General features: G+C 40.9%; 7 protein-coding genes, 1 long non-coding RNA gene and 1 pseudogene across 18 annotated transcripts in view; 8 read left to right on the top strand and 1 right to left on the bottom strand.

Moving 5' to 3' along the window:
* The window catches only part of CD96 (CD96 molecule), an 84747-nt gene extending 49699 nt beyond the window's left edge, over positions 1-35048 (top strand). The window contains exons 9-14 of one of the 4 annotated variants that reach the window (XM_047792806.1): positions 17271-17348; positions 17860-17931; positions 27839-27901; positions 28932-29021; positions 32001-32124; positions 34040-35048. In XM_047792806.1, the coding sequence (XP_047648762.1) occupies positions 17271-17348; positions 17860-17931; positions 27839-27901; positions 28932-29021; positions 32001-32124; positions 34040-34148 (536 nt within the window). In that variant the 3' untranslated portion in view covers positions 34149-35048. Of the gene's footprint in view, positions 1-17270; positions 17427-17859; positions 17932-27838; positions 27902-28931; positions 29022-32000; positions 32125-34039 lie in introns of those variants that run through there. The other 3 variants (XM_047792823.1, XM_047792815.1, XR_007136544.1) reach the window with 3 other exon arrangements.
* LOC125134029 (cytosolic 5'-nucleotidase 3A-like) lies at positions 22546-25153 on the top strand (annotated as a pseudogene).
* Positions 35049-54340: 19292 nt separating the features above from the next.
* PLCXD2 (phosphatidylinositol specific phospholipase C X domain containing 2) lies at positions 54341-104699 on the top strand. The gene is made up of 4 exons (XM_047792793.1): positions 54341-55074; positions 88668-89128; positions 96003-96244; positions 102572-104699. Exons 1-4 carry the CDS (start codon positions 54912-54914, stop codon positions 102729-102731), a joined length of 1026 nt encoding a protein of 341 aa, XP_047648749.1. The 5' UTR covers positions 54341-54911; the 3' UTR covers positions 102732-104699.
* Positions 104700-115061: 10362 nt separating this feature from the next.
* PHLDB2 (pleckstrin homology like domain family B member 2) lies at positions 115062-362355 on the top strand. 6 transcript variants are annotated; one of them, XM_047792739.1, is made up of 23 exons: positions 115062-115282; positions 228015-228129; positions 260957-262305; positions 290263-290646; positions 301139-301282; positions 302646-302783; positions 315155-315283; positions 320796-320951; positions 322617-322727; positions 325887-325976; positions 329583-329726; positions 330320-330505; positions 333015-333155; positions 334296-334395; positions 336940-336954; positions 338377-338397; positions 340600-340635; positions 342230-342437; positions 352345-352435; positions 353319-353465; positions 355342-355561; positions 359373-359458; positions 360311-362355. In XM_047792739.1, the coding sequence occupies exons 2-23, from the start codon at positions 228063-228065 to the stop codon at positions 360449-360451; spliced, it is 4104 nt and encodes a 1367-aa protein (XP_047648695.1). In that variant the 5' UTR covers positions 115062-115282; positions 228015-228062; the 3' UTR covers positions 360452-362355. The 6 variants fall into 6 exon arrangements, with proteins under 6 accessions (XP_047648695.1, XP_047648730.1, XP_047648721.1 ...); XM_047792757.1 differs by lacking the exons at positions 115062-115282; positions 228015-228129 and adding an exon at positions 239711-239986; XM_047792748.1 differs by lacking the exons at positions 115062-115282; positions 228015-228129 and adding an exon at positions 240255-240317.
* A 1976-nt stretch (positions 362356-364331) lies between these two features.
* ABHD10 (abhydrolase domain containing 10, depalmitoylase) lies at positions 364332-380004 on the top strand. 2 transcript variants are annotated; one of them, XM_047792715.1, is made up of 5 exons: positions 364342-365039; positions 367600-367783; positions 373634-373745; positions 374159-374296; positions 379205-380004. In XM_047792715.1, the coding sequence occupies exons 1-5, from the start codon at positions 364898-364900 to the stop codon at positions 379547-379549; spliced, it is 921 nt and encodes a 306-aa protein (XP_047648671.1). In that variant the 5' UTR covers positions 364342-364897; the 3' UTR covers positions 379550-380004. The 2 variants fall into 2 exon arrangements, with proteins under 2 accessions (XP_047648679.1, XP_047648671.1); XM_047792723.1 differs by lacking the exon at positions 374159-374296 and having other exon boundaries at positions 364332-365039.
* Positions 380005-386307: 6303 nt separating this feature from the next.
* TAGLN3 (transgelin 3) lies at positions 386308-400471 on the top strand. 2 transcript variants are annotated; one of them, XM_047792694.1, is made up of 5 exons: positions 386308-386538; positions 386852-387033; positions 388195-388369; positions 398354-398456; positions 399993-400471. In XM_047792694.1, exons 2-5 carry the CDS (start codon positions 386854-386856, stop codon positions 400132-400134), a joined length of 600 nt encoding a protein of 199 aa, XP_047648650.1. In that variant the 5' UTR covers positions 386308-386538; positions 386852-386853; the 3' UTR covers positions 400135-400471. The 2 variants fall into 2 exon arrangements, with proteins under 2 accessions (XP_047648650.1, XP_047648660.1); XM_047792704.1 differs by lacking the exon at positions 386308-386538 and having other exon boundaries at positions 386552-387033.
* Positions 400472-401284: 813 nt separating this feature from the next.
* On the bottom strand, positions 401285-407374 carry LOC125113163 (uncharacterized). The gene is made up of 4 exons (XR_007131372.1): positions 407308-407374; positions 403207-403436; positions 402876-402929; positions 401285-401435 (listed from the first exon to the last, which is right to left on the bottom strand). It is a non-coding gene; the product is annotated as an uncharacterized LOC125113163 (long non-coding RNA).
* A 15154-nt stretch (positions 407375-422528) lies between these two features.
* Positions 422529-455132, top strand: TMPRSS7 (transmembrane serine protease 7). The gene is made up of 16 exons (XM_047755686.1): positions 422529-422659; positions 425431-425498; positions 426592-426785; positions 427789-427827; positions 428843-429071; positions 430417-430547; positions 432954-433066; positions 437117-437223; positions 440679-440815; positions 442679-442786; positions 445355-445465; positions 446212-446328; positions 447692-447863; positions 450066-450334; positions 451903-452039; positions 454909-455132. The coding sequence occupies exons 1-16, from the start codon at positions 422567-422569 to the stop codon at positions 455077-455079; spliced, it is 2196 nt and encodes a 731-aa protein (XP_047611642.1). The 5' UTR covers positions 422529-422566; the 3' UTR covers positions 455080-455132.
* A 6754-nt stretch (positions 455133-461886) lies between these two features.
* C1H3orf52 (chromosome 1 C3orf52 homolog) lies at positions 461887-500956 on the top strand. The gene is made up of 6 exons (XM_047792684.1): positions 461887-462130; positions 468555-468684; positions 476673-476800; positions 490746-490816; positions 493952-494133; positions 499521-500956. The coding sequence occupies exons 1-6, from the start codon at positions 461993-461995 to the stop codon at positions 499523-499525; spliced, it is 654 nt and encodes a 217-aa protein (XP_047648640.1). The 5' UTR covers positions 461887-461992; the 3' UTR covers positions 499526-500956.
* Positions 500957-504279: the final 3323 nt, after the last annotated feature.

Here is a 504279-nt window from a genome sequence, read left to right as displayed (position 1 = left end):
CCCAGACCAAGTAATCCAAGAAATAGAGTCACCAAGACAAAAGCCATCCTGCCTTTTTTATGACCCAGTCTCCAAAATTGCACACTATTACTTTTGCTATATTCTATTTGTTAAAAGTGAGTCACTAAGTCCAGTTTATACTCAAGAAGAGGAGAATTGGGCTCCATCTCTTGTAGGAAAAAGTATCAAAGATTATGTGGACAAATTAAAACAACATCCTATTATATAAAAAATGTTTGCACATGAAGTTTAACATGGCTTGATCTTCTTTATTATGAGTGGTAGACAGAGTAAGCATCACTGTTTCCATTTTCCAGATAAGGTCCTGAGAGCTTAAATGCAGCATGACTAGTAAGTGGCAAAGTAGTATTCACGCCAAAAATCTTCTGACTACAAATCTATAAATCTCCATATATTAGATGCCATCTTTTCTCCAACTGGCCTAAACACCTTACGAGGACAGGGATTATATTTGTTTTGGCTTCCTCATACATGCCTAGCACAGAGCATGCATACAAAAAAATATTAGTTGAATAAATGAATGAAAAAGCATAGCTGAAAATAATGTTCCCTTACTATGTAGATATCATTTAATAGATTCTATAGTATCAAAAAGATGATAGTTTGTGCCTTGAAAAATGTTGCAGTGTACTTGGAGAGAGATGACATACACATATGAAAATGATAAATCCCAATAGTAAGGTGAATGGTGCTTTGTTTTATAAAATTAAAATGCTCAGGAAGAAGTAGGGACCAAGAAGTCTTAGACTCTGAGTATGCAAAGGTCCCTATGAATTCAGGAGATGTTACAAAGAGATGAAATAAGCTGACCCTTGAATGTATTGTATGTATTCTATTTATCTGACTAAGTTGACAGCTTGAAAAGGCATTTTAAACAAGGAGAGCAAAGTAAACAGCTGTACATTGGTGAAGATATTCTTGGGAATGTGATAAAATATTAGTGGATAATATGGGGTCAGAAGAGAAGAACTGTGTAGCAAGGAAGCAGGGATGAAGATTGGAAAGTGCAGAATAAAGAGATCCTTAAACCCTAGTCTAAGGATTCTAAATGTTATACCTTAAGAAATGGGAGGGACCCCATTAAATATTTTTTAGAAAGGAAGTGACATAATTCATCCGCCAAATATTTATTGAGCCCTTACTATGTACCAGATACTCTTCTAGGTGCTGGAAATACAACAGTAAACAAAAGAGGGGAAAAAAACCATGCCATCGTGACACACATTCTACCAATTGAAAGCAGAAGTGAATTTCTTCCAGCTGAATTTTCTGTGGGATTAGTTGGCATACAGTAAATTCTTCCATCATATCAAACACCATTTTTATTTCTGTGAAGAAATTCAAGGAAAAGAAAAGGACATTTGTTAACCCTTAAGGAGTACAACCTAATACAGCTCTTGTAGTAGAGAGGTTGGAAGAACACAGTCAAATGTATTTGTTGAAAAGTCAAAAAAAAAAAAAAGAATGCTACCTGATCTACTATCATACTAAAGTGATAACTGGGAAATTTCTAGAGAATCAAATGACCTTCTTAAAATAATGTCCTACCTTAATGGCCCTCAGGACTGTTTCAGATCAGTGGTTCTCACCAGGGTGCATTTGCCTCTGCCTCTCTCCCAGGGACATTTGCAGTGTTTGGGGACATTTTTGATTGCCAAGATGGGGAAAGGCGTAGACTACTAGAATCCGTTATGCAGAGGCCAAGGATGCTACAACACAGGACAGAACAACCTCTGCAATAAACAGTTATCTGGTCCAGAATGTCAGTGGTGCTGAGATCAAGCAATGCAGAGATGAAGAAATCTCCATGGACATTTTGGACCAGATAACTTATATAATAAAAGCAGTTATTTACAAAATTTTACTTCTGTCAAGCTAATAACAAGAGTATGATTGGAACAATTTTCAGTCTGATTTTCATATGTAAAAAAAAATGTTAAGTCAATGGCTGATTATATCTAACTGAAGCTTATATGCTTAGAATAAACACTGAATTACAACTGAAAAAAAAATCTACATTTTGTCTTGGCAATCTGGAGGGTAATTGTGAAATCACATGATGACTGGCTGCCTCAGAAGCTGGTAGGATTCACCCTTGTGTTCCTATAAGAAAGAAAACGGGATGGAACATGTCACGGAAACCAACTTCAAAAGACTATGGTTTCATTCCAGATTCTAAGATGTAGTGAATTATATAATTCAGTCATAATTATATTGCTGCAAACATCCAATTCCTATTCTTTGTTTCTTCAATGAAAGGATATTCTTTAAACAACTCTAGAAAGTAATGGAAACAATGGAACCTTATAACTCATGGCCAACTACAAGATTTACCCAGGGAAGCCCAGCTCAGTTCACCCTGAACTAACTGGTGTTTTGAGTCCCAGCTGCATTCATAGCACTGTCTTAGGAAAAGATAGGAGGCTGACAAGCTAAGTGATGAGATGAGGAAAGCCCACATGGAACCATAAGAGACCCAGACAAATCTAGTACTGACATAACTCTGGGCCTTCCGTTGTCCTGAGCATAGCCCTCACCACCTAACTCACTGGGTATGCATTGGCTCTAGGCTACAGGACCTCACAGAGCAGGCCTCAGAAATGCCGACCTGCACTGTGGCAATCATCTAAGATGTTCTTTCATTCAACAAGTAAACACTGAGTGCCGACAATGAGCCAGGAATTTTTGGGTGCTGGGGTACAGCGATGAATGAGACAGACTGACCCCCAGCTGCACGGAGCTTACAATCAAGCCAGACCCACTTGCTGAGCCTCCCCTTTCCCTAGTTAGCAGGCTCTTTTGGCTCTGCCTCCTACTTTTACGTATGTGCACAACTTTTAGACCTGACAGCATTGATTTTGGTCATAAGCCCTCACTAAAAACTTAGCCCATCCTTACAGTCTGGATCTTTCCATTCCTGGAAGCTCAGAGTAAAATACCAGGAACAGTCTGATTCTAACTATTGGCCAATTCTCTAGGTGAACATACCCGGTCCTTAGCAAGTGGGGGTTCAGACATGAGGGCTACAGACTGAAGGAAGCAGTTGCCTGGGAGATGTAGTGAAAGTACTGATATATGAGTAGCCATGTCAGAAATGGGTGGGGATTAATCTGGAAAGCATGCTATCAGATGTGATTAGCTGAATACAAGCTATAGGGGAAGCAGATCAGAAGATCAGTTGGAGGTCTGGATACTGAGTTCGGAAGTTAAGAGGAGGATCCTGGAGAGACTCTGCAAGGCAATGAGAAGCCTGTACGATTTGTTTGTGAGCAACTTCTGACTCCTTCACTGGTCATACTATATATATACCTGTCTTCAAGAGCTAGGACATTTCTGTTGCTGTCTGATAGTTTCTGCCTTTATCACATGTATCCAAGCACTGAAAATTAAGAAAAGTAAATGAGTTCTGGGGGCAAGGAGTGGAATCAGGGAAATTGCCCAGGGGATCTGGAAAGAAAAATGGAAGAAAGATGAGAGACAGATCTTCAGGCTATGGTTGTGAGCAGAGACATAAAATAAAATGAGTGCAGGACACGGAAAGACCCCAGGCTGAGTGCTGGCATTGCTTGTTAGGGAGGGGACTGCGTGTTGCTTAGGTCAGGTGGAACCAGATGGAGGTGAGCTTAGGTTAATGGGTTATGGATTTAATCCTCCCCAAAACACAATGGGTAAAGGGACTGTCATTATCCCCATTTTACAGATGAAGATACTGAAGCACAAGGAGGTTAAATAACTTACCCAAAATCAGGCAGAAAATGAAACAGCCAGAATGGAGCCCAGACAGTCAGACTTCAAAGTCTTAGTCTTACTGACTCTGAGAATACATGATAGGTGCTCAATAAATGTCTTAGGAAGTTGAATAAATCCCTTCTGGTGTGAAGCTGGTATCACTGATGTGAAAAGGTCAACATGACAGCTATGCTTATATTAATCTTTCCCTTCTCTGGAGCAGTGTTTTCTGAGAAATGCATCCACTGGAAGTGGGGCTAACCTTTCCTCAGTTGGAAATAAATTGGAGAAAAAGACCCTCCTCCATTCGTTACACCTTCTCCTCTTGACATTATTATGCTATAATTCTCATTGCCCAGAGATACATACAGAATCCATACAAAACCCCAGTGGTCTCTTTTGAATCTTAGGAAATTCTGGACATTCCATCTTCCTCACCACCTCTCACCTGGGACACACATTACAGGTTGATAAGATTTTTCTCCGTTTTTCAGTACCTGTTACCCATAGGGCAAAGTGGCCTCCTTGATGACTGAATTTCTTTGGGTCTTTGTTCATTCTGTTTTCCCCCTTTGGGGTGGGGTACCTCTGGCGAAAAGCTATCGAACACCCCATTCTTCAGTTCATTTCATAATTACTGCGTCTGCGAATGCACCACATGATGTGTGATCAGCTTTGTCCTGCTTGCTGTCATCTTCCCCCAAGGGAGTCCTGAAAAGACTCTCTCGACCAGTAATTCAGCAGTACACATTGCCTTTAGCCCTTCAGTAAGCACATGTTCCCCAAAGTACCTGCCTCCCACCGGAACACAGTCATATGCAAAAACTGCGATTTCACACCACCCATCTCCTTCTGTTGACCTGAGAGTCAATACTCACCTTATCCTGACATCTGGGGTTGATGAGGCTGACTCAGATGCGTTTAGATGTAGTTGCTGATCTATATATTCTTTTAAGTGCAGTTGTCCAGTTAATACCATTGGGGGTTTAAAGGCTCTTTGTGTGCAGGTGAATTGATGGAGTACAATTATACATTTGTCAAGAAGACTAGGCGGCTGTGTTGATAAATGTTATATCAATAGAGTAGAAGGTCAAGTAAAATATTGCTATTTGAGAAAATAAGTTAAATTTCCATGTTTGATTTTTACATAAGAATAGGCCACGTCTTGGACAGTTGAGCTTGATGAACCTAGATCACTATGACAGCAGCAGCCTGAATTTACCACTAATTTTTACCTCTGTGTTCAGTTGAAGAAATAAACTGAACTGGGTAGGTTAGCAAAAAATAATTTTTCTTTTTCCCCATCATTCCCTGTCCAAATGAGCTCTGTTAAATTTGTTCCTAGCCTCTAAAATAAATTTTAGGTAATTTTTCTTTGGCTATTTTTTTGGTGATTTTCATATAATAAATATTGTCTGATCCTTTTCAGCCACAAGGACAGATTTGCGTCAGTAATTTTAAAAGCTTATCAGTGTAACATCAAAATTTGCCAAAGCTAATTAAGTCTAGAATTTCTCCCCCTCCTTCCACCAAGCGTGGGTCCACCTCCACTGTGGAAGCCTGTGATGTGAGGTTGTGTCTTTTATGTCTGTGGGGGTCAGGGAGCAACATGAAAGATGTCTCTGAGATTTCCTGGCTCCATCCTCTCCTCCACTCCTCGTTGTTGCCTTAGACTCTCTTTGGGGATCATGAAATGAGGGGGTAGGGGAAGGTAAGGAAAGACCCTCCTGGTCCAGCTGACTGTAATCTGACTAAGGTGCCCTCAGGATGGAGAAAAGTTGCCATCTTGACCTCATGGGGCACTTTGGCAGGCTTTTCAGAGTCTGGGAGTGGTCTGTGGATGCTCTTCCCTTGGTGGAAGCCTTGCTTCTCCTTCAGTCTCCCGCTTACCCTCCTCCCTGCAGACTGTCAGCTTCTGAGGTTTGTCTGCTTGAAAGCTTTTTTTTTCCCTCTTGGTATTTTTACTGGGTGAGATTTCTTTTTATAGTATCCTGTTTTGTCAGGGAGAACATGGACTTTAACTTCTTGTTTGGGGGAAACGCTTCTCTTCCCCTGTATGGCCAAAAGACCTGACCAGAAGCAACCTGTTTGAAAATGAACAGAAAACCTGACTAGACATTTTTCTGAAGAAGACATACAGATGGCCAAAAGGTATATGAAAACATGTTCATCTGTCACTAATCACTAGGGAAATGCAAGCCAAAACCTCAATGAGATATTACTTCCCAGCTGTTAGAATGACTATCATCCAAAAAATTAAAGGTAATAAGTATTGGCAAGGATATGGAGAAAAGAGAACCCTTGTACGCTGTTGGTGGGGATATAGATTGATGCAGGCTTTAATGGAAAACAGTTTTTGAAGTTCCTCAAAAATTTAAAAATACAACTTCTGTTTGATCCAGCAGTCTCTCTTTTTGGTATATAAAGGAAATGAAATCAGCCACCTCTAAGAGGTGTCTGTGCTTCTGTGTCCACTGCAGCACTATTCACTATAGCCAAGATATAGAGACAGCCTAAGTTCCCATTGTTGAAAAAATATATATTATGTATTACTCAACCTTAAAAAGGGATATCCGGCCATATGCAACATCTTGGGTGAACACAAAGGACATTAAGCTAAGTAAGATAAGCCAGACGCAAGAAAAAGAAAAAAACTGCATGATCTCACTTATATGTGGAATCTAAAAAGAGTCAACGCATGGAAGCTAAGAGTAGAACAGTAGTTACCAGAGGCGGGGAGGTAAGGGAGTCGGGATAATGCCTGTCAAAGTGTCGAAGTAGGAGTTAAGTAGGATTAAAAAGTCTAGAGCTCTAATGTGTAGCATGACAACTACAGTTGAAAATACTCTATTGAATACTCGTTTTTGCTAAAAGCAGATTTCTCATGCTCTCATCACACACACACACAAAATTAGCTACGTGAAAAGAGATGATATGTTGTGGCTCTCTATAGTCATCATCTCTCAATGTATATCAAATCATCATGTGTACACATTAAATATATACAATTTTATTTAATTTTTTTAAATTATTAAAATAAAATAAATTTAGTGAAAATGAAGCAAACATGATGAGGTGATGGTTTACTCACTGAGGTGGCCCACAGAAAGCTGTGCTCTTGGCAACAGTGTGATGGATTCACAAGTAATAAAGAGAGTACTAAAAGTGTAACCAAGGTGAGGATGCTTAAAGCAAATGGAGAAGACCAGAGAAAGAAGAAAAGGAAGAGTGTTCACAGGGGTAGTTCCTCAATGGGTTATTAAAAGCAGTAGAAGAGACTAGGTATGAAAAATACCTAATATAGTACCTGGTTCATAGTAAGTGTCAAAATATTGTATTTTATTATTAGTTTCCTTCAATCCCTTTGGGAACATAGTAGGAACCCAAGGTAGGAAATAGAGTAGTTGATTAATTAACCAGTCTGTCTTTATCTAATTTGTTTATGTGTGTTTTAATAAAAACAAAATAGTCTGGGAATGATATGTCTACTTCTTCTGGAGATGGATTTGGGTGTAAAGAAACCCACCAGGATCGCGGTCACATGAGTGGAGCAGGGAAGAGGTAGTGAGGAAGGACAGATATCTATAAAGCTGGCCTGAAAGGTCACAGGTTATATCCATTTATTATATTCTCACTACTCTACTCACCCCTCGCCCATTGTGCTTCGCCCAAATTTGCCTCTTCGCTGTTCCTCCAACATATCCCGGTTGCTCCCACCTCACTTGTTCCTTCTACCTGGAAATTGTCTCCCCTCCAAAATCCACATGGCTCACACCCTTATCTCCTAGTCTTGGTTCAAATGTCGCCTTCTCAATGTGGCTTTCCACGACCAGCTCCTTGAAAATCACAGCCCCCTCCAACCTATTTGCTGTCCCCTTTCCCTGTTATGTTTTCTCTGTAACCTCTTTTAACACCTTGTATAATGTATTTGTCTGGCTTCTCCCCACAGGAAAGTTAATCCCACAAGGCAGGGGTTTTTGTCTGATTTGTCTGCTGATGTGTCTCCATCATTTAGAACAGTGATAACCTATGGTTATCGACCAGTAGTGATAACTCAATAAATATTTGGGAGGGGGTTGTTAAGGATATTTTGTAAAGTACAAAGGAGAAAGTGATTAACAAAGGAAATGTTTTAGAAAGAGCAGAAGACTCCCTAAAGAAAAAGGCTCCTGGTCAGGGCCCAGAGACTGGGTAGTCTCATCATAGAAAACTGAGAGGTGGTGATGAGAGAGAGGAGGTGGGCAGAGGCTATAAAGTCCTTCCATTCTGGGTGGTTGTGTGTTAGGGACCATGTTCGAGCTTTTCCATGACTAAACCCTGGTTCTCAAAAATTTCCCCCCAATGAATCTGCCATGGAACCTCTGGCCATTTCACTGCAGGTCATTACAAGGCCAACTATACATTTTTTTTTAAATTGAAAGAAGACTGTTTTATTTTATTTTTTAATTTATTAAAGTATAGTTGATTTATAACGTTATGTTAATTTCTACTGTGTGGCGAAGTGATTCAGTTGTTGATATATATACATCTTTTTCATATTCCTTTCTATTATGTTTTATCACAGGATATTGAATACAAATGAGCTAATCTACAAAACAGAAACAGACTTAGAGACACACAGAACAAGATTTGTGGTTGCCAAGGGAGAGGGGAGGTTGGAGAGGGAGGGGTTGGGAGTTTGGGATTAGTACGTGTAAACTATTATACATAGAATGTGTAAACAACAAGGTCCTACTGTATGGAACAGGGAACTATATTCAATACTCTATGATTAAACCATAAAAGCTAACTATACTTTAAGGCTGTCAGAGTGGAGTGAATGTATGAATGTAGTCTTTGTTGTCAGACAGGCTTGGGTTCAGTTCTTACCTCTGCCTAGCTCTGTAACCCAGGGAAATTTCACTTCTCTAATACTATTTCCATATCTTAAAAACAGAAGTAATATCATGTAGCTTATAGGATTATTATGAGTATGAAATGTGGTAATACATAAAGAGCAGCTATAAAGCTAAGGCTCACACAGTCCAGTCCAAAAAGTCATGCTGTGATCGAAAGAAGAGTCCAGTGAGCAAAATTCATCTTAAAATAAATCTGTACCTTTCCTTGTATTTTTTAATTCCTTGAAGGAGGAAGGAGTGACCAAATAAATGTCTTTTTTGTCGTTATCACCACTTTATCCTTTGTCTTCTACTTACCTCACATCACAATTGCTCACGTGTTTTTTTTATTTGGCACATAGTAGTCCATGTTAAAAACTAATTTAAATTGTTGAGGAAATATTTCAATATTTTCTCCAAATTAATCCCTGCCTTTCCCTTCTCTGGCAGTAAGAGGGACAGTCACTGGAGAGAATGCAGGAGTCCCAGATTGAGATTCGGTTCTGCTTCCTAATATTGTAAGGAGCCAATCAGAATTAGCTCTTACAGAACATGTTTCTGTCTCCTCTACTCAATTCAGAACTGACTAAAGAGGTTTTCTGACTTAAGTGAATTATGTTTAACATTAATGAAAAAATATTTTAAGTTTTAATAGAAATGGGCTTCAAAAAGTTTCAGATCTCATCTAACCTCATAACAGTTTATGGATTACTATAGCAAGATATTTTGTACAAGGCGGTGTTTTATTCTAAACCCCTTCTTCTTTCCTGGAAACAAAAGACCATTCTTATGTATATCTGGACATGTGCAAGGTTAAATAACAATAATCATTCAAACTGCAGAAAGAAATAAACAACCAGCAAACAAAGCAAACAAGTATCTGTCACTGGCATATTACTTTTCTGCAAGTATGTCGTAATGAGGAAGCAACTATTGAATGTTGAAGAGGTTTTGCTGTGTTGTGAGTGTAAACATAACCTTGAAAAAGAAAAAACAAAAAGCAAGCATGGCTTACTTACATGCTGAATTACATAATATGAACCTTTTAAAGACTTGACCAAGAGGAATATGAAGACAAATCTTTTAAAATGCTGCACTTGATGTCAAGAGATTGTCAGGTACACACATCCTCTTTTAGTTACAGAATCTCCAGGTCAGGCTTTAGAAGGGGTTGCTTTCAAAAACAGAAGCAAAACCGAACAAAACCAAAAAACTCTGAGGAACCAGTAGCGTTAGCTGCCACCCACATGCCACAGTTCGATCACTGCCCTGCTGCCCCTGAGGCCATGGTGTGCTCTCTGACAACACTCAGTTCAGTTCAACACACAGAACAAACATCTCTGAGGGCTTGTAAAGGCGCAGCCCTGGAGTAGACAGATGCTACACACTGCTGTTACTAAACCACAGAGTGTGAAATCACCACAGGGCCTTTGCACTTGCTGTGCCCTCTGCCTGAAACTTCCCACCGCCCCTCCCCTGCCTCCTTTCTCTCTCTACATTCCTCAGGGCAGCCTTCCTGGGACTCTGACTAGGCCTTCCCTCCTTCATGTATTCATATCTTTGGACTGGTTTATCTGAGTCTCTGGTTAATGTCCTTATTCTCTGTGAACTTAAACTCCAGAGAAGCTAATTGTTGTATCCCCAGTGCCAAGCACAATGCCTGGAAGACAGAAGCTCCCAAATGCTGGGTGAATAAGTGACAAGAAATGTAGGCAGGGAGTAGCTAGAGATAACAATGTGGAGATTGTTAGAGGTTGGGTCATGTAATGCCAGGGGGCCTTAACCTTGAACCATGGTGTAAAGCCAAGGGGAGTGGGTGGATTTAATCTACCTGGGGAAATAGTTCTCTAGCTGGCTCTGACTCTCTCATGATGGGCAAGGATCATTCTTTTAATAACCTAAGAAACCTGGTACAGACCCCCAGGCCAAGGATGAAACAAAATTCAGCTGGAGACCAATAAGACTGAAATGATCTTGGGCTCCCTGGAGATAGTGATGGATGTCATTGATCCTTTTGTTTCCAGAAGCTTATTGGCACATACTCAGCCCTCAGCCAGCTCCACAAGCCTGCCTGTGAGAGGAATCATACATAGGGCAGTGCTGGTATCTGAGCCAGGCAAGAGACACAGTGACTCAGAAATCAAAGCAGTGTTCCCCCTCCCCACGGTACACGAACAGCATGCCTCAGATGGAATCAAATGAATGATTTCTCCTTCCCCTGCAGTAAATCTGCAATAAGCAAGGATTTATGTCACATTATTTTATGACCTCCAGAAAAGAACATTTAATCAGTCATTTTAATATAAATGAAATTCCCCATTATCATACTTCATCAGGATTCCAGTGAATCCTGCCAGAATGAAATCATATGTTACTAACCAGTGCCAGTACCCAGTGTGGGCAATCAGAAAGTGTTACTTGTAAGAAGCATTTTAAAAGGTGGCTGGCAGTTACCTATTAGAATGAGATTTCTATATATTGGTGGTGTGGCTCACAAATAAATATAAAGTTCTCTGATTATTGCTTCCTCATTCTTCATCGTCATCACCATTGTTATTATCCTATCAACACTATTAAAACTATTCCTTTCTGTGACTTACTAAGTCACTTGGTGAATACTGTGGAGGTCAGTTCTCAGAGTGAACAAGAGGGAGTGGGGGAGAGAGGAGGAATGAATGAATGAATGGTGCTGGTCCGTGGGAGGGGAGATAAGACACTGCTGACCGACAGTGAAAGCCACACTTTCTCCTATACAAGTAATGGAGTCCCAGAGTAAAAGGATCATTCTTTTTTTCTCCTTCTAAGAATCATTTAAAACATGGATAGATGTTCTTCTTTTCCTTTCCCCTCCTCACTTCCTCTTTCACCTTTTTTTCCTCTGTTAGGAGGAACACATCCTGTCTCTCTTACACGATCCAGTGATTATTTATGACTAGTTGTTTTCTTCTACACATTTAAAATTTTTTTTTTCCACTGTACAGCATGGGGACCAAGTTACACATATATGTATACATACTTTTTCCTCCCATTATTGTGTTGCGATGTAAGTATCTAGACATAGTTCTCAATGCTACACAGCAGGATCTCATTATAAATCCATTCCAAGAGCAATAGTTTGCATCCATTAACCCCAACTCCCGATCCCTCCCACTCCCTCCCTCTCCCCCTGGGCAGCGACAAGTCTATTCTCCAAGTCTATGATTTTCTTTTCTGTGGGAGCATTCATTTGTGCTGTATATTAGATTCCAGTTATAATTGATATCATATGGTATTTGTCTTTCTCTTTCTCACTTATTTCACTCAGTATGAGAGTCTCTAGTTCCATCCATGTTGCTTCAAATGGCATTACATCATTCTTTTTTATGGCTGAGTAGTATTCCATTGTGTATATATACCACATCTTCCTAATACAATTGTCTGTCAATGGACATTTGGGTTGTTTCCATGTATTGGCTATTGTGAATAGTGCTGCAATGAACATGCAAGTTCATGCAAGTTCATGCAAGTTGCATGTGTCTTTTTTAAGGAAAGTTTTGTCCAGATATATGCCCAAGAGTGGGACTGCTGGGAAATATGGTAGTTCTATGTATAGATTTCTAAGATACCTCCACACTGTTCTCCATAGTGGTTGTAGCAGCTTACATGAGCACACCCTCACACCATGCACGAAAATAAACTCAAAATGGCTGAAAGACTTAAATATAAGACAAGACACCATCAAACTCCTGGAAGAGAACGTAGGCAAAACAGTCTCTGACATCAACCTCATGAATATTTTCTCAGGTCATTCTCCCAAGGCAACAGAAATAAGAGCAAAAATAAACCAGTGGGACCTAATCAAACTGACAAGCTTTTGTACAGCATAGGAAACCAAGAAAAAAACAAAAAGAAAACTTACAGAATGGGAGAAAATAGTTTCAAACGATGCAACTGACAAGGGCTTAATCTCTAGAATATACAAGCGACTTATACAACTCAACAGCAAAAAAGCCAACCACCCAATGGAAAAATGGGCAAAAGACCTGAATAGACTGTTCTCCAAGGAAGATATACAGATGGCCAACAAGCACATGAAAAAAATGCTCAACATCCCTGATTATTAGAGAAATGCAAATCAAAACTACCATAAGATACCACCTCACACCAGTTAGAATGGCCATCATTAATAAGTCCACAAATAAGCAGTGCTGGAGGTGGTGTGGAAAAAAGGGAACCCTCCTGCTCTGTTGGTGGGAATCTACACATTTTTTACCTTATCTTATACAGATACGAGGTAACTTAACAAAATATATAACCATATGAAATTTTAAAAATAGGCACCTGAGGAAATTACTGCAAATAAGGACAAAGAAAAACCCATCTCGATGAGAGAAATAAATTCAAATTCACTCTGTGATCTCTAGGTTTATAAAATCATAATGGACCAGTGGTGGAGAAGCTCTTCATGCAGAGACTGCCTGGGCCCTCCGCCAGGGGGCATGGTGGAGCACAGCCAGCAGAGTTCCCACAGTGGCTGACCTCCCCCAGCAGCCCTGCTCTTAGATTGCCTGCCGGGGTGGGCCAGTGGGAGAAAGCCAGTGCTCAGTTCCCTAAGAGCAGTTCTGCTGTGACCAGGAACAGGATCCCAATGCTCAGCCTGAGCTTACTCTCCAGATACTTCGTATATCCTATAGGCAGTCTTTTTGTGCATTTTTTCCTATCACTTACGTCGATGGGTGGTGAGAGGCAGTGAGCTGAAAGTTACAGTAACCACACAAGAATCTGAACCACTGGTGGCTCAGTGAGGTGAAAGAGGAAAGTTGTAGGTGACTCTGCCTGTAGAGCTAATGCCCAGAAAACTGCTACTCTTCACCCCAGACAATTAGCCTTTTTCTGGCATATCTTTTTGGAATGTAGTTCTTGACTTGGGCAGGCCTGGGGAAGGAGAAATTGGTTACTTTGAAGTGGCCTCCTTCTAGAAAGAGCAAGAGAAATGGGACAGTGGTAGAAATCGTCAGGAGATTCAAGTTATCTATTGCTATGATATGCTTGTATTTTCAGCACCTGAACTAAACTGCAGATGACCTGTTGTATAGCTTCTAAAATTAAGTTTTAGCACTTAGCCCATGCCAAGCACTCGTCTAAGTGCTTTATACGTTACCCTGCTGGCAAGTATTATTATTTTACAAGTGAGGAATTTGAAAAAGAGAGAAAGATCAATAGACTTCCCCAAGATCATACATCTAACTTAGAACTAAGCCAAGATTCAGCTCAAAGTATCTGGCTCTGGAACCCATGCTTTTAATAACTAAGCTACACAGCTCTTGCAAATCTCCAAGTGGTTCGCAAATCTGTCTCCTAGACTCTGTATTCAGGTTGATGGGTCTAACGCAGTGGCTTCCTAGCAGTTAAGAGCTGTATGGAAACCCATCTTCTTGGCAGTGTTTGACTGCACAGCCCAGCATCTGGCACACAGTGCTCACTCACAAATATTTGCTGAATTGGACTGGCTGGCCCTGCTTCTGGAAACTCTCCATCATCTTGGCTTCTCCAAGCCATAGCCCCTGGCTTTCTTCCTGCCTCCCTGGCTCCTCCTTTTCAATCTCCTTCTCTGCTGCCAGGACCTTCCATGGAAGTGTTCCTCTTTGTTCCATCCTAGGCCCTCTTGTCCTCTCCTAGGACCCATCCTCCTTGGAGCTCTCAGTTTCTCCATTTACTGATCACATGCTGATGTCTCACAAATAGTCATTTGTAGCCTAGTTTCACTCCTAGGATTCAGACTCATGTGATTAACCCTCTGCTGGAATTGAATGTCTCATATGCACACAAATCAGTCTGTCCAAAATTTAATTCATCTTAGGCCTCTGGTCACTTCCAAAAATATTTTTTCTGTTTATTTTCTCAGATGATGATGCCATGATTCCAAAAGCACCCAAGCTGGAAAACTTGGAGTTATTTTGACTTCTCTCTCTTCCTTTTTTCCTATGTTCAGCCATTCACCAAGCCCTGTTGGGCCCACATTTGAAACCTGTCCACATCTCTTCCTCCCCACAGCCTTCGCCATATAGTCCAGGCCACCCTCCCCTCAGCCAGAAGTCAGAGCATCTTATAAGGACTAGTTGGCTATCTTTCCTTGGTGAAATCTTCAGGATATAGGTTCTTTTTTTATTTCTCCATCCTCATTTCTTTTCTTTGTATAGAGTGCATCCAACATTCTGATCAAACTTCAGTTCTCTCCCACCTTTTCTGTCCACACTGTTTGATACATTCTTCTCCTTGCTTCCTCTTGTTCTCCAATTTGTCTTGCTATTTCCCATCATCCTTCAGGCCTAGTTGATATGTTACTTCCTCCAGAAAGTCTCCCCTGACCTCCCAAGTCATGGTTATGTGTTCCTCCTCTGGAACCCTGCAGCACGGTGTATTTTTCCTGTCACTGTACTCTTTTTTTCTTTTTCTTTTTTAGGGCCACACCCACAGCACATGGAAGTTCCCGGGCTAGGGGTTGAATCAGAGCTACAGCTGCCAGCCTGCACCACAGCTCACAGCAACGCTGGATCCTTAACCTACTAAGGAAGGCCAGGGATCAAACCCGTGTCTCATAGATACTAAGTGGGTTTGTTAACACTGAGCCACAATGGGAACTCCCTCTGTTATAGTACTCCCAATCGCATACTGCAATTCTGTTTTTACTGTTTGCGAGGGAAAAGAAACAAACTGCAGTAACAACAGATTTCAGAATTTCACTTTGTTCATTTACACTTGATACAACATAAATTAGTTTATCCTAACAGAAAGAGCTAATAAAAAGCCAAGCTCATAGCTGAGTGCTCTGCTTTGTAATTATTTAACAACCCAGGCGGCAGCCACTCTGTCACATTGACATTGTGACTTCCAAGTCACTCTATGTAATTCTGTCTGCATAGCACATGAGGAAAGATCACTGAGGATTGTTTTTGGGATGTTTTATAGGACAAGCCTTGAAATGACAACCATCATTCCCACTCACAGTTCATTGCCTGGGACTCAGTACCTGGCCACCACACCTAACTGCATAGGAAGTGTAGTTTCTCTGTGCCAGAAAGAAGAGGACTGGGTTTGGTGACCAACCAGCAATCTGCCACCCTGACCTTTTTTCTCACTAAACTTTGCAGAGCAAAGATTACCTTTCTATGCGCTTCCTCTCTAGTTCTAGTGCACACTGGGAGCTCGTTAAGTGTGTATTGGATAAATGAAGCTGTGTGTCTCCTGTCTTAAGAACACTTTTCCTGCCTAGCCCAGTACAGGCTGCCTATTTTTGTTCCTCATACGGGATCATCTGAAGCAGCCTCTAACACATCTCACCACATGTGACTGTATTTCTAGAGCTGGAGTGTCTGAGGGGTCGATTGGTAAGCTGCCTTTGCAAAATGCTTGTTGTTGATCATCTCTTATGTGAACTACTTACAAACCATGATGTCAGTTTATTTATCTTATATATGTTGATTTCAGAGTTTTGATTACCCATGCGTTCTAGTTAAGGCATGCCCTTTCCCAGAATTGGGGTACCTGGGAATTTGCTACATTATTCACTGCTAAGTAAAGCTTGAGGATGCATGAACACATCGGCTGCCATGCTGTAAGGATGTTGTAAGAATATTGTACACATTATACAGTATCCTTTTTTATAAAGACTGGGGAGAAAATTCTTTTTAATCACAATAAAAATAGCTGTGTTTTTCTTAAAAAATGGACTGTTTCAGCTTATAATGTTTATCAATGATATAGCATATACTTTTTATTTCTAAGCATTGTTGCTAGAAATTTCTGACCAATGTGAAGCCCATATCTACTAAGAAAACACTACATCAATAAATGCATTTTATGTAATATCCCCACTCAGGTTTCAACAAAACTCCATATTCTTTTTCTAACTTTATTTTCTTTGCCCTTATTTTCCCTTTCTGTCCATTTCTTTCATCTTCTTACAGGGCATGTTTATATAAGCCACCATAAACATGTTCTGGAACAAAGGAGAAATACATATAAATAAAATCTATTAATGATTTGTCTTCCCAGGAGACATAAACATGTTTCAGTGGACTGTGACTGAGTAGTTTTCTTCTTTAGTCTACCTTGCTTTATCTACAGAGATATTCTCAAATGAATAGGAATTAGCCTTTCATTTTGGTGGAAGAGAAGGAGGAGGAGAATGAGAAATAATAGTTTAGAAAGATGGAGATGATTTCAAAAGCTAAGAATTGAAGTAAATATGAAACTGTATTTAGTAAATGAAAATATGTAATTGTGGAAATTCATTGCAAAATAAATTCCGCAAGGACAAGGGTCTTGTCATCATTGTTCATGGCACATCAAATAATCTTGCACACAGTAGATACTAAAACAATATATTTCGAAAGTGTGTATGTAATACACTTGAAATTAGGAGGACTGTGTTAATATCAAATAAACAATATTGAATATTGGGTATGTAACCACAAGCATAGACCTTTTGGACTTACTTTCATAATTTATAAAATGAAGCCATTAGGCTATGTATCCACTGAGATTCTTTCCAACTCGAATGCTCCATGCTCTGCTTGCCGCCCCTGTTAAGTATGGTGGCTTATTTAAACATGTGAATGTACATACACCTATGATAGTTTGGGGTTTTTGTTTTCAAAATAGGATATGCAGCCCCACCTTCAACAGCCTTTGTAGATGTGAGTACATCGACTCCAGAAGTCACCCCTCAAAGTGCTCAAAGTGAGTAAAGCAAGGATTTCCTCGTGACTCAAGAGACAACACAAGCACAGGTTTTACTACAGCTCTGATAATACTGAGGTTTGGGCAAAGGCTATATTATTCCATTTGATGTTGATATTTTGGTTTCGAGTTACTCTGTGGCAAATTGTAATCCAGTGACTGTATATTGACATGACAATCACTGTAATCTTAAAAATATGGGTTGGCGACTTATTATATTGTACCTTTCATTTGTCCTGGGATTTTAAGGTAATTTTAAAGTAATCTTGACAGTGCTCCCAGTGATCTGAGTTGGTGACAAGAACAGAAAAAGAAAATCAGTGACAAGTTGGCATTAAACATAAACTACAGACTTTGACTTAATATACCAGCTAGTATTCCTACATAAGGAGGCATATTTTCAATTTCAAATTTTCCCAAAGTCGTATAGATTAAAAATTCAACACATCAAAGTGTAAAATTAAATTACAGCTTTAGAAGAAGGTTGAATTCTGAAAATTTTGTCTTTCAGCCAGTGATTCCACCGTGACTACCCGAGGCTTCAATTACTCCCAGACTTCCAGTGGGAAAGACCCCAAATATTGTAAGTACAACTCTGAGCCCCTTGGGGTGCTTCAGGCCTCACTCATTCATCTGACACATATACTATTACTTAAACTACTAAGGACACTAAACTACTGTGTCCTTTGTTTGTAATCGTATTAGCAAATATTTATAAGGCATCGACCGTGTTTAAGACATTGTTGTCCTTGCTGGGGACACATCTGTAAACAGAATAACGATAAGGGATATGAAAAAAATAAGGCAGAGAAGGGAGACAGTGAGAATCAAGGGTGAGGGGCACTGCCATTCTAAACAGTGTCATCCGGAAAGGCCTTACTGAGAAAGGTGACATCTGATACAGATAGGACTAATGGAAATGAAAAAGCAAACAATAAGTAGCTCTAGGGAAGGAGGGAACTAGCTAAATATGCACATCACTTAAAAAAAAAAAAGGAAAAGAGGGAACCCAATGTGCTGTACAAAAATGGCTTGTTACTTGCAGTCTGACCAAGTAGCAGCAGCATCTGAAGATGTTTCATTAGCAGGTATTGACAGGGTCTGAAAGGGAAATATACTGCCTCTTAGTGATACCAGATGAAGATCAGTGTGGAGAGAAGTGGCAAAGGATGTGGCTGAAGCACAGAGAGGCGAAGTCCCTGGGTACCGCTGGTGTAGGGCTCTGAATTTAACTCCTGGGCCCTTTGCCACAGATGAAATGTGTGCGTCCCTTTTGAAGGGCGTTTAAGTAGTACTTTGAAAACCACTACAGGTCTGTTATAGCCACTGGCTCAGTCATCTCACTGCTGGAAACTTCTCCTTAGGAAATAAATCAAATAGAGAAAAGGGATCTGTGTAATATCTCGCTTTGAGCATAATTTATTTACTTCCTCTCTTTTGTGGACCTCAGGGTTACAGATTCACACTAATCATAATCTTTAGTTCATGACACCTTTTCATCATTAGTCTGGGCGCGACCCTCTGTAATTTAATATAAACTATTTTTCTTAACAAATATGTTGATAATATAATAGACACCCATGAACTTAGTACTCAAATACAAGACCAGGAAAGCAATATCAGAAGAGAAAGCGCACAGAGAGGTGCACAGGCAGCGTATGTCATGTACATCAGAGGGGTCTCACCGAGTACTGTGAACAGGAGAGATTGTTCAGCAAATGCACCTGGGAACATTGTTTATTTATAAGAAAAATGCATTAAGATGTACTCAAACACAAATAAACGCCACCTAGTTGAAGGTACTTATGTCAAAAGCTCAATATTAAAGCATGTAATAAAATCAGGGTGACTTTCTTTCTGGCTTTGAGGTAGGGAAGGGCTTAAAGAAGAGACACAAAGCACTAGCCATAAAAACAATTGAAAAAATTAGAATACAGTAAAATTAAGAAAATTCTTTTCATCCAAAGACTCCTTAAGGAAAGTGAAGAAAAAAAAAAAAAGAAAGAGGGCAAGCTATAATCTGGAAGAAGATATTTGCTACACATGTTTGAAAAAGGATCAAGAGTAAATAGTTGACAAAAGATCAACACTTTAAATCGAGAATAAAGAATGCCTACAAACCAATTTTTTGTGGCTCCACCCATGGCATGTGGAAGTTCCTGGGCCAGAGATGAACCTGTACTACAGCAGGGACCAGAGCCACAGTAGTGACCATGCAAGGTTCTTAACCCCTTAGCCACCAGGGAACTCCCAGCCAATTTTTTAAAAGACAAAAAGCAGTAGGAAATGAGCAGGTAAGCACATCACAAAAGATGAAACAGAAGTGGCTAGAAAACATCTAGAGATTCTCATCCCCAATCAGGACATGACAATGAAGAATCAAGTCATGCTACATGTAATCAATTTGCAAAAATTAAGTCTGGAATTGCCAAGTAATATATAAGATGCGGATCAATACAACTTGATATCTGTTGCTGGTGAGAGGATTAATTGGTAGCAGTTCTTTCTACCATTAGGCTTTATAGCTAAACATTTTCACACCAGACAATCCAACAGTTCTACTCCTAAGTTGTACACCCCCCAAAACAAATTATTCCATGTGTCCAGGAGATATGTACACAAATGCTGGAGGAGAAATACTACTCATAATAACAAAAAACTGTCAATATTCAAAATAGCTGTGGAGATAAATAATTGTAATATAACAATATCATAAAACACTATTGAGCAACAAAAATGAGTAAATGTCAGCCACATACAACAGCATGAATGAATCTTGATAACACTGTGTTGAGTCAAAAAAATTAATGCCAGGTGACAATATATTGAATGATATTTTAAAGTAAAGTTTAAAAGCAAGTACAACCAAACGCTGTATGGCTTAGATGTGATTAATATGTGATAAACATTTTAAAACCGCATAAATAAGTGAATAATAGACAACATTCAGAATAGCATTTGCTTTTGAATGGGCATACAAGGGATGGGACAGGGAGTAAATATATATAATGTTTGTTGTTTGTAATAATTCCAAAATCTATGTGTATGAGTTGGGGAGGGTATTAAGGAAAAACATGTCCAATAATAAGAGAATGGGAATAGAATGAGATAATAATTCAATGGATATTATGAAGCAAAACAAAACAACAGCCATAGTGTACTCAGCTGTATAGAAAAGGACAATATGAACTGGAAATTTTTTACCAATCAGACATTAATTGAGAATAAAAGCATTAGCAGGGCACAAAAGTTCATACTTAATAGAGTGCCATTTATCCTGTATTAATATAAAATTGAGTTATTTATAATAAACTATGCTGAAACTCTACCTACAGTAGTTTGTCACCCTAGTCTAGTGTTCTTTTTTTATTGTTATTTCCCCAATACTTGATACTATAAGTAATTCCATGAGGTTTTTTGTCTTTTTGTCTTTTTAGGGCCACAACCACAGCATATGGAGGTTTCCAGGCTAGGGGTCCAATTGGAGCTATAGCTGCCAGCCTGCACCAGAGCCACAGCAACTCAGGATCCAAGCCATGTCTGCAACCTACACCACAGCTCACAGCAACATCAGATCCTTAACCTCCTGGGCGAGGCCAGGGATCGAACCCGGGTCCTCATGGATGCCAGTCGGGTTAGTTAATTGCTAAGCCATGACGGGAATTCCCGTGAGATCTTGTTTATTTACCTGTACCCACAGTGCCTGAGATAATGCCTGACATAGAGTTTGCACTCAACATGTGTTGTTGAATTGATAAGTGAATTAATACTTCTTGGTTACAGTGGGGAAATCATGTAACAATGGTGACAAAAATTTATTAGACATGGAGTTCCTGCTGTGGTGCAATGGAATCAGCAGAGTCTCTGCAGTGCTGGGACACAGATTCAATCCCTGGCCTGGTACAGTGGGTTAAGGATCCAGCATTGCCATAGCTGTGGCATAGGTTGCAGCTGTGGCTCAGATCTGATCCCTGGCCCAGGAATTCCATATGCCAGGGATCCATATGTGGCAGCCAAAAAGAAAGGTGTTCCCATTGTGGTTCAGCAGGTTAGGGACCCATTGCTGTCTCTCTGAGGTTGTGGATTCTATTCTTGGCCTTACTCAGTGAATTAAGGATCCGGTGTTGCCACAAGCTGCTTTGTAGGTTGCAGATGTGGCTCAGGTCCGTTGATTCCGTGGCTGTGGCATAGGTTGGCATCTTCAGCTTCGATTTGATCTGAAGCCCAGTAACTTCCATATACTGCAGGTATGGCCATAAAAAGAAAAAAATTATTGGACAGCATTATAGAAAGAAGCTGAACTCTAACTTAAACTTATGGATTGCATATAAATTATCCCATAATTTAATTCTCAGCATAACCCTTAGAGTCTGATGTTTTCCTTTGTTTACGTGAATTATTTGATTGTCTATTGAAATTATACTAGAATGTAAGATATACAAGAACAGGGACCTAGACATTTTACTGTCTTGTTCATTGTGGTATTCTAATATCCTTAACTAACAGTGGCAGGCAGACAACTGGTGCTCAGCAAATATTTGTTGAATGATTTAAAAGATATGTATACATATGAGCAAGAAGAACACACACACATACACACACACTGTGAAAAGAAATGATCTGCTTTGTTGACTGTTTTGAACTTTTTATTTGCTTGCTTTATTTAAATTGTTATTACAATATAACTTGTGACCAGAATAAAACCTTTTCATCCTGTGCATAGCATCAATATGTAGCATAGAGGTCACCCAAGCTACTTTTTGCCCCAGAAGCTAGAAAAGTGTTGCTTGAAAGTGCTTCATAATTTACACAAGTATATTCTTGGTCTTTTTAATAGATTTCATAATGAAATGAACTGTTATAATCCTTCACATTTTCTGTCCTTCACCACTTGAAAACTTCATTTATCCTTAGACGTCTCCTCGTCATTCTTACCAGAAAAAAATAGCCTTAGAAATTATGAAAACTAAAGAAGGACTCTAAAACCCAACAAACGTTTTTTTCCTGGAAGTAATAACCCACCTTCTTATGTACGTAAGAAAATCTTGTTAACCAATTGCTGTTTTTTATCTATAAGCTTAGAGAAAAAATTCCCCACAGTGAGTTTCTCTATTTATAATCATTCACAAAAACACATTAGGATCCAGCAAGTTAATATTGATTGCTCACTCCCAAATTGTTTTTGAAACATGTTTCTACTCGTTGGATTGGACTGTAATATGACATCCAATATTAGATGATGCATTTGGCAAGATTCATGGCAGGCATTGGTAATGGGATTTTTTTTCTTCCAGTATATTTATTTCAAAAGATTTATGAAATGTTCAGAGGCAGAAAACGAATGATAATGGATGGATTTCTGGTGAAATAAACCCACTAGCAATGTTTTGAGGGCCCTTGCTGTTTGTGAACACAGTCTATGGGATATTTGCTTATTCATGCATTTTATATAGCTCATATATATTTGGATGTCACTAAAAGGTTCTGAGTACATTGCATTTACACTAAATTTGTAAGTGTATGTTTTAATACATTCTTTTCTTATTGTTTTGTTATTTATTTACCGGAAGAGGTATGGGCTAAGATTCAAGAGTATTGGAATCTAATCCTGGGTCAGCTTCTATATTTCCTACAGTCTAGAACAGGAATGCATATTTTACTTTAACCACCTATGAAATGGGGATACCAAATCTGACGACCTAAATACCCAGAATGTATGAGGCTAATAACATCCTGGGACACGTTTTCATCCTGATACTCAAGTGATCAGGCCATGAAACAGAAAATTGAAGCTTAATTACTTTTTTCTTTCTGGTTTTTCCTGTCATCCATCTGGCCCAATGGAGCCTAAAGCCACATGGAAATCAGTCAGTCTGTCTCACTTAGACAAGCAGAAAAATGATATGAGTCTCCATGGTCCCTAAGCCTCCAATTTATCTCATTACCAAAATCATCAAGTTCACTGTCCCCACACATGGGCGCACACCACACACACACACACACACACACACACACACACACACACACACACACACACACACACACTCCCAGGCCTCAGAGTACCTCTTATTGATCTATCTCACGTAAGGTCTTTATTCTCTTCTTTAACCTTGCATCTCTTATTCATCAAAATTTACATACTCTTCTTAAATCTTACGAATGTATTGCTTTTCCTGTCCCTGGTCCTAGCTGGTTCTCCTCAGGCTTTTGGCCTCATAATTTTATAGCAACCCCTACTACATTCCACAAGCAGAGAGTGATGGCGAGGCCAGAGTTGAGGAGTTGAAGGACCTACAGTAGTTCCAGGACCTACAACAATTCTGGGCCTTATTTCAGCTACACCCTATCTCTGCAGTCCCTCTGTTCCCTGTTGGCCAGGATGCTAATTCCCTAAACTCACCATTCTTATTCTCGGATTTTAAAATCTAACATGTCTTAGATCACATTCAGTTTCCTCTTCTCTAAACACTGTTCTGCTCCCATTCTGTCACCTAGTTCCTGATTAGGTCAGCTTCAAATTAAAGATGTATTCCTTTGATTTAAATTCTATCTTCTGTTAAAATACTGATTCCTGGGAGCTTCATGGCCTTCTCCAAGGCTGGCACACAAGCCCCACCCTTCCACAGTTCATGAGCGTTATCTTTGCTTTGTGGTCAGGAAGAGCATAAAGTTCCCATTTATAGACTAAGTAATCATGGCAAGAGTGGACCAGTAGCTGGTGCCAGTATTTTCATCTGATGGAAGCAGTGTGCTGACCCAGAATGTATTCCCCTTGAAGAGAAGGATGGGGAAGAAGACCAAGATCAGTGAGATCCATATGTCTGAGCCCTGCATCTGTGGTTGTTGCCATCCGATGCCTTTGTACTATGACAAAATTAAAGACAGAAGAACTTGGAGTGCCTTAAGGAAGATTGGTTACTGGCTATAAAGACTATACATATAATGCTGTAATTTTAGAAAAGAAGTTCAGTGTTCCTCAAGAACTCTGTAAGAGTAACAGAAATTATATGTGATTTTGTCCAAAGAGGAGCTGCCAAACCAGATAATCATGGACTTTGATATGACACTAAATAGATTTTTCTACAAAGGGAAAGATGCCTAACACGTCATAATGTTTTTTGAGATCTGTAAGCTGGTTACAGATAAGTGTCAAAAAATGTTATTGCAACTTGAGGAAAAAGACAATGTTAGTGAAATTGATCTTGTATTTCCCATAGAAGAGAAGTACCCTTTTATGGTAGAATAATATGCCAAGCCACATAGTCTCCTTCTGGAATAACCTTTATCAAAAGCTAAATTTAAAGCAACTTTGGAAGAAATTTATGTTATCCTAAAGGAGAGATATAAGAATTTATTTGAGAAATTCAAACAACACAGCATCCCTATGTTCATGTCTTCAGTTGATGAAGATGATGTACTCGACAAGGTTATCCATCAAAGTGGCATTTATCATCCAAATGTCAAAGAGATATTCATGCATGGATTTTGATGAAAATGTGTTCTCAAAGGATTTAAAGGACAATTAACTCATGCATTTCACAAACATGATGATACCTTGAAGAACACAAAATATTTCTATCAGTTAAAGGACAATTGCAACTTAACTCTACTAAGAGACTCCCAAGGAGATTTTAAGATGGAAAATGGAGCAGCCAGTGTTTAACACATTCTGAAAATTGGATATCTAAATGATAGAGTGGATGACCTTTTAGAAAAGTATTGTTTTAGTGAAAGACAAATCATTGTCTTACTGAGGATTCTATAAACAGACATTTGTTGTTGTTGTTGTTGTTGTTATTGTTGTTGTTGTTGCTATTTCTTGGGCCACTCCCTCGGCATATGGAGGTTCCCAGGCTAGGGGTTGAATCGGAGCTGTAGCCACCGGCCTACGCCAGAGCCACAGCAACGCAGGATCCGAGCCACGTCTGCAACCTACACCACAGCTCACGGCAACGCCGGATCGTTAACCCACTGAGCAAGGGCAGGGACCGAACCCGCCACCTCATGGTTCCTAGTCGGATTCGTTAACCACTGCGCCACGACGGGAACTCTGTAAACAGACATTTTTTAGGAAGACCTCTCTCCTATGGGAGCAGTTGATATAAGAACTGCTCATCCCATCTTGCTGAAAAGTTCTTAATTATTATATATTCTTGCTGTTGAAGTGTTTCCTTTACATCTCTTAAGTATTTTCAGACGTGATGGATTCATCAACCAGAAGCTCCCTTTTCTTCTCTAAACATACTCTTCACTGTTTTAAACAGATTTTAAAAAATTTTAAAGGCAAAATCAGAAGAATAACTGTCTAGTTTTCCAAAGTGGATTTTGTGGGTCAATTTTATCACAGTTTTGTTTTTTTTTTTTTGCTATCTATTTTTTTTTTTTTTAGGGCCTCAGGTGTGGCATATGGAAGTTCCCAGGCTAGGGATCAAATCAGAGCTGCAGCTGCCACCAGCCTACACCACAACCACAGCAACACGGGATCCGCGCTACATGTGAGACCTACATCACAAGCTTGTGGCAACGCTGGAGCTTAACCCACTGAGCAATACCAGGGATCAAACCCACATCCTCATGGACACTCTGTTGGGTTCTTAACCCACTGAGCCACAATGGGAACTCCTTTATCACACATTTTTGAGAAGTCTTTTTATACTTGAAAAGTTCTCAGAAGACTAAAAAGTTTTATGAAATGATCAACTAATTTACATGATTTTAAATATTGCCATTTTTGCGATTTGGAAGGATCATGCTGATAGTATTACCATCTCCAGAAACTGTGTTATGTTTGGTTATTTTGTTTGGAGAAAATCAATATTGACCAGAAATGACTGGAACTCTGTATTTGGTGAAAAACAAACAAAAAAAAAACTGTAGGTATCTGCATATAACTGATTGTTACAAATGTTCTATATTGACTTGCTGATAATAAACGTAAAATATAAAGACTTTTTTTTTAAATACCCATTTCAAAGTGATAGCACTTCTAAACCATGTATGTCTTAGCATAAATTAATTTCATATCCTTTCTTGCAAACAGACTTTAAAGTGATAAGAAATAAAAGCTTCAAGCCCTAAAAGTAGGAAGTAAAGGAGACACCACATTGGGGGGAAAAATAAAGTTATTCAGAATAAGCTACTTTCTTCATCCAGGCTTGTTACCAGTTTTTTTAAGTTGGTTTTTGCTCTTTGCTAATCAAAATCCTGGCTTAATTGGCTTAAACATCAAAAATCGACATTTTAAAAAAAGTGTTCATCATCTGTAGACCTTGGCATTCTGTCTAGAACAGATAGTCAGGATCACATGTTCAGGGTCATAGAACTATACTGAAGATAAGAACATCTCCTTGACCTTGACAAACTCAACATTGCTATATACAAAATCACCCTAACTTCAGAGCTGACCCCAAGGGGAGGAGCTATGACAGACTGTCCTGTGAGCAATATCTTGAAGCACTGACATACACCTCTTCTGAAGGGCCTGATAACACACCTTTGTCTGCAGCTATAACTGCCATTGGCATCCAGAGAGAAACCAAGAAAGTGTCAGGATAAGGGATTGTTTATGTTTGTTTTATTTTATTTTGGCTTTGCTTACTTCTTTTGGTCTTGACACAGAAGAAAGTATTTACCTGGGAAAATCATGTATAGTAATGTCTTAAATGAGCCTAATGTCTTTCTACTGATTGTAACCATAGACTGCTGTAGTTATTTTACTTTACATTACTTTATTGACCTGATATAAAATACAGATAGGTGGAGCCTGCCAAGAAACAGAACTTTCTTGCCAGAAATGGAGAACTAAACAAAATGAGTTGATAAATCCATTTCAGGGGCCATATGTGCTGCTGGAATTTGCTGCCATCCACTCAAGGGGAAGGTTTGCTTCTGAGGGTATCAGAAGGATTCGCCCAGCAGCTAACAAGGCCTGTACCCACAGGGGTCTGATAAGTTGCTGCTGACACAGATCAGTTTTCATAGTCAAACAAGGATGTCAGCTTACCCACAAGTACAAACTACTTTGTTCCCTTGCACATGTTCTGCCAAGGTCTTCAAAGTCCTATTGGCATCTTTCCCTGACTGGAGGCCACCATAGGCTTTCCTTATCTCCCATTCTTTTACCTCATTCATGAGATAGAGATGAGAATGGTCACAGCTCTGTGACTGGAGAACCTCTTGACCTCCTAGGACATGAAACAAGGGATTAATTACATTTAGCATTGATGAAATTTTCCTCCCATTTCTTCTATCTGTTTTTAAGTAACTATCATCAAAACCTTCCCTATTAGAAACATCTGGACCACAAGCATACCTTTAACTCCCACTTTATTTGGGGACATTGTAATGTGTGCTGCAGAATAGTTTGATAAACATGCTTTAAATGTTCCTTAATATCCCCTTTTACTGGATTCAATTAAAGGTCAAGAAAAGACGATAAAGTAATTAGGCTCACACAGATTAACTTTTCCAGTATCTTCTTCCATTGGCAGCTTCGTGGATGCCCAGTGAAACATACAGTCCATCCTCCTTGGGTGCAAGCTCAACAATTCATGGTGAGTACTTGGGGGAGATTTAGGGTCAGGAAGGTAGTGGTAGACTTTATTTGGACAAAGGTGGAAAAACCGGAACAGACATGAAGCAGGTCTCATGTATTTAAAAGTGGATCTTGATGAAAATGGTAGTGATGATAAAAATGACAATGAAGTGAACCAAAACTCATCCCAGCCAGTCATAAAAGATAGTCAGAAACCAAGTCTTAGGTTTTTCTCTATTATATTTCCAAATGAAATCTACATAATAGCATTTTGGGGCCAATTAAATCCATTAAAATGTATTTTAAATGTTAATTTTCCATTGGAAAATTGAATAATTTATTGACCTGGATTTATCTACTCAAATGTTGCAAATTGACTTTATCAAACATGTTGGAGTGGGGAAAATCAGTATTTCCATTGGCTGTATTTCTGATAATCTGGGACACTATGGATGAGCCTCATCTTTCCATGACCCCAACTTTAGACATTGTCCCATAACCACTTTCTCATGGAGGTTTCTTTTGTTCTGTTTTTTGTCTTTTTAGGGCCACATGGCATATGGAGGTTCCCATGCCAGGGGCAGAATTGGAGCTGCAGCTGCCAGCCTACACCACAGCCACAGCAATGCCAGATATGAGCTGAGACCTACACCACAGCTCACGGCAATGCCAGATCCTTAACCCATTGAGTGAGGCCAGAGATTGAACCTGTGTCTTCATGGATACTAGTTAGATTTGTTTCCATTGAGCTACTATGGGATCTCCATCTCATGGAGCTTCTTTAGCATATATTATTTTGTTGTATGTGCTGTGTTGTTCTCTTTTTTCTTTAAACCAGTAGTAAATTTCACTCTTTTGATCGCTGTTAGATCTAGGATAACTGGCATTGTGTAAATTGGCCCTCAGTAAACTTTACGCATAGTATTTTAGGAGCTTAGGCCAATTGAGCTCTTTCTAATAGTAAGTGAAGTCCAATCATGATTTTACACCTCTGGACCTGGTTAAGGTGGTCATTAGGATCAGTTCAGATATTCCCTTTATATCCCTAGGTGACATCTTCACCAACACAACCGTAGCATTTTCAGAAGTTCCCACAACTGCCAATGGATCTACTGAAAATAATCACATGCATATCCCTGGTGAGTCATGCCATTTTTTAAAAAATAGTATTTTGTTCATAAAATTCATTTATTGAGTACCTACAATTTGTCTGTCACTGTACCAGTTATTGGGAATACATTGAAAACACTGGTCTCCTAAAGCTTATAGCGTATTATAGATGATATATAGTAAATAAATAACCATGCAGTTCAATTTCTTTGTGACAAATCTTTACGATATAGTGCAAGATGTTATCAGAGTGTAACATGAAGATCTGATTTTAATTGGGAAATAAGAAAGGATTCCCTGAGAATATATTTAAATTAAAATCTGAAAATTAAGTAAGAACTAGCCATGTGAAAAGTAGTAAGAAACATTTCAGTTTTGCGAAAAATTGTCTGATTGTTGGAACAAAGAGTATTCCTATAAAATTTTGTCAATGCTAAATGTGATTAATCCCTTGTTTTATGTCATAAGAGGTCAAGTTATTGAGTAAAGTTAGGACCGTCCCCATGCAGATCTTGTTTGTAATTCAGGAGCATAATCAACTCTTTCACTTCAGAGGTTTATTTGGTTCACTGGTGAACTCCACCTGGGTACTCAGTTTATTTTATATGGAAGGTCAAACAATGATTGAAGCATCATCCTGCACACAACATGGCAATGGAGCTGCAAACTGAAGTCCTATCAACATCTTTAAGCTCTTGGTGCCTTAAATAACCACCTTGTGGAGAAATAGGGCAAGTTTGGAGCTCTGCTTCCCCACTAGGACTTTCTTGAAATCAATGGTCTCATTTTCTATGGCTCGTTGGGAGAAATTTGGAAGCATCAATATAAGACCTATTTAAAACCTTTTGTTCTTTCATTTCTCTAAAACTTTGGAGGTAAAATGCTATATCCCATTATATTACCAGTGTAGAGCTTAGTAAGTTTTAACCTTGCTAAACCAGAATTTTGTGTAGTCTGAAATTGACCTCCTATGTGATTGTTTCTTTTGTAATCATGGTATTCTAGTGGTTGGAACTCTGTGAACTCTCTAGCCATCAATGCCTATATTGAGCCACATAGTTAACGTATTATAGGATTGTGTGAGCTTCCAGACGGCCTCAGCGTCTGCTTTGACACTGAGTTAATGTCTACTTAACTCAGGAAGACCTCGCATCCCTGGATGTGTATTTTAAAAGGAAAAATCTTTAGCACTGGTAACCAGTGTTAACATGACAACATCACGTGGCTGCCATCCAAACTATGGAAAACTTTAGAAAAGATTTAGTAACTTAATATATTAAATCCAGTTTTTTAGCCTGTATTTTTTTTTTTTGAAACTTCACTTTATGAAAAGCAGTGTAATAAATCTGAGGCAGTCAAAGAAGTTGAAAAACTAGGCTCCACCAGAAGCAGTTTATAATCTAGTTGTAACAGTGAAAGAAAAGTAACCCAGATAATTCTGATACAAAAATGCACTTTTTTCGCCCAAATGGCTTATGTAATCTAAAGAGCTAAAGATCTATCTATAATGTATAAGAAATTTTACTGGCTTTTTGTTAGATGTAAGAAAAGCCTGGAAACAATTTAACCATCTAACATTGAGACCAATTAAAAAAACTATAGAAAAGTACATTGGAGAACTATCCAGTTATTTAATCAAATGAGGTAAACTTCTATGCACTTTCATGAAAAGTATTTCAAGAATGTTTTGTAAGAGAAAGAAGCCAAAAACAGAACAATATGTATAGTATGCCCCCACTTGAAATAAGAAGGGATATGTATTCATGATACATATATTTGCTTATGTATGCATAAAAATATCTGATAGGATACATAATTAACTATTAAAAATTATTGCCTCTAGTATGGGTAGCTGACACCTAAAGTAGCAAGGATACTTCCTTTTCATTGTAGTTTTATATTTCTTCACAGTTTGAATTGTTAGCATGATAATAAATCACTTTATAAAAAGGAAAAAAATAATATGTAATTATAAACATTCCCTTTTATTCATTGCCAAGCAGAACCAGGCAATCTTATTTCCTAAGAGAATTCATTTTCTTAATTTTTTCCTTCACATTAAAGAAAAAGTCAAGCAGTCCAGAATTCTGTGTTTATATTGCCTCTGGTCTAGAAGCCACACTGTCTGAAAGGTTTTGATTCATACCGTTTGACTTGGTGTTCAGATGCCAGAAGTGTAATGCATGAGTTGAGTTTGAGGACAGTCAGCATGGATAAGAAAAATCAGTCTCTCCATCACCCCCCAGTGTAACTTGCACCAGGCCTCTACTTTCAACTTTTTCTCTTTTCAAACAATAGAAAGAGTAAAACCAACTGGTTTCAGTTTTGTCCTCTTTGTCTCTTCTCCCCTTTCTATTGCTGAGATGGATGGAAGAGAAAGAAGGAAAAAGGGGGAAGGTGCTAGAAAAGGATGGGAAAGTTGCTACTGTGGCTATCATTCCTTGAGAGAAGTCCAAATGCGAAATCTTGGATGATGGTCTTTTGAGCACTCCGGCTCCACAGGTGTTAGCTAGGCCCCCTTGGCTTTGGACTTTCAGAGCTTTAGGCAATTGTAATGCTTTTTACTTTCCCATCCTCCTTCTAACACACTAATATTTCAGAAAGCATTTAACAACTCCCCAAAGAATAAGAAAACCCAAGCTAGACTAGAACTTCACATATAATTGTCTTTACTGGACTAAATTTGGGAAACACACTGATAGATTATCAATTTTATGTATTCATTCTTACAAATAACATTTCGTTGGACAGCATATGCCAGGAATTGTCCAAGCCCTTGGGAAAATGAAAGAAAAGAAAAGATTAGTTCTGGAACATTCTAATAAGAAAGACATTCATTTAAAAAAAAAAAGGCAATTATATAAATGCAAAAACAAAAAGGAGAAAAAGGCATAGATATGGTCCCAGAGCATGACTGAGATCAAGGAACTCAAACTAAATCAGCTCATCCTGCTTTCCAGTTGCCAAACTTTGGCACTAAAGGTCATCTCTCTTTATGCCCTTTTCAGGGATTGTAGTCAATAAGCCCAAAGATGGAATGTCCTGGCCAGTGATTGTAGCAGCTTTGCTTTTTTCCTGTCTCGTACTGTTTGGTCTTGGAGTGAGAAAATGGTGTCAATACCAAAAAGAAATGTGAGTACACTACTAAGATTTGCAGGAACAGATGCTTTCTTCAGAGTAAAATAATCACTCAGCACTTTAAGTGTCGTTCCTAAATAGAGTTTCTCTCATATTTGACTGAGGCAGTAAGGCTCAGAGAGGCCACGCTAGCTTCCCCAGCACTGCACAGTTGGGATTAGATGCACATCTTCGGACTTGGTCCCCCGTCCCTGGCCTGTTCAGGCTGAAACAGTCATTGGATGGAACAAGTCAGTGGGCATGAAATGAGAACAGGGTCTCACTGTACCTCAAAACTGAAACTGATTTTTCTTTTAATCTTCATTATTTTTTTCATTTTCATGCATCTCTGAACTGCCTGGGCCCGGTTGGGCCTAGATGCTCAAGTGTGAAATTGAGTGAGAAAGGTAATTTTAAGGAATTTCCAGCTGCTCTTGAGCAGAATGGGCTTTTACTGCCCCCCCCTTTTCCCCAAGAGGAAAAGAAAGTGAGCAGTAGGTTACCCCTTTTTTGTCTTATTCAGATATTTCCCAAAGCTTTTCTCCCTCCACTCGGCAATCTGAAATGACATGTAAGGTCAAGCCTCAGTTTTCTAACTTGGCTATTTTGGATCAGTCTGGATTCGTCCTTGTGTAGAGAAGACCCTCAGAACACTTAGAGCCTCTGTGTGTTAACTGCTACTCTCTCAGTTAACACTGACCGTGTCCAGTACCACATTCTGTTTTTCTGAGGGGATCCTCAAAGACTGTAACCACATTCAGGGAGTGTTTGTGATGAATAAAACACCAAACCACTGATCAGAAATTCCGGATTCTTGTCCAAGTGCTACACTTTGGCCACCAGGTGATCCTGAGAAATTCTTAGTTTCCCTGAAAAAATAGAAGTGCACATTTGCACATTTCCTAGAATTGTATCCATCTTCTTTATTAAATCATCAGAAAACCAGGTAATGGGCATTGAGGATTTTTATATTAAAATGAGAAAAGAGGAATCTGAAAATCAGGATCGATTTTTTTTATTGTTCTGTATTCAAATGTCTGTATAGAGATGAGAAACAACCCCCCCCCCCCACACACACACACACACACACACGCACTCTGGAGAAATTAAGGTGCTGTGGATTGACAAACAAGAGGCAGAAGTGTTTGAGTCGTGGACATAAATATGCTCACAGATATACTTCTGTTTCCTGACATCAAGAGAGCTTGAGCATATTTACAGCTAATTCCCACACTCACCTGGATGCTTGCTGCATTTTTAGACAAAGAGATGAGTCGTGTTAACATAGAAGAGTACTTTATACAAGGGTGACTTTAGAATGCTCAGTGATACAAGCAGAAGGAATTTGGGCATTATCCATCCAGTGCCAATCAAATTAGGGATGCAGGAGAGCTTAACTTCCCAGCTCCATCATTTCACACCATACCCAGTGAGTGGGTGTGAGAGCCAGGGGTAAGGTTGGCAGAGGAACTATTTGAAAAGCTTCAGTCTTTTGTCTCAGAATTTTAAAATTTTTGTCTCTGGAAGAATGTTTTAACCCATAAGAGAAACACTTCTATTAGGAGGTAGTTGCCATGGAGAGTGTAAGTTTGGGTTTAAAGGCTTGAATTGTTGGTCTGATTCTCTTTAGCAAAGTGCCTAAAACCTCTGAGACTCCGTTTCTTCTGTCGAATGGTGACAATAATATTCAATTCCTAAATACAAATTAAATAATGCTATGATAAAGATGATTTGCAAACTATAGAACATATTAATTAATGATATTATCATAACAGGACTAACAAGCAGGTTATGCCAGGATAAATTCTGAGAGAACCAGGGAAACGTCGTCTCTTTCATTTTCTCTGTTTCCTACTTTAAAAAACACATTTTACGCACATACATCATCCACTGACATTCTTAGCAATGAATGAGCAATGTTTTGTTCTAGCATGGAACGACCCCCGCCTTTCAAGCCACCTCCACCTCCCATCAAGTATGTTTGCATTCAAGAGCCCATTGGAAGTGATCTGCCTTGTCACGAGATGGAGACACTCTAGTCCTTTGAGACTTTGCCACACAGCAGAACTCTGCTAGAATCTTATTGAAAAAGTGTATATTGTGCTTTATTAATGTAATCGCCCTCTAGCCAAGCCTCCCCTGCAGCTGAAATGGATGTCAGAAGTGAATGACCTGTTTTCCCCAGCAACTCACCATCTTTCATCTGCATATGCCTGAAATTTAAACAAGAGTCTATGTGAAGCTGACACCAGTTGTGATCTATAGGGATTTTCTTGCTCGTGTAACAAGTGCAGAGTCGGCTGCTGTCATTAAAAAAATACTTGCAGTGGTTTTATTTTTCATGTTAATTTTCTGATTGAGGTGATGACAGTGGTTTCAAGCTTATGCCCATACCAGATCCTGTTTTCTTAAAGCATCTGCCGGCATTCGACACCATTCATCAAAATTATGATAATCTCTAAGGTTTGTTGCATTCCCTATAAAAATTACAAAAGAAGAAAATGTGAAAGTTCAAATTCTAGATAATGGGAAAGTGCAGCTAGTCTTTGTATGAAATTCAGTTGTTTATTTTCAGTGGAGGAAAACAGAATTCTTTTTGCACAAGAACCCCAGTTCCCATCCTCACTCTTCTTCCATCCTCTCAGCCCAGGCTCCTGCCCATGGAATGAAGAGGGAGAACAGGCCACCTGGCCTAGAAGATAAAACACTCCATTGGCCTCTAGAATTTGAGCTAAGAATGGTTTCATTCTTGGCTTTACTTCTGTGTGTGTGTGTGTGTGCATCAGACTATTGGCAAACTTGTATACATAAACAGGCAGCCTAATCCCAACCCAACTCATTCAGGTCCAGTTATACTCATTTTCATCTGGGGACTTCCCTGCTCCTCCAATCTGCCTATTTGGATCTTTCCTTAAACAAATAAAGAGCCTCAAATCAGACTAGCATTGATGAATTAACCCTACCAATCGTTTATAAAACAGTTCAAACAGAACACAAATAAGTGATGGAGAAGAAACCTAGTCAGCCTGACCTGCTCCATATTCAGCACCACTCAGTGAATGAATAAATTACCGATTCCCCTCGTTCGTCTAAACCTTCCCCACACCGCTGCTCTAGGAGGGCAGAACACGTGTTGCTAATAGATGTAAAGGGCAAATTTCGTGTGAACTTCAGACAATCGGAAACTTTAGTTCTTTTGTAGTGTACTTACTCCTGGCCACACATGAGAATGACTGGGAGAGTGTTGTTTTTGAAACATCATGACAAGGATGTCAGCACATGCAGAATACAGAACTTCTCCACAAATAATATTTAACTAGGTTCTTAAGTGCAGAAATGCATGTAAGGTCATATGGTAAAAAGATATGGGATTAAATATTGATGAAAATGCAAGTTCATCATCAATTTCTTTGTAATTATTTCTTTTCTCCATTAATTCTTATCATAAGCTTTTTTATCCTATCATTCACTTATTTCCCAAACTTGTTGTATTAAAATAATGATAATGATTTTATTTAATTGAGGTATAGTTGATTTACAATGTTGTGCCAATAAAAAAGAAAAAAAAAATTATGGCCGGAGTTCCTGTCGTGGCTCAGCAGTAACGAACTCAACTAGTATTTGTGAGGACGTGGGTTCAATCGCTAGCCTTGCTCAGTAGGTTAAAGGATCTGTGTTGCCTTGAGCTGTGGTGTAGGTCGCAGACACGGCTTGGATCCCATGTTGCTGTGGCTGTGGTGTAGGCCAGTAGCTACAGTTCCGATTCAGCTGCAGCTCCAATTGGACCCTTAGCCTGGGAACTTCCATATGCCGCGGGTGCGGCCCTTAAAAAAAAAGATAAAAAAAGCATCATGTGAAATCAGAACCTCTGTGGCATCAGCCTTCCTAGATGATTCAAGTTTTCAGCCAAATTTGAGAACTCCTGAGCCAGAAGAAGTCCCTTCTCATTGATCAGAATCTTGATTGAGTGTAACTCTTGTGGTGGCCAGCCTCCACAATGTCCCCCAGGATTCTTGCCTCTTATATAGTCCTCTCTGACGCTGAATACAGCTGACTCATATAGCTGGTCAGAACTAGGATAAGGTGAACAAAGCACCTGGAGTATAAAATTTAAGGAGGTGTTCACGCTCAGAGTCATGGATTTGTACAAGCTTGTGAGTGAGTACCAATCCCAGGCCTGGTATAACCAATAAGATACCACAGAAATAACCAGAGTGTGGGTTCCAAAGCTAGGTCATAAAAATACTTTGTAGCTTCTGCCTCCATCTCTCTTTGATCACTTGCTATGGAAGAGGCCAATTGTCATGCTGTGAGGACACTCCAATAGCCCTACCAAAAGGTCCTGCTGCCAAGGAATTGAGGCCTCCTGCTAATAGCAAGAACCCTGAGCCAGGCTCTTAAGTAAGCTATGTTGGAAGTACAACCTCCAGCCCCCATTCAAGTTTTCATATAACTGCATCCTCATTGATGTTTCGGCTGGACCTCATGAGAACCACAACTACCCAACTAAGCCTCTTCTGAATTCCTGAGCAGCAGACACTGTGAGATAACAAATATTTATTATTTAATAAGTTTGGGGTGTAATGTATTACACAGTAATAGGTAGCTAATACAGCTCAAAAAATGGGGAAATAAACTGTTTGCCTGCTTTAATTACCCTCAATTTCTTATTGTTCTCAAGAAAGAAATGACTAATTTCATATATGTATATATGACTTGCTTCTTGTGTAGTTATTTTTATTTAATACAAATTAATCATCAGTAATTTGTATTAAGGTCATTGTGGTTTTATTATTTCATTAGGAGACATGAATACAAGCAGAAATATTGAGGTAAAAAGTGGCAGATTTCGGGGAGTTCCCGTCGTGGCTCAGTGGTTAACAAATCCGACTAGGAACCATGAGGTTGCGGGTTTGATCCCTGCCCTTGCTCAGTGGGTTAACGATCCAGTGTTGCTGTGAGCTGTGGTGTAGGTTGCAGGCACGGCTTGGATCCAGCGTTGCTGTGGCTCTGGCTTAGGCCGGCAGCTACAGCTCCAATTTGACCCCTAGCCTGGGAACCTCCATATGCCGCGGGAGCGGCCTAAGAAATAGCAAAAAGACAAAAAAAAAAGTGGCAGATTTGGACAATGTTTGGATTGTTTCACTAAAGGCATAGACAGTTGTATAGTACAATATGTCATGCAGTTTTTTAATATATCATATGGCAAGTGTTTCACAGTGTTTTTGTCTTAGCTTCCTCTTTGAAGTACCCTCTTCTGATTTTATAAATAAGTTCTGATCAGCATTTGTAAATTCATCTCCAACTCGAATAGAGTGAACAGTTGCTTATTCATGGAGGAATGTTCATCCATGGTTCAGGGAAATTTTCTGCAAAATTGAAGGATTCTAGATGCTTTTCAGGCAGCGTTATGATCTTGACCTCCCTCATTTGACTAAAATGACACTTTAACCTGGACCTTAAAATTGCGTGCAAGTAAGTTCATAGAATCTGTCTCAAACCAGCAACACTTTTCTCTAGAAGTGGATTTAGTTCTATCTCACAGGAGAAGTAGCAACATTAGACTCTAATTCCTAAGAATTCTGCATGTCTTAATTATTGGCTTTGTTTTCACTGAGAAGAAGCCATATATAAGTATTTTCATCACTAATTTCCAAAACACAGTGTGTTAGGTAACATTGTTGTTCAGAAATATTCACTTCTTTACTCACCTGCATCATGAGAACTCTTGACTTAGGGCTTGGCCATGTGATTTACTTTGAACGATGGAAAATCATGGACATGAGTAACCCAAGACTTTAAAGTTGCTTGTATGATTGGACTTGCTCTCTTTTTCTCTACCATTACTGTAAGAAAAACATTTTCAGGCTAGCCTGCTAGCTCCAAGAAGAAAATGAGACTTATGGATCAGAGCAGAACCACCAAGCCATGCCCAATCTAGATCGACCAACCTCCATCCTAACTCAAATGTGCATTGTTAGATACTATTAAATATTGTTCCAGGCTACTGAAATTGTGTGATTGTTACACAGAATTATTGTAGCAAAAGTTAACCTATACACATAAGTCCTGAGCTAGGCACATTTTAGGTCATATGCAAGAGCCTAAGGTGAGGATGAAATCAAATTTAATTGAAATTGTCTTTCCCTTGATTCAACATAAATTTGTTTTAACTGATGAACATGTAGTTGGCTTGATCAAATTAATTTTGCAGTGTAGATCTTTAAAATTATAAAATATTTTATCATGATGGGCATTAGAGGTCATATTGCAAATAGTTAGAGACTGTGAAATTGACTTGCCCAAGGTCACATTATTAGAAGTGATAAAGCCAAAATGATAACCCAGCTCTCTGATTTCCAGTCCAGATTGTGACCAGTCTCCAATATATCATGATATTTAATTGTTGTGGTTATCTCCTTTTACTATAAACAAGTGTTTTGTGTGCACTTAAGTAAATACTGAATATTTTAATGCCCAGGTAGTATATCCCACATATGATAATAGAAGACAAAGAAAAGTAAAAATAATTGCACCCTGCAGTGAGATGGCCAGGAAAGTGTGCAAAAAAAAAAAAAAAGAGTAGGAGATGAAAAGAGAAAAGAAAGTAATCAAGACCAAAAGCTGGATGGAAACTAACCAAGGCCAGAGATGGTAGAAAGGACATTGTGTCAGAGGCTCGGAGCAGGGAGAGAAGTTCTTGAAGGCAGCCCTCTGGGTACTTTGATTTAGGAGAATGGCTCTGGCTTGAACTTGAAGGTTGAATCTTTGGAAACACAGAAACTTTGTTCTTTGAGGGCTAACAGACATAGCCTGAGTTTTTGACAATAGCAGTCATGGCTGTGTTAACCAGCTGAAGTTTGAGTGTCCATCAGAGACAGCTGAAATGGTGAATGAATTTTACCACTACGGGAGAAAAAGACATTAACTGACAGAAATGGGCTGAGGTTCCTGCCAGAAACATATGGTGAAATGGTGGGAATAGAGCCTTTTATTTCTCAGCTTTTGCTGAAGGGCTTCTTTTTCGGATGCTATGATGTCTCCCAAGGCTGTATGGTACAGCCAGGATGATGGAACCAGAGAGCATATGACCATGGACTAAGGAACACTTTTGAAATTCCTCTTAAACCCTGTCTCGTGCTTCTATGATGAGTCTAGACATTAACAAATTAGCAAAGGAATGAGAACAATAGACTCTAGATTTTTCTCCCCAACCAGCATTTCTGTACCCTTCTAATCTCTATTACATTCATTGTCTAGTTTGCTCACTCAGATCCCTCATGTTAGCTCAAAGATTCTGTGAGATTGTAATTATAAGGAGGGACACTGAGGAAAATAAAGAGGAAGAGTAGCAAACCCAAGATCACAACGTAAAGAAGAGATCATGGATGGGGTCAAATCTAACTATCCCTGGTAAATGCCAGGAACGGGCCTGCATTTGCCCTGAGTTCTGTCAGACAACTCCCAATTTGCTGTCCAAAGAAGCATTACCACTAAACAACTGATTACAGTGTGCCTTTCAGCTATCATGAGAAAATACTCAGATGTGCTGGGAAGGCAGGAGTGAATGGAGTAACAGTTACATGATTAATGAATTGTGAAGAGACATTTGTTGGTGGACCTGAGAACCATGTAAAGAGTTAGCATTCTAGTCTTTTAGCACGTGAAACCATACTTTATGATACCCTAATGGTGGGTCCACGTCATTATACATTTGCCAAAACCCATAGAAATGAGACTTATGAGTTCCCAGTGTGGCTCAGTGGAAACGAATCTGACTAGTACATATGAGGATGCAGGTTTGATTCCTGGCCTTGCTCAGTGGGTTAAAGGATCTGGCTTTGCTGTGAGTTGTGGTGTAGGTCACAGATGTGGCTTGGATCTTGTGTTGCTATGGCCATGACACAGGTGGCTACAGCTCTGATTTAACCCCTAACCTGGGCACCTCCATGTGCCGTGAGTGCAGCCCTAAAATAAATAAATAAATAAATAAATAAATAAATAAAAATAAGTAAAGGACTGATACTTAAAAGTTTGGACTTTGCATGATAATGATATTGTGTGGGGTCGTTGATTGTAACAAATGTACCACTCTGGTGCAGGATGTTGATAGGGAGGGAGGCTGTTGGGAGGGTGGGCAGGAGGAAATGAAAACTCTGTATTTTCCACTCAAGTTTGCTGTGAACCTAAAAGCTATCTAAAAAAATAAAAATCTATTTTTCTAAAAAAAAGAGTCACCCTCTCTCTTGAAGACATAAATACATGTCAATGCTGAATGGGAAGAGAAATGGGGATTTGAGAATGTTATCTATAGTAGCACTGTTTTTGTACCACTAGTTTGGGATCTGCATAAATCCACTCTTATAGATAATTGAGTGGCATTAGTTTTTTTGTGTTTTTTTGGTTTTGTTTTTTGTGTTTTCTTGTTTGTTTATTTGTTTTGTTTTTTGGCCACCCTCATGGTATGTAGAAGTTCCTGGGCCAGGAGTCAAACCCAGGATCCCATGCCACAGCAGTCACAACGCTGAACCCTTAACCACTAGGCCACTGTAGAACTCCTGGATTTTTCTTATACCGAAAGCTGTTGCACTGACTCAAAGGGATATGCTTTGATGCCTAATTGATCTGAATCTGACGTAATTACAAACATGAATTTATGTTCATTTCTGTAGCTAGTTGGGAAAGTATGGCAAGCACTGCTCCTGAGTACCTCTTTTGGATGGTCTTTTTAGGGTCTGTAGATTTTATATTCAGAAAACTGACATAAAAACTTTCTTAGAACCACGCCATGCCTTCAGTCAGTGTAGAGTTTAATGAGAGAAACAGACTCTAAGCAAATACAGTACAGTGTGATATAAAATATGAAAACAAAAGTATTACAAAGAAGAGAAAAGAATAAAAAGTATCCTTTCAAGGGCAGAGTATGAGAAATATTTTTAAGAGGCTAAAGAGAGGAAGGTGTCAATAGAGCAAAGGTAGTTCTGTAGAGAACTTGATATCTGAGACACAGGGTGATGGAACTTGAAACCTTACCTAGGGATTATACCAGGAGTCCAAGGAGGTCTCATTAATAGAAAATCTCTTAATTAATTTACCATATAAATAGGGTTTAGGAGGAAAGGTATAGGATTTATCTCCATAGATGCATTACAAGCCTTTGGCAAAATTCAACACTCACTCCTAATAAAAACTCTTGAGAAAATGGGATATTTCCTTAATTCTATATATATGCAATATGTGTCTACATATATTTGTATATAGCTGTATCTGTATTTCTGTATTTACACATATACACTGTTATAGTGTGTAGATATTAGAACTATATAGTTATGTATATACACATATCCTACAGTATATATACATATACACATTGCTATAATATACACCATACTATAGTTATATACACACTTTAGCAATTACTACAACTATAAATACATCATTGCATCTGGCTATATCCAGATGAAAATATATATATATATAAATATATATATATTTATATATATCCAGATGAAATGATAAAATATGGATAAATTCAACTACTTGAAAATAATTTTCATTCCGAAAAAGCAAAGTGAAAAGGCAAGTGATAAACTAGGTGAAAATATTTGCAGCATATATCATAAATAAAAATAAGGAACTTACAAATTAATAATGAATTTTTAAATATTGAGGATAAAAAAGCTGAAATAGCCGGTAGAAAAATGGGCCAAATATATGATATCAGTGATTCACAAAAAAAGATGTAAAAGTAACACTTAAACACTTGAAAAAAATTTCAAACTCATTCATATTAAAAGAAATGCAAATTAAAACTTCATTGAGGAGTTGCTGTCGTGGTTCAGCAGTAGTGAACCCAACTAGTATCCATGAGGACACAGGTTTGATCCCTGGCGTTGCTCAGTAGGTCAGGGATCCAGCGTTGCTGTGAGCTGTGGTGTAGGTTGCAGATGTAGCTGGAAACTGGCATTGCTGTGGCTGTCACGTAGGCCAGCAGCTACAGCTCCAATTCAACCCCTAGCCTGGGAATTGCCATATGCCATGGGTATGGCCCTAAAAATAAAATGAAATAAATAAAAGAAGGGTAAAGAGAGGCTTTTGGTTCTTGCCTATAGTAGAATGCTGAAAGCTGACTGGAAAATACAGAAGAGGTAGTTGATAAGTTATTTTGTAATCATCATGGTAAAGATTGAATCAAGCTAGATTCATAACCAAATACTAAATAAGAAGGAATTTTTTTTTAAGTTTATTTTGTTTTTTGTTGTTGCTGTTGTTGTTTTTTGTCTTTTTTTTTTTTTTTTTTTTTTTTTTTTGCTATTTCTTGGGCCGCTCCTGCGGCATATGGAGGTTCCCAGGCTAGGGGTCGAATCGGAGCTGTAGCCACCAGCCTACGCCAGAGCCACAGCAACGCGGGATCCGAGCCGCGTCTGCAACCTACACCACAGCTCACGGCAACGCAGGATCCTTAACCCACTGAGCAAGGGCAGGGACCGAACCCGCAACCTCATGGTTCCTAGTTGGATTCGTTAACCACTGCGCCACGACGGGAACTCCCAAGAAGGAATTTTGATGACAATCAGAATGTTTGCATGGTCTCTAATGGGCTCCTCAGTTACAAGGGAAGAAAAAGAAACAATAATTATGTAGTGGAGAAATTAGACAACAACTTGACCAAGTGATCAAAGTTAACATCAGTGAGGGCCAGATGGACATCCTCCTTCTTCGATACCCTGGGAAGGACACAATATCCCCTTTGCAGTATTAGGGCAGACCGAATAGTGAGTCCAGTCAGCAACATCAAATAGACATGCAATAAGAAATATCTGAAGGAAAAACAAACAAACAAAAGGCTTAAAAATATTCCAGATTAAAGAAAGCTAAAAAGTAAAAAGACATGGCAATTAATTGAACTGTTACTCTAGACCAGATGATCCTTTATTGGAAGGGAATTAAAGCTGCAAAGGAAATCTGGCAAACCAGATCTGATGTTTGTCACAGCAGCTGACAAAACTGGAATATGGGCAGGGACTAGATTTAAAAAAAAAAAGGTCTTAAAAAATATTGGGCAGGAGACTAGATAAAAGTCTTGATAATTTTGCTGCGGTTCTGTAAGAGAACACCTCTATTAGGAAAGACACAGTGAAGTATTTTGGGCAAACGACCATGATGTATATATAACTTACTCCCAAGTGGGTATGTGCGCATGCATATGTAATACACATATGTACATGGAGATATGTATGCATATGTACATATACATGCAGAGAGACAGAAAAGCAGATGATAAAAATTTAACAATAGATGAATCTAGGTAAAAGGGATATGTGGATATTGCTTTTACTTTTTATTTTTTAAAACTTTTTTAAAGTTTGAAATTATTTCCAAATAGAAAGTTTAAGGGAAAAAAAGTGCTTGAGTAAGACACTAATAAGCATTGCTTACTTTGACTCAAACCCAGCCTATTTTGGCAAACATTGCAGCCCTTAGACAATATGACAAGATGCAAAGATCTGTTTATGTGGGGGCGTTTTCTTATTCCTGGGTATTATTTAATCCCAAGGTTCAGATGAAAATAAAAGAGGATTCATCCTACAAGTTTAGGGTTTCTGTTTCATTTATGGGGCTTACATATTCTGCTGTAGGTACTGGCTGGGACCCACCAAAATTTCAGTCATTGTTTTTCTTTCTTAAGTAAATGAATAGAGCCCTTTGATTTCCCCCAGAACTCCAAGGCAAACGTTTCCTCTCACCATTAAACCATTTTATATCAAAGGAGTCCAAGCTGTTTCTCTGAGGGAAACTTCAGTTCCTACTCAAACTCTTGGCTGGTGTTTTCTGTTGCCACTTTGGTAGAAATTGTGGAAACAATTCTCAGTTAAAGCAGTTCCTGATGCAACCTCCTGCACCCTGTGCAGTGGTGGGTGCTCTGGGACAGCCTTCCTATGGGGGGCTCCCTAAGCAGAAGCAGGGGGCAGGTGACCCAGCAATCACTTCCCTTTCTTCTTCTAGAGAACTTTATTCATCTCTCCAAATTTTTAGTAAACAACTTGACTAATGTGTGTTTGTTCAATAAATTCTTTATTTGAAAATAGTCTATTTTACTGAGACCAAACCTTTTAGTTTGGTGTGTTGCTTTGGTGTAATGTCCAAGTCAAAACTTGCAGTTAAGGAAATACAGGCTGTGAACTCCTGTTGGACTGGAAGGCCCTTAAGAGTGTGTGAGGTTGCTTTGCACAGCCCAGCACCCTCAGAGTGAGGGCAAGGCCGGGACAAGTTAGCACTCAATTATGTAGTGTATGGGTGAATGACAAGTGGTAACAGATGAGTGAATAGGAGAAAGAAAAATGTGGAACAGAGAATTGAGCTAAGATGGGTGAAAATCTCTCACTCAATCTGGTCAGCTGAGATTTTTTTTTTTTTTTTTTTGACTCACTCCAATACATCCACTTGACAAATATGTTCCTCAAAATATCCTTGATGTGAAAGGTCAGACAGGCCAAGGGAGATCAGAGCCTAAAGCTGGGTGGTTTAGCAGATGTCTTAAATTGAGCAGGTTGCTGGGGCAGTTTCAAAGTTTCAATTCGACTGGTAGAATCCGTCAGATATCCACGGGTACAGAGGAAAAGCCAGATCAAGGGAATCAGCGAAGACTGAAATAAGTACATACAAACTCTAAGGGGGCGGGGTAGGTGGGGGTGGTGAGGAGCTGTTGGTCAAAGGGCACAAACTTCCAATTATAAGAGGAATAACTTTGGGAAATCTAAAGTATAGCAAAGTGGAGTTCCTGTCATGGCACAGTGGTTAACAAATCTGACTAGGAACCATGAGGTTGCGGGTTTGGTCCCTCGCCTTGCTCAGTGGGTTAAGGATCCGGCATTGCCATGAGCTGTGTTGTAGGTCACAGATGTGGCTCGGATCCTGCGTTGCTGTGGCTCTGGCATAGGCCGGTGGCTACAGCTCTGACCCCTAGCCTGGGCACCTCCATGTGCCGAAGGAGTGGCCCTAGAAAAGTCAAAAAGACAAAAAAAAAAAAGTACAGCAAGGTGACTGTAGTTAACAATAGTGTATACTTGAAAGTCAGTATATCTTAAATTTCTCATATAACAGCAAAAAAAGGTAATTATGTGAGGTATTAACTAATGATATCATGGTAAGCTTTTCCCAAGATGTATGTATATTGAATCATTACCTTATACACTTAAAACTTACACAATGTTATATATCAATTATATCTCAATAAACTGGGGACAAAAACCTCACCAGTTAGGCAGGCGAGGAAAGAAAACATCTCAACAGGTCAAAGAATAGTCATGGGGGAGTTCCCATGGTGGCACAGTGGTTAATGAATCTGACTAGGAACCATGAGGTTGCAGGTTCGATCCCTGCCCTTGCTCAGTGGGTTAATGATCCGGCATTGCCGTGAACTGTGGTGTAGGTCGCAGACGCAGCTCGGATCCTGCGCTGCTGTGGCTCTGGTGTAGGCCAGCGGCTATAGCTGCGATTCGATCCCTAGCCTGGGAACCTCCATATGCCACAAGAGCGGCCCAAGAAATGGCAAAAAGACCAAAAAAAAAAAAAAAAGTCAAGGGAGTTCTACAGGTGAAGCTTTTTCCTGATCAAGGGCAGAGTGTTAAGTCTTAGATAGAAATTCTGACCCCTTGTTCTTTTAAGAAGATAATCATATTTCTAGTGGCAAGAGAAATTTGGCCTCTGTCCCTGATTCTCAACTCGCTGTTGCCCGATGTTGCCCAAGATTTGGGCAAATGGATATTTCAAGCTTTGTCCTCAAATCCATATGCAGTCTTCTATCTTGCTGAATGGGTCAGAGCTGAACCAAGAATCTTTGCTGTGTCTAATAGGATTCTTCATGCCTTTCCCTCAGATCTGAGACTTTCATATTAGAGGTCAAGAATGCCCACTGAGGAGTTCCAGCTGTGGCGCAGTAGGATTGGCAGCATCTTGTGAGAGCTGGGATGCAGGTTCGATCCCTGGCCCTGCACATGCAGCTTAGATCTCAGCTGCAGCTTGGATCTGATGCCTGACCCAGGAACTCCAAATGCTGCATTGCCATATGCATAGGCCAAAAAAAAAAAAAAAAAGAATGCCTATTGATTTTATGTGTGCCAGGAGGGATGTGAAGCCACAGAACAAACAGCACATCTAGAACATCAATTTTATTCAAGTGTAATATATATACAACAAAATTTGTTTTTTTTATTTTATTGAAATATAGTTGATTTACAATGTTGTGTTAGTTTCTGGTGTACAACAAGTTTTATATGTAATATACATACACATAAATACATATATATTCACATATATACATACTACATATAGACACATAGACACACATATATTCTTTTTCATTCTCTTTTCCACTGTGGTTTATTAAAGGATATTGAATATAGTTCCCTGTACTATACATTATGATCTTGTTTATCCATTCCTTATATAATAGTTTGCATCTTCTATCCCAAATCCCAATCCATCCCACCCCACTCCAGCTCCTCCTTGGCAACCACAAGTCTATTCTCTATGTCTGATTCTATTTCTGTTTTTCAAATAAGTTCATTTTGTGTCATATTTTAGATTCTACATATGATGATGTTTAATGGTATCTGTCTTTCTGAGTTATTTCACTTAGAATGATAATCTCTTGCTCCATCCTTATTGCTACCAATGGCATTATTTCATTATTTTTTATGCTGAGTAGTATTCCATTGTGTATATATACCACATCTTCTTTAGCCATTCATCTGTTGATGGACATTTAGGTTTCTTCCATGTCTTGACTATTGTGAATAGCTCTGCAGTGAACATTGGGGTGTATGTATCTTTTCAAAATAGATTTCTCCAGATATATGCCCAAGAGTGGGATTGTTGGATCATACAGAAACTCTTATTTTTAGTTTTTTGAGAAACCTCCATACTGTTTTCCATACTGTTTGTAGCAATTTACATTCCCACGAGTAGTGTGGGAGGGTTCCCTTTTCTCCACATCCTCTCCAGCATTTGCCATTTGTAGACTTTTTAATCATCCATTCTCTACTAGTTTGAAGTGATCCCTTATTATAGTTTTGATTGGCATTTATCTAGTAATTAATGATATGGAACATCTTTTCATCTGCCTATTGGCCATGTGTATGTCTTCTTTGGATAAATGTTTATTTAGGTCTTCTGCCCATTTTTTGATTGGGTTTTTTTTTGGTTATTGAATTGTTTGAGCTGTTTATGTATGTGATAAAATTTGAATTAATTTGTTAAAAACCATACAACTTGATAGAAATACCATGATGAATGCTTGGTGCATGGGGCTCTGGGCCATGTGCATTTACTCTTCTCAGGGTTAGGGCATCTCAAGTGGGAGAGTTGAAGAGTTCTGCCCTAGGACCACGCACACACCAGTTCTACAACTGTGAAAGTGTCCAAAGAACCAAAGATGATTCCTGTACTGGCCATTCATACTCCTCACTCAGAACTTCACCAATTGTTTTCCAAGACTGGCTCCCTGAGGTTAGAGCATCTCATCCTGGGTACTGAATATTGGGGGAGGAGGAGGGAAATTTTTGAACTATTGCAAAGGCTAGAGTATGTAATCAATATAAAGCCTCTATTAGAAAACTACTCCTGAAACCACTACTCAAGTTTTTGCTGGTAGCAGCATGATTTTGGAATATCAGTTCCATGTTTATATAAAAGATGTTGAAGTAGTCCCAGACCCACCAAAAGAAGTCAAATTTGAGTAAAGTAAGGTAATAAACAAGAGAGGAAGAAATGGCTTTGGTGTGTAAAGATACATTTTTATAGCTGCAGGAGGGAAAATACAGAAAATGGTTGGGAAAACCATAAAGCTCATGTGATTCATTTTTCCATCATAGCTTCTGCCACCTTACTGTCTTACTGCCTTATTGTTACCAAACTTGGCTTGGATGCCTCCAGCCATGGGAACTCATTTCCTCCCTATTTCATCATCATGCCTAACTCTAAGGTCTGGAGCATTCTTCTTTGTACTTGTCTGAAACAGGAAGATATGTAGAATTTACTTTCCATTTTACTTCTGCTACTAAGAGGAAACAGAAGCTGTGAGCTCAGTTTAGGAAGGTGAAGCAAGACATGTGGCTGAGCCAGGGGGTTAGCTACAGACTTAAGCAGCTCAGAATCCTTTGAAACCAAATCATCAAAAGGCCAAGAAACATACTAAAAGTTCTGACTATAGCCTAACATTCAGAGAGAGTGGCTAAGGGAAAAATACTAAAGATTCATTATTGTTACTTTTAAATTTATTTACTTTGTTTTTAAAGAAAGAATTGTGTTGGTCGAAGTTGTTTCTGCAAATTTTTAATTTTAATAATAAAGTTGGGAGAGAATGATAATATCTGCTTTCAATTAACATGATATTTACTTTTCAGATGATGTGGCATTATGGTATTTCCAACCAATGTCAGCAACCTAAAGTGCAGAATCAGATCATTAAAAAGAACGCATTCCCAGAGTTCCCACTGTAGTGAATGGGTTAAGAATCTGACTGCAACAGCTCGGGTCACTGTGGAGGAAGTGAGTTTGATCCAGTTGGGCATGGTGGGTTAAGTGGGTTAAGGATCTGGTGTTACCACAGCTGGGCATAGGTCGCAGCAACAGCTTGGATTCATTCCCTTACCCGAGAACTTCCATATGCCACAGGTGCAGCCATTAAAAAAAAAGAAAAAGAACACACTCCCTTTAAAGATTAAAGATTAAATTTCCTAAACGAATAAAAAATGTATATAGACCATTCTAATTGTGACTGAAGGTCAAGTGATTATGATATGCACACAAGTTCTCCTAATAGCTGATGTCACTCTCATAATCCCAGGAACTTTGGGAGTGGGGTAAGTAGAGAGAACAGTTAAACCAAAATATTCTTCTCTGATTGCTTACATTAACATACATCATGGATAAGAATTGCCATTCTACCTATTCCAAGGTTTTTGTTTTTTTTTTTTTAAGAGCAATTGATTGATATTTCAAAGTCTTGCTCTAAAGCATCTAGGACATAAAAATCCCCTGGGGAAGCTTTTTTTTAAAGGCAGAAAAAAGATACCACCCAAGGAGATCTGATTCGGTGGGGTTGGAGTGTGACCCAGAGTCTGTATTTCATAAGCTCCCAGCTGTTTCTGCTGATGCTGGTGATATGAAGACTTTTTTTTTTTTTTTTGGAGTAATTGAAAGGAAGCTTACTATGCGAGTGAAGTGCACCCTTACTACCAGAAGGTGGCTCCATAACATACTAAATCAGGCACTGCCACTAACTGGCTAACTAGCTGGGGAAAAAAGGCCTGGAGCTTCGCTCAGCTACCTTCTTTGGCAATAGGGTGGATGGGATGGGGAATGGAAGAGCTCACAGGAGTAAGGTATGCTAGAAAGAATAAATGGACCTTAAACTAATTCTAAAATCACTTGTTATTAGCTTCTCTCAAAAGTACTATAGCAATACCACATTGCTAAAGGAAATTTTCTTTAAATATACCAAAAAACACTTGATGTCTAATAGGTGTAAAAGGCAGGGAGGTTCCCAGATCTTCCCGATTACCAAGCTTTCACATCTGGAGTACAATCTTATGGCCACTACTGCTGCATTCACTCTTGTCTCATGACGGAATCCTGGTCGCGGGCCACAAATACTGGATGGACATGAGGTGATGCCCCATGTGACAACTTCCTGTCAAAGCTGCTGCTGCTCTCTTATTCAGATTCTTAAAGACATTCACCTGGATATGAGCAGGGTCTAGGTCATGATCACATGGTCTCTGGCTCCAGCCCTAGACAAAAAAAAAACCCACCTGATCCCCAGCTCCTGGCTCATGCAGATATCAGGAGTGTCTGAGATGTGTCATATGTGTTCACAAGGTGGTGACCACCCTTCACACAGAGACTCCTGAATGTCCCGAGCTGCTACAATGATGTCACTCTTCCTGGAGGTAATTGTTGCTGCCATCATCATGTCCCCAGCACCACCCATATTAGTGACTTACCTTCATTCTATGCTGATCCTTATCACATAGTTATTTGGGTTTGAACTGGGGTAAGGAGGTTCAGAAAGGCTAGAGATAAACTCTGCTGATTGGAAGCACAAAGCAAAGCAGACTTACACCCCATCCCATCTTTCATTTACCTGTCTCTTCATTTCAGTTCCTCAACCTCCCAGCACCCTCCAGCCAGGAAAAAACAAAAAGAAAAAAATGTGATGAGATGGCACCGTGGAACTCAAAGCATCTTACACTCTCCTACCTCCAGGCAGTGTCTCTGGACCAAACAGTCTGTGAACTAGCCTGGTTTTAGTGCTTTTCAAGGTCTGTTCCGTTCCCATCTAGCATACAGACTGGGAGGTAAGACAGCACAGGGTCTAATGTGGGGGCCAGAGTCATTCCCAGCCACAGTATCATTAAGTGTTTCTCCTGAGGCCTCTAGGGCGCCTCTAGTCAAGGAAAATCCAGGCCACACTGCCCTACCAACCACACACTTCCAAATGACAAGCTGTTTAGGTACTTGCTCTGGGACTATCAGTATTCATTTATGAAATGATTCCAAATGAAACGAACCATCTTAAACATTTCCAAAATATAATGTAGCCTCCAAGAATGGCAAAGCCTGCAGGTATTTCCTTAGGAATTCAGAAGGGTCCTTGATCAAGTAATGGAGAACATCATTTCCAGCAAAGAAAGCAATGTTTATATATATTCATAGGAACAGTTTTGGTTGCATTTAATAAAAATGAATAAACAATTTGATGAGATTTTTCAAGTGATGAAAATAATTCCAGAGGCAGTCAGGCTGACCACTCGGGTCCTTGGAGATGGGAAGTGGGAACAGGTAGGCAAGCACCATAGTTGAAAAGGCCATGTACTTAGACTTCCTTTTCCAGAGTTCTGCATGTTTTCTCATTTTTTTCTTGCTTAGATAACCTATTTCAATGATTTACCTGAAAGACTGTATATTTCCAATAATTCTTCATTATGCTGGAGTTATATTCCTAAAATACAATCATTTTACTACCTTTCTCAAAAAGCTACAATGGTGTCTCTTATCTTTAGGAAAAAAGTCCAAACTCTTTAATGTACTTTGGTCATAAATATCCTTTACCAGGTTTACAATAAAAATAGGTCACATATAATGAGAAACCACTGGCACAATGATCAAGAGATTGGAGTCATAGCCACTAACTAGCTATGAACTTGTGGGCAGAGTTATGTAGCCTCTAAGCTTCAGAGTCCTTTCCAAAATGGGAATGGACCAAGTATCTAACTCAACTGGGTTCTGGTGAAGGTTCAGTGATGGTAAATGAGTTATGTTTCCCATGTATTCTATGTGCTGCCACGCTTGTGTTTTTTCTGTTTCTCACATCCCATTTGGATAGTTAATAGAATATATTAACTATCCAAATGGTAACTATTAATTTTTTTAGGGCCGCATACATAGCATATGAAAGTTCCCAGGCTAGGGGTCAAATCAGAGCTGCAGCTGCCTGACTACACCACAGCCACAGCAATGTGGGATCTGAGCTGCATCTTCCACCTATACCACAGCTCATGCAATGCCTGATCCTTAACCCACTGAGCGAGGCCAGGGATCGAACCCATGTCCTCATGGATACTAGTTGGGTTCATTACTGCTGAGCCTTGACGGGAACTCCTGTAACTATTCATCTTTATTTTAAAGTTAGTTTTTCCAAAGCAATTGTGGTAGAGTATAAAAATTACACTCATAAATTGGTTTCCATTATGTTAATGACAAAACAATTATTCTCTAATTCTTTAGAAATTCTTAGCTGGGACTTTCAATACAAAATTTTTTTATTATAAAAGTAATAAAAGTATTATAAGGCCTTGGAAAAGAGAAACAATGAAATACATATTCTCACCTAGCCATGATGAGCTTGTTTCCTAAGGTGTTTGTTACTCAGTGTGGGCTGCATCAGCTAAAATCATGTTAGAAAAACAGAATCTGGAGTTCCCGTCATGGCTCAGTGATTAACGAATCCGACTAGGAACCATGAGGTTGTGGGTTCCATCCCTGGCCTCGATCAGTGGGTTAAGGATCCAGCGCCTTGAACTGTGGTGTAGGTCTCAGATGTGAGTCAGATCCCGCGTTGCTGTGGCTCTGGCGTAGGCTGGCGGCTACAGTTCCGATTAGACCCCTAGCCTGGAAATGTCCATTTGCCACAGATGAGGACCTAGAAAATGGCAAAAAGACAAAAAAAGAAAAAAGAAAAACAGAATCTCATGCCTATCTCAGACCAACTCAATCAGAACATGGTTGATTTGCACATTAAAGGTTGAAAAGCAGGGCTCTAAGGTACTACCTAGAACCCAGCAAAACACGTTTTATCAAGCATCTCCCTTCTAACAGGTATTTATAGAGCACCTGCTATATGCCAAGTCTGTGTTTTCACCTGCAAAATTTCTTCCAGGACCGACTCAAGGTATAGAGAGTGTTGCCTTCTTTTGAATGGTCTTCTTAGACAAACCGAAAGCTGTCAGAGGTGCAAAACATCTCATTCTGAAGTGGTTCTACTCTTGTTTTCAAGTTCTCACGCAATGATCTCACGAAGTCTAAGGTTTAATGCTTTCTTATTATGCTCCTTCTTTCCATTAAGAGCTGAAAAATAAGGGAAAAAGTCATTGAAATTAGCATTCCACAGTAAAGCTTAAAGAACACATTTTGTTTGCCTTAGGCGGCTTTCATAAAATTTGTGTTTGGTAATTTAAAAAAAAATAAGTTAAAGGGAAGCCCAGAAAGATGACATTTCAAAAGTAAATCTTGGGATATTCCTTCATAGTGTGATTTGCAGGTAGAACTGGGGATGAATTTCATTGATTTAAACAAGTAGGTGACATATTCCCACTGTGTAGAGCACTACATTGAAGTGCTATTGAAGCATCAGAAGCTCTGTGATAAGTAGTATAGCCTTTCTTTCTATTAACCAAGGCATACTCCTCCAGGAAAAAAAAACAAAAACAAAAACTGGTAATATTACACAGCTCAAAAGGCTGAAAAGCAGGTTTCAATGAATGTTAATAATAGCCCAGCAAAGGAAATTTAATAAGATGCCAAAAGGAGGCAATAGGCAGCAGGAGTTAGTCCTGGAAAAGTAACTGCATTGCTGCTGTGTAGTTTTACCTAGGACATGGGGTGGGGCCACTGGGCCATTATGTCAGCTGACCTGCAGATCAATCTATACCTATATATAGATTGCAGGTATAGATTGATCTGCAAGTCTTCTGCTGGCACAGGCTGCTGTTTCCTTTTCCCATAAGCCCATCCTGAGCCACTGAAGAGCTGCCTGGCTTGAAGTCCAGGGCCCCACCATCAAGGTCAGGTTCTTGATTTGCCTGTTTTCCAATTTGTTCCTGTGATTATCACCAACGTGAGAAGTTCTCTTAGCATTAGCGATCCTTTGGGTTACAACATGGAAAAGGATCATTTGAAAGTGTAGGGAATGTTGTGGAAAGCAGAGAAATGGGCTGAGCTTGGGGCTCATTCCAAAAATGGAATCTCATTCCAAAATGGGATTTCCAAATAGGCCACCACATTAACTGCTCCCAGAAGGGCCTCTGGCTTTACTGTCTATGAAAAGGGGATCTGATCCGCAACCCTCCCTACTTGTGGGAATGCTGTGAAGAGCAAATGGGACAAAAAATTTGGAAGAAGATTCCAAACAGGCGATGCAAGCATAAAGTATCATTATTTCTTTCTCTGTAGAGGGGTCGTGTGGGTGAATATGAATTAGGTTATAGTGGAGACACAAACCATCCCTGACGTATGTATCCAAATAGGATACACTGCACCTTAGTTTCTTTACCTCTCATATTTCTGCTGCCTCTATGGTTTATAAAGTATGTAATACTCTCTCTGTAAGAGTGTGTGTGTGTGTGTGTATTTAGGAGGAAGAAGGAAGAAAGGCTGCGTTTAACATCTGAATGCTGATTCCGTAAAGAAGGCTGTGGAAAGACCTGCCCGACCCTAGACCTGACTGGGCCCAAGCGTGTTGGTTTGCCTGCCTGCAGTTCCTGTGGCAGCGGCTGTCTACGCGCGCAGAAGGCGGGAGTAACGCAGGGGGTAGGCCGGGCAGCGGAGGAGTGGGCGCCGCTCGAAGGGGCAGCCCGGGAGGGCGCGGGCCAATCGGAGCGCCCTCCGTCAGCGACCAATCACTGGCCGCCTCGCCCGGCAAATCTGCCCGGCAGTGCGGGGCGGGGCTGCCGGGAGTCCTGGTGCCGCCGGTTACACTTCTGAGCGCCTTCGGGAAGCCACAGGGTAGGGGAACCTGTGCGGAGGAGCCGGGGAGAGATAGCAGGCAGGCCCAGCTTATGTGCCAGCCCAGTGACACACACAGAAGCATAAGTCAGGCTAAGGATGGTGCGTCCGGGCGCTCACGTGTGTATTACAGAACCACCGGCAGGACTATTTGCGATGTGGGCACCTGTCGTGTGAGTGCCTCCGGGCGTGGTTGCTCATGGGACGTTCAGTTTTTGCATGATTTATCTCGAGGGGCCTACCTTCCTCTGGCGTCAGAGGAGGAACCTAAGAAGTTTAGCGGAGCCGGGTTTCAGCAGATTAAGGGAGTGGAACAGCGGCTGGGCCAGAGAGGGTGGGGACTGCAGGTGCTGGGGGCTAGGGAACCACCTATTTGCCCCGTCTCCCCACCTGAAAGGCCTTTTGGGCAGGCTAGCGTGACAAAGGTGGCCCTAAAATGCTCGAGAGCCCGGGCAGTGATGATCGCTGAGTGAGTGGCACTGGGCTAAGCCTCAGCAGTTGACTGAAAGAGAGGGATGCTAGCAGTTAGGAAGGTTAGGAGGAAACTCAGGATGGGGACCATCTGCTCCCCCAACCCCAGCGGGACAAAGACATCCTTGGAGGTCTGCAATGCTGACTGGATGGCCTCGCTCCCTCCTCACCTCCACAACGTACCCCTTTCCCATCTGGCAATCCCAGGTATTCTTCTATTCCTACTTGTTCCCACTGTGTTTGCTTCTGCCATTTTAGTGTTGTTAATGGGTTGGGCTGCGTTTCCATTGTGCTGAGAAAGTAATTGTCAGTGACCTTAACTAAATCGCTTTTTATTTCCAACCAAAAACTTAACACTGATGCGGCTGCTGTAAAGAGATTTAAGTCCACTGCATCATTGGACTTAAGAGGACTCGGGAGAACAGAAGCACCATTTTTTGTTTGTTTGTTTGGGTCTTTTGTTTTGTTTTTACTTGAAAGCCTCATTCTAAGAACATTACCTTCTTAATTGTGGGACCAGGGTCTGTAAGAGGTTCATTTACTTGAAATCACTCAAAAAGGAGATATCAAGGGTAATGAATAGAAAGTCATTAACAATTTTAGATCTGGATCAAAATTAACACTGTAGGGTATTTCTCATTTATCTGACCTTGCCTAGTGGGGAGAGAAACAAAAAATGGATTAGCATTAAGAATGGGTTCAGAACCAGGACTGAGTATAAAAACACATATTTTTGTTGCTGAAAAAGCCAGAAATAGAGAATGCAGGCGCTCATCACAGGCAGTCATTAGGTGTGATAAGGTGGTGGTGTTTGAAGCTTTGTCTCTCTCTATATATACACAGATGTCTGCCTGGCTGATCTAGAACTGAAGCCTTGAAAAGCACTTCTGCACCAGCCACTTTTCCGCTCCTGGGGGTTTTGTACCATGACATCACTCTCATTAGATTTGTTAAATGTGTCCTCTTCCTTCCTCCCAATAGCTGGTTAAAACATGGTTTCTAGGGAAGGAGGTTTGGACTACAGGGATCTTGGTCTCTTGTGCTGGGCAAAGTCCTGGATTCTGATACTTGGAAAGCACTCCTAGGAGCAGGAGATGGACCAGTGCCAGTCCTCTCTCTCACCTGGAGGCATAACAATTGACTTCACCCCTAGACTTCCAGACAAACTCCCAAGCATCCCTGGGAGCAGTCAGCTTTTTGGTGGCAGACAAGATGACCTCATGCAACCCCAGGTCTTTGCTTTCTATGCATGAGAAAGAGCCAGGCTGGCTTCAGATGCAGCCTTTCCTTCCTTGCCTCTTTTGGAGGTCTTCCAGGTTCATTGTCCTCATGGGCTCTTGTTGCTTTTGAGCAAGGAGAAAGTTGTTGAATATCTTTATAGTTATGATCACTTGTGTTTTATCAGCCATTGACTACAGCTCCTTGGGAAATGCCAGATGGTTGTGCTTCAGAACACGTCTTTTCCATGTTTAATTGACGCCTGTGGAGTCATCCCTGAAATGATGCACAGGCCTCTTTTAACATGAGTCATTTGTCTTTAGGCTTTCTAATGGAATTGTTTTGTCAGGTGGTACAGCAAGTAGTATGTGTTTGCAAACAGAATGGCATCTTAGGCAGGCGCTAAATGGCTCTATCATTCAGGGCATGTCCTGGTAGGCTGGGGCTTCCTCCTTCCTGTTGTACTTTGGACTGTTCAGACCATAGCAGCAGCCCTGTCCATGGCGTGGCTATGCATTCTGACTCCCAGACTCCAGAAAGGAGCTGGGCATTTTTTCTGCGATCTATAGGGTATCACCCAGTTACTGGAATTGTCAGAGTTTGCAAAGAGCAGAGCCTGCCATTGTGACTGGAAATGCTATGGTTAGCTACCATGGGGGACACAGGAATTTGTTCACCCTGCTTTGTGAAGTTTAGTTTTTCCATGCCAAAAAAAAAAAAAAAGTCATTGATTCTTCAAAAGAAACAGAACTCATTGCTGTGAATGCCCTTTTCCCAGCAACAGAAGGGACATGAGTGTATGTATATATAAGCTCAAGACAGGAAAATCACATATTAAGTGCTAGCCATTCATGGGCCCTCTCCCCCTTCCCCCCCCTCCCCCCTGCCTCTCCACTAGTTCTCTTTTCCCTACCTCAAGCTTGGTATTCTCCAGCTAAGGACTAGCAGTAAAGTTCTGCCCAGACTTACTGAGAGATGCTGAAACACAGACGATGTTCACGAGGTGGAGGCCACCATCTTCTTCCCTTTTCCTCTCTTCCTCTTCCCCCTCATCATCACCTTCATCATAATAGCCATTATTTACTGAGTACTCCCATGTTACACCTGCTGGCATACATTACCTCCAAGATGGGTATTAACATCCTCAATTTAGAAATAAGAAAATTATTATCCAGAAAGATTAAGTAATTGTCTCAAGATCACACAAGTTGTAAACAGCAGAACTAGTATTTAAGCCCCTAGGCAGCTGGCTCCAAAAACCCATACACTGTCCCTGTGCCCCTAAGGAGGACTTTGGAAGTGCAGAGCAAGCAGCTGGGGGGCTGGGGGAGAATTCTCTAACTGCAATCCAGTTTTCCCAGACCATCTCTGCAACAGATGAAAGGATTTTCAAAACTAGATGGTCTTTATCTGAGTGATTATGTATCGCTAGCTAACTAGAACACACATAGATATGTATATATCTTATACCTCTGAATAATATAAATATATCTATTTCCCTGTTTTATCTGTAAAGATATGTATCTCCCTATTCAGAATTGCAACCCAGTAAGTTATCCTTATTTGGAATTGGAACCCAGTAAGTTTTAAATTCAAATACAGTGTTTAGACCTATGCAGTGTGGGCATGTGTGCTTGTGTGTGCCGACCCAGGGCATCTGTAATATTGGATCAGCTCTGTCAGGGTGGGGGTGGGGCGGCAGTGACATGGGAAAGGGCAGGGAAAAGGCAGGGGTTCTGGCATTGATAGCAGAACTGGGATGGAGTGAACTATGTCAGGTTTGACTGCATCTGCTGCATTTGCCTAAATCGTGATGGGAGAGAACAAGTGTGAATGTGTGCCTCTCAACAAAGCCTTGATGTATTATTTTCCTGCCACAACTGTTAAGAACACCTGTTAATGACCAGTGTCACCCAAACATATTGGCATAGCTTGGAGAAGAACCTCAGAACAATTCTCCCTGCCAACTGCAGAGAATGACTGGAGACCCTAGGGGTAAAAAATCTGCAAACCGCAAAAGTCACATTTTTAAATTAAAACTTTAAACTCTATAAACCATTTTGCTGATGTCAGTGAAAGCATGGCTTGCTTTATGGACAAAGGACTGATAAGAAATCTTTTTTTCTACAGTGAATACAGCTTTTCAATGAATTCTTTTTCTCTGTATATTTTAACACTGTTTCTACATTTTAAACCATGCTCTTTCCCCTTCTTTTTATTAAAGGTAAACTATTGGTCTGTTGGAAAGAGCCTTGAACATAAGGGTCTCAAAATGTGATATCATTGATTTTGACAGTGATACCAAAGAATTTCTGTATCTGAATTTCTCAGAACTTAGTTTCCTCATTTGTAGTAAAGATACTGGATTAAATGAAATGTAGAGTCCTTTCCCAATTAAAAATCTTTTGATGAATTTTAAGGTTTTTTGTTTGGTATTTTCGTTTGTTCGTTTGCCTGTTTGCCTCCAAATATGGAAGAATGAGTGGATCATTTTCGATCTGAAGGCTATTTCTTTTATGCCTCTTTAGAACAAGAAATTATTTTTGGCAAGTGCAAACAAGGACTCACAAGTGCCAGAATGAGGCATGGTCTTCTCACTTTAGCATCCTAAAAGGGACTATAGAATAGTTCAAATTGAACAGACTCGGGAGTACCTTCTAAGAAACCTCCATGCTCAGGCCTGTGGGAGACCCCAAGGTGAATCAGGCATCAACCCTGCTGTCAAATGAGCTTACAACCTAGTGCTGGAGATATTTATACATGTCCGTATAGCTATGTATGTATATCTTCACCATACACAATTAAAAAAAACCTAACTGAGGTACATACTAAAACAGAGATGTAAGTTAGTGTTACAGAAGCACACAGAATGGAAAGGTTAATTCCAATGTTTAAGAGTTGGAAATACTTTCTTGAAAAAAAAAAAAATGGAATTTGACCTGGGAAATAGTCAAGACTCAAGGAATATGGCCTGGGGGTCAGAATTGGGAAGGGAGCTTTCCAGGTGAAATAGGCTAGTTGGACTAAGGAATGGGGGGATACTTGGAAAATGGCCAGAGGATTCCCTCTGCTGCCTCCCAGTAATGCTATGTTGATGTCTTTTTTTTTTGTCTTTTTTTCTTTTTAGGGCCACACCCGCAGCATATGGAGGTTCCCAGGCTAGGGGTCTAATCAGAGCTGTAGCCACCAGCCTACGCCACAGCCACAGCAACTCAGGATCCAAGCCGAGTCTGCGACCTACATCACAGCTCAGGGCAACGCCAGATCCTTAACCCACTGAGCAAGGCCAGGGATAGAACCTGCATCCTCATGGATGCTAGTCGGGTTGGTTAACCACTGAGCCATGACAGGAACTCCTGTGTTAATATCTTTATTTGCACCTCTCCCCACATTTCTATTTCTAGGTATCTGTCTTCCATATGAACAACTGGTACACAGAGAACATGGATTTTTCCCTTTATAACCCTAAATCCTAATCCAGGTGGCAGCTCTGTCATTGGTGACTGTAGAGTGAATGGCTTAGTCCTTGGAACTGGAGTGCTAGAGGAGTGGCTTGCAGCCACTTTCATTTTCAGCTGTGATCAGAGCTAAACTGAATAGGTTGGTTAGGTTCACCTTCTGTAAATGCCCCGTGAAACACTGAACATTTTCCAATCCCTTTCTTGTTATCTCTGCAGAATATTCCTGTAGCTCGAGATAAGGCTCAGCGCTAAGCCCCATTGGAAATGGAAATTCTGAGCCCCACTGGAAATGGAAATTCAGAGTAAGATGGTCAGAGGGTCAGAAGCAGATCTCTGATGTCACTTGTGTCCTAGGCTCAGTTCTCTCACCCTGCATCGTTTCTGCCCTCCTTCTTCCCTTGTCCAGTCTGAATGTCTCATGTTTCCTCTCTGGCTACAGCCTCAGCCTGCTCTCATTTCTTGTTCCCCTCTTCCCCTTTCTTCCCCTGACCTGGCCTGTCCCCAGGCCTCTCCCTTTCCAGTGCTGGCTGTTGCTCCGCTGCTCTTCACTGCTTCCAATTCCCAGAGCCTTCTCTGTCCTCATCTTGCTGATGATCCGCCCTTTGTTCCTTTTCTACCATTCTGGAATCCTGTGGTTTTTTGGGGTTTTTTTTTTTTGGCTTTTAGGCCCACACTCGTGGCATATGGAGGTTCCCAGGCTAGGGGTCGAACTGGAGCTGTAGCCACCCGTCTACATCACAGCCACAGTAATACCAGATCTGAGCCACGTCTGTGACATACACCACAGCTCATGGCAATGCCGGATCCTTAACCCATTGATCGAGGCCAGGGATCGAACATATGTCTTCATGGATCCTCTTCAGATTCATTTCCACTGAGCCACAACAGGAACTCCCTGGAATCCTGTTCTTTTCCTTTCCAACCCTGCCTTTGTCCCCTTGGTGGTTTCTATAGCTCTTTTCCTCTGGTCCCACAGTCATACCCCATGTGTGTGACACAGAGACAAAATCACTATGGGGGCAGGAGTTAGGGAATCATTACTCAAATCCTGCTTCTGGAAGTTGGATCAGGTCTGGTGTATCTCACAGAGATGGAGACCCCAAAAGGGTACAAGACACATTGAGGCACAGGAAGTTTAGGTTGGCCCCACTTTGGGGATATCCTGAGCCATGAGCTGGCCTTGGAAGAGACTTATTCTCCTATAGGATCTGAGGCTGTGGAAAACCAAGGACCAAGCTGAATCTACCAGGGCTGACCCAACCAAGGGAGAGAAAAAAAAAAAAAATCACACAGGACCAAAATGTTCTTTGGGTTTTTGTTGCTGTTGTTTTTTGTCTGGGTGGTCCCAGTGAGGAATAAAAAGAGGCTATGATTTGGTGTTTGCATTAGTAGGCTTCTCTTCTCAGAAGATCCTTTACTTCCTGAGATCCTCTCGAAGCCCCAGTATCAAAAAAGCCACAGGGAATTCAGGAATCACACGTGTCTGTAAGAAGCAGAACCATGCATGGATTGGCTTAGAGCATTAATGCTAGAGCCACAGTGTCTGTATTTGAATCCCAACTCTGCCTGTCATGACTTTGTGACCTTGGGCGAGCTACTTAACCATTCTGTGCTACAGTGTTCTCTCTAAAACAGAGATAATAATGACACTACCTCATTTGGTTAGTGTGAAAATTAAATTAGTTCATATAGCATGCTAAGAACAGTCTGTCACAAAATAATGTATCCTTAAAAAAAGTATTTATGACTGTCACTTATTGAAAGCCTGTGTCTAGAATGGACAAGAAAAAAAAGGTGTAAAATGCAGTCTACACCCTCAGGTAATTTGCAATGTAGTTAAGGAGCTGACCTTCCAATTAAGCCATGTGGCTCAGTGTTCTCTGTCTGACCAGATCAGGATAACGTGAATGGTCATCCCGTCAAAGGGACTTAGCGTTAAGGGAAGGCTACATGGAGGGTTGCCCAGGATGTGAGGGTGACCAAGGGAACCTTAAATGCAATCTGAGTGCAGCTGGTCAAGAGAGCATGAAAATCCTCTTTAGCTACTTTGTCTTCCTGTCCCAAGCTCAGCTGTCAAACTTTGTCATCTCTAGCCATCCAAAGCCTTTGGGAAAAATGTAACTCTCTGTGACAGGGCCATATTGCTGACTTTTCTTCTGCTTCCCTCATGGCCCCATCACCAGCCCTCCTAACCCAGTCATTTTGTTCCCAGATCAAGAGTGGGAATACTACAAAATGCTTTCCTTTAAATAAATCTTTTTACACATACACAAAACACACACACACACACACACACACACACACACTGGGCCATGACCTTGGCCTCACCTTCAAGAGAGCCCAAGTTCTACTGCCTGCTGTTGTTTACCCTTTATAAAGATCCTGCAAGACAGACCCACTGACATTTCAGGTCCTAGGAGCCTGCTACTGTCACATGCATGCTGCTGTTTCAGACGAGCTTCTGACATTGAGGATTTAGTTTCTGACATGTGCTCTTACCTGACCTCTACTCCACATCCCTCCTGGCCTCTGAGAGCTTAAAAGTACAGGCACACTACAGGGGAGGATCTCGAAATGCTTAAGCTCCCGTGATTTGCCTTTGGGAAAAGTGCAGACCACTCTGTAAATGCTGACTAATCCCAATTTGAGTTTCAAACCAGGCCTGCAGAGGCGGGATTATTTATAGACATTGTAATAGGTGGGTGTGTTTGTGTGTGAGAGAAGAATGTGAACACACGTCAAGAACCAAATTTAGGCGAAGGAGGACTGTGACTAAATCTGTTGGAGTATTTGCACTTGTGAATAAATAGGAGTCCTTCCACTTTCTCACATCTGTAGGAATGTGGGCTACATTGTTGAACGCTCACGACGTTCAAATAGTTCTTAAGAGGATGACATTAGTAGATCTCTAGGGAGCTTCCAGACAGCATGGGTTAGGCTACAGCAGCCTGCAGTGCTCTCAGGGGGATGTCTAGGCTGCACTGTCTATGAAACACCAGCAGTCTTTTTTGGATTCATTGTCTATGAAGCAGTTGACATTTTCCAAGAGAATAACAGGGTTTTGAAAAATAATTTCCAACTATTCTAGAACTATTGGCTGGAAGGTATTATGTCTTCTCGGAGACTACCCTACTAGTCATTTCTTCTCTGTACAGACCTGATGAAATCTAAATAAGGAAAAAAAATAGAAGGCAGTTGTACCCTGTAACACAAATGTCTCAAATGTGGCAGCATCTGCAGTAATGGTGTGACTGAGAATCCTGCCTAGACTCGGGCAGACTGGGGGGAATACTTTATGAACATGGATGACTTGAAGGCTTATATTCTGGAAGCAATATTCTTAAAGTACAGTTGAAACCACATGAAAAAAATGTTGAACAGGTAAAGGTGAAGGCAATGTCCCTTCCTTGCTCCCTGGGTCTGAGTTTAAGTGGTCGTCCTGCCAGGAGGTGTCCGTGTAGATCCTCATAAGTATTATCTGAGCACATTGTGCAAGTTTGGCCTAAAAAAATTAGAGATATCTGTTTATGCCTTTTGCTTCTTTTGGTTGTCATTGCCTGTATTTTAAAGATGGATTCATTTAAAAGGAAAGTACTTATTCAAAGGATATTTATCAAGTGCCCTTTTGTGTCATGTACTATGTTAAATTAGGTGAATATGGAGATAAATAAGATTCTTCTCCTTGCTTTTCATGAATGTATGATCTTAGAAGAAAGCCAAAATTCAGACACGATGGAGAAAAATGGATAGGGTATGATGACACTCAGAAAACCGATACCAATTCTGTTACCAGAAAGAGAAGGAAAGCTTGGTAGACTGGGCTTCCAAGGAGACATGACCTTGGGCTGAGTCATGAAGAGCAATTAGTAAATAACCAGTGGGTGTTACAGGTAGAAAGAGGGGAAATGGTGCAGAGGTACTAAGGACTGAGAACTAAGGTGACCTTGAGGAAACCTAAGCATAGATTTCATTTAAGGAAGGTTCTGGAAATGCAGCTGGGAAAGTACTGAGCCTTCTGTTTCATGCCAAGATTAAACAGTAAACGTTATCCTGAAGGCAAAAAGCAGCCGCTGAAGGACTTGGTCAGGAATGGATTAAAAGCCCTAAACAAATTGCATAAGCATGAAGAGAAACAAAGTGACCCATCAGTTGTGAGGGATGCTGAGGGGTAATGTGAAAAATTCATAATTTCTTTCATTCTGTTTAATACATATATGTTGGTTATCTTCCATGTCCCAGGCCCTCTCCTCGGCACTGGTGATTCATTGATGATCAGCACAGACATGGTGTCTGCCTTCAAAGACCCGACTGTCTAATTAGAGCAATGGATATTTAATTGAACAGTTATAACACAATATACTATGTAAGATGACAGGAGAGGTAGAGATTACTGTTGGAAGAAGCACATAGCAGGCATGTCTTAACAAGACTTGGGAATCCAAGGAGGCCTCTGGGAAGAAATGAGGAATACACTGCATCTGAAGAATGCGTAGGAACTAGACCCCGGGATAAGAGAAACAAGGCTAGGAGTGTCCTAGGCAAGGAAACAATATGGGTGAAGACCTTGAGGAGAGAAAATGGCCCATTTAATAAACCAGAATGGTCCAGTGTAGTTTACCCTAAGCTAGGAGGGGGCAAGGAGTAAAGTGGCAGCTTCTGAGAGGTCTAATAAGCCATGTTAAAGTGGTTTAGCTTTTTACCTTAGGAGGTGCAAGAAGGGTGTTCAGCAGATGAATGACAAAGCAGCTCTGTGTTTTGGAAGGAACAGTCTGGCTGCAGTCCACAAATGTATTTGATTTGGGAAGTACCATAACCAAGGAGACCCCTTAGGTTGTGGGTGGGGTCATCCAAGTGAGAGATGATGCTGACCTGAGGAAGAGAGTGACAGTGTGGACAAAGGAAAAGGGACAGACATAGAAGATAGATCTATAGATGTATAGATTCCATCAGCAGGAGCTAGAATCCACTGGAGGGTAAAAGAGAAGGTACAACTGTCTTAGGTAACTGACCAAGGATGGCATTCCCAAAAATAAGGATACAGGAGAAGGAGCAAGTCTAGGGGTGATGGAGGGGAGTAGATATGCTTAGTTTGGAACATGCTGAGTTTGAGGTACTCATGGGACATTTCAGAATTGGGAGACGTCCAATGGACATGACTTCAGAGCTAATTCTTACAATTTGCCCAACCCCCTACCCTCACTCACAGCTACTATGATATTCAATATAAAATGATTTGAGTTTGAAATCAGTATCTTTTCTAATATGTTTCTAAAACTTCAACTATCTTGAAATTCTAGTCTCAGATGAGCAGCCCTCCCAAGCTCATCTAGTGTTCTGCTTGTTCTGCGTGAATTCTGTCATCTCTTGTTCACTATTTCCTCTACCATCTTGGCAGCCTGGGGTGAGGGTGGGGGTTAGTTCTGTGCACTACATCGCAAACCAGCTTTTAGTTACATGACCACACTATCAAATACCATTTATTTTACACACTGATACCCCAGGTTACATCATGAGGTTTATTAGTAAAAGGATTTTGGAGTAGAATATGTAACATAAATTTTTCTCCTACCCTAAATATTTTCCCATTTTTCTCTAAACCTTCCTATTGTTCTTTTGTGTTAAAGGGAAAGATTGTTAAAATGTGATTATCCCAGAATGAAGAAAGCTCGTCAGGAGATGACCGAGTGCCTTCTGTGTGGTTTTTCTTTACTAAATAGATGATGTCATCTGCTCAGAGACAGAGCAGGGTGACAGTAGGAAGACTTTCTTCTTAATGACTTACCTATATGGGATCTTATTTGGGGATTAGCGTCTATTGGACGTTTAAGGAAGAGAAAGTCTTGTCAAAGAAAAATAGATACCTCTCGATATCTAGAGGGCTTTAAAATGCCTCTAGTACATGGAATTGAAAACACTTTGGAGTTCCCATTGTGGCACAGCAGAAACGAATCTGACTAGTATCCATGAAGATGCGAGTTCGATCCCTGGCCTCCCTCAGTGGGCTAAGGATCTGGCATTGCCATGAACTGTGGTGTAGGTCTCAGACATAGCTTGGATTGCTATGTTGCTATGGCTGTGGTGTATGCTGGCAGCCGTAGCTCCGATTCCACCCCTAGCCTAGGAACTTCCTTATGCTGCAGGTGCTGTCCTAAAAAAAAAAAAAAAAAAAAAAAAAGGAGCAGCAAAAATAAATAAAACCTTTGACCCACATAAATCATAAGATACTGAAGCTGATTTGGAGACTGTCTAGGGCAATAAATTCCCTTGGTGCCCTGCAGAGTTCTTGGGAGTCTTGGCTCCCCCTTGAAGCACACCCCCACCCCCGCCGCAAGTTCGCCTCAAGGCTAGGAGTAAGAGTGTCTGGACAGGCCTTTAACCAGAGAAGTTCTACTTGCGTTTGTTTTTACATGTTAGTACTTCATTTGACAACATTCCCAGTCTGAAAACACCCTGAAAACCTCTGATTTACTTCACTTTTCTCCAGATCATCTAGCCAGTCGGGCTAGACCAGGACCAGCTCTCTGGATTCCCAGGCAGATGTCTGTCCTCAGACACTGGGATGCCCCTTGGCTTCTCAGCCCATGAAAAATGTGTTGATCATCCTCAGCTTCCAAATGTTCTGCCTTACTTCGAAACATTGTTGCTTCATCGCCCTGTGAATAATTACGAATTAAATAGGCAACTGATTAAAAATTAAATTGGCCACATGGCCTTCTCAGATTTTGCGGGCAGTATAATGGTATTATTAACACTCTCTCACATGCCCCATGGAAAATAACCAAGTGTGATGGGTCAGGTTCATCTCGTTGGGTCGGCAAGCTTTAAAGATATTCTTTGATTTGAGAAATCGCTCAATGGTGCCCTGATCTTGAACCTTGGACTCATGTCAACTGTATTTTGTATTTCCTAAAGATGCCGCAGCCTTTCTGTACTTGCCAATATGGAGTCACGTTCTCTACAAATGCTGATTTTTTTCCCAGAGACTTAATTTAGGCGTGTGAGGTAGGAAGCCCCAAAGATATGTTATTAAAAGATACTTTGCATGAGCATAAGTTGCAGGAAATCTACTCTCTGCCATCTACTCTAATTTTCCTTTTAAATTGTTCAATGCAATATTTTATTCTAGCTGCTCCTTTAGTCATCCTTTCTGGTTTATTTTTGTCCTCTGTGTTTTCTAACACATCCCTCTTCATTGACCCAGATAACTCAAGCTAGAAGGACAAGTGGAGATAAGTGGAATTGGGGGCATACAGGTGCTGGGGGAGAGAGGTGCAGGGAGTGACCTCTGCCTGTTTGAGGCAGATGAATGGACCAAAGAGAAATCTGAGAAAGGGTCAAGAGACCTGGGTTCATCTGCCCTAAGCAACTCTCTAAACAGCTGTTCATTCAAGTGAGCCTGCTTGCACTTATTCTGTGTACATGTATTCGGTACTGACAAATACCAGCAACTTAGTGAGTATGGAGATGTGGGCATGAATTAGACATGACCCCATGCTCAGAATCTCTCAGTCAGCTGTCAGTGACAGACGTGGAGATCATTACCACCAGTGTCCCAAGCAGCACAAGGCAAAGAGCAGGTAAATCTGCTTGGTTGAGTCACGTGAGCTCCCAGACAAATGATTGTGATGCGTCATATACAAGTAATTAAAATGATTGTGATGCGAGTCATATACAAGTAATTAAAGTCATATACAATCTCAAGGAACCATGAGATTGCTCCTAAGGACTCTAAAAGGTTTTGTTTTGTTTTGTTTTTTCATCTTTTTAGGGCCATACCCTTGGCATATAGACGTTCCCAGGCTAGGGGTTGAATCAGAGCTGTAGCTGCTGGCCTACACCACAGCCACAGCAACTCAGGATCCGAGCTGTGTCTGTGACCTACACCACAGCTCACGACAATGCCGGATCCTTAACCCACCGAGCGAGGCCAGGGACTGAATCTGTGTCCTAATGGATGCTAGTCAGATTCCATTCAGCTGAGCCAGGATGGGAACTCCAAAGTGGATTTTTGTTGTTATTTTCGACAAATCTTCTGCTGTATTCAATGACCATAAGGCCCAATTCTCATACATATTTTTACAAATAAGTGTTCTTAGCTCAGGCCACAGAAATGTTTTACTATAGATGATTATAACTGTTCAGATCAAGTCTATTGACATATTTATAGAGATTAAATACCTAAGTCATAGTAAGAGATGATTTTCTACAAAAGCTGCCTAAACATCTTCAGCATTTAAGGACATGCTCATTTATGTCTGTTCTTAATATTTTTATCTATATCTATCTTTAATTTTTATTGGCATCGGAGGCAGTATAGAGAAGTAGTTCAGCACATGGGTTCTGTTTTAGTGGCCCTAGGATCAAATCCCAGTTATAGCTATGTGACCTTGAACAAAAAGTTTAACCTCTTTGTCACTTAGTTTTCTCATCTGTAAAATGGAGATATAGTACCTGTTTCACAAGTGCAAAGTAAGAGGAAGCACAGTCCTCAAGACCACTCTCACTCTGACACCAGGTACAAATTTGGGGGTCCTCAAGATCACCCTGAGGGTGGACAATTTACTATAAGGACTGACAGATCTCACAGAAAACTGTTATACTCAGTTACTGTTTATTACAGCAAGGCCACAGATTACAATCAGCCACATGAAGAGCCCAGGGAAGTCTCAAATGTGTCCTCTCTCAGGACAGTGCTGGTGTCCTGGTCTTGAAGTGTGATGATACGTACAAAGCACTGCTAACCCGAGATGCCTGACCAGTCCTTGGTGTCCAGAGTCTTTGTTGAGGGTCCACACAGCTGATCTCAGCATCCAGCCCCACCCCCACCCCCGCAGTGGTCAAGCCTGTTCCCAAGTGACTCAAAACCCTCGCCATAAATCTCATCCTTAGACTTTTTTGATGTGGCCCCAAAGCTCCCAGGTAAACAGAGATACTCTTTATCAGGCAGGATATTCAAGGGCTTAAGAGATTACCTTCCAGGAGCCAAGGACAAAGACTAGACCTCTCTTTGGGTAAGGTTATTAAATTCTTTACTCACAAAACAAATGTTAAATTCTTTACTTAAACAAATGTGTTTAAGAGTTAGATAATACCTAGGGAGTTCCTGTTGTGGCTCAGTGGTTAACGAATCCGACTAGGAACTATGAGGTTGTGGGTTCGATCTCTGGCCTTGCTTGGATCCCACGTTGCTGTGGCTCTGACATAGGCTGGCAGCTACAGCTCCGATTAGACCCCCAAACTGGGAACCTCCATATGCCGCAGGTGTGGCCCTAGAAAAGGCAAAAAGACAAAAAAAAAAAACAAAACGCCCCCAAAACAAGAATTAGATAATACTTGCAGTGGGCTTAGAATATTGCCTAATATAATCTGGATATATATCTATTATTATTATTAACAAACCTTTTTGATGGCCTACTATGTACCTAGCATCATACTAGATATATCATACAGAGCACCTTCAGGAAATCTTTAAAAAATTGACAAGGTGTAGTTGAGAATCTTGTAGGAGAGATAATAAGGTTTAAGTTAAACCAACAAAAGCAGGAGTTCTTGTGGCTCAGCAATAATGACCTCAACTAGGTGAAGTTTCCATTAGGATGCAGGTTTGATCCCTGGCCCCGCTCAGTGGGTTAAGGATCCAGTGTTACTGTGAGCTGCGGTGTAGGTTGCAGACACAGCTCATATCTGGCATTGCTGTGGCCGTGGCATAGACTGGCAGCTGCAGCTCCAATTCAACCCCTAGCCTGGGAACTTCCATATGCCGTAGGTGCAGCCCTAAAATAATAAAAAGCAGAATGAGGTGAGTACAGTAAAGAAACAAGCAAATTGTGCTAGAGATCAGGAGAAGGGGTGGCTACTTCCAGGTAAGGGTTAAGGGACAGCTGCCCCAGAAGGGCACCGGTGAGCTGCACAGAGGGACAGGGAGGATTCAGTAGGGGGTGGAGGGTTTTCCAGATGGAGGGAGCCACATGAATAAAATTTGAGATGGGAAAGCAAGGGCACTTCAGGGAACATGTGCTGCCATGGCTTGCTATAGGAGCAATAGGAGGAGGAAATGGGAAAGGACTGCACAGACAGACTGCAAGCAGTTTTCAACGTGGTGCTGAACACTTTATGCTTTATCTCTACTCTAGAGAGCCAGTGACAATTTAGAGCCTAAAGAAAACCCTGAAAGAAAATAAGCTGTCTCATGTCTCCAGGGTTTGAAACATGTTCCTTCCTCAACCACATCACCCTCCTGATAACCCCCACTTCACTTGACTAATTACACAAATCCTGCAAGAAACAGCTCAAGAACTACTTCTGTGCACACTTCCATTATGGAACCTGTATGTGCCATTGGGACCTGTTTTCCACTCTATACACCTGGGCTTTGTCACCTGTATACTCCGTGTCTGTATATTTGTGTAGTGGTTCAAAAGAAACAAAGGAGCCCTCCAAAGAGGAGAGAGACATTAAATCTTGAAATGGCTACAAAGAATTTAAACATAAAGTGTAGATATGTCTAGTTAATTTAAGGAGAAAGTAGGACACACAGGAAAAAATGAGTAATAATGCCTAGAGTAAGACAAAATGTTGTAACAGCATTGCAAAGTCTTGTCAAGGTGTCCCATGGCCTTAGTAGCAGCGATAGCAATAACAATAATAATGGACAAAAGATCTTACTTATATGACACTTATAAAGTATTTTCTAGGTGCCTGATTCTGCTCTACTTGATTTATGTGTAAATCCAGTTAATCTTTACAACTAAGTAATGTTAGGTACTGTTATCTCCATTTTACAGATGAATAAATTGAGGTACAGAGAAGTTAAGCAACTTGCAACAAAACCGATAACAATACTACATTGCAAAACCTTGGCCTTGCCAAATTCATTTAACTGCATCTGAATAAAAGACATTCCTAGAATTGTTGATCGACCTAGTGTTGGGCTGTAACTTCAGTTCCTTTCGTTGGTTAGAATCAAGGGCAGTTTTCTTTTTATCTGAGGCATTTCTTTCCATGGCAGGCCTCTAAGGCCTGAGTGCCCCTGAGGATGGTGGTATTTGAAGGACCGCCTGCAAACCTGTTCCAGCTGAACAAGTCACTTTTTTTTTTTTTCCAAGACCAGACATATAGGAGGCTTTTTATTGACTCAGAGCAAAAGCAGCCCAGTGGTTCAAGTAGACTGTGTAGTAATCACCCAGCAAGGCTCCAGCAGAGAAAATGTCTTCCTGCCTCTCGGCGGAAAGATCAGCAGAGGCTTTTAGCAGGTGTGTACTTGTCAGAACACTGGTCTTCCAGGGTGGGTGTGTTTTCCTTCAGTTTCCCTGTTGTGTATAATGTACAAATTTCCTTTAAACCCATCATTTCGTGTAATTTAGACTGCTACTGGTTGGATTTTCCCTCTCCCCTGTCAGAGCTCCTGGATTAGTCTTTCATTTACAGGAAAGAAAAAAACGCCTCTTATTTTGAGGGGCTCTAGCTGAGGAGCTTTCCTGGATCTCAGCTACTCAGCAGTTTGTCAAATGAATCTCAAAATAACCCTCCCCTGTGAAAACATTCAGCCAAGCTAGGTGATGAGGAAGGTGTTTTTTTCTAAGTCCCCATAATAAATTCCATATAAATGTCCCACAAAGCAATGAAATATGAGTCATTTTGGAGTGAAGGGAACTATCACCTAAGTGCTAAACGAGAAATGAGCCATTGGCCAATGTATTCAGTCAGGGTGGTGTAGATCCATCGTTGGCCAGCTGGAAGGTGGTCCTTGTGAGAGTGAGAACCTAGTTGGTGTGAGGGAGAGAATTCCTCCAGCAGTTTGATGAAATTCTTAGATGAGCCAAAAATAAGTAAATTCCACTGTAAGCCTTGGAAATGATTTGCTTTATGCAAACATGATGAGTTAAATCTGTGAGCACATTTTTGGCTTAAGTGTAGCAAGTATGAAAGAAACATACCTTATTTCTTTGCATTGATTAATAATCTTTATTACCATGAGGTTGTGGGTTCGGTCCCTGCCCTTGCTCAGTGGGTTAACGATCTGGCGTTGCCGTGAGCTGTGGTGTAGGTTGCAGACGCGGCTCAGATCCTGCGTTGCTGTGGCTCTGGCGTAGGCCGGTGGCTACAGCTCCGATTCGACCCCTAGCCTGGGAAACTCCATATGCCGCGGGAGCGGCCCAAGAAATACCAAAAAGACAAAAAAAAAATTAAAAAATAAAAAAATTAATAATCTTTATTAAAATAGGGTCCTTTAATTAGTTGTTAATAAGTTAGAATCCTTGGATTCTTAAGATAGAAGAGACCCTAAAGCTCATTTGACCCACTGTCCTAAATCTGCAAATGGGAAAATTGAGCTCCAGTCGCACCTAAAAGATAAAGTTCATACAAGTAATCAGAGCAAAACCAACCTGGGATTCAAGGCTTTGGGCTGTGTTAACCAAAAAAAAAAAAAAAAAAAAAAATCATGTCCTCAACTGAGAGAAGATTAGAGTGCCCTCTTGTGCCCATGAATGGAAATTCTTCATGTTTTTAACAATGTAAAATCATTTTAATCTCTCCACCAGTTTTCCTGCATTGGGGTGAAGATCAGACGTTTAGCTCTGAAAATAAATCCTGTGATCACCATGTTATCAGAAGTAAATGCACAATGCATTTAACCTACTTCATCAGTAAATATATGGAAGCAGTAACACCATCTCCAGAGTAGTTTCCTGTGGACTGAGTCTGACAGACCTAGGTTTCTGTCCCAGGCAGCCACTGGAAATCTTTGCAATCCTGAATTAATTGCAAAACCAATCTGAACCTCAGCCCCCTCATCTGCAAAATGTGGATAATCACTGCCCTGCAGGACTGTGGCAGAAATCAAATGAGATCGTGTAAGTGAAGTGCCCAGCCTGACATTCCGTACACACCACGCACAGTAAATTGAAGTTATTAGTTATTTCCAGACGTGAGCCCCCACCAGGGATCACAGCAAGTTCATAGTGAGAGAACTGAAGTGAAAACACTGGAAAGTAAACAGAATGACCCTGGGATGCTTTTAGTTCTTGGACAAGAGGTTTTCATGAGCTCTATGGGCAGAGGAAGTACATTTTAAAAGAGATACATACTAAATATGTGATTCCTCCAAAATAAATTCTTCCTTTAGATAGGGAAGTTAAAATGGAGACAGGCCCAACGGCTTTCCCACAGATGACATCTCTTTCAGGGGTAACACCTGGTCTTTGGCACTAAGGGCCCAGCAGTCAAAGGAAAATTCTTTGCTCAGAAAGAAAACTGTTTGCAAAATCAAATCAGATCTTATTTAAGGCATCAGTCCAGTTCTTTTAGAAGTCTTTATTTATTGAGAGGAGAACCACATTAAAACCAGTAAAGAACAGAAGTGAAAAACAATAGTCCGGTGATTTCTTCCTTTTTCATTTTCCTTAACTCCTTATTTTATGAAACAAGCTATGTCAGCTTAAGCTTTCCTGCAGAATGGCACTAAATCAAGTCCTTTTGCCCCAATGAACTTTCAGAGATTCTCTCCTCCCTCCAGTGATTCTTACAGCCGTCCTTTTCATACACGCGGGAGGGAGATATCATTATGTACAGTACAAGGAGACTTGACCTTTAAATGTCAGTGGAAGTGTGGCGTCTGGCGATTCTGTCTGTATCCTTCTCCCACCAGCTTATTGAAGAAGAACTGAGGAAAATAGTCCAATAGTGTGTTAAGCGGGAAGGGATAGGGGCGAAAGGAGCCCGTACCAGTGCCTCTCTCTTTGTTTTCCCCTAACCAGGGAAAAGGAAAGGAAGGACTGGACTGACCTCTGTCATCCAAATACTTACCCTAGACACCACAATCGCTGGGAGGTTCAAGTGGATTGTCGCACCGCAAGAGCTGATAAAAGTCTCCTCAGTTTGCTCGCCTCGCTCCTAAGGCCGCCCTTCCTTTGGGAGAATCTGTTAGTTCACCTAAGGCAAATTCTGCAGGAGAGGCCCAGCCATTTTTTACTGATGGGGAAAAAAAAAAAAAAAAAAAAAAGTTAATCCTGGAGTTCCCCTCGTGGCGCAGTGGTTAACGAATCCGACTAGGAACCATGAGGTTGTGGGTTCGATCCTTGGCCTTGCTCAGTGGTTTAAGGATCCAGCGTTGCCTAGAGCTGTGGTGTAGGTCGCAGACGCGGCTCGGATCCCGCATTTCTGTGGCTCTGGCATAGGCCGGCAGCTACAGCTCCGATTAGATCCTTACCCTGGGAACCTCCATATGCCGCGGGAGCGGCCCTAGAAAAGGCAAAAAGACCAAAAAAAAAAAAAAAAAAGTTCATCCTCCAGCCCAGGCGTGGTCGTGGAGGAGCAGAGGTGAAATCCATAAATCCATGGGCGCAGGCAGCAGCCCTCTGCTCAGCGGCTCATGCGCACTCGGCCACGCACCCCAGCTGTAGAGCCCTGCGGTGGGCCCATGCTTGGCGCTGCACTTTCTCGGCTGTGCGCTGCTGGAGCTGGGCTCCCTTTGCAGGCATAAATCATTAGTCAGCGAATGAAAAGGTATTCCCAGACTCAATCTTGGAAGTCTCTTATCTGTGTGTATTAACTGAACAATATATTTTCTAGCTGCCCGTGGTTACCTGGATACTCAATTCCTGAAATACATCTCATTTGCTGCTTGATGCTTTTGTCCTTTTATGCATCTTCTAGTTAGAATGCACCCTCCTCCAAAATCTATGTATCTTACTTATGGATGCTTATAGACCAGCCCTCGTGGTCCAGTTTTAACTCCAGCATATCATGAAAAGGATTTTTTATAAAGGAAGCGCATCTCACCAGAGAGAAGCCTCCTCTTGTACGCTTCCCCTGCCCCGCCCCTGGATGTGATGCTACCCTACTCCCAGCGAGGTCGGCCCCTGCCTGCAGACGCTGGCCTGGCCTGGCACTGGGCGGCAGGAGGCAAGGAAGAAACGTACGGCAGAGGAGAGCCCCTGGTGTGATGGGGCCTGAAACAGGGATGGACCAAGATACGTGTTTGCCTCACGCAGGTTAAGATCAAGGCACCCCCTCCACAGTATCACTTTAAAGATGTGTATTCGGGATTTATAGAGAAATGCGGAGGTGAAATTGTACATCTTTGAAAACTCCCCACTAGGTTAACTCCTCTCCCAGGTCTCTCTTCTCAGCCCTACCCCCCCGCCCCGGGATTCCTTTTCTTTCTCCTCCAGAGTCTCTGCCTTCCCTCATGGCCTCTCAACCTCCCTCCCCTTCCTCCGCAGAATAATTTAGGTCTCTCCAAGCTTCTGTCTCCAAACTTGCACACCCCCCACCCGCTGCTTAATACTGCTGCAAGTATGTCAAAAGCCATTAATGCCGAAGATGAATGTTTCATTTGTGCTTAGCAAACAAAAGATACCACAGTTACCAGGATTCGCTCTCCTTAGAGGGTAGCATGAACTGAAAATAACTTTCTTTTCCTCATCACGTGTTCATATTCAAGATAAAGAGTTTACTATGTGCATTAAAGAGATCTCTCTCTCCTCTCTCTCTTAAAACATCCTGCCCATTTTGTAAAGAGTCATTAGTGAAAAGCTACATCAACTGGCACCAAATGTGTAGATTATTCCAGCGATGTTTTAACATCCCTTGTTGACCCCTCAACACAGCTCTCCTGGGAAGCCTACAGTGCTGCCAGGGCTGCTGTCATGAGGCAGGAAGATGTCAGGGAGGGAGACAAGCTGGTGATGACTGCCTCCTTAGGAAGTCAGAGCCCAACACTAGGGCATTTGGAGTCCAGCTGGACCAATGCTCTCTGAAGGGCCAGAGAAGGTTCCCTGTATATTCCTTGTCACCATTTGAGTCTGAGAGTGGACCTTAGCACTGAGGAAGTGAGCAGTTTGAAGGGGCTCTTCTTCAGAAACTTGACCTTGTTGATAAGCTCCATATGCAACTTGAGATATGTGCTCCTAGTCATTTGCAAAAGTAAGTAGTGGTCACTCCAAATCTTAGAAGAATATCCTGAGTTTTTGATCAGATGATCTTGAGTGGGAATGTTTTGATCGTCTAGTTTTAGTACTTTCAAAAAAAAATTAATTTCTTAAAAATCACAGGTTCATTAAAATGCAAACACTTTTAGTAAGACAGTGTTTGAGGGCCCAAACCTCATTTTTTTTTCTTAACTCCTTTTCTAAGAAATGTTGAAAGATTTCATAGAAATTTTATAAAGATAGAGTCCTTTGGACTTTATGTAAATCAAAGCATAAACTCTCATTTTCTCAGAAAAATTCAACCCCGTAAAATGGATTAACACAGGGAGTTCTCATTGTGGTGCAGTGGAAATGAATCTGACTAGTATCCATGAGGATGCAGGTTCAATCCCTGGCCTTGCTTAGTGGGTAGGGGATCCAGCATTGCTGGGAGCCGTGGTCATAGATGTGGCTCGGACCCCTCGTGACCGTGGCTGTGGTGGAGGCCAGCAGCTACAGCTCCGATTCAACACCTAGCCTGGGAACTTCATATGTCTCAGGTGTAGCCCTAAAAACAAGGAAAATAAAATATAAAATAAAATAAAATAAAATAAAATAAAGGATTAACACATCACCAGGCTATCTCCAGAACTCATCAAGATGGGTGGAGAGTATCGGGAAGAGCTATTGCTCAGCTCAGCCTCTCAGTCTGATCTCAACTCCGTTTAAAGTCTGCTTTCCTCTTTCCTTCCTTAGGAGATGGGAGAACATTACTCTTTCTTTGGTTTGAACAATTTTCTTTTCTCTCTCTTTATGGCACTGGTCTGCCTTCTGCTGTTTGCACAGACCGTGGTTGATCTGGTTGAGCCTTTATTCGCACCCAAACACCTGGGCATCTAAATGATCCAGCTTCATTAAGATAGAGTTATAAGCCAGATTTTTGGCCTTTTGTGTTTGAACACCTTTAGCATCCTCTTGTTTTTGTAGTTTAGGGATGGGGAAGGGTCTTTACAGCTAAGATCTTACTAATTTTCCCAGAATATTTTTGATATGTGTATTTCACATTAAAAAAATAAATTTGACCTTCAATACCATCTAATGCATCATCACCTCCACTGGGTAACTGGCAAGTTGGCTGCACCTGTTTTCTTGCAAACTGCCTGCATTAACCTGGCCTCACTTGACTGAGTATAGACGAATAATCAGAGAAAGAAAATGAAATTACAAATCATGTAACCTAAAAGTTCAAACTCAGATAAAATAAACAAGCCCCAGTTGAATACTCTTCGACTATCCTAACAGAAAACACATGCACATTCAGTAAATGTTTTTTTAAGACCAAGCTTGCAATGGACCAAACTATCTTAATTTTGGCAAGGAGTAGTATGATGAACTTCTGATAAAAATCTGGAGTTTAGATTTAAAAAAAAAAAAGCTCAAAATAATTGTCTTTAAAAGAAATTCTGCAGAAAGATGATTATGTCTATCAGAAGCTCATCACTGATATTAGTAAAAATACTTCTGTGAAATACTGGATTTTTTTTCAATTCCTTCAGACAACTTTTCCAAGTAAATGAAGCATGTTTTTTTTTTTCTCTCCCTCTCTTGAATAAAACTTTTATCTGGATTTCATTTTGGATGGACCATTTCAGTGTCAACATATACACAATGATACACACATACATGCTTTGGCAACTGAGAGACATGAGTTGCAAACACTTCTGTAGATAGCCCTACTATGACATTTTGCTATCTAAGCATTTACTGTAACAACTTACATAAGATTTGTTTTACCTGGAATTCATTACCTGAATCAAAAATCTCATTATGGTGAATTCACACAAAACAAAACATTGAAATTGCTGGTACATCCAGGCCAGGAGAGGGAGACTGTCACATGTCTGGCCCAGCTGTGCTCCCAATAGGCTTGATTGTGCATTAGTGCTCTCAGCCAGCTTACCATGTTACCGAGTGGAATGTCTTCTAAGAAAGTGAAGCCTATGAATAACCTTAGTGAATCCAAGAGGCCTAAAAAGCCCCTATATGCAAAGAAAAAGAATGGTTAAGCATGTTGAGAGAGATGAACTAACATAAAGTGGTCATGCTCATGTCCCTAAAGTAGTTTCAATGCATGAGAAAATACAGAAAAACTTCTGAAAGTATGATGAAATCTTGGGAAAGACTCTGGTGTTTTGGGTTTAAAATACTTTATGAAATGGAGAAATTCTTTGCAAATGGTTATATGTGTTTGAATGATATTAGTTAAAATTGATAGAGTTTTTTAAGAGCTGGGAAAGCATTACTGTTTTTTTTCCATTTCAAATAATGAATGATAGGTTTTCCCTCTTCAAAATTCTGCTGTCCAGCATACTTTTAGCAATAGATTGGATTTTTGTGTGTGTTTGTTTTTCTATAGAAATTGTTCGAGGATGTCTAATTCTTTTTTAATGACTTTTATTTTTTCCACTAAGTTGGTTTATAGTGTCCTGTCAATTTCTATTGTATAGCAAAGTGACCCAGTCACACATGTATATACATTCTTTTTCTCACATTTTCCTCCATCATGCTCCATCACAAGTGACTGGATATAGTTCCCTGTGCTATACAGCAGGACCTCGTTGCTTATCCATCCCAAATGCAATAGTTTGCATCTATTAACCCCAGATTCCCAGTCCATCCCACTACCTCCCCCTCTCCTTTGGCAACCACAAGTCTTTTCTCCAAGTCCATGAGTTTCTTCTCTGTGGAAAGGATTGTTTGTGCCATGTATTAGATTCCAGATATAAGTGATATCATATTGTATTTGTCTTTCTCTTTCTGACTTATTTCACTTAGTATGAGAGTCTCTAATTCCATCCATGGTGCTGCAAATGGCATTATTTTGTTCTTTTTTATGGCTGAGTAGTATTCTATTGTGTATATTTACCACATCTTCTTGATCCATTCACCTGTCAATGGACATTTAGGTTGTTTCCATGTCTTGGCTATTGTGAATAATGCTGCAATGAACTTGCAGGTGCCTAAAAGTTTTTCCGGAAAAATACCTGAGAGTGGAATTTCTGGGTCATGTGGTAGTTCTTTTTTTTGGTCTTTTGAGGGCCTCACCTGGCATATGGAGTTTCCCAGGCTAGGGGTCTAATCGGAGCTACAGCTGCTGGCCTACACCACAGCCACAGCAACGCCAGATCCGAGCCATGTCTACCACCTACATCACAGCTCACAGCAACGCCAGATATTTAACCCACTGAGTGAGGCCAGGGATCGAACCCAAAACCTCATGGTTCCTAGTCGGATTCATTTCCACTGTGCCACGTAGGGAACTCCATATGGTAGTTCTATATTTAGTTTTCTGAGGTACTGCCATACTGATTTCCATAGTGGTTGTACCAATTTACATTCCCACCAACAGTATAGGAGTGTTCCCTTTTCTCCACACCCTCTCCAGCATTTGTTATTTGTTGACTTGTTAATGATGGCCATTCTAATTCTATGATGTGTAAAAAGTTCAAGAATATCCTTGGAACTTTCTCTCCTATATTTCAAATTGTGTAATCACTAAATTTGTTTATTCCTAAATTATTGACATAGAAGCAGACTAGAGCTCATTTATAATTTTACTTTTAGTACCACTTTATACTTAACCTATATAATACTGTGATTTGAATTTATTCCTTTTGATGCTAATTTGATGTTATATAACCTAAAATAAATCCCTTAAACTGCGAACTTCATTTTCCTCAGTTAACTACCACAGCAGGTTCTGAATATAAATATTTAATGAGGTATCACATTATTTTAAAAAAAAGGATTTATTTGTTTCTCAGGTAGTATCATTATAATAGAAGGTGAAACAAATTATTAATAATGAAATAGTAATAGATTTGAACTCATTCTGTTAGCCAAGGGCTCTTCTGAATGCTGGGTTAATCATTTAACCTTCACCACAAACCATTGATATTGGTACTGTTGTTATCCCCATTTGACAAGTGAAGAAACTGAGGCACAGCATTTCAGTCACACAGCTAGTAAGCAGTAGAGCCAAGATTATGAATCTAGACAGCCTGGCCCAGGCCCTGTGCTCCTAACTACTGTGGGGACTCTCCAGTAGCTTATCTGGAGCTATGGGGATTTGCCAAGTTAGGTGTCAGGACTTAGCATTCCTAAATCTCTTCTTGCTAAACTGGAATCTTGTAAACTACAACTCTGGGTCCTTCAGGACTGAGTAGGTGGAGAAATGGCTTGCTGGGCTTGGAGATGCCTGTTGGGAATGTTTAAAAGATAACTGGAAAAGAGAGGATTGAGTTGGTTCCCAACCCATTAGCGTTCTAGGGGTAGGGGATGGGAACTGAACCTTTTCATACAATTTCATACGTCATCTTAACATTTAAGATTTCGTAGGTCATCTTATGGATGGTGTCCAGTGAGAAACCATTCCTGGTGGCACTTACAGACATGCCAGTTAAGGATAAAAGAGGTCAGGGTTAGAGCTCCACCCCAGACAAGTCAGATGTCTATTTGGCTACCAGGAAGCTCAGTCTGGAGTGATATTTTTCAGCCTTTTTTCCTTTATCACTATACTAAGGAGTCTTTTTAGCCATTTCTGTCTTGTTCACCACCCCCACCTCCTAACAATGAAATTTTAATGCCACAAATACATTCTATGGTTTGTCTATATAGGTACTCACTATATACTGTATATATAGAAAGGAAGTTTTTCATCCCCTAAGAACCAATTTTTGTTCCCTTGGAGCAGTGTCAGCCCACTGAGAATGTGTAGTCTAGAGGCACCAATACACTGAAAGGTGTGAATAAACCCAGGGTGTGAGGATGGGCTTCAATGCATGGACTTGAAGGGGGCTAATGGGCTTCAAGATTAAAGGGCCCACCAAGCACATGGTGGTACCCAAGGGAGTCAGGAAAAGAGATTTTTTTAATTATGTGAGGTCAGGCATTCTTTGACCTGGGGTCACCATCCTCACCTCCCCAGATGCCACCCAGAATCTGATAAAGATATTCTCTTCTTACTATAATCTTCACTTAACTCTTGCCTCATTCTTCCCTCCACTGCCCTAAGTACAGTCACCACGTAGTCTGAAATGCCATTGTGTCGTGATAGTTTGTATCATTTCAGGGTGTGTGACTTGAATTTTTTTTTTTTGGTCTTTTTTTAGTGCCGCACCCATGGCATATGGAGGTTCCCAGGCTAGAATCAGAGCTGCCGCCGCTGGCCTACACCACAGCCACAGCCATGAGGGATCTGAGCAGCGTCTGCAACCTACACTGCAGCTCACGGCAATGCTGGATCCTTAACCCACCTAAGCGAGGCCAGGGATTGAACCTGTGTTGAATTTTTTGTTTTATTTAGAGACCAGGTTCCCAAGAAGCTTGCTTTAAATTCTTTTGGAGTTCAGAGAAATGGCTACTATTCCAATTTGTAAGAAATGGGTAATGAAAATGCTTTAACTAAACGCTGTTGTGTGCTCACTTGAGATCTCCTAGTTCCAAAAGAGCAAACCTTAGAAAGAATCAAGCAGCAAATGGTATTCCAGATAAAGAGCAAACTAGCTGTCCCAGTTCCTCACAAAGCAGCTCATTTTCTCCTACCTGCTCCCTTAGCCTGTAACCTAATGCTGTCTAGGAGGAAATAACTAACACTGGATAAACATCCTGCCAACTTTTTCTCATTCAGATATCTCTTTTCTTGAGATTTTGCTGCCTCAGTGACTTTATTCTGAACTCTGTAACCCAGCACACATCTGAAAAGCCCTAATTAACCTTAAATATCCTCATCTAATGACCTCCTAGAAGGCATGATAAAGAAAGCAAGGTGCCCCAATATTTTTCTTCTCCACAAATGAGCTATGATTATTCAACAGGTAAAAGCAATTTTAGAACAAAAAGGATGGTGAAGAGAACTCCTACCCAGGTTATGAGAAAGGCAGGCCACCAGATTATTGTTTAAAGATTTGAAAGTACCAGGAGGCCAACCAGAGAAATCGATCCCAAGAACTCGGATAGCTGGTTGGCAAAGAATATAACCTTACACTTATGGCAGTGGGTGTCAAACCTGGGTGCTGAAAGAATCACCTGGGGAATTTTTCAAAGTTCCATTTTCAACTCCCACCCCAGCGATTCTGACTCGGTGGGTCTTGGGTGGGATCCTGGGCGCTGGTGTTTTTTAGAAGCTGCCCCAGGGGATGCTGAAGTGCATCCCAGGTCGAGAATCTCTGCTTTCCATTACAAAGTGTTTTCGCATGCATTATGTAGGGTTCTGTATACATAAAGAGAGGAAATAGAAACATTTTTAATGGTATTTGATTGTATAGGAAAGAAGAAGATTCAAGAGTGGTAATTATGAAGATGAAGGGATTGCATAAAAGTAAATTTCCGAAAGTTGGAGGGAAAAAGCCTCACCTTTGTAGGGCTAAAATTAGAGATGACGGAGTTCCCGTCGTGGCACAGTGGTTGACGAATCCGACTAGTGAACCATGAGGTTGCGGGTTTGATCCCTGCCCTTGCTCAGTGGGTTAACGATACAGCGTTGCCGTGAGCTGTGGTGTAGGTTGCAGCCGCGGCTCAGATCCCGCTTTGCCGTGGCTCTGGCATAGGCCGGTGGCTGCAGCTCGGATTGGACCCCCAGCCTGGGAACTCCATATGCCTCAAGAGCGGCCCAAGAAAATGGCAAAAAAAAGACAAAAATAAAATAAAATTAGAGATGACATCAATCCAGGGTGTGTAGAACATTAAAAAGGGGCCTGTAGGAATTCCCATCCTGGCTCAGCGGAAACAAATCTAACATCCATTAGATTACAGGTTCTTTCCCTGGCCTTGTTCAGTGGGTTAAGGATCTGGCCTTGTTGTGAGCGATGGTGTAGGTCGCAGACGTGGCTCAGATCTGGTGTTGCTGTGGCTGTGATGTAGGCCAGTGGCTACAGCTCTGTTTCAACCCCTTGCCTGGGAATCTCCATATGCTGTGGGTGCAGCCCTTTAAAAAAAAAAAGACAAAAAAGGGGTCTGTATGTCCATATTTCCTGCTCTGCATGGAGTATTCTTGAGATGACAACAAAATTCTCTATCTAGAGAAATCTGAAAATAGCCATCCAATATTTGATGACTATCATTTTCTAAAACCTTATTTAGTCCACTCCATAAATGAGAAATATTAAAGAAATAAAACGTCTGTTTCTAGTCAAAAAGTGTGTTAGAAAGTATATATTGTAAAGAACAGACTCGTAGTTGCCAAGGGGGAGGGGTGAGGTGGGGGACAGATGGATTGGAAGTTTGGGATTAGCAGATGCAAACTATTATATATAGAATGGATAAATAGCAACGTCCTGCTGTATATAGCACAGGAACTATATGTAGTATGCTGTGATAAACCATAACGGAAAAGAATGTGAAGCAGAATATATTTATATCTGAATCACTTTGCTGTACAGCAGAAATTAACAATGTACATCAACTGTACTTGAATAAAATAAATTTTAAAAAAGAAAAAATCATGTTAATATTTCCGTGTACATCTTGGGGCTGTGCACATGATCTGCATGTGTCAGTAGACACTGTGCCTCGGCAGTGATCCTTACAGCTTTTGGATGGCTATAATTAATAATTCTGAAGGTACAAGTGGCAAATAACAACCTTGGATGTAGCTGAAGGACAACGTGGAGCCAACCCTGTGTTCTTAGATTAAGGGGTAGTAGAAGTCAAGTTGCTCTGAGGCAGAAAAAACGTAAGTTGGGATCAGAAAGTAGGATACTGCCTTTTGAGATTTTTGAAGTAGGTGATGACAAAGCTTAGCCTGTCTCTAAGAGAGTGAGTAGCATATACTGTCAACTGCCATGGAGGCTAGACGGTGGTTTACCATGTCAACCAATAAGATGGAGAGGAACAGTACTTCAGATGCAGGAAAGAAAATCTTCCAGACCCTCAATATTTAAGATAAGGAATTTCAGTTAATCACTCCTTCTTCCCTCTGGCGTCTAGCTTACAGAGAGTGACTAATAACAACAATAGTTCAGCACTTACTATGTGTCAGCATTGTTCCAATCACTTTGCATGCATTCCAATATTCACAATTTTTGTGACAATTGAGACAATCGTGCCCATCTTACAAATGAAGAAACTGAGACATAGGGTAATCGGCTTGTCCGATACAGGTTATAGATGCTGGTAGATGAGTTGGGATGAGAGACTATTTTACGGATGCTGTCAGCAAAAGAAAGTGCATAGAGTCTGGGAAGGGGCCTGCCTGTCCACATACCTCACACACCAACAGATACCAGGCTACATAGAGGAGCCTGGTGAGAGAAGAGGCCAAAATAATGCACTGGAGCCATATTGAAGAGAGTCCTAAACGCCAGTGTCCAGAGTTTGAACCCGATCTGGAAAGGAGGAGGAAAATGACATCATCAGCACTGTAGCTCGAGATGATGGTCTTTTGAATATAAACAGATTGGGAAGAGGCTGAACTAAGAGGAAAAGTTAGAGTTCTTTCGGTCGTGACTATAGGACAGGCACTGAGGGAGCTGGTAGTTGGAGGTTAAAGGAAGAGACATGTTTGATGTCTGTTGTAAAAGTCACATGCGAAGTTTTGCCAAAGGTTGGACGAAGAGGGTAAGGGAGAGGGAAGGATTTAAATAAAATCCACGGTTGGAAGTCTAGGTAACTGAGTGAACTACTGGCAGAATTTCAGGAGAGGCACTTTGTAGGGGTGACAGGGACAGCGTGAGAAGCTGGACTTTGAAAATCTGTATATTGTTGGGTGAGCAGGCAGGCATGGTGGAAGACCCCAGCAGGAAGCTGGAAACGTGAGTCTGGAACTTAGAAGAGTCTGGGCTAGAAATGAAACTTGTGGTGTCGTCTGCATCATGGTGCTGTGGTAAAAACTTGGGAAGTGGATGAAATCTCTGAGGGTGGGGAAAAGAAGGAGTAAAGACCCTTGGAAAATGTTTAAATTTGGGGACAAGCAGGAGGAAGAGGAGCCAGCAAAGGAGGCCAAAGGAGAGTGATAACTGACGGTTTCGAACACCTAAAGGCATACATCATGGATCACAAGGGAATAGAAGTTTCCGGAAAAGAGCTGACCTAGCAACCCCCCAGAGAAACCAAGAAGAATAAAGTCAAGTGGAGTTGTTGATTCAAAGGTTATAAGGGCCCAGAGTGGCAATCGAAGGATAGGAGGGGCCTCTGACAGGAAGGAGGGAGTAGATGGGGAAAGACAAAGGCCACGGGACTGGCCTCTGTTTCAAGAACTGGACGATGAGGAGGAAAGATCAGACAGTCACTGAAGGGGTCAGACATGTAATGGAAAGTGCTGTGTTTTGTTCTTAAGATAGAGAGGACCGGTGTTCCTGCTATGGCTGTGGTGCCGTGGGTTAACGATCAGGCTTGTCTCTGCAGCAGCACCAGTTCCACCCCCAGCCCAGTGCAGTGGGTCCAGAGTCAAGGGTCCAGCGTTGCTGCAGCCATGGTGTAAGTTGCCGCTGAGACTCAGATTCAGTCCGTGGACTGGAACTTCCATATGCTGTGAGTGCTGCCAAAAAAAGAAAACAAACAAACAAACAAACAAAGATAGAGAGGACCACTTCAATCTGTTTTAAACACAGGTTGAAGAGCCATAGAGGTGAGTGAAGATGCATTGGTGTTGCCAGGTAGTAGCAGCAAAAATACATTCCATGGCAGAAATCACTGCAAGATGAAATCTGAGACTGTTTTCTAACCTTACCATAAAACAAGCCAGAACTCCCTGCGCTGCTGTCTCTACCAACGCCACACAGCAACTGTCTCAGAGAACAAGGCAAGGAACAATGGAGCAGGGGTTTTCCACCTCTTCTGTGGGAGAGGCATGCATTTAATCCATACATCCCAGGGCAGAGGAGAAGTTGTCCTAAGACAGTTTCTAAAGAGTAAAATAACTTCTTTCAGGTGTAAGGAGAAGCAGAAACTTTGATAATAAATCTGGGGTATAAAATATTTTCTTTTGATAAGTACTATTTGTACATTGTATAACTAGTCATTATTCTATGTGCAGGGTTGGGGGAATTTTTATCTTTTTTTGGAAAGGAAATAGTTTAATGCATATAAGTCCCTGAATGTTAATCTTCTCACTCTGTGAGTAAGGTCCAAAGCTTCCTGGAAAAAAATAAGTAGAAAGGCAAAAATATTGATAGTGGCTAATGCGTGATTGCTGACTTTGTCTGCTGGAGACCTAGGTAGGACAACTGCTATAAAACAGTCAGCAAACAACCAGCTCTATTATCCTATCCTTTCCTGTCAAGGGGAGGGTCATGGGCAGCGCTGGGCACTGGACATCAGGATGGCACCGGGAGCCAAGAGAGAAAAAGGGATTCTGAGTTCCCAGGGAACGTGCACGCCCTCCTGCTTCTGTGGGATGGATGAGCCAGGTGCTATGTGTGTCCCTGTGTATTCACAACTAGTCCCTGAGGCCACATTGCTGTCGCATCACTGCACAATCCTCAGACAAGGAGAAAAGCCTCAGAAGTTGTTAGCACGTCTCCCTCTGGACATGAAACTGGGCTCAGCACCAAAAAGAGAATACCTGAGGGGATTTGTGCTCCTGCATGCTCAGATAATGTCTGTTCCCCATACCCAGGGAAGAACTGAGTACCATGCATACCTTGCACTATGTTACACACTCCATCCCTAACATCTGGGCCGCTGATAGAACCTAAAAAGAAGAGAGAACTGGCTGTTCTCCATCGACACATAATGTATTCATAATAAATCTCTGGGTGAGGAGGTACGACAATCTCTTATTTCTGTGCAGCCTGAGGAAGCAGAGCTTTCGGCAAGCATCCAGTGAGTGTCATTAACAGAGACAACCAGTATGGAAAATCCAGGGGGACTCGCTCCACATTTTTATTAGCAATGGCAATTTTTTTTTACCTGAAATATATGCTAGTAATTTTCTTGCTTGCAAAATTCACTTTGCCTAAAGATGAATAAATATGCTCTTTCTTGATAGTTTCTGAATGCCCTCCATGTTCTAGAGATGACATAAAAAAAAGCATCACTTGTCACCCTTTCTGTCCTCTTTTTTGCTGTATTTCTGAGAAGATAAAATGGTAAAGCAATCCCATATTGATTTATTTTCAAGAAATTGGAAATAATAAAATGTAAAATAGTAGAGTTGTATAAAATCTACTATTATGTTAAATAGTATTGATATTAACATAATAGTATTATGTTAAATAATATTGATATTATTTATATACTAACATAAATCTACTATGTTATGTATAAAATGCCTACTCTAAAAGTTGGTTTAGATGTTCCTGTCGTGGCTCAGAGGTTAATGAACCTGACTAGTATCCATGAGGATGTGGATTCAATGCCTGGCCTCGCTCATGGGTTAAGGATTGGGCATTGCTGTGAGCCGTGGTGTAGGTTGCAGACACAGCTCGGATACCAAGCTGCAATGGCTGTGGCATAGACCAGTTGGTGTGGGTCCAATTCGACCCCTAGCCTAGGAACTTCCATATCCAGCCCTAAATAAAAAGCAAAATAAAGGTAACTGGTGACAGTCAAGAATATTCTATCTGAATATAAGAATTGGGATTCTCGGAGTTCCCATCATGGCGCAGTGGTTAATGAATCCGACGGGGAACCATGAGGTTGCGGGTTCGATCCCTGCCCTTGCTCAGTGGGTTAAGGATCTGGCGTTGCCATGAGCTGTGGTGTGGGTTGCAGACTCGGTTCAGATCCCGAGTTGCTGTGGCTCTGGCGTAGGCCTGTGGCTACAGCTCTGATTCGACCCCTAGCCTGGGAACCTCCATATACCTCAGGAGCGGCCCAAGAAAAGGCAAAAAAGACAAAAAAAAAAAAAGAATTGAGTTTCTCATGCAGGTGGTAGTAGTTAAGAACAAGGTTGGTAGTGTCAGAGCAAAGCATTTTCCTCTGAGATTTTGCTTGCAAAGTGCAGGCATCTGTGCAGAGCTCCCAGCGACAGAGCCAGTCACCAAGCCAAACAAATAATGGCTGACACTAGAAGAAACCAATGACAAAATGAAAGATAACTGTTAAAGGTAATTTTTACCTTAAGGTACTACTGAAACGTTTTCTCTCTATAGTTTAGAAGTAAGTCTCTCATGGTCCCTTACTTTATAACGATAAGATCATCTCAGTGTCTAGGAGGGTCTCTACCCTCTTTAGGGCAAAGAAATACAACATGCATTTGATCAATTAACAGCAGATTTGGCTTATTAAGAGATGGGTTCAAAAAGAGGGATGTATAACTCACTTATGTTGAGCTCTTCAAAATGTTTATCTGATCCGTCAAGAAATCATTCCTACTGACCCATTTTCACCATAGCAAAAGAGTATATTCAAAAGTGTAAAGAGGCAGTTTTTTAAAAATCCTGGAGTTCCCATTGTGGCTTAGCTAGTGGTAACGAACCCAGCTAGTATCCATGAGGACACAGATTCAATCCCTGACCTCACGCAGTGGGTTAAAGATCCGGTGTTGCCATGAGCTGCAGTGTAGATCTATCGAAGATGCAGCTCAGATCCCACGTTGCTGTGACTGTGGTGTAGATGGTGGCTACAGCTCCAGTTTGACCTCTGGGATCTTCCATATACCATGGGTATGTCTCTAAAATAAAAAAAAAAAAAAAAAAATCCTGCCTTACATTGAATTTAAATGGCTGTCCCAGCATCACTGAGATAGAGACAGGGTTTTCCTATCTTTTGTTCCAATGCCTGCGTGAATTGAGCAGCTGTGCCACCATTAGGCATGCTTCTCTGAGGGACACTTAAGCAACCTCTGGTTTGCCTGTATTATGAATAATGTTTCGGTGAGCATCTTTATTTTTCCAAACATTAGGTTAATTCTTCAGAATAGCTTTCCTGAAATTACTAGATCAAATAGCATGAATATTTTAAAACTCCTCTTTCCAAACCTATTTCTAAATAGCTTTCCAAAAGGGTACTTATTAATTTACCTTACACTAGCAATGTATGAAGTTGTAGTTTTACCTCAGGCTTAACAAGCTGCGAATAAGATTACATTACTTTTATTTGTGTTTATTTCGTGGCTAGCAAGCTTGAAAAGTTTTGCAAGTATTTGTTCACAATATGTGTGTGTGCATATGTGTGTGCTTGGTTCTTAATTCTTGTTGTTTTCTCATCAATTGGCTTATCCTTCCCAGCTCGTCTCACTCACTCTCCTCATCTTCATTGCTTTGTATAGGCTCCCATGATTCATTCAGCTACTGGGTAGACGAAAAGTCCCCAGTGGGGCCTGACCAAACCCCAGCTATCAAACGCCTGGCCAGGATCTCCTTGGTGAAGAAGCTCATGAAGAAATGGTCCGTGACTCAGAACCTGACATTCCGCGAACAGCTGGACGCTGGGATCCGCTACTTTGACCTGCGTGTGTCTTCCAAGCCCGGGGATGCTGACCAGGAAATCTACTTCATTCATGGGCTTTTTGGCATCAGGGTCTGGGACGGGCTGATGGAGATTGACTCGTTCCTCACACAGCACCCCCAAGAGATTGTTTTCCTGGATTTCAACCACTTCTATGCCATGGATGAGGCCCATCACCAACGCCTGATTCTCCGGATCCAGGAGGCTTTCGGAAACAAGCTGTGCTCAGCCTGCAGTGTGGAGAGTATGACGCTGCAGACACTGTGGGAGAAGAGGTGCCAGGTAGGAGGGACAGGGGTAAGCTTCGGAGGGCAAGAACGGAAGTCTTTCTGCTTTTTCTGTGTCACTAGCTCTGAGACAGCTCCCTCCAAGGTTCTCAGGCTAGAGGGCACAGGTTGGCATAATAGGCTCCGTACACTGGATCTTGGGCTCCAGGACAGCCCCAAGGGCTCCCGTAGGCACCATTGAACTAGGATTAACACTTACTAAATATTTATGACTTGTGTGGCAACCTTTTGAGCATCTGAGTTGACTTTGAGTGGCGTGGCCAGAACCAGCCCAAGGTAGAGTTGGGAAGTAGGCCTGTTGGCCAGTACCATTTGTCTATCTCCCATAGAGTTTTTTCACCTGCCTTTAACTCAATGTCAGATAATTCCTGTCAAATATTGATTGATAAGTTAAAGTATTAGCTGATAGAGGCACAGAAAGTGATTCATATCAGTGGTGTTAACATTATAAAAGGCCATCATCACAGAGTTTGGGGCAGCAGGGCAGATGGAGTTAAGGAGAGCAGGACCCATGAAAGGATGCAGGCTAGTAAGAGCAGCCCCAAGTTGAAAAGAGCCCAAACCTGGACCCATGAAAAGGAAAAGGAGTGACAGCCTCAGGTAAATTCTTCTCTGGTCCCAGAGAATGGTAGATAGTGGGAGAGAAGAGCTTCAGAAATGGTCAGCCTCCAGTTTAGTCTCTCTTTAAAAAAGAAAAAGGAATTCCCATCAGGACAGTGGAAATGAATCTGACTAGGAACCATGAGGTTTCGGGTTTGATCCGTAGCCTCACTCAGCAGGTTAAAAATCCGGCATTGAAGTGAGCTGTGATGTAGGTTGCAGACACAGTTCAGATCCTGCCTTGCTGTGGCTGTGGTGTAGGCCAGCAGCTGTAGCTCTGATTCGACCCCTAGCCTGGGAACCTTCAGATGCTGCAGGTGCAGCCAGACAAAAGCCAAAAAAAAAAGGAAAAAAAGAAAAGAAGTATCTTTCATTCCCAGTTGCTCCCTTACTCACAGATATATTAAGCATCTTAAAGAAGTAGTTATTTTTGAACTGAAGAAAAAACATTTAATTAGAAACCAATTAAAGTAATCATTCTGATATATATTGAACACCAAGTATGTGCCAAGCTCCATTCTAAGCACTTGGGATAAATCAGTAAACAGAACAAAGATCCTTTCCTTAATGGAGATTTCATTCAGGTGGAGGAAGAGAGATTATAGATAATAAATATGATAAACATATTGTATGTGATATAATGTTAGAAAATAATAAGAGCAATGGAAAAAGAAAGTCAAGCACAGTAAAGTCAAGAACCAGGGTTCTATGGGTTAAAGGGTTGGTCTCAGTTTTAAAGAGGTTGATCAGGGAAGCCCTCATTGAAAAGAGGACACTTGAGGAAGCTAATCTATTGGAGGAAGAACTTCCCCAGCAGATGAACCTGCCAGAGCAGAGCCCCAAAGCAGAAGGGTGCCTGACATCTTTGAGGAGAAGCAGGGGCTCTACGGCTGGAGAGCAGAGCAGCGGAGGAGGTCAGATAGATGATGAATGATCGTGGGGACCTTGAAGGTGCTGTGAGTCTTGGCTTTTCCCCTGAGGGAGGAGGATGCTGCAAGCGTTCTGAGCACAGGGTGCTGTGACCTGACCTAGGTTTTGATGGGATCCCTCTGGTTACTAAGAAGAGAACTGGAGTGGGGTCAGCGCATGAGGGAGGGAAACCACTACTTGAGGAGACTCTAGTGGGAAGTGGTCAGATTCTGAGCCTGTCAGGAGTTGGAACTGACAGGGTTTCCTAACTGTTGGCCTTGGGAGGATTCGAGGACGATCCATGTATGGCCTGAGTAATGGCAATCTCTAGGTTGTTTTGCACACTCATAAAAGTGTTCAAGTTCTTTGATTCTACGAAGATCAATGGGCTTTTTTTTTTTTTTTTTTTTTTTGCTTTTTAGGGCCGCACTCGTGTCATATGGAGTCTCCCAGGCTAGGGGTCCAATAGGAGCTGTAGCCTTTGGCCTACACCATAGCCATAGCAATGCAGGATCTGAACTGTATCTGTACCTACACCACAGCTCAAGGCAATGCCGGATCCTTAACCCACTGAGCGAGGCCAGGGATCGAACCCAAAACCTCATGGTTCCTAGTCGGATTCGTTGACCACTAGGCCACAACAGGAACTCCTAAGCTATTTTTCTTGACTAAAACTTTTGTAAGTGATGTTTTGCCAACTACTTAATCATATCTCTCCCCTGAGTCTAAGTTTATATCTGTTCAGAGTCACATGTCAGATTTGGAGGGATTTTTTTTTCCCCAGTGAAATCTCTCCCACACAATATTAAATAATACTGATAACAACAACAATAATAGATGAGATAAAGGAGGCAAGGGAGTGATTAAGTGACTTGCCCAAGAGAACAGCATCATGAGTGGCAAGGCCGGGATTCGGTCACAGGCTGTTGGGTTCTCCAGAGTTCCCACAGCTTTTAATGTTCTCCCAGGGCTGTTCACACACTGTGATGATTTTCACAACTAGTGTCATAACTTGTGCGAATACAAATACTTTCTCTTTATTCATGAGCCCCTATTCGGAGAGTCTCAGAGGGTCAGCAGAACGGGAGACAGGGAGGATCTGTGAGAGGGCTTTTGAATACCAGGATTCGTGTCAGGTAAATTTGAGTACAGCTAGATTCATAAGTGGATGCCTGTTAGACAGTTTTTTGGTTTTGTTTTGTTTTGTTTCTTTTTTAGGGCTGTACCCGCAGCATATGGAAGTTCCCAGACTAGGGTTAAATCAGAGCTGCAGCTGTAGGCCTATGTCACAGCAACACTAGATCAGAGCTGCATCTGTGACCTACACTGCAGCTCATGACAACACTAGATCTTTAACCCACTGAGCGAGGCCAGGGATCAAACCTGCATCCTCATGGGTACTAGTTGGATTTGTAACCAGCTGAGCCACAACAGGAACTCCATAAATATAGTTTCATACTTGTGTACAGATAGTTATTCTGGTTGGGCTGCCATATTGCGTAATTAGAAATTTGCCATATTGCAAATTTAGGAATTGGCAAGAGAAACAGGTAGTTTCAGGAGTAATGAATTAGATGGTCCATGAATTTCTTGCAGGAGAGTGAAGCTCTATTATAGTTTTCAAGTATGGGCTTGTCTGTATCATTCTACTACACATACTCCTAAAATTATGAAAGACACTGTGATGACATATCAGAAAAAGGAAGCATGTCATCAATTTGAATCCTAGTATTCCCCTGTTCCCTTTCCTTTCCCAAAGTCTTCGCTGCCATGCCATCTCTTAAAAGCTAAACAAGATCTCAAACAGAGGCTCTGGTCCTCTCCCCGCTGATGAGACTGTGCCATACTGGTGGTTACACTTTGAGTATTTATTACCTAATGAACTGCCTTGCATGTAATACCCTCCCCCTGATGGAGTAATTATTACTACAATTTAATAGCAATAAGTGTGCTACCATTCAGTCACATTTCATTCACTCAATATGCAATTACATCACAGCTCACAGGTATGTATTTGTACATTAATGACTTTGGGTTTTGAGGGTACAATGAATTAGAAGATTTAATCTACAGCTTGGCAGTACTTAGAATCTTTTCTTTTTCTTTTTAGGGCTGCAGCCACAGTATATGTAGGTTCCAAGGCTAGGTGTTGAATTGGAGCTGTAGCCACTGGCCTACGCCACAGCCACAGCAATGCCAGATCCTTAACCCACTGAGCAAGACCAGGGATTGAACCTGGGTCCTCGTGGATACTAGTCAGATTCATTTCCACTGAACCACAACAGGAACTCCCAGTATTTAGAATCTTAATGAAGAGGTCAGAATATATAACATTGGTGAAATGTAAAACAACCAATTTATACAAGTACAAGATAAAACTGCTTCAAATGCACTTTATGAAGAAAAGGATTTGTAATCCATCCATTGAAAAAAATAGTGCATAATATAAATCTCCATCCCAGAGTCTCCTGTAAATGAATGATCAAAATAAGAAGAGGTCAGTGAAAGAATAATTCTTAATGGAAATGAGATTTAAAATCTGAGTCTTGAGAGAAAAGCTGCACATGAATTGCTGAGCTGGAGGGAAGACCATCTTAGATGAAAAATACAGCAGAGCGAGCTTGAGAACCAGAGGCAAAACACTGGCCCTGGGCCAGGGTTACTGCCCCAGAATTCTGTAGAACCAGTGTCAGTTTGCTAGGCCAACCTCCTACCATAAACAGAAAATCCCCCTATAACCTATAGGGTCAGATTGCTTGAGAGACCCCTTGAGGAAAGGCAAAAACTCTCTTTCAATATGTCCTTTTTGCTCATTTTCAAAGATGGAGTAAAGAAGAACCCTGTCCTTTCATCCCCCCAGAAGTGGTCTGACAGTTGTGTCTGGGGATCACACAGGCTCCCGCCTCCCCGACAGTCCATCTCACAGCCCAGCTTTTCACACTTAGGACGCTGGAGACCCCACCCTTCCAAACTAGCCAGTTACAAGGCCAGCAGGAAATCCTCCCCAATCTCCCAGGGCAATCTGCTTATGATGAGCCCGTGATTAACCTTATTAACATATGTGTTTACCACCAACATCATTAGCAGTCAGGCAGACATTACTCAGAACCATTAAAAACAAGAACAACTGTTAGCCTGTTCGGGCATCATGCTTGCCTCGCTGTGGGCCTTCAGGAGCAGTTAGTCAGTCATCTTAGGTCACAGGCTAAATACACCCCGGAAATAAGACACATTCAGAGCCCTGGTCCTTGGGTACATGAAGGATTATGCTCTAGGGCCAGCTCTCCGAGGATTGCAGCCCAGGGAGTGTAAAGACACGTGCTGGACATTCCTCCAGCCAGGAATCCCTCACTGGTGCCCACCTGGGAGGAGAAAAAAAATATAGCACTTCTAGAAACCTAAGCAGCAGAGCTCTGAATTGGGACAATCAAAATAGCAATTCCCTGCCCCTCAGCTGCCTCTCAGAAACTAATTAATGCTATGGCTGTGACTTGCTAATTATTTTTAATATTACCACCTCCAGAGGTCCCACTGGAGGCCCATCACCTCCTCAAAGTCTTTCCTGCCCCGAGTAGCCCCCTCCCTCCCTCTCCTGGGAAGGGCAGTTTCATTGAGCGTCAGTCACAATTGAGAACCTGTGTCCTCCCAAATTAGTTCAAAGTGTTGATCTCAGCCCCAAGAGCTGAGGGTCAATTACATGAGCATGGGAGTCATAGCTTGTAGCAGGACTGACCACAGGGGTTTTCCACCAGGGGTTCAAAGATTCCCAAGGGGAGGGGGAAAAGATAGAATTTAAGTCTGTGAATTTGGCTGGGTAAAGTACTATGTATTTGCTTTTAACCTCTGACTGAAAATCATTATACCCACTGATTTTGCATGCAGGCAGTCACCCACGGCAGTGCTGGCCTTACCCATCACTTTGTCCCCATAGAAATCAGAGGCATTTCCATATCACATTTCATTTAGTGCCAGTGTCTTGAAATATCATGTATACTCATCATTCATTCAAAATTACAGAACTGGAGTTCCCATCGTGGTGCAGTGGTTAACGAATCCGACTAGGAACCATGAGGTTGCGGGTTCGGTCCCTGCCCTTGCTCAGTGGGTTAATGATCCGGCGTTGCCGTGAGCTGTAGTGTAGGTTGCAGACGCGGCTCGGATCCCGCGTTGCTGTGGCTCTGGTGTAGGCCGGCGGCTACAGCTCCGATTCGACCCCTAGCCTGGGAACCTCCATATGCCGTGGAAGCGGTCCAAGAAATAGCAAAAAAAAAAAAAAAAAATTACAGAACTTATTAGACTACCAACAAAAATGTTTTATTTAATGTGTTTATTATGAAGTGCATAACATTGATTTATTACGAATTTAATCAGTATGCTGATAGCTATAGTTCCATCTCATTCTCATTGATTTTCTTTGTAATCCTATTTTATTTTATTTATTTATTTATTTATTTATTTATTTATTTATTTTATTTTGTCTTTTGTCTTTTGTTGTTGTTGTTGTTGTTGCTATTTCTTGGGCCACTCCCGCGGCATATGGAGGTTCCCAGGCTAGGGGTCGAATCGGAGCCATAGCCACCGGCCTACGCCAGAGCCACAGCAACTAGGGATCCGAGCCGTGTCTGCAACCTACACCACAGCTCATGGCAATGCCGGATCCTTAACCCACTGAGCAAGGGCAGGGACCGAACCCACAACCTCATGGTTCCTAGTCGGATTCGTTAACCACTGCGCCACGACGGGAACTCCTATTTTATTTTATTTATTTTATTTTATTTTATTCTATTTTATTTTATTTTATTTTTTATTTATTTATTTATTTTTGTCTTTTTGCCTTTTCTAGGGTTGCTCCCACAGCATATGGAAGTTCCCAGGCTAGGGGTCTAATTGGAGCTACAGCCGCCAGCCTACACTAGAGCCATAGCAACACGGGATCCAAGCCATGTCTGCAACCTACACCACAGCTCACGGCAACACCGGATCCTTAACCCACTGAGCAAGGCCAGGGATTGAACCCGAAACCTCATGGTTCCTAGTCAGATTCATTAACCACTGTGCCACAACAGGAAGTCCTTATTTTAAACACTTATTTAAAACAATCTGAGAAGGCGTTCCGGATTTCACCATACTTCCAAAGGTGTTCAGGACTCTTGAAAAACTTAAAAACCTTCAATTCAGACACATAGCAAGTGCTTAAGTCTTTGTTTATTAATTTTTCTTAAAATGCATGTAATAATTCTTGATTTTCCATATATGTTTATGGTTGTGCACCTTTCCTCCTAGCCTTCAGCTTAAAGCCAAGGAGTTAACATCCAGCTGATTCATGAATGGCCCTGCTTTGTTTGTTCTGAACATTGCAGGTTCTTATTTTCTATCACTGTCCCTTCTACAAGCAATACCCCTTCCTGTGGCCTGGAAAGAAGATCCCAGCACCCTGGGCCAATACCACGAGTGTGCACAAGCTCATCCTCTTCTTGGAGACCACGCTGAGCGAGCGCGCCCCCCGCGGCTCCTTCCACGTGTCTCAGGCGATCCTCACACCCAGAGTGAAGACCATCGCCCGAGGCCTGGTCGGCGGCCTCAAGAACACTCTGGTGCACAGGTAAGGACTGCCTCCCATCCCGGGGATTCTCTTCTGAATAAACAGCAGTAAAACTGTATCCTTTGAAGATGTAAAATAATAAAACAAAACCCTCAAACACTGATATTTGAAAAAGGTATGCCCTTGATGTGGCTTGCACTTACTGTGGCCAAAGGGTCTCTGAATACTCTGTGAAAATGTACATATGATACCATAAACCCTCTGAATTTTGAGAGGCAGAGCAGTCCTAGCCACCCTGAGTCCATTCACATCTGCCTTGGGGTCCCCTCATGTTCTTGCCCCTGCCCTCTAAGCCAGCCCACGCACTTGCTCTTTTAGGAAGCATTAGATAAGACTGCTGTGCTGGGTGCTAGGAGTTCAGAGATGGCCCTTTTGGGATATAGAGATAGGAAGAATGCCACCCACCGTGGCAGAGCTTCAGATACTTCGTCAGAGCAGAATCGATCCTGACTGACTGTACAGTTAGGCTCCAGAAATGTTGTATTAGACGATGCTCTTTATCTTGGACACCAATAAATGACAGGTGTTGTCAAGAAAAAAGATGGCTGGTATATATCTCCATGGACGTGGGCGAGCCTATGTATATCTATAAAGGGAATGTTATAAATATGTTTGGGTAGTAGGGCATCCCTTGCAAACCAAGCCAAGAAATAATATGTTTGGGTAACAGGGATATTTATGAGAATCTCTTTGGTTCCTGAGTTCTAGGTGCTGAGCACTAGAGTTCGGATAATGAAAGATTCAGCCAAAAAAAAAAAAAAACATGTCCCTGAGTTTCGGTAGCATGACTTCAGATAATAGGAGTTCACTTGGCAGGAGTTTAGATAACAAACTTAGAGCTCCTGATTTTGTTGGCCACAAGCAGAACCAGAAACCCCTTTTTCCATGTGGCTCCACTAAGTCTTAACTGAATTACCTGTGCTTAACTTGGAAAAGAGAATTTCATAAACCAAGACCAGAATTATGAACTTTTGTTTTAATAATATATGCTTATATAGCCAATACCATTTTCCTCATGCCTTTGGTTAATTTGTGGATTATGAGTATTTATTTATCTATATTTATTCAACAATGAATAGGAGCTAGGTCCAAGGACACAAGATGAATAATATAGCTTCTGCTCCCATGCAGCTCACAATCTATCAGGAAATGCAAACATGTAATTCTATATAGATAGCACTGTGAAAATGCCTTAATAAGGTCTGTGCAGAGAGCTGTACTTATAATGAAGAGGGAGTCTTTAAAAATAGGGATATGTTATATCTGTATACTGTACTCTGAATAGAGTACCCTCTTGCAGATGATTTCATCAGATTCTTCAATTAAGCCAGCCTCTAGGAGGGCACTTTGTCTAGAGCATGTCCTCATTCCCACTTCAGATGGGTCAGAGAGGTTAAGTGACATGGACCCACATAGCTGGTAAGAGTCAGTGTAATGTCTCAGCTGTGGACTTCTGATGGCTGGACAGTTGGCCCTTTCAGTGTTCAACACCCACTTGGATATAGCCCATTCAGTGCCTTGTTCCTTTCCGCTCCATTGGCCTGTCATTGTCCCACTAGTACCTGAATCTGGTCCGCAGTTACTGGTTACAACTCTGAATCCATAAAGTCACAATGCTTTTCATACATGTGAATTCCTGGAACTTCATTCTGGCTGCAGATGAAGCAGGAGGCTCTTGTACTCAGTGGTAATGACGGTGCATGCGTCTAAGGCCAAGGCGTCCTAGCACAACAGAGCCCTAACCCACTGGCAGTCTCTGAGATTGGAAGGACACTGGGGCATCTCGCCCCCTGCTGGTCACAAGAATATTGCAGCGATGCATCAGCATTCTTAGCCCTCTGAATTAACAGCTTTGGTCAAGCAGGACATGTGGCTGTCACTTCCTCTGGGCTACTGAAGAAGCATATGGAAGAACTGGTTGCCACAGGGCTTTTCCCTGACAGCCAACAGCCAGAGGGTCTGTGGTAAGGCACATAGGGTGCTGTCAAACTGGTCCTGGACCCAGTTATCAGCTTGACTGAGAGGAGAAGACAAGGCATATTTCCCTACAAATGTAGTGTCAATTTTCTCAGCAGAGCATTAACCCCTCCTCCTTCCCTCAAGCTCTTAGGTCAACCTCAGAGTTGAGACTTGGTTTGCTTTGGTTCATCACTCTGAAAGGATGCCATGAAAAATATAGACATTCTTATGTCTGTTTCATTAAGATCTTCGCTTGAGGTTTTGTCTTGTTCTTTCATTTGGAGCACATTCCTCTGTCCCCTCATTATGCTCGACTCTGTCAGCTGCCTTACAAGTCTTGAAGGAGTGGCCTTCTATCAGAGATGTCCCGAGGGCCCAGAAGCACAGTCCCCTCTTGGCTACCAGAGCTCAGGGCTTAAGGGGTATCCCCTGAGTGGGCTTCATGCACCTGCCTACTTTGGCCCAGGGATAAAACATAGCCCTTCTGATTGAAATGCTACCGTAGTTTTGCCTAGATTCTGCGAAACTTTACACTCCCAATAACATCAATGAAGGCAAATTTTACCTAAGCCTGAGGGCACAGCAGCATGGGACTATAGAAGGGGCCACGGACTGAAATCAGAAGCCCAGAGTTCCCATTGTGGTGCAGCCGAAACAAATCTGACTAGCATCTGTAAGGATAAGGGTTCAATCCCTGACCTCACTCAGTGGGTCAGGGATCTGGCATTTCCGTGATCTGTGGTACGGGTCACAGATGCAGCTCGGATCCTGCGTTGCTGCAGCGTGGGCTGGCAGCTATAGCTCTGATTTGACCGCTAGCCCGGGAACTTCCATATGCTGCAGGTTTGCCACCCCATCCCCCAGAAAAGAGATCAGAGGTTCAGGATTGAAGCCTGACCTGGTTTCTGTTATGGACTGAATTATGTTCTCTGAAAATTCATATGCTGAAGCCCTAACCCTAGTACCTCAGGATGTGGCAGTATCTGGAGATAAGGCCTTTAAAGAGGTGGTTCAGTTAAAATAGGACCATTGGGCTGGGCCCTTATCCAATCTGACTGGTACCTTCATAAGAAGAGGAAATTAGGATGCCCAGAGACCCCAGGGATGTTGTGCAGAGTGAAGACCCTATGAGGACACGGGGGGTGTGGAGCGACCAACTGCAGGCCAAGGACAGAGACCCCCAGACAAACCAAACCTTCCAACACCTCGATTTTGGACTTGGGGCCTCCAGAGCTGTGAGGAAATAAACTTCTGTTATTTGAGCCACCCAGTCTTTGGCGCTTTCTTACAGCAGCCCTGGAAAACTAATACAGTCCCCTAACAACAGGCTGCCTTTGACAAGTTTCCTGAGGTCTCTGAGCTGGGGTTTTCTCATCCATTAAACGGGGTTAATAATACCACACAAGACTGTGGAATCTTAACATGAAAGTGCCTAACACAGTGCCTGGCACAAAACAGCCATGCCATCCCAGCCCCTCAGAGGACCTTCCCTGCTCTCTGTGGACCTCGATTCTAAGGGGCAGTGGAGTTTCTGAGCCCCTGCTCTGCAGCCCCTCGGATTAAATGCCACAGGGCTCTGAGCTCTCCTCTGGGTAAAGGCCAGGAGTTAAGAAAATAAAGTGGCTCCTCCTCCCAGTGGGTTCAGCATTTCCATGTCTTTGTATGCAATCCTGGTTATTTGATGCTGGCCCTCCAGAGGGCTGACACGTGAACCCGAAGCTGACGCAGAGCTCTTTGTCACGGAGAGGAGACTGCAGGTGTCCTTCCACATCCCTCTGTCACCTCTGGGGATCTGGACCAAACCTTTCATTCTCATTTCCCCGTGATGACCAGAAGGTGGTGCCTGCATCTCATCCTTAAACACAGGCTAGCTTCAGGCTCGGTGCTGACCAAGTGGCCTTCTTGTGGACCCCTCTGGGTCCCAGCTCTCTGTCGCCAAGGAAGGGTTGTATTTGTGACCCTTCACTCTCAGGTCACAGCATTTTGTCACCTAAGCAGCAAGATGTGACCACTTTAGGAAAGTTTCTTACCTCCACCCCCAAATCTCTCTGCCATTTATGATTCCTTTTCTGGTGCTCAACACTTACGTAGTACTTATTACATCCCAGGCCCTCTTCTGAGCACTTTACACATATTACTTTATTTAACTCCCCCCACATTTATATGGAGTATTATTATTATTCCCACTTTACAGGGGGAGAGAATGAGGCACAGAGAAAGTGAATAAGTTATGGTTAAATCAGGGGCGTTATGAAGTCTTCAAGAGTCCTTGTTAAAAATGGAAGTACCCCTGGGACAATGGCCTGTTAAGTCTTGATCAGCTCTGAGTATAAAAAAAGTAAATTGAGTTATGAGATATATTTTAGCCAATCCATGGTGGATTGTAGAGTCTGAGCGAGGGAAGAGACGCAGGACTGATGGGAGTTGTCATAACAAAAAAGAGAAAGACAGGAGTTCCCATCATGGTGCAGTGGTTAATGAATCCGACTAGGAACCATGAGGTTGCGGGTTCAGTCCCTGCCCTTGCTCAGTGGGTTAAGGATCCGGCATTGCCGTGAGCTGTGGTGTAGGTTGCAGACACGGCTCGGATCCCGAGTTGCTGTGGCCCTGGTGTAGGCCGGCGGCTACAGCTCGGATTGGACCCCTAGCCTGGGAATCTCCACATGCCACGGGAGTGGCCCAAGAAGTAGCCAAAAAAAAAGACCAAAAAAAAAAAGAGAGAGAAAGACAGAGTGCCACAATGTTTTGACCAAGTTGTCCAGGAAAAGACTGAGATGTCGAGAGGTACACTCAAAGGAGGGAGGGCAGCTTCGGAGGAAGAAGGAGAGGAGAGGATGCCAACCAAAGGCAGTGTTACCAAAAGAAGAGAAAGTTCACTGGGAACTATGTCTGGTCACTTGTGATGGAGCATAATAATGTGAGAAAAAAGAATGTGTACGTGTATGTGTGACTGGGTCACCTTGCTGTGCAGTAAAAAGTTGGGAGAACACTATAAATCAGCTATAACGGAAAAAATAAAAATCATTAAAAAAAAGAAGAGAAAGTTGTACAATGGAACAACCTCTTTGGGAACTATCTGGAAGTTTCTTATTAAACCAAATGTAAACCTAACATATAATACAACAATTTCACTCTTTCATGTTTACCCAAAGTAAATGTCCACAAAAAATACTTGCATGAGGGTGACGATAACAGCTTTATTTATAATATCCAAAAACTGGAAACAGCTCTTTTATCCTTCAGTAGGAAAATGGATAAATTGTAGTATATTCGGACAATGGACTACCATCCAGTGACTGAAAAAAAAAAAAAATTGCCGATGCAATGCAACAACATGGATGCATTTCCAAACCATAATGCCGAAAGAGCCTCATACAGAAGAACACATGAACACATTGTATGGCTTATGTGTAGTTCTAGAACAGGTTAATTTAATCTGTGGTTTAAAAAAAAACAACAAAAACAACAACAACAAAAAAACAGTGTAATTATTGCCTCTGGGAGGATGGGGCAGGGATTGATGAAGAAGATGGATGAAGGAATTTTCTCAGGTGCTGGTAATGTTTTATACACTGAGATGAGTACGAGTTTTATATATATATTTATACACACACACATATATATACACACATTTGTCAAAATGCAACTGGTGTACACTTAAGATTTGTGCATTTTGCTGGGTATAACCTTTATGTCAAAAGAAAAGCAAGTTAAATACTGAACCCTAGTTAATGATCTTCGTACTGAGCTATTTGAGGGTAATGTGTATAGACGTTTGCAGTTAGAATATGTCAAAAATATAAGATGGATTGATGGACAGATATGAGGTAAGCAAGTGGAGTAAAATGTTAGTGGTAGAATCTAGATGGTGGATATACTTATGGTAGGCTTCTTTCGGTGTTTGCGATATGTTTCAAAATTTTCATGATAAAAAAAATTCACGGTAAAAAACAACAACAACATTAAAGAACCCACCAATAATTAGGCTCTTCATCTTAGTTTTTCAAGGTCCTATTGACATGGCATTTTCTTGTGACTGAGGCAACGAATTTCCTTTTCTAGCACAGAAACCCCGAAAGTACAATCTCCTAGTGGAATAGACATCACTCTGTACCTGAAAGAGATTTAAGCTAAAACGGACTAATTTAGCAGAAATTGACAGAACACTGTAAATCAACTATACTTTAATTTAAAAATTACAAAAAGAAAATAAAAAGGAAAAAATAAAATTAAATGGCCAAATTTGGGGGGAAGGGGTTCATGCCTCTGTTGACACACTTTTGTTACATTAACAAAAATGTTTTTGTCTTCCTGTTTCTGTTTTCTAAATGCTCCTTTGTTTTCTTTCCCCAACACGCTCCTTTGTAGGAATCTTCCTGCCATCCTGGACTGGGTGAAAACTCAGAAGCCTGGAGCCATGGGTGTCAATATCATCACATCTGACTTCGTGGACCTGGTGGACTTTGCCACGACTGTCATTGAATTGAATGACCTCCTACAGGAGGACAGAGCTTTGGCTAAATGCTGATTTTTTATTTAACTTAATATTGAATTTGTTGATCCAGGCTAGGGTTCTGAAGGGTTTCCTGTAAAGTTGGCCCCCAGGCAGTGATGCTGAAGTGAGTAAGAGGAGGGAACATTCTTTTTTTTCCTTCCTTACAGGGCCCTTTGGATAAAATTACAGAGCTTTTAATTGCATTTTTCCCACATGAGACTTTTTAAAAACTCAAGTCCAAGGGAAGAAAGCATGTTTCATGGGATCAAGGTCAGGCTCTTCCCAATGGCATATGATGTTGAATGTAATATGGAAATGGTGTCTCCAAGTTCCATTGGGCTATTGAGTGGCCTGTTGTCTTCCAGGATGCTGTATTTGAGCCAGAGAGAAGGCTAAAGCAGGAGGTCACTCCTGCTCAAAAGGATGGTTTATGGCAGGTGTTGACTGCCCTGTGTGGCAGCTCTGTCACCAGCCTGGAGCTCTGAGGGCAGAGAGGTCAAGAACCAGTTTTTCCTAGGCATGCTGAGCGTCAGCACTTCTTCCCTGAGAGTAAGATGTATTTATCACCAAGGTATTACAGCCACGGGTTGTTCTCTCAGTGCTTATGCTTGGTAACTGGACCCCTTCATTCTTTAGATAAACAGTGCGTATTGTCCTCAGTATCAGGAAAGTGTTTCCCAGTTTTAAAACACTGATTCCTCTCTTTCGGGCCCTACTTAAAAGTGAAAGGAGCAGTGATGGGACATCTTTTTCAGCCTGGGGCCCACCAGAAATAGACGTGCATGTCTGTTGCATGACAGATTTCTTTGATTTAATTCTGTAGCTTTCCCCCAGATAGCTGCTAGGCAAGCGGTGCATCGTTCTGGCAAAGTCCTCTGTGGATGGGACCTTGAAGCCAGATCTTGGAATGGCATTTCATTGTTGCTGCCTAGGACTCGAGTCTGCCTCGTGGGACACAACGCTAAGGGAAGGCGCCTTGTCGGTGACACCGTGGAGGCAGACACAGGACGCGTGGGAAAGTGCAATGGATTTCAGGAGGCGGCTCCAAGCGGGTTTGGAGCCGTTCTGTAACTCCTTGAAAACAAGACTACCTCGGGGACACTGAGGATGACGGCGTGTCATCAAGCAAGAAATTCCCAGTGTGTTGGAATATTTCCAGTTCGTATCTTGATTGTTCTAGTTTCTGCAGGTTGTTTTGAGCTGACTAATCACCACCGCAGGAGGGCTTGGAAACTCAAGCGGGGATTTTTTTAGTATTATTATTATAAGAGGTGCTTATCCATAAAAAGCCCTCTTGTGTTCTGTTTTATTTATTTATTTATTCATCTATTTATTTTATAGATTAAGTATCTCCAGTGCTTCTTACCTCAAGAGCACTCACAAAAGAGCTTCCTGAACTTTTCTCACCCAGGCCAGATGCTGCCACGGTCCTGCTCCGGTCAACAGGACCATGCATCTCAGGACCGTGAGTGACCTCTGACTCTGCCGCTGTGGACGGCCCAGTTCCCTCAGTCGTGGCGGGGGCCAGCATTCACACATGGGTGTGGTCCAGACCAGCGAAGCCACCACCAGGCTACCGCACTGAAACAGAAGACGAGATGGGTCATGAAGAGCTCTCATTTCTTGAGAGAACCTTTCAGAAGAAGGATGAAAAAGAAGGAGCCAGAAAGAAAACTGGGCATCTATGTGCATGCACTCTGCAGAACTCTCTGAGAAGCCCTCAGGAGGTGTTAGCTTCTGGCTTCTTAAAACGGAAGAACATGGAATCCCATCCGAATGCGCATTTAGACAGGTGGTCAGTCCACCTCCCGGTAGCTTTCCACTCCCATCCTCCGATGCTCATGGCTGGACCTTGCATGTTGCCTGCAGAGGGGTGTGTCCTGTCTGAGCTGCTCAGAGCACACGCACACCCCCCAGGGCTAAGTCTTCCAGCCTTTACTTTGCTTCAAGTAATTAAAGCCCTGACCTTTAGCTTCCACAGCTTGAAGAGGTCACAACACAGATGCCTCTGGGAAAATATGATTTAATTTTTCCTTTCCTTGCATTTGACTCCCTTTCCAGAGACATTGCTAGGGTTTTATTGTCAAATTTTTAGGGCCTTCTCTGGAAAGGAGAGAGAAAGCCAGTACCCTCACTTTCTCAATTTTTCCTTCAATTCTGATATTAAAGTCCCGTGGCAAGCTCTGAAATTCCCTGGCCTACCCTCAGGGTTTCATTTTTTGGTTGTCTTGTTTCATTTTGGTCTTGATTTGAATACTTGATCAATTGTTAGGGACTAGATCATTTCATCCCCTTCCAATCCTTCATTACTTGGCAAAGAGATAAGGAGGCAAGAGGAGAGCTCTCCTGCTCTGTTTTATTTGAGCCTCAGCTTTGTCCAGGTGTTTGGTGCTATGAGGCCAGGTGTGTCTACCCAGGATGTCAATGACACCCAAGGGCTGCTGACTGTTTCGTGAAATGTTTACTTGATTTTCTCCTTTAGTTTTAAAATGTCTAGCTGCACTTCACTTGGGTTGCAACATTTAAGTGCACCTCAGCATTTGCATGACGAAGAAGCACAGAAAAACGGTACCAAGGTTGCATGCGTGGCATCTTGCTCTATGTGGAGTCTGCAGGCCCTCCTTTTTTGCAGCTTTGGGTCACCAGCCTGGCTCCCATGTTGAAATTTTGTGCAGGAGTTCTGGGAGGTAGGAGGAGGATCTTTTACAGTTCACTCTTGATAAATACCCTTGCGTTGGCAGACTACTCTGCCGCAGGACCGTGCTGCTTAACATATTGTAAAGGATGTGTGTGTTCTGCTCCTCGACCTCAGGCCAAGCAGAAGATGCGGTGATGGGACAGAGGGAAAAGAGACTTTAGGTCTATGACTCATTCTGCAACTGCCAACAATAAAAAATGGTGACCCAATCATACCACTTATGCTCCCAAGTTCTAGGGAACTTTCAGATCAAACGTGGCTGTCATATTTGCTCAGAATTAAGTTCAAGATCAGCTGAAAAGCTACTTGATTGAGCCAAAGAGGAGTTTAGTTTCACAGGATTTGGGGCCATGTTTATTCTGAAATGTAGACTGAGGTTTTCATGGGCCCTCTGAACCACTTCCCACATGGCCACACTTCCATGGCTTTGTGGCAAGGGGACAGTCACAGGCTACAGTCAAGAGTAGAGCAGTGTTTAAAGGCTTGAACTTTGAGCCTTTCAGAGGTACTCCTGTGATTTTGTGGGTATAGAAGATATCTTAGTTTTGGAGAGAGAGGTAAAGATGGAAGGGAGAGAAATGATTGAGGATTAAATTTTAAATTAATGGCAGATCTAAGAGGGTTATGTCAAAAATATTATATATTTTCCATATTGGACTCCATAGTAATTAAGTTTAATTATTTTCCTTAGGGCTGAGTCCAGACCCCCGAATTCTTAAGAACAGTTAAGCCACAGCCCAAACCCAGTATTTTATATAAACTCAAAGGGAAGCACAAGATCTGACCCCAGGTAATGCTCACTCTTAAGAATCCTACTTCTTCTAACATGACCTTATATTTACATCAGAAAGTTTATCTTTCTGTTCAAGAAGACAATGAAGTGGAGCATTCTGGGATTAAATACTGTTTTGTGATATGTCAGGTTTTTCTACTTTTGTTTTTTCCTGAATCTTACCGTAAGAAAGTGCTGCCCACAGAGACGTGATTACACACAACCCAGCTAGGAGTCTTAGTGCTAAACTGAAGGTGGAGAAGCAGAAGAGACTGACTGAGATTGAACTGCATCTTTTCCTAGGAGGCAAAAGTACTACACAAACTCAGGCCATCTTGCAGAGCTAGTTCAGGCCACAGCTGAAGTTCTGGTAATGCTCTTCATTGGCTGATTGCAGATTTTTCTGGTAGGTTCTGGGAAACATCATAAACTGAGGGCTAATGATCTAGGCACAGCCATGAGACTTGCCTCCCTTTGCAGAGCAAATCTATGGTCCTGTGCTACATCTGCCTTGGTTTGTTCATATGGAATAAAGATGATGTCTGCTGTTTTGCAAATCATAGTTGAATAGCTCCCCCAAAATATCAGGTCCCTAATAATTAAGCTAAATGCTGAGAGGGCACACAGTTGCTCAGAGGGTACACAGTTGTGGTAACCTTCCTCATGTGGCATCTGTAGAGAAATGCTCCTTGGACTCATTTCTCAAGAGACTGGCTTAGGGTGACAGACCCAGCCCATCAGTGGCACCTCTCATGATTTGTCCAGTGAAGTGAACAGGGCTGAAAGAAATATCTGAGCTCGTGAGATGAGCTTTCCCCACTACATACTGAGTAATGTTATGCCAGAAGGAAGTGAATAGCAATTGATAACATGTCCAAGCTGACAAGAAGTTGATTTTGTATGGGACATGGCTGACGCCCTAAGTCCCACTACCTTCCGTGTGCATCTCTGCCCTCTGCCTCAGATCGCTTCCTTGTTTTTTGCTGCCAGAGCTTCGTTGCTCACAGATGTTGCCTTGGGACACACAGGAGTTGGGTGATAGCGATTTAGCTGGAAACTTTACCCTTCATTCCAAATGATACTGAACAGATTTTTACTGCTTCGAGATCCACTATATCCTTATCCCTGGCTTCTAGCTTTCTGCTAGAAATAGTGATACTAATAGCACCGTTATCACTGAATTGGCCCTAAACCAGAAGAGTGCAGAACAAAATGCTATTGATTTTGTCTTAGACCCTGTGCAAGTATTCTAAGATAACTCTTTCTATCCTGCAGTGGATATAGCATTCTAGCCTTTTCTCCAACAAAACTTGTTCTTAGGGCTTTTCAAACTAGTTTCTAAGCCACATAGTTTGGATAAAATATTTTCCTTTTCTTAATCAGGAATTCTTTCCCACTGAGTGCCCCCATCAATTATCTGGAGGCATTTTCCATCTCTCCCCCTCCCATCTCTTTCATGAAATATTCCTCCTCTTCCTCTTGCCTCCTGGCCATCCTTAGTCATCAGCTGAACACTGTTAATCACAGGATGCTGGTAAAACTTAACAATGAAAAGCACATGCATTCAATGGTGTGCAAATGCACTCTTATCGCAGTGGGTTTTGCACCTTACTCTCCTCAGATGCATTATTCTGCACCCCTACTCCCACCCCATCACTAGAACTTTATCTGCTTGGAGCCCAGAAATGGGGGCCAGTACTTCATCCAAATAGTTGGGGCTTGCTCACAAGCCTTGAGCCCAGTGAGAAGCACAGCACTTTGAAAAATCAAATAGGCCTTCCATAGCTTTGTATATTTGCAGTTTTACATTTGTTATTAGTTTATAGCACTAATAACAATCAGTCATAAATAGGTAGTATCAATACGATAAATCTTAGAACATATTCTAGAAAAGCAGTACCTTGCTGCTATTATCCTTACTAATTTGCACCCTAATAAGTATTACATACAGACCGTGTATGCATTATTTGTATTGTGTATATGCCAACTGTAATACTTGGCCTCACTGATTAGCGATTAGAAAATACAGAGATTGTCATAGTGAAAATAAGTCTTGGTCAGTTCAGATGATAATGTGAATCTAGTAAATGCTCTATTAGATATTCTATTTTGTCCTCTATGCTTGTTTTATATGACAATGCATGCTGTTTGCTAGTTAAAAAAAATAATAAATTATACCAATTTTAAGATTCAAGTGAAAAATTTGCACATATGCTGCTAAACACTCTGATATGTATTTTGTGGCATAATTATCTTATTCAATATTCATACGCATTTCATGTGGCTTTTTTTCCCCTTGGAAATAATCATTCAAATATGTAACCTGGATTAAACTGCTTAATTCAACCTAAAACATTGTAAAGCCAGATTACCTCATTTTAACTGTGAAAAAAGTTTAGTAGCTATGATGACATGATGTCATTTCTTGTATTTGATTTGAACTACCTAAACAGGCTTAAACTTAATAATAAACATAAAATTTGACAGGCACTTTTCCTTTGTCTGTATGCCCATTGTATTATTGACTCCCTTCTAACTTTATTTCAAAAAGTTACAGGTGCAGCGTCAATAAACTGCCTTGTTACAGTATATTGGATAAAGACCCAGCCTTTTCTAGCACATCCTGGAATTAGCTGCACATGCCTTCAAGTCCCAAGATGAGCCATGAATGAAGTGTACGCAGTCTTGTCCCCCATCTTTTCCCAAGCTTCACCTCAGCACTCCAGCTGTTACTACCAGGCTTGGCTCGGTCTTCCAGACAGTCATGTTCTCATCTGACCACCACCTCTGAGAGGTTGCCAAAAGGCCAGAAATAGAACAGTGCAGAGATTATGTATCTGTGCATATGAAGAAAAAATAGAAGTGGGCCTACAGTTTGTTTTCATTTTTTGCTTTTTAGGGCTGCACCCACAACATATGGAAATTCGCAGGCTAGGGGTCGAATCAGAGCTACAGCTGCCAGCGCACACCACAGCCACAGCAATGTGGGATCTGTGCCTCGTCTGTGACCTACACCACAGCTCATGGCAGCACCAGATCCCTGACCCACTGAGTGAAGCCAGGGATTGAACCCACATCCTCATGTATACTAGTCGGACTTGTTTCCGCTGTGCCATGACAGGAACTCCCTGGGCTTACACTTTCTGTTGGCGGTGAAGATTTCAATATTTTCCTCATTCCTAATTCTTTGGAATAGAGTTATCTGAGTCTGCTGAGTTTTAGTGAATTTCTCCTTTTGACCGATTCCCTACAAAAGTAATGAGCTGAGGTGAAAGTCCTGTTTATGAATTTAGCAGAGATCAATTTAATTCTAAGTAATTATTAATTTTATAGAGTTGAATGTTAGAACAGGTCATTAAGGGTAATTATATCTCTATTCAAGTTATCATAGCAATTGAAGAATACAGTCATGGTCTGAACTTTCTCCCTGTGTTTTCAGTTATTGTTTAGTAAATCCACCCTACTGCCCTCTGGTTGGCTTTCATAAGTACCATTTCAAATCATTCCCATTTGGTTTTAATATAAAATGACCTGATGTAGACAGGGCTGGGTCCAACATAAGAGAAGCAGGTATAACCTGCCAGGTGAAACTGCAATGATTCCACTGGCCTAACTCCAATTTCTGAACATACTCTTGGGTTGAAAAATTGCCCCTATGACAATGGAGCTGTTACATTATACATGAACTCTTTAATATCAAATCACAACTTATATTTATGGTATTACAACTGAGTTATAAACATTCTGCTTAATACAGAAATGAGCACAGGCATTTCAGAGAGGCACAGACCTGGTGTCCATCCCAACTTAATCGCAGCCCTGGCCATGTGATCTCAGGCAAACCAATATCTTTGATGACATAGGATATATAACTATGAAGGCTTATCAAGAAGTCCAAATAAGAAAATATATGGAGAGCATCTAGCACAGAGCCTGGCACATAGTAAACGCTCCAGAGTAACTATTACCCTTTATACGAGGGTGGGGACTCTGCACCCACCTCCTCCAAAGAGCCCCCGACACAGTCTCTTCTACACGATCGACTGCTGACCCTTGTGTCTATTGGTAAATCATTTAAGGGAAACCAACTAGTAAGAGAGAAAGCAGATTCATTCAGTGAAAGACAGTTGTATGATCACTGGACCAAATAAGCATTGCTCAGAGGGTTGGAGTCACACCACTGGTGACCTGCAAAATAATGTGACATGGAAGGTGGCCACATCCTAATAACATTAATATCATGAATCACTTAACCATTCTGATTAGTTGAGGGGAAAGTTTCAGCTTAGTAATAAAAATCTCTCAGATCCTTGTTTATTCAGCAAAACCAAAAAAGATAAGAGTATCTAGCATATGTTAAATATCATTTTGTTTATATCATATTTATTTTGTAGTTACCTTCTCTTTGAGAAAGTGATCAGGGTGTTTCAACACTGATCTACAATTTCCTTTCAAAATAGATTGGCATTTTTAAAAGAGTTCACTGTGCAGACTTTGGAAAACAGACTTGTGGTTTCCAAGGGGGAGGAGGAGGGAGTGGGATGGACTGTGGTTTGGGGTTAGTAGATGCAAACTATTACATTTAGAATGAGTAGCCAGTGAGGGGTCCTACTGTGTAGCACAAGGAGCTATATCAAATCTCCTGGGATAGACCATGATGGAAGATAATAATAAGAAAAAAAATGTAAAAGAGTTTGCTATGACGATATTACAGGAATGACCCAAGTTTATGATCATTTCCAGGCTGAAAAAAACTGCAATTGATTGTACCACCCTTTTGCTGAGAATTGGGTTTGGCTGGGCTTTTTTTGAACATCTTTACTAAATAAATAAACATATAGATAAATTTCTATTTGAGGTAGGAATCACCTCTTTCCTTTTCATAAGGGAACTTTCTTTGCGTTTCTGCAGAAGTCCAAGCTCAGACCCTCCCCTCTCCATGTTAGCCACAGGCAGTATTAACTCAGAGAGAGGTTCTGCAGTCCCTCAGTCCCCTGAACTGCTGTGCTGGGTTAGCATGCCATGCATAGAGCAATCCCCATTTCTCCAACTTGGAAAGTGATTCCTTTTCTGTGACTTCCTGAGGATGGGATGCCTACACGTCCTGGATTTTTGCTGTTGTTCCCCCTGCCAAAGGAATTCTTCTTGATCAGCAATATGTCCTTTGTTTACCTCTCTGCAAATCTGCTCACCAGGACTAAAGGAGTGTTATTATCTTTAAGACTTGAAGCCTTTCATTCTCAGAAAGGGTGGAGGGTTGCAAGGGAGGGACAGTGGCCAAAGCTCGTGTGCCTCAAACCTCACCCAGGATGGCCTGGACCAGCGCCAGGAAAAGAGAAGTGCTGGTCTGACCAGAGTGTTTGCACAGCTGGGCAGTGTTTGGGGAGCACATGGGTAGGGAAGGGGGACACAGAAGTGTCAGCCTCTGTCCGGTAGCATCATGTGATTGAGAGAAGCCTTAGGCTAGCAGATGGCTTTAATCTATGGGGACTGGGGTCTAAAGAATAGGATTGATCCTGTGGAGAAAGGCCCTAAGAAGCAGAGCTCTTGTTGCAAAAGGAGGCCACTGAAAGCTCTTCTTTGTTTAACCTGAGAGCATCTCTGCTTTTTGACCTAAAGACTCTCCTGCCTTGATTCCCCAGTGGGTGTTTTCTCAATCAGGGCCCAGAAAGTTTCATTTCTAGGACTTTGTGAAGTGCAAGACATCAGATCATCTTTTACAAAACTGTTCCCCACCAGCAATGTGATAGGTGCAGAACTAATGCGACATATTATGGTAGAGATGGGGGGGGGTGCTTGGTGATCTGCTTTTATGGGGCCGGAATGCCGTGAAATGACACACAAAATTTTAGATGTCTGTGCATTTTTTACGGGTAGAGGATCTATGGTTTTCCTCAAAGAATCTATGATCCTAAAAAATTATACCCCATCACCTTTCGAGTGCTTGTGAGAATGAAGTATCATTTAAATGTTGTTAAGCAAGCAGAGACGGCTAATTTCATCTAATACTAGAAAGCCATTGTCCTTCCTTTGAAAGGGAAAAAAAAAAAAAAAGCTAAATGAAGACTCAAGTGTTCGTTCACTATAGGTGTTCAGGTGTTCTCTTTCAAGATGCAGGATTGGATAGGACAAGGTAAAAAGAAACAGACTAAGCCAAGTCCAAAGGATGCTAAGGGATCGTTAGATAGGCCCTAGCAAGAGAGTGTGAGAAAGCCAGAGAAAGCACTGGTGGGCATGGAGGGATGGCCAAGGACCAGGCATAGATCTGAGCATCATTTCAGAGGCAGGTGGGTACAGTGGAGAGGCAATCAGGAAAGTGAAGGGGCCAGAAGTCATGTCACATGAGAAAGTGGGAATGCTGAGTTTAGAAAAGATTGAGAGGAGTTACAGTCGTGGTGCCGTGGAAACGAATCCAACTAGAAACCATAAGGTTGCGGGTTGGATCCCTGGCCTCTCTCAGTGGGTTAAGGATCTGGCGTTGCCATGACCTGTGATGTAGGCTCGGATCTGGCGTTGCTATGGCTCTGGTGTAGGCCGGCAGCTACAGCTCCAATTAGACACCTAGCCTGGGAAGCTCCATATGCCACAGGTGCAACCCTAAAAGGACAAAAAGACAAACAAAAAAAAAGAAGATTGAGAAAGTTGACAGGAGTATTTATGACTAAGATATTTAGAATCTAGAATCTTATGACTTTAATAAGAGTTCCCACTGTGGCTCAGCAGTATCGAACCTGACTAGTATCCATGAGGAAGCAGGTTCAATCCTTGGCCCCACTAAGTGAGTTAAGGATCCGGTGTTGCCGTGAGCTGTGGTGTAGATTGCAGGCATGACTTGGATCCTGTGTTGCAGTGTCTGTGGTGTAGGCTGGCAGCTGCAGCTCTGATTCAACCCCTGGCCTGGAAACTTCCATTTGCTGTAGGTGTGGCCGTAAAAAGACAAAAAAAAAAAAGGGGGGGGGGGACTCATAACTTCACATGTGAAAGGGATGGAAGAACATTTGTCCCAGTGCTTTTTCTCTCTTTTTTTTTTTCTGTTGTTGTTGTTGTTGAGTTCATTTTTTTTATTACTCAAATGAATTTATAACATCTGTAGTTGTATAATGATCATAACAATCTGATTTCACAGGATTCCCATCCCACAGTCCACACACATCCCCCCACCCCCCAAACTGTCTCCTCTGGAGACCATAAGTTTTTCAATATCTTTGAGTCAGCATCTGTTCTGCAAAGAAGTTCAGTCTGTCCTTTTTTCAGATTCCACATGTCAGTGAAAGCATTTGATGTTGGTGTCTCATTGTATGGCAGCCATACAATGTCCCAGTGCTTTTGTTTCACAGGAGAGACAACAAAACCAGAAAACTGCCTGGCCTAAGGCAGAGCTGGCACTAGGATCCTCTGAGTCCCTTTCCATTATTTCCAGTGATCTCCCTGAGGGCCCAATGTGCAGGAGAGAACTAGAACTCACTAGCTGCCATTCCAAGAAGGTAGATCATGAACTAATAAAAAGCATTCACATATGGAAGGGGATGCTATGTGAGCTACTGAGCGCACCATCGTGTATTTCTGGAGAGAGTATGTATTAGTTTCTTACTGCTATTATAACAAACAAATCACCACAAACTCTGTGGGTTACCACAACACAAATTTATTACCTTTCAAGCTTGGAGCCAGAAGTCTAAAATAGGCCAGCAGGTATATGTTCCTTCTGGAGGGTCTAGAGGAGAATCCATCCCCTTGCCTTTTAGTTTTCAGAAGCCACCTTCCTGCATCTCCAAAGGCAGCAGTGCAGCATCTTCCGTCTTCTTCTGACTCTGTCATCACGTCTTTGACTCCAACCTCTTGTGATGACCCTTGTGATACATTGGTCCCACCTGGATAATCCAGGATCATTTCCCGTCTCAAAATCCTGAACTTGCTCAAATCCTCAAGGTCTCACTTACCAGACAAGGTGGCAAATTCACAGGGTTAGGGCCTGTGCATCCCGGGCTCTCACTAAGCCTAGCATCAAGTGTATCACCAAAGGAGCACTGACACTAGTACTGGTTTTAGGGCAGGCCTGAGTTCCAATCCTGGCTTCAGCACCAATTCATCACCAGATCATTACTGCTTTGAGCCTCATCCCCTCATCCACAAAAAGAATGAAATCTCAAGGTTATTATTATGAGGATTTGGGTGACATATATAAAATGCCTAACGCATAGTGCCCACTCAGTAAATAGCAGCCATATTTGTTCAAGGAATTCCCAAGTGATTCTTACCAGACAGGAATTCCAAAGAAGACAGTCCAGGAGTTCCTGTCGTGGCTCAGTGGTTAACAAATCCAACTAGGACCCATGAGGTTGCGGGTTCGGTCCCTGCCCTTGCTCAGTGGGTTAACGATCCGGCGTTGCCATGAGCTGTGGTGTAGGTTGCAGACGCGGCTCGGATCCTGCGTTGCTGTGGCTCTGGCGTAGGCCGGTGGCTACAGCTCCGATTGGACCCCTAGCCTGGGAACCTCCATATGCCTCGGGAGCGGCCCAAGAAAAGGCAAAAAAGACCAAAAAAAAAAGGAAGACAGTCCATTATTAAATTCCATAAGATTGATTAAGTGACCTCCTAATTCCCTTCTGAGATCGCTAAAACAAAAAGGAATGAAATGAAACGGGATATTCTCATCTACTTCACAGGTCAGTTGCAAAGTAATTGCTTTTCCCGATCATCGAGAGCTAACAGACCAACAGACCCTGTTTTTGGTCCCCAGCGGTCCAGCTACCTGACTGTATTACCAAGATCTATGGTTGGGTTTGAGCAGGACTAAGAGCCCAACCTGGTGTGTAATGATTGGCCAGACCAGGCGGCTGAGACCAGCACAGGCTCCCGCCTTCCCATTTGTCAACATACCTGGCTGCAAGCAAGTGGCTGCCCGTGACCCCTGTCTGCAGGGGCCAGAGAGATCAGGAAAGGAAACAGAGGGAAACGTCTCAATTTCAGGGTGGAGGAGAAGTAGAAGCCTGTGTTGATGATTCTTCCAAACATCCCAGAATCTTCAACAAGGGTGAGAACAGTGGCAGGCCACCCCTGCTGAATCAGGAAGGAAGCTGAAGGAAGAATCCAGATTGAGAAGCTGCAATCAAGGTAAGTGATCTGTCTGGTCCCAGGTCCTAGTCTTGAGATCACAGAGGGAGCCCTTGGCCCAGCCTTGTAGCCCATGCGTCTGCAGAAGGAGGTGTGGTAGATGTGGGTATGTGTGGGGGAAATCCAGTTATTCGTCCACCGGTGTGTTCTGGAAATTGGGCTATGTTTATCTTCCATTGTTTCTCTTCTTTGAAAATTGTTGTCCCTCTACATATTTCAAAAAGTTTTTTAAAAAATCTTGCATTATAAGAAATCTGATTTGTGATTTATTGAAATTCTTCCACGGCCATGGCTCAGGAAAAATGGCTTTGTTCCAGAATTTTGCTTGCAAGAATTCTTTTCACTCTCCAGATATACCAGAGAGGACAGTTAGCCTATAATTCTGAGGAACACGCTGTCCATGCAGAGGGCTGTCAACCTCAAATGACAGGCTCTCCCTCAAAGCCATGTGCATTTTTTCTGCTTTGGAACCTAGGGAGTTAAAAGTCTTGAAATTTCTGGAGCAGAATCAAGCCTGTTTACCTAAGCTTATCACCCTGGGGGAGCAGGTCAATCATTTACTGATGCAAAGCTGTTCCTACATTTGACAGGGAACTATTAAAGCCCTTGCCTGACTGAGTGTTTCTAAAGAATAGACGCAAGGCAACGTAGAAGACATCTTTTTCTGAAGCTCTAGCTCCTATTTTCTCCAGACCAGGGTACATTTTCATCCTCCCCAGAGTAGTAAACGCCACAGGGTCCTTCCCTGGTGGGTGATAAACAAACGTGAACAAGACACATGCACAAACTGGGTATCTGATGTGACCTCAGGCATTGGCGCTTGTGGCTTTGAGAAGCTTCCTCTGCTCATGCAGGTCTCTAGGGAAGAAATAGACTAGCTCTAGAATAAGTTACTAAGTGATGACTGGGAGGGGGAAAGAGGGAGATTGTTACATAATCATCAAAAAACATGGAATTCTCCTCTCCTAGTCTACATACTCCCGAAATAGGTGATTCGTAGCGAACGCAATCCGCTCTTCTTTAGGTCCACATATAACTCCTCTAGAAACATTGTCATATTGTCACCACATACACTTGTCAGTTCCGTGCAACGGTTCCTGATTCTTATAAGTATTAGAAGCCTGGGGATAGGGAGGCCCTATTTTTCTGAACTCCCTTTAGGGAAGGGACTGGGCCGTGTATTAGACAAGGTCATGTTTGACACTATTTTTGTCAATCATTTATAGAAATGCAGTGACGTTTCTGACCGGAAATTTTATGTAGCTCCTGCAGTTAACCCAAGGCAGGAGTTGAGGCCATAAAGAGGGTAATCCAGGCATAGCCCAATGTGTGAATTGAGGTGAATCTCTGGCTAACTCTTAGAAACTTGGTGAAGAAGTATGAGAAACTGATAGATTTCTGTGACAACATTAAGCTCAGTAAAATGTTGAGTGTGTATCTGGCCAGATTTCAGAGAATTTGGGGAGATAGCACAAGTGACGGAGGTGGTTTTGAAGAGGAGGAGGGTGTCAGAACATCCCAGTGCATTGGCCAGATGCACCCACAATCCCATAGGCTGTTCTACAATACGTCTTACCTGTCCTTTCCATGCAGCATCTCACTCGAGGCCAAAACATTGGCAGCCCCTGAGAGTGTACCCAGCTTTTCTCACCACCACATGTATATTGGATATTAGGTGAGTGAAGATTATTCTTGAGATCGAGTAGACTAGATAGACGTTATTACTATTCCTTTCACCTGCCCAAGTTCACTCAGTCAGAGGCTGAGCCAGGATTCTACTCATCTCTGCCCCATTCCCAACCCCTTGCTTTTCCCAAGGGGTCATGGAATTAAGTTCAGGCAGGAGCTTAAATTGAGGAAAGCAAGGGTGACTTACAAAGTCAGAGGTTCCTCACTGGCCCTTGCAGGTGCTATGCCCTAGGCCAGTAGGGGACCACTACAACATTACAAAGGCCAGTGTTTGACTAGCTGGCACCTGCTGGAGGGAAGGTAAAGGGAGGAACAGGTGGGGAGCAAAGGGAAATATTCCCAGTCCTAGAGGTGCCTGTCACTGGGCTTTTCCCAGTCCCGAATATTTCCTACCCAAAACCCAAGCAACTCTCAGCCTAGATCTCTGCCCCTTTCTCTTCCAGAGGCCCAGATTCCTGAGCCCCAATTCAAGAACAACATCTGCACTGTTTCCAGGGAAAGAAATGACACCATCTTAATCTTTCTCTAGGAACAAGAATTTAATTACTATCTTATTTCACCTCTCCTAATAGCCATGCATCTAAATCCAAGGAATTTGGACAGAAAGAGGCTTGCACTATTGTTTGTAGATACATCCTAAAAATTCCATTAGCTGCCTGGCAGAAATTCCAAAGCAACCACAATTCCTGAGTATTTACAAGATCAAGATAAAAGAATGCCACCATGAAATGTGGTTGGCTAAACATCTCTGAACAAAGAGTTTCTTCTTTTTTACTGACCCGCCTCATACATACCTAAGAGGGTGAAAGCAAAGGCATTACGAACAAGGACTGCATCGCCAGGTCCACTGAGTACCCTTTTCTAATACAGCTGGCACGCTGTCATTTTTGTTAACTAAAACATTAGGAAAAAATGAAGCTGAAACATAAGGACAAATAACAGCATTTCACATTTATCCAGTGCTTCTTAGGACCAGTAATTGACCAGTAATGAAAAGATGCCTTTTCATCTGCATCTTTTTTTTTTTTTTTTCATTTACTCCCTGTAAGAAATTTATACTACTTGCTCAAGTCACAGAGCTGGTGAGATGAGGTGATGTTTGAGTTGGAATCTGTCTAACTCCAAAGCCCATGTTCTCTAAACTCTGTTCTGGGGAAAAAATATTCACCCAATAGTATCTATACTATTTGTATTTTAAGTGTCAAAGACTAGGGAGTCCTTTTCAAGTTATTTGCTTGGCTCCTCAGAGGATGTATTTATGATACCCCCTATGGTGGTCTAGATACTTACAGGCATAAAATTCAATATCACAGTGGTTTTTCCTCTCCTCCAAGAAAATAACATCAACACACACTCACATACACACCAATAATTGCCTACAGAGTATTTAGCCCTTTCTGAAGCTATGAGAGAAAATTGTTTTTCTCTTGTGGTTCATAAACATTGTTTAGTTTAGTTGATTTTAATGTAACATACGAACAAAATTTTCATTTATTATACCAGGATTTTTTTTGAAGTTTATTTCTGCAAATTTCTGACTTTGAGAAAGCTAAATATGTCAAAACTTTCCAGGATGGTTTTATTTAATCTTCATAAGAGCCCTGTAAGAGAAGTTTCATTTTCCAATGATAGCCTTTGAGATAAGGAACATGAGCCTCATTCAAGGCGAGCACCCTTCTCAATATCACTCAGCTAGCAAGTCTCATAGCACTTGGGACTCCAAAGTCTCTGCTCTTTTTTTCTAATATGCAAAACAGTTCTCTGGATTCCTCAGACTTGCCAATGGTAGGAATTGGACACTCGAGCTAGTTTCAGAAGTTAAAAATGCTGAAGATACTACTCAGCCTGTTCTTAGGCTACAGAGACCTGCTCAGATAGTAACTGCTTTTGGCTGGGATTCTATCAGGTCAAGGTGGTAATGTTGTTACTTTAATTAGATTTTCTTTGGGTACCGGAAATGAAGACACTAACTGTAACTTAATAATATCTGCCTTAAAGGCAAAAACCTTTCAAACCCATGTGCCCATGAGCAAAGTAAGATCTCAAAGAAATTCTTGCTCAGAGAAACCAGCGGGAAGAAACCATTGTCCCCGAATCTCTTCCATGCCTGTGGGACATGAATGGTGCTTACAGAGCCTCCCTGGTGTCTCTTGATATATGTGATTCTTCTCTTGGTTAAAGCTATAACCAGATGGATGCCTCATGGGTGAAGCAATTGCCAAATGGTAGGAAACCCAAGGAAGTCCTCCTACAGATTGAGAGCCCATCATAGGTGGAGCCCTGATATCTGTAGAAGCCAAAAAACTTACAGGAGGAATTCTTGTGCCCTGTGAATTATATTTCAGTTCCTCAAATACTCTGAGGACCCAGAGAGCCCTGCATCAGCCATGAATCTGGGTGGGAACTAAGCATTATGTTGTTCCTAAAGCTTACTGGGCACTGCTTCTGTCTGGCCATCTCAGTCTCCATCACATGTGGTAGTCCTGTTGTCTGTATCCTTGCTTTGGGGTAAATATGCATCTTCATTCCAACTTGTGTCCTCATTTCTGTGACCTCAGAGGCTCTCAGGATCATGGTGCAGGAGAACCCATAAGTTTTGGGCAATGAGAAAACAGAGAGAAGGAAACTTCTGTCCCTATCCCACACCAGCTTGAAAATTATTTTCCTCCTTTCTGCAGTTCCAAGGTCAAGTTTCCCTTGGGAGCAGCTAAGGAACTAAAGGTCACAAAAAAAAAAAAGCTGGCAATTCACTATGCCTTGGAGAGTTTCCCAGAAAGTAAAATGAAAATGAGATTGTTTTCACATAAGACCTCTGTATTTGGAGGACAGGATTCAAACAGTTTGAATATGCAGTTTCACTGTGCACTTAGGTAACCTCACAAAGCCCTGTTTTTTTGTTTTTTATTTTTTTCCCCTAAAGCCAAAACAGTATCAAAAACACTTCCTGCAGAGAACTCTAACTAGGCAGAATTCTTTCTTTTGTCATCACTGGGCTGATGTTTTCAAGGATTCATTTCTCAAGATAAGCCTTATGTAGTCCATTTAGCTGGAGCTCTCTTGTGTCTTTCTGGGTAATGATGGCTGTCATCCTTGGGTCCTGCTTTGTGGTGATCTCATAAGCTTTTACAAGGTAAGTGGCTGGAAATGTGTGGTTGCTACATGAGCAGGTTGCAAGAGAAGAGAAAACCCAGAGGCTGACCAGAGATGTTGCGGCAAATGAGCAAATAGCTGGCAGCCTTCTCTACAATCAAAGGAAAACCCATACCTCAATTCCAAGAAGGTGGCCCTCGAGTTCAAACATATGTATTCCACAGAATTTAGCTTTACTTCCTAAATAGGAATCCCAAATATAGACAAGAACTGATGGCCAGGAGTTCCCGTCGTGGCGCAGTGGTTAACAAATCCAAATGGGAACCATGAGGTTGCAGGTTTGATCCCTGACCTTGCTCAGTGGGTTAAGGATCCAGCTTTTCCATGAGCTGTGGTATAGGTCGCAGACACGGCTCAGATCCCTCGTTGTTATGGCTCTGGAGTAGGCCAGCAGCTACAGCTCCAATTAGACCCCTAGCCTAGGAACCTCCATATGCTGTGGGTGTGGCCCTAGAAAAGACAAAAAAAAGAACTGATGGCTAGACTTCCCCAAACCTGACTGTTCTCCACCAAAATCATCTCTTTCTGTTTCTCTTTGCAAAATGGAATGCCCCCTAGGAAGAGGTATCATTATAGAATGTAGTTGTGTTGGTAACTTACAGTCCAACAAATAGAACATAAAACATAGCCCAATATACATAGCTTGGTCCTAACTCCACCATTGTCCTGCTCCATGGCTTGGTGACAATTTTTAAACTTCTTGGTGGTAGCAGTTTCAGTTCTTTACCAACTGCACCCCTTTGTGAAGAACCACACATTTGTCTGTGGTCATCCTCACTTCTAAGACAGTCACCCGCTCTTTCCCAGAAACAGGTTGGACACAATTTTGAAGCAACATGAAATAATCTTGAAGGTCTTAAATGTATCGAGTGAGCCAAACCACAGCCTCCATAGAGTCCCCTATTTGGGTCCCTATTATTTGTACATTACTCTGAAGCTTACGAGTTCTCAATGAAAATTCATTGGTGATAATCAGTTAGTAATTGACTGTAAATTCAGTAGGAAAAGAAGTGATTTATTTAAAAGAAAAAAGACTTTGGAATTTCCAGGGATGACTAAAAAGCAAACTAGAAGTATTAGTAGTCATGCGCAGGCCAAGGTGCAAGATGGTGACTTGCCCTCTGTCACCCGGAAACAGGATGGCAGTGGACTAGAGACTGTGGTTATGCTTGACTGTGCTGCTACCATGTGGTAATTCTGTAACAAGGAGCAAGTTCTTCAGCTCTCTTGGCCTCAACTTCTCTTTTTCAAAAATGGTTTTATCACTGTGAAGGTCTCTTCCAGTTTCAAGCCTGTCTTCTATGAAAAATTGGAAAAGTTAAGATCCAAAGGCTTTTTTAAAAAGTAGACACATGGAGCTCTCATCATGCCTCAGTGGAAACGAATCTGACTAGCATCCATGAGGACGCAGGTTCAATTCCTGGCCTCACTCAGTGGGTTAAGGATTCGGCGTTGCCATGAGCTGTCTGTAGCTGGCAGATGAGGCTCAGATCCAGCGTTGCTGTGGTGGTGGCATAGACCAGCGGCTACAGCTTCAATTCGTCCCCTAGCCTGGGAACTTCCGTATGCCACAGGTGCAGCCCTAAAAAGCAAAAAAAAAAAAAAAAAAAAAAAGGTAAAACACACTGAATGTGTAGATTGCCTTGCATAGTATAGTCATTTTGACAGCATTGATTCTTCCAATCCAAGAACACAGTGTATCTTTCCATCTGTTTATGTGGTCCTCATTTTCCTTTATTAGCGTCTTATAGTTTCCAGATTACAGGTCTTTTACCTCCTTAGGTAGGTTTATTCGTAGGTATTTTATTCTTTTTGATTTGATGGTAAATGAGATTGTTTCCTTAATTCCTGTTTCTGATCTTTCATTGTTAATGTATATAAATGCAACAAATTTCTGTGCATTGATTTTGTATTCTGTTATTTACTGAATTCATTGATGAATGCTAGTAGTTTTCTGGTAGTGTCTTCAATGGACTATGACTCAACCATAAAAAAAGAATGAAATAATGCCATTTGCAGCAACATGAATGGACCTTGAGATTATAATATTAAGTGAAGTAAGCTAGACAGAGAAAGATAAATATCATGTGACATCACTTTGTGTGGAATGTTAAAAAATGGTACAAGTGAACTTATATGCAAAACAGAAATAGACCCACAGACATAGAAAGCAAACTTATGGTTACCAAAGGGAAAGGAGCGAAAGGATAAATTAGGAGTTTGGAATTAACATATACACTCTACCATATATAAAAGTAGATAACCAACAAGGTTATAGCATAGGGAACAATACTCAATATTTTGTAATTTTCTATAAGGTAAAAAAAATCTGAACCACTTTGCTGTACAACTGAAACTAACACAACACTGTATATCATTTCTACTTCAATTTTTTAAAAAGTCAACACAAAAATGGTTTTTATCTTTCTGGAGCCATCATCCCTATCTCTTAGGTAAATGAACTGGGCAGGAGGTGAATTTAAAAAAAAACTGCTAAATAGATCTCAGAGATGTCACCCAGAAGTATTGTTACAAATTGGAGAGCCTGAGCATTGACCTTTACTAGGGAAGGAACCCATTCAGTTGGGAAAATGCAAGAGCCCACCTCAGAATTCTCTGTCTAGCTGCGACCCTGGCATGACACTCAGCTTTGCCTCACCTATCTGCCGTGAGTGCGGGCTCCAGTGAGCAGGCGGTCATGACTATTCTCCTCCCTCTATAAATAGAGGTCATGAGAAGTGACATGACTTGCCAAGGTTACAGAAACATGGCAGTGAGTCAGATGGAACCATGTGTATTTGGGGCAGGGGGATGACATTATAAGCAAAAGGCAGAAGAATCAGGGACAGATCTGCACCTCATCTGAAGGTCACAGAACAATGGTTAAGGGCTATGGAAGTGCTTTAAGTTGGCTTTGGATCCTGAGAGCATCTTGGACCTCCTGCCCCTCCCTAAGCCACCTTGACTGCCCTGCCCAGGGTTACTCACCCAGGTTGTGGCCACCTGGGTGCCTGTGCTCATGTTCCTTCTTGTAAGCTTCATAAAAGGCTATTTGTAATAAAGAGGAGGCACAGTGAGGAAGAAGACTGCATCAAAGATCTTCCCTGGGGCCCCGAACTGAAAGGGCAGTTTTCTTTGGAGAGACTCTTATTTCCCTCTTACATTCTGCAGAAATGAATGATCATCAAGATGACTGACAGAATTATGATGTTCCAGTCCAAGCACTGATATTTTTTATTTTTAACCTCGGGTTATTCTTCTCTTCTCTCCTCTACTTTACCCATTAAAAAAGAAAGAATAATGCTTGCTCACTGTGACATTGTGTGAGAGAAAGCCGCCCAGGGCAGCACTATTCAAAAGAAACTGTTAATTGCACTAAGCACCAAAGCATGATGGGAAGTTCTCAGAAAGAAAGTGTGTAGCATCCTGGGTTACACTGGTACACTTTATCACTGCAGATCATGCTCAGGGAGCTCCAAGGCCCTGAAGAACCACTCTCAGAAGCAACAGCAAAGAATTTCTGGCCCAACAGGAAAAGCACTCTGAGAAAGTGAGCATCAATGGTCTGATGTCTCAGCTGCAGTCAGAGACTGCCTCACCTTGCTGCCCATTTTTGTTCCTTTTAAAGATGAGTGAGAGAAAAACAACATTATTATCAGGAAAGAATATCTGGCAATTTTCAGGTGATGAAAGAATGTCTTGAATTCAGGCAGAATAGACCACTTTCCTGGCACTATCCTCAACTGACCTTCTATTGTACTCAACAAAAATCTTTCCAAGTTTTTGCACTTCTCAGTTTTGACTCTGTTCTTAATATCTAATTGACTTCTTCTTGGGGAGAGGGGTGGGTAATACAATAAATAATGCTTAATTTATGGTCTACATACTGGCTACACTTACTTTGAAGAAGCCGTAAAACAACCACCCACTGAAAGTCACCCTTGAGTTGCCCACCATATACATTCAGCTAAGGCAGGATAGGAAGAGGAAAGGTTTAGGGTTCAACCATGAATTCTCAATGTACTTCCATCGAACTAAAAAAAAAAAAAAAAAAGCAGACAAGGTGCTGAAATGTGGGACAATTTCTTATATTCTCTAGTGCTCCTGACCAAGTAACCATGCACCAGTTGGCACCTACACAGCTTTTCCTACAGGGTCAGTGAGCACACCATCGCTTCTTGAGTTGAACTGAATTCCTAATATGGACTGGATTCTCTTTCCCTGCCAGTTTTCTAACAGGAGGAAAAGGATTTCAGAGCATGAGGCAACATTGAGCTCTGTTTTCCTACTTTCCAAAAGCCATCTGGCCACATATACAGCTATTTCTAGTCTTCACTCAGCCCATAGGTATTGCATCTGTGCCTGAGAGTCTGCTAGACAGCGAAGGTAAGGACGGCCGTTGCCAGCAGACACTTTCCAGAAAGTGCACAGACTTTTCCTCAAAATCCTTTTTTACTGCCCACTGGCTGGAAGGAAGGAGGCAGCTTTTTGAACAGGAGAGAATTTCATGCCATAAATCTTCAGGCATTTGGGGCACCAAGTGTATTGGTGTAATTGCAGTGGAACAAAAATAATTTACAACTAGTGTGTGTATCTGTGTGGGTGTATCTGTGTGTGTACCATGTATGGAAAGAATTTTAAGATGAGAAAGGCACTAGATCAATTTGCGAAAAGAAATCTTTTGTCTCAACTATTTCTGGATGTGGATTATACAAAATTTAGGCACTTGCTTAATTTCTGGAGTGAATTAGCAAATGTATATTCAAACCATAGGCTTTAAAGACTTCTCTTGATATTCCTTTCTCTAAAATTGCTACAACATATTTTGATCATTTTTAGAAAAGGCGAACTATAAGAAACTTTGGCATGTAGAAAATTCTTTTGAGATGGCTAAATCAACCTCAGGGTCAGCTAATTATACTGAACTTCAAGTAACTCTCAGCATGCTAAATTTTATATCCTATTACTGTCTTGTTTCATGTGATCTTCTAAGTAAAATTAACCAAAGAAATTTGAGTAAGAGTAATTGATACAGTTGCCTGAGTATTATTTGGTTACATGTGTGCTTAGCACATTCTCCAGACATATTCTATGCCTTAATCTTTCCCTCTTTCCCTAAGGGGATTAATTGAGGGTCACCATTTTCCCTCTTTAAACCACTATCTGATACACCTCCAACTGGAATACTACTATTTTCACATGCATTTGTCTCAGAAGCTATGAATTCCCACTTGCCCCAAGTGAAGCTCACAACAGCATGTTGGAATCAAACGTTTTCCATTGTTCTAACATGGAAAGACATTTATGGAGTGACTAATGTACACCTGACACTGTGCTAAGTGCTACAGATACAGTGATGAGGAGCTCACCGTTCTGCCCAGAGGAAAACCAATACCTCACAGAGCAGATGAACTAGTAAAAGAGCAACCTGGTGTGAAGCTCTAAGGACAGTGATAACTGAACACAGTGTAGAAAAGCTCCAGATGGATGCTCAGGAAGACTTTTAGAGGAGCTGAGGGCCAAGAGGTGTTTTAAAGAAAAGGAAATTAGAATCTACCTCCTCCCTCTTTAAGAATTCAGACTTTGCAGAAAATGCCACTTCCTTTCAGGCATTTGTCTGAATATTGGAGGAGAAAGTAGAAGAGTGAAGACAGTTGTGGTAGACATGGCTGAGGATGTTTTGACTGCCTGGAAAAAGAAGGGAAGAGAGTCCAGAGGGAGCCTTCTAATTAAAAGATCAGACCTAGAACTTTACCCCAAATCAGAGCCTGTACCTAATTCATAGCCCTTGAACCTGGAGCCTTAATTTAGAATCTTTCTGTGTGGTCCTTTTGCCAAAACTCAGCCTCCATTCATTCGGTGCCAAATAGAAACATGAGACAGAGTTTGGGGCAAAGTAGAAAAGAATAGCTTTATTGCTTTGCCAGGCAAAGGGGGACACAGCAGGCTGGTGTCCTCCAAACTGTGCCCCAGCTTGGAGCGGGTAGTGAGGAGTCAGAGTATTCAAGAAGCAGGGTGTGAGCTCTAGTGGACATTCTTCTGATTGGTTGGTGGTGAGGGAACTGGGAGTCAACATCATTAACCTTCTGATTCCAACAGTCTGGGGTCTATGTGCTTGTGGGCCGTATAATGTTAACTTCTCCCATCTGCTGGGGGTTTCAGTTTCTGCAAAACAGCTCAAAAGACATGGCTCAGAATATTATGTGTAGTCCTTGAAGGAGAACTAAAAGCCCTTGGCTTTGTTTAATGGCTAAAGAATTATTATTTCATTCTGCTTGGCTGTTTTCCTTTCTTTCTACATTTTCTCACTTCTCTGATTAAGATAATTCTTTGACTAAACTTTTTCTGCAGGCAAAAGGCAAGTGGAGGACATGGGTGGGGGTCTACTCTGGGAAAGCCCCATAGGGTCCTGCTCAGTAATAGTCCAGGCCCCACATGCTCTCCCAAACCCTGGAGACTAGTGCCTGGTGCACAATGCTATAAATCGGAGCTCTAGGAGCTCCCATCGTGGCTTAGCAGTAACAAACCAGACTAGTATCCACGAAGAAGCAGGTTCAATCCTTGGCCATACTCAGTGGATTAAGGATCCGGCATTGCTCTAAGCTGTGGTGTAGGTCACAGACGTGGCTCTGATCCTCTGTTGCTGTGGCTGTGATGTAGGCCAGCTGCTGTAGCTCCTATTCAACCCCTAGCCTGGGAACGTTCATATGCTGCAGGTTTGGCCCTAAAAAGAAAAAAAAAAATCTGAGCACTACTCGGTTAAGATCTGAATTTCATTTATCCTGGGAGCAACTTTAAGCAAAAATGAAGAACAAAGAGCCAAACACTACAGAAACAGCAGTGAGGATTCTGATGTCTGCAGTGGACATCATTTAGGAAGCTTAGGGTTAAAGAATAGGGACAACCCACCTCACACCCATCCCAACCACCTCCATTAACATCCAAATCCAACCGACTTTAATAGCACACATTTTAAGCAGGATACAAGCTAGAAGAGCAAGCTTAGTAGCTTTCACCCTAGCCTGGTTGGAAATCCTTCTTGAGTTGACTTAGGTAAATATTTGGTATGGAAGTGAAAACCTTTTACCATCCTAAACAATTTGCCTGTTTCCTGAAGTTGGATCAAGAGATGTTGAGTTGTCAGATTCTTTTAGGAACTCAGATTATAAATCAAACTCCTAATGGACTAACTTTCATGTTGGTTTCATTCTTTTATCCACTGAAATAAAGAATATAAGTGAAAGCTAAGCAGAATAGATTTGACTACATAAATACTTAAATTTCTTTTATAAATATTATATGCAAAGGTAAAAATAGAAACAGTGGCCCAGGAAAGCATATTTGCAATATAAATAACAGGCAAAATGTGGCTATCCTTAAAGAGTATTTACAAATCTATACCAGTTAGACAGACAATACCTCAGTAGAAGGTTGGGCAGAAAATGAACTGGTAATGCACAAGAGAAAAAAGGTTAATAACCTACAATCATATGAAGAGCCATTTAGTCACACTAACAATGAAATAAAAGCAAATTTAAACAGTGAGATAACGTTTCCTTTTTATAAGACTGTCTAGAATTGGTTAACCTCAGGTATCAGAGATCGTGGGGAACAGACACATTCACACACTGTGATGGTGAGAGTGAATTGATACAAGCTCTTTTTTAAGGGCAGCTTGTCAAACTATATAACAATTTTTTTTAGGGCGGCACTCACGGCATATGGAGTTTCCCAGGCTAGGGGTTGAATTGGAATTGTAGCTGCTGGCCTACGTCATAGCTACAGCAACACAGCATCCAAGCCACGGCTTGCGACCTACACTACATCTCAGAGCAAAGCCAGATCCTTAATCCTCTGAGCGAGGCTAGGGATTGAACCCGCAAACTCATGGTTACTAGTTGGATTCGTTTCTGCTGTGCCACAATGGGAACTCCCATAACAATTTGTAATGAGGGTAACTTTTGACTGAGCAAATCCATTTGCAGGACTTATTTTTAGACAATAATAGAAGAGTACATTAAAACTTCCTCATAGTGCATAAGATACTTATGTAAGATTTGTTCATAGCAGCAAATTTGGTTGGAGAAACACACACACACACACACACACACACACACACACACACACTCATGCATGAGGATGCTGTGCAGCCATTTAAAATGATGAGATCCATCCAGCAGTAGTGGATCTGAGTATGAAAGTAAAGATCTTAGAATGTCACCTGACACACAATTAGGACAGAATGTCGTCAGTGGCCAAGCCTCTTGATCTTCCCATCTTATTGAAGTAAATGTTTTTTTAAAAAAAGAATAAACTGATAGCAGAGAAGACACAATGAAAAAAAGAACAGTCTGAATAAGAAAATTCCCTTAATGATTATAATTATTATTGTTATTAAAAATCAATAGACACAGTTGGACTTCCCCAGTGGTCTAACAGGTTAAGGATCTGGTATTGTTACTGCTGTGATGCAGGTTCAATCCCTGGCCTGGGAACTTCCACATATTATTGTGTGCAGCCAAAAAAAAAAAATCAGTAGACACACTAAAAAATGCTGTTAGAATAAGAAGCTTCTCAAAATTTAGAGGAAAATGACATGGGTGGAGATGTAATAAAAAGGTAATTAAATATAATGATGAAATTAGAATAGTCAACATATACTAAGAGCACTTGAATATGTGCTAGGTGATTTACATCCATCACATTCATTATTTCAATCAGTCTTCCCAGCAAATCTATGAAGTTACCTCTTAACAGTTAGAGACATTAAAGTTTTAAGAAATTAGCCCCTGGCCACATGGCTAGTGTATGGTGGGTTTAAGGTATGTACTCAGCCAGTGTGGCTCTGGGCTGGATTGTCTCTGTCACCTTGGCATCTCTGCTAAGGACTTTTCTGCATGGAAAATAAGCAGAAACTACATTTTCCAGAGTGCCCTCCTGTGTGGTTTCAGATTAGAACCTGGAGTGAGTATCTATGATTTGGAAGGTGGAAGAGAAGAGGCCATTATTCCCCAGAATAAAGGAGACAGTTTCAGGGACAGAACCGCCTGTGAGGTTTAAAACAGCTTCAAGGTGAGCATCTGGAGAATCACCCAAGTCAGGATGGCAGACTGAACTCATCAGTGAGAGTCCACTCTTCTGGCCCTTCCAATTCATATGCCTTGTATTAAAATACTTCTTAATGGGAACACACAGAAAGCCTTTTGTTTTGCTGACCAAACGCTGACTGATAAAGGCTCCAAACAGGAGATCCAATCCAGGAAGTCCCATATCTAATCAACAGGTGCCTCAGAAACAACACAGAAAATGGAAGGGAGGAAATTATCAAAAAGAGCCTTAGCACTCAAAAGTTCACAATGCTGAGATTTAAAGGGCTCATGTCCAGCTAAATGAATTAAAAAGAAAAAGCAAAAAACTAGGCAATCTTATGATATTTTTAGAATGCTGAAGATTAGAAGAACGTAAGAACTTTCAGAGAGGGAAAAGAGTAACCTGCAAGGAATGTAAATTAAACTGGCTTCTGACTTATCGTCATCATCTCTATCTGATGTTAGAAGATGCTGTTGTGGGGGAGGGGGAGGGATAGGTTGGGGGTTTGGGATGGAACTGTTGTAAATTGGGTTGTGGTGATGATTGTACCACTATAAATATTATAAACTTCATTGAATTTTAAAAATAAATGAAGACATTAAAGTATTAATACAAAATTAAAAAAAAAAAAGATGTTGGAGGAAGGCCTTCAAAATCTGAGGAGACGTGATTTCAGCCTAGAATTCTATACCCAGCCAAACCATAAATCAAGGGTTAGAGCAAAATCTGGACATTTTTCTGGCAGATAAGAACTCCAAAATGTCAACTTCTATGCAAAATATTTTTTAAAAAGGGAAAAATTCTAGTTCACTTGATAAACTTTCTGCATCATGCAAGATAATGTATAATCATTTTACCACTATGAGTTTATTTCCATGAGCATTGAAAAGATGAGGCATAGCAAGCTTTCACATTTGTGTACGTTATTTAGAACAATGGTATTGTAGGTAGTTAGGTATTAAAAAAAGAGTATATACCAAAATGGCAGGGTTGTGAAAACAGTCCATGAATGACTGAGGTTTGGGAAACATTTTGCTAAAGTAAATGGCTTCATGTATTATCTCTTCCAAATACATTTAGATTTTAAGAGAAAAGGCTTGAAGAGCCCTGAAGAGCCAACCGCAAGAACTCATCAGCTAAAGCAAGGCCAGGCAGAAGAGTCCAGGGACCATTATTTGGTGACCCACCCCCTGAGGATAGCTGAGTTTCTGTTGTTTAGACTCCATGTCCACCCTCCTCCCCACAGAAGCCTCTGATTGGTTTGGCTTCCCAGGAAGCCTCTCCTGCAGGGAAGAGAATGTGAGGACCCGCTGAACTGAGTGTTCTCATTTGCCCATATTTCTCCTTATAAAGTAATCCATTTAGGAATCTGGCTCAAGTGCCAAAGTCTTTATTTTTACTTCCTCCTATTTCCTTCTCTTATTTTTTTTAAATCCTTCTAGATTGCATCTTTCTGTGTAATCTCATATCTTATTTGGAGGGAGGAAAATTTATCTAAATAATACTCATCACAGGAATCTCAGTTTCCTGAAAAGTCACAGCTCCCAGAGCATGATCTCCTGTGGGCACATGGACACACTGGAGATACTGGTCCTACATTGCTGGAATTAAACCTCAGCCTTGTAGTCAGGGTTCTTGGTTCCACAAAGAGGTACAACTAACTTTGAAGCTTTAAGCAGAAAAGGAATTTATTGGAAATATGTCACTTAGTTCACTGAAGGGCTAGAAGGGCTGGAGAGAAGCACAGGAAGGAAATGGAGGCGGAAGAATAGAGCCAAGATGCTCCCCCTACACCCGCCCTGTTGGATAATCTGTTCAAGATGTTGACACTGGCATCGTCACCCCACACACCAAGTTTGGTTCCACCAGCCACACCTGGACTCTACCCTCCATCAGAGGCACTGACCATAATTCCTGAAGGCCCCTGGACATTTGCATTCCTCAATGAAGACTCAAGGTCTCAAGCAGATGTAGCTGGTGGCCTGAGCTGCCAGTGAACCAGGAAAGGAAACATCTGGCCCTTTGGCCTGGGGCTCCTGACTGAGATTCCCTGACATTGGAAGCAAGACAGGCACACATAGGACAAGTCCAGTTCACTTAATGACTTTCTGAGTTTGCACCAGGGCAGCCTGCTCATGCCCCTCTTTATCATCACCTCACTCCTCTCATTCAATTGAGCAGTTTGCCAATCAGGATATTTATGTTGGATTAATTACATGTACATAATATGTATTTTAATCTTTCTTTCAAAGTCAGACTTTAAACATAAGCTTCTCATTTAAAATTTTAGTCTTTTTATTTGTATTTCTAAATAAACCCAGACAAGGCTGGGGAGTCTTTCCACTTTAATTCTATTGGGGATATAGTTTCCTATTACCTGTGAGTTTTTTCTACCTTAAAAAAAAAAAAAAATTGGAGGTACCACTCTGGTGCAATGGGATCAGTAGTGTCTCTGCAGTGCTAAGGGCGGAAGTTCAATCCCCAGCTTGGCACAGTGGGTTAAAGATCTAGCATTGTCACAGCTGTGGCATAGGTCACAGCTGTGGCTCAGTTTTGATCCCCGGCTGGGGAAAACTCTATATGCCCCAGGGCAGAAAAAAAAAAAAAATTCAGAGAGTCTGACTGTTCTAATGCAGTTAACCACAAACTGTAAGATGCTATTTTATGAATTCCTGAAGGAGATTTTAAACTGATAATACATATCCACTGAATTACTTAACTCAAGAACCCAATAGATGTCTAAAAAAAAAAAAAATCTGTGGGTAAACAATCACATCTGCTTTAGTGATGTATGAAAGATGATGGAGGTACATATAAAAAATGATTAATGTCAACTGTTGGCTGATAGTCTTTGTATTCAATTATATTCATAAGCAAGATTTTTATGTTTTATTGGGTCTGACTTCTCACTGCCCTATGACAATAACATTTCTCATGTTTGTTTTAGTCTCCTTTACGTTTACAACATCCTGGAGGGTGGTGGTGTTAAATTTAATTTGTCAACCTATGTTAATTTTACAAGAATCCAGATCAAACTGCTGTATAAACAAGAACAGCCTTGTGGAGGCTTTTTGGCCATGAGGCTGGAGAAGTCACAGCTGAACTGAAAAGTATGCTGCTGGGGTATTTTCTATTTTTCCCCCCTATAATTTTAATGGCTCAAATGAAAGAGCTGTTTTGCTTTAACAATAGAGTCCTTGTTAAAAGTACTTTAAAGAGCAATTCCACTACGTGAAACAGTCTAATTAAACCATTGATATAACAAAGATACCAATAGTTGCTAAATCCAAAGAATACACTTCTATCTCACAGTAGAAATTAAAGGGAATTTTCTTTTTTCAGCTTGTAGCTGAATTCCCAGTTTAGGGAAATCCTGTCCATTAGACATTTTTTTGCAGAGAAACATCATTAATCTGTGAAACTTACTACAATGGGATATTATTTTCTTCAACAGAGGCTTTTATTGAAACTGCATATTATCAAGGCAGCTGTCCGATTAAGTTTTTATAAAGGATTAGGGGGTTATATGAGCACCTAACAGCTGCACCAGCTAGACTAAAACTATAGAGTTCCCAAATAATATGCCTCTTGGTATATGGAATGAAATGATTTTTTTTTTTACCAATGCAGCAAGATATTAATATTTAAAGGGAAAATCAATTTAGAAACAAAACCTCATTCCTTTGGGTGCAAAGCATTGTGTGAATACAAATGAAGAATAAAATGAAATACATAAGATGTTACCTTTCCTCTTAAGGAGTCTCCCATAGTTTCAGCAGGCATGATGAAAAATTTTGAAACCTTAAAATGTAATGTTTGTAAAATATAATGTTTAGAAAATATAATATCTTAAAATATAACTTTCATTTAAATCTTTAAATAATTAAAGGTTTAAATGAAAGTTTGAGGCATTGAAGAAGTTAGTGCATGAGTTACAGCTTAATAATGAAAATGGTGGCAATGATAGTTGAGAGGCAAAAGCACCTCAGGGCCACAGGTTAAAGAAGAGAGCTGATAGAATTTATCAAGCAAGACCTCTGAGAAAAGTCATTAGGATTGTGTGACGAGTAACCTGTTAAAGTTGGAAGTGACCTGAGGATCATCTCCCACTCCAGTGCTTTCTAGACCTACCTGTTGAAAAGACTCATATAAGGAGTTTCCGTTGTGGCTCAGGGGGTTATGAACCTGACTAGCATCCATGAGGACATGGGTTTGATCCTTGGCCTCGTTCAGTGGGTTAAGGATCTGGCATTGCCGTGAGCTGTGGTGTAGATCGAAGACATGCCTCAGACCCTGCATTGCTGTGGCTGTGGCATAGGCTGGCAGCTGCAGCTTGGATTCAGCCCCTAGCTTGGGAACCTCTATATACCTTGGGTCCAGTCTTAATAAGGGAAAAAAAAAAAAAAAAAAAGAATCATACGAGAAATCTGAAAACAAAATTCCCAGGTTTTTCCTCAGCTCTATTGAATCATATGTACCTGCGGAATATACAAATCCTCTTTTACTTATATTTAAGTAATTTTAAACTGGCTCAGAGGCCCAAGAAACTGTTTACTTGTTTGTTTGTTTGTTTTTGTCTTTTTGCCACTTCCTGGGCTGCTCCCTCAGCATATGGAGGTTCCCAGGCTACAGGTCTAACTGGAGCTGTAGCCGCTGGCCTACGCCGCAGCCACAGCAACTCGGGATCCGAGCCGCATCTGCAACCTACACCACAGCTCACTGCAACGCCGGACCTTTAACCCACTGAGCAAGGCCAGGGATCAAACCTGCAACCTCATGGTTCCTAATCAGATTCGTTAACCACTGAGCCACGACAGGAACTCCTGTTTGTTTTTAATGCCTCAGGTGATCTGGAGAAACTATTCTCAGTCAACCTTGTGATCTCAGAAAGTAAAACATTAAACAAATACCAAATGTGAAAAAAAAAAAAAAAGGCAGATGGAGAGAAGGATGTGTGTGTGTGTGTGTGTGTGTCTGTGTGTCTGTGTCTGTGTCTGTGTGTGTGTGTCTGTGTGTGTGAGTGAGAGAGAGAGAAATAATAATCCCCTCTGGGTAAAGCAAGGAGAGAAAACATGTGTAAAGTCCAGGGCCAAAGGGCTCTGGCCCAGTGTCTTTCTCATAATAGAACCTCAAGAAATACCTTGTATTGGCTGAATTAAAATGAAGCAGAGAACAAAACAGGCTGAAACTCTCAAGTATTTCATGACCTATTTATTACCACCTTATGTTCTATTCATTTTGTAAAACCTCTAGTTGGAGACATAGACCATGCATCTTAGAGTCTCTTGTGGCTTGTGCAGCAGGACGGGGTGGAAACATTCAGGGTCTGGGAAACATTTAAACACCAAAGAGGTATAGAGGTTTTGCTGCAACTAAGTAGAAAGTTGAAATTTAAGAAAAGGAGGCTCTGAATTTCATCGCAGAGAACATATCCAGATGCTTATTAGATTGTGGTAGATTTTGCTAAAGCATGTGATAGAATGAATAGTTTACAAAATAATTTTCAACTGGCTTAGAGGACCTTGAAGAAAATTCCTTAAAACTAGCCCAAGCTCTCAGCAACCGCAGAAACTTAAACTACCATATGGGGGATAATCTCACTGTGGCAGGAGGGAGCAGATGACCTAATGTTTCTCCCCCAGCCCCGCCCCGCCCCCTCCCCCAGCCCATTCATGCCCGCTTCTCCCTGCATTCCTCTAGTCAGGGGATCGTCTAAAGTTTAGTGTGTGTAAATGCATACGCATCTTTTTAACCAAAGAAATGCCTTTACCCAAAATCCTAATACTTTCTAAAATTCTACCCTCCTCTCTTCCCACAGACTCTCCACTTTTTAAATATTGAATTTATGAGTTTAATAAGAAATTGATTTGGAGTTCTCATTGTGGCTCAGAGGGTTAAGAATCTGACTAGTATCCATGAGGATGTGAGTTCGATCTCTGGCCTTGATCAATGGCTTAAGGATCTGGTGTTGCCCCAAGCTATGGCATAGGTCACAGATGCAGCTCGGATTTGACCCCTAGCCCGGGAACTTCCATATTCTGTGGGATCAGCCCTATAAATAAATTAAATAAATAAATAATATAAAAACTACATTGATTTACAAAACAAATAGAAACAATGTTATGACATTTATAGTTTATTTGTTGATATTTTTGAGTATATATATATATTTGAAATACCAGAATCAGAGTTTACCAGAAACATCAAATGGTCATAAATTCTTTTCTTACAATATATTCCAAATGCATTTTTTGCTGTGGGTATAGCTTGACTAATCCACAGCTTGACGGTTCTCATAGGATTGAATCCATAGGATGGGTGAGTAAACAACCATGATGAGACCATGAAAGTGGTTTTGTAATCTACTAGATGTCGAGAGACAGACAGCACGGCCTGTATTTCATTCCTGGGTCTTATCAGTGTGGGACCTGGGCCATCTTTAGACTGTAAGCATCAGTCAGGATGCCAGGAAGAGGTCTGCAGAATTCACTGTGAAGTTCAAGGAAGAAAGAAAAGAGAAAACTCACTGCTTTTCAGAGCTGATTAGAGTAAAAATGCATAAGAAGGAGAGCCTATTTGTTTTAGCATGTGAATTTACTGTTTGAACCAATGGAGTTTAAGATGGCCAAACAAAATAAAACAAAACAAAACCAGTTACTCGATGCCAACGCTGGACATTATCCAATGCCAATGCTGGACATAACAACTGCATGCGGTGATTATTTTTATCCCTAATTTATAGGTAAAGAAAGTAGTCTCAAAGAGGTTAAGTTACTTGTCCAAGGACACAGAGCTAGTAAGAGATCAAGACAGATACTGGACTTGGATCTATTTCCCTCCAAAGTTATCATTCAAAATTTTATGTTGATAAACAGTATTTATTGTTGGTTCATAAGAGCGGCAACAACATGCAATTTGTAACACAAGAATCTGTAGGGACAGAGAACTTGGTATATCTGTCAAAAAGGGAAGGGCAGAGCGAGTCCCAGTTTTGTCATTCTCCCTCATTGAATTTGGTCTGTAGTCACAACACTTCTGCAAAAGCATCTCAGGAAAGGCTTTGTGAGGCAGTCTCCACTTCGACTAGTTCAGGGTTTAATACCCATAACACATCTTGCCTTCATTTGCGTCTTGCTAACTCATGCTCGTGACTGAAATTCTTCAGTACGTCTGCAGTGAATTAAAATAAGACCAGATAGCAACCCAAAGTGCTAAGCAAAACTCTTTTGAAACTGAAAAGCAGTTTCCGGCAACAGAAACCATGGTCACATTTTTTTAATTCTTATTTTACCTTATTTGGAGATGAAAGATGGCCTTCAGAGACCCCCTCCAGCCAGAACTCAATGTTAGTGAATCTTTGTGGAAATAAATGAAAATGTCCTTCTACGTCAAGGATGCTAAATACAAATCACATCAATAACCATCGTTTCTCATTTTCTGGCAAAGTTGAAAAAAATTTCCCACTATTTTTCAATTAAGAAAAGCAGCATCTCTGGGAGTTCCCGTTGTGGCACAGCAGAAATGAATCCGACCAATATCCATGAGGATTCGGGTTTGAACCCTGGCCTTGCTCAGTGGGCCAGCAATCCAGCCTTGCTGTAAACTATGGTGTAGGTCGAAGACGTGGCTCGGATCCAGCATTGCTGTGGTGTAGACTAGCAGCTGCAGCTCCAATTTGACCCCTAGCCTGGGGACTTCCATATGCCACAGATGCAGCCCTAAGAAGCAAAAAGAAAAAAAGCAGCATCTCAGATAACAGGGAAGGCTTTTGTAACAAACTAGCACACTTGGAGTAATTTTTATTGAAAATTATGTTTAAAAGGCAGATTTGTGTTGGACTGGAGACCCATTTTACACTGATCTCTGGAGAAGGAACTAGAGGGAAAAAAACCTTTTCCATTGACTTGTTTCTACAATGTGCATTCAGTTTTAGTTTTTTCACTGAGAGCCTTGTAGGGCCAGTGAGCCCCAGAGGCAAAGTCTGAGTCAGAGCTTACATTAAACAACCGAAGCAATGGTTTCTCCCATTTTCAGCTTTAGACACGCTTCACCCATATCACTAATTTTAGGTGAGGTGGGGAGGATGGGAGGGGAAAGGGCACCACTTGGCTTCAGAGCCTATAAAATGAAGCACGTTTGGAGACCCAACCCCAATTCTGTTCAATAGTTCAATTCAACCTAGAACCACAGTTTTATAAAAACTCATTTTTCTCTTCTGGCATAAGGGTAATTTGAAGCTAATTATTCAGATGGGAGAATGAGCAAGTGGTTCCAAAAATGGAAGGGGTTCTGCACATGGGAGTGGATAAAGCTCAAAGTCTCCTCATGCACATTGATTCAGAAAGGAAAGGACACTGTTGATGAAATTTATCACACATGATGGGATGCTAGCAAATCCTTCATCCTAAAAAGGACAGAAACCCAGAAGGGAATGGCTGGGGTGAGTGAGTCACTAGCAGCTGTTAAGAATCATAGACCTCTATTCCTGATTTAACTCTCTCCTTTATCTATCCCAGAGGCCAGTGGTTCTCAAACTTTAGCTGCATCAGAGTCAGGCTGTGGGCTTGTTAAAAATATTGATTGCTGAGCACCATCCTCAGAGTTTCTGATTCAGCAGATCTGAGCAGGGGCAGAGAATCTGCATTTCTTATAAGTTCCCTGGTGATGCTGATGATGCTGGTCTGGATACTGAACTATAAGAGCCAATGCTGTAGGTATTACTGGTTTCAGAACTGAACCTGAGGGAGCAAGACCAGTTTATTTACCTGGAAAGTCGATCCAACATTTCTTAAAAGTAAGTGCTTCCATGTTAATTCAAAAGGGGCATTGCTAAAACAAACAAACAAAAAACAGGGGGAGGGGTCAAAGGAACACACTGTCAATCAAGTGATGTCCCTTATCCAGGCCACCAGATTCAGCTCAGGACCAGCGCTCTGTGGGCCAAGTTTGGTCGGTCCTTGGGGAGGCAGGATAAGGTATCAGCTCATTGGTGCCAGACTAGACCTAAATTTGAGACCCAAGTTCACCACTTAAGGTTATGAGCTTATTCAAGTCAGTCATTTCGCTTTTCTAAACTAAAGTTTCCTAGGATACAAAACCCGAAAAAAAAAAAAAAATACCACTGATCTCATCGAATTGTGAGACTTCAATGAGATAATGTTTAGAAAGTTTTAAAACAGTGGTTCACGCATAATAAGCTTTCAATGAATGCTAGTGATAAGTATTGTTTAATAATATTATAACTAGCATTATCATATCATTATTCATATCATTTTTACGACTCTCAATGAATCTTGAGGTATGTGTTTCATCTTCAGATATTGGAAACTGAGGCACTGAGAAATTATCTTGCAAAGGGCATTTTCAGGAGCACTCTGAAGTTATGTCCCATGATGCCTCCTCTGTCATCATCATTCTGATCCCAGACATCTAAGTGTGAGCTGATCCAGACCTTCTGGACAGCCCTCCCCGAAAACCTGGCCGCACTCCTCAGGATTAAGGGAGGGGGCATTATTTCTTCAGGCCCTCCTGGAGTCTCTCTCTGCCTTTTTTGGCCCACATACTGCTCTATGTAGTTTGTGTCTGAAATGGAAAATTTCTGTAACACAATACCCAGCTCTGATCCCCACAGACTCTCTAGGCTTGTTTTTTTTTTTTTTTTTTTTTGGTTTGGGTTAAAATATGACTCCATGAGCAAAAAAAAAGCCTCATTCCTCCATGCTCTCAGCAGAGTCATAAACATCACAGATTCAGAACCCACTGGTTTCTAAGAATTCTAAAGAATTAATTTCACTTTTCTGGAAAAGGAGAGCATTAACTAAGTGATGAGAGAAATGGAAAAATTACAATTACCTGCTCTTTTATGCAGGCTGGATCACTTGGTGAGCCCTTCCTCCTCTTTGTCTGTGCGCCTCACCCAGCGATCCACAGGCACCCCCAAGGGAAGACAGGTGAGCACAGCTACCTTAGCTTTATGACCCTGCCTGAGACTGGGTATGCTGGCCAAGTGGGCAATAGAAACCAAGGGCTTAGAGGCTTCCTTCGTTGACTCACTAGCATTCTTTTCTCCTAGAGCATCAACTTTACACAAACTCTGTCTAATGCAAGCCTGGACCAGTCTGAACAGTACAATGGGTTTGACTGTTGACACCCTAGTCTAGTCTCCAGTGGACTGCGCAGGCTCTGGAGCCCAAACTTCTGGCTTTGATTCTTAGCTCCACTTCTTACCAGTTAGCTGGGTGACTTTGGGCCAGTTTCTCAATTTCTCCCTATCTGCCTCACCCGTAACTGGGGCTCAACCCTACATTGTAAGGTTTTATAAGGGATTAGTAATTTCACAAATTATAATGTGTTTAGGATAGTTCCTGGTACATAATAAGCCCCACTTATGTTGCTATTATTACTGTAACTACTTCAAGTGCAAGTAACGAAACAGTTATCGCTATATTTGCTTCAGAAAACAATGCCTAAATAGGAAGCAGTGTGGTGCTCTCCACTTTGGAATCAGGCAGGCTCAATTTGACTACTGACATCACTACTTAAGTTGTGAACCTGGGCAAGTTATGAAACTCTTTGAAATCCGATTTTCTGTTTATAAAGTAGAAGTAATAACATCTGCCTCATAGGGTTACAGAGAAGAGTCAATGAAGTGATGTTTGGGAAGCACTTGGCCATTGGTCAGTAGCCAGAGAAAGGTAGTCATTATGGTAAACTGGTCACATGAACAGGAAACCCATTAACTCCTGAAACCACTTCAACCACCCTACTTGATACGACTGACTAAAATAATTCCAACCTCTAAGATACATACATACATATATATATGTATATATATATAGAGAGAGAGAGACTACACACACAGACACACACACACACACACAGAGTCAAAGAATGCAGGGTAAAATAGTACATTTTTCTGTCTCTGGTGGTAGACTCGGTTCGCTGTCTGGATTTATAAATTACTCATCACCTCCAACCCCAACCTTCTTTGTCAATACCATTTTTATCCCAGCCTATGCATGTTGATATAGGGATTTAGCAGGTTTCAAAAGGGCACTGTGATGAGAGTAATTCCTGGACCTTCAGATTTCAACCTCCAGAACATATGAAATTTTGTGAATTGAAATGAAGATATTTAAGGCATCACAAGCAGGGCAGCAGCATTGCTCAACTCCAGGGGGCGCTCTTCTGTCATATTGTATTAAAACTGTCCTCCAAGGGATGCCTTTAACAGAGGATACAACAGAATGGGTGCCACCTGGAGTTGTGCAACAGGATAGCTCAGATCCCAAGGCATAGGAAATAAGGCCCACTTGCTCCAACTAGGGCTCTCACCCCCGCCCCTTACTTTTCATGAGTCAGACTCTGTCTTCCAAGCCTTAATTTGTCCTTGCTGAGTGAGACAGTACTAATCCCTGCTGATATATTGGAGAGGAGGAGTTGCAGAATCACCGATTCTGAGAGTGGAAAGACCTATACAGGTCATCAGGCCAATGCCCTCCAGTGCCCCAGAGGAACAAACCAGTGCAATTCCAGTTTGTCTTTTGTCAGTAGGTAAAAAGAGTCTCCAGCAATGGCTTCCAAGGAGTGTTATGTTTAGTAACCCCTGGTTCTGATAGAAGACGGTGAGGGAATGTGCCTCTTTACCCTTGGCCCCCTCCACCAGCACCTGTATTTGAAGTGCTTCTAAAGAGATGAATATGATAATGTGAGAAAAAAGAATCTATACATGTATGTGTAACTGGGTCACTATGCTGTACAGTAGAAAATTGACAGAACACCGTAAACCAGCTATAACGAAAAAAAAAACAAAAAAAAACAAAAATAAAATTTAAAAAAAAAGTGATGAATAGGTTTCCAGAAGAAGGGGGAGAAAGCATGATGCTGGCACTCAATCAAGGTGCAGGGAGAAAAAAATAGATAAACCCAAACACCAGTGGAGGGAGAGGGAGATGATGGAGAGTCATGACCCCAGGAACCCTCACCAAGGGGCTGTTTTGTCCTTTTCTACTTTCCTCCCCCTAGCTTACTCACGTCTTCCACAATAGTATTATAGACAAGAGCTCTTTAGAGCTAAAAGACATCCATGAAGTTATCTGGTCCTAAAGCCCTCGGTTTTTAGATGAGGAAATGAGTCCCAGATGTCAGGCAGTACAAAGCATCCAGCAAAGACAATCAATCTAGAAATCACTTAATGCTTTCTGCTGCTTTTAGAAGGAGAGAGAAATGTATTTAGGTCAGAGTAAGTGGTATCGTAAACTCTGTTATATAGATAAAGAAGCTAAGGCTCAAAAGTGAGTGGCGATGCATCTTCTTTCCTGCTTCTTAAACCTCTCTGCTGTGTTGGACTATCTATGGAGGCATCAAGACTTGAGCTGACCAGAGCCAGGTCCCTGAAAATTGAGGCTTAGAGGTGGGGGGACATGGTCCTAATGGGAAACTTGATGGGGGGGGAGAGAGTCCATTTAATATTTCATTGCTGTTTCTTTTTCTGAAAATACACACACACACACACACACACACACACACACACACACACACTCACACACTGTAAATGGGAAGAACAGAAGTCTGGAGCCAGAACTCCAGGCTTTTAAATTTAATACGTGTGTCATCTTTCTCAGTTTCACGTTTTCTTTTTCTGTAAATTAAGCATTATTACAGTGTCTTTCTCATGGCATTGTTGTATAGATCAAACAAAATAATGAACATAAGTGCTTTGCAAACATGAAGCAGTGATTTTTAAATGATTTGGTTCAAGGACCTTCTTAAAAATTTGGTGAGTGTTAAAGACCTTCACCAAAATTCCCACATGTAGGTACAAAATTTTGCATTTAATTTCAGAGAGTTCACAGAGCATCTGAAAACCTCTACTGAATATCTGCTCTAAAAGGGCTTACCAAATGTGGACTACGCTGGACAAATGCAGTATTTTCCCAACTTGTCACAAATGAGGATGAGGCATTCGTTTATTTGATAAACCCATACTGGGCTCTTACCAAGCACTGGGGGCTGCAGAGGCACAGATATCCTTGGAGTATTAAAGGAGTCCCCTCATATGCACTGTGTCAACTAAGAAGGTCGCCTTACTAAGGCATCTGGCCTCAAAGCCTCTGTGTTGTTATTCTGGTCAGATTGAAGGTAGTGGTCACCTCTGATCTGAGACAGGGATCTCATACACAAAAAGGTCAAGGGACTTTTCCAAGGTCTATGACGGTGTTCTTTTCCTCCAGGACTTGATACACCAAAAAGATTTGGGTTCAGGCGAGCAGAGGGAGGGTGTGTTCCGCTTGGGTGGAGCACAGCTCCCCATAGTTGTAGGGTCTCCTGGTCTGAACCCATTATGCCAAGGAAAGGGCACCTGTAAACATTTGTCATTTTTCCACATCCCACTAAGTACACCTCTTGCAGACCGTTGCTGCCAAACTAGCAAATTAAATATTTCTGGTGACATAACTCCAAATCAGAAACAGTCATTTTCACTATGAAGAGAAGATTTTTTGGTTTGGTTTGGTTTGGTTTCAAATTCTTGCAGTGCAGGATTTAAGTCACTCTACCACTTCCTGCTTTGGTGAAGCATAAAAAGCATATTTTCTTTATCTGAAAATGAGGATAATAATTGTGACTTCATTTAGTTGCTGTGAGATTAAATGAGATATTTCATATAAAGTGCTCAGAACTGTGCCTGACAGAGTAAAAGCCCAGCAAGCAGTAAAAATTATGATCCCTTTGATCCCATTCTCAACAGCTATTGTCATAAGCCCATTGATTTTACCAGCAATGAAAAATATGTTTTGTTGTAGCTGCTAGTCTCCAACAATTACTTTCTAATATGGCCACTAATTTGTCTTAGAGATGACAATTTTTATAATGTCTTGGGATGGATTTTCTAAGTACTACGTTGAGAGGTATACGAATTGGGTTGTATAGGGGAAGCAGGTAGAATGTGGAAAGAGCTGGTGGGATATCCTAAAAGCTGAGGATAGGAAGATAAATTAGAAAAGGAGAATCAGGAATCCCCATCGTGGTTCAGGGGTTAGCAAACCCAAGTAGCATCTGTGAGGATGCAGGTTCAATCCCTGGCCTCACTCAGTGGATTAAGGATCCGGTGTTGCCTTTAGCTGTGGTGTAGGTTGCAGACATGGCTCAGGTCCAGTGTTGCTATGGCTGTGGTGTAGACCGGTGGCTACAGCTCCAATTGGACCCCTAGCCTGGGAATCTCCATATGCTGTGGGTGCGGCCCTTAAAAAAAAAGACAAAAAGACCAAAAAAAAAAAAAAGAAAAGCAGAATCAGAAGGAGAGATGATTCACCTAACAAAGAAAGAAAATTAGGAAAAAGCAAGAGTAGAGAGAGAGCAGCAAATACACTTTCCCCTATTAGAAAGGGCTTAGGGAAATAAATTATGTTAATAATCTGAGTAATGTCCAGGCAAGTTACCTCATTGAATTTTAGATGATCATAACTGGAAACTGGGTCGTAGAATTTCTGCATGGAGTTGAGTTAAGAAGTGATACCATATGTGGAGAAGAACCAAGAGATTTTAACGTAAAATCATGTCGCAAACTATTACATATAGGATGGAAAAACAACAAAATCCTACTGTGTAGCATAAGGAACCATATTCAGTATCCTATGATAAATTGTAATGGAAAAGAATAAGAGCAAGAATATAATGTATATAAAGGATGTATATGTATAACTGAATCACTTTGCTCTACAGCATAAATTAACCCATTGTAAATTAACTACATTTCAATAATACTTTAAAAACACATAAAATCATGTTGAGTCTATATGGATTCAATGGCCCTTACCTACTTACGTACAGTTTGTAACAAATGTTTTTCACATTGAAGTTGGGTTATTATTTTCTGTAAACAGCAGAATAAAGTTATAATATATTTGTACAGGAAGACAATGTCAGAGACAGCTGGTGAGAGCACTGGTGCTAAAAAGATGAGCTAAAAGGACCCTTCCCTCTCCTAGACCAAGGCTGAACCCATGAAAGAAAACAATGGACCTCATTGGCCACAAGAATTCTGGGACAACTGGGAGCTCTGGATAGGTGCATGTCTACCCAGCAGCTAGCCAGTGAGTCCCCCACCCACAGCCTCTGATCTGGCCACAAATACATGAACGACCACCATAGCAGTGTTAAGGGATCCATGCTGAACAATGGTCCATACAACTGCCAGGGACTTAAATGTCTTCCTGTGAAACTTCATCACCCCAAACCACCTACATTCCTGGAGTTTGCTCTGCCCAGCCAGCATCTTTTGCATTGTCTAGCTGGGCCTACGTGCAGAGATCCTCAGAGACAATACTTAGATTCATGTCTGGAATGTTTCAGCATACCATCGAACCAACTCCCACTCTCATTTTTGCCAGAGGAAGAGACTCATAAACACCCAAGGAGCCCTCTGGCTGCCAGTGAGCAATTTCTTGAGTTTTTAATTATGGACCAATGAAAACAGTGTCTTCAGTGAACGGCTGCCTCCCTTTCGCCTCTGACCCAAGGTCAGACGTGCAGCCGTGAGTGTTGCCAGATGTTAGTGAAGATCCACATGTAACAGGACTTTTATTTATGACCTAAGAGCAGCACTCATCAGTAACCCTGTGGGCTTGACTTTTATTTAATACGTAAATGACCTTGATACTGTGTGTGGAAGTCTCTGTGTTTGGATGTGGCTTGGTCTATGGGAGAGAGAAAAATGTGTTTCCTCTAAGTTCCTTTAAGCATCCTTGTGGAAAGGAGGATGGGGAAGCCCATGAAAATTATTAGGACCTGGTGATCTAGGAGAGAGCCCAACGCCCCAATAAACATTTTCACTTCAGTCCAAAGCCTTTCTTATCTGAGCTGTCAGATAACACCCTCCCCCATATTCCAACATCACGAGATCATAAGGACCACACTTTTTACCTCACAAGACCACAGCCAAATACATTTCTTTTTTTGTCTTTTTTTTCTTTTTTTTTTTTGTCTTTTTGCCTCTTCTAGGGCCGCTCCCCCAGCATATGGAGGTTCCCAGGCTAGGGGTCTAATTGGAGCTGTAGCTGCCGGCCTACACCACAGCCACAGCAACGAGGGATCTCAGCCGTGTCTGCAACCTACACTACAGCTCATGGTAATGCCAGATCCTTTAACCCACTGAGCAAGGCCAGGGACCAAACCCGCAACCTCATGGTTCCTAGTCGGATTCGTTAACCACTGCACCACGACAGGAACTCCCCAAATACATTTCATCATCAGCCTTTCCCCAGTCTGAATATTTTGTAGTTCTAGATGAAGCGTTTGTTGGAATCTCATCAATGTATTCCCAAAATAACAGAAACAAAATGCTGATGGCATGCCGAAGGGTGTCCAAGCATGTTCAGGGGACAGGGATGTTAGAAAACTGGCTTCCTCATCTCCAAGATGTCCCCAGTTGAAAGTTGCACTTGTGAAAACTGTCGCTAGACTCAGGATTGTGGATGTGCCCCGCGGTTAGAACCTGCTGCCTTTGAACATTTCCCGTCAACCCTCGGTGTTCTGTTCCATCTCAAAGCTGTATAATCCCTAGCAGCTCTGTTCAGTAAGTGTTTGGGCAGATGGAGGCGAACTGATGAAACACAGATGGGTTAGAGAGATTAAGAACCCTGCTGGGTTGGGTATGTTTGACTGGTGACCACCACAGTATCTCAACAGTTTAGAAGATAAAGATAAATTCACCCATTAAAGCTATGTTGAATTTTAGCTACTTTATTCTCCAGCCTCTCATATAATTTCACAAAGTTGACTTCACTTTCCAGTATTCCTAGGTAGTATTTTAGACAAAGGAGCAGAATCATCAGTTTAGAAACGGAAAACTGAGGTAATGAGAAAGACAGGCCAGAGCTGCACTGCTGAAAATCGCTGGTTGCATCCAGAGGCCCCTGTTTCCCTCAGCAGAAGGTGCTTCCTCTGGGAAGGGTTCTCATTACATCATCAATGTATTTTTCCAGATACGAAGCTCCTTTGGGACGTAGAAATGCTGTCTGGGGAAACACTTATCATCTCTCAGCAAGTATTTAGATCTTTGTTTGCTCATTACTTTTGCTTCTATTTTCCCAGTGTATATGTCCATGTGTACACTCTTTTCCTCAGCGATTACCAATTAGTAAGATTTTGTGAATTTAATTTAACACTTACTTGTTACTATTTTTAATGCAACTATTAAGTGGCTGTCCTCTGAGACTCTGTGACTTTCGTGCTATGTATCTTTTTCTGGAAATAACAATTTTTGTGGCTCAGACACACACACACACCAAGTTATAGAACAAAGGAAACACAATGTGTGTACAAAACACTCTAGCTTATGCTATTATAGGATTACCATGAGTGCTTATGTTAGTGCACCATTTCACAAACGGAAAACCCTATTCAGAGGTAGGAAGTGACTCGCCAATACTACACAGTTTTTATATCACAAAGATGGAATTGGAAACCAAGAGTGAAAATCTGACATCTCAACCCTGGAACTTGCCAGTTCATGCTGTAAGTCTCTTCCTAGAAGATGAGCAAAACAAGGCAATGACAAAAATCCTAGATCAAGGATCTGATCACCTACAGAGAAGAGAACAAAAGAGTAATTGGTACAAACCAGTAAGTTGGAGCAAAGTCTGGAAAGGGGGCTTTGGTGGGAGTTAGCAGAGAAATGGAGCCCAACAATCTCAGGGCGTCTAGAACCTTCCTGCAAGACTGCTCACAGACATGTGTTCAGTGTCTCCCCCCCACCAACCTTTTTTTTTCTTTTACACCCACACTTGTGGCATATGGAAGTTCCCTGGCCAGGGCTCAAAGCAGAGCTGCAGCTGCCAGCCTCCGCCACAGCCATGGCAACACTGGATCTGAGCCACACCTGTAATCTTTGCTGCACTTTTGCGGCAATGCTAGATTCTCAACCCACTGAGCAAGGCCAGGGAAAAAACCTGTATCCTCACGGTCACTATTTCAGGTTCTTAAACTGCTGAGCCCCAAGAACTCCATTGGTCCCTTTTTGGTGGCCGTTCCAGTATAGCCCAACCCCCTAAGGCCGGTCTCTGGGCAGTCCAGGGCCTTGAGGAAGAAGATGCTGTGTCTCTGTAAATTTATTAGTTTCCCAGGGCTGCTGTAGCAAGGTACCACAGATGGAGCAGCTGAAAGAATGGATATTTGTCTCACATTCCTGGAGGCCAGAATTTCAAGACCAAGGTGCAGGCAGGTTTTTTCCTTCTGAGGGCTATGGGGGAGAATCGTTTTCATGCCTCTCTTCCTGGCTTCCAGTGGTCTTCTGGAAATCTTTGGTGTTCCTTGGCCTACAGTGCATCACCCTGATTTCCACCTTCATCTTCACATGGCATTTTCTCTGGGTTTAAGTCGTCTTTGTGTCCAAACGTCATCTTTTACAATGACACCAGTCACATTGGATTGGAGTTCACCCTAATAATTTCATTTTAACTTGATCTTCTACAAAGAAGCTGTTTCCAAATAATAACTTATTTCCACAGATACTGGGAATAGGGACTTCAGACTCTATGGGGGGGGGACATAATTCATAACAGAAAGAAAATGTTTCTTTTCAGAAAGTATCTCTGAACCTAAAATGTTATCCTTAAATTTGCTTTCACCTGCCTCAAACATAAGCATTAACCAGCTTTTCTATAAAGAGAAATTTTTCCCTGTTCAATTTTTTTTTACTTTGTATTATTAACAAATGACCCTTTGAATTTGGTATTGACTACCTCCAACCCCCCCAGAATAAATGCTAAAATAGAAGGCTTCCATCATTATGAGAATTTATTGCTTCTCTCTTACTCGAGCCATGAACTTCTGTCTATTTGCATTACCAGGAAGAAATACATTTAAATGGTCTCAAAATCTATGATATTATCATTGTTATTATTATTATTCAAAAGGAGACCCTGGTCAGAAGAAAATCTTTTCCAATGCAATTCTGGAAAGTTCTACAAGTTGTATTTTCAAAAGCACTTAATTTTATATTTCCGATCTATTTTTTTTTAATAAATTGTTTTTTACCGTAAAGAGAAGAGGAAGAAAAGTAAACTCATGCAAGTGAGTGGCTTCTAGATGACAAAGTTTATAGGTTTCTGTGCCTGTGTATTCATGACAAAGCTGGACAGCTTTTGAAAGCTGTCAGCTGTCTGTTCTCTGGGCTGACAAGCGACTAGGTCAACCCAGTTCTAACTGAACACTGAGCATGACATATTTCTTATAAAGTTTATGTTAGGGATCCAGCCAAGTCTAAACTCTCTTTTGACTGTGTTTGTTTTTGTGTTAGCATTTTTCTTGGTTCAAGTTCAACAGGTAAAATTTCCCTCGAGAAAACATACAAGGTGGTTTTCTTCCTCTGAGGGCTTACCTCCACCCTGAGAACTTATCTGTTCTCCCTGTATGTCCACACACTTCAGGGAAAGACAGGATTTCATAAATGAAACACCTCCCAGAGCCCCTCCCTGCCTGCTCTCTTCAGAGGCCCACAGGTCTGCACACCCAAGGGGAGGCTGAAATATATGAGGTAAGTTTGGCTTTTCTCTACGGAGAGAGGAGAACTCTGAGTTGAGGCCAAGAACCCCTCCTCTGTCTGCTCCCACTCATGCAAATCAAACACTTCTGATTCCCAGCATATTTTTCCTGAGTTTAAGCATAGAAGCAAACAATGCAGTAAACAGATAAGAAGCTACTTTTTGGCCACAAGGATTGAATTTGTAAAGGTCTGGGAAGAGTCTTTGATCAAGGAAACCACAGAAAATTCAATGCTCTTGGCAGCATTTTTCAAAGTATAGTCTGAGAACTGCTTTTAGCAGAACAGCCTGCAAAGATTGTTAATAAAAATTAACAAGGTTTCCCAGGCTTTGATCCAAACCAACATAGTCAGAAATTCCTGGAGTGGGAACTCAGGAATCTCATTGTTATCAAGTTTCCCAGGTGCCTTCAGTGCCCATTAAAGTATGAGAGCCACTGCAGGACACAAAGGTACATAAGGACAGCCAAGGGTTCTGTGCACGTGGATCCTGACGTGTACTTGAGGGTCCCTCAAGGATCAATAAAATCAGCCTGTCGAGAATGGTGGATGTGCGGTCGGGTTTTCCTTGACTCTGGAGATCTCTGCAAAGTGTGTTTCTGTAACTTTGTGGTTTCTATAGCACTTCGAATATCATCTTGCCATTCGATTGGCATTGTCAGTTTGCCTGGATTTCTCTTTCAGACAGAGACAGTGGCTTATTAACTTAATGCCTTTTTTTTTGGGGGGGAGCATGCCATGAGTTCCTGGGCCAGGGATCAAACCCATGCCATAGCAGCGACCAAGCCACAGCAGTGAAAACACTGGATTCTTAACCATCAGACCACCAGGGAACTCCTATTTTTATGTCTTTATATATCACTTGCCTGGCAGAGTGCCTGCTTAATAAACTTTCATTGCTCAAATAAATCTAGCTGCTTTACCCATCAGGATATTAACAAGTAAGGGTTATGCTTGTTCTCAGTAAGCTAATGAGATTTATTACAGTTCAGGTTTAGTATCAGGCCAGGTCTGGTTGGACCTTTAGCTTCATTCCTAATATTTCATAACAGTAGAGTTTCATCACGAATGCTTCCACCAATAACTCTTACGCTGGAAACATGTTTACATATCCTCTATTCTTCTCATTCTTCACTGGAAAACTATGCTGAAAGCAGGTAGGTCAAAGAAGCCAAACTGGCCTAATTAGAGAAAAAATTGCCAATTGTGTTCAGTTTTTGTTGGTGGTGGTGGTGGTGGTTTGGTTTGTTTTTTGGTTTTGGGTTTTTTTTTTTTGCTTTTTAGGGCTGCACCCAAGGCACATGTAGGTTCCCAGGCTAGGGGTCAAATCAGAGCTGTAGCTGCCAGCCACACCACAGCCACAGCAATGCAGGATATGAGCCACATCTGCAACCTACACCACAGTTCATGGCAACGCCAGATCCTTAACCCACTGAGCAAGGCCAGGGATCGAACCTGCGTTCTCATGAATGCTAGTCTGATTTGTTAATCACTGAGCCACGATAGGAACTCCGTGATCAGTTTATATATACAGCTGTCCCTAGGTATCTACAAGGAGATTGGTTCCAGTACACCCCTTGGACAGCAAAATCTGCAGATGTTTAAGATCCTTTATAAAATGGTATAGTATTTGCACATAACCTACACACATCCTCCCATATACTTTAAATCATCTCTAGATATGTACCTAATACAATGTAAATGTTATGAAAATAGTTGTTGATGTGTGGCAAATTCATTTGCTTTTTGGAAATTTCTGGAATTTTTTCAAAAAACATTTTTAGCCCAGGGTTGTTTGAGTCCCTCCTGCAGATGCAGGGGGGCCGACTGTATTCATTATAAAACACTCCTCCGTTTAGGCCTGGGAACTCATGTCAGTGGCACCACAACAGGGAAGGCCTTTAAGTACAAAGAAACTATAGACCAGCAGAGAGAGGAGGCCGGGGCCTGGGAGAGCGAGAGCGCCTTCGTTGTTGACTCTCTTCCCTCCCTGCTGGGTGCTTTCAGAACCCTGAGAAGGTAGGGTCTGGGAGAGGTGAGGCAACTGTGTACTGTGCTGCAGGAAAGCATTTCATACCAGGTGTTTCTCTAAACCAGCTGGTTAGGCAGCAGAGTTACCCTCTGACTGGTGATCCTTCAGGGATGGTTTAGTGGTTTAGGAAATTAATAAAGTCAGAAAGAAACAAATAAGTTTCATCATCAGTTCTGGGCCTAATCGACACTCTCACTCCAGGAAATTGATGGAGATCAGACAGGAAAATGCTAGGAAGGAAAGTGCTGAGTAGCTTGGCACATCTGCTTGAGAAGTGCTGACTGAAGAACTGCCAGGACTAGAAATGTGAGGAGAAATAAGGAGGCCTGGGAAAGGGCACTGCTGCCAGGGTTTGGGGTGGTTTTCACGGGTTTTTTTCCTGTTTTCGTCCTTAAAAAAAAAAATCTGGAATGAAGCGGACTTGAAATAATTTTAGTCGTGTGTATATTCTAACTCTGGCACATTCTTTATCATGATAATTTCCTCTTATTTCAAAGAACATTCAATTTACGAGGCCCAAACCTCATAGTGTTTTTAACTTAAACAGAGGGTTTTGCCAAACCTAGCCCTAAGAGAAATATTTTCGTTATCCACCTCTTTTATCAACCCCATAGCTTGGGTGTGGTTTCATTCCCTTGCTGGCCTTCCCTCTGTACTGCTGAGAAACCAAGCTCTGGGGCCATGAAACGTGCAAATAATCTCCATGAATTGGCTTCCTCCTACATCTGATGTGAGAGACATGCCGTCAAGGAATGAGTTGCAGAAAGAGGGGAGCCAAATTAAGAGTTAACATTAAGTTAAGTGTTATGTATGATATAAAGAAAATTAGGGCTTTCTCATAAGAATTCCTAGTAATGATGATGATGATAGCTATCTGTGATTGAGCACTGACTCTATGGCCAGGCACTTTTCTGTGACTTTGCAGATGTATTATTCTCCCACCAGCCGTTATCAGTTGATAGCATCATCATCACTTACAAATGAAAACAAAGGGCAAACAAATCAAAGGAAGATGACTTGACCTGTCGTTTGCCAGATGCAAGGTTGGTCCACACTCTTGGAAAACAACCCTTAAGAACCCTGGTCTAATCTATTTAGCCCTTGCCCCCGTAGATTAAAAAGGTGAGTTACCTTGGAAGAAGATTGTAGAAGGGCATGTAGATGATAGTTTAAGAAGACTCGTGAGTCATGAAATAAGAGTGGGAAGATGCAGAGTATGGCGGCTAAAGGTGTGATCTGAATTTGGTACAGCTCAAAGCTCTGATGGCAGAAAAGGTGTGAACAAAGGAGTCTGGAACCTCTTACAGGATAGAGAATCCAGATTTTTGGCAGCCTCTCCCAGATGGTCTTGTAATTGTACTTTTAAAAATGTTCTATAATTCATGTGCATGGAATCTGGTTTATTTTGAAGGTGAAATAAAAAGGAAAGTAGAATAGAAGACCCAAAAAATACAATTATAAAATTGGATATAATGAATATTTGACCAAAGAATAATTATTTTTATAGGTTTTTCTCTACTATGTAAATCATAGTATTTATAAAATTATTCTTATAATTTTCTACAATTGCATTTACATTTTTATACCTTATTGCTAAAATAATGAGAGTCCAGAGTTTACATTGAGTTTGTGGAAATGACTACTCATTTCTCAATTAAAAATTTTAAGTATGACTCATTGCTTTGTTGTTAAATTAGCTCAGAAGAATTCTCAGCGTTGCTAGTACAAGTTTGGGGACATATTTAACTCTTTTCCAGAGATACTGAACTCCCCCACAGCAATGCCAAAAGCAAGAGATCCTTAAGCACAGTGTACAGCTATGGGTTGATGCTTATAAAGAAAGAGAATGAGAAATCCTGAAAACTGCTATTTGAGAAGGTGCTCTTGAAGAACAGGCCTTATTTAATTGTGGACTGGTGAATTACCTATGTATTTACAATATAAAAGGACCTGGGCAAGAATCCCCTTTATTATACAAAATTTCCTGAGTCATATTCTAAGTCTCTCTTTGTCAATTAAGTGGGACTAGGGGGAGGAAAGAAAGCAGGAAAAAGAAAATAGAAAAGCAAAATCATTCTTTAGTATGGTGCACAGGGCAATATTTCAATTTATGGAAAATCCCTTTCTACTCTTGTAGCATATTTCCAAAGTACTTATGCTTGGTGGGCTTTGATGTCTGATTTTATAACCAAATATCAATGTACTCTCTGACTGCACATTCCTACAGTTGTGCCTCACCCTCCAAGCTGATCCGATGGGGATCTCCCATCAACATCCCAAAAAGCCCAGCTTCCTGGGGTAAATCGTTCTTTGCCCAAATACTGAATCGACAACACCCTATCTTAGAAAACTGAAAAATGTGAGGGCTCTGTAATGATCCACACACCTGGATGTAGAGCTCATAGAATCTAGGCCAGCATAAGAGTACAAATTAGTCACAGTTTACCCTTGAAGTTGCATACAACCTCTACCTTCTCTTAGTCATGGGAATTTTAACAATATGCATTTCCTTTCTATTTGGCAATTGGCCCTGGAGCCAGTGGCAATTATTATGCTTGCTCCTTTTCAGTCTTTCTCAGGAAGAGAAGGTAGAAATACATTCTATCCTAAGATGCTTAGGCTGAAGACATCTAAGTACAGGCATACCTCAGAGACATTGTGGGTTCAGTTCCAGACAAGTACAAGAAAGTGAGTATCTCAATAAAGTGAGTCACACGAATTTTTTGGTTTTCCAGTGCATGCGAAAGTTATGTAGTCTGTTACGTGTACCATAGCATTACATCTCAAACATATGCATATCTTAATTTTAAAATGTCTTGTTGCTAAAAAATGCTAACCATCACTTGAGCCTTCAGCAAGTCATAATCTTTTTGCTGGAGGAGGGTCTGAAACACTGTGAGAATTACCAAAACATGACGCAGAGACATGAAGTGAGCAAATACCGTTGGGAAAAAATGGTACCAATAGACTTGCTTGACACAGGGTTGTCACAAAACTTCAATTTGTAAAAAGCACAGTATCTGTGAAGCATGATAAAACAACGTATGCCTGTGTATTGCAAAGTTCACAGAAGATAAATTCTTAGCCTTAAAGAGCTTATGGTCAAGCTAAGAAAATTTGGAAAGGGTATACAGTTTAGGAGCCTAAAGAAGAAAAGTCTCCAAAGAACACACAAAAGAGAAGACAGAAAGGTAAGCCAAGAGTCAGTCACATGCAACAGCACAGGAAGCCCAGACAGATGGGCTTTCTGAGAAGGCGGCAGCATTTACCACAGAAAGTTCTGAAAAAATGAGTCCTCTGTGAAGATAATGGTTCTTGCTAGTAAAAAGAGATCTCCACTCTCCAATGCTAATAAGGAATTAATTATTAAAATTGAACCATTATGATTTCCCAAAAAGGATTTATGCTTTCTTTTCTTTCTTTTTGTATTATAAAACAATTCAAAACACACACAATGTAACTGGAAATTAATATCCAGCTCTAAAATTTAGATTCTATTTATAGTATTTCTTTTCTGTTGTTTCCTAACAAAGGGAGATTTAGTATGATATTGTAAATCAGACCAGTCCTCGTCCCTATGTGAACAGTTAGAGGAACAAAGAGCCCAAAGGATCTTTGGTTGCAGATCACTAGAAAATGTTCTTTCGTGCTCTCTTCATCTTTATGTGATTTCCTTCAATTAGTGCCATTTTTCTTTTTTCTTCAAAAGGATTCGGGCTTGTGGTACCCCTGTACACATCATATTCTCAAACTGTTGTTTGATGCCATCTGTTTAACATAATAGAAAAGAGTAAGGAGCCCTATCATGTCAACTGAGTTCATCAGATCCCCCTCCAAAGAAATGTATGGCACTACTCGCCTGAGCAAAAGCCCTGGGTGTTAAATCCCTCAACTAGTTTCAGATGTGAAGCCTGGGTTTGTACCCCAGTATAGCTGTTTCATGTCCCTCTACATCACTACCTTGCGATTTTCCTGGTAAATGGACTGGCTTTTGGCAAAGCCAGACCCCTTGACAAGCCCTAGAAAATACATTTCAGAAGCATCAGAGTCAGCACAATCTTGTGGGGAGCTCTGGTGTGCCTGCCATCACACAAGCAACCTACTTCCTTGAAGGAATCATATAACCTCTCATTTTGAAAATAGGCTTATGGTTATGGGTTGAATCATGACCCCCTTGAAATTCATAAGTTGAAGTTCTAACTCACACTATCTCTAAATGTGATCTTACTTGCAGATAGGATCTTAATAAATGTGATCAAGTTAAAATGAAGTTATTAAGGTGGGCCTAAGCTGATGTGACTGATATCCTTATAGAACTGGGAAATTTAGACCCAGACATGCATAGAGAGAAAATGCCATGTGAACACAAAGATGGCCATCTACAAGCCAAGGAGAGAACAATGGGACAGGTCCCTCCCTCACAGCCCTAAGGAACTAACTTTGCCAGCTGTTTAATTTCAGACTTCTATCTCCATAAATATGTGACAATACATTTCTGTTGTTTAAGCCGCCCAATTTGTGGTGCTTTGTTTTGGGATCCCTAGCCAATTAATATGGATACTTTTATCAATCCACCTCCCTGGGCTGTATTAAGGATTCCAGAGAATATGTTGAGTGTCCAATTCAACTTCAGGGATTAAGCTGCCCTCCTAGACCATTGCACTTGACCAGTTTCGGGGAGACTAGGAAACAATTCACGCTCTCTCGTGAAATGTTCTTCAGCTCTCGTTATGGTGTCCATGGCTTGTACCAAGCATCTCTGCTTACTACCCAGAGCTCAGCGAAGGTCAGTTCAGTCCTAAGAAACCCAAAGATCCATTTGGAATCCCTAAAGAAAACAAACTCTTTCGTAGATTTACCTGGGCCAAAATTGGAACAGAAGACTCTATGGAGATCATGCTTTTTCCTTGGTTCTCTTCTGTCATCAGGTCCATTCTCCTCTCCCCATCATTTTCTTTTTCTTTCTTTTTTTTTTTTTTGGTCTTTTTTGCCTTTTCTAGGGCCGCTCCCACGGCATATGGAGGTTCCCAGGCTAGGGGTCCAATCGGAGCTGTAGCCGCTGGCCTACGCCAGAGCCACAGCAATGTGGGATCCGAGCCGCGTCTGCAACCTACACCACAGCTCACGGCAACGCCAGATCGTTAACCCACTGAGCAAGGGCAGGGATAGAACCCGAAACCTCATGGTTCCTAGTCGGATTCGTTAACCACTGAACCACGATGGGAACTCCTACCCATCATTTTCTTTTGCTCACACAGAGTTCCTTTGTGACTCACCTTTATCCTCTGTGGTGTCCCTCAGGCCACTCATGCAGCCTCTGTTTGGCTACTCTTCTAATAGTGGTTCTCAAACTTTAGTGGCATAGAATCACTTGAAAGAGCTTTTGAAATTCAAATTACCAAGCTCTATTCCAAGGGTTTCTGTTTCAGGAAGTCTGGGGAAGAACGAACAAGCTTTTAGGTGATGCTAATGCTGCTGGTCTATGGACCACACTTTGAGAACACCTGACATTTATGTTTTAGTTTTCATTGATCACTTATCTGCAAGCTTTCAGGATCCCAAAGTCTATATTCTTTTTTTTTTTTGGTCTTTTTTGTATTTTTAGGGCTGCACCCGTGACATATGGAGGTTCCCAGTCTAGGGGTCTAATCGGAGCTACAGATGCCAGCCTATGCCACAGCCACAGCAATGCCACATCCCAACCACTTCTGTGACACCACAGCTCACAGTAACACCAGATCCTTAACCCACTGAGCAAAGCCGGGGATCAAACCTGCAACCCCATGGTCACTAGTCAGATTCATTTCCGCTGGAACTCTGTGTGAGCAAATGAACTCCATAATACACATTATTAAAAACTGTAGCATCTCAGAATCATGTTGAAGAATGTCACGCTAATGGAAAAGCACATGTATGGTTCTAACTTAGGTTGCCCAGAACACTCATCTCATAGAGATTCTTTGGGTAAAATCATGATACAAGACTTGCTGATTTGACCCAAGGGGATGAGGCCGATTGTAGCAATAACATCGGAAATAGAAACAGAATCTATAAGGGCTTTTGATAGATGGTTTTATATGTAGGTGTATTAACTGAGTATTAATCCAGGTTTATCTGTGTGTCTTCACAAGTAGATTGTTTCCCTACAGCACACGGAACCTTGGTTTCCTCCCTGGGCCAAGCATAGAGCTAGAGCATGTAGTAGATGCTTGTAAGGATTTGATCAATGAATGACTGATTATCATCCTTTACATCTGTATAGTTACTTAGAATATTTCCACTGGCATTATCTCTGACATCATCACAGTGTACAGAATTTTTTCTGAAGTCGATTTTCAGTTTGTATGATTCAAGCTGACATTCCTGTGGCCCACTGACGGTGATATCACAGGAAATAAAAATCTAATTGCTAAAAAAACTTCAAAATGTAACTTCTTGGAGCTCCTATTGTGGCTCAGTGTCTTAAGGACCTGAAGGTGTCTCTGTGAGGATGCAGGTTTGATCCCTGGCCTCGCTCATTGGGTTAAGGATCTGGCATTGCCACCAACTGTGGCATAGGTCACAGATGCGGTTCAGATCCCATGATCCCCTGTTGCTGTGGCTGTGGCTGTAGCGTAGACTGACAGCTGCAGCTCCGATTCAACCCCTAGCCTGGGAACTTCCACATGCTGCAGGTGCAGCCATTAAAATATATGTAACTTCTTTACTTATTTCCGGAGAACTATAAAGGGAATCTATTGATTGTGATGATCACTTTGTTTAAATATCCTTGTCTCTCTCTATTTGCTTTCCTCATGCCCAAACCTCTTTGACATGCCCTAGAAAACTTCATTGCCCGATATCCAGCCCACATGCCTCTCATCATTTTCTATCCTTCCCCTTTTCTTCCAAATATTATAACAAATTCCTTATCAAGGACCCTCTGACAGCAGGGTTGCCAGGAGAAGTTTGGAATGCTCACTTTTCACCTCAGTACCAAACCTAGTTTGGAGGTTTTATCAGGACTCTCCAGTAACAAGAGCCTCTTCGGAAGAGCCCTTTCTTCCAGGAAGCTTTGCTTCTGCTTTTGAAGTACTTTATCAAATCACAATTGGATCTCTCCTTTGTGAAGAGTCACAAAAACATCAGGCTTATGTGTCAGTAGAAATGATCATTAATTTTTAGAATATGATTCAATTTAAAAGCAAGAATTCTCTTCAACTTCTGTAATACAGACCCATCCTTTCTCCCAACGCTGTCAGCTCAGTCATTTTTAGTTTTTTGGGTTTTTTTAAGAGAAAAATCAAGAGCACTTTCCAAGTTGTTTTTCAGCTGGTTCAAATACACCCTTTAGTTTAGTGCAGTCATCTGTATTTGAAGTCTGAAGTGGCGGCTGTAGACGGAGACAGTATCACCTCCAGCAGCAAACTACTACTGACAGAGGGCTATGGTACAACCCGCCTATTTTGAATTTATTAAACAAGGAGAGAATGACTTAGTTCTATCTCCCCCAGGGGAAAAACTCTCTTTCCTCAGCTAGTATGTCAACAATGGGAGAGGAGCCAAGGCCAAGACCAAGATAAGGTGAGGTGATTTGAAGGAGAGAGACAAATTATAAAGCTAAAAGTCACTATTAACCTCCAAACAACAATAATAATGGATATAGAGATAGGCAATGATTGCCTTTGCAATTGATAGCAAATGTCCAGATTTCTACAGAAAATAGCCTTAGGTAAATATGGAGCCTCTTATTCTAAGTCAAATGCTCAGTCTTGGAAAAGTCTGTGCCAAGCCTTGAGTTAGTTTCATAGCTCTTGTTCCCCAGTTGCAAAATGTAAAGGGAGAGTGGTTAAAAGGAGAGGTGCTCTGTGCCTGCATGAGTCCCCAGAAATGGTGACAGCTCTTTGAGCTCAAGAGCTCAAGTTCAAGCTGTTACAGTCTCTGATCTTGCTAAGTTTTTGGTCTTATGATTCCTCAATCTGGAATGCTCTCCACCCTCCTCTTCACTGGAGCAAATTCTTGCTTATATTTTTGGTTTCAGCTTAAGCATCATTTATGCCAGACAGCCTTCCCTGAACCTCCCTATCCCCTCTCTCTCTTTTTTACTTGAGGTATAGGTGATTTACAATGTTGTGTTAGTCTCAGCACAGTGATTCAGTTATATATAGTCTCTTATACATACATCCATATATATGTGTATATGTATATATAATATATATATAATATATATTCAGACTCTTTTCCCTTATAGGTTATTACAAAATATTGAGTATGCTTCCTTGTGCTATACAGTTCCCTACTCTCTTTTAAACTAGGTGAACTCCTACCAGAAATTCTGTATCATGTATTGATCATGTATTGATCCTGGCCGACTACTTATGACACTTCTGTTCCTGCTCTGTGACTGTCGGACTTTCTGATTGATGGTAAATTCCACAAGGGTGATGATCCTCTCTACTTTCTGCACCATTTTAAACAAGTGCTTAGCACATTTGCAGTGTTATCTAGAGCTTGGTTTTTGTTCTCAGCCTGTTCAGAGAGAAAACAAATTTTGAAATATTTATATAAAAACTATCCTTTTAGGATTCTCTATCTATTTATCTATGTATATTTGCATCTATTGCAGGTTTGGAATTAATCTTCACATGCTAACCTTTCTGTCGCATATACTTTTGTCTTACTTCCAGTTTTGTTTATTTGTTTCTCTTCTTAGTTCCTATCTGCTCTCCCCACCTCAGGACCCAGTGGCTATTCCAGGACAGCATTTTCCACAATTCCAAAGCTTTCTGTATTTCAGAATTTGAGAGTTCTTGCTTTACATGTTTATTTCTAGAAATGGTATTTGTGGGAGTGCTGAGGTCTATGGCTTTAGCATCAAGGTCATGGGAAAAGCCTTACTGTTCAGAAGGAGATTCCTGGAGCCCTCCAAAGAATATGTGCAAATCCTCTACTCGGCAATGGTAGAAGAGCCAACTCTTGATCAGCATTGCTTAGAATATTTCTCCCTGAAATGGGTCATCTCAACAGGCAGTTACATCCGAAATGTCCACTTTGCTTTAGAATAAGAATTCTACTTTTCTTAATAGTGAAAGTTCTTTAAAAGAATAGAATGAGCAAGGAACTGAAGCATGAGAAAGGTTAGAAGATAAAGCAAAACATCTCCTTTAAGTGAGTTCAAGTCTTTAGGTCCAGATTATTCAGAATAAACTTGAAGACCATCAGGGGAACTCCCAGGGACAGAACATGTTTGAGAGAAGCGTGCATAACTGTGAATGTCCCTGCACTTCAGAGACAGAAAAGTGACCTTCTGATCTATAGGTTAATCAGCTTGCTCTTGATCCTTAGCAAGATTCTAGAATTAGATATTAAATAGCCAATCTGTGGCAGTTGGGTCAGAATATCTTGCCTTTGTCCCAAAGGAGTTGGTTAAAATCAGGTTTGTCAAACTGAAAACACTATATCAGATGAATACCCAAGAGGAATTCAACCTTTATTTCAGTAAGGCTTTTGACAGAGTTTGTTATCGTATCATTAAGAACCAAGTGGTAAACTGAGGACAATACAAATGGATTCAGAGTTGACTGAATGAAGCTTATATTAAAGGGAATGACTTAGTGGATCCATATCCTTTGCAGGGAGTACTTCCTCTGACATGTCATAGGGCTCACACTCCTGGTATCACATGGATGATGATTTAGATGACATTTTTAAAAACTGCCCAAAACACCAAACTGGGAGAGAAAGTATGTTGGTTAATAAAATCAAGATCAAGATTGAGAAATATTTTAGCTGGCCATAAATTTAATTGCCAACATTCCACAAACATGATTAAGGACATATGTCTAAGCAGTAATTTTTATTAATCAAGTATTCTACATGTTGATTTTGAAAAAAAGTCAGAAAATATGGAATTCCTACTGTGGTGCAACAGGATTGGTGGCATCTCTGCAGCACCAGAATGCAGGTTTGATCTGTGTAACCCCCCCCCCAAAAGTGGGTTAAAGGATCAGGAGTTGTTCAGCAGCTGCCACGTAGGCTGCCACGTAGGCTTGGAAATGCCATATGCCCTGGGTGTGACTGAAAATGAAAAAAAAAAGGAAAAAAGGAAAAATCAGAAAATACAAACAAGCAAGTGGAAGAAGATAACTGTCAGCATGGTAGTCATCAGAACTGTCCACAAACACTGCAGAAGTGTCATGCCGTGTGTTCAAGTGGCCCCCATCCTTTTTTCCAATGACAGTGGAAGTTTCTGAAGTGTCCGTCTGTCTGTGTCTCTGAGCAGGTCCCCTCCCTTGTGGCCTGTGTTGGAATGGAGTATGAGCAAGAACCAACCTTTTGTTGTTGAGATCTGGGTGTTGTATTAAGTCACTGAGATTTTCCGATTATTTGTTACTGCAACAAAACCTAACCTGTTTTGACTGATGAAGCTAGTATTTCTGAACACAAAGATAAGAAGAGACATGTTTGTGGTGTGTTAATTCCCAGATTTTTTTGTATATATGTATCATATACACTTAAACTATAATAGTGTCACCACTCTATGTTATAACATATTGCTTCATTTCATTATATTGTCAAGTAATATATTTCTATGACATCAATTTTATAACTTTGGACACTGAACTTATTACTTAACCAATCTGCTATTGTTGGAATTTCCTTTTTCCTAGTATATGATAACTAATGCTATAATGACATTCTTTAACCTCATCTTTAATTTTGTTTTTTTTTTTTTTTTTTTGCTTTTTAGGGCCTTTATCCACAGCATATGGAAGTTCCCAGGCACAGCAATGCATGATCTGAACCACGTTTATGACCTACACCACAGCTCACGGCAACACTGGATCCTTAACCCACTAAGTGAGGTCAGGGATCAAACTCACATGAGGATGCTCTGAGTCCCAATGGAAACTCCCTTTAATATTTCACTTAGGATAAATTTAGGAGAGTGGAATCATAGGAAGAAAGGTTATTGCTTTATTGGACTTTTTATTATCATTTCCAGATTATCCTAAAATAACCAACACAAACATACAGTCCCATTAGCTGTGTGTGAGAAACCTAGTGTTGCCAGATATTTTTCTACCCAGGATATTTGCTATTTTCATTTTTACCAGTCTAATTGTGCCAGCACCTTTTTTAGCTAGTTTGTTTGAACATTTCATCACTATCTGTGGGCCACTTTATTTCTTTGCTTGTTATTCAATTATTCATAGCCTTTTTCCATTGTCTCTTTTAGTTGATTCGCAAGATGTCATTTGATACTAAGTTTATTAACCCCTGTCATATAGTTTGCAAACATAGTTTTTGGTTTTTTTTTTTATTTTTTCCATATTGAAGTTATAAATTTTAGTTAACAAAATATAGCAATCTTTTCTATGGGACTTATGTCTTTGGAAGTCAAGCTTAAAAAATCTTCTCAAATTTCCAAATAAAATGTAGTATTTACTCCAGTACTTTTATTATTTTTACATGTATATTTTTAATCCATCTGGAATTTATGAATACCGAATTGAATAGGAAACTTTTCTTCCCCACTCAAAAAAAGACGTGGAGTTTTTAACTGACCTAAAACGTTAAGAAGCAGACAAACAAATTAATGCAATTTTAAACTTGCTTAACAAAAATCTAGGATACACAAAAAAGTAAGGAAATTCTATTGCATTCTCTATTGCATTAGACTACATAAACATTTAGTTTGAGGTTTTTACATCTAAATTGGGATATTGGCAAATTGAAGGACAGGCAGAGAAGGGCAACCAGAATGATAATGGGTCTGGAATCCCTGTCTTTAGAAGTACAATCCAAGGAATGTTTTGCTTGGAGAAGAGATTAGTGTTGGTGACGAAAATTATATTCAAATTTAGGAACAATTCCCAGGAAGAAGTACTAGATTCATCCTGTCTAGTTCTAGATGTCAGCATTTGATGCATTGAAATGTAAAGCAAAGCTTATTTCACTTAAATGAAAAGAAGACTTTTGTGTCAATTAGATCTGTTAAAAAAAAATAAGGTATGAAGATGTCAAACAATGACTAAATGTCATTCTATCAGGAAGTCTGTAGGGGAGATCCTTTCCCGGATTGGGATGTTGGACCAAAAAATCTCTAAGGTCTCCTCCAAATCTGCGTTCTTACCATTCTGGACTATATTTGAAGTCTGTCTGAAGAAAATGGCCTAATTAATAACCCTGATTCCTTTCAGAAATTTAGGTCTGAGTTCTGAAAATGACTTAAGCTGAGAAGATAAGACATAGCATCTGTTGAGGGGCAGGAGCACTAATTTGAGGTGTTTGTGTACTAGCCCAGGCCCTACCACCCAGTGATAAGCAGTGGAACCTTAGGCAAATCACTTATCTTGCCTAGCCTACAGTTTCTCATTCTAAAATGAGCAAAGTGAACTAAGTTATCATTACTAGATGTTCTAAGGACCCCATCATAGTCTAAGATACTATAATTCTATGTTTAAAAAATAGGTTGAATAAACTGCATAATCAATTTTCCAAGTACAAACCCAGATGCCTGTTCGATAAACCCTGGTGACTTCAAAGCTTTATCTCATTGAGAGCCTCTACAAGCAAATCTAGAGGTCAAGTTCAAGGTTCATCCCTTTATTATTAATAAAATATTATTAATAAAATTTTTTAAGAATCTGTTGTGTACTAGGAGCTATGCCAGTTACCAGAGATTCAAAGATGATTAAAATGAAGTCTGTGCTCTCAAAGACCTCATTGTTTGGTAGTGATGACAACCTAGCAGACAACAATTACAGTGTTGACAGTGTGATAATAGTGTTGAGTGTTTTTAAGTGCCGTAGGTTCAGAGACATGCATCTTCTATGTGAAAGTCTCTAAACAGTAGGTCTAGATGATATGTAAAGATTCTTCCATCTCTACATCTTGTACATGCTTCTAAATCAGAAGACTAGCCTGCCATACCCACTTCGCCAGGGCTAACCAATAGTTGCATAAAGACAGATATTGAGCAATGCCCCCAAGGCTCAAGTCAGAGACACAAACACAACTTCCTGTTACGATTAAAGATGCTTTTGGAGTCTCAATCATGCCAACCACCAACAGCTTCCATATATCCCTCCTGACAATGACCTTCTGTGGACATTTTCCATAGTGTTGGCTTATACAAGTGTTCATAGTAGTATGGTATAAATAAAGCCAAAAGGGATAGCATTTCTATGCTTTAGAAACCTGCTCAATAAAGGCAGGGTAATAGGGAAGGGTCCAACGACACTTCTGTGATTGTATTGGCAAAGTGTACTGATTCAAGTGATGGCTGGGAAGTGGCTTGTCTTGCATCTAAAGTTGGCCTTTGCAGAGATAGTTATATGATCTGCCTCTTAGAACCTGTAAACTATTGGGGCAGGATTCTCACATTGTATTTTTGTATAGCACTAATCCCTCAGATTTCCACATCATGAAACTCCAGACTTTGTTTCATTAGGAATAACCTGGTAGTACCTGACCAAGGACAGAGGAAAAGAAAATACATTAGCTAACAGAACAGGACATTTTACCAGGGCCCTGACCCGTGTGAATGTTTCTCCCACTGCTAGCTTTAAAATGTCGACTTAAAAAAATGCACAACCTGAAAGTTGAGAGTTAAGTTTTATTTGGGGCAAAATTGGGACTTAAGCCAGGGAGACAGCATCTCAGGTAGTCCTGAGAAACTGCTCCCAGGAGGTGAGGGGGAGCTAGGATATATAGGAGTTTTTGCAACAAAGGGCAGAAGCAAAAAAGGTCTGGGCTCACTGAAATCATTCCTTTGATATGCACCTCAGCTATCAGGGCCAGTATCCTGAGTTTTCACAGCCCTTGGGGCTCAAAGGTTCATCCTTGGAGGTGGCTGCATTCGCAGATGGCAGTGAAACACCACCCCAAAGAGGCAGGGGGAAATAATATCAGTGTATATGATAAAGATGATGGCGGAGTTCCCGTCGTGGCGCAGTGGTTAACGAATCCGACTAAGAACCATGAGGTTGCGGGTTCGATCCCTGCCCTTGCTCAGTGGGTTAACGATCCGGCGTTGCCGTGAGCTGTGGTGTAGGTTGCAGATGCGGCTCGGATCCCGCGTTGCTGTGGCTCTGGCGTAGGCCGGTGGCTACAGTTCCGATTGGACCCCTAGCCTGGGAACCTCCATATGCCGTGGGAGTGGCCCAAGAAATATCAAAAAGACAAAAAAAAAAAAAAAAGATGATGGGGCGCTGCATGTAGTCATGCACATATTTTACAAAAGTTTGTTGCTGGTCTCATGAAAGTGACTACTAGTCATGAAGAGCAGACATCACCATGAAGGATTTTAATGTTTTTCTAGATATGAGGAGATGCCAGAATGGGGCACATAAAATCTTCTCCTGAAAATATCTAACTATCTGAAGACCTGTTCTGCCAGTTTTCCCCAAGCACAGAATGCCTCACTCCTGATCTCCAGCCTGAGCTCCTCTCAGGGGGTGTTGAGGGTTAGCAGCTGCAATGGCTCATGATTTAATCCATGTAGAGGCTGATGGCAAATGCCAAATTTCAGTTCACACAAATAAAAACACAGCCCCAAGTATGCAGAAGTCCAAGGGAAAAAAAGATGTCTTAGAATAGTGGTCTCAGAATCCCCCACAGGATTTGTTAAAACATGGACCTCTGACCCACAACCCAGAGTGTCTGCTTCACATTGGTCTGAGGTGGTACCTAAGAATTTGTGTTTCTACTGAGTTCTCAGGTGATGCTAATGCTGCTGGTATAGGGACCAAATATTGAGAACCACTGCCTTAGAAAATAGTTAGCTGATAGTTGCCAAAAGCTTTCCCATCTCAAAGAACTTCCCAACCCAAGCCAGGTTCTTAAATCCACTATGGGTCTCCCTAGAGAAGTCTCTCATAAATGGAATAAAGGAAAGAATGGAAGTAAACACCATTAAGCATTTTCTTGGGACCAAAAGAGAAGATATGAATGAATAGATTAGTGTTAGCGGAGAACATCCACAGTGGTTGGAACCAGTGACCTAATGTGAATCAGCAAAGGGAAGACAAGGACACCACCCATCAGGGTATCATACTTCAGACTACAGCTGTTTTTCCCTTCCACAGCAATATCCTAATCCTCCTGTTTTCTTGGGATTTATGATGTGTATTGGAGCTGGGCTCCTGGACCTTTAGGTCCTCCAGGTATAACTTAAGAAACTCCAAGAAATTCTTCATCATCATTACTATTTTTTAATTGAAATATAGTTGATGTATAATATTATGTATGTTACAGGTGCACAATATAGTCATTCACAATGTTTGAAGGTTATACTCCATTTAAAGTTATTATAAAATATTGGCTATATTCCCTATGTTGTACAATATATTTTTGCAGCTTATTTTATACCTAATTTTACCTTTTAATCTCCTACCCCTAACTTGCCCCTCTCCCCATTGGCAACCACTAGTTTGTTCTCTATGTCAGTGAGTCTGCTTCTTTTTTGTTATATTGACTAGTTTGTTGTATTTTTCAGATTCCATATAGAAGTGATGTCATATAGTATTTGTCTTTCTCTCTCTGATATTTCACTTAGCATAATGCCCTCCAAGTCCATCTATGTTGCTGCAGAAGGCAAATGGCAGATTTTAATTCTTTCTAATGGCTGAGTAGTATTCCATTTATATATATAATGTAAGTTACAAGTGTACAATATAGTCATTCACAATATTAGATACATATATATAATCTTCTTTAACCATTTATCTATTGATGTATTGATAGACACATTGCTTTCAATTTTTAAATCAATTCTTATTGATTTCAAGTTACTCAAAGAAGATGTATTTTCTAGTTAAACAGCTCAATAATTCACCACTGTGGGTTCTTGTTAAATTCTCTACAGCATGCTATGCTATCAGGATTTCTTTAGAGAGCAGTTAATTTTAAATCAAATGGTTCTTATAAGTGAAAGATTCTTCTTTTTCTTTGAATACATTTCTGCACTTGGGTTTCAAAGGCTGGAAGTAAGGGTTCTGTCCATGGTGTCATCCAGACTTTTTCCTGACTTTTCATGATGTGTTACTGTGGCCAGGTACATGTCTTTCAAGAGGGAACTATAGGCTCCTTTGGCTTCTATCCTTTTCTAAAGGTAGCCCAGGCTGATTTGGGGCTTTTTTTTTTTTTAGTGCCATACCCACGGCATATGGAGGTTCCCAGGCTAGGGGTCAAATTGGAGCTACAGCTGCCAGCCTACGCCACAGCCACAGCAACACAGGATTCGAGCCACGTCTGTGACCTACACCACAGCTCACGGCAACACCAGATCCCCAACCCACTGAGCGAGGCCAGGGATTGAACCTACAACCTCATGGTTCCTAGTCGGATTCGTTTCCACTGCGCCACAATGGGAACTCCTCCTGATTTGGGGCTTTCTCTCCCTTGTTTTCTGGGGCCTTGCCTCTGGCCCTGCCATTTCCCTTCTGGTCCACCTCACCTCAAAACAGACATAGGCCCCCATGGGAGAAAGGGGAGGCATTCCACAGACACAGCCAAGAAGAAAGCACCACCCAAGGGTCGAGGCGCTGGCAGCCCACCCAGACAATTTGGGGAAGATTCAACCTTATTGTATATTTCTCTAAAATGAAACATCCAGCTGAAGATACATCAAATACTTCTTTTTCTACAATATTTAAATAAACCATAGGCTTTGTAAAGCCCCAACATAAACCTCTGAGAATAAAGCAGTATAGTAGAAATAAATGGTTGGGAATTTTCTAATCTGGCAAATACAGGAATGCAAGCATGAATGGAAAATGGGCCCTATTTGGGTCACAAGTCGGCTTTTCATTTAAACCAGTAAGATTATCTCATGCATTCTGATCCCAGGAATGATTTCTAGGAAGAGAGTTGGTCAGTTATTTTAGCTTAAGGAATAAGAGAAAGGATCCCAGGCAAAGAAACCAGTGAGCAGAAAGAATCATAATTTTTGTTTTCTTTTTCTATTTATATATCTATTTATTTTGCTTTTTAGAGCGGCACCTGTGACATATGGAGCTTCCCAGGATAGGGGTCGAATCAGAGCTACAGCTGCCAGCCTGCACCACAGCCACAGCAAGGTGGGATCTGAGCCACATCTGCAACCTACACCACAGCTCCCAGTAACACCAGATCCTTAACCCACTGAGCAAGGCCAGGGATCGAACCTGTATCCTCATGGATACTAGTTGGGTTCATTACCGCTGAGACACAATGAGAACTCCTGTTTTTTCTTTTTAATATCATTTCAAAATGGTGATTTGGATGGGTGTTATTTTGTGGCTTATGAAATCCATAGGGGTAGATCTGCATCCCTCCTCTGACAGAAAATTAAGACCGACATTGTGATAGACTCGATCCAGGACAGAAGCAGACCTAGAAGTCATGGGTGTTAGTCCTGCTAGTTAGTATCCAGGCTTTCATCTTCTAAAGTTTAAAAAAAAAAAAAAAAAGGGTCAGGAAAAGATAGGTCAACAGTACCTTAAATGACATTAATTTGACACTCCCTAAGTGAAAGGGCCCCTCTAAAACATTCAGTTGACTCTTTTATTTACTTCTCCAATCTAGCTGCCTATTATTATTTTTCTCTGAAAAAAGACCGAGGTGAAGTGGGAAAATTGGAGGTATGCTGAAAAATTTAAAGCCTAAGGATGCACTAAAGGTTAAAAGGATAAATTATGGGAAAGCACCAGCATACAGAGCGTAGGTGCTCAATAAAGAAATAACTCCTACTTTACTTTTGTTGGCAGAGGGAAAGTCTTGCAAGATCATGGACAGAGCAGTGTGGTCATGAGAGTTCCGTTAGGTTCTTCCTCTCGGTGGAGTCAAGTCAATGACAAAGGAGCACCGAGGTTTACACATCAAATCCCTCTGTGACTCTTTTGCAGACTAATTTTATTCTTCCCAATCATCATTGCAGGTTTTAGAACAAAGCACTGGACAAAGACACATTCTCCACCACCAGAGGGTTCTGCCAAACAACAAATTATGCCTGACATTCAAGGTTCTATCAGACTCCTGGCACCAGATTAGGAGTTCCTTTGAAGAAAAGATTGTTGTCTTCCATAGAACTCCTTATTAGCCCTCTTTTTTAAAAGGTATAATAATATACTTCCTATGGGATCTAGGTAGCCATTTGGTCAACCAACAATTAAGGAAACACTGTTTGTATTTGGTTATACAATTAGCATATATTTTCCTGTCTGGATGATTTTAAAGTCTATTAAGAACAATTAAAATGAAAGACCTAAATGCTCTGCCATATACACATAGGAAGCCATATCCTACAGTGAATGACAGTACAGCTTTTGGTTTAGATGGTCCTGCATTCAAATTTCTTTGCCAAGTTTGTGAACTTGGGAATGTTACTTCACCTTTCTGAGATGGAGCTTTCTCATCTGTAAAATGGAAATGATAATAGATTACCTTATAAGGTTGTTAAAAATTACATGAGATGATATATGTTATGCACTCATTGTGTATATAATATCTGACCCTATAAGGACTGTGTCAATCAACAGCGGTTAATATATTGGTTAGGACCACTAATTGTGTCAGGATCACTGGGGCCATGTGCCTTTGAGTGTTTTTGTCTGAACCTTATCTTTAGCCAACAGAAAAATGCAGTGCAGAGCCCCTGAAAGACCTTGGAACAATGATCTCTTTGATAATCACACCACCCTATTGTGAAGTCTGTGATCTGGCCAGTCAGAGTCTATGCAACCAAAGCCACCTCAGAACTTTGGGATGGAGTTTTACCCCCAGAATAGGTACTGTAGTATCTCCAGGAGCTTGAGGAGTTTAATGAGGTGCGGGGAGGAGAGGCCAGGAGGCTTCAAATTGCCCTGGATCTTACCATCACCTCAGAGGTGTCTCAGCTCAGTCAACTACCAGGAAGTGGAAGCCTTGCCTCCTAGTGTTTGTTCCTACTCAGAAATAGGCCAGGCCCTGGGTTTTCATAATTTTGAAGGCTTTGCAGCATACCCCTGACTGTTCAGCTTCCCCCCTCAGAAGTAGAAACACTTCTGCCTATAGGGACTGGCCAAGCGAGGGACACCCCCCCCCCCCCCGCCCCCCGCCACTGTTGTAGAACAAAGGGACTCACTCTGTTGCCTTTTGACTCCAGGCAGGCTCCAAATTTGCCTCCTTCCTGGCCACGGAAACAGACTTATTCCTTGTCCTCAGGATGTCAATCTCTTCTCTGACAAGGGACCAAGCTCCAAAATCCTTGAACAGTTTAGTATTTACCTTCCAAAGGTTTCTAATCCACACGATTAGTAGTCTCTTCGCAGCACTTAAGGTGTCAGGACTCTCTCAGTAGGTTGCTGAGCAATTGTAATCAAGGTGCCAGACTATGACAGTGAACTAACTTATGCTTGTGGCCACCTAAGCTGTGGTGTTTTGAACAAGAGAGATAACCTTTCATGGATGCAGTAGAAACTTTGGTTTGGCGAAGTGAGCCTGGTAAAAGAAAACCTGCCTACACACAGGGTACTCTGGGTAAAATGACATATAATGAGAGCAACAGTAACAGAACAGCTTCTAGCCCAAACAGTGCTCTGCTATGATAGGATTTGTTTTTTCATTTCATTGGCTTCTTTTCATTTGTAAGTCAACAAATAAACAAACAAATATGCAAATAAATGATTACTGTAGGGAAGCACAATAATATAGAGAAGCAAACTAAAAAATTAGATGTTTCCTCTGAATCCACCAGTATCTACTATTAATGCTGTAAAACATGTCCTCCTGCCTGTTTATACAGTTAATTTAAACTGACTGTTTAATAATCCATTTTAAGAATGTACTACAATCATTGAACCAAGCCCGAATTGTCAGTATTGGGATAGACTCCAGGTTTTCAGTATTAAAACCCTTTGATGAATAACATTGTAGATAAATATTTGTTCTTAGCCAGTATCTTTTCCTTACAAGAAGTTCCTAGATACTGCATTTGCTCAGTGAAAGGCTCTGCACAGGCTTTTGTTCATACGAAAAAGGCTGCTCTAAACATTCTGTCTAGGGCTCCTACAGAGCAGATGTAACATGTGTCTCCTGGGAGTGGACTTTCCAGGTCTTAGATAAAGGACCATATGGCTCCGTTTTCCCAGGTCAGTTTCAGTTAGTTCCTGCTGACCCAGGGACTCACCCTTCTAGGGCTCCTTTTTATTCTCAAAAATGTCTTGGTTTAGGCAACGTACAGATGGCCATCCTAGTCATAGGGTAGATGGATGCTTTCCTTTAACAGATAACACAAAACTGTTCTGCAAATTGTTGCATCCACTCAAACTCCCCCAATAATGTGTAAATGATGTTCTGGATCCACAGTTCCTCTGATACCTAGTCCCATCCGAGATTTTTTTCATGTTTATCAAGCTAATGGTTGTACAATGCTGTTTTATTAAAATCATGGTTTATATTTCCCGATCTCTGTTAATGTTAAATATCATTTTATATTTTTGTTAGCCATATATATTTTTTCTTTCCTTTGAAATACTTGTTCATATCTTTTGACACTTTTCTATTGGGATGTTTGGGTTGAGCCAGCAAAAACTGAATACAACTCAAAGGCCTGTCAAAGGAGAGGGCATGAATGAGCGGTGCTCTATACAAGGCAATAGCATTCAGCAGCCAAGATGAGTTCATTAAAGTATGCAATGCTACAGATATCCTAGCAATATATTATTACATTTAAAAAAATAGGAGTTCCCACTGTGGCGAAATGGGACTGGTAGCATCTCGGAAGCACCAGGGCACAGGTTCGATCCCTGGCCCAGTGCAGTGGGTTCAAATATCTGGCATTGTTGCAGTGGCAGCATAGTTCACAAATGATCTGATCCCTGGCTCAAGAATTCCATATACCACAGGGCACCAAAAAAAGAAAAAAAAGTTTATCAAGATTAAACACACACACATATATGTATGTACACCCACACATATAAAACAAAAATAAAATTTGAGAAATACAAATACTACCAAAATATGTATATAAAAGATGATGATGAATGTGAGATTCAGTTAACCTCAGAGAAGAGGGAAGCTGAAGGATGAAATCCAGAGATATTATGGTTATAGGTCAGTTATTATCAAGATCTGAGCCTTTGTGGAGTTCCCGTGGTGGCTCAGCAGAAACAAATCTGTCTAGCATCCATGAGGATGCAAGTTTGATACCTGGCCTTGCTCAGTGGGTTAAGGATCTGGCGTTGCCGTGAGCTATGGTGTAGGTTGCAGACGTGCCTCAGATCTGGCATTGCTGTGGCTGTGGTGCAGGCCAGCAGCTACAGCTCCGATTCATCCCGTAGCCTGGGAACCACCATATGTCACAGATGCGGCCCTAAAAAACACACACACACACAAAGATATGAACATTTATTTTGCGTGGTGGCGTGGTGGCGTGGTGCATTCTAAGGATTTATCACAAATAAATAATCAAGCAAGTAAACAAAAGAGGACCACATGTATGCAACGAGTCAGGATTATGATTAATTCATTTCCAATAAGGAGGGGGGAGGAAATGTACGTTTTAAAATTATTTAGCCATAGCAGATCTGCCCTCAAGAAAGAGTAAACAATTTATATTCCCACCAAAATGTATGAGTGCCTATTTCACTGTGTCCTGAATTATTCTGTAGAACTAAAGTGATTTGTTTGGATCAACATGGGCCATGGTGTAAGGAATGAATCTGGTACCTCTGTCCCTGATCCACTAATGACGAGGCATCTGGTCCCCTTTAGCAGTCTCATCCTTGCTGAAGACCTGCCTATTTTTCTCTGGTGCTGGAAGATGGGATGCAAAGTGGGTCCTATAGAGCACTGGGCTGAGGGGCGGAACCATATGGAATGCCTCTATTACCACTGTTTTCGATGGCTCCCAGATGTGAAAAGAACCACCTGCTCCCCAGCTGTTTCCTTGTTTACGCCAGCCACAGCCCCTTCTCAGTAACGTTTTCTCAAAATTTATGTGCCCTTACTATTCTAAAAACTGCCTTCTGTCCACCACCATCATCATTAACAGTAACAGCTAATGGCTGGTTTTTGTGCCCAATGCCAGAAGTGTCAGGTATATAAATAAGAATAGATATACTCGCATTTATTTATTTATTTTTAAATCAGATACATATGCTTGGGCCTCCACCCTCCAGTCATGAGAAATTTCATCTCAGCCCTGTTTGAGAGCCTCTTTCCCTCCCAAAGATGATAGGAGAATAGAAATGGCTGAGAAGAGGATGGTATCCTAACTAGAAAACTTAGTCCATCGCCGAAGTGCACATGGTCCAAGCCTGCGTCCATTTCACGAGATGGCCTCTATTCTCTCTGGAAAGCTGGAGCTGGGGACATTTCATTAAGGCTTGTCTCACTGGCCTCCGTAACGGCCTCCATCAGAGATCTGTCCATCTCCAGGGAGCCCCATGAGAGCAGAACTTGGGCCCCACTGTATTTATTTGAAATAAAATGTGTTTAATAAAACCAGTCACTGCCATACATATTCAAGCCTTGGGAAATCCAGTCTCTTAACCCTTGGAAACCCCCCCCCCCCTTGGATAATCCTTCAGAGTACCTCAGTCTGCCACGTTGTCATAAATAAAGACCTGTTTCCCTGAGGGGAAGTGGAAAAATATCTTTCTGTCTTTCCAGAGTCTTATAGAGTCATGAAGACAAAGTAAACTAATACCTTAAAAAAATTCCAGAGGTGTTACAGCATTGTCCTGGTGATTCTACCCTCAAAATATGTCAAGTATCCACTCACTTCTTTCCAGCTCCTTTGCTGTCACCTAATACAAGCCACCATCAGTCTTACATGGACTGCTACAACAAATATAAACAGATCTCCCTTCTTTTCTTTAGATAGATTCTCCACAGAGCAGCCAGTGGGAGATTTTAGAAACACAAGTCAGATCGTGTTACAGCCCTAATGAGTAAAGTATAAAACAGTAAGAATAATAATGCATCCAAATTTAAAATCCTAATCAAGGACTTCCCTGCTGCTTTTCTCTAGGTGTTTGACATAGTTCTGTTTGTTTGTTTTCAGCGCCTTACTACCTCAGGTGTAGGCTATCCCTCCGCCTGAAATCTTTTCCTATCTACGTTCTGCTTGTGCCTCAGCCTTAGCTAAATGCTACTTCTCAGAGATGCCTTTCATTGATTCCATAATCTAAATGAGTGTGTCTCTTTTAGTTTCTCTTTATACCCTTCTTAGCATTTTCACAATTCACCATTATCTATGTGTTGGTGTGATGATTTATTCAATATCTGCCTCCCCACTGACCACTTATCACTATGCCTAAGACATAGTGGACATTCAAGAAATTAATGAATGAAAGAGAAAGACATGGAACCTTGAGGGACTTAAGTTCCACTTAGGCAGTTACACACACACACACACACACACACACACACACACACACACACCCAGGAGTTGTGGCTTATTGAACAGACCCACCCTCTCTTAATTCTCGGCTCAGAAACGGATAACCAGAAGCCCAACTAAGCCATTGTCACAGCATTTTTTTTTTTTTTTGGTCTTTTTCTAGGGCTGCACCCGAGGCACATGGAGATTCCCAGGCTAGGGGTCTAATCAGAGCTGTAGCTGCAGGCCTACACCACAGCCACAGCAACGCCAGTTCCGAAGCACATCTGTGATGCACACCATAATTCACGGCAATGCCGGATCCTTAACCCACTGAGCAAGGCCAGGGATCAAACCCACAACCTCATGGTTCCTAGTTGGATTGGCTTAACCACTGAGCCACAACGGGAACTCCATGTCACAGCATTTCTGTTTCATATTACTGTCAATTGCCATACTTGAAAGCAATTCAATCCATGCACAAGGATTCCATGCGGCAGTTAGTCATGAGACAAAGGCAAAAATGCCTTGGTTCTATATTTGCTACGATCTATGCTTTTTTTAGTCCTTCCTGTATGTGGCTTTTTTTGATGCTTTGGAGACTGCTATAAATCTGGCAAATATGTTTACAAGCTGTAATAATAAGAAGATATATCAGGAATAAATATCTATTTATTTCCAAGTACAAACTGAGAAATATTTCTCCTTGCATTTAATCAACTTTAAAAAGAATCAGCCACTTGGAAGACATCCTGCAATCTTTTCCCTTTACTGTGTCTCCTCCATAACCCCTCCCCGCCCTTAGCTCCACCCCAACCCCTACCTCCACCCCCACCTTGGACTCAAACAATTTTAGAACTGGAACGGATATTCAAGACCCCCTAAGCTTTACATACGACAGAACCAAGGCTTAGCGAGATGAGGGCCACTCAACTGCGATCAGACAATTGTAGAGGAAAGGAAAACACAGTGACAAAGTTGGCTTCTATGAAAGCATGGTGTCGATCATTGGCTCCCAAATTTTCTATTTAAAAAAAGAAGCAAGGAATATCCTAAATATAAGTGTTCCAATTTTTAAGGGATTTTTTTAAAGTTAATTGTTACTATCAGGTTAAGAAAACCAAGGAAATAAGACTTTAAAATATTTAAAAATCAAATCATTCCACGCAGAAAAATCATTACAGGCACTAGGGCTTTTTTTTTTTTTTTTTTGTCTTTTCTAGGGCCTCACCCAAGGCATATGGAGTTTCCCAGGCTAGGAGTCTAATCAGAGCAGTAGCCCCCGGCCTACACCACAACCATAGCACCTCAGGATCAGAGCCGCGTCTGCGACCTACACCATAGCTCATGGCAACACCAGATCCTTAACCCACTGAGTGAAGCCAGGGATCGAACCCACAACCTCATGGTTCCTCGTCAGATTTGTTAACCACTGGAGCCATGATGAGAACTGCATTTACTTTTCATATTTCTTTCTGTAATCAAGTAAGCCTAAGTGAAAATGATCTGGACTGCAATTCTCCAATGAAATTATTAAATCATTTATTTAAAATGTTGCCGCGGGAGCGGCCCAAAGAAATAGCAAAAAGACAAAAAAATAAAAATAAAAAAAAGGTCTGACATTGATGTCCAATATATACGATCAATTATAAAATATTTATTGAGGGAGTTCCCCTTGTGGCTCAGTGGTAACAAACCTAACTAGTATCCATGAAGATGTGGGTTTGATCCCTGACCCCATTCAGTGGGTTAAGGATCCATTGTTGCTGTAGATGTGGTATAGGTTGCAGACGCTGGCACTGATCTGGCGTTGCTGTGGCTATGGTGTAAACAGGCAGCTGCAGCTCTGATTCGACCCCTAGCATGGGAACTTCTATATGTTGCAAGCATGGCCCCCAAAAGAAAAACAAAAAACAAAAAACACAACATTTACTGAATTCCTATTATGTAGGGAAGAGTTTATGGGACCCTGGAAGGCTAGAAGGTAAGTTAGAGTGATCAATCACGAAGGAACTCAGGCTCTGTTTTGGTGGAAAATGACCCCCAGAGTCAAAAACTCACCAAAAAATCTATTGCCAGTACAATTTGAAAAGGGACTTCTTTAAATATAAGAGTAATAGTAGTTTCCGTATTTACCTTTGGGGAAAAAAAAAACACATTAGAAAAGGAAAATTCATCTTACCTCAATTCTTCACATTGGTGAAGCAGAAAGTTTCAGCTGATTTTTAAAAGTATACAGACTGAGGCGTTCCTGTCGTGGCACAGCGGAAACCAATCCGACTAGGAACCCTGAGGTTGCGGGTTCAATCCCTGGTCTTGCTCAGTGGGTTAAGGATCCGGAGTTGCTGTGAGCTGTGGTGTAGGTCACAGACGCAGCTTGGATCTGGCATTGCTACAGCTGTGGCGTAGGCTGGCAGCAACAGGTCCAATTAGACCCCTAGCCTGGGAACCTCCATATGCTGCAGGTGCAGCCCTAAAAAGACAAAAAGGCAAAAAAAAAAAAAATATATATATATATATATATACACAGACTGATTGTTTAGACATTATATTTTTGAAAGCTAGGAATTACCTCGTAAAGAAGTCCTACCAATAGGAAAATATTTCTAAAAACATTTCAAGAATAAACAAGTAGTTTGTAATTGTCTCTAAATTATTAAGTTGGTAACTGAATTTGTTTTTCCTTCATATTGAATCAGGAAGAATTCCAGCAGTCTTACCACTGGCAATTTATCCTGTGGATGTATTCCTATATGAAGATATTCACTGCACTTTTATGTAATTTGCCCAAATTGAAAACAACATAAATGTTCATCAGAAAGCCTGATTTAATCAACTTTGTTCAACCTATGAAGTTGAATTCCATACACTCCTAAAAAAAGAATAAAGGGCATCTACAAGTATCAATATGGGAGGAGGGCTAAGAAATATTATAAATGAAAAGGCAAAAAACAAACTATGTACAAATAAAATTCTATTTCCACAAAAGCAAGATTGTATAATACACTATTCAAAAAGAATTTCTGGAAGGATTCTCAAGAAACTCTTACGGGAAATATCTTTGGGAAATAAGAGTGTGGATTGGGGTCAAAAGAACTTTTACTTTTTAATTCTATACCTTCTATAACTTTTGATTATCTTTTAATCATACGTAAGTATTCCTTTTTGTCTATTGGATTCTTATACTATTATACATACATCAGTTTAATGCTACAGTATTTTGATGGAAATTACTTTGGGGAAATGTTCTACCTTCTTTTCTCATTGTAAATTTTTATTTTCTGTACCCTGATGATTGTTGTGGGCTATGCATTTGCCTTAGTTTGTCTCATCTCTAATATTATATACTGGCAAGACTCAATTTTCATTTTTGATGCTGAACTCTTTGATCTTGCTTATTTTAAGAAGCACTTTCCAGTTTCTTCAAGAATATGTTAACATAGTGAATTTTAAGGTTTCTGCTAAATTTAAATTCAAAATGGGAAATGGCATTAGATCCTTAGTCTTTCAACTAATCATTCATTTAACCTACCTTTATGGATGTAACATTGTGTGCATCACATTTTGCAAATTACAAGTTGAATAAGACAAAGTACCTGATTTTAAGGAGCATGAAATGGGAGAGAGAAAAACTAGTTTTGCTCTGTTTTACTCTGTATAACCTGTCCCCAAATGCTCTATTTTTTTTTTTTCTTTTTTAGTGCGACACTTGTGGCATATGGAAGTTCCCAGGCTAAGGGTGGAATGAGAGCTGTAGCTACTGGCCTATGCCACAGTCACAGCAATGCCAGATCGGAGCCACATCTGTGACCTACACCACAGCTCAAAGCAATGCCAGATCCTTAACCCATTGAGCAAGGCCAGGGACCCAAGCCACATCCTCATGGATACTAGTTGGATTTGTTTCCGCTGAGCCATGACCAGAACTCCCCAAATGCTTTTAATAATGAAAAGAGAATATAGGGAAGAAAAGATAGCAAATTAGACTGAATCAAGAAAAATTTCCAGGAAAACGTAACGATTAATATGAAAGTCTTAAAAAAAAAAAAAAAAAAGAAGAAGAGTTGGTATAAGACCACTGCATTCACTAGGATATTTTACATGATCTGGAATTAGAGAATTTTAGATATAGAGGAAAGAATATGAAGTCTAATCTTCTGATTTAATAAAAATAAAGGAACATTACTTTTTAAAACATGGACTAGGGGTTCAGGTTAAGTAGTCAGTACAGAGTACACACTTAACAAATGTACTGACTTTTGTTTTCCTTCTAGGACTGACTATACAATTTACAAGGCACCTTGTTCAAAAATGATTAAGAATTCCAGGACAGTTACAACAAAGTGTTAAACCAAGCACGGGTCTTTCTTTTTTTTTTTTTTTTTAATTTTTTTATTTTCCCACTGTACAGCAAGGGGGTCAGGTTATCCTTACATGTATACATTACAATTTTTTTTCTCCCACCCTTTGTTCTGTTGCAACTTGAGTATCTAGACAAAGTTCTCAATGCTATTCAGCAGGATCTCCTTGTATATCTATTCTAAGTTGTGTCTGATAACCCCAAGATCCCGATCCCTCCCACTCCCTCCCCCTCCCATCAGGCAGCCACAAGTCTCTTCTCCAAGTCCATGATTTTCTTTTCTGAGGAGATGTTCATTTGTGCTGGATATTAGATTCCAGTTATAAGTGATATCATATGGTATTTGTCTTTGTCTTTCTGGCTCATTTCACTCAATATGAGATTCTCTAGTTCCATCCATGTTGCTGCAAATGGCATTATGTCATTCTTTTTGATGGCTGAGTAGTATTCCATTGTGTATATATACCACCTCTTCCAAACCCAATCATCTGTTGATGGACATTTGGGTTGTTTCCATGTCCTGGCTATTGTGAATAGTGCTGCAATGAACAAGCATGGGCCTTTCTGAACATGGGGCTTGTGCAACCACCTCCATGTTTTCAGGACTGTGATGCAGGCCTCCCTCCTTTCTCCTCCCTAAGTTCCTATAAGGCCCTAGAGGCAGAATCTAAACAAGAACCCAGACCTCCTCAGGCCCTGTTTCATGCTCTGTGCTCTTCAGATTTAGAACAAAAACCAACTAAGTTGGTAATACCAATATCATATATAGAGGAAAATATTTAAAAATTTTTCCTGCACACAATTGCACAATTTTGTTAAGAAATGTAAAAAATCACATTGTGCCAGCTGCTCAAACAGCTAAATAACCCAGGACTTTAAGCAATGAAGTGGGTCATCAATTCTGCCTTTTACTTTTTCATTTTTGCATATTACAAAGAGACAGATGAATTTATAATGCTGAGTTTTTTTAATAATTACAATAAGAAAAAACCCTTCAGTGTACAGAAAAGCATGCTTCTAACAAGGCTGATGGTATATTCATGCCCTTATTTTGTCTATATAGATACACACTTCTCAAAATTAAAAAAAAAATCATAAATAATCCATTCACCTAAATTTGTGTTTTTTTTTTTTAACTGAAAGGATAAGAAGGTCTTATACTAATTTGTCTACATAAAAGAATAAAAGTATGCCTTCATTTATTCATTTAATAAACATGAAACAGGAGTTCACGTCTTGGTGCAGCAGAAACGAATCCAACTGGTTTCCATGAGGATGCAGGTTCAATCCCTGGCCTTGATCAGTGGGTCAGGGATCTGGCATGGCCAAGAGCTGTGGTGTAGGTCACAGACATGGCTCAGATCTGGCTTCGGCTGTGGCATAGGCCAACGGCTACAGCTCCAATTCAACCCCCAGCCTGGGAACCTCCATATATATTGGATGTGGCCCTAAAAAGTAAAAAAATAATAATAATAAAAAAATAAATTAAAAAAAAAACCCATGAATCAATATGCACCAAGGGCCTGGGACAAGGCTGGTTCACAATAGATATTCAGTAAAAAGTGAGTGATGACAGATGAAAGAGTTACTAAATAAAGAACCACAACAGAATGCTGTTCAGCCATAAAAAGAAGTGAGGTACCGATACATGTTACAACACGGATGAAACCAGAAAACATTATGCTGAGTAAAAGAAGCCAGACACAAAAGGCCACATACTGTATGATTCCACCTTTATAAACTGTCCGGAATAGGCAAGCCTACAGAGGCAGAAAGTAGATGAGAGTTGCCAGGGGCTGGAGGAGGGAGGAATGGGGAGTGCCTGCTTACGGGTAAGGGTGTTTGGGGTTTTTCAACGTGATTAAAAGTTTCTGGAATTAGAAAGTGTTAACAGTTATGCAACTCTGTGCCTATATTTAAAGGCATTGAATCTTACTGTTTAAAAAGGGTGGATCCTATAGTATATAAATTATACCTTGATTTTTAGATATTTTATTTTATTTATTTATTTTTTGTCTTTTTGCTATTTCTTGGGCCGCTCCCTCGGCATATGGAGGTTCCCAGGCTAGGGGTTGAATCGGAGCTGTAGCCCCCGGCCTACGCCAGAGCCACAGCAACGCAGGATCCGAGCCACATCTGCAACCTACACCACAGCTCACGGCAACGCCGGATCGTTAACCCACTGAGCAAGGGCAGGGATCGAACCCGCAACCTCATGGTTCCTAGTCGGATTCGTTAACCACTGCGCCACAACGGGAACTCCGATTTTTAGATATTTTAAAATAACTAAACCAAAATGGAGCGATTGAATAAGTTGCCAAGGATTAAATATTTAGCAAGTGGAATTTTGAGTCTAATGCCAAGATTACTGGCTCCTACCTAGGGCTTTTACCAGTCTATCAAGCTGCCACCCAGAAGTTTACAAAGCACCACCACCTCTCTGTAAGGTGCCAGAGACATGAGATTTGACCATATGGACCAAGGAGTTAATACAGTGGAGGCTGCATTCTGATTCCAGAGGCTCTGTCCTGTGAGAGATGTAGTACAAAGCAAAAGAGAAAAGGAACAGAGGAAAACACCTTCCAAGAGGTTCCTCATTTTCCCTCTATTGCCTTAGACACCACCCAAGTGGCCTTTGTATCTCAGCTCTTGCTTGAGAATCTAGAATAACTATCAATCTCCCTATTGTGCCTCTGCTGTATTCCATGATACCTTAGAATATTCATTTCCTGTTTCTCAAGTCTAATTTATTTCCAGGCTAGCACAGAGCAAGATGACCCATAGCCTCTTGTGAAATGCTTGGTATTTGTCCTTCAGGACAGATGTTAAGCCTATTAATTTAGCTAATAATAAATAACAGCAATCACAGTTCGTCCTTGCTTGTGGCTAATATGTGAGAGTTTCCTAAGGTTTCTTTGATTTTGTACATGAGCTCATTTGTTACAGCAGAGTGAGGCAAGCATCATCCATTATCTCTCTTGTAAAGCAAAGGAAGTAAACAGAGCACTAAAACCTTCATCTTCTAACTCCCAGTTTATTTTTCTCTCTTCTTCCCTACCAAGGGGATCAAGCAGTCTTTCTTACACTTAATTTTTTTGCCCAAAGGTTTGAGCAAGGCATAAAGAAGTGGGGTGAGGGGAACATGTGGTTTTTGTCCTCCCAAGGAAAGTCAAATTTATGTGGTCCTACTCCCAAAGATAGATAATCAATCATAGTTAAAATGACAACTTGTTACTGGAAAAAGGAAAGGAAAAGCAAAACTATAAAATAAAGCACATATGTAATATCAGGTAGCACCAAGGAGATGAAAGATTTAACTCTACATGTGTGGGAGATTTTATATAAAAAGTTTTATACTCTTTGCTAGGTACAAAAGAAAAAGCAAAAATGTTGTCATGTTCCACTGTTGTACAGCCATTGCTCTAAATTTGAAACCAGGAGCCATCCCTTGATCCATGAGTTAGCTGGGAGTGGAATGTGGGAGAACACAGAGAGCAAAAGGTTCACCCTTAAGCTGTGAAGCAGAAAAAAACAGGCAGCCAGCCAAAATTTATGTGGTTCTTCAACTTTTGGTTGGGATCAGAGTGCCTCTCCCTCACTGACCAAGATGGAATGGAATGTAAGGTTGTGACTAATGGGTTCTCTGCAATCCTGAGAATGGTTCTTTTCTAACGAAACCTCTTGGATTCCTCTTTGCTCCAGTCCATTGAGTCTCCTTGGGGACTTTCCCTCACCAGTCACAGAACTCCTGTGATGTCTCAGGGTCAATCCCCCAGCAACCCCTCCCCCCACCACTTGCTAGTCAGCCCTGGAGTTTGAACTGTGAGAACATAGCAGTTCCTGACTCAGGAACTTGAACTAAATTTCAGTGAACTCAGGATAATTGAATGTGACACCAGCCCACCTCCCAGCCCCCAGTGGCTATTTTGTGGGGTGTAGGGAATGATGGGCTTTGAAATCCAATGAATCCAAAAATTTATCTCAGCTCTGCCTGGTCGTCCATGTTGAACTTGGAAGTGTCCACCCCTTTGAACCTTCATTTCCTCATCTATCAATAAGGAGATGGCAATGTATTTCTTTACATGTGTCGTTTCAAAAGAAAATGAAGCAAAGAATGAAAAGTTTCAATCTTTTCTTAGCAAATCATAGGTTTGTTCATTCCTTTTCCAAAGCTGATGACTTCGGGCCAAGCAGCATCTTGAGAGTAGGGAGATTCTGAGAGATGAATCCCAAAATACATGAATGCATTTATTGGTTAGAAGTCATTTGACTTAATAAGTCCCCTGAAACTCTTTACGTGGATTTCCTTGTCCTCTGTCCTCCTTTCAGTGTTTCGTGACTACACCTTTAAAAAGCCTTTTTAGGAGTTCCCGTAGTGGCGCAGTGGTTGACGAATCCGACTAGGAACCATGAGGTTGCGGGTTCAGTCCCTGCCCTTGCTCAGTGGGTTAACGATCCGGCGTTGCCGTGAGCTGTGGTGTAGGTTGCAGACACGGCTCGGATCCGGTGTTGCTGTGGCTCTGGCGTAGGCTGGGGACTACAGCTCCGATTCGACCCCTAGCCTGGGAACCTCCACATGCCGCGGGAGCGGCCCAAAGAAATAGCAAAAAAAAAGAGACAAAAATAAATAAATAAATAAATAAATATAAAATAAAATAAAAATAAAAAGCCTTTTTAAACATTTTTTCTTTTTTTCTTTTTTTAGGCCTGCACCAGCAGCATGTGGAAGTTCCCAGGCTAAGTGTCAAATTGGAGCGACACACTGCCACAGCAATGCCGGATCCTTAATTCACTGAGCACAGCCAGGGATCAAACCCGAGTCCTCATGGATACTAGTTGGGCTCATAACCCACTGAGCCATAATGGAAACTCTCTTTTTAGACATTTCTAATCATCCTCTCTCTCTTGAAATTTAATACAAATATACTCTTATACCTAATTAGGTTCTGTATGTGTATTTGTGCTTTTTTACATAAAAAGAGAAAATTTCCTCTTTCTCAAGAACCAGTTTTCATACCCTTGGGGATAGCATTGCCTCCCTTGAGAATACATGGCCCTATTCTGTAAAGGTGTTAGAGGATTTGTGAGGGCATGTTGCTTAGAGACTGTGGAGGAAAATGATGTCAGGTTCTATTTCAGAGCATTCAAAAGAGAATTAGCCAAGTTACAACAAACTTTTTATTTCCTGTGATTATCCACCAAAGTCCAGGTCAATATGTCAGAAATAAAGAAGCTGGGGGTGCAAGAAATTAAATGATGCTAGGCTCTAAGCCTCTGATGTGTGCTTCTCTACTCAGAGGATATTGTGACATACCACCAGCAGCTTGAGTACATAGACAGTAGGGCTAAACTTCCAAAAATCAGGCCCACATGAACAGAATAAATGGTTTCCACTCTACTCTATGAAGAAGTCCAGACTCTGCCCAATTAAACTTTTATTCCCCACTTAAAATTACAGCCTGTATCACTTTCATCTTTGTGCATATAACTGAGGTTTTTATGGGAGAACTTTGCTAAACTGCAGTCTTCATGTGAACTTTTAAAATAACTCTGACGACAATTACTAAGACTTTATTTGCATGGTAATATTCTAAAAAGTAAGCCATATTCCTTATTTTTTTGAGAAAACCTCAAAATTTTATAATAAAAAATTTCATTGAGAAATGGAATTTGGTCACTATAAATAATAGAACAATATTAAATTTGGTCAAATTCAAGGTAACAATATAAAAAATCATAAAGTAGTGCAATACTTAAGTTTCGGGGAGGCTGTGAAACTACTGAAAATCTCATACACTCACTACTGGCAGAAATGGAAATGATACAACCACTTTGGTCTGTCTTTCCCTTTCTTTCTTTCTCTTTCTTTCTTTCTTTCTTTCTTTCTTTCTTTCTTTCTTTCTTTCTTTCTTCTTTCTTTCTTTCTTCTCTTCTTCTTTTTAATGGCCCCACCTGGGCCAGGGGTGTAACTGGAGCTGCAGCTGAGACCTATGTCACAGTGGTGGCAACAGCAGATCCGAGCCCCATCTGCAAACTACACTGCAGCTTGAGGCAATGCTGGATCCTTAACCCACTGAGCGAGGCCAGGAAGCAAACTGTCTCCTCCCAGACACTCATTATGTCGGGTTCTTAACCCACTGAGCCACAGCAGGAACTACAGTACAACTCTCTGGAAAACAGTTGGGCATAGTCTTAACAAATTAAATGTACATTTACCATATTATTCAACAAATCTCTATTTTGTTGCTCTTGGGCAACAAAATAGTACTTGCCCAAGAGAAATGAAAATGTAAGTCCACAAAAGATTTGCTAACAAATGTTTATGGCAGCTTTATTCATAAAAACCAAGAAGAAATCATGATATAGTCATACAATGGAATTCTCAGCAATAAAAAAACAAGGTACCAATAAATGCAACAACTTGGGTGAATCCAGAAACAATATGCTAGTGAAAGAAGCAAGAAACAGAAGAGTACACATTGTTTGATTCCATTTTTATGGAACTCTGGTAAAGAGAAATCCAATCCATAATGACAGAGAGCTGATCTGTGATGCGTGGAGCAGGGTTGGTGGGTAAAGGGTAACTGGGAAAGACACAAAGGAAATTTTGGGGGGCGGGGGTTGATCGAATTGTTCCCTATCTTGACTATAGTAGTAGTTACATAGTGTATAACTTTGTCAAGAGTTACCAACTTAAAATGGGTGCATTAACAAGAAGGCCAAATGGTAAAAATACAACAACAACGAAAGTTACCAATTTTGAAAATGCCACAAATAGTACTTATAGAATTATTACAGCAATCAACTTGTAGTGCAAGTCTCAGTATGATTGATTTTCTATAGCTTTATGGAGATGTAATTTACCAAACCATTCCTCCCACTGCAAGGGTATAGGTAGATGACTTCTAGTAAATAGATACAGTTATGCAGCCACCACCACAATCCAGTTTAGAACACACCCATCACACGAAAAGTTCCCTTGTTCTTCTTTCCCACTCCTTTCTCTCTCCCACACCCAGCCCCAGGCAGCCATCAGAGTGCTCTCTGTACTTTTTCCTTTTCTAGAAATTCCATATACATGGATGTTTATATAATACAAAATGAAGTCTTCTGTGACTGGCTTCTTTTTTTGTGTTCTTTTGCTGTTTCTTTTTAATCCTTTTTGTTTTCTTAAGATGAAGAAACTCAGGCCCAGAGTGGCTTGGAACTTTTCTGAAATGACATGTTAGCTGTAGACACAGGACAAGAGCTCACATTTGCTTATTCTCAGGCCAGGGCTTTTCCAAGATACCATAGTATTTCCAGACTATGATATATCAGAGTAGAAAAAACCCTGGTGCAGGAGATCAGATCTGCTGTTCTCTCTCACTGTGTAGTCTAGGAACTAACTCAGCTTCTCTAAGGCTAAAGTCTCCATATATAAAGTGAGGATAGCAAAATCTAATGCATAACTCTGTCATGGGCAGTAAATACAGTGTACAAAATACATAAGACAGGGCCAGGTAAATATCAAAAAGATAGTAAACAACAGTTATTGTTGACTGGGAAATCATTTACAGCATATTCCATCTTGAGAAAAAGGACCTAGGGAGGGAAAGTAAGGCAAGTTGGTAACTGAAAATTAGTGTTTAAGCATTGACTTAAATAAAAGAAAAATGAGGGGTTTCCATTGTGGCACAGTGGTTAACGAATCCGACTAGGAACCATGAGGTTGCGGGTTCGATCCCTGGCCTGGCCTTGCTCAGTGGGTTAAGGATCTGGCGTTGCCGTGAGCTGTGGTGTAGGTTGCAGACTCGGCTCGGATCTGGCATTGCTGTTGCTCTGGCGTAGGCTGGTGGGTACAGCTCTGATTTGACCCCTAGCCTGGGAACTTCCATATGCCATGGGAGCGGCCCTAGAAAAAGGCAAAAAGACAAAAAAAAATGAATCCCACAGATCAAAAACAGAGCCAGTAAAATTGAGAATAAGTTGCTTAATGTCGTTAATTGAAACATTGCTTTATTTCCTTGGCAGGAAGAACATTTTATGAAAAATCTTTTTTTTCTCTCCCTGATTTTATGCCTAACTCAATAGTTCTCAGTCCTGGCTACACGTTAAAGTCACCTGGGGAGCGTTAAAAATTACCAATGCCTGGACCCCAGCCCAGAAATTCTGATGTCATTGCATCTGAGGAGCTGCCTGGGCACTGGGGATTTTAAATCTTCCCCCAGCAAAGTTAATATATAGCCATTGTGAAAATACTGTGGCCAAACTAAGAATCTGATTTGTTTCCTGGGAATTAAGGAACAGCTTCAAATTTGTGGTTTGAACTGTCTTTAGGGTATATCACTTCCAACACCTCGGGAAGAGGCAAACCACCTCACCTGCCTGCCCTGACCCAGACAATCCATCCACAGATGATCTGTTTTCTAAGCAGAGTTGATGTTTGGGCAATCAAGCATGAGGGCTTTGTCTGAATGACATTAGCTAGTTCTGCTCAGAAAAAGGAGGCTGTCCTCTACCTCCACCTACACTGCCACTTTGCTTTTCACTTCTCAGTGAGTGAAAAGAATCGGGTTCTCAGACTAATGGTTAACACATATTCCTAAAGCAATAAGTGCATCCCGCATGAGTAACAATGTAAGGAGATAAAATCTGCATGGGCTATTGCTCTAATTTAAAAGCTCTAAATACCCAGAAAGCCTGGACAAGTCTTCTACCCTCTAGTCTCCAAATATTTCACTTGTAAAATTAATGGAGTTAAATTTATGGACGCTAAGGTATTTTCCACTGACTGTGATTCAATGGTTGTATTTCTCATGACTAATACAATAACGAGCAAATTCTTCATTTAAGGTCCCATTTACAATTCTGTTACTAGTCCTAAACAATTCCTAAAATGAGGGTCTAGATTTATGTTAAAATCATTAGCATATACTCATAAATAATATATCTGATATTTAAGCAGTTTGTTTAAATTACATTTCCCAGGAAAGACAACAACTAAGTACATAATTTCCAGAAGGAACTGACAACAGTAATTGAAGAAATGCTACATGAATAAATTATTACCCCTTACAGATAAGGTAATGACAGAACCCTAATTGATTTGCAATTGGTATTGCAAAGTTGTGACATGACATTAATCACTACCTGGTGAAAAGATTAAGAGCCTTTGTGTGATGCTGCGTCTTCCTGGGAAAATCACTAATATATCCACATAAACCAGAAGTGCCAGAAGAAAGCTCTTGCTATGGAATTAAAGGAGAGTTTGTTTAAAGAAAGGAAAACAACTCTAAATAGTAAAGTAAATATTTTCCTCTGCCTTTGGGTGACCTTAAGCTCAACCTCCTCTTTTATGAGAATGCTGTCTCCAAGCCTGTGGTTTTGTGGCATGTCGGCAATTCTAGAGAGCCTCTCTTGCAGTTGGGCAATGGGCCACTTCCCAGCCACACAAACCTGATTTCCTTCCCCTCTTCTCCACAAAAACCTATATACGCCCTAGCTTCCTCCTTTTTCAAGATAGACTCTCTTTCTTTAATGCCAATATTGGCTCACAAACCCTGAAATAACTTCATTAAGATGCCCCTTTCTCATTTCTAAGGGCACAGCCTGGCTGGTGTCCCAGTTATGGAGAAGTTTTGCTTTCTGGTGGTACTAGGTTAAAAGAAAGGAGGGTCAAGGGAATGACTTATCTGCAGCAAGAGTCACCTTATGTTCATTAGTCTAATCACTTGTAGAGGTTTGAGGACAAGAGTCATGTTGTAATCAAAAAGTATGCAAATCCAAGAGGTTAGATACGGCCAGAAGGATATAAGAAGGTAAAATTTCGCTTATATAGGGTAAACAGTTTCTAGAGGTTGGCTGTACAACTCTATGCCTACAGTTAACAACACCCTATTGTACACTTAAAACATTTTAAGAGGTTTAAAGAATGTAATACGGCATGGCTCCATGCATCATGTCATGGCTGGCAGTCCCAAGGAATAGTCCCACTGCCAGGATTCCTCAAACGGGAGGCTGCACACATCAAACAAAGAGACAGGAACATGTGTTCCAGAAAGGGATCTATCTGGGGCAGCCTTCAGTGCGTTTTCCTGCGCATTTTTGAAACCAGACCTCCTCTTCATCACCCCCTCTGTCTGTTCCAGCAGCCATAACACAATGCTGTAGACTGGACTGCTCACACAACAGATATTTCTTTCTCACAGTTCTGGAGGCTGGCAAGTCTGAGATCAGGAGGCCAGCTTGGCGGCTTTCTGGTGAGAGGTCTTATTTTTGACAACAGAGCCCTTTGTCCAAAATAAATTTTACAAAGATATCCAGTATATAATAAATAAATAAATACACACGTACATAAATAAATAAATGGAGAAGTCCCCACTTTATCTTAAGGGATAGAATCCAAGACCCTCAGTGGATGCTGGAAACCACGGATAGTAGCAAACCCTATAAATACTATGTTTTTCCTATACATACATATCTATGATAAAGTTTAATTTATACATTAGGTACCATAAGAGATTAACAACAATAACTAATAACAAAATAGAACAATTTAAAATACACTGTAATAAATGTTATGTGAATATAGTCTCCCTCTCTGTCAAAATATCTTATTGTATACATTCAATGTCTTTTTCATCATAACCAAGCACTTATCACCCACTGTGACTGTGGCCTTTGCAGTTTGAAGGGCAACAGCAACACTAGCACCAATTTCTTTTTCCTTCTTCACAATTTCACAGGCAGAAAATTCTTTCTCACCGTAGATCTTAACAACCTCCATATATGACTTTTTTTCTGAGTAACTCAAAAACTTTTGGAGATCCTGTGGTAGTTCAGTGGATTAAGTATTCATGAGGATGCAGGTTCGATCCCTGGCCTTGCTCAGGGGTTAAGGATCCAGAGTTGCCGAAAGCTGTGGTGCAGGTTGCAGATACAGCTCAGATCTGGTATAGCTATGACTGTTGATGTAGGCTGGCAGCTGAAGCTCTGATTCAACCCCTAGCCTGGGAACTTCCATATGCCACAGGTGTGGCCATAAAACAAATTAAAAAAAAAAGATTTTAAAAAAAAAGAACTTCCATGTTTTCACTGAAAAACAAAATTTTACAGTTTTTCTTTGGCATAGCCCTATTGTTGGACCACTGTGCCTTGTGGGCTTTGGGGCCATTATTAAGTAAAATCAGGGTTACTCGAACACAAGTTTGCAACACTCCAATGGTCAATCTGATAACCAGGTGGCTATTAAGTGACTACCAAGTCGGATAAGCTGCCCAAAGAGATGATTCGCATCCCAGGCGGAACAGAGTGGGACAGCACGAGACTTCATCACACTTCTCAGAAGGGCATGCAATTTACAACTTATGAATTGTTTATTTCTGGAATAACCAAGTAACCAAAATAGTGAGTAACTGAAACCACGGATAAGGGGGGACTACTGTAAATAAATAACATACTGGGAGGTGAGGTTGGAAAATGTGTTCAACCCGTGGGGGTGTGCATAGTTGTTTCTGCACTAAACCAGCTCTAAGAACACACATAGAAGATTTTAAGGCGCTGCCATCCTGGGCAAATGGCTCAAGGCCACGTACCCTGAACCACCCCCCTCACCCTGAACCACCCCCCTCACCCCCCCAGGGAAAACTTCTTTGTTATCACACAGGAGAATCTGTAACAGCAACTATACCTCTGTGGTTACCATGCAACAGAGTGGAGCCAACATTACCCTGGCTGCATAAAGAGACTCAGCCAGAGGGTGTCTCATCCTGAGTCAGGGTATTTCTCAGAGGAATTTAAGCAACTGGTCTAGCAAGTTAAAACCTCTTGCAAGAATGTACACCCTTTAGCATCTTACTGATAAAATCAAAGTACCTGAAAAACTGGAAGGCTTACAAACAGGATGTAATCTTTGCTATAGGAGAGTCCAAGTCTTTTCATCAAATCATAAAGCATATGTCTTGGACCAAGATCTGGGGAACTCTAGTTTTATCTGTAATTTTAGCTTTGCTAGAGAAGTGGCCCAGTTCCTCATTAGTAAATAAATGGGTGGATTAGGCCAGTGAGTCTCAAACTTTCATGTATATAAGGATCAACTGGACAATTTATTCAAAATGTAGGTTTTCTGAACTGTAGCCCCCTGAGAAAAATCTGGTTCTGTTTTTCTGTGGCAAGACCCAAAAATTTACTTTAATTTCAGGATTCCAGGATTCCTCCCTACACCCACAAACTTTGACAAAAACTAATGATTTTTTTTTTCTTTTTTGAGGCTGCACCTGTGGCATATACAAATTCCCACGCTAGGGATTGAACCAGAGCTGCAGGTGCTGGCCTACACCATATTCACAGCAGCTTGGGATCTGAACCGCATCTGTGATCTATACCACAGCTCATGGCAATGCTGTATCCCCAACCCACTAAGCAAGGCCAGGGATCAAACCTGCATCCTCATGGATACTAGTTGGATTCATTTCTACTGTGCCACAACAGGAACTCCTGAGAAATGCTAATGATCTTTAAATCAGATCCTAAAGTCTGTGTTTCTCAGGTTCATGCTAGCAAAGTACGATATTAGGCCTACATTCCTGACCTTTTATCTGCATCGGAATTATTAAAAACAAGCATCTTTTGCTCACACTAAGCACACTGGACCAGGCCGTTGTGATAAAGCCCAGGAGAGAAAGGAGGTAACAGTATCTGAGCAGTAGTCATTTTTGCGACCTCCATCCTGTGAAGGCTGGTGATTTTCTACTTTCGTTTCTATGTTCAAAATGATGCTCTAAAGCAAAAGACTTGGAATATTCCTTTAGTGCTCTCTGCTTTCCTCCTTATCCTGCCACTGACCATGTCCCTCTGAGGTCTCAGAACCTAAATTTCAGTACTCAGGTAAGAAACTAGGGTCTCCATGCTGTCCAATTTGTCTAGTTCCATTTCCAAGGTCACTACTGTGTTTCAGGCCAGACGACTTTTTAAAAAAAATACAATATCAGGAATTCCCTTTGTGATGCAATGGAAACAAATCCGACTAGTATCCATGAGGATGCAGGTTCTAGATCCGGCATTGCTGTGAGCTCTGGTGCAGATTACAGAAGCAGCTAGGATCCTGCATTGCTATGGCTGTGGTGTAGGCTGGCAGCTGTAGCTCCGATTGGACCCTTAGTCTGGAACTTCCATATCCCACAGATGTGGCCCTAAAAAGCAAAACAACCAACCAAAAAACCCATAATATCCTAGTCTTTGGGTATTCCCAATCATTTAGAACATCATTTATAAGTCCAGGGCACCTTTCTGTGACTAGAATTTGTTTTCGGTTAATATGACTAGAACTTAAAATCATACTCTTGATGGGAAGGAAGCTGCCCATGGATTGTATCTTCTTTATGAGAAGATACCGTGAGCCCAAAAGCTAGTACTTCATAAGAACAGTATTCGGAAAGAGGAATGGGAAAGAACAGCATTCACACAAGATGTCTGAGTTGTCTAATGAAACCCACATTCATTCAATGATCCACTGGATGGACCAGAGAACTGTTTTTTTGTTTTGTTTTGTTTTGTTTTTTTCACAATCCAAGTTTTATGGACGATGGAGCTACTCAACTTCAGAAAGAGTCAGTGAAGACAGGGGGAGTAAGGACCTCATCAGGACATCGTCAGTTGGCCTCTTCCACTCTGAGTCCACTTCTAGGCTCAAGAGAAGTGTTTATTTACTATGGTCATCCTGGGATGGTCACTTGCTGTCTGGTTTTTACTCCCAATATTCTAAGCAACTTCATGCAGACAGGTCCCTAAGGAAAGGATTCAGATGGGGGAATCCACCAATCACCACTTGCCCTTGACCTTCTGGAAAGAAATTTAATGAATATATCTTAGAGTAAGACAAATTAATTTTTTTCATTTTCTGTTGATTTTTAAATTGTGTTCCTAAGGCTTAGAGAGAGGAGAAAATAGTTGAACACCCTTCAGAGCCATAATCCAGAAATGAAGTAAATGGCCCTAAAACTGTGAGAAAGACAGTACAAAAGCTGGCAGGAAGCATCTGATCACATTGCTTTGAGATACTAATTTGCATAACTATCGCTCCTTAGACTAAGGGTGTCTCTAATGGAGAGAACTTGTCTTCAAGGACCTAAGTCTAATAGCTTTCACACACAATGGTAGTTTATAGCAGATGTGAGTGACAGGACTTCTGCTGGATGAAAACTTTTGGCTCAAGAATTAAAAAAAAGGACAAGATTTTTTTTGGTGTTTTAGCAACTCAGAAATTTTTAGAAAGGGAGAAAGGAGGTGGCGTTTTCAGTATGTTTGGGTTTCCTCTCCTTTTGGTCTTTAATCTTTAACAAATATAAAATAATTGAGAGAAGAAAAAAATTGTGGTTGAAGGCTCAAGCGAGCCTATCAAACTTTATGTTTATGTGACAAGTTTTGCCTTCTACCAGAATGTAAATGTTTTGATTAAAAGTCCAAAACAGCATGGTACACAAAATTGAAAATTACACAGATATGTGGAAAGAACAGCTAAAGGAGAGGAAAGGAAAGTGGAAGAGTGCCAGAAATTGCTAATAACTATAAACCTATTGGAAAAACTATAAAGCATATGTGAGGCCCCATATAGTCCTGGTTTGGACTTTCCCTTCTTTGCCATTAGCTTTTGAACTGAATAAAGAAGCAATGTATTCTGAAGCCTATGATTCATCATGTGAGTGTGATATTTAAGCCACTTAATTAGGGTGAATATATAATTTATCATCCAACCTCGGACATTTTTGCAAATGAAAGGGGGCCAAAACCAGGTCTGTCTCAAACAACCCAAAACATATGGTTGCTGTACTCTCAATCCATTTAAAGGCTTCAAAAAGAAGAAAAATTCTGTATATTTCATCCAAAGTGTTCCATATTTTGCTCAAAGCAAGATCTTAATTGGGCTCCCAATTACGGGACCCTGAAGTGAACTGAAGTCTGCTTTAAACACATCCATTCATAGCTCAGCTGTGAGCACATGGCCAAGACCAGTCTTTCTCAAAAGGTGGAATGCACAATCAAGTTAGAATCTGATTTAGGGTCATAAAGGACAAAGGACACTGCACAAAACAATATCACAGCAAGAAGAAAAGTTGGACTTAGGAGCTAACTTATTTTTTTATCACTTCTCTAAATTATTAATGTTTCATTGTATGACATAACAGACCTCTAGCTCAGTTTTTAAGGTGCTTAAATTGAAAAGTCACTTCGTTTTCATTGTATTTATTTTTAGATGATCTATTTATTGTAAGTGATACTAGTTTTTCATAAGTTAAGAAGTAATAGCCTGACAATCCCTATAGGAAAAGGGGAGAGCTTGAGAATTTGCTAGAGCAAGGAAGGCAGTCTGAATACAAAAGGACAAGGCGACCAGATGAAAATTTAGCTTAGAAGCAGAGGTCGAAAATCAAGGGCGACTAATCCCCTTGGCTTACCCGATATGGTTAAAGGAGAGGGAGGAAAGAATACAAAAAGCAGAAGTGCTCCAAAGTCTATGGTCAGGAGTGAATAATATGGCAGAAGAAGGTGGCTAAGGGGTGGGAATAGTGGCTCGAGAAATGCAATCTGTCACAGCACATCTGCTGTGAAATCCATTCATCAAGGCTGACTGGGACAAAGTTGAAGAAAAGCTTTGCCTCCCCACTTTCCACCCAGATATTCACCACCCAACTCACCCCACAAACCACCTAGTATCTCATCCCTACTCTTATTTTGGAGAAAGATTGATGTATAAGCAAAACTTCCTATGGAATCTTTCAACATTTCCATGTGATGAGAGACATAATTTATTAGCATACCGGTGGTGATTGAAATCACGACAGTTGATAAAATTATGCTCTATGCATCCCTCAGACACTTTACTTATGCTGCTATTGTCTGCAAAGAAACTTCTCTTCCTATAAACCTTCCCCTGGTCTGGTTAACTTTGACTATTCATGTTCAGGTCTCGGCTGAAACTCCCCTCTATCTCCACCTGTGCTCTTGGTATATGATCTCATTGCCTCCTCTTTCACAGCTCCCATAACACCATTGTGATTACTTATTATTATTATTATTATTTTTAGGGCCGCACCGATGGCATATGGAAGTTCCCTGGCTAGGAGTTATATCGGAGCTGCAGCTGCCAGCCTATGCCACAGCCGCAGCCACAGCAAAGCAGGATCTGAGCCGCATCTGCGATCTACATGGCAGCTCTCAGCAACACCGGATCCGTAAGCACACTGAGCGGGGCCAGGGATCAAACCTGCATCCTCATGGATACTGTTTGTGGTCTTAACCCGCTGAGCCACAATGGGAACCCCTGTTATTACTTATTTAATATTCCCTATTAGACTGTAAACTCCCCTAAATGTGGGAATGGGGTTTACCATGATATCCTCACATTCTGACCTAGTCTGGTACTAGCCAGCAGCCAATAAAGCAGTGAATAAGTTAATGAGTGGACAACATGCGGCAAGTTGTCATAACTCATGACAGTCACCTAAGAAGCCTATGGACCTGGTATTTCCGGGCAAGCCATGAGGAGAGGTGGGAAGAGGGAGAACCAGCTACGGCTTAGAGCAACATAGCATAATGGAAGTGAACGTCTCAGAAAACATGTGGGAGAGGGAGGTGTTGATCTGTTCATCTTTCCCAAGGGGCCCTCACATGGGTTGGGCTTGGTCATCACTGGCTTGGGAAGTGGATGAGGCCAGTCTAAAGTCTGCAGAAACCATTGCTGAATGGGACATTGCAGCACTCAGATTTCTGCTCATTGTGTTTATAAGAGTGAGCACATCAACATGTGTGCTTTTTCACTCCTCCTGTTTGAATGAGCCTCTGCCTCATGGAGGGGATTTCTGGACCTTATCACCTTGGTTTGAAGAGTGTAGTTCATCTAACTGGAGAGGAGAGGAAGCCAAGCTAAGCCTGCTTTCCATGCCCAATTATGCTTCCACTATGTAAAACATAACTAATTATTCAAACAATGACGTAAATACACATCAATCACTAAGAAAGCATTTCCCGCCATCATCATAGAGAGAGGCAGTTATGTAATGTTAGACAAGTTATTTTAACTCTTGGAATCTCAGCTTCCTTATCTGTAAAACTGGCATTGCAATGCTTACATGAGACTGATATGAGGCTCACATAGATAAAGCATCAGACACAAAGGTTGACATTATTTGTAGTGATTTACAGTAAACGTTATGGAAATACGAATACCTCAGCACTATGTGATAACGCTCACTAGACATTGGTTCCTATTCCAGACATTAATCTAAATTGTGTTTTCTTTCTGATCTCAGTAGATTATAACCTATTATTTTATCCTGAACTTTTTTTTTTTTTTTTTTTAGTTTGACAAGCTCTTCAGATTGGCATATATTGGTATACGGAGATCTTGAGCCCCTTGAGACACTTCTCTTCAGCCTGATTTTTTTCTCACTGCAGTAAAAGTTTTGAGGCCCACTTAAAAGGCAAGACCATATTTGTCCAGGATTCCACCTCTCAATTCCAGTTTCTTTCTTCCCCTAAGGCATCCCTTTGACCTACACTCAGAATACAAGTTCCATCTTCGCCTTCTGACTCCCTCCTGCTACCAACTTCCAAATTGGAACCTGCTTTTCCCTTCTCCTGGGTTTTTCAGGGTACCATTCTTCTACCTCTTACATCAGAATCACCAGATGCCTCACTCTAGACCTTCCAAATCAATTCTATAAGTGTGAGGTTGGGAATTCACATTTTCACACTCTCCTTAGATGGTACTTCACCACATAAAGTTTGGGAATCCTGGCCTTAAACCAAGGGCAGCATTTATGTTGGCCTAGAAAAGTGCCTGTGGCTCTTAGGACGGGACCCTGCTTTCACCACTTTCCGAGCCCCCTTAGAATGCACGTGACTTGGAGTTCCTCTTGTGGATCAGCAGGTTAAGAACATGACATAGTGTCCATGAGAATTTGGATTCAATACCTGGCCTTGCTCAGTGGGTTAAGGATCCAGCATTGCCACAAGCTGCAGTGAGGCTCCTAGATGCGCCTCGGATCTGGTGTTGCTGTGGCTGCAGCTCTGATTCAATTCAATCCCTAGCCTGGGAACTTCCATATGCCGCAGGTACATCTGTAAAAAAAAAGAATGTATGTGACTCTTTTCCCATTACCTGAAAAATACTGCAACTGGATCAACTTTAAACCAGCTTTGCACTTTGAAAAACCTAGTGCATAAATTGGTACTTAGCTAAATGTAATGGTAGTAATTTTTGAGGGGTTATAGCTTCATAACTATACTAACCAATACTTCAAGTTAATAGGTAATAGGCTCACATCAGTGATTCCCAAAAGGTAAGGTACCTGCTGTTGGCAGTGAGAAAAAGGACTCTAAATGGCATGCCCATGTGGAATGAAATAACAGTGAGTCATAAAGCAAGATTCTTGTGAATTCCCTTTCAATTTTTCTGATTAATGGTGCTCTGTATCTTGTACCACCTCACTAGCAATTCCCAAACTGCTTTATTTTTTATTTTTTTTAATAAAGAGAGAATAGGTTTCAGGCTACAACTTTCTCAAGCAACCATATTTAACTAGAGTGGAATGAATTTCATGATTTTTCGTGTATTTATTGTTATGGCTTCCTGTGATTTATTTTATATATTGATATAAAATTTCCTTTTATTAATTTAACTATTAAACAATAAGTTAATGCTAAGAAAAATAATGGTCTAGATGTGGCAAAAATCATGAAGGGTGCAAATGAATGACTAAATAAAAAAATAGTATCTAGTTCTAGATAAAGATCTACGAGCTGGTTAGAGCAATCCTTAGAATAATATTAGAAAACAGATTTTCATATTGTATCCCATGATGTTGAATTTGGTACATCAGTGTATTATGTGGTTTTATGCAAAAGAGAAACAGTTCACTTAGCATTTCTTGGGTACAAGATATTAATGAGGTTCTGTACGAGCTGTCTTATAGGTATGAGGGAGGGCAAAAAACCTGACCTGTCTATGGACCATATGCAAAAAAGTGAAACCCAAGAGTTGTTTATTGTTTAAAAGCAATAAACTGCTTTCTAGCTTGGGACAATTGCATACATACAATACATATATATGTACATATATATTTAAATACATATATGTTTATAAACTAAGCACAGTGCCCAACACATAGAAAGTGCTTAATACAGACTTGTTATTCTTTTTTTCCCCCCCAATGTTATGGCCACACCTGCAGCATATGGAAATTCCCAGGCCAGAGAATGAATCCAAGCCATAGCTATGACTTACACAGCAGTTGCCACAACACACCAGATCCTTTTGACCCACTCTGCCAGGCTGGAGATTGAACATGTGCCTCCACAGTGACCTCAGACTCTGCAGTTGGATTCTTAACTCACGGCACCGTAGTGGGAACTCTAGGCTTGTTATTCTATTGTTATGTAGAATTAGCATGGCTGTTGTTCTTTATTATTTTTTAGTACTAGAAGTGAATCACTTTCTAAGGATGTTTAAGCACTTTACAACTCCCACTTTTTAATTCTTTACTCTTCAAATTAGGCTGAAGAGGAGTTCCCGTCGTGGCGCAGTGGTTAACGAATCTGACTAAGAACCATGAGGTTGCGGGTTCGGTCCCTGCCCTTGCTCAGTGGGTTAACGATCCAGCGTTGCCGGGAGCTGTGGTGTAGGTTGCAGACGCGGCTCGGATCCCCGCGTTGCTGTGGCTCCGGCGTAGGCCCCTAGCCTGGGAACCTCCATATGCCGAGGGAGCGGCCCAAGAAATAGCAACAGCAACACAACAACTACAACAACAAAAAAGACAAAAACAAAAAAACAAATTAGGCTGAAGAACACTTTGGATCCCTTGGCCAAAATTCTTCTCTCATGTTCTCTAGCAGTTATATTGTATTTTTCCAAAAGCTTATCTTGCATCCAATTGTACTTAGGACCATATTTCTCTGGCTCACAATATCTGGATTGCTGGGGACCTTGGCTTCTCAAACTTTATAGACACACTAATAGTAACAGTACTTAGCTGACTGTTAGAAGAATTGATTCAGAATGAGTATAAAGGATAGTGAATTTTGTCCACTTTATTAGGAATGTCTCCTAGGGGAGAAGATAGGCTGGTAGTAGGTTATTTAGGTTAGTAAGTCCCAGGCGATCTAAGTTTTGTAGACCTTTACACCTCTGTTTATTCTCTGATGAACTATGGTGCCTTACTTTTATTTGGTGATGTTTTTCTCATTTTATACATTTATGTTCATTCTGAGATTGATCTCCTAGGTGAAACCTTGGATAGAAAGTTGAGGCCCCTTAGTATAAGTTGACTAATAGCAATGGGCTTTGGAAAGCCATTCTTGGTGTTCCCTTGGCAGCCCAGCAAATTAAGGATCCAACATTGTTACTGCTGTGACTCTGCTCATTGTGGCATGAGTTCAATCCCTGGCCTGGGAACTTCTGCATGCCATGAGTGTGGAACACAATAAATAAATATATAAAGCCAGTCTTGCTTGAAAAGAAATGAAAAATTAACTCCGTGTGTGTGTGTGTTTCTATTCAGTAAAATATCAGAGAGAAATGTAGTGGTCTTGGAAATTGAGATATAATAGCCTTTGTTTGAGACCAAGAAAGTGAGATTCTCTTGGAGGCTATATATTAAATAAATAAATAACTAAACTCCCTACAAATGCATTCACAACACATAGTCACATAGTGCGTTTTCTTTTGTTTCTTATTTTACCCTCTCCCCCAACATGCGCTATGAGTACTGAGTCCATTTCCTCCATTAGCGTCAACTATCAAGTCCTACTTAACCCCATCACCCAAGAACTTCAGCGCTTGGCTAAAGTGGGATAGTTTTGATTCTACTCTCTAAGGTAAGAGTCTTACTGGACCATCACGACCAGGTTTTCTCAATATCACACACTTCCTCTGTTGAAGATGGATTCTACTGAGTCTATCATCTCTTTGCAGCAATGCTCTTGCTAGCTAGAACCTTGCTAGTGTTACAGCAGTACCCAATAGTAAGGCTCCAAAATTGTAGCTCTCTTATGTCATATTCCACAAGGCTGACATCCATCCAGGCTGTGCCACAATTCTTCCTTTACATCTTGAACTTCGGTCACTAGACTCGATTCTTTCTTTCCTCAAAGTTAGTTTTGTTTTACAGATCTTGTTACTTTTCCCTTTCTACATACCTGCCAATGTCCATGTCCATCAAATTTCACAATAATAAATCTTCTTAACTTCAGGGATGTAGAATTTCAACTCATTCTTCAGCAAGAGGATCTGTAAAACACCAGGTTAGATAACCCAAATGAATTCAAGGACACATAATCTTTTTTTTTTAATGTAAAATCATCTAAAGTGGAAGGCCTGTCTGGATTTTTAATGCATAGCATAGCCAGAGATGCCCCACTATACTGACTGCTTCCCATCTGGGGAACACTGGGCACAGGAGAGTTTCATTTCAAATGATATTTTGTTTGTTTGTTTGTTCTTGTTTGGAGAATTTATATAATAGGGAATTTTGAGAAGCTTCCTAAAAGTAAAAGTGCATGTTCTAGGAATATAACTAGTACCTTCTTTATGGACATAACATACTTCCTTTTGGGGAACAAACCCACTATTTCCTCAAACTTTATGTTGTTTATTCTTTAGAAGATACCCCACTATCATGCCATGGCTCATGCTGATTGTCTTTTATCTATGTACCCCAAAGATAAACAAACCTATGAATTTAATTCTTAAGATGCACCCATATTTATCAAATAAATTATTGAGCTGGAAACCAAGCAATGCTGGTGAGTGCTCAGACTTAATTTAGCAACCACATCTGTCATGGTATGAAACGGCTCTCAAGCCTTAGTGGTTGTGAAGCTTTGCAGAAGAGCAATGTCCAAGTAGAAGGTCTACCCAAAGGAAACTTGGCACAAGGTCAAACCACCCAGGCCCTGGTGGCTTGAGGTTGTTCCTCTTTGTTTTTCTTGAGCTCTCATGAGAGGGTCTGATCATATTCTTCTACCTCTGACAACATGTAGAATCTGAGCTGGCAAGAGACTGAGTGATCAGCTAGGCTAAACCTTTATTTGAGTCACAAATTCCTTCATGCTTGTAATGATTGGCATAGATCGTCAAGAGTACAAATGAATATGCTATACCTAACTCCCTAAAAAACAAAGCTAAAAGATGGTTAAGTAAATATGTTCTGTCTTCCAACCTTGATTTAAAAAAATCTCAGTATTTATAAGAAGTTTTACATTTATAAATCTCAAAGCCCTCAGAATTCCACTCTAGAACATAGCATGCAGGGAAATCTAAACGTGGCCCAGGCCGAGACCCTTCTCTTTCCAACCCCAGATGCATTTAGCATGGTGTTGTGTCTCACACTTGCTCACTCCTATAAATTCAATCCACATTACACACACAGAGTTGCCCCATACTTACCCTCTCAGTCTTGGATTATGTATCTTAAAGAAAACAGATCTACAGAGGCCATAAGCAGAAAATTGGGGCATAGAATTCCCAGATCTGCAGTATTCACTTGGTGGTCAAGAAGGTGAGGAAAGAAAAAGAGGAAATCTGGAAGGGCAAGGCTCAAGGGGCTTGACTAGAATGGGGCTCTCTAAAGCAGGGAATCCAGAACAGTGGTCCTTGCTCAAGTACGAGGATGGTACAATACCTGACCAATACCAAGAGTTCTCAGGATATTAACCTGCTTTAGAATTAAGGTAGTAGGAGTTCCCTTTGTAGCTCAGCAGGTTAAGAACCTGACAAGTATCCATGAGGATGTGGGTTTGATCCCTGGCCTCGCTCAGTGGGTTAAAGTTCTGGCATTGCCACAAACTGCAGTGTAGGTCGCAGGTGCAGCTTGGATTTGACATTGCTGTGTTTGTGGCTTAGGCTGGCAGCTGCAGCTTTGACTCGACCCCTAGCCTGGGAACTTCCATATGCTACAAATGAGGTCTCCCCCCCAAAAAAATTAAGATAGTAGCAGAATACTAGAACACATTGCATAGTCAGGCAAAATTCAGACTTCAGTAGCCAAAATGTGCTAGCTCAGAGAGAACCAGAACCAGAGTTATTTCCCAGATAGTCAGTGAAGTTCTCCTTCCCTGGAAGCCTCAAAGAAAATATCCTTTTGGGGTTTACATGGGTCTTATTTTAGGATCCCAATGCTTTTGAGCTTTTAGTGGAATTATGAGCTGAATCAGGTCTGCCTTCAGCAACTCTCCAAAAATAGGACCCAGAGAAACAGATGTCCTACCACCTTGATGAATTTCACATGCTTTTTCAAGACCAGACCAGAGTCGGCTCTTCTAAGACCCAAGACACTGGGCCAAGGAACCCTAGAGATTGCATCTTCCAAGGTTCCAAAGGGAGATGTGTAAGGACTCTGTTTTAGGGTTCCCCAGAGAAATAGAACATCTGGAGAGGAAGTATATATGTTTGGGCCATGTCTCTATCCCTGCCTTGCCTCCCAGAACAGCAGGCGTGGGGCTGCCCCTGTGAACACCCACTGCAGAGCTCTTTCAGGAAACATACACTGTAGAGGGAATCCCAGAACCAGGGACGTCACAGGTTCATGGAGGGGGCCTGTGGGCAGAGGTAGAGTTGAGTACCATGTAGCTGATGGCAGTGTCACCAGCCAGGTTGGCAGAAGAACAAAGGAATAGCCACTGGTTTCAAGGGTTTCAACTCAAACTCAAGGCTAGCTGGTGGGTCCTTAAAGAAGGAGTCAGCATCAATATATATTACTCATCATAAAGTAAACAAATGCATATGATTTCTTTTAAGGAATTGGCTCATGTGATTATAGAGTCTGGAAAATTCAAAATCCATAGGGTAGGCGTGCAGGCCAGAAATGCCGGGAAGAACTGATATTGCAGCTCAAGTCCAAAAGCAGTCTGCTGGCATTGTTCCCTATTCTTTGGGGGAAGTCTTTTTTTTTTTTCTCTTAAGGCCCCCAACTGATTAAATGAGGCTCGCTGATATTATAGCGGGTATCACCATAATGAGCTGTTTTACTCAGAGTCAACCCCCCTTTTTTTCTTTTTTTTTTTTTTTGGCTGTGCCCACAGCATATAGAAAATCAGAAATTCTCCAGGCCAGGGATTAAACCTGAGCCACAGTAGTGATAACACTGGATCCTTAACCCCCTGCTCCACCAGGGAAGTCTCAAAGTCTACTCATTTAAATGTGACTCTCTTCTAGAAGAACACCTTCACATCAGCATACAGACTAAGGTTTGACCAAATACCTGGATATTGTGGTCTAGCCAAGGTGACACAAAATTAATCATCATAGGCTCCATAACAAAAAATCTGTTCTTAGGTACAACAGCAGTAATGGTGCTAAAAATAAGGACCTGTTTGCCAAGTGCTATTACCATTTCTAAAGTTGTATTTGAACATGTCCATCTTACTACTTTACCTAGGAAAATATCAGTAACCTAGGAGAGGCCCAGTAGGCTGTCTAATGGTCAAAACCTCTAGGTTTTATTTCCATTCTACTGCTGGCAGGCAAAAATGTCAGTGCTGAAAAGACATATAACTTCCATGGGCTAACAGCTTAACTAGGCATGACCACATTTTCACAGGAAGAGTTTGAATTTCAGTTGTCAGGAAATCCTATGTTTGGCAAATTGGGGTAATATGTCAAACCCCATAAATAAAAGCAGGCCACGTTACTTATAACTGTACTGATTACCTTTCCAGTCTACTTTTTGAAGCCTGAACCTTAGGTAGTAAAGTTAGGTATCAGTTTCTCACATGGTACTTTTCTCTTTTTCTTTTGTACTTAGCACCAGAGGAGGGACGATAGTATCTTCCTCATTGTATGTTATACTATTTTTACTCTAGATGCTGTTTCTCTGTATAAATAATCTGGGTTGACTAAGGAGTCTAGAATTCAAATAAAATTTACCACACTTTTTTTTTTTTTGTCTTTTTGCCTTTTCTAGGGCTGCTTCCTGCAGCATATGAAGGTGCCCAAGCTAGGGGTCTAATCGGAGCTGTAGCCACCGGCCTATGCCAGAGCCACAGCAATGCAGGATCCGAGCCATGTCTGCAACCTACACCACAGCTCTCAGCAACGCCAGATCCTTAACCCACTGAGCAAGGCCAGGGATCAAACCCACAACCTCATGGTTCCTAGTCGGATTCGTTAACCACTGCGCCACAACAGGAACTCCAGAATTTACCACATTTTATAGACACTAGAATTAGAAGTCGCGGGGGCTGTCAATATATGCTAACGAAAGAAAAAAAGAGAAAGGGATTTGTAAGATGCAAAGTGGGAATAGTCAATATAATAATAATACTATGGGTTCAATTTCAACTACATCTGCCAAACACTGTCAGATGCATTATGTATATATTACTTCTAGTTCCTAAAGCAAGACAGTGAGTGTCATTTCTCCCAATTGAATGGGAGGTTAAGATTCAGAAAGTTTGAACTTCTTCGCATAACAGATGCTGACTCACAGACATTGAAAAACTTATGGTCTCCAGAGGAGACAGTTTGGGGGGTGGGGGGATGTGCTTGGGCTGTGGGATGGAAATCCTGTGAAATCAGATTGTTATGATCATTATACAACTACAGATGTGATAAATTCTTTTGAGTAATAAAAAAAATGAAAAAAAAAAAACAAAAAAACCACAGTCCCGGAGTTCCCATCATGGCGCAGTGGTTAACAAATCTGACTAGGAACCATGAGGTTGTGGGTTCGATCCCTGGCCTTGCTCAGTGGGTTAAGGATCTGGTGTTGCCGTGAGCTGTGGTGTAGGTCACAGATGCGGCTCGATTTGGCATTGCCGTGGCTCTGGAGTAGGCAGGTAGCTACAGCTCTGATTAGACCCCTAGCCTGGGAACCTCCATATGCCGTGGGAGCAGCCCTAGAAAAGACAATAAATAAATAAATAAATAAATAATAATTTTAAAAATTAAAAAATAAAAAAAATTTAAAAAAAAAGATTCAGAAAGTTTGAATGACCTACCTGAGGTACATTGAAGACCACTTGTTCTGCCAGGATTCAAGAGCTGTTTTCTTGGTGGAAAAGTGAAAGGCAGGCGTAGGAGCAGCATGTCTCCCTCCCTTCCCAACTCAGGGCACTCAGGAATGTGCAGTGGACGTATAAAGTAGCCTTGCTCTCAAGACTGAAAATTTGCCTTTGAGCAGTTTCCAGGCCATATCAAGTTTCTGGAATTTTCTCACTTCATCTTAACAAATGGAAATCTATCCAATTGCAGTGAAAATCCAATGAGAAAGAACAGAGTTAAGATATGAAGTCTCTTCCTGTGAGCTCTGGGAAAGATTGGCAAGTTGCAGAAGGGGAAGCCCGAGGGATCCTTGAACTGAGCTCTTGTCTCACTCTCTTCCTTGGTCTGAATCAGTGGTAAAGACTAATACAAACGGTCCACAAAATTTTCTTCACTTATTCTTTCCTTCATTAATTGATCACATACTACATACCAGACACAGCACTACAAACAGGAGATGAAAGACACAGTCCCTGGGCGTTCCCTTCATGGCTCTACAGTTAACAAAACCTCACTAGGATCCATGAGGTTGCTGGTTTGATCCCTGGCCTTGCTCAGTGGGTCAGGGATCTGGCATTGCCATGAGCTATGGTATAGGTCACAGATGCGGCTCGGATCCCATGTCGCTATGGCTGTGGTGTAGGGTGGCAGCTGTAGTTCCAATTCAACCCCCAGCCTGGGAGCTTCCATATGCTGCGGGTGCAGCCCTAAAAGGCCAAAAAAAAAAAATGTATAGTTCCTGTGTCTGGCAGAATTTGCTATCCAGCCCTGGAGAAAAAAATATGCAGGGCATTATAACACATTTGGTTAAGGAAAATAATAGATTTATGTAACGGATGGTATGAGAGCATGGGAAGGGTCTCAAGGCAGCCAGCAGTTTACTGTCTTTGGAGGAGCCTCAGAGATGAGGTCTGGTTCAGAGGGCCGAAGGAGAAGCAGCAGTAGTAGTAATGGTACGTTGAAGCACCAGGTGATGGTGGAGTGCTCGCCTGGGGCAACTTCCAGAGTAACCTGTGAGCCAGGTGGCCTCAGGGACCAGGAGGAAGATGGGGCTTATGAAAGAGCCTGATCATCCTCCCACTGCAGGCCGGAACTCTTGGTTTAAAGAGCAGCAATTCCAACAGTTCCCATAGATGACGGCAGAGATACAGAACAGGTGTTCTGCAGTTTTTACCCCATTGCACCCCAAGCTTCTATGCCTGAGAAAATGCTTGTTCTTATGCTTTTAGAGACTTCTGGATATTATTTCGTTCGAATCAACTCAACTTGGAAATTTCAAATACAAAATCTCAATATCATAATTATGGCAGAAATGATGTTTATCCTTGAAGAAACTGCAGAATCGTGTATCTGTAGATAAAAAAGAGTTTAAGCACATCGGAGGTCTGTTTGATACCTAGCCTCAATCTGTCAATAACTCCAGTAATCATATTCACAGACTTCAGATCTGAATTCTGAATTCCATCAAAAACTTTCAACTGGCCTTGGAGTTGCTATTGAAGCTATTCTCATAGTTAGTTACCTCTCTGACTACACAAAATAAAAGAAAAACTTTCTTTAGGGCAAGTTAACAATCTCTGGAAGAATAATAAACAAAGGTGGTTTCAGAATTTCAGAAGCCCAAGTCTTAGCATCTGAAAGCAAAGGAAGCCTGGTTAAGGCTTTTTTGGTAAGTGTGATGCCGGAAGGAATTTAACAGATGTCTTTGGCATTGCTCAGTGAAGTTCTAGAATGAGTTTAAGTATGATGTCAAGCTGACTGGAGAAAGCAGAACAAATTATTGTGTTCTGCAAACATATTCCTTTTCAGCAGCTTGGATTTTTTGTTTTAATTTTTATTCCTTCTTTGGGGAAATATTTTATTGTAAAAATATATAAAGCTAGCAATAAAACAGTCTAAGGTGTCAAAAAAAGAATTTAAGCAGGTCATCATTGATCTCAAGAGTCTTCTGTGGAGTAGCAATCACTACAACATCTAGAACTGTGAAACAGAATCTGCAGGAAGATTTCTCACTAGCCCTTAGCTCCACACTGACACAACTCAGCCAGGCTTTCATAAACATAGCCAAGGCCTGTCTACTTAGAGCTGCACAGACACATCCACAGTGAACTTAACTGGAGACAAATGTAGAATCAGGCTCAGTATGCATGAAGATTTTGAATCTTTAGAACGACCTGGTTATTACATAAGGAGAATATTCACTTACCACTAAGGGTATAAAGAAAATGACTTCTGGATTTCTCTGAGACTGGCCTGATGTCCCTTACCAGCCCCCTTTCTTCTGGGTAGGAGTATGTGTGTGTATGTGTGTGTGTGTGCGTATGTGCGCACGTGCGCATGCACAGTGAGATAGCAGGGTGCAGTGGGAGAGGGGGTGGAGATTTAGTTCAACCCAGCAGTCACGTCTGTCTCTTTAGGTAACTTGGTGTCAGCTTGGATGACTCCCCACAATATTCAGTCTTCCAGAGCCCCTTTCCTCCCTCTATTAACAGCCAGGATGATACCTGAGTGTAAGACATGCAGCCCATGTAGCTGGGCATAGTTGAGAGGAGGCATGGTTCTAGGAGCTATGCTCTGCTGCCTGGATCCTTGAGGGTCCCTGCTATGGACTGGTTGATCTCTGGACCACAGCTTCCTGAACTGAAGGTTCTGTGGGCATCTCCTGCTGAGGACCGCTGCTAGTGTACTTTGTAATTTAGGGTCCATTCTCTCAGCTCATCTGGGCCCAGGAATGTCTCCTGATGACTCAACCCTCCCTCAGTCCCCACTGATGCTGTGCATCCCGCCTGAGGTCTGACTGTTCTTCCCTATTGGTTTCCAGGTCAGATGTGTGTTTGCTTCTTCAGCCTCTAGTTCCATAGCCACTTTGCCCTTACTTGGTGACTTTCAGCAAACTTCTACCACCTCTCCTGGGGCAAATAGGAGTTTTTGAGTCTGTCTATGCCACTTGGGAGTAGAGCTAAATTCCAGGCCTGTCCTTGTTTAATCTGCACCACTTTGACTTCCTTGTGACCACCTATTAAAGGTTGAATATTGTCCCTCAAAAAAGATATTTGAAGTTTTAACCTCAGTATTTCAGAATGTGAACTCGCTGGGAAACAGGGGTGTTGCAGATGTAATTACTTAAGTTAAGATGAGGTCACTCAGGAGTAGGGTGGGCCCCTCCCCACCCCCACCGGGTGGGCCCCTCCCCCACCCCCACCCCCACCTCCATCACTTTGCAGCCCCTGAAGGTCAGGGCACAGGGCTGACAGCCAGCTTTCCAGACATTTATCTCCCTCTTCTCCCAATAACCCAGCAGGACCCAAAGGGTCAAGTCTTCCTAGCTTTCTTTTCCTACCTGACTCAGATACTCTTTTTCTAAAATTCTATGATCAAATCCACGGGACTTTATCTCTTGGTATATTAAAGAAATCAAACAATAACAAGAAAGAAAGAGAGGGAGAAATAAAGGAGAAAGGAAGGAAGGGAGGAAGGCAGGGAAAGGAAAAGAAAAGAGAAAAGAAAAGGAAAGGAAAGGAAAGAAAAGAACAGAAATTTAGAAAATACTTCTCTCTCCAAAAAATTCTGGATTTTGAATCTCTTGCTTTGCTGCAGTCTCAAATATTCCATCTGAGATGCCAGAAGCTGGCTATTGACCATCTCACTGTCTTTACAATTCCAAGTCTCACACCCGCCAAAGGGTCAACACATGGAGGTGTGATGCAAAAAGCTCAGACTTGACAGGTGCTTGAGTAGAGTGGTGAGTCACAGAATTGCTGCTTGATTAATTCCCGTTTTTGCAGACAACTTGGAACCGTTCTCTTTCCTCTCCTTGAGAGGTAAAGAAAAGAGAAATCCTTAGCTGTACCCTCTCATGCTCCAGTCCATTTGCTGGTCTGTGCATTTCTCCCTAGCAGTGTGGACCACAAACAGCCTAATACGTACACTGTAAGCAATGAGGGTCTTAGAGAATCAGGTTAAAGCTTTAACATTATCAATAACGTATAGTGAGAGAACAGAAATATACTGAAAAGGAAAAGATTTACGTAAGCCTACAAATTTCCATAATCTAGATAACTGTCACAAACACATATCAGTGTAGAACAATTCAACAAACATAGAAAAGGCTGAGATTTCCTCTGAAATGCTGGTCCCAGATTCTTAAGTCTGTCAATACATTTCTACTTTAATAGTATATGAAGATTCTTACACCATCAAAAGGAGGTATCTGTAGGGAGATATTAAGATATTAGTTTCAAGAGATTCTTATTTTTTTGAACTCTTAGCTTAAGCTAAGTGAAGTAGTAAATGCTTGGAGTAAAGTTAGATAATAGGTATTTTTCCACTGGAAAGATAAACAAACCACACTTCCTTGTAAATAAACCTAAGTACTACTTTATTATGAAGGTTTTTTTTCACTTAAATATTCTCAATTTGGGGCTCATTTAAATCATTAGCCTATAAGAGAGCTGGGAAAGGAAAGGAATATTAAAATATAATCAATTAGCTTGTCTTTGGTTGTTATGAGAAGTTTAATTGAGGAAAGAGGTTTCTGGAATAAAATCTGAGTTATCTTTAAATTTATCTTTGCCATCTCTCCTTGGTATGCTTATTATTATTAAAAGTAATATCATATAAAACTTAATATTTATCTTATTAAATTGTCTTTTAAATAAAGCCTCAAATGTGAGCCAGGCAGGTTATACTCTTTCAATACAGTATTTGCTGGAATTATCCCAATTATTCAAAGGGATAAACCTGGCACATCAGAGAGAGGTTACATATATACTCTTTATTCATGTCTAGAAAGTGTAGTTTTCTGAGGCATTTGGGTAATTTTAAAAGCTTGTGCCATTTTCCTTCCTTTGCCTAAGCACCAAGGAATCTTGGCAGCTAAAAGAAGATTGAACCCTACATTTTCTCTCAGGTAGTCAGCCCACGAGAAAGCGTGATAATAGCAGAACAAAGGGCGACTCCTTAAAGCCCAACAGTAATGCTGCAATTTTGCTCCAGAGCCAATGAAGGAATGCAGGAACTCTGCCATCCCACACTCCTTTGGCAGCCCTGCCCAGGGACGTGTGGTCACGTGGTGAGGAGGTGGGAGTAGGGACAAGGAGTGAAGATCAGAGAAACCAGAACCCTCACCCCTAGGAGAGACAGCATATCTCTGGGAACAAAGGAGGCTACATATCTGCCATTTCTAACTGTAGGACTAATTCCAATCAGGACTCACTGGGTAGTTTGGAATCACCCTTCTTCACCCAAATATCACTTGTCATTCAAGTTGTTCATGAGGACCTTTTGGGGTTCATTTAAAACTGGAAGGTTTGGAATGAGTAACTCTAACACAAATGTTGATGCACTCACTATTCTGAATAAATACATATCTCACTTATTTATCTAAGCTAATGCCAAGCGAATGTAAAGCTTATCTTATCAACATGGACAACAGGGATAGGGGTTGGGGAGAACTGAATCTGAAGATTTCCAAAGAAAAAAACTAGTAAATTTAAGGCAGTACAAAGATTTTTTTTTTTTGTCTTTTTGGTATTTCTTGGGCCGCTCCTGCGGCATATGGAGATTCCCAAGCTAGGGGTTTAATCGGAGCCATAGCCACCAGCCTACACCAGAGCCACAGCAACGCGAGATCCGAGCAACATCTGCAACCTGCACCACAGCTCACGGCAACGCCGGATTGTCAACCCACTGAGCAAGGGCAGGGACCGAACCCGCAACCTCATGGTTCCTAGTCGGATTCATTAACCACTGCGCCACGACAGGAACTCCAAGGCAGTACAAAGATTTAATTAATTTAATTGATTTGATGCTTGGGTCCATGTAATCTACTTCCTTTGCTTTCTTTCACTAGATTTATTGGTTCTGAAAGCAGAAATTGAGGACCTCTGTATGAAGGCCTGAGCTGGGCACTGTGTGATAGAGCAAATCCGAATGAGTTATTGGTAATTACCCTCCATACTCTGAAAAGGAGTAGTGCATAACACAAGCTAAGGACTTGGTATTTTTGAATATTGAATGAATAATCCGTAGCAAAAGATAAACCAGAAATTATTTTACCTGTGATATTTAATGATATTTTGCAGAATATTTTATTATTTATTGAAAGTTAGCATTAATGTCAGTTCTGTGTATATCTGTTTGATGGTAAGATGAAGATATTTGATTATTAACATTGGTCTTTAAGGAACTAAATCAGTAATCTATGTACAAATTAAGAGCAATGTATCTTGTGATTTCAAAATACATCACAAACTATTTTCTTGAGCATGGTTCTATTAAATGAGAAGAAGCAACTCTGTTTGGAGTGAATTTAAGGTTGACCTAAAGATCCTGTTAGAACTCTAGCAAGACACTGTGTAAGAATGTGGTTTGTAAAGTGCTGTGAAGTTTTCGTAAAGCACGTGGTCGTCAGAATGGGATCCAAAATCAGACAGGCTGGAAACAGTCAGTCCCCAGGTCTGCTGCTGACTGACTGTACACTCTGGGGCAAGTTATTTTATTCCTAGAGCCTTAGTTTTCTCATGTATAAAATGCAGACGTATACTATCTACATGATGCATTTTTAGTGAATATCAAGTGAGCATAGAAACATGTTAGCCATTTTCGTGGCTGAAGTCCAAAGCAAGAACTTATGTCAGCAATCACCATCTTCTTTTTCTTCATCATCACAAGAAGCAGTCATTTCAAAACTACCAAGAGAAAAAAGGAAAGGAGAAGCAAAAATAAGCAGAAGTGCTGCTAAATCACATTCTTCTTACCTCTTACCTGGAACAATCTGCCAACCGGTCTCTCCAGGCTTCTCCTCCTCAGATGGATGGTCCCAGCTTTTGATAGCTGACCTATGGACAGAAACCTGACCAGATCACTCTTCTAATCTCTTACCTAGTTGCCTGTTAACCCACTGAGCAGAGTCCAGGGCCTTTACACTGGCTTTTAAGGAGGGTCTTTCATAACTGAGCCCCTGCCTGCCCATTCACCCTCAACTCTGACCAGATAGACCAGATCAGGTCAGGTAAATTGGTAGATTAGACCTGGCTACCTCCTGGCCAAATCCTATTTGGTTATGACTAAGTTAAGAAAACACCAAAAAAATGAGCAACTCAGCTCAGACTCTTACTTCTCAAGAAGTTGCATCCCTAGCCATTTGTTAAATTGCTCCATAAACACACTATACTGTGATCTCCTTATGGGTGGGGTCCCAAAGGACCTATTTTAGTACTTGGCTTATTTTAGGGGTTCAGTAACTACTTCTGAATGAATGGCTGAATGAATAAAAGAATGAATACACATTGGATAACCAGGTGCAAAATATATAGATTTCTAGAGTTACTGGAGCCAGTGTAATCACCTTAGAAGGCTTGAAGGGCACCAAAAAATAACATGCTTTTCCCAATCAAGTTTGAAAATAATGAAAAGATAGACATGGAAGTCTAGCAGAAGGAGATTAAAATGTCATCCTCATTACTGTTAAAGCAAATAAGGACAGGGCTTAGGTGCGTGAAGGCAGTGGACTTCCTAAACCGCACTCCAGAATTAGGTAGACCTACCCATCAGCCAAGGGGACTTGCCTCTGCACAACTTACAGGGAGAAGCAGACCAAACTGTAGTTCCCAAGGTCAGCTGGCTCCCAGCAATGCAGTGTCAGTTTATTTCCCAAATGCACCAATGAAAAAATGGCCTTCTCCTCTGGGACAGCGTGAGTCAAGCAGAGGAGAAAAGCCAGAAGGGTTACAGCCATCGATGTCACTTGGACTTATAATCAAGAGCCAAGGGAAGTTGCTGTGCTCCCTTCCCCAATATCCTCTGTGCACTGATTGATTTAGGTGCTTGTGATATTTCCCACAGGTGGCAGGAAGAGTGGATCACAAAGACACCCCCTTGGACTTCCCCTGGTGGCGCAGTGGGTTAAGGATAGGTGTTGTCACTGCTGTGGCTCGGGTTGCTGCTGTGGCTTGGCTTTAGTCCCTGGCCTGGGGACGTCCGCATGCCACAGGCATGGCCAAAGAAAAGAAAAGAAAAAAACAAGATACCCCTAAATTCTGTATCAGTCAATAGGTTATCTTTAACTTCCTCTCTCTACTTCCCCCTTGATTGAATAATGCACTTACATAAACTTCTTATCAAGATTTTAAAATTGTTTTGGTTTCTGAAAATTATACCTTCACTTTTACTCAATTAATTCACTAAAGCCTAGCAAGTATTTATTGAGACCCTGCCAAGTCCCAATCACAGTAGAATGTAAAAATAAATATGTCCTGGTGATCCTCTGGTGTTTATGATCCAGTCAGCTTCCATTGGATCTTTTCTCTTAGAGAAGAGACAGCTCAGTCAATTAGGAGATCAAGGCAACAGAGAGGAGTTCCCATTGTGGCTCAGCGATTACAAACCCAACTAGTATCCATGAGGATTCGGGTTCAATCCCTAGCCCCGCTCAGCAGGTTAAGGATCAGGCTTTGCCGTGAGCTGTGGTGTAGGTCGCAGACATGGCTCTGATCCTGCATTGCTGTGGTTGTGGTTGTGGTGCAGGCTGGCAGCTGTAGCTCCAATTCAACCCCTACCCTGGGAACATCCACATACCACAGGTATGGCCCTAAAAAGACAAAGAAAAAAAAAAAAAAACAGAGAAAAATATTTCATTTTTCCCCCTAATTTCCAAATGTTCTTCTGAGTAGTTAAGTGACTGTTTACCCAGAGTTTCAGACATTTCTCTTCTGTAATCAGCATTAGAGCCAAGACACTAATGATAAAGGTCATGGAAACCTCTGGAGAGTCATTCGTCTTCTCTCATGTTGTCCCCATTGCCCCAGCTCACAGGCCTGAAGCTGGTAAAGAGAAGAGCTGGGTCAAAGGGTTTGGCTGGACTGTTCAAACCTATCACCACAACCGACAAACAGCTCAAACCAGGGGACAGATGATTTCACCTCCCTGCATGAGGCATGATACTTCTCTCTTATCTTCCTAGGTCTTCCATTGTTCTTTTGTTTAAAAAAAAAATTCTTAACATCTTGTGTGAATTTTTTTTTTTTACTTAACAAGATTGGAGAAGACTACCTACATTATTTTACTAGGCCTTAAACTCACAATAGTTTTTTTTTTATTTCTGTTTCATTCTTTCTCATTTTGTCTTAGATCTTCTCATCAGCAGCTGAGAGAACCAGTCGAAAGAAACAGGGAATAGATTCTATTTTCTAAGAGACTTAGATTCAGAGTCTGCTCTCAACTTCAACTTTTTAGCCAAACCGTTATGGAGAAAAGTATAATTTTGTTCTCCATGGCTACACTAAATGATGTATATCAAGCTATCAAATTTGACGCAGCCCTCTGCTGTCTCAGAGTTGTTCCTTGTTGCCAGAAAAGCAGCTTCTTTTCTTTCTCCTACTTTCATCTTTCTATTAGATTAATAGCAGGAGGACAAAGTAATTTCTAAAGAAAATTACTATTTTCACTCTAGAATAATAGTTTGGCAGCATATATTGTGCGAGGACAAGCAGGGAAACCAGGGCTAGTATTTCTGCTTGGAAAAAAAAAAGAGAGAGAGACTGATAAAGTTAATGGAATCAAAAATGATTTAATCTTAAATTCACTCATGAAATAGGGCATGGATTTGTAGCAGAGATTAAAAATAAAACATAGGAGTTCCTATCGTGGCTCAGTGGAAACAAATATGACTAGCATCCATGAGGACGCAGATTCGATCCCTGGCCTCACTCAGTGGGCTGAGGATCCACCATTGCTGTGAGCCGTGGTGTAGGTCTCAGACACGGCTCGGATCCCACGTTACTGTGGCTGTGGCATAGGCCGGCAGCTATAGCTCCAATTTGACCCCTAGCCTGGGAACCTCCATATGCTGCAGGCTATGGCCCTAAAAAGACCAAAATAAATAAGTAAATAGATAAATAAATATAAAACATGTGTGTGTGTGTATCTCAAACTTTGGGGCATGTATATATATTTTGTTTCTAAATATCATGAATAAGGAAAATGGCAAAAAGAGGCAACATATTCCAGAGTCTAAGAATATCATTCTCTGCAAGAAGGGCTGTAAGATATAGGCTACAAACTGTATTTCCTGCCTTTTTTTCTAGATTTGTAAAGAGTACATGAAAAGAAAGCCATCGTGGCATGGCTTTTTTGTTATCCCTGTGACTGTTCAGAATCTAGAGGAGCTAGGGTAAATAAAAGAAATGGTAGACAGTAGCTACTCACAAATAGTGTAAGGATTTCTCCAAATCACTTTGCATATGCATTTTTTAAAAGTTCAAATGTTTTATTGAATAATTACCTAACGGAATGCATCTTAAATATTAAACAGACTTCAAAAGAGGATTTCATGTGCTGAAGAGAGCCATTATTGGGCTTTGGTGGTAATATTCACTTAATAAAATACACAGTGTTTCTTCTGCCCAAAGCATTTCGAAGCCCTGGGGGGAAATGAGATCTTCCAAGGAGCAAGGGCAAGCACATTTCTAGGGTTAGTAAACTAGAAGGGACCCTTGTGTAAAAATTTTCTTGGAGCCATCAAGTTAAATCCATTTGCAGAAACAATCAGTAATCCTATCATAAAACTGTGGCTCAAAACATACTACTATGCTACCCAAAGTGGGATCCATTTTTTATGGTGTATTTACACTATATTTAATATACTCCAATATCTCATAATGTTCAAGGCTAAATTTCAGTAAGTGCTAGTTACCTAGCCCAAGTAAAAAATATAACCAAGTTCAAGGTGGGGATAGATAAATTCTTAAAGACTAGTTTCACCAGTAGGATATTGTACTACCTACCAACATTCATGAGGTTGGAAGGCCCAGAGTTAATTATTAAGGTATCTCATAAATCGTATGCGCAGGCTGTGTCAAAGAGAGTTATTCCCTCCAATCCTGAGAACAGACAGAAATAGAAAAGATGTGTGGTGCTTCATCCCAGGATGCTGGCCTGGGAGTCTTGCCTTTGACTCTGCGGTCTTAGCTGTAAGCTCTGTCCGGAGGGCCCACATCTCTTGTCTGAGCCCTACCAGAGTCAGAACGTAGAAGTCTTGCCCAGGCATACTTTTAACCACTGCCAGCAGCTACCACAGCTCCAACCACAAGCCAGCCCTTTGTACTAAATACACATTAACCTACATCAGACCATTATATTTCCCCTGAGTCTTTAACTATTTCTGCTACTAGTACTGTTTGATTGTATTGGTACGAAGTTTGAAAACTTAAGAAGTTTTTATTAAAGAAAAAAAAAAGAATGCCAAAAAGTAAAATTGTACAAATTATTCAAATATTTTAAGACTATTCCACCCCACATCCCTCCATTCACAGTTCCCAGAGAAAAACAGTATGAATTCCAGTCTTTCTCTTTTGACACTTAGGCTTTTTTTCTGCTTTTAACAAATAGTGATTATATATATTGGTTTGAACTTGTTCTTTTCTCTTTAAATATATTCAGGTCATTTTATTATGAGTTTATTAATTCATTCTCACATGGTTCTATGGCATAGACATACCATACTTCAGTTAACCATTTCCTGACTGAGGGTGATTTTGGTTTTTAAAGTTGTGCTATCACAAACAAGGCAATAAATATCTTGGCACATATAACTTTAAGTACTTCTTCTATCATTTCTTTATAAGACATATTTTTTAAAGTGATATTATTGAATCATAACATATCCCATGTGGACAAATTTCAATAGATACTATTGGGGTCAGTTTTGGACTTCTCCTTTATATTTCCCCTTTGTAGACTACAACTCAAAGTCTATGAAAAATTCCTTTGTAATAGTACCTGCCCTTTTAGTTCAGACCTGATATCACCCTAACTACCCCTTTTACAAGCTCTTTAGACCCTAACATACTTAGACACTGACTTTAGCTTCCTAATTGGTTTTCCTATTATCTGGTCTTTTATTCTACATATTACAATCACATTACTCTTCCCAAAAATTGCCTTATGCATATCACACTTCTATATTCTCTCTTGAGTCCCCATTACCTAAGAAATGGACCTTAACCATGCATTCAGGATCCTTCATAATCAAGCTTAAATTTTTTTTCCTTTATCCTTAGGATTCCTGTTTAAAAATTTGAGAATGAGGGGGCAGTTGGGGGAAGCATGAACCACACACTCTTAGGCACTTCACATGTCTGAAGTATTTTCACCCTCACGTCAGTTTCAGAAGAAGGGAAACTGATTGACTGAGAAGGTAATTTATTCTCTAACCCAGAGCTGTAGCATCTAGAGTTGGGGTTTGAAATGCAGTGTATTTGACATCAAAACACATGCCATTATTATTATACCATATTTCAATTCAGTAAATATGCATTTGACATATACTCCATGTAAAACACTTTATTATGTGCTAGAGAGGATCAAACATTTTAAAAGAATGGGACATAATGTACATTGAATCATGGAGCCTGCCTCCCTGACACTAACTCCTTCCTAACAGCAAGTTTCATGCCATGGGACCTGGCCCCTGGCAATAGCTAGCAGAAACAAAGGCACTTGTTCTGGTGACCTACTACTACCTAATGAGCCACCTCAATGCTCAGTGGCTTAAAACAACAACATTTATGTTTTTCACAAATTCGCAATTTAGGTAAGGCTCAGAAGGGACATCTTTCTCTTTCTGACTTACTTTCTTATGGCTGAGAAGTATCCCATTGTACATGTGTACCACATCTTCTTAATCCATTCATCTGATAATGGATATTTAGGTTGTTTCCACGTCTTGGTTATTGTGAATAGTGCTGCAATGAACACCGGGATGTGTGTACCTTTTCAAACTATAGTTTTGTCCAGATATATGCCCAAGAGTGGGATTGCTGGATCATATGATATCACTTATATGTGGAATCTAAAATATGGCACAAATGAACCTATCTACAAAACAGAAACAGACTCAGAGACATGGAGAACAGATTTGTTGTTGCCAAGGGGGATGGGGGAGGGAGTGGGATGGATGGGGAGTTTTGGGTTGGAAGATGCAAACTATTGCATTTAGAATGAGTAAGCAATGAAGTCCTACTCTACAGCACAGGGAACTCTATCCAATCTCTTGGGCTAGAACATGATGGAAGATAATATGAAAAAAAGAATACATATAAATGTGTGTGTGTGTGTGTATATATATATATATATATATATATATATGACTGAGGCAATATGCTGAACAGCATAAATTGGCACAACACTGTAAATCAACTATACTTTAATTTAAAAAAATAAAAATAAATTAAAAACAAAGAAGGGACATCTTGACTCTGCCATACTCAGCACCAGTTAGAGTCAATTGAAGGTCAGGAATAGTAATTATCTGAAAGTTTGCTTATTCCCTAGTCTGGAGATTGGTGTTAGTTGCCAGCTGGGTCCTCTGGGGGTGGGGTGGGAGGGGAATGTCACCTTAAATACCTTCCAGGTAGTCCTTCTGGCCCAGGGGCTGAGTTCCAAACGTAAGCATTCCCAGAGGGCCAGGCTGAAGCCACTTTCCTGTTAGGACTCAGCCTTGGAAAGTACCCCTTAGTATCACTTCCACTGAAGATACAGGCCCACCCAGATCCTAGGGGAGGAAATGTAGCCCCCACCTTACAACGAGGGACTACTGAGGTTACACTGTGAGAAGAGCGTGCAGCATGATGCCCCCTCCTTAGAATACAGTCTTCCACAGCATCTGTAGATATGCCAGTGACCTGTCACGGGAGGATAACCCAGGACAATCAAATTCCCTTTCAAGTGAAAACAATTTACTAATATTTAGAGGACAAAATAGTTGCTGGAGATTAATCTGGCAGAACATAAGGGAGAAAGAAGAGGAAGACAAGATGGAGCATGTGTTTCCTAAAGTTATGGGGCCATAGACACTAGGAGTAAAACCCCAAGTCCTGCTCACTTTTATGTGAATCCTCAGCAGAGCACAGTACTAAGCACATAGTAGGTGCTCACGTGTGTGGTGAAGATGTATATGAATGACAGAAAGAGGGGATGCAAAAGGAGGGGTGCATTCAGAGGGGAAAGATGTGATTCTATTAGAAATATGTTGAGTATAAAGTTCCAGTTATAGCTCCTTACTGAGATGTCTAACAAGCATTCAAGGAGGTGGGTCTGTGGATCAGCAGAGAGAACAAGAGTTAGGGAGAGGATTTAGGAAGGCATGGCCAAGGTCCAGCTTTGGCTGAATGAGACTGTCAAGGAGGAACATGTAGAGGAAGACCAGTGACTAAAGCTCAAGCAAAATAATGAATGGCTAAACTGATCGGCTTCACATCAGTTGAATTTAATGTCTGTAATACCTGCTTCACCACACTCTGTATATTTTCTTAGGTTTGGCTACTTAATCTCTGTTCCTCAGAGTTGTGTTATAATGTTGTTATAATAATAAAAACTACTCACAGAGCTGTGGATTAAGTGGTAGAACGCCTGCTAAGTACTTGGAACAGAGCCTGGTACATAGTCAGCTATGGATGTATATTAATTATAGTAACTACTGTCAGGTGATTTTTTTTTTTTTTTTAGCATCTAAAGTTTAGGAAGGAAGTTCCTGTCATGGCACAGTGGAAACGAATCCGACTAGGAGCCATGAGGCTGTGGGTTCGATCCCTGGCCTCACTCAGTGGGTTAAGAATCCGGCGTTGCCATGAGCTGTGGTGAAGGTTGCAGACATGGCTCGGATCTGGCACTGCTGTGGCTCTGGCATAGGCCAGCAGCTGTACCCCTGATTAGACCCCTAGCTTGGGAATCTCCATAGGCCGCAGGTGCGGCCCTAAAAAGACAAAAGACAATAAATAAATTAATTAATTAAGTTTAAGAACAGAAGAGGAGCCAGAGAACAGCACTGGCCATGAAGGCCTTATGAAACCTTGTGTAATAGTCATGATGAATAGCTGTGGTTACATTTATTACCGAGTTGCCAAACATCAAAGAGTTGCTGACTATTAATAAAGGGGGCTGACAGGGTGAGTCATATTTTCTATACCAATATTTCACAAAAACTGTGCTTTGGATGTGTTGTGTCAAAAAAAAAAAGGTATGCTGTATACTCAAGTAAGTTTGGGAAATGTTGAGTTAAACACAATTAAAGAGAGACTTTCCTTAAATGCATGTGCCAATATGAGCTACTGCTGCTAAGGAGATATAGAGAGCATCATTTCCCAAACTGTGAGGACATTTTAGGGATAATTCTGCTAAACTAATGTGTAAAACACAAATTCCCAATGCTCATCAAGGAAAAATTTTGGGGGGGAACTTCTTAAAAATACGTGTTATTGGACCCCTTCCACAGATTCTGATTAGAAAGTCTGGAGTGGGGATAAGGAATCTATATATTTTTTTAAAAACTTCCTGCTATTGCCTTGCCTCCAGACAGCTCAGGAGAGGAACAGACCCCTTTTATAATCCCCCTCTCTCTTTCCAACCTATTCTGAGAAAAATGGCTTCCACAAGGAAAGGCAATAAAATTTAAAAAGGAGAATAATTCTGCACCAAGAAGATGACTAGAAAATAGAACATCAACATTCACAAACATTGCCTCTGAGTTGACTTAAAGAAGCATGGACCCCAGGCACTCAAGGAAATACAGAATTTGCTATTTAAACACACACACACACCCCTAACTTGAGAACTCTCAATGTGAGTATTTACACTAGCTCAAGAAAGCTATCTGGGCCGAAGGAATAAGGAACATCCCATACTACATCTGACTAAGACATCCAGAAAACATAATGAGGACAAAGATTCATCAAACAAGCATAGCATGACAATTACCTATTTACTCGTTATGCTTTCAAAAATCTTCAGCTGACAGCCTACGTGGATGAAAGGTAATGATTTGATTATCATAAAAATATAATTAGGCAAAAGTAGATGTAGGCTCTACTTCTAAAGAAAATCAGACTACCTCCCTTTGGAATTAGTGGTGATCTGACAGATTTCCAAGATTTCCTAACAGAACTTTAAAGCAGTCAGATTAGATTTTTTTTTTAATCTTAACTTAGAATTCATTTCTAACACAATGGGCATAGTTGTGTTCTCTGTGTGCCTGTTTAAAATTTAATGGAAGGACAGTTTCCCTAACTCCCTGAGATTTACTTGAAGGTCAAAACAGATCTGAGGATATATGCTGATCTAAGAGATCTGTTAAACCAAACCTACTAGAGATCCTCTGAGAACATTTGTCTTGTGAACATTCTAACCAAGATTCTTCATGAGTGAATGCTTTAATATTGTTTCTATTTTCACAGTCTGCTTTAAAACTTTTATGGTAAAAATAAAAGAAGATAAAAGTATAACTTCGCTTCCAGGCATCTCTTTACACACTCAAGCAATTATTCATTTTATGGGTCTGGCAGGATGGGATTTGTTTGTGGTCATTCTTTGCCTTCTCCGTCACCCCTGGTGCAGAGGGGTGGGAGTGAGGATAGATTAGTCTGTGAGAGGCCACCCGTGCTGCATTCTTCCAGGTTGAAAAAAAACTATAGAGACATCCGTGACTATTAAATGCAACACGGGATCGTAGATCAGAGCCTATAAAGAATGTTATTGGGACAACTGATTAAACTTGAATGGAGTTGGGGAATTCAATGTTAGTAAGTGTCAGAGATAATTTCCTAATTTTGATCCTTACATTGTGGTTGTCTGCAGAATATCCTTCACTATTCTGAAGTGATGGGCACCACATTCAAAGCTTATCCCCAAATGGTTCCGGAAAGAATGTTTTCATGCTATTCTGGCAGCTTTTCTGAAGTTACCCTGAAACTATTCCTGAGAGTATTTCTGAAATTTTTGTAAAGTTAACATTATCTTTAGTACTTAAAAAGAGTATATTCATGGAGCTCCCTTGGTGGCGCAGTGGTTAATGAATCCGACTAGAAACCATGAGGTGTGGGTTTGGTCTTTGGCCTTGCTCAGTGGGTTAAGGATCTGGAGTTGCTGTGTGCTGTGGTGTAGGTCGCAGTCGAGGCTCGGATCCTGCGTTGCTGTGGCTGTGGCGTAGGCTGGCAGCTACAGGTCCGATTGGACCCCTAGCCTGGGAACCTCCATATGCCATGGGTGTGGCCCTAAAAAAGACCAAAAAAAAAAAAAAGAGTATATTCATTTGATTGTTTGCGAGAGTTTATCGTTGATTTGCTCAGGTTCTCTAGGTAAACTACCAAATCACCTGAAAATAGTTTTACTTCTTTTCCAATTCCTGTACCTCTTATTGTTTTCTCTTTTTAAATTGTACTGGCTAATATCTCTAGAACAATGTTCAATAGTAGCAGAAATAGTGAACATTCCTGATTTTTTCCCTAATTTTATTAGAAATTCCTCTAGTATTATCCCATCAATCACAATTCTAACTTTAGGAAATAGGCATCATTTCCTATTTTCTTGAGTGTTTTTATTAGGAGGCTTCTTTCAAAAGCTTTTTTTTTTTTTTCATCTAGGGAATAATCATAAGATTATTACTCTTAATCCACTAATGTCATGTTTGTATTGATAGATTTCCTAATACCGAGTCATCCTGGCATTCCCGAAGTGAATCCCACTCAGTCATGGTTCATTTTCTTAATGTAGTTTTATGTTCCATTTTTAGTATTTAAGCTAGTATTTTTCCATTAAAACAGGATGATTTCTTGTAAATGTATTGACACGTTAGCTCATGTTCTTCCATACTGTTCTTAGGAGGACAACCTCTGTGAAAAGAGGCTGGGCGATAGCAGAAAGGATGTGAGAGGTGGTGTCATGGAAAGACGGAGAGAGCTGTCATTAGAGCCACACAGACCTTTGGGAAGTTTCTGGGCCCTGCCTGGTGCTGAGTGACCTTGGAGAAATTATGCCTGCCTTCTATTCTCTCATCTGTGTGATAGGAGAACCTACACAATGGGCTGTGTGAGGACTCTGTGATGTCTGTGAAGATTCCAGTACAGAGAAGAGAGTGGTGGTTACCATAATGGATGAAGGGGGTCAGCTGTATGTGGATGGATGGAAGTGAGCATGCTGTAGTGTATACAGAAGGCAGAATATAAAGCTGTACACATGAAGCTCATGTAATGTTATAAGCCATGACTTCAATTCAAAAAAACAACACATCACTACAATGCCTGGCACAATGTAAACCCACATAAACATTGGAATATTTAAGTATAAAGAACTATTTTTCTTCTGCTCTTTCTCATATTATTTTTAAGCAGTATTAGGATACATATAAATAGATATCATAGTTTCCTCAGAGCCCCGCTTTGTCTCAGCTTAAGTGGTGACCTAGCCCGCAGGAGATTAAGCAGACAGGTTTCATGAGCCAGCTTTCCATTTTGCCTCTTCTTTTATAGTTACCCTGTTCCAGCCTAGAGAGGTAAGAATGTAAACAGTTAAGTTCCTGGTGAGTGCCACGTGGAAACAGGATGGGGGACAGTGAACAGAATAGAAAAGGAAGGAAGATAGTATTTCTTGAACTCTACATCCTGGGGACTAATTTTGGTCTACCTGCAGTTAATAGGTGAGGAAAGTTAGCAGGTCGCATCAAGATCGTAAAACCTGAGAGAACCAGCTTGGGAGGGGGTGAATGGAGCCTTGTTTCTCTATCTAAGAGTTGTGATTCACTTCTGCGCTTTTGTTGTTATTTGTTTTTTGTTTTGTTTGTTTGTTTGTTTGTTTGTTTTGGTCTCATCTATAGCTTCCTCCAAGCAGAGGAGATGGGAGAGGTGCATTATATCTGGGTTGAGTTCTTGGCCACTTGATCTCTGAGTCAGTCAGTGTTCTGAGCCTGGGGGAACCTCCCTGAGCAGGGCAGAGGACCTGCTTGTAGGACTCCTCAGTGTGAAGGAGGTAAGGAGAGCACTAATTTCCTGATGCTTTTGTTCTGCATCTCGTTATTAACATTGCGGAGATGAAAGGCTGTTTACCACTCTAAGACTGGTAGACACAGCTTCATGGGAGTGGCCTAAAGACACTGACATTTGTGCTGAACCTGGAAAGTTGAAGCGAAAGAGAAAAGCCAAACTTGTGGGAGACAGCATAGTACAGGTATTAACAGTCTGCCGACTGACACAGACCTGGGGCTACATTTTATCTGTCTCTTTCTGCTGTTGACCTTGAACAAGTTCCTTGTATTTTCTGAGATTTAATTGTATTATTGGTAAAATGAGGAGAAATCACCTAATATATATGCGTTTGTGGTAAAGATTAAAGGAGATGAAGCAGGTAAATCACTTAACACAGTGCTTAGCATATGAATCTTCAAAGGTAATGGCTCTTTTTATTATCTGACCCTCAGCAGTATTCATCAATCTTGTTCTGTCAATAATCTTCAGACCTTGTTTCTTTTTTTTTTTTTTTAACAGCTTGCTGAGATATAATTCCCCTACCATATAATTCATCCATTTAAATAAAGAATTCAGTTTTTAAATCTTGGCGGAGTTGTCCGCAATCTACTTTTAGAACATTTTCGTCAACCTCCCAAAGAAACTTTACACCCATTGGTAGTTGCTGCCTTACCCCTCTTCCACCACTTCCCCATAAACAGCTCCAGGCCACCACCAATCTACTTTCTGTCTCTGTAGACTTGCCTATTCTGGACATTTCCTAGGAATGGAATCATACAATATGTGATCCTTTGTGACTGGCTTCTTGCACTGAGCCTGGTGTTTTCGAGGTTCATCTATGTCAGAGCATGTGTTAGAACTTTCTTCCTTTTTATGGCCAAATAATATTCTGTTGTACAAATATACCATATTTTATTTATCCATTCACCAGTTGAAGGATATGTGAATATCCTTCTACTTTTGGCTATTGTGAATAATGATGATATGAACATACCTCATTGTAGTTTTGATTTGCATTTCTCTAATAATTAGTGATGTTGAGCATCTTCTCGTTTGTTTTTGGCCATACGTCTATCTTCTTTGGAGACATGTCTGTTTAGATCTTCTGACCATTTTTTAATTGGGTTGTTTGGTTTTTGATATAAAGCTTGATGAGATGTTTTTATATTTTGGAGATTAATCCTTTGTTGATTGCTTTGTTTGCAAAGATTTTCTCCCATTCTGTGGATTGCCTTTTCCTTTAGTTTTTGGTTTCCTTTGCCGTGCAAAAGCTTAAGTTTAATTAGATTCCATTTGTTTATTTTTGTTTTTGTTTTTGTTACTCCAAAAAGTGTACCAAAAAAATATTGCTGTGATTTATGTCAAAGTGTATTCTGCCTAGGTTTTCCTCTAACAGTTTTATAGTATCCAGTCTTATGTTTAGGTCTTTAACCTATTTTGAAATTATTTTTATGTAAGGTGTTACAGGGTGTTCTAATTTCATTCTTTTATATGCAGCTGTTCAGTTTTACCAGCACCACTTATTGAAAAGGCTGTCTTTTCGCCATTGTATATTTTTGCCTCCGTTGTTGTAGATTACTTGCCCATAGGTGCATGGGTTTATTTCTGGGCTTTCTATGCTGTTCCACTGATTTATATTTCTGTTTTTGTGCCTGTTCCATACCGTTTTGATGACTGTAGCTTTGTAGTAAAGTCTGAAGTTGGAGAGCTTGATTCCTCCAGCTCCATTTTTCTTTCTCAGGATTGCTTTGGCTGTTCGGGGTCTTTTGTGTTTCCGTATAAATTTTAAAAACTTTTGTTCTAGGTCTGTGAAAAATGTCATTGGAAATTTGATAGGGATTGTGCTGAATCTATAGATTGCCTTGGGTAGCATAGCAGTTTTAACAATGTTGATTCCTCCAACCCAGAAGCATGGTGTATCTTTCCATCTGTTTGTGTCACTTTCAGTTTCCTTTGTCAGTGCCTTATGGGTTTCAGAATACAGGTTTTTTGCCTATTTAGGTAGGTTTATTCCCAGGTGTTTTATTTTCTTTGATACAATGGTAAATGGGATTGTTTTATTAATTTCTCTTTCTGATCTTTTGTTGTTGGTATATAGGAATGCAAGAGATTTCTGTGTATTAATTTTGTATCCTGCAACTTTACCAAAGTCATTGATAAGCTCTAGTAGTTTTCTGGTAGTATCTTTAGGATTTTCTATATATAGCATCATATCATCCACAAACAACAACAGTTCTACTTCTTCTTTTCCAATTTGCATTCCTTTTATTTCTTTTCCTTCTCTGATTTCCATGGCTATAACTTCCACAGCTATGTTAAATGAAAGTGGTGAGAGAGAACATCCTTGTTTTTTCCTCTGCTCTTAGTGGGAAAGTCTCCAGCTTTTCACCATTGAAATTGATGTTAGCTGTGGGTTTGTCATATATGGCCTTTATTATGTTGAGGTAGCTTCCCCTCTATGCCCACTTTATGGAGAGTTTTTATCAAAGATGGGGATTAAATTTTATCAAAAGCTTTTTCTAAATGTATTGAGAGGACCGGAAGATTTTTATTTTCCAATTGGTTAATGTATTGTATCACACTGATTGATTTGCATATATTGAGGAATCCTTGCATCCTTGGGATATAACCCACTTGATCATGGTGTATGATCCTCCTTTTAATATATTTTGGATTTGGTTTTTTATTATTTTGTTAAGGATTTTTACATCTATATCTATCAATTATGGTCTGTAATTATCTTTTTGTGTATGTGTGGTTATTTTGTCCAGTTTTGTTATCAGAGTGTGGTGGCCTCATAGAATGAACTTGGGACTATTCTTTCCTCTGAAAATTTTTGGAAGAGTTTCAGAAAGGTAGGTGTTAACTCTTCTCTAAATATTTGATAGAATTCACCTGTGAAGCCATCTGGTCCTGGACTTTTGTCCTTTGGGAGTTTTTAAATCACAGTTTCAATTTAAGAACTTATGATTGGTCTATTCATATTTTCTGTTTCTTCCTGGTTCAGTCTTGAAAGGTTGTACCTTTCTAAGAATTTGTCCATTTCTTCTAGGTTGTCCATTTTATTGGCATATAATAGTTGCTTATGATTCTTTGTATTTCTGAGCTGTCAGTTGTAGTTTCTCCTTTTTCATTTCTAATTTTATTGATTTGAGCCCTCTCCCTTTTTTTCTTGATGAGTCTGACTAAAGGCTCATCAAAATTTTTTTAATATTTTCAAAGAACCCAGTCTTTTAGTTTCATTGATCTTTTCTATTGTTTTCTTCATCACTAATCTCATTTATTTCTGCTCTGACCTTTACGATTTCTTTCATTTTACTAACTTTGTGTTTTATCTGTTCTTTCTCTGGTTGCTTAAGGTGTAGGGTTGGGTTGTTTATTTGAGACAAAATCCCCGGCTCCTAACTCTTTCTGCCACACAGCTCTTAATCTACTTATGTATCTATCCTTATCTTCTTTCCTTCATCAACATCCTCTTGAAATGAGGAATCTATCCCTTAGTCAAGGCCAACCCTCCCACTGTAAGATGATCACCCCCTCTCTCTTTTCCCAGAAACTTGCTCCATCACTTAATCTATTTTCTCCTAGATCTTTTTTCCTTTCTATTTCACTCAGCCCATGAACCAGCCTAGGTTTGCTCCCTCTCATTTTGAAGAAAAGCAGAACTTCTCAAGATTATCATCCTCTAAATATACATCTCTAGCCGTGACCATGATTTCACTTGGATGATCTGCAGACATACTCCAACTCAATATGTCCAAAATGGAATTTCTCATCCTCACTCCATATCTTAGCCTTGGTGTCATTGTGGAAATCAAATGAGAATTATTTGGCATTGTAGGTACACAGCAAAGGGAAGCCCTAACATGATGGCAGGACCACACTATCTTCTTCTTTTTTTTTTTTTTTTTTTTTTTTTGTCTTTCTGACTTTCCTAGGGCCGCTCCCAAGGCATTTGGAGGTTCCCAGGCTAGGGGTCTAATCAGAGATGTAGCTGACGGCCTACACCAGAGCCACAGCAATGCAGGATCCGAGTCACGTTTTCGACCTATACCACAGCTCACGGCAACGCCACATCCTTAACCCACTGAGAAGGCCAGGGATCAAACCCACAGCCTCATGGTTCCTAGTCAGATTCGTTAACCACTGAGCCACGACGGGAACTCCAGGACCACACTATCTTCTGAGCATCCCCAAGTCTGCAAAGAAAACTGGATATATTATAGCTGTGGAAGGTCTGACTTAAAATCAGGAGCTCCTTGGTGAACTTCTAAGAGCAAGGACACTGGTTTCCTTTTCTATAATATGAGATTTTATAAGAATTAAAAGATATAATAAAGATAAAGTACCTAACAGGATGGCTGGTAAATAATAAGCATGGAATGAAAAATAAGCAACAACAAACCCCAACAGAAACAACATTAAAAAATTGATTCTTCTCTTAGTCTAAATATTGCCCATTGCTTGTTTGTCAGTATTCACATTTTTTAATCTATAATTATTTTATCCAAAAGTGTGCTTTTTTGGTGGTGGTTTGTAGTAAAGGTGTTTAAATTTTGTCATTCTAAAGGATAGTCAGCAGTGGGAAAGTAGGTTGATCCAGGATATCTGATTTTCAATTTCAATAGCACCTAATGTTCCCCTGGTGTTAGGGCTGCTGACCTTCAGTTTTCAGAGATCACCTCGGCTTCGAGCTATTCACTCATGGCACCTCTCTTTTCTTGCTGAGCACAGGCTGGCATCAATCCCATTTTCTCCTTTGAGATCCTGCAGAAGATCCTAATGGAGGAGGATAATGCCCAGAGAGAGGAGCCCAAGGAGGATGAAGTTGGTGATGGGCAACATGTCGGTGAGAACTCTCTTGGTGTTTACTTTATCCTTAGAGGTTTTCATTAAATATTTATGAATATGTACTCTCCACCATGTATGCTGGGAATGGCATTTCCCAGCTTAAATCCTGAAGTCCAGCAAACATCAAGAAGATAGCCTAAGGCTGTCAACCCTAGCCTGGAGCTTTGGCCATGTGCCACTGAAGACTTGCTGAGGTTTTGTTTGGACTAGATACTGAGTGACAGGCAGGTCAAAGCAGCTGATGTGGAGAGGTCTTTTCCAGTGACTCATCAATCATTCAGAAATCAGGACGCATACAAAAAGGAGTAGGATGAGATGCAGAGAGAAAGGCACGAACGTTTTAGCTGCTCTAGGAGAGCAACTGATCCTACTGTCTCCTTCCAAAAGGAATGAGGCTCCAACCCAGCTACTCCCGATTCATGGGCTCGTGGTGCTGTTTGGCATCTTGGTAATGTGTTCCCCAGCATTCAACAGAAAAAGTGAATTCATAAAATGTGTATTTTCCACCTTTTTAAAAAAAATTATGCATCAGATGGTCAAGTTATGGTGGGGGGGGGGGAGGGAAAAGTGTGCTCAGGGAAGTGCTGGGGAACTGGTGAAGTCAGCCTCACCAGTGAGAGCTGATAGTCCTCTTCTATTAAGGGAGGGTGGCTTCAAGCTAGGTTTACTTTTTCATTTACTTGCTGTGCTATGTTCTAGACACAGGAATTAAAATAAAAACTCTTGGGCTAGTGAAGGTTCTCCAGAGAAACGGAACCAGTAGGACATTTATGTGTACATAGAGAGAGAGAAATAGACCTGGGGAGGGAGGGATTTTAAAGAATTGTTTCACATGGGTGGAGCTGGCAAATCTGAAATCTGTAGGGCAGCCCCGAAGGCTGAAAATTCAGGCAACAGTTAATGCTGCAGTCTTGAACCCAGGTTCCAGCGGAACAGGCTGGAAACTGAGGTAGTGTTTCTAGGTTGCAGTCTTGAGAATTCCTTCTTTAGAAAACCTTGATCTGTGTTCTTAAGCTCTGAACTGCTGGATGAGACCCAGTCATGTTATGAAAGGTAATTTGCTTTACTCAAAATCTACTGATTTAAATGCTAATCATATCTAAAAACATGGTCACAGCAACATCCAGATTGGTGTTACACCAAAAAAAAATTAGCCACCACAACCTCTTACCTAAGGGAGTTTATGTCTTCAGCAGAGACAAAAGATAAAACAGAAAATTAGCAATCCAGTAACAGCAAGTACTTTAGCTCCTAACCAAGACCTAAGATGGAGTTCTGAAAAGCTTTCTGAAATTTGTGATTCCTTAACTGACTATTTCTGGTTATGAGGAAAGAGATGAAGGAATATGTGTGAATAACTGCAAGTTGTTTACTATGGTTGAAATCTCCCCTCCATCGGGAGAGGGGAGAGAAAAGGGTGAGCAAGGGTGAGGAAATAACCTGAAGTAAACCTATGACTTACTTTTTGGCGTATTTGTTTAATGCTAAACCAAGGATTGTGGATTTATTTTATCCTCAGGTCTTGGAGAAGTCACTGGAGATTTCTTAAGCATTAAAATGATAAAATTAGATTTCTAGTATTTAAGACCAGTTATGTAATTATTCAACAAGTAATTTATGGTGTCTGTCATGAATGAAGGACGGTGGGAGGCACTTGGGTGTATGATGGTGAACAACGAAGAAGGGTTCCTGACCTCACAAAGTTTAGGGGTTAGGGGTGGGGGAGGTGAGGGAATGAGGAAAAAAAACAACAAATAAAATAATTATAAATTTTAATTAGTGCTATTGAGAACAGAGGCTTGATTTAGAAGCTTATAATTCCATTGTCTGCCTACTCCCATCCCACCCGGCCATCACATCTCTACCATAAGTGCAAGCTTTAGATACTGAGTAATCCCTCAGCAATTTTCCTATACATTCCCTCCTTTCTTATACTGAAGGTGGGGGCAGTTTAAATGAAAAACAAGGAATTGACATTTCCAATAGGATCAAAGCACTTGGAACTCATTCTGGAGTTCCCTGGTGCTATAGTGGGTCGAAGATCTGGTGTCATCACTGCTGTGATTCAGGTTCAATCCCTGGGCTGGAAACACTGCAAGCTGACTCCAAGTGTGGTGGGCGTGGCTAAAAAAAAAAAGATAGAGAGTTCCCTTCGTGGTTCAGTGGTAAATGAACCCAAATAACATCCATGAGGATTCAGGTTTGATCCCAGCTTCGCTCAGTGGGTTAAGGATCTGGCATTGCCGTGAACCGTGGTGTAGGTCACAGACGTAGCCCCAATCCTGCTTTGCTGTGGCTCTGGGGTAGGCCGGTGGCTACAACTCCAATTGGACCCCTAGCCCGGGAACCTCCATATGCTGTGGGTGTGGCCCTAAAAAGAAAAAGACAAAAAAAAAAAGGCATTCAGCTATTTACAAAGTCATAGGGAATTGCATATAGATACTAACAGCCCATGAGAGATAAAACTATCGTTTGAAGACAAACTACCAGAGGGTTATTCATTTGAAATAATGTTGCCCTCTACCCATATGGATCCTTTCAAATTACCTGTGTAAGGAATTTTCCACCTGGATAGTCACGTGGATTAACTCATGAGCCAGAAAGGAGGAAGGACAAAACTAGCTTGTGGGACAGGTAAACAGTAAACCACAGCAGGGCATGTCTTGATAGCATTGCCTATGAATCTCAGCAGGCTAGAGGAATGAGGAACGCTTAGGTGAGTTTCCTCCCACCACCCCTCCAGTTGTTGGGCTCCTCAGAGCTTATCTGGGTTTTTTAGAGAGGAACCAGAGGGAGAGCCACAGAAAGACGGTGGAAGGAAATGCACCCTTTAGTCATGGATGTATTTGCCTTCTTGACTAGCAAATTCATTTCCATACTTGCAGCTTTCCACTTGTGAGTTCTCAGGATGATGGTCTTTTATAAAGTTAACTTTCAACATTAACATTAAAGGTATAGTGTATCCATGTTCCTATGTTAAAGTTCTGGGGATTCTTTTTGTTTGGTTGGTTGGTTTTTGGTTTTTTTAGGGCCACACACCGAGGCATTTGGATGTTCCCAGGCCAGGGGTTGAATCAGAGCTGTAAGCTGCTGGCCTATACCACAGCCACTGCAACTCGGGATCCCAGCCTCATCTGCGACCTGTGCTGCAGCTCACTGCAATGCAGGATCCTTAACCCACTGAGTGAGGCCAAGGATCAAACCTGAATCCTCACAGATACTAGTTGCATTCGTTACTGCTGAGCCACAGCAGGAACTCCTAAGCTCTGGAGCTTCTTATGTTAATCTCATAAATGTAATTCCTCTACCTTGGGACTCAACATCTTGAGATGAACAATAAGAGAAGGACTTTTGAAATAGAGCTCCTTTTTGTTCCCATTTGAGAAACTTAATAAATGAATTTGGATCATCTACTTTAGTCATATCTGTAACTCATAAAATGTCTAGTTCTTGTGAATAGCCAGAAATTCAAATGAGTCTAAAAGAACTGTACTGTCATAAATACCACAATCTGTATTTCAAAAATAGATGCTTCAAACAACTATTTAGAACTTTTTGAGCACTGATACTAAGTCTATAGCAAGAGACAGGTGGTATATAATAGTGTTTTACTACGAGTTCCCGAGGTGGTGCAGTGGTTAACGAATCCGACTAGGAACCATGAGGTTGCAGGTTCGATCCCTGGCCTCTCTCAGTGGGTTAAGGATCCAGCACTGCCATGAGCTGTGGTGTGGGTCGCAGATGTAGCTTGGGTCTCACGTTGCTGTGGCTCTGGCATAGGCCAGTGGCTACAGCTCCCACTGGACCCCTAGCCTGGGAACCTTATGCTGTGGGAGTGGCCCTAGAAAAGACAAAATAATAATAATAATAATTTTTACCAGCACTCTCAACAGTACACATGAGAGAAATTATCCCCATAATGCGAAATCTTTAAAAAGGTCAAGGAAGTAGCCTTAAGCCCTTGGTGACATAGCTGGTTCATTGGAATATTAAGTCACTGAAACTCCAGTTCAACACTTGACCATAATAGCCAAAAGGTACTTTTTTTTTTTTGGCCTTTTTTAGGGCCGCACCCACAGCATATAGAAATTGCCAAGCTGGTGACTGAATTGAAGCTACAGCTGCCGGCCTACACCACAGCCACAGCAACACAGAATCCAAGCCATGTCTGTGACCTACACAACAGCTCAGGGCAACACCAGATCCTTAACCCACTGGGCAAGGCCAGGGATTGAACCTGTGTCTTCATGGATACTAGTTTGGTTCATTACTACTGAGCCATGAAGGGAACTCCTGAAATTCATATCCATTTCATACTTATTTCTGTGAGAACTCAGGATCTGTAACTATGGAGTCATCCTAAGATGAAAAAAAAAAAAATGGGTCAGGAATGGGCAGAGAGATTCAATATCTTAACTGGGCTTGTAGTGAATATTCAAGTGAGGACTGATGGCTTATCTTGGACTGATAGCTTTGTTTAACATATTAGGAAACAGAATCTGGACCACTTTAGGAGGTCTTTATTTTTTTGTTTTTCGATTTTATTAGAGCATAGCTGATTTATAATGTTGTGTTAGTTTCAGGGGTACAACAAAGTGATTCAGTTATACATATACCCATTCTTCTTCAGTTTCTTTTCCCTTATAGACAATTGCAGAATACGGAGTAACATTCCTTGTGCTATACAGTATGAAATCTTTAAATTCTGTGACTAGAGCTCATCTTTCTCTTTCATCCTAGCCCTGTATAATCAGTTTCCACTTCCCACATAGCCATTGGCTCTTCCTGTATTTGTCAGGCAAGGAGGAGCCCGTGTAAGTTTAGCGCAAGGAAATGACATAATTAAAATGGTATTAGACATGAAATCTAAAATTCAGGCTCCATTTCTCCCCTCCCCCAGATCTGGCCCCAGCTCCCTGGATCTTATCTCCCAAGCCTCACTCTGTGTCCTGTGGCTTTACCACATCCCTAAACTGCCCTGGCTTTACCATCCCCCAACTTTGTTCATGCGGTCTCCTCTCCTGGAAGCCTGTTCTTTCAATACGAAGGCCACACATGTTGTCTGCCCTGATAGACTCATGGTGCAGGGAAACTCCTCTAAACTCATTGGTATCATTTTCTTATATTTTGTATTCTGTGATCATATTACAGTTACATGCTAGGCAGTAAATTCCTTGTATACAGACATACAACACATGTCTTATTTTATCTCCACTTCCCACCTATCCAGAGAGAGTAGATTCCTAGTAAATTTTCCTTTGTATTTACTATGCCTCATGTTCTGAGTCCAGTGGAAGAGAGTAGATTCTTAGTAAATTTTCCTTTGTGGAAGAGAGTAGATTCTTAGTAAATTTTCCTTTGTGTTTACTATGCCTCATGTTCTGAGTCCTGGAGCTTGCTCTGACTGGTCAGAAGTCTTCAGTGCAGTTAAGTCTGTATATATCTGACACATAAATTTGAACACTTATCCCTGCGAAACACAGCTCTAAAATAAACAAACAAACAAATATTATATTAAGGGGGAATTTTAAATAACTGGAAGGATGGTGAAAGTTAAATGAAAGGAAAATTAAAGAGGAGTAACTGAGTTTCTGGCAATATCAAGGATTACCACTGATAGAGCACTGGTTTTTTCCTGTGATGAGCAGATAAGCTACAAAGAAAACTCCTTGTTTTAAGTCTGCCATGCAGGAAAAGTAGACCAATTCAGGTTCCTCAAGTGATTAGAAAAGTAAGCCAGATAAACATAGCTAGGATAGGTTAATCTAAAGGACACACACACACACATACACACTGTTATCCTGTTCTTGCCTAATGCCAATACAAACTCACAGAAGAAATTGGCGGCAGGCCAGAAAGAAACATTTTGATGCAGAAATTAATAGTTTCAAATGTATTTATATTATTCTCATAATCAGAGAGCCAAGCTTACAATAGTTTGAACATAAAGCAGCTCCTGGGGATAAATTTCCGCTTTAATTAATTTTCTGGTGTTAACTTGAAGACCTAGAGTGTTATTTATACTTAATATACTTTAATATATATATGAGAACATAGGGTGAAATCCAAGTATCCAATAAAGTTATTGGAATAAGAATGCATTAAAAGAGTTCCCTCTGTGGTGCAACAGGTTAATGATCTGACAATGTCTCTGTGGTGGCCCGAGTTTGATCCCTGGCCTGGCACAGTGGGTTAAGGTTCTGGTTTTGCCACAGCTGTGGTGTAGGGCACAGCTGTGGCTTGGATTCAATTCTTGGCCCAAGAACTTCCATATGTTGTGAGTGTGGTCATTTAAAAAAAAAAAAGAATGCACTGAAGATATTAAAAAAGGTAATATAAAAACCTTTATTACAATAATTTATAACTTAATTTTTAGTAGTACAATATAATTGTACTACTATATATTATAAATTGTAATTTATAATAGTACAATAATTTAATATTTAATTTGACACTGTGCTTCCTTACAACCAGGATACAAAGGGAAGTACTGGTTTACACAGTTCTCCTAAACAATGATTGCAAATCCAATGTGAAAACAGATGAAAGTACCTTAGAAATTAAAGTACAAGGATTTTTTGAGAAAGGATATTTATCCGACTACTAAATTCTAAAAGGAGTTGATGAAGTGGAATTCAACTTCTATAAAGCAATACAACACAGCAGTTGATGTCATTGACAGCAGTTCCAGAGAAGGGCAAGAGTGGTCAGAAACTACTCTTTTGATGAGGACATTATGCTAAGTGAAATAAGCCAGGCACAAAAAGAAAGGGGGAAAAAAAAAACAAAACTGGATGATCTCACTTACTTGTGGAACTTCAAAAAGTTGATTGCATACAAACTGAGTGTGGAAAGGTGGTTACCAGGGACAAGGAAGTGGAGGAAATGGGGGAGATGTTTGTTAAAGATACAAAGTTGCAATTAAAGGACAAGTCTAGGGATCTAATGTGATAGCATGATGACTATAGTTAATAATATAGTGTTGAATATTGGAAATTTGAAGAAAGTGGATTTTAGGTGTTATACACACAAAAAAGATAACTGCATGAGAAGATATGTTATTAGCTTGACTGTAGCAATCATTTCATTATATTATGTTCATCAACTATTCATGTTGTACACCTTAAATATATACCATTTTCATTAAAAAAAGAAAATAATTTTTTTAAAAACTACACTTTTGACTAATCCCTGGGGGCTATCTATCTCCTGTGCAAAGAATGGTGATTTTATTATCACATCAATTCATAAAAATATGAGTTGGGTGTTATCAGCCCCATTTTTCAGAATACTTCTCAGTGAAAGTAAATAATACACCCAAATTACCTGACTAATAAAGGGGCAGAGTCAGAGTTTAAAGCTAGGTCTCCCTGACTGCAAAATCAATGATCTTTCCACTGTACTTTGCAAATAAAAATGTCGTGATTTTTTTATAGGTGAAACAGTAAAGATAACTTTAGTACAAATACTTATTCCATAAAATTGGGCTGGGGTTGGCAATGACCAAGTTGATAGTGTCAAAGATTTGTTAGGCTATTACTGCAGGGAGAGGAAAAGATGTACAGATTCAAGATATGAGCTAATCAAGTCCAAGCAGTCTTGGCTAATGAAAACTAATTCCAAATGACATAATCCATAAATAATTCATAATATCACTGTGTGCAACACTTCACCTTTCCCCACCCGAGAGGGGTGGATACAGAAAAGTATCATTAGGTACTGTAATCACTACAGATCCTAGAAAAGGAAGAGGGAAGGAAGTTCTGCTGTGTAGTTTACAACACAATATCCCTGGTGGACCTGAGGGCATGGCTGACGGAGAAGGTGTGGCAAGCTGTGACTAAATAGGGTACTTTATTTTAAAGAAAGAATCCAGGAAATGGGAGTTCCCGTTGTGGCTCAGCGGAAAGGAATCTGACTAGCATTCATGATGATGCAGGTTCGATGCCTGATCTTGCTCAGTGGGTTGGGGGTCCGGCGTTGCCATGGGCTGTGGTGTAGGTCGCAGACATGGCTCAGATCCCATGTTGCTGTGGCTGTGGTGTAGACTGGCAGCTACAGCTCCAATTCGACCCCTAGTCTGGGAACCTCCACATGCCTTGGGTGAGGCCCTTTTAAAAAGACAAAAGAATAAAATAAAGAAAAATTAAAAAAAATAAAGAACCCAGGAAATGAAAAAAAAAAGAGCTCATGTCTTTTTTTTTCTTTCTATTTTATTTATCTTTTATTTTTTATTTTTTTGTCTTTTTGCCTTTTCTAGGGCCACTCCTGCAGCATATGGAGGTTCCCAGGCTAGGGGTCGAATCAGAGCTGTAGCCGCTGGCCTACGCCACAGCCACACAACTTGGGATCTGAGCTTCGTCTGCGACTTACACCATAGCTCACGGCAGTGCTGGATCCTTAACCCATTGAGCAAGGCCAGGGATCGAACCTGCAACCTCATGGTTCCTAGCTGGATTCGTTAACCACTGAGCCACGACGGGAACTCCCGACAGTACTTACTTCGCAAAGTTGTTATAAGGATTAAACTAATGAAGACTGTGATATATTTGGAAGAATGCCTGGTACATAGAGTAACGGTTGGTCTCAATAACTATTAGCTGTATTATTCAAGAATATTGTCAGTCTAACTATGGCCATTCTAGGTGTGTCTAGTTGGTAAATATACTCCTCGGAGCCTTTGAGGGAGAGCAACTGTCTCCAAGACATCTGTCTAGTTGAGAGTATTGCTGGAATTGTTCCAGGCCAGGAAGTGTTTACACCCATTATGCTTTGGGTCAAAGTCATTCATTTTTTAGCACTAAGTACATGTGAGGCATCATTCTAGGAGTACTGGGGATTTACCACTGGAGGCGGCAAACAAAAATCCTGCCTGCAGAAAACTTACATTGTAGTGAGGAGAGTCAGAAAATAAACATATGAAAAAATACATTTTATGGGGAGTTCCCATTGTGGCTCAGTGGTTTAAGAACCTGACATAGTGTCTGTGAGGATTTGTTTCTATCTCTGGCCTTGCTCAGTTGGTTAAAGATCCACCTGTGCCACAAGCTGTAGATTGCAGATGCGGCTCAGATCTGATGTTGCTGTGGCTGTGGTGTAGGCCAGCAGCTGCAGCTCTGATTCGACTCCTCGCCTGGGAACTTCCATATGCTGAAGGTGCTATTGTAAAATACAAACAAACAACAACAAAATATTATAATATTAGAGGTGTCGAAGGAAGGAGGAGGGAAGAAGTGAGCTAGCTCACTGGTATGGGGAATGCTTTTTCATTTTAATGGTCAGAGTAAGCTTGAGGAACATGGTGACATTTGAGCAGTGTCTTGAAGGAAGTGCAAAAGCAAGCCATGCAGGTACTTGGGGTGAGGAGGAATTTTAGGCAGAGAGAACAGCTAGCATTAAGGCCCCAAGATGGCAGCATACCATATAGGAATCTAGTCCAGGAACACTGAGGAGGCCATTGTGGCAGGAGCTAAGTGACTGAAGTCAGAGAAGTAGATGCTGAGGTCAAAGAACCACAGATCATGTATTTTCCTTTTAGGCCTTTCTTAGCCTTTGCCTTTAACTCTGATTGAGATGTGAGCCGCTATAGGGTTTTGAGCAAACCTGAGTTGGCTCAATGTTTAAAAAGGATTGTTCTGGTTGTGAGTTGAGAACTGCCTGCAGGGGGGCAAAAGTAGAAACAGGGCAAGGATAAGTCAAGACGTGATGCCAGACCAGGGTAGTGATAATGATGCAGGTGGTGAGTAGTTGAATATTGGACTTATTTTGAAAGTGGAGCTAATTTTTTTTCTTTTCCTGGTGGACTGGATTTGAAATGTGAGAGAAACAGAAAACTCAAGGATGACACCAAGGTTTTTGGCCTGATATGAGGAAGACTTCAGTTGAGATGGGGTGGTTGGGGATTGGAAAGAAGAATTTCAGGATTTCAGTGTCAGAGATGTTACCTGGGAGAAGCCTAGTAGGCATCTAAGTGGGCAGGAGCCTGGGGCCTGCAGTTCAGGGGAGGTGGTCAGGCTGGAGGTAAAATTTGGGAGTCATTACCACACAGGTGATCTTTAGTGCCATGAGACAGGATGAGATCATTAAGGGAATGGGTATAAATAGACGAGGGGTTGAAAGCCTGAACTCTGGTGACACAAACCCTGGGGAAAGAGAAGGGACTAGCAAGGGAGACTGAGAAGAGCAAGCAGTGGAGTAGGAAGAAAAGACATGAAAAAGTTGTGGAAGTCCACATAAAATTGTTTTCAGGTGAAAAAGGTATTTAACCATGAATTTCTGCTAATAGTTGGAGTGAGATGAGCCCTGAAAAAATGTCCAATTTAGAAGTTTGATCTTCCTAGGAGGATTTCTAAAGGACATAGTAGAAGCAAAACCTGATCAGAGTAAATGGGAAGAGAAAACTTGGAGACAGCTTTTCTTAAACACTTTTTTTTTTTTTTTGGTCGCACCAGTTTCTGTGCCTAGGATCGAACCCATGCCACAGCATTTACCAGAACCACAGCAGAGACAACATGGGATTCCCCAAACTGCTAGGTCACCAGGGAACTCCTCCTAGAGACTCTTTAAGGGAGTTTTGCTGTGGCTGAGCAGGAAAAAAAGGCAAGTGGCTGGAGGGGGAAGTGGATTCCAGAGAGTTTTTTGCTTTTAAGGTGGGAGAAATAAAATGATTTTATGGTGATGGGATGATTCAATAGGAGGAAATTGTTGATGTGGGAGAGAAGAGAGAACTACTGGCGCATCTAAGTGTCCTACTGATTCCTGTATGTTTCTGAGGGGAAAAGAACCAGGACAGGGAAAAAGACATTTCTATAAGACACCAAGTAGTTAGTAGGTGAACTTCTACCCTAAACTAGAAGTCAGACTTTTACTTGCCCAAATGAAAAGTCCATTAAATAAGCAATTTGTTGAGGGCCTACTAAGTGCCTCTCATGGTGTCAGGAATTTTGCATACATTATCCGAAATCCTGCTACATTGGTATCACTGTTACTACACAGAAGATGACCTTGAGGCTGGGAGTGAAAACAACTTGCCCAAAGCCATACTGATCATAAATTAGTTTGCAATTTATCGTGCTCTTTCTTGTTGTTGTGAATTACTGGAGGGCCAATGACCTTTGTCTTGGTAAGCCCAGAGAATCACTCAGAACTTGGCAGAGGTTCACACTCCCGCGTGCGGAGAGGGACTGAGGCCGCTCTGGGTCCAGTTGGTCGCCTTCCGCGGAAGCACCCGCTGTTCACATCAGCCTTGTTTTCACTGGTTGCAGCCACTGAGAATAAAACACATTGGAAAATATAAAAACTTCCAAGAGAAATAACCAAAAGGAAATCAGTGTAAGTTATTTTAAAGGATTTTAAAATAATAACCCAACGATTTTGCAGAGCTGCTTTTCTGATGTTGGGTACCTGCCCGCGGGCGAGGTGTAGGGAGGAGGTGCGGTCACCTGGAGTTTCCCAGTAGAAACTTCACCGTTGGGTGAAGAAATCGCCGCCCGAGGACGTGTACCCTCCCGCCCTTCTTCCAGCTCATTAAGAAAGACTTCGGTAAGTGAGACAAAAGTTTCTACTGCACGGCTGACTGTAAACGCGGCTTGGAGAAGCTGGCGCCCTGTGATGGGGCGACCAACCAAACCCCTCCTGCAGCAGTAGAAGCCCCAACTGCGAGCTGCCGGGAGCTTCACCGACTTCACTGTTTCGAGCCCCTCCGTGCCCGCCGCGGTGGTTACAAAGGGTGCCGAGGCACAGGAGCCGCGCGGGGCCCACCACCGCGGCTCGAGGGGGACCGCACCCAGAGGCTTGGCCTCCGGAGCGCGCCTTCCGTCCCTCGCCGCAGGGACCCCGCCGCACAGAAGAGCCAGGTGAGGAGGGGCCGGCCGCAGGAGGGGTGGAGGGGGCCGGACCGGCTTCGCGCTTCCGAGCCGCTCCCTCCGGGGGCTGCCTCCCCCCGCCGCCGAGTTGGTCGCCGCCCGTTTGCTCGGCGGAGGGTTGGGGGCGGAGAGGAGGCAGTGGCCGCCGGGGCCGGGAGGGGCGCGCTGACTGCGCTCCGCGAGTCCGGAGTGGCCGGACGGCTGCGGCTGGAACTGCGGCGGGTCCGGAGGGAGGGTGGGAGGGAGGCGGGGGCGGGGGCAAGGGCAAGGCGAGGGGCAGCAGGGCCCTTGGAGAGTGGCGGCTCCGAGGAAAGATGAGACGGTGAGTGGGTGCCGGGGACGCAGACGTTTTTTTTTTTTTGCTTTTCTTGCGGGCTGCAGGGACAAAAGCCCGGGCTGGGGTTAGCAGAGCCCGGGCTGCGCAGCTTTGGGGGGCCCAACCCCAGGAATGGATAGACCTCGGTTGAGAGGATCCTTGGGAGGGAGCGGCGGGACAGAAGAGAAGCTCACAGAACTATCGTAGGGAACGGGCGGATTTGGGGGGGACCGGAGGGAACTTTTGCTGAGAAGTCTGTATACTCAAGGAGAGAGAGGGATCGGGAACTTGGGGGTAGGCTGCTTTGTCGCTGTGGGCAGAGTAAAGAGAGAGTCCGCCGCTGGATGGTGTGGGCGCGGAATTCAGAGAAGACCCCCTCCCCCAAATATCTAGCTAGCTGCGCTTTTGGTCCACTTTATTTCAAGAGTGGGGCTCGCAAGTTCGAACCTCTCAGGGCCTCGGATTCCGATTTGGCTTTAGATTCCCCCGCTCCAAATGTATGTTATGGCGGTCTCCGCACCCCTAGACATAGGGGCTGGAAGTGGGAAATGTTTTGAACCCCTGTTACACCCGCGCCCGGCACGGCCGAGGCGTGGCTGAAATGTTTGCTGGTACCTTGAATAACTTAGCTCTAGCAGTCATCACTTATTAAAGCGCCGCGGACCTGGCTAACTCCCGCCACCGCCAGGAAATTAAAAGGCTGACAGGCTGTCCCTTCCAGGGTTGGGGTTTCCTGTTTAAAAGGGCTTAGGAAGTAGAACCTGCTTTCCAGCGCCTACCCATCCACCTTTCTCATGTAAAAAGGGGATTGCGCCTGCAGCCTTTTCTGTTGGTAGACTTGCCAGAGGCTGGAAATCCTCCTGCCTGGCCCTGCCCTCATCCCTAGAAGTCTTCCTTCTGCTGCTCTAAAGTAGCTCTCAAGAATTCTAGAGTGCACAACTAGTCACTGCCAGAGGCAGCTGGGAGTGGAACTAGGAGAAGAGGCATAAACCTGGGGCGTGCTTTTAGTGTAAATATATGTCAGCCACATTTCCCTTCCTTGTATGAATGTATTCATTATAGATACTTATTTTCAACTTTAAACATTAAGCGTCCTAGTTGGGCTTAATTTAGGCATTTGAGATATTCCTCTGAGATTCTAGCATTATCTGAATTCAGCTGGGAGAGGTCTAAATGAACTTCACAGTTTCGGAAAGTTAAACTTTTGCCCTGAGAACACTTAAATTCTTGGTTTCTGGTAGGATAGCAACGGAGTAGTTGGATTGGGGATAAATAAACCGTTAGAGTTGCCTACTATTTTAACAGAATGGCTATATCCCTGGTACCATTGCCCTCAATTGTGTAAATATTTGTTTGAATAGAGAGCTAAGGTTCTTTGAAAAGTAACAGTTGTGTCTATTCATGATTCTTTTTTCATATCCTGGACCTAAGTTATTTAACAGTTTTTTTTTAGTTGTTTTTATCTTACATATTTAATGTGGAAATTTAAACATTGCATGTACTTAAGAAATTCTGTAAAGTCCCCAAAATGTTTATAACTGAGATTTCCTTTAAAAGCGGGGAGAGTTGAGTTTTTGCTCTTGGCTGATTAGTGTAGCCTTCACCTCCTGAGACCCGGAGGTTTGCAAACTCCAGCCTTTCTCACAAATGGAAAAATAAGATGTTTGGTTAGGAGTAGTCATCATTTCAGTCAATTTCCAGGCTTCAATCTGTTTTCATGCAGCTGGCAGCTGCTGTTCTTTTGGGCTGAGGACAGACTTTAGGGGATGTCTTTTGGATGGCTGATTGAAGTGGGGGAGGAAAAGATACTTGGGAAATTGCGCTGAGAGGTTGCTAATTCCTGTCTTAAAGAACCCCAGACCAAAACTGGAACTCTTCAGCAATCTTTTCACAAACGTTTTAGTTACTTGCTTTTGCACATGAGAGGGAAGAAAAAGCTGAAATGATTAGATCTATGATTGCATTTTGTAATTTTTCTTACAAGCGCCCTGTCTTGAGGTCTGTATTGTACACAAGGGTTGATTCTGGAGTGCACTAGAGAAGTTAGTGTGAAAAACGTGATTGCTTTTAAATACTTGCTAATTCTCAACCCTCATCAGGAAGGCGGTTCTGTGAATGATTTAGAAAGACAGTGGTTTTGTACATCTTCCAAGAGGGATACATGTGCTTTATAAATATGACTTTCTGTTAGATCTTAAATAATAATAATTGTGTAAATGTCATCTGTTTGAAACAAAAACAACTTTTAAGTGATGTGCCTTACTTAAAGCCTTGGTAGACAGAACTGCAGTGATTCTAAATGGAGGTGAATGGGGGAGGGGGGGCAGGGGACTCTTTGCTCCCCAGGGATTATTGGCCAATGTCTGGAGACATTTTTGGTTGTCACAGCTAGGGGCAGGGGACAACCCCAGCTGCCAGCTGGGGCTGGCATCTAGTAGGTAGAAGCCTAAGATGCTGCGTAATGTTTTACAATGCACAGGACACACAGTGAATTATCCAGCCCCAAACTCTGGCTGGGTATTACCTTGAGGGTGTATGTTAACAAGATTAGGAATCTTAATCTAATTTGGGTCCTCAAGAAACCAACTGTGTTCTTGCTCAACACAAAGAGACCTTTTTGTCTGCAGCAGATTTTTTCGCCCTTGGCATTAAGTGTCTTAATGTACCATAAATGCAAAGGAACTTGTATTCACTGACTTTGAGTTGGCTTAAAATGACAGAGTTTTGGAGTGTTATAGTGCAAGGGAGCCACAGAGATCACTGAGTTCAACTTTTTTTGTTTTATAGACGCAAAAACTTAGATGCCCAGAGATTAGTGACTGGCAAAGTCTCAAGTGAGTTAGTAATAGATGTAAGTTTTAGATACAACCCAGGATTAGAAAAACTGATGTTGGGACAAATGGAATTAAAAAAAATAAAAAGAACCTGACCTTTTGTGAGTATTTAGAGGTAACATTCTCCATAAATAAACTTTGATGGGGGAAGGGTAGCGTTAGCCATAGGGACTGTGGAGCATGTGCCTGAGTGTGTCAGCCCCAAGAAGAGGGTAATTCTATTGTGTGACCTGTGACACTCCATGTCTGATGCCTGCTCCATCCTTCCTGTGGCACAGTGGGCAACAGATGGTTCCACATTCATAGCAGATGCTGCTTTTGAATCCAGGTACAAAACAGAACATTTGAGATTTTTTTTTTGTCCCTCCCTGCCTCATGGGTTAAGGGTAGAGGGCATGAATGGATAGGGTTGTCTTGCACAGAAAGGAGGATGAGAGAGGCTTCCTGAGTACAGAGTTTAAAAAGACAGCTGGTATATAAGGAAATGAGCTTGCTTTGGGGCAGTTGTGGGGGAAATTCATAAACTGATGAGTGGATATCTAAGATCAGTGTGATATTTGCATAGAACTTGAGTTAGGGACCTGAAGACAATTCAAGCATGGCACTTCTTTGGGGCAGTTGGGCAAAATAACAATGGGGGTAAAAGGAATCTCAGAAATCCTCTTATCTGAATCCACTTGCTTGGCTAGTAAGAACCTGCAAACCAAACCTCCAAACTCCTGTTTCATTGTACTTTCTCTGACCACTCCCTCCTCCCCACCCATCTCTACCATTCCATCTCTTTACTTAATAGAGAAAAAAGTAATAGTAATATAACATTTTTGTTCATTTCTTAGGAGATTTTAAAAAGCATGGTATTTGTGAATGGCTCTGTTAATAGAAAGGTGTTATCTCAACAAGTTTATTTATTTATTTATTTATTATTTTCTTTTTTAGGGTCTCACCTATGGCATATGGAAGCTCCCAGGCCAGGGGTCAATCAGAGTTGTAGCTGCCAGGCTATACCACAGCTCACAGCAACCCCAAATCCTTAACCCACTGAGCGAGGCCAGGGATCAAACCCACATCCTCATGGATACTCATTGTGGTTCATTACCACTGAGATACAATGGAAACTCCTTAATGAGTTTTTGATTATCAGAAAAGTTGTGCACCTTGGGCCGAGCTTCCGTTTACATTATGATTAGCCATTAGGCCTCTGAATATGGATTCTCTGTTCTGTGTGCTAAGTGGTTCTGCCATGGTAGTTGTACTCCTCAAATCTGAGAGGTTCTGGCAATATAGAAGAATGTTTTTGTGTGCCTTTCTTGGAAGAGCTTCTGGACCTCACTGTGGTAGGTTCTTATCATTTTGACAACTAGTTAACGGGTGCACCTCAAAGCCAAGTACATAGTAGTATATTTAGAAATGATTCAGAAGTGATGACTCTGTTAAGAGGTCTGCTCTCTGCAGGTGCTGCAGTAAAGGGGAATAGCACCCTTTTCATTATCAACTTTCCTCTAGTCATCCTAGTTAGCTTTTTTTCAGGTGATGGGCAAGACGATGCGTTTGTTTGTTTCTTTTATAATTGTTGGCTGGAAATATTTACTGACATTGAATTTATGGGACACTTGGGTTTTGAAAGTGAATAAAACCAAAATGGGTAGGTCAAGTTTTCAAACCCCCTCAAAATAAATATTTAGTAAGGCAGAACTTGTCTCTGACACCCAGAAATTCACATCCTCTGGGGGTTAATTTGCACAGTTGTTTTCATGATATTTAGGAATGTTTCTTAAATGTTGAAAAGAAACTTTGTGCTGTATCTGTTTTAAAGGCAAGATTGTTATCTAAAGCAGCTAGTGGTCAATAGGAGAAACCCAAATATAAAAATGATTTCATTGAGATTTAGTAAGAAAGCTAGGGGTGGGAGAAGATTGCCATACAAAGAAACACATAAGGGGAGTTCCCGTCGTGGCACAGTGGTTAACGAATCCGACTAGGAACCATGAGGTTGCGGGTTCGGTCCCTGCCCTTGCTCAGTGGGTTAACGATCCGGCTTTGCCCGTGAGCTGTGGTGTAGGTTGCAGACGCGGCTCGGATCCTGTGTTGCTGTGGCTCTGGCGTAGGCCAGTGGCTACAGCTCCGATTAGACCCCTAGCCTGGGAACCTCCATATGCCACGGGAGTGGCCCAAAGAAATAGCAAAAAGACAAACAAACAAAAAAAAGAAACATAAATAAGATGTAGAGTAACAAATTAAGTTATATGGACACTTTTTTTTTTTTTTGTCATGCCCCGGGAATGAGCAAGTTCCCGGACTAGGTTTGAACCCTCACCACAGAAGTGACAACACCAGATCCTTAACTAGCTAAGCCAGGAGACTTTTTGAAAGAATTTTTTATGAGGGATATTTGTTTTGCCTAGTGTGGGTGGGTTGATTTCTTAGATGAACTGCTTTTCCTTACTTTGCAAATTAAGGGAAAAGGAAAAGTTTGTTCATGCCAGTATTTAATATTGTAACCTTAAGCAGGGTCAGCTTTTTTTATGATTTGCTGCTAAATCTAGAGTTCATTGGAATGTGGTGTTGATCATCTTAGAATATTTTGTTTGCATGCAGCATGCGACCTCTCCAGATGGTAATATGTTCGTGGAGTTAGCATTCGAAATAATAAAAAAGCTAAAAGGATGGAGTTCCCGTTGTGGCTCAGTGGTTAACGAATCTGACTAGGAACCATGACGTTGTGGGTTCGATCCCTGGCCTCACTCAGTGAGGTAAGGATTGAGTGTTGCCCTGAGCTGTGGCGTAGGTCGCAGACACAGCTCGAATCCCACATTGCTGTGGCTCTGGCGTAGGCCAGCGGCTACAGCTCTGATTAGACCCCTAGCCTGGGAATCTCCGTATACCGCAGGTGCAGCCTTAGAAAAGACAAAAAAAAAAAAAGACTAAAAAGGTTACAAGATTTCTTCTAGATTTGTTTCTTGACCACTGTATTGCTAAAACAAGGGCAAGTAACAGCAAAGGAAAGCCAGTTTCTGCACTCTTTTTACCAGTTCTGATGTAGCGTGAGTGATGCTTCAGAGCCAAGAGATATTCAGAGGGGACTGGGAAGTGAGGTCTGGCAGTCACAACTGCTTACGTCATTGCAGAAGTGGGTTTTCAAAAACAGTTTGAGATTTACTAAGGAAATTGCAAGCCTTGGGAATGTAGACAAAATATTTCTTATACATCATGCTGAATCAAATACCCATATTGTATTACACTAACATAACTCTGACCAGGCCTTTTTCCCACTATGTTATGCTGAAATAATTTACTGTGCCCTCGGAAGGTCATGGGCAACAGCCCTCGTGCAGTCTTTTCCCAATTAGGTAGCTGCCATCTTATCACTAAAACATGTTTCTGTTCTGTGGTCATTTCCATTTCCTGCGTTGTATAACTGGCACTCCAGTGTTATTTAACCTGTATCTATGGGAGTCTAGGAAGTTGGAGCAGAAAGAACCTCTAGTTCCCCTTCACCATTTTAAATATGTGGAAACCTCTGCTAAAACAAGGTGAAGACAGGCCAAGTGACTTGCTCTGGCTCTTTTTCTGTTGGTTGTTTTGGCAGAACCAGCGCTTAGGGACGGGTCTCCTGACTCATGTTCCTGGCAGCCTGTCCAGTGTGCTTTGCACTAGATTGGCCATTACAATAAAAATAACATCCTAATGTAACCATTTCCTTTATTAGGTCTTTTGGCCAGCTATAAGAAAACAGCACTGATTAAATTTAAAGTAGCCAGTTGTTTATTGATCTCTGCTGGTTCAAGTCCTTTTTTTTCCCTTTTCCTTCCAAGCAAAATAAATGGTGAAAAAGGTTGGTAGCAGGAAAGGGAAAAATTAAGAGTCTTAAAACCCACTTTGTATAATCAAGGGTTAAGTAATAAAGGGACAGCATCATTACTGTTTTGTTTAGTTTATAGTGTTTTTAGAGCCCATCCACTCTGTTTCTTGAGTTAAAAGGGAAAACACTATGAGCATGGGTGATGTGGTCAACTTGAGCTTGTTTCACCTCTCCTGAGTCCACTTACAAATACTGGGTAAGGGGATGGGGAACATGGTGCAGTTTGGGTTCTGTGAATGTTACTTTGAAAAAAGTAGAAGATGGTTCTTAAGAGAGTGCATTTTGCTCAATAGTGTGGAATGGGGACAGGGTGATACAAAGAGCAGAGTTTGCTCCCATAGACTCTCAGCTTCCAGTTATGGCTCATGGGGTGGTTTCAGGTGATTCCCAGAGTCAATATTTTTCTTGCATAAAATTGGCTTTAAAGGATGCTTTTTCCTGGAGAACTCCTCTGCTTCAGGAAGTACATCAGCAGTACAGGTGTACTCAGACATTCAAGCCCTCCAGCTTAGTTATTCTGTGACTCTCTGTTTCTTGGCTTTGTCATCCCTGTGGTGATCACATAATAGAGGAGGATTCCTCAAGGTCTGCAATCAGCATTATTCGATCCCAGGGTGAATTATGCCAATGATCAGGAATAAGAAGCAGAGGGACGGAGTTCCCGTCGTGGCGCAGTGGTTAACGAATCCGACTAGGAACCATGAGGTTGCGGGTTCGGTCCCTGCCCTTGCTCAGTGGGTTAAGTGTCCGGCGTTGCCGTGAGCTGTGGTGTAGGTTGCAGACGCGGCTCGGATCCCGTGTTGCTGTGGCTCTGGTGTAGGCCGGCATCTACAGCTCCGATTCGACCCCTAGCCTGGGAACCTCCATATGCCACGGGAGCGGCCCAAGAAATAGCAAAAAGACAAAAAAAAAAAAAAAGAAGCAGAGGGAAATATTGCCTTTATTGGGGAAAATTTTAGAAACATTTACCTTCAGCTAAAACTATCTTAGGATTCTATAAGGAATCCTCAAAATATAAAGTCTGTCATTTCCTACCTTGAGAACTCTCCCACTTTCAGAGAAGCCATCACATAATTTAATAATCTATAATGTTTGTTAGTCTCTCTCTTAGCAGAAATATATAAGGAGTGTGTGTGCATGTGTTTTAATGTTTTTTTGAGGCTGAAATTCTTCAAGATATGGCAGGTTTAGCTGTTTTTGTCCATACATTTTAACTTTCGGAAGAGGAAAGTTTTTATCTGGATACACATAGAAGTGAAGTTTAGATGGCCCACCTACCATTATCTTGCAAGTATTCCAAATATAATGGCCTGATACTGGTAACCTAGACAAGGCATTTCCTTTCAAATTTCTCCAAGATACTTAAAAAAAAATCAGCTTTTAGGAGCTTAATTAAATATGATAGAGGGTTAATATTTCATATTAAAAAAATCTGCTAGGAACCACTGATATGAACACATCCTTCTTTGTAAGTAAGCCACTATAATTTTTAAGTCAGTATATATTCATATGTTTTTATTTATACTGATTTTCAGAATGCACACATCTTTCACTTTTTAAATATTTTATTATGGAAAATTGTAAACATACATGCAAATTAAAAGAATATTGCTGTCATTATCCCATTATCCCAATACCCATCATTCAGCTTCAGCAATTATCTATATATGGCAATCTTATTTCATCTGTAGACCTTACTCCCCCCCCACCAAACATGGATTGTTATAAAGCAAATTTCAAATACGTAGTATTCTATCCATACAGTTTTTTTATTTTTTATTTTATTTTTTGTTTTTTTGCCTTTTCTAGGGCCGCTCCCGCAGCGTATGGAGGTTCCCAGGCTAGGGTTCTAATCGGAGCTGTAGCCACTGGCCTACACCAGAGCCACAGCAATGCAGGATCCAAGCCAAGTTTGTGACCCACACCACAGCTCACGGCAACGCCGGATCCTTAACCCACTGAGCAAGGCCAGGGATCGAATCCACAACCTCATGGTTCCTGGTCGGATTTGTTAACTACTGCACCATGATGGGAACTCCCCATAAAATTTTTTAATTGTAAATCTAGGAGCTTAGGATTTTTTTTTTGTCTTTTTGCTATTTCTTGGGCCGCTCCTGCGGCATATGGAGGTTCCCAGGCTAGGGGTCGAATGAGAGCTGTAGCCACAGGCCTACATTAGAGCCACAGCAACACGGGATCCGAGCCGCATCTGCAACCTACACCACAGCTCACGGCAATGCCGGATGGTTAACCCACTGAGCAAGGGCAGGGACCGAACCCGCAACCTCATTGTTCCTAGTTGGATTCATTAACCACTGCGCCACGACGGGAACTCTGGAGTTTAGGATTTTTAAAAAATATAAGAATATCATTATCACACCTAAAAACACGGCAGGGATTAAAATACCTTTTTTCCAGTCATGTCCAGATTCTCTAGTGGTCCCATACAGTTTTTGTTGAATTGTTCAAAAGAGGATCCAAATGAGGTCTACACATTGCATTCAGGTGTTAATTACTATGTCTCCATGTCTCCTGAGTCTCTTTTCATCTAGAACAGTTTCCTCTTTTTTTTTTTCCTTGCTTTTTTTTGCTAATTGAAGACATTGGTGTTTGTCCCCCCCCCCCCCAGACTTTCTCATAGTTTATTTTAAGTAATAGCATTTTCACGGTGTTGTTTAATACATTCCTCTGTTCCTTGTATTTTCCATAATCAGGAACAGCTTTTTTTTTTTTTTGGTCTTTTTAAGGTCACACCCACAGCATATGGAGGTTCCCAGACTTGGGGTCTAATCAGAGCTGAAGCCACTGGCCTACACCACAGCCACAGCAACAGCAACGCCAGATCCGAGCCACGTCTGTGACCTACATCACAGCTTATGGCAATGCTGGATCCTTAACCCTCTGAGGGAGGCCGGGGATCCAACCAAGTCCGCATGGGTACCAGTCATATTTGTTTCTGCTGAGCCACAATGGGAACTCCCAAGGAGAGCTTTTAATTTGAGAACTTTCCTACCACATCATTGTGTTGATATGTTGAACTTAACATACACATACCTTTTTTTTTTTTTTTTTTGGTCTTTTTGCCTTTTGCTGGGGCCGCTTCCTGCGGCATATGGAGGTTCCCAGACTAGGGGTCTAATGGGAGCTGTAGCCACGGCCTATGCCAGAGCCACAGCAACTCGGGGTCCGAGCCGCATCTGCGACCTACACCACAGCTCACGGCAATGCCAGATCCTTAACCCACTGAGCAAGGCCAGGGATCTAACCCGAAACCTCATGGTTCCTAGGCAGATTCGTTAACCACTGCGCCACGATGGGAACTCCTATACATATAACTTTATTATACATATATACTTATTAAATTAATACTGGGTTGCCTTTAAGTATTGCTAAAGCTGCTCTGATAATGACATAAACACAAATGTCAGTCCAGTTGGTAAGAGTCACATCTTGAATATTTAGATAAAAGTCAGGAGTTAGGCGAGTGGGAAGGGAATTTGAATGACCGTGTTTTTTGAGCTTGTTCCTGCTTTGCCCTTCCTCCTGCTTTGCCCTTCCCCCTCACAGGCTGAAGACAGTTATCACAGGAAACATGCTATCAAATTCTTTGGATAGTCTAAAGAATATTTTAAAGTTCATACAGACAAGTTTTACTCAAGAGACTTGCACAAAATTGTTTAAAGTCCCTGTAAATGATGTTTTACCCTCTTAAGTAAGAGTCCCCTAATATTTTAAGAATCCCTAAAATAAAATAATCTAGACTTATTTAAAAGTAGCCTCTGATCACAGGAGATAAAGATCCTTATTTGAAGTATGGTTATTGCTGTCAATTGTGATTACTTTTATTTTTTTCTTTTTTCTTTTTAGGGCCTCACCCACGGCATATGGAGGTTCCCAGACTAGGGGTTGAATCGGAGCTACAGCAGCCACAGCAACTCCAGATCCGAGCTGCGTGTGGCAGCCTACACCACAGCTCCCAGCAGCCCTGGATCCTTAACCCACTGAGCGAGGCCATGGATCGAACCCTTGTCCTCAAGGTTCCTAATTGGATTCATTTCCACCGTGCCCTGATGGGAACTCCGTGATTACTTTTAGATTGGATGCCACCTGGAATTCTTTTTTGACAGAACTTAGACTTCAGCAGGCTAGAGGTGACAGAAGGGAATGGTAGGGTGGGGTTAGACTCCTTTATTGTGGAAGGAAGAAGCCGAAACTTTTTAAACCTTTTTGTCCTCACTTCACTTCCTCCATCTGCATTAAATGTTCTCAATTTTCACCCCAACCCCCCCCCCCCCCCCCCCCCCCCGCCGACAGTCACTCCCCACCCTCTTCTGTGTTCTTTTTGTGTTCTTTTCCTCTCTGAGGCATCCTCAGATATTTTGTTCTTTTTTTTTTTTTGGTCTTTTTGCTATTTCTTTGGGCCGCTCCCGTGGCATATGGAGGTTCCCAGGCTAGGGGTCCAATCGGAGCTGTAGCCATTGGCCTACGCCAGAGCCACAGCAACGCGGGATCCGAGCCGCGTCTGCAACCTACACCACAGCTCACGGGCAACGCCGGATCATTAACCCACTGAGCAAGGGCAGGGACCGAACCCACAACCTCATGGTTCCCAGTCGGATTCGTTAACTACTGCGCCACGACGGGAACTCCTTTGTTCTTTTCTTAATGGTCTCCCTTACCTCTTCCTTTAGATGTTTTCAGGACGTAGAGGTCATATCAGCATTCTAGTGGTCCTCCCTTTCTCCTCAGCCATGGCCATGCATCACTGTGGGCATGTGGATTGTTTGTATCTGTCTCTTTGCATCTGCTACTATGTGTGTTTGTGTCTGCACATTGTAAGGTTTACTCTTTCAATAGACTCAGTCTGCATGAACAGCCTCCTCCTTATTCTGCCATTAAAATACACTTATTCCTGTGGAACTGCTTTTTGGGATCTTTTTGAGAGATAAAAATGCCTTCCTTAGAGACTCTCAGCCTGTCTAGATGTATCTGGTGGATAATGATCACTTTTGTTCAAATAGGCAGATCTTTAAATGACAGAGAACATGGCACAAGGAACAAGGAGTGGCAATCCATTTGCCGCCCTGTTTATTTGCAGAACAATAAGGGCACTATGTCTACTAAAAGAATTTTGGCTTTTTTGTTTTTGCTTTTTTTCCCCCTCTGCACTGAGATGTGTAAAATCTTGAGTGTGGAGGAAGAGTTTAGAGGAACAGAGCTTAGGAAGCCAGTTGCATGGTTGAGTGGAGCTCCTCTAGGGATGGATGTTGACAGTGGGAAGGTCCTGTGTAGGGCTGCTTGCAGAAACTGTGCATAGGAGAAAGATTTGAAGAAGATCTGGGCCTATGTGTTGAGAGGAGGTGTTTGCTGATGGGTGTGGGGTTGTGTGGAGAGGTGTGGCTTGTTTGCAGAGATGCACGAGGCCGAGGATTTAGTGATGAAAGGAAATATTTGTGAAAAAGGAGGGTTATATTTGCCAAAGCAGAGTTGAGAGGACAGAGGGTTTAACTGAGGATGGCGTTTGAATTACGGAGGGTGGGGGAAACAGGCTGCTTCTGGATTTCTGAAATGAGAATATTGCTACAGAAGGAAGTGGTTGTTCCTGAAGCTTCTAATTAGCCGCCTCCCAACAGACCTGTCCCCTCCCCCCCATCATGTTTTCTTGTTGGGATTAGTGGGAAAAGGGGGAGGTTTTGTGTCCATTGTTCTCCGTTCTTAAGCTCTGAGTTTGGGGCTGAAATGGATTTCTTGGTTTTTCCTATTCAGTCCTTTAAAAGCTTCCTCCCCTCTGGCTCCGTTGGTCACCAGAGAAGTGCCCCCCGCCCCCCAGAATGGCACTGCTTCTGACAGATTGCTCTAAGCTGGTGTCTGAGTTCAATTACGTGTCATCAGTACATGCTTTAAAACATTTCCGTATCGTAAACATCATCGCTGAAAGAGACCAGCCTGTGGACCACCAGTGCGCTGGGAGAGCTTGAAACGGCAGCTCTCAACCACCGCTTGTGGCAGAATATGCTCCCAGAGCCAGCACCTCAGCCCTGAGGCTCCTTGGAGGACACGGTAGAGACTCAGACTTTTTTATAAAGTGGAAATTTAAACCTACACTCTCATGATTTTTTTTTTTAAAGATTCTTTTTCTCGAATTTGCTCCTGCCATTCTCCCTCCATCCCCTTTTCCCAGCAACATGAAGAGATTTCCATTTTTCTATCACTTGCTCTGGCAATGATAGATTAATCCAAGTCCCTCTTTGATTAATTCCTGCTATCTTGGCTGATCCTAAGAAGAGTTTGTGCATGGCAGTGGAAAAGAACAAGTAACGCGTTGTATAATTTAGAAATCCTCCAAACACGCCCTAAAGTACCTGGAAAACTGCCTTTATATATATATATAGGTCAGACTTTTAAGTGCGTTTCGTGTACCACAGTAACATGACCTAGCAAATACTTCATTTCGATATGTTTGTTTTTGAAAACTCTGCTCCCCGGGAATGTTTTCATTATCTTGAAACTGAGATCCCTACAGCTCTGGTCTGGTCATCACAGTGCTCTGAATTCACCATTGATGGTTTACAGTTCGGACGGGATTAGCTTCACTGTGGGACTATTTGGTGCAAAGGGAGCTGGAGAATTGTATTTTAAAACAGATACCAGCACTGTGCCAAAGAGAAAAAAATCTGTCAAGAAACTTTCAAACATGATTATGGAGATTCGTTTTTCAAATAATTTTCTTCTCAATGGAAAAAGTACTGTGACTTTTTATGGGACCTTCCAGAGATCTCTAAATGAGTCCTGGCATTTTTTTTTTCTTCCAGTGAATTAAAAGGTCAAATTTTTATTTATTTATTTTTTATGTTTTAAAGTTTTATTGAAGTATAGTTGATTTACAATGTTGTGATAATGTCTGCTGTAAAACAAAGTGATTTAGTTTACACATGTACATGCATTCATTCTTTTTCAGATTCTTTTCCCATGTAGACCATCACAGAATGTTGGGTAGAGTTCCCTGTGCTATTCAGCAGGTCCCCACTGGCCAGTTAGTCCATATACCACAGTGTGCATATGCCAGTCCCAAACCCCTAGGCCATCCCTGCCCCTATCACATGTCCCCTTTGGTAACCATAAGTTTGTTTTCAAAGTCAATGAGTCTGTTTCTGTTCTGCAAATAAGTTAATTTGTATCCTTTTTTTTAAGATTCCACATATAAGTGATGTCATATGATGTTTGTCCTTCACTGTCTAACTTCACATAGTATGATCATCTCTAGCTCCCTCCATGTTGTTGCAAATGGCATTATTTCATTCTTTTTTATGGCTGAATAATATTTTGTTGTATATCTGCACTGCATCTTCTTTATCCAGTCCTCTGTTGATGGACGTTTAGGTTGCTTCCAGATCTTGGCTATTTTAAATAGTACTGCAGTGAACATTGGGGTGCATGTATCTTTTCTAATTATGGTTTTCTCTGCATATATGCCCAGGAGTGGTCTTGCTGGATCATAATGGTAGTTCTATTTTTAGTTTTTTTGAGGAAGCTCCATATTATTTTCCATAGTGGTTGTACCAATTTACATTCCCACCAGCAGGAATTCCATTTTTTCCACACCCTCTCCAGCATTTGTTGTTTGTCCACTTTTTGATGATGGCCATTCTGGCTGGTGTTAGGTGGTGCCCGAATGGCCATGGTCAAAAAGTCTGGCATTTTCTGATGGAAAGTGAGATGATGTACATTTCAAAGTGGTAAAATAACAAGAGCTCTGGAGGGATTAAATGTACAGATTGGAAAGTAACATTTCGACACACATGAAGTTCTTTCCTGTTTAGAGGTCCCAGTGATGTCTTTTCTCTCAAATGGGCACCAGATGCCTTCCTCTCTTCTCCAGGCCTGTTTCTCTTTCTGGGCATTTGCATGCAATATATGGAGCCATTGGTGCCCTTGGGACTGTTTTGCTTCCGCGGTAACCTAAGACGGTGATTTTATAATTTCCCTGAGACCTATTTTTCATTTAAATAAAATGTACAGGAAACCAAAAGTAAACACCAGGGGAGATCAAGAGGCCAGGGTGGAATCCTCTGAGTCTTCTTCACCTCCTCTCACACATGTTAACACAGACCTCCCTACCTGCTGCCCACCCTCTTGTTTGTCACTTTGGCAACACCTCCAGCAGTTCCCTTTCACCTGCTGCTGCCTCTGCCTTTCTTTTCCTGAACTAAACATTGTCTGCAGTGCCCGCTCCCATCTCTCTCTCCCTCCCTGTTGGGGAATTAAACCTGGTCTCTCTTACTGAATCAGCTACCCTCGGCCTGGTCCACTCGCCTTGCCTTCCCACTGTTCTACATTTCCCTATGCTTTTCCCATCTCTAGGGCTCACTCTGATGATCTCACCTGCAATGAAAAGAACACTCTGGAAGTAGTGAAGGAGAGGTATCAATAACCATTATTGTCACTCCTAGGGTTGTAAAGGCCACCTGTGTGATTCTCCACCTCTTGAGTTGAATTCATTTGAGGGTTTAGGAGATCTCAAGCTGACATGCTAAGCTGACAAACTAAGCCTCAGGGAAATGAGTGAACGCCATATGTATACTTGATGATACGTCTTTAAACATACAGCATTTTACACATCTAATATTTTACACCCAATAAGGTTGAACTGCAAAACTGGAGTATCAGACATAAATATCTTGTAAAATATTCTCTGAAATGTTCTTCCATCTAAATCATCTGTAACTTTCTCAGCAGTACAAATAATGGAGAAATGTTGCATGGCTCTTGCTCAGATGTGGCTTATTATTTGCAAATGTCCTGCTTGTCTGTTCCCTAGGAACTGTAAAGCTGATCTTCTTTCAGCCAATACCACTGTGGAATAATTTGGCATTGTATTTTGTTTGACAAATCAAACCACATCAGTAATTAAATATTTTGATTTTTTTTTTAAAGTGTGTGTGAGGAGGAAAGGGGAACCCAGTGTTGCCTCCCTGTAAGGTAGTAAGAATATTCTATGGTAGTTTGATGGTCTATAGTTTTGTTGGCCCAAATGAAGAGGGAACAGAGTTGATAATATTTCCTTTGAGTGATTAAATTGCATTTGCAACTGCAAACAGGTTGAACTATATTAATACATTTTATCATTTACAATGACATCAATGTCTTATACTGCTAAGTCAAAAATTAAACTTTTAAGTAACCATTTTGACGTGGGGTATTAAACTGTCACTTCTGTACCATTAACCTAAATATTGAAAATGCAGAGTTTGGGTTCAGTACTTAGCTTTCAACTTTTATTGAACAGAATCTTCTTTGGCTTCCTTTCAGGATTGCTGTCTCCACACATGGTGAGAATACCTCTTCTATGTAACTTAGTTCTGTTTCCCATTTTGTATGCATTAGCTTATAACTAAAGTCTTCCCCACTAACTGGCTTTAATTCTTTTCTTGTTATTCTAACATCTTGCTTGTGGATTTCCCTTTGTATCCTCATCCAGAATATCCTAAATGGTTGGAGGATCCCTATCCAGTATAAACCACACTTAGGATAGACATAGGCTTGGACCCTAGAGGGCATATCTCATGTGGTGGTAGAGATGGGAAAGGATTTAGACAACTCTGAGAGAGAAAGAGGTGGTTATTAAAAATTGAAAAGAACTGTTACTTTTTTTCCTACACAATTTCTGTTGTTAATTCATCAGAGACAGGATATTTGCTGGAAGTACCAGTGGTCTGACCTCTGATGGGCTTGAGATTTTGTTTATATCCTGAAAACCAAAAAATTTTAGGTGTGGAGGTGGCTTTATGTTACCATTGGATAATACTCCCTTCCTTTAATGGGACTTAACTTCATTGTCATTTTTTTCTATTATAACTTCCCTAGACTACCACTCTCACTGGGCAAGCCCCCTTCCATGCTTTTTTACTGATCTGTCAATCAATCCTCTGTTAAGGCATGTATCACACCATGTACCGTTTATTCACACGTGTGTTTTCCCCCTTGAACTCTTAAGCTATGTAAAGGCAGGAAATGGTGTCTTTGACCACATACTTTCCAGGGCATTGCTCAAAGCCTGGTTTATAGTGGGCACTTAATGAAGATTAACACCTTCAGAGTAAGAAACAACTCCCAAACCTTAAGGGCTTAAGACAATCTTGAGTTGGCAAAGGCTGTGTTCCACATTGTCCTCACTGAGGGAGGTAGCCTAAGGAAGCCTCTTCTGACATGGATGCAAGCTGGTCATCTTAGCTGGGGATGGAAATTGTGAATTATGCTCTAGCTCTTGATGTTTCAGCTTGGAACTGAAATGTCACCTTCTCTCGTATTTCATTGATCAAAGCAAAGGACATAGCCACACCTAATGTCCTGGGAATTGGGAAGAACAACACTGCCAAGTTTCTGAAAGGAGAACAGGAGTAATAGTGAGCAACACTAATGTCTGTTAATACAATATCTGATAGGCAGTAGGCACTGAATACCTACTTAATAAATAAAGAACCTAAAACTACCTGTTATATTTTTAATCTTTTTCAATATAGTAAGCTGAATCACTTCAAATAATGACATACTCTAATAACTGCATTGTAAAAAGGAGCATACTAGTATTAAGTAAGCTGTAGTCAGCAATCTGCAGACTTTTTTGGTAATCATTGTGTTCACTTTAGTTGTATTAGGGAAGGTGGTATGTTTAATTTTGTAATTTTTTCAGATGCATAAAGTATGGAATGGGTAAATTTGCATAATTATTATTCTTGTCTGAGTCATTTGGAAGATTTGGAAAAAATGTTGAAGTCTTCAAATATTTATATGTGAAGTTAGTCTCGTCAAGACGTTCTTTAAAGTAACCTTTTTTGGAAGAGTTAATATCTGGCTCAAAGATTGGACAAGAGCCCAGGAAAAATGAGAGTCTAACTGACTTAAAAATGAAGTATTGCTATAGATCCTTTCATATTATTTTACAATATTTTCTCTTCTTAATTGTCAGGGCAACCCAAACACTTTGCCTAAAATGTGGAAAATACAAACTCGTTTGAAAAAGGAGAATTAAAATTCATTGGTAATACCACCACCAGGCAAAACCACTGCTAACTTTTTTGGTGTTATTTCTTTCATCTCATTGTTACTGTTCTTCTGCAGAATAGGCATTTGAACAAAGGAGGAGAAGATATTGGCTTGTAATAGGTGGGTAACAGTGGAAATGGCAAGAAATAATCAGATTGAGAATATGTTTTAAGGACAATTTCAATAGAGTCTGTTGGATAAAGTGAGGAAGGAGGTAATAAAGAGGTGACATAGATGGTAGAAGACAGAGGATACAGTAATAGAGGAGATCAGTGATGATTCTAGGATTTTGGCTTAAACATCTCTATGTAATCCATGTGTATAGGTGGATGTATATGTGAGAAAACTGTACTTGTTGATGTATGCCTTTTAAAATTTATTTAGCATTAGATGAATGTATTTTCTAAGATATAAAATATACCTCAAAATATTATTTCAAATATACCTCAAAATATGATATTCACTCATATTAATATACTGTAGCTAATTTAACTTTCTCTCCATTGTTGGGCAATTAGAGTATTTTCCCCCCATAATAAATAACATGGTAATGTTCTTAGAATCCACCTATATCCTTGTTTCCTCAGTTCAAAAACATTTAACTGGAGGAGTTGCCGATGTGGCTTAGTGGTTTAAGAACCTGACATTGTCTCTGTGAGGATGTGGGTTTGATCCCTGGCCTGGCTCAGTGTGTTAAGGACTCAGTGTTGCCGCAAGCTGCAGCGTAAGTCAGAGATGCCACTCAGATCCGGTGTTGTCATGGCTATGGCAATAGGCCTGCAACTGCAGCTCCAATTAGACCTCTAGCCTGGGAACTTTCATATGCCCCAGATGTGGCTATAAAAGAAAAAAAGTTAACCTGAAGAAGGTTTGTTAGAATTTCTTCATGGCAAACCAACAAGTGATAAAGTTAGTTGGAAATAGAAGGAACCAAGACTAGAGGTGTTCTTGGTTTCAGTCTTCCAAGGGGAAATGATGGGATGTAGCTCATACTAGGCTGGTGTTACTTTTGAGGTCAGAATTTGTAGACAGTTGCTGAGAGGAACATTTGTCTTGTGGTCAGAGATGGTATTGTCCCTGAGGAATGAAAAACCTGGCCAGAGCCAGATCCTAGCTGGGAGGCAATTCTAAAGGAGAATCTACCTTTTTTTTTTTTTTTAGGTCCACTTCAAAAGATAATCATGCTTTTATTCATCAGGGCGGGACTTACGCTTGGGTTATAAGGAACCCAAGGCAGAGCTTGTTGAAGAGAGCTGCAGCTTTATGGGATGTGAGGACTCGGTCCAGTTTAAGCTGCCAAACTGTTTCTTGGCCCTATTCTGTGGGTAAGAAGCAGTTCCTTAGTAGGATGCCTGCAGGAAATCTGTGAGGCCGAGTAAGCAAGGTGAAAGTCCTCCATCTGTAGCTGGGAGGGAATGGGGAAGGCTGTGATTGACATTGAAAACTCAAGTTCATTGAGTGTCTCACCTGTAGCACAATGGGAGTCAGGAGGCATCAACAATAAGATGGAAATACTAGATGTAACCCTCTTTTTTAAACTTGTGTCCTAGTTGCAGAAACAAACACATTATGATATTGATGACTAACCATAAGTGATACTATTTGTGCATAGTCCAGAGATGTAGTAACTAGTGTCTGAAGTGCCTAAGGCATTGGAGGACAATGAGTTCAATAAGAATGTTTAAATTGTGTTTTCACTTTGATGATAATCTAAAGAAAATATTTTATCAGTTTGAAATATTAGCCTTTGTGTTTGCAGTGATAATTTGTAATTAAAAGACATTTTCATAAGCTTAAACTTCAGTTTCTTTGGTTAATATTGTTCAAACTAGGGTCCAAAACATATTCTTATGGGTACATCCATTTCAAAAATTTTCTTTCAGTCAGCTATACTCCAATAAAATATATTTAACATTTTTTGTCTTTTAGAACTATACTCAGTATTTTGTAATAACCTATATGGGAAAAGAACCTGAAAAAGTATATACTTCAGTTATACATAGAACTGAATCACTTTACTGTACACCTGAAATTACCACAACATTATAAATCAACTATACTTAAACATTTTTTTTCTTTCATCATGGAAGATCAAATTCCAATCTGAGCCTCGAAGAATGGGTAGGTTGAGATAGGTGCAAAGGAGAGCAGTGTTTCCATGAGAGAAGAGAGATCAGGATGAGCTCAGTGCCCTTGAGGTGCCTGGGAACTTGAAGGATACATCGGTTTTAGGTTTTTAAATATTCCTCCTTGACCCTGATATGGCAGGAACATGGGGAGCACTCTTTCCTCTGCTATCACTTACCTGTCTGTGATGTGTGCAGGAGCTTTTATTAAGTCTTTTCGTTGAGAAGGTAACTCCCATAGCCCCCTTTTAAAGAGTCGTCTTCTAACACTCATGTTATTGATCAGTATCTAACAAAAAAATTCTCTTTCTCTGGCAGAAGGTGAATTTAGTTTGCTCAGGACTTAACTTCTGAGCAGTTAATGATTCTCACAAAATATCTAAAGGAAGGCCCATTGCATCATTCCTTTGGGTGTTTGCTAGGTACTCAGGAAGCAGGTGGTCCTCCAAGGAAGAGAACACTAAAGGGACATTGTCTTTTTTAGGTACCAACCTCATCTTGCACCTGTACCTGGTTGGGTATTTGTTCCTCTCAAATAACACTGATGTCCTCTTGAGTTATTTTTCTTTTGTACAAACAAAATCCCAGATCAGTGGTCTTTATTTTCATCTTCATTTTGCAGGACAGCTTTACTAGGTTTATTAGTAAAACAACATTTCTCTTTGTTAATGACATCAGGTCAGACTGCAAAGCTGCTTGTCCTGATATAGGCTGACCACTAGTTGGTCTTTTAAAATCTTCTTTGTTAAGTAAAACTTTCTCTTTTTTTCTCTCCTTGTACAGATTCCAACAAAATTATGGCAGAGCAGAGCCACATGCAAAAGCAGCTGGATTTACAGAATGGTAGCTTAGAGGTGGGCTTAGTGGTGAATTCCCTGGAGAACGATTCCAAAAACATGATGGAGAGCTTGAGCCCCAAGAAATATTCTTCCAGTCTGAGATTTAAAGCCAATGGAGACTATTCAGGTTCGTATTTAACTCTTTCACAACCCGTGTCTGCTAAAAGAAGCCCTTCTCCTTTGGGAACCAGTGTCAGAAGTAGCCCCTCTTTGGCCAAAATCCAGGGAACCAAGCAGTTCTCTTGCGATGGAACTGACAAAAATATTTCCATGAAACCTCCCACTCCTTCACTCAGTGCTTCAGCCTCCCTTGGTGGATATCCACTGGGGAGAGTGGACTTTGATCATTTTACTGGCCGGGACACCGAAAGGTCCTTGAGGCTCTCAGAGAAGCCTCCCTATTCCAAATATAGCTCAAGGAACAAATCCCATGACAACGTCTACTTTCTTGGAGGGCTGGAAGGCCGAAAAGGGTCTGGCTCACTCCTGACCATGTGGAATGGAAGTTCCCTGAGTGATACTGGCTCCTCGCCCATCAGCAAGTCAGGGGCGGCAAGCATGCCTTCAAGCCCAAAGCAAGCCAGGAAAATAAGCATCCAGGACAACCTGACATTTCAACCCAAGTTGACCAGACACAAGGAGCTGGCATCGGAAAACATAGGTTTAAGAACTAGGAAGTATTCGAGCAGCAGCCTAAGTCACATGGGCGCCTACAGCCGATCTCTGCCCAGGCTGCACAGGGCCACAGAGAGCCAGCTGGCGCCTCTTAGTTTGCCTCCAAGAAGCTCTCTGGGCAACTCCAAACGAACAAAACTGGGGGAAAAGGATCTACCTCATAGCATCCTAGACAATGACAATTACCTGAATTTTTCTTCTCTGAGCTCAGGAGCTTCACCTTATAAAACCTCTGCCTCTGAGGGCAATCCTTATGTGAGTTCCACCCTCAGCATCCCTGCCAGTCCTCGAGTGGCTCGGAAGATGCTTTTGGCCTCGACCTCTTCCTGTACCTCCGATGACCTTGATAGGGCTTCCTACTCTGGGACTAGCCCAGGTCATTCATTTCCTCCCGGAGAGCTGGACAGAGTGTTTACAGCCAGGAGGAACTTCTCATGTGGGTCTGTCGAGTTTGATGATGCAGATCTGGACAGCCTCAGACAGGCCTCGGGAACCCCCCAGCCTGTCCTTCGGGAACGGAAAAGCAGCATCAGCTCCATTTCGGGACGAGATGACCTGATGGATTATCATCGGCGGCAGAGGGAGGAGAGACTCAGGGAGCAGGAGATGGAGCGACTGGTAATCTTCTTCACTTGACTTGACCTCATTTTTTCCTTGAACAGCTTCTTGGAGACAAATTCTAAGGATATATGTGGGCATGTAGAATTTCCATGTACACCAGCCACTGGTGTCCCTTCCTAGATTTACTCCTGCTAACCCTCCTCTTCCACGGTTATTAGTCACACATATGGATATTTTGTCTTTTTTTTTTTTTTTTTTTTGACTTTTTAGGGCCACATCCATGGCATAGGGAGGTTCCCAGGCTAGGGGTCCAGTTGGAGCTGTAGCCACCTGCCTAGGCCAGAGCCACAGCAACATGGGATCCAAGCGATGTCTGTGATCTACACCACAGCTCATGGCCACACCAGATCCTTAACACACTAATCGAGGCCAGGGATCGAACCTGAGTCCTCATGGATGCTGGTAAGGTTCGTTCACTGCTGAGCCATGACAGGAACTCCTGGATATTTTGAAGGCTTACAAGTGCCTAATATTCTATTAAATAGCTCTGCAGAGGTCTCACAAGGTTAAATTCTTGATAAATCCAACCAAGGTAGTTGTGAATTTTTACTGAATTTATTTAAAAGTCTTACAAACTTTTCTCTTTAGACTATGAATGAACACTGATTTACTAATATCATCACAGTTGCATGTATATGCTGTGACAGTAACAGTCAGTGAAATGACAACTCACTGAGAATTAGGCAGTACATTTTTCGGTATAGCGAGTTGTCTGTAAAGTTGAAACGTTGCCCCAGTGGTGCTCAACCGTCTTTCTGTACTGTACAAACACACACACACACACACACACACACACACACCCCATACTCCCTTCAGACATATCTTAGTACATATAGTGACTCCAAACTGCACATACTCAAAAAAATTTATTGAGCTGTCTTTTTCTGTGGATTTATGATTACTGTAAAAAATACTGAAAATATGGAGTTCCTGTCGTGGCACAGTGGTTAACAAATCTGACTAGGAACCATGAGGTTGCAGGTTTGATCCCTGGCCTTGCTCAGTGGGTTAAGGATCCGGCGTTGCCATGAGCTGTGGTGTAGGTTGTAGACGCGGCTCGGATCCCGTGTTGCTGTGGCTCCGGCATAGGCCGGTGGCTAGGGCTCCGATTAGACCCCTAGCTTGGGAACCTTCATATGCTGCAGGAAGCAGCCCTAGAAAAGGCAAAAAGACAAAAAAAAAAAAAAACTGAAAATAATGAGGAAATAGGAAAGTCCACTAATGAATGAGAACGAAGTGCTGCATTTTCCTCTTCTCTTTTAAGCATAATTTTTTAGGGTGAATATTATTTTATCACTAAGCCATGACGGGAACTCCGAGAGTTATTTTTAAATGAGACACTCTAAATTTGTCGCCTGTTGCATAATCTCTTTGATTACATCTCTGTAAAAGGGAGGACAGTTTTTTGTTGAGCCTATCCAAGTAATGTTATTGCCATTAAAAAGTAAAGTGACTCAGAGAAAAATATTTTTTCCTGAATTCTGAGGGACTAGGGAAAGTAAACTACCATTAAAAGAATGTTTCATTTAGTTTGCAAAATTGGAGTCAACTAAATTGAAGATTAGCGATAGATCAGCATGAACTGGAAAAGGGTTTTCCCTATCAGAAAATATAACTTTAAGAATAATGCCAATGTGGAATTCTTGTTGTGACTCAGCAGGTTAAGAACCCGATAGTGTTCATGAGGCTGCAGGTTCGATCCCTGGCCTCCATCAGTGGGTTAAAGATCCAGTGTTGCTGCAAGCTGTGTAGGTCTCAGACTTGGCTCCAGTTAGACCCCTAGTGTGGGAACTTACATATGCTGCAGGTGGGGCGTAAAAAGAAAAACATAACAAAAAAGAATGAATAATGCCAATAGTTTTCTAGAACACATATCCACATTTAGAAATTTGATTTCCAGTTTCAGTTCAATCAGTTCTATGTAATTGATTCTTATTCCCCTAACTTTGGGTCATTAATTTGATTTCATAAAGTCATCTGTTTCTGGACTAGAAGTCCTGCAAATTTGATTTAGCTGCTTAGTATGTATGTAATGTCAGCTCTTCTGTCAGCCTTTACCCCTAAGTCCATTGTTTGAAATAATCACGAGTGAAGAGTATCTGGTCAACTTCTGTCCGTGAAGTGCTGAGACTCTCTTTGTTGAAGGCCCATCCTAGCCTATAACTTAAGCAGAGTCTTTAGGGAAACATGAGAGGAAATCAGAGACTACTGGGTGAGGGTAAGAGTAAGTAGCCATGGTTAATCTAGGGTTAATTTAATGAACAGTATCAGCGAGAAGGAAAATTAAAATCTACTAGGCAACAAGGCATTGATCTTGTTTAATCAGTGTTTCCGCCTGAGGGTAAGAACCATTACAGAGAGTGAGGATATTGACATACATCCAGGGCCTTTCCGTAAATAATGCAACCTCTGAACTTTATTTATGTTTTATATATATATATATATATATATATATATATATATATATATATATATATATATATTTTTTTTAGGGCCGTACCCACTGGGCATATGGAGGTTCCCAGGCTAGAGGTCAAATCAGAGCTGTAGCCCCTGGCCTCTGCCACAGCCACGGCAACTCCAGATCCAAGCTGCCTCTGTGACCTGCACCACAGCTCACCACAACACCAGATCTTTAACCCACTGAGCGAGGCCAGGGATCTAACCTGCATTCTCATGGATGGTAGTCAGATTCAAACTTTGCCAGAATTTTGATATTTCAACACACCTTTACAGAATTAACTCTTTGCAGGTGTTATAAACTAAGTCGAATAAACTTCCTTTCTGCAAATCTAAAATTTTTAATTTAATGTGGATGCAACTAGAGATTATCATACTAAGTGAAATAAGTCAGGAAGAGAAAGGCAAATTCTATACGATATCACATATATGTCGTATCTAAAATATGGCAGAAATAAATCTATCTACAAAACAAAAACATACTCACAGACATAGAAACAGACTTGTGGTTGCCAAGGGGGAGGGGAAAGGGTGTGAGGTGGACTGGGTGTTTGGGGTTAGTAGATGCAAACTATTACATTTAGAATGGATAAGCAGTGAGGTCTTACTGTATAGCACAGGGAAGTATATCCTTCGGATGGATCTTGACGGAAGATATTATGAGAAAAAGAATGTATATATATATATATGTATGATTGTCACTTTCCTGTACAGCAGAAATTGGCACAACATTGTAAATCAATTGTATTATAATTAAAATTTTTTAAAAATAAAACTTTTAATTTATTAAGATACATTTGATTTACAAATTGTATTACTTTCAGGTGTGCAACTTATTGATTCATTGTTTTTATAGATTATATTCATTTAAATTTGTTATAAAATATTGGCTATATTCCCTGTGGTGTACTATGTATCCTTGTAGTTTATTTATTTTATTTATTTATTTATTTATTTATTTTTATTTTTATTTTATTTTATTTATTTATTTTTTGTCTTTTTGCTATTTCTTTGGGCCGCTCCCGCGGCATATGGAGGTTCCCAGGCTAGGGGTCGAATTGGAGCTGTAGCCCCTGGCCTATGCCAGAGCCACAGCAACACGGGATCCGAGCCACGTCTGCAACCTACACCACAGCTCATGGCAACGCCAGATCGTTAACCCACTGAGCAAGGGCAGGGACCGAACCCGCAACCTCATGGTTCCTAGTCGGATTCCTTAACCGCTGTGCCACGACGGGAACTCCTATTTTTTTTATACATAATAGTTGGTACCTCTTAATTCCTACCCCTCTTGTGCCCTCTCCCCCTGCCTCACTCCCCAACAAGTAGCCGCTTGTTTGTTCTCTATATCTATGAGTCTGTTTCTGTTTAGTTACATTTATTCATTTGTTTTATTTTTCAGATTCTGCATGTAAGTGCTAACATACAATATTTGTCTTTATCTGGCTGATTTATTTCATCAAGCATAATATCCTCCAGCTCTATTCTTGTTGCAAATGAGAAACTTTCTTTTTTATGATTGAGTAGCATTCTATTGTCTTTGATACCACATATTCTTTATCCATCTATTGGTAGACATTTAGGTTGCTTCCATATTTGGCTATTGTAATGATGCTGCTGTGAACATTGGGGTGCTTATGACTGCAAATTACTGTTTTTAATTTTCTTCCAGGAGTGGATCATTTGGTAGTTCTTTGTTTAGTTTTTTGAGATACCTCCATACTGTTTTCCATAGTGGCTGCACCGGTTTACATTCCTACCTGCTGTGTACTAGGGTTCTCTTTTTTCCACATCCTCACTAACTTTTGCTATTTTTGGACTTACTTGATGATAGTCATTCTGACAGGTACGAGGTAATATCTTAACTGTAGTTATGATTTGCATTTTTATGATGATTAGCAGTGTTGAGCCTCTTTTCATGTCCCTATTTGCCATTTGTATATCTTTGGAAAAATATCTCTTCAGGTCTTCTGCCTTTTTTAATTGAGTTGTTTGTTTTTCTGATACTGAGTTGTATCGGCTGTTTATATATATTGGGTATTAACCCCTTACTGGATATATCATTTGAAAATGTTTTCTCTCATTCAGTAGGCTGTCTTTTCAGTTTATTGGTGGTTTCCTTTACTGTGTGAAAGCTGTGAAGTTTAGTTAGGTCCTGTTTGCTTATTTTTGCCCTTGTTTCCTTTGCCTAAGGAGGAAGATCCAAAAAAACGTTGATACAGTGGAAGTCAAAGAGTGTTCTGCTTTGTGTTTTCTACTTGATGTTTTATGGTTTCTGGTCTTACTTTGTCCTTAATTCATTTTGAATTTACTTTTGTATATGGCATGAGAGAAATGTTCTTCTTTCATTTTTTCATATGTAACTGTTCAGTTTTCCCAGCACCACTTGTTGAAGAGACTGTCTTTTCTCCATTGTATATTCACACTTCCTTCGTCACAGATAAATTGAGCATAAGTGTATGGTTTGTTTCTGGGATCTTTATTCCATCCCATTGATCTATATGTGTGTGTGGGGGAGGGCACGTGCGCACATGCCAGTAGCATATTGTTTTGATTACTCTAACTTCGTAGTGTAGTTTGAATTCTGGGAATGTTATACTTCTGACTTTGTTCATTTTTCTCAAGATTGCTCTGGCTATTCAGGGTCTTTTGTGATTACAAACGAATTTTAGGATTATTTGTTATGGTTCTGTGAAAAATGCCATGGATATTTTGATAATGATCACATTAAATCTGTAGATCGCTTTGGGTAGTATGGACTTTTTAACAATATTAATTGTTCTAATCCATAACTGTAGGAATCTATTTCTTTGCATCATCATCAATTTACTTCATCAGTGTTTCATAGTTTTCAGAGTATGTAGATATTTCACCTGCTTGGTTAAATTTATTCCTAGGTGTTTTATTTTTCTTTTTGATGTGATTTTAAACAGGATTGTTTTCTTACTTTCTCTTTCTGCTCATTATTAGTGTATAGAAAAGTAAGAGATTTCTGTATATTAATCCTATATCCTGCAATTTTACTGCAGTTTTTTGGTGGAAACTTTAGGGTTTTGTATATATGGCCATGTTTTCTGCAAATAGTGAGTTTTACTTTTCCCATTCTGGTATGGATGCCTTTTATTTCTTTTTCTTGTCTGATTGTTGTGGCTAGGACTTCCAATACTATGTTAAACAAGTGGTGAGATTGGGCATCCTTGCCTTCTTTCTGATTGTAGAGGAGAAACTTTCAGTTTTTCTTCACTAAGAATGTTATTAGCTATGGGATTGTCATAAATAGTTTTTATCATGCTGAGCTATGTTTCCTCTGTGCTAACTTTGATGAGATTTTTTAATAATGAGTGGTTGTTGAATTTTATTAAATGCTTCTTTGTCTGTTGAGATGATCATGTGATATTTATCCTTTGTTTTGTTTATGTGGTGTTTCACATTGTAGATTTGCAGGTATTGAACCATCTTCGCATCCCTGGAATAAATCCTACTTGATCATGGCATGTGGTCCTTTCTATATGTTGTTGATTTTGGTTTCCTAGTATTTTGTTGAGAATTTTTGCACCTATGGTCATCAGAGATATTGGTCTGTAATTTTCTTTTTTTCTAAGATTTTTTTTCTAGTGGCTTTTTTTAGTTTTGATATCAGGGTGATCATGGCCTCATAAAATTAATTTGGGAGTGTTCCTTCCTCTGATTTTTTTGGAATAGTTTGAGAAGGATAGGTATTAGCTCTTCTTCATATGTCTTCTAGAATTCTCTGTGATGCCATCTGGTCTTGGAATTTTTTTTTGCTGGGAGTTTTTCGATTACTCATTTAATTTCAGTACTAGTGATTGGTCTGTTTAGATTATTTATTTCTTCCTGATTCATCTTGGAAGATGGTGTGTTTCTACGAATTTATCCATTTCTTCCACATTGTTCAGTTTGTTGGTATATAATTGTAGTATTCTTCTGTGATTTTTTGTCTTTGTGATATCAGTTGTAATTTCTTCTCTTTCATTACTTATTTGTGTTTTCTCTCTCTTTTTTAAAATGAGCCTGGCTAAAGGCTCATCAATTTTATCTTTTTAAAAATCAGATCTTGGATTCATTGATATTTTCTAATTTTTTTGGTCTTTATTTTTTGTTTCCTGTCTGATCTTTATTATTTCCTTCTTTCTGCTGACTTTGGGCTCTGTTTGCTTTTCTTTTTCTAATTTCTTTAGATAGCAGATTAAGTTGTTTATCTGACATTTTTCTTTGTTCTTGAGACAGCACTGTATCACTATATACTTCCATATTTCCCTCTCAGAATTGCTTTTGCTGTGCCCCTTAGGCTTTGCAAAGTTATATTGCAAAGTTATATTTTTATTTTCATATGTTTCAAGGGGAGCTACATCTGCCAGCCTATGCCATAGCCACAGCAATGCAGGATCTGAGCCACATCTGTGACCTACACCACCAATGCTAGATCCTTAACCCACTGAGTGAGGCCAGGCATCAAACCTGCAACCTCATGGTTCCTAGTCGGATTCATTTCCACTGCTCCATAATGGGAACTCCTGGTTTCCTCTTTGATTTCTTTATTGGCCCACTGATTTTTTTAGAGGCATGTTGTTTAGTCTTCACATGTTTATGTTTTTTTCCATTTTTCCCCCTATAATTTATTTCTGGTTTCATACCATGTGGTTGGAAAAGATGCTTGATATAATTTCTATCCTCTTAAATTTGTTGAGACTTATTTTGCGGCCTAGCATGTGACCTGTCCTGGAAAATGTTCCATGTGCACTTGAAAAGAATGTGCATTGTGCTGTTTTTGAATGGAATGTCCCATAGCTATCCAATGAGTTCAACTAGTCTATGTATCAATTAAGACCGCTACTTTGTTACTGATTTTCCATTTGACTGATCTGTCAATTGATGCAAAAGGGATGTTAAAAGTTCTCTACTTTTTTATTGTATTCTTAATATTTTCCTTTATGTCTGTTAATATTTGCTTTGTATATTTAGGTGCTCGCTCATATCTTAGGTCCATATATGTTAACGAATGTATATCCTCTGCTTGTATTGTCCCTTTACCATTATATAATAACCTTCTTTGTCTTTGGATTTTGACTTTGTTTGAAAGTCTACTTTGTCTGACATGAGTATTGCTACCCTAGCTTTCTTATTATTTCCATTTTCATGAAATTTCTTTTTCCATCCCTTTACTTGCAGTCTGTGTATGTTTTTAGCTCTGAAGTGGATCTCTTGTAGGCAGCATATAGATAGATCTTATTTTTTTTATTCAATCAGCCACCCATTCTTTTGATTGGAGCAATTCTATAGACATTTAAAATGACTATTGATTAGTGTATTTCTTGCCATTTTGTTATTTGTTTTCTGGTTATTTTTGTAGTTCTTCTCTGTTCTTTTCTTCTTTTAGTTTATTCCTTTGTGGTTTGATGATTTTCTTTTGTGGTACGCTTGTCTTCCTTTCTCTTTAGTTTTTCTTTATCTCTTGTAGGTTTTTGGTATTTGGTTACCCTGGGACTCATGTTGACCTATAACTATATCTAATATTTTTAAAACTGATATTCATTTAAATTCAAACACATTCTAAAAGATCAACATTTTTTTACTTCCCTACCTCACATTTTATGATATAGATGTCATATTTACATCTTCATATCTATCCCTTAGTAAGTAATAGTTGATGTCACAATTTTTGTCTTTTAATCTTCATTCTTGATTATCTAAGTAGTTGATCCACAACCTTTACAATGTATTTGCCTTTACCTGTAGGATTTTTCCTTTCATAAAAATTCTCACTTGCAGACTTTTATTTTCCCCTTAGGGAAAATCCTTTGGCACTTCTTTCAGGGTTGTTTTAGTATTGATGAATTCTTAGTTTTTATTTATCTTATAAGTCTATATCTTTCCTTCGCTACTGAATGATAACCTTGCTGGGTACAGTATCTTAGTTGTAGGTTTTTGCCTTTTAGCATATTAAATATATCATGCCACTCACATGCAAAGTTTCTGCAGAAAAATCAGCTGATAGCCTTATGGGGGTTCCCTTGTATGTGATTCTTTGTTTTTCTCTTGCTGCCTTTAAAGTTACCTGTTTTTCTTTAACTTTTACCATTTTAATTATACTATGTTGTTTTTTTTGTTTGTTTGTTTGTTTTTGTCTTTTTTGTCTTTTTGTTGTTGTTGCTATTTCTTGGGCCGCTCCTGTGGCATATGGAGGTTCCCAGGCTAGGGATTGAATAGGAGCTGTAGCCACCGGCCTACGCCAGAGCCACAGCAACGCAGGATCCGAGCCGCGTCTGCAACCTACACCACAGCTCACGGCAATACCGGATGGTTAACCCACTGAGCAAGGGCAGGGACTGAACCCGCAACCTCGTGGTTCCTGGTCGGATTCGTTAACCACTGCGCCACGACGGGAACTCCTTAATTATACTATGTTTTGATGTGCCCTCTTCCAGTTCATCTTGTTTGGTACTGTATGTATTTCCTGTACTTGGAAATTTGTTTCTTTCAGCTTCAGGAACTTTTCAGCCATAACTTAATCAAATACATTTTTTAGCCCCTTCTATTTTCTCCTTCTGGAGCCTTTACAATATGAATGTTATAACATTTGATGATGCCTCAGAGGTCCTTTAGACTATCCTCACATTTTACTCGTCTTCTTCTTCTTTTTTTTTTTTTTTTTTTTTAAGGCCACACTTGTGGCATATGGAAGTTCCCAGGCTAGGGGTTGAATTGGAGCTATAGCTGCTGGCCTTCCCACAGCCACAGCAACGGGGGAATCTGAGCCGAGCCTGCAACCTATACCACAGCTCACAGCAACACTGGATCACTGACCCACTGAGAAAGGCCAGGGATCAAATCCATATTCTCATGGATACTAGTTGAATTCGCTTCTGCTGCACCACAATGGGAACTTCTATCCTCATATTTTAAAATTTGTTTTGCTTTTTGCTATTCTGATTAGGTTATTTCCTTTATCTTCCAGATCACGTATGCATTCTTCTTCATCACTTAATCTGCTTTTAATTCCTTCTCGTGTATTTTGCATTTCAGTTAATGTATTCTTCAGCTTTAACTTGTTATTTTTTATACTTTCTAGTTCCTTATTGAAATTCTCACTGTGTTTATGTATTCTTTTCTCAAATTCAGTTAAAAATTCTTTTTTTATGACTAATGCTTTTAACTCCTTTTCTGGTAAATTATTTATCTGTTCTTTAGAGTTTTTTTTTTTCAGGGGTTTTTTCCTTGTTCTGCAGTTTGGAACAAATTCCTCTATCTTCTCACTTTGTTTAAATTTATCTGTTTCTGTGGAATTAGGTGAAACAGTTATGTGATGTATCTTTGAAGGTGTGACCTTGTATGGGAATGTCCCAGTGCAGTCTGCATGTACCCAGTGGCTTTGGTGGGAGAGTTGGATCTGAAGTGTGCATGGATGACATCTTCCCCTGGATGTGCTATAAGCTCTCACCTTGGTGAGAGGTAGAGCTGGAGATGGAGAGGTAGATCCAGAGCCACTTGTGAACCTGGGCTTCTTCTATGCTCCGTGGCCAGCAGCTCCCTATCAGAGGCAGGGCCAGGTCCCTAGGTGCTGGAGCAGAAGCCCTTTGGATTTGGTCCAAACTGGTTCCATTCCTTCTAATTGTGTACTTTCTTTTGACAATGGAACCCCACCTTAGTGAAGAGCAGGCTGGAGTAGAAGGGCTGGATTGGGTGGCTGATTCAGGCTGGGTTGCAAGTTGAGACAGTCCCATATAGCCAATTAGAGCCCCAGGTAGTTTCCAGTTTGTTGCCTCCAGGAGCACTTGCAGTTAGGCCTGCCCTTACCCTTTTCAGAGACAGGGCCTTGTTGAGCTGGCTCTACCACCCTCATGTGCACATGTACCTCTAATCCCCAGTAGTAACAGTTTTACCTCAGTGGGGTGCAAGAACAGGACAAGAGGGGCAGGCTGGGCTGCAGGGGGGTGGTTGTGGGAAACCATCTAGATACCTGGAAAGTTTCCATCTGTTTCCTCCCCCTTGTTCCTGGGATTAAGAAGGCATATGTGTGTTCTTCACAAGTGGAGTCTTGGTTTCTTACAGCCCTCCTGTAAGTCCCACTGGTTTTCAAGCTAGCTAGGGGGACATGTCTTCTGATGTTTACCCCAGGGCTGTGGTACTCAATATTTGGCTTAAATCCCTCACCCCCTCATTTTCTGTGTCCCTTCCTAGCAACACAGGGGCAACCTGATAGTTTCTCCTCCCTTCCTACTCAATCCTGTGGATCTTTCTTTGTAGGCTTGGTGGTAGAGGAGTTTACAATTTGTGTTCAGTGAGAGTTGGTCCACATATAGTTATATATTTGATGTGTTCCTTGTGGGGAGTTGAGCTTAGTATCCTCTTTCTCCACGATCTGATCTGTCCTGACATCCGAATCTACAACTTTTTAATTTCCATCACCTTTTCTTCTTCATGGTCTTCTTTCACTTTCTGGAACAACAAGACACTTAAGGCAGCAAGCATAACTTACGATATTATAAATTAGGTTTAAGCTAACATATCATAGGACATTATTATTTAAAAAAAAGGCTTCATCACAATTATAATTCAGTTTGAATTGAGCTTAAATTTTATATTTTTCTTTTTTTAATTTTTATTTATTTGTTTATTTATTTATTTATTTATTTATTTTGGTCTTTTTGCCATTTCTTGGGCCGCTCCCGCAGCATATGGAGGTTCCCAGCATATGGAGCTGTCTGTGGTGTAGGTCTGCAACCTACACCACAGCTCACGGCAATGCCGGATCGTTAACCCTCTGAGCAAGGGCAGGGATCGAGCCCACAACCTCATGGTTCCTAGTCAGATTCGTTAACCATTGCGCCACGACGGGAACTCCCTATATTTTTCTTAATCTTAAACTGTAGAAGTAATCTTAGCTTATCTTTTTGGTAAATTAGAATAATACATTAAAGCATTTCAGATGAACCAATCTCTTTATGATAAAATGAATCCAAACATTTAAAAAATGGAATTATACTTGTATTACATGTATACTGATAAGGCAAAAACATGTAACTTTTTTAACCAAATTATCAAATATGTCTTTGATATTTTGTGTAAGGATTCTCTTTAACCATGTAAGCTTCTTTTCCTTGGAAATGGAAACTGCTTCTGAAGTCAGCAGTTTTGGTGAGAAAGGTCCTTTTCATCAATGGAGAACACATATTTTTAGACTTTCGTTTTTATTTTTTTCTTGAATTTTGGGAATATTAGATTTATTTAGAGGCTTATTAGTCTCTATAACCAATCATTAATAGAGGTCCTTTATTTTAATTTATATTATACTCTGAAAGTGGGAAAATATTTTACACACATTGTGGTTTTTTTTTTTCCTCAGGTCAAGACTGGGCAAAAAATATTGTCCTGATTTGAGTTCACAAATAGGAAAGGAATGAACAAATGAGAAATAATGAGAAACATGTGCTCAGCTACCTCTCACCTGAGCAAGGCTAGACTCCAGTTCTACCTGACAGATCATCAAGTGATCAGATTATAAACCAGATTCCCAGTCATTGCACAATCAGTGGGGATAACCATTGGATTGTGTGCAAACCAAAACCCTAATCAGATGTGGGCAAGAATGAGAAATACAGAGCAGGAAAACAAAAACTTCAGAGGATAGTGAGTCAGTGAAGGTAAAGTTCTACTGACATCTGGGATTTACTGCCACAGCCAAGAAAAGCTGTTTCTGGGCTTCCAGCCCATGAGATATTCTCCTGAGCAGTGCTATTTAATTGACTCTACAAGACGAGCCCACTGGGACACTTCAGTGGGACCTCCAAATTGTTGAAGCATAATTTTCAAAATAAATAAACCCAACTCTTAGACAAATATAGGGTGAATAGATGCCAAAGATTTATTGATTTCATTAAGGAAGAAACCTAGCAGGATAAAGCTGGTTCATTATGTGTAATGTCTGTAGTATTTTTTCTCTTAGTTTTGATTATACCAGTATTTCATTTGGATTTTTTTTTTTTTTACTTGTGCAATCTTTGTTTGAAAACTCAAGGTAATTATATTGAGTATTAAACATTGAACTCTAATCATGAACCTCCAAAAATCTACGAATGAGTTAACAGCTATCCACGGTGAGTCAACTTTAAGTAGCTTCCAACTGCTGTGCTATTATTTTTTGTTTCATTGTTTTTAATTTTTCTTCTTTCTTACTCTCAGCTGCCAATTTTTCTTTTGTCATTTTGCCAGTCTTTCTTTTTTAATTTATGGTTTTTATAAACCAGATATCAAGCTTTGTTTAAAAATCTTCCAAACTGAGATTTACTAGGTGAAAGTTAGATCTTGAAAGGGTCCTATGTGCATGAAGTGTGTGCTCTTCAGCTCATAGACCTTGTGACATCCTGGTTAGTGGTCATTTATACTTCCCAATTCTGAGCAGTTTTCCAGGTAGGATGATGGATAATGTAACTCTAGTGGATTGAGATGCTGATCCTTTGACAAACCAGATGTTCAAAAGGCTAAAGAAATCATTGCAAAGTAGACAGGATGTTATTTTATTCACTCATTTGATACCTACATCCCTTCCAGTAATACAGACATAGTCATGGTCATCTAGTTCATCTTACGGACCAGGGCAGTTAAAGTCTTTTTAAAAAGGAGGAAAATAGGAGTTCCCGTCGTGGCGCAGTGGTTAACGAATCCGACTAGGAACCATAAGGTTGCGGGTTCGGTCCCTATGCTTGCTCAGTGGGTTAACGATCCGGCGTTGCCTTGAGCTGTGGTGTAGGTTGCAGACGCGGCTCGGATCCCGCGTTGCTGTGGCTCTGGCGTAGGCCGGTGGCTATAGCTCCGACTTGACCCCTAGCCTGGGAACCTCCATATGCCACAGGAGCGGCCCAAGAAATAGCAAAAAAAGACAAATAAAAATAAAATAAAATGATACCTTATTTAAAAAAAAAAAGGGAGGAAAATAGAAGGTTTAAAGGAAGTCCTACTGCTATTAAGAGTAGTCATTTGGTTATATTACCAAAAGCATCTGGGTACTATTGTGGAGAACCAATGGATTCCCACAAATTGCTTTGTAGCAGTCCAATTATTTTCTTTCTGACTGACAACAGTCATCTGTGGTGCCTTGTCGCCATTGAGAACTATGTAGAGCCACCCTTGGTATTCATTTCTCAAACATGTTGTAGTATGATGCCAGCTCCCATGAGGCACCGTGGAATAAGGTTTTCTAAATTTTTATGTACTCCACCATCCTGAAGATAAGGCTAGCTTTCTTTCAAGGCACATAATACTTGCATGGTATTTATTATTTGAAGGGGTGTACTGTCAGGGACAGTGATCTCTACAATTTAGGTGTTTTGTTCTAATACTATTTCTGAATGCACTTTACAACTAAAGAACTTTTTTTTTTTCTTTTTCACAGCTGCACCTGTGGCATATGGAAGTTCCTGGGCTAGGAGTCAAATTGGAGCTGCAGCTCTGGATCTGAGCTGCATCAGTGTCCTATGCTGTGCCACAGCTTGCAGCAATGCCAAATCTTTAACCTACTGAGTGAGGCCAGGGATCAAACTCGCATCCTCATGGACACTATGTTGGGTTCTTAACACACTGAGCCACAAGGGGAACTCTCACAACTAAAGAATTTTAAGTTGCAAAGGGCTGGGACTCTCTGCCTGTCTTGCTCACTGCTATGTATCCACCTCATAGCCAGATAACTAGAGTACAGGAAGCATTGTACATGTGTTTTTAGAAAGAGTAGCAGAATCACGTTCATTCTGGCTTTCCTTACTCTGTGGCTGTAGGCTGCACCCCTAGTACCCAGACATCTCAAACTTGTTTATGGACTTAGTTCTAGATACCAGTGAAGCTCTGTACAAAAGAATGCAAATATCTCCACATAATTGCATTCTTTTTACTTCCAGAAAGGGGAAAATTCCCTTCCACATTTCGGTTAAAAATAAGAAGGTGAGAATGAGTTATTTTTCTTGATGTTGAAAATTCTCTGGCGTTCTTTGTAAGAATTGCTGTTCTCTAGGATCATACAAACCAGGGCTTGTTTACTTCTGAGTAGACAATAGATCTAATATTTCTAAAATTAAGTAAAAGTATAATTGGGCATATTCAAGGAGTTATATAAAAATAACATTGGATTTTGTAAAATAAATGTATATGTTCTCTAACCTCCTTCAGGTAATAAGATGCAGACACTGCTTTAGAGACCAGAAGAGTAAACAGGTTTTATAATTCAGTTCTATAATTAGGAAAAATTATTCGGGAGCCCACATTGTCAGGTGAAAGTAGGTGTGTTTTGCTTCTATATCTGCTTCTTGCTGCCTCCACTTTCTAGTGACTCCTGACCCCAAAAGACAGTTGGAACATTCAGACTTTTTTTTTTTTTTTTTTGCTATAAATTCGACAACATTTCCTCATTGGGAGCAAAATGGACAGTGTTATAAGGGTGCCTATGCTATATATATATATATATATATATATATATATATATATATATATATTTTAATCCCTAAGAAGAGTGTGTTTGAAATGTGAAGGCAAGCTTAAATATTGAAAACTATTTTATACTCCAGTCTGACTTGAAAGGCATCTCCTTCCTGATGTGGCCCTTCCTCTTGCTACATCCTGACTACAGTTTTAGTTTAAAAAAAAAAGTTTGTGCTAGTGGGAAGTGAGCCAGTTAAACTGCAAAAGGGGTAAGAGGTTAGTTTACTAACTAAATACTTGGTGGCTCGGACTTCTTAAAGGGATATTTAGAAATTATGACTCTTCCTGTATTCTGAGTCATTACATTAATTGATTTAATCTTCAGATTTAACATAAGCCTAAGACTGATTTGTTTCAATGGAGCCTTACTTTTCTTAGCTCTGATGTAGAAAACAGCCCATCAGTTCTCTGCCATTCTCTGCCTTTGTTCACTTTCATGCCTTGTTTGGGTGGTTTCTAGAGCTAGCTCAGAAGTACAGTGTGGACTGTAAATGTGAACTACATGATTTTAAATCTTCTTACATTGAGGAAAATGAAAGAAAAAAAAGACAAAATTAATTATAATATATTGGATATTGGACAGCACAGGATTTGATTAGCGATCCTATCTACTGCCTAAATGAGCTATCTGTTCTCCAGGCCAACTTCTTTCATTTCTAATAAAATAGAAGTAAATTTTGTAATTGGTGGATAATTTAATGTAGACTATTATCTATGGTCAGATGGCCTTGTGTCATTAGAGAATAAAGACTTTAATCTTTTAAATAACAATTTGCTGGCATAAATGTAGATGTTCAGTAAATATTGAAGGAATTAATCATTAGCAAATTAGGATTGCCAACTGTCCCAGCTAACTGAAAATAAAAATAGTTATCCATTTTATTTTCTCTTTCAGTTGGAGAGTAGAAGAGGAATGGGAATGGAAAAAATAGCATTTAGCAATAACCTAGTGACTCCACAGTGGAGAATCACAGAGCCAGTCTTAGTGTAACTCTGTGTTATAATTGTCTATGACAGTTGCTATTAAAAGATGTTCGTCTACTTGAGAGCAAACCCTAGTTCTTGTTACAGTGGCAGTACAAGCTCTTGCCTCTTGATGGTGCCACACATTTAAAAATCTCTGCTTAGAACTGAGGGATGTGTACTGTGCATCTTATGGAACATAATTTAGCATTCTCAGGCTAAATGCTGAATATAACATAGACTAAAAGGAGGCCTCATGTGTCACTAGGTCACTTATGGGAAAAATTCATTCTTTTTTTTGAAAATGATAAATCAATATAGAAAAATATATAAACTAGATGAAAATTGAAAATACAGTATATCAATACTAATGGATTGGAGGGGGCTGATGAGAAGAGACTGTTGATTCTTTGTAGGAAAAATGGCCCCCATATTTTTTGTCAAAGTAATTAGTATTTCTCAATTAAAAGCCATTTATTGACCCACTTTTTAAAAATCTTTCATCGAATAGATTTAGCGACTGAGCTGGCTAATTTTTTTTTAATTTTATTTATTTTTTTTATTTTTAGGGCCACACGCATGGCATATGGAGGTTCCAAGGCTATGGGTCAAATTAGAGCTGAAGCTGCTGGCCTACACCACAGCCACAGCAATATAGGATCTGAGCCACATCTGCGACCCACACCACAGCTCACGGCAACACTGGATCCTTAACCCACTGAGCAAGGCCAGGGATCAAACCTGCATCCTCATGGATGCTAGTCAGATTCGTTAACCACTGAGCCACGATGGGAACTCCTGAGCTGGCTAATTCTTATGATGAGAAATTTTGTTCCACAGTTCTAGAAAACTTTATGGGAATATTTGCTGTGAAGACTGTTTTTAAAGTTTGAGATTGATTCTTCAAAGAAAAAGAAGTCCAAAACAAGTGTTAGAAATCAAACAGATTAGTCACTTTTTCAATGGAAGAACTTTGAATCAGCCATTTCAATGTGTAGGTTAAGACCTATTAGAATGCACTTTTTAAAAAAGTTAGTCTCTTTATTTTGAGGTAACTGTAGATCCCCATGCAATTAATTATAAGAAAAAATTCAGAGAGATCCCATGTACTCTTTACCTAGTTTCCTCCAATGATAACATCCTGCTCACTCTAGTATAATATCACAACTAGTGTTGCCAAGTCCAGGCTCTTACTGCTTGCCTCATGACAGGCCAGTAAATAAAGAGACAAATTGTTGGGGCAAGGAATGGCGACTTTATTCAGAAAGCCAGCAGATCAAGAAGATGGTGGACTAGTGTCCCAAAGAACCATGATACCCAAGTTAGAATTCAGGCTTCTTTTATACTGATAGGGGTTGGTGGTTGCAAACTTCTTAGTGTCAGAATTCTTTGTTAGTGTCTGAATTCTTTGTTCGTGTAGCTACCCACGATCAGGTCATGATGTTCCTGTAAACATTTGTCAATAAGACAAATATTATGCTCTGTTCTGCAACTTTTAATTTCTATATGAATGGGAAGGTATTATACCTTTAAAAGTCAGACCCTTGAGAATGGGCTATCCAGTATATTTCAGGCTATAGGCAACATTCTAAACTTGTAGCAAAAGCAATACATCACAAAAGTTAAAGAAACAGATCTGACATAGAGTCAGATGTGCTCTTCCCTATTACACCAGGATACTGATGATGATACAGTCAAAGCACCAAATGTTCTACCACCACAAGAATTTCTCCTGTTGCCCTTTTATAGCCACTCCCACTTTCCACCTATGCTCATGTGCTCCTCAACCTCTGGCAACCACTGGTCTGTTCTCCATTTCTTTAATTTTGTCATTTCAAGAATGGTACACAAATATAATCATATATTATGTAACCTTTTGCATTTGGCATAATTCTTTCTGTAATCACTGCAAATTCTTTAGCGATTAAGCCCGGTTGTTGCATGTTGTTGCATCTTCTTCAGCTCCAAGTCTGGGGTTTATGATGAAGAAAAAAATCTCAGGGAACCCGTATCTTGTGTTTCTCCTAGAATTCCTAGGTTCCCAGCTAATCTGATGCCTTCTCTCCATCTTTCAGAGTCTTATGTTTTTCATATATAAAATGCCAAGGGTTTTTAGTTGTACTTAGTGAGAGAAATAGAGAAAGTGACCTCTACATCATCTTCCCAGAAGCAGAAATCAGTAAAATTGATGTTTTAAAGTTCAGAACAGCCAAGAACTTTGCTCTGGTGAAGTCTAATTAACTTCAAGGGGCAACTTATTTCTGTGCGGGCATGTACTATTGAAGAATTTTGATTTGGAAAAATTGATGTTTTTCACATTCAGAAGTTCTAAGATCCTTATCCTAGCTCTGGGATTGTAGTTTAGATTTTGAGTAAAGACAATTTTAAGAAAATGCTTCGTACAGTGAAAAAGAACAAGCTTCTCAGACATTTAGTATTCTTTCATTTTTATTATAGAAATACAGACCCAGAACTTTAGAAGTCTGTCTTTTGCATCAGATCATGAAGACCAAAGCCTAAACCATGTTAGACAGAGATTGCGATTTTTAAAAATTGTCTTGGAAGAAAGGAAAATGTAGTTACTTTTCGTAACAGCTCAAATAAAGAAGACGCATTTATTGTTTCTTTTGAATTTCTCTCTGTAAAACTCTATAGCATGCTTTTAAAATTTCAGTGCACAATATTTCCCATGAGATGTATCTTCCCTAAATAGTTGCATTGCAAAACTTTGAGTTGATGTTTGATAGCCTGCCCTCTTTTTTTACACATTAGACTTTTCTGCTTTTTTTACTCTAACAACTTCTTCATGCATTAAAAAAAAAAAGAGTTCCTTTTATTTTTATAGAAATAGACTTTCAAATGTGAAGATTAAGTTTTGGTACCTCTCCTGCACTGGTTTTGATTGAACAAAATAAAATATTACATAAAATTCTAAAAGAGTTTCAACAGGTTGTGTTTTGTGGCCTGGGATCTTTCAGGGAAAGCAAACAAACCAAAAACCAAAAAGATCCTCCGGAACGTGGTTAAGCCAAGGTGAAAATGTAAACAAATGACAGTACTATGGGACGTTTGTTTTTTCATGTTTCCTTTAATGGTATGGAACAATAGCGTAGTTTCTTTAACAGAAGGGGCTCAGGCACCATGTAGATTTTCTTCTGAAACACTATCCATGTAAGAGGAAAAATATCTGGCATACTTTTCTTAGACACTGTGGAAATTATGATTACACTGATCACATGAATTTCTTTTCCTTACAGTGAAGTTTTTCAGTCTATAGGGAGAAAGTGTATTATTTTCCCCCTTAAATTTTCTGAGTAGAAACAATAATGTTATGGAGTCATTCATAATGGGCATTTTCTTTCAAATGATATCTTGTAATACATCACTATAACCCTGATATTTTATAAAAGTAAAACTTCATCACTCGTTTATCTAATTTTAAATGGCAAAATGATGCAAAAAGGCATCAGCAAAGAACTGAAATGCAGAAGGTCCTAGTTTCTGGTCATTATGGTTGGAAATTAACTTGAGTCTGCATAACAAATGCAAGGAATAACTGGAGGTGGGCAAAGTAAGTTGAAAAAACGTTTTTGGAGTGAAAAGTAATGGATTAATTTAATCAAGTGATAGTATTTTGGGGCATATCTGATGTAAACAAAGATAAAAAATGTTACCTCAGTATATTATTATATATATAATTCATATATATATTTTAATATGTGTAAAAAGTTTCATATAATTCATATAATTATATATTGTTAAATTATTAAGTTTATTAATAGCTTAAATATATCCCATAAATGTATTAATAATTAAATATATTATATAATTATATTTATACATAGTTTTTATTTAAAGTACAAGCTCCTACCAGAATAGGGTAACAAATAGAAATAATAGGAGAGGCAAGTGTGTTTTAAGGGAGCTGTTGACACACCAGTGAGTAATAGTAATTCTCAAAGAAGTGGTCAGGAGTGTGAGGATCGCTTTATGAAATAAGATGAAAAGAACTGACTCTCTTTGGGTTTGAGCACAGGCAGGATATGATAAGCTCCTCAGGTATTTGAATGAGGCACGTACTCACAGGGCAGGGACACTGATTATCTCCAGTGTTTCAGGTGGAGCCAGGGCTAATATGGACCAGAAACCTGGCTTTTATGTTGGGGGAAAGTGTGCACTGAATAGGAGATGGATTTTTTGGAAGGCAGTTCTTTCTAGAAGCTACTCTACTGGACTTATACTGCAGGGAATATATGTTGCTCTGTATTGGTGGGAATAGAGGGACTGAATGGCAGTTAGAGGCAAAAGAGTCCTTCATCCCTAGGTTACTGTGGAGACTGGGCTTAGGCAAATGATCTACCATGGGGAGGAATTTTCGGCAGTGAGAGAATTCTCTCTTTTCCAGACTGGCAAAGGAACCAAATAGATTTGTGAATTTCCAGGAAGACATTCAGCTGCATAACATATTTTCCTGTATTCTCTTTGCCTGAAAACAACTGGGTTTTTTAGGTTTGCTTGTCAACTAGTGTTAGAGATGGTTCCCCAGGACCAATAAGATAGTGACCTGTTTTATGTGAAATTTTTGATGGAAACCATCTCTAATCATGACTAACAAACACTGAGCACCTGCTGTGTGACAAGCACCAATTTTAAACTTTATGGTATAAAGTGTATAAAATGTTCTCATGCACAATTCTTTCTTGATTTCTCCAAGAACTTTAGCGTTGGTGCTAATTTTACCATCTGTTTTATAGACCAGGTAATGGACTAGAAAGGTTGAACTTGATTTAAAAAAAAAAAATTCTATGTAATGGATCTGATAAGTGCCAGAACTTCCAATCCAAAAACACTTAGTTGAACTTAATACAGATTCTGCTGGGAAAGTCCAGTGGTTCTGTGGAAGAAAGAAGTCAGTTTACCCTACAATTCATTAAAATATAAGATGAGATAGAGTTACTGAGCCTTCTTCATGAAAATATTTTTATTTCAAAGTGCTTCTCCTATTTCTGGTCATTTTGCCCCTAATTTTCCTGGAGGAGTGGGAGGTCCCCCCTTCTCTTACAGGACAACCTGTCAGCACAAAGCCAGGGCACCCTGCCCCAGACTGCACAGGAGTGGGAATGATGGCAAGAGAAATGTTGAGCATCAGCAGCTTCTTTGACTTTGGGAGTGAGGGGTTGTGGGCTATGAAGGATGGATGGGAAGTAGAAGGGCAGAGCTGCTGTGTGATCTGATGAGGAAAATTTATTGTTTATTTGGGGTTGGGGCAGAGAGGAGGTTTCAGTATATTTTCAGACAGAGGAAGAGTCAATAGAAAGGAAATGAGACTGTGGGAGAAGGGGTAATTGATGGGTGCAGTGGTATAGGCACAGGACTTTGCTTTAGAAAGACTTAGGGACTCTCCTTAGATAACTGAGCTCATTCTTTTATTGTGTTCACTGTGTCCCAGACACCATTCTAAGTGCCATGTAACTTAGAACTCTATTTTTTGACTATAGTCATGTAACTATCTATCTATATTGTTTAAATCTTCATGACCACCCTATAAGATAGTTACTCTAGTAATCCCCTGTTCTATACATGAGGGACTAAGACTCAGAGAAGCTTAATGACTTGTCTGGGGCCACACAAGTAGCTCTGGAACCAGCATTCAGACCCGAGCAGTCTGGCTCCAGCGTTCATGCTCTTAGCCACTATCATTAAGGAGGTTAGGGAGGACCAACTAGCTAAATATGATAGAGGAGGGAAGTTTAGCGAATTCAAGCAAGATGGCCTTGATCTCCTTAGGCACTGCATGTGCATTTGACTGTACTGAGTGTATTTGAGAAGCAGATACTGAAAACTCACTGAGTAGTAAACTAGTGCCTTAGTTATTTGTGTATGTCTTACTTTCTGTCAGTGCTTGGCTATCCATTACTATGGAGAGAGAATGGGTGTCCTTGATAAGAACATCCTAACAGTAACCTGTGTATACCATGTGTTTGTTGATCACTTAGTAGCTGTCACATTATTCAGAACTCTCCAGGTAACTTGCAGTTGCCTCCAGAACAGATACAGTCACACAAAACCACAATTCTTTCACTTGTCAGATACTCCTCTTTCCAGCTCAGCCCTTCTCATGGGACATATATGCACATCTCTTTAAACTCAAGGTGGCAGAATAAAGCACTTTCCTGACCACAAGCCTGAAGGTAGACTTCCCAGCCAACCTATAAAATTAAATATCTTAGCTCGACTTTATACTGACTTGCATGAAGAGCATCTGAAAAACAATAAAAACCCCTTACTTATATATACAGTTTCTTAATCATATCATTTGTCCTCAACTGATTAAAAACAATACCAAGGCAATGATTGGGTAAGTGTAAGGCCAACTACAAGGTTAAAGGACTCTGTCTCCAAGACTGGCCCTCACTTCTGACACTAACTGCAAGTTCAAGGTGTTCCCCAAACCACGTTCAGGTTCAGTAATAGAGAGACTTACAGAACCCACTGAAAGCTATTATAGTCACAATTATCATTTGTCACTGGAAAAGGCTATAGATAAAAATCAGCCAAAGGAAAAGAGTCAGAAGTTTCCAAACATGAAGCTTGCACTGTCCCCAGCTTTTGGAGTCAGGATATGTTACTCTACTTGCACTGAAGTTTCCAAATGTGAAGCCTTCTCTGTCCCCTCCCTTTGGAGTTGGGATGTATTACCCTGCTCACATTGGTGTATGACAGCACATGTGGAGTGTGCCACCTGGAAAGCTCACCTGAGCTTAAGTGTCCAGAGTTTTTATTAGACCTCATTACATATGTATGACTGATTGCCTGTGTGGTTAGTTAATCTTTGTCTTCAGGGTGATTGACATCCTATGACCTAAAGCACCCACATGGAGTCACATGGTTGGTCCTTCTGGAGTGGCCAGCCCCCCACCCGAGGACTATCTGTTGTGGTCAACCTTGCCCTCATGAACAGAAACACTTGTTTTACATATGGCATAGATTACTTTCCAGAAGCCAACAGCAGAGACAGACCTCTCTTTGGGCAAATTTTTATAACTGAGTGAGTTTATCTCCAAAGCTTAAAGCAACATAGATCTGTTTTCTCCTTCATACCTCATGACCAGCATGGGTTGAATGAGGCCCCTGTTCCATGTTTCCTTACTCAAAGCCCAAGCTGATGGCGCCAACATCATCTGGAGCATCAGTCTGCTGTGACAAAGCCAGGAGTGTAATGAATCCTGTGCTGGCTGTTCAGGCAGAAATGACACATGTGCTTCTTACATTTCTTTGGCTGATGCAAGTTTGACTGTCATACCAGTTTGGGGGTTGAGAAGAGAAGAACCATTTTAATCTGTGCCCAGAAAGAAGAGGACTGATCCTAACAGCCCCAGGGATTTATCTGTACCCTTAAGAGATTTAGGGATTGCAGTTGCCTCCAGAACAGATACAGTTCAGAACAGATATAGTTGCCTACAGAACAATAGGCAACTGTGTGTCTATAGGTCTATAAACCAATAGATACACAGAAAAGACTTTTAGCCATTGCTTCTGTTTTTTCTCCTTACCGACCTACCTAGTTGAGGCATCACAATTTGGTCATGAAATCCTGGAAAGTCTGCTTACTTGATGTCAGCTCCTGCTTTTCTCATTCTGCTTCCTTTTAGACCAAGGAATCTGACTTTCCAGCTTTTCTCATTCTCTTCACTTTTGGACCAAGGAATCTGATTCTCGCCAATGCACCCTGTGAATTTATTTCCAAAGTATGTTTAGGGTATTGGGATCTGTTGAGTCCTGATACAAAGAGAAGGAAATTTGGCCCATTTCTTGCAAGTACCTTATCTCTCTTCCTCCAAAGGACTCCATCTTTCTAGCCACATTGTAATTGTTGATCACTGAGCATATTATGTAATCCATAACTCTGTGCCTTTGCTTATATGCTTCCTTTACAAAAATGCTCTGCCCACCTGTACAACAGACCAGAAAGACTCTTATTTATCCTTGAGACTCAACTCAAGTTTCTTTTTTTTTTTTTTTCTTTTTTCTTTTTAAGACTGGACCTGTGGCATACAGAAGTTCCCAGGCAAGGGGTTGAATTCCACCTGCAGATGCCAGCCTATGCCACAGTCACAGCAACGGCAAATTTGAGCTGCATCTGCGACCTATACTGCAATGTGGAGCAATGCTGGGTCCTTCACCCCCTGAGGGAGGCCAGTGATTGAGCCTGCATCTTCACAGACACTATGTCAGGTTCTTAACCCACTGAGCCACAATGGGAACTCCACCAAGTTTCTTTTTGAGAATTTTTGTGTATTACTTTCTCATAAAAGAATCCATAGGTTTTCTGTACACTTCTGATATCACTGTGTATTTAATTGATTGCCCATTTATGCTTCTTGTGAAAAATTTGAGGGTAGAATCGCTATCTTTTTTTCATCTTTATATTCCCAGTGCACTATCAGACAGAGAGTAATGATAGATTTTTATTGAGCTGAAGTTAACAGAAGAGAGGTGTCATATTTATCAGTTAAAACTGGTCCTCTAAAATAGAGAAGAATCTTTTCACTACATTCTTTCTAACCATGTAAAGATTGACTTTTTTTATGTAGTAAATGTCCCAACATATTTAATTATAAAAGATGGGTTTTAACAAAAATTTCATCTGTGCGTTAATCTAGGCACTTGGTTTTCTGCATAATTTAGACTGGCTGCTGTTGATTTCGAGGGGACTGGATGGATTCAGGAGATGGATAAGGTCCCTGACCAAGGGCTGTGAACTGCACTGACACAATGCCAGACACATTCCTCAGAAAATGAAAGAAGGCTCTGAAGTCAAAAGACATACACTCAGCCCACACCTTTTTTCTTTTTGTTTAACCACTAAGGGAAAGAATTGTGCACCATTTTCTTCATCTATTTGTTAAACTCTTATGTCCCCTTCAAAGCTTTCTTTGCTATACATGGTATATGGGACTGGAGGAAAGGGAAAATGGAGAGGGAGGGGAAAAAATGTACTTTAAATCATTTAACTCAAAGTTACCTACATGCTATGCCCTTGACATCAATGTTTTGGGCCATCTAGATATTTAGGCTCTCTACCCGTGCCTTTTCAAGAGAACATGCAGTAGATTGTTGGTTTGGAAGGGTGGCTAGGAATTGGAGATCTCCAAGAAGGTAGCCTCCTAACTTAGCGGGCTGTCAGGTGAAGCATCAAAGAAAATTGAATTTTAGGAAGAATGCCACACGTCTCAGGTTGCCAGTCCCATTTTGCACTGCTGCCCCAGCACAATTATTAATAGTGCCCTACTCCGTTCTTGAAAGTGTCCTTTGTGGAACAGTCACCCTGTTTTAGGTCTTGCAGAGTGGAGGATATTGGCGTAATCAATGGGAAGGGCAAATGAGGGCTCAAAGCTGAATTATGAGGGCAAATTCTGTTCAGGGTTTTCCTTAAAAGGCTCCTCATGGTTTCTTCTGATGCACTTCTCATCATCAGTTTATTTTTCTTTGGCACGGCTCTTATGGGGCCACCGTGTCTCGGCATGACCTGGATTTCTGCTAGACTCGTGGGCAGTAATGCTGCCTGTGTGTGTGATTCAAGCCTGAACAGACTGGCTGTGAATGGGGTGATAAGAATAGAGAGAAGCACATACCCGTAGACCAAACTTCCTGTGCACTAGCCTTTGAATGCTGTTTCTCCGTCTGAAATAGCATTCATCTTCAGACTGGGATCATTTATTCCCTGTGGAGTTAAGCAATAGCACTGGCAGCAAAAGAAACTATTTTGGGAAGGAGCTGTGGGAGAAATTTTGCTATGTATTCCAGGGAGGGCAGAAGTACCTTGCATGCTTTTGTGGACCACGCTGTTCATTAGCACCCTAGTAAATAGAAATTAACAACTTTCTGGTAATCCCAAATGTAATGACTGTCAAGGCGAATGCATAGACACTGTCATCAATAAGATTAGCAAAGACTTGAGTTTAGATGCTTCAACTTAATGCTCCTACATAGTAGAAACAGAACTGTTCTTTGGAGATTAGCCTCTAATGCAGATGCTTTTGAGAGTGAGTAAAATGTAACATCTTGTTCCCATCCCCTTCCTCACATACACCCTTGTGGTTGTTCTTGCCCATTCCCATGTAGACATTTCTAGATTGTTGGGAGAAGTTTAAGTAAGGCAGTGAATGCTGTCCCCCTCCACCCCCTGACTCCCTCCCCGCAAAGCTGAGGTGGGTAGGGCTTGGCAGCTGGTGGTAACTGCAGAGATAAATAAGCACCAGGGCTCCTGCGTGGACAGGGCGCAGACGCGTCTGCCGTGAGGTTGTGCAGCTGAATGCCTTCCATGCATGAGGCCATGAGGATGGAGCTGCAGCTGGAGTCCAGAAGTTCAGGCAGTGAAAGGGAGGTGGGGCTTATAAGAACCAGTTTAATAGTCCCTTTGATCAAGCTAGTGCATTTGGGGGTTGGGGAGAGTAATTTAGAGGACAGATAAAAGTCATTTTATGCTATTTTGTCATTTAATGGATGTATTTAATGAAAACCAGGGAATTATGTTGGTCTGTTCCTATTTGACTTTTCTATTTGGTACTCTTCCACTAATAAAGCGTGAAGTGCCTTCAGAGTTTGCTCTTTACACATTTGCTGCAATTAGAACTTAAAAACAGCAGCCCAGGGCTGCTTAACGTTTTTCTAATTTGTTACTGGTAACCAGTTTAGAAAATGTTTTTCTATGGAAAGCTTTTGAATTCTCTTTTCAATGTGATAGATGTAATCCCATCAGATGTTTTTTGCTATTTGTTTTTCTTTTCACTTTTGTCATTGGAATTGATGTGAGAGGTGAAGATACTGAGGTTCCCCACCCCAAACAGTGCTGTCTAGGCTTATGATAAGCATTTTGTAAATTATATCCCCTTGTTTGCAAATATGGTAAATTTATTTATAATCAAAAATCATAAATATCTACCTGTTTTGCATGGAGAGCCTGGTGAATTGTCTGTTAGTGGTACTATTATAGACATCAGTTGTCTGTATGTTGATTTTTTAAAACAAATCAAGTATCATTTTATTTTCCAGCTAACTGAATCAAAGACCTAATGATCTCAGAATTTTAAATATGTTGATGTCTTTCTCTGTGGGCCTGGTGTTAAATATTCTTCATTTTCTTGCAGCATTCTTTTTTTAAAAAATCATTTTAATTGAGAGTTCCTGTTGTGGCTCAGCAGGTTAAGAACCTGATTAGTATCCATGAGGATGCAGGTTCAATCCCTGGCCTTGCTCACTGGGTTAAGGATCCAGCATTGCTGTGAGCTGCGGTGTAGATCGCAAATGCAGCTCAGATCCGGCGTTGCCATGGCAGTGGTGTAGGCCAGCAGCTGCACCTTCAATTCAGTCCTAGCTTGGAAACTTCTATATGCCACAGATGCATACAGCCCTTAAAAAAACTCATTTTAATTATTCATGTGAGAAATGGGTGGAAAAGACCTCTATGTGATAGTGAAACAAAAAAGTTTTGAAAAATTTAAAGCATTTCAAGAAAAAAATTTAAGACCTAGTTACGCCTTTTCAATTAAAACATTTTTAAAGTACCATGCTCCTTTCATGTGTCTAATAGTAGAATATTTCTATAGAAAGTTAGCAAGTTAATTTTAAGTGCAAATTTTAGGTCTACGGTGATGAAAGAGCTAGGTATTGTTGAAGGCAGATACTGGAGGGAGGAAGGAGGTGAAGATTTTAAAAAGGAGATGAAAAAAACCTTTGAAATATTTGGAGAATTGATAAATTAAGAAAAGGCTCACTGAGTGCCAATATGTGCTGGAATCAGCACTGGGCTGTATAGCTAGAGGGGACAACCAGAATTGAGTTTTGGAGGAAAATCAGGCACTGTTAATCCGGGCTTCATCTGGACTTTTAAACCGGTCCATTAAAGATGATAGACTAACAGGAGCTGATTGTCTGTGGGATTATTTGTGGGTTGAAATCACAATAGTACTAGCCTCTTCAGTCTTGTTATTTGGAGCTGTCCCCTTCCACCCACTCACTGCTCTTGCCTCCTCTATGTTCCAGGAGAGACAGCGCCTGGAGACCATCCTCAGTCTCTGTGCTGAATACACAAAGCCTGACAGTCGCTTGTCCACTGGCACCACTGTAGCAGATGTGCAGAAAATCAATAAGGAGCTGGAGAAGCTGCAGATCTCTGACGAGGAGTCCGTGTTTGAAGAACCCCTGGTGAGCCCTGAAGCCAGGTACAGATGCCACCAGAAAAGCTCTCTCCACGATGCAGACCTGGCAGGCTTCGGCAGCCTCAGTCAGAGCAGCGCCAGCTTCCTTCCCCCCAGGAGCGCCAGGAACGAGGAGCTGCTCAGGGACCTCACCAGGACTCCCCCACCGCCCTCTTCTGCCTTTGTGAAAGCTTCCGGCGAGTCCACTTATTTAAGTATCCTACCAAAGGTAAAGCCAGCTGAACACAGGGATTAGGATTTAGGGCTTGGAGCATGCATCTGCCCTGGCCTAGATGTTAGAAGTTTTATCCTGCTTCTTTTCAGTGAAACTTCAATTTAAGAGGTTATTGCTAAGCAAGGTGTAGCAAATTAGGGTGTTTATTGCAAAGTAACAAATTTGCACTCTAGAAAATGTGGCAGTAGAGAAAAGTAGAAAGAAAAAAAAAATTCTCAGAGTTCCCGTCGTGGCTCAAGTGGTTAATGAATCTGACTAGGAACCATGAGGTTGCAGGTTCAATCCCTGGCCTTGCTCGGTGGGCTAGGGATCCAGCGTTGCCACGAACTGTGGTGTAGGTTGCAGATATGGCTTGGATCCCAAATTGCCGTGGCTCTGGCATAGGCTGGTGTCTACAGCTTTGATTAGACCTCCAGCCTGGGAATCTCCATATGCTGCAGGTGCAGCCCTAGAAAAGAAAAAAAAAAAAAAAAAAAATTCTCTTCTTTCCACCCTCCTGTAGTTGTATACCTGAGAGATAAACACAGTTATCCGTATCTTTAACACAGATTAAAGTGTCTTCCATGCCTTCCCAATATTTCTGTGCATTTACAGCCATGTATCAAAAGCATAGACACCCATACACACACACACAGTGTTCTGCATGATTTTTTTCCCTCACTGAATGTCTTGAGCATCTTTATAAATTACTATAACAACTCTGCTTCATTCTTATTAATGATTGACTAGTAGTCTGTTTCTTGGAAATACTATTTAAAGTGTTTCTAGTTTTTTACTAATAAAATCTATATGCAGCAAATATTCTGGAATATATATTTAGCACAATTGTGCAAATGTATCTGTAGGATCACTCACTAAAAGTGGAATTGATAGGTCAGAGTTTGCATGTTATTCACTTTAAGCAGTATTTCCAAATTATACTCTCAAAAGACTTTGTATTTCTGGGTGACACTTTCAGTTACAATTATACGTGCACCTTGTTCTTCATACACTTGCCATAGTTGCACATTATCAAAATTTTCTCTGCAGGCCAGAAGGAAGAGTCACTACATATTTAAAATGATGAAAGGGAAAAACCTACAACCAAGAATACTGTACCCAACAAAGCTCTTAATTAGAGTTCATGGAGAAATCAAAAGTTTTACAGGCAAGCAAAAGCTAAAAGAATTCAGCACCACAAAACCAGCTTTACAACAAATGCAAGGAACTTCTACATTCATAAAAGATACTGGCTGTAGGGGAAGCAAAATTTCCTATTTGCTAAGTTAATTGTGTTTTAATTTGCTTGCCTTTAATTATGCATAAAGTTGTACATCTTTTCATATTTTCAGTTGTTAGCTTATATCTTGACATGCTCATGTTCTTTACCGATGTTTTTGTCTTTGGGACACCTTTGTTTATTTATTATTTATTTAAATTTTTAAAAAGTATTGTTGATTTAAGTTCTATATTAGTTTCAGGTGTATGGCATGGATTCAGTATTTTTCTAGATTATACTCCATTGAAGTTATTATAAAATGTTGGCTATATTCTCTGTGTTGTACAATATATTCTTGTATCTTATTTGTTTTATACATGGTTGTTTGTATCTCTTAATCCCTACCCCTATCATGTCCCTCTTCCATTTCTCTTCCCACCTGTGACCACTAGTGTATTCTCTATATCTGTAAGTCTGTCTCTGTTTTGTTATGTTTGTTTGTTTTATTCTTTAGATTTCATATATAAGTGCTAACATGTATCTCTCTTTCTCAGGCTGACCTATTTCAATACCATAATACCACCTCCCCAGGTCCTGTTGTTGCAAATGGGAAATTTTCATTTTTTATGACTGAGCAATATTCCGCTGTCTATATATCCACCTCCTCTTTATCCATTCATTTGTTGATGGGCACTTAGGTTGCTTCTGTATCTTGGCTATTATAAATGATGGTGCTGTTAACATTGGGGTGCATATATCTTTTCAAATTACTGGGGTTTTTTTCTTTGCTTTGGATGTATACCCAGGAGTGGAATTGCTGGATCATATGGTAGTTCTCTGTTTAGTTTTTTGAGGCACGTCTGTATACATTTTTCCATAGTAGCTGGACCAGTTTACCTCACTACAACAATGTACTAGGGTTACTGTTCTCCATATCTTCACTAACATTTGTTGTCTATGATCTACTTGATAATAGGTATTCTGACAAATGTGAGATGATATGTCAGTGTGATTTCGATTTACGTTTTTCTGATGATTAGCAATGTTGAGCATCTTTTCATGTGTTTCTTTGCCATCTATATATCTTCTTTGGAAAAATATCTGTTCAGGTCTTCTGCCCATTTTTAAATTGTTTTTTGCTTTTCTGATATTGAGTTGTATGTTCATTAACCAGTATTAACCAGTTATTAGCCAAATCATTTACAAATATCTTCTTCCATTCAGTAGATTGTCTTTTCACTTTGTTGATGGTTTCCTTTGCTGTGCAAAAGTTTTTTCAGTTTAAATAGGTCCCACTGTGGAGAAGGTGTAAATTAAATTTGGTGGAGACTTTAAGGTTTTTGTATATATGGTTGGCTTATCTGCAAACGTGACAGTTTTACTTCTTCTCTTCCAATTTGAATGCCTTTTATTTGTTTTTATTCTCCAATTTCTGTGACCAGGGCTTCCAATACTATGTTAGATAGAAGTAGTGAAAGTGGGCCATCCTTGTTTTCTTCCTGATTGCAGAGGAAAACCTTTCAGCTTTTCACCATTGAGTATGATGTTGGCTTTGTTAGGGTGGTCATAAATGGTCTTTATTATGATGAGATATGTTCCCTCTACACTAACTTTGATGTGATTTTTTTTATCATGAATATACACTAATTGTGTCAAATACTTTTTCTGTGTCTATTGAAATGATCATGTGATTTTTAATCTTCTATTTTGTTAGTATGGTGTATCATGTTAGTTGACTTGTGAATATTGAGCCATCTTTGCATCACTGGTATAAATCCTACTTGATTATGGTGTGTACTTATTGCCATTTTTTTGCTTGTTTTCTGGTTGCGTTTTTAGTTTTTAGTTTTTTTGTTTTGTTTTGTTTTTAGGGTCACACCCATGACATATGGAAGTTCCCAGACTAGGGGTCAAATCGTAGCTACAGCTGCTGGTCTCTGCCACAGCCACAGCAATTGGGGAACCAAGCCATGTCTGTGACCTACACCACAGCTCATGACAACGCCGGATGGCTGACCTACTGAGCAAGGTGAGGGATAGAATCTACATCCTCATAGATACTAGTTGGATTCATTTCCACTGCACCATGATGGGAACTCCTTTTAGTTTTTTTTTTTTTATTATTATTTTTTATTTTGTTCCCTCCTGGCCCAATAATTTTCTTTAGTGATATGCTCGTGTCCTTTCTCTAGTTTTTGTGATTTGTGGATACCGTGGAGTTTGTACAATAGTCCATAATTATATCTACTTGTTTTAAATTGATAATAATTTAAGTTCAGACACATTCTAAAAGGTCTGTTTTTTTAATCCCTTCCCCCACATTTTGTAGTTTTGATGTCATATTTTACATCTTCATGTCTATCACTTAACTTTATTGTAGTTGATATTATAATTTTTGTTTTTTAATTTTCATACTTAATTATTTAAGTGGTTGATCCATGGCTTTTACTATATATTTACTAAATGTCCCACTGCTGGGATTTTTCCTTTCCTATAAATTCTCACTTCTTGTAGCCTATTCATGTCCACTTGGACAAGTTTAGTGCTTCCACTTGGAAAAGTTTAGTGTTTCTTTTAGGGTTGCTTTACTATTGAAGAACTCTTAGTTTTTGCTTATCTGAGAAGTTCTTCTTTTTTTTTTTTTTGCCTTTTCTAGGGCTGCTTCTGTGGCATGTGGAGATTCCCAGGCTAGGGGTCTAATCGGAGCTGTAGCCACCGGCCTATGCCAGAGCCACAGCAGTGTGGGATCCAAACTGCATCTACAACCTACACCACAACTCTCGGCAACACCAGATCCTTAACGCACTGAGCAAGGCCAGGGATCAAACCCGCAACCTCATGGTTCCTAGTTGGATTCTTTAACCACTGAGCCATGTTGGGAACTCCTTATCTGAGAAGTTCTTTGTTTCTCCTTCACTTTTAAATGATAACCTTGCTGGGTAGAGTATCCTAGGTTGCAGGTTTTTCCCTTTCAGGATTTGGAATATATTATGCCATTCTCTTCTGGCCTGCAAAGTTTCTGCAGAAAAATAAGCTGATAGCCTTATGGGGCTTCCCTTGTATCTGACTCTTTTTTTTTTCCTCTTGCTACCTTTAAAATTCTCTCTTTAGCTTTAAATTTTGCTGTTTTAATTATGATAAATTTGCATTGATGTGAGTCTCTTGGGTTCATCTCGTTTGGGACTATCCATGCTTCCTGTACTTGGAAATCTGTTTGCTTCTTCAGCTTTGGGAATTTTTCAGCCATAATTTCATCAAATACATTTCCCCCCCTTTCTCGCCTCTCATTCTGAGACCCCTATAATGTGAATTTTAAGACACTTGATATTGTCTCAGAGGTCCCTTAATCGTTTTTTAGAATTTGTTTTTCTTTTTGCTGTTTTGATTGGGTAATTTCCTTATTCTGTCTTCAGATTGCTTATGTGTTCTTCTGTTATCATCTAATCTGTTAATTCCTTCTAGTGTGTTTTTCATTTCAGTTATTGTATTGTTGAACTTGTTTTTTTGAAATATCTCCTAGTTCTTGGGAGTTCCCGTCATGGCCCAGTGGTTAACGAATCCAACTAGGAACCATGAGGTTGCAGGTTCGATCCCTGGCCTTGCTCAATGGGTTAAGGATCCAGCACTGCCGTGAGCTGTGGTGTAGGTTGCAGATGCGGCTCAGATCCTGTGTTGCTGTGGCTGTGGCTGTGGCATAGGCCAGCGGCTACAGCTCTGATTCGACCCCTAGCCTGGGAACTTCCATATGCCACAGGAGCAGCCCAAGAGATGGCAAAAAAAGACAAAAAAAATAAATTTCTAGTTCTTGCTAAAATTCTTACTATATTCATCTTTAATTTTTTTTTTTTTTCTTAAACTTTAGGGCCACATCTGGGCATATGGAAGTTCTCAGGCTAAGGGTTGAATTAGAACTGTAGCTGTGACCTATGCCACAACAACAGCAACTCAGGATCTGATTGCTTCTCCTCTCTTCCTGCCTGACTCTGTGTGGATCTTTACAGCCTTGGTTGTAGAAGACTCTTTCTTCCAGACCCTGTTTGTGTTGAGCAAGAGTTTCTGCACGTGTAGATATACTTTTGATATGTTCATAGGGGAGGTGAGCTTAGTTTCCTCCTACTTTGCCATCTTGATCCCCCTTGTCTTCCTCTTCACCCATTTAAAGAGAGTTTTGTCTTGTTTTTACTCAGTAGTAGGAGCTGTTGCTGGAAAGGAAATTAGTATTTTATTATGAATCATCTTTCCTTTGAATTTATTAATGATTGTTTTTGATGTATAGGAGTTTAGCATTTTTCTTTCTTTCTTTTTTTCTTTTTAGGGCTGCACATGGAAGTTCCCAGGCCAGGGGTCGAATTGGAGCTATAGCTGCTGGTCTATACCACAGCCATAGCATTGCAGGATCTGAGCCATGTGATGTACACCACAGCTCATGGCAATGCAGGATCCTTAACCCAATGTGCAAGGCCAGGGATGGAACCTGTGTCCTTGTGGATACTTTGGGTTTGTTACCACAGAGCCACAACAGGAACATCTGGAGTTTAACATTTATATGAAGTCATAATTATTACTTAGTTCTCTGGTTGTTTGCTGATCTGAAAATGCCTTCCAAATTTGAGGATTTCTTAAAAGGAGTTCAAGGAAAATCTTTTGGTATTATTTTTTTTCACACAGGTTAAGAATATTTTTTTCTATAATATAAATAATTCCTATTTTCTGGAAAGATATCTTTCCAGAAACCTCATTAGAATAAAATCAGAGTACCAAAAATAGTAAATAAGAGAGAAAAGCAGGTACCATAATCACAAGGATTTATTTATTTAAAGATAAGTTGGTTTGATTAATTAATTTATTTAAGTAACTCTGACCATTAAATTTCTTGGCAAAGAACCAAAGAGCCAAAAGTAAAAAGATACATTATAGTTAGATTTTTATTATAAGAGAAAGACACATTCTGGATTCTTTAAGAGAGGATATTATCATTGTACTAAATTCTGCAAGTATTTTATCACATGAAGTGTTACTCAGTGGAGTGTGTCTTTGTTTTTATTTTTATTTGGCTGCAATAAGACTTTTTCACTGAATGTTCCTAGTCAAAAATCCTTTCCTATCTATTGAGTTCTCTCACAGTATACATCAGGACTCTGGACTTGCAGTCCTTCTTTCTTTTAAAGATCACATTTCCTTACTCCTCCTCAGTGGAGAGTAATTCTGAGTAGGACATCTGTCCCTATTGCTAGAAAGTTGCAACTTTTAGAAACTAGGATCTGGCGTAGAAATCAAAAGTTGTTGGTGTTGAGGCAAAGTAAATGGCCCGTCATTTGAACATTTGAGCTGTTATTACCAGCCATTGGGGTTCCTTCACTGCCTTTTCATCTTGGATCCATATATATTTCTTCCTTCGTGGAGATCTTCGAGACTTTTGATGAAACAATGAGCTGTGTACTTTCTCTAAGGACTAACTTTTGGGAGACAGGTTTCCTCCTGAAGAGGGCTGCGATGATCTGTTGAGGGTGTAAATGAGCAGATCATGGCAGATGTTTTTCATTGCTCCAGTGTGCTTTTGTGAAATAGGAGGCCTCTGAAGCTAAGAGCAGCCTCCTTGTGGCAAGCAGTGAAAGACTGTGTCTTTAGAGACAGAAAACATCAAGGACACATCTGGGTACCACACAGCAGCTTAGACAGAGTGCAACTGAGAGAGCAATGGGTTCCAGGGAATGAATTTTTCATTTATTACTTTTTGAAGATAGACATATGTTACCTTAAGACAAAAGGTAGAAGAATCTTAAAAAAAAAAAAAAAAAAAGCCCTGATTGTTTGTTTTAAGTACTCTTCCTCTTTGAGGAACCTTCTCATTGGATTATTTACTTAACAAAGTTCACTGTTTGTTATTAATCTATATGAGGATTAATGGAGAAGAGAGGATGTGAAAAACTCTCAAAGCTGATTTAATGAAGCAGGTTTTAATGATATTTAGGAAGCCTGTGATTTACCATTCTGAACTTTGCTTTACCTGACACTTAGAGATGCAGATGAGCTTGGAAATATGCTCATTTTAATTGGCTTTTGTGAACCTGGCTACCTCCACCTGAGGTGGAAGCTGAGAATAGCTCACTTGTCTCTCTTTTTTCTTGTCATTTTATTAAGGTGTAATTGACATATAGCACTGTATAAATTTAAGGGGTGTAGCATAATGACTTACGTATTTTGCAAAATGCTTACTGCAGTAAACTTAGTTAATATCCATCACCTCATGTATTTGCCAAAAAAGTGTTTTTTCCCTGTGATGGAAACTTCTCGGAGTTCCCTTCATGACTCAGCAGTAATAAACCTGACTGGTATCTATGAGGATGCGGGTTCTATCCCTGGCCTCACTCAGTGGGTTAACAATCTGGTGTTGCCGTGAGCTGTCGTGTAAGTCGCAAATGTGTCTTGGACCCCGAGTTGCTGTGGCTGTGGTGTAGGCTGACAGCTGCAGCTCTAGTTAGACCCCTAGCCTGGGAACTTCCATGAGCTCCAGGTGCAGCCCAAAAAAACAAAAAAGAAAAGAAAGAAAAGAAAACCTCTTCACTCTTCTAAGTAATCATTGTGTCTACAATGGGAAGTCCTCACACTTGCAACCTTCTCTGGTCTCAGGAGGTTTCTAAGAAGAAATCTTCAAGAAAAAGCGGGGAGCGGGGTTAGATGCAAAGTGTCTGGTCTCTGCTGTCTCCTGTCTCCCCTTTGTGTGTGTGTGTGGTTTAAGTTACCTCGAAGAGAGCATATTTGGGGATGCACATACATGTGTTTTTATTAAAACATGTCACTTTCAGTGGAATCCTATCCACTACAAATTTTAAAATTATGATTAATTTTAATTTTTTTTTTAAAACCCGGACAGATTAAAATTACACCTTTCTCTGTCACCATAAAACTAAAGCTATTTAGTGGCTATCACACCCCCTTGGCTCTCTATTTTTTTTTTTTATTTGGATATAAATGAGTATGCTCATCCCATTCTATCACAACCCAGAGTTTTAGGGTGACTCTTGAAGATTTTGCTTTTTCTAAATGACTTTGATAAAAGACAGTCTTTTCCTAGATAGCATTTATTGCTACAGACGTAACTCTCAACTTGTCTATTACTCAATACACTTTTTGATAAATTTTCTAGAAAGTTTTTCAGTGATACAGATACTTGTAATTGCCGCTATTACCCATCTTTGTAGTTTTGCAGATTGTTCAGTTTTTATTTTCTCTTGATGATTTGCTTCCCCTAATAAGAGATACTTATTTTTAAACCATGTTGGCAGTTGAAACCTAATATGAAATGCGGACCCGACAGGATACTGGCCTTCTTGAGGCTTTCCTGCTAGGATTACTCATCAGTGATTTTTGGAATGCCTTTCACTGTTGCAGGCATTCCTCATGCCTTACAACAGGCACCAGAGTATTAGGACAATGAGATTCATTGTCTGTGAAAAAAGGTCAGTGGTTGTTTTATTAGCTGATAAGATACTGGATTAAGATGACCATTTAAAAGTTAAATGCCAACAAACAAACAAACAAACAAACAAACAGAAAAGCTAAATGTCAAAGCCTGGAAGGCCTGCAGTACCTTTGTTCTAATCAACCTGTGATGCATGACCTCTCAATGGTTTAATCTCCTTAAGGAACAGCAAAGTAGGGTAAAGAATGTGAATAAAGAATAAAGAATCCAACATGGGAGTTCCTGTCGTGGCGCAGCAGAAACAAATCCGATGAGGAACCATGAGGTTGTGGGTTCAATCCCTGGCCTCGCTCAGTGGGTTAAGGATCCTGTGTTGCTATGAACTGTGGTGTAGGTCGCAGATGTGGCTCGGATCTGGCATTGCTGTGGCTGTGGCTGGCCGACTGGACCCCTAACCTGGGAACCTCCACATACCATGGGTGCGGCCCTAATAAGACAAAAGACAAAAAAAAAAAAAAAAAAAGAATCCAACATGATGCCTGTCTTCTTAAAGTAATTTTTTGGATTTTTAAACACATTAAATGAACTTAGGTACACAAAATTTTAATGGTTTCTTTGGTTAATTTGAATATTCCTTTCAGTTGTTAGTGAGTAGTCTTCAATAATTTATTTATCTAGGCTTCTGTTTTCAATTTTCAATTGTGAAATTATATAATTATTGACTTACTGGTATAAAGAGTTGCTTCTTTTTCAAAGAGAGATGAAATTAAATAAATAACATTCCAATACTGACACCCCTTGACTTAAAGAAAGGCAAAGTTATCTAAAATAACTATCTGAAATTCTTGAAAGAAGACGCTGTTTTCAATTCACTATATTTCTTGTCTTAAAATAATCAGCAGTCACATTCTGGCCATGTGTATGATCTAAATATTTTTTTATTTTCTTTCTGGGCATTTGTCATAATTCTGTTCAGGGGTGTAAGTATGCCATCTCTTAGGTAATTACTTTCATAAATTTCTCATTCCATGTTAAGAAGAACTCAGTTTTTCCTTGCAATAATTTTATGAATAATGACCAGTATCCTATTTCATGACACAAAAGCCCATTGGCCCAGTTAGTGTCTTAATCTCTATATAGGAAGAAGGTCCTATAGGAGAAACACTAGTGAGTAGTGTGCTCACTCAAAAAGTGAAACATGAGCTAATATTAAGTGTGTGGTTTTAAATCATTCTGGGGGTCGCCAAAGTAATAAAGCCTGCATTGTCCTGGCTACTAACTTTGTGGAATATGTCAGTGAGATGGGGCCAAGTGCCATGTCCTTCTTTTCCACCTTGTGTTGGAAAGGAAACAAGAATGATCACTCATTTGCAGACAACCCTAGCAGTGGGACCTGGTAGAGTTTCTAGAGACTGTCATAGGAGATATATTCACTCTCACTGAGATGGCAGAGAATATGGAGCCTGTAATGAAGGTAGCAGCATGCCCAAAAGACATCCTTGAGGAAGATGTCAAAACTTTTGTCTAGATCCTAGTTCTCTGCTGTGCTAAACTTTGTCTGTAACCTGAGAGGAGTCACTACAATCTCTGTGGACCACAGCTTCCTTGTCTTTATAACCTCTTAGTTACTTAAACTTTCAAAAGAATAAATTTGTACACTAAAGTTGATTTGTAGGAGCTAACCGAGGAACCTCCCTGCTGAAAGTCTGTGGAAAAATGCAGAGTTCCAAATAAATAATAACAAGATTGCTTTTAGAATCCAAACAGACGTAGCCTGTGAAAGGCTAGACTTATGACTGGTTTATTAACTGGGAAATTCTGGACTTAAAGTGTGACTAGCCCTTTTCTGTGTTAATGAATCACAGACCCCAGAGGGAATAAATGAAGAACAAAAGATGCAGGAGCTGACTGCAATGGAAGAGTCCCGGATAGCAATTCTGAACAACCTCGAGGAACTTGAACAAAAAATCAAAGATATAAATGACCAGATGGAGGAATCTTCCAGAGAGGTATATACCACGAGTTCACTTGTTACCGTCTCCCTTTCTTTCTTTCCTCTGGCTTAAATATATCCATGCCTATTAGGACACAGACCTTTGGAAGCAGAAGACACAGAGGTCAGCATGGGCAGATGTTTGTTCAGAGGGTTCCTGTTTGGGTAAACATGCTTTTTTTTTTTTTTTGTCTTTTGTCTTTTTTTTTGTTGTTGTTGTTGCTATTTCTTGGGCCGCTCCCGCGGCATATGGAGGTTCCCAGGCTAGGGGTCCAATCGGAGCTGTAGCCACCGGCCTACGCCAGAGCCACAGCAACACGGGATCCGAGCCGCGTCTGCAACCTACACCACAGCTCACGGCAACGCCGGATCGTTAACCCACTGAGCAAGGGCAGGGACCGAACCCGCAACCTCATGGTTCCTAGTCGGATTCGTTAACCATTGCGCCACGACGGGAACTCCTAAACATGCTTTTTTTTTTACATTTCTTTTTTTCTTCTTCCTATTTTTTTTTAAATCCAATGAGGTAAACATATGAAGCCATTTTTAATGTACATTATATGTAATTGACTTTGTCTTAGCTAGTGTATGCTTTCTGACCAGCTCTAAGATCTGTCAGCTGAAGCACCATGTACTAGATGTTTAAATTCAAATTCAACAAACATTTTCTGAGCATGTTAAGTGTGAGTTGGTTTTCATCTTGGCACTATAGGGGGATTGACATAGGAATCAAACACAAACCTCACTTTCGAGAGGTTTGCAAACCAGGTATCTGTAGAGAGACAGATATCTACAACTATAATTCAAGAAAGAGGCGATTTTTCAATACCTCCGTGGAGTGAGAAGGAGCAGCTAATTCTGCCTAGGGAGGATCAGTGCGTCTGTACTCACAGATGATGCAGATAGTCTATGTGTGGAGGGGACTGCTCACCTGTCATCTTACGCACAGACCCTGGAAGCCCCTCCTGCTGGCGTTGCTAGGAATGCAGCACTTGCACGCCGGGCTGAGGGTAATTTTCACTTCCCGTGCTCTAGGGACAGACAAAGACGTGGCTGCTTCCAAGATGGTTCACGATCAAGCCTGACCTAAGCGAATAGGCAGAATATCCCTGAGAAGTAAGCGGAAAAGGGGTCATCATAGAAAAATGAAATGAGAAGACAACTAGTTTTCTTAGCAAGTGTATTCTGGCCTCCCACTTTCTCATACAGGACTCCTGAGTCTCACATGCACTCTCTGAAGTGTTTTCTGGGCTCCACAATTTGGCTGATACCAGTAGTACTTTTTGTAGTTTGTAGCTGTTAAAAGTACACCTCTGATGTGGGCAGCTGAGACTTTCCCTGAAGGTGAAACTCCTCTGAGCTTTGTTTTGTATCCTCAGTTGGACATGGAATGTGCTCTCTTGGATGGAGAACAGAAATCGGAAACAACTGAACTAATGAAAGAGAAGGAGATTTTGGATCATCTAAACAGGAAAATAGCCGAACTGGAAAAGAACATTGTTGGTGAAAAAACCAAGGTAAAAGAAATTATATTGGATGCCAATTTTACAGGCAAAATGGTGCTCCCATTCGATTGAATTTAAACGTTGTATGAATTACCATGGTTTTGGATTTGTGTGTCATATTCCTGGTGACAGTGGCACTAGAAAAAAGTCTTGAGATGAGGTAAGTTGCCTAAACTAAGAACTGTCAGGTACAGAGCAGCTGATGCTGAGATAATAGAGCCTGTTTAAAATTTAGAGCTGATGTTCATGGTGGCTTATCCTGCTTGAGATGAGTGAATTGCTTTTTTTTTTTTTTCTTGTCAGTCTCTCTGCTTTTCTGATTACACTTCGTTTTTAAAGAATCATTTTAGCGCTTTGGTACTTCTTTACCAGTGGTGCCCTGTAAGGCTGGCTTAAGCATATTCATATACAGTAGCTGCATTTCTTTGCGTTTTGCTGTTTATTAAAAAGACGAATGGGAACCATTCATCTCATCTGTCTCGCCTTGCCATTGGCTTCAATGCAAGTGCACTGCTCTTTGAAAAATGCATTGCAGTTTTCAGGGGATCCTCACATGCTGCCAAGTGAAAACCATCTGAAACATAGGTGATGCTTATTTTGGAAAAAAATCTTAACACATTTCAGGCCATAACCCGAATATTGGCTGGTACCTCCAAGGCAAAGTATGAAAAATTACTAGCAGGTTTTAGAATTCGGGGTGTTGGGTTTTTTGTTTTTCTGTTTGTTTGCTTATTTTCTCTGAAAAATATTTCACTTATCCTCTTCTTACATTCTGAGTTAGTTACAGCTGAACTAAGCATAAATTAAAATTTCAAATTCCAGTTTGGGCGAGAAAAAGCAAATGAATTTTAATGCAGTCTTCCTTGTTCACCAGGTTCTCCACTAAGCTGAGAAAAAAAATTTTTTTTTTAAATTTCAGTTTGAATATATTCTAGCAGTAATATGTGGAAAGGATTCCTTCAAAATATGGCTTCCTTTTTAGGCCTCTCTTAGCTTAAAACCTGCAAATAAGGGCATTTGACCTTGGTGCCAGAGAATGAACTCAAAAAGATATTGTCAGAAATTGAAGTCAGATTAAAAGCTATACATCAATTTCTTGGTTGCCTGCTTATCAAAGTTAAACTGCACATCTTTTTCATATTCAATTTTATGTATGTTTCTTCTTGCTCCAGACTTTGAAATAGTAAAGAATCCATTTGGGTAGCAGGTATATTTTTCTTTAAAAGCTCAGAACCATGCCAAAGGAGTGATTGTCTAGTTCTGCCGTACAAGAGAATGATGGTTTTCAAAGATTCTGCACTGATAGAGCAAGAAGCTTTCGCTGGAGACATCAGATGTCTTTGTTGTGGTGCTTACTAGTATTCTACTATTTGTGTCATACTGGAAAGCTTGTGGGACATAGGACTGGGGTGTCAGGTTCCCTCTGAACCTGTCTGCCTTCCCCATGCATGTAGTTATTTATCTTTGTGTAGCTCACATATGACGTGGCCTATAAATTCTATTTGTCTCTCTCTCATTAGCATGAGATTCTACACAAAAGTGGGGCCAGTTAATCGGTGTTAAATCTCACTGCACAGGAGCAGTTGTGTTGTATTCTCCAGACCTAAGGAAGAGGCGGAACTCCAGGAACATGGGTGGAAACAAGCAAGGAGGCCACCTCTGTCCTTCCTATTATTGTTTTGGTGGCTTGATGGAGGCTGTGCATAAGAGAGGGATGAGTAGGGGCCTGAAGTATAGAAGCAGCTCATGCAGCTGTTAGGGGATTAGTTGGTCTCGGAAGGTGGGATTATTGTCTGTCATCACATGGTGTGAAAAATGGCAGACTCTGGCTTTGGGTGAGGAATTCCATAGGAGAATGAGGGAAGCGAAAACAGACTGGGCTAGATGTTACTGCATATTCTTGACAACCAGACTCACCTAGAGACTCAGTACTGCTTGGCAGCATCACTCTATTTCTCAAATAAAGTTATTCTACCACTTCACAGCATGACTATTTCATACCTTCGCTCTGTTCAGACGTCTGGTCCACTTTCTTCCCCTTGGCTCTGAGATGATTTCACCACCTACTTCACTGAGAAATTAGAGCATCCATTCTCACAACCAAGAAAGGCTCTCTTCCCCTCAAAGACCAGTCCCTTTGGATGTGTCAGGGTGCCATCCCACCATCTCCCAGCTCTTTATTGGACCTATACTGTCAGCACACCAACGATACTATTTTAAAAAGTTATAAAATTCCTTGGAGTTCTCTGGTGGCTCCGTGGGTTGAAGGTCCAGCATTGTCACTGCTGTGGCTCTGGTTACTGCTGTGGCAACGCTTCAATCCCTGGCCCGGGAACTTTTGTGTGCTGCAGATACAGCCCCAAAGATAAATGAAATGAAATAAAGTGAAGCAAAACGGAATTCAGAGTTCCCACTGTGGAGCAGCAGGTTAAGTATCCGGTATGGTCTCTAAGGTGCAGATTCAATCCCTGGCCTGGGAACATCCATATGCTGCAGGTGTGGCCCAAAATAAGTAAATAAATAAAATGAAATTCCTTCCAGCAATTACCCTAGCTAGATTTTCTTCAGCCTCACTAAGCTTTTCAGATTTTTCAGTACACTGTGCATCCTCTTCCTCAGTTAGACACGCCTCCCATTCTGGTCCCACTACTCCATCCGATTTGCTCCTGTAAAGACTATGAAAGGCCTTGGTGCTGCCTACCCCACTCACTAGATGCTTTCCAGTTGTCTTATGATCAGACTCCCGAGCAGCATTCTAGATAAGAGACAACTCTTTGCCCTGGCACTTCCCCTCCCCTGCCCCTTTGCCCCTGTGTCCCACACCCTTCTGATTTTCCTTCTCTTTCCTACTCCTCTCTGACATTTCTATCCGAGTTCCCTTTGCTTCTTTCTGTGCCATTATCCAGCCGGTTCTTAGAGTGTTTGCCTCTGTTCTGAACTCTCTTCTTCATGTTTTCTTTCTTTCTATTTTTTTCTTTTTTTTTTTTTTTACCAAGTTCAAACTTTCCAAAAGTCCACAGAAAAATTCTGCTTGCTCTCATTGGTCTGCATTAAGATATATGCCTTGAATCATTCACCCTTTTTTTTTAATTGAAATATAATTGACACATAACATTATATTAGTTTCAGGCATGTAATGTTATGATATGATATTTGTATACATTGTGAAAGGATCACGGCGCTAAGTCTAGTTAACATCGGTCAGCACTTGTTGGGAACTCTCTTCTCACACTCTTTTATAGCCATGGCTTCATACTCAAAGCCACGTACATGCTGGTGACTGTCTTTAGCCCACAGCCCTTTTCTGAACTTCTGACTCATATCCTGTAGCCTACCTGACATCTGCATTGAGATAATTCACAGACATTTCCAACCCAACACTCGGTAACTGAACTCTTGATCTCATCCTTCCCTTTGCCTTCCACACACCTCCTCCGCCTCTGATCCTATCTTCCTCTAGTTTTCCCACCAGGAAATGGAATCTCTACCAAAAAGAAACCTGGAAGGAGATCTTGGCACTTCTTTCTCCATCCGCCTCACTTCTAATTGAGTACCAGAATATTTCTCAATTACTTCAACTTCTCTGCACCTCCCCTGATAGTGTTCTCTCCTAAATCATCAAAATCTCTTCCTGAGTTTCATTTCCGTTTGCTTCCCTTCAGCCCATTTTCTTTACAGTAGCCAGAGTGACTTTTTACAAATATAAATTGTCACATCAATCTGGTTTATGTTCCCCTGTATTTTATGCAAATCTAAATTCCTTAACTGTCATAAGCCTTTCTGTCACCACTCTCCCCTCTTCACACCACTCTCATGGTGGCTTTCTTTCTAGTTGTTTAAAGATCCATCCGACCCTCTTCCCTGTCCAGGTCCCTTGCAGACCAGCATGCCCTACCTAGAACTCCCTTCTCCATATTCCATGCCTTGTTGGTTCTGTCTTTCAAGGCTCGAGTTCAGTGTTTTTCAGTAGAGCTCTACCAGCCCTTCCCAGTTCAGAGTCTCACTGTTGTTCTATCAATCCTTTTACAAACCACGTTTTATTATTTATATTTGTTTTGGGCTTTTTAGATATTGATTTCCCTGTTTAACCTATAAAATAGAGTCAGGCACTGTTATCCACTATTTATCCAGCTCGTAATACGTGCCAGGATACCGCCCAGGATTCTTTGGGAATATTGTCCTTGGATCTCCCATGAACAGCAAGTCCCGGCTCGGCCTGAACAGAAACCCTGAGCCAAACACCTGCCTGTGAGCCACGTTCAGCCAAGTTTCAGGACAGCTGGGATGTTCTGCCCAAATGCTCATGCCAGGGGTCTTGTAATCATGCTGCCTATCGAGCCCGAGCGTAAGACAGAAGAAGGAAGTGGCCTTTGGCCTTTTGGATCTCGTTTCCTTTTCCATACACCTGTCACTGCTGTCAGATATAAACTGTGGCATGAGAAAACCAAAACCTGAAAAGATATCCCTGTTGGGCATCGTCCAGTTCAGATGTCGATAGCACATCCTGTAAGCCTGGCCCTCAGTTTTTGGAGACAAGGCCTGGAACCATAGGAAGAAGGCTTAATAACACCTCTGAGTTCAAATCCTGGTGGGAGATTATTGACATTGTTTCCTTGGCTCTTCAGATCCATCTTTAGCATTAATTATTTTAGCTGATTTGGGAAAAATCATTCTATTTTACGTATTTAGTATAAATTAATATATTTCCTAGGTGACCACTATTTGTTATATGCTGCCATATAAAATATAAATTATATACAACATAAGATGTAAATGATATATATCATTGTGCATTTGTTGAACATTTTTGCAGTGGCTCCCTGAGCTGACCTTTCCCTGCCCTTATGGGTACCACTGTCAGGAGCATCAGTGTGCCTGACTCCATGTGCCTCTGAGGTAAATGGCACCTTCCTGTTGTATTCTAAGACAGGAGCCATATCACAGATAGAGTCTTTATTAACTTGGATAAGCCCTGAACAAATATAAGTATCAGACTCGAACATAAACCCAGAGGGGATATTTATTTGAAGTAGTGAGCAAAGAGCCATAATATTTTCTTAGGGCAAGGGAAAGGGAGAGACTTGTTAACGTCTGTGCCAGGAAACTGATTTAATCGATGGGATTGGTGACTAGGATGGGGAAGCCACCAGAACCATGAAACTCAGTTTGGGCAAAGGCTGGAACTGGCTTCCCTTCCCCTCCATGTCCCCTGTTCAAGGCAAAGCCTGATTTGGGGCAACTGCTGAGAAGTATGGATATATTTCTGCTTTTTTTCTTTTTGTATGTTAGTTTTCCTTCTGTCTTTGTCTATTTAGAACAAAAAATAGTTTTTCAATTTTATTTTGGAATCATCTTTCTCACCTCTGCTCCTTAGCATGCAACAATCAAAAGTTAGTTGTACCAAAAGAATAACGTGGCAGGTTTTGGTTAGATTTAAGTCAAAGATATGCATCAATAAGGAATCATCGGATTTGAATACTCCAGAAATTTCTCCAAGCCATCTGATGAGGACAATTGCCTTACCTTACTTTGGAAGATCCTGTCATACATTTGAATTAAACTCAAATAGTTTTTCAAAATAAGCCTTAATTTGAAAAAAACTGTTCTGTGTTCAAAACTAAAGCAATTTTGATAGAACTTTCCTTTCAAGAAACAGTAATAAAGGAAACAAAGCAGTTTGTGAAATGTGGTCCTAAACAAGTCATAGTAAAAAATAAATGTATACTTACCCCCCCAAAAAAAATATTAGTTGTACTGAAATTAAGTAAAATGGTTAAAGAACAGCTCTGCTTACATAGTCTTGTTAGAGAGTTTTTTCATTACGTAAATGGTAATCACAAAGCTCAAACCATCCTTTTGTTTAAGGATCTGTATTCACTCAGAGAGACTATGATATTTTGTAGCCATCCTGGCCTGCACACTTTTATAGCTAAACACACTTAAAGGTGCGACCTGAAGCTTCAGTCCCTCTATTCCATACACTACATTCTTTAGTGAAATCTTGAATTATTAGACTAATCTTTCTATAACAGGCACATATTCTTGTATCTTAAATGGTTAAATTGTATTCTCCGTTATTGTCTTGCCAAAGTACCTGTTACTTCCTCCCCATCCTTCCTCCAGAGCCAGGGGAAGGCAGAGAGCCTGCCCAGAATTCCTCAGCAAAGTGCTAAGGCCTCTTGAGTGCAGAGCCTTTGCCAAATCACAGGCAGTGTGCAGAAGGGACCCACCCCTTCCCGTGCCTCTTTCTTACATTTCAAAGTTACCTCCCTGGTTTGAGGAAGTGGAAGTATAGCATGGGATTTGGGGATTAAATCAACAGGATTCCAGATTAGGGTGATTTTTTTTTTTTTTCCTGGTAGCTTTTTTTTTTTTTTTTGTCTTTTCTGTCTTTTCTAGGGCTGCACCAGTGCCATATGGAGGTTCCCAGGCTAGGGGTTTAATCAGAGCTGTAGCTGCCGGCCTACGCCAGAGCCACAGCAATGCAGGATCCGAGCTGCGTCTGCGACCTACACCAGAGCTCACGGCAATGCCAGATCCTTAACCCACTGAGCAAGGCCAGGGATTGAATCCGAAACCTCATGATTCCTAGTCAGATTCGTTAACCACTGAGCCATGACAGGAACTCTTCTGGTAGCTGTTTGATTGCAGGAATTGAATTCTGATTTTCCAATGTTTTCTACACTATAAAAAACCATCGCTTGTGTAATTAACATGTCAGAGCCAAAGGAAAAAAGCCCTAAGAAAGAAACATAAGCATGTGCCTCTTTACAGGCAGGCAGAGAATGGGTTCTCAACAGTTACCATCTATGTACAAAGGTCCATAATCTTTCCTCTGTAATTCTGAAAAATTTCATGGGTGAAAAAATTTTTTTAATAAGATTGATACCAAAACTTAGTTGTTTGCAAAACCTAACTTGGACTGATATTCACACTCAATGTGAATATTCATAAGTAGCTGCAGAAATAGAAACATGTTTAATTACAGGGTACTGTCCCAGACCTCATTGGAAATGCCAGACGGTATGTTCTATATGAACTGTGTTACTTCTAACAAATGCAGAATGTTCTGAAAACTAGAACACATCTGGCCTTAAGAATTTCAGATAAGTGATTTGGGGTCTAAAATAGTTGCCTAATCTTGAGCCTCTGAGGATGCTTGCCTCCCAAACCACCCCACAGGGTTTAGGAACTGGAAGGAAAGGGATTCTCAGGGTATATAGAGAGAACTTTGGCTGGACTCCCCTTAAAAATGATGGCTTAAGTATTCTGAATTTGAACATATCACTGCATCAATTCCAAATCCCACCCAGTGTTTGAATAAACATGGCCTAAGTACCTCGTGTGTAGTGGGTTCTGTGCTAAACAGTTTGGAAATTATAAAGATGAATCTTAATTTTTATTATTTATTTATTTATTTATTATTTTGTTTTCTAGGGCCACTCCCGCAGCACGTGGAGATTCCCAGGCTAGGGGTCCAATCGGAGCTGTAGCCTCCGGCCTACACCAGAGCCACAGCAACGTGGGATCCAAGTCATGTCTGCAACCTACACCACAGCTCATGGCAACACCAGATCCCTAACCCACTGAGCAAGGCCAGGAATTGAACCCGCATCCTCATGGTCCTAGTTGGGTTCGTTAACCACTGAGCCACGAAGGGAACTCCATGAATCCTAATTTTTAAGAAAAACTTTATCAAGCTAATAGGGCTGCCAGATTTAAGGAAAAATGTATAGGATGCTTGAGTAAATTTAAATTTAAAATAAGGAGAATGGATTTCCTGTTGTGCTCAGCAGTTTAAAAACCCAACTAGTTTGTACCCCTGAGGATGCAGGCTTGATCCCTGGCCTTACTCAGTGGCTTAAGGATCCAGCATTGCTGTGGCTGTGGCATAGGCCAGCAGCTGCAGCTCAGATTTGACCCCTAGTCTGGGAACTTCCATATGTTGCAGGTGTGGCCCTAAAAAGAAGAAAGAGAGAGAGAGAATAACTTTTTGGTGTAATTAGGTCCCATGCATTATTTGGGACATACTTACATTTCAAACATCACCTGTTGTTCATCTTAAATTCAAATTCAACTGGATGTCTTCTATTTTATCTGGCAACCCTCCAAGCTAATGAAGTAGGCATCTCTTCAGGGTAACCTTGAACCATCTGCTTCCCGAATATTAGATTTGGTAAAATTATTTTTTATTGATATTCAAAAATTGTCTGTGTAGTTTTGGAATTCAAAGAGCACCAGTGAGTTAAAATTCAGTTCCCTCCTCTTGAATACAACTTGGAGAAAATTTATTATTGTCTCAACCACAGATCTAGCAAAGTAAGTGGTCCTGTGACAAGCCTTGGATTATTAATTTTCTTTGAGATTATTGGCAACTCTTGTGTGCCCATTCAAATTATTTAGGGTAACTTTTTAACCAGTCCTGATCATTTGTGTGATTAGAAGAAAAGTCATTTAACATCTGAACCTGAAATGAGCACCTACTGGGTATTGGAGTCTCAGAGTTCTTTTTTCTTTTGGCTCACCTGAGGCATTTAATCTAACTTAAAATTTTCACATTTGGGATGTTACTTGTAACAGAGGTCTTTTATACTCTGAAGGAAAGAAAGGTGCTGAGGCCAAATGTCTTCAGAACAAGTTTTGGTGGATCCTGTATTAATACCCTGTGTCCTCATTACAAAAATCAAATTGTAGTTACAGTTGTCTTTGCCTCTCACACCGCCCTGAGTGGCTGAATCAGTGATTCTTAACCTGGTACATATGGACAAAATCTGGAGAGATTTTTAAAATGCTCATTCCCGTGGAGTTCCTGTTGTGGCTCAGTGGAAACAAATCTGACTAGTATCCATGAGGATGCAGGTTCAATTCCTGGCCTCACTTAGTGGATTAAGGATCTGGTATTGCCATGAGCTGTGGTGTAGGTTGCAGATGTGGCTTGGATCTGGCGTTGCTGTGGCTGTGGCGTAGGCCAGAGACTGTAGCTCCGATTTAACCCCTAGCCCAGGAACTTCCATATGCCGGGTATGCAGCCCTAAGAAGAAAAAAAAGAAAAAGAAATTAATAAATAAACTGCTGTTCCCTAGCCTTACTCCCCTGGATTTTTAAGTGAGGCCCGGGAAATCGTATATTTAAAAGCTCACCTAGTTTTTTCTAATGTGGTCAGGGCTGAAGAAGCACAGAGCTAACCAGACTGTTCTTCAGGAGGACAGTGATCAAGTTACCCCTTTTCTCTGTCTCTAGTTCCCTTATAAATATTTATTGATTGAGCAAATGAACAACTCACCATGGAAGCAGATGTAAACCTGATATTCTGCTTTTTATTTTTATCTGCTGGTGAATAATTTACCTTTGGCCCTCCTATATGTATATATTTTACAAACATTAGTCTTAAATATGTGAAATAGGGAGAATCTGGCAATGAGTTTGTTACCGACCTGGATTTTGCCAGGACATCAAGAGAGGGCAGGTCAGTTTGAGAACAGAGGCAGCCATGTCTCCAGGGAGGTCATGTTCTGGTCTCTGTTTTATAAATGTCCTTGTACACCTGGATCTTCCTGGAGTGCTCCGGATCCTTCTAATCTTATTTTTTCAATAAAGTTACATTTGTTAAATATATTTAAAATGCATTTTAATTCATTTATTTCCTGAAGATTGATTTTTGTATCCTAAGAGAAAAATACTGTGCTCTCTCCCAATTTGATATTTGGAAAGTGTTGCTACGCCTATAGTAGTTCGAATAGGTGACTTGACCCATTTAAATCTGGGGAAGAGAATGACACTGAGTGGTAATATTTCACATGAAAAAAGCTAGAATCCCTGAACCCTGGAATGCCATCTAACGTGTCCAAGTATTTTACCTTCGCAGTAGAAGGTGATACTTTCGGCTCTAATTAACTGCTTACCCAGAGCTAATTTTTCTTTGAAAACTTCCTGAGCAATAAATAGAAGAGAGGTCTATTCATTTCTTTCTGGCTCAGAGGTGGCCTACTTTTGGCTCTAGGAGGAGTGATATCACCTCTTGGTCCCCCCGTGATTTATGGCCCAGCCCATCTGACACTGGTCCTTCTTTCATCCTTCGCTTTACTTCCTTTGCCCTCGCTTTGGCCCCACGGAGCTCTCACTCTGAGACCCAGGTCGTGGCCACAACATTACTGATAAACCACAGAGAAGCCACAGAAGGTTCCAATGGTGCCAGATTGCGTAATTCTTCTAACCAGCCCCTTGTATGGAATTGCGAAACATTTTGAGCACCTCAGAAGGAAGGCACTATGTAAACATAAGGTATTGTTTATTAGCTGTTTATTTGTGCTTACTCTTAACAATTTAAAAAATTGAGAGCATCAGAGAAATAGTTTGGCTATATTTTCAGATTTGAGACCCGTGTTTTCAGCCAGGGCCTTTCCATATTATTAGATATTATCAGTGTTTTCTATCAAATACAACTTTACATTTTAGGGCTTCACACCTATGCTATTTAATTGGAATGAAGACTTTTGTTTAACTTTCTATTTGAAACTAGAATGACTGCAAAATCTAGCGATGCAGTACCTAGAAATAGAACTCTTTGGGGGTAAAATTCTTTTGGTATGTACTAGGGTAATTTTTGATCTGCGTGCACACGCGGAAATAACACGTTTTCTTAGCCAAAAGACAAATGTTCTGGTTTTATTAGGGGAGAAATCTATTAATTCAGGAGCTGAAGACTAAATCTAACTGGTACTGGTGCACTCAGTTTTGCTGTGAGGTAACACTTGGAAATCCTTTATTCTGTGAATGATGCTGTTGATTTCTTCACTCCTACACAACAGCTGTGCCCAGTGAGAACGCATCACATTAAAGGCAGAGGAAACTTTCTTGATCATCTGCTCAAGTTTAAGTTGTAGAATCATTTTTAGGTTGATATATGAAGGAGGATTCTCAGTTTTATGACTTCTAAATTTCATCCTTTTGCAAGAAAAATAGCACTTCTAAATAAAAATATGCCTATCTAAAATGCCCTTGAAGTTTTAAAATGTAAGCCAGCAATGGAGAGCCAAGTGAACTGGTATAGATACTGATGTCATAGTTTTAAACCATATCAGCTTTTGTAAAGAATCTACATACGTGTTTACACAGGAAATCATGACCATTTGGATGAAGAAATGATAGTAATTATAAATGTATAGGACTGCTTATAAGCTTCATCCTTTAAAAAAAAACTTGGGTGCTATGCTTAGAAGCCAGTTTTATTTCTACCAGATCAATAGTGAACACAAGGAAAGTCAGATGGTGGTATTTTGCTTATTGAGGGTCAGATGGTGGTGATGCTTCCATTCTATGAAAGGGCTTTAAGGCTGAGAGTGTTACACAAGGAAAGAATTAGGTCTAAAATTTACTTCAAGCATTCAGAGTATCATAAAGGGAGCATAAGATGGGAAAACTGACATTAAACAGACTGAAGTTTTGTTTTGTTTTTTTCTCAATTTAAAAGGCAGTCTTGTAAGATGGTGTAATACTGTATTACAGTATTTGCCTGCTACGCCCTAGAAAACGTCCAGGGTCACTTTGGAGTGTGTGACTTGGGAAGAATTTAGTGTTATCTTCTCCTTTCTCTTCTGTCTTGATTCCTGGGTGGTGTTCTTTCCTTTTCTCATGTTTCAGTTATTTTTTGTCAGTCATTGTTACTTATCTCCACAGTAAATGTCACATTTTTTGGTGTATCTAAGCTGTCTCATATGCTTTCCTCTTGCTGGCTTTGTTAGTCTTGCAAGTTTACTAGCTTTCTCAGAGTCTGAAGAAAATGCTCTCCTTGGAAGCAGATTTTCTACCTGCTTAAGCTCTGACAGTTGCCACATGTTTACTAGAACTGTTCCATATGACCAAGGTATTAATTTGTGTACTGAATGTGCCTGACTTGAGAACAAAAGTTCTATAATTTCCAAACCTTGCTTAACACATGCCTTCAGCACATGGGACTCTGACAGTGCTTGAGGTAAATGCCCGCTACCCTTTGTCTGGTTCTCTGCCAAGTGACTCTTTGCAGGGTTATCTTAGGAATTCTGTTGGCATTTCTTTTGTTCTTTGTTGACCATTGTCCAACATTACTGTTGCTTCCCCGGCTTTTGTAACCTGGTGGCAGGAAGGAAGGGAGGAAGGACGGGGTTCTTTCCAATACCCAATAGAGTAACTGGGTTTGGAGAATGCAGAAGCGGGACCCCTTGTCTTTACTTCCATTTATATCCCCTTAATTCTAATCACTAGCAAGATATATTTCTACATTCATAGGATACCTGCAGTTCATGTGTGTTTGCTTGTTTGTGTTATCCATGGGAAATGTTCACTAACGCCTGCTTGGGGTGTGAAGGTAATTTCTATTCTTCTATTTTCTGATTTCTGAACTTCAGGAGAAGGTAAAGCTTGATGCTGAAAGGGAAAAACTAGAGAGGCTTCAGGAGCTTTACTCCGAGCAGAAGACCCAGCTGGACAATTGTCCTGAGTCCATGAGGGAACAGTTACAACAACAACTGAAGAGGGTCAGTAGCAAACAGGAATGTGGTAGTTGTTTTTGTTTTGTTTTGTTTTGTTTGTCTTTTTCAATTAAGTTCCACTTACCTATGACTTCTTCCTTCACATAGCATAAATTTGCATAAATTCTGGTCATTAGATAACATTTTAAATAAAAATATGCATGTTGACAGTATATATTATTCTATGCTAATCAGTTAAAAAATTCCCTGTTGGAATCCTTCACCTCATTAGTAATGCAAAAACATTTCTGGACTCGTTCTTTGTAACAAATGAGAGCTATTACTGACATGTTACCACAAGTTTGTAGCATTTAAATCAGCTGACATCTTTGCCTGCATTCTATTCTCTACTGGGATCTAGAGTACTGTTTTTGTTTTTGTTTTTTCTCAGCTTCATTTTATACTCCGGTCTACAAATTGTTTTATGCTCTGATTGGCTCCCCATCACCACACATCATTTTGTTTTTCTTTCTGCTTCGTAGTGACATTGAACTCATTAGCATCATCACAACAAACAAGACCCAAGATTCAGGGCATTCAGCAGCTTCTCATACAAGGTTCATAATTTTTCAAAACTTAGTGCCTTGTAGACCTTCTGGTTGAACTTTATCAGGTTATTCTTTGATCTTTAATGTTGACAGTGTCAAACACAACCTTGCTGCTTATCTTCTGAAAACAAGACTTCCTAGGTGCATAGTTTCACAAACACTAGCAAGGCCACTTAATATTTCATAGCCTTTTGAGGGCTGGATTTTTTGTGCAGAACAGCAGCCCAGATAGACTGTGACTCTGGGGAGGTGATCATTAACAGTTTTGGACCTCTAAAGGAGTCTAATAGTAATTAGTCCTAAGTGAATAACAATTTATGGTTCCACATGAGTAGGAAAGAAGACTGGTTTCATTCATGTTACTATGTCTGTATCTTCTTGGGAATGGGCAAGTTGGAAAAAATCAGTTAAGATAGCATACCCTTGAAAACGTTTAAGATGACCTTGAACCCAAAAATGTTTGCTACCTCTAAGTATCAATAGGTTATGAAAAAGTATGGCTGAAGCTTTTCAGTGTATTTCACTTTAAGATAAAGCATCTTAATGAAGAGTACCCAGTACAGACAGGTTAAATGCAGCATCACAATTCTAATATTTGTAATTTTTTTACAATGTCAGATCAAAGAGAGTTTTAAAAATATTTCTTCCCCTTTACTCATTTTATTGTGGAGGACTTAATTTGCTGTAAGAAGGTAAAACTTCCTGTCATTCAGTGTCCCAATTCTCTGGAAATCTTCTGATAAAAAATGATTGGGAAAAAGAATAGTATTTCTAAAATTATTTTAGTTTGTAATTTTTGGAGAGATTGAGAAACTGATTTTTATATTTATTTACTGTTTTTCAACTTCCCTTATTGTTAAAGATTTTACGTATCTCTGTAATACTTTATTTAGAGTTAGAAGCATGGTTATATATTTTGATCTTCTCTTCCTTTAGTTATCCAGGTATTGTTTGTATTCTTTATAAATATTGCTTCAAATAAAAATTGGTAGGTTCTATTAATAACCTGGAGTCAGGTTGATATGAATAATTACTGTGTTCTTAATCTAGAGCCTATGGGATACTCTGTAAATTTGTATATGTTCCAAGGATTTTGACTACTGATGAGAAAAGGCAGTGATGCTGACAACCTATTCCACTAACTGAAGGCAAAGACTCCTTCCTCTTCCTTTCCGAGCAGAGTGCGGAATTCTTATCATAAAACTCTTTTCTTTCGGAGAGAAAATTAGCTTGTGGTAGCTTCAGTTCCCCAAATGTTAAGGAAAATTCTGTTTCCCGGGGGTGGATGATGACCAAAATAACTCTTCACCAATCCCTTGGCCTAATCAGTAAAAAGTTCACTTATTTCATGAGAGGTCCATTCATACGAGGACTTCCTGTGTTATCACAACTCACTTCCCTTCAGACTTCAAACACTTCAGAGGAGCACTTTGTAATAAAACTCTCCCCAAGGCAGTCAGACTAGATTTAATAAAGTTGACTTAATGACAATGAATTTCATGAGGTGGCAAGTCAGACAAAATAGAAAATAAATGAAGAGGAGGAAAATCATTTTCTTAAACTCTGTGTTCTTTCAAATACTTAAGCTGAAATTGCAGAATGCTTTTGTGAGTACATCACTATGGATTTATGACTGGTCTTCTTTTCCCTAAATCATTTAGAGGCAGTGTACAGTTTTCATCTGAGGTTGATTTCATGGCCTGTGGTTTAATGGAATTGATAATGGGCTCACCAATCAAACTGTTCCCTGGGATACAAGTAGTGTGGAAAAAAATTGAGGAGAAATGAGCCTTTCATTTGCCGGGACACTCCTGGCTCGGATAGTTTTCTTGTGTTTTGATACTTATTCAGCTGAACGGTTGATTTCAGTCTCTTGATTTTTAAAAAAATTCTGTTCAGTGATAGGAGACCTTTACTTTTTTTCCCTCACTGGCTCTACAATTAGTTCATCCCTTAATCTTGGATAAGTCATTCAACTTCTGTAGGCCTCAGTAACCTCATGTACAACATGAGTAGTTTATGCTGGATATTTCCATTGCTTTTTTTCCAAATTCCAATTAAAATGTTGGATTATAGTGCATGAGATGGAGAAATAGTAACAGACCCTGAGTCCCATTTGGGATTAGCTGATGCAAGCTAGTATAGATGGGATGGATAAACAACAAGGTCCTACTTAGAGCAAAGGGAACTATATGCAACATGCTGTAATAAACCATAATGGAAAAGAATATGAAGATATATGTAACTGGAACACTTGGCTATGCAGCAGAAACTAACACAACATTGTAAACAACTGTACTTTAATAAATTTAAAAAGTTAATTTGCTTCCAAAGCTGTCATGAGATTTTTGCTGTAATCTCTCTATGTGGTGGACATACCACATTTAGTCTCTTCTTTCTGCTCCTCTCCTAGGCAAAGGAAACATAAGGTTGTACATGTAAACTTCTGCCGTATACATTCTCAAAAAAGTTACCGGAAAGAAAAAAGAACTTCCACTGAATTTTCTTTAGTGCAGCTGTTTTATTTCCTGTCATGCCTGGCCTTTAAACTTGCCAGCCAGTAGAAATTCATAACATACTTTCAGTGGAGAAGTTTAGTTAAAATTTTCTTTTAACTAGTCATACACTTGACTTCGAACTTCCTGTATATATTATTCTGTGCTCAATTAACTACTCTTCTCCCACATTCCATCTTTTGAATTCTTATTCTTATCTAAAATCTTATAAAAGTTTTTTTCCCCCTCCCAAGTTATTTTTCTTTCACAGTGTAAGTTTACATGCACATGTTTAAATGGTTTAGATAATTTGATCAGATGATTACACCAGAGGAATCTGAGGGCTGAGCTTTGCTTTAATTTCCAACCTTTCCTGCCTGGTGTCTATTATTTTCATGCAGTGGTTTAAATATTTACTGCAAATAAATTAGTGACTCTGTGACCTTCATGTGGTTAAAATAACACATGTTGCCTATTAATCAGATGTGGAGTAAGCAACTGACTAGCATAGTGTATATATTGTGAGCCATAGGCCCACTTTGAATGAAGATTCTTTATAAACTAAAAAAAAAAAAAAAAAAAAGCTTACTAAAATTTTTTATCTCAGTAACTTTTTAAGCAAACAAATCTTAATTGAAAGAACTTAAAAACTTGAGTATGGAGGCCTGTATGAATAAGTATATCAGCTGATATTTTAAGACTATGGATATTTTGTTTCCAGACCTAAAACTAGAGTTGTGTCTTAATTCCTTTAGTATTGACTAGATTTGGTCCAAATACATTAATTGCTATAGAAATTTTAAGCATGAAATGTCTGATAAACTTCAAAGGTCATCCAATAACTTGAAACCAAGACCACTTTCCATTTGACCAATTAAAATGTAAAGATGTGTTAAGAAATGCTGAACATATTTTTCAAAATCTTTCTATTCTTATGGTTTGAGAACCACTGCCTGTGTTGACATAATAATCTTGTTGCTATAGTGTTGGTTGTAATTGTATGGTAACTAATAGTCCTATGAATCATCCCCAGAATAAAATTCATTCCAGAACATAGAAAGATAGTCCTTTTGATTAAAAGACAGTTTATCACTTACATAAAAATCAGGGGAGGGTGGTATGTTTTAAATACTAGAATAGATCTGATTTATCATATATTTATTTATCCATCTCTTTTTAATATATTGATTGAAAAAAATGCCCTGGCACTTTTACCTATGTAGAGCTGTGAGCCCTAGAGCCCAGCTGCCGTTTTCTTTTTGGTCATTTATTATTTGCAAATTATATTTTTAAAAATGTCTTCTATATGTACTACATTTATATGTCTGACAAGGGCTACCAAAATAAGGAGGTTTTATTTTTAGCTTATTTTTTTAAGTAGATTGGAGAACAGTTTATACACCATGTACCAGTCTGCTCAGATACAGATTCAGTCCTCTCCTCAGACACCTCATACTTTGGAGAGTGTCTATTCTAGACCATCTGACTTTTATAATTTCTGTTTGTTTTTAAATGTCCTGAAGATGACTCCTAGAGTAGTAGTGCTTAACCTTCTGAGTTATTCTTTGTGCCTGATGAACCCTGTGGTTCTACTCTTTCTAGTAAGAAGGTTTATAAACCATTTTAAGGGATTCACAGAATCTAGCTTAAGGACTCCAGTCTTCAAATGTTTTTGATGACTTCCCCCTTCAATAAAATTATTTGAGCATGCAAGTATATATATATATATACACACACACACACACACACACACTTATACGTCTATTATATCATAACTATATATATATAAAATATACATGCTCCAAAACATATAGTCATTTAAAATAATGTATGTATACTACTCTACCTGTATGTACATTAGAGAACATTTCCTGAGAAATTGTAAAAGAAAAGAAAAACCAAAGTAAATATAAAGAAGTTCTAATATCTTCCTCTCATCCTAGCGGATTGTGTTGTAAGCCATTTGGGGTACATATATCCCTCTTAGAGATCTCAGATCTGTTATGTATGCCAACTTTTGAATCTTTTTTATGGTTGACACTTTTGGAATATTGAATTTAATCTCTTAAGTCTCATTTCATTTGAAAATTTTTGGGAAACAGTAATTATTTCAGGAGACTGTGTCCTGTCTTTGATCTGCATATAATGTTTAGGTTTTTTACTGAATTCTTTTTATACGATCTATTTTAAAGCCACCTGGTATTATTTAAGGCAAGAATTCCTGCATCTATAGAGCAGTCCAAATCCATCAGTGAAATAAACTCTGCCCTCCCACCTCTACTACAGTGCCTTTCATTTTCATTCTAAGATACTGCTCTGGGGTATAACTCCAAAGGGAGGATTATCATGTTCAAACCTTGGTCAGTGTTGTAACTGGAAAGATATTTTGGGCTTTTTGCTTTTAATCATCTTTTCCTTCACATTAAGAACCCTGCAGCCATTCTGGTGTGTCCTGTTTTCATTCCTTCAACATAGGATGCTGATCTGTTGGATGTTGAGAGCAAACACTTTGAAGACCTGGAATTCCAGCAGCTTGAGCGTGAGAGCCGTCTGGATGAGGAAAAGGAGAACCTGACCCAACAGCTCCTGCGGGAAGTGGCTGAATATCAGAGGAACATTGTTACTAGAAAGGTACTTTTTTTTTTTTTTTCCAGGGCTGTACTTGTGGCATATGAAAGTTCCCACGCTAAGGGTTGAATCATAGATACAGCTGTCGACCTACACCAGAGCCACAGCAACTCAGGATCCACGCCGCATCTGTGACCTATACACAGCTCATAGCAACGCCAGATCCTTAACCCTCTCAGCAAGGCCAGGGATTGAACCTGAATCCTCATGGATACTGTTGGGTTTGTTACTGCTAAGCCACAGTGGAAACTTCCCAAAAAGCTACTTTTGCTAAGTGTCCTTCAAAGTAAAAAGTCAAAATACTTCTAACTACATGACAGTAATGAACATTCACATGGTTTACCGTGTGTGTCATCTGTCTGTATATCTGTTATATCTAATATCTTTATTCTTTATTTTTAGTGCTTCCACAGTACTTTTTTTTTTTTTTTTTTCCTACAGCCATGGCATGTGGAAGTTCCCTGGCCAGGGATCAAACCTGCATGGCACTTGAGACTTGTGCCACACACAGCTGAGACAACGCTAGATCCCCAAACTGCTGCACCACAAGGAAACGCCCAGTATCTGAATATCTTTTAACCACATGTCACATTTGGCAGATTATGGAGCCATTTACCTGCCAAATGGTGCTCCAAACTAGATAAACAGTGACATTGTAGTCATTATTACTTGATGCTGTAGATGCATTTATGAATAATAGCTTTTTTTTTTTTGTCTTTGTGTCTTTTTGCCTTTTCTAGGGCTGCTCCTGTGGCATTTGGAGGTTCCCAGGCTAGAGATCTAATTGGAGCTGTAGCCGCCGGCCTACACCAGAGCCACAACAACTTGGGATCCGAGCCATGTCTGTGACCTACACCACAGCTCAGGGCAACGCCAGATCCTTAACCCACTGAGCAAGGCCAGGAATCAAACCTGCAACCTCAGGATTCCTAGTTGGATTTGTTAACCACTGAGCCACGATGGGAACTCCCCTAATTTTTTATTTTATGTGAAAACCAAGGTAGAGGAAATCATAACTCTAGATAATCATTTTAATTTACTTGATTTTGCAATCATGGTAACTCAGTTTAGAATCATTCTGTGAGCAGTCTGTTCTGGAATTTTTCTGTTTCCATTGCTCAGTAGTTCTCAAAGTTGGCTGATAGTTTATTACCGACAGGAATAGCCTTATGGAATGGTATGCATCACTGCCCCCATCCAACCCTGAGCACCCAGATGTCCAGCCCAGAATTCAGCTTTTGCTCCAAAATTTAGAATCGCACCACAGTGCTCTGTACTAAACCGATGAAATTGATGGAAAGGATGATGGAGAAGGTGACTTCTTTAACTTTGGATTTAAATAAAAAATTCCCTTGTTTTTTTCCTTTGAGGCATCTCCTAAGATGATGTCAAAGATTCATTTATATTCTAAAACAAGATTTCCTCTTGACTTCTGGGTTCTTGGAATAGATTTTAAATCGCTTGGCCTTAGGTGAAGAAAAGCCTTGAGCTTAGGAGTTCAAAGACTGCCTCACAGTCTCTGGGTAATAATCACTGCCTACCTACCATCAATGGAATGGGTCACTGTGCTTCCAGTTATAAATACTTTTTCTCTCTTTTCTAGGACAGACTGGCAAACCTTTGAATGTATAATGTTCATCTTTCTATGGCCATTTTTTTTTCCCCCAGGAAAAAATTTCTGCATTGAAAAAGCAAGCTAATCACATTGTCCAGCAGGCTCAGAGAGAACAAGATCATTTTGTCAAAGAAAAGAATAATTTAATAATGATGCTGCAAAGAGTAAGTATTTCCTTTTCAGAACTGGTTGTGGTAAAACACAGGTTCCAACTCAGAGAAAGTTGCTTTCGTCAAGACAAGTGCCTGGTAATAAAGACCAGTGAATTGCAATTTAAGGAAGACTTTTCTACATACATTTTTACTCAGTCCTTCACAGTAGTAATAAGCTGGTGGTCTGTGAATGATTAACAATAATTCAGAAAATAAGCAAAGACACTTTCTTCATGCTTTTTTCCACAGTGTGATGATCCAAATTATGGAAAATCCGTATGTTTTCAGATTTTCTTTAAAAAAAAAAATCGTATTTTTCACCAAATAGGTAAAATCTTTTTTTTTTTTTTGGCTTTTCAGGGCCACACTTGTGGCATATGGAGGTTCCCAGGCTAGGTGTCTAATCAGAGCTGCAGCTGCTGACCTGCCCTGCACCAGAGCCACAGCAATGCGGAATCCGAGCTGAGAGTCTGTGACCTACACCGCAGCTCATGGCAATGCCAGATCCTTAACCCACTGAGTGAGGCCAGGTATTGAACCTCAGGGTTCCTAGTCAGATTCATTTCCTCTGCTTCATGTGGGGAACTCCTATACTTTTTTTTTTTTTTTTTAACTGCTGTCAGATATTTTGGCTCAGTTGCTCTGAGTTTTTTGAACTCCAATTATTTGCATGTAGGTCTTCCTGGCAAATGCCACGTTGGATTTAGTTTGGTCTGATTTTCAAGATAGAGACCCTATATGGGTGACAAGATCATCTTCACCAAAGGGACTGTGTCCCCATCTACCCAGTACCTGAAGTGGCTACATGTAAAGGATTTCCTTTGCTCAGCCTGCAGACTAGTTTTCTGACACAGTCTCTTAATTTCAGGATAAGATACTAAAAATTAAAGTTGTTGGGACTAGTCTCAGGACTGAGCCTCTCATGGTGGCCACTACCTAGGAATGTGACACTTAGGATCATGAAAATATGAGGTGGACTCAGTGGAGTGCAGGAGGAAGATCAAATCTGGAATGATGGATTCGGGATAAGGCTGTACCATGGTCCCACCTAGAAGAAAGTAGTCGGAGCACTCCCATCTGTGCTACGTAGCCCTTTTTAGGTTGAAAAGAGGGAGGAATTGATCCTTTACATACAACGATGGGTTCACTCCAGGTGCCTCTGTAGCCAGCTCCCCTCCTCCTGTTACTTCAGCGCTTAGAAATCTCCACTTGGAGTTGTATTTTCCAACCCTAACCTCCACTTTGGGGATGAACTCTGGTGCCAATAGCCTCCTCACCACCTTTTTGCACATAGGATTCAAAGGCACAGCTTAAAATGGATCCTGTAACATATAGGATCTAATTAGTTTCTGAAATTTTAGCAAAAAAAGGAAAAATAGGTTTTTAAAAAATGGGTAAGCACAATGTGTAAATACTATTTCCTGGTTAAAATATAGAAAATATAATTCTAGTGTGAAAATTGTGGTTCATAAGTCTTAAGATTTTTATTTTCCCAAATTGATTGATAGATATATCTCAATTCCAATGAAAATCCCCATAGACTATTTTTTGGTAGAAATTGACAAGTTGATGCTAAAATTTGGAGTCTAGCTTCATTATTTACGGAGTTCATATTTGTGAATCCACCTGCTCACTAAAATTTATTTGTGACCCTAAAATCAATACTTGTTATGAAACTCATTGATGGACACGCACAGAGTGGTGAAAATTTTGAGTGACTCGATGGACATGCAGGTTCCCAGCTAAGATTGAATAAAGCAGGGCTCTGCCTTTCTGTTTCAGCTCTCATACTGTAAACAAACGTTCTTTTTGTGGAGTATTTAGTGCCATGTTTTCACATTTTGTGCTTTTCGTTGCTCTTTGAAATGGGTCACAAGTGCTAAAGAATGTCTGGTGTTCCTAAGGTTCCTGTGATGTGCCTTATGGTGAAAATACATGTGTTAGATAAACAGCTTCCCAGTGTGAGTTACAGTGCTCTTGGCTGTGAATTTAATGTTAATGAATCCACACCATATATTAAATAACATGTCTTTAAACATAAACAGACATAAAACAAAGTTATGTAGTGATCAGTTGATGAAAATATTGTGACCAGAAGCCCACAGGAACCCAACCCTGTATTTCCCCCTGGAACAGCAGTTCAATATTCACTAGTTCAGTGTCCATGGCAATATTTTAGAACACAACTACTGCAGATGATGAGAATCGACTATATATGAAGAGGTAAAGGGCATAGAATAGCTGAAACACCATGCCGTACAGTAGGAAAAAAATGTATTGGGGAAATAACAATTTCAAAAATAAAAAAAAAAAGAACAAAGTTGGAGGATTTAATCTGATTTCAAGTTTTACTCTAGAGCTATAGTATTTAGAGGGTGTGGTGCTGCCATACAAGTAGATCAAAGCAACCTGAGTCCATAAACAGACCCACACATATACTGTCTCTTGATTTCTGACAATGGCTCCAAGACAATCCAGTAGGGAAAGGAAAGTCTGACATATGATGCTGGGTCACCTAGGTGAATCAATGAACCTCTACACCATCCATCCTCACATTATACATATAAATTAATTAGAAACGGATTATAGACCTAAACATAAAACTTTCAGTGATAAAGTTTCTGGAAAATACAGATGTGCAAGTACATCTTCATGGCCTTGGAGAAAGCAAAGATTCTTAAAGAGGAAAAAGCAAAGGACTTATATCCAGGATATATCAAAAACTCAATAATAGTAGATAACAAGCAACACGTAAAATTTTTTTTTTGTCTTTTTGCTATTTCTTGGGCCGCTCCCGCGGCTTATGGAGGTTCCCAGGCTAGGGGTCCAATCGGAGCTGTAGCCACAGGCCTACGCCAGAGCCACAGCAATGCAGGATCCGAGCCGCGTCTGCAACCTACACCACAGCTCACAGCAACGCCGGATCGTTAACCCACTGAGCAAGGGCAGGGACCGAACCTGCAACCTCATGGTTCCTAGTCGGATTCGTTAACCACTGCGCCACGACGGGAACTCCCCAACACGTAAAATTTAAAAAAAAAAGATGAAAGATTTGAATTCAAACACTTCACAAAAGAAGTTATGTTCTTTCAAATGAAAGAACATTCAGTGTCGTTAGTCATCAGGGAAATACAATGTTGACTCAGCTTAATAGATTTTGTGTTCCTTCAGGAAAAGGAAAATCTTTGTAATTTGGAAAAGAAATACTCCAGCCTCTCTGGGGGGAAAGGGTTTCCTGTCAACCCCAATACGCTAAAAGAGGTAAGCTGTGATTTTACATGTCCATCTACGTCACCTTAGAACTCAGGAGAAGTACCTCAGTTTTACGTGATTAGCTGACTAGAAAAAACGCTAATTGAAATGGCTTATGAAAGTACTTAATGCTTGGATGATTTTCCTGCCTTTCATTGTTTATGCTTTGAGTGTTTCAGGAATTATCTTTGTGTCTAATGCAGATGTATTCTGTGTGTGTGTATACTTTGCTTAACAGGGATGTTTTGGTTTACCTTGGAGTTTCAAAAAATTTAGGATCCAAATCAAAACTAGTCTTAAATTCTCTCCTTGGAGGTCCTGTTGTGGATCAGTGGATTAAGAATCTGACGTAGTCTCCATGTGGGTAAGGGTGTGGGTTCAGTCCTTGGCCTTGTGCAGTGGGTTATGGATCCCATGTTGCCACAAGCTGCAGTGTAGGTCCCAGGTGTGGCTCGGATCCTGCATTGCTGTCGCTGTGGCGTAGGCCTCAGTTGCAGCTCTGATTCGACCCCTAGCCCAGGAATTTCCATATGTCGCAGGTGTGGCTGTAAAAAGAGAAAAAAAATTCTTTCCTTCTTGCATTTTCCTTTCTCAGTTTCTCCTTTTTCCTACTTCATTTCTCTTTCTCTTAAGTCTTCTAGAACATGAAAACACTCCCAAACATCTCTTTTTCCCCCAATATTGTCTCTGTTATTTTTCCATTAAATTGGAAAATCCTGTTGACATTAAACTATACACCTGTTTTATCCCTAACGTCCATCTTTCCCCAGTCCCCATCACCACCCTTTCCCAAATATCTTTTTATAGGGATACGGTGCTACAGTGGTAGAAATATTTTAACTCTAATTTGGAAAATTAAAACCCTGACTGAGAAAGAAAATAGTTTTCCTAATTTTTTTCATAAAACTAAAGAAAAATCTTGCTTCTGCATAAAACTCTGCATAATAACAAAAAGACCCTTTGTAAATTACTTATAAAACCCAGCAGAGTTAGGAATTCCTACATAGAAATGTGTGTGTGTGTGCATATGAAATAAATGTTGGGGAGCATTTTGTGAAATATTTCCACACAAGCTGTATTAGACCTTTCAGTTTCATAGTTTCTCTCCATTATTTAGAACACAGAGCTGGCAGACAGCGAAAGGGTGGTTGTGAATGGAGTGTAGTGGAATAAGATTATGTCAGCGAGGTGAGCCAAGGCTGGGTCTTTTGAATCATGTTAAAAAAATAGGATTTATTTCATGTGGAAGTGGTATTATTTGAGGTCCATTTGCTAAAGACCACTCTGGGCTGCCGTATTGGATTATAAGGAAGAGGTGCTGGGAAACCAGTATGGCTGTGATTTGCTGGTAACTTGGATTCCAACAAAAGAAGAGAGGTGGAGAGAATTAGCTGGATGCAGAAATACTTTGCAAGTGGAGTTGACAGGTCTTGTTGATAGATTGGTTATGGGGATGAAGTAAATTAAGGATGTTGTCAGCAGTGCTGTCATTATTCCAGTTTGAATAATGAGGTAGATGGTGAGTAGCTTTTACTGAGATGGGGAAGGAATAGATTTAAGATGGAAGACATGCAGTTTGACTCTGGACGTACTGAGTTTGAAGGACTTGTGGCTTCTCTCTACCTCTTAGAAGAATATAATCTTTCCCGTCTGTTAAAGAGTTGTTCTTATTCTATGCAGCCATCCTATTGTCAAAAGACCCTTTGGCCTTTTTACCATATTTGTGTGTCTGCAACTATTGTGTTTGTTGAGTAGCTGTGTTCTCTTTCACGTCAAGCGGATTTGATTTTCTTCCTTCCTTCCTTCCTTCCTCCCTCCCTGCTTCTCTCCCTCCTTCCTTCCCTCTTTCTTTTTTCTTTCTTTCTTTTTTTTCTTCTTAGGGGTGCACTGACAGCATATGGAGATTCCTAGGCTAGGGGTCAAATCTGAGCTACAGCTGCCAGCCTACACCACAGCAATGCCAGATCTGAGCCACATCTGCAACCCCACACCACGGCTCACGGCAATGCCGTATCCTTAACCCACTGAGCGAGGCTAGGGATCGAACCCGCAACCTCATGGTTCCTAGTCAGATTCGTTTTCGCTGCGCCAGAATGGAAACCCTCTTTCTTTCTTTTTCTGTTTCTTTCCCTTCCTTCCTTTCTCCTCCCTCTCTCTTTTTCTTTTTTTTAAAGAGTGATGAATTTATATCTAACTCTTAAACAAGTCCCACTTTTGAAAAATGCCATACATTTTTGAAGTAATTCATTAAGTTATATATAGTCTGTCACTCATATAAGGAACCAAACCTTGCTTTTGAAAGATTCTACTATCTTTAAACTTCACAAAACAATAACTCAAAGTTGTTACTCTTTATTCTCATTCGTTCTCAAAGAAAAAATAAAATTGCATAACCCAGTTGTCAACTTCCTTTCTTTGATTTAATCTTAAAAAACTTTGCATAGTTTCTGCTGCCCCTTTCTGAAGTGCAAGACCAAATTCAGCAGCATTCTATACCTCCAATTTATAAATAGTCCACTCTGGCTTTCTCTACTTTGTCAGAATTATAAATTTTCAGTCAAAACTTTGCTTTCCAGCCTGGAAAATTTTGCTTCAACAGTATAACAATATCTTGCCTTTCCTGGAATCACCCTTTGAAAGAATTGATGGGCAAATAGAAGAACACAAGAGTTAAATTTAACTCAGTTTCCATTTAAAAGAGATGTATTAATTTATACCCTTTATTCTTTTTTCATTGGTGTGGTGAAAATCATAATTGTTCTGTACGATTACTTCCATGGTAATTTATAAGTGCCTTTTCCTCAAATATAAATTCAAGAGTTTTCATAGATTTTGATTGATGGGTATTTTCTCTACGTTGAAGCCAGAACTGATTCATTGAATTTAAAAGTAACTGGAAATTCTGTCCTAGGAATAGAGTTGGGAGCTGGGGAAGCTGCCTTAAATTGAAACACCCTCAAGCTGCATCTTCACCTTAGGGTGTTTCTGTGTGTGTGTGTACATCGTCTTGTTAGGAAAAGCTCACAAGACTACAAGGTCTTTTTTATTTTCACTTTATTGGAGATGCCTAAAAGCTAGATTCCATTACAAATAAATTACTGCTTTATCAATGTCTTGGTGCAAAACCCAATAGTCATTAGTCTACATTTATTCACTCTCTAATGTGTCAGGAAACAGAAGAAGGGAGAATCTCAAGATAAAGATTTGCAGAAAAGGCTATTGAATTTGAGAGTGATTGCATTGTCGATTTTATGTCTCGGGTTTATTTTTGCATGTGATTGCTTTAAATGCTGTGTAGTGACAACCTTACTCCATCAACAGAATGTATGCTGATACTGGATATTTTAAAATCAAAGGTATTGGGCTATTTATAGTAAAGTCATTTTGATTTTGTGCAAGATTTTACTTTTAGTGTTTACCATATCATTTTTCAAGATGAAGCACCCTAAATCCGTTTTAATAGCTGATGATTGCCTTAATGAAACATGTGATAATACCACAGGTATCTGGCTGTGTGATGCTCTAAGCTAACTCCATTTGTACTGGAGCATTAATACCCTCGCATGCCTCTGCTCTTGCTTTCTTCGTGTTTAACTTCTGAATTCCTCCTTTTAGGGCTATGTCATTGTAAATGAAATTAACGAGTCATGTGGCAATTCCACGAATCTCTCCCCTTCCACTCAGTTCCCTGCTGATGCTGATGCTGTTGCCACTGGGCCTCCCACAGCTGTGCTGGTGAGCCAGCCACAAAATAAAGAGGTGTGTTGGCATGCCATTTCATTCATTCACTGCTTTCCTCATGTCAAAAATTCGCCCATGGTTAACTGAAAACAAAGGTGTGTGAGAGAAAGACGTGTCTGGTTGACCAGAGGGCCAGAGCGATGCTGAGTTTGAAAAACAGACTGATTTGAGGGTAGTGCTCTCTTAAATAATACCAGAAACCATGAACTATATGGTAGAGAGTAGAGTATTAGAAGTAAGATTTAAAAAAAGAAACTCTATTAAAACTTTAGCCCAATAGTTTTCTTAGAAACCGAAAAGCCTTCCTAAGACTCTTGGTTTGAATCACCTCTCTGGTAAAATTTTGTCTTCTATTTTGCTTTGCAACATGAGTTTCTTTTTAACAGTATGCTGCTTTAAAACATCTGGGGAGGGGCCAGTAATAGTAAATTAAAATACCACCTACTGATCCAAGTTGCTCAGTGTGGGGTTTTAAGGAGGCTAAGTTGAAAGATTCTACCCATTTTTAGTGACATGAAAATAACAAAACAATCTGATTATCGATTTCATTTCTTTGTCTCATTCTTTCATTTCCTATGGACACATACATACTTTTTCTTTCTCCTATAAAGCAAAGATCACCTGTCTCTTCTGGATTTATGTTTCCTTCCACCCTTTCTCCTCATCCTATCATTCAACCTCCATCAGCCCCTTGGCCTGAAGTCGCAGCTACATCTGTCGACCCTTTCCCTTTAAATGACACACCTCCTCCTCTGCCAGCTAAGAAGCACAGAAGGCAGCAGCAGCTGGAGCAGCAGGTAATTAGGAGCTGGCATTTAGAGTTTGAGAATTTTACCTTGACCACAAATTTACTTATGTGAACTCTTTCCTTCAACTTTTCCAAAGGTTTTTTTTTTTTTTTTTTGTCTTTTTGCTATTTCTTGGGCCGCTCCGAGGCATATGGAGGTTCCCAGGCCAGGGGTCTAATCGGAGCTGTAGCCGCCGGCCTACGCCAGAGCCACAGCAACTCGGAATCTGAGCTGCGTCTGCAGCCTACACCACAGCTCATGGCAATGCCGGATCGTCAACCCACTGAGCAAGGACAGGGACCGAACCCGAAACCTCATGGTTCCTAGTCAGATTCATTAACCACTGCGCCACGACGGGAACTCCTCCAAAGGTATTTTTTAAAAACACAAGGTGCAAGAGTTCTGGTGGCTCAATGGGTTAAGAATCCAGCATTGTCATTGCTGTGGCCCAGGTTCAGTCTCTGGCCTAGGAATTTCTATGTGCCATGGGCATGGTCAAAAAATAAAATGAATTAAAAATTTAAAAATAAAATAGAATGAAAATTTAAAAAATAAATAAAAAGACAAGGTGCATACTTCTTTTTTTGAAGGACATTTCCTTGGTCCTAAGAGTGTGGAGATTGTCAGAAACTTGGAGACCTCGATTGTCCTCTTCTTTTGAAATGTTTGAGCTAGTTTTACATCCTCTTGCTTCAGTTCCCATTCTACCAAAATATTTCAACTTATCTCCGGTATTTTAAAAAATCATAATACTTATTTCCATAAAATCCTTGCTGTAAAAAGTTGCAGTGTCAACACAAAATGTTTTCCTTACATGTTATTGAAGCCATAATAATAGACATCATTCCTCAGCTACGAGTCAAATTTTCCCAAACATCTTACAAATATTTCAGTCCTTCCTTCTAACAATCCCGTGAAAAACAAACTCTCTCTATATTGATATTTAGGGAACTGAGGCTCAGCGATGATAGTGGCTTATCCAGGATCACACCATAAGTAGTGCATTTGCCCCACGGAACAACCATTTTTTAATTGAACATTTTTTTAAATTTTAAATGATTGTTAGTTTTTCCATTATAGCTGCTTTACAGTGTTCTGTGAATTTTATGCTGTACAGCAAGGAGACCCAGTCACACATACGTATATACATTCTTTTTCTCACATTATCCTCCATCATGATCCATCATAAGTGACTAGATATAGTTCCCAGTGCTATACAGCAGGATCTCATTGCTTATTCGTTCCAAAAGCAATAGTTTGCATCTATTAACCCCAAATTCCCAGTCCATCCCATCCCCCCCACCCCTTGGCAACCACAAATCTGTTCTCCAATTCCAACATTTTTTAAAGAAATAATCTATTATTCCAAAAGTTACCTTCCTTTTAGTACATTCAGTGCATGCTCATGCTTCAGTATCCAAAAAAAAAAAAAACTCTATTCTGAGATTTCTTTCAATTATAATCAAATCCCTGTATATATGTGTCAGTCAGTAGACCCCCCCCCTCCAAAAATAGGGAGGTGAGCTCTGGTTTGCTATGGCCAGCCCTTACCTTTCCTACAGGTGCCTTTACTGTCTATTACTGTTAGTTAAAGGATCCAATCTCCTCACTGCTTTTAGGTTAATAAATATCTGTTATAAATGGATAACTGTAAAGTTAAAGTGCAGATGCTCTTCATGATTGGCATGTTTAAAGACTGATACTGAGTTTAATAACTCAAATTTGCATTAATTTTTACATATTTCAAAAGCCTGAGTTTAGTACAAAAAAATGATCAAACCTAAAGAACTTCTAACTAGGAAATTACTATGGAAGACATTTTAGGGAGAGGCCAAAAAAAAAGTTGGATAACTTTCAAGTTGGCAAAAATTTTGCCCTAGGAATCTGAAAAAAAAAAAAATGAACTAGTCAACAGGAGGATTTTTAAATGTGAGGAATTACTGTAGAGGCTCCTTAGCCAAGATCTTTTTTAAATCTAGAAGGATGCCTTCTATGGAAACATTATGTGGATTTGGAATGTGTTTATGTGATTGAAATATGATTCCAGCTTTAAACCTACTTCCCTGTTTACTGTTTCTCTTCGTCTTCTTCCTTCTCCCTTTTCTTGTTCTCACACTGTGATCTGTGCCATCACACAGAACTGTCCAGACAGACAAGGGGAGAAACTGCTTACTTGCTTTGTCCACTGGCTGTTCCGCCATCCGCATGGCAACCATCATAATAATTTGTAAGTTGTCCTGAAGCCCCAAGGCATCAGGCACTACTGTGAAAGTAATGAGTGAATTAAAAAAAAAAAAAATCTTCTAGGTTCAGTAATAAATTCTTCCATTGTCAAGGTCTTTTACCAAATGCTAGCTCAAGTCTCTTGATGAATGAACACAAGTATAAGTTGAATAATTTTCGGGAATTCTGTGTTAAAATTCCAAAACTTCTTTGTGAATGCTTACTTCTTAATTTCTTCAGTGATCCATTTCATTTAGTCAAGTTTTGCTGTTCTGATTTACATTTGCATGCAAAGCATTTTAGAAGTCTGGAAGAAAGGAAAAAACAGCACCAAGAAGGCCTCTATCTGAGTGATACTTTGCCTCGAAAGAAAACCACACCTTCCATATCCCCACATTTCAGCAGTGCTACTATGGGGAGAAGCACCACCCCAAAGGTAGGACATGGGGAGAATCACGGGCTTCACCTTCAGTGAGTCTTTTTATCTTTATGTTGACTGACATGCAAAGGCCCTTATGGAAAATGCTACATAATAAACCTTTGAGTTTGCTTGTTGGGCAGATATCATAACTAAACTGCATTTTCTGTCCTATCCAGAGGACATTTTGAATTGTACTCTCTGGGACCAAAGCCACCTGGTCCAGGCAGGGTATTTTCTGCCACCACCACGCAAGTGGTGAATACCATTCACTTACATGACACACTGCCTTAGCTGCAACCCAGATCTGGAAATTGGAGGAGTCCAGGAATAATAGCAACAAGTATTTATTCAGACATTTCTTTGAGCCTGAGACTGGGCTAAGCCATTTATGTGGATTATTTTATTGTAAAACCCAACAACACTATGCTGTAGAAGTACTCACCACTATCCCCATTGTACACATGGATAAACTGAGGTGGGAAGAAGTGAGGTCGGCATTGAAGTTTGAATGTGAACCCCCGTGGTCTGATCGCTGAGTTGCCCTCTCTCCTGTTCTGCTGTTTCATCTGAGGAATCACTGCAGGAAGAGGGGAAAGGCAAGTGAGAAGGGAGTTCTGAGTGGGACAGACTTTGGGGTATTTCCCTTGCCCTTTATTTGAGTAACTTTGCTTTTATCTACTTTATAAACTGGTATTTCAAGTATGTTACACTAAGGATTTTGCTATTTTGAAAGAGGTTTCTCCACCTGATAACTAGGAGTAGATGGAAATTGGTGCCCTTGTAACAAGTTTAGACCTTCTCTGTCCTGGTGCATGACGTGCATGCGTCCTTGTTGCTGCATCTGGCCTCTGCTTCTTGTGCATGAAGGACTTTGTATAGTTCTCCGAGGCAGTTTTGGACAGTGTTCTCCCTGTAGGTCTTTACTTTTGAAATTGCTACACTGAAGCAATGACTGTGATGCTGCGACTGCCGTGGAGCTCCTGGGGAGGGACAGTGACTGGCCTTTACCATTCGGCATCAACGAACGGGGTGCAAAGACCTGCCATCCCCACCCTCTGTACTTAGATGGGATCTATGGAGACAGCGATGTGGCCATGTCCAGAAGGACCGTTGGGCCTGCAGTTTGCCTGAATGATTTCCTCCTGGTTTTCGCAGGGCCACCTGCCCCTGGGACAGAGCAACAGCTGTGGCAGCGTGCTCCCACACTCGCTGGCAACCATGACCAAAGACTCAGAATCTCGGAGGATGCTCAGAGGTATGTACCTTTCAAATCAAGGGTCATGTCCTTTGTCAAGCATTAAAATTCCTCAGGGAGAGGGAGGCAGAGTAGAGTTGGGATCGTCAGAGAGAAGATCAAACAACATCCTCAGCTTTACTCTTAATATGTCCCCTTTGGGGAGGGATATATATAATATATATATATATATACATATATATATATACACACACACACATATATATATCTATTTCTTTATTGTTGTACTAAGATCACTTTTCCTATATAAGCATGTGGCTGCTACATATCCAATGTACTTTATAAATGCAGTAGAGTTCTCGAATGAGAAAGGCCCCTGGAGAATTACTAACCTTCCCATTTGATTAGTAGAAAGAAAAACACACTGCTGAGATCCTGAGAGATTACCAGGGCACCTAAGTCTCTCCCCTAGTTAATGGCTGAGCCACTCTGTTGAACCTGTGCTAGTGACTCATTGAGGTAACACAGAGCACTCATGGCCCAAGACAGACTTCACTTGGGCCTTTTAATGTGGGTTGGGCTTTTATTCTATGTGATTGTTAGGTTCCAGGTAAACTTTAACTCTCAGCATATATTTTTTCTTTTTCTTTTCTTTTTTTCCACAATGGGAACTCCTATTTTTTCTTTAAATAATACATTGCATTTCTAATGGGCTTCTCAAGTAGTCTTTGTGGGGCTAGAAGAAAGTGCTATAATGCAGTTCCAGAGGTGAGCTTCTCCTGAAGAAGATTAGATTTATTATGTTAACAAGATAAGTTTAGGTCAACTTATATTGGCCCTAACTTTTGAGCAGGCACAGTGTTAAATAGCAAGAATGCAAGTAAATGACATGATCCTTGACCTTGAAATGCCTAGAATTACATAATGAAGAAAGACACATAAACAGGTGATTTCTATAGAATGTGGTAAATGCAGTGATGTACATACGCCTGGGAGATGAAGGGGATGCTGACAGAGTGATGGGCATTTGGCTTCTCAGTGCTTTCGTTACTGGGATTGAAACCCTTCACTCTGAGGAGGCTGAGATTCAGTTCTGACTGCTTGGCCTCTTTGCTAAAGTTACCAGGGAATAATCACTAGTACCATCAGAAATATGTATAAATATTGGTGCATGCAGATGCATGTACATATAACGCATATATGTGCTGGACAAATGAGATGTATGGGGACCTCATATCATTACGAGAAGTGATTTAAGAGCTAATAGAGGCTGTGGTATTCATAAAAGTGGTTTAGAATATATGAGAGGTTGACAGTGTTGATATTTGGATGAAGTACATTTGATTGAATTTCTTTTATTTTATCATAATTTCTTAACAAGCTAAAACCTTCTTATAGTTTATAAATAAGAAATGTAAATGAGTATATTTTGGCTCTCACTTATCATTGTTCACTTGTGGGTCAAGGCTCTTTTTTGTCGAAGCATTTTTCTGTGGTATTTATAGACTTGTTTTTAAATGTATTTTTCCCACTGACTGAAGATATCAAAGTTTGGATTGGCCACAACGCCATACTTGACGTCGAAAGCATTTCCTTAAAATAGAGAGTAAGAAAAACTAGACCTTTATACCAAATAGATAGACTAGTAAAAATCAAGAGGTGTTAACAATATCGTCGACGAGGATTCTTGTGGGAATATAGTGAAACTTGAAGGGATGTGTGAGCTCTATTTTCTCACCTGTTTGCCCCCCAAATAATGGGAATCTTTATGTTAGGTTCATGGAGGAAAATGAGCCAGTTCCCTTAGGTCACTTCAGGTACCCTCTGTAAAATCTGTTGTCTTTGACCCTGTTCTTCCCTGGTAGGTCTTTTTTGTACATCCCAGAAGTCTGCAGCCTGTCTTCCCTTGCTGCAGCTCTGAGTGGTGTTCTTGTAAAGAGTTTCATGTGGCCCCGATGAGACAGTTTCCAAGGAAATAGAGAACCATCATGTGTGTCTTGATCCAAGAGGATGTGATGTACCGTGTGAGGCCAGGCTGCTGCCCTGGGTTCTCCCACCCAGAGAAGGAGGGGTCAGGGACTACAGCTCTTAGAGCGACAACAGACTGTAAAATTGGCAGGCTTTTCTGCTGAGCCCATCCAGGTGGCCCACCAGGACCAGGAAGGACGAATCATAATTTCATTTAGAATTGTTACACTAGCATTTGTTGACTTCATTAAAATAGCAAATGCCAAGTAAAACCCCCTGGTTTTGAAAAAATTAAACCTCGCACATTTTCATTAACGCAAATTAAATAGATTTTATCATTTTTATGACTTATGCAATTAACTTAAATGAACTATCTTTTTGCTGCTTATTCGTAATGGATACATCAAGGACCATGGTGTAAGTATAAGCCTTCCTTCAATCAGCACTGTTTTAATAGAACTGATAACATCAATCATGCAGACAAAGATCTCTGAGAGCAGAGTTTAAGGCAGAGAGCCCAGGAACTCAGCTCTTAAAGTTGTAATGATTATTGGCTTTGGTACAACTTGTGAACCCTTCCTTTGTAAGCTTTAGAATGAATGAAATCTTTATCCTTTTGTCTTCTGTTCAATGCAGGAAAGTCCAAGAAAGGTATGACAACCTCCCTGTGTGGTGTCTTTGTTTCCAGCAAATAGTGAAAGGTCATTGTCAAGTCATCTTTAAGAAACCATGAGATTTAAAATTATACAATGCTGGAGCTTTAGCCTAATGATTATTCCTTTCACACAGCAGAGGAAAATTGTTGCACGTTTGCTAGAAACACAATGCTGGGTGCAGCTGCTGTTCATTCACAGGCAGCTGCTTGACCCTCTTTGTTTTGGCTTTTTATTGCAAGGTCAAACCTTGCAGGAAACAGGAGTGCTTCGGAAGCATTGTTTTGTAAGATTCAGGATCTAGATGGAGAAAAGAGTGGGCCTTGTGATGTGTAGAGGCTAAGTGTAAAACATGATATTTCTCCTTTATAAAGGGCAGGTATAATACTTCATCAGTCTTTTTCTTTTGATATTATTATATCTTGCTTGATATTTTCTCTGAAGATGGCAGATAAAATTTCTTTGATTAAAAAATATGTAAGACACTTGGCTAGCCATTATGTCTAGTTTTATAGACAAGGATAAAAGGGAAGAGTAGTTACAAGTCAGCTGTCTTGAGGATACTAAGGGTAAGCCAAGTTGAAGTGAAGATAGTTTATTGATTTATACTTTTTGATATCTTGTCATCATAAAATTGAGACTGGTTGACTTGAATGAAGCTTTCTTCTGAGAGTCTACTTTAAATACGATGGTTTACTTATTTGTTTGTCTAGGGAGATTATATTTCTCTTTATACATTAGAATGTGAATTTCCTCATCAACATGTAACATTAAGTGTGCTCTCATTTTTCTGATCTTACTAAAATCAGTTCAGTTGTTTGAAAATAAAAAAGGCCAGGTGTAAATAAGGCAGGCTGTGTGGGAGGATGGAAGGATTTAGGAGGCTTCTCCTTATTCATTCCATTTAAGCCTTCAGACTTAGTAAAGAGTGAACAACAGTCTCAATGGCTGGCTGGGAAAAATCAGATGCTTCTTATGTGGCTAGGTGCTAGAGATGGAGGATGTTTACAGGACTGGCTTGTGAAGTTTGATGTTCTGTGCTTCAAACCATGTAGAATGGATGTTTTATGGATATGATCTTGTGTTTATTCTCCCTGTTTCTAGTTGAACATGTATGAAAGTTTTTTCCCCTGTAACAAATCATTTTTAACTCTGTGCATGTGTCTTATGCTTATTCTTGTTTTGTTAACTTCTTGAGTTCTTCTCTATACACTCAAATTTAATCTAAAAATGTGAATATCTTGCCTTATCAAGCTGGTATTGTTACTAACACCTTCAATGACTGCATGTAGGAGGGTGTGTGTTTCCTGTCCCCTTGTCATCCTTTTTGATCTTGTATCTTTTTCCCTTTCTCTGTCATTCTCCTCCTCATTCCTGACTTGTCCGGCACCTTCAAACTCCGGCTATGGACTGTGGTTAGGAAGAATGAATTTCTCAACAGGTGAGAAATTATCAGAAATACTGATTAATTTTATCCTCTTAAACCCAGGTTATGATTTTTAAGTCATCTCATTTTCTGTATTAAGGCCTCACTAGCCATTTTAAGGTATATAACACACACTTGGAAAATATTGGCAAGATTATATATCCTACGGTGGTTAACTCACAAAGGACTTTTCAGGTACAATTAGCCAGAACTCATAGAGCTTTGCATTATAATTTTTTTAATGATAATAATAAAGAGGCCTTGCCCATCCAACCCATTGACTCTTCCAAGGCAGTGAAGAGAGTTGAGCTGGTTTGCTATGTGCTATGTCCAGTGACCAACCTCAGATGTTATCAGGTCTTACTTTAAAAACTTTATAAAACACCCCATTCAAACAGCTATGTGCTTATCTGAGGGAAAGATTTAGAGCATTAACAAGGGTCTTCTTTTAAGTTGCTATCCCACTGCTGAATATTATTCTTGCTACAATATTTAAAAGCAAAAAGAGAAACCAAGCAGGGAATTGGGAAAGTCTCATTTTTTTCCAGTCCACCTGAAACAGTAGATGCATTCCACTTCTTTATTTAACCACTGATATGGTTGGAATTTAGGGATGAACAAGTGAATTCATTCAGTGCCTGTTTATTCTGTGACATCTAAATGCTAAACAAATGGAGTTTCTGTGGCGAACAGGACATACAGATCCTCTCCCTGATAACATACTTGAGTGGAGGTTTAGTTGAGCTCACACTTGTTCTGGTGCTACTTTCCTGCACCAGCTTCTTTTTGGACCTCCTACCAGATCCTCTTTCGGTCTCCCATGCTCGTATGGTTCCTTCTGTTGAAAGTATCTATACCTTTAAACAGCCAGGACAGACCTGGATCCTAAAACCAGCTCTTGGGGAGCATAGTGGTGCAATTCCGGGTTCGTGCCCTCCTCAGCCATTGGAGGGGTAACTTTTTTTTTTTCTAGAATTGTTCAGGAGAGAGGAGGCCAAGCCAGGTGACAGCTGGGTTCATTGTGTTGGCCACTGGGGGAAAAGAGCAGCTCCATAAGATGGACATTCCCAGTCACCTTGGATCCGTAGGAAACAAAAATGTTGCCTTGGGAAAGCTACTTGTTAACAGCAGCCTTTTTCATTTAAGTTGCCGTGAAAATGCAAGGTGCTTATCCTACCGCCAGAATGGAGGAAGGTTCTCTCAGACACAGAGCAAAGAAATAAACTAAAACACATAGTGAGGTGATCTAGGGAATTTCCGTTCACGGTCCTTACTTAGCACAGTACACGTTGTAACCCAGATGCCCTGTGTCCCCATCCGAAAAATTGGAGTCATATCAGTTTACTATTTATCTCACCTGAGGGTGGTAAGTTCATTTTCTTATTCTGTGGTACTTAAAAAATCCTGCAAGATATGAGGAGCAGGGCATACAGTTGTTTTATGAAGAAATACTCAGCCATTCAAAAGAATGAAATAATGCTGCAACATGAATGGACCTAGAGATTGACATGCTGAATGAAGTATATCAGAGAAAGACAAATATCATGTGATACAGCTTATATGTGGGATCTGAAAAAATGATACAAACAAAACAGAAACAGACTCACAGACACAGAAAACAAACCAAGCGCATGGTTACCTAAGAGGAAGGGTGTGTGTGGGTGGGAGGGTGGGGGGGGTGGGATGATGGATCAGGGGTTTGGGAATGGCAAATGCACACTTCTGTGTTTAGAATGGATGGTCAACAGGGACCTGCTGGGTAGCACAGGAGACTCTACTCAAAATTCTGTGATAACCTATCTGGGAATGGATATGTGCATATGGCTGAATCACTTTGCTGTGTGGCAGAAATTACCACAACACCACCAATAAAATTTTTTCTAAAAGAAGAAAAAATGTATTCACCCTCTTCTCTGCTTTTCCAGGAAAGTGTTAAATGCATTGTAGGAGCTAGCTTTTCCTTATTGTGAAAAACTGAAAGGAAGGGAGGTTGTGGCCAAGGGGATAATTCTTGTGTGTTTTAAATTACAGGGCTGACTTTTGGGGATTTGTTTTTCATACTAAAACAAGGAAATGTCTTCATGTTGTTGGTGCCAGTGTGAAGTAAAAGTATCAGGAAAGATGTGTGTGTGTGTAACCTTTTCAAATAATTTCTGGTGTTTTTTTTTTTTTGTCTCCCCTTTTTTTCATAATGAATAATTGGAAACAATTTAAAAGGAGCAGTTAGTAATTCCAAAAGTTCAAGTATCAAAGGTAAATATTTGAGTCATGAATTATTTTGCCATTCTTAAAAAAAAAAGGCACAACACGCTTATGAATGCACTGGCTTCGTTTAATGCTTTATGTGTTAATTATTAGAATTAATAATATTCTTTCTAAAATCTCAGGGTGTGCTTTTATGTTTTGCATCTTTCCTAAGCAAAGTGATACGTCGTTTTTACATATGTGTTTATTTATAATTTCTAATTACATCTTATATTAAGGAAACTCATTTTCCCAGAAATGCCTTAACCCAAACTAACATTTTTCACCTAAATTCTTAAAACTACTCTGAATATTAACGGCATGCAAACACCTCATTCACTTATAGACTTAGTTTCGGTATCTAATGCTCTGTTAAAGCATCTGTTTTTAAATGGAAACATTTAATCAATAGCTGAGGAAGCTGTTTGGAATCACTTGCCTTTTTTTGCCCTCTGGGCTGCTTTTTTTGGCCATTTCATTGCTAATTAAAATCCTCATTGAAAGGTGGGTAGAACACAAGAAAACAGGGACAATCCAGATGGTCTAACTGTAAACTCCTAATAGGTCTGGTCATTAATTTGATCAGGGAGAAAGTGATTGCAACCTATGGTACTGGCTTAAAGAAACATCTTTTTAATGAATTTAGGGGTTTGTTTACCAGCATAATCCCTAATTCCTGACTACCTGGTAAATAGAGAATTGAAAGGAATAATTCAATTTGTGATGCCCCAAATCCACTACCAGAGAGTATGCCAGAGCAGTAACACAAAGTAGATGACCTAACAATGTGCCAGCTGACCAGGTACCAGGGTAAGGGAGACCCCTCTTATTTGTGGTACTTTTGCTCCTATTGATGTGATCCCTACATTTTCCTTTGGTCGATATCACCCATTAGCTGAAGGCTGATGGCTAAGGTGGAAAAAGAAGAGCACTTAAGATATAGCAGGTAGGAGTACAACCTCTGGAAGGATTGGTGACACTGAATGTTTTAAATAACTGGCAGACAGGGGAAGTGGAAAACAAGAATGAGAAAAATGTGCAGTCTGGATCTTAACCAGATGAAAAGTGTGAGTGATATGAGTGAGATAACAGGTTTCTCAAATCCTGCAGTGTGGTGATCCGCCTGTTGTTTTATGACCAGATCCAGTACCCTTTCAACTGGAATAACCATTGAAGAAGTGACTGCCCTCAGACCCTGGTGTTGCTTGTCATTAGGAGTCATCTTGCTTCACTTAAACCCACCTATTATTAGAGGATTCAGGGCCTCTGACTGTGTTTCTGTTTTGTGTGTTTGTGTGTGTGTGTGTGTGTGTGTGTGTTTCTGTGTGTGCTGAAGTATTATTCTCAGTTGTGCTGTGATGGGGAAATGGCACAGGAAAGTGTCAAGCGATCTGCTGACATAAAAAGGTCATTCACAAGAGCACTTTTTGAAAATCTTGCTTGCACTGAGCATGATGCTGTTTCTTTGATCTTCTTGGCTTCAAAACAAATTAGACCAAGGCCCCAGTTTCATAGACAGATGTTTGGGGTTGCTGGTTTGAGTCTTAGAAGATCTAAGACTGAAAAATGAGGCATACTAACATATTTATGGCTCTCTTCTTAGGATATAATCACCAACAGATGAATGAGGGACAAAGGCAGAAGTCTTCTGAATTTTACAACCGCACAGCATCTGAATCCAATGTCTACTTGAACAGTTTCCACTACCCAGATCACAGCTACAAGGACCAGGCCTTTGATACGCTGAGCCTCGACAGCTCCGACAGCATGGAGACCAGCATCTCCGCCTGCTCACCTGACAATATCTCTAGGTAAGATGTGTGCCTGGGGAAGGTTTCTGGTTTGGAAAAGCACCTGCTGGTTTCAAAAAGAGTCAAGCCATCAGTTAGGGACAATGTACATGTACAAGCCCAAACTTCTGAGACATGTAAAGAGTCTGCAGTACAGATGAGGGCTGGGTGTCATGGTGGTCTTTGAAAGTATTTCTTTCTTTTTTTTTTTTTTCTTTTTGCTTTTTAGGGCCGCACCTGCAGCATATGGACGTTCCCAGGCTAGGGGTCAAATTGGAGCTGCAGCTGCCAGCCGCAGCAACGTGGGATCTCAGCTTCGTCTGCAACCTACACCATTGCTCGCAGCAATGTTGGATTCTTAACCCACTGAGTGAGGCCAGGCATTGAACCTGCATCCTCGTGGATCCTAGTCAGGTTCTTAACCCACTGAGCCACAAAGAGAATTCCGAAAGTATTTCTTTGTATCCTCTGTGATTGAGCCAGTCACGTACCATCTAATCCATTTTCTCTTACTTCTTTACCCTTGACCTCACATGTACACTGTCCTCCAAACTGGTTTTGCCTCCATTGGTTGACTCAAAGCTTCGTTAAGACCCGTTTTTGATTCAATGAAGAAGTAGTTTCCACCAATACAGTAAGAATTTGACGGCTGTCTTACCCTTATGTTTCATTAAAAGGAAGGTTTTAGCTGTTCTGCTCTTAAAATTTTTGTAAGAATTTAGGAGTTCCCGTCGTGGCGCAGCTCGGATCCTGTGTTGCTGTGGCTCTGGCATAGGCCGGTGGTTACAGCTCTGATTAGACCCCTAGCCTGGGAATCTCCATATGCCATGGAAGCAGCCCAATAAAAGGCAGGAAAAAAAATTTTTGGTAAGGATTTAACCATTTCATTCGTGTTCATACTCTGAGGCAAGCAAAAGTGGTCTTATGGCACTATGGCCAGAGGTACATATAAAATATAGATCCATGGGGTTCCTGCTGTGGTGCAGTGGGGTAAGAATCTTACTGCAGCAGCTTGGGTCTCTGTAGAGGTGCGGGTTTGATCCCTAGCCCAGTGCAGTGGGTTAAAGGATCCGGCACTGCCACAGCTGCAGTTTAGGTTGCAGCTGTGGCTCGAATTCAGTCCCTGGTCCAGGAACTTCCATGTGCTGTGGGTGTGGCCATTAAAATATATAAGTAAAAATAAAATTTAGACCCACTCCTAGTATTCCTCCTCTTTGAAAGCTTGTGGTGATGCCTTACTACCTTTTGAATAAAGTCAGACCCCAGAACCTGGCATGCCCAACTGCCCATTCATTCTCTCCTGCTATACCTCGGGCTTCTTATTAATTTGAGAGGGTGATGAATTCTCAGATCTCTGTGACCATGTTGGTTCTAGCCCTGAGATCATGTTGTTTGTTCATTCTTTTATTTACATGTTTATTCATGCCTTAAGTCCTTGTAGAATACTCTGCAGTTAATGGTGAGCTGGCATTGGCTCAGACTGGCTGCCAGGAGCCAAATGTGCATATCTTCTCCTGACCTCTGATCAGTGATCTCATGTTGGTAGCTTGAAATTGGCCATGGTGGGAGCATTACCTCCGCATAAATTGGCGTTTGCTATATATCAGGGGTTGTGTTTCCCTCCAGAGAGCTGGTTTGCCAGCACACCACTGTCTCAAGTCGATTCATCCTTTCATTTGTTTATTCACTCAACCTGTACTTCCTGAGCATCAAGAGTATCTGACATTGCAGTGTCTCCCATTTTATCCTGGAGAAAATCCTCCTCATTTAAGCTCAAACTTAAGTTGGAAACTCATGATAATTTCTCCTTTCAAAGCATTTTTCTTCCATATTTCCTTGGCACTTGATACTTTTTTCTGTTATATCACATTGCAATATGTAATTTTTTCTTCAATTAATTGGCGCATTCCTCCGTGTCCAGGAGGATATCAAATTATCTTTTAGTATCCACACTCAACAGAGAGCTTGGCATATAGTTGGCATTCAATAAGTGCTGTCTGAATAAATACCTTAGGATATAGTAAAGTGGACATATTTTCAATTTAGATTTTTTTAAAAATCTATTTCACTTGGCTAAGAGCCGTTATGATTTCAACCCAAGAAACGTCCAATATTCAATAAATGTTTGTTGAGCACTTGTGTGTCTCAAGCGAAAATGTCTAGCTGGATAATGGCCATCAGACAGACTTCCTCTGTTGCAATGAAGCCATGGGCTGGGGCGTGGGAATACTTGTCTCTCTTTGGGCTCAAAATGACAATTGATTCTGCTACTTGAGGCAGATCGCAGAGCTCTCTCATCCTGATTTGCAAAATAGAGGGACTGTTTCTTGAATGCAAAGGGGTGATGATTTTGAAATATTTTAGTGGAGCATTATTATCAGGTATATAGAATTTCTTTCTTTACAAAGAAAGAAATTTGCTCCCTGCCCCCACCCCCTGCAAAAAAGGGAGTGGCAAAGACAGAGGGAAGTAATATTAGCAAGGTTTACTTAGCTTTGGGTTAGTTAGTGTTTCATAAATGAAAATAATATGTGAGACCTGAATGTAACTAGATATTATAGCCAGGAAATTAGGGAGTGGGGAAAAAGAAAAGGATAGATGCTACATGTTGTGGTTAAATAGAATACAGTGTATTTTAATTCTGGTATCATAATGGGTGAAGTGTTAATAATACTGGATATATCCTATCAGAGAAGAGAAGGAGTGCCTGGGGAGGAACACTAGAGCAAGCGTAAGAATCATATGTATTTCTCCTTGTCATACAGATATAACCTAAATTTAAGGAGGGAATTATGTAAAAATAAAGAATAAAGATAATTCTTTGCTGCCATTATTATTTAATGCCAGAAAAGTTGATATTTCATTTTATTCGATATTAGAAGATGCAGTATCTTACCTTTTCGATAATATAATATGACTCTTTTAGGGAAGACACTTGAGTGTGTGGCATGTTTGAACATCAGACCATCCCTTGCACTGAAATTACCCTGGAAATACTCGCTGCTCCCATGAGGGTGTCAGAGAGCCAGGCAGGGGTGTGCTGGGAGCTGATGTTCTCGTGATAGAAAGCTTAGAACTTTGGGTAATTTTCGTAAGTGACAGTCACTGACCAATCAGATGTGTTACTTTTGAATAACAGGGCACAAACAAATTAGCAACTCCACAGCTGTTATATAATGATGATGGAGAAATAAAGTTGACATTAAAAGAATACCACATGTAGCTGTTTCATTTCCCTGTGTAATGGTCTCAGAGGGACTTCTTGTGTTTCTTAGGCATGCTGCACTTTTGCAAGTTGTTATTTTGAAAACTACTCTCCCCTCTCCCCAAATAATTGGAACATTTTATAACTGTATTCCTATGGTGAACTCTTGATAGTTTGGCTTTTCTTTTTCTTTCTATTTTTGAGCCATCTTAAAAAGGAAATACACTCTCTATGTTTCCCATTCTTGGTGACTTTTTCCCCTCCATTTTCTGCTCCCTGCCTCTTCATATCCTCTAAAAATTAAAAGTAAATGTGCATCTCTCCAAATTATCACTCCCCAAATCTCATCTCTTATGTTTAACGGTGGTAAACAGCAATAGTGCAGCAGTGAATACAGGAAATTACTTAAAAAGTGGCCACCTCAGGGTTCCCGTTGTGGCTCAGAGGAAACGAATCTGACTGGCATCAATGACTGCCAGTCCCTGTGCTCTGTGGGTTAAGGATCCGGCATTGCTGTGATCTGCGGCGTAGGTTGCAGACGCAGCTTTGATTTCGTGTTGCTGCGGCTGTGGTGTAGGCTGGCAGCTACAGCTCTGATTCGACCCCTAGCCTGGGAACCTCCATACGCTGAGGGTGTGGCCATAAAAAGACAGAAAGATAAAGGGGGGGGCACCTCAATTAGACTTACCAAGCATTAGAAGCTTGGATCTGGGGAACTTAAGCACAGTGGCCAGAAAAATCTTAACTTATTTTTATCTGCCCATCCATTTGACTTTTGTTTACATATTTTCCAAAGGTAGCAAATGAGTGTGACTCCACTGAATGTGCCATTTTAAGAGGACAGCATTATTGCAGAGTGATGATTCCTGGCAGGGAGCTATGTGTGGCCATGATCATTTTCTGTAGTTACTTCACACAGAACTGAACCAGTACTGGTGGCAGATGTAGAGAACCAATCACCATGTTCAGAAATTACTAATAGTATTAATTTTAAATATGCTGTCAGATTCTCTGAATGTCAAAAATTGAAACAAAGTAGGAGATGCCTGTAAAAGGTCTAGTATAAATAAAAGAGAGCAAGAGAAACAAAACTAAAGCATTTCTCTTCTGTGCCCCTATCTACCTAAAAAAAATATACATATTCATGCTACCTATGATAAGCTTGTACCCATTTTTATGAAGGAAAATAATGCGATAGGCATCAGGAAAGTATGTAATAAGGAACTAATATTTGGAGTGTATGTTATGATGGCATATCCTTATGGGAACTTTTTGAAGATAGGTAGAAAGAGAAATAAAGAACTAAAAATTGTTCTCTTTTTTAGATTTTTAAAAAATTATGTATTAAAATATCCCAAAATTATACATGTTTTAAAGAGGGTAATTCTATGCTGAAATTCTAGTGACATAAACTTAGTCTTGTGGTTTATTATGTCACAAAAAGCCATTGGTAGAATTATAGGATTACTGAGTTGTGGGTACCTTTGCCTTACACTTTTTTGTTGAGACATCATTTTTGTGTCTACCAGAAAGTTACTTGAGTCAGACAGTGTTTTTGCTTTTTCAGCATCATTACTTAACTGTGCGCAGAGAGCTAAGAAAACAAATCTTGGGTCTTAGAAGACAGCAACTGAAAGTCAGTTCTGCCTAAAGTCTCTATCTGGCTAAGATTATTGAATTAGCTCATAGAGTATAGTGTTCAGAATACCTCCTACAATGATACATTTTATTACTATTGCTGTTAAGTCCTGACCTTGTGCTCATGCTTTGAGAAGTTTTGAGGAAGTTGACAACAAAAATAAAGTCATATGGTCTTTAACTTGGGGACTATTTTGCATATGAGGGCTGATTCAGATTTTACTAAGTCGGCACATTGGATATCATAAATGAATGTTGATAATGGAAGGAATACCTTTCCTGTGGTTTCAGTTCTGGCCTGAAAACCTGGGGAAAAACTTCATTTTCTTTTTTGCACAAATCAGAAAAACAGATACTGTGCAGTTTCCTTGTTGACCAGACTGATAGTGCTAATTCAGATTTAAGAAATTATCTGATCTTGGTTTGAGTAGATTTATGACCTAAATGCAATATTAACTAGATCAGATAGATTTTACATTTTTGACATGCATACCTAGGCTCTCTTTACCATCCCCAATATCCATTAGTTATCGAACTTTGAAAAACTGGTGTTGAATCCTTACAACAATGTTTTATTGCACCAATTTTATAAACTCTTACAGTGCAATATGCGTTATTTTTCAGAGACAAACCAAAGGTTAATTTCTCAAGGTTCATGTTCTTTGTTTTAGCAGCATTTGATGGAGGATCTTTTATATTTCACTTGCAATAGGTGAAAAATAAACCAGATTCCCAATCTTTTTTCTTTTTTAAAGTAAATCATGTACCAAGTTTTTTAGTCCAAATTGTGTAGAGTAAGTTAAACTTAAATTGCATTCTATTAACCAATATGATTGTATTTCTATAAGTATAGTTATGTTGAAATAAAGTTTAAAAAACAAAAAAAAGGAGTTCCTGATGTTGGTGGCATATCTGGAGCATTGGGACTCAGGTTCGATCCCTGCATGGCACAGCTGCAGCTTGAATCTGATCCCTGACCTGGGAATGCCATACATTGAGGGGTGGCAAAAAAAAGAAAAAGAAAAAAGAAATGTTTGCCTGCCTTTTGAAGGTCAGAAGTTGGAGCACTGGAAGGAAGCATTACTCCTCTGGTAATTTGGGTGGCCTGGAGAAAGCAATGATGAGTGTCTTATGCCACAGGTAGTGCATTACAAAGCATTATCTTCAGTGACTTTCAGGCTCTCCCTTAGCATGGGAGGTGCTAACAAAATAGCATTTCAGGAGTTCCTGTTGTGGCTCAGCGGGTTAAGAATTCAGCATAGTGTCCGTGAGGATGCAGGTTCAATCCCTGGTTCTGCTTATTGAGTTAAGAATCTGGCGTTGCTGCAACTTGCAATGTACAGATGGGGCTTCACCTGGTGTAGACATGGCTATGGCATAGGCCTGCAGCTGCAGCTCCAATTCGACCCCTGGCCTGAGAACTTCCACATGCCACAGGTGCAGCTGTAAAAAAAGAAAAAAACAAAATAAAGAAAAACCAAATACCATTTCATTTGTTCACATGCCGTGATATTGACAAACCTAGACCTCTCCATAAATTCCTTATTGCAGTTGCATTTGCTTTTCACTGCAGGTGCAATTTTGACCCCCCCCCCCAAATGTATCAGATGGTGGCAACATAGTATCACAGAGCAGCAAAAATTTTTGCTGAATAGAAGTGGTTTATTTGTTGAGGAAATAGTAAAATCCACAGTAGCAAAAGTAGCTGTAGAGAACAAGCAGGTGTCCATGGATGAAAATTTATTAATTTTTTAACAAAATAACTAAAGTGGCTTTAAAGTGTAGTTTTTTAAAAAATGACTTTAGGTGCCTAAAAGTTATGAATATATGAAGTAGTAAATGTTAAAATGTACTTTCTATCAAATGTTTTCAGAAGATTCAGTTCATTTGAAGCAAAAAATTAAAAATTAAGACATTTATGGAAACATTGCCAAATAAGCAAATAAGCATATTGAGTTTAATTGGCAGAAAATTAACTGGAAATGTTATCAAATAAATAGAAAGCATCCTGAAAATTTCAACAAAATGAACAGAAAAAATTAAAGATGAATAAGATGTGAAAACTTGCCCCCCGGTTATGCCCAAATTACACACATATATGATAAAACATGATGAGTTCCTTGTCTGTAACAATATTCAGGCTCAAACTAGATGAATAATGGGATGTCATAGAATTAAAGGGCCGGGGGTGGTTAAAATATTGCTTTTTTTTGTTTTTTGTTTTTTTTTTTGTTTTTTTTTTTTTGTCGTTGTTTTATAGGGCCGCACCCACGGTGTATGGAAGTTCCCAGGCTAGGGGTCGAATTGGAGCTACAGCTGTGGGCCTATGACACAGCCACAGCAATGGTGGGATCTGAGCTGAGTCTGCAACCTACACCACAGCTCACAGCAATACCGAATCCTTAACCCACTGAGTGAGGCCAGGGATCGAACCTGCATCCTCATGGATGCTAGTCAGATTCATTAACCACTGATCCATGACAGGAACTCCTTTTTTTTGATTGGTGAGTTTTTAAGACCTGAGACTTGGTGAAACTCAAATTATTTATTTCCAAAAGTTCCCATTGTGGCTCAATGGGTTAAGAACCCTACTAGTGTCTATGAGAAAGCGGGCTTCATCCCTGGCCTCACTCAGTGGGTTAAGGATCCGGCGTTGCTACAAGTCACAGATAGAGCTTAGATCTGGTGTTGCTGTGGCTGCGGTAGAGGCCAGCAGCGGCAGCTCCAATTCAACCCCTAGCCTGGGACCTTCCATATGCCACAGATGCGGCCCTAAAAAGCAAATACAATAAAATAATAAAATAAAATATTTCCAAATTAATTGGAGATAAGACGTATGTTATTGAATATAAACATAATTTTGTGCTATTATATGGCCTGCATATTGTCTTAGGCTTTCTTGGTTGAGCTGATGAAATTTGCCTCTTTTCCATCCTTGAAGTCAGATGTTTTCACTAAAGGAGAATACAAATTACTCCACAAAAATGAAAGATTTTCCTTAATTATTCTGGTTGAAGAGAATAGAACTTATCCCTTTATATATACCCCAAAGCTCATGGAAGTATGAGGAAAAAATTTCCTTTTTTGTCTTTCTTAGGAGAAAACACTTGGCTGAAAATTGGCCCAAGCTAACCCTGAGAAGTACTGCCCAATTGTTAAGCTTCTATAGATTCAGTCTTCCTAAGGCTGCCCCTCTCCTTGATGGATGCATTTTGTAATGGGGATAACAGTTCTGATTTTTCTTGTTTTTGTTTTTAGATTTACTTTATTAAAAAGCAGTTTTAGGAGTTCCCGTACTTGCTCAGTGGTAGTGAACCCAACTAGTTTCCATGAGGATGTGGGTTCGATCCTTGGCCTTGCTCAGTGGATTAAGAACCTGGCATTGCCTAAAAAAAGAAAGAAAGAATGAATGAATCTGGCATTGCCGTAAGCTGTGGTGTAGATCGAAGACCCGACTTGGATATGGCATTGCTGTGACTGTGGCTTAGGCTGGCAGCCGCAGCTCTGATTCAGCAATACAACCCCTAGCCTGGGAACTTCCATATGCCACAGGTGCCAGCCTAAAAAAGCAAGTTTTGGCATTTATAAATAAATTGCTGTAAATATTTGTGTGCACAGTACTGATTTTAAGATAAACCATATGTCCTGTGTTCCTGTGATCATTTATCTCTTCGGAAGAAGCCTTAACCCTATGTTTGAAACACCCTATACTTGAGTTAATCAACACAATGATTTTGTACTAAGATACTAATAATTATCTTATTCATTTTTGTATGAATTAATTTTTATATGAATGTGTGTAGCAAACATTAGCCCCTACTATGTGCCAGGATCTATGCAATGGAGGATATGGGTGCAAGAGCTTTTCTGTACACAGAGTCTAGAAAAGAAGACATATATTTAAGTGATTATGCAAGTATACATACACAAGAAATAACATTGATTCTCCATGGCTGAAACATCAGAATAATGAAGTTTTATCTCAGGCTGTGGTCTTTTTTCACAAAAGAGTCAAACGAAATATAAACAATTAAAAAATAAAAGGAGTTCCTGTTGTGGCACAGTGGAAACAAATCTGACTAGGAACCATGAGGTTGTGGGTTCGATCCCTGGCCTTGCTCAGTGGGTTAAGGATCCAGTGTTGCCGTGAACTGTGGTGCAGGTTGCAGATGCAGCTCAGATCTGGCATTGCTGTGGCTGTGGAGTAGGCCGGCAGCTACAGCTCCGATTAGACCCCTAGCCTGGGAACCTCCATATACCTACCATGGGTGCAGCCCTAAAAAGACCAAAAAAAAAAGACAATAAAATAAAATAGTTTGTTTAGTGTTAAACATTTCCAAGTTCTTCTCTTTTCTCTTTTAGTTACCCTAACTCTTCTTGCAGCTTTCACCCCCTTTGGTGTTTTTCCTTCCTTGTTTATGTGATCTCCTTCTCAGCATGTATTACTTTTGAAGCTCTTGCATCCCTAAATCCTGTTTCCATGTTGGCATGGCGGATGGGCTTTACTGACAAAACTGGCCAACATCCTTCTCTTGCATCTGTTAAGAGAAGTCATTTTTTAATTGACCATCTTAAATCACCATTTAAGAAATAAAATATCCACATGATAAAGGCATAACAGATAATTATCTGGTGACACATGTTCCTAAACCAGATAAAGTGGCTTCCAAGTTTAGGGATCATCTGTAGAACTTTGGTGATAGTTTTGTTGGTCTGGCATCGCTGAATAATTAAACTAATGGGGAGGCCTGTCACAGGCCAACATTTTTAGACTTGGGAGGAAACATTTTCAGAACATACTTTGTAGGATTTGGTTTTGATGTATTCATGAGCAGAGCACTTCATTTGGTGTTATTTCCTTTGCCTATATTTTGTCTCCTAAACTGAAGTAAGTTAGTTTCACCTGCAGTTTTCAGAGTTGAATTGGCTTGCCTCTAAAGACCAATGATTCTTGCAAATAACATCCTTTAAATTGTATTAGAGCTTGTTCTACACCTTCCTGAAACCTGTCTCTGTACGGGTGTGTGTTTGAAGAGAAATCAGTCAGAAGCAACATTCTTAAAAGGTTTTTTGTGTTTTCTTCAGCGCCAGCACTTCAAATATTGCCCGAATAGAAGAAATGGAGAGACTTTTGAAGCAGGCTCATGCAGAGAAGACAAGGCTGCTTGAATCCAGGGTAGGCTACTAGTATCTTTATGCTGGAGGTCAGTGATATGGTAGTTCAGATGCCCTGTACTTGCCATTGGGTCTCAATAAGCAGCATGGCCTTGGAATAGTCATTCCACCTTTCTTGGCCCCATTTTCTTTTCTGAAAAATAAGGGTTTTAGAGAGATGATTTCTGTGGCTCTTTACTGTTTCACCACTTTTCATAAGGTAAAGTGTATAGAGTGTGGACATAAATTTAAATGAATGCTTTGCGTTACATTTCCCTTCGATGGCCCTTTTGTCTGCCTGCCAGGGAACAGGAGGAATGGCATGTCTCTGCATTCTCCCTGCCTTGCCAGCTTGCAGCAATGACACTATTGTAATAATAAAACTCCCACATTATTGTGACTTTTTTAAGCCAGAAGCTTAACTTCCTTAGGAATCCCCCCAAATGCCTTTGTGTCCTGCCTGAAAGGGCGCCTCCTTTCCTCTTCTGATTTCCCTGGATGCTTCCTCTGTAGCTTTGGCCAGGAAGCAACAGAGCAACAACAGGAATTGGAAGGACCAATGGCTGTCAAAAGAAAGGCTACATGTTGTGACTAATGTTGGGTCACAGTTAGTGAGCCTTTTTCATATTAAAAACGGGAGAGTTAAGGTCATTAGTATGAAATGACAGAATAGAATCCCAAGCTGAGTTTCACTTAATATTGTTAATTAAATGTAATGATTGCACAGGATGATTTTGAAAGCCCTGTGAGCCGTGATTAAGGGTGTTTTAGTCTTAGTTATTCATTGTAAGAGCCTGAGTTATGAAACCAGAGACTGTCTAGTGAGAATAATTTTTTTATATTCTTTAAATTCATTCAAGTATAACGGGGATGTCTTAAAATTTGTTCCACATAATGATATTTAGGAACGGGAAATGGAAGCCAAGAAAAGAGCTCTGGAAGAAGAAAAGCGACGCCGAGAACTCCTGGAAAAACGACTGCAGGAAGAAACTAGCCAGAGGCAGAAGTTAATTGAAAAGGAAGTGAAAATAAGGGAGAAACAAAGGGCCCAGGTTGGTGGGTCAATCTGGATGGGTTGGAGTAGGTTGCCCCCTGGTGGTCGTTCTTTAGGAGACAGTCATGCTGGGTCAAGATGCCTTTGGCTGTGCTGCGGGTTAGCCCTTGACATGTAATGGCTAAGAGAAAGATGTGCGTTAATGGACTAAAAAATGTGTATTTATTTCAAAACTTATTGGGAACTACTGAGAAAATGAATTTGTTCTTTACTTAAGAGTAGAACATTTTGATGGGAGAGCTACTTTTTCTTCCACCCATTTTTTTTTTTTTTTTGAGCAGCTTTGAAAATGCAGTGGATTCATTACTAAAAACAAATGCAGCACCCAGACTAAGTTGGGTGCCGCACTTGTTTTAGCTGAGAAAGAAGAGATTCTATTAAACCATTTCTTGGAAGCAGACACTCCAGAACAGAATACTTTAACTAGTCCCATTTCTTGGTGATGGCATTAATACCTTTGATTTTGTGGGTTTTTTTTTTTTTTTTTCCTAACCAATGTGTTGTCACACATGTCCTCTTTGTTGCACCAGACCACACACATGTGCACAGAATCCCTGAACTCAAGCATAGCTCAGGAAAATCACCCACTTGGTTTAACTTCCTATCTCAGTCATTGCAGAGTTTGAATCTCTGTTCTTGTCTCTAGAACTGCTTATGTAATATATGTGTTCCGAGAAACTAAAATAAAATTTTATTAAGTGCCGTGTCATTTTAAAGTTCAAAGCAAGTTTACCAAGGCTTAGTAGACTTAAAGGTAAAAGATAGCAATTCCCTTATTCTTTACAGTTGCTGGCAGTTTGAAGTGCAGCAGTGAGACTCTCCTTTAAGACTGGGTGCTTTGAGGTCTCAGTAAATCTGTGACATCTGTGTAGATTCAAAATACCATGGAATCAAGGGCAGAACAAAGGAAAAATACAAAGTAAAACTTGTTCATTTTATTTTGTTATGCCAAACCTCTGTCAAATTTTGATTTGCAGTAAAGGTCAACCATGTCTGTTTGGTATCTGAGGCCAAACCAAAAGGCACAATTCTATTTTAATCCTAATTATAACTTTTACTTCCAAGTGTATGATTAGGTTATTTTCCCCCAGGGCAAAGGGATAGGGTAATTTAAAAGGATAAAATAAAAGGCCATTTTGGAAATATTACTTGTGGTGCTGTGTGCTTCCTAGATTAGATGAACTTCTACTCCAGCCATAGTTAAAATAAAAGACATCTAGGTACACCTCTTTAGTGTCTGGTCCTGGACAGGTTATTGGGCAGAGCTTTGATTCCACTTCTTATTTTTTTAAGACATACAGTTCTGCCCTCAATTTCTATCAGAGAGTGTTTGCAAGCCAACACTTACATCCATACCTGGGGAATCAGATAGGGATTATACTTACAAAATAGTGTTCAGTCAATTATGTCATGTCTGAAGTTATTTGAGAAGTCTTGTTGAGTTATGGCAGGGAGAACTCCTGCAAACTTCACAGTGGAGGCATCGTCCTCTCTAAGGAGAAGCCCAGATAACTTCACACCTAATTTTCATGTGTTTTTAAGTGCTAAGTACCTCTTTTCAAGCTAAGAAAAATGACATGTTTCCATTTTCTCATCTGGCCATTTCAAGGGATAGACTCTGTTGGCCTGAGTTTATCCATATTTCCCCCGACATGTTCTAGCATCCTTCTTCAATAGCCATCCACTGTTTAGATTCCAAATGGTAATGTCTAAGTTCTCATAGTCACATGGACATTTTAACACTCAGGCTTTCCAATTCATCCTCACTTCTAAACATCTGTGACCTAAAACAAAATGAATAATTAGCTGTAGACGACCTGGGCTTATGCTTTTCCAGGCTTGACCTCTGACCCACTGGGCTTGTGCTTTTCCAGGCTCGACCTCTGACCCGCTATCTGCCCGTCCGGAAGGAAGACTTTGATTTGCGGAGCCACGTAGAGACTGCTGGCCACAATATTGATACCTGTTATCATGTGTCAATCACAGAGAAGACCTGCAGAGGGTTCCTCATCAAAATGGGTGGAAAAATTAAAACTTGGAAAAAGCGTTGGTTTGTCTTTGATCGGAATAAGCGCACCTTCTCTTATTATGCAGGTGGGTAATAAAACAACAACAACAACCCTGAGTGGTATATTCAAACTAGGAACCTTCTATTAAAGAGGTTAAAGAACAAAGGCAATAAAATTCAGTATAAATAAGTAGAGTGGTAAGTAATAGAATCAATGGCAATATTAGCTTGATAGATGTATATTATTTTTTAGACCAAAATATTTCTTAAACCATGAGACCAGGGAAAAAAAAAAAAAGATTTCTATTTATGTCCTTATGGTCCTATGCCCTATATAAGTTACACACAATTAGGCAGCTTAGCTGACAGTCATTCAACCATAGTTTATAAACTAGAATGGCAGTTTAAGCAGAGAGTAAAACTCATCAATGAACTAGTGAATGAGTATTTATCAAGTGACCGGAGTATATTTGGATTATTTAAATGCTAGATTATGAGAACCATTTACATTTAGATCTCATATGAAATATGTCCATCTTCAGCATGAGTACAGTTATGACTTTTCAACTGCTGAGTGAGGGTAGCATCAGACTAGAGATTATGAAGAGACCCTGCCTTGGGGTGACTGTATTGACATTTATGAGCATTGTCAGGAATTATTACAAAGTGTATCAGTGTAATAAATACAAACTAACTCCAGTCACTTAATCTGTAGTGTGAGGTCAGAATATGTTTATGAAGAGAGCTGTAAGAAACCAAGAAGCATGTGAAAGAAGGAAGACTGGCTGTGGAGCTCCAGAATGGGGGTGAGAGGGTGGGCGGCATGCCTTTCACCCAAAGAGTTAGGGGCTCTTTGGGTAGGGTTCCAGTTGCTATGGGGGCGAATGGACTGAAGCAAATGGTCTACCCCTCACAGGTTCCCTGCTTGCTTCCCTAGGGCTTTCTGACCTTGGGTTTTATAAAAATCCAGAGACAATTTCTTCAGTTAATACAATAGAAAAGATGCCTGTGTAATAAGAAATGCCAATTTAGTGTCTGCAGAATACATAAACAAAACTTGGCTGTGTGCTAGTCTCCATAGACAACCTCAGCCAGAATTTTCCAAAAACTAAATTTGAAAATAACCCTGACCAAACAGCTTCAGTCTTCTCTGCTTCTCTTCTCGGGGAGCCATTTTTCATTCTTTCATCTGTCAGCCAGGTGAGGGGTTCAGTGCTTCTGACCCGTGCAAATGCATGTTTCCAAATTTACACCTTTTGGTAACTCATTTTCAAGTTTTTTTTAAATACCAAAACCTTTTTGGTTTATGAAAGATTACTCCGAACCTTAATACATAAAACAGACGAAAATGATATTTAATTCAGGTTTTGGATATTTACACATAAGAGACCTAGTTTGACCACTGCTGTCTCTTTGGCGCTGTTTACAACCATCATCAGCTTTGCCGGCTCCCCCCATCACCAACCCCACTCTTCCCAGACACCACTAAGCACAGGAATGGATCAGCCCACAGGCCTGTCCTGCAGATTGTAGTTCAGGCTGGTCTTGATCCCATGACACCAGGCCCATTCAGCTTGTCAGCAAGGTATGTCCATGTGTGTAAAGGGCCGAAAGCTGGAGCTTTAGGTCTCCCTGTGGACCAGACCCCTGGCCTCTGTGCTTGGCTTCCCACATATTAACTGGGTAACTTTAGAAGAGTCTCTGAAAAAACTGAAGAAGAGAAAACATCTGTAAATTGGTAGGATAATGCTATTGAGACAGAATGGTTAGCACTATCTCATCAATTCAGCATAGCATTATTGATTCTGTCAGTTTCACCATGTGCTTGTGAGGCCTGTATTTTTCAGATTCTTTCTCGTCGATAAAGTGCCCTACAAACCAAAGTTTTATGTCCCAGTTTTCTGCCTGCTTTGACACACTGTCAAGGTTTACTTTTATCTTCAGAATTTATTTTACATTGGTTTCCAGAAAGCTAAGTATTGTTGTTTTCCCATGCATTATTGCAGGGTCTTTTTTACCAGATGTGTGAAAGACACGCTGATCTTCTTGTTCACAGAGAGTGGTGGAAACCCACTGAACATGGTATTAATTAACCCAGTGTTTCCCTAGGAAAAGCAAAAATAAACACAAAAATATGGTCTACAGTCAAATAAGGAAATTCTGCGTTAAATGCAATGACACTGGTTTATTTTCTGCTAAAATTCTAGGAGCTGTTTCTTTTTTTTTTTTTTTCAAACTAGATTTTTATTGTTGTTGTTAGAAAAAGAGGACATTCACTTTAGTAAAAACTCAAAATACAACTAGGTCTATATAATGAAGGTGGGTTTCTTTCCCACGACAAAAGTTCTAACCTTCTCTTTAACACTGGTCAGTCTGAAATATCCTTTCAGATTTTTATCCTTTCAGATTTTTCTCTACTCATTTCATATATGTTTCAGTATATATAGGTATTCTTTTGTCTTTAATACAGTTAGGACCAAATTATTCACTCTGCTCATACCTTTCTTCACATAACAATATTTCCAGCTTTTTCTGTAATGAGCACATGTAAATTTACCTCAGTCTTTTCCGTGGCTGTGTAGATTCCATTGCATGGCTGGCCACTAATTGCTTCAGTTCCCTATTAAAGTTCCAGTAGATATTTTGCAGCCTTTTGCTCAAATGAACACAAGTCCATGTGTACATCCATGAGTAGCTCTTATAGGATACAGTTTTAGAAGCCCAATTGCTGAGTAAGGGGATTTTAGTATTTTTAATTATGTCTGTTTTACTAAATTACCTCCCCAAAGAGGCTTTCTTATTTGCATTTCCATCAGCATGGTAATCTCTTTCTCTGCATCCTCATTATGATTTTGAGGTTCTTTAATATGCCTGCATGCATTATGATCTCTACAAGCTTAAATTATGAAATATCTCAAGAACTTATTGGTCTTTTTAGTCACCAAAAAGTGATGCTCTTTGTTTGGTGGGTGGTTTGGTTGTTTGTTTTTGTTTTGTTTTATGTTTAGTTTGGTTTTCATGGCAAATCTGCTAAAATCATTGGAAACACTCTGGAAAACTCTGCATTGAAAGGTCATTAAACTATTGACATGAAGCTCTGGTGGGAACAAGATAAGAAAAATCAAGCATGCTAGACAAGAAATTTGATAGAAAAGAAATACAAGTAGACTTTAATTATAAGTCAAAAAACACATTTGTTACAAATTTCATTACAACAGATCTGTGTGTTAATATTTTCATTACAACTATTGTCTTGGAGAATATGCAGAAACAATTTGTTATCAATGTCAATGGTGTTTATACTTTGCGTGCTAACCAGACAGGATTCTGGGTCATCTTTTGACTGCTAATTTGGTAAAGAGCTTTGGACAAAGTCATTTAGCCCCTTTGTTTAGGGCTGATAATTCTAACCTCTCTGTCTTTTTTTTTTTTTTTTTCCTTTTTTAACCATAGAATAGGGCTAATGTACTAACCTAGATTGTCTGAATTAATCTTAGATAATTTAAATGCTAGATAAATATTTTGGCGTTCCCATTGTGGCTCAGTTCCTGTTGTGGCTCAGTGGTTTAAGAACCCAGCTAGTATCTTTGAGGATGTGGGTTCAATCCCTGGCCTCGCTCAGTGGATTAAGGATCCGGCATTGATGTGAGCTCTAGTGTAGGTTGCAGGTGCGGCTTGGATCTGGCATTGCTCTGGCTGTGGCATAGGCTGGCAGCTGCAGCTCAGATTAGACCCCTAGCCTGGGAGCTTTTATATGCCGCAAATGCACTCCTAAAAAGCGAAAAGCAAAAAAAAAAAAAGATAAATATTTTAATGATGATAATTACAATGAAATTGTAATTTTTCCTGTCCATCAGTGGTGATAAAGTATTTGTTTTAACATATCTTCCATTGCAGACAAGCATGAAGCTAAATTAAAAGGAGTAATATACTTTCAAGCCATTGAGGAAGTATATTATGATCACCTCAAGAATGCTAATAAGGTAAACATTGAATTTCAGATTCCTGCAGTTTGAATGCCTAATTAAATTGAAGAAGATAGATTTTTTTGAATTCTGAGCAATTTAGATTTGTTATTCTGACATGATGGATATGATCAGAATGGTGTTGGAAAAGTAAACAAAGCAGTAATTAGTGCAGCTCATCTTTTTGTTAGAAGAAATAATGTCATGAAAAAAATGAAATATTCTAGATATGTTGGTTTAGGAAACACTGCTAAATAACTCTTTGCTGAGATTCTAAGAAGGAGCTGCAACCTAGTTATGAGGAAGCATCTTAGTAGGGTTAAGAATAACACTTATTGAGCAATTTATCATGCACCCACTATTAGCTAGGTGCTCTGCTAGAGCTTTACAAAGTAGCTTCTAAGACAACAGGTGAGCTCTTTGTGAGAATTCTTGTGCAGAAAAGCCAGAAAGATGGTCAATCTTGAGGAAGATGTTGAGGGCAAAGGTAACAGGTTGTATTAGGGCTAAAAAAAAAAGTAAAAGCAGGAGTTCCTGTTGTGGCACAGTGGAAATGAATCCGACTAGGAACCATGAGGTTGCAGGTTCGATCCCTGGCCTTGCTCAGTAGGTTAAGGATCTGGCGTTGCTGTGGCTGTGGTGTAGGCCAGCAGCTGTAGCTCCGATTCGACCCTTAGCCTGGGAACCTTCATATGCCATGGGTACAGCCCTAAAAAGCAAAAAAAAAAAAAAAAAAGGGAAAACATAATGGCTACATAGATTTCTATGAATTGGCACTTTTGAAAAGAAAGAAGCCTTCACATAGCTCATATTATATTTAATGTTATAAAGACGTTTGTTTTACATTCTTTTCCTTTTTCAATTTTTTAGAGTCCTAATCCATTACTCACCTTTAGCGTCAAGACACATGACAGAATCTACTACATGGTGGCCCCATCGCCAGAAGCCATGCGGATCTGGATGGATGTTATAGTTACTGGGGCAGAAGGTTACACTCACTTCTTGTTGTAGTGAACTGACACAACAGTGCGCTTCAGGGCCAACTGCAATAATCTCTTCCAAGAATGAAGCCATATTCAATCCCAGGTGGAAAGACCCAACAGACCCATCGCTTTAACTGTATACTCAGAACTGCTTTCGTGTGAACGAAAGTCACTTGTAAAAGAGAAAGAAGGGGTTTTTCAGTTCAAAGCTTGACCGTGAATAATTCAAAGCTTGATCATAAATAGCAAAAGAATTGACATGCCTATGAAAACACCATTTTGGTAAATAGCATCACTTATAGGGGCATTTCTCATAAACTATTTTTCATCAATTATTGATTTTGGTGAAATAAACCAGCTGCAGAATGTCTATATATACTTGGAAATATGAAATTATTTTAGCACCCAAATTTTTGACATTGACATTATTGGCAATCAACCGGCTTTAAAAAAAAAAGTATTTTTGCTGAATATTATTTTACAAATATAAGCAAATAAGGGCTTGAAGGGAATATATTTTAGGAGGAGTTTTGTCCTAATTTTTAAATTCTACACCTGAACCAAAGACTTGACATGACTTCTGTCTAACAGCAGTAGTTTCGAGTGATGAACTGCACTTAGTGTTACTCTACATTTTAAAATGGTACTTTGATGCCAACACGTGCCCAGGAAGCTGACTTTGAAGAGTCACCACCAGCCTAATCTACTATATAAATGGCAGTCCACTTTTGGTAAAAGAAGAAAGAATAAAAAGCTATGTGTTTTAAGAAGAAACAGTCTTAGACATTCTGTCACCCTTTGACAATTTAAAGAAAATATTTAGGAGCTGTTTTGCTGAAGATTTCTCCATTCCCAGTGCTGAGAATAAAGGCAACTAGTAGCAATTTCCTTTAGATTGTCTGATTTCTCTTTGTTATGGAGTATACCTGTTAATTGCAGCCTCAAATGATGTAACTATGAAATCAGAGCTCTTTGTTCACCAAAGAACAGACCAATTAAAATACTTATTTACAGAAGGATTGTAGTTCTATTAAAAGGCAAATGAAGTTCAACTTAATGTTCTCTATAATGTACTATTTTATTATGTTTTTTTCTTCACAATTAGCCTTTGTTTTTTAGATTTAAGTTAATTTTTGTTGAATGAAATGACTTCAGGCAAGTCTCCTTTATAATGGTTTTTCAAATGCCATTCATCCTGGTTTGTCATGTTGTGTGTGTTTGTAAGTATGAATGTACTTTTTCCAGAAACTTGGCGAATGAATAGAAGTGAAAAGTAATGATGTTACTTACCAATACAAGGGAAATGATTAAGTTAAAAGTGTCAAAAAGTCTTTGTTAGGCCTGACTGGGTACAATTTTTTTTTTTTTTTAATTTGCAGTGGTTTGTGTACATGTTGCCAATAATAAGATTTTGCATCTGGATGACACATGATTTTACTTGAACAGTAAAGGACAAAATCACAATTGCAGAACACATGTTTATAATCTGCCTTTTCAGAGATCATCCCCAAACCCTTTAATGATCTAAGAGAGTGAAATAACAATTGCTAAAGTTTTGTTGGTTAATGTAAAGCTATAACTTTTCTAAACTGTACTTTACTTGCTTCATCGAATTGTAAAGATATTCTAATCAACTTTATATCTTGCATGATGTAGTAAACCTTTTAAATATGTGTGTTAAAATATGTTACTTTTGGATTAAGATGTTGACCAGATTTCACATTTGAAAATATACACTCATCTCTCATCAGGAAGTTAACTATTGGTAACATGACAGGGGGTGGATTAATCAGCAAAAGTTGATTGTAGAATCTTTGTAAAGGTTGTCGTGTACTAACATTATGAATTGTAGTTTATGAACTGAAGTAATCAGAAGTATCTCTGGTCATATTGCTGTTGCTAACAAAATGAGATAACCTTTGAAAAATCTGACATTTTACTGTCTTTTTGCATGGATGCAATTATTACTGGGAATTGAAGGGCTGTGTTTATTTATTCTTTTCTCTGATGGGGAAACACAGGTGTGACGTTAAAGCTCTGGGGATGGGAGCTCCTGTTGTGGCTCAGTGGTTTAAGAACCCAGCTAGTAACCATGAGGATGTGGGTTCGATCCCTGGCCTCATTCAGTGGGTTAAGGATCTGGTGTTGCCATGAGCTGTCGTGTAGGGCTCAGATTCTGTGTTGCTGTGGCTATGGCATAGGCCAGCAGCTGCAGCTCTGATTAGATCCCAGGCCCATGAACTTCCATATGCTGCAGGTGCAGCCCTAAAAACCAAAAAAAAACAAAAGAGCCCTAGGACTTTACTTGGTGGGGACATCTTTTGTCCTTGAATTAATTAAGGCAGCAGATTTCAGAGAAAGAAACTGCCCTCAGCAGTATAGTCCATTCATACCTGTTAATGAAGACAATGTTGACAGTAGGTCAGCAAATTTGTCCACTTCAAGCCCATCACTGTCAGTGAAACCATCTTCACTTGACACTAGCCACAATTTTTCCTGAGTTGTTATATTGATAAAGGTGGATGGAGAAAATGACCCATGGGTTTCCCTGCTTTTTTTGTGCAGTATCTTTTCCAATATGAGAACAAATCAGATTTTTTTTTTGTTCTGTTGCGCATAAAATGCAAAAAGATCTTCAAAAATAAAGGAAGAGAATAGGGACAGGAATGACTGAGAATATTTGCAATTATCCAAACCAAAGGGATAAGTGTTTATTGTTAAGATAGAAAGGATAAAGTGATGTGCACTGAGCATCACCTTAGTGATTTAGTCCCTTTGGAGTCTATAACAGGTTTAATGCAGAGTAGGCAAAGTAGTTCAGCAGCTTTTGGAGAAAAAAGTTGCTGAAATCAAGCAGTTGTCCTTGCTCTGTTTCTGGCATTGCACCTCTCAAGAAAGATCTGTAAGTTTTTATTTATCCAACTTTTCCAGGGCATTCTAATAGGACAGTTTCTCAAGACTCCAAAGATAGGCTGGGTTCACTGTATCCATCCTATGCCAGTCATTAAACTCCAGTACTAGTCATTGCTGCCAAATTCATGACCAAGATAGTAAAGTGGCTTTACTCAAAGTACTAAACCAGCCACAATAACGTCTAAATAGAAAATAAACAGCAAAAAAACTAGATAAGGCTTTACTTGTTGATGCTTGCGGCTTCCAAGAATTGCAGTGAAGTGCGTGAGAGCTGCAATCCAGAGACCCTTGTACCACAATTTATTCCACCATTTTTTAAAATTGGTGAGTCCATTTTTTTCTTCTATTTACCTCTAAAAATGCTGTTTTAGTAATATGCATCCTTATAAACTAGTATTTTTTCCTATAGTCACAAATTGGGGCCACTAAGTGAAAGGGCATTGAAAACGATGCATGCTTTAAATTGTCTTAGATGTAGACAGATTACTTGGCAAAATAGTTTAGTAGTTTACCCTCCTACCAACCATATATGAGTGCTGGTTTCCCAGCATCCTTGCTAATGGTTGTTCTTTTTAACTCTCGCCAATCTGATAGGGAAAATGCATTATTTTAAACATTTGCATATTTGAATTAATCGTATTTACACATATGAACTGTCTATCAAACTGTTGGCCAATTTTATTGTAATTATATATTTTTCTTATTTCTCGAAGGAGACTGAAATATTAATGTTCTGTTATCTGTGATGTAAAATCTATCTTTCTAGGCTCTCATTTGATTCAAGGTGCCCTTTTTGCCATTCAAAAAGTTTAAGTTCGTATACAGCCAAACATATTTTTATTCCTTATTATTTGGGGGTTTCAAATCTTGCTTAAGAAAGTCCCTTCTATCCCCAAAGTATAAAATATTCTCCTAAAGTGTATTTAATCCATTTAGTTTATTCTTTTGTTGAGATCCTTTATCTACTAGAACTTTTTTGCTTGCATGAAGCATGAGACAGAGGTCAGAGTGATTCAGTAATTTCAACAGTGAGGCATACAAAGAGCTAAAACAAAAACTGAACAGGAGCGAAGGAGCGGCGAAGGCTCAGTTCCGCTTCAGGTGTTTATACAAGCACGCTGCAGGTCAGAGCTAAAGACCGTTTCCAGTGCAGGTCAAAGCAATCGGAGGGTGAGAACGACTTGTAAGCAGCAAGCCTAGTATTTTATGTTTCCGCTCCCTACTGTCCTCGGGGTGACAAGATGGGTTCTTATCTAGGAACGGTGAATGAGAGTCCTCTCCCTGCTTTCAGTCCTGGAGTATCTACCCAATGAGAAAGTCGCCTACTGAGGGCAATCAAAACCGTCCAAACCGTCGTAAGAAAAGCCCTCATAGAACTGCGTAACAGCTGTAAACCCGTAAAAGCGACTACACTGCGCATGCGCGCTCTCCGGGTGTTGGAAAATAGGATAGGCGTGGCTTACCACGTCGAGACGTCCCCCCGGTGGCGCAAGCGCAGACTCGGTTCCTGCGCGCTGTGCGCATCTCTAGGTTGGCGCGGGGCGCAGTGGCCGCTGGGAAGATGGCGGGGGTGGGCTTAGCGGCTGCGGCTTCTTGGGTACCTTGTCGCAGGCGGGGATGGGCGGTCGTCTCCTTCGGCTTCCACCGTGGTCTCAGCGCGTTGCTTGCACGGAAGCCGGAGCGCGCGCCATGGTGGCTCGCAGGTCAGTGTCCGAAAGACTGGTGTAGGACGCATTCTTTCGAACACCCCGGATTCCATCAGTTCCTGTCCCATGCATTTTTGGCGCCCCTTTCAGAAATGCTTTTCCCTGGTTCTCAGTAACCCAGTTCTAGTCGGTCTTGACAGTTCTGGTTAAGGCTGTGAGGAGAACTACCGGCCCCGGGCATCCTAGACATTCTGGGCCATTGGTGGCGTTACACTCTTCAGTTTAAGGATCCTTTCTGCCCGCCTTCCCTGCTGAGCTAGGAAGAATTCAGGTGTGCATTTAATGCGTTTGATTATTAGTTGCTTCTTCTTTTCTCTGCAGGTTCTAAGGGGTTAAAGATCGTGACCATTAAGGTGCTTAGACCTGCCTTCCCTTGATTTGAGTTTTACAATATGAATATTTTCATTGTAAAAATGTGAACACCGTCATCAAACCTAGTTTCTAGTTTTGTTTTTTCTATGATCCCAACCCAGTAAAAACCATAGTCATTACTCTACAAAGGAAACTAGAATGTGAACCAAAAATTAGATCCCCTGAATGTTTCCTTTGCTTGTTTGATTTTTCTCCGCCCCACTTCACCTTCACTCCCAAGCCTCATATGTCTTTCAGAATTCTGTCTTTTTTCTTTTTGGTTTTGTTGTGTTCACACCCTTGCCGCACAGCTAATACATGGTGGTTGGAATGGGAATTTTCATGCCGAATTAAAGTTTCTAAACTTATAATCAGTTTAGTTTACATTGAATTGCACACAACCAAAAGGCTGTTGTATATCTGTACCTCCAGCAAAGTTTAGTATGTCATTAACTAGAGTATGATACTCTTTTATATAGAAAGCATTCATTGAGCAGTTATGCCCCAGTCTTTGAGCTAATCTTTATAGTACAAAGATCATTTATGGATATAATGTTAAGAAACTGACCACTTAGAATTTATCAAGATTAAATAAACTGTAATTGTCTCAGGGAGAATTTCCTGTATTGGAAAATAATCTGGAAGAGAGGATAGGAAGGGAGTTTTTGAGGGCTGAACTAAGGAAATGGAGAATGAACATTTTTGTTGCTATAATCTGTCAACCAACATAATTGGTTCCTAATAGCCTTGTTTTTCACTAAAAGTTTAAATTTTGGCATATTCCACTCTTAACTGGAACAGGCTTACATATAAAAGGGATAGCTTTAAGCTCTCAATTCAGTTTTTTAAAAAAACCAGCTGCTCAAATCCACAATGAGGAAAACTTTATCAGTTCACATGGAAGAGACTGAGAAGTTTTCATTAGCCACAATAAAGTAGAGAAAGTTTTCATGTGATATAAAAGAAGAGATTCCTTTTGTCCAAAAGAAGACTGTAAAGGCGTACAGAAATCTGATTTCTTTGGAGGGAGAAAGTGGGATTATAAATGACTTTTTGTTTAAATATCTTTCTACATTTTTTAAGGGCAAGTATTGACTTTATGATAGGGAAATAATTTAAAAATAATGAAATGGGAGTTCCCGTTGTGGCTGTATGAATTAAGAACCTGAAATAGTCTGCATGAGGATACAGGTTCGATTCCTGGCCTCGTTCAGCTGGTTACTGATCCTTTGTTGCCACAAGCTGAGGTGTAGGTCACAGATGTGACTCGGATCCTGTGTTGCTTCGGCTGTGGTGTAGGCCAGCAGCTGCAGTTCTCATGTGACCCCTAGCCTGGAAATTTCCATATACCGAAGGTGTGACTGTAAAAAGAAAAAAGAATTTTTTTAAATAATGAAATGAAATAACCTTGTAAGATTTACCCATTGTGCCATTGTACTTGCACTAAGATTTCTGTGGACCATTCACAGAAAGCCAAACCAACAATTAATACTGTGATTGGGAGTCCCATGAGAAATCTTTTTCTGAAAATTGTATTATCATAAATTTACTCAAGGTTACTTGTAAAGAAGCTGCTCATTGAACCCATCTCAGCAGATAAAGAATCATGAATACTTCGCTATTACCATGCCCCATGATTTTATGGGTGGAGAGGGAATCCGTAATAAAAGGGACACAGCGTGTCTGCCTTTGAAACAGTTGCTCAAGGGCAGACCAAACTTGTTTCTCAGCCTCCCCACCAAAACAAAGAGGATGTGAAACTCCTCAAATAAAAAAAAAAAAAAAAAAGAAGAAGAAGAGGACGAAGAAGGCAGAAATCTCACTAGAGAGGACTAAAACTAGACGAATCTGAATGTTGATTGATAACTGTTTTAGACGGAGGATGTAACAGCAACAGGGAAACATTTTTGACAAGTCTCTCTGTCTTCTGTTGCCTTGAAATTTCCTCATCATTGTGTATTTTGGAAGAATCAAGATTGGACCTTGCTCAAAGAAGGCACGGGTGGATTTTCGACATGATTTTAAAGATATCATGCACAGACTTGTGACTTTAATGCCTCAAATCTGTATTTGTTTTTTCTCTATTAAATGGAAATAATATTTGATATCAACTTGATGAACTCAGAAAATTAATATTGAAAATATGTGTGGTTTTCCAAAAGCTATATTTGAAAACTATAGTTTATGGTTTGTGCACTTTGTTTAGCTTGCAGGCAAAAGACATCAGTCTCTTTCCTTAGTCGACCAGATCTTCCAAACCTGGCTTATAAGAAGCTAAAAGGCAAAAGTCCAGGAATTATCTTCATTCCTGGCTATATTTCTACTATGAATGGTACAAAAGCATTGGCAATCGAGGATTTTTGCAAATCTCTGGGTCATGCCTATATAAGGTAAGAACAGCACATTTCAGAGAAAATATTACTACCGTTTAGCATGGCAGTAGAAAATAACTTCTGCTTCAACCAATAGAAAAAAATGCCAGCATTTTTATAGATTAATTTATTTTAATGGTTTGTAAATTTTCATCCTGCGATTTAGGGTTCTTGTAAAATGCAGTCTTTAAAAGGCCTGGTTTAAAGGTCTTTGTGTCACACTGACAGTGTTGGCAGAAAAACAAACTAGTGGTAACTAAGCTTTTTACAAACAATATTCTAATATAACAAACCAATATACCAGTTGGCTTTCTTATAATCTCTTGTAATTATATTGTGGTTTTCCTTTGAGGACTTAAGGACTTTTATTTGATCATTGTTTATTTCCTTACTTTTAAAATATATGGTTTAAAATAATATATGTGTTTAAAAGTACTGTAAATTTAGTATTATGTAACTTACATTTCCACCTAGTTTTCTCTTTCTTCTCACTGCAGTAGTCTGAGTATGTATAAGCATAAATAAGAATGTGTGTTGTTTTAAAAAAAAGGATATGTGTTGTTTAATTACAACTTGGTTTCAAAATTCCTAATATTTCATGCTAATAATTATTTTACTAAAATAATATGTTTACATTTTATTAGATTTGTTTACTTAGTCATTTATTTAGTGCTTAATTTGCTAGAAGAGATAGTTTAGTGAAAAGAGCACTGGCCTGGAATTCAAGAAACATGGGCTCTAGAATTAATTCTTGCAAAAACTGACAAGGTGAGTCAGTTAATAAATGCTGGACTTATTTTCTTCATCATAAAAAGAGGAGATTGGACAAAAGTTAAATTTCTGAGCTCTTTTCTAGCACTAACAGCCTAAAAAAAAAAAATCTATTCATCTAGTATTTTAGAAGAATTGCACTAATGTCCACTTAATAGGTCTGGAAAATACAGCTTTTAGAAATAACATAATAAGTAATTAGAAATAAAAATTAAAAATAAAACTTCTAGACTTAAAAACAAGACTTTTATGCAATATATTAGCAGAAATTATTTCAATTATATGGATTTAATCTTACTCCTTTTACCAAATTAACTGAATTATTTCATTTCCATTCTTAAAACTAAAAAATTTGTTCTGACCTAACTTATTCTGAGGACTAGCGTATCTTTTACAAGTAGATTTTCTAGCACTATACTAGTTCTGTGAATATACAAATTATAAAATATGGTCACTTAAAGATCTTTTAGTCAGGGTGGGGAAATTCAAGATAAAATGCATATGGAAAGTTAGTTGGAAATATTCATCAAAATGTGATCATGTCAAAGAGCAGGATACTTAATTATATAAGATGAGAGAGTCAACTATACGTCAATAAAATTTTATTAAAAAAAAAAGATGAGAGAAAGCTGGGAGTTGAATTGAATAGAAAAAACTTTATAAAGGAACACTGAAAAATAGTCAGGATTTGGGTAAAAATGAGCTATCCAGGAAGGAAGACAACCCTGAGCAAAACATGATAATGTCAGAAAAATTGCCATCATTCTCCTTTTTTGTCCGCAAAACACTTTGAATCAAGAAATCACATTTTAGGGAGTTCCTATTGTGGCTCAGTGGAAACAAACCCAATTAGTATCCATGAGGATTCAGTTCAGTGATTAGTATCCATGAGGATTCAGTTCAGTGATCCCTGGCCTTCCGTTCAATGGGTGAAGGATTCATCATTGCCGAAAGCGTGGTGTAGGTCCCAGATGCAGCTTGGATTCCCCATGGCATAGGCCAGCAGCTGCAGCTTTGACCTCTAGACTGGGGACTTCCATATGCCACACCTGCAGCCTTAAATAAAAAAAATTAAAAAAATAAAAACGAAAACATTTTATCAGTTCTTGAATTTAAATTGAGACTGTGGGGAGTTCCCATCGTGGCGCAGTGGTTAACGAATCCAACTAGGAACCATGAGGTTGCGGGTTCGGTCCCTGCCCCTGCTCAGTGGGTTAATGATCCGGCGTTGCCGTGAGCTGTGGTGTAGGTTGTAGGTTGCAGACACGGCTCGGATCCCGAGTTGCTGTGGCTCTGGCGTAGGCCGGTGGCTACAGCTCCGATTCAACCCCTAGCCTGGGAACCCCCATATGCAGCGGGAGCGGCCCAAGAAATAGCAACAACAACAACAACAACAACAAAAAAAGACAAAAAAATAAAAATAAAAAATAAATTGAGACTGTGAGAGCTATAACAAAGTTCTCTCTCCCATTAAGACATTTAGAGGGATTTTCTGCATTTTGGATACATATGAGGTATATGTTTTAAAGGTATATTAAGTAATCATGATGAAATTGTAATGTATACAGACTATTAAGTGGTACTGTATTAAAATATAGCCTGTGTATCTTTATAAACCTTTATAAGGTGTATCTTTATAAACCTTTATAAGGTATAGCCCTTGTTACAGTTTTTAATTTGCTCAGGTTCCTTTTTATTTGCTTTTATCAAACTTCATTGCAATCTAATCACTGTTGGCTGTTGATTGCATTAAAGCTTGTTATAAGAGATTTTATCTTCTATTTTATCTTTTATACTCCCAGTTTCTCGGTTTACTTTTGTTGCGATTTTGGCTCTAAAACGTTAATCCTAAATAAAGAAATGGTTAGTTTTTGTGTATTATGTAAGATATAGTGCATATTGGTTCTGTGAAAATGGTTTCTTAATATCCTGTCACCATGCCTGAAATAAGATTGAGTCAGAGCTCAGGAATATGACACATGGTTTTAGGGCTGATATTCTCTCATAATTATTTCTAATAGAATTTTAAATTCTAGGTTTGGGAATATGTCCCAGAGTATTGAGGCTGCTAGGACTGAGTTTAAAAGTTTTAAAATGCTGAATATTTTTTAATTATCTTTGTCTCTTGCTGAAATATAGTTCAGCAAAAATGAACTATATTTTTTACTTGTAATATATTAATATCACTGAATGTTTAAATTTTCCTTTTTGAAAGCCCTCTCCGTGTGTTTTGCATCTTCACCATATATTTGGAAGGCATCTGTAACCAGTACAACAAATAGAGTTGTCCAGTTGCCCACTGAGGTGGGTAAAGGAGAACTAGTGGTGTCTTTCTCCCCTCTTTCTCTGTGGTCTGTCTTATACATCTCCTGGATTGAGGAGAAATAATAACTATGATTTAGACTTCAGCAGCTGCCTTGTTATTACTATTTCCCAAGGTTCCAAAACCACTCACTTCATATCTAAAGAAAATTTTAATGTCTTTCTCCATTGCTTATAAATCCCTTATCTCTGGAAAAAATATATACAACATATATCACATATATATTCTTACATGTACACTAAAAACACTAGGATTTATTCGTTTTCACCAGATTGTAAGAATTAGAAAAAAAAAAAAAGCTTTAAATTGGAATAAAATAATTTTTTCACTTTTACTTCCTACTTTTGTTCATTTAGTATGTATTATAATACTCAGTGTCTGAGGCTTACATGCATGGCCACTGTGAAGAATGCAGAGACAAAAATAAGATAATGGTCTTTCCCCTCCATGATCTTACAGTCTGATAGGAATGATGAGCCATATATACACATACATAAATTGTCATAGAGCAGAATTAATAAAATTGTTACTAGTAAGAGTGAATTATGTAGAAGTTTCACTTTGTAGAGGTTTTTTGTTTTGTTTTGTTTTTTTCCCAACTTGTCTGAGAAGCATTTCAAGCAAAAGTCCATTTGGACTAAGCTCTGAGAGAAGATATTAGTAGTGAAGTGATGGGAGAAGAAGTTCTAGGTGAAATAAATGGATGAGGCATAAAACAGAGACAGAAATCAGAGTCTGTTTTAGAAAGAGCAAGTTGATCAGTTTGGCTAAAGCAGTAGTTTCATCAGAGGAGGTGATAAAAGGTTGATCTGAGATGACCAAAAATATAATGTTCTTAAAAAACAGGCTAAAGCACTAAATTTTTATGTTATGTGTCTTAAGGAGTCATTGAAGTTCATGCCATATCAATATAATGTTTCAGGAAAATACCTGACAGGTATAAAATAGATCCATTTGGAGAGAACAGAGCCATAGAGACACAATGAGGAGGCTGCTGTGATAGGCTGGGTTTGAGATGGCAGACCTGTACCACGATACCAGTCTTCCCAAACTGAGGAGAAAGGTCTAAATGTGAGAAGAAATGAGAATGAGTGAGGATGGTACAGGGCAGGCAGTATTCTAGACGCTGGAAAAACAAATTTGAATATAACAGTCTATCCTTAAAGAGCTGACATCTTAGTAAGAGAGAGACATATATTTAAAATTTGATTGTAACACATGATATGAAAAGTGTTAATTGAGCACATATTAAAGGAAGAGGCTGGAGTTCCCGTCGTGACGCAGTGGTTAACGAATCCGACTAGGAACCATGAGGTTGCGGGTTCGATCCCTGCCCCTGCTCAGTGGGTTAACGATCTGGCGTTGCCGTGAGCTGTGGTGTAGGTCGCAGACGCGGCTCGGATCCCGTGTTGCTGTGGCTCTAGCGTAGGCTTGCAGCTACAGCTCCGATTGGACTCCTAGCCTGGGAACCTCCATGTGTCGCGGGAGCGGCCCAAGAAATGGCAAAAAGACAAAAAAAAGAGGCTGACTACTGCTGAACAGCACGTATGTCAAAGACAGTTCCTCAACAGAGATGACATGACTTAAAGGATGAGTAGGCATTTGAATGGAGAAGGAAAGTTTTTTAGGCAGTGGAAGAGCATGCAAAGACTCAAAGTTAGCAAAGGGCTTATCCAGGAATTGGGAGTAGTTAAGTATGACTAGGATTTAGGGCAATCTGCAGAACTGATAAGATAGTTCATGATTTATTGAATTGAGACCTTGAAGGAGAGGTAAAATTCACAAATCAGACAGACTCTGAGCCTGGAGAACTAGGAAGTTGAAAGAGAAAGAAAACCAAGTGGACGGGCTAGTGATGATGAATTTGATTCTGGACTTCTCTTTTCCTTCTGCTGATTTAGGAGACATATACTAAACACTTAGCATGTGCAGAGAACTGATATAGGCACTGGGAGAGCAGTGGTGAACAAATATTCTGCCCTTACACAGCTTCCATTCTAGTGTGGGAGACAGACCACAAACCAGTAATCATATATCATATATAATGTTAAGTAGCAATATTTGCTATGAAGAGAATAAAGCAGGGTAAGGAAATAGAGAATGACAAAAGAAGCACGACTTTAAGTTGAGTGGTCAGAGAAGGCTTCTGGAAATGTAACATTTGAACCAAAGGCCTGAATGAAGTGATGGAGTGATCTAGGTGCGTGTCTGGAGATAGAGTGTTCCATGTGGAAGGACCAGCTGATGTGAAACTCCTGAGGCAGGACTGTGGGTGTGTATTTCATTAACTTTAAGAAGGAAAGTGAGGATACAGTTGGAAGGGGGAGAGAGAACAGTATGAAATGAGATCAGAGAGGTGGTTAGGACCTAGAGGATGGGAAGGACTTTGGATTTTACATAAAGATTATACCAAGCCTTTGGGGGGTTTGTGCAAGATGTGATTTTTGTTTTAAAAGGATCATTGACTACTGGGGGTGGGGGTAGATTATGAGGGAGAAAAATTAAAATGGAGATTTACTAGGAGACTGTTGCATTAATTCAATGGAAAAGGATTGTGACTTGGACCAGGCTGGCAGCAGTGGAGGTGAGAAAGTGGATGTGGGAGATAATCTGCAGGTTAAGCCATTGCGATTTGCTGAAATGTATATTGACTTCACTGTTTTGTGTTAATAGATTTTAGGCATTATAATAATGATTAGTGTGCTCTCTTCCATAAAAGTTAGAGAAGCAAATACATAGATATCTAGATATAGTTATGTTTTCTCTTTTTCCAGGTTCGATTACTCAGGAATTGGAAATTCAGATGGTAACTTAAAAGAATGCACAGTGGGAAAATGGAGAAAAGATGTTCTTTCTATAATTGATGAATTGGCTGAAGGACCACAGGTGACTATTTTTGTTAAATATGATGATATTTGTTGACTATAACCTCATGATATTTGAGCTGTTTCTTTAGACGTGAAAATGTACGTAATATTTTAAATGTCGAACAATCAATTTTTATATTTCATATCAAACCGATCGATCAGTTCTCTCATTTTTACTTTCTCATAAAATGTAAGTAGTATTTTACTTTTTACTTTACAAATTTTGTTTGTTTAATGTACTTTCTATTATATACTTAATACTTTAACAAAAAGTAATTATAATTTTAATTTTACTTTGTCCCAGATATTAAAAGTCTGGAAGCCAGTGGATTAAAAGGAAGAAAGTATACACATTCTATGAAATTATTCATAGATCAGTCCCTTACAGTAAAGAAAAAGAAATTCCTCTGTAAAATGTGTGTTTATTCTTAGATACTGGTTGGATCTAGCCTGGGTGGATGGCTAATGCTTCATGCAGCAATCGCGCGACCACAAAAGGTTGTAGCTCTTGTTGGCATAGCCACAGCTGTAGATGGCCTAGTGACACAGTTTAATCAGCTTCCTGTTGAGGTAAGTCCCAGGCAACCTCAGGGTATCCCTCCTGTCATTCTGCTCCCTCTTTCTTTGAATTTTGTTCATGTGTCATTTGTTCTTTGACTCGTGATACAGGCCCATCTTTTGTTTTAGCTGCCTTTTTGTGTACAATCTCTTTGCCACCTTTAACTGTGTGGTCTTCTGTTTAAGGTTTCTTTTTCTTCACAGTCCCCTCAAATTCTGCCAGGTATTTGAGCCACAGTAATAAAGTCACACTTTAAATTTCTTGTTTTAGCAATGTTTTCATGGTAATCACATTTATTTGTTTGAATCATACATCATGATCTTTTTTTTATACTTCTTAATCTTATTATATGACCTGTAGGAAATAGTACCTATTCTATGAACATGTTAGACTGGCTAATCAATTATGGAACTGTTTTTTAGCCTGAAAGCCTCAGATCCTCTCTCGGCAGAGCTCTCAGGGCACACATTGTCAGTCACACACAAGCAATGAGGTTTACCATTCCTGACTTAGACACCAAGTGGGCATCCTTCTTCTACTCCCAATTCTCATATTTTGTTTTAAAAAGGGTGCCTTCATCATTAACGTGTTCTTAAGCCAATCATGTTAGAAATGAGGTTTCTGAAATAACAGGGAAGGCAATTAGTTTATGATACTTTATTACTGGACATATGTTTTAAGCATTTCAGATATCTGTCTTCAAGGATAAGAAATAGCTTTTTGTGTGTTTTTTTGTTTTGCAATCAATTGAGTTCTCCTTGGGCATCTTTTTCCTAGGGATCTAAATTTTACCTGTGAAACTAAGATCCTAGCAGGCCTGAGGCACAGAAAAATTAAAGAAAAATGGTCCAGAGCAGTGTTTCAAAAAGTAGTCTTAAGGCCAGCAGCAACAGCATCACCTGAGAATTTGTGGAAGTATATATTCTTGAGTTTCACCAAGACCTACTGAATCAGAAACAGGGAGTATGTCCCCAGGTGAAATTTGAGAACCACTGCTCTGGATGGTGAATGAGCAGGAGGAGGAGGAAAAGACAAAGAAGAAAAAGGAGTTCCTGTTGTGGCTTAGCAGGTTAAGAACCTGACGTAGTGTCCGTAAGGATGCAGGTTCCATCCCTAGCCTCAATCAGTGGGTTAAGGATCTAGTGTTGCCTCAAGCTGTGGCTTGGATCTGGTGTTGCCATGGCTGTAGTGTAGACTGCAACTGCAGCTCCAATTTGACCCGTAGCCCAGGAACTCCCATATGCTACAAGTGAGGCCTTAAAAAGAAAAAATAAAATAAAAGAAGAAAAAAAGCATATGTAGTGTTGAAGAGCAGAATGTCATTGACTTTTGTCTAAATTTTTGCATTTGACTCAATGCCATATACTGTCTATTCTAAGTTTATTCTTAGTTCACATTGTTATTTCCAGCTCCTTAAGAAATGGCATTGGGAGTGCCTTAGTGGCACAGCAGGTTAAGGATCCAGTATTGTTACTGCTGTGGCTTGGGTTTGATCCTTGGCCTGGGAACTTTTGCATGCTGCAGGTGCAACAAGGAAGGAAGGGAGGAAAGTAGGGATGGAGGAAGAAAAGAAAAGAAAGAGAGGGCATTGTCTACATAGTCTGGTTCTTCATGTGATTTCCTCTCAGGACTAAAATTACAAAGTTGATTTTCCTTAAATTTATGTCCTAGTTCTGAATTTTTTCCACTTGATCATTTCTCATACATAGTTGCTCAATGCACTTAGCTGCTAAATTTTCCATCCTTCTGCATCTAAATCTTGGACCCCTTACTCTGTTCTCGTAACTCAATGTTACAATGCTTCTTATGGTAGGAAATGATTTCAAGAAGGTGGTATGTGGGAAAGGAGTTGGTTAAACAGTTTGGGGGAGGGGCAGCTTACTGGTAAATGACAGGTCTGTATACAACTATATACGTTTATTTTTATGTGTGTATGTATCCATCACTCGGAGAAAAGATAGGGTAGATACTCTGTAAGTCACTGAAGACAGCTGTTGCCTGCAATCAGAGTATATCTTTGCCAGTCCTAAATCAGACCACCAAAAGATTCTTAACAGAAACATGTTGAGCCCTTGTTAACTTAAAAGCATGTGTGAAGAAAGATCAGGGACACTAGGACCGCTATCTCTTCTTCTGCACACAGATCGCTAGTGCTAACAATGTCAAAGGAAAGGAAGTGGAGTTTTTTACTATCTTCTTTAGCCCTGGGAGTGTTAAGGCCCAGCATTACCCATTGTATAGAAACTTGACTTAACCTCTTAACTGACTCTAATCATTGTCTCCTTTGGACACTAGAGGGCGTCAGACAGGATGCTGCACAGCTGTTGGAATCCAAGCTACATAGCCACGTTGCCTTATTAGTTTTTCTTGGTGTAAAAATTATGTATATTGTACATGTACTTTGATTAATACTGTTCTTTGCTATTTCTTAACTTTTTGAGGCTTTGGGACACAAAAAATTTTGTAAAGTCAAGTTTGTCCTTCAAATGAACAATATTTATTCAACTCAGTAGCAGATTAACAGCTAGTTGGGTAAGGATGCTTAAAATGCCAACTATTATTATGTCTCAGTAATTAGCATAGTTCCCACTTCATTTAATAATCAAACTTAGTTCTAATTACTGAAATTAAAAATTCGGGAATAATCACGAGTAGTTTGAAGATAACTGAGTATCATTTTTGCTTTAAATATTTGGTTCACATGTTGCTTTAATGCAGCAGACCCCATGCTATTAATATAGATTAATACATTTTAAAGCTTTTTAGACATTTGTTAATTATAAATCATTGGGGAATATTTAGAAGTCTAGCTTTCAGATATTTAGCTTTTTCACAGAATCAAATCTTTTTGGAATTTAATAAAATGCATTAAAATGCCTAAAAACATATAGACATATATCATACATATTTTATAGACATATAGACATATATCATACATATTTTACTGTTCAAATTCTTTTTCCCTTTTTGTATTTGTAATAAGTCAACAGTTTTAAATATGGAAAAAAATCAATATTTTTATTGAAAATATAAAACAAAAATATGTTGTATGGGGCTTTTCTTTCCTTATATTTTTCATTGTTTTTGATAAGATGCCCACCTGTTTTTCTAGCCCTTCCATATTGTATGGTTTCAATAGACTCAAAGCTATTTACTTCTTTTTTTTTTTTTTTGTCTTTTTGCTATTTCTTTGGGCCGCTCCCTCGGCATACGGAGGTTCCCAGGCTAGGGGTCGAATCGGAGCTGTAGCCACTGGCCTACGCCAGAGCCACAGCAACGCGGGATCCGAGCCACATCTGCAACCTACACCACAGCTCATGGCAACGCCGGATCGTTAACCCACTGAGCAGGGGCAGGGACCGAACCCGCAACCTCATGGTTCCTAGTCGGATTCGTTAACCACTGCACCACGACGGGAACTCCCCTATTTACTTCTTGATTTATTAGTTCAAGTTGTGATAGTCTTTCCAAAGAATTTATTATATACGGATAAACCTTTATTTTCAAAGATGTTCATGGAAGTATTCATCAATGTGAGAATGGTCAAGTTAGTTATATTAGATGCAATATGGTGGACAATTATGCAGCCTTTAAAAACTTAGTAGAATGTTTTAAAACCTAGAAATATATATTAAATATAAAGCAGCATTGAAAATTATATATGAATTATAATAGCTAAGTGTTTTACATATTATATCTATAAAGACCAAACACATATAGAAAAATACTGGAAGGAAATAAGCCAAAGTATTAATGGTTGTTATATCCATGAGATAGGTTTATGAGAAATTTGTTTCTTTTTATGCTTTGTATATTTCCATGTTTTTATAATGAGTATATGTTACTTTAACTAGAAAAATTGTTTAAGGTAGATTATCTTAGGGAGTTCCTGTAGTGGTGCAGCAGAAACAAATCTGACTAGTATCCATGAGGAAGCGGTCCGATCCCTGGCCTGGATCAGTGGGTTGAGGATCTGGCGTTGCTATGAGCTGTGGTGTAGGTTGAAGACATGGGTCAGATCCCTTGTTGCTGTGGCTGTGGTGTAGGCCAGCAGCTGCAGCTCCAACTCCTGTCCTAGCCTGGGAACTTCCATATGGCATGGGTGTGGCCCTAAAAAAAAAAAAAAAAAAAAAGATTATCTTAAAAATTGAAATTCTTCAAGAATCAAAGGATAACCCAGTATTTATTTTAAGGGTAGAAATGATATCATTTCTCAGTTTTCAGGAAGTATTTGGAAGACTTGACATCTAAAACAGCAATTTTTTTTCTCATTCCGTAGGACTCTGAAAGCAAAAGCTACATCTTGTAATATTCAGCCTAAAATTGGATGTGTATGACTGCCCCAGAGTAACCACTGTCTTAAAAATTTTTCATTTTTAGTTTTATGCTTGATTCTTCTCTCCCTGCCCCATCCCTATTGTAGTAACTTTTTGTATACACATTTTTAATTTTATGATTTTGAAATCTAAACAATTTTTATTCCTAAGATTTAATATGTAATATGAATGCTACCTTGACTAATTCCAAGAAATTATTGTACTTTTGTCCCCTTCATTTCCCCTTTCAGTTGGGGTGAAGCAACCCCTGATTTTAGATGTTAAATGATGAAGTTAGTTAAATCTTAATTTGAATCCTAACCATAACAGCTACTGCCTTTCAACTTTAAACATATTTACTACTCTAAGCTTTAACATCCTCTTTTCTAAAAATGAAATAATGACAGAATTATCAGGATGTTATGATACACTGTGTGAAAAATACTTGTCACAGTTCTTTACACATAGTATTTAGTTACTGGTAATTATCACTATTATATTTATGTTCTCTTTTCTTCTTCAAAGGCTACTTTTCTTCTGTTGAGATTGTTGCATGTATTAGTGTTACATAAATATTTTCATTTTTCTCCTTTTCCCCAATAGACAAAAAAGGATATAGAGATGAAAGGTGTGTGGGCCATGCCATCAAAATACAGTGAAGAAGGAGTTTATCGCATTCAGTACAGTGTCATTAAAGAAGCTGAGCACCACTGCTTGTTACATAGTCCCATTCCTGTGAACTGCCCTATAAGATTGCTCCACGGCATGAAGGATGACGTTATTCCCTGGCATACATCTGTGCAAGTTGCTGACCGAGTAGTCAGCAAAGATGTAGATGTCATCCTCCGAAAAGACAGCGACCACCGAATGAAGGAAAAAGCGGACCTCCAACTTCTGGTTTACACTATTGATGACTTGATTGATAAGCTTTCAACTGTAATTAACTAGAATCACAGTTTTAGTTGGTTTGTAAACTCATGGATCCAGAAGGTAGAAGAGATGAAAGACCTTGATAAGTAGGTTTTTCTTATCTCTATTTTGTAAATATCATGTATTTATTCAGTGATGTATTTGCACAAGTGATACAGATCGTGAAGAAAGCATCAGCTGCTGTTTAAAAAAATTCTCTCCTGCCTTCAACCCTTGATTTTTTTTTGTTAAAATATTTCCTATTTTTTTATTCAAGAGATGCTTACTTTATAATGCCTATGTTAACTGTGCCAGCTCCTAATTGTGCTTTCTTCTATTTAGAATTGCTAATAAAGCTTGATTTTTTGTTTTTGTTTGGTATCATTGTATATAGAGATTTGTTAAATTCTGATTTTAAAATGTAGTTCACAAAATACAGGAACATGTTTATTGACATAAATCTGAAATGATTAGAGAAATATCTGAAGCATAAAGTTCGAAAAAAGCTATTACTTTAATATCTTATATTCTGCATGTTATATTTGAATTTAAAATCAAGGTTATTTTAACTGCTCAAAACTTTACAGATCTATGAAGGAGATGTATCATTTTTAAATTGTGGCTTATATATCGTACAGTTAAATAGGGGAATTTCATCTTAGGCAATGATATGGTATTTTCATATTCTGACTTCATATTCCAAAGAGGAAATTAATCTTTACATTTGTCACCTACCTGTGGAAACATGCCTTTTTATTAATATGTACTTGAGTGCAAATAGCCAAGTGATTGCCATCTAACTCAGAAGACTTTCTAAAATGTATAGATAGTCAGGAAATAGGAAAGGGAAATATGAAGGTTTTTTTAACAACTAAAATAAGTTTGTGCAGTCATCAGCTTTGATATTATTGAGTTGGTGTCTTTTAATTATAGGAATTCCTGTTGTGGCTCAGTGGCTTACAAGTACAAATAGTATCCCTGGCCTCCCTCAGTGGGTTAAGGATCTGGCGTTTCCATGAGCTGTGGTGTAGGTTGCAGACGCAGCTTGGATTGCTCATTGCTGTCGCAGTGGTGTGGGCTGGCAGCTACAGATCCAATTCAACCCCTAGCCTGGGAATTTCATATGCTGCAGGTGAGGCCCTACACACCAAAAAAAAAAGGATGATTGGATGTTATTTAGCTTGCTTGGGTTACGTCTGTCAGAGTAAAACTTTTTTAAGTTATCATACACAATACATATACATGTATTTATAATATACATGCTTCAAAGACTTCTTTAATTCATTACTAAGGGAGCCAGCAGAGAGTAAACCTGGTTCAAAGGACAATTCAAGAAACATTTAATGGATATTGAAGAGTATTGGGATAAAATTCCTGTGCTGAGAAGAGTTAACATAGGAGATGACAGTTTATTAGAGAGAACTGCTTGCAGGGTTCACCCTTAGCTGGCTTCTGGGAACTTGGATTTTAGGAGCGTTCCACCATTCCAGAACTAATCAAAGTAGCTCACTGTGCCTAAACTGTCTACGTAAACAATGTGGTTTATGCTGGACAAATGCTTTGCTTCTACGGGTCTGGAATTTTGGTAGATGCCAGGCTGAGACCGCCCAAGTGACCAGCTCCCAGTAAACACTCTGGACACCGCGTCTCTCACGATCTTCCCTGGTGGATATTTCCCACATGCTGTCACAGTGCTTTGCTGGGGGGATTAAACTGAACGTGTGTGACTCAACTAGGACAGGATTTGTAGCCGCTTGTGTCTGGTTTTCCCTGGATTTCACTTCATGTTGTTCTTTCCTTATTTTGCTTTGTATCCTTTCACTGTAATAAATCATAGCGGTGAGTAGAACTATATGCCAAGTTCTGTGAGTCCTAACAAATGATCAAACCTGGGGGTGGTCTGTGTCAGGAACCCTGACACAGAACCAAAACAGATCAGTATCCTCCAGGCAATAAAATATAATCTAGGAGTTTTCTTTTATACAAAACAAAAATAATTACAAACCAAAAATACATGAATCATCTCTGTGGCACAGTGCCTGGGGCCAAAATGGGCTGTTCCAGGATGGCAAGATGACTTCGCAGGCCCATGCTGCTGGGCATGAGGATCAGGAGGAAGAGGAAAACCCCCTGCCCCCCTGTGAGAGGTTTCTAGAGTTAAACAATTATAATAAAATGTGATAAATATAATTGGAGATTCATAGTGTATCTGTAGAGGTAATCCATATCACGGTTAAAGACAGGCTAGCGCTTGGGGTTAAATCCTGGCTCATGGTTTACTAGGCCTGTGACTGGGCCATTTACTTAACCTCCCTGAGGTCTCCTCATCTGTAAAATATCATGATATACACCTATTAAATAAAGTATAAGGATTAAGCACAACACGTTTAGAACAATGACATGTAGGTGTCATTACCATTTCACTTACTTACTACACACAGAACAGTGGGAAACTGGAGGGCACAATTCATGGGTGCTTGGGAAGGCAAATGGAGGCAAAGAACTAAGGCTTCTAAAACTGACCTGGACTGAACCTTCCTCACTTCAAGATCCCAAGGAATGTTAGCTCTGTGCTATCCTTTCCAACTAGTTTAGTGCTTAGGAAAAGGGGGAGGGGGCGCTTCACTCTCTAAAGATAAGGAAAGCTCTCTTAAAATTGACTCTAGCCTTGCAGAGGTTAACATAATTTCCAAAAGAGTTTGAAGCCGTGAGATTTAGTGTAGTCTAGTACATTGATAGTTACGTCAGTATTCTTTTCTAGTTTCTCCCAAAGTTCTCTCTTTTGTTTTTCTTTCTAAAACCACTCCATGCCATGTATCAGTGACATGGAAATGCTTGAACAGCCAGCAGCCCCTGAATGCCTATTCTCTGGAACACCTGCATGGATTTAAAAGCGGCATGGTCCCTCTAAACAACCTCCGTACCTGCAGTGGAAGGGGATGAGGCCATTGCCCAAGGAGAGGAAGGCTAAGTGCGGTCACAGAGTATTTTTGCTTTTGCAGCATCTGCTGAGCTGAGAGGTGTTTCCAGACATGAGTCTGCACAGTATGTGGTTCTCTGAGCAGCTGATAGAAAGCTCTGTGGGGAAGAGAGGAGGAAAAGGGCTTTGGGCAGGGCTGAATTTATAAAGCACAGAGATAGAGAACAAGGAGAACATTATTTGCCACATAAGCATTCTTAAGGCGGTGGCCAAAGGGGATATGTCGAATTTTCAATACATTTGAAACTTTAAAAAAACAACCAGAAAACTCTTACTTTCTGAAGGAAGGAAGAAGATGGACGGAATTTAGATGTGCATTTTTAAGAGCCCTTTAATTGCAGATCTAAAAATCACTTTTTAGTTTAGCAACATGTAATATACATAACTTGGTTTGATGAAAAGATGTGATGTTTTGGTACATTTAGAGAATATACCTAGAAAAAGGCAGGAAATTTTTTTTTTTTTTTTTTTTTTACCAAATGGGTCTTTTGAAGAAACTCTCCTTTCCCATATGGGCTTGCTGTTCCTTTTCTTGAGCTGTCAGCTTTTTATTGACAGGTAAACTTCTACTGGAAAAGTTCAAATCCTGACTCATCCTCATTTCTGTGTCCAAGAAATTCTCAGTAGGTCCTCTGAGCTCTCTCATGAACAACACTCTGCACATGCCTTTTTGATAGAACTTACTAGTTTGAAACTCTCAGTTTATGTGCCAACCTCCCTCTGTCAACAGACCATGGAGATCAGAGACTTTGTTCTGACATTCTTGAACCCCAGGCATCCCTGACCAAGCTGCATCATCTTACCCACCTGGTAATGTTAATATTCCTTTCTTTTCTGACCTTGGCTCTCTTCTTAGGCAGCTTATTCACCTTGAGCAACTTCACCCATGTTCCTGGTTTTAACTGCTGCCGGCATGCAGATGATTTAAGTACTTCATTCCAGATTTTTTCCCTTGAGTTCCAGATGCATAAAACCAACTGTCTAATGACTGGGATGGATCATGGCAGCCCTCCCAAATGCAATAAGTCCAAACCCTGTTATCTTTCCCCCTTAATGTACCTCCCCACCTACAATAATTGGTGAGACCATTACCTCTGTTACTCAAGTCAAACTTATGAGTCATTGTGACATCTCCTTTTTCTTCATCTAAATCAGATCTGATGGTTCATTTTTGCTTAGAAAACACTCAAGCTCATTTGAATGATACCTAAGCCTGGTGGCAAGGCCAGTAAATATTCAACAAGTAGCTGTGGGGTGGGGGAAGGGGAAGCCCCCCGATTTTGTAGCATTTGCCAACATCCGTGGCATAAACACTCCAGTCATAGCTGGTTTCAAGCTACCACTGTGATGTTACTGAATATGATAAAGCTGAGAAGAAACCGCCAGTCACAGACTGTTACACAGTATACACACTGTAGAGACAATAAATATAAATATCCTCAAAAATATAGGTAAGAGTAAAATGTAACAAAATAAATTAGGAAGTGTTCCATATTGAGTATTTCACCTTTATTTGCAATATAATTTATTTATGTGTAAGTTTACATAACTTAATTGCTTGTAATGGCTGTTTGACAACTGGCTTTCAAAATTTCTGGAAATTTAACCCTGGACACTTACAAGCACGCTACTATATAATCTGGAACCTGCCAGACATTCTGGCTTTATTTTACTTTCTGTGTGTCTCTTCCCTTTCACCCTGTGCTTTGTTGATACTAGAACGTTTTCACCTTCTTAAATAAGCTACCTTTGCCAGCAATGTTCCCTATCCCTCCTACATCACCCCATCCACCCTGCAAACATCTCACTCCATTCACCAGGCAAACACCTACTCATCTTCCGAAACATAAAGGCATCTCATTTATAAATCCTATCACTAATCTCCTAACCCCTTCCTCTAGATATAATTGTACATGAGAATCTTGTGTATATTTTTAGCATGACACCTGGTTGGCATTTGTGGTTTACAAGTTTAATTTTGCTATTAGACCATGCTGCCATGTCTCTATTTTTTAAATCTCGGATACACAGACCCATAAAAAAAAAAGGTTGTTTAAAAAAATAATTATAATATTAATAAGTACTCAGTAAGTGGAAGGTTGAGCCTCTTTCCACTGGCACCATCCAGGGGATCAAATGCTTCTTTTCTCTAAAGATTTCCTGTGGATTTCTGGACTCGACTAACCTATGCCTTGCTTGGACTCTCCCCTTTGCCATTGTATCCTCTCCAGAGAATACAGTCATTCTCAAAGAACTGCACATATTTTGCTACAACAGGGAAAAAATCTTTGTGTACAAAAGACCTGCAAGACAGAGTCTGGAGAAAAAAAGAGGAAGGGGAATGTCCATCCTTTAGAATTGTTTCTGGTTTTATATAGCAAACTAACATCTTACTTTGGGCAACTACAGCCTGGGAGGAAGCAACATGTTTTCTGTTTGGGCTTCTGTTTCCTTAGTTCAGACTGGAACTGACCTTATTCCTGCCACCCAAGATGCAACTGAGTGGCTTCCAAAATTCTGCTGACAATGTCACTGCTCTAGACTCTACCCCTGAACTGCAGGTCTCTGGAGCCCATTAGGCTGCCTTTAGAGTTTCTTCAAGTGATGGTTCCATGCAGCACCCATACCTGCATTCGTCAGCCCCTTCTCATGATTTTTTCTAAACCCACTGATCTCACAGCTCTGATTTTCTCACAATCTCTTGTCTGCCACAGAGTTCTCTCTCCTATGCTTTCAACTACTGACCACTAAGTCTTTTCACAGGCAAACCACCCACATCTCTCCTAAGTAATTAAATTTTCACGAGTCCAGGCTCCAGCTGGCAGGAGTGTGTTCTCAGTATGTGTATCGTTTGAGGTCATTTCCTGCATAGCTTCTAATCAATTTCCCACAGGGATGAAGATCACTATCCCATGTACTAGAATTGCTTTATGTCATGCTCTGAGTCAATTGGTCAACCTGTTCTAGAGGAAAAAGTTATATTTTCTTTCTCTTCAGCACAGGACTTGGCATGGTGAAATGTTTAAAAAAAATTCTTGCTGAATTACAGAAAACCAAAATGTGTGGTGTTTTCCCCATGAATAGTACCTAGAGCCTTAGACAAGACCATCCTTACCCAAGTGGCTTACAGTCAAGGGACATGAACTACCAAGGCCTTCAGTGGTTAATTAAAATTTCAGGCTAACTTAGGTCTGATGATTCCTCACACCAATTACTCAGTTACCACTGACAGCCTGTCAGCTGTGCTTTCCTGGTCCTTAATGAAAGAAAATAAACAGATGAAATCTTCATACTCTAGCAAAACCTTTCACTCTAATAGTTCTTAGCACATGAACCCCCGTTTAATTTATAAAACGTGCCTTCTTATAAGGGCTTTTCCAGACGTTCCTGTCTTTTTATAAGTGTCTGTCTTTTGAGTGAAAAATGGCATTAAAACACTATATAAGTCAAACTGAGGCACAACAGTGTCCCACCAGCATGGAAGTTTCTGGATGAAATCTGACTGGCAGCTGAACAAGTTAATGGTTACAGCTCACGGCCCCACCACTCCCGCCCCACGGCCAGACACCTGTTCCCTCAAGGCCGGAGGAAAGTGGCTTGGCAACTCTTGACAGATGGACAGCCGACAGAGCGGACCCTCCCCCAGGCCCTATCCCCTGTGCAGCTGTGCGCTGGCCTTGTGTGCAATCCGCTGTCCCCCAGAGGAGGGGAAAGAATTGTGAGGCTGAGAAAGAAGCTCTCAGCGGGAGGGGAGGTGGGCGGGTGGAGAGCTTGACTGACACAACAGAGGGCTGGTTTTTCTGAGGGCTCTTAGCAACGGCCCTGGTTTGACCCTCCTCAGCCCTGAGAAAATCGAATCAGTGTACCATTCTTCCAGGCGCTATGCAGCATCAGCAGCTCAACGTCAAGGGGACCTTCCTCCCTTCCTATTAATTACCTGCTCTTTCGCATCTCGGGGTTCCTACCTTTGCAAAGTGCTCCTGGGAGGAGGGAAGAAACGACCATCACCCTGCCAGCCCCCTTGCTGCCTGGGGCTTCAGGCTTTACTGTGAGTCCTTATACATCATGTCTTCTCACTGATAGGCGGGACTGAGAGGGGGCTTCCAGTCCCCTTGGACCTCCGGGGGCTTTATTCTAAGAGTCACTGGCGCGTGGCTGAGCCTTTCTTTCCCGTTTGTAGGTGAAACCCCAGTGGCTTCATTGGCTCCTTGATTTAAACCACGCCCGGCTTTCTGCCCGCTTTGCTGCTGCTGGGCCAGGCGGCCCAGCCCCAGCCCAGCCCTAGCCCAGCCCGTTTGCGGGGAGCCCGGGCTGCTGCTGCTATTGTGTGGATGCCGCGCGTGTCCTCTCTTCTCTTCCAGAGATGGCTAACAGGGGCCCGAGCTACGGCTTAAGCCGAGAGGTGCAGGAGAAGATTGAGCAGAAGTATGACGCAGACCTGGAGAACAAACTGGTGGACTGGATCATCCTGCAGTGCGCGGAGGACATAGAGCACCCACCCCCCGGCAGGACCCATTTTCAGAAATGGTTAATGGACGGGACGGTAAGGCCTGCGGCGATCTTGGTTACTGGGGGCAGTGGGCAGGGAAACCCTTCAGAATCTCCCCTTTTAATGTGAGGCTGCGAGAGGAGCTGTGGCTGCCAGATTCTGAGTCTCACGGGAAGGGGACGGGAATACCTTTATCTCTCCCTGGGGTTGAAGATCTGGGCTCCCTGTACAATTCCCTTGCTGCATGAGAGGACTTCTCATCCATCCCTGACATTGCAGCTTCCTGCTGAGTTGTTGGCAAATTCGAAGCCCTTTTGCTCTTTCCATTGAGAAGAGAGATAAGTATTCCCTTGAGATCTCTCATCAGCTCCTCTGGGGCCATTCCTTCCCCAGAGAAATAGGTTGGTTCCATAGTAAAACAAAGGAAGGGATGGAGGGGGAGGACTAACCACCCACCCATCCCTCCTGGAGCCACACTCCTTGGGGATGCTCAATGCCTGTCTGCTGAACGGGTAGATTCTCTTGAAACTAGAGGGAATCCTTATTTGATTCTTAACTGCTTTTCTAAGGAGATGCTCTTATGTGTTGGGGAGGGGGGAGGCGTGACTGGGGACCACAGGCTCTGCTGATTTCAACAAGCCTGTCTGTTCCTGCAGGCTGTGATTTACTGTTACATAACTACTATTCCACACCTCTGTTGGGTTTTGCCCAGTACTCTGGTTATAGGTATCTGGGAGGAGGGTACCCAGTTCATTTCCTTTATACATCATTAGCACTTATCAGATGAGTTACTGAAGCCTGATTCTGATCTGCCTTTGTGATAGAAAAAAAATAATATTAGAGTATGTCGTTTACCCTACCTGGGAGCCACTAACTCATCTCTCCATTGAAAGTCTGAAATCCTGGCCTCATCAATGCACATCCCCTCTCGTAAACATTCTTTCCTCACCCATAAAGAGGAGGGGAGGAGCAGGGAGGGCAGAGGATTCCTGGGCTCCCAGACTCACTGTAGGAACAGCCCTGAGAATGGAGTCCTGGAGTCTTTGGGGTTCAATACAAGAGCCCAGCTTAGAGCCCATGGCTTCCTGGGGTGCAAGATTTGCCCATGCCCAAACCTCTGGGCTGTGCCCCGTGGGGACTAGGACTCACTGCGCATTAGGGAGAGATAAATGCAAAGGGAAACGCTGATTTTTGTCTCCTCCTTTCCCTCTGCAGGTCTTGTGTAAGCTGATAAACAGTTTATACCCTCCTGGACAAGAACCCATTCCCAAGATCTCAGAGTCAAAGATGGCTTTTAAGCAGATGGAACAAATCTCCCAGTTCCTAAAAGCTGCAGAGATCTATGGTGTCAGGACCACTGACATTTTTCAGACTGTGGATCTGTGGGAAGGTAAACAGCCCTGGTGCCTTTGGGCTCATTCTCCCCTCCCCCCCACCGTTTTGTTCGCCTCTTTGTTAAAACCTGCGCACAGTGTTTTTCCTTGTGTTTCCCTGCGTGTGCGCGCCTGTGATTGTGTGTGTGAGGGAGTTATCCGCTGTCACCCAGCAGCGCTGTCAGCCTCCCCCTTTGTGATGCTCTATGAAAAGTGTTTTTCCTCTAAAGAACACACACCCCAGGACACAGCAGGGACCTAACTAACATGTAAACAGAAGCCTCCTCTGGGAGGAAGCTAAAATGGTTACATGGATGCCTCTGGTTCCTCTTACCCCTCCCACAGCGTACTCTTTCCCCACAAATGATAGCTACTGGGGGAGAAGGGGGTGGCAAGTGTGCTTCTGACTCACCCAGGCTTATAGACAAAGCTGCCTGGTGCAATTTTGTCATTCAATCTGAGAAATAAATAGCACCCTGCCCTTTTATTAAAAGATTATCTGGGAGCTTGGTGACAGTAACGTCCAGAGGTGTATTTTCTCAGAGAGGGCGTCAAATGATTTTTTTTCTTTCATTTTTGTGAATTGACCTAAGAAATCTAGGCATAAAAAGGAAATCAGGTTTCTGGACATATTTAACAATCCATGATTATTGGGGGGAAAGATGTGACTGAAGATACCACTAGAGAATTTGGGACCTCTGGTTGTAGTGCTTAATTTGCTGCCTGAGCCAGAATGTGCCCAACCATCTGTGTGACTGTTCCACACCAGGCCTGCCTGAGATACACGGTCCAAGCAGAGCTGCCAGGTTGACACTGTGTTCTCATGCTCCTTGTCACTAGCTGTCATCAGTGTCCCAATCAATAGAACACCTAAGGCAGTGACCTGCCCAGGGCAGATGGCTCTGCTGACGGTGAGAGTGGGTTAACTTTCTTGTGATCGAGAAACAATGATGTTTTAAGGGGTATTCAAAGAAAAAAAAAAAAAGCCTCCTTAAGCCTCACCCCCCTTCTCTGTATCATACAAAGAGCTGGCATTTCCTGTTTCCTTCACAGATGAATACTTAAAATCCTAAGAAGCCAATCAATTTATCAGTGATGTTTTGCCATTATTTAGAAACTCAGATATTCAGAATTTCAGGCCAGGCCACTGGACTTCACGGACAGTTGCCTCCAAAACCCCTCAGAATGTCACAGTTGAGACTTGGTCCCTGTTTTTTAGGTCAAAACTGATTTTTTTTTCCTTATAAAAATAGCTACTGCTTTTCGATATTTTTCTATGCACCAGCCATATACTAGTGTCTTTCTGCATAATGCCAATCAGTTTTCCCAACAATTCCAGAAGGTAGGTGTTACTAATTTCCCCATTTCATAGATGATGAAACTGAAGCTCGCCCATGAATACTTGTATATATCATATGCCTGCCTAGTAATTAACAGAGCTAGGACTCAAACCCAGCCGCTAGGATGCCATAGTATAGGACCTTAACTAGTCTGCCATGCTGGGCTTCAGCCAGGACGCTGTTTCCTTCACCGACACCAGGAGTGTTATGCTGTTGAATCATAACAGTGACTGATGAGATGAAAAGGAAGAGGAACATGATTCAGGGCTGTGTGGGACTGAAGGTTAGGGCCCCTGTCCTAGGAGGTTTGTGTGAATGGATAGGGTCCCAGTAGGAGCCCCCAAGTACAGGAAGTGTAGAGGAGGAGGAAAAAACTGGAAAGTCTGTGGGAAGTGAGGTTTCCAAAGGTGTTTTCCTGTCCCGAGGATGCTTTTCTTGCCTTTCCCCTTTTTCTAAAGACCACACAGGTGAACTTTACACCCAAGAGGTGCTGGCAGTGTGCGGGGAGAGGGATAGGGAGCACTCTGCCTGAAAAGCAGAGTAGGTGAAGGTCTATACCACTTGCTCCCGCTCGGTGTGTTAGATACCTCTTAGGGGAGAGGGAAGTCAAGAGGCAGGAGTGTGACTGCAGTGGCCTGAGGTAGACAGGTGGGTTCCAGGGCAGAGTAATGCTCTTGGAACAAGGGAACAAGGCAGACATGAGGGCTGTCATTCCCAGTGCAAAGAAGGATGAGGCTTTAAAGGGAGTAAGGAAGGAGACCACACCCAGGGAGCTGTGGCTGAGCTGCCATAAGTCGTGCAGTAGGCAGGGACTGCTGGCAATGGGAGAGCAGCCTCTAGAGGCCCCAGGGCCTGGTGGTCCCTCTAAGGAGGAAGATTCATCCTATGCATTGGAGAGGATACCTGATATCACTCAGGATCACCATCTGAAGTTTGTTGGGAGCTGGTTACCATACAGTGGAGCACGAGGCAGGAAAGTGAGCCCCTTTAGCAGAGACGGGGGCGGGGGGCGTGGCCTTGGGTGAGCCCAGCAGTGAGATCCATGGAAGAGCAGCACGACGGATTTCGAGGCTGGGTCCCTCTGCCAGAGTTGCTTGTCGCCTATGAGCTTGTGGGTGAGTAAGCTGGAATCAGAGGGACACCACAGGACAGGGTGTCTGTGTGGACATGCCCGAGTGCGTGGGAGGTGGCCATGTTTGTGTGCACAGCTCCTGGATGGGCCATCCCTGTAGCATAATCCCACATTCTCCCTACTCTTCTGCAGCCGGGCTGTGGTTTTAATGCTGTCCTGACCTTTCAGATTACTCAATTCACTTCTGACTCCACATACCACGGCCATCATGACTGTGGCCCTTAGGGGCCAGCCCTTCTCACCCGTGTATTTCTCTTCCACCTCTGTAGGCATTTCATGCTCGGCAGCTCTCCGTCCCATGTCTTCCCCTCAGCGTCTTCCTAAGTAGGGCTCTGCTTGCCTAGGGCTGCCCAGGGACTTCACGCTGCTCCTATGTCACAGACCAATAAAACTGCAGGAGCCCAGGCTTGCCGAATGATTTCCCATTTAGCTTCAGCTATTTCAACAGGCAGGGGCCTCAGGTGTACCCTCTACCCTGAAATCCCTTTTAGAAGCCAGTAAAATGTTTGACTTTGAGCTGTGACTCAGGGGCAACCAGAATAAAAGTTTCAAGGCTTTAAGAAGGAGCCCAGGGCTGAATGGTCCAGAAAAGAACCCAAACACAGGATTCAGACAAGGCTACTGAAGGAGGAAAATGGGTGACCAGTTCCTTTCCATGATGAAGGGTGAGAGCAGCTTAGAGCAGTGGAAGGGCACCAAATGAGAGAGGTGGATGCCTGGCAGGTTACTTTCGGATTTGCCCTGGGTCCCTGGAAATGGCAGGTAAGCTGTCTCCAGCTGCGGCTCAGGAGAGCACAAGGGAGGTTAGGATACCACCCTTCTGTGGAGGGAAAGGGAGGAGCCAGAAAAGGGAGAGGAGTCAGAAAAGAGGGGAGGAGCCAGAGGGGGGTGCAGAAAAGGAGATGTCTGTGTGTGTGTGTGTTTGTAAGAGAGAATCCACGTGAGCGAGTGTGCTGTTCTGAAAGACTGTGAAGAAAGCTTACCCTGAAGGTTAGGAGAGTGGAAGCTCCTAAGTCAGAAATAGGGCCACCCCATTCAAACTTCTGCTCTACCACCTCTCAATGAACTTTTCTAAACTTCCACTTTCTCAGCTGTAAAATGAAACAGTATCTATTTTTCAGGTTGATAAGGGCAGTAAAGGAGAGAATGCATTAGAGGTGCTCAGCACAGTGCTGGCGAGAGTAGAGCCTAATATATGGTGGCAACGTTAACATGACTATTGTCGTTAGCCTTTTTTTTTTTTTTTGTTAAGACTAATAGAAAATGAGGCTGGCTAGAGCAAGACTGGAAGGGCCCATATTCTGTCTTGGAACAAATGGACCTCATCAATGGCCTCACACAGCAGCTGGGAGAGTTGCCTGGATGACCTTTGCCCTCTATCATCTGAGGTCCCTTCACCTCATCAGCCAGTATCCCAAACAAGGGGCTGCTTCTAAGGGTCTCCTTGACTTAATTCTTTACTTCACAGTCATCACCCTGTGTGTCTTTCCCCATGATATATTGTTGCTTTGCCAATTCCAGCCCCAGGGGTTTTGGTTCTATGGAAAGTGCGTGAGTTTTGGAGTCAGCCAGGTGGGCTAAAACTCTTTAGCTCCATACTAGCTACACGACCTCACCTTCTCAGAGCCTCAACTCCTTTCTCTATAAACAGCACCTCCCTTGCAGTGTTCCTATAAGGATTAAGTGTTAAAATGCCTAACACAATGCCGGGCTGAGAGACACCTCATAAGTGTTGGCTTTTTTCCTTCTGCTGTCAGTCCATTGGTAACCAAGTGACAAGCATTAGACACCTAGAATTCTAGAAATGTCAGAGCAGGCAAGACTCAAAGATCGATCAAATCTGATTGCTCTTCTCCGTAATCCTATGCTGAGGATCTGGGACGCATGGTTTTGTCCTGCCTCCCTGTTCCCCTCCTTGATGACTGGTATCAGGGGTGGAGTGCCTGGATGGTCCACGAATGTTCTCTGGGAAGTGTCACTGTATGTGTCATTCCTCAACAGCAAGAACGGAAGAGACATCTCACCCAATCTCAGAACTATTTTAGGATACTGTACAGTACCTGTAGTGACTTGAAACATCACAGAAATGCCTGCTGCTTGAAGCCTCCTTTTCTCTCAGAGCAGCCTTTACCTTATTTACTCCAAGCACTGCTCACACTTGTGCTTGGTGGATTCTTTCTTCCGCATTGCTTCTTCTTCTTCTTCTTTTTTTTTTTTTTTTGTCTTTTTGCTTTTTCTAGGGCATATGGAGGTTCCCAGGCTAGGGGTCTAATCAGAGCTGTAGCCACTGGCCTATGCCAGAGCCACAGCAATGCGGGATCCGAGCTTCGTCTGCAACCTACACCACAGCTCACAGCAATGCCGGATCCTTAACCCACTGAGCAAGGCCAGGGATCGAACCCGCAACCTCATGGTTCCTAGTTGGATTCGTTAACCACTGTGCCATGATGGGAACTCCCCGCATTGGTTCTTCAACTCCAGTGGGCCTCAGAACCACCTGCTAGACTTGTTAAAACACAGACTGTCGGACTCCAGTCCCAGAGTTTCAGAGGTATTAAGTTTGAGGCAGGGCCTAGGAATTTGCAGTTCTTACCAATCCACAGGGGATACTGCTTCTGCTGGCCTGGGAACCTTACTTTGAGAACCACTACCTTATGGAGTTTCTCCAGGAAGCCAAGCAACAAAAATTCAAGTCTCCAAAGCAAGCCCAACCAACCCACTGACATTTCTCCCTGATCTCTAGTTTTTCTACCTTGAGTGGAGAATGGGGGGCTATGACTAAGTTATTACTCAGGGAAATAAGACATGATTTCTTCATCCACTGACTGCTTTCTCTGTAAGTCCCATGAAGAGGAAAAAACAGTATTCCAAGAGTAACAAGGATGAGTCAAGAGTAACATAAAATAAAAGTAACTCAAAACAAAGAGTTTTCACTTTAAAACTGATTTTTAGCATTAAAAGCAGAGGAGTTCCCATTGTGGATCTGTGGGTTAGGAACCCGACATAGTGTCCATAAGGATGTGGGTTCCATCCCTGGTCTCACTCAGTGGGTTAAGGATCCAGCATTGTCAAAAACTGTGATGTAGGTTGTAGATGCAGCTCGGATCCGGTGTGGCTGTGACTGTGGCAGAGGCCTCAGCTACAGCTCTGATTCAGCCCCTAGCCTGGAAACTTCCATATGCTGCAGGTTTGCTGTAAAAAAAAAAAAAGAAAAAGTAGAGTGTCTAACCTGACTGAATCTACCCAGATGGTTTCTCTGTCCTTGTTTCTTTCTCTTCACCCTTCTATTTTTATTTTTTTCTTCCCAAAGACATGCATAAGATAGCATGGAAGTAGTAAAAAAAAATTGAGAACAAAATCCTTGTTCAAGCATCTTCATGGTAAAATCCTTCAAACTTTATGGGCACTAAGAACCCCTAGTTTGGGACAAGGGGTCCTTACAATGCAGAGCCCTTGGCCCTTCTCCCCAGATGTGATCCTTTAGTAGCTGGAGTATAAGACCACATCTGGGGAGACTCTGCTTTGTGATAACGCAGTAAACCGGGGGCACAGTATTGTCAAGTAAGTCTCGGTTGTTATCTGAGAAAAAGCTCCAGGGCCACCATCTCTTTTTACAAATTTGGGTCTTAGCTTCCCCCCCATGATAGGGGCAGGAAGAGTCTGGGAGCCTGATTACAATCCTGAGCTGTTAGTGTAAATTAGGTCATCTCTGTCATGTGCCACCTCCCTTCTGTGGCCAACAGTCTCATTTGTACATTACCTCTCGGACTCAGTCTCATTTCCGCTCTCCCAACCTCTAGAAAATTCCCAGAACCTAGTTGGTACTTCTTTCGAACTATTCTCCTTCTTCTTTTGTTTTCTTGGAAAAACAGTCCTGAGCAGTAGTTTTCAAGTTGTCTCGCCAGTGTTTCTAGGGGTACCTTTCAGGGAGCAAAGAGTTTTCTGGCCTCTGAGCAGCCCCCAAGTTGTATCAGAGCCCTTCTATCTATTGATATTACTACCTGACTTTGTGGAAGTTATCTCTGAAGGAAGGGGTTTTCACTTTACAATTTTTATTTAGTACCTACCACATGCCAGACATAGGGATGTTTGTAAAAATTAAAAACCAAAAGTATTGCAGCATGTGGAAGTTTCCTGGCCAGGGATCGAACCCTTGCCACAGCTGTAATCAGAGTCACAGCAGTGGCAACACCTGATCCTTAACTTGCTGAGCCACGAGGGAACTCTGTGACCCCATATTTTAAAGAGACCTGTAAGCCGTATCCCGAAAATAGTCCCAGAAGCTTGGGAAACTGAAGCAGGCTGGTTTCTAGGCAGGTGGTACCCTTGGCTGTGATCCATGATGTTTAGCTTCTGTTGCTTTATAACTAGCTCGCTTCACAGATCTTCTTAACCTCCTTGCTTCTTCAGACATTTCAATTTTTAACTCTGAATTATAGGAAATCAGCCTCCTCAAACATCCCCTTGGTACCTGACAGCACTTGACCTGGGCTTCTGCACTGGCAATAGAAATGAGGCTGGGAAGAGGCCCTCTTCCCATTCCGTTAGCCCAAAATCTTTCAATTCTTTCCAAGGAACATCTGCTAGAAAACTAACTAGACGTGAACTGGTTTCAGAAGGCAGATTTCTGTTCATTATGTTATTTAGAAACTTAACAATAATTATTTTAATTTGATCTGCACATTGATAGGGGACTTTGGACCCCAACTGCTTTCTTTTGCTTTAATCTTATTTAGGTTGCAACCTTGAGCCATTATTCCGGACAAAACACTCAAAGACTTATGATCACTTGAGGTTTGTGCCTTAGATCTTGTGGGGCCCAAAAACTATGCCCCAGTTTTATCCCTCCAGTGCATCCCTCTGGCCTGGCACTGAACCCCCACCCTTCAGGTCAGACTCTAATCACTGAGGACCTGCCTCCCAACCAGCTTGCGCTGGGGTCCCCCAGGGAGAAGGCAGGGCACCCCCACAGACTGTTTGTAGGCTTTGCATTCAAACAGACCTGAGCTAGAGCTGGGCTCCGGGAAGTTAATTAACCTCCCTGAGTTAGTTTTCCCATGCATACAATTGGGAGAAATAATATTGAGTCCATGGGTCAAGGTCACATATAATAAAGTGTCTAGGCTATAATTTAGATCAAATCTCTTGGACCTTTCTTTAAGAAACGCTTTTCCAATTGGTTTCTGTCTAACAATGCCTCCTTCTTAGCTTCTTCTGCCCCGATCATGTATTTGTTTCCTTTTGCACTGTCCCAGGATGAGGGTGGCATGGGATTTATAGGTCTAGGTTCCTGGATATCTTACCCTTGCTCCCAAATTAGTCCCCTTGGTCCCTTTTGGGATCATGTAGTGTATTTATTAGCCATGTGTGGGGGAGCTGGGTCTATGGTTTAATAGAGCTTGCTTCAGCACCCACGGCTCCAGGGTAGTATATGTGGCTATATCCACATTTTCCCAGATCCTGGACATGGCTCGGTCTTTCCAGCCACAAGAAAGAGATTTGCAGTGTGCTTTCCATACAGAGTGGAGATGGGTGATGTGCCCAGACCCATCTAAACCTCCTTAGGCTTCACTGTTTCTCTAGGTTCTCTTTAAAGTCTCACTGCTTGAGAGCAAATCTCTCCCTATTGCTTCCCGCAGGCATCCTTCAGAATATCATCACGACAGTTCTATCAAAAAAAAAAAAAAAGGAGTTCCCATTGTGGCGCAGTGATTAACAAATCCGACTAGGAACCATGAGGTTGCAGGTTCGGTCCCTGGCCTTGCTCAGTGGGTTAATGATCCGGCGTTGCTGTGATCTGTGGTGTAGGTTGCAGACGCGGCTCGGATCCTGCGTTGCTGTGGCTCTGGCGTAGGCCGGTGGCTACAGCTCCGATTGGACCCCTAGCCTGGGAACCTCCATATGCCGAGGGAGTGGCCCAAGAAATAGCAAAAAGACAAAAAAAAAAAAGTATCCTGTTATACAGCGACAATCATAGAAAGACTTTTCATCTGTGGAAGAGAAGGACCATTCTCCCAACCTCCTCTGTGTTTCCTCTCTCTTACTACTTAGTATTCCTTCCACCCTCTCCCTCCCATCTGCTGCCCAGAGCCTCCCCCCACCGTCCCAGCTGTCCCTTCAGTCTGGGGGCTCTCCATTGAGAACCTTTCATTCCTGTATCCATCAATCATTCCCACAGGGCCTCAGGATCCAGGAAATCATCCTGTGGTTGATGTGGGAGGTGGGGCCGGAGGAGAGAAGAGTGGAAAGAAGGATCGGCTCTTTCTCACTCTCCTCTTTGAATAAGTGGACATCCTGACCTGGATTCCTTCTATGGGCCTTAATTTTTTATTTTGTCAGAGTTTTGCTCCGTTCTCACTTTCTGTCTGCCTTTCCCCTGTAACTCTGTACTCCCCTGTGACCAGGCTGCTGCAGCCCGGCCGGAGAGATCACAGATGGTTCACTGGGGCCGGAGAGATCACAGATGGTTCACTGGGTCTAAAGAGGTCCTTTGAATGTATGTGCTTAACTTTCACAGCCCCCACACACACACTGGTGAATGCTGTGGCCCTCCCCCACACACACACACTGGTGCTATCTGTGGACCTTTGATCTGGTTCTCAGGTGCAGGGCGAACCACACAATAGCATCTTTCCCTTTCTATGTCCAGGCCACGTCAGTCAGCTGGAAGGGAGCGGGGACAGGGTGGGAGAAGCAGGCTGCCCTGTGGCCCAGTTGCCTTCTCCGTGGGTGTGGGGAAGAGTCCTCCTCCCACTGTGTGAGGGGCCCACACCATGCCTCTCTCTCTCACTCTCTCTCTCCCCTCCCCACACCTCTCTCTCTCTCTCATACCCCCCCCAAGCTGTTTATTTATTGTCTCCATCTAGCTCCTTTGAAGCAGCACAAAATGAAGAGCCTCTCATTGTGTCATGTTGGAGTGCTTTCTGTGGTGATTTGCTTTTCTTCATCTGCCAGGCCTCCAGTCCAAACAGCCAAGTAAATACTCGATTTGATGCACATGGCTGATTTTAGACCCTTTTAACCCAGATAAAGTAAAAGGAAGACACCACCTGGGGTTTGGTGCAGTTCATCCATCCAGTAAATTTCTTTCCAGTTTCCTTATCTCTTTCCAGTCCTGAGGATAATTCTTTTGTGCAGACCCTCAGTCCAGCCTACCCACAGGGTCTCCCCTGACTACTGCCTGTGGAACCCACTGAGGAGGGGCTTCTGTTTAGGGCAGGGACCAACCTCTGTATGAGCTGTTCAGTGTTTGGAATGTGTTGTTCATGCAGGATGAGAAACTGGGTCTCTCTGATAGGTACCATATAGAGAATATTTAGTCAGGTGATTTTTTTTGTTGTTCCTTTCTGAGAGGTCTGACTGTGATTGTCTTCGGCACTTTGAGAAAAATCTGACATCCCTCTCCCTTCAATGTGCTCGTCTGCACCTCCTAACAGAACTCCCTTCCCAGAGGCCCAGGCCCCAGCCCCATCCTTCCTGACCCCTTGGCCCTGACACACACTGGCTCTAATCTCTCCCTTGGCTTCCAGGGAAGGACATGGCGGCCGTGCAGAGGACCCTGATGGCTCTGGGCAGCGTTGCAGTCACCAAGGATGATGGCTGCTACCGGGGAGAGCCATCTTGGTTTCACAGGTAAAAATTTGTTCCCAACCACCCCACCCTCACCCCCACCAAGAGCAGAGAATGATTTTTTTTTTTTTTTTTGCTTTTTAGGGCTGCATCCGCAGCATATGGAGTTTCCCAGGCTAGGGGTCCAATTGGAGCTACAGCTGCCAGCCTACGCCAGAGCCACAGCAACGTCAGATCTGAGCCACATCTGTGACCTACACGACAGCTCACTACAATACTGTATCCTTAACCCACTGAGCGAGGCCATGGATCAAACCCACAACCTCATGGCTCCAAGTTGGATTTGTTTCTGCTGAGCGACAGGAACTCCAGAGAATGATTTTTAACAAGAGTGAGCATCTGAGGCCTTGTAGCTCTCAGAGGCTATTTCCACACAAACCCTAGCCTAGGAATAATCACCCCTAGCCCTGCAACCAAATCCCCCAGCACAAGTCGAGAATGATTCTGCCTTTCAGGCCCATATCCCACTGCAGGGCCTTTCCTACCACATACATAGATCCTCCAGCTCTGCCCAGGTTATGTCTCTCTTGAGACAAACATTATTTACTATCTGGTTCTTCATGGAAGTTTGCAGACTTCTGGTCTAGAGTAAGAATTTTTTCATCCTTCAGCTCTAAAGTAGGACTTAAATCCTGGCCCTCCACAGGGAACAATGAAGTGGGATTAATGACATGCTCTGTAGGAAGGACTGATTTTAATTTTCACAAGGGCTTGACGTAACTGGGAGGGGGGACAGGAAAGTATTTGGGAATAAAATCACCAGAGAGGCAGCACTGGTTCTTTGCTGTAGAAATTCTGGATAATCATCTGATCTTCTAAAGAGTAGAGAGGTCATGTATCATGGTGGGGCCTATTCATAGTAGGATCATGGTCCAGGGTAGGACCATGACCAAGGTTAGTAGGATCATGGTCCAGGGTAGGACCATGACCAAGGTTAGTAGGATCATGGTCCAGGGTAGGACCATGACCAAGGTTAGTAGGATCATGGTCCAGGGTAGGATCATGACCAAGTGTAGTAGGACCATAGCTCAGGATAGGACCATGGCCCAGGGTGGGATCATGACCAAGTGTAGAATCTTGGACCAGGGTAGTAGGATCATGGCCCAGGCCAGAACCATAGCTATGGTAGGATCATGACCAAGGGTAGAACCATGACCAAGTTTAGTAGGATCATAGCCCAGGGTAGGACCATGACCAAGGGTAGAATCATGACCAAGGGTAGTAGGTAGGACCATAGCTCAGGGTAGATCTATGGCCCAGGGTAGGATCATGGCCCAGGGTAGGATCATGACCAAGGTGAGTAGGATCATAGCCTAGGGTAGGACCATGACCAAGCGTAGAATCTTGGACTGGGGTAAGAGGATCACGGTTCAGGGCAAGACCATAGCCCAGGGTAGGATCATCATTAATGGCAGGAATGTAACTCAGTAGAAGGCCTGCCCTTCTATTTGGTGACCCCCAGTAGAGCCCAACTGCACATCTTGAGCACGGTTGCAAACAATCAGAATGACATTGTTCCATCTCGCTTCCTCTGCCCAGGAAAGCCCAGCAGAATCGGAGAGGATTTTCAGAGGAGCAGCTTCGCCAGGGACAGAACGTCATCGGCCTGCAGATGGGCAGCAACAAGGGAGCCTCCCAGGCAGGCATGACTGGGTACGGGATGCCCAGGCAGATCATGTGAGACCCTGCCTCCCACCCCCCGTAGAGAGGATGAATGATCCACACCACGGTCTATATGGTAAAGAAATAGTTAGTCACCTCTGACCTTCTCTTCTCAAAGCCTCCTGTCCTTGGTTTTTGCAAGTGCCGCATTTCTGCTGCGAATCCACGTTGCCTACTGCTGCCACCTTCTGTTCATTTAGAACTATGCAAAGACTCCGCTTCCTCCCTCTTCCTGAGCTCCTTTGCCCTAAAAGCCTTTATCAGTCTGATTATTTATTTATTTATTTATTTGCCAAAAAATCTCCCTCCTCAACTTACAGAACGCACCTAATAAAAAAATTAGTCTTGTGTCTTAATGTGTAACCTTCCTTCTTTGTCTTAGGGACTTTGCAGGCAGGCCTGGTCTTCATTTCATTCAAGAGGCCAGCAAGATGGAATTAAGCTTAACTGTAACTAGAGCTGTAGAAATATAAGTTGACTTCAAGGAAGCCCTTGCAAGGTAGTACTGCTTAGCTGGACAATTGCAGTAGAACGTTTATGAATAGTTTTAACGACACTGACAGCCATGAGTTTGAGAACAAGGTCTTAGGCTCCCACATATTTTTTTGAGTACGTACCTTGTGCTTATTATGCTAGACTCTGTGTGGGGAACAGGAATGAGCAAGCTGAAGCTCCAGTTCCTCATGAGCTCTCCTATAGATGCCCAGGAAGTATCTGTGGAGGTGGTTTTATCAACTGGATGGATGATGATTGATGGAAGGAAAGAGCAGTTTTCACTTCTTTATCCATAATCTCACCCACCCCCACTATGGGCCAGATTCTGGGTCTAATGCAGACATTTATACAGTTTCTTCATCAGCAAGGAGTAATAGGTAATGCAGAAGATTGCTCTCTTACAGGTATTTATAGAGTCTACCTCCCTAAAACTCTTGGACATTGTCTAAGACTGAGATCTAGCTGAGATAGGTTTTTAGGTTTCTAAATATTTTCTCATCCACAGAAAACTTAAGAAGGCAAAGAAGCCTGGGGACCACCAGTTCATCTTACTCTCTCCTGCCAGTAGAAACAAGAAAAAATAAGAGATGCATTTAATAAGAAAAGAAATAAGGCCTTTTGGACATAGAATGAATTGTTAATTAACAAGAAGAAGTAAAATATATGAAGCCATAGACACTGCCACACTTTAGATGTTTGGGTGCTGGTTTTCCAGATGGTGTCCTTTGCATTTCTAGGCTTCCTTCATGGGGCTGGGGGTGGGTGGAGCAGAGGCCAAATTCTGGGTCCCCGCTTCTGCTTCAATGAGAGTGTTGCTGATTTCATCTATTTTATAGATGGGAATTCAGCATAAGATTTTTATGAATTTTAATATTAAAAGGTTTACACTAAAGGAAATTAGCCTGTGAGACACATAAAAGACCTAATGTGTCCTCTAAGAGCCCTTGGTGACCATCTGACAACCACTGGTGAATCGTCCATTCCTGGAAAGATGTTACATCAACATGCTAAAAGTAGAGAAAAACTATGTTCATAACAATGCCAAGCTAAAAGTCTAGATAATACCAGTGCAGTGTGTGTGTGGCATGAGTGGGAGAACACAGGGAAAAAGGAAAAGGAGAGAATGGGCAAAGACACTGTTCTGTTGGAGGAAATATAGAGATATTGATAAGTTTAAGAGATTTTTAGGAAAAGACAAGCATACTGAGTCCAACTCACTTCATGAGGCTAATTTAACATTGATTCCAAAACCCAATAAGGAAAAGAAAATTAGACTGATTTCACTTGGGATCATAGATGTGAAAATTTCTAAATAAAATAAATTAACCAACTCCAACAATGTATTTTAAAAATCTATTGGAATGAACCATTTTCTCTGTTGAGAGAATCTTTTTTTTTTTTTTAATTGGATGAGCTCTTTGGGGACCCACTTTCTTACAGAGCTAGCCCTGAGAAAAACTTGAACCCGTGTTCCATTTCTTGTCTTTTTCTCTTCTAAAGTCCTAGAGAATTCACCTGTTCCAAGACCTGTGTCTAATTAATAATAGTACCGGAGATCAAAGGAGAAATGACTTCAATATCATTTAGGGAATTAATTTTTGGAGGAGAATTTAAATCCAATTTCCTCTGTTCCCAGAGCAACACTTGTTTCTTTCTATTGCATAGCCTTTCTTCTACATCTCTCTCACTAATTCTTCCTTAGGTATTAGTAACTAATGTCCTAACATTTCATTCTATTTTTTAAATTTTCTTATTTATTAAAAAACCGCCCTGGTAATCAGCAAAAGGCATCTATGTGCTAAATGTAGGAAAATGACTAGAATACCATCCCTGTCCATTAATGAGTCAACACGAGTTTGTTGAGTTCCTAATATATTTAAGGAATTGCATTATGAACTAGGAGATACAACAAAACATGGACATGGCTCTTAACTGAATGAATTTTCAGTCTAGCTGAGCAAACAATAGACCTGCCTGACAGCTCTATATATTATTTTTGATTGTTTAAGGGCCAAATGACAGCAGTGTTCACTCAGACCCTCTAAAATGAAGTTCTCTGACCCGGGACCGTCAGGGAATATTTTCTAGAGGACACTGGACTCAGAAACTTCTGCTTTGTGCCATCATGAGAATATATTGGCCTCTTTATCACTTGTCCCAGCCTGTCTGGATGCAAAAGTGTTACAACAATGAGGAAGGGGCTTGGATGTCAAGACAAATCCTTCCTGGGTGGACTTGAGCAAGAAATCCCTGTGATGCCCTCACCTGGGAGTCTTGTTCCATCTTGGACTTCCAGGAGACAGGATTAGAGGGTGGGATCTTCAAGAAAGCATAAAAGATGTTTGTTTTCAAGTTACTTTTTTTAATACTTCTATTTTCTTATTTATTGATGTTCAGCATATTTTCATATGCTTACCAGGCATCTGTATACATTCCTTCTTTTAATATTTTTATTTTTTATTTATTTATTTTTTTAATTTACTTTTTTAATTACTCAAATGAATTTATCACATCTGTAGCTGCATAATGATCATAACAATCTGATTTCAAGTTACTTATTAAAAGGCCAAATTTGGTCACCATGGTTAGAGCTCACCTTGATGACGAATGTATAAAACTTTCCATGGTGATGCCTGAAAGTCCCCCACAGGACCAAGACACCCAGCTCTCAGCTTCAGACATCTGCTGCTTCAACCCAAGAGGCAGGATAGTAGGTTCCTGGTGATCATAGAATTGAAGAGATTTGCTAACAGCTTGTGGCATCTGCAGGCATGCCACCGGGTTTTACCAGGCTGCAGGGTGAATGAAGTTCTCATTTCTGATATGCTGAAGACAGAAAGATGAGTTGAGAAAATGTCTGACTCCAGGCAGACAGACTAGACCAGAATTCTCTATTTTTTTAATTTTTTTTTTTTGGCCACACCCACAGCATAAGGAAGTTCCCTGGCCAGAGATTGAATCCTAGCTGCAGCTTCGACCTGACGTTGCAGCTGCGGCAAAATGGGATGGTTTTGTTTTTTTTTTTTTGACTTTAAAAAATTTTTTTATTATGATTGATTTACAATGTTCTGTCTAGTTCTGTTGTACAGCAAAGTGACCCAGTCATACATATATATATTCTTTTTCTCACATTATCCTCCATCATGTTCCACTGCAAGTGGTTAGATAGATACTTCCCCGTGCTATACAGCAGAATCTTATTACACACTCTACCCGGATGGGGATTGAACCCTCACTGCCACAGAGACAACACTGGATCCTTAACCCACTACACCACAGAGGGAAATGTGCAGAGTTCTCTGCTTTTCATATTGTCCAATAACTGAGTAAATCTGAGTCTTCTGTCAATGGAAACACAAAACACGTTTTCTAAGGTCTTTTATTTTTTCCAGGCAGGCTGCCATTTTGGTTAACATTTACAGAAAGCTTTAAAGGCATAATAGATTGCAGCGCTTTTGCTGATAGTACATTTAATTGTCATGGCCTCAAATTTGCTAAACCACTGATTTCATCATCACTGAAATTGACATAATCCCTGTTGACCAAATCTTTCACTGCCATGGAACTGTAAAGTACACAGGTGAAAATGTAAATCATTGCATTATTGGCAGAAATAAGCACATTGTTCCTACAAGTTGTTTTGCAAACCTAGTTCCCTTGAACATTGTGAAGGCCAAATTTCTTCATGTAAACAGGGCCAGCTTCTTGAATGATGTAGATTCAAGGTCACCTTTTACCCGGGATTGGTAATAGCCTCATGTCGTACAGATGGTGAGTAATCTGAAGGCTACATGCCCTGAGTAATATAAGATTCCCTGCTCCCAACCAATGCTTAAGAACCACTTAGAATGGTAGGTGCCAATACTTGATAATTTATTTGCCCATTTCAGCTCGGTAAAATGATCTAAATGATTTGATCGGATCCAGAGTATAATCAAATCCATTTCCTAAAAAGAGCAACATTTCCTCTCTCTGAAGTTATAGATCCACTTAGATGGCTATGACTCTTTCCAATTACAGGCAGTGGTGGAGTTCCCACTGTGGCTCAGTGGAAACAAACCTGACTAGTGTCCATGAGGATTCGGATTTGATCCCTGGCCTCACTCAGTGGGTTAAGGATCTGGTGTTGCCGTGAGCTGTGGTGTAGGTTGCAGATGAGGCCCAGATTCTGTGTTGCTGTGGCTGTGGCACAGATCATCAGCTGTAGCACTAATTTGACCCCTAGCCTGGGAATTTCCATACACCACAGGTGTAGTCCTAAAAAGCAAAAAAATTAAAAACAAAAAAACAAAAAAACAAGCAGTAGTTGAGGCAGAATAAACTCTAATCATTATGCAAACCCCATGTCTCCTCAGAGACACTATTGTGCCATTAAAACCCTGGGTTAGAGGCCCAATTAAATAGTTTTTCTAGGCCTTTCAGCTTAGATTTTCCCCGGTGATGTGACATGCTGTAAAGTGTAGAAATGGGATTTTTTTTTTTTCTTTTTCTTTTTAAGCCCTCACTTGTGGCATATGGAAGTTCCTGGGCTAGGAGTAAAATTGGAGCTGCAGCCTTATGTCACAGCCACAGCCACAGCCACAGCCACAGCCACAGCCATGTCAGATCCAAGCTGCATCTGCAAGCTACACCAAAGCTTGTGGCAACTCCAGATCCTTAACCCACTGAGCAAGGGATCAAACTTGCATCCTCACAGAGACAGCATCAGTTTCTCTAACACACTGAGCCACAATGGGAACTCCAGAAATGGGAATTTTCATGACAAATAAGTTCTATGCCATCATGTGCACCCAACCAAGAAAGGAAAAATAACTGAGTATTTTCTAAAATTAATCCCTTCTGAAATACATGATTAAGTCAAAATGATCTTGTATTGCAAGAAGTAGTTATGATATAATTTATAGTAGACGTGTATCTGAGGCAGTACTCTTTGGAAACACAGTGGTTCTAGATGTTGATTGGTAGATATTTTACCATCTTGCTACTGCTTTATTAATAATACAGATCTCAATTAATGTTTAGCACACATGGGGTTCCCACTGTGGTGCAGTGGGTGAAGAATCTGACTGCAGTTACTCGGGTAGCTGCAGAGGTGCGGGTTTGATTGCTGGCCCGGCACAGTGTAGCCCCTATTCCAAAATATAGGACCAGAACAGAAATGATTGTTTCCGGAATTCAACTTGAGTGTCTTAGGCATGAGAATTAAAGCAAAATGTGGTTAACTGATTTGTATTCAAGGAAATCAAAGTTCTGATATGTCAGTGAGCCTATTACGTGTCAGCTTTCAAGAGCCTGGGCTGAGAATGTAAAACCATTCTGAAGGGCAAGGATACATCTTATTATGATTCAAATGGTTTTAGGGTGAATAATTCCCTATTAACCTTTACTTAATGAAACTTATTGAATGGCCTTCTGCCAAATAAAGTTAAAGATCCATTCTGGATCCACATTCGTGGAGCGATAATTCTTCGGGAGAACATTACATCAGTCTCATGATGGGATGAGCTTGGCTCACATAGAGAAACTCTGCCAGGTAGAAATCCTGCTTCAGGGCAATGGAAGGGAAAAAGGACCCAGGAGAATTTCACTCAAAAGATGTTAACTGAGCAGCTAGTAAGTATTGGGCAATTTATATAATTCATCTCCTCTAAGGGGTGTGATGATCTACAAGGTGATCATTATAAGAAGTTAATTTTCTTTTTTTGTTTGTTTGTTTTTTAACGCCGCACCTGCAGCATATAGAAGTTCCCAGGCTAGGGGATACCACAGCTCACGGCAATACTAGATCCCCAACCCACTGAGCCAGGCCAGGGACCCAACCCACATCCTAATGGATACTAGTCAGATTCGTTTCTGCTGCGCCACAGTGGGAACTCCGAGTATTAACATCACTTTCCAGATCAGGAAGGTGAGGATTAGAGAGGTCAAAAGACTTCCCAAGTTCTCATAGTTGTAAGAGATGGAACTGGAATTCGAACTCTGAATATTACAATTTCAAAGTTTTGTGAGTTTCCTCAATACTGACTTCTCCATCCTAAACACACTGCTAGGCTCTGGAGGATACACAGGTGAAGACGTGATCCTGTACTCAACTAGCATCTAATCTTTCCCTGGTAGGAATGCACAGAGAAGGGCTCAGCTCTTTATAATTCAGGTATGGATACAGATATGGATGATTTTCTTGACCCTGCTCAGAAGATGTGCTTAATTCCTTTCTGAATCCAGAGCACCTCTGTGTATATAAGGAACCGGCACTTAAAGTAGATAGTTTTACATATGAAAGTTTAACCTATGCTTCTTGATCAGAATTATTCCTGCAAAGCTGTGTAAATATTACATAATTCTTTCCTTTTCTTTGGAATCTTTTAATTAGGGCCAGGATTAGGGTAAAGTGAGAGGGGCATGTCTCCTTGGGTACAAAAACTAATTTTGAGGAGTAAACCAGTCTGCAATACTCCCCTCTGTGGTAAAAGGAATAAGGAAAGAGAAACTAGGTTTTTGGCAATGTTATATTCATTAATTCATAGTCATTAGTGCGTGTTAGTAATTAATATTTAATTAATACATTAGCCAAGCTTCACTGAGCTCCTGCTATATGTCAGGCCCCATGCCACCCTCAGGGTACTGGTAAGGAAGAGAGACTCTACCAGCTGCTGTGGGTTTATCATAAGGATAGTTGGGAAGCAGAGCTCCTTACCTGCGTGGTCCTGCCCGGGGCTCTGGATGACTATGGAGAATGATGATTCTTGGGGTCTGATGCCAGCCCAGTGGACAAACCCCGTGCTTTGCTGATTTGTTACGACACTAAGGCATTTTATCAGTGAGGCCGAAGAGCCCGTATCTTGAGAAAAGGGATTTGGCAGCTGTGAGTAATTGGCAGTTGACGCTATCAAGGAAGTCTAGTGACATTCAACCCGTGAAAGAAGTGCAAAAATTCCATTTAAGATAAAAACGCCTTCCGGTCCATTGCAGCAAATTGATGTATTGAGTGATCACTTAGCAGAGACATCCACTCACATGCCCTTTATGCTTGAAGAGAAAGTGAGAGGATGGCAGCAATCACCCCAATACATCAGAGGCAATTAGCCTGTTGGGAAAGACGATAAAATCCCACTGGAGGCGCCAGCCCGCTGATGAACTCATCCCATGAACATTCCCAGCCACACTGTGGAATTCTCAGATGAGATAAGAACAATGTCACAGGCAGGAAACATCCTGGAAAATAAGCATCTATCTGATGCCATGAAGTTTTAGATAGATCAGCTTAATCAAACAGAGATGCCAGTGAAAATGAATTTTTAAAAATTTAGTAGCCACACACACACACACACACACACACACAGATATTGTATGTACTGGTTGGAACAAAACCTGAATCTAAAGTTTGTAATTGAAAAAAGGGGGGGAACCCCTCTTTCAATACTATATAACTTTCCTTAATTAGGGTATAAAATGTTGGCCTTCCAAAACATTTTTCAGGAGAAAGGGTCTGATTCAATTCAGAAATACTCCTCTCTTGGGGTAGGGGAGGCTGGGGAAGGTAGGATTTTTGTTTTACTACATTACTGATGTTTTCATTTGGATTTTAGCTGTGCTCCCAAGCATCTGATCTTTGACAGAAATGACCAGAACATATAATGGGAGATTTCTCATTTGGCTTTTGTAATTTACATCAAGACCGTTGGGGTCTCTAATTGCACATGATTTAGGATAATGAGCATGTAGTTTTGAGAATATGCATGCAGCTTATGGGGAAGTTAGAATGACAGGGGCTAAACCCCACAGAAGCTTGCAGGCACAGTCAGCATGAGAGATGAAATTGGTGGGGAAGTCCCCTCTGCAGAGCAGTGGAGGACTGGACTCTGCTAAGAAGAAGATCTCCAAGCCAACTTACCCATTTTAACATGAGTTAATTTCTTCTTTCCTTTGTTTTCCTCTCCTCTTTTTTTTTTTGTTCCCCCTTTTCCCTGCCTCCCTAGGCCATGTCCATTTTTGATTCATTTGTTTTATTTCATTCTTTCTGTCCTATTTGTTCTCATTTTTCATCATTCTGTCCTTCCCCCAATCCTATCTTTTCATTTTTTAATTTTTTTATTTTATTTTTTTGTTTTTTAGGGCTGTAACTGTGGCAAAGGCACAAATCGGGGACAAATTGGAGCCACAGCTGCTGGCCTACACCTCAGCCAGAGCAACTCGGGATCCGAGCCACGTCTGTGAACTATACCACAACTCAGGGCAATGCCGGATCCTCAGCCCACTGAGTGAGTCCAGAGATTGAACCTGTGTCCTCATGGATGCTAGTCAGATTCATTTCTGCTGAGCCACGATGGGAACTCCTGATTAATCTCATTTATTTATTTATTTATTTATTTATTGGTTTGTTTTTTTTTTTTGCCATTTATTGGGCCGCTCTCGAGGCATATGGAATTCCCTGGCTAGGGGTCTAATCAGAGCTGTAGCCGCCGGCCTACGCCAGAGCCATAGCAACTCGGGATCCGAGCCGCATCTGCAACCTACAGCACAGCTCACGGCAACGCTGGATCTTTAAACCACTGAGCAAGGCCAGGGATCGAACCCGCAACCTCACGGTTCCTAGTCGGATTTGTTAACCACTGTGCCACGACGGGAACTCCTAATCTCGTTTTTAAAGTTGGTTTTTAGAAAAGCATTCTTTGTATCTAGTGACCTTTGCATAATTTCCAAAATCAATAACTTCTAGTTCAGTGGATTCATTCCTTCATCAACATTTGAGTTGATTCAGCACCTACAGTAAGCCAGAAGATTTGACGAGTTAAGTTCATAGCTTTCTGTGAGAGTACTTTTAGCCAACTTGGGCCAATCTCACACTTTAGGGTTTGTCTGGTAAGGGATGTGCTTAGAATGACTTCGGGACTAGTTTACCCAAGTGCCCCTTAGCCTAACCACATGGATTTACTGAATTGAGCACTCTTTATACTTAGCTCTTAAAAAGAGAAAAGAGGATTTCTCGTCGTGGCACAGCAGAAACAAATCTGACTAGTAACCATGAGGTTGCGGGTTCAATCCCTGGCCTGGCTCAGTGGGTTAAGGATCTGGCATTGCCATGAGCTGTGGTATAGGCTGAAGACGATGCTCAGATCTGATGTTGCTGTGGCTGTGGTGTAAGCCAGCAGCTGTAGCTCTGAATGGACTCCTAGCCTGAGAACCTCCATGTGCTGCAGGTGCGGCCCTAAAAAAATAAAATTAAATTAAAAAAAATAAAAAGATAAAAGAAATCTTTTTTTTCTTTTTTTTTTAACTTAATTTTATTTTATTTTTTGTCTTTTTGCTATTTCTTGGGCCACTCTCACGGCATATGGAGGTTCCCAGGCTAGGGGTCTAATCGGAGCTGTGGCCACCAGCCTACACCAGAGCCACAGCAACGTAGGATCTGAGCTGCGTCTGCAACCTACACCACAGCTCACGGCAACGCCAGATAGTTAACCCACTGAGCAAGGGCAGGGACCGAACCCGCAACCTCATGGTTCCTAGTCAGATTCGTTAACCACTGCGCCACGACGGGAACTCCAAGAGATCTTTTTAATGTGTTCATTGAACTAGAAAGAAAAGTTGCTTTAGCCATTTACCCCCCTATTTTCCCATTACTGGTTTAGTGCTGGGCAACCTTGTCTGAACACCCCTCACCCGGTATTGGTATGGCTAATCATGGATGCTGTTCTGACAGTCCTCCTGGATCATGACCCAGTCATACTGATCATCCTTCCTCACCAGGGAGGGAAAAGGAGTCCAAAGAGTATGGTGAGGTTTTGGGATAACATCTAGAAAATATGGTTAGAATGCAGCCTGCTGGAGTTCCTTTTGTGGCTCAGAGATAATGAACCCAATTAGTATCCATGAGGATGTGGCTTCAATGGCCTTGCTCAGTGGGTTAAGGATCTGATGTTGACATGAGCTGTGGAGTAGGTTGCAGATGTTGTTTGGATCCCGACTTGCTGTGGCTGTGGCTTAGGCCCATAGCTGCAGCTCTGATTCAACCCCTACCCTGGGAACTTCCATATGCCAAACGTGCAGCCCTAAAAAGAAAAAAAAAATGCCACTTGCAGCTGTGCCAGACTATGACCAGGCTCTAGAATGTCTGCAACACTGTCCATTAAAAGCAGGTTTACTCTGTTGAGAGTGACTGCTTCCGATGTCTCTCCTACTCCTACAGAACTTGCAGGGTGTCATAGGCTTGTGTCATTCCAAAAGAGAAGTTGAAGTTTGAACTCCCCCTACCTCAGAACAAGGCCTTGTTCAGGAATGGGGTCATTGTAGATGTAATTGCTTAATGTGAAGTCAAGGAGCTTGGAGATAGAATATACTGATGACAAGCTAAATAACCAGCAAGACCACCTGAGAGATGACACAAACTATTGACTGATGGATTATTATAACATTACTTAAGTCTCAAGTACTGGTATGTACTGTAAGATTTTGAGTTGGGGGAAGGAGAGAGTGCTACGGCTGGGGTGGAATAGATGACAGGAAAGTAGGGTGTTGAAAGTGGTTAGGATTTGAATAAGGTAATGTGGACCCCAGGGGTACAAGACTCAGAGAAGAGGGCTGCTAATATAAACCTCCTCTCTGATTCTGTAGCATTTCATTAACACCTCTTTGATAGACTATATTACATAATGTAATCAGTGGTTTGCCGGTCTGCCCCCTCTATTGAGAGCTTTTTAAGAGTAGTAATATATTTTAAAATACATAGCATCTGTCACATAGATGCCATAAATGTTAAGTAAATTGATGAGTGAACAATTGGATGATTAAAGAAAGACAATGCATGATTTGACAGAGTAGATTTAGCAGGCATGATGGCAGGACACGCAAACGTAGCCTGGTGCCATGTTGAGGAAGACTTTGAATGTCAGGCTACAGGGATTAAATGAAAGGAGACTGGGCTGCCACTGTCTAGGACGAAGGTGACATTGGAGGGTTATTTTAGGAAAACTTATTTAGTAGTGATGTGCACATGTGAGGGATGAGCCTAGAAGAGGAAAACTTGTTAAGGGGATACTACAACAGTCTAGATCTAGGGTTCTCTAAGATGTGAGACACCACTTCATTTTTTAAAAAGATCCATGTGATGTGATGCAAATGATTGGGATTAAGCTCCCCATGAGTCAGCAGGAAAAGAGAAATGAAGATCAGTGTCATGTCCTTTCATTACAGAGCCCAAGGGTGAGTGTTGAGTGGCTGGCTGGCTTCCCAGGCTCCTGTGCAATCTTGTGTTTCCTCAGGATTCACTCCCCTCTGTAGAGAGCTTGGTGATGAGTGGTGATCAGATGGCGACTTTGCACGTGGCCATTTGTCATCACAGAGGGAAGTGGATCCTAAGTAGCAGAAATGAACTTTATCAGTTGTGGGAGAGCTGGCCTCTCCTCTGGTTCGGCAAGGATGGAAGTGTCACACACCACACTCCTGCCCCTCCCCCCTTCAAGTGCCCTCCTTTGCCAGAGGCTCAGATCCTTGCTCACGTTAGATGGATGACTTGGCCCTACTTCCAGGCCTTCAGATGTGGGGGGATCAACTTTGGGGCAGAAGGCTGAAGCATTTTAAATATTTTCATGTGACGAGTTGATGTGATAAGCTATGTGCTCCCAATGATGGCTGCAGAATCCGACAGGGAGGTATTTTACCTTCAACCCAAGTCACTGCACACTCTGCTCAGCCACCAGTGAATAGACACCTGCCTCCCTTCTCTTAGCACAAGGGCCTTTGCTCTTAGGAAGGGAATAGGAACCTCTTTAATATCTTTCAAGTTGTTTGTAATAGGAGCATCAACCTACATTTGCCATTGTGATTGTCTTTAGCCATGTGTTCTAGGATTGAAGAGATTTTGCCTGAAAACTTCCACACTAGTAAAGGCAAAAGGAGATGAATACAAGCTCATTCATTAAGACTTTATCTTATATCCCAGCTTCTTTTACTATTGCCTCTCAAAACCAGTGGCTTATCTACAGTTTTGACCTCTGGAGATGATAACTTTCCTGCAGAATTTTATCAAGAAAGAATTCTTTAGTGTGTAAATGCATGTATACACACCTAGAATCCACTATTAACATTTGCTGTACTTACTTTATCCTAAGTCTGTCCATCTGGTGGGATCAATTTTTAACAACCGCTGTCTTGATACAAAGAATACATTTTCAGTAATAATCATGAAATAAAATGAATGAAAATAATGCCTAGAAAAAAAATACACTGAAAAGTTTCATTTAGCATTGTGTGTATAATTATGCTCACAGAAATAAAATTAACAAAATAAATGTTGCATACAGAATATTATATGTAAAAATATTATACCTTGGCAGTTCACACTCCGTACACTTGTTTTAAATTTTAAATATAAATTAATTCTGAAGGGTCTCATGGAGTAACAGAAATGAAGTAATTGTGGTTCTGTTTCTTCATCTTTGTACTCATTGTACTGCTACTGCTTAATGTTGGGTCTTCTGTTTAAGTACAGGAATATGAAGCCGGTACTACAGGGCCTGTTGGAGATAAGGCTTGTGCCCCAGGTAAGCTCAAATAATTCTAAACTCTTAGAAACTTACTCTCAAAATGAGCATGTGTCATAGAGTCCTCTTTGAGACCAACTGTACAAATGGGAATTCTTCAAATTACCTTTTTTTTTTTTTTTTTCTTTTTTGGCTGTGCCTGGGGCACATGGAAGTTCCTGGGCCAGGAATCAAACTCAGGCTTCTGCTATGACAACTCTGAATCCTTAACCTGCTGCACCACAAAGTAACTCCCAAAGTAACTTTCTTTTTTTTTTTTTTTTTTGTCTTTGTCTTTTTAGGGCCTCACCCACAGCATATGTAGTTTTCCAGGTTAGGGGTCTGATAGGAGCCACAGCTGCCAGCCTACGCCACAGCCACAGCAATGCCAGATCCGAGCCACGTCTGCAAACTACACCACAACCCATAGCAGTGCTGGATCCTTAACCCATTGAGCAAGGCCATGGATCGAACCTGCAACTTCATGTTTCCTAGTCGGATTTGCTTCTCCTGAGCCACGATGGGAACTCCTCAAATAAACTTCTATATAAATAACATTCCTTATTTATTAAATTGTGAGTAATAAAAATGTGCTCATTTGAAGCTTGTGTAGATATTATTAAAACAAATCGTAACAACAGCAATTGTTTAGAACTTACACCAAAGATATTTTTCCAAGAGGAATATCATCACTGACCTTATTTAGAATTGCTGGAAAATGGAGATTTAAAAAAAAAAAAATTGGAGTTCTCAAAGAACTATTCTTAAAAGACTTAAGAATAGAACTTAGCCCAATTCCAGAGACAGTAAAGATATCTGGTGATTTACAGACTGAGAGGGCCAATGTTTAGAAAACTACTCAGAAGAAATGTAGGTGGATTTTGCTAAAGGCAGGCCAAGGATTTTTACATCAAGGGTAGGGAATGAGGAGCTTGCTCGTATATCAAGGATAATCAGGTATCAGAGGGAATTCTCACTAAGCTGACCACAGGATCCTTTCTACAATTGCGCAGGCCCCAAGAATGAGGCCTGATCATAAAGCGAGCTCAGAGGAGTCTGTCTAAAGTTTGACTATCAAGGGAAGGGTCTTTGTCAGTGACCACTGCTCAGGGCATACATTTTACTTATATTGGTGAAATGAGTAGTTCTAAAAATAAGGGTTATAATACAAAAAGGATGGGCAATTAAAGAGGACTTCGTTTGTAAATTTCCCAGTTTTATCGCTATAAAGCCTAAAGCACAATTAGTCATTTCACCACTGTTGTCTACAAATAAATGTAGGAAGTGAATTTGTACAACATGGCACAATCTGTTTGTCAGTCTTTAATAGTATCTTCCACCCCTTCCAGCAGGCAGTTTCTCACTTGCTTTCTAATGACTGGCCCCTGAATGGGATGCAGTTTGTGTCTGGATCAGCAAAGCAGTGTTTCCCCTTTAAAGGGTGATTAATCAGCTTTCCACTGAGGCCTGGTGCCCAGAGGGAAGCATGGCAGTGTCTCGGGGACCAGAGGTACAATGTGTGAGTTTCTTTCTACTCTTGTCTGCTGAGAAAAATGCTGACAGTGCCCTCACCATTACTCTCTGCTTCCTACCCTTGAACCTGATTCAAGTTGACATGGGGAAGAACAGGAGAGATGGGAACAGGGGATTTTCATCAGAAAGGGCCTGGGTTTACTGAGGAGGGCAAGAAGAGGAGGAGAAAAAAGGGGAAAAAAAGGGCCTTTTAGAGAGGGATTTTCAGAGAGTAGCTGGAAAGTTGAGAGCAGAAATGGAGAGTGAGGCTTCCAGATGGATGCCAGCAAGAACAATGGGGTGGGGGTGGGGATTTCTTCCCCCCCTTTTTAAAAAAAATTATTATTGAGGTAAAATTGGTATGAAACATAAATTTCAGAAGTACACCTGGGGTTAGTAGATGCAAACTATTGCCTTTGGAAAGGCTAAGCAATGAGATCCTGCTGTAATAGCACTGGGAATTATATCTAGTCACTTATGATGGAGCATGATGGAGGAAAATGTGAGAAAAAGAATATATATGTATGTGTGACTGAGTCACTGTGCTGTACAGTGGAAAATTGACAGAACACTGTAAACCACCTATAGTGGAAAAAATTAAAATCATTACATATAAAAAAATTTTTTCGGAAGTACAGCATTATAAATTGAGATTTATATACACTACAAAGCGATCATCACCCTACCCCATGTCTAATCACCGTCCATCACCATACAATTGACCCTCTTCAAAATTTCCCTGTCCCATCCCCCAGCTAGTGTGGGGATTTCTAAGAAGCAATGCAAGGCTTATACATGAGATCTCTTAATAGTCTTTAATAGATACAAGCAAAAATTCAAATGACTTGTAAATATTTGAAGGTTGTTGGACTGTGTATTTGTAAGGCAATCTTGCCTTGAGGCTGGGCTCTGAGAGGCCTGACTCACATTAGAGTAACATTAAGAAACCCTTAGTTTGGGTTTGCAAAGCTGACTGCTAGGTCCCTTTAACATTCACTATATAGCAAACAGGCAGCTTCAGTTTCTAAACTAGACCCGGTGGAAGTAAATTGATTCCTTTCCTCTGAAGGCTAGCTTGAATGTGGCGACCAGTACTTCTCAAGTGGGAATGTGAGGGGGTGAAAACTGGCTTTGAGGCATCTCTGGATGTTCACATGAAGAACCTAAAAATGGATAAAGAAAACAGTGATGTTTCATCCAAACCTGCTGATGTGAATGTAAGTACAGGGTGAGAAGCCTTCTCTGTTACTCAAATGCCATTTATTGTTGACTCTGTTAGTAAAATGAGACTGAGCTACTTTATAAAAATGAAGGAAACAACAATGAAATACTTTACCTTTCTTTGATGCTTAATAGATTTTACAAATGTGAGCTTATTTTAAAGTGCTGTACTTGGCAATTGATTTGCAGCTGTTTTTTTTTTTTTCTAAAACTCCAAGGAAATTGTACTGATCTCGGCACAAATTCCATTTTAAAATTTAATCAGGGCTAACTGAGACTGCCTATAATGTGTTCCTGCACTTAAAGACCCAACCTTGGCCTTGTCAGGTCTACATGGGCTAGCATTTTTGTATGTTTCCCTTTTTTAATTCTTGGGGGGAATATTTGAAAGTTGCTTTGACACCATAGTCAACTCGTCCTACAATAGAATGTTTTTCTCTTTAGAAACACCATCCTCACTCCTGCAGGACTTCACATTCAATGAGGTCTGGTGTAGCTCAATTTCACTAGGAGGGATGCAAGCTACATTTCACTCCAGGGGTTGACAAGGGTGTTTGGCAAAAAGAATGAGGGAGCTATGAATAATTTAGAATGTACTTGGCCACATATTATCCCATTAATTGGTAGGATTCAGGACTGGAAGACATGCAGTTTTTAGGAAACAATGAGAGAGAGTAAGAGGGAACTCAGAGAAGAGCCCCAAAGAGAGATGGTTTCTTTGGAACTGGTGTTCCAGATTCTTCCCTTTAAAGGAATGTGTGTTTAAAAGTTATTTCGTCACTGAAGTTTAGTTACTCTGACATGTATAAATCTCTCCTTCGAGGAGGCTAAACTCTCACTTACATTATTAAAGAATTCACAGCATCAAATGACAGTAGAGGAGAAAAAAAAAAAAGAGGAGGGGAAATGGTTAAATAATGTATTTTCCCCCGTTGTACGTAATACTTTGCTCATCAACGCACTAAAATCAGTAATTTTTAAATCTAACATGAGTCCCCTATTTTACCCTTAACAAATTTTTTTAAATTATAGTTGATTTACAACATTGTACCAATTTTTGCTGTTCAGCAAAGTGACTCAGTAATACATAGATATACATTCTTTTTTGTATTCTTTTCCATCATGGTCTATCCCAGGAGATAAGATGTAGTTCCCAGTGCTATACAGTAGGACCTTGCTTATCCATTCTAAATGTAATATTTTGCATCTACCAACCCCAAACTCCCAGTCCCCCCACCCCTACTTGCCAACCGTAATGGGGACTTCTGCATGCCACAGCTAGGCCAAAGCGACAGCAACAACTGAACCCACTTTCATGCTTTATTTTTAAATCATTCTTTCATTTGTGACTGAGAAAATCATGAATCAGTTCCGTGGCTGACTCTGAGGTGCATGCATGTGAAGCAATGATCCCTGTCCTACAGCGCAAACATAAACCAGAGCATCAACCTTACCTTCTCCCTCTTACTAACAGGTCATGAAGCATAATTAGGAAATAAACTCGTTTTTCTGAGGAACCCACTTCTATTCTTACTTTCGATCCTGCCTCAACCCAGAAGGCACTGAGTGTGGGAGAAAAGCTATATAATACAACACACACATCCCCAGAGCTGTGAACACATGGATCAACCTACAAAGAATCTGAACTCTCTGACCTTCAGGTCCTCTTGTTTATACTCCTTAAAAGTTAGGTCTCCACAGTGTCTATTTAGAGACATTGGAGAGTCGAAGGGAGGACCTGGGATCCATTTGCTTGAGTTCATATAATGTCTGTTTTTTTTTTTCTGATGGATCTTAGTTATATGAGTCAATGTATGTCAATTTATTATGCTTATGAATATGATTTGACTGATGTGTTTAGGCCTTTTAGCACCAAGATCCTCCTGAGTGGGTGGTTGCATGTAAGCTCAAGACAACTTCTGCTTGCTAATACATCTTTCTTTCCTTTTAAAGATATCCAATATCTCAGTGCAGGTGGTCAGTGCCCAAGGAAAACTGGCGGGGAGACGACCACCGAGAAAACTCGTCAGCAAAGCCAAACCTAAGAAGCCACCCAAGAAGAAAGTTCCCTTTTGGAATGTCCAAAACAAAATCATTCTCTTGACGGTATTTTTATTCATCTTAGCTGTCGTAGCCTGGACCCTGCTGTGGCTCTACATCAGTAAGTTAAAATCTGTGGACCTTTGGGGGCAAAGCTTGCCCTGGGGGTTCTGTATCAGCAATGCAGGCCCTATCTGCCCCTGGGGTTTCTGATAGAATTACCTTATTTTCCAGACTGATAGCTATTTTCTTTTCTTTTTTTTTTTTTTTTTTTCAATAGTTTTTTTTTGTTGTTGTTGTTGCTATTTCTTGGGCCGCTCCTGCGGCATATGGAGGTTCCCAGGCTAGGGGTTGAATCCGAGCTGTAGCCACCGGTCTACACCAGAGCCACAGCAACGCAGGATCCGAGCCACGTCTGCAACCTACACCACAGCTCAGGGCAACGCCGGATCGTTAACCCACTGAGCAAGGGCAGGGACCGAACCCGCAACCTCATGGTTCCTAGTCGGATCCGTTAACCACTGTGCCACGACGGGAACTCCTGATAGCTATTTTCAAAATGGTTAAGGTTTTAAGGAGGAAGAAACCAGAAATGTCCTTGCCATTTCTTCTTTTACCTCCAGTGCTTTCTTCCCAGAGGAATAGAGATGGGGAATAGGATGAGAAGAGCTGAGGAGAATGTTTGGGAGCTTTGGGCTGGTTCAGAAATGTAATGTGTGCTTAGCTTTAAAAAATGAATGGAATGCTAAGCTGTGCTATTTCCTCATCCACCCACTGTCTGTTTCTAGGCAACCTTGTTTTTCCAGCTCCCAAAGCTTCGGTCTGCTCATGCTCCTTTCTCTCCTCTGTTTTTAGGCCTTTGTCTAACCGATTGATTTTATTTTTGTCAATCTTATTGATCCTCTTGGATGGAGTCATGACAAAGTTCTTCCTTAGAGAGTACTTACCCATGCAGCTCAGTAACTATAGCATTTATTGATTTATGTTGGACTTTCCCCCCTACGCATCTTAATATATATGATCCAAGGTATGTGTACCCTCAAGGATAGTAAAATTTGCCTGGAAAGCCAGATTTTTAGGCAAAGAATTAATGAATATTGTCTTGAACAGTTCAGGTTACTTACGTGTATAAATCCATCACCTACACTGTGACACAATGTAAGACATCAGGCACAACAAGATGCTCCTATCTTCAAAAAGCTCACAGAGGCAAGGTTCCTACTGTGGTGCAGTGGGTTAAGAATCCGACTACAGCAGCTCATTTTGCTGTGGAGATGCAGGTTTAATCCCTGGCCTGGGAACTTGAATATGCTGTGAATTTGGCCACAAAAAAGAAAAAAAAAAGCTCACAGATGCATTTTCTGTTTTCAAAAAACAGAGTTCAGTGCTGGGTTTTTTGTTTTTTTGTTTTTGTTTTTGTTTTTTTTTTGTTTTGGCCTAAGCAATGACACAACTACAGTCACAGAAGGGCGACATCCAACCTGCCTGGAGGAGATAGAGCCTAGATAAGACTTCAAGAACTGGTTTCTGAAAAATCATTAGACGTATCCTGGGAGTGCCCAGTACGAGCTGGGCTCTGTGATAACATGGAACAGAGTGGTAGACAGGAAAGAAACTGTCTTTACAGACTAGTGGGGCAGTCAAGTCAATGAGCAATTAAAACAAACGCAAAGGACACACAACCCCAACCTAGAACAAACCGATTTACTTCCTATCGGTTCTCTGCCAACCCTGAACTGATATGTTTGCATTGCCCTAGCATCTGTGTATAAAGTTTTGGGACATCATTGTGTAGAGGTAAATGGTTAGTATGTGAAAATCAGAGAAGGGCAGTAAGGAAGGCAGATAAGTCTTTGCCCTTGTTTTTTTTTTCCCCTCACTTCCTTGACTAGTAACCGTCTGAATCTGCCTTTCGGAGCTCAGGGAAGCCCTGGGAGGCTGAAGCCTTTTTCCTACAAATAAGAAATGGGGGACACGGAGAGGCTTTTGTAGCCAGGGTCTTGCTCAGTTTCAGCCCCCTCTTTTCTTTGATACTCCTTCATCTTGAGGTGAGCAAGGGCAGCGTGGGACAAAAAAAGGAATAAAGTTTTGGATAGAAAGGTTTCTCGGTGAGAAACTGTTTCATAACTTGAAAGAACAAATGGAAGATAGGAGCTCAGGCCTCCGCAGGCTCCCCTCCCTGCCTGGGCTAATGTGACTCTGAATGGGTCACACAGGGAGGCTGTTCCTTGTCCTTCATGGAGGTCGCACCTTCTTTTTATTTTTTTTAATTTATTTTTATTTTTTGTGTGTTTATTTTTATTTTTTATTACTCAATGAATTTATCACATCTGTAGTTGTATAATGATCAGCACAATCCAGTTTCACAGGATTTCCATCCCACGACCCAAGCATATCCCCCCACCCCTCAAACTGTCTCCTCTGGAGACCATAAGTTTTTCAATGTCTGCAAGTCAGCATCTGTTCTGAAAAGAAGTTCAGTCTGTCCTTTTTTCAGATTCCACATGTCAGTGAAAGCATTTGATGTTGGTGTCTCATTGTATGGCTGACTTCACTTAGTATGATAATTTCTAGGTCCATCCATGTTGCTGAAAATGCTGGTATTTCGTTCCTTTTAATGGCTGAGTAATATTCCATTGTGTATATGTACCACCTCCTCTTGATCCACTCCTCTGCTGATGGACATTTAGGTTGTTTCCATGTCTTGGCTATTGCAAATAGTGCTGCAATGAACATCGGAGTACATGTGTCTTTGCGAGTCATGGTTTTCTCTGGATAGATGCCCAGGAGTGGGATTGCTGGATCAAATGGTAGTTCTATTTTTAGTTTTCTGAGGCATCTTCATACTGTTTTCCACAGTGGTTGCACCAATTTACAATCCCACCAACAGTGTACTAGGGTTTCTTTTTCTCCATACCCTCTCCAGCACTTATGGTTTGTAGGCTTTTTGATGATGGCCCTTCTGGCTGGTGTAAGATGGTACCTCATTGTGGTTTTGATCTGCATCTCTCTAATAATGAATGATGTTGAACATCTTTTCATGTGTTTTGTGGCCATCCGAATGTCTTCTTTGGAGAACTGTCTGTTTAGATCTTCTGCCCATTTTTTGATGGGGTTGTTTGTTTTTTTGGTATGGAGCTGCAGAAGGTGTTTATAAATTTTGGAGATGAATCCCTTGTCAGTCCATTCATTTGCAAAGATTTTCTCCCATTCTGTGGGTTGTCTTTTTGTTTTGTTTAGGGTTTCCTTTGCTGTGCAGAAACTCTGAAGTTTGATCAGGTCCCATTTGTTTATTTTTCTTTTTATTGTCAATACTCTGATAGGTGGATCTGAGAAGATGTTGCTGTCGTTTATGTCAGAGAGTGTTTGGCCTATGTTTTCCTCTAAGAGTTTTGTGGTGTCTGGTCTTATATCTAGGTCTTTCATCCATTTGGAGTTTATTTTTGTGTATGGTGTTAGGGAGCATTCTAATTTCATTCTTTGACATGTGGCTGTCCAGTTTTCCACTTACTGAACAGGCTGTCTTTTCTCCATTGTATATTTCTGTTTCCTTTGTCATAGATTAGTTGGCTGTAGTGCACCTTCTTTTAAATTCAGCCATCACTTAGTTAGCATTTCTGCTCACCTACAGGACCTTGTGCTGAAAAAGACTATTTTCTCTCTCCTTTCCCCTCTCCCTTTCTTCCCATGAACATTAATCGATCTTCAAAGCTACAATTGGGCACTGGTTACCCGATGTTAGGAGCTAAGGGACAAAGAGAATTTGCTATTCATTTAGATGCACATGCAGACAGAAGTTATGATACCGAGGGGCATGTGTCACAGGAAAGGAATGTACCATGGCCACAGGAGCCTGGTGGTGATGCCTCATAGCACCAAGACCTTGGAGCCAAAAAACAACAACAACAACAACAACTGAGAGTCCCTAATCTCCATAAGCTGTTCTCAGGTGTCCAGAGGCAGCTCAGACACAGCAGTGTCTTGTCTCGGCAGTGGTCTCTGGCCAGGGCCTGACACCCAGTCCCATGGGCCTCGCTGGGCAGGGTATTTGAGCAGGAGTGATCTGACATGGTCTGGGGACCACACATATGGATAAATTCTCCATGTATTGCCTAGAGCAGAAGATTGGCCCAGCACCCTGGCATAAAGAGCTCAAGTCAGAAAGGGAGTGAGTCCCCCTGGGGCTTGGGGATGATCAGCCAGGGGCCCTTCCCTCTTCTCTCACCATGCTCATGTCACCTCAGTGCTTGGCAGTATACATTTCTTACCTTCTTACCTTCCATAGACTCGAGATCCATGACCAAGGTTTAGGGGCTTTTTGGCCCCTTAGTGACTCTAGGACATGTATAAAGTCAAAGAGGTCTATATTTTCCCTTTTAATCTTTTTCTGAAGTATGTGCTAGAAGCTGATAGAAAGAATAGTGTTATAAAGGGATATGGTGACTACTGCTGATCAAAGAGACATTATTAACGACATTGAGAGCTTCACAGGCTGGAACCAATAAAATAGGAAGCTGTCTAAAATAAAATCATTTTAGGAGGCTGATACGGACATAGATCAGACAATGCATCACTGCCACACAAGTGAAAAAGCCTCCTAACCTCCTTCTCTCCTGTCTTACAGGCAAGACAGAAAGCAGAGATGCTTTTTACTTTGTGGGGATGTTTCGCGTCACCAACATTGAGTTTCTCCCTGAATACCGACAGAAGGAGTCCAGGGAGTTTCTGTCAGTGGCCGGGACTGTGCAGCAAGTGGTGAGATGATGGGGGGAGCTTGTGAGGTTGGGGAGGGTGAGGTCGGGTATGAGGGGAGAGGAGTGGGGTCACAGGGTCACAGGTGAGCAGGGTGGACAAAGGAAGAACTCAGGAAAACATGGGATTTAGCTCATCTTTCTTGTAGGATAAAATTGCTTATTTCATAGAATTGCTTAACTTTTTCTGCTGCAAATAAGAAGCAATGGCTCTCTGAGATTTAGTTTTTCTTCTCTATAAAATAAGGAAATTGGGTCAGGTGACCTTTAAAATGTGTTCGAGTACAGAGATTACATACATACCTATTGACTCTGTGATCCATACACATTTATTTCAACCTTGATACAGTGGCATCACTTCACTTTAAAAAAAAAAAACTTTCCTATGATAGAACAAGTTCAATTTACTGTAAAAATTTATAAAATTCATACAGTTATTTTAAAAATAAAATCTTCTTTAACATCATCTCCATAAATAGAGCCCCCTTTGATTCCAGACCGCATAGACATAGGACAGAACACAATATTAGCATATTAGCAGATGTTCAGCTTTATCTTCTTACTTTTCCCTCTTAACATTATATTGCATGTTTCTATGCAAGTAAACATTATTAAAAAAGCATACGTTTTGGAGTTCCCTGGTGGCTCAGTGGGCTAAGGATACAGTGTTGTCATGCTGTTGCTCAGGTTGCTACTGTGGCATGGGTTTGATCCCTGGCTGAGAGCTTCCCCATGCCCTGGGTGTGGCCAAAGGGGGAAAAAAAAAAAAAAAAGCCTAGGTTTGACAGCTACAAAGTTGGCAAGTCCCTTTGTGTTGGATATTTAAGTGTTTCCAATTTTTGCCACTATGGATAATGCTATAATAAAGCCCCCTGAGAAGTCGTGTCTCTTATTACTTCCGTAGGTGAATTCCTAAAAATATAACTGGTCAAATAGAAAAATGTCTGTCACGGCTCTTGGTACCTTTTACCAATAGAGAGTTTTTGCCAATTTGCACTTGCTCAGTTGTGGAGAGGGTGGCCTAGCAGTGGCACTTTCCTGCAGTGATAGGGATGTTGCAGCATAGAAGGCCTGGGAGGGAGAGTAAGCAAAGATGACAGTGGGCATAGTGGCTCTTATTGTTCGAAGACTCTTAATGACTGATTGATTGATATACTGGGGAAACGGCAAAACCCTTTACCTTTCCTATATATTAATTATCTCTCAAATCAGCTGAAAGAAGTAGGGATTTAGAAAAAAATCTCTTTGCTAGTTTTCCTATTCCCAGGCTTCTTCCCCACCCAAAGCCATTCTGATCCCTCAAAAATAACATTTTCCCTTTGGCTTAAGGATAAAATGCTGATTCTCAAGAATGGTAGCAAGTGCTTTTCTAAATCTGCCCCCTGGTCATCCCAGTCTCATTTCTCACCACTTTCCCCCAACAGAAACCTTGTGATCCAAGGCAATCATTACTTGTGTTATGAATAAGCATTGCCTTTACACGTCTGGGGCCCCTGGTTTCCAGGGCTGTTCAGTCTAGACCTTCTGTCCAGTCTCTACAGAGTGAAATTCCACCCATCACTTGTGACCCATCCAAAAAGGCTCCTTCTCTGTGAAATGCTCCCTGGCCTCTGAGAGTCAATGCTATCTTTGTGGAGATCCTGTTTGTATAGTTTAGTATTGCACCCAATGCATTTTATGATAGTTGTTAAACATCTGACCCAAAGAGGTAGGCCTTTTGATCACTACTGTACACATTTTAAAAAAAAGAAGGACAAAGGGGAAATAAAGGAAGCTCAGCAGGCCTAGATAACATGTTCTGTTGCTTAGTGAATTCAACTTTACAAAACACGTTTTTCACGGTGCTATTTTATTTCCAAGTTTTTTTTTTTTTTGGTTTTTGCTTTTTCTTCTGGGCAATTAGGTAGGTGGTTTTGCTACTATGTAGGAAGGGGAACACAAGGGAAGAGGATTTGGCAGACGAAACTGGTTTAAAAATGCTAAGTAAGGGCAAAAGAAGTCAATTGATTGAAATAGCTCCCTTTGGAGATCCATGAACAGGGTTTTAAAAATATTCTAAAAAAAGAGCTTGTGCTTTCTTGGAAACAAGCTTTCTGAAGGGGGATGGAAAACCCTGCCATGGACACTAGCCGCCCTCTGGTGGTTAATGTAGGAACATGTCCCTGAGAAAATAAATTTTCCACGCTGTTGCGTTGTTAGAAAAGAGGTTAGGTCAGGGAGTTCCCTAGTGATCTAGTGGTTAAAACTTGCGGCTTTCACCACGGCAGGCCCTGGGGTTCAGTTTCTTGTCTGGGAACTGAGATCCCACATCAAGCTGCTGCATGCCATGAACCCCCCCCCCCCCCAAAAAAGGAAAGAGGTTAGATTAAATACTTTGAAAATGTACTTAAAGGTGTTTGATTTACTCATTGTGGAGGAAATTAATCTTTGGAGTAGGCAGAATGCAGAAGTGAAGCTTGATTAGGGTGTCTAAAGATAGCAATAAGTGGTGCTCGCTTCGGCAGCACATATAGTAAAGATAGCAATAAGTGAATAAAAGTAACTACGTAATCTTCATGGATAGCTGAATGAAGGCTAAGAAACCCTGCTGCAGGAAGCAGGAATTGATTTGAATTCAAGGAGCAATGTCTGGGTTTAGCATTAGAGGCCTTCAGTTGGAGCCTTGCTCGCCTCCTTGCTAGCTGTCAGAGCTTGGTTCTACGGCATGCTGGGCACCCTGAGAGAAAGCAAAGATTTCAGACACCTTGGTTCTTTTTTTGTTTGTTTTTGTTTCAGGTAAACCTGGTTTATACAACATCAGCCTTCTCCAAATTTTACAAGCAGTCTGTTGTTGCAGATGTCAGGTAATGAATGTGCCTGCTTTGAGACTTCTATGTTCACTGCTGTACATTTGGAAGGCTGTGGAAGGGCTGAAATAGTGCCATTCCCGAGTAACTTCTTGAAGGCAGTTGTGAGTTAATATGCTTTTAGCACTCTAGTGACCCAGATCTTTGACATACTGTCATGCTGTCTTTCTCCCCATTTTTCAAAGACTGCCCTCTCCCTGGAACTGGGACCCTGGACCTCTGTATTAATGCTACTGGGCAGAATGGCTGTAAACACGGCCACTCTATTGGGTAAGGGCAAAAATGAAACACAGACCAGTGTTCTCAAAATATATTCAATAAAAAACTAATAGCTGAAGATCTTCTGAGAAAAAAAGGATCCCGTGGTCAAAAAAGTTTTAGGAAAAACCGTGTGCTGGGTACTGTAATCCACCTTCCCTCACACCCAGTAGATCTGCAGAGATTTACAATCTATTTTGGCAGAGTAAAGGCAATGAGAAGTCTTGGAGTAAAGCAATTTTTTTCCTTTCCTTCGCTTTCCTCTTCCCAAATTAAGTACTATCCAAAACTATCTTTTTTTTTTTTTTTTCATAAAACATGATGATAGCTGTGCAGTTAGGAGCTCCTGCTCCAGGGTCAGACAGAAAACCAAATTAGGCTTGATTCTTGATTTGCTACTTAGTATCTGGGTGATTTTGAGTTGTAGAAGATCTCAACCTCTTCATCTGTAAAACTGGAATTGTAATAAGACCTCCCTTATAAGGTTAAATGGGATAAAGCAGATTTAGCTTTAGACAAGATGAGGTATCAAATATTCTGTTATTTGCAACAGCAGTCACTACTGATTGAAATCCATAGAAATAGTATATTCTCCATGAGGATGCAAACTGTACTAACAGTTTTAGGTTTGAACCCAGCACAAGAATACCCATCCCATGTAGATTTCCTTTTAAAATTTCTATAACTGGAGTCAATGACTTCCTAAAGAAGGAAGTTATGTTCTGTTGAATGTTGTGCTCCATGGCCCAACCTTGAATTTATCAGTTGGGTCATTAGCTCCTTATCAAAGTCCTCAGAGTTATGCCTGAACCTCTTTGTCTTTTCACTACAGCAGTAACAACAAAGGTGGCCTCCTTGTCCACTTTTGGCTTGTGTTTGTCATGCCACATGCCAAGGGCCATGTCTTCTGTGAGGACTGTGTGGCTGCCATCCTGAAGGACTCCATTCAGACGAGCATCGTAAACCGGACCTCTGTGGGGAGTCTGCAGGGTCTGGCTGTGGACATGGACTCTGTGGTACTAAATGGTGACTGTTGGGTAATTCTCTTTCAACACTCCTTCCTGTAGCACTCCTGATACTGCAGTTATCATAGTCAGTGTTGTCATGAAGGACACTCTTCCATCTCATCCATGGACTCTGCACTCATGGATTCAACCAACCATGGATAGAAAATATTTGGAAGAAAATTTCAGAAAGTTCCATAAAGCAAAGTTGAATTCGCCACAGACTGGCAACTATTTACACAGTCTTGACATTGTGCTAGGTGTTATAAGTAATCTAGAAATGATCTGAAGTACACGGGAGGATGTGCATAGGTTTTATGCACATGGGTTTTATGCCACTTTATATAAGGTACTTGAGCATCTGTGGATTTTGGTATCCTTGGGGATCCTGGATCCAATCTTCCATGGATACTGAGGAATGCCTGTATTCTCTTCCACAATCTCAGTGGAACAGGATTAGCTGAAGACATTGGAGCTATACTGAAAAGAAAGTTGCTAAATGTTATATACAATAATTGGACAATAGAATTGTCAATATGTATATGAAATATATATGAAATTCAGTGTAAAAAATATATATGAAATTCAGTGTGTTAAAGTGTACTTCCCTTTATATTTAATTTGGCTTCATGCATCTTCAAACTGAGTCTCCAAAAACCAAAGTCATATTTCAGATACAAAACCAATTATTATCAAGTGTGGTTGCTTTTTTATCTTTAAAAAAGTATTTAAAACTTGTTCCAATGGATGATTTCAAGCACAAAAGTGAAGAGAATAGTTTAATGAACTCTCTTACACCCCTTACACAGCTTCAACAACTATCAACTCATGACTGTCCTATTTGATTTCTAAATACTTAAGCAACCTCCCTTACCCCCTCTGGATTATTTCAAAGCAAATCCCAGATATGCTGGACTGCTTTTAAATGATTGAAAATATTTTCATTAAGCAAAATTCTAATACAATGAAATGCTAGGACTGACAGTTTTGTTTCATTTTTTTTTCTATGTGCATTTTCAATACAGCTGGGCTTCGATCAGATTACTCTTCAACCATAGGATCTGGTAAATTATGTCTGTGGTTTCTTCCCTGCCCTCCCTCCTGCCCCCACTGCCTCCAAGTCAGTATTCTTTCTGGCTGTAGTTGGTATTCCTGTTTGAATGATGATGTTTGTGCTCTTTCAGTTGCAAATGACAAATATATACTGAAATTAGCTTAAGCACAAAAGAAACTTGATTGATTCATATAACTGGGACATACATGGAGTATGTTGGCTACAGGCATGGTTGGGTCCAGGTTCTAAAATATGATAGCATCAGGGAAAAAAAGCATTTCTGCTTTCCTCTGTTGAGGCTTCAAGTGGCTTCTCAATTGTGGTAGCATACATGGCCACCAGCAGATCCAAGCTTATAGTTTATCAGTTTAGTATCCATGATGGGGAAAAAACCCACCTAGATTTCCTGATAATTCCTGCAGAAGTCTTGGGGCTGAGTCTCATTGTTTCCAACTGGCCGACCTGTGCCACTCTTGAACCAGCTTCTTGGACTCTGATTGGTTAGTCTGGGTCAAGGGCCCACCCCTGGGTCTAAAAGTAAGTTTAACCCCAACCAAACCATATACACAGGGTAGGAAGAATTTCTTAAAGTAAAATCTAGGTGCCCTTATCAGAAGAGAGTGGATGCTAGGCTGACAAAGGCAGCACATATTCTCCATGTGACCTCTTTTGCTCTTCACTCTCCTACAAAGACTTCTAGGAGTTCCTATCGTGGCTCAGTGGTTAACGAATTCGACTAGGAACCACCGCGTTTCGAGTTTGATCCCTGGCCTTGCTTAGTGGATTAAGGATCAAGTGTTGCCGTGAGCTGTGGTGTAGGTCGCAGATGCGGCTGGGATCTTGCGCAGCTGTGGCTGTGGTGTAGGCTGGTGGCTACAGCTCCGATTAGACCCCTAGCCTGGGAACCTCCATATGCCACGGGTGCGGCCCTAGAAAAAGCAAAAAGACAAAAAAAAAAAAAAAAAGGCTTCTAGAAAAATCATCCCTAAAACAAAACAAAGCAAAACAAAGTGCTGTCTCCACAGACAAAGGCTGCTCTCAGTACTTCTACGCAGATCATCTGTCTCTCCGCTACCCTCTGGAGATTTCGACAACCTCAGGGAGGCTGATGTGCCACTTCAAGCTGGTGGCCGTAGTGGGCCATCTGATTCGTCTCTCGATAGAGTCTGTCCAGATTGAGGCTGACAACTGTGTCACCGACTCCCTGACCATTTACGACTCCCTCCTGCCCATCCGGAGCACCGTCTTGTACAGGTACTATACAGGCATCCTGGCTGGCAAATGAGAGGCTTTTTGCAACGTCTCTCTTCGACAGAATCTGGGTTTCCCTCGGATTTCTTAACATCATTTTTGTGTATCTCACGAGGTCAGAGATTGACCCATGCCCTATTTAGTGCTCCCTGTATTAGCCAGAGGCTTTCAGACACAATGTTTGCTTTTCCCGTGCAGCAAACAAGAATCAAAATCAGTACAGCAGGAACTTCGGCCAACATTTCTGATATAGAAAAGATTTTTTTTGTTTAATTTTACTTTCATTGCAATCACAATGAAGTCTACTGTTTCAGTGGAATGTGAAAATAAATATTCTGATTATATAGCATTAGTCAAACAATTAAATTTTTTCTTTATTATAAAGATAACATAATATTCACTGTGAAAGTGAGGTCAGAGAAAACAATATCCATTATTTTATATTCCCATTACCCACAATAAATGTCTGTTATATTTTTGCATATTCTTTTATTCACACATATACATAATTATACACACATATTCATATACATACCCTAGTATATCTTACTTACTAGTAGACATCTTTTTATGAGTGCTTAATATTTTGATAACCTAATAATGTCATTTAGGCTTTATTAAGAATTTGCTGTTTTTACTCACTGTGCTAAAAAGACATGAATTATCTTATCATCATTTTAACAGTGTTTATATATGTATATAACAGTATTTTACATACATTTGTATTTATTTATATTTCGGTGGTGAACACAGAGTTTAAAAATTCAAACACCGTCTAAAGATTTGTAGTGAAAATAAGTTTGTCCTTGACTCTCATCCCTCGGTCATTGTTATTGGTTTCTTTTCACTATTTCCAGACATATTTAGTTATTATTTCACTTAATCCTCACCACAATGGTATGAGGCATATTCTATTATTCTATATATAATATAGAGAATATACCTATATAGTATAGTTGGGAATCTGGCATTTATGAAGTACTTACTTCATTGCCCTTATCTTTCAGCCAGTTAAGTGATAGAGCTGAGATTTGAACCCAGCTTCCTCTGGGGAAAAGCCCATGGCTTTAGCCATTAAACGCCCTGTCTACTGCAGGCCTTGTTTGCTCTTAAGGAGAGTCCAGTGACAGCCCCCAGAGCAATTCTTCCGTAGTTGCTGGACGAACATTTCTGTACCGCATCAGCTCCCCTCCATCTATAGGGCTCTGTGGTCACTAATTGATGAAGCCCCAGCCGGCAGAGTTTGATCCAAGGAACTGTGTGGACAGCCCAGGAAATGTACAGAATTTATGGTACAATCCTCAACCCCCTCTGATTCACGTACTTTTGTTTTGTTATCTGGTTTCAGAATTTGTGAACCCACAAGAACATTAATGTCATTTGTTTCTACAAATAATCTCATGTTGTTAACATTTAAGTCACCTCAGGTACGGAGGCTTTCAGGAATCCGAGCATATTTTGAGGTCATTCCAGAACAAAGTAAGTCTTCCCCAACTGATAAGAAAATCATGAGAGACACTTGTTATGATGGATACTTTAGTCTTATCTCTCCCAGGGCAGTGCTGTAACACTAGTTGCATTAGTCAGGACCCTGAGTCTTGGCCTGTTCAGAAGAAAGAAATCGTTTTAGATATTATAACAGGAAGAATTTAATGTAAAGAACTGTTAACTCACAATAAAGGTGTTAACTGTGTCACTCAAAAAGCAAAAAAAAAATAAAAAAACCCAACAAACATAAAAAGCAAAGAAGCCCCGCCACACGAAAAATCCGCCCCCTCCCCAAACTGTGAAGTATCTTGGCTGTAAGCAACCAGCACTGGTAGACCTGGAGGAACAAAGGAAAGTGATTGGGGCAATTATAATTTAAGGCTTGTTGGAGGGGGTCTGTGGAAGGAAACTCAGACCTCTGAGGAAGGGGTGCTGTCCAGCTGGTGTTGGTGTCTGTGGGTTCAGAGGCAGATGTTCATGAAGTTGGGACCCAGACTTTTGAAGAGAGGGTGCCAGATGTCTGAGCTAGTATCTTTGAAGAAGATGTAGTAAATTGGAAGTTGGAAAAACTGCTAACAGGATTCAGCTCTCCATGGGAAAGAAGAGTAGCCTTGGCGGTGAATCAGCACTGCTGGGGTGACACTCCCAGGACTAAGACAGGCAGAAATCCCCTTCTTCTCCCCACCGGGCTTCTAGTCTCCCTTTGGTGCCCCATACCAGCGGAGCCTATCAGGGGTTTTGCAGAGTCCCAGCCTAGCCATGCAGAACAGAGAAGAGAGAGGTGGTTTGGAGCTGCAGTAGCTCAGTAAAGAGCACACTGGACTCTTTTTCTTGAATCCTCATTTATAGTAATACCCTTGAGTGCCAGCTTGGAAGATGCTTGAGATGCAAAACCCAAAGGATATAATGGGTGTTTCTAGTGAGCAAAGGTGACCTTCTTTTGTTCTTCTCTTTTTGAGTTGACACAGTCAAACAAAGCAGAATGAAAAGAGCTTTCACTGAAAATGCAGTGTTTTTGTAATATTTGTTACCTTGGAAACTGGTCAGATCTTACAGGTCATGTCTTGGTAAAGTTTTTATGAACATCAACAAAGCTGAGGGATCAGAATGGGAGTTGGGAGTGAGGAGGGAACAGAATTTGGCTTAAGTAGATGGTGAGAGCTATAGGTTCATCATTATTTTAGGGTAGCAGCCCATTTTGATAGGTTTTCTCTGTCAAACTATTACAAAACCCAATGTAAAATTGATTTAGTGAACAAAATTGAACTAGATATTTGAGATATTGTGGTGTTGAAAAATTCTCTCTTAACTGCAAAGGTTAAAAATAGAATTATAACAGAAATATTACAGTAGAAATTGTCTATTCACTCAAAAGTATTTATTGAATTTCTGTTGTATGCCAGAAATGACTCTAGGTGCTAGGAAAACAGCAGTGAACGAAAATAGCAGTGATAGGAGTTCCCGTCGTGGCACAGTGGTTAATGAATCTGACTAGGAACCATGAGGTTTCAGATTCGATCCCTGGCCTTGCTCAGTGGATTAAGGATTCGGCGTTGCTGTGGCTGTGGTGCAGGCTGGCAGCTACAGCTCCACTTAGACCCCTAGCTTGGGAACCTCCATATGCTGCAGAAAAAGGCAAAAAAAAAAAAAAGCAGTGATAAAATCAGTACTCTCAGGCAGCTTATAGTCTAGTAGAAGGATCACTGTATCAGTAAGAATAGACATTTAGGTTGTCGATTGCCTTATTTAAACAGACAACATGTTTTATAATGTGGATCTATTTCTTGATCAACAAATACACAGTAATTTGAACAAAAATTAACTCAGAAGCTTTCCTTTTTTTTTTTTTTTTTTTTTTTTTGCTTTTTAGGGCTGCACTTGCAGCATGTGGAAGTTCCTGGGCTAGGGGTCAAATTGCTTGTCTAAGTCACAGCCACAGCAATGCAGGATCTGAGCCGCCACCGCCGCCGCTGCAACACCAGATACTTAGCCCACTGAGCAAGGCCAGAGATCGAACTCTCACCCTCATAGATACTATTTGGGTTTGCAACCTGCTGAACCACAATGGGAACTCCTTAAAAAATATATTTATGCTGCCGTTTGTCATTTCTATCTCAATAAAACTGGAGGGAAAAATATTTAAACCATGTTTTTAAAGAAAGTAATAGCACCCTATGGATCTGTAACCAAAATAAATTATTTGAAAACAAATATCGACTTGGAACAAGTATTTTAGCTATACATCTACAGGTACTATTTATTTAAAAATTGTTTAAATCTCAAAAAATATATAAGCTTATTTTCAAAGAAGTGTGCATTTATAAAGGAATGTATGCAATGTATTTCCCATAACCTCACAACTGCAAATCATTGTGTGTTACTGGATATTTTTTTCAGAATGTGAAAACACACTGTTGGTCAAAGAAATCACTGGCTTTGAAGGGAAAATTTCAAGTCCATATTACCCAAGCTACTATCCTCCAAAATGCAAGTGCACCTGGAAATTTCAGGTAGCCTCATTTTTCCACTATTTTAGAAAAATATTGTTATTCTATTTTTAGCAGCAATTTATCTTTGAATTTAATTATACTTATTTTTAAGTTACAAAAATAATATTAGTTAATTCTATAATATTTAAACTATATGAAGATATATTATCCAGAACATGAAAGAAATTGTTGTAATTGCAACCATCCACCCACAAATTAACTGCTTTTTGTAGACTAAGTCTTATTTTTCTGGTTTATTATCTTGTTTGCTTTTATTAAAGACACAAAGATATTGTTATAGGATCAATCAATTTATTTTATTGTGGTAGAGCTCATTTATTAGCTTTAATTATTTCATTGGCATGAAAACCAGAATAATAAAGAAAGAATAAGTTGACTTAGGCAACATATGTTGCAGTTGTATAAGCAAATCAGAGTGTAAATTTATATGAAATGCATATGTCTACCTCTGGTGCAAGACAGGGAGTTCCTGGGTTTTGTTTGTTTGGTTGGTTTTCAAAATCTCAGTCTGTAACCTATTTTCCTTCCTCCAACTGTAAGGTAATGTGGAAGGTGATATGGCAAGCTGTCACCTTTGCACTTGCAGCATGTATGTATGAAATCATTTTTGTGAGCCATAGCAGTTAGATGAAAGCTGCAAGCAGTATCTAGTTTGTATTTATTCAGTATGTTATTATTAAGTGCCTACCATGTGTCAGGCAGTATTCTGGACACTGGGGTCCATGAGATCTCTCTCTCTCTCTTTCTCTCTCTTTCTGTCTCTCTCTCTCTCTCTCTCTCTCTCTCACACACACACACATACACACACACAGAAGCTCTGCTTTCATGGAACTTACTGCCAAGTCAGGGAAGACAGGTGACAAACAAATGGGTAAATATATCCAGTGTGTTCCATGATGGTACAATGCTATGGAGAATGAAGCAGGGCAGGGGCTCTAAAGCTGAGCGACGGTGGGGGTGTGAAGGGTAGGAAATCAGGCGTTTGGTTAGGGAAGTCCTCGCTCAGAGGGGAACCTGGAGACCTGAGGGAACTTACCTTGTGTGGGCAGGGGGTCAGAGTGTTGCAGGCAAAGGGAACAGCTGAAGTAAGAGTCCTGAAGCCGGAGCCTACCTGCTGCATGTAGGATGTGTGCACAGTCATAATAATTAAATAGTGAAATAATTTTATATGCCCAAGTCTGTACTTGGTGTCCACGTTCTGATGGCTTGTATCCTCAAATTATTTTTTATCATCACAAACATTTAAAACATAATTAAGTCATAAGGGTGCTGGACCCTCGATCACTGCCTGATTCTTGATCTGCCTCAGGGTAGCAGAAAGACAGAGCCTCAGGTGGCTAGCAAGTCTGAAGGCTGGGTAGAGTGGCTGGGAGAGAGGAAAAGAGGATTTAGGGAAAGAGGAGGAAAAGACATCAAATCTCTGTCTCTTAAATCTCTCCCAAACAACAAAAACAACAACAACAAAACTCCCAATAAGCAAAGTTATCTTCTTTATAATATCTAGAACAAGAAAGGCTCTGTTCCCAGAGGCTCTGTCAAATGTTTGAATTGCTTTGAGATAAAATAAATCTTACTTCCATGGTAACCCTAAAGACTTAAAAGGAAAATCCCTAAATGTTGCTGTGATTAAATTTTGGTCAAGGTGTAAATAAGCATGTCAGAAACTTTCTGTTTCGCTAGGGCTTGAATGTTAGAAGTGTTCCTTTTGCTGAGGATTGGCTTTGTGCTTGGCGGGGGTCAAGGTGCATATAAATCCATTTTGTTTTGATGCTGTGGAACTCAGTGAAAATGCTAAGCAAGTTTCTTGGTGGAGGATTGCATTGAAACATGTTCTTAAGCTACAAAATTTAATTGATTCCTTAAAAATATTTACTGTCCTTCGGTTTGCATCTATTTTTTTTTGTTTAATGTGAAGAAATTACCAGATGGCAAGAGCTGAAAAAAATGTGGTATGTATTCTCATGAGCCTTGTGAGTCTTATGGTCAGCAAAAGAAAATCCTATTCCTTTTGAGTTTCCAACATGAGTCTTTGGGGAGCACTGAGAAAAGGGAGGCCTTCAGACAAATGCAGGACTGGTTTGAGTCTCTGGTCTGTGTTTCCTGACCTTGGGAGAGTTGCCTGTCTTTGGTTAGCCTTGGTTTCTTCTTCTATTAGATGGGAATCATACTTCCTGCCTAACTGTGTTGTGATGATGCTTAAATGACAGTCATAAAGTGCCCAATCCATTGCCTCTCAAAGATAGGGAGGACTGGAATTCCTATCGTCACTCAGTGGTTAATGAACCTGACTAGCATCCATGAGGACACGGGTTCAATCCCTGGCCTTGGTCAGTGGGTTAAGGATCCGGCATTCCCACGGGCTGTGGGGAAGGTTGAAGATGAGGCTTGGATCCCGCTTTGCTGTGGCTGTGGTGTAGGCTGGCAGCTGTAGCTCCAATTTGACCCCTCACCTGGGAACCTCCATATGCTGCAGGTGTGGGCCTAAAAAGACAAAAGACAAAAAAAAAAAAAAAAGGTAGGGAGGGCTACTATGCTTAGACACACATTAGAAAGAAGCAGACCACACTACAAAGAAATTGTAACATAAAAATATGACGTAACTGAAAAATCAAGTCTCTATAGGAGCAATAGAAGTCCATGGGCAAAATTCACCTATTAAAGGAAAAAGATAGTAGGATTGAATCACAAAGTATTACCTAATACTTAACTGTATGTTGTTTTCAAAATGAATTTAAAAAGTGATTTAATAAAGCTGAAAAATAAAAGAATCAGCAATATTATACGACGCAAATGCAAACAAAAAGAAAGCAGGGATCACAACCTTAACTCAAGGAAATGCTGAAATCAGGGCATTCAGCGAGAAAATGAAAGCAATCTACTCTGATAAAGAGGGCAATTCACATAAGAATCTAATTACGACAATTATTTATGCACCAAAGGACATTCATAAACCAAATCTATAGGAAATATACACTAATACTCATAAGTCAAAATCTATAGGAAATACAAAGAGAAATGGACAGTCCTTCAATAAGACATTTTTCTTTCTCTTGGCTCATAGCAGAGACAATGGGGGACAATAAATAAGGCCAGGAAGAATATTAAACCATACAAATAATGAGCTTGGTAATAGAGATATAAACAGAAATTACCTTTTTTAAAAAAAAATGACCTCCGAGCATTCATAAATTTGATCACAACGAAATCCTTAATAAACTAAAAAACTAGAAACTATACTGTAATAAATAATCTCTTATATAACTCAGAATTTAAGAACTGGAAAATAGGTGAACCACAATTCTGCTCCCTAGAAATATAAGAATTTTCCCTTAAACAATTCCTGGATCAAAGTGAAAATTAAAACTGAATTGTAGCATATCATATGCGATGTGTGTGCATGTCATGTGATGTCATAACAAGGTCAGTTGCATTGTGTGTGAGTGTGTGTGTGCGTGCGTGTGTGCGTGCTTGCGTGCGTGCATGCATCCGTGCGTGTGTGCTCACTTGTGCGTGTATCAAATAGGTAGCTGCTTCTCTTGTTTGATCTCTTCAGAGAAGATGCAGGGATGACTCAGTCCTGTTTTCTGGAATACCAAGGTTTAATATGAAAAGGATGCTGATTCATTCCTCCTTTATCTAAAGAATCAGAATAGATCTTAAGCTTTAAACAAGCTCTGTCATTATTGTCATCCAAGGAGGAAAGTGTGTACACTCATTAGCAAGTGGGTGTTTGCAAAGTTAAGCTCATTTATTAGCAGGAAACTGAGACCTAGAGGTGAGCTAATGTGCCCCATGCCACCCAGCTCATCACACTGGGGCCTCACAGCTGCCCTTTGAGCACTGGGTGGCTTGATTTCCTCTCTGTCAGGCTCTCCTCCTCAGGTCAGTTTGTTCTGGGGAACTCGTCTACCTCCCCTAGGGCCAGAGGGTACAAAGAATAAAATGTGCTTAAAACAGCAAGCTCAGGGAATGAGTTCTGAGGCACAAAATCAGTCTGAAACATGTTCTTCAATTAACCCCTTTTTTTTTCTTTTACTTTGTTGTCCACAGACTCCCCTACCAACTTTTGGTATAGCACTGAAATTCCATAACTATTCAATAACCAAGAAGAGTGTGAAAGGCTGTGACCATGGATGGTGGGAAATTAATGAGCACATGTAAGTGATTTCTCTATGTGAAGAATCGAATGAAAAGCCTTGCCTCTGGGGCATTCCTTTCCCCCATGGTTTGCACTTTACTATATACAGACAGGGGAATCCAGGAATACAGGAGTTAAATAACTTTCTTGAGATCATAGATTAAGCCAGAATTCACATCCTTATAGCTCTCAAGCCCTTGCTCCACCATTGCTCTGTGCTGCTGGGCTCTGGATGTGCACACTGTATTTTACAAAAATCATTGGCCGACAAACCATTGCAGCCATGGAGGAAAATAAACAGAAACCATTAGTCAGTTCTGTGCAGTGGGAGAGACCCAGCTGGCCTGGCTGACCCTGGGGCTGGGACAGGGGTTGAGGCAGATGAGAAAGGAGCTGAGAGAAATCTAGGTGCCTGGGTTTCCTGAGCTGACCTAGAAGGTCCTTACTCTCTCCATTCATTCCTTTTTTAGTTGTTATTGTTTATTTGCTTCTAAAGTTGTAATAGGTCTTATATGAAAAAAATACAGGATGCCCTGTCTTTGCAGAACAGCTTCTCAGTTTACCTTAAGCATCCTTGTGAAGTTGGCTTGAGGAATTTGTCTGCTAATTCTTCGCTCATTGTTATTCCAGAAGTGAAACCATTCCTTTCTAAGGATTTTCCTGAACAACTTTCTTTCATTTCTTTCAGACTCTTAGATGACTTGCTAAATAGCCTTTGATCCTATTTTCATTGGAAGAGATTCTACCTGATTTAAGACATTCTTGAATCCTGTACTCCTTTTGGGAATATTTTTGAATCAAGGGTCTATTATGTAGGAGGCAGAAGACCTGGGTTCAAGTTGTTATTGAGTAGCTACATTAACTAGGATAAATTATTTAACTCTGTTGATCATCAGTCTGTAAAATGAGGTAATAAGGTGGGATTTTTTTTTGATAAACATTCAATTAAATGATACCACACACCAAAAAATATTAGCCATTATTAATATGATTAATAAAATTGCTTTAGATGCGTAAATACTATGAAATGTGCACCAAAGCTTTAAAGATATTGCATTTTGGTATTTAATTAGAGGTCCAGAAAACAAATCTTTTTAAATCTTTGGTAAGCTTATATGCTCCAAATAAAGTGGTACTTTGAAAATGAAATATATTTCACCCCCCCCCCCCCCCGCCAAGTAACAACCCCTACCACCCACAATGCACTGCTGCCAAAAACGTGAACACAGATTCCTCCTACAAATACTGGGAAAACTTTCTGCCCTGAATATTTTATCTGAAGTTGCCAGCTTTTCACTTTGTCTTGTGGGTTGTCTGAAATCCTTTCAGATTCTTTTGATGCTGCTTTTACCCTTGGAATTTAAAATGCCAACCCTTCCCATTATCAGTCCTTTTCATCAGAAAGGCTCTAATTGAACTAATTTCTGACACCTCTTTGGTAAGTTAGCCTAAAGGCATTGGATCTGTAATGCAGAAGGAAGAAAAAGTAATGCTAACGTGGGAAGCTTAGTGATCCGGAATCAGAGAACAGAGGGGTGGAGTGTGAGCGTTTAGGGCAAGGAGAATGCAGTACACAAACCTGAAGAAATGAACAGCCTTCCTGAAAATGTTTTGTATGGCAACATTCCTGAGGGGAAGGCTATTTGTCCTGTAGCAGTGCTAGGGTTTAGTATCAGGTGGGCTCTATTTATTTGCTATTTGAGCTTTTAACAAATAACTTCATCTCTTTACGTCTTAGTTTTCTTACCTGCCACATGTCTGTCTATGTACACCAACACTTTCTGGTTTCTCTAATCTCTCACTTTGTTTTATTTTCGCTCCATAAACCACCACTATGACCCATTACACACTGTGTCCCTGTAAACTCCAGCTCACTCATGGTTTCAAAGATCCCTTTCCTGGGAGGTCCCTTGTGGCAAAGCAGGTTAAAGATCCAGTGTGTGTTGTCACTGCAGCAGCTCAGGTCACTTCCATGGCTAGGGTTCAATTCCCGGAAGCTCATGCAGTGGGCGCCACCAAAAAAAAAAAAGAAAAAAGGAAAAAACAAATCCCTTTCCTCTTGACTCCTCCTCAACATCCAAATGAGGCTCATCTTTGCAAGAAAACACTAGTAAATGTTAATGGAAAACTTGAATAAAATCACTATGAGACACAGATAACAATCATGTTTTTAGAATGCAGGATTCTGATCCCAAGATGACCAACGAGAATGGTCTCTGGCCCCCAAAGCTTGTCTCAGCTTTCAGGTGCCTCTCAGATGCTGCTTCCCACTTAGCCAGGTGGCCACCTGCAGCTGCTATCTCTTCCTCATATCCTAGGAGCGGGTCTGTCTGCCCATCAAGTCCTGAACTTCAGCCAGTTGCTAAAGATTCTTCCTAAAATAGACACGAATGCTTTGAACCTTAAAATTAGAGATTACCCCTGTGTTCCTCCCAATGATCTATGGAACATGTGTGGTTCCCAAATGCTTTGGGGGCCTGGAGTGATTGGCATCCACAGGTCAGTGGAGGACATCACCCCTCCAGCCTGCCATCTACTCTTTCCCTTGAGAACTTGCCTGTTTCGCCTGGCCTCGACCACACAGGGCAGAAGCATAAATGAGTAATCATACACCATATTCCACTAACCAAAGTGCTCATGTAAGATTTGCTAGTAGGAGGGACATTTTCTCCTAGAAGTGAGAGGTAAGAAAAATCAAGGAAGGGGAATATTTGTAGACATCACTACTTTGAAACTTTGCCAAGGACAAGCCCCGAAGTGCACATCAGATTTCAGTTTAGATTGAAATTGTGTTGTCTTTTGCTTTAAGTGTTGCTGGGAGCCTTCGCCTATTTTCAGCCTGAGTTCATGATTTCCACTCTGCCCTACAGAGAGTTTTGTGGCCAAAGCAGGCAACTCTTTTTGTTGGGCATTTACTTATGCTGAAAGAAGCAAGAGCACTAGAGGAATTAAACATGCATTTCGTTTGATGACAAGTATTAGTGAGGAGGGGGAGTTCCCTTCGTGGCTCAGCAGTTAATGAATCTGACTAGGATCCATGAGGATGTGGGTTTGATCCCTGGCCTCACTCTGGGGGTTAAGGATCCGGCATTGCCCTGAGCTGTGGTGTAGGTCAAAGATGTGGCTTGGATTCCGAGTTGCTATGGAGTAGGCTGCCAACTGTAGCTCCAATTCAACTCCTAGTCTGGGAACTTTCATATGCCTTGGGTGTGGCCCTAAAAAAAAAAAAAAAGTCTTAGTGAGGGAAGCAACAGGCAAGATCATCAATAGTATTGCTGTTGTTTTATTTAGCAAAGGAGAAAATTGAGTGACACAATTGCAGTCACTTGGCACAGGATGGATAACTATCATCAGCTCTACCATAAACATCTTCGTTCGAGAAGCTCAAATAACTCAAGCATCAGTGAATTCACTGTCAGTAGGAATGCAGTCAAGAGACCCTCATGCTGTGTGTCCCTGACCCTTGCTCCTCAGGTACTGTGGCTCCTACGTGGATCACCAGACGATTTTCCGAGTGCCCAGCCCCCTCGTTCACATTCAGCTTCAGTGCAGCTCAAGGCTTTCGGACAAGCCACTTTTGGTGGAATATGGCAGTTACAACATCAGTCAACGTAAGCTGGGATCAGTTCCTTAGAAAACCTTAATGAAGGCTTAAAAGGAGGCAAACACTTTATAACTAAATTTTGAGAATTTAGGGAATGAAAGAAAACTGATCCTTTACTTCTGCTATTGAATAGCATATTTTTATAACAGTATATGAATAAATATATAATATAAACAAAATACATGATAATACATAGAATTACATACTTATTCTGCTGATGTTTAAATTATAGAACAAATAATACAGTCGTTTGTTACAGCTGAAAAATGGTTTCTGACATTATTCCTGAAATAAAGGACAAGCCCATGTCTTGATTTGTAGTTCTTCTTGCTAGCTGTAATTCTTTGTAAATATGAGGCATTACATCAAAGTTTGGTGGGTGGAAGGAAACAGTTGTGACCCGGTGTGGCCTTTGATGTATAGAGAGAGCTGGTCATTCAAGGAGGGTTCAGATATCAGCCCTTAGAATGTTGAACTTCACATGAGGACTGCTGGAGCAGAGGCCAGGAAGTGGTCAGCAGAAAAGGCAATTTCAGAGGAAAGTCATTAGTGCTGGAGAGAGCAGATATTGATTCGGGAAATTCTCAACCCATCCTAAAAGGGGAAATGTAAGGGTTACTTAGGAATCCATGAGGACAAAACTTGAGAGAAAGTTCATTTAGACCCTTCTTTCTTTGCCAGTCCCAATATACCTATTTCTGGATTCATAATATTATAATTTCTAGTGAGGATACATGTACATAGTAAGCTGTCTTATTTTTGCTTCCCCCCCCCGCCCCCACCGAACCATGACTATTTCCTAGGGATTCACGCTCTCCACTGTGTGCCTCTGAGATAGTGGCTGGTCTGACCCTGCACTCTCTCTTTTGTTTTACACAAAGCACAGATGAGGTATCTTGTCAAGAACAGACATTTATTTCCATAGTTGTAGAAGCTGGAAGTCCACGGTCAGGGTGTTAGCATGGTTAGGTGAGGACCCTCTTTTGGTCTCAGACTTCTCATTGTATTGGTGGAAGTGGGGAGGGTGCTCTCTGGGGCCTCTTTGATAAAGGCACTCATCCCATTCATGAGGGCTCTGCTTTCATCACTGATCAGCTCCCCAAAGCTCCACCTCCTCCTACCATCACCCTGGGACTTAGGATTTCAACACATGAATTTGGAGAGGGTGGGGGACACAAATATTCAGACCATCGAAGAGAGAACAGACTTATTATTTCTATCATGTTTAGCCATAAGCCCACAATTAATACTTCCAGGCCGGGCAGGGAATGAATCTTTGATGAGTAGCCTGGTTGAAGTGTCCTGCGAGGTAGGAGGCAGGAGTCCTGAGTTTTGAAGCCAGTCACGAATCTCTCTGTGTCGAACTTTCTAAGATCAGTGGTTACTAAAACATTTTGGGACAGAGATCACTTGAAAATGTAATTAAGCCACAGACCATTCAGAATAATGCATCTGATCATGGAGGATTCAGGGACATCAGAAGGCCATTGGTACTTCCCCAGGGAGTCTAAAGACTGTACCCTGAGCATCCTGGACTTGAAGGCCTCTTACAGCTTTCTCTTTCTTCAAGTCCGTGGTAAAGCTGAGTTGCTGATTCAAGGATGGAGCTGTAGGAGTTTGACTGTTACATAGGACCTGCATGCACTGTCGACTCAGAGCTTCTGGTGGATTAGTTTGCTTTCTTTGCTCTCTTAAATTCTCCATTTTGGTGTTTCCATGACCAACTATAACTTTGCTGTGATGGAGGAACTGTGTAATCACTACTGCTACATTGCCACTCAGTCACTTAACAACGCACATTTCTTTGTTAATATGGTCTGGTGACTTTTAGGGACCCACACACGATTTCCTATTTTTTTGTTGTCTCTAGCCTGTCCTGTTGGATCTTTTAGATGCTCCTCCGGTTTGTGTGTCCCTCAGGCCCAGCGCTGTGATGGAGTGAATAATTGCTTTGACGAAAGTGATGAGCTTTTCTGTGGTAGGTATTCAAGCTTTTACTATGACTTTCTTAAGAACAAATAGCTTACGAGGACTGTTGTTGTCACTGATACATATCCTGGGTCTTTGTAGCTATTATCTATGGCCACATAACAAACGGTCCCCAAAGTTAGTAGCTTACGATAGTTATTATTATCATCTGGGTCCAGATGTGACTGAGATGTGACTGATGTAGGCTGAGCTCAGCTGAGTGGCACTGCTTTAAGCTGTGGGTCCTCCTGAGCTTGGTTCTTCTGGGGTTGGGGTCAAGTCTGCTGCTTATGGTTTTCTTCCTCATTGAGCTAGTGTGCTGGTCACGGCAGTGGCAGAAGCAAAGGAGGGGTGACCAAAAATACAAGGTTTCTCTTAAGTCCTGGGCTTGGAGCTGGCATGCCTTCGCTTGTGTCATATTCCATCAGTCAAATAGCTATGGCATAGTCCAGGGGCAGGGAAATTTATTCTGCACACTTTGGGGCCATGGCAAGGGTGGGGTGCATAATACTGTCATAGGGAGTGAGGATCTGTGGCTAATAATTGACAATCCTGTTTTTTTTTGTGTGTGAGTGTGTGTGTTTTTAGGGCTGTACCTGCGGCACATGGAGGTTCCCAGGCTAGGGGTCAAATCAGAGCTACAGCCGCCAGCCTACACCACTGCCACAGCAACTGCAGGATCTGAGCATCATCTGCAACCTACACCACAGCTCACAGCAACACTGGATCCTCAACCCAATGAGCAAGGCCAGGGATTGAACCTGCATCCTCATGGATAGTAGTCAGGTTCGTTTCCCTTGAGCCATGACGGGAACTCCTGACAATCCTGTTTTAAGGCGCAGATCTTTCCTCTAGAGAGATGTTTAGAATCTGCAGAGAAGTTTAACTCTTTCAGGATACTCATGTATGGAGCACAGGTGTTGTGAATAAAACAATTTTTTTCAACCTGTGCAGTTGCATCAACATCACTTTGGTAATGACTAAGGGGTGGAGTATTGGGTATATTCCTATTTTGGGCAGGGTATCTCTGGTTTGGTTTTTTCCTATTTGCACATAAGTCTTGAATCTATCTCCAAGGGAAAGAACAAGGAGAAAATTGTTCACTGGACCGTATGACACAATTGGCAACACTTTCTCCTAAAGATCCAGTTTAATTCCAATACAATTGCAATAGGGAAGCTATTTAATCTTTTCCTTGTTTCTGGAGAAATATTGCAGTTAGTTTAACTCACTGAAAAAAAAATATATTCGTGAAAAATAACCTGTGACTTTTTAATTTATGTTTCATTGACCTTTTAAATCTATAGGTTTTTAAAATTTCATCAGAAGACAAATACCATTATTTAGTGACTGGGGTTGCTTTGGTTTTTTACATTATATGGTTCCATACTGTGATGCTCCATACAAAAGTGATTAAGTTCCTTTATAACAAGGAGTGTTTTTTGGTAAGTATTTCTTATCATGCCATTTTGGGAGCTCTTCTCTAGGAGTCAACTAGGACTCTTAGAAGCTTAACGAGTGATGTCAGGGCAGCAGTGTCCTTCCCCCCTGCTTCTCACAAGACATCCCTCTGAAAAAATAGGAGCAGGTGAAAAAAAAGAAAAGATAACTTTTCAAAAACACCAAAAACCAAAGGAATCATATTGTGTAAAAGTGTTTGTTAATATATGTGCCTGACACTGGTGTAAAGGCAATTCATGAAAATATTCCAAAGAAGAAACACTGTAATAGATTTACTCTGGTACCTCCTAACTGGGGAAATGGATGTTTCAGGTTAAAAAAATTTGTAAAGGGAGCTCCTGTGTGCGGCTTAGCTGGTTACAAACTTGACTACTACCCATAAGGATGCAAGTTTGATCCCTGACCTTGCTCAATGGGTCAAGGATCTGGTGTTGCTGTGACCTGTGGTGTTGGCTGCAGTTGTGGATGGGATCTGGCATTGCTACGGCTGTGGTGTAGGCCTATGTAGCTGCAGCTCCAATTCGACCCCTAGCCTGGGAACTTCCATGTGCTGTGGGGGCAGCCCCAAAAAGCAAAATAATAATAATAATAATACTTTTAAAGGATGTTTTCCTTACCAATAGACTCTGAGTCTGTTGTTTTGTTAGATCTCACATTCATTAATCTATTCAACAAACGTTTAGTGAACCTACTATTTGATCAGCAGCTTGAAGTATAGAAATGAATAACAAAATCCTTAATCTCAGGACACTCCCACTTCGTTTAGGAAGGCAGAAAAATTCTGTTTAGATAACAGCTTATGATTTTTATTTTCCTTGAAATCTTATGATGCATTTAGCTGTAATTAAATAAATAAACCGCTGGAGTTTAATATATTTACGCACAGCAAAAGTGTGCATAAAAGTGCGTAAAAGTGGGAAATTCAAAGTGCTAGGAATCACATCAAGGTTTAAAAGTCTGCTTTTCCTCAAGGAGGTGGCTGTTTTGAGGAAACGTTTATTTTTTTTTGTTTTATTTAAGCCATCTTAACCATTCGCACCTTTTGGAGCACTGCTGGTCATCAGAAAGTCCCACTGATGTCTCAGACTCACCAGCTTTCTGCCTGTTCTCCTTCCAGTGACTCTTAAACCCGCCTGCAATGTCAGCTCCTTCAGGCAGCACGGCCCTCTGGTCTGCGACGGCTTCAGGGACTGTGAGGATGGCCAGGATGAGCAGAACTGCACTCAGAGTGAGGAGGAGCCCTCTGTCCTCTGCTCTTCTTCCTATCAGATTCTTCCAAGACAAAATCGAAACACCTCTGTTGGTTCAGGGCTGTTACCTTGTTCCGGTTTTCCCACTGAAAATCCCAGGTCCCAGGATGGAAGAATTGATCACTGTAACTGGGATGGACAGTGTGTGTGTGTGTGTGTGTGTGTATGAGTGTGTGAAGATTTTCCTTGCTTACTTGCTTTTAATGCTTTCATGACTGAAGGATGCTGGGACCTGATATAGAGGGATTATCTGATGGGGTATGTTCTAGTCTAGCTCCTGCAGAAACATGCACTGCTGGAATTGTGAACAAATGTGCTGTAATTCACAAAATCTGTCCGTTTTGTACCCCCAAATGGTGTACAAGGATTGAGTATGGTGTTGATTTTTGCTAAAGAAAATTCTTGGAGAACAAGACAAAGTAATGGCAAAGAGGTCATGGCTTCAGCCACTGATCTGGCTACCTGCTTTGAATCTTGCCTGTGGTGGAAGAAAGGAGAGGCTGTTGGATACATTCTCAACAGATGTGCCCACTTGCCTTTCTGTGGCTCTGCTGAGATGCAGGAACGGGACTTTGTGGGGTTGCTTCATTTGCCTCTGCCATGTTTCCCAGAGCAACAAGTATCAATCCTGTGGTTAAACCATCCTTTGTGGATAGAGTTCAAATCATTCACTCAAATCTGTTTCTGAGCAGGAAAAACTCTTCCTTCTTTTGTTCCTTTTTAGGTATTCCATGCAACCACAGAACTTCTAAGTGTGGCAATGATATTTGCATTAGGAAACAAAATGCAGGATGTGATGGAGCTGTGGATTGTCCAGATGGAAGTGATGAAGAGGGCTGCAGTGAGTAGAAACATGTCCTTCCAATCCTGTGTATTTCCTCCTCAGTTGACCTGTTCTTATTGTCATTCCCTTCTTGGTGCAATTCCCCTGGCAGAAGTTGCCACAGAGCAGGGAAGAAAAATAAGCATTGGTGAACTCAATCTGAAATGGAATCTCAGAGTTAAAAATTCTAGAGTGGGAGTTCCCATCCTGGCTCAGCAGAAAAGAATCTGACTAGCATCCATGGAGATGCAGGTTCGATTCTTGGCCTCGAACAGTGGGTTAAGGACCCGGTGTTGCCCTGAGCTGTGGTGTAAATCGCAGATGTACTCGGATCCAGCATTGCTGTGCTGTGGCGTAGGCCACCAACTGTAGCTCCGATTTGACCCCCAGCCTGGGAATCTCCATATGTCATGGGTGGAGCCATAAAAAGACAATGAAGAAAAATTCTAGAGTGGATTCTTTCTTTTTTAAAAATTTTCTAATTTATTTATTTATTTGGGAACTAATCCCTTTTTCCCCTCTCTAACAACCTGAACTCCATGGCTACTGTTCTTATCAGTACAGCTATTTCTAATGGAATAGTATACATACTGTTACATACTGGTATATATCAGTCTTCTTTCTTGATAACAATCCTTCATGCATTAGATGTTTATACTGAGACCTTTTACTGTCTAGGAACTCTAATCGAGGGCTTAGTTCTTAAATTAAAAAAATATATATATACCTATGAGAAAAGAAATAGGTCCTGGGATGCCATGGGCAACTTTGTTAATTATGCCTTATGTTATGGTCAATGTCAAGTGCTGGTTCTCTCTTTAGCTATGACCTGAGAACTGTAATCTGCCAGGTGTTATTATTCGTTGTGTGGTCTCTAATTGGCCATATGGCAGCATGGTAATTATACATCTTTATCAGTACTATTTATACTGGAAAGTAATTGCTCTGATAACTAGTTTTTCTTAGCTAGATTTTCATTTGTTTTAGACTTAAAATTTCCTCCCACATGCTTTCTCTCAAATCAGCACAACTTCAACGACACTCTCAATTCTGTTGCACTTGGAACTAATCCCTTTTTCCCTAACAGCAGCCTAAACCTCCACGGCTGCTGTTCTTATCAGTACACCTCTCCTAATAGGTCCCCTCCTCCCCTCGTGTGTGTTCTTGCAGAGACTCTGTGTCCAGGTCTGTTTTCAGGAGGGAAAGAGTGGTTTGTTTGTGCTGGTTTCAAACAGACCCACATATTGCATCTCTAGATAAGCAGGGAATTTCAAATTGCTTACCTGGTTAGTCAGTTCTCAACCCAGCTCAAAATGTGACTGAATTTCCAGTTTTTCTTCCAAGTCAGGCTTTAAATCATGTGACCCTTCCTCTCCTAAAGGCTGCAGCAGGAGTTCCTCCACTCTTCACCGTATCATCGGGGGCACCGACACCCAGGAAGGAGGCTGGCCATGGCAAGTCAGCCTCCACTTTGTTGGATCTGCCTACTGTGGAGCCTCCGTCATCTCCAGGGAGTGGCTTCTCTCTGCTGCCCACTGTTTCCATGGAAACAGGTGGGGCATCTCAATTCTCACCCTAAAGGGGCACATTCTTGGACCACAGACCACACATCTGCTCTCACGGTGTGGAAGAAGCTCCCTGTTGGAGATGTTTGATCAATTCAGTTGGTGCTTTTGTGTTTTGTTTTGCTTTTGTTATGCCAATTGTATGGTAAACATTCTTTTTAGGTATTATTGCTATAAAGAGAGGAACACAAAGGAACATCCAGAATGACTAGAGTTTTACTTGGCTGAGAAAATAGGATAAGGCTTTCATGTCAGAGGGGATTCTATGGGAATGTGTGGAGAATGGGCATTGAAGAATGACTAGAGTATGGGATTTCCTATTTAGAGTGTGAAGGTAACGATTTTGCATCCAATTTCCAATGTGGTGAGGAGAGGATTCCATACTCCTAAGCAATTATCTGACACTAGCTGGGTGTTCTATAAATCAACTAAATTCTGACTTTGTCTATCCAGGTAGATAGACCCCCATCCTCCTAATTCAGATGCCAGTCAAAGATCCAGGTTGTCATCTGCACTTCTGATTGACTGGCCATAGAGCAGAGGTTCCAAGGACCCCATCCTTGGATTTTATTAATTTGTTAGAACTGCTCACAGAACTCAGAGAAAAATTTTACTTGCTTGATTACTGGTTTATTATAACTGAGGGACAGTCCAATGGAAGATATGCATAGGACAAGGTATGAGAAAGTGTGCAGAGCTTCTGTGCCTTCATGGAAGTGCATCACTCTATTTGAATCTCCACATATTCACAAAACTGGAAGCTCTCCAAACTCTGTCCTTTTGGACTTTTATGGAAGCGTCATTACAGAATCATCAGTCACTGGTCATGGATTCAACTTCCAGCCCCACCTTCCTCCCCAGAGGTCAGGTGGTAGAACTGGAAGTTCTAACCTCTAATCACAGATTTCTCCTGGTGACCAGCTTGCAGCCTTAGTTGCAGTCCCAAGTAACTTCATTAACATAAAAAGATACCTTTGTTCCTCTCAAAACTTGGAATTCCAAGGGTTTAAGGAGCTTCGTGCCAGAAATGGAAGACCAAATATATATTTCCTCTTATAAATCACAGTAGAACATAAGGGGACCATGGAAAGTCCTCAGGTGTTGTCGTTGGAAGAAGTCTGTCTGCCTTTTCCAATGGGATTTTTATGAGGCAGATACCCTCCTAGCTAAGGGTGAAAGGAAAGCTCAGAAAACAACTTCACTTAAATGTAACCTTACTTGGAGTCTCTTGGATTTTAGGTACAAAGTCATAGCATTCATTTCTTATTCAGCATTTTTAAAAATGGAGTAATTCAATGATTTTACACAATTAGAGTATTTGTTTCTCCTAGAAATTACAGGATTCGCATTAATGGCTACAGTCCTGTTCCACCATTGGTCATTGAAACTGCTGAGTAATATGTGAGCCTTTTCACTACACCAGGTCCCCAGTGCTGCCCGTGAGATGTCAATTAAGCAGATAAGGGGCCCCACTCTTTGGTATTTGTCCTTATTTTTCTCCCAAGGCTTCCATATTCTCTTCACCTCCCAGAGCAAGGCTGCTACACTGGGGGAGATAGGAACTTCAGATGGAGATTACAAGAGACTTGGTGACTTCAAGCAAGGCCACCAGGGGTAGGATTAGACTTCTGAAAGGGCTAATAGGGAGTGGAGCCCTGTGAATAGTCAGAACAGTGATCTTTAAGGCTTCTGGTAGTTTGCAAGAAGGTATTTCACTAAAGTCCTCCTTAGAACACTTCAATTTCAAATCTACCTTGGTATTCATATCATTTGAATTTGGTAAAAGAATCCCCAGCCACAGTCCTACTGGCCCCGTCTGTCTCCATCAAGTGCCATTGTCACCATGAATAGGGAGAATGTAACAAATGAAATCCAGTTACTAACAGTCTTGTCCTGTGCGTGGTTATGAAATACCAGCGGCAGGAAAATTACCAGTGTGTCCTTCGGCTGTCATTGTGGGAATTTTCTGGAACATAGCTATTACTCGCTAGCCCTGCTACACCTTACTTCATCTCTGGTATTACTAAGGAGATGGGGGGTAGGGGTGCTCAGAGAAATTGTGCTTCCTGCCATGTCCATGGACAGAACCAGTGACTATGATAGGGCCCGTTCCACAACCCTCATCTCTATTTCCAAACTATGTCTGGTTCTTCAAGCCTCTAACTTTGTGCTTTATTCCTTTTGTACCAGGCTGTCCGACCCCACACCATGGACTGCTCACCTTGGGATGTATGTGCAGGGGAATGCCAAGTTTGTCTCCCCTGTGAGAAGAATTGTGGTCCATGAGTACTATAACAGCCAGACCTTTGACTATGACATCGCCTTGCTACAGCTCAGCATCGCCTGGCCTGAGACCTTGAAACAGCTCATTCAGCCAATATGCATTCCTCCTGCTGGCCAGAAAGTGCGCAGTGGGGAGAAGTGCTGGGTGACCGGCTGGGGGCGAAGGCACGAAGCAGGTGTGTGTGTGTCAGTGAATGGCGGTCCCCTTCCTCTCCAGATAATAGTAACTTGTGTTGAGGTAATGCTTTGGGCTTCATGGAGAGGGTTTTTATATCTGATCTCATTTAAGTCTTCCAACAACTCTGAGAGATAGAGTGGAGGAGAGAGTTATAATTCCTGTTTTATGAGGCTCTCCTCTTGCCCCCAAAAGAAGCAAAACCTACTTCTTAAGGGAAGGTCTATGAGCAAGGCAAGATTGGATAGAGAGTTTGGGCCCTTTCCAAACTCTGAGGGGTTTGCTAGGTTTTCTGTTACAGATGAGCAATTCCTCCCTATTTTTAGCTTCCCTTTCATCCAGGAAAATGACTCATTTTCATAAAGAAGAGAAAGATACACACACACACACACACACACACACACACACACACACACACACACACACACACACACACACACACCCCTTACTGTGTCAACCCATAGACAGCTGTCTAGAGGATTATGCAGGTATGTCCTCCTAAAGGGCACCTTGCCAAGTGGATGGGAGTGAGGGCTGAAATCCAGCCTGCCCTTGGCTCCCCAGACTGCAGATTCAGGCCTGGGGGTTACATCAGCCTAGAACTGGTCCACCCAGAGGGGATTCTTTTTTATAATTCCTCCACCCAGAGAGGGTATCCTTTTCATAAGCACCAAGGTCAGGCTGTATAGAAAGGAAGTCCTTACATCTGTGCTGCCAGGTTTTTATGGCCCAGGATTCTAAATACACAGAAGAATCTAATACTAATCCCAAAAGTTGTTGCTAATGCTTTCCCTTGATTGCCTAGTCATCCTAGATCCCCTTGCAGGCATTTCTGAGGGCTTAGAACAGATACATTTTCTGTGAATCTTGAAACGTTTCTTGGCCTTGCTTTGGCATTCTCTGAAGGTTGCCTGAGGGCCATTTCTCCAGTGCTCCCTGTCTACGTTTATTTATTGATGTCATGAAATTTACCACCTGCTGAAGGAAGGAAGCTAGCTATTGGAACACCTATAACCTGTCAGAACTGTGCTCAGGGCTGTCATTACATCATCATATATCACAAGAGGAAAGAGTTTACTTATGGAGCATTTTCTTTATAAGCATGAGTGTGTTTATTTTTCTGAATCATCTTGAACAGACAGGTTAAAAAGGAAGTGAAAGGGCTATATCCAAACTGCTGTGTTTTTATGGTTCCCAGGATACTCCCATATGTCATTTATAATGTTACACTTCAGGGGCCCTCTGGACCAGTAAGCATTGGTGATAACTCTTGCTGACTTACAGTCCTCCTGAAAGCAGGAGGTCCGTGGTGGAGGAGTGTGGTGCAGTGGCTCAGATGATCAAGTCAGACCTTGGGTCTGGGTCCTGCTCTGTTACATGCTAGTCGTGTGCAGTTGGGTAAGTCCTTTGTCCTCCTAGGCCTCCATTTCTTCATCACAAAAAAAATGGGGATCATCATAGAATTATCTAAAAAAATTGCTATGAGGGGAAAAGGAGATGATATGAATAAATTGCCTAATAAGATAAATGTAATCATTACCATGATTTCTACTTCTATGTGTTTTCCAGACAATAATGGATCCCCTGTTTTGCAGCAAGCAGAGGTAGAGCTCATTGACCAAACCGTCTGTGTTTCCACCTATGGGATCATCACTTCACGGATGCTCTGTGCAGGTGTCATGTCAGGCAAGAAAGATGCTTGCAGAGTAAGTCATCTTACTTTGCCTAACATGTAGTACTTTCCATAAATGCTTTCATGTGTAACCTACATGACACTGGGCAATAACTAGGGCAGAGGCTTACCTTAATTGAGATATTAATTATAACCGGATTGTCTAAGATCAGGGAAAGGTGGTTAAATAGTGGTTGGATCTATAAACTGGTTTTCTAGTCCCCAGGTATTTTCCTCCAACAATCAGAGAATGAGGTCAGCATTTACCATTCTGCCATGATTTTCTTATAACCAAAAACTAAAAAACAAAGCAACACACACACACACACACACACACACACACACACACTTATACACACACTGTTTTAGGATAGCTACCTATTTCCTCAGCAGTGATCATTTATTTTCTAAAGTAACAAGTGTTTTATTCACTTACTATTTTGATGCATAGGCTGGGGAAAGGAAATAGGAGCAAGTGTGGTGACAGGGACACTCAATTGTATGCCTTTGGGTAGGCCTCCTGACAGTGGTAGAGTTGAATGGGGAGCATTTCTATGGGGGGGGGCATTTCTATGAGGCTCAGATTCCAATCTATGCACATGTCTATATATCCAAAAAATGAACAGACGAACAGATAATTTAGAAGATAAAGAGCACAGGGGTGCTGTTCCCATATCTTTTCATGACTTTAACCACCATTCCACAAAAGCTCATCTTATTGTAATAATGACTTCTGTCTTCTGAGCTCCTATTTTGTGGAAAGCACTGTACTTGGTCTTTTACATAATTAATTGAAGTTATTTATTCATCCCATTTTTACAGATGAGGAAACTGGGTCTCAGAGTGTATAAGGAAATTATCCAAGAGCACACAGCTAGTAGAACTGGGATTCGAGCCCATATCTCTCTAAGACTAAAACTACTATATTTTGGGTGTTTCCTGCAGCTAGTCAGTTATGCAGACCTGTATATATAGTTCTATTCTACATAACCACCAGGGTTCGCAAGTTGTGTTAGACTTCATAGGAGTTGTTCCTGCTGTGGTGCAGTGGGTTAAAAATCTGACTTCAGGAGTTCCCATCGTGGCTCAGCAGTAACAAACCTGACTAGTATCCCATGAGGATGCCGGCTCAATCCGTGGCTTCGCTAAGTGAGTTAAGGATCTGACATGGTCTTGAGCTGTGGTGTAGGTTGCAGATGCGGCTCAGATCCTGCATTGCAGTGGCTATGATGTAGGCTGGTAGCTATAGCTCTGATTCTACCCCTAGCCTGGGAACCTCCATATGCCATGGGTGCGGCCCTATAACAAACAAACAAACATCAAAAGCAAGAATCTGACTGCAACAGCTCGAGTTGCTGCAGAGACCAGGGTTCCATCCTTGGCCCGGCTCAGTTGGTTAAAGGATCTGGTATAGGTCGTAGCTATGGCTTGGATTCAATCCCTGGCCCAGGAACTTCCATATGCTGAGAGTACAGCCTCCGCCCCAAGAAAAAAAAAAAAGACCCCAGTCTCTCTACTAGTTAGAATTTACCTAATCAGCTTTGGAACTATGAGGTGGGAGTCCGGGGCAAATTTGGAGTACATTTTTATCTTTGCCTCTCAGTGAGCTGCAGATTTAGCTATCCTTCAAAACAGGGAAATAAAAAAATCCAGACGTTATAATATGAACAACAAACACTGTTGGAATTCTGTTTAAATGGTGAATTATTGGAGTTTCTATTGTGGCACAGCAGAAACGAATCTGAGGTTTCTGGTTCAATCCCTGGCCTCGCTCAGTGGGATAAGGATCTGGCATTGCCGTGAGCTGTGGTGTAGGTCACAGATGTGGCTTGGATCTGGCGTTGCTGTGGCTCTGGTATAGGCTGGCAGCTGTAGCTCCGATTTGACCCCTAGTCTGAGAACCGCCGCTTGCTGCAGGTGTAGCCCTAAAAAGACAAAAGACCAAAAAAAAAAAAAAGCAGTGAATTATTTCAACCTTGGCTTTTGGAGTTGAGATATCAGAAAGGATTCTCAAGTGAGGGTGATTTGTCTGTGACACCTATCGGGCAGTGACCCTTGGGGTTGTGTCATTGGACCTGGCCAACTAAACAAGGTCTCTTTTTCCTTTTTCGGCTGGGCCATGAGCCATAGCTGAAGTTGCATGGCCTAGAAGCAGAGGTCAATCGCCCTTCCAAGATCACTGTGCCTTGTAAGGCTATTGTGAGGATTATATGACCAAAACAGTGCTTAGCACATACCGGCACTAAACAAACATTAGCTCTTATTTTTGTTATTGTTGTTGTTGTTACTACTATTATTGAGGTTTGTTATTTATTTGGAGATATGTGAGAGTTGTTTCCCCTGCAAGAATCTTCTAATGTTACTCTTGGCCTAAAGAATCAGATTTCTTATGATGAATGCACCCTTTTGAGTATAGGAAGATAATTCTTTTTTTTTTTTTTGTCTTTTTGCTATTTCTTGGGCCGCTCCCGCGGCATATGGAGGTTCCCAGGCTAGGGGTCGAATCGGAGCTCTAGCCGCCGGCCTAAGCCAGAGCCACAGCAACGCGGGATCAGAGCCACAGCAACGCGGGATCCGAGCCGCGTCTGCGACCTACACCACGGCTCACGGCAACGCCGGATTGTTAACCCACTGAGCAAGGACAGGGACCGAACCCGCAACCTCATGGTTCCTAGTCGGATTCGTTAACCACTGCGCCACGATGGGAACTCCCAGGAAGATAATTCTAAAGTGATATTAGAAGTTTCAGATTATTTCTTGACACTTCCCCAAACCACACAGTAGTTAGCCAAGCAAGAATCTGTCAGAGTGGAAGTCTGAACACAATTCATGAGACATTTCAATGCCAAAATTGATGATCATGGGACAAAGGTACTGTTCACTTACTTTATCTTCCTGTGTAGGGTGATTCAGGTGGACCTTTATCTTGTCGAAGAAAAAGTGATGGAAAATGGATTTTGACTGGCATTGTTAGCTGGGGACATGGATGTGGAAGACCAAACTTTCCTGGTGTTTACACAAGGGTGTCAAACTTTGTTCCCTGGATTCATAAATACGTTCCTTCTCTTTTGTAATTGTACAGGTTTGATTTTTGACTGTGCTTTATGTGATGGATTCTTTTAAAATAATGTGGTAATTATCAATAAAATGAGACACAAATTTTTTCTTCTGGAAATTTCAGATTGTATACATTTGGTATTTATTGAAAGAAAGATTAGTACATTTTATTCCATGAAAAATTGCTTCCAGGATACAGCTGTATTGATTCTTAAGCATCAAAGGGCCACTGAATTAGGAATGGAAGAAAACTAAAGTAATGCCATGAACCAACCTTCTGAAATAAGACTAGGAGCGGGTGAGATGCTCCGGAATCCATAGCTTAATTCATGTTCCTATTCAAGTATAGCTATTTATAAGGATCTAGGCAAAGCTGATCTATTGAATTATGTTCCATTAAAAAACCATGTCTGATCTTCAGTGTTCTAATGGAATTAAATGCTTAAAAATGACTCCTTCAGGAGTTCCCGTCATGGCACAGTGGTTAACGAATCCAACTAGGAACCATGAGGTTGCGGGTTCGATCCCTGGCCTTGCTCAGTGGGTTAACGATCTGGTGTTGCCATGAGCTGTAGTGTAGGTTGCAGACACGGCTCGGATCCCATGTTGCTGTGGCTCTGGCGTAGGTCGGTGGCTACAGCTCCGATTTGACCCCTAGCCGTGGAACCTCCATATGCCGCGAGAGCGGCCCAAGAAATGGCAAAAAGACAAAAAAAAAAAAAAATTGACTCCTTCACAAGTGAAAATAAAGGTAACTCAGTTATTTATAGAGGAAATACCTATATTGTTATTTTCCAACACAATTTGTCTAACCATGTCATAGGGGACAACTATAACCGCTATAACATCATAATATTGTGTGCAGAGAAACTGTCAACCAACAAACAAAGCTGATAGTAATCTTCACTAAAATGATAGAATGGGCATCATCATAGTTGGACTGAAATCACTTACATGGATTAAAGAAAATTGTGGTAATGCTGGTCAGGAGTTGAAAGAGAAATGACTTTTTGGATGATGGTTTTGAAAGTGAAAATTTTCAGAAATATTATCATCTGACTTCTGATTCTTTTATAAAACTCCCGTGGCCAAGACTTTCTTTTATTTTCAGAGCCTTGGAATACCTAGCCTATTTATAAATCTATAGTGTATGTTCAACACATCATAGTTATAGACTTATTTTGTCTTAATTTAAAGTGTTTCATGGAGTTCTTATTGTGGTGCAGCTGCCTAAAGATCCAGCATTGTCCCTGTGGCAGCACCAGTTTGATCCTTAGCCCAGTGCAACAGGTTAAGGATCTGGCATTACCGAAGTTGTGGTGTAGGTTGCAGTTGTGGCTCAGTTGCAACTGCTAGGCTGGGAACTTCTGTATGCTGCAGGTGTGGCCATATAAAACATAAATAAATAAATATATAAATAAGTATATGAGGCCATGCTTAACAATACCACCAAATAGTTAAAAATAGCAGAAAGGAGAACAATGATATTATTTTTGTTCCTGGGACAAAGGCAAAAATGTAATAGCAATGCTGTTTTTAAGTAGGAACCCCAAAAGTGAAACTAGTTTTCATAGGACCTTGGAAAATTTTAATGTAAAAGCAAAAAAAAGAGAGAACAAAAGGCGTCATAATTCAGATCAGATAGTCAGACTGAAGTCTGAATATGATTTCCTTGAGATAGTGAATATTTTACAGTTCACAAAACATATTTTGATTTACTACAGATAAAGGATAAAGGATAAAATATTTCCCCCAGATAAAGGATAAAATATTTTAATGATTACTCTCTGAATAGGCCCTTGAGGATTCAGTAAACTGGCTATGGTTTAGTACAATTCAGAGGGCCAGTTGTACCACTTAATCCACAAAAGGGGTCTTGGATACTAAAGCCACTGTTTTGGAGAGCAAATTAGGCTGACTGTCCTTAAAAACCTTGGTTTATTTTGCCTAGTATTGCTGTGACTTAAGTATACAGTGATTTGCACATTTTACTTATGGTGATTTCTAAAGAGATTGACTACTTAACAAACTCACAACTTTGCGTAAGTTTGTGATCTCAGTTAGGAGATGGAGGATGGCTAGCATGATCTATTAGATTTAGCCAGGGAGTTTTCAGACCACACATCCACGCTACCATTCTAAGCATTTGCTAGTGCTAGTGAGAATGTACCATGTTCCTTATCAGGGCAGGGATAGGGAAAGGCCAAGAAACACCAGCCTAACTTACATGCCAAGATGTCTTTAGAACCTGAATGATATGGGAATATTTACTTCATTCTTGCAAAGGCGTGGATAGAGGCAAATTCCAAGACTGGTTTAAGTAAAAGAGTGGAATGGCCTCCATAAACTAAGACAGGAGCATTTTCATGTGCCAGACTACTGGGGAGAATTTGTAAGGATTCATGCCCGCTTCACAGAACCTTGAAAACTGTAAAATGAAATACCCCAATCCAACCAACTATTTTTCAAATGTTTTCTGTTCAATTAGTCTTAGTGACTGACTCAGTTGCTAATGTTCAGCATAGTACCGTTTGTCATCTGACAACACCTGGGTACAAACTATAGTTAGAAGGGGTATAGATCTGTTCAAAATTAATAAGATGCTTTGATGATTTCACTTAGATTATGTTACTTTATTTTTTGTTTATATGAAAAAACCATTTGGGAAATTATTCTTAAAGAAGATGAAGAAAGATGAGCAAGTACTATGATAAGAAAAGCAAAATTGAAAATCTCATACAAGTCAGAAAGACTTAGCAAGAAATATGTTTTAACCTTTTAATGTTATGTACATTTGAACCTTTGAATGAACTAAAGTAGTTGAGTCAATAATAATTTTTAGATTACATTGAAAATACCTATTTGTGCAAGAACAGTATATTTGAGAGAGCCACTTATGAAAGTACAATATACTTTAAAAAGCTACTCCTGTAGAAGTTAGTTTTGAAGAAAATCCAAAAAAAGAAAAAAATCTAGGTAGAATTTGATTTCTCATTCACAAATCCTAAACCTTCAACAAGTAGTTTAATCTAAACCTGGTTCTACCTCCAGGGAGAAACACTTCTTTCTAACTCATTCTGAATCCTTGATTTAGAGTCAGACTGGCAGTTTGAAAAATGTCCTCAAGTAGAAGATGGGACATTCATCTACATTCTAGGTCAGCTCTCTGGAGATAAAGAAATCTTCAGTTACCAGATATCAGCAACAGGTTGCAAGTAAGAGCTTATAAGTAGTTCAGATAATGTTGGGAGGTGTCTGTAAGTGTCAACAATCCAGAAAATGCAGCAGGATGGAACACAAATCAATATTGAAAAGAAATGTATCAAATCAAAGGTTATTGGTGGGTGCAAATGGTTCTGAGTGGGTGGGTATTAGTTATAGAGGCATTCACAGTCATGGAAAAGCAGGGAATATTTACTGAGATTATACTTTTGTCAGGTGCAGGAATAAGGGGTTTACTTTAATTTCCCTGTTTAATCCTCCTAATTCTACCAGATAAAAATCATTTTATAAGGAGGAAAGAAAGTCATAGACTTTAAACATCTTTCCCAAGAACATGCAGATAGTGAGGGTCTAAGTTTGATCCTAACTCTTCTTGTCTTCGAAATCTATACTACCATAGGGACGTCAATAGTGTACAGGGTTAGGCTTATGGAATTCTGGAAATGCGTTCACATTTAGATAAGAGAATACGTAAAAGTTTCGTCACAGTACTCAGAAGGCACTGAGAGATCTGGGTTAGAGTGTGCTTGTGACAGGAAATGGTAACTTTTTGGTTCTCTGGGAGAGTGAAGGAGATTTTAGACATCTGTTTGTGGAGAAAACAAGCTTAGAATATAGATATAAGCCATCCATCACAACAGAGGGAATCTCTCACTGGGACTGAGCTCCTGTAGTCAAAAGAGGAAATAATGGGAAAGGCTGTCTGGGGCCGGATATGCATGGGGGGGTCACAGTTTGAGAGGTCTTAATAGTTCTAGACTGGTGCTCAGGGCCTGGGTCTAGAAAACCATCACTGCTGAGAATAGACAATTTAATCAACACTTATATGGGGAGTTCCCATTGTGACTCAGTGGTAACTAACCTGACAGTAACCAGGAGGATGCAAGTTGGATCCCTGGCCTCACTCAGTGGGTTAAGGATCTGGCGTTGCTGTGAACTGTGGTGTAGGTTACAGACATGACTTGGATATGGTGTTGCTGTGGCTGTGATGTAGGCTGGCAGCTGGGGCTCTGATTTGACCCCTCGCCTGGGAACTTCCATATGCCACAAGTGCAGGTGCCCCCCCTACCCCACAAAAAAGCAAAAACCCAACACTTATAGAGGACATAGAAGGCATTGTGCTGGATACGGAGCTAAGTACCAGGAACACATAGAAAATTCAAGGAATTTAAATAAATAATGGAGGCAGACAAGGGGAAAAAAATCCTGTTCATACTCCATTTTAGCCATTCTGGCCTCTTTACTAATTCTCAGACAATAAGAATCAAACAGCCTCCACTCTCAGATCATTTATCCTGAGGTTCCTTCTTTCAGAAAACTGCAGTTACTTTCCTTACCACCTGTTAACTCTTTGCTCAAATTTCACTTTCTTAATGAGGTCTTATTTATCATCTCAAATGCCAACTGCACCACTCAGCACTTGAGCCACCTTTATTCTGCTTTACCTTTTTTTTTTTTCTGTAGCACACATCACCTCATAATATCATAGAAAGTTTACTTAAGTTTGTTTCCCCTCAATAAATATTAGCCTCACAATGGCAGTGATTTTATTTTATTCAGCTATCTCTTCAGATAGCTCAAGCATGCAGAAGAACACCTGACACGTGGCAAGTACTCAATACCCCAGGTTGAATTAAATTAGACTGAATATGCAAAATGATTAGCAAAGGACCATTAGCAGAGAAGAGTGTGGATAACTTTTGGTGGAGGAGCAGAATTAAAGAAGGTTTGTGACAGAAGTATGTTCCAGCTAGGATCTAAGGATGGAATGGGAGTTGTCAGAAAGTGGGCTGGAGTGGAAGGAAAAACATCCCAATCAGAGGGAGCATCATATACAACCGAGCATCATATACAAAGAAGTGGGGTGGCAACAGGATGAGACAGGGAAGGGCCAGCCAGGAAGAGGAATCTGGTCAGACCAGAGGAGTCGACTGACTATGGAATGTCTGAGAAGAAACACTAGAAGTTAGTTATTGCAGGGAAAGGTGTGTATGCAGGTTCCTCCCTTTTGGTACCTCAGATTCACACTCTGCTCTGAGCCTAGGAAGCTGACCTCCAATTTCCATCATCAGCTTCCACTGGGAGTTAGAGGCAGGACAGCGGCAGGTGCAGAGAAAGTTCTGAGTATTTTTGCCCTCTGCTTCCTCACTGCTGGACTGCAGTCCTGGCAGGGGCCGAAACTTTGTGACTACAGATCCTACCAGGAGGGACCTCCTTAATTGCTCCAGTTTTTAATCTAGTCCCTTTTAGGCTCAGGGTACAGAGGGCTTTCTGCTGTTGCTAGTCCTTGGGTGCCTCAGCACCCCTTCTTGGTTTCCTTAACTCTTGCTCCTTCATTAAAAAGCCTCTTAATAAAATCCCAGTTGAGAATGAGCAGGAGTCAGTTCAGGCTAGCAGCTGAGTGGCTGCAATTAGCCTGACTCCATCCAGCAGGCAGATGGAGTCCAAGTCTAGATGATCTGGTAGCAGGCAAGAGATAACTAAAGACCATATTCAGGCAGTGTCTGAACAGTAGGCATCAAGGATGCCAGACTTTTGGACACAAGTCAATATCTTCTGAAATGGAGCTGATTTACATGTGCCCTGTACACACCCAAACTCATCTCAATATGTGTGTTTGCTGGGGGCAGGCATGAGAAGACAGGAAGCAAGCCTGCTTTAAGCAGAGACTTGAGAGGGTCAGCAAACACCTGCTTAGCAAATATAATCACAAGACCAGACATTCTGAACTATGTATTGTGGATTGTAGGTGGGTGCATACAATTTTTTTCTTGGGGTGTGTGTGTGTTTGTGTGTGTGTGTGGTGTTATGACAGTGGGGTGTCTGTGACCCCTCTTCTCAATGATAGGTAATAGTAGCCAACGATTATGAATGTTTTTATGTGTGTGAGTTCTTTGCTGCCATCAACTCTTTTAATGCTAGCAATAATTCTATTAGATGGGTACTAATACGATGCCAACTTTCCACGTGAGGAAACTCAGGCACGGAGAGATGAAGCCCAAGGTCTCATGGTCAGAAACCCCGTGAAGGGGGATTAACCTGGGCAGTCTGGTTCCTGAGTCTGCTGTCCCCTCCAACACTTATTACTGTCTCTGGACTCAAAGGAGGAAGGAATATGTTCACGTGTGTCACTCATCTTCATATGCTCAAAACCTCGCACGATGGCGGGCATGCTGGAGACAGTTATATCTTCATAGTTATATGTTGATGAAATGAATGAACTTTTGCTGGGCAGTGAAAGCTGGGGCAAGCTCTGGCAACAGAGGGCTCCTCCAGACGGCTCCTCCGGGTGGGTGTGGAAAGCGAACTTTATTCCGTGGCACGGAGCTGTCGGACCCATCCATGCCACAGCCCGCTGCCCAATCAGGCCCCCGGCTCAGCTTCTGCTTTGTATCTGCACGACCAGAAAAAGGCAGCGTAGGCAGCGACCTGAACAAACCTGAAAAACAGCCCTCCTTGGCTCAGCTTTGGATCTCACAGGAGAGAAAGCTGCGGCGCGGGCGGGAGCTAGGGGCGCTTCCTCCCCGAGAGAGCCCGCCCCAATCCGGCCCTGCCCTTTGGTGCCCCGCCCACCGCCCGAGGTCTCTCGGCCCAGCCCCCCGGGGCGTGGAGTGTGAGCCACCCGCCAGGCTACTTTGGACTCTGCACCCTCGGGTGTGTACGTCCTGTTTAGTACTGACAGGCTGTTTAGTCCTCCTCTGCCCGTCCATGGAAGAGGCCAGGCCCCCATCGCCAGGCGATGATCTGGAGCTCTCGGTGCTCCAGGGGCAGCCAAACGAGCAGACGCCTCTCAATGGAACCGTCCAGAGCATCCTTTCTTTAACCGAGGAACCCTGCTCAGTCCAGGTAAGGTCTTCTTGGCGCTGGCCGCCTTATCTCAGGGGCTGTGAGCCAGGCTGCTGGCCAGGACATGGCCCTGGCAACGCACAATTTCGGGTTCTGGCCAGCTCTCAGGGCACAGCAAACTCCAAGCGTCTATGGTGCGCGCTGGAATTTTCTGTCTGAAGCCCCTTCAACCTCTTGGACTACAGGGAACTTGCGGAATCTTATCTGGGAGGTGTATGGCTCCTCTCTTCAGAGAGAGAATCCCCAGAGATAGAGGTGGTTTTAAAAAAGTTCTGTAACTTTTAATTTAGTTTTTATGTTCCCAGTGGGGACAACTAGAGTGATCACGGCAGTCCCCTTTTCCTCAGAATATCTTTGCCTTCCTCTTTCCTTTACTGACTTGCCTCTTGCCCCCATCCTCCCCTCAACCCTCCTCAACTACTTCTCTCCCCCCCCCCACCGCAGACCCACACTTCATACCTTTTCCCAATCTGGCGTTTGATTTTTGCAGGAAAAGATATAGGGAAAAGGAGGGAAAAGGGAAGATTCAAAAGTAATGAGGGGTGAACTTGTCCTGTTCAACTGAGGGAAATAGTTTTCAAGATCTTGTCTCAAGAATTAGACTATGCCTCCTTTGCTTTGGTCTCATCTCAGTTTCTAAGGCAGCCCCTGGTGATGTTTAGGCTGAACTCTCTTCTGATTCAGCCCTCGCAGTGACAGGAAAATTATTCATTCTCATCAAATGCTTGTAAACCAGGAGAGGACTTTGAATTCTGACCATCTACTTTTTGATTAACCCTTCAAACTGTTTTGATGTTTACTTAATATATGGAACTTCCCATATATAAACATAGGGTTCCAACCTGGTTCCAGTTCCCTTTCCTTCATTCCCATCCCTTTGGTTTAACTGTTGATTTCAGGGATTAAGCAGGAAATTCAGAAGCTGAAGGCATTGCTTTTGTTTTCTCACTGACTCCTGGAACTATTGTAAAATCTGCTTTTATAGGTACCTTGGAGAGTAATTTGGTACTTTATATTTGAATGAAAGATGAGCATCACAGAAGAATGAAAGTTGGAGGAAGATGATTTGATCCTGTGCAAGCGGCCATAACTGTGGACTTGCTGTGTAGATCCTCCAGGGCAGTGTCTAGGAATGCGAACTGAGAGTATTTGCCTCGTGTTAGGTAGACCCAGGACACCTCACAGACTCCATAGTTTGGGGCTGAATCCAGAGACCCAAGTTCTGGTGACAGCTTCCTTACTAACAGGTGTGTCCTAGGGCAAGGCACTATGGTTAATGTTTTCACAGCTATCAGCTGGTGGCAATGCAGTCTTCTCTGGGAATGCGCGTTGAAAGCAGTTGAGTAGAATGTGGACGACATGTACGGGGTGTCACTATTTTATAATTGTTTAGTGCCTGCCTGGTGGAGATCGCTCTTTCATGTTTTAATTACTTCCTTGTTAGCAAGGTATATACAGATATCTGAGACTTCCTTGTGAACTAGTTTATGAACGAGGTCACTGACTGGGAAAGCTGTGATGAGAGAAGGGCATAAAGATGAAGGGTTACATGAGTGCTTGGAGAACGTTCTAGAAATGCTGGCAGAGGAAAATCTTCTAAAAAGGGGCAAAAAAATCCTCATTTAATGTGTTAATCATTCTCTTTGGTTCCATAGAATCAGTTGAAGGGTATTTTAGATTGAAAAGTCAAGGAGTTCCCATCATGGTGCAGGGGAAACGAATCTGACTAGGAAGCATGAGGTTCTGGGTTTGATCCCTGGCCTCGCTCAGTGGATTAAGGATCCAGTGTTGCCATGAGTTGTGGTGTGGGTTGCAGACATGGCTTGGATCTGGCGTTGCTGTGACCATGGCATAGGCTGGCAGCTGTAGCTCCTATATGCCTTGGGTTTGGCCCTAAAAAGCAAAAAAAAAAAAAAAAAAAAAAAAAAAAAGCAAAAGAAACAAGAAAAGTCAACTAACATAGAGCCCTTTAAAGTGGTTTGCACGAGCACAAGATTCAGACTCTTAAGAATTTTATGTGTAGTTCTTTTTAAACTATATGTTAAGATTTCCAATTTGGAAATGTAGTATAAGTGCACATGTTTTTATTAACTATATATTTTGTACCTATCATATGCCAAATACTTCTGGCATATAAATGCATTGAATTAGCACAAGAAACTCCAGAGGAAGGGGGTGTCATTCTGATTTGACAGAGGAAGAAACTCAGTGGCTCTGAAATTGAACTCATACTTTCTTGGTTTCAAACCTAGCAGGAAACAGTCTGGGGGTCAGTGGGAAGAATACAGCCCGTATCATGGGTATCTTCTTACTTGGAAGGGCTGATCTCGGAGAGTTTTCAAAGGCAATGGAAAGAACTTCTTTCCCTTTCTTGATCTGAGTTTGGGGCTTGAGGGAAAGAATTATAAGCCATTGATTTTCACTTTGCCTATTGTCACTATAAACATGGCAATGTTGTTGGATCAAAACCGGAGAAGGAATTAGGAATTATTGAGTGAGACTGGTTTTCTTTATGGCTTTATTACATGGGCTCTGACCTCAGTTTGCAATTGGAAGTCCTAGAGACTTTTTAAGGGATGGCATCATCATTGCAGTAAAGACAGTGATAATCCAGTACATGGATAGTTTTGAGGCAGGCAAGACATAAATGAATGGGCTAGCTAAAAATTATCCCATCGCTATGTGTTTTTCAGAATTTAGGATGAGAACCAACTGGCTGTTTTGTGCTTGATTCAACAAGTGGATTAAATCCCATAATGACGATGACAAAGTATAGATTTTACTCTGCACTAAGAAATTTTTCCCCTGATCTATATAATATCTGCTCCTGGGTCAAAGAGAAGAAAAGCTTTTGTATCCAAGAGATAGGTAGACCTGCCTTTGTTGTAGGACCTTATGTATTTGGGCCTTATGCGAAGAGGGATGTGAATACCTGGGGGAACATTCAGAGGAAAGTCACAAAGATTCTTCAGCCATATAATGCAATTATAAAATGTAAGATGTGGTTGCAAAGAAATCTCTGGAAGATGCCCTATAGAAGAACCTACCTGTGGCCCCTCCTCATGACCTAGAATGTGGGCAAGAGAGACTGAAGGAGGCAGTGTGTTTCCCTGACACAGTGCACAGGGGCAGCACATGTCTGCTGTATCAGAGGTTCACCTCAAGGCACCGTGCGGTCTCCTGGAGGCACTTCTGAAAAACAGAATTCCTCTGTTGTTTCTGGTGTGCAGACAGTCGAGAAGCACTGCACTCTGTTTTGGGTTGGGAGTGGCCAACAGACAGTTTTACAGTGACTTGATGTATGTGAAGATTAGTCATGCAAGGGATGGTGGTCTCTGCCTTTGGGCTGATGGCCGGACAGGGCAGGGGGTCCGATATAGGATGGAAGTGATGGGCTGGATGGAAGTGATGGGCTGGATAGGAAGAGGCATTTCCAACAGAGAAGGGCTGTGTAATTCTGAGCCGAGTTCCCCCAGGAAGTCAGAGTATTGGTCTCCTCAAACCACCGGGGCCCTAGTGTATGGTCTTTAAGGGACAACATAAGTGAAGGCACAAAGGGCCAAACAGGTGCATTGACCCTCGTTCTCTGGCTCATTTGAGACTCCAGGTCATTTCATTTTGTGCTAATCTTTTTCTCCCTTCCTCCCTTCCTCCCTTTCTCTCTTTCTCTGTTTCTTTCTTTTGTCTTTTTAGGGCCACCCCTGAAGTATATGGAGGTTCCCAGGCCAGGGGTCTAATCGGAGCTGTAGCTTCTGGCCTAAGCCACAGCCATAGCAACTCGGGATCTGAGCCGCATCTGTGACCTACACCACAGCTCACGCAACACTGGTTCCTTAACCCACTGATCAAGGCCAGGGATCAAACCCGTATCCTCATGGATGCTAGTCAGATTCGTTTCCACTGAGCCATGACGGGAACTCCTCATTTTGTGCTAATCTTTATGGTCCCTGCTGTCTCTTATATAAGGACTGAAGATGGCCTGTGTCTCAGGAGCTCTGTAAACAGGAGGATTTGTTTCTGTCCCCTGAGAAGTTAAAGGCCTCTTGTTCAGGGCCTTCTTCTTATGTGCCTTGTTGAGTCCCTGGCTTTGGTGACCTGCGTGCAGTCCTCAGTCTTCAGGTGGATGTGAGAAGTGGTTCTGTACCTGGACACACTTATTTCAAGAAGGTTTGAGGTTTTCCTGTGTCCAGATATTGCCAGTCCTAGACTGCATCCCTCACACCACACCCAAAGAGCCTGTGTCCAGAGCACTCAGGGGCTCCAAAGTGTGACCTCTACTCTAGAACTTATGAAGTACATTTTCAAAATATCTGGAGCACACTATAGCTAAGCAACACACATTTATTAGGTGTCTCTTACCTGTATGAGGCAGAGGTGTGGGATACAAGAGAGGGGAATTTTAAGAGCTGCCTCTCCCTCTATGCAGTTTTTCTTTCCCTAGGAAAATAAGGCTGGTGTCTATTTATATTTGAGCCTGAAACCAGACAAGGCAGGCAGTGAAAGAAGCAGATGGTTGCGTAGACAGCTCATGTCCTGGGAGATCTTTCCAGGGGTGGGGTAGAAGGGAGGCCTCCACAAAAGGAGAGATTTGACCTGGTTTGAAGAGCAGGTGGCTCCAGGCCAGGGGCTCAGCTTTGCTAAAGCAATTGATTCACCTTGGGAAGTTTGCAGTTACAAGCTGAGGCTTGTCCCCACAACCCCACAATCTGATCCCCTCGGTCCAGGTAGGACCTACATGTGTAGTTTAAATTCCTCCTCAGGGGGTTCTGATATGTAGCCAAAAGCCTGGGAACCTCTTGTTGAGCAAGATTGAAATGTAGTCCTAAGGCAGTTTCCTTTTCTGACGGCTGCCATTAAAATCAGGGTGGGAGAGAAAGTAAACAAGGCATAGGAGTTCCCGTCATGGCTCAGCAGTAATGAACCCGACTAGTATCCATGAGAACGTGGGTTTGATCCCCGGCCTTGCTCAGTGGGTTAAGGATCCAGGGTTGCCATGAGCTGTGTGCGGCTCGGATATGGCGTTGCTGTGGCTGTGTTGTGGGCTAGCAGCTGTAGCTTTTATTTGACCCCTAGCCTGGGAACTTCCATATGCCACCAGTATGGCCCTAAAAAAACAAACAAACAAACAAACAAACCCCACAAGGCATAGATCCAGGATGTGGCTGCTGCTGCTTGGAGACAGGTGAGTCCTGTGGAATTATGGGCTCCCACGTGTTGAGATCCGGTGTGCAGTGTAATCAAGGGCTCCAAGGTGTGACCTCTCCTCTGCCCTTATTTAGCAAGTGCTTCATGTGTGTGCTCTCACACTTTTATAACAGACTTGTGAGCTAGGTTTATTGCTTCTATGTTTTACAGTTGAGGAACTTGGGGTTGGTGAGTTTCAGTAAGTAGTTTGCTGATGGTCACCTCGGGCTTTAAGTGATACAACTGGGGTTGGGCTCCTGGTGCAGAAACACGTTCCCCCCCCCCGCCCCCCCCCACCCCCGCCATCCTATTCCATTTGTTTCCCAGGGGCTCCATGAAGGAAGTGGGAGGAATGGAACCTTTCAGGGGCTGGTGATGGTGCTGAGTGGAGGCAGCCAGGTGCACTCATAACCTGGAGCTGCGCAGAGCACCGTGGAAAGCTGTGGACCAGAGGGAGGGTGCATGGATTACTCCTGGGTCTTGGCTCATCTCTCCCAACTGCATCTTTGAAGTGGGCGAATGCTTCCCTTGCAGGGCTATTAGGATGAAGTGAAATGGTTCCAGTGTCAGTAAACTGTAGCAGTTGTAATTGGTTACTTTGACCCTGCCCTCTGCCTCTCTACACCCACTGCAGCTTATTTACTGGTGTCTCATCCTTGTCTTTCCCATCATTTCCCTTTTCAGGCCCTTAAGACATAGCGTCTGGGCCACAACTGTGGGTTTTTAGCTTTTTCTTGATCTAAATTGCAAACCATTTTTCCCTTAACCTTCAACTCAGCTCTTGTGTTATAAAACTTTCAATGGATTCCCATTATACACTAAATTAAGTCCAAACCACTCTGGCAGCATGCAAAGCCTTCTCAGATATGCTCCAACCTTTCATCTTTCTAATCTTAACTCTCATTACCAGCTTCTGACACAGATTCCCATCAGATGCATCTTCCGGCCAGTTTCATTATGAGTCAACACGGAGGATGCTCTTTCCTAGGTTTGGAATGCCCCTCTCTGTCCATCCTTCAAAATCCTGCCTGTCTTTCCCACCTCTCGGAGTCCCCAGAGCATTTTCTTGCTAATTTCTTTATGAACTTCCATTCTGTCCTGAAATTTGACTCAGTAGAGTGTTTCCCCTTGAAGTCATGATCCTGCTGCCTTCCTTTCTGTGTCACTGGCCCACAATAAGTTTTAAAAGATGTTTGTTGAAACCAAGTTGTCTGCCTCACGGACTCCCTCTGCTTTCTAGGCTGACAAGGAAAGCCCCTGGAGCTCCTGTAATAAGAACTTGATTGGAAAGTGCAAACTGTGGATGGTCCTCACCTCTGTTTTCCTAGGTTTCATTATAGTCATCATCATAGGCTTATGTCTTACTGGAGGTAAGAGGATTTAAATATGACTGAGTTGATGCATTTTAAGAACTTGTGTAATGCTTATGACTTATGCCAAAATCGAAGATAAACTCACTGCTATGTCATCATTTATAATACGAATTTAAAAAAACTGGTTTGGGATATGTTGTATGTGTGGGAGACATATGATTTTTGCTTTTCTGCTTTATTTTTTGTGTGTTTGTTTTATAAGCTCTGGGAGAAGTATGGGGACCACTGTTTTACTTTAACCTCTTCCTATTGGATCTTGAAGACTTCTTAGTTTTTTTTTTTTTTTTTAATGGTCACACCTGTGGCATATGGAAGTTCCCAGGGATCAAATCCAAGCTGCAGCTGCAACCTATGCCACAGCTTCGGCAACACTAGATCTTTAACCCACTGTGCTAGGCTGGGGACTACACCTGTGCCTCTGAGCAACCCAAGCTGCTTCAGTTGACTCTTAATACACCGTGCCACAGTGGGAACTCCTTAAAATTTTAATTTATATAAACACTGTATTTTATTGCATCTTACACATGTGTGTGTTTAAAATTTTTAAAAATAATTTGTTTAATAAAGATAATTATTGTGAAAGGTAATTATTCTATAAGAATAACTTTGATATACCTGGTGTATCATTTTAATGATAAAATGATGAATAATATATTTGAAAGCATTTAAAAAACTTTATAGAACCATGTATCTGTAAGCTGTCATTATTTTAACTTATTATAGAAATCAGTATTATATTTGTGTTGTATATGTGTATAGAACAAAAATTCACATGGTGCTAACCATGTATTTTACGTACATTGTCTCATTTTATTTTTTGTTTATGAATATGAAAATAATACATGCTCAGTTAGCTAACCACAAAGCCCACCCACATTATTATTTTGCTATATTTTTCTCTGGTCTTTTTCTTATTCGCATTTTAAAAATAATTTGAGATCAGGTTTTTTTTTTTAATCATCTTGTGGCCTACCTTTAGGATAGGAGATCTTTGCCAATTCATTAAAAATTATTTTTGAACATATTTTTTAAATGACTGCACAATATAGTCTTCCACATCATTTTAAAGCTTTTTAGGTAGTTGCTAATTCTTTATGATTATCAGTATTAATGTTTTTTGATGCTTAAATACAGCACCCCCAGTGGGCACTCATTTCAATTTCAAAGTAGGAGAAAAAAAATGCTTTTATTTGTATGTGGGACTGATCGTAGGGTGCAGGGGTTGGAGTGGGGCACCTCTGGAGCTGGGATACTCATGAGGGTGATCTGGTCACCACAGGATTGGGTTGCGTTGAGCTCTCAATAGCAAATCCAGTCACAGGATGAGAGCAGGAATGGGCAGCCCCTGGGTTTCTCTAGAGGGGTCCCTGGGAATTCTCAGGGACTGCATTTGTCATTCACCTCCTGTTTCTCCTTATCCCAGCCCTTTTGTCTCCTGTCTCAAGGTCTTAGAGTCCCTGAAGGAATAGGAGAACGCTGATGACATGTGCCAACCTCCAGCACATGAGTGTCTCAGGCAGGCATCATTTTGCTTAGTAACTTAGGGCGTTGCTGAAGTGGGATGATGCATCTTTGAGCCCATAGGCTGGTCCCCAGTGAGGGAGAGTTTGATAAGAGGTGCTGCACCTCCTCTGTCATGCTGAGGACAATTGTTTTGGTTCTTTGCGTCAACTCCCGAACGCAGATATTGAAACCGAAGTTGAGTCACATAGCCTTATCCTATCGCAACCAGCAGTGCTGTCCTGAAAGTTGGCTTATTTGTGTGTTGGCATCTGGCGCCCATAACAAAGGATGATGCAACAGATATGGTTAGTTCAATATTGAGGATTCTCAAGCACAAGACCTAGGAGTTGTCTTCCATTCTTGAAAAGTCATCCGAGGTCTTCAAATCATGAAGAGCAGCCTGCAGAGGAAGGGATTCCATTTCCCTCCACAGTTTCGCAGGGCACATGAGAGTTCCTAGGATCAGATGCAGGGAAGAACTGTGTCACACTTGTGGTGCAAACCTTCATTTTCAATGTGGTTATAAAATTGTGTTTTAAAAATGTTAAGACTGTAAGAGAGTTTTTCAAACTTTTCCCTTTTTTTTTTTTTTTTTTTAAATCAGGGAAATGCTTTTATTTTACTTGGCCCCTCAACTTTTGAGGGTTTGGGCCTGTGGGAAGAGTCTTAGTAGGCGGTGGTGGGGGTGTAAGAGGTAAAAAGGAGCAGGGACGGGACTTGCTCTGTGACAGTCCCGGCCTCACCCAGAGCAGTTCCATAGGCACTTCAGGGATGAGAGTGTGTAATAACCAGCTATTGTCTGATTGCTAAGCCCACTTATATGAATGGAATAGTGGTTAACTTACTGGGTGCTGCTTTCTGGGAAAGAGCAGTTGGGAGAGTCAAGGGCTGTGCATTCATTAAGAAGTGGTACTCTTGGAGTTGCTGTGTGGCTTAGTGGCTTAAGCATCCAGTGTTGTCTCTGCTGTGATACAGGTGTGATTCCTGGCATAGGAAATTCTTCATGCCACAGGCGTGGCCAAAAAAAAAAAAAAAAGTGATGCTCTCTGATTCATTAAGAAGTGAGGTTCCTCAGGACCTCAGGACCTGAAATTGCCATTCCCCTCCTCCTTCTCTTCCTCCCAGCTCCTTACTCCTGTCTCAGGGCTCTGTTGTCCCCAGGCTGAGGCTCAGAGACGAAGGAGATGATAGTGGACACAGAAGGGGACGCTAAGTGCATTGGAGAGGACACAGAAGGGGACGCTAAGTGCATTGCAGAAGAGAAAGGGTAACCAACTGTGAAGGGACAATAGTGTGGCCAGGGTGAGGTGCTGGTGGGGAGCTGTGTCTTGTCACTGACATTGTTAGGAATGGCTGTCACGTGGTGATAATACAAGCAGACCAACCCGTGGTCAGTTTCATTATTATTAATTCTCTGCACACTGTGTATCCCTTCCTGCCTCCACCTGGGGTGAGCTCTCCCCCTATTCTGCCTTTAGTACACTGCTGACGTGATGGCAAATTCAGGATCACAGCTCAGCTTAAGGCACTAAGCCTGGGCTGTGTCCACACTGTAGAGGAGAGGCTAGCACTCCGCAAGTGTCACGGAGACAGTGCAAAACTTCTTAAAATGGACAGTGGGTTGGGGGATCAGCCCAGAGAAGACTTCCTGTTGATTGTGTAGGCCTGGATCTGTCCTGGCTCTTGAGGGGAAAAAAGTATTAATGAATTCTCTCCTTCTCCCTAAGGAATCATAAATTCCCTGGTACGAAAGGTAAAGGGGAAAAAAAAAAAAAAAAAAAAGCCTTCCTCTCTCTCTCTCAAAGTCATTTCTTGTCTGGATAATTTGGAGAATCAGTTAAGCATCCTCAAAGGTTCTGCCCTTGTTACTAATTTGTCTCAACCAGGGGACAACTTACTAGTGAAACCTCTCCTTGGTTTGGGCAGAATATTTTATGTATGTATGTATGTATTTATGGCACATCCACGGCATGTGGAAGTTCCCGGGCCAGAGATCGAACCTGTACCATAGCAGCAAGCCAAGCTGCTACAGTGACAATGCCAGATCCTTTACCCACTGCGTCACAAGAGAACCCCTGGGCAGAATATTTTAAATGTTGCAGAAACTAAACTATGACAAGTAGGTGGATGCTTAGAAATATGATATAAAGGTGACCAGTTTTAGCACTCCCAGCTCTCTTACTGTACAGGCTTTTCTGTATGGTAAAGAGGCTATGGTACGGAGATGAAAGTGGGGGGCTTGTGATACTGTATTACATGGATTTGTTTTGCCTTGAGTTGGGAATAAGAGCTCATGACATCACATGGTCCTGGCAAACCAGCAGGTTGCACAAGTTACTTCCTCGTGGTGGGTGACTCATGGGAAAATCCTGGGCAGAAAGCAGGGTCCTTGGGGGCAGAAACTTAATAGCCCAGTGCCTTGAAATTTATTTGCATTTTCATGTGCCCATCCTTCCCTCAAGTTTCATATGTTCCTCTGCCTTCCCAAGACTGACCTTCTCACCTGTGCTCTCCATTGAATCCTTTCCGGCTTCTTCTGACCATGGATCTTCAGATACCTCTCCCTAAGCATCCTCTTGAGGCTCTTCACATGGTATCTCCTTCAAAGCAATCTTCTATCATCATCTTGCTACTTCATTTAGATGTTTCTCACTCTCTTTTCTTTGCACTGGCAAATTTTAGGAAGAGAGGTCTGCAGGTCTTGTGTCCTATTTACTCCTAAACCACTGTATCCATTGGCCCCAGATTGTTTTTCCCCAAGGTCACCAGCAAGTGCCTGGTCATGAAACCCAGTGGCCTTTCTCCTGTCTCCTGCCCTGTCTGCAGCCTTCAGCTCTGTCAGCTGGGTTGTACTTTTCCAGGCCTTCAGAATTCCTGGACTTCAGGACTTTATTTCTGCCTTTGGCCTCCACATTGTGGTTACAGGAGGCATGTCTTTAGCCTTCTTACTTTTCTTCATTCTTTCCCTTGAGAAGCTCCTTTAGTCCCAAGGCAGCAGCCATCCCCTCTCAAAGGTGACTTCCCAGAACTGCAGGCACACACTGTCCGTAGGTTTTAGTCATGCCTTTGCTGGAGTTCTCAACATTATCCATGTGAAACTACTATTCATGTGAATCCCCTTCCCCAGTGAGCTCACCCTTTATAGTTTCACGGTGAATCATGAGGCCAGGTTCATTCCAGCCCTGCCACCATCCAATTGTGTAACTTTAGGCAAATTCTTCAACACACTCTTGGCCTCAATTTCCACATTTGCAAAATAGAAATGATTTATAAATCTGCATCTATAAATGGGCCCTGACCCTCCTATTACTAGCTTGGTGGTAAAGCAAATACTGTATTTTTCTAAGCCTCAGTGTCTTCATCTGAAAATGAAAACATTAATATTTAATTCACAGGGTTGATTTGAGGATTACATGAGGTGAAAACTACAAGTGCGCAGGAGGGTGTCTGTGCATAATGCTTAATACAGCAGCTATTATTCTTCCTGTTACATTAGGCTTGATACTTTGGAACATTTTTGATTTCTTCTTCTCCCCTCTAACTTGAAAATGACTAGGTTTTATAAATCATTCCTTGGTAGTGTCTTGATAATAACTCTCCACATTAACTACCCGTCAACTACAAGGTACTATACTGGATACTTCATATGTGGTGGTTCTTATCTTAACCATCACCTACAATGTAGGCATTGATATTTTTGTTGAGAAAACTGCTTCAGAGAATTAAGTGACTTGCTTAAGTCACATGGGTGATAAATAGCTGAGCTGGGATTCAAACTAAGTCTGGCTACCTTACAGCCAGCTCTGTTTCCACCATCATGGTCTTTTTCCTCCCACCCTCCCTTCCTTCCTCTTCCCATTGCTTGTCAATCAAAATCTTTCTCTCCCATTCCTGTGTCCAGTGGCCTCTCTGCCTCCAGTCTCTCCCAGGTCCATTTCATCCCTTCCGTCACCAGCAGATTTACCTCTGTCTCCTTCCTGGGAGGCATTGAACAACCTCCATGACCTCCTAAAGACATTCAGCATCTAAGACCTTGCTCTCCAGCCCCATTTCTTATATTCCAGTCAAACAGCTGCTTTTGTGTACCTTCAGTGTACTTTGCGTATATGTACTGTGATTTTTAAAAAGACATTTTCTCTATGTGGAAATACTGCCCAGATTAAGTCTCATTAGTAACACAAAAATTCTGCTGAGTAAGCCTATTGTTCTTGTTATTTTAACAAATGTAACTAGGCAGGTCTCATACAGATTCATTATTCAGATAGTACAAGTTAAGTATATGTCATTAGAGCTATGTTGGAGACCTCTTCTCAAACTTGGCACTTCTTAGTGCCCTCAAGTTCAGCAGTTCAGTGACTCCTGTATCCATTCTCTAGCATCCCTATTCCTTTCTGAGGCAATGATATCTACTCTGGAAATGTACCTGGTGGGGTAGAGCTCACAGATACCCACTGCAGCATTATTATAACATTGGAAAGCTAAAACACTAAATGATTTCAGACCATTAAGGCAGCCATTAAAATAATCTTTGCAAGGAATTTTAAACATGTGGGGAATGCCTTCTGATATGGTAACAACAACCACAACAAAAGAATCAAGGCAGATAAGCAATGACAGCAACAAAGAACAAAAAGCAGTGTACAGAATACCTTCTCAACTGACAGAACACTGTAAACCAGCTATAAGGGAAACAATAAAAATCATTATTAAAAAAATACCTTCTCATTAAAACCTCAGATATATAATATAAAATATGGGGGGAAATCCTTTTGGTTAAAGAATTATTGGCAATTTTTTCTTGCTTTGCTACAGTTTCCTATACTTTGCAAGGTTTCTGCTTTGAGGCATAATATAAAGACTTATAACAAGTAGGGATGCAAGGATAATTCCCAAGATCATCCCCAGATTCAGTGATTTGCTGGAAGGACTCATAGGACTCAGCATGGATGGCTATGCTTTGTTACAGCAGAAGGATAGAAGGCGAAATAGGGAGGAAATCAGGCGCAAGCTTCCAAGAGCCCCTGCCTGGTGTAGTCACACAGAGCATACTGAATTCCTCCAGCAATGAGCTGTGACAACACATATGTTGTGTTGTCCGTCAGGGAGCCTCATCAAAGACTCGGGGCCCAAGATTTTTGTTGGGATTGGTCCCATAAGCATCCTCTGCCTAGCATCCTCTCAGGAGGAAAGGTACAAACAGTGGAGGCATAGCCTGTAGACTTCTCTTCCCCAGGAAATAAGAACCAGGACGCTTACTTCCATCACAAACCCAGAATTGATTCCATGGTGATCTTTTCAAAGTCCAGTAAAAGAGGCTGATTATGTTATGCTTGAGGCATAGGATTAGAGAGAAAATCCACAACAGGACAAACACCTGGTTCCGCCCACCCACGCCTTTCTCAGGGCCAGAGAGGTGGTCCTGGTGTGGCCCCCACAGTGAGGCTGGCTGGGAGCCAGGGGAACCTAATTAGTGCCGGTGTGCCAGCTTTGAGGTCCTGGCTCCAAGTTTGTGTGTTTTTCTCTTGGCTCTCACTGCTTAAAAATCAATTAGCTCATAGTCCTTAGAACACAAGTAGCCACACAGAACTGTTGTCCCAGGAGTGTCTGCCCCGTGGGCCCTGGGGCTCTGAGGGCAGATTTCCTTCCTTCTGCAAACACAGTGAGTCAGCCTTCCTATGTGGGACATAGTGGAGAGGGATGACCTCATGCTCACTCGCTCAGACTCTAGTCCCCACTCTGCCTGCTCCATCATGTCTCTGCCTCAGTGTGTGTGCAGAACTGAAGGAGGGGGTCGACAAAATTCCTTGCTCTGCTCACCGCCCCAGCCCACACTGTTCATCCCTCTAGACTGTCTCCAGCACCTGCCTTGACACCTGCACACATAGCAAAGGTGAAGGGTCAGGTGTTTTCTTTTTCTTTTTATGACCGAACCCATGGCCTATGGAAATTCCCAGGCTAGGGGTTGAATAGAAGCTACAGCTGCCGGCCTATACCACAGCCACAGCAACGCAGGATCTGAACCACGTCTTTGACCTACACCACAGCTCACGGCAATGCCGGATCCCTGACCTACTGAGTGAGGCCAGGGATCCAACCCGCATACTCACGGATACTAGTCAGATTCATTTCTGCTGCACCATAGCAGGAACTCCACTGGGTCAATTTAACAAAGGAATTCAGGCTCTTCCCACTTCCTCCTGCCACCCTTCTCCCAGTCTGTGTTTAACAGAATGTAAGCCCTCTATGGCGTCAAGTAAAGAGACAAAATTTTTATTGTATGGAGGCAAGCCCCTGTCTTTATTCAGCCTTGCCGAGAAGAGAAAGCATTTCTGCTTATTCTTGCTATGCCCAGGCTTTATCCGTGATGCATGCTCATTGTTTGTTTCATTTTGTTTTTGTTTTTAAGTATAGCGGCCAATGGAATAAGTTTATTATTTTATGCATGTGTTTACTTTTTATTTCCACTCCCCCCTTCTCTTTAGTAACTTACGTTGATGAAGATGAAAATGAAATACTTGAATTATCATCAAATAAAACATTCTTGGTCATGCTAAAGATTCCAGAGGCGTGTGTTACTGAAGAGGAATTGCCCAACCTGCTCGCAAAAAGGGTAATGATACCTTATGCGTCGTTTACTGAGTTCTCAGCATTAGGATGTGCGTTCTTCTGGCACAGCTGGCTTAGAGCTAGCCTGTAAATAACTTCAAGCTTGGATTTTTTGAGTACTGGCAGAAACCAATGCTTAGAAACGGGTTTTCTGTAGTGCAAAGCCAGAGGGAAGAGCCCTGACGTCCAGCTAACTGCATCCTAGAGGACAGTATTCTGCTTCTCATTCTGGTCTTGTATTTGATTCAACCAAAGTTTCATTAGGTGTCTGTGATATACTAGATGACTTGCCTAGAGCCAAAGCCATGTAGTGTGTGCCCTCAATGGGGGCTCATGGTCCCAGTAAAGGAAGCAATTAAACAGACAGTTATAAACAGGGCACTGTGTTCTATCATTGGGATACGCACAGTGTGTTTTACAACCACAAAAGTGGGGATGGAGGCTTGGAAGGCTTCCTGGAGGAGGTGATACTCAGGATGAATCTTGAAATCTGAGGTAGGGTTGTTCTAGATTAGAGAGCAGAGAACACGAGGGGATCTACCCAGCAGTGCGTTATGGCCTCCGTGCATACTGTGTAGTGGACTTGCAGAGGTGAGGCTGAGTGGGAAGGGTGGGGTCAGACCATGAAGGTTTCTGTGTTCTTTGGCAAGGCACTGGAAGATTTTAATCTGCAGGTTGACACGATCAGCTTTTCCTTTCAGTCTTTCTGTGTGATGATGGAAAAACACTGGAGGTAGAGCGCTTAGTTAGAAGGTATTGCAGTAATCTGGCGACAAAAGAGGAAGCCTTGAACTAGAGTGATGCCAGGGGGAGTAGTTGAGGTTTGAGTAGGATTTCAGGGGTCTTCTCCTTCAAGAGGACTTCATGGCTGGTTAGATGTGGGCCTGAGGGAATGCATAGCTTTAGGTTTCTGGTTGGGGTGGCCACATGGGTGGATGGTGACATCATTCATGGAATGGGAGATGCAGGAGAATGAGCCTCTGTGTGATATGGGGGCTCTGCTGCAGCCAAACCTTGAGGTCATCCATCCTGGTCAAGACAGGGTGGTTCACAGCCAGACCTAGAAAAGTTTTTGATAAGAAAAATCTAAGCAAGACCAGCTTGCTGTTTATTACCCTCTTCCCTGCTGTTGGTAGGTTGAATGGAGTGAGTCCTCTTTATTTGGCTTCTAAGTAAAAGCTGGAGGCAGTTCCATTCAGGTCACCCCAGATCAGTTTCTGGGTACCAGTGTGCATGATATTTGATTGCCCCTTACCTGTAATTTCCTTTTCCTCCTTTCCTTCCATCTGCTTCTGGAGCAAGTTGCTGAGTGACTAGCCTCTTGCTACTCTCTTTCTCTCTCATTTTTTATGGAAATTCCTGGGTCAGCCACGACTGTGACCTATGCCACAAACCTATGCCAAAGCTGCAGCAGCGCAGGATCCTTTAACCCATTGTGCCAGGTGGGGGATTGAACCTGTGCCACCACAGTGACCCAGAGTCACTGCAGTTGGATTCTTAACCCACTGCACCACAGCAGGAATTCCTTCTTGGTTGCCTTTTTGATTGAGGGGTTTTGCATTGGTTGAGCAGAAACCAAAGGAGTCAGCCTCCACACGTGTCACCTGTTACAGACTGGACTCTCTATGTCAAAAGGAAATGGATATTAAACTCTCACCTTAGAGCCCTAACTCTTGCATAAAAGCAGACCTGAGTAGATTCTGGAAGCATTTTTTAGCTCATCACTGTGGAGTGGCTGAGGAGCAAGGACTGTTCACAGGCTTCTTTGACCTGGTTCCTGCTCTGACAAATGGAAATCACCATACTTTCCCTGTATACCCACAGGTCCATATGAGGTGCACATGTTTGTAAATCATTTCAGAAAAGAATTATTTGATTTACAGATGATAAAGCTAAGGTGCAGTGAGGTAAGAAAAATGGCGGAGAGGACAAGATGGCAGAGGAGTAGGGGGACACGCTTGTCCTCTCCCACAAACACAACAAAAAAAAGCACATCTACAGAATAAATGACTCGCACAGAATAGCAACCAATCACTGGCAGAAGAACCTAAACTCCAATAATGGCAAGAAGTTCGTGACATTACGGGGCAGAACGGGAGAAAAGAGGAGAGTGAGAGAAGGTGAATCCGAGCGGGACGGGTGCTCCCGAAAGGGAACTGTGGAGGAGAAAGGGATCCCGCACCCTGGAAAGTCACCTACATGGGGGAAAGATCAAACGAACCGGAGGAATCTCCAGATGCAGAGAAGAGCATAGCAGTAAGTTGGAGTACGGAAAAGCCGATCAAGAACCGAATGGACCATCTGAACTATGGGCACAGTCACCAAAAATTGAGACGCCTGGGTGGGGGCTGGGCACCGAGACCTCACCTCCGAGGGTTGGTTGCCGGGGGACGCCTGTGGGGGCTGGGCACCGAGACCTAGGCTCCAGAGGTTAGTCCCCGGGCTGGGGGGTGGGGCGGAGCGGAAACTGCTTGGGAGGTCTAGAAACCATTTGACGGGGCAGAGACTGCCTGGGAGACTAGAAAACAAAGCTGTTGCAGAGGAAGGGAGCAATACTCTAGGGGTGGGGAAGTGGAAAGCCGCATCAGAGGGAACCTGGGAAAAGAGACTGGTCTGTGCCCGTGCTGGGGAGGGGAGAGAAGAAGGGGTGGGTCCCCATAGAATACCCCCCATGCCACAGCAAGCTTACAGGCCCACTAGCTAGCTGAAAGCTGAGCTTCCCAGTGCATCCCCTCCCCCCACCTCTACCCCCCACTACGCTCTCGCCGAACCTGGGGCTGCCTGCCATCCAGGAGGGCTGGCCTCAACAATTGCCTGAAGCCTACCACCGCAGGGGCTGTCCCTGCACAGGCCTGCTTGCCCTTTGGAGGGGCTACACTTCCGCAGAGTAGCGCCAAACACCACCAGCCCCTGAGAAAAGGCCTGCAGCCCAGAAAAGCTAGAACAAGCCTAGCCAGGCAGTGAATAGATCTGCCTAATTCCCGGACGGTTTTTCTGAGTCAGGCTGCCCCGGGGAGGAGCCTCTTGGGTTGCCAACGGCCCTGCTACCCGCCCAAGCCCCTAGGGGGTGCCCCACTGCTGCGGAATAGCTGCTCAGCACCACCAGCCCCCTAGAAGAGGCCCTGCAGCCCAGAAAAGCTGCAACAAGCTTGGCCAGACTGTGAAAAGATCTGCCTACATTCTCAGGCCATCCTTCTGAGTTGGGCTGCCCTAGGGAAGAGCCTCTTAGCTTCTCAGTGACCCAGATAACTGCTCCAGCCCCCAGGGGGTGCTGCACTCCTGAGGAACAGCTGCCCAACACAGCCAACCCCCTGCAAGAACCCCACAGCCTAAAAACACCAGAGCAAGCTCTGCATGACCAAGTGAAATCTGCTACCATCGTGGTGTGGACCTCCCACTCCTGTCTGCCCTCAGGAAGTCCTCCTTTGCTTCAAAGAGACCCTGTTAGCCCCATCAACACTCCAGAAAAGCCACACTGCCTCAAAAAAGATTGACCAACAACGCCAGCCCTCAGGAAATATTCCATGGCAGTGACAAGGCAAACACTGCCCAATAACGGAGAGTACAACTCCCTCAGGAGAAAGAAAACAACAAGCAAGATGAAGAAGCAGAGAAACCACCCCCAGTCAAACCAACAAGAGAACTCACCTAAAACAGTCAACAATGAAACAGATCTCTGCAGTCTGGCAGACCTGGAGTTCAAAAGAGAAATAGTGAAAATACTGAAGGAATTAACAGAAGATATGAACAGTAATGCAGATACCCTCAGAAAGGAACTAGGAAATATAAGGAGGAGCCAAGAAAAACTAGAACATTCATTGGCAGAGATGCAAACGGAACTAAGGGCAGTAACAACCAGAATGAATAATGCAGAAGAACGAATCAGTGATACGGAAGATAGAATAATGGAAATCACTCAATCGGGTCAACAGACAGAAAGCCAAATCAAAAAACTGGAAAGCAATATAAGAGACCTATGGGATAATATAAAGCGGGCCAATCTACGCATAATAGGAATTCCAGAAGGAGTAGAAAAAGATAAGGGGATGGAAAATATATTTGAAGAAATTATTGCTGGAAACTTCCCAAATCTAAAGGATACTGGGTTCAAGATACAAGAAGCACAGAGGGCCCCAAACAAACTGAACCCAAATAGACCCACAGCAAGACACATCATAATAAAAATGGCAAAAGTTAGTGATAAAGAGAGGATCCTAAAGGCAGCAAGAGAAAAACAGAATGTTACCTACAAGGGAACCCCCATAAGAATATCAGCTGAGTTCTCTACAGAAACACTACAGGCCAGGAGGGAATGGCAAGAGATATTTAAAGTGCTAAAAGGAAAAAATATGCAACCTAGAATACTCTATCCAGCAAGAATATCATTTAAAATAGAAGGGGAAATAAAATTTTTTCCAACAAACAAAAACTTAAAGAATACTGCAACACAAAACCCAGGTTAAAGGAAATATTGAAAGGGCTTCTCTAAACCAAAAAGAAAGGAAGGAAAGGGAAGAAAAAAGAAAAGAAAAAAAAAAAGAAGAAGAGGAAGAACTAGGACTGAGGAAACCGCAATCAGAGAGCAGTCACTCAAATAAGCCAGCATACAGATTTAATCATGAACATGCTTCAAACAAATAAAATTAAAAAGAAAAAAATAAAAAAGAGTCATCAAAACCATAAAATGTGGGCAAGGGATGTTAGGAAGTAAATAACCCTTTTTGTTTGTTTGTATGTTTCTCTTCTTAATTTTAATATAGTAATGAAGTGTTTGAACTTACAGGACCATCAGGCTAAAACACACAATTATGGGAAGGGGTTAGCATACTTCAAAAACAGGGCAACCACAAGCCAAAACCAAATATTGCATTTGCAAAAAATGAAAAAAAAAATACACTCAAGCAGATAATAACAGGAGACCATCCAACCAAAAAAGAAAAAAAAAGAAAGGAAGAATGGAGAACCATAGAATCAACTGGAACACGAGGTTCAAATGGCAATAAATAATCATCTATCAATTATCACCTTAAATGTCAATGGATTGAACACCCCAATCAAAAGACACAGAGTGGCTGAGTGGATAAAAAGGCAAAAACCTTCAATATGCTGCCTACAAGAAACTCACCTTAGGACAAAAGATACATATAGATTGAAAGTGAAAGGGTGGGGAAAAATATTTCACGCCAATAGACATGACAGAAAAGCAGGAGTTGCAATGCTCATATCAGACAAAATAGACTTTAAAACAAGAGACATAAAGAAAGACAAAGAAGGACACTACTTAATGATTAAGGGATCCATCCAAGGAGAGCATGTTACTATCGTCAACATATATGCCCCAAATACAGGAGCACCCAGATACATACAACAAATATTAACAGACATAAAGGGAGATATTGATGAGAATACAATCATAGTAGGAGACCTTAATACCCCCCTCACATCAATGGACAGATCCTCTAGACAGAAAACCAATAAAGCAACAGAGATCCTAAAGGAAACTATAGAAAAGTTAGACTTCATTGATATCTTCAGGACACTACATCCAAAAAAAGCAGAATGCACATTCTTCTCAAATGCTCATGGAACATTCTCAAGAATCGACCACATATTGGGACACAAAGCGAATCTCAATAAATTTAGGAGCATAGAAATTATCTCAAGTATCTTCTCTGACCACAATGCCATGAAATTAGAAATCAACCATGGGAAAAGGAAAGAGAAAAAACCTACTGCATGGAGACTAAACAACATGCTACTAAAAAACCAATGGGTCAATGAGGAAATCAAGAAGGAAATTAAAAACTACCTTGAAACAAATGATAATGAAGACACAACCTCTCAAAATCTATGGGATGCTGCGAAAGCAGTGCTCAGAGGGAAATTTATAGCAATACAGGCCTTTCTAAAAAAAGAAGAAAGATCCCAAATGGACAACTTAACCCTCCACCTAAATGAATTAGAAAAAGAAGAACAAAAAAGGCCTGAAGTCAGCAGAAGGAAGGAAATTATAAAGATCAAAGAAGAAATCCATAAAATAGAGACTCAAAAAACAATAGAGAAAATTAATAAAACCAAGAGCTGGTTCTTTGAAAAGGTGAACAAAATTGACAAACCCCTGGCCAGACTCACTAAAAAGAGGAGAGAAAGAACCCAAATAACCAAAATTAGAAATGAAAAAGGAGAAATCACAACGGATACAGCAGAAATACAAAAAACCATAAGAGAATACTATGAACAACTATATGGCAACAAGTTGGACAATCTGGAAGAAATGGACAATTTTCTAGAATCTTACAGCCTGCCAAAACTGAATCAAGTAGAAACAGACCAACTGAACAGACCCATCACTAGAAATGAAATGGAAGAGGTCATAAAATCACTCCCTACAAATAAAAGTCCAGGACCAGATGGCTTCACAGGCGAATTCTATCAAACATATAAAGAGGAATTGGTGCCCATCCTCCTTAAACTCTTTCAAAAGGTGGAAGAAGAAGGAATACTCCCAAAGACATTCTATGATGCCACCATCACCCTCATTCCAAAACCAGACAGAGATAACACGAAAAAGAAAACTATCGCCCAATATCATTGATGAATATAGATGCAAAAATCCTCAACAAAATCTTAGCCAACCGAATCCAACAACATACCCAAAAAATTATACACCATGACCAGGTTGGGTTCATCCCAGGTTCACAAGGATGGTTCAACATACGCAAATCAATCAGCATCATACACCACATTAACAAAAAAAAAAGTCAAAAATCATATGATCATCTCAATAGACGCAGCAAAAGCATTTGACAAAGTCCAACATCCATTCATGATCAAGACCCTCGCCAAAGTGGGTATAGAGGGAACATTCCTGAATAGAATCAAAGCCATTTATGAGAAACCCACAGCAAATATAATAATCAATGGGGAAAAACTCAAAGCCTTCTCCCTCAAATCTGGAATAAGACAGGGATGCCCACTCTCACCACTGCTCTTCAACATAGTTTTGGAAGTCCTAGGCACAGCCATTAGACAAACAAAAGAAATAAAAGGCATCCATATAGGAAGAGAAGAGATCAAACTGTCACTGTATGCAGATGACATGATACTATACATAGAAAACCCTAAGGACTCAACCCCAAAACTCCTTGAACTGATTCATAAATTCAGCAAAGTAGCAGGATATAAGATGAACATTCAGAAGTCAGTTGCATTTCTGTATACCAGCAATGAAATATTAGAAAAGGAATACAAAGATATAATACCTTTTAAAATTGCACCTCACAAAATCAAATACCTCGGAATACACCTGACCAAGGAGGTAAAGGACCTATATGCCAAGAACTATAAAACTTTAATCAAAGAAATCAAAGAAGATGTAAAGAAATGGAAAGATATTCCATGTTCCTGGATTGGGAAAATCAATATTGTAAAAATGGCCATGCTACCCAAAGCAATCTACAGATTCCATGCAATCCCTATCAAATGACCCAGGACATTTTTCACAGAACTAGAACAAACAATCCAAACATTTATATGGAACCACAAAAGACCCAGAATCGCCAAAGCAATCCTGAGAAACAAAAACCAAGCAGGAGGCATACCTCTCCCAGACTTCAAGAAATACTACAAAGCCACAGTCATCAAAACAGTGTGGTACTGGTATCAAAACAGACAGACAGACCAATGGAACACAACAGAGAATCCGGAAATAAACCCTGACACCTATGGTCAATTAATCTTTGACAAGAGAGGCAAGAACATCAAATGGGAAAAAGAAAGTCTATTCAGCAAGCATTGCTGGGAAACCTGGACAGCTGCATGCAAAGCAATGAAATTAGAACACACCCTCACACCATGCACAAAAATAAACTCCAAATGGCTGAAAGACTTAAATATACGACAAGACACCATCAAACTCCTAGAAGAAAACATAGGCAAAACTCTCTCTGACATCAACCTCATGAATATTTTCTCAGGTCAGTCTCCCAAAGCAATAGAAATTAGAGCAAAAATAAACCCATGGGACCTCATCAAACTGAAAAGCTTTCACACAGCAAAGGAAACCCAAAAGGAAACAAAAAGACAACTTTCAGAATGGGAGAAAATAGTTTCAAATGATGCAACGGACAAGGGCTTAATCTCTAGAATGTATAAACAACTGATACAACCCAACAGCAAAAAAGCCAATCAATCAATGGAAAAATGGGCAAAAGACCTGAATAGACATTTCTCCAAGGAATATATACAGATGGCCAACAAACACATGAAAAAATGCTCAACATCGCTGATTATAAGAGAAATGCAAATCAAAACTACCATGAGATACCACCTCACACCAGTGAGAATGGCCATCATTAATACATCCACAAATAACAAGTGCTGGAGGGGGTGTGGAGAAAAGGGAACCCTCCTACACTGTTGGTGGGAATGTAGACTGGTACAGCTACTATGGAGAACAGTTTGGAGATACCTTAGAAATCTATACATAGAACTTCCATATGACCCCGCAATCCCACTCTTGGGCATCTATCCGGACAAAACTCTCCTTAAAAGAGACACGTGCACCCGCATGTTCATTGCAGCACTATTCACAATAGCCAAGACATGGAAACAACCCAAATGTCCATCAACAGAGGATTGGATTCGGAAGAGGTGGTATATATACACAATGGAATACTACTCAGCCATAAAAAAGAATGACATAATGCCATTTGCAGCAACATGGATGGAGCTAGAGACTCTCATACTGAGTGAAATGAGTCAGAAAGACAAAGACAAATACCATATGATATCACTTATAACTGGAATCTAATATCCACCACAAATGAACATCTCCTTAGAAAAGAAAATCATGGACTTGGAGAATAGACTTGTGGCTGCCTGATGGGAGGGGGAGGGAGTGGGAGGGATCGGGAGCTTGGGCTTATCAGACACAACTTAGAATAGATTTACAAGGAGATCCTGCTGAATAGCATTGAGAACTTTGTCTAGATACTCATGTTGCAACAGAACAAAGGGTGGGGAAAAAATGTAATTGTAATGTATACATGTAAGGATAACCTGACCCCCTTGCTGTACAGTGGGAAAATAAAAAAAAATAAAAAATAAAAAGAGAAAAACTTCTGCCCCCTGGCTTCCTGACCACATATGTTCAGGAACAAAAATGAGGACCTTAGAGATATTACTGACTGTAACTGTCACCACCCCCCCTTCCACTTAGGCCAGTTTCCAGAAGTTTCTAGGTATGGAAGGTAAATGGGAGTGGATATTGAAACACCATGCCCACTCAGTTGCTTAATTGTCTTGCTTTTGTAAACACAGTTTTCCTGGCCCCCCTCACACCTCACTGCATGGTTTCCTTCTCTTAGAGTTGGGCTGTTACTCTGCTTAGGTCAAGTGGTTATCTGTTTGCTGTGTGATGTCATAGCTCCACTCATCTGCTTGAGGCAGGAATTGATGGTGGCCCTTCTGATATTGCAGGGAAGGTATGCCTCTTCTTACTATGGAAGCTAGTGCCTTTCTTTCCTTTTTTTTTTAACATTATCACTGTTTTTAAGTTGAGGTATAGTTGATGTACGATGTTACTAAATTTCAGGTGTACAACATATGACTCACAATTTTAGAGGTCACATTCCATTTATAGTTATTATAAAATATTAGCTATATTCCCTGCCTTGAATAATACATCCTTATAACTTATTTATTTATTTTGTCTTTTCTAGGGCCACATCTGTGGCATATGGAGGTTCCCAGGCTAGGGGTCTAATTGGAGCTGTAGCCACCGGCCTACGCCACAGCCACGGCTGTGCTGGAGCCAAGCTCCATCTGTCTGCGACCTACGCCACATCCACGGCTGTGCTGGAGCCAAGCCCCGTCTGTCTGCGGCCTACACCACAGCTCATGGCAATGCGGGATCCTTAACCCACTGATCAAGGCCAGGAATCGAACCCGAAACCTCATGGTTCCTAGTCGGATTTGTTAACCACCGAGCCACAACGGGAACTCCGATTATTTATTTTATACATAAGAGTTTGTATCTCTTAATCTCTACTCCCATCTTGCTCCTTCCCTTTCCCCACTGGTAGCTACTAGTTCTGTATTATCTGTGAGTCTGTATCTTTTTTTGTTCTATTCACTAGTGTGTTGTATATTTTAGATTCCACATATAAGTGATATCATATAGTATTTGTCTTTCTTTATCTGACTTTCACTAAGCATAATGCCCTCCAAGTCCATCCATGTTGTTACAAATGGCATTATTTCATTCTTTTTTTATGGCCAAATAATATTCCATTGTGTATATGTACTGCAACTTCTTTATCCATTCCTGTGTTGGTGGACTCATGTTGCTCCTATATCTTGGCTATTGTAAATAATTGGAAGCTGATTTCTTGTGAGCCACTGTGCTTGACCCTAGTGATCAGCTGACTGGGCTCTAAGCTCAGTTTGCACCCAGCCTCATAGGCACAGTGTAGGAGATACCAGAGCAGGGAGGAGAGGAGCCCCTCTTTTCACTTCTTTGGCCCCAAAGTGGATAGTATGATAAGTAGCTCCCAAATATGTAAATATGTCCTAATTACAGCAGGGGACTGTGCTGCCCAAAAATATTAGAGTGGACATGGACGGTGATCTCCCAGACCACTCTATCTCAGCACATAAAGTTTTAACTTAAAACTTTCTGAGCACCTACAGTGCAAAGCACAGTGCTTAGGGCCCTAAGGGTTAATAAAGAAAGAATGAGAGGGAGGGAACAAAGAAGGAAAGACGAACATAATTTCTGACATAAGAAGCTCATTACTCATTACCATAATTACTGTATTATTATTATTGTTGTTATTTTTAGTGCTTGAAAAAAAATCCCCCCTGTAGCATCCTCATCCTCTTCTCTGTTCCTAGCAGTCCTGGGAAAGCCACTTTCTGACTTCCCAAGTTTTCTAAATTACTGTCAACCTGTTGGCAACATTCTCTTCCCAACATTCTCTGGGGCTCAAAAACTATAAGATGAGCCAGTGGTTTTCCCTCAAAGTTCTTAATACTTTATGCCTCTTTCTCCCTGAAATTCAGGAAATACTTTGCTCTTCACTTCATTCCCATGGGGGGTTTGGTAAAAACGTGAGGAAGCTGGGCTTAGAGTAACAGCTAGAATTGAATTCCTTGCTAGCAGAGTGGCCTGAGGTGTTTCCTAACCTACCCCAGAATGTTTCCTTTTTTTTCAGGGCTGCAACCATGGGATATGGAAGTTCCCAGACTAAGGGTCAAATTGGAGCTGCAGCCGCCAGCCTACGCCACAGACACAACAACTTGGGATCCGAGCCACATCTGTGACCTACACCATAGCTCACAGCAATGCTGGATCTTTAACCCACTGAGCAAGAACAGGGATCAAATCCACATCCTCATGGATACTAGTCAGATTCATTACTGCTGAGCCATAATGGGAACTCCTAGAATGTTTCTTTTTTATCAGTGGAAGGGGAAGAGATAGCAATGCCTCTTATGTCAGGTTCTTGTGCAGATGACAGCAATGATGATACATTTGATAGAGGAGGAGCTCTAATCTGCCTGCTCTACCTTAGAGAGACTGAATTATCACCCATGAATTCAGTGGGCGCTGCTGTGGACTCAGCCTCTTTGAGATTCTGCTAGGAATTGGGTGGGAGATGGATGGGCAAGTTCCCCTCCGGGCCCTGCTGTTGGGGCAGTTCTACTGCTTGCTGCTGGATAAAGCCATGGGGCACTTAGCCGTGCTGGTTGCGGCTGGGCGCATGGGACTCAGCACAGGGAACCATGGGTGTGAAATTTCCAGAACAACATCAGGGCAAGGCTTCAGGCCAGCAGGAATCGGTCTGGCAAGGCTCTCAGCTTCCAACCTCAGAGCTGAGTCCATGCAGGAGGTATACCCAGATCCCAGCCCCATCCTCCTCCCTTCTAAGAACAAGGCATTTGTTTAACCTTTAGAAGAAATGCAATATAAACATGTTCAGCTGCAAGCTCTCGGGTACTCCTAGGTTAGGAGTCACATCTCTTAAACATGATGGAAAAACTAATCAAAGACTGGAGAGTAGATATTTGTGACATAAAACCAACAGCTAGTATCCAGAATGTAATACCAATCAGTTCCAGTAAGAAAAAGACAACCCTGGAGTTCCTGCTGTGGCACAGTGGGTTCAGAATCCAACTGTAGCAGCTCGGGTCACTGTGGAGGTGCAGGTTCCATCCCCAGCCTGGCGCAGTGCATTAAAGATCCAGTGTTGCAGCAGCTGTGGCGTAGGTCACATCTGTGCTCAGGTTCAATCCCTGGTCCAGGAACTTCCATGCACCACAGGTGCAGCCAAAAAAAAAAAAAAAAAGAAAGAAAAGGCAACTCAGGAAAAAGACAGGACACTAATAAGCAGTTAAAAGGTGAGAAGCCTCAAAAGTTCCCATTGTGGCCCAGCAGGTTATGAACCTTACTAGCATCCGTGAGGACACAGGTTCAATCCTTAGCCTTGCTTAGTGGGTTAAAGATCCAGCATTGCCATGAGCTGTGGTGTAGGTTGAAGATGTGGCTTGGATCTGGCATTGCTATGGCATAGGCTGGCAGCTCTAGCCTGGGAACTTCCATATGCCTGCAAGCACAGCCCTAAAAAACAAAAACAAACAAACAAACAAAAAAGGTGAGAAATCTCAAAAAGTTAATAAGCACAAGCAGAGATACTCAGCCTCACTAGTGAGTGAGACAGTGCAAATTAAAACAGTGTAAAATGCAATGTTATAGCCCTCAGATTGGCAAATGCTTAAACATATGGTAGCATAAATGCTGGCCAGGCTGTGGGAAATGGAGCACTTATACATTGTTTGGAGGGTTGTAAAACAGAGAGCAATTCAGAAAGACTTAGTTAAACTGGAGGTGCACTTAACTCTTGGATCCAAGTCCATTGCTTCGTATAAGCCCCAGGTAAGCTCTTATATGTACTAGAAGAGAAGCACAGAGATGTTCAAGCATCATCACCGCAGCATAGTTTGTATAGTTTGCAGCAGGAGAAAATCGGGAACAAAGCACATGGCCAGTAGTAGGGGAATGGGTGAGGTCATACAATCATTTAATGGCATCTCTGTAGAGTTAGGAGTTAGGTTGAATGACCTCCATGTAGATGTACCATTATGGTACAAAAAAGATTATGTAGGATATGGCATGTGTTATTTGAATAAAAACATGCATTAAATTCATGTATGGTTATAATTATACAATTAAGTGCTTCATTAATAACAACATGCATCAAAAGGATACATTCCAGCTTTGGGACAATGGTTGGTAGTGGGGGGGCAGGGAGGGAGGAGAAGCGGGATAGTGGGTAGGAAGAGCTTTAGCTGTGTTGTGTTTCTTCACATAAAGGGCTCAACTACATATGGTCAAATGTGAAGACATGAAACCTGGGTAGTGGGAACACAGGGGTCATTATTTTTTATGGCTGCAACATGTCTTGCATAAAATAAGAACTCTGCTTGTGATTGTGTCCCCACTTGGTCCCATTATCCAGGGGGAAGGGCTTAGCATGGTTGTTTCTCCTGGGAGTGAAGCTCTGGAGAAGGGCAAGAAGAGGCCCTTGTCCAATGACATGCGGGGCCCTGAGCAACCTGTTCTGCAGTTTTCCCAACCCCCTTGGTTTCCCTCCTTCCTGTGGTGCTTGGGGTCTGTGCGGGCTGGGCTGCTGACCCCACAGGCCACAGGTGTCAGTGCAACACAGAAGAGATGTTGAAAATCCCAGCCAGTCACTTAGTCCTTACAAATGAGATCCTCTAAATGAGTGTTAACTTGAATTTTGCTTGGTGGAGGTGAGGGCTCCCTATCCTGTTTCTTCATCCAGAGCCTCTCCTTTGCCTAGGATTTAGTTTTGCTTTGTCAGGTGACATGCAGTACGATCAGGCAGTAATGTGTGAGGTTGTTTATTTGCCTCTGTTTGTTTTAGCTCACGGATGTGTACAGTTCGTCACCAGCTCTGAGCCGTTATTTTACTTCAGTTGAAATCATGGACTTCAGGTAAGAATGTGGAGAGGTACTTGTTGGTCTCTCTCTGGAAAGCGACACCCATCACTAGTTACCAAAAAGGACTTCCCAAAAGGACTAGTTATGAGGGCACCCACAGTAGGTAGAACCATAGTGTCTGTGCTGGGAGGGTCTTTGGAGGCCAACTAGCTCCCTGCCCTTATTTGACAAAGGAGAAAAAAGAAACCCCGATTAATTATATGACTCAACAAGGTCACAGGGAATAGACCCATTTTCCAGCAGATGCTCAAATAAGCTAAGAGAAGAGATAGAAATAGATCCCAAGGAGTTCCCACTGTGGTGCAGTGGTATTGGCAGCCTCTTGGGAGTGCTGGGAGGCAGGTTCGATCCTGGGCCTGATCCGGCACAGTGGGTTGAGGATCTGGTTAAGTTGCTTAAGTCACAGCTGCAGCTTGGATTTGATCCCTGGCCCGGGAACTTCATATGCCTTGGGGTTGCTAAAAAAGAAAAAAAAAAAAAGATCTTAGATAGTAATGTGATATATATGTTATAATCTATATATTGATTTCTGCTTTGAGGAACACAAATAATATGTAGGTCCATGCTCCTCGTATAATATTAAAAATAAACATACACACCACAGGAAAAATCACCGTCTGCCTTCCTCTGCCCCTCTGTCCTTGGACATTTTGTGAATTCCATACACAGAGTGAATTCCAGTCCTTCCTTTCTATAAAATGAGCAACCGTCAGCGTTTGTGTGATTTCTTCTACATATGCATTTGCTATATATACTTTATGGACTATATATGTGTAGCATATACACACATTTTTTTCTTTTTTCATTTCTTCCCAATCTTTAATGTTTTTGTCTGCAGACATTTAGATAAAAGCAAGTATATGTGTAGAAGAGTCATTTTATTATCCTTGTATGTTGTTAGGTGTCGGAGTCATTTGATAATCCTTTTGTATTATTGGGACAAGATTTACACAGCAAAGCTTTATTATCCACTCTTCTTCCTAAGACTTCCCCGGAACATGACCATCAATTTTATATTGAGGTTCCTCCTCTCAAACCATAAATTTCCTAAACCAGGGAGGGGAAGCATGTAAAGCAGTGGTACACAGAGGCCTAGGACCAAAGGGACCTGGCGTCTGAAAACATACAGTAGCAGGTTGCTTTGGCAACAACACCATTCCTCCTTCTTTATGGACACCCAATGTGCATGCTACCTATGGTAACATCTTCGACTTTGCTCATTTGAATCATAAATTACTGGTATTAAAATGCCAGTAGAAAAGGGAGAAATGCCTAATCAGACTCCTCTGTGCACTTGCCCTAACTTACAATTCAGAGTTGAGAGAAGAAATACTGCTTAGAGCAGGAAGAGTCCTTCTTAGCCCATATTATGGGTCTAGAGGAGGTGGGATTGCATAATGGGTTGGGATAGACACGGGGGAAAACACATCAGAAAACTGAGTAAAACAAAATCTGAAGACAATATTAGAGAATCTATTTTTAAAAGTTTTTTGAAAGAAAAACCCTGTGGTTTTAGGATTTGGGGATAAAGAAATTCTGGCTGGGATATATTTTTGCTTCATTTTTTTTTTTAAGTCCAGGCAGAGTTTCAACAATGTTGAATTGAGAAACAAAAGCCATTGCTTCCAAAAGGTGGCTGCTGCATGTGGGCAGATGGGCTCCTGTCCGTGGTGGATCCGACCTCAGTCCTGGACCCACCAGCAGGAACTTGAGAAAATGTTCTTGGGTTCATCAGCTGCTGGACCGTCTCCAGTAGTGGGCAGCTTAGGCAAAGCCCACAGGGTTCTCCACTTCCCTGAAAATCCCTCCTCTTACCTCAAAATTAAGCCTTATGTCAGTTCCCCAGTGACCTGAAGGGACTAGGAGGGGCTGGCCAGGCTGGGTTAGGCACCGCAACCCTTTTATTCAGCTTCTTGCCTGATCTTCTGAAAGTCAACCTCTGGTCCTTTCCCTTAGCCAAGCCCAGCCTTTGCCTGTGGGAATGCGGGGTGGCTGCTTGTCGAGATGTTGACCATCATTAGAGATAATTAGAAGGTGGAGCACAGGCAACAAGCAATGACACCTGCAAACCAGGGTGGCTGGCTTAAAGTTTGAAAGCACGATTTCCCCCCTGCCAGTGGTGCATCCTTGAACTTGCGAGTTTCTCCAGAGACCTGACTGTACATCATTCATTTGAACCACAGGGTCTGGCACACTTGACTTTAACAGCTTTGTAAATTCAACTGTCAGCTGCCTTAGAGCATTGGCTTATGTGACCTCTGGCCACAAGAGGGAGCACTTTGCCTGTCGTTGGCAGGAACAGTATTCTGATTCGCTAGTGGGCTTGGCTTGTCTGCAAAACTTGCCTTTGGGTGAAAGTCTCAGATGTGGCCACTCTTAATTATTTGATGGCTAACTTTTAAATCTGGACCTCCTCGAACCAGAGGATAACTGGGAGAAATCTAAATGTTGAAGTAGCATTTAATGAGCTGTATAAGCTATCATTAGCTGAGGCTAGCTCTGTGCTTATTTTTATTTTAGAAACAGGGAAAAGCATATTCTAGGAAAATGGAAATTCCCTTTCTTTAGGTCCCCTTACTGAGAGTTGCAAAACCATGGGAAGTGGAAATGGGACAGAGAAAGTTTCTCACTTTGGGGACAATGGGAGGTATGATTTGCTGCTGGAACTCAGAGCCATCTGTGGGAGTTGAGGACTCTGCATGCAGTGAAAGGCAGGGAGCTCTGGGCACTACTGTGAAAATTTTGTAAGTTAAGTAATGAACTAGTTAAACTGGGTCATTCTGATTTGCACTTGGTGGGGGCACAGAGAGGGTGTGGTGTGTAAACAGGGCTTCCCTGGCTGTCTCAGGGGTAAAGCCTGGTGGTGGACAGTCCTTGGATCCTCCTTGACAGTAGCCGAGTGGTGGACTCCTGGGGACTCCTGGGGGATGGGTTCTAGGTGGAAGATGGAGGTTAGGATCATCTCAACTTGGTGTGATGGATGTTTTGAGAGGGGTCTTCTAGGGCTGAACACTCTTTGCTCATTTTTACTGCGAGAGCCTGCAGAGCTAAGAATGTGTTATTGCTAAAGTCAATTTCCTGAGTTTTGGTGTGATTCTGTGCTATGTTTAACTCTGGTTTGCCTTTCAGTGGTGAAAATGCCACAATAACCTACCACCTGCAGTTTAGGGTTCCATCGGAAGACCACAGTTTTATGAAGTATATGATGAGTGAGGAGCTGGTGCTGGGCGTTCTGCAACAGGATCTCCATGATCAGAACATGTCTGGTTGTGAGGCTCTGGGGCTTGATCCAGCATCCCTCTTGCTCTATGGTAAGTCAAGTGCATTCAGAAGGCAGAGCTGTGACCATAAAGGAGTTAACCAGATGGACAGGTGGCGCACTTTGATTTCCATGCAGGTGATGTTCCACTCTCTGTGAAGGTCACCCAGACCCTGCCCTCCACGAGCAGACAGAGCAGCTGGAGAAAAAGGTCACGGAAAAAAAAAAAAAAAAAACTTATAAAGATGAGGGTTTCTTGGTTGTAGTTCGCCCACATCTAACCCCATAGCCCACGTCACAATATCCTTAGAAACCTGCATGAAAACACTGTGGTTTCACAAGAGAAGCAGGTGCTGAATAATTCGTAATAAATAATAGAGTTAAATTGTTGAAAGAAGATCCAGTATGGAGAGTCTATCTCTTTTTCTGTTGAAGGCCACTGAGTCCAGCCGGGTATTAACAGAGGGACAGAAAAAGGCAAATTCATCTCTTTCCTTAGAAGAGTATCATCATTATCATCAATTTCCTCATCTAGTTTTAAAACTAAGAATGGGATGAGGAAATGGAAATGTTACTTAAAAAGCAAAGAAGACACCCCCCCCCCCGCACGCTGATCAGAATCCTACAACCCTGGAAAAACCTGTCAGAAAGGAAGGTGGGAAGGCGAAATAACCACCAGCCTTCAAGACCTCGTTCCCTCACGTCTGCACTGCACTTTGGCCTTATGCCCCATGCTTCTCACTTCCCACTTCTGATTCCTCACTTGGAGATGTTTTTGGCTCTTGTTTAGCCCATACCACCAGCAGTCTTGAGTAATTTCTCACCCACAGTCCATCAGAAACACTCTCCGCACATCAGAAGAAGTAAGTCTTAATTGAATGAATGAAAAGGCAAATGAGAAGGAGATGTGGTTAGTGGCAGGAACGGGGCTGGCAGCTGTGGGTCAGAAGAGCAGAACAGGTTATAAAGCACACACATCCCCACACGGTGTGAGAAGAGGCGATTTTGATGATGACACTTATTCTTGGGGGCAGGAGCTAGAAGTGGACTAATCTCAGCCTGGGAGGGCAGAGACTTAGGTAAAGCAGTTCTTTTTTTTTTTAAACAATTATTTTTTAAAATTTATTTTTTATTATAGATGATTTACAGTGTTCGGTCAATTTCTGCTGTATAGCAAATTGACCCAGTCATACATATGTATATATAAATTCTGTTTCTCACATTATCCTCTATCATGTTCTATCACAAGTGATTGGATATAGTTCCCTGTGCGGTACAGCAGGACCTCATTGATTCTATTCTAAATGTAATAGTTTGCATCTACTAATCCCAAACTCCCAGTCCATCCCACTCCCTCCCCCTCAGCAACTGCAAGTCTGCTCTCCATGTCTGTGAGTCTGTTTCTGTTCTGTAAATAGGTTCATCTATGACATATTTTAGATTCCACATATAAGTGATATCATGTGGTATTTGTCTTTCTCTTTCTGACCTACTTCACTTAATATGAGAATCTCTAGTTGCATCCATGTTGATGCAAATGGCATTATTTCATTCTTTTTTATGGCTGAGTAGTATTCCATTATACATATATGTACCACATCTCTATAATCCATTCATCTGTCGGTGGACATTTGGGTTGTTTCCATGTCTTGGCTATTGTGAATAGTGCTGTGATGAATATAGGGGTGCATGTAAAGGCAGTTCTTAATGCTCTCTTTTTGCCAAATGAATAAAAGGAGCGACATTCAGAGGGCCAAATTTCACCTCACTGGGAATGTCTCATAATAGTTTCCTCACAGTGCATCTAAGTGAAGTGAAGTGTGCCTGTGGACCAAGCAGATAGCATACTGTGTGGAGTGAAGAGGTTCTTCCCCCTCTACAGGGATTTTTAAGAGGAGGGAAATAAAGAAGAAAGAGAGAGAGGGAGGCAGGCAGGAAGAAAGGGGAAGAAGGGAAGGACAAGTCCTTCAGCCCTCTCCCGTGTACAGAAGAGAGAGGGGGGAGGCCCATCTTGCCTGAGATGCCTGTGGCCGCCGAGGCTGTGTTGTGACTGGCCATGATGTCCTGAGCCTCCTCTCTAAGACTGTGGTCATCAGCAATTTCCAGATGGAGGAGAGGGAGTAGGAGGAGGGTTATGAGGCTGGGAGGTTCACAGAGTACGATGCAGGGCAGGTTGATTGTGCTGCCTCCAGGTAGACCTGGAGCTGCACCTCAGACTCTGCCTGGGCCCCCGGGATGCCACTAGGGGCGCCCACTCCTCCAGATACACTTCCTCTGGGGAGGGGGGTTCCTCTGACCCACACCTGCGTTGTAGGGCATGGGCAGTGTCTGATATTTTCAGGAGGATGGGTGTCAGTCCACTCTCAAATGGAAAGGTAGACAGTGACCATTTGGGAAGGGAGGTAGGAAGAAGAGACACAGAGAAAAGGCAGAGGGAGGGAGGAGACACAGGACCCCTGGGAGGGACCATTGAGGCAGGGTTCCAAGGCCAGTTCCCTGTGTTCACAGGCACTGTGAACTTGGCAGGTTACTCCCCACCCCCTTGATAAGCTGAGCAGTTAGTTTCCCAGAAAAATAGTGTTCTATATCATCAAAGAGCAAAAATTCTTAACATTGTCTGGTTCATGTTCCCTTACAAAATTTGGAGCAAGCCATGCACCTTTCTTCTCAGGAAAAAATGCCCACACTCCTCCTCTACACAGAATTTTGCAATTTCTGGGGTTCCATGGATTCCCAGAGCCAGTCTGTGCTTCCTTTGGGGGTCCTGTGTGTGTGTGTGTGTCTTAGAGCCAGAACCTTGAACTAGCTGCTAATTTGGATTTCTAGGGGATTTGGGGTGTATTTCTCATTCTCTAATTTGGAAATACAATGACTCTTTGACCTAACTGGAGGCATATTTTTATACAAGTAAAAACTTCCCTTAGGATTATAGTCATAAGGGAATTTTTCATTTTTTATTTATATTTTTATATTTTAAATTTAGATTCTTTTAATATTTTATATGAATTTATAAAATTTTAAGTTTATAATTATATTTGATTAACAGACAACACTGTGTAAATTTAAGGGAACAGCATAATGACCTGACACAGAGATTGCAAAATGATTATCATAATAAATGTGGTTAGCATCCATCATCATCACCTCAGATAGTTACAAAACTTTGGGTTTTTTTCCCTTGTTATGATAACTTTGAGATCTACTCTCTTGGCAACTTTCAAAGGTACCACACAACAGTGTTAACTGTAGTTGCCAAGCTGGGTACATCCCAGGACCTATTCATAACAGGAAGGTTGTGCCTTTTGCCCACCTTCACTCAATTCTTCCTTCTCCACACCTGTCTCTGGCAACCACCAACCCAACCTCTTTTTCTATGTTTTTTTTTTTTTTTTTTTTTGAGATTCCACATGTGAGTGAGATCCTGCTGTGTTTGTCTTTCTCTATCTGACTTGTTTCATTTAGCGTAATGACCTCCAGGTTAAGGGAATCTTTTTTTTTCCCAATCACATTTTTTTAAGTGACTTTTATTTTTTTCTATTATTGTTGGTTTACAGTGTTCTGTCAATTTTATACAGTACAGCAAAGTGACCGAGTCACACATACATATATACAATTTTTTTCTCATATTATCCTTCATCATGCTCATCACAAGTGACTAGGTATAGTTCCCAGTACTATATAGCAGGATCTCATGGCTTATCCTTTTTTCCTTTTTTTTTTTTTTTTTGCTTATTAGGGCCGCACCTGCAGTATATGAAAGTTCCCAGTCTAGGGGTCCAGTTGGAGCTGCAGCTGCCAGCCTACAGCACAACCACAGCAACGCCAGATCCTGAGCCTCATCTACAACCTGCACCACAGCTCATGGATACTTAACCCATTGAGTGAGGCCAGGGATCGAACTTGAATCCTCATGGATATTAGTCTGGCTTGTAACCTGCTGAGCCACAGAGAGAACTCCAGGGGAGTCTTTTTTTTTTGTCTTTTTGCTATTTCTTGGGCTGCTCCCGCGACATATGGAGGTTCCCAGGCTAGGGGTCCAATCGGAGCTGTAGCCACCAGCCTACTCCAGAGCCACAGCAACGCGGGGTCCAAGCTGCATCTGCAACCTACACCACAGCTCAAGGCAATGCCGGATCGTTAACCCACTGAGCAAGGGCAGGGACCGAACCCGCAACCTCATGGTTCCTAGTCGGATTCGTTAACCACTACGCCACGACAGGAACTCCAGGGAGTCTTTTTTTAATGGATCAAGCTCTCTTCTTCTGTCTTTGATCTTTGCTTTGTGGAGGGTGGCACCCAGGAATAAGGAGGGGAAATCTGTTTTACAATATGAAACAACTGCATGAGTTATTTTGGACACAGGGGTTATTTTGTGCCGTTTTCTCAAGTGTGAAGGAGTTGGCCAGTAGACCGAGTAAGGAACAAAAGCAAAATCTGATCAATGTGAGAGAAGAGGAAAAAGCTGCAGGCAGTGAGAAGAGTGAACCTTGTTTGTACAACTTTGGGGTGAATTGATGGTCTGGCTGCTGGCAGAGAGACCAGTGTGTCCAGCCTGCCCTTGAAAGGCCTTTGTGGCGTATCAAGGGAAACCATTTAGGTGGTTTCTAGATTCCCCAGAAAATGCAGAGTTTAGCCAAAGAGCACTAGTTCTCAACCTAGGGGTATTTGGCAAAGTCCAGAGACACTTTCGTTGTCACAATGGGAGTGTATGTTGGATACTAGCATCTAGTAGGAAGAGTTAGGGAGTCTTCTAAACCTCTTACAAAGCACAGGACAGCTTCCAACAACAGAGAATTATCCAGCCCCAAACATCAAGCCCTAGAACCCCATTGTGGATCATGTGGGCTCTCTATGTCCCTCTCTTTAGTCCTTACAAGGCTACTTGCCCCTTAGGCCAGCTCCACACCTCTCCGCTTATCAGAATTTCTCACTGTATATTGTGCTTGTATTAAAAAATTAAAAATTGGAATTCCCTGGTGGCTCAGTGAATTAAGGATCCAGTGATGTTACTGTTGTGGCTGTGGTTACCACTGTGCTGTGGGTTCAATCCCTGGCCTGGGAACTTGCACATGCCATGAGTGTGCCCCCCCGACAAAAAAGCCCTAAAAATTTAAAGGTACTTTTATGGTTAGATTATGAAAAAGGGATGAACATTAAAATGTCCTCCGCATCCAAAAGGCCTCATCAAAATATTATTTATCAAGAATTGCACCAAAGCAAATGAGCAAACAATGTGTTATTTACCTTTTGAAGTTTTCAGAGGTGTGTGTGTGTGTTGCCTGAAGAAAACTTCCTTTGTTAGGAATTTACAAATATTCCAGTTTTACATACGAGGTTATAATCAAACTCCATGAAATGGAATAAAATAGAAACATAAACGTTTAAGATGATCATGATTTTTTTTTTAAAATGGTGACTTTTGTTTGAATTTTATTTCAGAATGAAGCTGTAGAGGCTGATCTGTGTCTGAAAGCAGCACTCCACTGAACTTTGGGATGAAGAGGATTCATTCCATTTTATAGAAAAGATCCTGTGAATTAACGTAGAAGGAGTTGCAGTGACTGAGGGGTGGAGATGGTCCTTTTTCTCCTGATTCTGCACAGTTATGGAGTCTGGCTTTACATCCAGGAAAATAGCACCCCAGCGCTGCCCCAGCTGGGTCCAGATGGGACCAGGATGACTGACAGGGTGGCGGGAGGTCATTCCAGTGCAAGGTCACTGCTGTTCCTGAAGTACTAGTTGCCTCCACCCACACGTGCACACTTTCTCTTTAGCGGAGGGGTGGCCTTTCACGCGGGATTCCTCCAACCTGAGCCTTGGAGAGAGAACTGGGGGAGGCAGGCGAGAGGCAAGGCGGAGTTGAGCCAATGGCTCACTGAAGTCCTCCCACTCCCCTCTCTCCCACCTTTAGCTTTGATCTACCTCTGAGCAGGGCTGTGAGGAAGAGGTCAGCACCTCCAGATGTGATTCTGTGTCTGCTCCCATGACCTGTAGCTGAAGGGCTCAGCAAAGCAGCCTTCCGCTCACCACTCAATGTTACTGCATTGTGTAGAGCTACAGCAATGAGAAGTGTGATTCTTCACCATTTCCCTTCTCTTCATTGCTCCCGTGACTCCTGAGCACCCCTTTTGGGTCCCGTGAGTTTGGAGCACACCACTGTCATTTTGGGTAGTAATTTATATTTTCACCATCTTCCATGAGAAACATTAAGACTGCTCAGCATCTGCTGTGGATAGTGCATGTTCATTGGCTCTTTGCTGTCCAGGGTTACTAGCCTTCCCATAGGACTCAGTGTCTTCAATGGTATATCTCACTGAAGATGGTTGTGAAACAGAAAGAATCACTCTCAGAAATAAACTACTGGAAGTTTAATGCCAGATCCTTTGAGGAGGGTGGGAATAAGGGTCGCTGCATTGGTGGGCCACAGATAGCGTGTTGTCTGTCTTGAAGGAACAGAGTGTCTTTTTGGGGACATTGCTTTGCTGGAAATTTTCCAGGAGAGTTTTGTGATCATGTAATGAGACGTTCTTAGCGTTGATGTCTCGGTTAAATTGGCCTTGGGTGGACATCAGGATGGGGGCCTCTGTGTCCAGGGATGTACGCATCTTGGGCTAGATCTGCCTTGAGCTCTTTATGACCCAGAACTCTGAATAATGTGAATTTGCTTCCTTGTTTAACTAGAAGATACATTTATTGTAACTCGGTGTCTCATTTTGAGGATAGTTCCTCAAACTAGTGAAACAGGTGAATTTCCCTTCTTCCTTTTTAGTTTTTACATGTCAAACATAAACCCCCGTGCGTTTGTATTTTAGAAAATAATGAAGAACATCATTGGAGAAGGATTTAAAATATTGACAATAAATTATTTTTGCCTCTGTGTTGTCATGTTGACCTTTGCTCTGTAGGGTTGACTCTCCAAGGCCAGGGTTTGGGCGGGCATTTTCTTGCAGTAATGGTATTGGTAGTGACATTTTCATTTCCCGGAGGGGAGGCTTCCTCTTCTGAGTGAATTAAGATTGAACTGGGATGGGCTGGGTCCTCCTCTCCCTGTTCTGTTCTAGGGAAAGCAGGAGGGCCTTCTCTCCTCTCCCCTCCTCCCACTCCCTGGGCCCTGCAGGTGGGGCCTGGTGTCTGAAGGGCCTGGGGCTGAAAGGAAGGGCTGCTTCCTGTCTGGAGGTGGGACTGGGTTGGGTTCTGATCTTTTCTCCTTCAGAAACCACCGAAATGCAAGCATCTTGTCTTGGGTCTCAATCACTTGCAAGTCCTGGAGAGGCTTGTCCACAGGTTGGACTGTTCCACCAAAATAGTGTGGAAAGAACCAAATTTGTGACTAGAGCATTTTGAGATGTTTGGGGAAATGGCATCTGTATGTATACACTGTTCTGCTATAGGAGATGAATTGATTGGCCGTCACACATCTTCATGACAAGCATAACGCCTGGTGTATAATAAGGTTTCAACAAATACCTGTGAAATCCCTGAAGGATTTGGGAAGAAAAACTGGTCCTTTCTGGAAGTCACTTACATACAGGCAGAAAGGAGACAGCCAGACCCTCCCATTGCTGAGAAAAATTCTAGCCAGTTGTCCAAATCTTTTCTGCCTTTCAACTTAACTTCGTTCTGCAGATGTTTTAATGATGTGTTTGGCAAAGGGCTGCAGAAGATACCTATGAGGACAATAATAAGGAAAAAAGCTTATAGTCGTATTAGGGAATTGGGCTCTGCACAGATGAAACAGGAAACAGCAGGAAAAAAATAGCCTGGTGATAAAAAAACAAAGTCAAACTGTCAGTCTGTGTGGTGGTTAGAGAAAAGGGTGAAAAGCGTTATTTAATTGGAGAAAGTTTTGCCTAGGAAGTAAGAGCTGAACCCTGAAGCAGTGATGGGATTTGAATAAATAGATTTGCCTTCCTTGACACATGTTTGTGTCTTAGGATGAGTGGCATGTTTTCTCCTCTCCCCTTTAAATGTGCACTCTGGACACAGAATCCTGCCCTGTGCAGAGTCTGGTTAGTGCTGAGAAAAATGGGAGGAATCTCTGAGTTTTCCCTTCTCTGCTCTCATTACTGTTTCATTGTTTGGAAATGAGCTAATTCACACTATTACTGCACTGCTAGTAGCAACGTTTCCTTTATGATTTAAGTTCATTATTGTCTCAGAGTCACAAGGCAGCCCTCTCATCTTATTGTTAGGAAACCAAGGTCTGAAGAGGTAGAAGAACCAGCCCAAAGTGCCCCAGTTTGGAGGAGCAAAGTCCAACCTACTGGGCAGCAACATGAGATCAATAGCCTCCAACCCTGTGGGCACCCCAGAGTCATGCTCAGTTGAGGCTTGGCTGCTATCTGGGGATCCGTGAGAAGCACAGGTGGTGAGGGGGAGGGGATGGGTGGAGAGGTGTGATCATCAGAGTGTGCAAGACTCTCTGGGGTGATCATGACCACTCAACGCTTCACCAAGTGCCTCACAAAGGAACCCTCTGTCAGGAAAGTGGGTGAGATTTAACACAGATCCATTTAACAGTTGACAGAACCAAGGCACACTCACATCAAGTGGCTTTCAGTTAGTTTTCTAAACTCAGGGGGTCGGCTTGGAAAAGAGCAGAGTCAGATAAATATAAACAGGATCTCCTTTTCTTATGAAGGCTTCCGTGGAATCTTGGGGACTCAGCTTTCCTGTTCTACTCATGCTCATCCATTCCTGAGGTTATTTGAAGCAACTGTCACCCAAAGTTATCCTAAAAACATCAGCACTTGAATTTATTTGTTGTCAGCTGTAGACTTTCCTGACCTATCAGTCGTTTTCTTGTACCTCTCTTCTGTTCTATATAAAAATTTATTTTCAGACTAAGATTATTTATAGATACTAGTATGAATGTAAGACAAACCACAGAGAGGGCAGTTACTGCATAAAATATGCCTCTTTGTCTATGTATATTTTAAGTTCGGCATGGGGGAGGGATTTTCTGATTATGTTTGTGACTTAAGGGAGCATTTTAATCATCAGCCTCAGTTTTTTATCAAGAACAGGAATTCTTTAATTTAGGGGTTGCCTCCTCAACCCCTTGAAATTTTATGCAAATGTGTGTGTGCGGGTAGGTGAGTGAATGTACATTTTCTCTGAAGAGGCTGCATTGATTTCATCAGAAATCTTGAAATCTATGGAAAACAGCCCTGGTAGGTATTTGAAAACACTTCCAAAGGGCTCTCCTGCTTAAAAATAATTCCCTTTCATAATTCCTCTAAATTTCATTATAATAATAATTTTCTTTGGTTAAGCATTTATACTTATCTTCCCTATAAAATATATTTGGGACAGGTAATGCTTTCACAGGGTAAGAAAAACAAGTATAACTTATGTTTTACTAGAATATTTAAACCAGTCCACTCTCCAATTGAAAAACCCCAGCATAAACCTCAGCAACTTTGTGTGTCTGTCTCGCTGAAAGGCTGCCAGGTGATCCTACAGCACCAGGCACATCAGGTCATGTTTTTCTCTACACATGATAATGATTTTTGTTTCCCTTTGCTCTTTGCCATCAGTTGTTCAGGGTCTGTGATAAATAATTAACATACATTAGATGTACTCCTTCTGTTTATAAAGGGTGATGGGGCTGAACATCCAAGTTACACGCTCGAGGTCACAGATGGAGGAAGAACTGGACCCAGGACTCAAATCATTGATGATCTGGCTCTCTCCTCTAAGCCATGTTCCGTCTCATACTGTGTTCCCTGCTACCACACATGTCTCCTTTTGCACTTGAGTGAATCCCTGTCAAGCGTCAAACCTAGGATTCCATGTGGAAGAATTTTGCTAAAAATAGGAAGTTAGAGGAGGACAAGGTATCGAGATGTGATTGGCTCTTTAGCTGAAGGCCATCAACTGGCTGAGGTCACAGCACACCTATGCTGACACATCCAACCTCCAACTACTGGATTTATCCCACTGTTCCCTTAACACCTCTTCAATAGCAAAATTATTTAACTTTGGTTTTTTGGGGGAACAAAGTAGTAATTAAACTCATAATGCACCCAATGTTTGTCTCAACAAACTTCTTAATATTTTAACATCCCCCTCCCCCCCAAAAAAAGGAGTTCCCATCGTGGCGCAGTGGTTAACGAATCCCACTAGGAACCATGAGGTTGAGGGTTTGATCCCTGCCCTTGCTCAGTGGGTTAACGATCTGGCGTTGCCGTGAGCT

Source organism: Phacochoerus africanus, chromosome 1 (assembly GCF_016906955.1).
Source record: "Phacochoerus africanus isolate WHEZ1 chromosome 1, ROS_Pafr_v1, whole genome shotgun sequence".
NCBI classification, from domain to species: Eukaryota; Metazoa; Chordata; class Mammalia; order Artiodactyla; family Suidae; genus Phacochoerus; species Phacochoerus africanus.
Note: the sequence above shows the minus strand (reverse complement) of the source record. Positions and strands in the feature narration are given on the sequence as shown.

Excerpts from the sequence above, each read along its gene's own strand:
- PLCXD2 (XM_047792793.1), top strand. The coding sequence starts at position 54,912 with ATGCTAGCAGTTAGGAAGGTTAGGAGGAAACTCAGGATGGGGACCATC. Across the intron at positions 89,129-96,002 it reads TGTGGGAGAAGAGGTGCCAG|GTTCTTATTTTCTATCACTG; the intron begins GTAGGAGGGACA and ends TGAACATTGCAG. Across the intron at positions 96,245-102,571 it reads AAGAACACTCTGGTGCACAG|GAATCTTCCTGCCATCCTGG; the intron begins GTAAGGACTGCC and ends GCTCCTTTGTAG.
- PHLDB2 (XM_047792739.1), top strand. The coding sequence starts at position 228,063 with ATGGAGGAGGATAATGCCCAGAGAGAGGAGCCCAAGGAGGATGAAGTT. Across the intron at positions 340,636-342,229 it reads CAAAAGTTCAAGTATCAAAG|GATATAATCACCAACAGATG; the intron begins GTAAATATTTGA and ends CTCTCTTCTTAG. Across the intron at positions 353,466-355,341 it reads GGGAGAAACAAAGGGCCCAG|GCTCGACCTCTGACCCGCTA; the intron begins GTTGGTGGGTCA and ends GTGCTTTTCCAG.
- ABHD10 (XM_047792715.1), top strand. The coding sequence starts at position 364,898 with ATGGCGGGGGTGGGCTTAGCGGCTGCGGCTTCTTGGGTACCTTGTCGC. Across the intron at positions 365,040-367,599 it reads CGCGCCATGGTGGCTCGCAG|CTTGCAGGCAAAAGACATCA; the intron begins GTCAGTGTCCGA and ends CACTTTGTTTAG. Across the intron at positions 374,297-379,204 it reads TTAATCAGCTTCCTGTTGAG|ACAAAAAAGGATATAGAGAT; the intron begins GTAAGTCCCAGG and ends TTTCCCCAATAG.
- TAGLN3 (XM_047792694.1), top strand. The coding sequence starts at position 386,854 with ATGGCTAACAGGGGCCCGAGCTACGGCTTAAGCCGAGAGGTGCAGGAG. Across the intron at positions 387,034-388,194 it reads AATGGTTAATGGACGGGACG|GTCTTGTGTAAGCTGATAAA; the intron begins GTAAGGCCTGCG and ends TTCCCTCTGCAG. Across the intron at positions 398,457-399,992 it reads GAGCCATCTTGGTTTCACAG|GAAAGCCCAGCAGAATCGGA; the intron begins GTAAAAATTTGT and ends TCCTCTGCCCAG.
- TMPRSS7 (XM_047755686.1), top strand. The coding sequence starts at position 422,567 with ATGTTTCGCGTCACCAACATTGAGTTTCTCCCTGAATACCGACAGAAG. Across the intron at positions 426,786-427,788 it reads GGACTCTGTGGTACTAAATG|CTGGGCTTCGATCAGATTAC; the intron begins GTGACTGTTGGG and ends TTTTCAATACAG. Across the intron at positions 433,067-437,116 it reads AGTGCACCTGGAAATTTCAG|ACTCCCCTACCAACTTTTGG; the intron begins GTAGCCTCATTT and ends TGTTGTCCACAG.
- C1H3orf52 (XM_047792684.1), top strand. The coding sequence starts at position 461,993 with ATGGAAGAGGCCAGGCCCCCATCGCCAGGCGATGATCTGGAGCTCTCG. Across the intron at positions 468,685-476,672 it reads AGGCTTATGTCTTACTGGAG|TAACTTACGTTGATGAAGAT; the intron begins GTAAGAGGATTT and ends CCTTCTCTTTAG. Across the intron at positions 490,817-493,951 it reads GTTGAAATCATGGACTTCAG|TGGTGAAAATGCCACAATAA; the intron begins GTAAGAATGTGG and ends TTTGCCTTTCAG.